The sequence below is a fragment of the Sus scrofa genome, chromosome 6, assembly GCF_000003025.6.
Source record: "Sus scrofa isolate TJ Tabasco breed Duroc chromosome 6, Sscrofa11.1, whole genome shotgun sequence".
Taxonomy (NCBI): Eukaryota; Metazoa; Chordata; class Mammalia; order Artiodactyla; family Suidae; genus Sus; species Sus scrofa.
Genome location: NC_010448.4, coordinates 165,208,640 through 165,670,176, shown reverse-complemented (window position 1 = coordinate 165,670,176; position 461,537 = coordinate 165,208,640). Strand labels below are relative to the sequence as shown.

General features: G+C 45.4%; 4 protein-coding genes across 15 annotated transcripts; 2 read left to right on the top strand and 2 right to left on the bottom strand.

Annotated features, from left to right (window-relative positions):
• Window positions 50,148-263,301, top strand: MAST2 (microtubule associated serine/threonine kinase 2). Its single transcript, XM_021096724.1, is given in 34 exon segments — window positions 50,148-50,628; window positions 76,240-76,387; window positions 81,132-81,274; window positions 156,012-156,043; window positions 182,531-182,725; window positions 213,279-213,370; window positions 233,720-233,795; window positions 237,298-237,318; window positions 239,074-239,152; window positions 239,394-239,548; window positions 241,397-241,472; window positions 243,618-243,827; window positions 248,370-248,471; window positions 250,847-250,979; window positions 251,792-251,853; window positions 252,112-252,197; window positions 252,607-252,815; window positions 253,781-253,919; window positions 256,035-256,167; window positions 256,907-257,072; window positions 257,586-257,624; window positions 257,627-257,686; window positions 257,914-258,036; window positions 258,213-258,322; window positions 258,679-258,833; window positions 258,939-259,222; window positions 259,328-259,525; window positions 260,127-260,353; window positions 260,533-260,655; window positions 261,009-261,145; window positions 261,250-261,443; window positions 261,741-262,520; window positions 262,523-263,169; window positions 263,171-263,301. Coding segments are annotated over 34 exon segments (5,595 nt in total). The 5' UTR covers window positions 50,148-50,442; the 3' UTR covers window positions 263,246-263,301.
• Window positions 267,509-401,917, bottom strand: LOC100511937 (phosphatidylinositol 3-kinase regulatory subunit gamma). Of its 6 annotated transcripts, XM_021096722.1 has the most exons (11): window positions 400,795-401,605; window positions 315,015-315,123; window positions 312,226-312,324; window positions 303,010-303,190; window positions 301,561-301,686; window positions 292,622-292,764; window positions 289,758-289,934; window positions 278,457-278,531; window positions 277,868-278,038; window positions 271,405-271,484; window positions 271,081-271,211 (listed from the first exon to the last, which is right to left on the bottom strand). In XM_021096722.1, exons 1-10 carry the CDS (start codon window positions 400,898-400,900, stop codon window positions 271,445-271,447), a joined length of 1,227 nt encoding a protein of 408 aa, XP_020952381.1. In that variant the 5' UTR covers window positions 400,901-401,605; the 3' UTR covers window positions 271,081-271,211; window positions 271,405-271,444. The 6 variants fall into 6 exon arrangements, with proteins under 6 accessions (XP_013854896.1, XP_020952378.1, XP_013854898.2 ...); XM_013999442.2 differs by lacking the exon at window positions 271,405-271,484 and having other exon boundaries at window positions 267,509-271,211; window positions 400,795-401,917; XM_021096719.1 differs by lacking the exons at window positions 271,405-271,484; window positions 400,795-401,605 and adding an exon at window positions 400,706-400,728 and having other exon boundaries at window positions 267,509-271,211.
• TSPAN1 (tetraspanin 1) lies at window positions 440,661-445,558 on the top strand. Of its 4 annotated transcripts, none has more exons than XM_005665450.3 (8): window positions 440,661-440,922; window positions 441,216-441,280; window positions 443,816-444,022; window positions 444,228-444,302; window positions 444,388-444,486; window positions 444,568-444,723; window positions 444,826-444,909; window positions 445,070-445,558. In XM_005665450.3, the coding sequence occupies exons 2-8, from the start codon at window positions 441,224-441,226 to the stop codon at window positions 445,115-445,117; spliced, it is 726 nt and encodes a 241-aa protein (XP_005665507.1). In that variant the 5' UTR covers window positions 440,661-440,922; window positions 441,216-441,223; the 3' UTR covers window positions 445,118-445,558.
• On the bottom strand, window positions 447,765-457,349 carry POMGNT1 (protein O-linked mannose N-acetylglucosaminyltransferase 1 (beta 1,2-)). 4 transcript variants are annotated; one of them, XM_005665452.3, is made up of 22 exons: window positions 457,237-457,349; window positions 456,584-456,753; window positions 455,870-455,984; window positions 455,623-455,741; window positions 454,665-454,730; window positions 454,461-454,574; window positions 453,284-453,401; window positions 452,990-453,088; window positions 452,713-452,840; window positions 452,297-452,367; window positions 451,987-452,062; window positions 451,721-451,804; window positions 451,590-451,631; window positions 451,322-451,380; window positions 450,925-450,997; window positions 450,715-450,843; window positions 450,506-450,631; window positions 449,478-449,542; window positions 449,263-449,307; window positions 448,896-449,031; window positions 448,540-448,649; window positions 447,765-448,441 (listed from the first exon to the last, which is right to left on the bottom strand). In XM_005665452.3, the coding sequence occupies exons 2-22, from the start codon at window positions 456,701-456,703 to the stop codon at window positions 448,354-448,356; spliced, it is 1,983 nt and encodes a 660-aa protein (XP_005665509.1). In that variant the 5' UTR covers window positions 456,704-456,753; window positions 457,237-457,349; the 3' UTR covers window positions 447,765-448,353.

The following is a 461,537-nucleotide window of genomic DNA, read 5'->3' as shown; positions in this document are numbered from 1 at the left end:
GGGCAAAGCAGGCAGCTTTTATACTTTTTAGACGGAGAAACAATACATTTATGAGGAATTCACAGGACAAAGAAGTCAATCAGTGAAGCATCTGAACAGAGTTTGGGCTTGTCCTTGGGGTGCCCATTTCGCATGAGAGATTTAGTTCCTGCTTTCAGGAAGATAGAAAGGACAGTCGGAGTGTCCCTCTTGCCATCTCTTAAGTAACTTTCTTTTGGTCTTTTTTTTTTTAAGGGCTGCACCCACAGCATGTGAAGGTTCCCAGGCTAGGGGTCAAATCAGAGCTGTACTGCCGGCCTACACCACAGCCACAGCAATGCCAGATCTGAGGCGCCCCTTTGACCTACACCACGGCTCACGGCAACGCCCGATCCTTAACCCCCTGAGTGAGGGCGGGGATGGAACCTGCGTCTTCATGGATACTAGTCAGATTCGTTTCTGCTGAGCCACAACGCCTTAAGTAACTTTAATTCAAAATAATCAGTACACCACTGAGGCACATTTTGGGGCAGCCTACCCTGGGCCCCAAAACTATTTATACTCTCAGCACTGTTTCTATTCCTTCTTTTTTATTTCATTACCCCCCAATTCTAAAAGGGAACCATTGTCAAGAAAAGTTGTCAAAGACTTAGAAATGAGCAAAAGAGATTGCTTTTCAATGTAAGCCTGGGCATTGCCTAGGTGACACTGGAAGGATTTGAATCCATAGGGACCTCGGTTGCCGGAGGCCAGCTCTGGCGGCCAGGGTGTACACATCCCGATCGGAGATGGACGACGTCGGCAAAAGAACGGAGACAGCCTCTTTGTCCCTTCTTCCAGGGCGCTGGACTGCTCAGATTTTATTGGCGTAAGTGGTTGATTATATAGACAGCTTTTTCACTACAGATTACATCATAGTGTTAAAAGTACATTGGTTAACGATCAGGCTTTGTTTTTTGATCACATGGTACAGTAGCAATACATCAGGTTTTAAAATTTTCAGTTTAACTAAATCTAATGAGTACAATTCAAGGACAAACAGGTGCAGCATGTCATGTGGGAAAAAGGAGACTCAGCACAAACCGTCTCTTGGCCAGCCACTTTTCACAAGCTGAAGAGGTTACAGACACAAAAATCTGGCATTTGCAAATCTTGTTTTTAGACTAATGTATATCTTCAAGCATTATGGCAAGAAGACAGTATGAGAAAATAGAAATCAACTTAATTAGCTACCGCTTAGAAGCTTCTAAAATCAAGGACAAAACTCATAGCCGGGTTTCTGTTGATCCAGAATAATATATAACTTCTATGAACCTCATTAAAATCCTAACTCTAAAGTTTACTATAACTTGTTAGTACATAAACACTATGTTTTAATTAAGTTGGATATGAATAGGGAAAAGTCCTTCAGGATGAAATTCTTATTATTTTATTATTGTAATTTTGTTAAATCGCAAGTCCCCACAGGCAAATAAGAATGGAAAATAAGAAGAATAAGTAAATAATCAGGAAACTGAGGAAAACTGAATAACAAGTGAATAACAGCAAAGACTAAGTCATCCATGGAACAATCCCCACTCAGCAACACAAAATGGAAATTATTTCGTGGGAAATTTAGTTTTCCACCTATGTCAGTGGGCGAGCCTTATTGTCTTCTGGGGCCTGTCCTCGGAATTGTCGTGCAGGCAGGCATCCCCTTGTTTAGGAACCTGCCCTCAGAATTGTACCGTTCAGACAAGCTCCCTTCCTCGGCTTCTTGTATCTTCTCAGCTCCCTGCACTCGGTCTTTCTACTGACTAAGATATTTTACATGAAAATTGATAATATTTAATGTAATTCTTGGAGTTCCTGTCATGGTGCAGTAGAAATGAATCCGACTAGGAACCATGAGGTTGTGGGTTCGATCCCTGGCCTTGCTCAGTGGGTTGGGGATCCAGCATTGCGGTGAGCTCTGGTATAGGTTGGAGACACGGTATGGATCTGGTGGTGCCGTGGCTGTGGTGTGGGCCAGTGGCTGCAGCTCCAATTAGACCCCTATCCTGGGAACCTCCATATGCTGCGGGATATATATATAAAATTCTTGTCCATCTTAAAAGATATCCTCAAAGGTTATATTTTATTAACCTATAGTATATTAAACCACTTTTGCCTCTTAATAAATTTATTTTAATATTCTTGTCTCAGCAGACTCATACAACTCTCCTGTAACATTTTATTGCCTCCCTCATTAATTAATGCGTAAATAACATTTTGACATGTGTTTATTTTATATTTCTGTGAAACTCATGATTTTACCCTTCAGAAAATTATACCCCAGCACCACTAAAATTAATTTCACTATTTACTCTTATATTGCACCCAGCAATTTGAAAAATGCTTCAGAGTATATATTGCAGACAAAAAAAAAAAAATGCATAGCCTGGAAGTTGAGGGCTTTGTTTTATTCAGTGGACACTCTTAGGACTTGAAGCCTGGAAAACTGCTCTGAGGAGGCGGGGAGGGAGGTCAGATGTGTGGGAGTTGTGCAGCAAAGGTTAGGTAGTAAGAACAAAAGATTACTGGGTTTTTTTGTTTGTTTGTTTTGTCTTTTTGCCTTTTCTAGGGCTGCTCCCGAGGCATATGGAGGTTCCCAGGCTAGGGGTCGAATCAGAGCTATAGCTGCCGACCTACACCAGAGCCACAGCAACACAGGATCCGAGCCTTGTCTGTGACCTACACCACCGCTCACGGCAACGCCGGATCCTTAACCCACTGAGCGAGGCCAAGGATCGAACCCGCAACCTTATGGTTCCTCGTTGGATTCTTTAATCTCTGAGCCACGACGGGAACTCCAAGATTACTGTTAATAAAAGAAAAGTCAGAATTCCTGTCATGGCGAAGCAGAAAAGAATCCGACAAGGAACCATGAGGTTGCAGGTTGGATCTCTGTCCTTGCTCAGTGGGTTAAGCATCCGGCGTTGCTGTGGCTGTGGTGTAGGCCAGCAGCTGTAGCTCTGATTAGACCCCTAGCCTGGGAATCTCCATATGCCTCGGGTGCGGCCCTAGAAAAAGACAAAAAAGACAAAAGAAAAAAGAAAACTAGAGGGAGTGCCTGTTGTGGTGAAGCGGAAACAAATCCGACTAGTATCCGTGAGGATGCAGGTTCGATCCCTGGCCTCAATCAGTGGGTTGGGGATCCAGCATTGCCATGAGCTGTGTGTAGGTCGAAGACACGGCTGGGACCCCGAGGTGCTGTGGCTGTGGCGTAGGCCAGCACCTGTACCTCTGATTTGACCCGTAGCCTGGGAACTTCCATATGCCGCAAATGTGGCCCTAAAAAGCAATAATAATAATACTAATAATTTAAAAAAAAAAAGAAAATTAGATATCTGAAGGAATTTAGCACTTTTCTATGTAGGGACGATGCAAGAATCTCGGCTCACTGAAGTCACTCCGTTGATACACACTTCAAGTGTCTGGGACCAGCATCCTGTGTTTTCACATCCTGAGTTTCCTCGAGCTGCCCCATGGGGGTGGCTGCAGTCTGATGACTGCTAGACGGCAGGTATTGTTTGTTTCCTTCCTGAGTTCCCTCGGGGCTCACCGTCAGGGGTAGCTACAATCACTGATGACTCTGACATCCTTTTCTAGCGGCTTGGCAGGCAGCACTCTTGGTCCAAAATACCTAGGAGCAGAATTGCTGGAACATAGGATATATGCATCTTCAATTTCACTAGAAAAGACTTATTTTCCAAACTCTTTTCTAATTTACATTACCACCAGCAGCAAATGAGAGTTCCTTGGCTCCATATTCTTGCCAACACTCAATGTCATCAGATGTCTCAATGTTGTATAATCTGATGAGTATAAAATGGTATTTTGTTTTTGTTATCATTTACATTCCCAGATTATGAATGAGATCAGGCAGTAAAAAGATGTTTATAGGCTGCTACGGACTGAATTTTATCCTCCCAAATTTGTATGGTGAGGCCCCAACGCCCAACGTGATGATATTTGGAAATGGTGGCCCTGGAGATAGATGGGTCCTAGGCAGAGCAACTGGAATCCATCTCCTGTGGACAGGTATTCCCAGACAAAGATTAAGGCAGGAGCATGGAGGAGCTGTGTGCTGCTTGGATAAAAGACAGAGACCACACATTTCTCATTCCTGAGGTCAAAGACACCTCCCGAACTGGGCATGGGCAGAGAGAAAGAGTCCTCAGGTGTCAGAGAAGGGCGTTAACCAGTTACCTTGTTAACTTCCCAGAAACCCTTGTGCTAGAATCCATCTTGACTAAAAGATGCACAGGCACACAAGGGAGGGCCCTGAGTCAGGCCAAATAAGGACTCAAGCCAAGACGGAGCAAAATGATTGGCCAGAGGAAACACAGAACCAGCCTCATATAAGTGATTTAAACCACCCCCAAAGTGCGGGGCTCACTCTCTGTCTTTCTGTCTCTCTTTCTTTCTCTGAGCCCCTTCATGCTCTCTCTGCGTGTATCTTTTCTCTTAATAAACACTTTACTTGGGGGAGTTACCCTTGTGGCAAATCGGAAATGAATTTGACTAGTATCCATGAGGATGCGGGTTCAATCCCTGGCCTTGCTCAGTGGGTTAGGGATCCTGCATTGCTGAGGCTGTGGTATAGTCCTGCAGCTGCAGCTCCAATTTGACCCCTAGCCTGGGACCTTCCATATTGCCCTGTGTGGCCCTAAAAAAAAAAGCAAAAAACCCCAAACAAGACAAATTGAAAAAAACCCTTTACTTGGCAGTTCCCCCTGTGGCTCAGCAGGTTATGAACCCACCTAGTATCCATGAGGATGCAGGTTTGATCCCTGGCCTTGCTCACTGGGTTAAGGGTCTGGTGTTGCCATGAGCTGTGGTGTAGGCCGCAGACACAGCTTGGATCTGGCATTGCTGTGGCTGTGGTGCAGGCTGGCAGCTGCAGCTCTGATTCCACTCCTAGCCTGGGAACCTCCATATGCCACAGGTGCATCCCTGAAAGTAAGTAAATAAATAAATAAGTAAATAAACACTTCACTCGCCCCACTACTCTGTCTCTGCTGAATTTTTTCTCCATAAAAACTTAAGACTGGGGACCCACATCAAGCCTCCTGGCCTTTGTGTCTAGTGGTTAGGATTCAGTGCTTTTGCCCCACAGCCACCTGAGAACAGTGGGGCCTGGGACAGTTAATTAGGATTCCATGAGATCAGGATGGGTTCTCATGATGGGATTATTGCCCTTTTAAGAAGAGACACCATGCATTATTATTCGGTGCAGCAGGTTAAGGATCCAGTGACTCAACGCAGTGGCTCAGGTTGCTGCTGTGATTCGGGTTTGATCCCTGGCCCAAGAATTTCCACATCCACGGGTGCAGAAAGACGAAGGAAGAGACAGCAGAGCGTGCAGACTCGCCCTCACCCCACATGTGCATACGTGGTAGGAGGCCATGGGACTCTCTAGAAGGAAGCTGGCCGTCGTCTATACTCCATTTGTATAAAGAAGAGGTCATGTACGCATCCAGGGAGCTGAGAGCTCCTACAAGCCAAGACAGAAACCTCAGAATGGAACCTACCTTGCTGGCACCTTGATCTGGGATTTCCCAACTTTCAGAACTGTGAGAAATAAATTTTTGCTGTTTAAGTCACCCAACCTATACTCAGCTATGGCAGTCAAAGCAAACTAATCCATAGGCCAATCAAATTTCTTTTTGTGGAGTTCCCCGCATGGCGCAGCGGAAATGAACCTGACTAGGAACCATGAGGTCGAGGGTTCGATCCCTGGTCTTGCTCAGTGGGTTGAGGATCCAGCAATGCCGTGAGCTGTGGTGTAGGTCACAGATGCGGCTTGGATCTTGCATTGCTGTGGCTGTGGTGTAGACCGGCAGCTGTAGCTCTGATTAGACCCCTCGCCTGGGAACCTCCATATGCCGCAGGAGTGGCCCTAAAAAGCAAAAAAAAAAAAAATTTCTTTTTGTGTAAAATGGCTATCCTCAGCAGAAACGAATCTGACTAGTATCCATGAGGACGCAGGTTCTATCCATACTGATATTATATGTCAGAAGATAATTATTTTTTTTTATTTTATTTTCCCACTGTACAGCAAGGGGGTCAGGTTATCCTTAGATGTATACATTGCAATTACAGTTTTTCCCCCAAGAAGATAATTATTAATTATTATGAAGAATAAAAAAGAATAGGGGAATAGAAAGTGACCTATGAGGAAAGGACTACTGTTCCCGACAACGTGATGAGGGTGCGGGGAGCCTTTTTTTTAAATGGCAGAACTTGCAGCACATGGAAGATGGAGAGCTAGGGACTGAATCCGAGCCACAGCTGTGGCCTGTGCTGCAGCTGCAGCAACACTGGATCCTTTAACCCACCGGCCCAGGATGGGACCTGTGCCTCCCCAGCCAGCAGAGCCACTGTAGTGGGATCCTTAACCTAAGGCACCATAGCGGGAACTCCAGGAAACCTTTTTTTCTTTTTTTTTGTCTTTTTGCCATTTCTTGGGCCACTCCCGCACGAAGCACATGGAGGTTCCCAGGCTGGAGTCAAATCAGAGCTATAGCCGCCGGCCTACACCAGAGCCACAGCAACGTGGGATCTGAGCCGCATCTTCGACCTACACCACAGCTCACGGCAACGCTGGATCCTTAACCCACTGAGCAAAGCCAAGGATCGAACCTGCAACCTCATGGTCCCTCATCGGATTCACCAACCACTGAGCCACGACAGACACTCCAGGAAAGCTTTTTAAGATAACATTTGACCTGAATGGAGAGAGAGTGCTACGTAAAGGCGAATTCTAAACCGATAGAAGAGTAAACACAGAGGTCCTAGGGAGAGGATACCCTTAGGACGTTTAAGAGCCACAAGGCATACTTTGTTACTGGAGAGACATGAGCGGGAAGAAGCTTGCAGGATATGAAGCAGACCTACCAATTTCACTCCCAGATGTATACCCGGAGATCATATGTCTATTAAAGGATGGTCATAGCAGCATTATTCAATTAGCCACCAAATGAAAGCAACCCAAATGACCACCAATGGATGAATGGATGAACAAAAGTGGTACATCTATTAAATGGAATATGGTTTGGCAATAAAGAAAGAAGTACTCATATATGCTCTAACATGAATGAAACTTGAAAACATGCTAAGTGAAAGAAGCCAGTCCCGAAAGACCACATATCACATGGCTCCATTTGTTTGAAATGTCCAGAACAGGCAAAACTGAAGAGGCTTTTTTCTTTTTTGGCCACATCCACAGCATGCGGAAGTTCCTAGGCCAGGGGTGGAACCCAAGTCACGGCTGTAACCAGAGCCACAGCAGTGATAGTGCCAGAAGCTTAACCGGCTGAGCCACGAGGGAACTCCTCTAGATCCTTTTTTAACGAGAAATGGTATTTAGAGACCACAATCTGGGCATCAGAGGGAGGTAATTGCTACTGTTAGAACATACATCATTTTTAAAACGATTCTGAGTTGTTCGTATGCGGTTTAATATCATAGTTTATCTTAGATGGTTATGTTGAAGACTAGAGAAGGGAGACTTCCCAAGTAAGCAGTCTATTTCACACAGACCAAATTAATCAGAAGCTGACTATTGTCTGAGTTTTTCTTTTTCTTCTTTTTTGTCTTTTTGTCATTTCTTGGGCCACTCCCCCGGCATATAGAGGGTCCCAGGCTAGGGGTCTAATCGGAGCTGTAGCTGCCGGCCTACACCAGAGCCACAGCAATGCAGGATCTGAGCCTCGTCTGCAACCTACACCACAGCTCACGGCAATGCCGAATCCTTAACCCACTGAGCAAGGCCAGGGATCGAACTGCAACTTCATGGTTCCTAGTCAGATTCATTAACCACTGAGCCACGACGGGAGCTCCAGGTTTTTCTTTTTTTTTTCATTTCTCCTGAAAAATAAAAGTTTGAGCTGGAGATGAGGATTAGGGAAGAAAGATGTGATGTGATTTTTTTTTTTTTAAAGCTTGCTTTTAGATTTGAACAGAAAATTTGATGTAGAATTACTAGAGACAGAGGCAAAATAGAATTTCTCATATTATCCAAAGCATGTATAAGCTTGAAATGCAAAGGAGAGAGAAAACACCTCAGTAGTTCCTTCAAGAAGAGGGTTAAAGAAGAAAAGGCAGGTCCGCAAGTTACAGGAAGTACCTACTGCTCCTTTTTGGTGCCCAGCGCAGAGCTCAATTGTTCTGCAAAGATATTATGCAAACTAATTTGGCAACAACTCGATAGAGAATCAGAATATAGAGAAACCGCCTACATACACACGAGAGGAGAACTGAGCTCAAAGCTCACAGTCCACCAGGTCCTGACTTCCCTCAAAACTTAAAACTTCTTGAACCTTGGTTGAAAACCACTCTCTAAAACATGCATTCGTTGTTTGTTTGTCTTTTGTGCTTTAGGGCCGCTCCTGCGGCACATGGAGGTTCCCAGGCTAGGGGTCCAATCAGAGCTGGAGCTGCCAGCCTACGCCAGAGCCACGAGGGATCCGAGGGATCCGAGCTGCGCCTTCGACCTACACCACAGCTCATGCAGCACCAGATCCTTAACCCACTGAGCGAGGCCAGGGATCGAATCTGCAACCTCATGGCTCCTAGTTGGATTCGTTTCCCCTGCGTCACGACAGGAACTCCTAAAACATGCATTAATTTGACTGTTATCAATTACTTATTTTGGTTAAGAGAAGAGAGATGAATGCTGGCTGAACATCTTGTGATCTGGATGACATTTCCTGAAGGGGTCAGTTTCAGGGCTTCCAGTAATTGGGTTGAGCCAGAGAATCACACCTTAAACAGGATGTTTTTTCAACTGGGTCTTTTTTTCACAAAGTACTTTTCAAAGACAATTGCCTATTTCAAAGGACGCAGTTCTCAACCCTGGCTGCTCATTAGAATCACCTGAGGAGCTTTTATGGCAATGCTGTGTCTAAGCCCCAGAGATGCTGATTAAATTGGTTTGGGGTCCAGCACAGGCTTCTTCTGTTCGAAAAAGTCCCAGGTGATTCCAGTGTGCAGCTAGGGCAAAGAACTCCTGTAGTAAATAGAGTAAAACAGCTGGAGGCTGCAGTTCCCATCATAGCTCAGTGGTTAACCAACCTGACGAACATCCATGAGGACACAGGTTCGGTCCCTGGCCCTGCTCAGTGGGTTAAGGATCCAGCATTGCGGTGAGCTGTGGTATATGTTGCAGACGTGGCTCAGATCCTGTGTGGCTGTGATGCAGGCTGGCAGCTATAGCTCTGATTTGACCCCTAGCCTGAGAATCTCCATAGGCTGTGGGTGCAGCCCTAAAAAGCAAAAAACACACACCTGAAGGCTTTGGGTTTAAAACATGTAGCTTTGATAATAGTGCAGAAAAGTTATAGAGAACAGTATATTCCAAACCCCATCATCAGATTTTAAGTGCCTTACACATATATTTATTTTTGTGTATGTTTATATAATACAAACTATAAAATTGAAAGATGATATAGGAGTTCCCGTCGTGGCGCAGTGGTTAATGAATCCGACTAGGAACCATGAGGTTGCGGGTTCGATCCCTGGCCTCACTCAGTGGGTTAACGATCCGGCGTTGCCGTGAGCTGTGGTGTAGGTTGCAGACGCGGCTCGGATCCTGCGTTGCTGTGGCTCTGGCGTAGGCTGGCGGCTACAGCTCTGATTAGATCCCTAGCCTGGGAACCTCCATATGCCGCGGGAGGCAGCCCAAAGAAATAGCAAAAAGCCAAAAAAAAAATAAAAAACAGATGATATAAATATGACAAAGGATTTTCTAAAATAGTTTTCATTCCATTTCAAATGGCATTAAAAACTTTTTCTTTCCATGGAGAGCAATGAGAGACGGTAGGCTTCATTTTTCTTAAAAACCTTGATTAATTATCTTGTGAAATAGTAATTTGCAGATTTAGTTCTAAGTGGAATTTAGTCATATACTTGACTTTAATGAATATTATAGTTTATAAAGATAATTAGGAAAAGGCTCCTGTGAGCCCTTTCAGTCCCGACACTGAAGGATGTAAATCACTAAGTGACCGTATTAGTTATCTATCGCTATGTAACAATAACATCACAAATTTAGGGGCTTAAAACAACATGACACAGGAGTTCCTGTCATGGCGCAGTGATTAACGAATCCGACTAGGAACCCTGAGGCTGTGGGTTCGATCCCTGGCCTCGCTCAGTGGGTTAAGGATCCGGTGTTGCCGTGAGCTGTGGTGCAGGTCGAAGACATGGCTCTGATCCCGCCTTGCTGTGGCTCTGGCGTAGGCCGGTGGCCACAGCTTCAATTGGACCCCTAGCCTGGGAACCTCCATATGCCATGGGTACAGCTCAAGAAAAGGCAAAAAGACAAAAAACAAAAACAAAAACAAAAAACCAACAACATGACACACATTTATGATCTTAGGCTCTCAGAGAATCAGGAACGGAGACGTGGTTTAATTGGATCTTCTGGTTTAGGGTCTCACCAAATTTTTATCGTTTACCAGGGCTCCCCTTGTCTGAGGCTTGACTGGTTGGGGATTCACATCCAAGCTCACGTGGTTGTTGGCGTTCACTTCCTTGGAGGCTGCTAGATGGAGGGCCTCTCCTTCCGGCCGGCGGCCCACAGGAGGCCCCCTCAGCCCCTGCCGGGCCTTCCTCCTCTCCATGTGGCGGCTCACAGCTTGGCCCTTTGTTCTTCCAAGTCAGCCAAGGAAAGGGCGTCTCCCAAGCAAGACTGTTACCGTCTGACGTGACGTAATCGCATACACTCACCACAGTCATCTTTGCCATATTCTCCTGGTTAGACGCCAGTTACAGGCCCCATGCACCTTCAGGTAAAGATCGTATAAGGCAGTGAACACCAGGAGGCAAGGAGCCCACCGCAGAGTCTGTCCACCACAGTGACTAAATACCTCAACACGCACGTGAAGGAGGGAAAAGGGAAAGCTATTTTCTGTAGTAACAGGAGTTGACTGGGAAAAAAAAGCGCCATCTAAAAGTTGAGGTTGCTTTATTTGGTGGACTTTCTGAGGATGTCAAGCCTGAGCGTCAACCTCTCAGATGTTTCTGAGGGCCTGTTCCTAAGAGGTAACAGAAGAGCCGGGATATATAGGTGTTTTTGCAACAAAGACAAGGTAGTCATAACATCAAAAGATTACTGTTGGTAGTTGCTGTTGTGGCTCATTGGTATTGAGTCTGACTAGTATCCATGAGGATTTGGGTTCCATCCGTGGCCTCGCTCATTGGGTGGCTTTGCCGTGAACAGTGGTGTAGGTTGAAGACGCAGCTTGGATTTAGCATTGCTGTGGCTGTAGTGTAGGCCAGAAGCTGCAGCTCCAATCCAACCCCTAGCCTGGGAACTTCCATATGCTGTGGGTTCCGCTCTAAAAAAAGCAAAAAGAAAAAAAAAAAGATTACTGTTAATTGAACAAAATCGGATATCTCAAGCTAAGGAATTTGGGGCTTTTCTATGGAAGAGGCAAAAGCCTGGGCTCATTGAAATCATTCCTTTGATATGCACCTTAGGGTCAGTTTCTTGTTCTTTCCCATCCTGAGCCCTCTCAGGATGCGCCCCTGGGGGTGGCTGCAGTGGCCGAGGGGTTGACAGCAGGCAGCCCATTCTCCTCCACCTTTTTTTTTGTCTTTGTCTTTTCTTGGGCCGCACCCGCAGCATATGGAGGTTCCCAGGCTAGGAGTCTAATTGGAGCTGTAGCCACAGCCAGAGCCACAGCAACGGGGGATCCGAGCCTCGTCTGCAACCTACCCCACAGCTCACGGCAACCGCCAGATCCTTAACCCACTGAGCAAGGGCAGGGACCGGACCCACAGCCTCAGGGTTCCTAGTCGGATTCGTTAACCACTGCGCCCTGACAGGAACTCCATTCTCCTCCATCTTGAGTTCCCTCAGGGCTGTTGTGGTGGCTTGATGGCTGTAATATCTTTAGTCTCTTGATACGTCAGGCAGCATTTTTCATTCACAGAGGCCAACTAACCAATGCAGAAAGAATAATAGATAGAAAATGGGAGTTCCCATCATGGCTCAGTGGTTAACGAATCCGACTAGGAACCCTGAGGCTGTGGGTCCGGTCCCTGCCCTTGCTCAGTGGGTTAAGGATCTGGCGGTTGCCGTGAGCTGTGGGGTAGGTTGCAGACGAGGCTCGGATCCCCCGTTGCTGTGGCTCTGGCGTAGGCCGGCGGCTACAGCTCCAATTGGACCCCTAGCCTGGGAACCTCCATATGCCACAGGTACAGCCCTAGAAAAGACAAAAAGACAAAAAAAAAAAAAAAAATCATTAATTTTCAACTGTAATTGCAATAAATTATGTAAATAAGAATAATCAACGGATGCTAAAACATTGAATAAAAATGTTGGAAAATGGGATGTTTACCATCTCCAAATTTTCTCTGCATAGACTTTTGCCTCATCATAATTTACCCTCTGGCATAAAAAAAAATCTAAAAATCTGAACCAAATATTTGAAACACTTTCCAGACGTTGGAAAACAGGTAGAACGAGATTAGCCTTGAGAGGAAGGCATCAAAGGAGGTGAGCTCTATACCTGCCTCGCTTCCTGCATGGAGAGCATTCCCTGCTACCGTTCAAGGAGGGAGAGCCTGGGGTTCAGAACTCTCCCTGAGGGGAAGAGACAACGGTGAGAATTTGAGGAGGCCAAGGAGGCTAGAATTCTCAAAGTACCAGAGAGGAGAGAGCAGCACAGGGAAGAGAGAGCTGAGGGCGTGAGCACTGGGATTTGCAGAAGGTTCTCCTCTGTCTGCGTCTGGGTGCTGCTCAGCACATGTGCATAAGAAAACTATCCAAGTCTTGGGAAAGGAGATGGAAAAATCCTGGCCTTACACAGGCCAGAAACACTTCTTAGCCCCAAGAGTCAGAACAGGTCATCAGGTAGCATACTCAGAGGAGTCCTGCTTCAGTTGCGGGGGAAATTAGCCCTAGACGAAAAGCGGCTCTGATTTCACTTAACAAAGCTTAAAAGCTAGCCTTGAGATGTCAAACTATTTGTTGGAACAAAACTCGAGAATATTTATAGGAATACAAAAAATATCCAGCACCCAATAATTGACAAAGGCAGGCATCCAACCAGAAATTACTAGTCATGCAAAGAAGCAAAGAATATAACATATGATGAGGAGAAAAATCAATGAGGAGACAACAGATCCAGAAATGACACAAATGATAGAATAGACAAAGACATTATTATAACTACATTTTGTTACGTCCAAAGAGTAGAAAGATGCACGAGCATGTTAAGCAGAAATGTGGAAGATATTTTTAAAAAGTCCAATAAACCTCTAAGGGCAAAAAAAAAGAATGAAATGAAAGATACATTAGATGAGATTTACAGCTGATTAGATATTGAAGATCGGTTAACCTGAGGCCATAGCAATAGAAACTAGTTGAAATGAAATATACAGAAAAAAAGGCTGGAAAAGTCATGGCCACAAGCAGGAGTCGTAGCTCACAAGAATACTACGAGGAAGTTCCCTCATGGCTCAATGTGTTAAGGATCTGGTGTTGCCCCAGCTGTGGCACATGTTGCAGCTGTGGCATGGGTTCAATCCCTGGTCTGGGAATTTCCATATACCCCAGGTGCAGCCAAAATAAAAACAAACAAAAAGCAAATGAAACCCAAAGTAAGCAGAAGGAAGGAAATAATTAAAATTAGAATATAGGAGTTCCCTTGTGGCTCTTCAGGTTAAAGATCCAGTGTTGTCACGGCTGTGGCTCTGGTTAGAACGGTGGCTCGAGTTTGATCACTGGCCTGAGAACTTCTGCATGCCATGGGTGCAGCAAAAAAAAAAAAAAAAAAAAAAAAAAAAAAGCCTAGACAAATGAAATAAAAAACAGAAAAACTGTGTAGAAAATTGATGAGGCTAGAACTGATAATTTAAGATCAATAAAATTGATATTACTTTAGGTAAAGAGATGAGGGAAAAATGAGTAGACATAAATTACCTATATCAGGAATGTGAGAAAAGGCATCAAAACAGACCCTATAGACATTATCACAATAATAAGGAGATAGTATGAAGAATTTCATGAAAAAATTTTGACAACTTCATGAAAAAATTTTGACAACTTAGAGAAAAGGCATCAATATGGGTCCTAGAGACATTATCACAATAATAAGGAGATGGTATGAAAAACTTCATGAAAAAATTTTGACAATTTATTTAGGTGAATAAATTCTTCGAAATACGTGAACTCCCAAAGCTCATTCAAAAAGAAACATAACCTGGGTAGTTACATATCAATTAAAGAAACTCAGCCTTTGTTTAAAAGCCTTTCCCGTGGAGGAAACTCTAGTTGCACATGGCTTAACTTATAAATCCTACCAAATATTTAAAGAAGACTTAATACTTATTCACAAACAGTGCACAAAGTCTTCCAAAAAATTCTTACCAACCCCATCTGTAAGACCAGGATTACACCGATGCCCAGACTAGATAGTCATTACAATGTCTCCTGGCTTTGTTTGTTTGTTTGTTTGTTTGGGACATGGAGAAGTTCCCTGGCCAAGGATCAAACCTGAGCCACAGAAGCAACCTCAGCCGCTGCAGTGACAGCTCGGGATCGTTAGCCTGCTGCACCAGCAGAAAATTCCCTAGCTCTTTTTTTTTAATCAAACCAATATCTATCGAATTCATGTACTGGATTTGGTTATGCTTCTTTAGTGTATTCTTACATAGAACAATTCTTGTACTTTTTTTTCTCTCATGGCATCCAATTCTTTAAAGACACACTTTAGTTATCCTGTGAATGTTCCATGTTCTGGATTTGTCTATTGTGTCTTGGTGCAAATTGTCTTGTTCTTATACTCCTTACATTTCCTGTAACTGAAAGGGCGGAAAGTTTGCTTAAATTCAATTAAACATTTAGGTAAGAATATTACTAGGTTTTGTGGTTCACTTTATATTGTATCACATCATGAGACTCATAATGTTAGGTTGCTCCATTAAGAGTTTTTGGTTAAGTTAGTGACCCCGAGATCACTAAATTGTAAACACAGGTTTTTCTTTTTGCAATTAGCAACAAGACAACCCGTGGGTGATGCTTTGGGACAGGGCAAATATCTTGTTCCGTAAAATCCTTTCCCTCAATGATTTTAGCATCCATTGGTTTTTTTTTTTTCTTTTTTTAAAATTTGTTTTTGTTGTTGTTGTTTGTCTTTTTAGGGCCACACCCTCGGCATAGGGATGTTTCCAGGCTGGGGATCTGATCGGAGCTGTAGCCGCCTGCCACGCAAGACCACAGCAAGGCCAGATCCCAGCCGAGTCTGTGACCTACACCACAGCTCATTGCAACGCAGGATCCTTAACCTACTGAGCAAGGCCAGGGATCAAACCCGCAACCTCATGGTTCCTAGTCAGATTCATTTCCACTGCACCACGACGGGAACTCCGTTTTTTTTTTTCTTTTCTTTTTTTTTTTTTTTTTGTCTTTTGTCTTTTGTTGTCTTTTTAGGGCCGCGCCCGAGACATATGGAGGTTCCCAGGCTAAGTGTCTAATCAGAGCTGCAGCTGCCTGCCTACACCACGGCTTACAACAATGCTGGATCCTTAACCCACTGAGCAAGGCCAGGGTTTGTACCCAAAACCTCATGGTTCCTAGTCGGATTCATTTCCCATGTGCCATGACAGGAACTCCCACTGGATTTTTTTTTTTTCTTGTCTTAACCGACTATTTTACAAGGAGTATAAATCTAGCAATTTCTTAATTCTATTATCTTTTTACATTTATTACTGACATATCCTGTAAAGAAAAGCTTTCCCTTATCCATGAGGATTAATTATAAGTCCTCCTAAAAAGGCAGAGGAAGTGCTTAATTTCTTTCCATTGCCAGTTTTCAGAAGAGTACGTATAAAAGCTTATTTTCAATTAGCTCTCTTCTTCTGTCTCTCCGAGAATCACTATGGACATCATAATTTTACTTATTCAGTATTTTATGTCTTTTTTTTTTTTTTTTGTCTTTTGTCTTTTGTCGTTGTTGTTGTTGCTATTTCTTGGGCCGCTCCCGCGGCATATGGAGGTTCCCAGGCTAGGGGTTGAATCGGAGCTGTAGCCACCGGCCTACGCCAGAGCCACAGCAATGCGGGATCCGAGCCGCGTCTGCAACCTACACCACAGCTCACGGCAACGCCGGATCGTTAACCCGCTGAGCAAGGGCAGGGACCGAACCCGCAACCTCATGGTTCCTAGTCGGATTCGTTAACCACTGCGCCACGACGGGAACTCCTTATTCAGTATTTTAAAATCACAGTCATTATTCTTTTTGATTCTCAAATTATCCCAAATTTGGTCAATGACAATTGCGTCCAACTGGCTCCTAGCGTTTGTGAAATGTCTCCCTTGGTCTTTGAGCGCTTCCTTGCTTTCTGGCATGAGAAGATATCCTTGACTCACCTTATAGCTCCCTGCCTCCTATCTTTCATAAACTATTTCTTTAAGGAAATGTGGCTCATTTTAGTTAAAAATCATGATGAGAAATCACAATATGGATTATTCTGATAGCGACTGGTGTTTGTCTTCATTTGGTTCCCATGAGAGCAGACCCTGAGACAAGGATTTGAGGGCAGGGAGTTTCTATGGAAGACGATTCCGCCGAGATACAAATCAAGACATGGGGGAATGAATCGGGGCAGGAAGAGAAGCCAATAAAGGGTGTATTAATAAACAGATTACCATGGTGCACAAATGGGCTCAATCCTTCCTCTGAGGAACTGCTTAGAATGTGCCCCCAGAACTGTGCCATCTACTAGGGATAGAAAGGCTGGGGTATTTACCCACTAACTCCCATGCCTCACTGTTCTGGAACTATCCCTAGATTTTTAAATCCCAGCACGTCCCTTGGGCACTTGAGTTGGTAAACATTCTTTGGAACTGCTGACTTTAGGTGAACTCAGAGCAGGCCTAAGAGGCCACGGGTCGGGACCTCATAGTCTACTGCGTGTTATTGCTTATAGGCGCTTTCCAAAGAGAGAGCTGGGAGTTCCCATCGTGGCACAGCAGAAACAAATCTGACTAGGGACTATGAAGTTGTGGGTTCAATCCCTGGCCTCGTTCAGTGGGTTAAGGATCTGGCATTGCCATGAGCTGTGGAGTAGGTCGAAGATGAGGCTTGGATCCCTTGTGGCTGTGGCTGTGGTGTAGGTGGTGTAGGTTACAGCTGCAATTCAACCCATAGCCTGGGAACCTCTGTATGCCGCTGGTACGGTCCTAAAAAAGCAAAAAACTGTATAAATAAAAAACAAAAGACAGAGCTGATAAATATATTTCTTAAAAACTGAATTAATATTAATATTTCCAATTCAAAATGAATATTGCAGGATTTTTTCTTTTTTCTTTTTCCTTTTCTATGGCCGCTCCCGCGGCACATGGAGATTCCCAGGCTAGGGTTTGAATCGGAACTGTAGCCGCCGGCCTGCACCACAGCCTCAGCAACCCCAGAACAGAACCACGTCTTCGACCTACACCACAGCTCATGGTAACGCCAGATCCTTAACCCACTGAGCAAGGCCAGGGATCGAACCCTCGACCTCATGTTTCCTAGTCAGATTTGTTAACCACTGGGCCACGATGGGAACTCCCACAGGATTTTTCCCTTTTTTTTCTTTTCTTTCTTTCTTTCTTTCTTTTCTTTTTCTTTCTTTTTTTTTTTTTTTGTCATTTTGCCATTTCTAGGGCCACTCCTGCGGCATATAGAGGTTCCCAGGCTAGGGGTCTAATCGGAGCTGTGGCCACCGGCCTATACCAGAGCCACAACAACACGGGTCTGAGCCGTGTCTGTGACCTACACCACAGCTCATGGCAACGCCGGATCCTTAACCCACTGAGTAAGGCCAGGGATCAAACCCGCAACCTCATGGTTCCTAGTTGGATTCGTTAACCACTGAGCCACGACGGGAACTCCAGGATTTTTTCTTTACTTTAAAATTTTATGTTGTATCTCCTTTCTCTTATACTGAAAATCTTTTTTTTTTTTTTTTGTCTTTTTAGGGCCGCACCCATGGCATATGGAGGTTCCCAGGCTAGGGGTCAAATCAGAGCCCATGCCACAGCCACAACAACACCAGATCTGAGCCACATCTACGACCTACACCACAGCTCACGGCAACGCCAGATCCTTAACCCACTGAGTGGGATCGAAACTGCGTCCTCATGGATACTAGTCAGATTCGTTTCCACTGAGCCACGAGGGGAACTCCAAAATCTTCTTCTTTTTTTTTTTGTCTTTTTTATTGGAGATTCCCAGGCTAGGGGTCTAATGGGAGCTGTAGCCGAGGGCCTATACCACAGCCACTGCCACTCCAGATCTGAGCTGTGTCTGTGACTTACACCACAGCTCACGGCAACGTGGGGTCCTTAACCCACTGAGCAAGGCCAGGGATCGAACCCAAAACCTCATGGTTCCTAGTCGGATCCGTTTCCGCTAGGAACTCCCAACATCTTCATTCTTAGTAATGTTAACATTTGCTTGTTTTGTTCCATAATATACACTGTTAGATTCAAATTGCATTAACCATGCTATTATCAACTATAAAAAATTATTAACTTTTAAGATTTCTTTGCAATTATTTTTCATCCTTAGGACATACCTCCTTTCTAACCAAAAAATAGCATGCTTTGTGCTTATTCTGCACCTTGCTTTTTGCACTTAATATGTCATGGAGATCACACCCTAAAGTAAGTTCCTTTTTTTTATGGTGGTAAAATACACATAAAACGTACCATTTAAACCATATTAAAGTGCACAATTCGCTGGCATTAAGTGCATTCCCATTGCTGTGCAGCTCCCTCTAGAACGTTTTAACACTTTTCCAACTGAAACTCTACACCCACTAAACAACAGCGCCCCATTCTCCTCTCCCCCCCAGTTCCTGAAACCACCATTCTATTTTTTTTTTTTTTTGGTCATGCCCGTGGCATGCAGAAGTTCGAAACTGTGCCACAGCAGTGACCCGAGCCTCAGCTGTGACAACTCCAGATTCTTAACCCACGGAGTCACCAGGGAACGCCACCATTCTACTTTCTGTCTCTGAATTTGACTACTCTCGGCACCTTATTCAATGGAATCATACAATGTTTGTCCCTTTATGATGGGTGTATTTCACTTGGCATAATGCCATCACTGCACATTCATGTTTTAGGGTGTATCAGAATTCCCCTCCTAAGGCTGGATCTGATTCCACTGTCTGCATACACCACACCTGGTTTGTCCCTTCAGCTGTCAATGACACTTGGGTTTCTTCCACGTTTGTTTACTGTGATTAACGCTGCTATGTGAACAAAATAAAGTGGCCTGGGTCAAGGGCAAAAAAAAAAAGAAATGCTGCTGTGTGTTTGGATTGACATATATCCATTCAAGTCCTTGCTTTCCATGCCTTTTTTTTTTTTTTTTTTTTTTTTGGTCTTTATAGGGCCACACCCGAGGCATATGGAGATTCCCAGGCTCGCAGTCAAATCAGAGCTGTAGCCGCCAGCCTACACCAGAGCCACAGCAAAGCCAGATCCTAGCCACATCTGCGACCTACACCACAGCTCATGGCAATGCTGGATCCTTAACCCACTGAGCGAGGCCAGGGAGTAAACCCGCAACCTCAAGGTTCCTAGTCAGATTCGTTTCCACTGCGCCACGACGGGAACTCCTTGCTTTCCCTTCTTTTGGCCACATGACCAGAAGTGGAATTGGCAGATCCTCCTCCTCCTTTTTTTCTACAGCTGCAGAGTAATTGGGGGGATAGAATCTATGCAAGCAGTTTCCCATCAGCAGCATTTCCCTCCTAATTTCTGTTGTTAGAAATGGTATCACAATAAAAATAAACTTGTGCACAGGCATGTGGATCACTGTTGAGTCATTCACCATTCCAATCACCCTGGCTCCGTTATTTTATTTTTTTCCCCGCTTTTTTTTTTTTCTTTTCTTTTTAGGGCTGCACCTGCGGCATATGGAAATTCCTGGGCTAGGGGTCGAACTGGAACTGCAGCCACCAGCCTACACAACGGCCACAGCAACGCGGGATTCTTAACCCACTGAGTGAGGCCAGGGATCAAACCCACATCTTTATGGATACTAGATGGATTTTTAATATGCTGAGCCGCAATGGGAACTCCAAAAATGGTTATTCTGACAGCCAGGAATTAAGGGCCTCCTGGTCTCTGAGGCTGAGGGGCTCGTATCCTGATTCTGATGGAAGAGTCCTGGCAGCATTTCTGTCTTCCTTCTCTGTGTCTGAGCTGAACCAGGCCCAGATGCTCACTGGGCAAGGTTTCTATCACATCTGGACACCTTCTGAGTCATTCTGCTCCCAGGTCTTCTCTCTCGCAGCTCATCCGAGGTTCACTGGGTGGGTGGGAGGAAGAGCGTTATGTGGCTGAGCTGAAGACCTCATCTGCTTGAGAACAACGCAGTTCTTGGGCTTTATAAGCCCAATAAAATGGACCCTCATTTTTCCAGGGGCCCCTATATGTCTCCAGGAAGGGAACTCTGAGAGACCAGTTTAGGAAACGAAACAGAAGAGACAATTTTCTGGCTTTGGAGACAGACAAACCTGAATTCCAGTCCTGGCTGTGTCACTAACCAGTCCTGTGACCACAGGAACATCACTTAACCTCTGAGCATATATCGCTTCTTCTATAAAACGGATATGATACTGTATCCAAAAGGCCCAAATGAGATAATACAGTTAAAGCGTTTTATAAACTGTTTGTCCCCGTGCAAACACACAGCATTGTTACAGTAAGGACAATTGCTTCCTGTATGACTAAAGTGGCTAATGGATTTCCTGCACATGAAACACACATTGGCTCAGACCCTGGCTACTGTGCTGGGTCCCAGGGAAGCCAAACTGAGTTTCCAGCTTCATCTAAACAATTTTTTTTTGTAACGTGGCCCCGCTTCACCTTGCACTGGCATTGAACACAGACCGTCCAGGAAGTCTGCCTGGCCAATCTGGGCCTCCCGAAATAAAGGGTTAGAAAATCATTGTCTGGATCCTGTACATCATAGAAAAGAGCTTTTCAGTTCTTGGCTCTTGACTCCTGTTTTGTTTTTTTGGTTTTTTTTTTGGTTTTCTTGGCCATGCCCGCGGCATGTATAAGTTCCCGGGGCAGGATCAAACCTCAAACCATAACAGCAACCCAAGCTGCTGCAGTGACAACACCGAATCCTTAGCCCACTGCATCACAAGGGAAATCCTTGGTTCCAGTTTTTGAGCCGGCCCATCCCACTCCTGTCCTCACCTCGCTCTGCTTTCTCTGTTTCCTGTCTCTGCTCTCCCTGCTCCTGCTCACGAAAGTGCTCTTTAGGCGCTGCCCTGGGCCGTGCCTGGCTGGACCATCCACAATCTATTTAGCCAACCACTGGTCTCTATAAGGCTGGCCTCAAGAGTAAGCACTGCCTGAATAATTTCCTCTTCTAATTTATCCTACATCCGGGATCATAGGGAAGCTTTGAAGGAGAGACCACTAGGCTTGGTACAAATTGCAGAGGAGAACAGGGCAATACTCGTGCCACCCTCCAAACCCCACAGACGGGCACACATGCCCACAGACATATGCACATGTACCGTGAACACATATCATTACGGCTGAGCCACAACGGGAACCCCTAAACTACTTGCTCTTGACCCCTGTCTCAGGGTCCATCTCTAGGGGAACTCAAATCAAGGCACCCCTTCCAAGGGGATGCGTACCTCTAGCATGTCTAGGGACTGAGTCCCCGCCAGTGCCTCCATTCATCTTCTCTTTCTCCCCAGGAACCTCCTCATGTATGTTAACTCATGCACAAAGAGCACGCACTAGCCCACTAACTCTACCTCAATCCAGACTCTGAATTTAGCTTGAGTTTAGCTGGGACATCCTGCTACCCCTGCAGGAGGAGGAAACTGAGGGCCGGCCGAGAAGGAACGTGACATGCTTCCTACTGGCTGTATCTGTGCTGATGTTTGGCACATATGGCTTAATATAGACCTCATGTAGCTGCTCTTGGATGGGAGCTTTGAATGCAGAAATACAGATGTGTTGCTGTATCACAACGCTGCCCTTAATCCCGGCAGCATGGTGTCTTGAGGCAGGGGCTTTCGAAAAGGCTTTACGAGCTGCGAGTGCGGCCCTGAAAAAGAAAAAGAAAAAGAAAAAAAAGGCTTTACTAAAGGCTTGATGGTGACATAGGAAATAAAGTGTAACATGGTGTTAGACCGTCTATCTCACAAATGAGTGTTCTCTTCACCCAAAGATAGCCATTCCCATTCCAACCTGGATCTACCTCCACGGGTGTGCAGGGCATAATCTATGCCCTCCGGACCTGCCTGCGGCTGGTCTGCGGAGTTCCCAGCTCCTGGGCACGAAAGATTATGACTTCCCAGCTGCTCACAGATTTGCAGTCTCTAACAAAATATATATTGAACCTAATACAGCCCGCAATCCCAATTCTTCTAGAGACTTCCCTATATGAGAACTCAATTCAATGTCTGCTTTTCCTTTTTTTGGGCCACACCCACACGTGCAGAAGTTCCTGAGTCAGGGATTGAACCCGCACACAGCTGTAATCAGAGTCATAGCAGTGACAACCCTGGGATACTGAACCTGCTGTGCCACAAGGGAACATCCGGAAAAGTCCTTTCTTCACCCAGCCGCTTTGCCAGCTCTGCACACAATGGCCACTGTATCTAAGAGGCTACTCTGGCTATTTGTTTGGCCTGCAGTTTTGGCTCAATTTCCGCTCTCCATCATTGACAAAATGCCTGGATTTTCTAAGCAAGGCTGTAATTGGCTCAGCATTGCTGCCTAGTCTACCTCTCATTCACCCTGAGACTTTGAGGAGGAGTTTATCTTGCAGCACTGAAAGATTATAAAGTAATCTTTTCTACTTTTATAAGGTTTTGATTGGTGGACGCTTTCACACTAGAAGACACAGCTGTGTGGCTGAGCAACCAGTGCCGTTTGTACTCCTGTCACCTTCAGAGCAAGGGCAGGCTTGAGAGTTCACGCTGAGTTCGGCCGAGATACCAGAGAGCCGTATGCCCTTAAAAGGCACCTGAGACCTCTAAACGCTTATCAGCTGTTATTGCTCAGAAAGCATTGTGGCCGAGGAGTGGCTTGCTCTAGTCTGGGAAAACTGAGTTTCTAACTTTCCCCGACAACAGAACAGAGCAGAGACAAGGAAGCCGAGGGACACTTTCTTCAGCTTTGCTAAGTAAGAAGTCATAGTTCGTGGAGTTCCCTTGTGGCACAGTGAGTTAAGAATCTAGTGTTATCACTGCAGTGGCTCGAGTAGCTGCTGTGGCGGGGGTTCAGTCTCTGGCCTGGGAAGTTCCACATACTGCAATTGAGGCCAAAAGAAAAGAAAAGAAAAGAATGGAAGTCATAGTTCTCAGAGATCTCCTTGAGCAACTGACCTTGCTATTGGGCCTAACTTGCTATTGCTAAGTTATAGGGAAAGAAAATTGGCAGAAAGAAAATGGAAAGCTGCTGAGATCAGAACCATCCATCCTTGGGCCAAGGTGTAATTTGAGCACATAGGTGTATATGTGTGAAGTCAGTTATACTCCACCTCCAGAAAAAAACCCAGCCAGACCTTTTCCAAGTCCCTAATTGTTTATATACGTTTATTAATTGATTTGTTTGATTGCGAGAAGTGTCATGTATTTTTCTAACGGCTGAATCAGAAAAGGGGTGGGTCAGGACACCTGAAAACCACTCCTGGTAAGTCGCACCTGGCTTGTTCAATGTTCCGAAGACGTAGGAGTCAGGAATGATTTGAAAGGACTCAAGAGAAGGCTTCGTGGCGTTCCCGTCATGGCGCAGCAGAAACGAATCCCACTAGGAACCACGAGGTTGCGGGTTCAATCCCTGGCCTCACTCAGTGGGTTAAAGATCTGGCGTTGCTGTGACCTGTGGTGTAGGTCGCAGATGCGGCTTGGATCCCACGCTGTTATGGCTCTGGCGTAGGCCAGCAGCTACAGTTCTGATTGGACCCCTAGCCTGGGAACCTCCATACGCCTTGGGTGCAGCCCTAAAAAAAAAAAAGGTGAAAAAGAGAAGGCTTCATTTGGTCACACTAACGTTTGCAGATTCAATCTTCTCTGCAGGCCTTCCTTTTGTTGTTGTTGTTGTTGTTGTTGTTGTTGTTGCCATACCCTCGATATGTGGAAGTTCCTGGGCCAGGGATTGAACCTCTGCCAAAGCAGTGACAATGCCAAATCCTTAACCACTAGGCCACCAGGGAACTCGATTCTTTTTTTTTTCTTTTTATGGCTTCATCTGCAGTATATGGAAGTCCCCCAGGCTAGGGGTCGAAGCTGAGCTGCATCTGAGGCCTACGCCACAGCCACAGCAACACCAGATCTGAGCTGTATCTGTGATCTAGGCCACATCTTGCAGCACCTCTGGATCTGTAACACACTGAGCAAGGCCAGGGATCAAACCCACATCCTCACAAAGACAACGTTGGGATGAATGAATGCATCTCTCTTAAAAAGCAAGAAGAGGGAGTTCCCTCGTAGCCTCGCAGTTAAAGACCTGGCATTGGTACTGCCATTGTACGGGTTCGATCCTTAGTCCCAAAATTTTCATATGCTGTGGGAGCAGCTAAAAAACAAATGTAAAAACATTAAAATAAATAAAAAATAAAAAGCAAGTGGAGCAAGTGGCTGGAGGAGAAATGGGTTTGAAGGACTAAGCTGTCATCAAGGAGGACTGGGAATGAGGGAGGCCAAAAAAAATGGGGTGTGACAATGTTTTGGTCTCAAAACAACTCCAGCTGCTTGGAGACCTAAGAATTCTGCCTGGACCCAAAATTCCCTGTCTGTCCCAACATCCACCCTGAAGACCTAGTGGTGGGAGCAGGTCTACCCAGATGCGCTGACTCTGCATTATTTTAAACCAGGCCCATGTCTTGGCTAAAAGTGCATCATCTCTCAACCAGAAAGCGGAGAAGGCCCCTTAAGATCTTTGACGTCATCTCCTCGGGGCGCAAGAAGGCTCTCCTTACAGTGTAATGGTTACGGGGTTAGAGGACAGGTTCCCAAGGCAGGCAATTGGCCACCATGTGGTTTGGCCCTGGGAACACATGCTCGTGGCTGTCCAGCAAGCGCCTCCATTCCCCTTGCTCCTCTTGCCATGCGACACATAGCTAAGCCACCCTCTGTCACCATAGTCCATCTCTCTGGGTCTGTGATTGGTCCACAGGGGACAGGTGACCAATGTAGTCAGAGTCCTTTCTTGGTTTAATCTACACATAGGGAGAGACGTCCTCTCCTTTTTCATGGGAGGTTCTTATCTGAGACACCGCACGCCCGGGGCTGCTGGCGTATCAGCTCTCCTCGAGCGCAGGGGGCCGGGCAGGTGTAGGGGGGAAAATGAGTGAAAGAGTACAGGGCAATACAGACACCTCACACGTAGTGGGGACGTTAAGCGTGGCAGTTTCCCCTCACCCTAAGCCTTGTCAATTCAGTCCTCAGTCAAAAATCTTTTAGGTGTTCACCTTTTTATTTTGGCCTTGCCAGCGGCATGTGGAAGTTCCTGGGCCAGGGATGGAACCCGTGCCACAGCAGCCACCTGAGCCACAGCAGTGCCAACACGTCCTCAACCCACTGAGCCACCAGGGGTGTCCTAGGCCTTTAACTTTTTGAATAACAAATGGTCCTCCTTGGGCCTCTGCTCTACCCATGGTCTGAATTTTTTATTCTCCCCAGCTAGAGAGCTCTGAGGAAAGGTTGGCAGAGCAAGCCGAGCAGAGGAGTTCCACAGAACTGAAGACACAGAGATAGCAAAGAAGACATAGATTCTGTCCTCAAGGAGCTGATACTTCAGGGTGGAAAAAGTCACTAGCAAAGATGATGAAAACACACTACGCCGAATGCAATGCGGAATTGTACACTGGAGGCTCTGGGCAAGAGGGGTGAAAACTCAGGGAGAGAGGCAGGGCAGCAGGAGGAAAGCTCAGTCTTCAAGAGCCACATGCACAATTTACAGGGTCAGCACAGCTGAGTTCCATAGGCTGGTTGCACATGTCTGTGTCCAGCTTCTGTGCTGCAGGACAGATTGCTGAAGTGTTGCCTCCTGCTAATGGGGACTTCTGAGCTTTCTCTGCAAATACTGACTTGCTGGAAGACAGATCTAGGAGACCTGGATAGCCCAGGACTTCTATCCATCACAGAGCTAAGGCTCCTAGGGAGGAGGGGAGGCCTGGGAGAGTAGGTGGCAGGGAGAAAGTGGAACCAGGCAGGAGACAACAGTGGCTTCAGAGCAGGTGTGGGCAGACCTTTGCACTGCAGCTGCAGAGGCCCCATCCATTCATCAGCCCCGAAGGGGAGAATCTTCACTGTCTTCACCAAAGAGAATGGGAGACCCCACGTGCAGTGCTGCCCTGTCCAGAGAACCACTATTCTATAAACATCTAAGAAAATGCTCAGTCTCACTAGTGATTCAAAAGACACACAAACCGAAGTTCTCGCTGTGGCTCAACGTTAACAAAACCGACGAGGAACCATGAGGATGTGGGTTCGATCTCTGGCCTCGCTCAGTGGGTTAAGGATCCGGAGTTGCTGTGAGCTGTGGTGTAGGTCGCAGACGCGGCTCGGGTCCCACGTGGCTGTGACTGTGGCCGTGGCCTAGGTCAGCAGCTGCAGCTCCAATTCGACCCCTAGCCTGGGAACTTCCATGTGCCTTGGGTGTGGCCCTAAAAAGCAAGCAAGTGAGTAAATAAATAAATAAATAAGCATGGATCTGAAAAGTAAAAAAAAAAAAAAAAAAAAAAAAAAAAAAACCCTTGCACAATAAAACAACGATGAGATACCATGCTTTCTTTTTCAAATTAGCCTCCATTTTCTTAGACAGATGTGGGCATGCAGGAACTCCCAGTCACGGCAAGCAAAAGTAGGTTGAGGCTCTTTCTGGAAAGCAATAGGCTTCAAAATGTTCATATCTTTTATTTTTTGGCTGCACACGTGGCATGTGGAAATTCCCAGGCCAGTGACTGGATCACTGCCGCAGCAGTGACCACAGGTGCTGCAGTGACAACCTTAGATCCTTAACCTGCTGCACGGCCTGGGAACTCCCAAAATGTGCATATCCCTTGACCTGATGATTTCACTTATCTGTCCATTCCAAGAAGATGGATTGACACATGGAAGCCACAGTAGACATCTTTTGGGGTACGTTCTCAGCTCATAGGGATTCACCCTTCTCTGAGAACAGAGGGACTTATTCATGTCATCAGTGTCACAAGTGAGACCTTGATCCATTGTTCATTGGACCAGGGGAGACACCCGACCAAACTAGGTCAATTCTATTGCCTTTCCGGTTTAGGCTGATCGCTCAGATAGAAGGCGTGTAAAAATTCAGAATTGTGTCAAGACTATTATCCTCCGGAGGAACGGAAGAGCAGAGAAGGCAGGTCTGCAGAGAGAGGAGAATGGGCAGAGTTGTGACAAGAAGTAGAGATAAGAGACAGAGAAAAAACATTCCTGGACCTTTACATTGAAAGACCAAAAAAAAAAAAAAGCATATTGCAGCTTTACAGTTAAGAGGATGGTTGAGTAAGTGTAATTTTTTGTATAGTAGATTATAAAACTGCCATTAAATTTTTTTTTTTGTCTTTTTTTTGCCTTTTCTAGGGCTGCTCTTGCGGCATATGGAGGTTCCCAGGCTAGGGGTCTAATCAGAGCTGTAGCCCGTCCTACTCCAGAGCCACAGCAATGCGGGATCCCAGCCACGTCTGCGACCTACACCACAGCTCACAGCAACGCCGGATCCTTAATCCACTGAACAAGGCCAGGGATCAAACCTGCAACCTCATAGTTCCTAGTCGGATTCATTAACCACTGCGCCACGACGGGAACTCCAAAAATATTTTAGAGGACTACTTAATGACATGTAAAAAGCTCAATGGATAATAATAACTAAAAGTATCAGGGTATACAATTTTCTGTGCATAGATAAATGTTTACAACCACAAAAAATTTTAGCCGTGGTTTCCCTGGAGTAAACTTCGGTGTTTCACTTCATGCACTTTGGTTTCATTTGAATTTATACCTGGAGCATTGCTTATATAATGAAGGTTACATTAGATGCCTTTTCCATGCTGCTATATACATGCTTTGCAATTGCTATCATTTCCCCCCCAAAGTTTTACGTTTGCTTTTTATTTGATGCCCATTCTCTTTCCTTTTTCTGTTTGTCTTTTCTAGGCCCGCACCCGCAGCATAGGGAGGTTCCCAGGCTAGGGGCTGAATCAGAGCTGTGGCTGCCGGCTTGTGCCAGAGCCACAGCAACGTGGGATCCGAGCTGCGTCTGTGACCTACATCACAGCTCATGGCAACGCTGGATCCTTAACCCATTGAGGGAGGACAGGGATAGAACCCGCAACCTCATGGTTCCTAATTGGATTCTTTTCTGCTGTGCCAGGATGGGAGCTCCTCTCATATTATCTTCTATCATGTTTGCTCACAAGTGATTGGATATAGTTCCCTGTGCTGTACAGCAGGATCTCATTGACTATCCATTCCAAATATAATAGTTTGCATCTACTAACCCCAAACTCCCAGTCCATCTTACTCCCTCCCCCTCCCCTTGGCAACCACAAGTCTTTTTTCTATGTCTGTGAATCTATTTCTGTTCTATAGACAGGCTCGTCTCTGCCATATTTTAGACTCCAACCTATAAATGATATCATATGGTGTCTGTCTTTCTCTATCTGACTTACTTCCCTTCTTTGAGAATCTCTACTTCCAACCATGTTGCTGCAAATGGCTGAGTGGTATTCCATTGTGTGTATATACCACATCTTAATCCATTCATCTGTCGCTGGACATTTAGGTTGTTTGCATGTCTTGGCTATTGTGAATAGTGCTGCAGTGACCATAGATGTGCGTGTATCACTCAGTGAAAATTTTGTCCGGATACCTGCCTAGAAGTGGCATTGCTGGGTCATATGGTGGTTCTATATGTAGTTTTCCCCATACTGTTTTCCAGAGTGGTTGTACCAATTTACATTCCCACCAACAGTGTAGTAGGGTTCCCTTTTCTCAACACCCTCTCCAGCATTTGTTCTTTGTGAACCTACTAATGCTGGCCATTCTGACCGGTGTGAAGTGGTACCTCACTGTAGTTTTGATTCAAATTTCTCTAATAATTAGTGATGTTGAATATTTTGGCATATGCCTTGTGGTCATCCATATGTCTTCTTTGGAGAAATGTCTATTCAGGTCTTCTGCCCATTTTTCCATTGGGTTGTTTGTTTTTTTGCTGTTGAGTTGTATGTGTTATTTGTATATTTTGGAGATTAAGCCCCTGTCGGCTGTGAAAAACATATTTAATGGGTAATATTTTTCTCTATAGTTTGTATTATCTGCCAAGATCTTTTTTCAGAAGGGAAATTATTAGCACGGAACATTTCTGGAGTTGCCATTGTGTTGCAGCAGAAACAAATCTGACTAGTATCTATAAGGATGTGGGTTCTATCCCTGGTCTCCCTCAGTGGGTTAAAGGATCCTGAGTTGCTGTGGCTGTGGTATAGGCCAGGGGCTATAGCTCCGATTTGACCCCTAGCCTGGGAACTTCCATATGCTGTGGGTGTGGCCCAAAAACCAAAAACCAAAAACCAAAAAAAAAAAAAAAAGGAATGGACCATTTCTATGGTTCATGAATAATTGGCCACCGTGCTTACCTGAAGGCTGTGCCTTACTTCCTGGCCCTCTGGAACATGGGCCAGTGCCCAGGTCTAATTAACACATGGCCTCCCTGAGCAGCCAGCCTTCTGGTTACCTGTTCCCTGTCTTCTGTTCCTTCATTCACTGGAAACTTTGAATTGAGATTCTCCTATAGACTTGTATGGAATCTTCATGAAACTAAGATCAGATCCTGGTCTTTAAAACCATATGAGGGAGGGAGTTCCCGTCGTGGCACAGTGGAAACGAATCCGACTCGGAACTATGAGGTTGCGGGTTTGATCCCTGGCCTCGCTCAGTGGGTTAAGGATCCAGTGTTGCTGTGAGCTATGGTGTAGGTCGCAGACTCGGCTTGGATCTGGCGTTGCTATGGCTCTGGTGTAGGCCGGCGGCTACAGCTCCGATTAGACTCCTAGCCTGGGAACCTCCATATGCCACAGGTGTGGCCCTAAAAGGACAAAAAACAAACAACAACAACAACAAAAACATATGAGGAGTTCCTGTCATGGCGCAGTGGTTAATGAATCCGACCAGGAACAATGAGGTTGCAGGTTCAATCCCTGGCCTCGCTCAGTGGGTTAAGGATCCAGTGTTGCTGTGAGCTATGGTGTAGGTCGCAGACTCGGCTTGGATCTGGCATTGCTATGGCTCTGGTGTAGGCCGGCGGCTGCAGCTCCGATTAGACCCCTAGCCTGGGACCCTCCATAAGCCATGAGTGTGGCCCTAGAAAAGGCAAAAAGACAAAAAAACCCAAAAAACCAAAAACCAAAACCAAAACCACATGAGGAGTTGCCATTGTGCTTCAGTGGATTAAGAGCTAAAAGTAACCAGGCTAGGGAATTTTAGAAATATAATTTGCATGAACCAATCATCTGCAAAATGGAACAAAGTAGAGGAAAGATAGGAAATGGATTCGGTTTTTTTTTTTCTTTTGCTTTGTAGAGCCGCACTTGTGGCACATGGAGGTTCCCAGGCTAGGGGTTCAATCGGAGCTGCAGCTGTCAGCCTACACCACAGCTCATGGCGATGCTGGATCCCTGACTCACTGAGTGAGACCAGGGATTGAACCAGAATCCTCATGGACGCTAGTCGGATTCGTTTCCAATGAGCCACAAAGAGAACTCCCAAGAAATTTGAGACTAACATAATTAATAATGGCTGAAGTTTACAAAGATGTTCCAAAGGCTTTTAGAATTTAAAAAAAAAATCTAACCTCAAAATTATAAAACTTTAAGTAGCAATAAAAATAGAAGTGACAAGGAGTTCCAGTTGTGGCTCAGTGGCAATGAACCTGACTGGTGTGCGAGAGGACATGGGTTTGATCCCCGACCTTGCTCTGTGCGTTAAAGATCTGGCATTTCTGTGACTGCGGTGTAGGCTGGCAGTTGCAGCTCCAACTCAGCCCCTAGCTTGGGAACTTCCATATGCCATGGGTATGGCCCTAAAAAGACAAAAAAAAAAAAAAAAAGAAGAAAGGAGTTCCCATCGTGGCTCAGCGTTTAATGAACCGACTAGCATGACGACGCGGGTTTGATCCTTGGCCTTGCTCAGTGGGTTAAGGATCTGGTGTTTGCTGTGAGCTCTGGCAGCGGTGGCAAAGCGTGGCTCAGATCCCACTTTGCTGCGGCTGTGGCATAGGCTGGGGTCTGCAGCTCCGATTTGACTTCTTGCCTGGGAACCTCTGTATGCTGTGGCTGCGGCCCTAAAATGACAAAAAAGAAAAAAAGAAAAAAAAAAAAGAAAAAGAAAAAAGAATACACAGCACCACCTATGCAGTATTCTTCCCAAGAAAAATGAACCTGAAGGAGTTTCCTGGTGACTTAGTGGTTAAGGATCTGGCATTTCCCTGCTGTGGCTTGATCCCTGGCCCAGGAACTTCCTCATGACGTGGGTGCAGCCACAAAAGAAATGAACCTGAATCTCATTAAGCCTCCAGATATAACTCCCAATTTCTAGGGAAACACTAGGGATAGGGGAATATAAGAATGATACCACAGGATCCAATCAGCTAAATGCAGCATGTGGGGAATTTCTATAAGAAATTCTATTCTATTTTTCCTTCAGCAACTACATGGCATAAAACGGAGGAGAGGGTAACTGTTTTGAATTAAAGGAGACTTAGAGGAGTTCCTGTCGTGGCGCAGTGGTTAACGAATCCGACTAGGAACCATGAGGTGGCGGGTTCGGTCCCTGCCCTTGCTCAGTGGGTTCAGGATCTGGCGTTGGCATGAGCTGTGGTGTAGGTTGCAGACGCGGCTCGGATCCAGCGTTGCTGTGGCTCTGGCGTAGGCCGGTGGCTACGGCTCCGATTAGACCCCTAGCCTGGGAATCTCCATATGCCACGGAAGCGGCTTAAGAAATAGCAAAAAGACAAAAAAAAAAAAAAAAAAAAAAGGAGACTTAGAGATAAAGCGTCCAAATCAATGAATGGATGTTGCTTGGAAAGAATTTTCCAAACAACTGCAAAAGGATATTTTCGTAATAAAAGAGGGAAATTGAACACAGACTGGATATTAGATGATATTAAGAAATTATTATTAATTTTTTAGGTGTGATAATGCAATTATGGTTATGCTTTTAAAGTCCCCACCCGTAGAAACATGTATGGAAATTATATGCTGTTCAGGATTTGCTTTAAATTCTCCAGGACAGAGAAAAAAGTGTGGCTCATAAACAAAGCAAAAATGGCAAAATGTTGATAATTATACAAGTTGGGTGGTAGTGGTGCATGCGTGTTTATGTATGATTTTCTCTGAAAATAGAAGAAGCAGGGAGTTCTTGCTCTGGCGCCACGGGATCAACCATGTCTTGGGAGGGCTGGGATGCAGGTTTGATCCCCAGCCAGGCACAGCGGGTTAAGGATCTGGTGTTGCCACAGCTATGGCATAGGTCCTGACTGCGGCTTGAATCTGATCCCCGGACCAAGAACTCCATATGCTGCAGGGTGGCCAAAACATTGGGAAAAAAAAGTAGGAAGTGGGCAAATATATAAAATGCAACTGAGATATCAAATAAGATGAGAATTGATCAGTGGATTAAACAACATGGTAAACATTGATATTGATCAGTTGGCGTGGTGGAAAGGGAGTATATTTAAGAGAGAGTGGATAATCCAACTATATGAAGACATTTTGGAGACAATCTGAATGTGACCAAGTATCAGATAATTTTAAGGAATACTGTTAATTTTATGAGAGGTGATAATTATATGTTAAAGGAAATTTCATGTTTTTTAAAAGAGCATATGAGTATTTAGAGTTGAAGTGACACTATCGGGGATTTGTTCTTAAAACACTATAGCAACAAAAAATATAAAAGAGATAAGATGAAGCAAATACAGCAAATATTCACAACTGCAGAATCTTTTAAATGGATACATGGAGATTCCTTATATTATTCTCTCAATTTTTGTGTATGTTTGTAAATTTTATAATGAAAAGAGTTAAAAATAGGATGGAGGGGATCCTTAATCCACTGAGCAAGGCCAGGGATCGAACCTGAAACCTCATGGCTCCTAGTTGGATTCGTTAACCACTGCGCCACGACGGGAACTCCTAGACGCTTTCTAAAAAAATTTGGCTGAAATACAGTTGATTTACAATGTTTTATTAATTTCTGCTGTACAGCAAAGTGATCCAGCCATATATATATATATATATATATATATATATACACACATACATATATATACATACATACACACAAACGTCTCTTCCCATTTAAATTATCACAGAACATTGAATATGGGGTGATTTTTTTTTTTTATTTACTTTATGGCCCCACCTGTGACATGTGGAAATTCCTGGGCCACAGATTGAATCCAAGGCACAGCTGTGACCTACACCACAGCTATGGCAATGCTAGATCCTTTAACCCACTGTGCTGGGCCAGGGATCAAATCTGCCACCAAAGCCAGCAAAGCCACTGCAATTGGATTCTTAATCCATTGTGCCATGTTGGGAACTCCAGGAGCAAATGGCAAAAAAATGGAATTATTGTATAAGTGGAGGAATTGGCTTTATATGGAAACGTGGATAATTCATCTATGATAACGGAGAGAAAAACAAAATGTGTGAGTGCAGAATGCTGGCAGGTAAGAAGATATGATGGTGGGATTCTTCGGAAATTATCTTCTGAAACAGCAAGGCTGTTATCTGAGCTTGAGGATGGGAGAGAATGCTTGGCGGATCGGTGGGAAATGATGTAACGGTCATCTACGAGAAGCGAGAGTGAATGAACTGGGAACAAACAGTGTGATTGTTGGGCAACAATAAGGCCCACTTGAAATTTACAGTTAGGGGAGTTCCCGTCATGGCTCAACGGAAATGAATCTGACTAGGATCCACCAGGACACAAGTTCGATCCCTGGCCTCGCTCAGTGGGTAAGGATCCAGCATTGCTGTGAGCCGTGGTGTAGGCCACAGATGTGGCTTGGAACCCGCATTGCTGTGGCTGTGGTGTAGGCCAGGGGCTACAGCTCCGATTCGAACCCCAGTCTGGGAATCTCCACGTGCTGCGGGTGCGGCCCTAAAAAAGACAAAAATAAATAAATAAATAAATAAAATAGAAAAAAGAAATTATGCGTATGACTTTACTGCATTGCCCCCAATTTTTTCCAGCTCTGTTCAGCTGCTACAATACATACAATGCAGAGGCACATAGAGGTTTAATCAGGGTTTCGATTTTGCAAACAAGTATGCTCAAATGAGACAGGGACAGAAGAGTGAATGGTATATGGGAGTGAGTGACTGTGAATGACCATGAAATTCAAGCTGAGTAAGAAAGGGGAAAAGCGGAGTCCCCGTCGTGGCGCAGCGGAAACTAATCCGACTAGTAACCGTGAGGTTGCAGGTTCCATCCCTGGCCTTGCCCAGTGGGTTAAAGATCTGGCGTTGCCGAGAGCTGAGGTGTAGGTCGTAGACTCGGCTCGGATCTTGAGTTGCTGTGGCTGTGGTGTAGGCCGCTTCGACCCCTAGCCTGGGAACCTCCACATGCCGCTGGTTGCGGCCTCCCCAAAAAAGGGGGAGATCATTAGGGACGCATTTGTTAAATATTTCTGACATATCAAAGTGAATATGACAAGTAGTGAAGACTCAGAAAAATCAATCCGAGCAAGTTATAAGTTTGAAAGTCAACAGCATTATAGATGCTTATTTTGCCATAGGAATTTATACAATTACCCAAGGAAAGTGCTTTGAGTAACAAGAGTAGAAGATCCAAGGCAGAGCTCTGAAGAGTGCCGACAGCTCAAAATTGGGTAGAGGAGGATTTCCCACTGTAGTGCGACGGGACCCCAGTCTCTGCGGGGCTGGGATGCAGGTTCAGTCCCCAGTCCTGTAGAGTGGGTTAAGGATCCGGCATTGCCGCAGCTGTGGCACAGGTCACAACTTTGTCTGGCATCTGATTCCTGGCCTGGGAACTCCAGGGAACAACATATGCCATGAGGTGGCTAAAAAAGAGGGGAAAAAATTAGATGGAGGAGGAGACATCATACAGAGACTGAGAAGCAACGATCAGAGAGAGAGGAGGTAAACCCGGAATTTATTTATTTATTTATTTTTTTCAGAAGCAAGAGTTTGGAAGGGATTTTCTTTTATTTTTTTAAATTTTCCCACTGTACAGCAAGGGGATCAAGTTATCCTTACATGCATACATTACAATTACATTTTTTTCCCCACCCTTTGTTCTGTTGCAACATGAGTATCTAGACAAAGTTCTCAATGCTATTCAGCAGGATCTCCTTATAAATCTATTCTAAGTTGTGTCTGATAAGCCCAAACTTCCGATCCCTCCCACTCCCTCCCCCTCCCATCAGGCAACCACAAGTCTCTTCTCCAAGTCCATGATTTTCTTTTCTGAGGAGATGTTCATTTGTGCTGGATATTAGATTCCAGTTATAAGTGATATCGTATGGTATTTGTCTTTGTCTCTCTGGCTCATTTCACTCAGTATGAGATTCTTTAGTTCCATCCATGTTGCTGCAAATGGCATTATGTCATTCTTTTTTATGGCTGAGTAGTATTCCATTGTGTATATATACCACATCTTCCGAATCCAACCATCTGTCGATGGACATTTGGGTTGTTTCCATGTCCTGGCTATTGTGAATAGTGCTGCAATGAACATGTGGGTGCATGTGTCTCTCTCTCTCTCTTTTTTTTTTTTAATTATTATTTATTTATTTATTTTTATTTATTTATTTTTTGTCTTTTTGCCATTTCTTGGGCCACTCCCGCGGCATATGGAGGTTCCCAGGCTAGGGATCTAATTGGAGCTGTAGCCGCCAGCCTACGCCAGAGCCACAGCAACACGGGATCCAAGCTGCGTCTGCAACCTACACCACAGCTCACGGCAACGCCGGATCATTAACCCACTGAGCAAGGGCAGGGATCGAACCCGCAACCTCATGGTTCCCAGTCGGATTCGTTAACCACTGCGCCACGACGGGAACTCCCATGTGTCTCTTTTAAGTAGAGTTTTGTCCGGATATATGCCTAAGAGTGGGATTGCGGGGTGATATGGAAGTTCTATGTGTAGGTTTCTAAGGTATCTCCAAACTGTTCTCCATAGTGACTGTACCAGTTCACATTCCCACCAACAGTGCAGGAGGGTTCCCTTTTCTCCACAGCCCCTCCAGCACATGTTATTTGTGGATTTATTAATGAGGGCCATTCTGACTGTAAACCCGGAATTTAAAGCCAAGAGAAGAAAGTAACTTCTCATGAAAGAGAAAATCGACCATGTCAAGAATTGTTGACTGCTCTAGGAAAATGTTTAGAAAAATATATATAGAGAGAGGGAGAGACTACTGTTAGCTAGAGAGCTCTACCTATTGCAGCAGTTGTTGAAACTGTCTGGTACTGGGTTACGGATTAAAGAACAGAAAGTAGAACTTAACAGGAGTTCAAGAGGTGGATTTAAATCCCTGTGAAAGGTGAAATCCCCCCTTGGACTATAAATTCACTACGGCCAAGCACCATGTTCACCTCGGTTCGCTCCACAGAAATAAATCTTGACATGCAGCAGGTGCTCTTTGAATGTCTGCTGGATGAATGAATTCAGAAATAAATGAAGGCAACCTGGTAAAATAGAAAGAGTGTGGACTCTGGATATATTCACCTGGTTCATGTCTACTCATCCATCAGATTAGCTTCAGTGTGATTTCTTCAGAGAGTCCTACCCAGCACAACGCCCACTGGAAAACTCAATATTTTGCATGTTTCTAGCAAGTGCCCAGGTGCTGCTGCTGTTGCTGCTACTCTAGAGTGTTTCTCAACTATCTGAGATTTAAAAAAAAATTTATCGCATAGACCGATAGTTTTGTAAACCAGTAAAAATGACTAGAAAAAGGAAATAACAGATATTTTGTTACTAGATTTACATACATAAATTTATGCTGCCAAACTGCTAAAAATGTTTTCAAGAGCTTGCTCTCAGTTTCTGACTTATTGCTTTTTGGATCAATAAGAGTTTGCCAACTGGCCCAGGTCTAAGGAACACACGTGAAGGAACAATACCCCTCTTTTTTTTTTTTTTGTCTTTTTCAGGGCTGAACCCTCGGCATATGGAAGTTCCCAGGCTAGGGGTTGAATCAGAGCTACAGCTGCTGGTCTACACCACAGCCGCAGCAAAGGGGGATCTGAGCCACGTCTGTGACCTACACCACAGCTTACGGCAACACCAGATCCTTAACCCACTGAGCGAGGCCAGGGATCGAACACTCATCCTCATCGATACTAGTCGGGTTCATTGCCGCTAAGCCACAACAGGAACTCTCGGGAACTCTCCTCTTAATGATCTCTACATTTATTTCTGCTCTGAAGAGCCAAGAATGTTTTCTGTTTTGCTTTTTTAAGATGATGACCTTTTTTTGAAAGCTTTATTATATGATTTACATTTGCTTTGTTTTATTTTGTGCAAGTACCTTCGGCTAACTTAAATGTTTCGCACTTAGTTTTTAGTTCTTCCAGTGGTTATGTAACTGTAACAGTTTCTTGTATTTCTTGAGACTTTTATCTATGAACTCTGCCCTCTGCAATTACTGTTCTTCTCACTTCCTCACCTTCCCCTTTCACATGTAATTGGAGTTAATGACAAACGTAATCTTAAAAATTCTTCTAAAGATTACCTACATACCTTTAAAGGATCTTCAAATAAGCTTATATCTCTATATTTATTGGCTTTAAACACTATCTTTTGCTCTCCCAGTAGTAAAAGAGGAGGAAATCCAATGTCTTTATCTCTTTCCCAACATCCATTTATTTTATATATGTATATATAATTATAATTTATTACATTATATATTAAAACATAATACATAATTATATTGGGTTAATATATCTTATAATATTTATAACTATTATGTTATTTTTTATAATATATTAATCTAGTATAATTATATTTGTATAATTTCATGTTGTCACAGATTATAACTTTTATATTGTACTTTGAAATTTTTTTTTTTGGCTGCACCTATGGCATGCAGAAGTTCCCAGGCTAGGGATTAAACCCACACCACTGCAGTGACCCAAGTCACAGCAGTGACAATGCCAGGTCCTTAACCTGCTATGCCACAAGGGAACTCATGCTTTTAATTTTTTTTTTTTTTTGTCTTTTTGTCTTTTGTCTTTTGTTGTTGTTGTTGTTGTTGTTGCTATTTCTTGGGCCGCTCCCGCGGCATATGGAGGTTCCCAGGCTAGGAGTTGAATCGGAGCTGTAGCCACCGGCCTACGCCAGAGCCATAGCAACTCGGGATCCGAGCCGCATCTGCAACCTACACCACAGCTCATGGCAACACCGGATCGTTAACCCACTGAGCAAGGGCAGGGACCGAACCCGCAACCTCATGGTTCCTAGTCGGATTCGTTAACCACTGCGCCACGACGGGAACTCCTATGCTTTTAATTTTTGATGCTCATAGTTATTTTATTCTGAAGCTGTCCTATGTTTGCAATGATAGAGTCTAAGATGCTTTTAAAAGCTGTAGGCTTTCTCACTTTTCTTTAATCAACTTTTCATCTGCTCTTTATACATTAAATATTGGGCTCTATCCTAGACTCTTTTAATCTTTTAACTCCAGTAGCATACCCTGAGTGTTCCTATATATATAAATACGTATCTGTAACTTTTAATTGCCATCTATATGCTCCTAAATGTTTCAGTACCCCTTGATGAATGAAGGAGATCGACATGGCTCTATCTTTGCATGGAATCATATTTAGAGAAGTTCACAGTTCAGCAACCAAAAAGTAACTCCAAAATGATGCAAGGACTTTACAGGCCTTGTTTGGGAACTGAGAAGAGGATTTCATTAGTCTTCTTCCTCCCCCACCTGCTTTCCTTACACACCACAAAACAACTACTCCCACATACTCACGCGGCTTGCTTTTCTTCTCTCTGCTTCCCCATCTGTCTTCTCCTTTTCTTCCTCTCTTACAGCTCCTTCCCGAGTAGGTCAACTGAGCTTCTTGAACTAAGTTCTAGTTCTTTTATCTCATCCATTGTTCTTCCTGTTTATTATTCGCCTTATCCTGCATGTCCAAAGCCCAAAGAAGCGGTCTGGTATCCGTAGAACTCCCTTGGCCAGGGGAAGACTCAGGAATGAGAGAGAAGGTTGTAAGCATTTTCTTGTTAATAATTTTCATTCTGTCGTGGAAATGCATGAATGCTGACAGCATTCCCAAACTTTATTTTTTTAACTTATTTTTTCCTTTTAGAACCATACCCACGGACATGGAAGTTACCAGGCTAGGGGGCAGTTTGGAGCTGTAGCTGCCGGCCTATGCCACAGCCACAGCCACGCCAGATCTGAGCTGCATCTGCGACCTACACCACAGCTTGAGGCCTTAACCCACAGATTGAGGTCAGGGATCGAACCCGGCATCCTCATGGATACTAGCCAAGTTCTTTCTTTTCTTCTTTCTTTCTTTCCTGCCCCACAAGGCATATAGAATTCCCGGGCCGTTGATCAGATCTGAGCCTCAGCAGCCACCTATGCCACAGGCATGGCAATGCTGGATTGAACCTGTGTCTCAGCACTCCCAAGTCACCGTGGATCCCATTGCACCATAGCAGGAATTCCCTAGTCGGGTTTTGTTGTTGTTGTTGTTTGTTTGTTTTGTTTTCTTGCCACCCCATGGCATATTGAGCTCCCTGGCCAGGGATCCGATCTGAGCTGCAGCCTTGAAACAAGCGGTAGCAGCACAGGATCCACTGCGCCGGGCTAGGGATGGAACCTGCATCCTGGAGCTCCCAAGCTGCAGCCCAACCCATTGTGCCACAGCAGGAGCTCCCTTGGTAGGATTCGCAACCCCCTGGGCCCTAAGTCCACGTTCCCTGGACTTTAGACCCAGACATCCAGCTTGTTTATCTCATAAGCACCACAGAATCATCCTGTCTCCAGATTGTCTTTCTTTGTAACGTCTACGACTACATTTGTTCAATTATTTCTTCCACGCAAGATCAAACAAATCTTACTGAGTGTGTGACCACATGAGTAAATGAAATGATGAAACTCGTTCTTCCTTCAGCTGTCTTGCTAGGACAGGGAAGGACACCGCCATCCACCTGGTTATTTAAACCATAATCCTGAAGGCGTTCCTGCGATGGCACAGCAGGCTAAGGGTTTGGTGTTGCCTCTGTGGTGGCGTGGGTTTGAGCCCCGGCCTGGGAACGTCCATGTGCCGCAGGCGTGGCCAAAACCAAAAATGAACCATAATCCTGAAGCTCATCCTTGATGCATCACATTCAATCATTTCCTCCATCTGGCTAGTCATCCAGTCTTGTACATTTCTTTTATTATTATTTTAGGGCCACACCGGTGGCATTGGGAGGTTCCCAGGCTAGGGGTCCAATCAGAGCTGTAGCTGCCAGCCTACACCACAGCCACAGCAAGGCCAGATCCAAGCCGTGTCTGCGACCTACACCACAGCTCACGGCAACGCCAGATCCTTAACCCACTGAGCGAGGCTGGGGATCAAAACTGTGTCCTCATGGATGCTGGTCAGATTTGTTTCAGCTGACCCGTGATGGGAACTCCAAGTCCTGTAATTGTATAACTTTAATATTTCATCAAGGTGTCCTTTTCTCTCTAGGCCTACGGCTACTATAAAACTCCGACAAGTATCTGATTGCTTTTACCTATTTCTTTGTAATAGGCTCCTATGGGGTTTCTGGCTTCCACTTTTATTCTTCTCCAATATATCTGTCCAGGACATGTTACTAATAGTTCCAGACAAGCCTACCATTCTTTTTCTTTCTTTCTTTTTTTGTCTTTTTAGGGCCACACCTGTGGCATATGGAGGTTTACAGACTAGGGGTCTAATTGGAGCTGTCGCTGCTGCTGGCCTAGACCAGAGCCATAGCAACACCAGATCCGAGCCGTGTCTGCCACTTACACCACAGCTCACGGCAACGCCAGATCCTCAACCCACTGAGCAAGGCCAGGGATCGAACCCGCAACCTCATGGTTCCTAGTCGGATTTGTTTCTTTTTTTTTTTTTGGTCTTTTATCTTTTTGTCTTTTGTTGTTGCTATTTCTTGGGCCACTCCCGCGGCATATGGAGGTTCCCAGGCTAGGGGTTGAATCGGAGCTGTAGCCACCGGCCTACGCCAGAGCCACAGCAACACAGGATCCGAGCCGCGTCTGCAACCTACACCACAGCTCACGGCAATGCCGGATCGTTAACCCACTGAGCAAGGCCAGGGACCGAACCCACAACCTCATGGTTCCTAGTCGGATTCGTTAACCACTGCGCCACGACGGGAACTCCCGGATTTGTTTCTGCTGCGCCACGACGGGCACTCTACCATTCTTCTTTACGGAAAATTATCCCTCCCGTACATCTGTCAGAGGGTCATTTAGGCAAATCAAATTCTGTACCACATGATACCCTCGTCCCAATTTCTAGACATAGTTTATTAGACCAGGAAGGTACCCCTAACTAATGTGTAGGTTATCTAGCAACTATTAAAGTAACTTTGATAAATAACTTTATTAAATTTAATAAATTAAATTAATTTAATAAATACATTTAATAAATATTTAATAAATAACTTTAATAAAGCAACCATGAAAGCAACTATTAAAGTAACTTCCAGGAGAGTTGCCGAGATTTCCTGCTTCAACAGGGCTTGGATGGAACCCAGCCCTTGCCCTCTCTTCAAGAGCTCTCAAACCTCTGCACCAAAACTCCTGCCTCCACTCTAGCATGGCACAGCTGCCCCTGCCCGTCCTCAGGTGCCTGCCATGACCGCCGAGTCCCCCCTACAGGTGTGCCAGAATTCACCCTAACCCGTGCTGCTACCACGTCTCAGATGATGCCATCAACCACCAGGTCAACCTGGAGCTCTAGGCCTCCTACGTCCACCTGTCCATGTCATGCTCTTTTGACTGCGATGATGTTGCTTTGAAGAACTTTGTCAAATACTTTTGTTGCCAGTCTCCTGAGAGAGGGAACATGTTGAGAAACTGCTGAAGCTGGAGAAACAGTGAGGTGGCTGAATCTTCCTTCAGGATATCAAGAAACCAGACCGTGATGACTGGGACAATGGGCTGAATGCAGTGCAATGGGTGCTATACTGTGCATCCGTCACTGCTGGAATGACGGATCCTTTAACCCACTGGCACTGGGCAGGGGATTGCCCCTGCATCTCCACAGTGACCCAAGCTGCTGCAGTTGGAGTCTTAATCCTGTGTGACTTATTACCTGAATGAGCAGGTGAAATCTATCAGAGAATTGGGTGACCAGGTTACCCACTTGCACAAGATGGGGGCCCCTGAATCTGGCATGGCAGCGTGGCTCTCCGACAAGGATGCCCTGGGAAAGGGTGATAATGAGAGCTACGTTTTGGGCTGGCTTCCCTGGTCATTAAGGCAGCATGTGCATGTTGGGATTACCCTTACTTTTTCTATAAGCTGTACTAAAACATCTGCTTAAGTTCTTTCCTTAGTACCATTCCTTCAAAGAAAGAAATTTGGTACCACCCCCCACCCCCACCCCCGCCAATGAAGTAACTTGACCGGTAAAGCTTGGCTACGTAGCGTCTCACCCTTAGGCAAGGGAATTAGAAAGTAGGGAATGAATCAGACCTCGGAAGCAAGAAATGAAGATTTACAAATTGCCTAAAGAGGCCCATTGGTACAGAAGAGACGATGATCAAGACAAAATTTTAGGTACGTAGGAAACATTGGTAGATCAAAGTGATGCTATAAAGCAATAGTACAGAACAGAGGGTAAATCAACTGGTCGATTCCGGGAGGAAAAGCGAAAAGACGCACGAATTAAGGCAGAAATCAAGAGAGACACTTAGTCACGGTAATGACAGCATAGAGTAAGACGTCTGACACGCCTGCTGCCGAGGGTCCTAGAGAGGCCTCCAGTTCCAAAGTTTCTGAGGCCAGCTGTACATGTAGTCTTGGGTTTCCCCCAGATTCCTGTTTCCTTTATTGCCAATTATATCCTAATGTATTTAATATGTCTTCAATTTCCCTCGGTAGCTGGTGTCCTGCCCAAGATTGCGTTTGGGTCCACCAGCTCTAGCAAAAAAAAGTTCAATAGAAGTCCTCATATTAAGTGATAATGACGAAGGTTTGGTTACAGGCAACAGACACCCCAGCTTACAGTGCCTTAATGTAGAGGAATACTTCTCTGTCTCACAGTATCCTCAGAGAGCAAGGATGGCAGCTCTGGTCCATGAGTTTATCTTGAAACTTTCTACTTTACTGCATTGCCGTCCCTTAGATGTTTTCTCATCCCTGTGGTCCAGGATGGATTATTACCGTGACCACTTTCCAAGCAGCAGGCTGGTCAAAAGGAGAAAAGGAGAAAGACACGGCCTTCCCCTTTTTGAACACAACTCAAAGGTGCCCTCATTGTGCGTACTGCCAGCTCACTGGTCAGAGCTTAGTCACATGGTTCGTCACTTAGCCACAATTTTGTCTTTATTCTGGGTGGCGTGTGTCCAATGCTATGAAAAGAGAAGAGTGAGTATAGGGGGACACAGATCTGTTTTTGCCATAACTGCAATAAGGAATCCTTGAAGCTAACTCTTAGAAGAGTAACTGTGGGCCCCTCTGAATCACCTAGAGAGTCTCTCATTGAAGAGGCAAGCCTGGAGTGCCTGTCGTGGCTCAGCAGTAAGGAACCCAACTAGTATCCATGAGGACTTGGATTCGATCCCTGGTCTCGCTCGGTGGGTTAAGGACCCGGCGTTGCCATGAGCTATGGTGTAGGCCGCAGACGTGGCTCGAATCCCAAGTTGCTCTGGCTGTGGTGTAGGCTGGCTGCTACATACAGCTCCAATTTGACCTCAGCCTGGGAACCTGCATATGCCGTGGGTGCGGCCCTGAAAAGACAAAAGACCAAAAAAAAAAAAAAAAAAAAAAAAAAAAAGAAGAGTAGAGACTGTTAGTGTCACTGAAAGCATCCTTCTGCAAGAGGGTATATACCGATTCCTCGCCCCCCTAGAAACGCTAAGAGTAACTTCTTTTAGGAGAATTAACAAGCGATCATTGCCTAGGGAAAGGGGCCATAATTAGACACTATTCTGAGTGTTTAAGAGGAAGAACTGCAGGCTCCTTGGGAAACTCGTCCTAGGACTGCTTGTTTCCCTGGCCATTGACTTGATGGGTATGAAAACTGAAAATGTATAGGACTAAATGCTCCAATTGTGGGAACATTAGCCTGGGCAACTTTGGCTGAGCTTGGCACAAAGGGAATGGGATTGGCCTCTCTCAAAAAACTTTAGCTGGGAGTTCTCGCTGTGGCATAGCGGGTTAAGAATCCTACTGCAGTGGCTCAGTTCACTTCAGAGGTGCGAGTTCAATTCCCCTACTCAGCACAGGGGGTTCAAGGATATGGTGTTGCCACCGCTCTGGCTCGGATTCAACCCCTAGCCTGGGAGCTTCCATATGCCGCAGGTGTGGCCATTAAAAAAAAAAAAGAAGTAAAAAAGAAAAACTCACACACAAAAAATGAAACCAAAAAACCTTTGTTGGATTGGGAGGATCTTGTTATAGGGTCTGTATTAGTCTTCTTGCGCTGCCATAACAAAATACCATAGACTGGGTGGCATAAGCAACAGAAAATTATTTTCTCACAGTTCTGGAGGCTAAAAGTCCAAGATTAAGGTTCCAGCTGATTTGGTCTCTGGTGGGAGCTCTCTTCCTGGCTTGTAGATGGCCACCTCCTACCTAGATAGTCACATGTTCTCTCATGCATGTGTCCATGGGGTAGGGGCCAGCAAGCCTTCTCTGGTGTCTCTTCTTATAAGGATAACAATCCTATTGGATCAAGGCCCCATCCTATGACTTCATTTAACCTTAATTTCTTCCTTAGAAGCCCCAGCTCCAAATATAGCTACACAGGAGTTAGGGCTTCAACATATGAGTGTGGGGAGGACACAGTCATTCAGTCCATAACATAGTCCCAGGAGGCAGTGACGCTGATGGACTAATCTAATTCTGGCTGGACTTGACTGTGGAAACGGTACTGATTTTTCTGGAGTAGATTTCAAAGATAACTACAGATTCTTCCCCTCTTTTAGTCTATTACCCCTTGCATGTGACTTTAGTCCCTTCCCACACTGACTTGCTTTGGCCATGACTTACATTGTGATTTTTGACTTGCTTTGGCAGTGGCACAATTGCCAATGTGGCACCAAGAAAGACTTGAAAAGTGCTTTCATATTGAGACTTGCTATTTTTTTTTTTTTTTCTGTTCTTGGGACCCCTATCCCTCCAGCCCTGTGAAGAAATTCAAGCTGGCCTGCTGGATGATGAGTGATATGTGACTTAGTTGCCCCCCTTGCCATGACCAAAAGCCTGAAAACTGCCAGAAGACTGAGAAAAGTCATTCTAGATTGTTTAGTCATAGTCAATGCTCAGCTAACTGCAGATGCATTTGCAAACCAAGTGTGATCAGCTAAACTGACCTAGGCCATAAGAACTACTCGGTTGACCCAAAGAATTATTAACAAAATAAATGGTGGATTTTTTTTGGGGGGGTGCCTACCCTCCCACTCCCTGCCTGCAGAAGTTCCTGGTCCAGGGATCAAACCCATGCCACGGCAGTGACCAGAGTCACAGCCGTGGCAGCAATGGATCCTTAACCTGCTGAGCCAGGGCAATCCCTTAACGGTTGGTGTTTCAAGCTACAAATTTTGGGATGGTTTCTTATATTACCATAGGTAAGTACCATACTTACCTTTAAAAATACATAGGAACCTTGGATTTCTTAGATAATTAGGAAGATACTAGATTTCCTAATAACGTGACATGAGGGGCCTAAGTGACTAACTAGAAAAAGAAAGGGGATGTCATCACGTGTATATCCCAAGATTACTGAACAGTTTATGTCTGTTACACGTCTCAATACTGGTAGCCCTCAGCTCTGAGCTCTAAGCCAATTTGACTCTTTTTTTTTTTTTTTTTTTTTTTGTCTTTTTGCTATTTCTTGGGCTGCTCCCGCGGCATATGGAGGTTCCCAGGCTAGGGGTCGAATCGGAGCTGTAGCCGCCGGCCTACGCCAGACCCACAGCAACGAGGGATCCAAGCCGCGTCTGAGACCTACACCACAGCTCACAGCAACGCCGGACCTTAACCCACTGAGCAAGGGCAGGGATCGAACCCGCAACCTCATGGTTCCTAGTCGGATTCGTTAACCTCTGCGCCACGACGGGAACTCCCAATTTGACTCTTGGTTGGATGCTCACTGTACGTCTTCACTGGCTACCTCGCTGGCACTTAGGAGCACACACCTTTAAACAATCAATCATAATCTCCTTCAAACTTCTTTTTCACTGTTTCCGATATCAGTTTTCCAAGCCAGAAACTAGGAAATCATTTTCAAATCTTCTCTTTCTCTCTACCCAGATGTAGTCAACAGTTCCTAATGTTTCAACTTTCTGAGTCTCTCTAAAATTCACTCACTTTCTTCCAACACCACTATTACTTTTTATTTTTTATATGTAATATTTTATTTATTTTTTCATTCTAGCTGACTTACAGTGTTCTGTCAATTTTCTACTGCACAGCTTAGGGACCCAGTCACACATACACGTATACGTTCTTTTTTCTCACATGCTCATGCTCCACCATAAGTGACTAGATACAGTTCCCAGTGCTACACAGTAGGATCTCATTGCTTACTATTACTTTCTTAGTACTTAGCATCACCTCTTTCCCAGATAATTGTAATATTCTCTTGATTTGCCTAGGATTTGCTAGCGGAATGAATGTGAAATATAGGAGAAAGAAAAGACTCAAGGATCATTCTGAGGTTTTGGCCTGCGCAACTGAAAGAATTGACTTGTCATTCCTTAAGCCGGGGAAGACAGGGATAAAAGTGGATTCAAGCCACATTGTGTCACATGGCCATCTCCAGCCAAGAGACTGAGGAAGTGAGTATCTGGCTGTATTAGGTTTCTATCACTGGGTAATAAATCACCACACACTTATCAGGTTAAAATAATACACATTTATCTCACAATCTCTGTGGATCAGGAGTCCAGATATGACTGGGTTATGTTCTCATCTGAAGATTCAACTGAAGAAGGTTCTGTTTCCGAGCTCACCCAGGTTGTCAGTAGAATTAATTTCTTTGTGGTCGTAGGACTGAGAATTTTGGTTTTGTCTTCTTCTTCTTTTTTTTTTTTTTTTTTGCTGGCTCTTGGGCCAGAGGCTGCCCATAGCTTTCAGAGATTGCCTGCAATTTTCTGCCGCATGACTCTCTCTACAGGCAGTTCAGAGGCCATGCTTTTTCAAGGCCATTGGGGGAGTGATAATGAGAGTGAGTCTGAAAGCAAGATAGCGTCTTATGTAATGTAATAATCATGGGATAGCACATCACGTTTGCTATATTGTATTGATAAGAAGTAAGTCAAAAGTCCCACCTGCCTCGGATCACGCAAAGGCATAAACCCTGGGAAGGAGGTGGAACATGAGCACCACCTTAGTGTCTGTGTGTCACACTGACTTTCCCAGTCCCCTATAGTGGAAGGTAAGAGGTTGGGATGGAGTGCTGGTTCCTAAGTTGCCAAGGCCCAATCAGTGGATTCTCTTGCCAGAAACTGAATCTGGAATGATGATGCAGTTATGAAGGGAAGGTTGGAATCCCCTTTGCAGAGGTATGTGGCTCCAGACAGCACACTGTCTGCTGGTGGTGTGGAAGTAGTGGTGACAGCACTGTCCTGAAATTGTCCCTAATGTGTACTCTGGAGAGCTTCCTTGTTTCCTGCCAGTTTCAGAAGCCTGATTCTCCAGTCTCTGTTCTGCTCCGTGAGCCTCTCTAACAGCCTTCTAATCAATTCCCTTTCGGTCTTAGGCTAATCAGAGTTTGTCTCTTTTCTCTGTAACCAAGACTGCGGCAGACTCTGTACATGCAGGGACCTATAAATAGCTGGCATAACTATAAATAATAGGTACAGCAGAAATTAATAAGGGAAGGTGAGGCAGACAGAGACCAGATTTCAGATGGCCTTGCCAACCACGTAAGTTTAATTCGTTTCACCTTGAGGATCATGGAAATCCATTTAACTTTCAAATAAGAGAGTAACATGTTATATGGAGATTCTTGTAAAGGCTTTTTGGAGGATGGGTTTGAAGAGAAAGGGACTGGATGTAGGTGACTGAGTTAGAAACCTTTCCTAGTTAAGTTGGTGAGAGAAGATAAGACCTGAGCTGAGGTGGTACCAGTGGGACAGAAAGAGACGAACGGGAGAGACAGTAAGGTTATAGAAGCAACAGGACTTGTTCATTTAAAAATTTTTAGTTGAGGAATTCCTGTTTTGGCTCAGTGGGTTGAGAACCTGACAGAGTGTCTGTGAGGATGTGATCCCTGGATTAAGTATCTGGCATCGCCACAAGCTGCAGGGAGGTCGCAGATGCAGCTCAGAAATGGTGTGGCTGTGGCATAGGCTCACAGCTGTGGCTCTGATTCAACCCCATATATTGCAGGTGCAGCCCTAAGAAGAAAAAAGAAATGTAGTTGATTGACAGTGTCGTGTTAGTTTCAGGTGTACAGCAAAGTGATTCCGCCAAGCATAAAGACTTGTTCATTAATTGGATGTGGACGTGGGAGGGGAAGGAGGAATCTAGGGCTACTTCCAGGTTTCTGGTTGAGGCAGCTGGATGGATGATGGTGAGGGACGGGAACAGGGAATACAGGAGCAGACTGACGCTAGGCTGTAGGGTACATTGGTTGTTTTTGTAGGCTCTGGTATCTGATATACCTTGGTTTGAACACCGCCTCTGCACTTATTAGCTGTGTCATATTCAGCATGTTATGTAACTTGAACCTCAATAAATTGGAAATAACACAACTTACTTCTTGTGTGCGTATGTGTGAATTGAATGCACAGTGTCTGGTCTTTAGTAGGCACATTATAATGTTAGCTATTATTACCTCTCAGAAAGGGTTCAGGGAGGAGGCCTAGGAAAAAATAGAGAAAGCCTTTAGGAAACGCTACTGTGAAAAGAACTTGGTCAAGTCAAAAGAGGAAAAGTATAGTGCTGTGGCCAGAAAGAGGAGGTCAGACAGGGCTGAGCTACAGCCACGTTGCTGAGCAGATGAGTCACTGAAAGTGATGGGCTGAGCTGCCCAGGCCACAGCTGAACTCTGTGGCCAGGCTGGTCTGTGCTGTAATATGACTTCATTGTCAGTGAGGAGTCGTGGGGGTGTTCCGGAAGCCCTTAGGTCTTCCCCTTGCCCCTGGAGGAATGCATCACTTCTTCCTCTTTTATAGCCCCCCCCACCCCCGCTTACTTTCTGGAAGCATAAGGAAACAGTGGGAAGGGACGGGAAAACCAGAGTCCGAGTCCTGTCTAGTTTGCTCAGGGGCCTGGTGCCTGTTCCTTCGCCTTGGTCTTCTCTTTTTTTTTGGCCGCTGGCGGGACGTGAGGAAGCTTCTGGGCAAGGGATCCAAGCCCCGCCGGAGCAGGGACCCCAGGCGCAGCAGTGACCCGCTGTGCCACAACGGAACGCCCACCGTGGTCTTGTTATCCGTAACAGCACAATGGGCAGACCTGCCTTCTGTGCGATGTGAAGATTTGACGGCGGTGGGCAGGTGCTCCGTAAAAAGGCACGCTTTGGTGTTGTGTTCCCTGGTTCCATATTTTGTCTCCTTAGGGCTCCTGGTTCTTCCTGCTCCCCGCCTAGTTCCTCGAGCACGCTTATCAGTGCTAATTCATTTTTGGATCCCCAGCCCTTCGCGTGGCCGGGCATTCAATTTCATGAATGGATGAACGAACGAATCAATGAGCGCTCGCCGCGGCCGCCGGCGCGTCGGGCCCCGCCCCCTTCCGCTCTGCCTCCTCTCCCCGCGGCGGCCGCGCGGTGGGGCCACGGGCGGGTCTCTCGCGACCGTTCGCTGGCGCGTGCGCGGGAGGCCGCGCGCGGCCGGAGGTGGCGGGCGGGCTCCCGGTGCGCGCGCGCGCGGGGAAGGGAGGGGCGGGGCCCGGCCCGAGGCAGGCAGGCGGGCCGGCGGGCTGGCGGCCGGCGGCTGGCGCTGGAGCGGGCGGCGGCGGCGCCGGCGGCGGGGGGCCGGCCGAGCGTGTGCCGGGTGGGGGGAGCCGAGGCCGCGGCGATGCTGCCGCCTCCGTAGGGAGCGCCGGGGAGGCTGCGGCGCTTGAGGCTCCAGGGAGCGCGGAGGAGCTGCGGGCTGGGGTCGGTGGCTTTGGGCGCCTGCCCCGCCATGGTGGCCGCGGGCGGTGGTTGGCGCGGCAGCGCTGCGGCCCGGGGCCGTGCGGGGCCGGGACGGTCGCGGCGCTGACGCCCGCGGTGCCCAGCTGCAGATATGAAGCGGAGCCGCGGCCGCGACCGACCGCAGCCGCCGCCGCCGCCGCCGGTCGCGCGTCGGGAGGATGGGGCTCAGCGGGCGGCGGAGCTGCCCCAGCCCTTAGCCCCGCGCCGGCGAGCGCCGCCCGGGAGGCAGCGCCTGGAGGAGCGGACCGGGCCCCCGGGGCCAGAAGTCCCGGAGCAGGTAGGGCGGGCCGTGATCTGGAAAGGAAAGCCTGGGGAAGGGGAGCCTGAATGGGAGCGAGGAGGGGGAGGGCTCGCTCCGGCGGGAAGACTTGAGCTTGGGCGTTGAAGGGGTGGGGACTGAATAGTTCGGCAGGAGGAATGGGAGGTCTGGAGAGGCGGAAAAATGGGGAGTGGAGACTTGGAAGTGATGGTCTGGGGTTGATGGGAGATGAGGGAGCAGGGGGATGAAAACCGGTCCTCTGAGCGTCTGAGGTCAGGATGGGAAGAAGGGGCGATGGAATGTGGGCTGGGAGTAAATGAAGTGCAAAGAATAGGCTCACTAAAGCGGTGTGGAGGAGTTATCCCGAGGGGTAAATAGTGGCGTAAGGTAGGGACCGTCAGTATGATCATGTGCGTTATCCTTCTCTTGGAGATGATCTTGGCAGTTGTGAAAACGGATGTCATTCTTAAGAATTCTCTGATTTTTCATCATTATAGTCTTGTAGGCGTATGATCACAATCATTCTTAAGTTTTGCTTCTGTAACTATCCCTTTCCTGAGAAAGCACTTTTTAAAACATAGGCTGTTAACATCTGTGCTTTGGGGATGGATGAGTGCAATCTCAAGCCCAGTACAGTGAGCAGAGAATTCCTGGGTACAGTTTTCCGCGTTGTAGGAGTTTACCACGGCAGACACCGTAGTGGGAAAACATATATGGAAAGAAGTGCCAGAAGTTCATGGGGTTTCCGAATGGACAGGATGTGTTCATATAACTTATCAAGTGTAGGCGTATTTAAAAGGAGGGATAAAGGTCAGTTTTATTTGTCGGGAGGAGTCGTCACTAATAACTGTAGGACGTTCAGTGTAACAGTATGTGGCCCTTGATCTTGTGGGATTGACAGAACAAAAGTTCTGTAGTAATGAACTCTAGGGACACCTTTCCTTTCGCACGCTCCACTTACGACCCTAGTGACCTTATCTTTGGGTCTTTCAAGAGTTCTTTTAGGTCGCCTGCCTCTTTCCTATATGTTAAATAAGCATTTTTCTTAGACATCGTTCTTTATGATGTCGTTTCAGTGGTGCACCTGTTAGCACATGGATTTTTTCCCTCTTTTGTTCCTTTATATTCTCCACCGAGTCCTGAGTAGACTGTGCTGTTGGCTGTCTCTGGCCTTGCTCTCAGGCCTTAGATCATTGTCCTCCCGTATAATTTACCCCCTCATCCACACCTTTTATATTCTCTGCAGTTCCTGTTCGAAACATGGTAAAATGTACTGAAAGCCTAGATCCTTTCCTGACTCAGTTTACCTGGTCCATCGGACCTTATTTCATGCTTCACTAGAGTTCAAGGTTGCCTGATTTCCCCCTCTTCTCTATCTCAGGATTTCTGTGTTCACTTATCTTTTGCTTCAGCCTCGAGAGAAGGCAAGCCCTTCTATTTGTGTCCTTGATTTCATCCCCTTTCATCTGCTGTAGGCCCTTGTTATGTATGTTATTTTCTCTTTGTCTTATATCTCAGGTAAAAACAAAACAGCATAATTTCCCCGAATTGTGTAACTACCTAAACTACTTTGTAATCTCATTTTTGCTTTACCAGCAACCTTCTTGAAAAATGCATTTGTACTCACTGGCTCAGCGTCTTCCCCTTGTATGCATTCCTCATATTATGGTTTGGCTTCTACACATAAGCTCTCCCCGAACTGATGATTTTAATAGTATATTAATTTTTTTTTTTTTCCTTTGTAGGGCTGCACCTGAGGCATACAGAAGTTCCCAGGCTAGGGGTCACATCGGAGCTGCAGCTGCCAACCTTCGCCACAGCTACACCAGGTCCGAGCTGCATCTGTGACCTACACCCACAGCTCATGGCAATGCCAGATCCTTAACCCATGGATGGAGGCCAGGGATCGAACCTGCATTCTCTTGGATACCATTGGATTCTTAACCTGCTGAACCACAGTGGGAACTCCTGTTTACTTTTTGATTGAGATGCGACTTACAGTGTGCGAGTCAAACAATTCAAAGGTTCCTTCAGCCCATGGAACGAAGACACTCATGTGGCCACTCATGATGATGTTCATAATTTGATAGGGTCCTTAAAAGTCCATCGCTTGAAATTATTTGATGTTGAAAAGGTAAAAATTTCTGTTGAGTGTGTTGTGAGGCTGGATGGATTCCTTTCATTCAGAGAGTAAGCACCCTACCTGATCACCAAGCCTCTGCCTCTTACAAATGCCTTTGTTCCCCGTTTCTCATGGCACGGGGTGGGCCTCCTTTTGCATTTGCTATGCTGGTGTTTAGGACTAACTACTGAGCAGGATGCAGGACTTGGATCTCTAGGCCAGTGGCTTACTGTACCATCAAGATAGAATTCCTTTTGTCTCCTGTGAAATGTGCTTCTCTCTGTGCCTTTCCTTTTCCTTGTCATCAAACTTGAAATTATATCCATGGTCTTTGACTTTCCCCACTCCCTTGACCCCCTCATCTGAATTCTGCTGATTCTGTCTTCGTGACATCTCTCAAATCATGGGAATACCCACTGTCATCACCTAACTCAGCATTTATAAACTTTTGTCTTGGTTGTTGTAATACCTTAACTGCATTTACTACACTTTTAGTCTTTTAGCCTCCGATTTATTCTGCATTCTAACTACCTGAGTTCCAGTGATAGAGAATATTAAGTGATCATTTTCATTTCTTTATCTTCAAAACTTTCATTAGCTTCTTTATATCCATAGAATAAAGTTTGAAGACCTTGGCATTCAAGGTCCACTTGATACTTACTACCTTTTTTTTTGGGGGGGGGGAGTCTTTTTAGGGCCACACTCTTGGCATACAGAAGTTTTCCAGGCTGGGGTCAAATCAGAGCTGTAGCTGCCAGCCTACATCACAGCCACAGCAACGCGGGTTCCAAACCATATCTGTGACCTACACCACAGCTCAAGACAACGCCAGATCTTTAAGCCACTCAGCAAGGCATGGGATAGAACCTGAGTCCTCATGGAAACTAGTTGGGTTCGTGAGCACTGAGCCCTGATGGGAACTCCTGATACTTATCACTTTTTATTAGAATTGGAGTTAGCTGCCTCTTCTTTGGTTCCCAAGACTTTGCTTTGTCTGCTTTGCAAAATACATAATTGAAATTGCTCCTCTCTCTCATTAGTAAGTTCTTTGATGCCCAGACTGTTTCATTTACTGTTGTATACCTAGGGCTAGTATGGTTTTGAAACATAGTTACTAATCTGAATGTTTATTGGAAACATAGATGTGGCTGGTGCCTAGAAGAGATATTTCCTCAGCAATATCCTACCTAATGGTTGTCAATCTCATCAGAGAAAAAACTCCATAGAGGCTGCCTTATTCATCATTGTACTGGCCTTTATCGTTTTAACTGGTATGTATGGGCATTCGTTAAATATTTGTTTACTGCTTAGGCACTTTCATATATTTATTTTAATTAATCATCCGTCTGAAAAAGCTCTTTATTCTCTGTTTTGGCCCATTAAAATTCTACTCAAGCTTCCAGGCCTAGCTTATGCCACAGAAACTGTTCTGTGAAGTTGCTTTTTCACGATTGGGCTGTAGCAGCTCGCACTTCTATCATTCTGTATTCATTTTTGTATTATTTCATTTCTTCTTTTAAGTTGTAAATTATCGAAGGTAGGGACTGTGTCATCATTTTATCTACCATCATGCATTGTCAAGAGCTTTGTTATAGTAGATCTAAGTAATGATGGAATGAATGGATGAATTAACAGAAAATGATGCCAGTATTTTGAATTTGGGTAACTTGAGTAATTGTGGTCGTCAGATAGAAAGAAATAGATCAGCGAAGGAAATGAGACGTTTTTGAGGACGGAGGAAGATGGTGTTCATGTTTAGTCTCTCGAATTCCCTCAGCACCGTTATGGAGTTTTCCAAATTATTTTCACAGAAATAGTATCTTCTCTTTCTTCTGCACTACAATGCTAGTACAGTGGCAAAAGCACAGGGCAGAAAACACACAGAGGGGAGGCTGCATATGTTGTGTAGGAACTGTAATCAATTTGGTATTGTTGGAACTTGAACTTGAAGGTGTGGATGATGAGTTAAGAGACTAAAGAGTCTAGATTGTAGAAAGTCTTTAGTCCTATGTGAAAGAATCATAAATAGGGGAGTAGGATAGCCTGACTTGATTTTTAGCTGAATTACTCTGGAAACTGTGTGGAGGATAGAATGTAGGACATGGTGTTTAAAATGTGGGCTTTTGAGAATTTTTCTTAGTTTTTTCAATCCAGAATGTTCATTAGCCCTCCTCCCCTCTTATCCAGAAGCAGTATGAGTAAGGGCTAGCTCCTGCAAGACTGTTACCTTTGGAAGATTCATTTTCATCAAAGGTGCTGGCAGCAGGTGTTCCCATCATGGCTTAGCGGTAACCAACCTGATTAGTATCCATGAGGACTTGGGTTCGATCCCTGGCCTAACTCAGTGGGTTAAGGATCTGGCATTGCTGTGGTGTAGGTCGCAGATGAAGCTCGGATCTGGCATTGCTGTGGCTATGGTGTTGTCTGGTGGCTACAGCTCTGGTTCAACCCCTAACCTGGGAAGATCCATATGCTGTGGGTGTGGCTCTAAAAAGGCAAAAAAAAAAAAAAAACCAAAAACAACCCAAAAAGGTGCTGGGAGCAGAGCCTGGGATGATGGAAGCAAGTTGGACAGTGTTCCTTGATGAGGGTGGGAGCATCTGCTTACAGATTTTCCCATCGTTGTTTTACTGGCTGTCCTTTAGCCAAAGATCACCCTAAAAGCTTTTTCCACCGCGGTTACTCATGGCCACCTATGATCAGGACTAGTCAGAGGAAGCTTAATATTGCAACCCTTATGCCTCCTTCATTGCTGATCTAAACTTCTCTGTGGTTCTCTGCTGAATTTGCCGTCTAGCTTTGTACCTTCTTGGGAAAATCCTTAAGGTACCTTGGTAATTACTACTTTTTATCAGCAGATGTTGGTTGTTTTTCATCAGTGATATACATACTGGGGGCCCTAAGGGGTTTGAAAACCAAGTTATTGGGTCACGGCCAGCCACTGGGGAGTTTGGAGCAGAGGAATTACATGACACACATTCATTTCAATCCCATCTTTATGGCTACTCTGTTGAGCATGACCGAATGGGTATGTGGAAGCAGAGACCAGTTAAGAGGCTCTTGCAGTTATTCAGGCAAGAGAGCAAGTGATATGAAACAATTGTCTATGAGTAGGAGAGTGCTCCTCTTTATAACAGAACTACTTGAGGAGTTCCCGTCGTGGCTCAGTGGTTAACGAATCCGACTAGGAACCACGAGGTTGCGGGTTCGATCCCTGGCCTCGTTCAGTGGGTTGAGGATCCGGTGTTGCCGTGAGCTGTGGTGTAGGTCACAGACGTGGCTTGGATCCTGCGTTGCTGTGGCTGTGGTGTAGGCTGGTGGCTACAGCTCCGATTAGACCCCTAGCCTGGGAACCTCCACATGCCGTGGATGTGGCCCTAGAAAAGGCAAAAACCAAAACAAAAAACTGCTTGAAAGAGCTGTCTATATCTTCTTTCACTTCCTTTCCTTTCATTCCTTTTGAACCCATTCCAATCGACTGATTCTCTATAGTTCCTCTGAAACACTTAGGTTAAGGTCATCATTGGCCAAAGCCCAGTGGCCAAACCCAGTCTTCATGTCACTCAACCAGTTGCTTTTATTTATTATTATTATATTTATCATTAGTAGTAGTGTTAGTCTCAGTAGTAGTCTCAGCAGTAGTAGTAGTGTTGAGGCCATGCCTGTTCCCCCGCAGGAATTGAACCCACACCATGGCGGTGACCCAGGCTGCTGCAGTGATAATGCCATATCCTTAACCCAACCTGCTCTGCCACCAGAGAACGCCTTGATTCTTTTCTTTTTCTTTTTTTCTTTTTTGTCTTTTGTCTTTTGAGGGCCACACCCGCGGCATGTGGAGGTTCCCAGGCTAGGGGTTGAATCAGAGCTACAGCTCCCGGCCTACACCACAGCTCACAGCAACAGCAGATCCCTAACCCACTGATCAAGGCCAGGGATTGAACCCACAACCTCGTGGTTCCTGGTCGGATTCGTTTCTGCTGTGCCGTGATGGGAACTCCTGATTGGTTTCTTAACTTCATTTTCCACATTCAGCCCATCGGATGTGATTGGTGATACATTTCGCCTTTCATGAAACCTTGCCGTTAGCTCTGTCACTGCCCTAATGTTAGCCTGTCATCTTTCATTCTTTTTCCCACCACACCTGTGGTATATGGAAGTTCCCAGGCTAGGGGTTAATTCGAGCTGCAGCTGAGGCCTCTGCCATAGCCGAAGCAACACTGGATCCGACCCACATCTTCAACCTCTGCCTGGGCTTGCAGCAACTCTGGATCCTTAACCCACTGAGTGAGGCCAGGGATTGAACCGCATCCTCATGGAGACCATTTGGGTTCTTAACCTGCTGAGACACAGTGGGAACTCTTAGCTTGTCATCTTTCATGGCTTTCTATAACTGTCTCCTGTCTTCCTGCTTCTGCTCTTCTCCTCCTCTCCGCACCCATGATAATTTGCATACAGCAAGATCGAAATCGTCCTTTAAGCTAAAATCAAAGTTTGTCACCCCCTGCTCAAAACCCTGCAGTGGCTTTCCATCACAATCCGTCAAAATCCAAAGTGCTAGTTTTGTCCTGTAAGATTCCGCACGGTCCACCTCTTCGCCTTTGCCAACCTCGTTCTCTTCTATTCCTCTTGGCACCGAGCTCTGGTTACACTGGCTGCCTTCCTGGTCTCCACGTATGTTAAGCACGCTCCTGCGTGAGGACGTTTTAAAAATGATCCTTTGAGGACTTCTCTACTGAGGTGTTCTTTTTCCAGATGCATCCATAGGCTGGCCTCCTGTCCCATTCAGGTCTCTGTTCGGATATCACCTCTTCAGAGAGGCTTCTTTATTTTTGGCTGCGCCTATGGCACACAGAAGTTCCCAGGCCAGGGATGGAACCTGAGCCAGGGCAGTGACAACACTGAGTCAACCACTAGGTCACCAGGGAACTCCTTGTTCAGTGTCTTTAAACTAATACTGGTCATTCCCTTTCCCGCTTTTCAGTCATGTCCTTTATTCACCTGTTACTATCACATATTTGTTGTTTATTGTCATTTCCCACATTAGAATATATGGTTCATGAGGGTAGGAAATTGGGTCGTTTTTTTCCTCACTGCTATATTCCAGCTTCTAGAATTGTGTATAGGAGGTACTAAATAAATACTTCTTGAGTGAATGAGAAGGGTTGGTGTAGTGAATAAGTCATTCTGACCTCAGATTCCAACTCTGTGACCTGTTGCATGTTACTTGAGTTCTCTGAGCTTTAATTATCCCACATGTGTGTGATGGAGATGCTGTCATGCCCAATTTTATAGGGTTGTTGTTAGAATTAATAAATTAATCCATGTAAAGTACTTTTTACAAAGCCTGATAACAATCAGTGCTCAATAATGGTTAATTATCATATTTTATGGTGCATACATAAATGTGTGAGCTTAGAGTTCGTATTTTTCTGTGTTTTCATCTGGTTTTAGAAATAAATGTAATCGAGAAAGATAGGGCTTGATCTTTGATGTGTTGGTGTTATTGAGCTGTTCTTTTACTTTGTTCAGCTTGGAAAGATGGCTTTAATTGGTGCTTTTCCCTTTAGGGAAACTTATGGTTTTCTTTATTAAGTAACTGGCTTAGACGATATTATAGTCTCCCTAGGTTTTAGAATGTAATTAAGAGCAAAATCAGGCCAAGGAAACCACATTTTAAAATTCTGTGATATCATTTTAGTTGTACCAACTTTAATGTAATAAAATACTTCCTGGGGTGAACCTGAGTAGCAGATGCACAAATTCTTTAACCTTTAATTTGTTGGGAGATTAACAAGCCACATAGTTTCTCTGCCTGTATTTCATCAAAGCAGAGGTAATACCGTAATGTCAGACCTTCTAATTTTCATGACTATTACAGGCCTGCAGGAATGCTTTAATGACAACAGAGCTTTCAAATTGTTGGTATTAATTTTTAAAAAGTCTTTAAGTTATTTCAAAGAGGTGATATCAAGATGATTTTTTTCTAGATGACCCCAGGGAATCTGAGTCCTGCCTTTGACCAGTAAGAGAAAGGGACATTTTATTACTAGCTCTCATGTTGGTAGCCTTTTTTATCTGAGAACACTAGTTGCTATAACAAATACATTTGAAAGGACCCAGACTAATGGAAGCGCTACCATTTTCTACACACGGCTTCCAAGGTCCCCTGAGGCGGCAAGTGGGGGATCTTGTGGGAGTGGCTGATGGGCCAGACTTGGAAATGGCTTAATCACTTAGCCCTATTCCGTTGTCAGAATTGAGTCACAAGGCCTAGCGTAGCTGCTGGAGGGCAGGTCTTTTCGATTGTGCCCAGGGGGGAGGTTTGGTCGCTATCCAGCTAGTCCACAGCCCTCCAACCCTGACACAGTCCACACTAGGACTGTGTTGGAAATCCTCTTATTTTGGGTGTAGATCACCTAGAACCTTCATTCTTTAGAGGCCCACAGGGTTTGGGGTAGTTAGTCACTGTTTTGAATGCATGTAAAGGCCTTTTCCCAGGAAGACCTAGGAGATCTGGAAAAGCTTGTTTTCCTCTGTCCATGGCAGACCCCGCTCTCGCAGGTCCTGGTGGCCGGTGAGAGCTGTCTGTAGGAGTTTCTCGCTTTGTCAGTCCAGCCTGTGGAAGAGGAAAAAAGCCACAAGGAAGCCCAGAGAAGCCAGAGAGGAAGGTGACTGGGTTTTAGCTCTTCTTACCTTATTTTATTTTTGACTGCACCTGCAGCATGTGGACGTTTCTGGGCCAAGGACTGAACCCTTGCCACAGCAGTAATGACTCCCAATCCTTTATTGGCTGTGCCACAAGAGAACTCCTTGTTCTCACTTTAGTAGGCTTCTGGAAGGAAGTATGGCCCTTTAGAAAGCCTACCTCTATATATGCTTCGACTTCTTAAATTATGGTAAAATACATTTAACATAAAATTTACGGTTAGTGACATTCAGTGCATTCGGATGTACAACCTTCCCCACCACCTAATTCCAGAACATTTTCATCACTCCAGAAGTCACTCCCCATTTCCTCCTTCCCCTGGTCCCTGGCAACCGCTAACCTGTTTTCTGTCTCTATGGACTGTGGACATTTCATATAAATGAAATCGTATGATATGCGGCCTTTTATGTCTGGCTTTTTTCGTACATGTTTTTGAGATCTGTTCACAGTGTAGCGTGTATCATCATATATCATTCCTTTTTATGGTTGAGTAGTATTCCATTATATGGATATACAGCATTTTGTTTATTCAACTGATGGACATTTGGGTTCTTTATACCTTTTGGAGATTGCGATAGTGCTGCTATGAGCATGTGTGTATAAGTTTTGTTTGTACACCTGTTTTTCAGTTTTTTGTTTCTGTATACAGGAGTGGAATTGCTGGGTCATATGATAATACTCTGTTGAACTTACTGAGGAACTGACAAACTGTTTTCCACAATGAGTGTACCATTCTGACAGTCCCACCGGCAATTTACAGGCTTCCAGCTGTCCCTTACCTGGCTAACACTTGTTATTTGCCAATTTAAAAAAATGTGGTCATTCTACTGGATGTAAATGACATCTCTTTGTGTTTTTTATTTGCATTTCCCTGTAGGTTAATGATGTTGAGCATCTTTTTATTGGTTGTTGACCATTTGCATATCTTCTTCCTAGAAATGTCTATTCCAACCCTTTGCCTTTTTTTTCCTTTCAATTGCAAATAAGATTCTACAGGTTCTGATTTTCCCATCAAGGGGCAGGGCTCAAGTCATCCCTAGGAGAGACTCCTCTGCCAATTTTTAAATTGGGTTGCTTATTGTTGAATTGTAACAGTTCTGTATTTATTCTGAATGCTGGATTCTTATCAGAATGATTTGCATATATTTTCTCCCATTCAGTGGATTGTCTTTCACTTTCTTTGATACACACATTTTAAAATTTTTGATGAAATACAATTTACCTATATTTTTGGTTTGTTGCTTGTGATTTCTCTTACCTAAGAAACCGTTGCTAAATCCATGAACATTTACTCATTTTTTTTTTTTACCCGTTTAATGGTTTTAGCCTTTATATTTAGGTGTTTTATCCTTTTTGAGCTAATTTTAGTATTAATGTGACTAAAAGAGAGAGTAATTTCATGCTTTTGCATGTAAGCATCCTGTTGTCCTTTTTCAAGGTCCTCCAGGTGGTAAGTGATAGAGCCCAAAAGAGCCTTGGCTCTAGAGCCTGTGCTCTTAAAACATTGAAGATGCTTTGGAGTTCCCTGCTGGCTCAGCAGGTAAGGATCTGGCATTGTCACTGCTGCAGCTTGGGTCTCTGCAGCTTGTGGCATGGTTCAGAGTTGGCCTTGGAATTTTTGTATGCTGCCAGCACAGCCAAAAAAAAAAAAAAAAGTTGAAGATGCTTTCATTTTAACTATCAAATTATTTTAGAGAGATAAACTGGGGTTTATAGGTTGGGAATTAAGATTAGTTTCATATTTCTGTGCTTTCATTGGCTTTATGATTTTGTGCAAAACTTCTCTCTTCCCCAGGAGGAAATCACTGTTCTGAAGATGGTGTATATTAAACTATTGCGTTAGTGGAAAAAAAATTCATTACTAAAGATATTTATCCATAAGCAAGATGTGGGAATATTTGCGTTTTTTTTGTTTTTTGTCTTTTTAGGGCCACACCCAAGGCGTATGGAGGTTCCCAAGCTAGGGGTCCAATCACAGCTGTAATCGCTGACCTACACCAGAGCCACGGCAACTCAGGGTCCGAGCCGCCGTGTCTGCGACCTACACCACAGCTCACAGCAACGCCAGATCCTTAACCCACTGAGCGATGCTAGGGATCAAACCCGAGGCCTCATGGATGCTTAGCTGGGTTTGCTAACCTCTGAGCCATGATGGGAACTCCGGAATATTTGCTTTTAAATTTTATATAAATTGTGTGTTATTATGTATATCCTTTTGCTCTCTTACCTTATTTTACTCAACATTGTTTTTGAGAATTATGAGAATTATGTCATGAGTCAGCAAACCTTTTTTTTTTTCTCGTCTTTTTGCCTTTTCCAGGGCTGCTCCTGTGACATATGGAGATTCCCAGGCTAGGGGTCTAATCAGAGCCGTAGCCACTGGCCTATGCTAGAGCCGCAGCAATGAGGGATTCGAGTCGTGTCTGCGACCTACACCACAGCTCATGGCAACGCCGGATCCTTGACCCACTGAGTGGCCAGGGATCAAACCCGCATCCTCATGGATCCTAGTTAGGCTCGTTGCCGCTGAACTACCACAGAAACTCCTGTAGCGTTCCTTTGAATAAATAATTTGTATAATATATAAACAGTTGGGTTATTTCCATTTTCCATATTAGAGGTAAATATCCTTGTGTACATATGCAAGAGTTTCTCTTGCTGGATATTATTACCAGATTACTTTCTACAGTGATTGTATCAATATGTACTTTGACCTGGGATGTTTCCCTCTGTCCTTGCCAACCCTTGGTGTTATCAGGTTATTACTTTTTGTTAATTTGCTGTGTTTAGATGGCATCTCAATGCTTTAAATACATTTCCTTGATTATTAGTGAAGTTAATCTTTGTAGATTTATTGGGGTTTTTTGAAAATTTTTTCTGTGATTTCCTTACTTATGTGCTTTCATGTTTTTATTATAGACTATTTTTACTTTTCTTACTGATGTGAGTTCTTTATCAATGTCATTTAAGTAGACTACAGAGGAGAAGCATACTTTGGTCTAGGTTTGAATTCTCTTAGTAGTTTAGTAGGTTTGAATTTGAAGGAAGATAAGAATGTCTATTTTACAGTGTTGTTTTTGTAGTTAAATCAAGGTTTTATTTATTTATTTATTTATTTATTTATTTATTTATTTTGTCATTTTGCTATTTCTTGGGCCGCTCCCGCTGCATATGGAGGTTCCCAGGCTAGGGGTGCAGTCGGAGCTGTAGCTGCCAGCCTACGCCAGAGCCACAGCAACGCGGGATCCGAGCCGCGTCTGCAACCTACACCACAGCTCACGGCAACGTCGGCTCGTTAACCCACTGAGCAAGGGCAGGGACCGAACCTGCAACTTCATGGTTCCTAGTCGGATTTGTTAACCACTGCGCCACGACGGGAACTCCTAAATCAAGATTTTAAATGACTACTTTCAGTTGGACCTCCCTAAATGTTTGTTCTATGTTTTTATTTTTTGTCACTGTGGTATTTTTATGTGTAGCAAGATATTCCCTTACTTTTGTAGCAGACCCCTAGTTTTGCAGTTTTTCTTTCTTTACTCCTTTTTTCCTATTTAACTTGTTTATTGTAAAATATGATAAGTAGAAAAGCAGTAAAAACAAACGTGTAGTTCAACGAATTATTATAAGATGAAACACCCTCATAACTGTTACCCAGGTGAAGAAAAAGAATTTTGCCAGCCGTTCTCAAAACTCCTCTCCCTGGGCCCCGTTCCAGTTCCAGTCCCCTCCCTCCCTCCAGAGGTAATCGCTCTCCTTACTTAAGTAATCATTTCCTTATATTTCTCTATAAATTTGTATCTAAGACATTTTTAAAAATTTAATTTCATTGGAATATAGTTGGCGGATAATGTATTAGTTTCAGATGTACAGCAAAGTGAATTAATCATACATGTAAATATATCCATTCTTTTTTCCCATATGGGTTATTACAAACTATTGAGTAGGTTTTCCCATGCTCTGCAGTAGGGTCTCATTAAAAATCTTGCCCGTTTTTAATGTCCTTTGTAAGTAATTTATTGATTTATTTAACGGTTAACACATCTACAGTCTTTATTAAGAGTTTGTTGCTTGGTATCTTGCCCATTTTTAAAAACTAGATATGTGGAGTTCCCATTGCAGGTCAGTGGGTTAAGAACCCGGCATAAGATTTGGGTAAGGATGCAGGTTCCATCTCCGGCTTCGCTCAGTGGGTTAAGAATCTGGTGCTGCCGCAAGCTGTGGCTCAGATGCTGCATTGCTGTGGTGTGGCGTAGGCCAGCAGCTGCAGCTCTGATTCGATCCCTAGCCTGAGAAAGGCCCCTAGCAGGTGCGGCCAAAAAAAGGAAAAAGAAAAACCTAGATTTGTTTGTCTCTTTTAATATGTAGGCTTTCCTCCCATCTCTTGCTTTTCTTTAACATTTATGAGTTGAGGATAAACAGCGGGGTCCTTCTGTGTAGCATAGGAACTGTGTCCAGTCTCCTGGGATAGACCGTGATGGAAAGGATTATAAAAAGGAATAGAGGCGTTCCCATCGTGGCTCAGCGGAAACGAATCTGACTGGCATCCATGAGGACGCGGGTTTGATCCCTGGCCTTGCTCAGTGAGTTAAGGATCTGGCGTTGCCGGGAGCTGTGGTGTAGGTCGCAGATGTGGCTTGGATCCCACGTTGCTGTAGCTGCGGTGTAGGCCAGAGGCTACAGTTCTGATTGGACCCCTAGCCTGGGAACCTCTATATGCCACGGGTGTGGCCCTAAAAAGCCAAAAAAAAAAAAAAACCCCAAATTTTATATATATATGTATGTATAACTGAGTCACTTTGCTGTATAGCAGAAATTGGCACAGCATTGTAAATCAACTATACTTTAATTAAAGAACATTAAAAAAAATAAAATTTACATGTTGAAAAACCTTGGGGCATTTGACGTATAGTTTCCCACAGTCTGGATTGCATAGTCATGGTGCATTTCAAAGTGTTTTATGTCCTTTGTATTTCTTGCAAATTATAGCTGGATACAGAGGCTTAATCAGCTTCAGGTTCAGTTCCTTTGGCAAGATTAATGGTGGTAATGCATTCTTTCAACAGGAGGCACATGTCTGCTTTTGCTCTTTGATAGTAGCTGTCGTGGATGCTCCGTGCTGAGACTCACTGATTGGGATTGTGAAGCAGTGATGTAATTCTTTCATTTGTTTTCATTTATTAGGTGGCATAACATTTTAAGGCGATGCTTCTCCTTATCAACAATTTGGTTTCCAGTGGTATAGTTTAGTGTAAGAAAGCCCTTTTATTTACCTAGTTTTTAAGGTAATAAATTGATTCCCTGTCATCGTCAGATGGTGATCAGTTATTTTATTTATTTATTATTTGCTTTTTTTTAGGACTGCACCTGTGGCACATGGAAGTTCCCGGTCTAGGGGTTGAATTGCAGCTACAACCACCAGCCTACACCACAGCCACAGCAATCGGGGATCCAAGCTGATTCTACAACCCATACCACAGCCCACTGCAATGCTGGATCCCCAACCCACCGAACAAGGCCAGGGATTGAACTTACATCCTCATGGATACTAGTCAGATTCATTTGACTGTCCACAAGGGGAACTCAGAGTTTTTTAGTTTTTTTTTTTTCCTGTCTCTTTTTTAGGGCCGCACCTGTGGCATATAGAAGTTCCTAGACTAGGGGTTGAATTGTAGTTGTAGCTGTCAGCCTACACCACAGCCACAGCAACTCGGGATCTGAGCCGTGTCTTTGACCTACATTATAGCTCATGGCAACCCTGGATCCTTAACCCACTGAACGAGGCGAGGGATTGAACCCGTGTCTTCCTGAATATTAGGTTCATTACCACTGAACCATGACGGGAGCTCTGAGTTATCAGTGTGAAGTCATGCATTTAATAAAGGTGTTTGATGGCTCTCAACCCATTTTGGTGTTTGGTGCTTTTTTTTTTAAGTGCTTATTGAAGCTCAAATTGTCCTCTTGTTTTCTGGGAAAAGCTTCTTTAAATTGGTTCCTTAGTTTTTTAAAAAATTTTTAATTTTGCTTTTTTTTAAGGGCCACACCAATGACTTATAGAATTTCCCAGGCTAGGGGTTGAATCTGAGCTGCAGCTGCCAGCCTACACCACAGCCACAACAACATGGGATCCAAGCCTCTTCTACGACCTACACCACAGCTCATGGCAATGCTGCATCCTTTACCCACTGAGTGAGGACAGGGATTGAACCAGCATCCTCATGGATACTAGTTGCATTTGTTTCTGCTGAGCCACAATGGGAATTCCCAGTTCCTTAGTCTTTTTGATCTGATCCTAATAGTTCTGACAGTTTTCTTGCTATCTCTCTTGTCACCCTATTCCAGGCTCATTTTCCACCTTAGACCTGGAATTGCCTGTTTCTTTGAGAATTCCTGGTTTTGGAGTTGCCGTTGTGGCTCAGTGGTTAATGAATCCGACTAGGAACCATGAGGTCGTGGTTCGATCCCTGGCCTTGCTTAGGGGGTTAAGGACCCGGCGTTGCGGTGAGCTGTGGTGTAGGTTGCAGACGTGGCTCGGATCTCGATTTACTGTGGCTGTGATGTAGGCCGGTAGCTACAGCTCCAATTAGACCCCTAGCCTGGGAACTTCCATGTGCCTCGGGTGCGGCCCTAAAAACACAAAACAAACAAACAAACAAATACAACTACCTTGGCAGTTGACAGTGATATTTACTGTACTACAGAATTTTAAAAAACTTAATCTCCCATATGTTACGTTAGTGTCTCCTCTCTTTCATAGCAGGAGTCATGTTCCTAAAGACTCAGGGGATGATAAAATGAGAATATCCAAGAATTACTAGTTTGCTTCATCGTATGTTAACTGTATTACCACCAGTGATGAACGAAAACTGTTAAAGAATGTTTTTGTATATGCCATTTTCACCTTCCTCCTCATTTTGTGGTTGACCTGTATCTACACTGTCAGATTATATGGCTTTGTATGCTATATTCTTTCTCTTTTAATTTACATGTATTTATAATTCTTTAAATGACTACATATTTACTGCTAATCACCATGTTGATATTTACTTATTTATTTATTTATTTTAAATTGGCATATGGAGGTTCCCAGGCTAGGGGTCAGTTGGAGCTGCAGATGCTGGCCTACACTCATAGGCACAGCATCGTAAGATCCGAGCCTTGTCTGTGACCTACACCACTGAGTGAGGCCAGGGATCAAACCCAGGGATCGAAACTGTATCCTCGTGTTACTAGTCAGATTTGTTTCTGCTGTGCCATAATGGGAACTCTCTCTAGTTTTTTAAAAAATTGATGTATAGTTGGTTTACAGTGTTGTGTTAGTTTCTGGTACATAGCAAAGTGATTCAAGGTCATATTGTCTAGCTTAGGAAACTGTATTCAATATCTTGTAATACCCTATAATGGAAAAGAATTGGAAAAAGAATGAATATATATTTATGTGTGAATCTATTTGTGTCTATATATTCTGGACTCCATATTGCTAATGCAAATTTGGTGTTCGTCTGATTCGGGATCCCTGTATATGATGGTCTAATCAGAGCTGTAGGCACCAGCCTACGCCAGAGCCACAGCAACACGGGATCCGAGCCGTGTCTGCAAACTACACCACAGCTCACCGCAACGCCGGATCCTTAACCCACTGAGCAAGGCCAGGGACCCAACCCGCAACCTCATGGGTCCTAGTCGGATTCATTAACCACTGCGCCACGACAGGAACTCCTGTATAGTTTTTTTTAAAATGGTTGCACCTGTAGCAGTTGGGCCAGGGATTAAATATGAGCTTCAGCTGTGACCTACACCACAGCAATGCTGGGCCCTTTAACCCACTGTACTGGGCCAGGGATTGAACCCAGGCCTCTGTGGAGACCCGAACCACTGCAGTTGGATTCTTAACACACTGCACCACAGTGGGAACTCCTAGACTGTATGGTTTTAATTGTCTTGTCTTCAAGATTGCTGATTCTGTCTTTGCCTGCTCAAATCTGCTATTGAACCCCCTACTGAGTTTTTAAATTTACGTGTTGGTCTTTTTATCTCCAGAATTTCTGTTTGGTTCCTCCTTATAATTTCTGTCCTTTTGTTGATAGTCTTATTTTGTTCATGCGTTTCTTGATTTTCTTTAATTCTTGGTCCATGTTTTCCTTTACTGATATGAGCATATTTAAGACAATGGATTTAAGTTTACTGCTAAGTCCAGTGTTGGCCTTCCTCTATTAACATGTTTGGATTCTTTGAGTGGGCTGTACTTTCTTATTTCTGTGTCTTGTGATTTTTTGAATTTTATTTGTTTGTGAAAAGTAGATGTTTGAATATTGGTAATTCTAGAATATAGCTTTTCCTTTTTCCCCAGGGTTTGCTGTTTTTTGATTATTGAAGGCTGTAGTTGTCCATTTACCTAGTGAGTTTTCCCAGCCTTTTAGGGGAAACTACTTCTTACTGTGTGTGGTACTGAAGCCTCTGTTCCTTAGCTTGGGTTTTGATGAAGATTTCCTAGATTACCAGGAGCTAAACAGACAAACAGACACATCTCCCAGTCTTTGCAGGTAGACTTTGTGCCCTCCTTCCACCCTTAACGAGACTTGTACTGAGTCTAGGGATCAGTGGCTGAAAGTTTAAAGCTTAAAATCCTTTCAGGTCTTCCCCAGCATACATTTTTGTTGTAGCCTTTCTCAATTACCATCTATACACAGGTGTTTTGACTGCCCTAATCTTCCAAGAAACCTCTCCCTTGCCTCCCAGACCTCAGGCAGTCTGTTGAGTGTCTCACTGGTAATCTTTTGCCTCAGTGGCTGTGGGTGTTTGGATCGCCTTACAGCATGTTTACGCAGTGCTTACTGCTTTTCCATCTTGAATCGCTCCTGAGTTAGGTGAGATAGAAAGGAGTGCCTTACGGCAGTCCTTTAGTAGCCCCTAGACAAGTTAGAACAGACATAGACAGTAATTTGCAAATAAGGTTTATTCTACTGCTTCTGGAACAGGGACCAGGGTCCCACACTGGACACCAGCTGGTGTCTTCAAGACTGCCTCCACATCAAGGAGTGAGTAGGGCAAGGGCAAGTAAAATGCCGCAAAGCTTTCTTTCCTGTTGACTTATTTTTTTTGGCCATGCCCGTAGCATGCAAGAGTTCCTGGGCTAGGGATTGAACCCGTACCACAGTAGTGACCCAAACCAAAACAGTGACAATGCTGGATCATTAACCTGCTGTGCCACCAGGGAACTCCCTTAAGCTCTCAGTCTTTCTCTCTTTTTTTAATGCTGCACCTGTGGCACGTGGAAGTTCCCAGGCCAGGAATTGAATCCCAGCTGTGGATCCTTTAACCCACTGCGCTGGGCTGGGCTGGGACTCAAACCTACACCTCCTCAGTGACCTGAGCTACTCCAGTCTGATTCTTAATTCATTGTGCCACGGCAAGAACTCCAAGATTCAGCATGCTCTTTGTTGCTGTAAACCTTTGACTGTTTTCCAGAGTCTGACAAAGGTGATTCAGTTTCTGCTTGTTTTTCAGTGTTTCTGAGGTGGAATGTTAGCTTGAGGTGTGTACCTCACCATTCTGCTGGTGTTGCCTTGCACTTGATTGTAGTGTTTGTTGCCCTGACGGTAAGTGAGGTCGAGGATGGTCATGCTCATTTGCGCTGTTTGCCGCCTCTTTGCTGAAATGTGTGTTCAGGGGTTTTTTGGTTCATGTGTTTTCATTGGCTTCTGTGTTTTCTTACTGAATTGGGAAAGATCTTTATGTATATTGAATGCCAGTCCTTTCACAGATGTGATGTGCAAGTATTTTTCCTCTTGTGTGATTTGTTTTCTTTTTTTTTTTTTTTTTTTTTTTTTTTTTTTTTTCTTTATTTGTTTTCATTTTTAACAGTTTTTTTTTTTTATTTTTTTTTATTTTTTTTTTTTTTTTTTTAAGGCCACTCTCATGGAGGTTCCCAGGCTAGGAGTTGAATCAGAGCTGTGACTGCCAGCGTACACCACAGCTCGGCAACTTGGGATCCAAGCTATGTCTATGACCTACACCGCAGTTCACAGATCCTTAACCCACTGAGCAAGGCGAGGGATTGAACCCTCATCCTCATGGATACTAGTTGGGTTTGTTAACCCCTGAGCCACGACGGGAACTCCAATAGTATCTTTTATAGAGTAGTTGTTTTTAAGTTTGATGAAGTCTAATTTAGAAATTTGCTTTTTTAAAACTTGTGCTTTGTCTCTTATCTAACTAAAATTATAAAAATTTACTCTTGTATTTTCATCTGAAGTTTTATACTTTTTTTTTTTGTCTTTTGTCTTTTTAGGGCCACACCCGTGGCATATGGAGGTTCCCAGGCTAGGGGTCTAATCGGTGCTGAGGTTGCCAGCCTGTGCCACAGCCACAGCAACACCAGATCCGAGCCAAGTCTGTGACATACACCACAGCTCACGGCAATGCCGGATCCTTAATCCATTGAGCGAGACCAGGGATTGAACCCTCAACCTCATGGTTCCTAGTTGGATTCGTTTCTGCTGTGCCGTGACGGGAACTCCTGAAGTTTTATACTTTTTTTGGCCGTGCCCATGGCATGCAGAAGGGCTCAGACCTGTGCCACAGCAGTGACCTGAGCCATAGCAGTGACAGTCCTGGATCCTTAACTGCTAGGCCACCAGGGAACTCCATGAAACTTTATACTTTTAGGTTTTGTAGTTAGACTTATGATCTATTTGGAGTTAATTTTTGTATATGTTGTCTCTAATGTATTTAAGGCATGGTCAAGGTTCAATTTTTTTTTTTTTTTTTTTTAGTTTTCTTGCTGCCCCTGTGGCATGTGGAAGTTCCCTGGCTAGGGATCGAACCTGTACCACAGCAGCTACCCGAGCTGTGCCGCAGGGGAACTCCAAGCAAAAGCTTTTAGATAGGGCTTAAGAGAATGCGCTTTGATTAGTGTGGCACCCGAGTCTGACTCTTGGCAGGGTGGGTCAGGAAAAGCCTTCCATAGGTTATGGAATTTGTTTCATCTATTGGATTACCAGTCATATAGGATAAGACAGCTTTTCTTGAGAGGCCTGGTTTTTAGCGTGATGGACAGGTTTTTAGAGTGTAGACTTCTGTTTTCAGCCGCGAGTCCTTTACTTCTAATCCTGTCCTTAACAGCATGATAAGTATAAGCACAGCACTAACCTTGGGGCTGGAGTGAGCCCGCGATTTGCTTGGGCCTTGTGGAGGCGGGAGATGAATGGTTCTGACCAAGAGAGGGAAAAGCCACAGCGCTGAATTAGAAGAGAGCTATAAGTTCTTAGAATTGGAAGGCGTATGTAGAGATTTTGTAGTCAATTTTCAACTTTTTTTTAATAGTTGAAATTTACATGTCATATGTTAGATATTATTACAGTGTTGCTGCAATAGATAAATACAGGTTATGTGTAATTCCTGTCATGTAAGCTGTAATTCTGCTTTTAAAAAAAAAAATCTCACTTAGGAAAGAATGTTGTGGAGTTCCCACTGTGGCTCAACGGTAACGAACCCAACTAGTATCCAGGAGGATGCAGGTTCGATCCCTGGCTTCACTTAGTGGGTTAAGGATCGGGCATTGTGGTGAGTCGTGGTGTAGGTCACAGACTCAATTCGGATCCCATGTTGCTGGGGCTGTGGCATAGGCTGGCCACAGCTCCGATTGGACCCCCAGCCTGAGAACTTCCATATGTTGCACATGCGGCCCTTAAAAAGCAAAAAGCAAGAGTGTTGTACGTGAACTGACTTTATTGTAGTTTTTACCGGGAACCTACTTTCATTAATTAAGAAAGTAAACCAATTGCAAACTTGAGTACTTTAAATCAATTTCAATAATTTGTGACACAGTCCTCACGATTGATCCACTCACCTCTGTGTCAGGGCATTATATTAAAGGTATTTTATTTAGTCTGGTGGTTCTCAAACTTTAGTGTGCTTCACAGTCACTTAGAGGGCTTGTTAAAACAGATATTGCTGGCCCCCCGCCCAGAATTTCTGATTTAGGAGATCTAGGGTGAGGCCTGAGAATGTGCGTTTCTAACAAGTTCGCAGGTGGTTCTGCTGCTTCTGGTCTGGGGACCACATTTTGAGGCCGATTTTTACCTTATTTCTATGGGCACAGTCCATTCCTTTTAAGATGGCCCATTTAGTGTTAGGTCTTCCTATAATCAAACCTACTTCTCCTTCTGTTTGTTTTTCTTTCATCTTTTTTTTTTTTTTCCCCCTGTCTTTTGAGGGCTGCCCCCATGGCATATGGAGGTTCCCAGTCTAGGGGTCTAATCGAAGCCACAGCTGCTGGCCTATACCACAGCAATGCCAGATCCGAGCCACGTCTGCAACCTACACCACAGCTCATGGTAACGCCAGATCCTTAACCCTCGGAGTGAGGCCCGGGATCGAACCCGGAACCTCATGGTTCCTGGTTGGATTCGTTTCCGCTGCGCCATGACGGGAACTCCTCCTTCTGTTTGTTTTATCCAGTTGTTCCTGTTCTGGCTTTTGAAGTAAGACGTTTACTCTCCTGTAGCAGGGGGGATAAAACCTCATGGAGTTGAAGAGAGTTATTCATGTCTCCTTTGTTTTTCTTTCTTTCATATTAAACGTTTATAGTTCCCCTAATAGTTATTGGAAAAGTACTGTAATTTTTAGTTATGCTCCTATTGCCATAATAGTGTGTTATTTGTAAGCTTGTTTCTGCTACATTCTCTGGCTTAACGAGCACAGCACCCAAGCTGGAAATCTGGAAGTCAGCCTGGTCTCCCTCTCCTCCTTGACTCCCTATTTCACCGAAGAATCATTTGGTTGTAGAAATGATAGAAACCAGACAGAAATTTGATCCAGTTTAAGCAGAAGGGAAGAAGAGCTTATTCTCAGGGTACAGTGGTATCCCACTGAACCTGAGAACATGCAGTTTGGCTGGACCTTGTAAGTGACTAGAAGTGGTAGCTAGAGAACTGTAAGAAGTGAGGTTAGTTTTGGAGTTCCTGTCGTGGCTAAGCGGGAACGAACCCGACTAGTGTCCCTGAAGATGCGAGTTCAATCCCTGGCCTCGCTCAGTGGGTTAAGGATCTGGCGTTGTTATGAGCTGTGGTGTAGGTCACAGATGTGGCTTGGATCCCTGTTGCTGTGGCTGTGGTGTAGGCTGCAGCTCTGATGCACCCCCTGGCCTGGGAACTTCCATGTACTGCGAGGGCAGCCCTAAAAAGGCAAAAAAAAAAAAAAAAAAAAAAAAGTTGGAAAGTTGGAAAGGAAGTCCCTCTTCCCATGCCCTTTTTCTTTCTCGCTTGGATTCTATGTGATTTTGTCTTATTTACTTCATTCTTTTGTCTTTCAGTGAATTCTTTGGTCAATTCAATTGTGTTCTGTTGTTTTAAAAAGTCCAGTCTAGGAGTTCCCTGGTGGCCGAGTGGTTAAGGATTCAGCATTGTCACTGCTGGCTCGGGTTTGATCCCTTGCCTAGGAACTTCCACATGCCATGGGTGCAGCCAAAATAAATAACTAAATAAAATTAAAAGCGGCTCAGTGGGTTAAGAACCTGGCTAGTATCCATGAGGATGCAGGCTTGATCCCTGGCCTCGCTCAGTGGGTTAAAGAATCCTTGTTGCTGCAAGCTGAGGCATAGGTCTCAGATGTGGCTTGCATCTGGCATTGCTGTGGCTGTGGTGTAGGCTGGCAGTTGCAGCTCCAGTCTGATCCCTAGCCTGGGAACCTCCATATGCCCCAGGTGTGGCCCTAAAAAAAGTCCAGTCTAGCTGAGCAAAAGAAGCAAGACGCACAGCAGTTCATACAGAGTGATTCCACATGTAATCGATTCCTTTGGAATCCCAGACAGTAGTTACCCTGGAGGAGAAAGGAGTGACTAGGGGAGCACAGGGGCTTTCTGGAGTTGTGTCACGGTTACGTCTTTTTTTTTTTTTTTTAATTTTGATGCTGGTTACATACATGGATGTGTTTAACTCAGGAAAACTCATTGAATTATATGCTTAGCTGTATGTACTTTTCTGAAATGAAGAATATACCTCAGTAAAAGTAAAAAAGTCGTCCTTGCTTAAAAGCTAAATTTCATTTCCAATTTAATTTGTGTTTCCTTCCCTTTGCAAAGTTTTGACAGGAGAGACATGGAATAAGAAGGGGCATGATCTGGGGTTCTTATGTGGCTCAATGGGTTAAGGATCTGGTGTTGTCACTGCAGGGGCTCAGGCTGCTGCTGTGGTGCTGGTTTGATCCCTGGCCCAGGAACTTCCGCATGCCGTGGTTGGGGCCAAAAAACCCAACAACAAAACCCCAACAAAGCAGAGAGAAGGGGGCATGATCTGCTTCCATTTCCCTTTCCTCCTTTTCCGACTTCTTTTCTTTGGTATTTGTGATAGGGAATAGGGAGATTGATAAGGATTTGGCTCTGTTTTAATTGGTGCTGATCTAGCCGTCTGTTGGCTGTTGCTCCTTTTATGGCTATGGTTAATTGTTCGTCCGTATAGGGTGGCAGGCATCCAGATGCTGGCTCTGTCGTGTAGCTCATTTGTAAGCTGTTTTGGGATGTTTCCCTCCAGATTGCCCTCCTATAGAGTATTCCTGATACCCTACAAGACCTCCTCACCCCCCTTCACCCACAGCTTCTTGCTGGGGTGTCGCTTCTCTGAATGGCCACCCGTATTTGGTGGGTTACCAGCATTAGCGCCTGGTTTTGACATTATTTCTCCTTGATGCGCAGGTACGATTTCATTCTTGAATATGAGCTGTTCCCTGGCTGCCTCCTCTTTTTGCATTAACTGTGGCTTCCAGTTCCCTTTCTCCCCGTGCTCCCTTAACAACTGCCTGGACGTGTCGGTTGCTTTCATGGCACAGTGCCCCTTTATCCTTTTATTCGTTTACTACCTTTGCAGTTGTTTATTTTTTTAATCAAATTTACTCTCCTTATCCTTGGGCATTTGTAAATTACATTCTGGATAAGCCACCACCCATCAGTATTGTACTCTGCTATGTGTGAACCAGTCATAGTATATGAACCTAGAGGCTGTCGTAAAAAATAATTTCTCAAGGAGGTAGGCATTTTTCTTTCTTTCTGTTTTTTTTTTTTTTTTTTAGGGGGGGCTGTCTTTTTAGGGCCACACCCACTGCATACAGAGGGTCCCAGGCTAGGGGTCAAATCAGAGCCATAGCTACCGGCCTACACCATAGCCACAGCAATACAGGATCTGAGCCACGTCTGTGACCTACACCACACCTCATGGCAATGCTGGATCCTTAAGCCACTGAGAGAGGCCAGGGATCAAACCCATGTCCTCATGGATACTAGCTGGGTTCATTACTGCTGAGCCATGGTGGGAACTCCGGCATTTTTCCATTTATTCTCCCCTCTATGGCTTTTCGTGTTCCTGTGATACCAGTTGCTTGGGTCTCTTTTTTTCAAATGGCAGATAGCAGGTTTCACTTTAGTTATTTCTCCTTATGCTTCTCATTTTTTCTTTGTACTGTCCAGGTCTCTTTGATGTGCTGCTCATCTTTGTTGTAGCTCCCTTCATTGAAATACACAAAATAGACCTCATTTACCTTATTTTTCTTCAGCATATTTTCTCATTTAATGCTTCTGATTAGCTGGGTGTTTGCATCAGAGTGTTTGCATCTTGGGAGTTCCTGTTGTGGCTCACCTGTAACAAGCCGAACTAGTGTCTGTGATGACATGGGTTTGATCCCTGGCTTCACTCAGCGGGTTAAGTATCCAGCTTTGCGGGGAGCAGTGATGTAGACTGTAGTTGTGGCTTGGATCTGGCGTTGCTGGGGCTGTGGCGTGGCCGGCAGCTGCAGCTCAGAATTGACCCCCAGCTTGGGAACTTCCGTATGCCTGGGGTTCAGCCCTCAAAACAAACAAACAAACAAGCAATAGACAAGTTTGCATCTTGATGATGTTTACCGAGGAGGAAATGACTTTGGGATGAGTCGGGATGGGCTAGACTAAAGTAAAGACAAAGGGGAGACACTGTCAGTGCTTCCTATTGTCTGTATTTTCTCCATTGTGCTATTATACTTTTTCATTGGAAAACGTGTATTTAGCTCCTATTATAGACATATAAAGAAAGCTGTTAGTTTTATTTTAGCCTTAATTGAATGTCAGAAGTATTTCTAACTTTGTATAATAGGGAAAGGTATGTCTATTATTTGTGATTTTTAAGGAGTTAAAATATGCTTTTCTTTACTGAATGTAGGAAGAATGTGAATAAAAGGAGAAAATCAAATAAATGAACATCAGTTGGGAGTTCCCACTGTGGTGGCTTGGAAACAGTCTGACTAGTATCCATGAGGACATGGGTTTGATCCCTGGCCTTGCTCAGTGGGTTAAGGATCCAGCATTGCCATGAGCTGTGGTGTAGGTGACAGACGCAGCTCAGATCCCGTGGTGCTGTGGCTGTGGTGTAGGCCGGCAGCTGTAGCTCTGATTTGACCCCTAGCCTGGGAATTTCCACAGGCCACAAGTGAGGCCCTAAAAAGCAAAAAATAAATAAATAAATAAAAAATTAAAAAAAAATCTGTAGATACGTACTTAGCATGAATAACACATCCTGTCAGAATACCCTCTTGTGTCACCTTGTACATCTCACCACCTGTTTTTGCTGTGGCATTTTACGGTGAGTGTCCCACAGCACTCCCTGCCTACCCGCAGGGCTCTTCCTAAGAAGTAGGTTTCTAGCTTTAGCTGTTAAACAGGAAATACCTCCAATGCGGGCACGTTTCAGCTGTAATGAGTGTTACAGAGATGTTTAATTAAAGTCCTTGCACTTTCAGAAGAGACATGGAAGACGTAGCTTTTGCTTTTTTCTCTTTGCAGGACGTGGTAGCCGGACTCAGCCCCCTGCTCTTCAGGAAGCTCAGTAATCCCGACATAGTTTCATCCACTGGCAAAGCGAAACTTCAGCGACAGCTCAGTCAGGATGACTGCAAGTTACGGAGAGGAAGCCTGGCCAGTTCTTTGTCAGGTAGCTACCTAATTGTGCTTTTGAAGAGCTGTGGGACTGTGCTGTCCATACTGAAGGGAGTGTCAGCTGCCTTGGCGCTTTGACAGCTTCTGGGGGGTGGTCTTGTGAGGAACACCCTTGGAGAAGGCTCTCCTCCTTGACTGCTTCCTCGGCCTCTCGGGGAGCTCACCTCTGAGCTGCTCGATGGTTCCCGGTTGACTGTTACCACTGGTTATTCCCTTTTAATACATTTTTTTTGTCCTCTGCTCACTTCTGTAGACTTTACAAACTTGGCTTCGTTTGAGTTCCTTTTTTCTCCTATTTCCAAAACCCGTTCGAGTCCATAGGGCCTCCCCACCTCCTCCACAGAAAAGTCTTAAAAAATTCAAGGGGGAAAAGTTAACACAAGGAAGCCACGTCTAAATAGGAAGCGATGAGGGGAGTTCCCGATGTGGCTCAGTGGAATTGAGGCTGACTGGTGTTCATGAGGATGCAGGTTTGATCGCTGGCCTCGCTCAGCGGGTTAAGGATCTCGAATTGCCATGAGCTGCGGTGTAGGTGCAGACACGGCTCGGATCCCGTGTTGCTGTGGCTGTGGTGTAGGCCGGCGGCTACTGTTCTGACTGGACCCCTAGCCTGGGAACCTCCATATGTCGTGGGTGTGGCCCTAAAAAAAAAAAAGAGCAAAAAAAAAAAAAAAAGGGAAGCAATTAAAATGTGGTATAGTTTTTTTATTTTTATTTTTATTTTTTTGTCTTTTGTTTTTTCTTTGTACTGCAATGTCGTGACTTACACTACTGCTCACGGCAACACTGGATGAGGCCAGGAATTGAACCCATGCATCCTAGTCGGATTCGTTACTGCTGAGCTACAATGGGAACTCCAGAGCTGTTATTTGTTTAATTGTTTTTTTCCATAGAATTCTGCTCTTTTTCTTTCTTTTTTTTTTTTTGGTCTTTTTGTCTTTTCTTGGGCTGCCCCCCAAGGCATATGGAGGTTCCCAGGCTAGGGGTCAATTTAGGGCTGTGGCCGCCAGCCTTCGCCAGAGCCACAGCAACATGGGATCCAAGCTGAGCCTACAACCTACACCACAGCTCACGGCAACGCTGGATTCTCAACCCACTGAGCGAGGCCAGGGATCGAACCCGCAACCTCGTGGTTCCTAGTCGGATTCGTCAACCACTGAGCCACGACGGGAGCGCCGAGAATCCATTGCTTTTCTCTGAGATGCTAAATCTCTCCTGTCCTGTGAGATAATGTCTGGCTACTTGGGTGACACTAGGTGGAAGTGGGCTTGTGTTTGACCTTCGGTCTGTAGATTTTTAGTGACTCTGATTTCAGCCTTCTGTCTTAACTTTATGTCCTCATGGGTATCTAAATATGGGTACAGAGTTTATCTGAGATTTTGCAGGGCAGCCTGATACTCCATTTAACTGTATCTTTCTCTACGCTTATTATACCCTGGGCCTTTCTTTCCTTTCATTGGTTATGATTCATCTGTCAGCTTTAGATTTTCCCCAGATTTTGTGCATTCTCTCTTGGTGTACCCGTATGTCTGTCTCTGTCTCTCTCTCTCTTTCTGGATGTAGCCCTTGTTTGTTTACTTTGCTTCTCTAGTCTCATTTAGTGGCGTTTCCTGGGAGATGTAAGCTACAAGGATGTGCTTGGTCAGCCATCTTTAACTGGGCCTATTTCTTAAAAGTGGCCTCTTGAATCATTGTGAGAATAATTAGAATTATTTATTTATTTAGTCTTGTTGTTGTTGTTGTCGTTGTTGTTGCGATTTCTTGGGCCGCTCCCGCGGCATATGGAGGTTCCCAGGCTAGGGGTTGAATCGGAGCTGTAGCCACCAGCCTACGCCAGAGCCACAGCAACATGGGATCCGAGCCGCGTCTGCAACCTACACCACAGCTCACGGCAACGCCGGACCGTTAACCCACTGAGCAAGGGCAGGGACCGAACCTGCAACCTCATGGTTCCTAGTCGGATTCGTTAACCACTGCGCCACGACGGGAACTCCAATAATTAGAATTTTTAAGAAGTTCCCTTTTTTTTCTGAGTTATTGGTTTACTAAAGGGCTAGTTGCCCCATTTGTTCCTATTATTCCTTCTGTTTTATGTTGTTGGTTTTTCCTCAAATTCTTGGCAGTTCTTAATGTGTTTCAGGTCCTGACTAATGTGTGTGCAAATGGTCCTGCGCTTGTGGAAGCCTCTTTCCTCAGCAGGCCCTTATTTTTACAGAGATAGAGACGTGATACTAGCCTTTGTCTAGGTGCATAGGTGAACTTAACAAGCTAGCTTTCCTTTAGGTTGTCGTCATCTGCAGGCAGATTGTCTAGGGAGCTTGGCAGCATTTGCAGAAGGAAGGAGGGAAGCTGGGCAGGCTCTGGGCTTATGGAAGTTTTAGGTAGAGAACCATTATTAGTTTTTTGGAGGGTTTTACAGAAAGACTTTTATTAAAGCATGCGTTTGAAAGAAGACTTGAAAGATAACTAGATTTTTTTTTTTCCAAGTTGCATGTTCCTAGGAGTGCCGTAGTTGCTTAGTGATTAAGGACCTGGAGTTGTCACTGCTGTGGCTGGGGTTGCTGCTCTGTCGTGGCTTTGATTCCTGGCCCAGGAACTTCTGTATGCTGTGAATGTGGTCAAAAAACAAAACAAAACAAAACATGTTTCTTATTAAAGATGTAAAATATGCCACTTATAAAAAATTTGAGGGGTTCTCGTTGTGGCACAGCGGAAATGACTAGGAACCATGAGGTTGCGGGTTCGATCCCTGGCCTTGCTCAGTGGGTTAAGGATCCAGCATTGCCGTGAGCTGTAGACACAGCTCGGATCTGATGTTGCTGTGGCTGTGACTTAGGCTAGCAGCTATAGCTCTGATTGGACCCCTAGCGTGGGAACCTCCATATGCTACAAGTACCACCCTAAAAAGCAAGAAAAAAAAAAATTGAGAGCAGAGACATGTATATGTCCAAGTGAAAATTCCTTCCTAATCTTTACTTTCTTTTGTCTCTGTCCAACCATGTATATATACATTTAAAGTATTATATGAATATATCTAAACTTTATTTTAAAAATCAGAATTGGGATCATATGCTGTATGCTTCCTTTCTGCTATTTTTACTCAACAGGAAATGTTGAACATTTTTCTCTTGACTACATGTTGAGCTGTCCCATTATTTTTAATAGGTTCAGTGTGTAATATGTGGAAATATAATTTCTTTAACTTGTGATGATCATTTACCTTATTTCCAGGTTTGTTTGGCGAGCATTGCTAGGTCGAACATTCTGCGCTGCTTTTTTCCCCTTTACAGTGCATTCCTACAAGAGGAATGCTGAGCATACTCAAGCTAAAATTGCAATAGGTTTTGCTAAATTGCCCCCCAAATAAATTGCATTACATTCTGTTTTCAGTAAAAGGATGTGTTGTAGCAGATACAAAACCCAAACCTTCTTTTGCTCAGGCCTCTTTGTAAAAATGGGTATTTCCGTGACAAATAGGATTTTCCAGTAAGAAGAAGGGTTTTCAAGTGAATTGGTGATCCAGGTAAAGCCAGAAGAAGGTGCAGGGCAGAAGACTGAAGGTGAATGAATGAATCAGTTTCGAAAGAGTGGAAAGAGCTGAGGCCAGGAAGGATTTATGGAGGATCTTTTTAGTGTTTTAAAAGTGTGGCTTAATTCTGTAAACAGTGGGGAGTTGTCAAGTTTCTCAGGAAGGGAAGCCATGACTACAGTGGTTTGGATTGGATCACTAGCAACAGTGTGGAGAATGGTGTGAAGGAAGGGGTTGAAATGGGACTCAGCTAGAAAGGCTTTGCAGTTCTAGATGCTCAGTCTTTCTAAGTGTCTTTCTTGTGGTCTTTCAATGGGATTAAGGCAGTCAGTCAACCTGAATGGAATACGTGGAGTCTGGCGAGAGAGTGTAGATTCAGTGTTTATCTTCCGGAAGGCGAAGGGCCAGCCCTGTCGAGGAGAAACTGTGAGCTCTACACTCACGGCATGCAGAAGTTCCAGGTCAGGGCCTGAACTAGCGCTACAGCAAACACCCTAAGCTGTTGCAGTGACAGCACCGATTCCCTAACCTGCTGAGCCACACAGGAACTCTTTTCGTTGAGTTGGTGAGGCACTAAGTAGGATGGAGGGGACTGGAAAACTCTTAGCCTGCTAGGTTGGGTGCCTAGCATGGTGGTGGGTGTTACAGAGAATTTAAAACAGTTCTGGGAGTTCCCGTTGTGGCGCAGCAGAAATGCATCCGACTAGGAACCATGAGGTTGTGGGTTCCATCCCTGGCCTTGCTCAGTGGGTTAAGGATCCGGTGTTGCCATGAGCTGTGGTGTAGGCTGGTGGCTACAGCTCTGATTAGACCCCTAGTCTGGGAATCTCCATATGCCTCAGGTACGGCCCTAAAAAGACAAAAGACAAAAAAAAAAAAAACCCAAAAAACAGTTCTGGAGTTTCCTTGTGGCAACTCTGGCATCGTAACTGCAGTAGGTTGGGTTGCTGCTGTGGCATGGGTTCGATCCCTGGCCAGGGATCTTCACATGCCATGGACGTGTCCAAAAAAAATAGTTCAGTTCAGTATTCCACTTGCTGTTCTCACATCATCAACACAGTTGGACATTTTAGAGGCTACAGATTCTAAAATGGGTGTGGAGGACTTCACTTTGTTTTTCGATCAGTGTGATTTTAATCCACTTGATGTTATTGTATTTTTTTATTCACTAATTAATGATTTGTTAATTTTCCAAACCTTGTGTTTGAAGGCAAGCAGCTGCTCCCCTTGTCCAGCAGTATCCATAGCAGTGTGGGACAGGTGGCTTGGCAGCCTTCTGGAGAAGCATCAAACCTGGTTCGGATGAGGAATCAGTCCCTTGGACAGTCTGCGCCTTCTCTTACTGCGGGCTTGGTAAGTGCGCCTTCTCTTCCTGCCGGCTTGGTAGGTGTTAGTTGAGATGGTCCCTTGCTCTATGAACAAATCCTTGCTTGTCATTTGTCATTGCCGAATCTATTGTTTTTCTTTTTAGGGTTTGGATAGTTGGAGTTCTCAAAGCGAAGTATAGCAAAGAATGAAATTTAACAGACTGTCTTCTCTTGCTCTCTCACGCTGTCGCTGGAACTGATTACATAATGCGAGTCAAGGAAAAGATTCAATATGATTGTAACTTTAATAAATAACTTTCCCGAGAAAGAGCTTTCTTATAGAAGTGATTCTTAATCTTGTGACGTTGTATTGTTTCTGTGTATAGCTCTGTGTATAAATATTTGATACATGAGGCTAGGGAACACGTTTTGCACAAAGTAGGCACTTCAGTATATATTGGATAAAGACGGAGCCTTCTCGATGTCTCGGCTTTGTATGGTAGACGGGACCTAACAAAGGTTAAGCTGTGCAGTCAGGAAAGGTTATTTCCTGCCTGTTATTGCATCCTGTACCCTTTTACTCTCAGTGGCCCTGCCGCTTTACTTAGGGTACCTGTTGACTGCTGGTCTCACACTTGTCCTTTTATCTGTAGGGTAAGGCACACCAGTAATTTGCAGGGTACAGTAACAGAAGCTTGGTTGGATTAATACTTGTTTGATGTGCAGTGTCCACAAAAGGTTTGATGTGTCAATACTAGTCTGAAATGATGTCACCTCTATCCTTGTCCTTGTCTTAATTGTCATTTTTATGAATTTTTTGGATAAAGGCACTGAAGAAATGCTTATCACACATGCTGGTGGCATTTTTCCCATGTCGAATGTTAAGTTGATTCAGAGCCTCTTGAACAGAAATAATGGTTCAAGAAGAACCAGCAAAATAATGTTTAACAGAGAGAAAAGTAACCTTTGAAAAGCCAAAGCTCAAAACTGGATTGAAGGAGTTCCCTGGTGGCCCAGCAGATTAAGGATCTGGTGTTGTCACTGATGTGGCTCACATCACCCTTGTGGCTCAGGTTTGATCCCTGGCCTGGGAACTGTTTGCATGATGCAGCCGTGGCCAAACAAACAAACAAAAAAACCAAACTGGATTGAAGTTTGAATTAAAGTCATGTTCCAAGATATTGCATCACCTTTATCCATTAAGCAGTCACTTTCCATTGTGCCTTTATCCCAGCCCTGGTACCTCACAATCTGTATTTTGTCTCTGAAACGGATTACCTATTTTGGATATTTCTTATGATGGAATCGTACAATTATGTGATCTTTTGTGTCTGGCTGCTTTCATTTAGCATGATATTTTTGAGGTTTATCCGTATTGTAGTGTGTGTCAGTACTTTATTCCCTTTCATGGCTGAGTAAGATCCCATCAGTTGGATACACCATAATCGTTTATCCATTCTTGAGTTGAAGGACCTTTGGGTTGTTTCCACCTTTTGGCTGTTGGGAGAAATACTGCTCTGCGATTCATATGCAAATGCTTGAGTTCCTGGTTTCAGTTCTTTGGGGTATGTACCTACCTAGGAGTAGAACTGCTGAGTCATATGGTAATTCTCTCTCTCTCTTTTTTTCTTTTTTCTTTTTTCCTTTTAGGGCCACACCTGAGGTTTATGGAAGTTCCCAGGCTAGGGGTTGAATCTGAGCTGCAGCTGCCAGCCTTCACCACAGCCACACCAGATCTGAGCCATGGCTGCGACCTCCGCCACCCCTCACAGCAACGCTGGATCACTGAGTGAGTGGCCTCACTGAGTGAGGCCAGAGATCAGACCTGCGTCCTCATGGATACTAGTTGGATTTTTCACCCACTGAGCCACAATGGGAACGCCGTCTTTAATTTTTTAAGGAACCATTAAGCTATTTTCCACATTGGATGCATCGTTTGGCATCCTTACCGGCAATGTATGAGGGTTCCATTTTTTTTCTATATATTTGCCAGTACTTGTTATTTTCTGGGGTTTTTGGTTTTGTTTTTGTCTTCTTAAAAATTATAGCTATCCTGGAGTTCCTGTTGTGGTACAGCAGAAACAAATCCATTTAGTATCCATGAGGATGCAGGTTTGATCCCTGGCCTTGCTCAGTGGGTTGGGGAGCCAGTGTTGCCATGAGCTGTGGTGTAGGTCGCAGACATGGCTTGGATCCTGTGTGGCTGTGGCTATGGCTGTGGTGTAGGTTACAGCTCTGATTTGACCCTTAGCCTGGGAACCTCCATATGCTGCAGGTGTGGCCCTTAAAAAAAAAAAAAAAAAAAATGGAGCTATCCTAATCGGTGTTAAGTGGTGTTTCATTGTGGATTTGATTATTATTATTTTTTTATTTTTTTAGCTGTACCTTTGGCATGCAGAAATTCCTGGGCCAGGGATCAGCCCTAGCTGCTGCAGTGACAATGCTGAATCTTTAAGTGGCTGTACCTCAAGGGAACTCCTGATTATCATTTTCTTAACTTAATATTTCAAAAATTCTGAGGTCATATACTGGGTATACTTTTGAAGGAATTAAAAATTCAAAGAGTTCCTCCTGGGTGGGAAGCCCCACAGACTGGAAACTAACTGGTTCACAGAGACGCACCTACAGGAATGAGAGTTCTGAGCCCCACATCAAACTCTCACGTGTGGGGATCTGGCATGGGGAGAAAGAGCCCCTGGAGCATCTGGCATTGAAGGCCAGTGGGGCTTGTGTGCAGGAGCTCCATAGGACTGGGGGAAATGAAGACCCCATTCTTGAAAGGCGCACACAGACTTTCACGTGCACTGGGTCCCAGGGCAAAGCAAAGTCTCCTTTGGAATCTGGGTCAAACCTGACTGCAGTTCTTGGAGGACATCCTGGGAAAACAGGGGTGAATGTGACTTGTTGTGAGGGAAGGTCATTGAAAGCAAAGCTCTCGGGAATATTCAGCAGCTGCCTTTCTCTGGAGGTGGCCATTTGGGAAAAATCTGGCCCCACCCATCAGCCAGCTGCTGAGAAGCCCCAGGCCAAACAACAATCCAGGTGGGATCACAGCCCCGCCCCTCAGTAAACAGGCTGCCTAAAGACCCCTCAGGCACACAGCTGCCTCTAATCCCATCCAGAGACTAAGCCCCACCCACCAGAGGGATTAGAATTGGCTCCACCTACCAGGGGGCAGGCAAGAGGAAGCCTACAGTAAGCCCCCCCATACTGACTTCAGCCACAGGGGGGCAGACATCAGAAGTAAGGGAGGCTACAATTCTACTCTGTAAAAAGGTCACCACACCAAAAACCTATCAAAATGAAAAGACGGAGAACTATACATACCTCAGATGAGGGAGAAAGGAAAAACCCCCGAAAATCAGCTAAGTGATCAGGAGATTCTCAGCCTCCAGGAAAAAGACTTTAGACTGTTGATGCTGAAGATGATTGATGCAAGACATTGGAAATAAACTGGAGGCAAAGATGGATAACTTACAGGAAACCCTGACCAAAGAGATACAAGATAGAAAACTTAAACAAGAAGAGATGCAAAGTACAGTAACTGAAATAAAAAAGTCACCAGAAGCAGCTAACAGCAGAATACAGGAGGCAGAAGAACAAATAAGCAAGTGGAGGACAGATTCGTGGAAATTACGGATGCAGAACAGAAAAGAGAAAAAAAGACTGAAAACAAACAAAGAGAGTCTCAGAGAACTCTGGGACAACATGAAACGCTCCAACATCCATATTATAGGGGTGCCAGAAGGAGAAGAGAGAGAAGGGGACAGAAAACATATTCCAAGAGATAACAGCCGAAAACTTGCCTAATATGGGAGAGGAACCACTCACTCAAATCCAGGAAGCACAATGAGAACCATATAAAATAAACCCAAGGAGGAACACCCCGAGACACATATTAATCAAACTGACCAAAATGAAAGACAAAGAGAAAATCTTGAAAGCAGCTAGGGAAAAGAAACAAGTAACATACAAGGGAACCCTAATATAAGGTTAGTCAGCAGACTTTTCAGCAGAAACTCTGCAGGCCAGAAGGAAGTGGCATGATATACTTAGTGTGATGAAAGGAAAAAACCTCCAACCAAGATTACTCTACCCAGCAAGGCTCTCATTCAGATTTGAAGGAGAAATCAAAACCTTCACAGGTAAGCAAAAGCTGAGAGAATTCAGCAACACTAAACCAGCTTTATGACAAGTACTAAAGGAACTTCTCTAGGCAGAAAAGAACAAGAGAAGAAGGAAAAAAAGAGCAACAAAAACAAATCCAAAGCAATTAATAAAATGGCAATAAGAACATACATATCAATAATTACCTTAAGTGTTAATGGACTGAACGACCCAACCAAAAGACATAGACTTGCTGAATGGATACAAGAACAAGATCCATATATATGCTGTCTTCAAGAGACCCACTTCACTTCTAGGGGCACATACCAATTGAAAGTGAGAGGATGGAAGAAAATATTTCACGTAAACAGGGATCAAAAGAAAGCTGGAGTAGCAATACTCATATCAGACAAAATAGACTTTAAAATGAATATTTTAAGGGACAAAGAAGGACGTTACATAATGATCAAAGATAAATCCAAGAAGAAGATATAACAATTTTAAATATCTACACACTCAACATAGGTTCACCACAATATATAAGGTAACTGCTAACAACCTCAAAAGGACAACTTGGCAATAACACAATAATAATGCAGGACTTTAACACCCCACTTACAGCAATGGACAGATCAACCAACAGAAAATCAATAAGCAAACACAGGCCCTGAATGATGCATTAAACCAGATGGACTTAATAGATATTTATAGGACATTCCATCCAAAAGCAACAGAATACACATTTTTCTCAAGTGCACATGGAATATTCTCTAAGATTGATCACATCCTGGGCTACAAATCCAACCTCGGTAACTTAAAGAAAATTGAAATCATATCAAGCATCTTTTCCGACCACAAAGCTATATGACTGGAAATCAACAACAAGAAAAAACTGCAAAAAACACAAACACGTGGAGACTAAACAACATGCTGCTAAACAACCAATGGATCACTGAAGAAATCAAAGAGGAAATGAAATAATACCTGGCAGCAAATGATAATGAAGATACGACACTCCAAAACCTATGGGATGCGGCAAAAGCCGTTCTAAGAGGAAAGTTTATAGCAATACAAGCCCACCTCAGGAAACAAGAAAAAGCTCAAATAAACAAGCTGACTTTACATCTAAAGCAGCTCGAGAGAGAAGAACAGACAAGACCTAAAGGTAGTAGAAGGAAAGAAATCATAAAAATCAGGGCAGAAATCAGTGAAATAGAAACAAAACCATAGAAAAGATCAATGAAACAAAAAGCTGGTTCTTTGAAAAGATCAACAAAATTTATAATCCCCTAGCCAGACTTATCAAGCAAAAAAGAGAGAGGACTCAAATCAATAAAATTAGAAATGAAAAAGGAGAAGTAACAACGGACGTCACAGAACTACAAAGGATCATAAGAGACTACTATATGCAACTATATGCCAGTAAAATGGAAAACCTAGAAGAAATGGACAAATTCTTAGGAAAGTACAATCTTCCAAGACTAAACCAAGATTAAATAGAAAAGATGAATGGACCAATCACAAGAACTGAAATTGAAACTGTGATTAAAAAATTGACAACAAACAAAAGTCCAGGACCAGATGGCTTCACAGGCGAATTCTATCAAACATTTAAAGAAGAACTAACACCTCTCCTTCTGAAACTATTTCAAAAAATTGCAGAGGAAGGGATACTCCCAAACTCATTCTATGAGGCCACCATCACCCTGGAACCAAAACCAGACACAAAAAAAGAAAACTACAGGCCAATTTCACTGATGAACATCGATGCAAAAGTCCTCAACAAAATACTAGCGAACCGCATCCAATAATACATCAAAAGGATTGTACATCATGATCAAGTGGGATTTATCCCAGGGATGCAAGGGCTCTTCAATATCCGCACATCCATCAGTGTGATACACCACATTAACAAACTGAAGAATAAAAACCATAGGATCCTCTCAATAGACACGGAAAAATCCTTTGACAAATCGTCCTTTGACCGATTTCTGATAAAAACCCTTCAGAAAGTGGGCATAGCGGAAACCTACCTCAGCATGATAAAGGCCATATATGACAAACCCACAGCGAACATCATTCTCTCTCTTTTTTTTTTTTTTGTCTTTTGTCTTTTTTTTTGTTGTTGTTGTTGTTGTTGTTATTGTTGCTATTTCTTGGGCCGCTTCCGCGGCATATGGAGATTCCCAGGCTAGGGGTTGAATCGGAGCTGTAGCCACCGGCCTACGCCAGAGCCACAGCAACGCAGGATCCGAGCCGCGTCTGCAACCTACACCACAGCTCATGGCAACGCCGGATCGTTAACCCACTGAGCAAGGGCAGGGACCGAACCCGCAACCTCATGGTTCCTAGTCGGATTCATTAACCACTGTGCCACGACGGGAACTCCCGCGAACACCATTCTCAATGGAGAAAAGCTGAAAGAATTCCCGCTGAGATCAGGAACAAGACAAGGATATCCGCTCTCACCACTACTCTTCAACATAGTTTTGGAAGTCCTAGCCACAGCAATCAGAGACGTAAAAGAAATAAAAGGAATCCAAATTGGAAAGGAAGAAGTAAAACTATCACTATTTGCAGATGACATGATACTATACCTAGAGAACCCTAAAGACCCTACCAGAAAACTGTTAGAGCTCATCCAGGAATTTGGCAAAGTCAAATGATACAAAATGAATACACAGAAACCGACAGCATTTCTATACACTAACAATGAAAGAGCAGAAAGAGAAATTAGGGAAGCAATCCTGTTTACCATCACATCCGAAAGAATAAAATACTGAGGAGTAAACCTTCACAAATAGATGGAAAGATATACCATGCTCATGGATTGGAAGAGTTAATATTATCTAAATGACTATACTACCTAAGGCAATCTACAGATTCAGTGCAATCCCTATCAAAGTACCAAGGACATTTTTCACAGAACTAGAACAAAATATTTTAAAGTTTGGAAGCACAAAAGACGCAGAATAGCCAAAGACATCCTGAAAAAGAAAAATGGAGCTGGAGGAATCAGGCTCCTGGACTTCAGACTACACTACAAATCAACAATCATCACAACCGTATGGTACTGGCACAAAGACAGAAATATAGATCAGTGGAACAGGATACAAAGCCCAGAATTAAACCCATGCACCTACAGCCAACTAATCTATGACAAAGGAGGCAAGGATATACAATGGAGAAAGGACAGCTTGTTCAATAAGTGGTTCTAGGAAAACTGGATAGCCACATGGAAAAGAATGAAATTAGAACACTCCCTAACACCATACACAAAAATAAACTCCAAATGGATTAAAGACATAGATATAAGACCAGACACTATAAAACTCTTAGAGAAAAACATAGGCCAAACACTCTCTGACATAAATGACAGCAACATCTTCTCAGATCCACCTCTTAGAGTATTGACAATAAAAACAAAAATAAACAAATGGGACCTAATCAAATTTAAAAGTGTTTGCACAGCAAAGGAAACCCTAAACAAAATGAAAAGACAACCCACAGAATGGGAGAAAATCTTTGCAAGTGAATTGACCGACAAGGGATTAATCTCCAAAATTTATAAACACCCTCTGCAGCTCCATACCAAAAAAAACAAACAACCCCATCAAAAAATGGGCAGAAGATCTAAACAGACAGTTCTCCAAAGAAGACATACAGATGGCCCCAAAAAACACATGAAAAGATGTTCAACATCACTCACGATTAGAGAAATGAGGTACCACCTTACACCAGCCAGAATGGCCATCATCAAAAAGTCTACAAACACAAAAAGACAATAAAAAAAAAAAAAAAAAGAAAAGAAAAAGAGTTCCCATCGTGGCGCAGTGGTTAACGAATCCGACTAGGAACCATGAGGTTGAGGGTTCGGTCCCTGCCCTTGCTCAGTGGGTTAATGATCCGGCGTTGCCGTGAGCTGTGGTGTAGGTTGCAGACGCGGCTCGGATCCCACGTTGCTGCGGCTCTGGTGTAGGCCGGCAGCTACAGCTGCGATTCGACCCCTAGCCTGGGAACCTCCATATGCCGCAGGAGAGGCCAAAGAAATAGCAAAAAGACCAAAAAAAAAAAAAAAAAAAAAAAAAAAAAGTCTACAAACAATAAGTGCTGGAGAGGGTGTGGAGAAAAAGGAACACTAGTACACTGTTGGTGGGATTGTAAATTGGGGCAACCACTGTGGAAAACAGTACGGAGATTCCTCAGAAAACTAAAAATAGAACTACCATTTGATCCAGCAATCCCACTCTTGGGCATCTATCCAGAGAAAACCACTACTCGCAAAGACGCATGTACTCCAATGTTCATTGCAGCACTATGCACAATAGCCAAGACATGGAAACAATCAAAATGTCCATTGACAGAGGAGTGGATCCAGAAGATGTGGTACATATACATAATGGAATATTACTCAGCCGTCAAAAGGAATGAAATACCAGCATTTTTAGCAACATGGATGGACCTAGAAACTATAATGCTAAGTGAAGTCAGCCATACAATGAGATGCCAACATCCAATGCTTTCACTGACATGTGGAATCTGAAAAAAGGACAGACGGAACTTCTTCGCAGAACAGATGCTGACTCACAGACATTGAAAAACTTATGGTCTCCGGAGGAGACAGTTTGGGGTGTGGGGGGATCTGCTTGGGCTGTGGGATGGAAATCCTGTGAAATCAGATTGTTATGATCATTATACAACTACAGAAAAAAAATAATAAAGAATAGGGAAAAAAAATAAAAAGATGAAATTAAAAAAAAGAAAAATATCTTCCCTAAAAGGAAAAAAAAAAAAAAAAATTCAAGGAGTTCCTGTTGTGGCCCAGCTGAAACGAATCTGACTAGCATCCATGAGGACGCAGGTTCGAACCCTGGCTTTGTTCAGTGGATTAAGGATCTGGTGTTGCCATGAGCTGTGGTGTAGGTTGAAGACACGGCTTGGATTTGGGGTTGCTGTGGCTGTGGTGTAGGCCAACAGCTATAGCTCTGATTCAACCCCTAGCCTGGGAACCTCCCTATGCCACGGGTGCGACCCTAAAAGGACCAAAAAAAAAAAAAATTCAAGATACAACTTAGAACCTTTTCCTATCATTGTTAACTATCATGATTATTCTTTAAATTTCACATATGACTACAGAGAAACACCTATAGATGTTTGTTTTGCCTACTTGTGTTAAAGTTTTCAGACTCAGCAACTTCCCCTTTCACTCTTACCTGTCTGCAGCTGTAGCTTTGCATTTTCTACTGTGAAAGTTGGGTATATTTGTATCTATCTCTTAATTAGTTTTATTGAGGTTTAACTTTCATAGAATAAAGCTCACCCATTTTAAGTGTGCAGTTTGATGACTTTTCACAGATGTGTACAGTTGTATCACCACCACCACAATCATGTAGATGTAGGAAATCATGGTATGGAAATTTCTGTCACCCTAATTTAGTTCCCTTGTGCCCCTTTGCAGTCTGTCCCCGCCATCCCCCGCCCCCTTGGCAACCACAGACCAGCTTTCTGTCCCTGTGATTTTTGTCTTTTCCAGAGTTTCACTTAAATGGAATCACACAGAATGTAATCTTTTGTGTTTGACTTATTTCACTTGGCGTAAAGGTTTTGACATTCATCCACATTGTTTTGAGTATGGGTAGTTCTTTTTTATTGCCAGAAGTGTTCTATGGCCTGTGTCTATTGGACTATCTGCTCAGCAGTTAATGGCCATGGGGATTGTTCTAGTTTTTGCCTGTTACGGAGAAAGTTGCTGTGAAAGTTCATGTACGAGTATTTGTGTGGGACAGTGCTTTCCTTTCTGCCGGATAAATACCTAGGAATGAGACTGCTGGGATGTATGGTAAATGGATGTTTATCTAAATGAGAAACTGGCGTTTTTGCATTTCTACCAGCAGTTGTGCCACATCCTTGTTAGTATTAGATATTATGGTTTTAATTTTCTCCATTCTGTTGGGTGTATAGGGATATCTTATTGTGGTTTTAATTTGCATGCTCCTGATGATGAATGAGGTCGAATTGCGTTTTTTATGTGCTTTTTTGCAGTGTGTGTGTGTGTATTCTATGATGAATTACCTGTTCAAATCTTCTGTTCTTAAGAAATTTTTTGGTCTGTCTTATTTTTTATTTCTTTTTTGGTCTTTTTTCTTTTTTTTTTTTTTTTTTGAGGGCCGCACCCATGGCATATGGAGGTTCCCAGGCCAGGGGTCCAATCGGAGCTGTTGCTGTGGGCCTACGACATAGCCACAGCAAAGCCAGATCCGAGCTGTGTCTGCGTCCTACACCACAGCTCATGGCAACTCCAGATCCTTAACCCACTGAGCGAGGCCAGGGATCAAACCTGCAACCTGATGGTTCCTAGTTGGATTAGTTTCTGCTGCGCCATGATGGGAACTCTGATCTGTCTTATTTTTGAGTCTTAAAGAGTTCTTTGTATATGCAATACATTTTTTTTTTTTTGGCCTTTTTTTTTTAGGGCTGCATTTGCATATTACCAGGCTAGGGGTTGAATTGGAGATGCAACTGCTACACCACAGCTCACAGCAAGGCCAGGGATCGAACTTGCATCTTCATAGATACTAGTCAAGTTTGTTTCCACTGAGCCATAATGGGAACTCCCTGGATACATGCTTTCTAAATATTTCTCCCTATCTGTGTGTGGCTCATGTTTTTGTTTTCTTAGCAGTTTTTTATATAAAAACCTAAATACAAAAATATGCAGAAATCAACGTATTTCTCTATACTAACAATTAAATTGAAATTGAAAAGTTGTTATTATTTATAATTGTTCTCAAACTTGAAATAATTGAAGATAAAATTTAAAAATTATTTGCAAGACCAATACATTTTAAACTACAAAATATTACTGAGAGAAATTAAAGAAGACCTGGAGTTCCCGTCGTAGCTCAGTGGTTAACGAATCCGACTAGGAACCATGAGGTTGCGGGTTCGGTCCCTGACCTTGCTCAGTGGGTTAAGGATCCGGCGTTGCCGTGAGCTGTGGTGTAGGTTGCAGATGCGGCTCAGATCCCGAGTTGCTGTGGCTCTGGCATAGGCTGGCAGCTACAGCTCCGATTAGACCCCTAGCCTGGGAAACTCCATATGCCGCGGGAGCGGCCCAAGAAATAGCAAAAAAGACAAACAAACAAAAAAAAAACGAATCCAACTAGGAACCATGAGGTTGCGGGTTCGATCCCTAGCCTTGCTCAGTGAGTTAAGGATCTGGTGTTGCCGTGAGCTGTGGTGCGGGTCGCAGATGCGGCTCAGATCCGGCGTTGCTGTGGCTGTGGTGTAGGCTGGTGGCTACGCCTCCAATTCGACCCTTAGCCTGGGAACTTCCATGTGCTGTGGGAGCGGCCCAAGAAATGTCAAAAAAGACCAAAAAAAAAAAAAAAAAATAAATAAAAAAATAAATAAAGAAAGAAATTAAAAGAGACCTGAATGAATGGAATGATGTAAGATGTTCATGAATTGGACCACTCAGTATCATTAAGATGTAAATTCTCCCGTTGATCTATTGATTCGGTTTAATCCCAGTCAAAACCCAAGCAGTCTTTTTCAGAAAGTGACAAGATGATTTCAAATTTATATTGAAATGTAAAAAGGGCCTAGAATGACCAAAGCAATTAAAAAAAAATTTATTTATGTATTTGTTTTAGGGCCGCACCTGTGGCATATGGAGGTTCCCAGGCTAGGGGTCCAGTTGGAGCTGTGGCCACTGGCCTATGCCACAGCCCCACAGTAAAGCCAGATCTGAGTCTGGGTCTGCAACCTTCACCACAGCTCACAGCCACGCTGGATCCTTAACTCACTGAGTGAGGCTAGGGATCAAACCTGTGTCCTCCTGCATGTGGCTCAGATTCGTTTCTGCTGAGCCATGACAGGAGCTCCATAACCAAAGCAGTATTGAAAGCGAAGATCAGAGTTGGAGGAAACCCCCCACCTGATTTTGTGAGTTTCTCTAAAGGTATAGTAATCAAGACATTGTAATATTGGTGTAAAGATGAACAAAAGAGCACTGGAACAGGACAGAAAGTTCAGGCGTAGATAAACATATCAAGATAATTTAATGGGAAAAAGCGTTATTTCAGCAAATGGTGCAAGAACAGTTTACATGGGAAAAAAAAAAAGAAATTTGATCCTTACCCCTTGCTTTATGCAAAAATTAACTTGAAATGAGTATGGCAACTGAAAAAAGAGCACAACCTAAAAATGAGAATATGTTTTATTTGGGAGCAAAACTGGGGACTTAAGCCCAGGGTGCAGCCCCTCACATGTGTCTGAGACATTGCTAAGAGGTAGGAGGAGCCAGGATGTATAGGAGTTTTTACTCCAAAGACCGGGTAGTAGTGGGAACTCCAAAAGGTTGCTGTTAATGAAAGAAAACTAGATACTCAAAGAATTTAGTGCTTTTCTGTGTATGGAAAGATGCAAAAGTCTTGCTCATGGAATCGTTTCTTTGATATGCACTCAGCTGTCTGGGGCCAGTATCCTCTGCTTTCTCATCCTGAGTCTCCTTAGGGTGCATGGCATGACTGGGAGTGGCTGAGGCCGATTGCTGGCTGGTGGGCATCCTGTTTCCATCCTGAGTTCCTTCAGGACTCACTGTTGTAGACAGCTTTAGTGTAATGCATGCAGCTTGATGGCTGCAACATACTCTGTTTAACTGATATGGCAGGAAATGTATTTTTACTCACAGATAATTGATAAAAGCTAAGGTCATAAAACATGTGAAGGAAAACAGGAGAAAATCTTTGTGATTTTTGAGTGAGGCAAACATTTCTTAGAACACAAAAAGCATAGGCCATAAGAGGAATATATTTGACTTTATCAAAAAGAAAAATCTTTTCTCGAATAACTTATTTATTTATTTATTTATTTTTTGAGGCCAAACCTGCAGCATATGGAAGTTCCTGGCCTAGTGGTTGAATCAGAGCTGTAGCTACAGCAATGCAGGATCCAAGCTACAGCCTCAGCCATGCAGGATCCAAGCTGCATCTGTGACCTGTGCTATAGCATGCAGCAAAGCCGGATCCTTAACCCACTGAGCGAGGCCAGGGATTGAACCCGCATCCTCAAGGAGTCTGTGTTGTATTCTTAACCCCCAAGCCACAATGGGAACTCCCTGAGTACTTACTTTTAATGGGATAGGGACAAATTGGAGTGTGTTTACAAGGGAGTGGAATGATGAGTGCCATGCAACATTGTTGAACTGTTAAGAGATATAAATAGGTTTTGTTGTTTCCTTGGAGTTAAAAAAATATCACTGCCTTCTTTGGAGATGGAAATACAGAAATCATGATAACTGGTATTTGCAAACTACTATGGGCCTATGTATTAATTTCTATTTTTTTCATTCCTACTCAAGAAAATATATTTGAATGAAATGATTATGGATGCCTTTTACTTTATAAAAGAAGTAAATCCCAGCTCAGGCTATAGACCTGTGTGCCATGTTCTCGTCCTTCTGCTTAGTAAACATATAAGCCTAGGGAAGTCACTGAACCTCTTTAACTCTCATCTTTATAATCAAGATAATTATAGGGGCTTCCTCAGAGAGTTACTAGGATAAAATGGGGCAATCCATGTAAAATAACATAGTGACAGATTTGTTTTTGGTTTTTTGGTCTTTTTAAGGCTGCACCCGCAGCATGTGGAGGTTCCCAGGCTAGGGGTTGAATCGGAGCTGTAGCTGCTGGCCTACAGCACAGCTCACGGCAACACTGGATCCTTAACCCACTGAGCAAGGACAGGGATCGAACCCGCGTCCTCATGGATGCTAGTCAGATTCATTTCTGCTGAGCCATGACAGGAACTGCCCACTTTGTATTTGTCTTTTCACTTGCTTAATAATGTCTTTGATGCATAAAATTTAAAAAATTTGATGAAGTCTAATTTTTTTTCCTTTTGATCCTTGAGCTTTTGGTTTTATATCTAAGAGTACATTGCCATACCCTGGGTCATGATTTACCCCTATGCTTTCTCCTGTGAGTTTTATGGTTTTAGCTCTTATATTTACTTAACTGATTCATTTTGAGTTAGGTTTTGTAAGTGGTATGAAATAGGGGGGCCCAATTTCCTTCTTTTATGTGTGGATATCTACTTGTTAGATATCCTTTTAAGAGCTAGGTAGATATCTGGGGTAAAGGAGCTCAGCTTTTGGAAGCTGTGGATGAAGTCACCATGCAAGAAAGTACAGAAAAGGAAAAGGAATGTAGGGACATGTGACCAACTTAAATGTGAAAAAGGGCAAATAGTATAAAATAGTGAAGTGTTCAATGTGGTAAGAATTACAGGATTAAAAAGTGCATTCACTACCTATTAACTTGAGACTGCTGTCCTTTCCACTCTTGGTTTCTTCTTTTTGACAAGAGTAACATGTTTCTGATGGCACCTAGTGTCTTTCAAAGGTCTGAAAACAGTGTTTCATAAGAGACTTTAAAATGAAACTTGGGAGATTTTCATGAGATTGAACAGTGTATTGCAGCCTAGTTGCTTGTTCTCAAGAGCATCCTTAAGAGAGAAGCAAAAGAATGGGCTACTTATTTTGCTTGAGCAAATTTGGAGCTGAATTTTGTCTGGAGTTCTTAAACATTTTAATCATATCTTCTATGACAATTTGTAAAGAGTTTAAGGATTGCAGAGCATAGCACAATGCTTAGCATGTCGTGGATTCTCTGTAAACATTTGCACAGTGACTGGGTTTTGAGTATTCTCATATTCTTGTCCTTTTAACACTTAGTCTCTAAAATCCTGAAGAACTTCTACTGTAAGGGTTATGAATAGTGCTTTCAAAGCCCTTCTCTCCACGAACATGTCTTTTTTCTCATAGAGGTGACTTTTATAAGTATTTACTGGGAATCTTGGTAGAGGATCCCACCCATTGCTAGATTATATGCTTCTTGATAGCAAAGCTTGTTTCTTACAGAAATTTCCCCAATTCTCTGCCTCCTATAACAGCCATCTAACATAATATTTGCTGTTTGTATGGAGTAGTTGAGTTAATGAATGTTAGGTGAATGTGAGGTGTTTTTCTAAGAATTATCCAAATAATTATCTGCTTATGGTGTGTGACTTAGCTCTTTTTTTCCCTTTTAAGCGTCCAAGTGAGTTGTTATTCTGCATTTTTTGCAATGTCTTTTCTAATCTATAGAATATCTAGAATAAAGGACTGGTTCCAGCAGGTGCAGACCAGTAGCCTTGGAAGAGAGGAATGCTAAGAGAGTAGTGTGCATAAAAGAGTTAGCAGAGCCCGAGACGGCTGTCCATAAAAAGGCCTGCGTGTAAGATTGGCCCTTGGTTAGCATCTAGAAACTTGAATGATAACTGTTTCCTATACCGATAAAATTTTCCTTAAATGATAAGAGCAAATGACTGTGTCTGGACTGTGCAATGTGAATACCTGCTTTCCTGGAAGCCCGGAGTTTTGGTATGTGGTAGCCAGACTGTGCCTGTGTAACCAGCTCCAGTAAAAAGTTTCAGCACTGAATCCGACGGGCTTCACTGGTAGACAGAATTTCATGCGTGTCGAAATTTCTTGTTGGAGTAATTGAATGTGTACTTTGTGACCAACCATTGAGAGTGAACTCTTGAAAACTTGCCTGTGGTTTCTCCTGGACTTTGCTATAAACCTTTTCCCTTTGCTCTTTTTGTTTTGTTTCCTTTTGCTGTAATAAATTTCGGTCACGAGTACAAGTACATGCAGAGTCTTGTGAGTCATCCTGGAGAATTGCTGAACCTGAAGATGACCTTGGGGGTCCCTGACAAAGGTAGCCTTTGAAGGCTTGCGGAATTGGCCACATGTAGCTCCCCAGATTTACATTAATGGGCAGGGTTGAAAGTTGTTTTATGTGTAATTAACTTTAGGTCATTTTATAACACCTGAGACTGAGTTATTCTTTCCTCTGCCATTGTTTGCCCCAGAGCTGGCATTATTTGCCTTTTACCCTGAGGATGACATTGCTTCTGCCATGTCCTTCTGTTTCTTATGGCACATAGAACAGATTGAAAGGGCTGGGCCCTATTTTTTGATCTGTTACTTCCTTGTAGCATATCTCGCTTTCATTATTTTTATTCAATTAAGGTTATATATGTGGCCGTTGTGTTAAAGTGCTAGGAGCTGTGGGTGATCAAAAAGAAGAACAAGACTCACAGTTCTTAAGCTGCCTCTGTTTCTTTTTTTCCTGTACTTCTCCCAAGCTTCATATAACCTTCTTCTGTTGTTTCTTTGTTTGCCTAGTGTTTCCTGATTGATATTTTCTACTTTTAAATACATTTAACAGTTTACTTAGGTAGTTTAAAGAAAAGGAACTGTCCTGGAATGCCTGTCTTATATCCCCATACTTGTAAAATTGTTTTGTACCACATGAAATGACACCTTTTGGAGCCCATGCGTGTGTGTGTGTGTGTGTGTGTGTGTGTGTGTGCATGCATGCAGTGTCATGATTTATCACTGTGTTATATGAGGGAGAACTGTAGGAAGAATTATGACTTAAAATATTCCATGAGTATTTAACGTATGAAATGCTTATGTGATAGGCATCTTAATAATAATGCAAGCACTGATAGGTTAAACTGAACGTGTGGTGGTCCAGTTGGTTTTGTGATCTATATGAAACTAATTTGCCCGGAGTTAGGCAAATTATCCATGAGGATGCGGGTTCAATCCCTGGCCTCGCTCAATGGGTTAAGGATCTGGAGTTGCTGTGAGCTGTGGTGTAGGTCTCAGATGCAGCTTGGATCCCATGTTGCTGTGGTGTGGTGTAGGCCAGCAGCTGCAGCTCTGGTTTGACCTCTAGCCTAGGAACTTCCTTATGCTGTGGGTGTGGCCCCAAGATCACAGAAAAAAAAGAAAGAAAGAAAGAAAGAAACTAATTTATCAGTTTCAGCCTACGCTGCTTATTACATAGAGGCATGTATTTATCTGTTGCAGAACCTGGGAGATAATCTTGCTCTGTAGAATGTTGTAAAGTTAGAGGCAAGGTGACCAACGTTAGTTCCCAGTCTCTAGGCAGAGAGCTATGAAAGAAGGTAACGTGTGTATGAGTATAATTTTGAGGGTCATTTTCGATTTGCTTTTAAACTAGAGTCATGGTACCTGTGGGCTTTTAGGGTTCCTTCCTAAATCTCATCAGTTTAGGTCAGTATTGAGAAATACTGTATGTACATATAGTCTGGATTTTTATTCATCCAGCAAACGTGTTTCTAGTGCCCATGTGGTATCAGGATTTGGGGTGACTGCTGAAGAAAATAAGACATTGTTCTTGCTCTCAGGAATTATTCCTTGTTGTCAGGCATTATTGCTATATAATTGTTATTATTGAAAACTGTGAGGCATAGTTTGGACACAAGAAGTAGTGATCAGTTTTGGATGTGGATGGGAATTAAAAGCTTAATAATGATAATGCTTGAGCTGGACTTTAAAGGATGATTAGGAATGATCAAAAGATGTTATGAGTTGTCTATGACGCAGTATATAACTTTGCTAGGGAATGAACGAACACATCTTGGAAGAGGTAAGGTTTAAGCTAGACCTAGAAGGATAAGTAAGATTTCGACATAGAAAGCTTTGGGCACCAAATAATCCTAAAATTACTGTGAACTGTCACTTGTACACACTCAGGATTGCCAAAGCAACCAACCCTGGAAAAAGAGTAAAGCAGGAGGCAGAACTCTCCCAGACTTGAGACAGTAGTACTACAAAGCTGCAGTAATCAAAATAGTGTGGTATCAGCACAAAAACAGACATATGGATTAATGGAACAGAATAGAACCCAGATACCTATGGTCAATTAATCTTTGACAAAGGAGACAAGAATATACAGTAGAGAAAAGACAGTCCCTTTAGCAAATGGTGTTTGGAAAGTTGGACCATCACATGTAAATCAATGAAGTTAGAACATACCCTCTCACCATGCACAAAAATAAACTAAAATGGCTTAAAGACTTAAACATAAGACACCATAGAACTCCTAGAAGAGATTATATAATCTCTGATTATATGGCAGAGATTATTTCTCTGACATAAATTGTACCAATGTTTTCTTAGGTCAGTCTTCCAGGGCAATGGAAATAAAAACAAAAATAAGCAAATGATACCTAATCAAACTTACAGGCTTTTGTACAGCAAAAGAAACCATCAACAAAACAACAAGACAACCTACAGAATGGGAGGAAATATCTGCAAGTGATGCAGCTGACGAGGGTTTAACCTCCAAAATATATGTAGAGTTCATACAACTTGACAATAAAAAACCCAAACAATCCAATTAAAAAATGGTCAGAAGACATAATTAGGCATTTTTCCAAGGAAGAAATACAAATGGGAATATGAAAAAATGCTCAACATCACTAATTATAATAGAAATGCAAATCAAAACTACAGTGAGGTACTGCCTCACACTGGTCAGAATAGCCGTCATTAAAAAGTCTACAGTAACAAATGCTAGAACTGATGTGGTGAAAAGGGAACCCTCCTGCACTGTTGGTGGAATGTCACAGCCACTGTGGAGAACAGTATGGAGGTTCCTCAGAAAACTAAGACTGCAGTTATCATAAGATCCAGCAGTCCCACTCTTGGGCATGCATATGTCTGGACAAAACTGTAATTCAAAAAGATGCATGCATATATGCACACTTATATTCATAGCCCTATTCACAATAGCCAAGACAGGGAAACAGCCTAAATTCATCCATAGATGAATGACAAAGAAGATGTGGTTACATATATAGAATGGAATAATACTCAGCCATAAAAAAGAACAAAAGCATGCCATTCTCAGCAACATGAATGCAGCTAGAGATTATCGTACAAAGTCAAGTAAATCAGAGAAAGGCAGATATCATGATACACGTATATGTGGAATCTAAAATGTGACGCAGATGAACCTGTCTATAGAACAGCAACAAACTCACATAGAGAACGAACTTGTGGTTGTCAAGGGGGAGGGATTTGGGGAGAGATGGAGCGGGAGGTTGGGGTTTGCAGATCTAAGCTGGGGTACATGGAGGGATAATCAGCAAGATCCTACTGTGTAGCACAGAGAACTCTGTTCAGCGCCCTGTGATAAACAATAACCGAGAAGAACAGTAAAAAAGAGCGAATAGGAGATTCCGCTGTGGCCCAGCAGAAACGAACCCGACTAGTATCCATGAGGATGCGGGTTCGATCCCTGGCTTTGCTCAGTGGGTTAAAGATCTGGCGTTGCTGTGAGCTGTGGCCTAGGTCGCAGATGTGGCTCCCGGATCTGGTGTTGCTGTGGCTGTGGTGTAGGCCCATAGCTGTAGCTCTGATTCAACCCCCAGCCTGGGAACTTCCATATTCTGTGGGTGTGGCCCTAAAAAACAAAACAAACAAACAAAAAAAACCCCAAAAAAACAAGGAGTGAATATAACTGAATTACTTTGCTGTAAAGCAGAAATTAATACAAAATTGTAAGTCAGCAATACTTCAATTAAAAAAAAAAGCTTTGGGCAGGGAGAAGAGCTTTCTGGAGTAGCGACCATAAAGTAAAGGTATGGTTGTCCAAAATTCCAGAAAGAGCAAGTGGTTCATTTTGGCTGGAGCAGGGATTGTGGAACTTAAGGGAAGGCGTGCCATGCTAGGTAAGGCTGCGAACAGTAGGTCGGGTCGATTGGATTAAAGAGCAAAGGAGTTCAGGTGTTAAGGGAGGCATCAGGACCTCATTTTTAGGTAGCGGGGGCCACTGAGGATGAATAAAATGGTTGAGAATTTTTCTGAGGGCACTGAAGAGAAATGGGGTAGAGGGAGTCTTGTGTAGAGGTGACTGCCAGAGTCAAAAGATTATCTGCAGATAACAAGGTGGGAGAGTAGTTGATGGCTTAGGGGTAGTAGGGAGAGGGAGGGAGGTAAGTCAGGTGCTTAGAGAGTGTGTTTTGACTGAATGAGGGTCTTTGCATCTGCTAATATTCTTTGCTCTCCGTGTACTTGTCTTGCTTTCCTTATCAGCCGTTCCTTTCATCTTTTTCCCACTTTATTTACCCTTATTCTGACTCCTTTTCTGAATTGGCTTATTTAAATGTTTCAAGTTTTTTTCTGGAACTAGAAATCTAATAGTTATTCTATGCTTAGAAGCCTCTGATGATAATGATTCTTTTTTTTTCCTTGTCTTTTTGCCTTTTCTAGGGCCGCTTCCCGTGGCATTTGGAGGTTCCCAGGCTAGGGGTCGGATCAGAGATGTAGCTGTTGGCCTACACCACAGCCACAGCAAGGCAGGATCCGAGCCGCATCTGTGACCTACACCTCAGCTCACGGCAACGCCAGGTCCTTAACCCATTGAGCAAGGCCAGGGATTGAACCCGCAACCTCATGGTTCCTAGTTGGATTCGTTAACCACTGGGCCACGACAGGAACTCCTGATGATTATCCTTAAAAAAATTACAGAGATAGCGCTCACAGAGTGAGTTCATTAATCAGAAAACAAGATTATGGGAGCCAGGGCAGGTCTAGGGAGGGGCACATCTAATAGAGGGGATCTATGTGCTGTACATATGGTTGGCCAGAAGCGATTATTTTTAGAGCTCAGGAAGTTTGTGCTAGAGTCAGAGAATTATCGGTATGAAAATGGTATTTGAAGCTAAGAATGTGGATGAGTCCCCTTGAGAAGAGCATCCAAGGATTAAAAAACAGACGCACCTTTGGGAGAATCACTCTTCTGTTAGATGAGATTGCCTTTAGGATAGAGAACCTGTCTTTCCGAATTTGGTAAACCTTTTTGATTCCTCTGTGCCAGTTACTGTGCCAGGTGCTGCGTGCACAGAGAAGACTGAGAGAGAGTGTTCTTAGCCCGATCCCAGGCTTTCAAGACAAAGAGAGATGTGTGGTGAACAGTGTGGAGCAAAAGATGCTGCAGGGGAGGGAGAGGAACTGCCATTGAGCCTTTGCACTGTCAGTAACTTTCCATTATGTGTCACTCACTGTGATTAGGAGGTTAAGCTTTTTGCTTTTTTTTAAAGCAGTGTGATTGACTGATGGATATTTTATATTGCTATTTTTTTGGCTGCTTTTTTTATTGCTATTTTTAAAGAAGAAAACGACCAGTCTTTTCAACAAATTAGTTGCTTTATATGTATGTTGTCTGTGAATATGATTTTTCGGTAGACTAGTAGCAGTAAATTTGATAAAAAGGTGTGTGCCACTGTGGTTTCAAAGAAAATGCCTGGAGAATTAATTGTGAGTAGGAAGGTTTGTACTGAAACAAATCATATAATTTCTCTTAGTGATAAGAATTGACTCCCCTTTCTCCTATGCATTTGGTACGCTTTACAAAATATTTATTTAGTACTTCTTTCTAGCTTATATGGAAGGTGTGGAACGTACAGGGGTGAAAAAAATAGACGTGGTTCTTATCCTTGTGGCCTCTAGACCAGCTTGGGGGTGACAGATATTAGCAGATTTTTTAAAAGGGATGTGTATATAATTATACATCAGCATTGATGCAGTTGTGCAGCTGTAAACCACAATGAAAGATTCAAGTTCTTTTTTTTTCGGTCTTTTTTGTCTTTTTAGGGCTGCACCCATGGCATATGGAGGTTCCAGGCTAGGGGTCAAATTGGAGCTGTAGCTGCTGGCCTACACCACAGCCATAGCAATGCAGGATCCAAGCCACATCTGTGACTTACACTACAGCTGCTGGATCCTTAACCCACTGAGGGATCGAACCTACATCCTCATGGATACTAGTCGGGTTCCTTAACCACAGAGCTGTCACAGGAACTCCAAAATTATTTTCAATACTATAAAGAACCACAGTGTTTACAATGTATTTTGCTGCAAATGAATGAATCAGGGTGTTTTGTTCACCTGGTATGATATGTAGGGTGTGTCCTCTGAACAGTGTCTTTTTTTTTTTTTTTTTTTTTCGGCTGCACCTATGGCACATGGAAGTTCCCAGGCCAGGGATCAAACCTGCCATAGCAGTGATAACTCCGGTTCCATATCCCACTGAGCCACCAGGAAGCTCCCTGATCAATGACTTTTGATCTGAATTTTATTTTATTTTATTTATTTTTATTTATTTTTTTATTTTTTGTCTTTTTGCTCTTTCTTGGGCCGCTCCTGTGGCATATGGAGGTTCCCAGGCTAGGGGTCTAATCGGAGCTGTGGCTGCCAGCCTACACCAGAGCCACAGCAACGCAGGATCCGAGCCGCGTCTGCAACCTACACCACAGCTCACGGCAACGCCGGATCGTTAACCCACTGAGCAAGAGCAGGGACGGAACCCGCAACCTCATGGTTCCTAGTCGGATTCATTAACCACTGCGCCACGACGGGAACTCCTGATCTGCATTTTAGAATGCCAGGATTGGAGCATCTCTAACAGTCAAACTTTTTATGCTACATTTTATTGTGTCTTTTATAGTTGTTTATGTTTCTGAATGCAAGTTGGTGTGCCTGATGCAGTTTGGCTAAACAAAATAAAACATGAGAGTTTTGAGCGGAGAAAGGTTTATTGCAGGGCCATGCAAGAAAATGGGTGGCTTCTGCCCGGAAAACCCCAAATTCCTCAAAGGGTTTCAGCAAAGCACTTTTAAAGGCAAGGTGAAGTCAGGGATAGAGGCATGGTTAGTTGTTGCAAACTTCTTGGTGCTGGAATACTTTGTTCTTTTTTTTTTTTTTTTTTTTGATTTCATTGGACTGTAGTTGACTTACAAAGTTGTGTTAATTTCAGGCATACAGCAAAGTAAATTAGTTTTAATATACATCTCTCCATTCCTTTGTTCCTATAGCTGCCCACATATCAGGTCATATTTCTGTAATCCTCCAGTAAAACAGATGTTATTCTTTGTACTGCAGTTTTTTTTAATCTCTATATGAGTGGATTCTTAAAGGTTAGAGCCCTGAAAATAGGCTATCCTGTATATTTCAGGCTATAGACAACAATCTTTCACAAAAGGTGCAAAACCAGCATGGCTTAAGCACAGGCAGCACAACAGATCTAATATGGAGTCACATTTGTTCTTCCCTGTAACACTTGCTTTAGGTTCTTGATCATGAGTGCAAATGTAAGTTGCTATATTATGCCTTTTAAAGGAATTGACGGGCATCTGATTTAGCCTTATCCCTTGAAGGATGCTAGTTCTCATTATAAGCTTGTGATGGCAGTCTGTTAGCTGTATTGTATTAAAAGGCCTCAGCTGTTTTTCTTTAGCAGCACGATTATTAATGCCAGTGAGAAGCATGGCCCATTGGCATTTTAGAATATTAGTTTCTTGGGAAAAGAATAAACATACTTAGTGCTTAAAATATATTAAAAAATTCTTTTAGATTCACACGTAATGCTATCCTACTTGGTTACTTGCCCGCTTACATATAAATGGTCAGGAGTTCCCGTCATGGCTCAGTGGTGAACGAATCCGACTAGGAACCATGAGGTTGCAGGTTCGATCCCTGGCCTTGCTCAGTGGGTTAAGGATCCGGCGTTGCCGTGGGCTGTGGTGTAGGTTGCAGATGCTGCTTGGAGTCCGTGTTGCTGTGCCTCTGGTGTAGGCCGGCGGCTACAGCTCCGATTAGACCCCTAGCCTGGGAACCTCCAAATGCCGCAGGAAGCGGCCCTAGAAAAGGCAAAAAGACAAAAAAAAAAAAAAAAAAAAAAAGACCAAAAAAAAACCCCCACAAACGATCAGAGATTAGCTAAAGAATGATCATACTGTTCTCTTAAAAGTAATTTATTGGAGACATTAACTGGTTTTTCCATGTCAACTAGCATTTCTCAGGGCAGTGCCAGTTTTGAAAGGCTTATTTACTGCATGACTAAGAACAGTAACATTTGTACATCCTGTGTGCTAGACTATGCTGAGTATTTGAAATGCGTTAGCTTTAATCCCTATATCAACTCTATGAAATAGGTATTGAGACAAGCTGGGACGTGGGACCCATTGCTACAGTGTTTGCACCTGTACAAAAGTCTCCTCAAGCAACAAAACAAAACACTGTATGGCACTGAAAATAACTGCACGGGCAGTTGGGGCAGGTTATGGGCAACAAGGTACAAAAAGACCACACATCCCAACTGCCACTTCTGAGGAGCAGGGAACAAAAACAGGGTCATGGGAGTAAAGGCAGGCTACTGCACAGGCCCCTGCACACACCATCACCAAACGGATGGGCAGAACCCCCAGGCAACCACTCCGGCCTGAACCCTGAACCCACCCCTACTCTCACCTCATAGAAAGAACCAGTCTGGAATTCCTCTTGTGGCTCAGTGGGTTAAGAACCCGACAGAGTGTTCTGAGAAGGTGGGTTCTATTCCTGGCCTCGCTCAGTGGGTTAAGGATCTGGCGTGGCCAGGAGCTGTGGTGTAGGTCTCAGATGTGGCTGTGGCATAGGCTCCAGCTGCGGCTCAGATTCGACCCCTACCCTGGGAACTTCCATTATGCCACAGGTGTGGCCCTAAAAAGAAGAAAAAAAAAAAAGAAAGGAAAAAAGAACTTGTTTCTCCCTCCTTGGGGAGTGAACAGGGGAACCTGTTACTTGTTTTCCCTCCTTCCAGCTGCAGCAGGAGCCCAGACTAAAGCCTTGCTTGAATTTCTTATCTGGCTTCTTATCAGTTTCTGGAGATTAATTAAGGGAGGCCTTTATGTAAGATGAATATTTTAATATGTAATTTAACTAATTCATCTAATAAATAAGATTTTAACTTATGCTATTGGAACTGTTTGATTGTTCACATAACACTTATTAGATGAAATATTGTTTGAATGTATGCTCCTTCTATAAAATAACTCATACAGTGAGGTGTGTTGAAATGCGGACTGTAGGGAGGGGACTCAGAATGCCCGGGTACAGGTGTGAACAGAGAGCTTCTAGCAATGTGGTAGACCACCTCATGCTGAAGAGCCGTCCTCCTGGTCCAGATGCAGAGAAATGCTGCGTGAGATACACTTGAAAATGAAATACTGCAAAGAACCACAGCTGAGCACAGTAGAAGAAAAGGAACCCCACCCCCCTGCCAAAATCAGAAGGAAAATCAAAAGGCAGAGTAATTCTTCAGGAGTTCATGGTGTGTTTGGACTTGGATGTGAGCCTTAGAGTTTGGGGTTGTTTAAAAAATTGTTTCGCTTTCGTCATTTTTACGCAACGTACATGTTTTAAGGATAATGCTTTATTGTGTAATTGACATACAACAGATTGTACATGTTTAAAGTGTGCAGTTTGTTTAATGTGTGTTTGCGTCTGTGAAACCATGATCACAGCCAAGGTGAGGAGTGCATCCATCACATTCGAGAGTTTCGTTCCTGGGAGCCTTCCCTCCTGTGCTTCTGTCCTCCCATCTCACCCGCGCAACCACCCCTTAGCTTTCTGTCACTGAAAGATTAATTGGCATTTTCTAGGTTTTCGTACAAGTGGACTCATATAGTGGGTACTGTTTTTGTCTGGTTTCTTTCATCCAAGATCATTCTTTTTTTTTTTTCTTTTTGCTTTTTAGGGCTGTACCTGCGACACGTGGACGTTCCCAGCCCAGGGGTCGAATCAGAGCTATAGCTGCGGGTCTTCACCACAGCCACAGCAACGCAGGATCCCAGCTGTGTCTTTGACCTACACCATAGTTCACGGCAATGCTGGATCCACTGAATAAGGCCAGGGATTGAACCCGAATCCCCATGGATACTAGTGGGATTCGTTTCCACTGCGCCACAACGGGAACTCCCAGGATAGTTATTTTGAGATTGATTCATGTTGTTGCCTGTATCGATAGTTCATTCCTTTTTATTGCTGAATAGCACTCCATTGCATAGCTATATTAACTTTTTTTTAATCCTTTGACCGGATGATGAGCATTTGGGCTTTGTTTCTATTCCTTGGCTGTTCAAAATAAAGATAACTGTGAGCATCTATGTAGTACTCTTTGTGTGGACATACGACTTGCTTTCTCTTGAATAAACATCCAGAGGTGCCATGGGCAGACCACGCGGTAGTTGTGCCTTTGCATAACCGAAACTCTTCCAGAGGAGTGTGCCATCTCACCCTTCCACCAGCAGTGTGTGAGGGTCACAGTTGTTCCCCATCCTTGCCCGGGCTGGCGAGGGTCAGTCTTCTTAATTTTAGCCATTCTAACAGGTGTGCACTGGGATATGATTGTGGCTTTAATTTTCATTTTTCCAATGACTCACAATGTTGAGCATCCTTCCATGTATGCAGTTTGCTATCCAAATAATTTGTTTGGTGAAGTGCTTGTTGAGGTCTTTTTGACCATGTTTTTAATTGGATTTTTTGAGAGTTTGAGATTGTTGGAGAGTTTAAGAGTTCTTTATATATTTTGGATACAAGTTCTTTGTTAGGTATGTGATTCGCAAGAATTTTCTCCTAGTCTGTCTTTTCTTTCATTTTCTTAGCATTGTATTTGAAGTAGAAGTTCCTAATTTTGAAATCCAGTTTCTCACTTTTTCTGTTATGTATTGCACTCTTGATGTTAAATTAAAAAAATATTTGGAGTTCCTGTCGTGGCTCAGCAGTATTTTGAGTTAATTTTTTATATGTGATGTGAGATATGGATTTATGTTCATACTTTGTTGCTTGTCCATATCTAGTTGACCTGACACTGTTGAAAGGAATGTCCTTTTTTGCTAAATTCCTTTGTACCTTTGTCAGAAATCAATGGACTTTATATATGTGGGCTTTTTCCTAGATGTTTGTTCTGTTCCTGATCTATTTGTCTGTCTTGATTCCAGTATTATGCTGTTTAATTACTGTAGCTTTATACTAAGCCTGCAAGCCAGGTGGTATTAAGACCTGCAGCTTTGTTCTTCTTTTGTATAGTTGATTTGGCAATGCTAGGTCCTGTGCATTTCCATTTGAATTTTAGTATCAACTTGTCAATTTCTTAAAAAAATAAAACCAAAGCAAAAACTTGCTGGGATTTTGATTTAGGATTGCCCTGACCTGAATCTCCCGATTAATTAGAAGAGAATTCACATCGTAACATTATTGGGTCTTGTGATCCATGAACAGGATCTCTCTCTAGTTAAATAAATCTCTAATGTTTCTTGGCAATATTTTGTAATTTTTGGTATACAGGCCTATGCATCTTTTGTCAGATTTAGCCCTAAATTTTTTATATTTTTTGATGCTATTGTAAAAGTATTTTGCTTTATAATTTTCAATTTCTTTTTTTTTTTTTTTTTTTTGTCTTTTTGCCTTTTCTTGAGCCGCTCCAGCCGCATATGGAGGTTCCCAGGCTAGGGGTCTAATAGGAGAATCGAAGCTGTAGCCGCCAGTCTACGCCACAGCCACAGCAACGCAGGATCCAAGCCGAGTCTGCAACCTACACCACAGCTCACGGCAACGCCGGATCCTTAACCCACTGAGCAAGGCCAGGGACCGAACCCAAAACCTCATGGTTCCTAGTCAGATTCGTTACCCACTGGACCACGGGAACTCCTATAATTTTCACTTTCTGATGGCTTGTTGCCAGTGCATTAAAATACAACTGACTTCTCAATATTGATCATTTATCCTAAAAACCTTGTTCAACTCAGTAATTCTAGTAGCTTTTTTGTTGATTATATTAGATTCTTTTGTATGGATGATCACATATCTGTGAATAAAAATAGTTTGATTTTTGGCTTTCTAAAAGTTAAATGCAAATTCCATTTGTTTTTTGTTTTCTTTGTTTTATTGCAGGGCTGGGCATGCCAGTGCAGTGTTATATAGAGATGTTGAGAGTGGGCATTATTGCCTTGTTCCTCATCTTAAAGGAAAGCATTCAGACTTTTGCTGTTAAATGCGATGCTAACTCTGGGTTCGGTATAGGTGCTCTTTATCAAGTTGAGGAAATTCCCTTCTTTTCCTAGTTTGCTGAGAGTTTGACAGGAATGGATGCTGTATTTTGTCAAATGCTTTTTATTCATGTATTGAGATGATAAAGGATGTTTGTTTTGTTTTTGTCTTTTTAGGGCCAAACCTACGGCATATGGAAGTTCCCAGGCTAGGGGTCAAATTGGAGCTCTGGCTGCCTGCCTACGCCTCAGGCATAGCAACTTGGGGACAGAGCAGGGTCTGCGACCTACACCGCAGCTCGTGGCAATGGGCTGTGGATCCTTAACCCACTGAGTGGGACCAGGAATCAAACTTGCATTCTCATGGGTACTAGTCGGGTTCATTACCACTGCGCCACAGTGGAAACTTCATTGGTGGATTTTTAAATGTTAAGCCAGCCTTGCATTCCTGACATAAACCCCATTAGGTCACAGTATATTGTCTTTTAATATAGTATTGGGTTTGATTTACTGAAATTATTACATTTGTTTACATAAGAGATATATATAGCCTGTAATTTTCTTTTAAGTCTGCTGGCCTGGTTAGGAAGGATAATGCTGACATTATAGAATGTGTTAGGAAATATTTCCTCCCTTTCAATATTTGGAGTTTTTGTAGAATTTTTTTGTTTGTTTTCATTTTTTGTTTTAAAATTATTTTTATTTAAAAAACTTTTTTTTCTTTTTTTTTGTGGTCACACTGTGGCACGGAGAAATTCACGGGCCAGGGATCACAGACCCACACCACAGCAGTGACGACACCAGATCCTTAACCCACTAGGCCATCAGGGAACACCTGTTTTTTCTTTTGCTTTGTTTGTTTTTTTAATGCTTAGAAGACTTTAATAGTGTAGCTATTTGGACCTATAGTTTTATTTGTAGGAGTAGTTTCGTTTTTTGAGGGCTGCCCTTGCGGCATATGGAGTTTCCCAGGCTAGGGGTCGAATCGGAGCTGTAGCTGCTGGCCTATGCCACAGCCACAGCAACGCCAGATCTGAGCCACGTCTGTGACCTATACCACAGCTCATGGCAATGTCAGATCCTTAACCCTCTGAGTGAGGCCAGGGATTGAACCCACATCCTCATGGATGCCAGTTGGGTTCGTTAACCACTGAGCCATGACGGGAATGCCAGGGGTATTTTTAAACTACAAATTCAGTTGCTTTACTAGGTATGGATATTATTCTGTATTTCTTGAAGGGGACTTGATAGTTTATACCTTTTAGGGAATTTATATACTGCGTCTAAGCTATGGAATTTGGAGCTCCTGCTGTGGCACAGTGCGATTGACGGCATCTTGGGAGTGCTGGGATGCAAGTTTGGTCCCTGGCCCAGCACTGTGGGTTAAGGATCCAGAATTGCCACAGCTGCAGCTTAGGTCACAGCTACAGCTTGGATCTGATCCCTGGCCTGGGAACTCCAAACGCCATGGGGCGGCCAAAAAAGAAAAAAAAAATTATGGAATTTATTAGTATCAAATTATAAATCTTTCATCCTGATCTTGGTAAATTTTCCCTTCTTTTTCCCCTCATCAATCTGAATAGTAGTTTATCCATTTCCTCAAGGTCTTGCTTTTGGGAGTTCCTGCTGTGGTCCAAGGGAATGCGTGATGTCCCCGGAGCACTGGGATGGAGGTTCGATCACCAGCCCAGCACCACAGGTTAAGGATCCTGAGTAGGGTCACAGCTGTGGCTCAGACTGGGACTTCCATGTGCCTCTGGGAGGCCGGAAAAAACAGATCTAGATTTGGTTTAATTGATTTCTCTTACTATTGCATTTATTTAGTTAAGTGTATGTGTGTGTCTACATATATGTTTTCTGCTTCACTGATTTCTGCTCTCCTTTATTAATTTTTTTCTCTGCTTACACTCGGTTTCATTTACTCTGATTCCTTGAGATGGAAGCTGAGGTCATTTCTTTCTGATATATAGGTCATTAGCGGTAAACATTTTTCTCTGTACTAATACTTTAGCTACGTCCTCCACATTTTTGACGTGTGTCCTTTTTCCTTTTAATTTCTTCGAATGATAATCTAGTCATGTGTTTTTTAGTTTTCAAATATTAGAGGTGTTTTTTCCACCTCTCTTTTGTTATTATTTTCTAGTTTATTTCCATTGTGGCCAGTCACGTGGACCTATTGAGTTTAGGTTTTGAAGGTTCTTGCTTTTTGGTGTTGAACATGGTCTTCTTGGTGAATGTTTGATGTGCACTTGAAAAGAATGTACATTCTGCCATCGCGTGAGTGCGCTACAGTGTCATTTAGGTCATGTTGGTTGATAGTGTTCATTGTTAAGGAGTCTTTTGGTGTTTACTGATTTTTCTGTCTCCTTGCTCTTTCTCTTGTTAAAGAGGGTTTTGGAATCTTAGGAGGGGCTGGAGGTAAATGCATGTGCTGTCTGTTTTGTTTTTATTTTTTAAATCATTGATTTTCTAGCTTTGATTTTGCACAAACTTAATTGGGCAGCTTTCACAGGGAAAATCATTTTACTTTTAAGTCATCTAGGCCTTTAGGGGGAGGGAGTTATATACTAGGAGTTAGAATTTACTGATAGGGGAGTTCCCGTCATGGCGCAGGGGTTAATGAATCCGACAAGGAACCATGAGGTTGCGGGTTCGGTCCCTGCCCTTGCTCAGTGGGTTAACGATCCGGCGTTGCCGTGAGCTGTGGTGTAGGTCACAGATGCAGCTTGGATCCCGCGTTGCTGTGGCTGTGGCATAGGCCGGCGGCTACAGCTCCAATTCAACCCCTAGCCTGGGAACCTCCATATGCTGCTGGAGCAGCCCAAGAAATAGCAAAAAGACAAAATAAATAAAAAAACAAACAAACAAAAAAACCAAGACTATAAAACTAAATGAATAATAATTAAAAAAAAAGAATTTGCTGATAGGATTTCCAATTCCTATGAAAGTTTTGAGTTATTTATGTCAGTGTTCAGATCAGAAAGATTCCTTTGTCTTCTGTGGCACATCTGTTGGAATCTGAGTATGTATAGATTTTTAGTTTTATCCTTTGAAAAACAGTAGGGAAGGGAGTTACCTTGTGGCACAGTGGGTTAAGGATCCAGCGTTGACACTGCAGTGGCTTGGATCCCTGCTGTGGTGTGAGTTCCATCCCTGGCCCAGGAACTTCACATGCTGTAGGCGTGGCCAAAAAAAAAAAAAAAAGGGGGAATAAAACTTCTAAAAACAGAATGCAAAGTAATACAGAAGTGATTGTTTGCTTTTGGAAGTTGCTGGGAAATTTTTTTTTTTTTTTTGGTCTTTTTTTTTTAAGGCTGCATCTGTGGCCTCTGGAAGTTCCCAGGCTAGGGTTCGAACTGGAGCCATAGCTGCTGGCCAACACCCAGCCGTAGCAACGTGGGATCCAAGCTGTGTCTGTGACCCAAACCGCAGCTCATGGCAATGCTGGGTCCTCAACCCACTGAGCAAGGCCAGGGATTGAACCCAAGCCTCATGGATACTAGTCGTGTTCGTTACCACTAAGTCATGACAGGAACTCCAAATTTTTCTGTTTTGATGGTGTAAAATTTACATTGTAATAAGAAAAAGACATAAAAGTGATATTGATTTTTTCATTTAGTGATTGCATATAACTTTTGCCTAGCTTTTTTTTTTTTTTTTTTTTTTTTTTTTTTGTCTTTTTGCCATTTCTTGGGCTGTTCCCACGGCACATGGAAGTTCCCAGGCTAGGGGTCTAATCGGAGTTGCAGCACTGGCCTACGCCAGACCCACAGCAATGCAGGATCTGAGCTGCGTCTGCAATCTACACCACAGCTCACGGCAATGCCGGATCCTTAACCCACTGAGCAAGGCCAGGGATCGAACCCGCAACTTCATGGTTCCTAGTCGGATTTGTTAACCTCTGAGCCACGATGGGAACTCCTGCCTAGCTTTTTTAAATAATACTAATTTTTGTCGTTTCAGTCCGTTTTTCCCCCCCACTTGACTTCTCTTAATTTTCAGCCCTATGTGAAATAAATTACCCGAGCTGACAGAATGAGGTTGCTCTGGCAAACACAATTAATGGACTGGTTTTCGGAAGGGGCACACAACTCCAAACAGAAAGTCCCTGAGATATGTGGATATATTGGCAACAAAGTAAAGTGCACTTATAGGGTACAATAAAATGAAAATACAGAAATAAAGCAAGTTTCAGCTTGTTTAACTTTTTACTTTGAAATAATGACCGATTTCCTCTGAGGTTTAGTGAAGAATTTTACCTTCAGGCGCATATTTTTCCTTTATAAAAAGGCCTGTTTTGGAGTACCCTGGTGGCGCAGCATGTTAAGGAGCCCACATTTTGTCACTACTCTGGTGCCAGTTCAATCCCTGGCCCCGGAACTTCTGCGTACAATGGGTGGATCAAAAAAAAAAAAAAAAAAAAAAGCCTAATTTGAAGGAATTTTACTTGATTTGAGTTTCTGTTTAAGCAACAAATTAAAAGAATCCTTTGTTGAGGTTCCAGGTTCTGTGCTTTGAGCTGTGTGCAGCGCTGCGTGCATGGTGAAAAGGGAAACTGCCTTTGGAACTTGGGTTTTGCAACAAGAGTTAATTTTCTCGTGGGGCTTACCTTGGTTTGTTTACCGTATAAGGCGTCTTAGAGCTTTCCACATCGGGTTAGTCATAGACATTTTCTCCACATTCAGATAAATGAAAGAGTGGTATCTGTTGAGAACATGCATAGATGCAACCGATTCAGAGAATTTGTGTATTTTATTGTATCAGTTTCTGCAGATGTTCTGATTTTCCCTAGTCATTGCCAACTAGTTTCTTTTTTTTTTTTTAACACCAAATTAATATATGGTAGAGAAGTTGATGAAAATGTTCTATTTAGTTAAAGCTGCATGTTCTAGCAGAAATGTGGGTTCAAGTTCCTGTTACACAGTTTTGAGCAGGTTCCACCTCCTTCTTGGTGTCCTAATTTATCCAGGAGTAAAATAACGGGTTTTAGTTCAATTATTCCAACTGTTTATAAATCAGCGTTATTTGAAGCAGGATTCAGTATGAACCATTAGGGCAGTTTTTCTTAGCTGACCCTATGTCTGAGCCCTTCCCTTCCTGGCTGCTGTATTCTTGTTCACGCTATTATCAGACCTATGTCTTCCCGATACTCCCAGCCTCTACCGTTAGCTTTGTTACCTTTATATTCAGCAGCCCTGTGGATCTTCTCAGTATCCTGGCATCATAGTTATTGACTTTATCATCATCCTAATTTCTAGTTCACCTATGCACCCGCTCTAGGACCATACTCTGTGCCTGGGAATGAACGCCTGTGAAATACTCCACCTCTGATGTCACGATGCTGGGCAGCCTCCCCACCGCGACTGACAGATGCTCGGCTCCTCATTGAGTTATTCTTAGAGCACAACAGTTCTTAGGCCTATCAGCACCTCTAATTAGAGCCTTCTAACTTCTTCCTGGCTTTTAATCTTTGCTTTCCTCCCTTTAAAACTTAGATTCCGTGCTCCATTAACTACTTAGTTCTTTAATCATTGTCGTAAGTCTTTTTGCTCCACTTTTTGTCAATTCATCTGATAAAACTTTCGCCTTTGTGTTACTGTAATTTACTGAAGAAAGCCATACCTGAGCATTTTGGTGGCCCTATAAAATTATGATGAGTGATGACTCGCAGTCAGTCTTAAACATTGCTCACCAGTCCTTTTTCATCTCTTTCAAATTCTCTTTGCTCTTCTCAAATCTCCAGTCTCTGCTGATTTCCTTCTCTTTTTTTTTTTTTTTTAGGGCTGTACCTGCAACATATGGAGGTTCCCAGGCTAGGGGTCCAATCAGAGCTGTAGCTGCTGGCCTACACCACAACCTTAGCCACGCCAGATCCGAGCTGCATCTACGACCTACACCACAGCTCACGGCAACCCTGGATCCCTAACCCACTGAGCCAGGCCAGGGATTGAACCCACAACCTCATGGATGCTAGTTGGATTCGTTTCTGCTGTGCCACAATGGGAACTCCTTCTTATTTCACAGAGAAAATAGCTGTAATTTGGAAACTTCTTTATCACTGTGCAGATATGTTGTTACCTGTACCTCCTTTTTCTTCTGTTACCCTGGGAGAAATAGTTCTCCTCCTATCTCAGTAATTCTCTGAATCCTGTCCATTCCTTTTCAGGAGTAACTTTTCTTTAAAGATAAATTTGGCTGCGACAGATAGAACAGTTAAGTGGAAGGTGGAAGAGTTGTCAAGACCTGCCGTCTTTATTTCCTCATTTCCTGCTCACTCCGTAGCCCACTGCCGGTGGGCTTCTGCTCCTCCCACCCATCTGTGCCTGGAGCTCTCCTAACAGAGGGCATCAGGGACTTCCAAGGCAGTGAGCTCAGGGATGGCCGCAGAGGCGGGTCTTCTGGCAGCACTGGTTACTGTTCGGCATTCCGTGAATTCTCTTCTTGGCTTAGTAGCATTAGCAGTCTTGATTTTTCTTCCTGCCTCTCTGGTTATGCTTCTTCAGTCTCCTACAGTTTAATCGGTATTTGTAAATATTGTTTTAATATTAAAAATATGGAGTTCCTGTCGTGGCACAGAGGAAACGAATCTGACTAGGAACATCTGGTTGCGGGTTTGATCCCTGACCTCGCTCAGTGGGTTAGGGATCTGGCCTCGCTGTGGCTGTGGTGTAGGCTGGCAGCTGTAGACCCCTAGCCTGGGAATGCCCATATGCTGTGGATGCAGCCCTGGAAAAGACAAAAAGACAGTAAATAAATAAAATAAAAGTAGATGTTTATTCGATTAGAGAGAAGAATGGAAAATTTGTATGCATTTTAAGAGCAAAACATGAGCTTTTAAGGAACGAGGTTGTGGCAGGAAATTTTGGTCAAGATTCATTATACTCTGTCATTGGAAATACTGGAAAAGACTAAGAGGCATTGGTATGTGTTGCTTAAATTATTCCTTTCGACAGTCCTGTAAGGTAGATAATTGTATCCTGTCTAACCACACAGAATATAAGACAGAGAAGAAGGATGGGATGTGTTCAGGAAGCAATGCATTGTTCTTTCTTATTGGAAGGCTAAGGTTACAGAAAGGTAGTAGTGGAGATGAAATCCACTGTTCCCATATCGGGGAGTGCTTTGAATGCCAAGGGGAGAGGAGTTTGTTACTTATATTTTTGGTCAGTGAGGACTGGTCGAAGATTTTTAAGCCATGTGCACTTTAGGTCATGAAGACTGTCTTGGCCAAGGGTGGTAATCTTATAACGTTGGTTTCAGTGACCTGATGGCACTTGCCAGGACGTATATTTTTTTGTAGATTTCCCGCTGTGATGACTTGAGCCGTCTCTGACACTCCTGTAGTGCTCTGTCATAACTCTCACGTGGTATCATGAAGACTTGTTGGTATTTGGCGTTCCCATTGGAATTGAGCTCTTCCAGGATGGACTTACTCGTTTATGGGTACTGTTAATCTTGGTTATCTTTCCCCGTTGCCCATCTCCTGCTTGGCATAATAAATGATTCCTGAATCTGCAAATGAATGAAGACCTTGAATTTTGAATCTCGGACCTGAACAGTTCATCAGAATGTTCCATTTGTTTCTGTAGGGATAGATGGATTGCTTCCTCTCTGTGTGTTTTAGTTAGTTGCACAATAAAATCTATCTTGATAGAGAGGTTCTGTAGCTTTAAAAGCCTGTAACTTTGCAGACACTCATGCAGTGGCTAGCACACCCCATGCAAATCAGCTGTCTGTTCAGGTCTTGTGTTTGTTTCCCCCATAGACATAATCCAGCCATTGGTTGGTTAAAGCAGCAGATGGAAGGAGTCCATGGGTATGTGGATTTATTAGCTCTCACAATGAAACACCACACTGGTTGTGCTAAGGATTGGAAATTTTCTGCTGAATGAAAGCGAGACGGATCCTGCTTTCTGTGCTGTTTGCAGCAGTGTGGCTGGTTCTCGTGACCAGAGTTAGTCGTGAGAAGACCAAGAAAAGATTTTGTAAATAGGCTTTCCTTCAAGCCCCAGACCGTTTGGTGCAGCTGCTGTAATTATTGGAGGGGCAGCTTTTCCTCCTTGTTGGGTGCAGACTAAATCTGTCCTGTAGTTATTGCTATGTTTACTTCTTAGAGCTTATAACAGCCTGATTCAGGGTGCTTTGTACATACCTTTATTTGTCAAATTAAGAAGTTTAGATTAATATCTCTTGAAATCCTTCGAAGAGTGAATAATTTGTGCATGTCCTATAGTTTGAAAAACAGTGGTTGTGAATTGGTAGGTAATGTGTTTAACCCTCCTCCTTAGAATATAGTGTTATCTTTGCTAACAGTTTTTTTTTGTGTGACTTGTTAGAAAAATCACTAACTTGCCTTGCGTTTCTCCTGTGTAACTAGGATTCTGGCAATTACGGTAAAATGGGAACATTTAAACATTTGCTTATAGAGTTTTGAAGTGACAGAATCACATCATTAGCACTAACCTTTCACTCCTAAAAATTATATCACAAGTTAAGAGGCGAGAAGCCTCTTTAAACTTGGCTGAAGTCTTGCTTTGAAAATGGCAGCCAGGGACCAAAGAAATGATTCTGAGATGATGAAAGCCTGGGTCAAGCTAGGCTTTTTCACGCTGAGCCCTTTTAGAAGTCTCATGGAATGGGGAGCTTTTCCCGTGACCGTGCTACCAGCCATGAATAGACGAATGAATTCGTCCGTGCTCAGGACTCACACACGTGGACAAGCCCCTCCAGGACATAAAAGAGCAGGGAAACTGACCTCAGCCATGATCTAAGCTCCTGAAGAGAGAGGCTTTCCAAGGAGGGAGGACCAGCGTATCTAGAGATAAAGAAATACAAGCGCCTGTGACAGTATCGAAAGAATCTGACATTTGCTTTGTCTGTACAGAGGATGAAAGGAATTTTGCCGACTTAGTCAAAACAATAACTGGTTTTATATCAGCTTAAGCCTAAAATGTAGCCTTAGAATAATACGTTTTTCTTTGTATTTCTGAAGAATTACTGTTTTTTAAAAAGTATGTGGAGTGATTTTGTTTTTGGGAAGGAGAACGTGACATGGATTTTATAAGCTCGGTAGCTGTAGGTGGAGACGCTCTTGTTTTGTTTGCCAAACCTTTTTAATAAGCAGTGAAGTCAGGATATTAAAGCTCGGAATTTTTTTCCGGGACCTTTGTCCTTTTCTTGGCACTTCAGACATTTTCAATCAAAGAGGTGTGTATGGAAGAGAAGAACAAACCTGAAAGATTTCCCCCCTTTTCGGGGGGGATTCAGATGCGATCTGTCTGGACTGCTGTGAAGAAAGACGTGGCCGTGATGGGGGGAAGTGATTGTCTGCTCACGCTGGACTGAGAGGGAACTGGTTTCGTGGAGCGGTGGTTAGTGGGCACCGCACGGAGAGCCGCGCTGATGGTTTGCCTCTCTACCCGGCAGTAAGCGAGTAGGCTCTAGCAGTTGACTGTCTGGAGAGTGGCGTGTTTTTTTTTTTTTTTTGTCTGCTGTCTATTATGGATGATTCCAGTATTCTCCACAGGAGAGGGTTACAGGTGAGTAACAGAAAGGCTTTTTACTGATCTCCTTCCTCTACTGGCTATTGAAAATGGACTGAACAGATGACTTCAATTTTCCTTAATTTATTTGAGGCAGGGTAGAATGCTACCAAGTTCCTCTTTATTCCATTTTGTATAGTTGTAATTAGAGAAATCCTTCAAGATCTTTCTACGTGGATAGCAAAAAGACTGCTGCTTGCATTTACTTACATTATATTGAGTGAAGCAATGAAATCAGACCTATGCAGGATGCATACCTAATTTCGGACACCAGACGTTGTTGCTGACAGTTTGTTTACAGTAAACAGAGTCTGGTTCTGACCACCATGCCTGCCTCCCACCCAGCCCTCCCTTAAATAAGTCACATGTATGTGTAGTACATGCTTGACCCTACACATGGTGTCACGAACTTATCTGAATGATCACTTTGCTTGCGTATGTGCCATATAGGGATAGGTCATAGCCATGTATCTGACACCTGTTTTGGAAGCCTTCTCCTCCTTAAGTCTTGGATAATTTGGTACACGAAGAGTAAATAAAATATAACAATGGGGGAAGCAGGCTGGTAGGCAGCCTTCAACAGAGTTTTGAGTACTTTTAGCCCTAAAAGAGTACATAAATTTGCTAATTAATTTTTAATGCCTTGTAAAGATCACCCTGCCTTAGTCTTGTTAATAAAGAACAAGCCAGCTTCATTTAGTTTATTGAATGTTTTTAAGGATTGGAGTAGTGGAGTTCCCGTTGTGGCATAGTGGTTAACGAATCTGACTAGGAACCACAAGGTTGTGGGTTCGATTCCTGGCCTTGCTCCGTGGGTTAAGGATCCCAAGGATCCGGCGTTGCCGTGAGCTGTGGTGTAGGTCGCAGACATGGCTCGGATCCTGCGTTGCTGTGGCTCTGGTGTAGGCCGGCGGCTACAGCTCCGATGCGACCCCTAGCCTGGGAACCTCCATATGCCGCGGGAGCGGCCCTAGAAAAGGCAAAAAGACAAAAAAAAAAAAAAAAAAGGGTTGGCATAGTAAAGAGTTCAGTATAAAACACGAGCCAATCAGTTACCTGTGAAGTTCTTGTCGTGAAATGTAGCTATTTCTTTTCTTTTTATTTTGTTTGACATTCGTGAAACACTTTTCTTGACAAAGCACCTAGGATCGTTTAAATCTGAATGAACATTATCTTGGTTTCTTTAAAGTACTCAGATAGGAAGTGCATAGGGTTGATGAAATTTAAGCAAATGATGGTATTTGTGGCTTTTCTTATAATTGTGCTTCTTGTTAATGTCATTGCAAACATTCAGAGCCTACTGGGAACGCCCACTGCGTCCTCAGCAGTTGTCCAGTATGACTGGGCTTTCAGAGTCAAAGCCTTATTTTAATTTTCCCATTAGTACACTTGGCTCTATGAGATTTGTCATTTGATTTCGTGGGATTATTTGAGAAATAGTTATAAAGTAATCAGAAGACTTCTCATAAATAGTGATGCGTATTCAAGCAGCTGTTAATTAAGAATGGCCGGCTCTATAAGCACATTTAATTGCATTGCCTACTTATAGCTTTATTTCTCTTTAGTTGCCAGGATTCAGAAAGGGAATTCTCTGCGATAAGTAGAATATTTTTAATTCTCGTGACTCTTTTGTGTTAAATTATTTTCTCTCCAGTAACGGAGGTGGTCTCTAATGTCTGTTACCTTGTTTGCCGATGCCCTTCCTCTCGTCTTTGTTTCTGTCTAGCAGGAGTTCCAAATTGCCCGACTAGGTAGCCCTGGAAAGTGTCTTCTCACAGCCTTCTTTTCCATCCCCCACAACCTCCCAGGTTTCTTTCTTTCTTTTATTTTTTAATTACTTTCCAGCTTATTCTCCAGAAGACCGTGTTGGAGCATTCTGAAAAAGAAGCGATGCTTGAAAAGTAGTTTAGATTATTTATTTTAAATGAGTTATGTAATGTAACTCATTTGTTGTATAAAACTTTAAAAGTTTGTTTTAGATTTATCTGCATAGACACACAAAAGCTGAAGTTTTCCCAGTGATACAGGCAACCTCAGACTAGAATGTGAAAATCTGGGCCTTACTAATAGCTCTTTAGTGCGTAAGTTAGACTTCCTAAAACTTTTCCAGAAACTTAGCCAAGATGCAACCTATTTTGATCCTCCCGCTTTCTTTGCCAGGTTTCCTGGGAGGTGTCACCACGGTAAGAAGTATATTCAGTGTGTGCCTGTTTTGTCTTTTTTTGTTGTTGTTGTTCGTCTTTTTAAGGCCGTACCCGCGGCATATGGAGGTTCCTAGGCCAGGGGTCAAATCGGAGTTACAGCTGCCAGCCCGTGCCACAGCCACAGCAACGCCAGATCTGAGCCACATCTGCGACCTACACCACAGCTCACAGCAATGCCAGTCCTTAACCCACTGAGCAAGGCCAGGGATTGCACCTCTGTCCTCATAGATGCTAGTCAGATTCGTTTTCGCTGAGCCATGACGGGAACTCCCTGTTTTAAGACTGTTGTCTTAGATTATATGTTATCTCAGTCATAAGGACATTGATGACAAATAGGTATTATCTGCATTTTCAATTGATTCAAATTATAGTTCTGCCACATTTTAGTCATATAATCATCTTCAAATTTTGAAAAACTCTCAAAATGCTTCCTTTTAAAAATGGAAATATAGTTAATTTACAGTATTATATTAGTTTCAGGTATACAGCATAATGATTCAGTATTTATAGGTTATACCCCGTTAAAATTTATTACAGAACAGGAGTTCCCATCGTGGCTCAGTGGTTAACGAATCCGACTAGGAACCATGAGGTTGCAGGTTCGATTCCTGGCCTTACTCAGTGGGATAAGGATCCAGCGTTGTCGTGAGCTCTGGTGTAGGTTGCCACGTTGTTGTGGCTGTGGTGTAGGCCGGCGGCTACAGCTCCTATTGGACCCCTAGCCTGGGAACCTCCATATGCTGCAGGTGCAGCCCTAGAAAAGACAAAAAATAAAAAAAGTTATTGCAGAACAATGGCTATAATTCCTTGTGATATACAATACATCCTTGTTGCATATCTATTTTATACATATTTGTGTCTCTTAATCCCAAACTGCTGACTTGTCCCTCCCTCACTTCCCTCTTCCTGTTGGTAACCACAGGTTTGTTTTCTATATCTGTGAGTCTGTGTTTGTTTTTTTTTTGGCTTTTTAGGGCTGGACTTGCGGCATACCAAATTTCCCAGGCTAGGGGTTGAATCGGAGCTGCAGCTGCTGGCCTATACTACAGCTCATGGCAACACCAGATACCCAACTCACTGTGCAAGGCCAGGGATTGAACCTGCATCCTCATGGATACTAGTCGGATTCATTTCCGATGAGCCATAATGGGAACTCCAGGTTGTTTGTGTTTTTGATACTGAGCTGTATGAACTGTTTATATATTTTGAATATTAACCCCATCTGGTCATATCATTCACAAATATTTTCTCCCATTCTGTAGGTTGTCTTTTTAGTTTTTCATCAGTTTCTTTCAATAGCAAAAGCTTTCAAGTTTAATTAGGTTCCCATTTGTTTATTTATGCTTTTATTTCTTTTGCCTTAAGAGACAGATCCAAAAAAAATATTGCTATAATTTATGTCAGAGAGTGTTTTGCCTATGTTCTCCTCTAGGAGTTTTATGTTTTCAGGTCTTACATGTAGATTTTTAATCAATTTTGAGTTTATTTTTGTGTATGGTGTGTTCAATCTCATTGTTTTAGATGTAACTGTCCAGTTTTCCCAACACCATTTATTGAAGAAACTGTCCTTTTTTCATTGTATATTCTTGCCTCCTTTCTTGTAGATTTTTTGACCATGGGTGTGTACCTTTATTTCTGGGCTCTCTATTCTGTTCCCTTGATCTATGTGTCTGTTTTTGTGCTGGTATCATGCTGCTTTGATTACTGTAGCTTTGTAGTATAGTCTGAAGTCTGGGAGGGTTATAGTGGCAGCTTTGTTCCTTTTTCTCAAGCTTACTTTGGGTCTTTTGTAGTTCTGTGTCAATTTTAGGATTATTTGTTCTAGTTCTATGAAAAAATGTCATGGGTCTTTTGATGAGGATTGCATTAAATCTGTAGATTGCCTTGGGTAGTATGGCCATCCCCCTTTTATAATTTTTTATTTTTATCGATGTGTGGTAGATTTACGATGTTATGTTTCAGGTGTATAGCAAAGTGACTCAGTCATATATATATATTTATATTTATGTATATCCATTCTTTTTCAAATTCCTTTCCCATGTAGGTTATTACTAATTGAGCTGCATTCCCTGTACTATATATATATATATATCAAATTGGAGCTGTAGCCATTGGCCTATGCCACAGCCACAGCAGTGCCAGATCTGAGCCATGTCTGTGACCTACACCATAGCTCATGGCAATGCTGGATCCTTAACCCACTGAGTGAGGCCAGGGATTGAACCTGCAACCTCATGGTTACTAGTCAGATTCGTCTCCACTGAGCCACTATAGGAACTCCTGATTATTTTTATATGTAGTAGTGTGTATGTGTTAATCCCAAACTCCTAATTTATTTCTCCCCTTACCTTCCTGCTTTGGTAACCATAAATTTGCTTTCAAAGTCTGCGTGTCTGTTTCTATTTTGTAAATAAGTTCACTTGTATCATTTTTTAAGATTCCACATATAAGTGATATCATATTTTTCTTTCTCTGCGTGACATACTTACTTCAGTTAGTATGTGAATTTCTAGGTCTATCTATGTTGCTGCAAATGACATTATTTTGTTATTTTTTACAGCAGTGTAATATTCCATTTATGTATGTACCACATGTTTATCTCTTCTTCTGACAATGGACATTAAGGTTGCTTCCATGTTTTGGCTGTTGTGAATAATATGGGAGTGAATATTGAGGTGCATCTATCTTTTCAAATTATACTCTTCTCCAGATATATGCCCAGGATTGGGATTTCTGGATCATGTAGTAATTCTATTTTTAGTCTTTTTTTTTTTTTTTTTTTTTAATTTCCACCTAGAGGCATTATGGAGTTCCCAGGCCTGGAGTCAGATCCAAGCTGCAATTGCAATCTAAGCCGTAGCAGTGGCAGTGCTGAATCCTTAATCCACTAAGCCAGTCCAGGGATCAAACCTATGTCCCAGTGCTCCCAAGATGCTGTGCCACAGCAGGAACTCCTATTTTTAGTTTTTTAAGGAACCTCCATACTGTTCTTCATAGTGGTTGTTGTACCAATTTACATTCCCACCAACAGTGTATGAGTGTTCCCTTTTTTTCCACACCCTCTCCAGCATTTATGTGTTTATTTTTTACAGCCACACCTATGGCATATGGAAGTTCCTGGGCCAGGGATTGAAACTGCAGCATTGCTGATCCTTTAACCCACTGCTTTGGGTCGGTGATTGAACCTATATCTCCACAGCAGCTCGAGACACTATAGTGTGATTCTTAATCCACTGAGCCACAGTGGGAACTCCTTCAGCATTTGTTGTTTGAAGACTTTTTATTGATAGCTATTCTGATTGGTGTATGGTAATGCCTCATTGTAATTTTTTGGCCATACCCATGGCATATGGAAGTTCTCCAGGCCAGGGATTGAACTTGCGCCAAGCTACTGCAGTGACAATGCCAGATCCCCAACCTGCTGTGCCACAAGAGAACTCCTGCGTCATTTTAGTTTTGATTTGCATTTCTCTAATAATTATCGATGTTGAACATCTTTTCACGTGCTTTTGAGGCCATCTGTAAGTCTTTGGAGAAATGTCTAGTTAGATCTTCTGCCCATTAGTATGGCCATTTTAGCAATATTAATTCTTCCAATCCAAGAGCATCAGATAGCTTTCTGTTTCTTTGTATTATCTTCAGTTTCCATATTAATATATTACAGTTTTTAGAGAATAGATTTTTCACTTCTTTGGCTAGATAAATATCTATTCCTAGATATTTTATTCTTTTTGATGTGATTTTACTTATTTTTTTGTGTGTCTTTTGTCCTTTTAGGGCCACACCCACGGCATATGGAGGTTCCCAGCCTGGGGGTCTAATCAGAGCTGCAGCTGCCAGCCTACACCACAGCTCACGGCAATGCCAGATCTTTAATCCACTGAGCAAGGCCAGGAATTGAACCTGCAACCTCATGGTTCCTAGTCGAATTCATTTCCGCTGTGCCATAGCGGGAACTCCTGGTGTGATTTTAAATGGAATTTCTTTTTTCTTACTTTCTCTTTCTGAGGTTTCATTATTGATGTATAGAAAAGCAACAGGTTACTTTTTTTTTTTTTTTTTTTTTTTTGCTGCACTGTGGCATATGGAAGTTCCTGGGCCAGGGATTGGCCTACCCCACAGCTGCAGCAACTAATGTGCCAGGCCAGGGATTGACCCGGAGAATGGAACCACTGCAGTCAGGTTCTTAACCCATTGTATAATAGTGGGAACTCTGGTAGCATGTTTCTGTATATTAACCTGGTATCCTGCAACTTTGCTGAATTCTTTTATTCTAATGGTTTCTTTTGGTGGAGACTTTATGATTTTCTGTATAAAGTAACCAGTCGTCTGCAAATAGTGATGCTTTTATATTTTTTCTTTCAATTTGGATGCCTTTTCTTTTTCTTGTCTGATAACTGTGGCTAGGACTTCCGTAAGTATGTTTAACAGAAGTAGCAAGAATGGGCATCCTTGTCTTTTTCATGAATTTAGAGAAAAGGCTTTCAAGCTTTTTACTACTGAGTACGATGTTTGTGGGCTTGTTATAATGGCCTCTATTATGTTGAGATATGTTCCCTCTATACCCACTTTGAGGAGAGTTTTTATCATGAATGGATGTTGAATGTTGTCAAAGCTATTACTGCATCTATTGAGATGATTATGTGATTTTTATCCTTCCTTTTATTATTTAGTATTTAAAAAAATTTTTTTGGTTGCACCTGAGGCATGTGTAAGTTCCCAGGCCAGGGATCAAACCCATGCTATAGCTGTGAACAGAGCCACAAGCAATGACAATGCCAGATCCTTAACCCATTGAGCCACGAGAGGGAACTCCTATCCTTCCTTTTCTTAATGTGGTATTGCACATTGATTTGCATATATTGAACCATCCTTGTGTCCCTGGAATGAATCCAACCTGATTATTGTATATGATCCTTTTTATATATTGTTACATATAGTTCCTAATAGTTTGTTGAGGATTTCTGTATCCATATTCATCAAAGATATTACCTGTAATTTTCTCTTTTTTTTGTAGTGTCTTTGACTGGCTTTGGTATCAGGGTAATGGTGGCCTTGTAGAATGAATTTGCAAGTGTTCTGCCCTCTTCAACTTTTTGGAATAGTTTGAGGATAGGTATTAATTATTCTTTAGATGTTTTGGTAGAATTCCCCTGTGAGGCCATCTGGTCCAGGACTTTTGTTTGCCTAGAGTTTTTTACATTACAGATTCAATTTCACTGCTAATGATTGTTCTGTTCACATTGTCTCTTTCTTCTTGGCTCAGTTGACAGGTTTCATATTTCTGGAAATTTGTTTCTTATGCATTGTCCAATTTGTTGGCATATAGCTGTTAGTAGTATTGTGATTTGTGTGTGTGTGTCTGTGGTATCAGTTATTTCTCTTCTTTCATTTATTTTGTTTTGAGTCCTCTCTCCTTTCTTCTTAATGAGCCTGTTTAAGTTTTATCAATTTTGTTTATCTTAAAAAAAAAAAGTTCTTGGTTTCATTGATCTGTCCTATTGGATTTCTGATCTATATTTACTTCCTCTATGATCTTTCTTATCTCCTTCCTTCCGTTGACTTTGGGATTTGTTATTTCTTTTTTTTTCTTGTTCTTTTAGGTGGTTTATTTCAGAGTTTTCTTATTTCTTGAGGAAGGCCTGTACTGCTGTAAATTTCTCTCTTAAAACTGCTTTTGCTATATCACATAGGTTTTGGAGTGTTGTGTTTCCATTTTCTTTAGTCTTGAGGTATTTTCTGATTTCCCTTTGATTTTTTTTTCATTGAAATACTGTTTTTTTAATAGCATGTTGTTTAATCTCCATGTGTTCTTTTCTCATTTTTCGTTCTGTAATTTATTTCTAGTTTCATACTTTTGTGGTTGGAAAAACTGCTTGATGTAATTTCTATACTCTTAAATTTTTTGAGACTTGTTATCTGGCCTAGCATGTGATCTATATTGAAGAACCTTCCATGAGTACTTGAAAAGAATGTTTGATGTAAAGTCCTGTATGTATCAATTTAGTCCAACAGGTCCATTATGTTATTTAAGATCACTGTAGCCTTACTGATTTTCTGACTGGATGATTTGTCCATTGATGTAAATGGAGTGCTGAGGACCGCTACTATTATTACATTGTTGTCTGTTTCTCTTCTTATGCCTGTTAGTATTTGCTTTATATATTTAGGTGTTTCCATATTGGTGCATATATGTTAATGAATATATCAATGCTTCCCTTTCTGTATTCCACTGTCATATTGAGAGCAGACTAGAGACAAGGGCTGCAGAAGGAGAATCAGTTATGAGACTTTCTGACTGGCCATTCTTTTCAGATATGTGAAGTTCAGTAATTTCCTCAAGGGCAGAAAACTTGTAAAGGTGGCTGGGATATATGTATTATAGGTCAGGATTCTCTGAACTGAAAGCAACAGAAAACTTGACTCTGGGTGGTTTAAATATTAAAGAAGTGGAGTTCCTGTCATGGCTCACTGGTTAATGAACCCAACTAGTATCCATGAGGATGAGGGTTTGATCCCTGGCCTCACTCAGTGGATTAAAGATCTGGCATTGCTGTGAGCTGTGGTGTAGGTTGCAGACATGGCTCAGATCCTTCATTGCTGTGGCTGTGGCATAGACCGGCAGCTATAGCTCTGATTTGACCCCTAGCCTGGGAACCTCCATGTGCTTCGGGTGCAGCCCTAAAAAGACAAAATAAATAAATAAATAAATAAATAAATAATGACATAAATTTATTGACTCACAAATAAGGAAATTCAGAGTTGGGTACTCTAGAGTGTTTTGCTCTACTTCTCTGTTGTATATTTGCCTCTTTATCAAGCTGGCTCCCTACTTATTAGAAAAATATTTGCAGTGGTTTCAGCCTGCACACTCACACACTACAGCACCCCTAAATCTTTTTAGACATCGGGGAGATTATATGTGAACATTTTTCCTTTCAGTTGGAGGAGTCTTCAACCTGTCTAGAAATTGACATCATTTTACTTGAAGAGCACTTGAAGTTTGGGTCTTCCATATGGTAAAAATTGGCTCTCATGCTACTGCTATTTTTGGAGCATCTGCAGTGAAAGATATTTGAGATTGCAGTTCCTTGTGAATGAAAGAAAGTGCCTTTATATTTGCCCTATTTCCCAGTCTGCTTTATGGAAGACTATTTTATTTTGACTTCGAAAGGTCAACTGACTAGCCACTATAAACAGACCTTTATTATCAACTCTATTAGTGCCATATTTCCACACATCAAGTAAATATTTGCCTATAAGGCAGACAGAGTAATTGGTCTTCATTGTGTAGGGAGCCCAGATTCTGAGCTGAGAATATGCCGTGCTGATGAAATTATTGCCTTCAGGCGAAAACCACCTAATGTTTCTAACCCACTTTTCTGCCTTTGATGTTCAAAAATAAAAGTGCTTAAAAGTACCATCACTCAGGGGTACTTAATTATTTTGGAGAACACACTCCAGCATAGTGCATATTGGGAAGTAGTACTGTTGACAAAGCTTTCTTGGAATTTTTTTTTAATTTTGAATTTTTGGCTATCCTAATTATGGTTATTGTATAAGATGCAATTCAGTTTAGATTTTAGTTCTTAAAAACAAAATCCTGGAGTTCCTGTTTTGGTGCATTGGATTAATAATCTGGCTTGTCTCTGTGGAGGCACTGGCCCAGTGCAGTGGGTTAAGGATCCAGTGTTGCCAAAGCTGTGGCATAGGTTGCAGCTCCAGCTTGGATTCGATCCCTGGCCTGGTAAATCCCATATGTTGCTGGTGTGGCTGAAAAAAAAAAAAAGAAAAAAAAAAAAACTCCGAAGAACCAGCTGGATTTCATCACTAATTATTAGAGAAATGCAAATCAAAACCACTATGAGATACCACCTTATACCACCCAGAATGGCCATAATCAAAAAGTCTATAGGCAATAAGTGCTGGAGAGAGTGTGGAGAAAAAGGAACCCAGTACACTGTTGGTGGGAATGTAAATTGGTGCAACCACTGTGGCAAACAGTATGGAGATTCCTTAGAAAACTAAAAATAGAATTACCATTTGATCCAGCAATCCCACTCCTGGGCATCTATCCAGAGAAAAACCATGACTCGCAAAGACGCATGTACTCCAATGTTCATTGCAGCACTATGCACAATAGCCAAGACATGGAAACCACCTAAATGTCCATCGACAGAGGAGTGGATGAAGATGTGGTACCTATACACAATGGAGTATTACTCAGCCATTAAAAGGAAAGAAATAATTTGCAGCAACACGGATAGACCTAGAAATTATGCTAAGTGAAGTCAGTCAGACAATGAGACACCAACAGCAAATGCTATCACTGACATGTGGAATCTAAAAAAGGACACAGTGAACTTCTTTGCAGAGCAGATACTGACTCATAGACCTTGAAAAACTTACGGTTTCCAAATGAGACAGTTGGAGGGGGGGGACTGAGCATTTGGGATGGAAATGCTATAAAATTTGTTTATGATGATTGTTGTACACCTATAAATGTAATAAAATTTATTAAGTAATTTAAAAAAAAGAGCCAGCTAGGAGTTCCCGTCGTAGCTCAGTGGTTAACAAATCCGACTAGGAACCATGAGGTTGTGGGTTCGATTCCTGGCCTCGCTCAGTGGGTTAAGGATCCTAAGGATCCGGCATTGCCGTGAGCTGTGGTGTAGGTCTCAGACTCGGCTTGGATCCCACCTTGCTGTGGCTCTGGCGTAGGCCGGTGGCTACAGCTGTGATTAGACCCCTAGCCTGGGAACCTCCATATGCCGTGGGAGCGGCCCTAGAAAAGGCAAAAGGACAAAAAAACAAAAAACAAAAAAACCAGATAGATTTCAAACATTCTTATTAAATTTATTATATTTTAAAAATACAATCACAGGGAGTTCCTGTTGTGGCTCAGTGGTAACAAACCTGACTAATATTCATGAGGACACGGGTTCGATCCTTGGCTTGCTCAGTGGGTCAAGGATCCAGCGTTGCCGTGAACTCTGGTATAGGTTGCAGATGCAGCTTGGATCTGGCATTGATGTGGCTGCAGCATTGGCCAGCAGCTACAGCTCCAATTTGACCCCTATCCTGGGAATTTCTATATGCTGTGGGTGCAGCCCTAAAAAGACAGGGAAAAAAAAGAAAAAAAGAAAAAATGACGTGTGAGTAAACATGTAACCTAATGATTTCCTCCTGATGTTCTAAATTTCATCATTCTTTTTGTGAGAAGTTTGATAAAATAAGAAAAATTGCAGTTTGTACTCATCAATCCTTGGTATCGCTGAATATTTTTCATCGTGTCAGTAAGGTAGATGGCTTTAAAAATGGAGTGTTTTATCTGTCGAGCTTCTTTTTTTCCTCTTTGCTCATTAATCTGCTCTTACAGTCCAATCAGAGCTTTTTTTTGTTTTATTTTTTCCAGATTCATGCAACATTTCCAGCAGTTTCCTATTCTTATTTAAACATTTTTTTTCACTATAGTTTATTTACAATGTTCTGTCCATTTCTGCTGTACGGCAATGTGACCCAGTTATATGTATACATACATTCTTTTTCTCATATTCTGTCATGTTCTGTCACAAGCGATTGGATATAGTTCCCTGTGACCTCATTGCATATCCATTCTGAAAGTGATAGTTTGCATCTACTAACCCCAAACTCCCTCCACCCCACTCCCTTCCCCTCCCCCTTGGCAGCTACAGGGCTGTCCTCTGTGTCTGTGCGTCCGTTTCTGGTCATCGGTGCCACACTTTAGATTCCACACATGAGTGATACATGGTATTTGTCTTTCTCGTTTTGACTTAACTTCACTTACTAAGTATGAGAATCCCTGGTTCCATCCATGTTGCTGCAGATGGCACTATTTTGTTCTTTTTTAATGTCTGGGTAGCGTTCCATTGGGTACATATACCACATCTTCTTAATCCAATCGTCTGTCATGGATGTTTAGGTTGTTTCCACCAACTTAAATGGAAACAACCATTTGGCTCTTGTGAATACTGCTGCAGTGAACATAGGGGTGCATGTATCTTTTTCAGTGAAAGTTTTGTCCAGATATATGCCCAGGAGTGGGATTGCTGGATCATACGGTAGCTCTATATTTACTTTTCTGAGAAACCTCCATACTGTTTTTCATAGTGGTTGTATCAAGTTATATTTCCACTGACAGTATAGGAGGGTACTTTTTTCTCCATGCTCTCTCCAGCATTTGTTCTTTGTAGACTTTTTGCTTTTTAGGGCTGTACCTGTGGGATATGGAGGGTCCCATGCTAGGGGTTAAGTCGGAGCTGTAGCCACCAGGCTACACCACAGCCAGAGCAACACCAGGTCCGAGCCCTGTCTGTGACCTACACCACAGCTCACAGCAATGCCAACCTTAACCCACTGAACAAGGCCAGAGATGGAACCTCGTGGGTCCTCATGGACACTCGTCAGATTTGTTTCTGCTGAGCCACGACAGGACCTCCTGCAGGCTTATTAATGATGGCCATTCTGACTGGCGTGAGGGGGTACCTCGTGGTAGTTTTGATTTGCATTTCTCGAATAACTAGTGATGTTGAGCATTTTTTCATGTGCCTGCTGGCCATCCATATGTCTCCTTTGGAGAAATGGCTATTTAGGTCTTCTGCTCATTTTTCACTTGGGTTGTTTGTTTTTCTACTGTTGAGTGGTATCGGTTGTTTGTATATTTTGTAGATTAAGCCTTGTTGGTTGCATTGTTTGCAACTCTTTTCTCCCATTCATAGTTTGTCCTTTTTTTTTTTTTTAATGGTTTCCTTTGCTGTGTAAAAGCTTGTACGTTTCCCATTCTTGAGTGTTCTCCTCTTTCTCTCCCTATCAACCTCCTGGTTATCACCCGCATGTAGCAACCAATGGCCTCATGGATAATTTCAGCATCTTTGCCGAAATGAATAAGTGAGCCAACTTCAGATCTTTAAAATTCTCTTCTACTTCCTAGGTGTTCTCTATTTTAACAGCATATTTTCTCCAAGCAGCATATATTTTTGTACCTGGAGTTGTTTCACTTTCTGAGGCCAGGGGTCCGAAGCCTGCGCTTGGATATTTCAAGAAAAATTGACCAGTATAGTCATGCTCCCTACATTCCCCAGGAAAATCATCATTGTGATTTCTAAACTTTATAGGTCAGTTTTGCTCTCTTGGCATTTTCTTGACAACTTTCCTGGGGAACGTAGGGAGCAGCAGGATGCTTCTAGTGTGTTCAGCTTGTGAACCCGCAAGCTTATCAAGCTTATGGTTCCTGGTCAGATTCGTTTCGGCTGCGCCACAATGGGGACTCCGGGTTATATTTGTTGAAACCAGTACATTTCCTTTTTTGGGAACAGTGCTGCTGCTCCGTGGAAGACGAATGAACGAACAAATGAATGGATGAATAAAAATGATAAACCAAGTAGAAAACGTGAGGAGACTCCGGACGGGAGCTGCCTCGAGCCGCGGCAGCTTTAACCTGCCGTCGTCTGCGTGCTGGGGGCTATTGATGTAAAGGACAGACACCAGCCTGTGACTCGGCTTTTGCATGTTTACTGTGGGGTAGTGGTTATTGCCTTTGAACACTTGGCCTTTGTCTTTTCTGGGAAATATTTTATGGGTTTAGTCATTATGAATAACGAGTAATGTGTATGGACAGTGATTCTTTGTGTGAAAGGCACTATATTATTTCGCATGTACTTACTGCCTTTACAAGTTTGTTTTGTGGACAAGTGAAAAGGAGTGAGCCGTTATTTCTCTAGAATTTCGTATATACAGCTTTCTTTGCAACCTCAGAACATAGTTCAAGAAAAGAGGGATATATTGGAGTTCCCATCGTTGTGCAGTGGTTAACGAATCCGACTAGGAACCATGAGGTTGCGGGTTCGATCCCTGGCCTCGCTCCGTGGGTTAAGGATCCAGCGTTGCCGGGATCTGTGGTGTAGGTTGCAGATGTGGCTCGGATCTGGTGTTGCTGTGGCTGTGGTGTAGGCCAGCAGCTGTAGCTCCAATTAGACCCCTAGCCTGGGAACCTCCATATGGCACAGGTGCCGCCCTAAAAAGCAAAAAAAAAAAAAAAAAAAAAAAAAAAAAAAAAGCAAAAAAAAAAAAGAGAGAGGGAAATATCATTTTCAGCAGTCAGTGCCAAAGGATGTCAATTTGAGGGATCTACAATGGTGATAAAAATTTTAGAGACTCTAAACAATATATCCTTGAGTCTTGGGAACAGAGTTAATATTTGGAGAATAGCAATTCATCAATGAGTTGTAGGTCAGATTAGAAAAATATAACTCATTATTAGTGACCCCAAATGTCAAATACTAAGCTTTTTGTCTGTGGCTGGAGGGAGTTTAAGACTTTTTTTGTTTAAGAGCAGTTTTAGGTTTACAATAAAATTCAGAGGAAGTTTCAGATATTTGCCACGTACCGCCTTTCTCCTACACGTGTGTAGACTCCCCATTATCAATATCATTCACCGGAATGGTGTGTGTATGTGTATATACATAGGTGTGTGTTTGTATGTATGTATACACACACATATATAATTTTTTATTTTGATGATTTTTATTTTTTGCATTATAGTTGATTAGCAGTATTCTGACAGTTTCTACTGTATAGTAAAGTGACCTAGTCGTACGTGTATACATATTCTTTTTCTTACATTATCCTGCATCATGTTCCATCATAAGTGACTAGATATAGTTCCCTGTGCTACACAGCAGGATCTCATTTGCTCATTCCAAAGGCAATACTTTGCATCTATTAACCCCCAAATCCCAGTCCATCCCACTCCCTCCCCTTCTCCCTTGGCAACCACAGGTCTGTTCTCCCAAGTCCATGAGTTTCTTTTCTGTGGAAAGGTTCATTTATGCTGTATATTAGATTCCAGATATAAGTGATATCATATGGTATCTGTCTTTCTCTTTCTGACTGACTTCCCTCAGGATGAGAGCCTCTATTCTAGTTCCATCGATGTTGCTGCAAATGGCATTATTTTGTTCTTTTTTATGACTGAGCTGAGTAGTGGTCCATTGTGTATATATACCACATCTTCTTAGTCCCTTCATCTGTTGATGGACATTTAGGTTGTTTCCATGTCTTGACTGTTGTGAATAGTGCAAACTTTCTCATGAAAATTTGGTCCAGATACATGCCCAGGAGTGGCATTGCTGGATCCTATGGCAGTTCTATATTTCGTTTTCTGAGGTACCTCCGTACTGTTCTCCATAGTGGTCATACCAGTTTACATTCCCACCAACAGTGTAGGAGGCTTCCTTTTTCTCCACACCCTCTCCAGCATTTGTTCTTTGTAGACTTACTAATGATGGCCAATCTAAATGAATGTATAATGTGTAATATATAATGAATGAAGTGGCACTTCATTGTAGTTTTGATTCGCATTTCTATAATAATTAGTGATGTTGAGGATTTTATCATATGCCTTTTGCCCACCTGTATGTCTTCTTTGGAGAAATGTCTATTCAGGTCTTCTGCCCATTTTTCAATTGGGTTGTTTGTTTTTATACTGTTGAGTTGTATGAGTTGTTTTATATATATATATATATATTTTTTTTTTTTTTTTTTTTTTTTTGGTCTTTTTGCCTTTTCTAGGGGCGCTTCCACAGCATATGGAGATTCCCAGGCTAGGGGTCTAATCGGAGCTGTAGTCACTGGCCTACGCCACAGCCACAGCAAGGCAGGATCCGAGCTGCATCTACAGCCTACACCACAGCTCACAGCAACACCAGATCCTTAACCCACTGAGCAAGGCCAGGGATCGAACGGCAACCTCATGCTTCCTAGTCGGATTCGTTAACCACTGTGCCACAACGTGAACTCTGAGTAGTTTATAGTTTGGATATTAAGCCCTTGTCAGTTGTGTCATTTGAAACTATTTTCTCTCATTTCCTAGGTTGTCTTTTTGTTTCTTTTTATGGTTTCCTTTGCTGTGCAAAACCTTGTCAGTTTGATTAGGTCCCATTCGTTTATTTTTGTTTTTATTTCTATCGCTTTGGGAGACTGACCTAAGAAAACATTTGTATGGTTGATGTCAGAGAATGTTTGGACTATGTTCTCTTTGAGAAGTTTGATGATGTTTTGTCTTATGTTTAAGTCTTTAAGCCATTTTGAGTTTATTTTTTGCATGGTGTGAGGGTGTATTCTAGTTTCACTGACTTACTGGCTCTTGGTTTTACTGTTTTTTTTCTATTATTTTTTTGAATCTCTATTTTATTTATTTTTATTTTTGTCTTCCGTCTTTTTAGGGCTGCACCCACGGCATATGGAGGTTCCCAGGCTAGGGGTCTAATCGGAGCTGTAGCCGCCAGCCTACACCAGAGCCACAGCAACGCGGGATCCGAGCCACAGCAACGCGGGATCCGAGCCGCATCTGCGACCTACACCACAGCTCACGGCAACGCCAGATCCTTAACCCACTGAGCAAGGGCAGGGACCGAACCCGCAACCTCATGGTTCCTAGTCGGATTCGTTTTGGCTGCGCCATCACAGGAACTTCTTCTTGAATGTCTATTTTATTGATTTCCTTTCTTCTGCTGATTTTGTATTTTATTTGTTCTTCTTTTCCTAATTCTTTTAGGTGGTAGGTTAAGTTGTTGATTTGAGATTTTTCTTCTTTTCTGAGGAAGGCCTGTATCACTATGAACTTCCCTCTAAGCACTGCTTTTGCGGAATCCCACAGATTTTGAGTGGTTGTGTTTTCATTATCATTTGTCTCGAGGTATTTTTTAATTTCTCTTTTGATTTCCTCATTGACTCATTGGTTTTTTAGTAGCATGTTTTTTAGTTTCCAGGTAGTTTTCTCATTTCTTTTCCTATGGTTGATTTCTAGTTTCATGCCCTTGTGGTTAGAGAAGATACTTGAAATAATTTCTATACTCTTAAATTTGTTGAGGTTAGTTTTGTGCCTCATTTGTGGTCAGTCCTTGAGACTGTTCCATGTACACTTGAAAAAAATAATGTATATTCCGATTTATTTTGACTGTAATGTCCTGAGAATGTCAGTTAAGTCCAGCCTTTCTGTTTGCCATTTAGGATCTCTGTTGCTTTATTGACCTTCTGTCTAGAGGATCCGTCCATTGATGCGAGTGGGGTGTAAAGTCTCCTGCCATGATTGTATTCCCAGCAGTTTCTCTTAGCATTTGTTTAATGTATCTCGGTGCTCCTCTCTTAGGAGCACATGTATTGATAATTGTAACAGCCTCTTCTGGAATGGATCCTTTTATCATTAAATTGTGTCCTTCTTTGTCTTTCTTTATGGCCTTTGTTTTAAAGTCTGTTTTGTCCCATATGAGCTTTGAAACTCCTGCTTTCCTGTCTTGTCCATTCCCCTCACTTTGAATTGATGTGTCCTTTGCTCTAAGCGAGTCTCTTGGAGACAGCATATTGTAGGCTCTTGCTTTGTTATCCAGTCTGCCACTCTATGTCTTTTGATTGGAGCATTCAGTCCATTGACATTTAAGGTAATTATTGGTAAATTATGTATTGATTGCCATTTTAAACCTTGTTTTCCAGTTGATTCTATGTTTCTCCTTTGTTCCTTCCTTTTTTTGGTTGAATGATTTCCTTTTATTTTATGGTTTTGTCCTTTTCTTTTTAGTTTTTGTGAATGGGATGTTTGGTTTTGATTTGTGGTTGCCCTGTCTTTCAAGTATGTTAACCCCCTCTTCCATCTGCTTGTTTTAGCCTAATAATCTGGATTTTCTTACTTTCCTTCCCCACATTTTTATGGTTTTGAAGTTTTTAACATCTTCATGTTTGTCCTTTTGCCATTCCCTGTGTTTATCATCACTTTTACAATAGGGTTTTTTTTTCCTTTTAGATCTGTATACTGGTCTATTTAAGTGATTGCTTTCCAGTTGTGATTTCTTCCATCCTATTTCTCTTAATTCTTTTTTATTTAGAGAAGCCCTTTCAGTATTTCTTTTAGAATGGGTTTAGTATTGCTGTATTCTTTTAGTTTTTGTTTGTTGGAGAAATTCTTTATTTCTCCTTCTATTTTATTTTTTTTAATTTAATTTAATTTTTTTGGTCCTTTTGCCATTTCTTTCACTGCTCCCCCGGCATATGGAGGGTCCCAGGCTAGGGGTCTAGTTGGAGCTGTAGCCGCCGGCTTACTCCAGAGCCACAGCAACGCTGGATCTTAGCTGCCTCTGCGACCTATACCACAGCTCATGGCAACGCCGGATCTTTAACCCACTGAGCAAGGCCAGGGATCAAACCCGCAACCTCATGGTTCCTAGTCAGATTTGTTAACCACTGCGCCACAACAGGAATGCCTCTCCTTCTATTTTAAATGATATTCTTGGAGTTCCCGTTGCGGCACAGTGGTTAACGAATCCGACTAGGAACCATGAGGTTGTGGGTTCGATCCCTGGCCTTGCTCAGTGGGTTAAGGATCCCGTGTTGCTGTGGCTCTGGCGTAGGCTGGTGACTACAGCTCTGATTAGACCATTAGCCTGGGAACCTCCATATGCTGCTGCGGGACTGGCCCTAGAAAAGGCAAAAAGAGTTTAAAAAAAAAAAAAAAAAAAAAAAAAAGGTATTCTTGCTGGGTAGAATAGTCCAGGCTGCAAATTTTTCCCTTTTAGAACTTTGAAGATGTCTTGCCATTCTCTTGTGGTCTGTAATGTTCTGTAGAGGAATCAGCTGATAGCCTTATGGGGGTTCCCTTATAATTAATGCTTTGTTTTTCTCTGGCTGCATTTAGAATCCTCTCTTTAACTTTTGCGTTTTTATTATAGCGTGTCTTGGTGTGAGCCTTTTTGGGTTCAATTTGGGGCCCTCTGTGCTTCCTGTATTTTGATAGTTGTTTCCTTTAGATTTGGAAAGTTTTCAGATATAATTTCGTCAAATATATTTTCAGTCCCCTTTTCTTTTTCTTCTCCTTCTGGAATCCCTGTTATGCAAAGATTGGCCTGCTTTATGTTATCGCATAGATCTCTAATATTGCTTTCATGTTTTTTCATTTAGTTTTCCGTCTGTTCTCCTGATTGAGTGATTTCCATTATTCTGTCTTTCAGGTCACTGAGTTGCTCCTCTGCATTATTCATTCTGCTCTTTAGTGCTTTTAACTCAGTTTGCATCTCTGCAAATGAAGTTTCTAATTTTTTTGGATCCTTCTTATATTTTCTAGTTCCTTTCTAAAGTAATTTGCATTACTGTTTATATCCACTCTTAATTCCTTCACATTCACCTTTAATTCCTTCAGGATTTTCACTATCTCCCTTTTGAACTGCAGAGGTCTGTTTCCTTGTTTGTTGCTTCAGGTGAAGTCTCCTGTTCTTTTAATTGGGAGGGGTTCCTGAGCTTCTTCATTTCACTTATATTTTTCTTTTTCTGTGAGTTTAGGGACACCCACTACTGTAGTCTTGGAGGGCTATTTCTATGCAAGAGTGCCCCTTTGTATTTTGTCGGGGGTTACTATTTATTTTTGGCATGGGAGTTTGTGTATTTGCTGTCTCTTCTCTCCAGTGTGAGCAGGCTGTTATCCCCTTGATAGGGTGCTGAGTGTGTTTCCAGGGAGAGGGAGGCACTGGGTAGGGCCAGCAGTCAGTGCCTGGTTGCTGTGCTCTTGACCATGGCAAGGACCTGCAGGAAGGTGGTGCAGGTGACTCCTAGTTGCAGGTCTCCGGGAAGTGGTAATGAGCCTCAAACAGATTTAGGCAGTGCCCGGAGCATTTGGCAGTGGCAGCAGTAGGCTGAATGTGTTCCCAGGGGAGTGAGAGCAACAATGGGTGGTGCTTGGCTGGAGTGCCCTCTTTTTTGCCGACCTCTGAAGTGACTGGGTCCATAGGTGGAGCCTGTTCACAGACCCCTAGTGGTGGCGGGGCATGCCCGTCTCTGGTTTCTAAGATGACTGCTGTGGTTTGTCCCAGCCACCTGTAGATCACGCAAGAGGTGCTGTTTCGTGCTTAGGCACCTCCCACTGCCCTTAGCCCAAGAGGTGTCCGGCCACCCTGTAGACCACACAAGAGGCACCTGGTCTCCTGGAGCCCGAGCAAGTGGTGCCTGGCCACCGTAGCCTGTGCCAGAGGCGCCCCACCCTCTGAGAGTCCATGTGTGAGCAGGGAGAGAGATTCCTATGGTCCCTCTCCTCTCGCCCTCCCCAGCAATGGCACCTTGCTTCTCCTGTGGGCCCAGACCTCCTCCCAGGTCCCCTTGGCTGTGGTGTCCCACTCCCTCACCCATGGCACACTGCTCCCTAGCCCCGCAGGCTGTCTCCGCACAGCCAACCCTAGGCCCCTCCTCGGAACTGATTGCCAGAGCCTGAGTCTCAGTGCCCGGCCCCGCCCAAGGGTCTCAGGCTCTGGTGTCTGGGGCAGTGGTGCAGATGGTCTGTGTGGCTCTCACTCTGCTCTGCCCTCCTCCGTCCAGCTGCTGTGCTTTTCTCCACGACTTTGTGGTCCCTCCGTCTCAGCTGATCTCCCCGTCGGTTAGGTGGCTTCCCGGGGTGTGGGTTCCTTTCCTCTTTAACAGCTCCCTCTCGGGAGTGCTGGTCCCATCGTGGTTCCTGTCTTTCCTTTTGTTTGACCCAGTTGTGTGGAGGTTTTCTTGCTCCTTTTGGAGGTTTCAGTTCTTCCGCCAGCGTTGAGTAGATGTTCTGTATGAATCGTTCCACACGTAGATGTGATTTTTGTTGTGTTTGTGGAGAAGGTGAGCACAACGTCTTACTCCTCGGCCGTCTTGATCCTTCTCTGATAATTTTTTTTAACCAAAGATGAACCTACATTGACATCATAATCACTCAAAGGCTTCAGTTTACTTCAGGATTCACTCTTGGTGTTATTATTCTGTGGATGGGACAAATGTATGGTAACAGGTATCCATCATTATAATAACATACAGAGTATTTTCCGTGCCCTAAAAATTATTTGTGTTCTGTCCATCTCCCCCTGTGCCCACCCCTGGCAGCCACTGATCTTTCTACTGTGTCTGTAGTTTTGCTTTTTCTAGAATGTCATGTAGTTGGAATCATGCAGTATGTAGCCTTTTCAGACTGGTTTCTTTCACTTAATCACATGCACTTAGCTTTCCTTCATGCTGTTTCATGGCTCGATAGCTCATTTCTTTTCAGGACTGAATACTATTCCATTGTCTGGATGTTCCACAGTTTATTTACCTACTGAAGGACATTTTGATTATTTCCGGGTTTTGGCAATTGTGGATAAAGTTGCTCTAAACATCTATGTGCAGGTTTTTGTGTGGACATAAGTTTTCAGCTCCTTTAGGTAAATACCAAGGAGCACGTGGCTGGGTCATAGAATAAGAATATGTGTAGTTTTTGTAAGAAGCTGCCAAACTGTCTTCTAAAGTAGCTATGCCATTTTGCATTCTCACCAACAATGAATGAGAGTTCCTGTTGCAGCATTTCCTCACCAGCATTTGGCATTGCCAGTGTCAGATTTTGGCCGTTCTTATTGGTGTGTAGTGCTATCTCATTGTTATTTTGAGGAGTTCCCATCGTGGCTCAGCGTAAGTGAATCTGACTAGCATCCGTGAGGACACAGGTTCAGTCTCTGGCCTCGCTCAGTGGGTTAAGGATCCAGTGTTGCTATGAGCTGCGGTGTAGGTTACAGACGCAGCTTGGTTCTGGCATTGCCGTAGCTGTGGTGTAGGCCAGCGGCTCCAGCTCTGATTGGCCCCTAGCCTGGGAATCTCCATATGCCGAGGGTGTGGCCCTAAAAAGACAAAAAAATAAAAAACATTAAAAAATTATTGTGATTTGCATTTGCCTGATGGTGTATGATATAGATCATCCTTTTCTTTGCAAGCCTTAAGCTTTTAAGTATTTTTTTTATTCCAGCCTTGGAATGACTTTTATGAGATAAGCAAAGTAGGTACTTTTATCTCAGATGTGCAGATAAGAAAATTGAGATTTAGGGAGTTCCTGTCTTGGTACAGTGGAAATGAATCCTACTAGTATCCATGAGGATGAGGGTTTGATCCCTGGCTTCGCTTAGTGGTTTGGGGATCCAGTGTTGCTGTGAACTGTGGTGTAACTTGCAAACATGGCTTGGATCCTGCATTGCTGTGGCTGTGGTGTAGCCAGCAGCTGTAGCTCTAGCTCTAGCTCTAGCCTGGGAACTTCCGTATGCCACAGGTGCAGCCCTAAAAAGGCAAAAAAAAAAAAAAAAAAAAAAAAAAAAAAAAAAAAGACAGAAAGAAAAAGAAAATTGAGATTTAGAAAGGTTTTAATGACTGACCAGGATTTTTGAGCAGAGTAAATAGTAGAGTTGTATTTAAATAGTTTTGTTTTTGATTGTGAGCCCTGAGTTCTTTATGCTGTGTAGAAATAGCCTGTTAGGGTCAGCGAGCTGTTTTTACTGTTCTTCAAACTCAAATGATAACAATACATATCATCTGTATCCCAATTTATAGAATAAAATACTCACATACATTATTTTACTTGACCTTTATAAGCACTGTGTCTAAGCCTTAGAGATAGATGAAATCCCAGGTCACACAAGTTGTGTTATTGAGCCAATATATGAACTTAGTTTTCTTAACTTCAAGTTTTGTGCTCTTCCCCATGTTTCTTAATATTATTGTTTAAACATTCTGTCATCGGAGAATTGTCTGTGAATTTATCAGAACAAAAGGAGTGAAATACGTTAGAGTTTCATAGGCGCGTCCTGGCTGCACATGCCTGATTGTCCCCTTAGCTCCTGACCCCAAGGTAGCCTCACACTCATGTGTGAATAAGTGGAGCTAAAACACCATAATGCCCAGAGCAGTAGTAATGGTACATTTGCTGCAGAAGAAAGGGAGTTTTTGTGTGCATCCCGGCAGAATGCTTGCTGCCGAAGCTTAAGGGAAGCTTGTCTTTGGGGATAATGGTACAAAAGTGGATATCCTCTTCTCCTGAAAGCCTTTTTTTTTTTGGACCGTCTATGGGATAGCTACCAGCCTGAAGACTGTTCTGTAAATAATATAAATGATAGCAGAGTATATCCTTTCTCCAGTAAAGCCTCTTTTGCTGACCTCATTGCAGTTTTCGTCAGTCTAACTCCAAGTGTGGAAGCCCCTGTGTGAGCCTTGTGCTGAGGGTAGTGGTGATAGTAGGTGCCGTGTATTTACTGTACTGGTGCGTTGGTTTATTCATCCAGTGTTCATTTGGTACCTACTGGGCCAGGTGTTGAGCTGCGTGCTGGAAATGCAATTGTAAGCAGAACTGATCTCTGCTCCTCCAGCTAAGAGTCAGTCCCAGAGAACAATGAAGCAACTGATGACGGTAAAGAGTTAGAATTATATAAAGGTAGGCTGGGGACGCTGTGTGGGGATATCTTCTCTGAGGAAGTGAAGTAGAAGCTAAGGTCCAAGGATGTACTCAAAGAGTGAAATAAAAGCATTCCAGGCAGAGAGAGCAATAGCTGTGAAACCCTGAAGGTGAGAGAGAGTATGACATGTCTAAAAGTTCAAAACTTCAACAGGAATGGAGAATTGTGCAAATGGTACTAGAGCAGTAGGCAGTAGCAGCTGGGTGGTGCCCTGTAGGTTACAGAAAGGACTTTAGACTTTATTCATTGAGGATTTTTTTTTTTTTTTTTGGTCTTTTTGCCTTTTCTTGGGCTGCTCCCACGGCATATGGAGGTTCCCAGGCTAGGGGTCCAATTGGAGCTGTGGCCACCGGCCTACGCCAGAGCCACAGCAACTCGGGATCCCAGCCACGTCTGCAACCTACATCACAGCTCACGGCAATACCGGATCCTTAACCCACCGAGCAAGGCCAGGGATAAAACTGGAATCCTCATGGGTCCTAGTCAGGTTTGTCACCACTGAGCCACGACGGGAACTCCCATTGAGGATTTTTAGGAAGAGAAATCACCCAGTCAATTCTGCATTTTAAAAAGATCTTTTTGATTGAAGTATTTGTTTTGTTAATCTCATGTTATGACTTAGAACATAGATACTTATTACATGGTATTTACATCGATGTAACATTAGGAGTCAAGGGGAACAAGACTAAATTAGCATGAGGTCGGCTAGGATGAACTTATGAGGTGATGCTGGCTTGGATTAGGGGACATATCAGTGGAGGTAAGGTGAAATCGACAGGCAAAAGATAGCTGTTTTGGGACAGAATCACAAGACTTGATGATAATTGAATGTGTAGGGTGAGAGAAAGTGAAGAATCAGGAATGACTCTGGGTTTGATGGTACCATTGCTGAAGTGGAAAACAGAGAAGGAGCAAGACTGAATAGAAAGATAAGTTGAGTTTTCAGACATATTACCGACAAGGTAGTTGTGTATATATTTTTGTGAAGTTGAAGAGAGATCTAAGATGAAGATGCAGATGTGGCATTGCCTATAAAATGTGTGTAGAGAGGAGAGTTTCCAGGCAGAGCACTAAGGAAAATCTACATTTAAACATCTAAGTTGACGAAGGAAGAAGCTGCAAAGATGTTTAAGTAGTAATAAGAGGTAAAACAGGAAGATGTGATTTCATGGATAGCAGAGACTTTTTAAAGAAATTTTTAAATGATTTTTTCCCCATTATAGCTGCTTTACAGTGTCAATTTTCTACTGTACAGCAAGGTGACCCAGTCACACATACATATATACATTCTTTTTTCTCACATTATCATGCTCCATCATAAGTGACTGGATCTGGTTCCCTGTGCTATACAGAGGGATCGCATTGCTTATCCGCTCCAAAGGCAATGGTTCACATCTACTAACCCCAAGCTCCCAGTCCCTCCCACTCCCTCCCCTTCCCCCGTGGCAACCACAAGTCTGTTCTCCGTGCCCATGATTTTCTTTTCTGTGGAAAGGTTCATTTGTGCCCTATATTAGATTCCAGATGTGTGATATCATATGGTATTTGTCTTTCTCTTTCTGACTGACTTCTCTTAGTACGAGAGTCTCTAGTTGCATCCATGTTGCTGCAGATGGCATTATTTTGTTCTTTTTTATGGCTGAGTAGTAGTCCATTGTGTATATATAATCCCTTCATCTGTTGATGGACATTTAGGTTGTTTCCACATCTTGGCTATTGTGAATAGGGGATAGCAGAGATTTTCAAGACAGAAGAATGAGTGATACTCTTTAGATGCTGCTGAGCAGTCAAGCTCAGAAAAGAACAGAGCCTAAAAATGCAGTGGAAGTTTTACATGGAAACCATTGGTAGTCTGGCAAGAAAGACTTATATGGGATGGTGAGTTCTGGTGATGTCTGCGGGGTGTTGAAGAAGATAGGAGGTGAGACATTGGACACAGTGAGTGTAGGTAACTCATTCAAGGAGTGTGACTGTGAAGGGAAAAAAGGAATTGATAACGGCAGTGGTTGAAGAGGGGTTGTAGTAATTAAGGGAAATTTTTTCTTATCTTGAAGTGTGATAGACTTGAATATGTTCAGAATGTTCATCAGAAGATGGTGAAGGGTGTGGAGAGCCCATCAGGGAAGGCTGAGTGGGGCAGGCTTCCCCTGAGGTCGAACTGCGTTGTCGGATGTTACCCTCCTAATTTCTAAGACAAAGTGACGAGTCAGAATTTATAGTCACTTGCCTAAGTGAGTGCTCTTCTTAGCTCAGCCAAATTTCCTGATGATGCAGCTTTCCTCCTCAGCCTGCTATGAGTAGTCCCGGGACAGTGAGGATTGGACATCACTGACCTTTAGACCGCCCTTATCTGATTGGAAACCACTTCTTGTTTCACTTTGCCTCTGGCTTTACGGTACCAGAGATCTTGGCACAGAATGTACTGATCTGGAGCCCTGGGCAACCATCTAGCAAATGAAGGCATTTGTGTAGGTGCAAGGAGTGGGTGAGGAGCACAGAAGGGGTGGGTTTCCATGGGTGCATTCTCTGGCCTAAAAGGGAGTTTGGAAAAAGGGATCTTCTTCTGTTTTCTGAAACAATCTATTAAAGCAGGTCTAAGTTCATGGAGAAACAATATGGTCATGAGTATGAAAACTCAATATTAGATTATCGCTGCTTTCCAAATTGGTCTATAATCCTAGCAGGCTTTTTTTTTTTTTTTTTTTTGGTAGATGTTTAATAATCTGGTTCTAAAATTTATATGGAAATGCAAAGAATCTAGACTATCCAAAGCAATCTCGAAAAAGAACCAAGTTAAAGAACCACATAGTCTAACTTCAATACTTGCTGTAAAGCTTATGATCAAGAAAGTGTGGTGCTGGCATAGGGTAGGAAAATAGACAGTAGAGTGTAGTAGAGAACCAGAAATAGTCTTTTCTATTACTGATTTTCAACAAAGGTTGTCAGAGCAATTCATTGGGAAAAAGATAATGTTTTCAATACTTGGTGCTAGAATAAGTGGATATCCATATGGGGAAAAAATGAGTCTAATACCATTTCACATATTACCTCAAAATTAATTCAAAATGGATATAGACCTAAACATAAAAGGTAAAACCATTAAAAAAATCTGGAAATAAAATGCAGGAAAATATTTTTGTGTCCTTGGCATGGACAGAGTTTTCTTAGACAAGATACTGAAAGCATTAACCATAAAAAAATTGGTGGAGTTCCCGCTGTGACACAAAGGGATTGGAAGCATCTCTGTAGTGCTGGGAAACAGGTTTGATCCTCAGTCCAACATAGTGGGTTAAGGATCTGATGTTGCCACACCTTTGGCATAAGTTAAAACTGCGGCTCAGGAGTTTCTGTCGTGGCTCAGTGGTTAACGAATCCGACTAGGAACCATGAGGTTGGGGGTTCCATCCCTGGCCTTGCTCAGTGGGTTAAGGATCCAGCATTGCTGTGACCTGTGGTGTAGGTCGCAGACATGGCTCAGATCTGGCATTGCTGTGGCTGTGGTGTAGGCTGGTGGCTACACCTCCGATTAGACCCCAAACCTGGGAAACTCCATATGCCTCAGGTATGGCCCTAGAAAAGACAAAATGGCAAAAAATAAATAAATAAAACTGCGGCTCAGATCTGATCCCTGACCTGGGAACTCCACATGCCTCAGGGTGGTCAAAAAAGAAAAAAGAAAAATAAATAAAAGCCTACTTCTCAGGTAAATAGCAGATGAAAAGCAAACACTGCCACTTAAAACAATATGTGACCCAGTAAAAGAGCACACAAAACAGTTTTTGTTTTTTTCAAAATTGGCAAATTGGCCATCATCAAAATTAAGAACTTTTTAAAAAATTTTTTAAATTTTTAAATTTTTGGTTTTTTTTTATAAAATACATCTATTTAAACACAGTTACATTCACACAGATTATTATATCATGGATCTTAAGAAAGAGATTAAGTGACTCACTCTAGAGAAGTGGAATGGAAAATATGCTGAGACAAATAGGAAATTTATTCTATACTTTGTCCCATTTTGTATGGCTTTCATCTTTACTATTTAGTATTATCTATTACGTTTCAGTTTTTCTTTAAAAATTAGCATTATATTAAAATTGTGTATATTATGCAATTAAAATTTATAGAAGAAAGCCTTATATACCATTAACTATTTAATATAGCATAATAAAAAGAATAACTGGTAAGAATAACAAAAATAATACACCCTCTGAAAATAAGTAAAATATAAAATGCATAAATTGGTTAAAAACAGTGTAACTATATAAATATGTCCCCACAATTTGTTACATCTTATTGATTCTTCAATATAGGCGTTACACCAGTCTAGGTGATGTGATAAACAAGACATTATAGACCTTACATTGTACCATGGAGAGAAATGGTTATTAATAATACAATTGTAGAACTGCATTATTTAATCATACAGTTGCATCATTTAATTACAATTATCATAGATTCTTTGATGGAGAGGAAATCAGAATCAGATTTAAGAAGACTTCAGCAGTCCAAGAATGATGTCCAATGACCCCCTTCATGGTGGATTACGCACTTATTTACTATGAGATATATTTCTTCTCCAGAGATTCCTTGTTTGTGTATCAATTGTAGATTTTTGGTTTGCAGTTATTCTGAAGTTTTGATATGAGTCTATATGTTTATGAGATTGTTTTAAGTTGTTATCTTAATTGCAAGTTCATCTCCAGTGTCTTGCATTTGTACCCACCTCTTCTCATGATTTCTGATTTTGGTGGTATAATTGTGCATGGATGATTTCGTATCTTTACTGTATATATACCTTTACTGGTGAGCCTTGTCATTTGTGGTATTTTTGTTCTGATTGCGGCCTTTTCTTTTCTGCCTAGAGAAGTTCCTTTAGTACTTGTCATAAGGCTGGTTTAGTGTTGCTGAATTCTCTTAGCTTTTGCTTACCTGTGAAGGTTTTGATTTCTCCTTCAAATCTGAATGAGAGCCTTGCTGGGTAGAGTAATCTTGGTTGGAGGTTTTTTCCTTTCATCACATTAAGTATATCATGCCACTCCCTTCTGGCCTGCAGAGTTTCTGCTGAAAAGTCTGCTGATTAACCTTATATTAGGGTTCCCTTGTATGTTACTTGTTTCTTTTCCCTAGCTGCTTTCAAGATTTTCTCTTTGTCTTTCATTTTGGTCAGTTTGATTAATATGTGTCTCAGGGTGTTCCTCCTTGGGTTTATTTTATATGGTTCTCGTTGTGCTTCCTGGATTTGAGTGAGTGGTTCCTCTCCCATGTTAGGCAAGTTTTCGGCTGTTATCTCTTGGAATATGTTTTCTGTCCCCTTCTCTCTCTTGTCCTTCTGGCACCCCTATAATACGGATGTTGGAGTGTTTCATGTTGTCCCAGAGTTCTCTGAGACTCTCTTTGTTTGTTTTCAGTCTTTTTTTCTCTTTTCTGTTCTGCATCCGTAATTTCCACGAATCTGTCCTCCACCTCGCTTATTGGTTCTTCTGCCTCCTGTATTCTGCTGTTAGCTGCTTCTGGTGACTTTTTTTATTTCAGTTACTGTATTTTGCATCTCTTCTTGTTTAAGTTTTCTATCTTGTATCTCTTTGGTCAGGGTTTCCTGTAAGTTATCCGTCTTTGCCTCCAGTTTATTTCCAGTGTCTTGCATCATCTTCAGCATCAACAGTCTAAAGTCTTTTTCCTGGAGGCTGAGAATCTCCTGATCACTTAGCTGATTTTCGGGGGTTTTTCCTTTCTCCCTCATCTGAGGTATGTATAGTTCTCTGTCTTTTCATTTTGATAGGTTTTCGGTGTGGTGACCTTTTTACAGAGTAGAATTGTAGCCTCCCTTACTTCTGATGTCTGCCCCCCTGTGGCTGAAGTCAGTATGGGGGGGCTTGCTGTAGGCTTCCTGATGCCTGCCCCCTGGTAGGTGGAGCCAATTCTAATCCCTCTGGTGGGTGGGGCTTAGTCTCTGGATGGGATTAGAGGCAGCTGTGTGCCTGAGGGGTCTTTAGGTAGCCTGTTTACTGAGGGGCGGGGCTATGATCCCACCTGGATTGTTGTTTGGCCTGGGGCTTCTCAGCAGCTGGCTGATGGGTGGGGCCAGATTTTCCCCAAATGGCCACCTCCAGAGAAAGGCAGCTGCCGAATATTCCCCAGAGCTTTGCTTTCAATGACCTTCCCTCACAAGAAGTCACATTCACCCCTGTTTTCCCAGGATGTCCTCCAAGAACTGCAGTCAGGTTTGACCCAGATTCCAAAGGAGACTTTGCTTTGACCTGGGACCCAGTGCACGTGAAAGTCTGTGTGGGCCTCTTAAGAATGGGGTCTCTATCGTCCCCCCCCCCCGCCCCCATCCTATGGAGCTCTTGCGTACAAGGCCCACTGGCCTTCAATGCCAGATGCTCCAAGGGCTCTTTCTCCCAGTGCCAGATCCCCACAGGTGAGAGTTTGATGTGGGGCTCAGAACTCTCACTCCTGTAGGTGAGTCTCTCTCTGTGAACCAGTTAGTTTTCAGTCTCTGGAGCTTCCCACCCAGGAGGTATGGGTTGTTTATATCGTGAAATTGCCCCTTGTACGTCTTGATGTGGCCTCCTCTTTTTCTTCTTGAGTAGGGTATCCTTTTTAAGGTTTCCAGTCCATTTGAGTGGAGATTGCTCAGCCTTTAGTTGTGAATTTTGTTGTTTTTAGGCGAGAAGTTGAGCTCCAGTCCTTCTATTCCGCCATCTTAATCTTTTCCTCAAAATTAAGAACTTTCGGAGTTCCTGCTGTGGCACTTTTTTTTTTTTTTGTCTTTTCCAGGGCCACTCCCTTGGCATATGGAGGTTCCCAGGCTCGGGGTCTAATCGGAGCTGTAGCCGCTGGCCTACACCAGAGCCACAGCAACCTGGGATCTGAGGTGCATCTGCTACCTATATCACAGCTCATGGCAACACCAGATCCTTAACCCACTGAGCGAGGCCGGGGATGGAACCCGCAACCTCATGATTTCTAGTCGGGTTCGTTAACCACTTGAGCCACTATGGGAACTCCTTCTGTGGCACTGGGTTAAAAATCCCAACTGCAGCAGCTCAGGTTGCTGTGGAGGTGCAGGTTCAGTCTCTGGCTGGGCTCAGTGGGTTAAAGGATCTGGTGTTGCCACAGCTGCAGTCACTGGCCCCAGAACCTCCATATGCCACAGATGTGGTCATTAAAAAAACAAATTTAATTTAATTTAATTTTAAAAATTAAAAACTTTTTGCTCATCAAAAGACACCACTTAATGGAGTTACCTCATGGCTCAGCAGGTTAATGATCCAGTGTTGTCACTGCCATGGCTCTGATTATGGCTGTGGTGCAGGTTTGATACGTGGTCCAAGAACTTCTATGTGCTGCCTGTATGGGCCAAAAAAAAAGGGCACCACTTATAACTTCAGTAGGCAAGCCACGGACTGGGAGAAAATATTCATCAAAATATCTAACAAAGCACTTGTACCTAGAATATATGAAGAACTCTTACACCTTGATAATAAAAAGATTAATAGCCCAGTTTCTTTCCTTTTTTTTTTCTTTTTCTTTTTAGGGCTGTACCTGTGGCAAATGGAAGTTCCCAGGCTAGGGGTCAAATTGGTGCTGCAGCTGCCAGCCTCACCACAGCCACACCAACTTGGGATCTGAGTAGCATCTGTGACCTACACCACAGCTCAAGGCAATAACAGACCGTTAAGCCACTGAGCAAGGCCAGGGATCGCACCTGTATCCTCATAGATGGTAGTCGGGTTCTAACCCACTGAGCCATAACCAGAACTAGCTCAGTTTTAAAAATGGCAAAATATTTAAAGATGATTCATAAAGAATATGTACTGATGGCTAATAAGCACATGACAAGATGCTCAACATTATTAGTCATCAGGAAAATCCAAATTAAACCCACGGTGAGACCACTACACACTCACTAGAACAACTAAAATAAAAAATACTGATGTCATATATTGGCCTGAATGTAGAGCAATTTTTATGTTATTAGTAAGTGTAACATATTAGCTAGAATGTGGAGCAATTGAAATTCACATATTCTGGATGGAAGTGTAACATGATATATTCACTTTAGGAAAAAATCTGGTAGTTTCTTATAAAACTAAATATACACATGTCCTGTAACCCAGCAATTACATTCTTAGGTATTTACCCAAGACAAACGAGGCACAAGCCTGTTAAAAGACTTGCACAGGAGTATTCATAGCTCAAAACTGGCTGTAATCCAAATGTCCATTAGTAGGAGAAAGGCTAAATAAACTGTGGCGTAATTTGATGTTACTGCTGTTGTATGCAGCATCATGGATGAATTTCTAAAGCGCTATGCCGAGTGAAAGAAACCTTATATAAAAGGATTCATATTGGTATAATTCCATTCATATGAAGCTGGTGAAAAAAATCTATGGTGAAAATATGGGAATAGTATATGTTTGGGGTGAGGGAATAGTGGTTTGTTAGGGATTTACCAAGAAAGGACACAATGAAACTTTCTGGATCGATGGAAATGTTCCATATTCTTATAGGGATTTGGGTTACCTGAGTGGATGCATTTATCATACTCATTGATTGGTACACCTAAGATTTGTGCAATTCAGTGTAAGTTTACCTTTTTCAAAAAAGCAACGTGAAAAAGTTGTCAAAAAATACTGAATTCTGGTTAACATACATGCTGAAGTGTGTACTGATGTCCAGTCTACTTCGATTATTTTTTTCTCTTTTTTCTTTTTAGGGCTGCACCTGTGGCATACAGAAGTTCCCAGGCTAGGGATCGAATCGGAGCTTCAGCGGCCAGCCTACACTACAGCCACAGCAATGCCAGATCTAAGCCGCATCTGCGACCTACACCTCAGCTCACAGCAATGCCGGGTCAAGGCCAGAGACTGAACTCGCATCCTCATGGTACTAGTCGGATTTCTAAGCCACTGAGCCACAACGGGAACTCACACAGTCTACTCTGAGTTGCACTAACAACAACAACAAAAGAGTGGATAGATGCTAAATATGTAATAAAGAAAATATCAGAAAATATTAACAGCTGTAAAGTCTGGGTTATAGGTGTTAATACGGATGTTCACTGTTAAATCTTTAAACTGTTCTGTTTCCTGTGTTTGAAATTTTTCATCGTGTATTGGGAAGAAGACGAGGTTCCTGGGGGATCAAATACAAGGCCTGATAAGTGGCATTTTCCAGATACATCGTAATGGCAACAAGAAAATATAAGCTGTCTAGAAATAAATATGACAACGGATTTGTATAATCTTTATGTGAAAAAGTATCAAACTTTATTAAAACATGGTAAAGAAGACCCAAGTAAGGGGAGAGACACACCGTGTTCTCGTACAGCAGCTGTCTGTGTTATAAATGGGCCACTGATCCTCTAGACCGACTGCAGTGCCACGGTTTTAATCTACAAGTTGATCCTAAAATTTATATGGAAGAGCAGAGTCCCAAGAATAACTCCCCTAATTTGAGGACTAATAACAATTTGCATGGACTCGCCTTACAAATGTCCAGATTTATGATCAAGCTGTACTGGTTGAACAGTGTGGTGCCGGCACAGGGGACAGAGCGGGAAAAACACAGTCAGGAGCAGCGCCCTGTGCACATGGAGACTTAGTATATGACTGAACTGACCCCGGGATAATGGATCACTCCTACAGAAAAAAAAAATACAGCGAGATTCCCATCTCCGCTCATATGCAAAAATAAGTTTGGGTATATTCACAAATTTAGTGTGAAAAATAAACCTGTAAGTCTTTTAGATGAAAATAAGTGACAGCATTAATGTTTCTATGTGTTAGAGATATTTTTCTTTTCTTTCCTTTTTTTGTTTTTCTTTTCTTTTGGTTTATTTTTGGCTGTGCCTATGGCCTGTAGAAATTCCCAGGCCAGGGATCCAACCTGTGCCACCACAGCAGCCTGAGCCACTGCAGTGACGACGTGGGATCCTTAACCCACTACACTACAAGGGAACTCCAGAGATGTATTTCTTTTATGTAAAAACAGATACTATAAAGGAGAATGATAAATTTGATTATATTAAAATTAAATTCTTTGTTGACTCCATTCAAAAAAGTAAAAAGACTGAGAGAACATTTTCAGTGAATATAATCTACAAATAATTAGTATCTAGGATATATCAGGTAACTGCCTTTAATTCAATAAGAAAAAAGTTGGGAAACCTAATAGAATAGGCCGGGGATCTACCCTGAGCCCTCTGCACCAGTGGGTTCCCCAGCCATGGCTGTGGAGGGCTGCTACGCTGGAGCACACCATTTCACCGAAGGGACTTGAACACCTGCAGATTTCGGTATCTGCTGGGGGTACTGGAGCCAGTTCCCCACGGATACTGCGGGAGTACTGTGAACAGGCGGTTCACGGTGGAGGAAACGCTATTGGCCAATAAATACATGAAACATTTTTAACCTCACTAGTAATTATGGGAAGTACCAATTGAAACCATACTGTGATACGATCACAGTCATTGGGTCGGCAAAAATTAAACAGTCTTAACAAATACCAGGTATTGGAGAGTGTGTGAAATTGTTGAACAAATATTTTGGAGCGTCTACTACCTGCCAGTCACTGTTCTAAGTCATTGAGATGCATTAGCAAAACAGACTAAGATCCCTGTACGCATGGAGCTTAGATTCTAGTGGAGGAAGACAAAAAAATAAGCGATAACCATAATAAACGAGTAAATTACGTAGTACGTTGGAAGCGGTAAGTGTATTGAAAGTGTATTGGTTATAAATAAGAGTAAAGCGGAGGAAGGGGGATGGGGTGGAAGATAAGTTGTAATATTATCTAGAGCCGTCAGGGTAGTGGGCTTCATCAAGAACTCAGGTGAAAATTGAGCCAAGCGATGTCATGGCTGTAGGGAGTTAGCCAAGGAGCTGTGTCTGGGAGAGGGCGTCATAGGCAGAGGGCACAGATTAGCACAAGGATTTAAGGCTGAGTAAGTTTAAGGCTGACTGAAGTGTTTGGCGAGCAAGAGTCCTGTGTGGCTGGATTGGAGTTCCTGTCGTGGCTCAGTGGTTAACGAACCCGACTCGCATCCATGAGGATTCGGGGTTGATCCCTGGCCTCGCTCAGTGGGTTAAGGATCTGGTGTTGCCCTGACTGTGGTGTAGGTCGCAGACACAGCTTGGATCTGGCCTTGCTGTGACTGTGGCGTAGGCTGACAGCTGCAGCACTGATTTGACCCCTAGCCTGGGAACCTCATATGCCATGGGTACGGCCCTTTAAAAAAAAAAAAAAAAGAGCGCTGTGTGGCTGGATTAGAGTCTGCAAGGGGCAGAGAGGAGGTCAGAGAGATACTGGGAGGGGGAATGGGTCACCCATCTAGGTATTTATGTTGACTTTGACATTTATTCTTTTTTTTTTTTTTTTCCGCCCTGCTTTTTAGGGCTACGAATGAAAGTTCCTGGGCTAGAGATTGAATCAGAGCTTCGGGCGCTGGCAGGGATCCGAGCTGCATCTGTGACCTACACCGTAGCTGACAGCAGTGCCACTCAGTGGGAGCCTTAACTCACTGAGTGAGGCCAGGGATTGAACGGCATCTTCATGGGTACTAGTTAGGTTTGTGACCCACTGAGCCACAGCTGAAACTCCTGAATTTTATTCTTGAATGAAAGGGGGATTCAGTCCAGGATTTTGAGCCAGGAGTGTTGTGATCTAACTGATGTTTGAAAGGATCACTCTGGGAGTTCCTGTTGTGGCTCAGCAGTACCAAATCCCACTGGTGTCCGTGCAGACGCAGGTTCGGTCCCTGGCCCTGCTCAGTGGCTTAAGGATCTGGCGTAGCATTGGGCAGTGATGTAGGTTGCAGATGAGGCTCGGATCTGGTGTTGCTGTGGCTGTGGTGTAGACTGGCACCTGCCTGCAGCTTGGATTTGACCCCTCACCTGGGAGCCTCCATATGCTTGGGTTTGGCCCTAAAAAAATGGATCACTGTAAGGAGTTCTCATTGTAGCTCAGTGGGAACAACCAGACTAGGAACCATGAGGATGCAGGTTTGATCCCTGGCCCTGCTCAGTGGGTTGAGGATCCTGAATTGCCGTGAGCCTCATTGCTTTAGGTCACAGACGCAGCTCAGATCCCGAGTGGTTATGGTTGTGGTGTAGGCTGGCAGCTGTAGCTCCAATTTGACCCATAGCCTGGGAGCTTCAATATGCTGCAAGTGCAGCCCTAATTAAAAGGAGCTGTTTTGTTGAGAATAGACCACAGAGGGATAAGGATAGAGGAGGAGGGGGTTGGCAGAGCCTCCTTGCCTGCCCGCTTGCATCCCTCACAATTGTCCTCTCCTAATAAATCTATTTCATGCCTAAAAAAAAAAAAAAAAAAAAAAAAAAAGAGGAGGGGTTCACCAGTTGTGAGACCTTTGGGAGGCTGACATCAGGGTGGCTTAGATTGCAGTAGCAAAACCCAAGAAGTTTTTCTGTTACTCATTTAGCACTAAAACGTGATCTAATTCGAACTCTTCTGTTGACAAAACTGAACTGAGACTCTTCACAGTTTTTATAACATTTATTGTGCCTGTCATACATTTTACTGGAGAAATTTTAATGTGTTTGATGTATTTTGTTGGTGAACCAGTATTTGCTGAGGGTGTTATATAAAATATATATATATATATATATACACACACACATATACTGTTTCTTTAATTACCCCCCCATTCTAATTTCTAAAACATACCTAAATCCAGGGTTTTTGTTTAAGAAATTGTAAGCATTTTTGTCTTTGGAGATATTGAAAAATGATTGTATTCTGGCTGTATTTTCTTTCTTTTCTTTTCTTTTTCTTTTTGTCTTTTTGTCTTTTTAGGGCTGCACTCACGACATATGGAGGTTCCCAGACTAGGGGTCGAATCGGAGTTGTGGCCGCCAGCCTACACTACAATCACAGCAACACAGGATCCGGGCTGTGTCTGTGACCTACACCACAGCTCATGGCAATGCCGGATCCTTAACCCACTGAGTGAGGCCGGGGATTGAACCAGCAACCTCATGGTTCCTGGTCGGATTTGCTTCTGCTGTGCCACAACAGGAACTCCTCCTTTTTTTTTTTTTTTTTTTTTCCTTTTTTTTTTTTTTAAATAATGGCTGCACCCTCAGCATAGGAAAGTTCGCAGGCCAGGGATTGAATCTGAGCTGTGGCTGCGACCTACACCATAGCTGCAGCAATGGTGGATCCTTTAACCCACTGTGCCAATCCAGGGATTGAACCTCTGCCTCCATAGTGACCCAAGCTGCTACAGTTGAATTCTTAACACTGTGGCACAGTGGAAACTGCCTACAATATTTTCTTTTTTTTGTCTTTTTAGGGCAGTATCCGACCTACACCACAGCTCACAACAATGCTGGGTTCATTAACCACTGAGCCACGAAGGGAACTCCCAATATTTTCTAATTAAAGAAAATATTCTACAAGTTCCGTTGTGGCTTAGCAGGTTAAGGATCAGGCTTGATCACTGCTGTGGCTCAGGTTAACAGCTATGGCACAGATTCAGTCCCTAGCCTGAGAACTTCTGCATGCCACAGGCGTGGCCAGAAAAACCAGAAGTAAAAACATTCGCTTTCATTCCTTTCACATCCCTCACTCTGATGATATAAATCCTTTACAGCCGATGGCTGGTCCAGTGAGTGCCTGGCACCCACACTGGCGAGCTGCTTCCATCTAGTGGGTAAAATGCTGCAAGTCTCCTGGGAGACGTTGCTTTCTGGGAAGGAAGAATGAGATGACGGCTGACCAGACTGTTTATTTCCCTAAAATTTAAAAGACAGGGAGACATTATTTAGAAATATTTGACCTTTGCCATTTTTAAGACATTGCTGTAAATCTCCTCGGACGTGTAGGGCGGACCCGTAGACTCAGATGTAACCTTCTTTCTCCCTAACTTGCGTTTGTGTTTTGTTTTGCAGAAGGAGCTGAGCCTTCCGAGAAGAGGCAGCTTGTAAGTAGCCGGCGATCGCGATCTCCTGCTGAGGAGTCCCTCCTGGGCTGGGCTCGGAGGGAGGAATTCCGCTCGGGCGGGTTTCTTCCCCAAGGCGTCTCGTCTGCGCCCGTGGCCGGCGCTCTCACCGGGCCATCTCCTCCCCTCGCCTTCCTCACTCTCCACCCCCGTCCTCTTTTCTGTGTCACTTTTTGCATTTGGGGGATAGCGGACATTTAAGTACCCGTCACAGTCTTATGTGTATGTTTTTTGGAGTTTACTGAGTTTTCTGAGAAAGCTGAAATTAAAACTCAGCGACTTCATCTGTCTTATGGGAGAAGTGAGAGGCCACCTTTTCTGACACCTGGGGGCAAGGGCAGAAACTAAATTGGGGTTCATGGTTAGAACAGTGCTGTCTTTCACTTGTTCTTTTCTGGCTTCAGGGCTAGGGAGATTCGTGAATAATCATTGTCCCTGGATTTTGATTTCTTAAATTTTCTTAGCCTGCTTTTTCTCTAAGAATTCCTAATGGGGCAGTAATTTGGATCATTAGAATCATCTGGAATACTTATTATGCAGATTAATATACACATTTAAATAGTAATAAACAGTTCACGTGCAGATTCCAAACTTATTTAAATTAGAATCACCATGTTGGGGCCCCAAAACCTTTATTTTTTTACATTTGCACCCACACTTACCATGATTTGCTAAGAAGCCAAATTTGGGGTAACACTAAGGAAATAGGGCTATGATAAAACAGTGGCTTTGAAAAATTTCTTTGCAGAAAGGCATGATACATAATTACGGAGGAGGACACAACAGTATTCATATTTGTTGATTAGGTGTACTTTATACACACATTATATATGTTTAAAAATGTGTGGAACACGTAATTCTTTCTGTTCCTGTCATTATGGGATTTTGTTCTGTAAAAATGCTCTAGTGATTAAGTAGGACTGTCCTCTAAAGAGTCTCGTCAGGTCATTTTGGCTGTTTTATGAAAGCTCACTGTGATTTGATATTAAACTAGAGTTACCAGTCAGAAACATCTTAGGGTTCAGTCTTGGCAGTGTCACTTAAATAGCTTGCAACATAGATGAATCACTTCATTTCGTCAGTTGCCTCATCTATAAAATGAGTATCGGAGTTCCTGTCATGGCTCAGTGGTTAACTAATCCAACTGGGAACCATGAGGTTGCATGTTCGATCCCTGGCCTTGCTCAGTGGGTTAAGGATCCGGCGCTGCCGTGAGCTGTGGTGTAGGCTGAAGACGCGGCTCGGATCCCGGATCCCGAGTTGCTGTGGTGTAGGCCAGCAGCTCCAGTTCTGATTAGACCCCTAGCTTGGAAACCTCCATATGCCGAGGGAGCGGCCCCAGAAAAGCCAAAAGGCTGGGGAAAAAAAAAAAAAAGATCATGGTACCACCTGATTTTTTTTTTCTTAGAGCTATTAGAAGAATCACTTAGCATATGCAATAGTGCTTCAGTTTTTAGTTTTATTCTAAGGTGTATTAGTTTCAGAATTCTTGTAAATACATGAGTTTAAGAGTGGATGTATTGTCTTAGTTGAGAGCCGCAGTTCTGTCTTCAAGTTCATTTCTAGCAGAGGATCTCAGTGGCCTTGTACACACTGGGCAGGGGCACCTCGGGGACTCTTAGTGGAGGGAGGCACTGAGTAGGTGTAACGAGTCAAAAGGGAGCGGCTTTTCAGCACAGTGTTCAGCAAACACTTGTATACGGTCACTCTCATGTTATTTCTGGCATTTTCTCCTTTGGTTCCCTGTATTTGGAAGTTGTCTGAGATTTGCCTTTGCAAAAGACTAGGTGACATGAATTAAGGCACAAGGAAGGCGGCTTCTTCCAGGAAGGTGTGTGTCTCTAAATGAACAGAGTTTGCTGAGAAGGAAGGATATCCTGTGAACATGATTTTTATTTGAAACCAGAGGAACTGGGGGATCAATTTAGTTTTAAACTAGAGGAATTTCTTGATTCTTTTAGTGGTATCTAAAGTTAGGGCTGGGGAGTTCCCATAGTGGCTCAGTGGTAATAAACCTGACTAGTATCCATGAGGATGCAGGTTTGATCCCTGGCCTCATTCAGTGGGTTAAGGATCCGGTGCTGCCATGAGCTGTGGTGTAGATTGCAGATGTGGCTCGGATCCCACGTTGCTGTGACTGTGGCATAGGCCAACAGCTACAGCTCTTTTTCGATCCCTAACCTGGGAACTTTGATATGCTGCTGGTGAGACCCTAAAAAATAGCAAAAAAAATAAAATAAAATAAAAAAATAGGAGTTCCCATTGTGGCGCAGTGGTTAACAAATCCAAGTGGGAACCATGATGTTTCGGGTTCCATCCCTGGCCTCGCTCAGTGGGTTAAGGATCCAGCGTTGCCATGAGCTGTGGTGTAGGTTGCAGACGTGGCTTGGATCCCGAGTTGCTGTGGCTGTGGTGTCGGCCGGTGGCTACAGCTCCGATTAGACCCCTAGCCTGGGAACCTCCATATGCTGCAGGGAGCGGCCCTAGAAAAGGCGAAAAGGCAAAAAGACAAAAAAAATAAAAAGTTAGGTCTGTTCTAATTGCCTTTAAATATTTAATTAATAAAGATCAGAAAGAAATACTTTTTAATAAAAGAACTCACAGAGTTCCCTAGGGTCCAGCGATTGAGGGTCCAGCATAATCTCTAATGTTAGAGAGTAGAAAACGTTTCACTCCGGATGGAGCTGGGAAATATGGACGCTTGTCACGGCTTTGCCACCGCCAAGTTGTGTGTGGTTTCAACAGGAATTTCTGGGCTGGAATTGTCTCACTTGTAAAATGAAGGGACTGGCTTACGTGGTCTCTACGCTTAGTCGTCTCCCCAAATAATTGAAGCTCCATGGTACCTCTTCTGCAGACAGCTGGCCAGGTTTTTGTAGGGAGTGTGCAGTAGGAGGCAAAGCATAGCTTAGCATCTGCAGTAGAGAAGCCAGGAAGGTAAGAACCACAAAACACAAGGTGTTTGAGGGAGTTCCCGTTGTGCCTCAGCGGTAAGAACGAACCTGACTAGTATCTATGAGGATGTGGATTTGATCCCTGGCTCAACTCAGTGGGTTAAGGATCCACTGTTGCCATGAGATGTGGTGCAGGTCGCAGATGTGGCTCGATCTGGCGTGGCTGTGGCTGTGGCTGTGGCTGTGGCCAGCAGCTGTAGCTCTGGTTTGACCCCTAGCCTGGGAACCCCCATATGCTACAGGTATGACCCTAGAAAAAACAAAAAAAGACAAAAAAGAGATAATAAGGTGTTTAAATAGGTTTAATTAATACTTATATTTTTGTAGTAAATGTGGAGAAACTGATATTAATAATGCAAGTGACCTTCCATTTGTCCCATTGTTTCTTATCCTTGTAGCCCAGTCTGGGAAGCTTTAACAGTTGTTGTAATTATCCTCGGAGTCTTGGTCAGAAGTAGAGGAGTAGTGTACTTATATCTCTGTTTGCTTCGGCCCCAGAATGGCTCTTGCGAGAACAGATCCTACTGTATGCCCACCAGTTATAAAGCCATTTCCTTTGGCTTATTCTCTCTAGTATACTTGATGGGTGCAGAGAGATTTGGGGTTTGCACCTAGTTTGGTATTATTTTTTGAGAAGGAGTCATTCGTTTAATCAGTATAGTATAATTTTAAAAATAGCTGATCACTGTAAAATGAAGTTCAGTGATTTTAGAGGCTCTCAATTGTTATGCTTTCTCCATGTAATATGATAGTTACAAGTAAAATGGACAGGAAACAAAAAATGGATTTCTAGATGTTTGTGATATCTTTCTGTTACACAAAATACACTTCCACCTAACCAGTAATTCCTCCAGTGTCTCCACGTTGGTAAGTGGAATGACAGCAGGGAAGTAAAGAGCCTGGGCTTGAGATCAGGCCTACTTGGTTGAATCTTTGTACTACCATTTACAAGTTACGTTTCTGTTTGTTTTTTTGCCTCCATTCATTTATTCATTTGTTGAAATTAATTCATCTATCCGCCCATCTATTATACTGTAATTAAGTTTTTATGATGTGCAGGCCCTGTTGTAGATACGGGAGATAAAGTGTTTTAGCAGACAAAGTTTTTGTCCTTGAAGTTCCCTGGTGGCTCAGTGGGTTGAGAGTCCAGCTTTGTCACTGCTGTGGCATGCCTGGGAACTTCCACATGCCCTGGTTGTGGCCAAAAAGAAAAAAAAAAGTTCTTGGTCTCATGGAATTTCCTTTCTATGCAAGAGTGACAGACAGACAGACAAAAGCATGTATGGTATGTCATAGTATTGTGTGCTATAAAGAAAAATAAAACCGGATAATGAGATATGAGAATACATGTTTTTGTGAGGCAGGGGTTGAAATTGTAAGTCGTATTTTTTAGGGATTTTCTCATTAAGGTGATGTTTGAATTGAGTACGGGAGTCTGGAGTGAGTGATGTTGACGTAATATATTGGTCATGAACATTCCAGGTAAGGTGACAGCATATGCCAAGGTCCTGAGGTGGGAACCTGCTTGGCTTCTATGTTGAAGCATAGAAAGGAGGCTAGAGTTGCTGTTGATGAGTTTTTTAGTTTCAACTACTATACTTAGGTCTTTGATTAATTTCGAGTTGATTTTTCTATGTGAGGTAAGGTAAGTATCTTCATTCTTTTGTATATGAATATCTAATATTCTCAGGACTATTTTTTTCTTCCTTTGGCCATACCCACAGCACATGGAGGTTCCTGACCCATGACCACAGCGGCAGCAATGCTGGATCTTTAACCCACTACTCCACAATGGGAACTCCTATCGGGACTATTTGTTGAAGAGACTGTCCCAGAGTTCCCATTGTGGCGAAGTGGAAATGAATCTGACTAGGAACCATGAGGTTGTGGGTTCGATCCTTGGCCTTGCTCAGTCGATTAAGGATCTGGCGTTGCTGTGAGCTGTGGTGTAGGACGCGACACGGCTCGGACCTGGTGTTGCTGTGACTGTGGTGTAGGCCAGCCGCTACAGCTCCGATTAGACCCCTAGCCTGGGAACCTCCATATGCTGCAGGTATGGCCCTAAAAGGACAGAAAAGACCAAAAAAAAAAAAAAAAAAGTCCCTAATCCATTGAATGGTCTTGACATCCTTGTCAGAAGTTTTTGACCATATATGTGGAGAATAATTTATTTTGGGGCTCTATTCTATTTTGTTGGCCTATATGTCTGTCCTTTTCTCTATTTTTGCAAAAAAAAAAATTACTGAGATTTTGATAGGGAATTTATTGAATTTGTATGTCAGTTTGGGTGATAGTTTCAGACAATATGAAGTCTTTGATTCCACGAACATGGGATGTTTTTCCACTTAAATATTTAATTTCTTTGAGAAATATTTTGTAGTTTTCAGTGTATAGGTCTTCACTTCCCTAGTTGAATTTATTCCTAAATATCTTATTCTTTGTGATGTTATTATGAATGGAATTGTTTTTTAAATTCTTTTTTGGATTGTTCATTGTTAGTGTTTATATGCAGTTGCTTTTTGTATATCGGATTTGTTTTCTGCAGCTTTGCTGAATTTCTTTCTCATTGCGCTTTTAATTCGTGTTTTCCAGATGACCAGTGATGTTCAGCATCTTTTTTGTGCACCTGTTGGCTATTTGCCTTTCTTCTCTGGAGAAATGTTTATTCAAAGCCTTTACCCATTTAAAAATTTGAGTTGTCTTTTGATTGTTGAATTGTTAGAGGACTTTATATATTCTCTATACTAGACCCTTATCAGATACTTGATACACAAATATTTTCTCCCATTCAGTGGGTTGTTTTAATTTCTTGATAGTGACCATTGATGCACAAAAGTTTATAATTTTGATGAAGTCCAGGTTATTTGCTTTTGCGGCAGGGGGGGTGTGCTTTTGATACTTTATCTAAGAAAAACCATTGCCTAATTTAAGATTTCATTTGTTCCTGGGCCTTAATTTATAAAGGTAGCTGATGAATGACACAAAGAGTCTAATGCTATCAAAAGAAGAATTTATTACTCACCCTTTCCTCAAGAGTTTGAGCAAGCGTGTCATGCAGGGCCACGTGAGAAAGCACCAGTTTTGGTCAGGAGGCAGAAAGTTGCCAGGGGCAGTCAGAGAGCCTTTCCTGGGAGTTCCCTAAAAGAGGCAAAGCAGAGCAGGGAAGACAGGTTAGGACTGACTGCTTTGAATAATGTCGGTGGGTTCTGGGCTGTAGAAATGGACCAGTTGTCTGGTCCTTGGCCCGGCTTGGTAGAGGGCAGGGGAGGTAATTGGCTTGTTGTGTGAGAATTTGATTGAAGGAGGTGATTGGGAGTCTGCACTCGGGATTGACTGCAGGGTTTGCAGTAGGATTCTTGCATACCGACAGAAGCCGGGTTGCGGGGGAGATCTGCACAAGTTTGGCTGTTAGTTTGACTGGCAATTAATGGATGCCAATAGGCAAATACAGAATGTAAGCAAACAGAATGAGGTTGCTATAATTCACCTGTTTCCTTTTAAGGGTTTTATGGTTTTAGCTCTTACTCTAGGGCTTTGATTCATTTATCAGTTAATTCTTACATGTGGTGTAAGGTAGTGGACAGCTCTTATTCAGCACCATCTGTTGAAAGAACTTTTCTTTCCCTATTGAATGGTTGTTTTATGTTTGAACAAGGTCGCTAGTTGCTCAGACTGTTAGGGAGAGCAGGAGTGAAAGCAGGAAAATAAGTGAGGAAACCATTACATAATTCAGTCAAGGTGATGATTGCTTGGAGAGGGTGGTAGCAGTTTTAGGTGGTAAAAAGTGGTTAGATTCTGGATGTATTTTGAAAGGAGAGCCGATGATGTTTTTGCTAGTTAATTTTGGTATATGAGAAAAAGAGAGGAATTGAGTGCGACGGTAAGGTTTTGAGGCTGAGTTGGTAGAAGATATGGTTGCCATTTATTGAGCAAGATAGGAAATGTGAGTGGAGCAGGGGTTTTTTGTTGTGGTTTTGCTCTTGGGAGGGCAGGACGGGGATTGTTAGAGGAATTAGGTCTTTGGGGCTTGCTTGGCGTCCAAGAAGGAGTGTTGACAAGGCAATTGCATATATGAGTCTGGGGATCAAGGATGAGATATACATTTAGGGATTGACAGCATATAGATTTATTTGTTTGTTTGTTTGTTTATTGTCTTTTTACCTTTTCTAGCGCCACACCTGAGGCATATGGAGGCTCCCAGGCTAGGGGTCCAATCGGAGCTGTAGCCGCCGGCCTACACCAGAGCCACAGCAACGCGGGATCTGAGCCTCGTCTGCGACCTGCACCACAGCTCATGGCAGCGCCAGATCCTTAACCCACTGAGCCAGGCCACGGATCGAACCCGCACCCTCATGGTTCCCAGTCAGATTCGCTAACCACGGAGCCACGACGGCAACTCCATAGATGATATTTAAAGCTATGAGATTGGATGAAATAAACTACTGAAATGCTGCTTCAGTGGCCAGCTGGCTGGTGAAGGTCCGTGAACTCTGTTACCAGTTTGCCATGCGTGTTCAGTGAGAAACTCAGGGTGGGCAGTCTGGCATCGCTGTGACCTTCAAGCATTTGATCATTTCCGCTCATTCATTTTTATTTTGTTTCGTGATGTTTGTGATGGACTGAACATGTCGCTTGGTCTTTCCCCACAGCTAGTTTGAGAAGCACTGACCTGGTGAGGGAGTGAATCTAGACAGAAATGAGATCTAAGGGCTGAGCCCCCGGGAACGTCCGGGTTTACTGGTCAGGGGAGGAGGGAGTCTGTCAGCAAAGAAGCTGACGGCGAACAGCCAGTCGAGCTGGTAAGAAAAAATGTTGGCAGTTGTTAAGTCTAAGTGGAGGGTATATAGATTCATTTAGCTATCCTTGTTCCTTCTCTGATGTTTTGGGGAGGAATTAGTGAGTATATACTGTTATTTCAAAGTGATTTGCTGCAAAGAGGATCGTAGAATAGAAATCAGGTGATAGTTAGAAAAGCTTATGGAGTATTTTTTCCCTCTCTTTTAAAACATGAAAAGGAGATATATCATGTTTGTAGGTCAATGAAATTATCCAGTAGTGAAGGAAAAGTTGATGCAGGAGAGGAGAGAATCGTTGCTGGAATATTCTTGAGTAAGCAGAGTGGAGGCCATTTAGGTCCATGTGGAGGTATTGGCCTTAGGCAGGAGTGGTAGCATTGTGTCCACAGTGGTCTCAGGGACCTCATCTTACTTGTAAAAGATTATGCGTGTAAAATATATGGCATAGTGCCTTCAATTAAGCCCTCAACTCTCTGTTATTCTGGTAGAGTTTCGTGTAGTGCCTATTACTAGTAGACTTTGAAAAAAACGATAGTTGTTTATTATTGTTTTATTATTAGCAGGCCATAATTACCTGTTAGAAGCTATAAATTCTTCATAACAATGAGTTAGTAAAATCCTCACCCGTTAAATGAACAATAGTGTGCTTTAGAAAAGCCACAGGACATTGGTCTCAGTCACTTTGGTTGCATTAGGGAAGAGAGCAGCTGAATTCCAATATGGGGAGTGAGAATGCCCAGGCCTGCAATGGTAAGTGCTTTGCTGGGGCAAGTTGGTTATGAAGTTCTTTTGGCCTGGCTCATACCGTTTATTTTAGATGTAGCTTCCTGAAATTGAATCATTTTCATTTTTAGAAGGCTATTTCATTTTTAAACCCATCTGGATTTTTTTTTTTAATGTCTTAGAAAATCCAGTCTAGAATATCTGATCTAAAAGAGTTAATAGCTTTGTTGAAAGTATACCTATCTGTGGAAAAAGAATCGAAAGAAAATGAAATTCTAAAGCTCTTTGTTTACCCAAGCCATGAGAGTATTGTATTTTGCTTTTCTCAGTCGAAACAGCTCTGAATGGCTTCTGCTCAGCTCTGTGGAGAGTTCCTCTTGGCAATTCCTTTCAAATAAGGTTTTAAAATTTATTTATATGTGAATTTCAGCACGGACACCTAGGCCCTACACTTAGAAGCTCAATGTAAATAGTGTTTGTCTCTAGTTAACAAGAAAGTAAAGCTTTTCTAATACCCATTAATTACAGCTTAAGGTAATTATCCTCATATTTGTTGAAGTGTCTTTGCTTTATTTCCTTGAGGTTGTGAGCAGTCAGTGGAGGTAAAGAACGGATCGTAGGGGAGTTCCGTCGTGGCTCAGTGGTTATCGAACCTGACTAGTATCCATGAGGACGCGGGTTCAATCCCTGGCCTGGATGCAGCATTGCCACGAGCTGTGGTGTAGGTCACAGACACGGCTCGGATCTTGAGTTGCTGTGGCTGTGGTGTAGGCCGGTGACTACAGCTCCAACTTGACCCCTAACCTGGGAACCTCCCTATGCCACCAGTGCAGCCCTAAAAGACACACACACACACACAGACACACACACACACACAAAAGAAGAAGAATAGCCTGTAGGAGTGAAGAGGTTTCTAGAGTACCTGTTGTGCTGTATGTGTGTGTTGCTGTTGGCGGCTTTTATCAGACCCGAGGATGGGTTATCCTTGGTGGCTTTATTAATCCTTGAGGATGGGTATCTTTTTGCAGTGTTGACTTTCTCATTTGGGGAGTGGACTTGGATGGTAGATATTAGATGAAAGTAAATGCCAGGTGTCTGCAGGGATAGGCGTTGGGCAGGGAGGGGTTCCTGGAGCTCAAGGATATGATGTGTCAAACCTTGTCCCTGTGGGAGTTCCCATCATGGCGCAGCGGAAACGAATCCGACTAGGAACCATGAGGTTGCGGGTTCAATCCCTGGCCTCGCTCAGTGGGTTAAGAATCCAGTGTTGCCGTGAGCTGTGCTGTAGGTCACAGATGCCGCTTGGATCCTGCGTTGCTGTGGCTGTGGCGTAGGCCAGCAGCAGTAGCTCCAGTTAGACCCCTAGCCTGGGAACCTCCACCCATATGCCGTGGACGTGGCCCTAGAAAGAAAAAAAGACAGACAAACTCTGTCCCTGTGAAACTGACATGTGAAACAGCGTATGTACTTTCCTGCTCTGATGCCACCTGGTGGTATCTGCCTGGATGGATGCTTCTGGAGAGTGTGCTAAAAAGAGATAGCACCTGCTACACCTGTAAACCCTCTGTGTGGTGTCAGTGGTGCCTGATATAAGGCTTTAGTTTCTCTGTGGACTTTGAAAATCTGGAAATTTGGGTACCTGCAAAGACTGTGAAGCCCAGAGCGATAGCCACGTGTTACATTTAATGGTCTTTTTAAACAGTTGGGCTTATCTGGGAAATGATCTCACATAGGTTCTTCGCCTCTCTAGTGGGAAGGCAGAGCTTGGCAGGGGTTGGCATGGACGGAGCAAGAGTTACTCCGAGTTCCCCAGCAGAAACTTTTTGTTTGTTTGTTTGTTTGTTTAAAAATGGACATGGGAGTTCCCCCTGTGGCTCAGTGAACCTGACTAGCATCCATGAGGACGAGGGTTCAATCCCTGCCCTTGCTCAGTGGGTAAGGATCTGGCATTACTGTGGTATAAGTCGCAGACAAGGCTCAGATCCCGTGTTGCTGTGGCTGTGGAGTAGGCCGGCAACTGTAGCTCTGATTTGACCCCTAGCCTGGGAACCTCCGTGTGCCAAGAGTGTGGCCCTAGAAAGACAAAAAGACCAAAGGGCCAAAAAAAAAAAAAAAAAAAAAAGGAAGTGATTTCTCGATGAACAATAAGTATGTGGACACAGGTCCTGAAAATGAGAACTTGCTTTGTTACTGTCATCTTAAAACAGCTATTGTTATACTAATGGTCTTCGCAGTTGTATCTCTCGACCTTGCAACTACCAATTCACCATAATGTGCTTGGATATTTCATAGACAGCTCAACTTCAGCATTTATGAAACTGAGGTCATCGTCTTTCTCAAAAACCTACTCTTCTCTTATTCTTTAGCTTATTACTAAGTGGTACCCCTTCCTCAAGATAGAAAACTTATTTTATTCTTGTTACCTTCCCCTTCCTCACACCAACTCCTTTCTATTAAACCTCTCAAATATCTTTTAATTTCCTCTGTTTCTTTTTACTGCCACTGGTCTGTCCATGTAGTGCAAGGCCGTTATAATCTCTTGGCTCTGCTACTGGTATGACTACCTATCCAGTCTTTCTTTGTCTAGTATTGCCTACCCCTAAGTCCACTTATCCATCATATAGTAGCCAGAAAAATCTTTTTAAAGTGCACATTGATTATTAGATGTTTATCTTAAACTCTTTTTTTTTTTTTTTTGGCCGCATGTGTGACATGCAGAAATTCTCAGGCCAGCGATCAAACCTGTGCCACAGCTGTAACCAGAGCCGTAGCAGTGACAGTGACGGATTCTTACCCCGCTGAGCCACTGGAGAACTCCCTATTTAAACTCATTTAGTGCATTTTTATTTTTTAATCTTTTTTTTAGGACCACAGGTGAGCATAGGGAGGTTCCCAGGCTAGGGGTTGAATTGGAGCTGCAGCTGCTGGCCATAGCCATAGCCACAGCCACAGCCACAGCCATGCCAGAGCTCAGCCACATTTTTGACCTATACCACAGCTCATGGCAATGCCAGATCCTTAACCCACTGAGCAAGGCCACGGGTTGAACCCAAAGCCTCATGGATACTAGTCGGGTTTGTTACCACTGGGCCACAATGGGAACGCCTAGTGCGTTTGTTATTACTCTCAGGATCACACCTGAAAGTTTTGCCGTGGCCGTAAAACTGTCTGTACGGTCTGGTTCCTGTCTTTGTGTCTGTATTTGTGCACAGGGTGTTCTCTGTACCTGGAATGTCCTTTTCTTCATTTATACCTGGTTACAGCGCCTACTTACCTTTCACGTCTTAGCGTACATCTCATTTCCTTAGGAAGGGCATTTCCTATACCTTGCTGCCGTAGGCCAAGTTGGGATTCTCAGAATATACTTTCATTAAATCCTGTACTTTTCCTTCATAGTTCCTATAGCAATTGTAGAGAAAGAATGATTTATCTCTAACCTCTTCCTCTGGATTTTCTGTTAATCTACTTGGGCTGCCATAACAAAATGCCGTAGGCTCAGAACCTGAAACAGGAGGAATGTATTTCCTCCTGGTTCTGGAGGCTAGCTGTTTACGGTCAGGATGCTCCCCTGCTGGTTTCTGGAGAGGCCTCTCTCTCTGGCGTGCAAGTACCCACCTTCTCACTGTGTGCTTACGTGGCCTTTCTCGGTGCTGGGCGGAGTGCGGAGATCAAGATCTTCCTCTTAGAAGGTCGCCAGTCCTGTGGGATTAATTTAAGCGTAATTATCTCCTGAAGATCCTATCTCATTGGAATTTAGAGCTTCAACATAGGAATTTTGAGTGGGGAACATAATTCAATCCATAGCAAATGGTAAGCTCCATGAGGTCAAGACCATCTGGTATGGACATGGCCAGAGGGCCTAGGATGCAGTTGAACACCCAGGAGGCAGCCACTTAGGCCCATTCCTAACCTTTGTGTGTCCTGAGATAAGAAGACTAATGGAGATACAAACGTTTAAGAGCTTTAAGCTGACAAACTGTAAAATAAAGTATGTTTTACCCTCCTATCTTGAGACATATAGTTTCGTAATAACAAATATGTGTGGAAACTATTGATTTTAAAAAGTGTTGAGGAGTTCCCGTCGTGGCGCAGTGGTTAACGAATCCGACTAGGAACCATGAGGTTGCGGGTTCGGTCCCTGCCCTTGCTCAGTGGGTTAACGATCCGGCGTTGCCGTGAGCTGTGGTGTAGGTCGCAGACGCGGCTCGGATCCCGCGTTGCTGTGGCTCTGGCGTAGGCCAGTGGCTACAGCTCCATTTCAACCCCTAGCCTGGGAACCTCCATATGCCGCGAGAGCAGCCCAGAAAATGGCAAAAAGACCAAAAAAAAAAAAAAAGTGCCTTATTAAGTCAGTGTTATTCTCAATTATGACATTTCAGGCAAACTCTTGGTTGCATAGCCACTTTTTACAATTATAAGTTAAGGGGATTCAGTAAGGAAATTTAGTAAGACTTTCTCAAATCTCACTGGGGAGAGAGTCAGTGGGAATCAGCTATGTTTCAGGAATGCTTCCTTTTACAGAATTAAATTTTTACGGGTTTAGATAGCTTAAGAAGAAAGAGTAGGCCTCCTTATATCCAGAAAATAGACATTAAGACAATATTCCAAACAGATAACTATGGTGATCCCTCATTAGTTCATTTAGTCTTGTGTGATTCATTCTGATTTCACTGAATCTTTGGTTAGTAGTCTGCTTTTTTACTAAAAGGAGTTCTCGGAGTTTCCGTCGTGGCACAGTGGAAATGAATCCAGCTAGGAACCATGAGGTGGTGGGTTGCATCCCTGGCCTCGCTCAGTGGGTTAAGGGTCCAGCATTGCCGTGAGCTGTGGTGTAGGTCATAGACGCAGCTCAGATCCCATGTTGCTGTGGCTGTGGTGTAGGCCAGGGGCTACAGCTCCAGTTCGACCCTAGCCTGGGAACCTCCATAGCCCTGAGTGTGGCCCTAAAAAGCAAAATAATAATAATAATAATAATAAAAGGAGTTCTGGAAATTCTGACTCAATCCGCTGGAATGGTTTGAAAGTTTTCCCTTTCTCCAAGTGATGGCACCGGAAGCCTGTATCTGAGAGGCTATTCTTTGAAGTGTCAGTAGTTTGAAATACCTGCTACAGTCCTTTTCAACGGGACTCTGGGACAATCCTTTGTTGAAAACACAGACTTTGGGAGTTCCCAGCATAGCTCAGAGGAAGTGAATCTGACTAGTAACCATGAGGACACAGGTTCGATCCCTGGCCTCGCTCACTGGGTTAAGGATCCAGCGTTGTGTTGCCATGAGCTGTGCTATAGGTCGCAGACATGGCTCGGATCTGGTGTTGCTGTGGCTGTGGTGTAGGCCAGCAGCTGTACTCCGATTAGACCCTTAACCTGGGAATTTCTATTTGCTACAGGTATGGCCCTAAAAAGACCCCCCCCCCAAAGTAGTTGTGGTCAGTTTATTACTGATAATTTTTAAGTGTGAAAAGTCTGATAAGAGTTCATATCAAGAATAATGCAATTAACAGAAGTTCCTGTCGTGGTGCAGCAGAAATGAATCCGACTAGGAACCATGAGGTTGTGGGTTCGATCCCTGGCCTCACTCAGTGGGTTAAGGATCTGGCATTGCCATGAGCTATGGTGTAGGTAGCAGATGCAGCTCCGATCTGGTGTTGGTGTGGCTGTGGTGTAGGCTGGCGGCTACAGCTCCAATTAGACCCCTAGCCTGGGAACCTCCATTTGCCGCGGGCGGGGGCCTAAAAAGACAAAAGGAAAAAAAAAAAAAAGAACAAAGAATAATGCAGTTAAGAAGGGAATTAATTAATTGTTTCTGTAGCGTGCAAAACAGTAAAGCCAATTCAAAAACATTTTAGCAAAATGTCTCTTAAGAGTAGTTTTTCTCAAAGACAGTGATTATTACATCTGATTTATAAAACACGAACACAGTGTTTACAGAGGAAAAATTCTTGGTCTACAGCATGTAATAACCTTATGGCAAAATTCACACCAAGACTAAACTAAGGATATCAAGTGAAAGGATTTAATATGTCTGACCTAAGTGCTTTATATATATATATAAAGTCATTATTATCATTATTATTATTTTGCTTTTTAGGGCCTATGGAGGTTCTCAGGCTAAGGGTCGAATTGGAGCTATGGCCCCTGACCTACGCCACAGCCACAGCAGCATCAGATCGGAGATGTGTCTGCAGCCTACGCCACAGCTCACCACGGCTCACTCACAGCAGCGCCAGGTCGTTAACCCACTGAGGGAGGCCAGGGATGCAACCTGCAACCTCATGGTTTCTGGTTGGATTTGATTGCACTGTGCCACAACGGGAACTCCCAGACATTTATATTTTTATAAAATTCCATTGATCTAAAAGATGCTAGATTCAAATTTTAAAAGTAAGTCTTTTAGCAGATAAGCATTTTGAAGGGTAATTGAAATTAAGGTTGAAAACATTAAACTATTATTTCCTAAAATCCATCAAAGGAGCATCAAGACTCAAAAAGAAACACAAGCTGGGCTGGGGGATTCAATCTGCGTCCTGGTACTGCAGAGACGCCACCAATCCTGTTGCCACATCAGGAACTCTGATCAGAGTTAGTTTCATAGTGATGCTGAAACAACACAACTTGTCTCAGGACTTAATGAAGATCAGGTGCATTGTCTCAGCGTAGAAGGAACTCAGCAGCGTGATAGGTAAGAAGTAGATAGATACAGATACAGATACAGATCTATAGGTTGCTTGTGAAGGATACAAGCAGGCAGGCAAGAGGACGCTGCCTCAAGAACTAAGTGGGTTAGGTTTTTAAAATCAAAGTGGAAGTGAGGAGGAGAGGAGATCCCCTCTTCCTCTTCCGTTGTGAAGTTGTTGCAGGAAAGTGGGGCAGGGGAGGATGGTCAAGTCCTGGGTCTCGAGTGGGTTTTGGGGGTGGGCTGCCAAGTGAGGGTCCCTGGCTTCACTCAAGAAAGAATTCAAGGCGTTCCCGTTGTGGCTCAGCGGTTAATGAACCTGACTAGTGTCCATGACATTGTGGGTTCGATCCCTGTCCTTGTTTAGTGGGTTAAGGACCTGGCGTTGCTATGAGCTGTGTGTGGTGTGGGTCACAGATGTGGCTCAGATCTCACGTTGCTGTGGCTGTAGTGTAGGCCTGCAGCTGCAGCTCCGATTCAACACCTAGCATGGGAACTTCCATATGCCGAGGGTGTGGCCTTAAAAAGCAAAAAAAAAAAAAAGAAAGAAAGAAAGAAAGAATTCAAGAGCAAGCCGTAGTAAAGTGAAAGCAGATTTATTTAGAAAGATAAACATTGCAGAGTTCCCATTGTGGTGCAATGGAAACGAATCTGACTAGTATCCATGAGGCTGTGGGTTCGATCCCTGGCCTCCCTCAGTGGGTTAAGGATCTGGCATTGCTGTGAGCTGTGGAGTCGGTCGCAGATGTGGCTCGGATCTGATGTTGCTGTGGCTGTGGCATAGGCCAACAGCTGCAGCTCCAGTTGGACCCCTAGCCTGGGAACCTCCATGTGCCGCAAGTGTGGCCCTAAAAGGCAGAAGAAAAAGAAGGAAAGAAAGGAAAGAAAGAAAGAAAGACAGACAGACAGACAGACACATTCCACAGGCAGAGTGCAGCTCTCTCAGAAGGTGAGAGTGGCTCAGAAATAGTGGGTGGTTAGAGTGGTTTTTATGGGCTGGGTGATTCTGTAGGCTAAGTCGGAGGCTTATTCCGACTATTTGGGGGAAGGGAGAGGATCTGCGGGAATTGGGCCACCTCCCACTTTTTGGCCCTTTATGGTCAGCCTCTGAACTGTCCTAGGGCCTGTGGGTTTGTCTTCAGCATATGCTAGTGTATTACAATGAGGCATAACAAGACTCTAGATCTACTCAAGGTCTTGGGCCTTGTAGGTTCTAACCAGCTTTTGTCCTGTTGTCAACAGCTATGTCCCTTCCCTCTCAATACTAAGATGATGTTAGCGTGTACTGGGCTTATCATTCCTCTCTCTTCAAATGAAGCAATAAATAAGCTTTGAGGGGGGGCTTTATTTTAAGGCTGCACCCTCGGCATATGGAGGTTCCCAGGCTTGGGGTCACATTGGAGCTGTAGCTGCTGGCCTGCGCCACAGCCACAGCAACGCCAGATCAAGCTGCGTCTGTGACCTACATACACCACAGCTCATGGCAGCACCAAATCCTTAATCCACTGAGTGAGGCCAGGAATCGATCCTGTGCCCTCATGGATGCTAGTCAAATTCCTTTCCCTGAGCCATGACAAGAACTCCAATAAATAAGCATTTTTAAATGTCTGAGAAAGAAGCACTGAGAACTATGTCTAGTCACTTATGATAGAGCTTGATAATGTGAGAAAAAAGAATGTATACATGTATGTGTAACTGGGTCACCATGCTGTACTGTAGAAAAAAAACTAGTGTATTGGGGAAATTAAAAAAAAAAAATGTCTGAGATCAATAGATTTAGATGAAGTCCCTGCGGTACGGCACCCACAACGGGATTAGTGTCCTCATTAGAAGAGATAGGCAGACCAGGGAGTACTTGTGGGCTCCCTCCCTCCTCCTCCCCCTCGCCCTCTCCCTGTCTGCCAGGAGGGCACAGTGAGAAGGTAGCTGCTAGCTGCAATCCAGGAAGAGAGCTTTCACAAGGAACCACGTCTGCCAGCACCTTGATCTTAGACTTCCCAGCCTCCAGATTGTAAGAAATCAATGCTTGTTATTTAAGCCTAAAAACCTTTGTTTTCCATCTGTAGTACAGTTTTTATTGATAGTTATAACCCCGAAGAAATAAGCTCTTTGGGGGTCCTCGAAAAATTTTGCTTGATGAATTTTGAAAAGTAGATAATACCCTGTAACTACAACTGCAATTAATAAGTAGAATCCTTGTATTACCCCCACATATTTCTGGTGTCGTTTTGCAGTCAGTTCTTTCCTCTCCTCTTGGTGTCAGGCAACCCCTGATCTGCTTTCGGCACTCGAGATCAGGGGGTTTTTTTGGCTGCCCCACGCATATGGAGTTCCTGGCACAGGGATCAGATCCAAGCCACAGCTGCGACCTAAGTCGTAGCTGCAGCAGCACCAGGTCCTTAACCCACTGTACGTGGGAAGGGGTTTGAATCTGCACCCCAGCATTCCCAAGCCCATGCTGATCCTGTTGCACCACAGAGGGAACGCCTAGATCAGTTTTGCTTGTGGCAGAATTTCTTCTAAGTGAAAAGTATGTAGTATGCATTGTTTTATTTTGTGTGTTTGTACCTATTATTTTTTTTGACCTATTCTGTTCCTGAACTGAACTTGGGTGTGCTTGTGCATTGCACGGCAGACCTACGACAGCAGGTTGTGGTGAAGGATAGTACAGCCTTTATTACAAGGCACAAAACAAGGAGAATAAATAGCTCATGTTCAAAAGACCCGAACTCTGTGATGGCTTTCAGGGAAGAGTTTGTTTGTTTGTTTGTTTCCTTTTTACTGTTTTGTGTTATCTAGTTTTTATGTCAGGGAAGGGTTTTGAAGGCAGCAGTAGGTGTGGGGTTTCAGAGTGTGTGATCAGCTCATGAACTTTCTTCCCATTGGCCGTTGGTGGTGAGGTAACTGGGTGATGTTTTGGATGCGTCAACCCTCCTGTTCCAACCAGTCTGAGGTCCACCTGCTTGTGCTTAGCAGAGAGTCGCCTTCCTCTACCCGACGGGGTCTTAGCTCCGCTGAACAACTCACAGGCGTGGGTTGGATTGTTATGTAGATCCCTTGAGGAGAAACCAGCACTTTTGAAAATAAATCACTATGCTATTGTTTAAGTTATCGTTCCGTTTCTTGCCTGACTGCTTATCCTTTGTTTCTGTCTTCCCCGTCTTCCCTCTTTAGTAACTGCTTGAGTCTGCTCTTTGGAACTAAGGGAAGGCTTGGGAGACTTTTTCTACCAACAAAAAACAGGAAACAAGGAGGGGTCTGTCACTGGCAGGGATGCACAGGGAAGTTCCAGGCTAGGGATCGAATCAGAGCTGCAGCTGCCGGCCTATACCACAGCCACAGCCACAGCAATGTGGGATCAGATCGGCATCTGCGACCTACACCGAAGCTCTTGGCAACGCCAGGTCCTTAACCCACTGAGGCAAGGCCAGGGATTGAACCTGCATCCTCATGGATACTAGTCAGATTCGTTTCTGCTGCTCCGCAATGGGAACTCCTGCACAGGTCTATTTATAGACAAATGGTTTCATTTTTCTTGGGAATATACCTCAGAGTAGTAAGACCATAAAAACGATATCCCAGTCATTGCTACCACCAGTGGGAGTAACTTATCAGCCATAAACAAACCTAAAACAAAACTAAATTTATAGTGGAAAATTAAAATTAGAAAAGTAGAGAACAGGAGTTCCCGTCGTGGCGCAGTGGTTAACGAATCCGACTAGGAACCATGAGGTTGCGGGTTCGATCCCTGGCCTTGCTCAGTGGGTTAAGGATCTGGTGTTGTCATGAGCTGTGGTGTAGGTCGCAGGCTTTTGCCTCGGTTCTTGCGTTGCTGTGGCTCTAGTGCGGGCCGGTGGCTATAGGTCCAATTCGAGCCCTAGCCTGGGAACCTCCATGTGCTGTAGGTGTGGCCCTAGAAAAAGACAAAAAAAAAAAAAAAAGAAAAGTAGAGGACAGCCAACTTCAGGCCGCTACTTCACATTTACTTCTGGAGTCAAGAAAAGACACCCGCGGGCAGCCTACTTAAGATGCACTTCTCTCACGTGGCTCTGTGAAGGGAACTGGTCGGGCGTTTGGGTAGAGGACTTCCAACACTGCTTAGCAGGTAGTTTTCCAAAAAAAAAAAAGGTAAAATCCTGGCTCTCATCCAAATATAAAATGAAAATATGTAGAGATTAAAGAAAAGCAGTTCGTCGTTAATGAGGGAACCAGACAATTGAATTATTACCACATCCATGTAGATGTTTATCTGTTGGCGCAGTAAACTAAAGGCAAACAATCCATAAGTTATAAAAATACACATTCTTTTCCTTGGCCTTATTGACAAAATCACTATATTATAATCAACATTTTTTATAATTATTATTTTTATGTCAATTATATCTCAGTAAGACTGGGAAAGAATGTAAAGTGTCATTCATAATTATTTTATAAAATATATATATTGAAATGATATTTTGAATATACTGGGCTAAACATATTAGACTTTAAAAATTATGTTATTATGACAATAATGCCAGCTTAATAAACTTCCTTGAGAGTCATTTCGTTTTTTTTAGACTTTTTAAAAAATTAAGTTTTTTTTTTTGCTTTTTAGGGCCTCACCCATGGCAAATGGAGGTTCCCAGGCTAGGGGTCTAATCAGAGCTGTTGCCGCCAGCCTACACCACAGCCACAGCAACGCCAGATCTGAGCCGTGTCTGCGACCTACACCACAGCTCACCACAACGCCGGATCCTTAACCCGCTGAGCGAGGCCAGGGACCGAACCCGCAACCTCATGGTTCCTAGTCGGATTTGTTAACCACTGAGCCACGACGGAAACTCCAAAAAGTTAAGTTCTGTTTGTTGCTGGAGCTGTTCAGACTAAACCTTGACGTATGCTGGTCTTAATAAAGAAACCTACAGAGGTCAGTTCGGGGTTGCTTGTTGGTGGATCTTCTTCATGTCATGCATTGTGAACCCACTCCTGGGCCCCTCGTCCTCTCCGACTGGTGTGGATACCTTTGCGAAGTCCTCTTCCCCTGCGGGTGACGCACCTGTGACTTGCTTTTACCCAATGAAACATGGTAAAAGGGGTAAGATGCCCTCTGCGGACTGTCTCAGGGTTTAGAAGACTGTCTAGTTAGTCGATCACATAGAGGCCGTCCTGGCCTGACGGAGTGGCAGCCATGCTGGGGAGACCCTTGCGGCCGGGACCCTGGTAGCTTCTAGAAGCTGAGGGGATCCAGCAAGCTGCTCCAGGCCTCAGCCCCACACCCATAAGGAAAGGAGTTTGGCCAAACGACCTGCTTGAGTTTAGAAACAGCTTCTTCCCCGGCCACGCCTTCACACGAGAACCAGCCTGGGTGGCCCAGGATGACAGCCTGGTGAGGCCTCAGCAGGGGGCCTAGATGAGCCGGGTTGGAATTCTCGACTCACCGAAACTGTTAAACAGTGGACTGTTCTAAAGGGCTGTGTTCGCGGTCATCTGTTAGGCAGTAGAAAAGGAACACGTCACGTCAACTTACTTCTTCCGTATTCTGCTTTAATCTCCTCACATTTCACTGCGTCGTCACTTCCATTGTTTCTGCTATGTGGAAATTATTTTGGCTAAAATAGTTTCTGTTAAAAAGTGAAAGAGCCAAGCAGCCAAGCTTAGATGTCTTTGCTTTTTTTTTTTTTCTTTTTTGCCTTTCCCCCAACCTTGTCAAGTGACAAATAACATGTTTGTTTGCGACAACCACCGTATGATTCTCAGCAGCGATGGTACCATTTTATGCTCCTACCGGTGATAATGAAAGCTCTAGCTGGCCCACATCCACACTGACACTGTTTATAGTGAGACTTTAAATTTGAGTTGGGCTGAGTGGGTGGGTAGGGATATCTCATTGTGGTTTTACCTTGCATTTCTTGGGTGAAAAATGATGTTATTAGTAATAATGAGGACAAAACAGCAACCAGCACTTGTCAGTAATTACCGTGTGCTAGATTCTTTTCTGAGCACCCCACACGTAATAACCCCATAGTCGTCATGACAGCCGTATGACGTATGTGCTATTTTTATTCCCATTATGATTGTGATTATTCAGTAGCCTAGGCTTGGGTTTTAGAGACTAGACAGTCGAGTTGAAGTTTAGGACCTGGCCGTAACTGTATGACTTTGGCTTGGAATGGGGGGGTACACTGTGGCTAGTCTGTTCGATTGTGGGAGTTTTGTGACTGGCCTTGGTATCATCCCAAGACCTTCCCAACGTGTGACTCAGTACTTGTTGGGAGGTGCTCAGTTTCTGAGAGTGTTTCCATTTTTGTTGTAGAGAACAGGGATTCTGAAAAGGAGCTGTGAGAGCCAAGTGGTTGGGCTGGCACATGGAGAGGGAATGTGAGTGTCTGTAGCTCCCACAGGATGAGGTTGCTTGTGTAATTAGAGCAGTGGCTTTCATATTTTTTAGGCTATGTAGATTTTACATAGTAACCCATCACTAGTGTTTGCACTTGTGTATTTATACATATTTCAGTGATAGATATCAGAAACACAAATTTCATAAAATCTTAGCCTTCCTCTGTTTGAAGCACTCTGATATTTTATTTTCTATTCTATTTCCGTCTGTTTCCCTTTTAAGAAAATACTGGTCCCAACTTCCTGAATTGGTCTCATGACCCGCTAAGAATTGTGATCTACAGTTGAAAAAGCCCTAGATGGAGTATAAATTAATCCTTTGACTCTTACCGTAGAAAAATAGTTTGACATACTTTGTCCTCTGGACGAGTGAGAGGAGCCCGTCAAGAGTTGACAGGTGCTCTGAAGCAGGGGACCAAGACTTTTGCTCACTCAGCTCCCTTGGCTGTCAGTGTTCAGCTTAAGAATTCACTCGATCAATTGGCTTTCTTCAGGCCAGGCTGCTTTTGTTACGGTTTCTTAGGTGTTTGTACTTGTCTCCTCTAGATGGGGAGCTTGCCCTCCTGAAGGGTAAGACCTGCAGTAGTAGCTAACAATTCTATAGCACTTCCTCTGTGTTAGGAACTTTTTTGTTTGTTTTACTTGTATTAATCTTTGCCACAACCTGCTTGTTAGGTCCCTTATTTATCTTCATTCCTCAGGTGGGAAAACTGAAGCGTACAAATGTTCAGTGGTTTACCTTCTTCAGAATTCTCGGGCAGCTTACCTCACCTTACCTCTATAACTTCTGTCGTCTGAATGATTTCATTAATTGTTGCTGGATGAAATTAAACTAAATAGTTTCTGGGCTTATTTTCTTAACTCTCTGCATGGCTTCTACCACAGAGTTATTTAAGGGATTATAGAGTGATAGCAATGAATTTTAAATGATGCTGGACTTTGTCTGAGGAATACAGACTTGACCTAAATGGGTCAGGTGCAGAATTGGAGCAGTGCCTGGGTTTTGAGCCCTAACATTACAAGCCTGTTATCCTCCACCAGGCCTGAGTTTGAGGACGAATCGTGTTGCAGAAATGCCCACACATTCTTAGCTCATTATTTACGGATTTGGGATCCTTAATAAGCCTTCCTTCAGTCCCTGCCCACTGCGACAGCTGTTCTAGCCTGGCCCCCACCTCCCGAGTTAATAGTGTGTCTGTCACACTGTGAGTTTTCAAGTTGGTATGTGTGGTTTCTGCCAGAGTCTTCGCTCTTGCCAGGCCTCAGGGTTGGAGGCTGCCGCCGATTTGTGGGGGAGGGAGTTTGGTGCTTGTCGCAGAGCAGGGACAGGGTGCTCTCTGGGGCTCTGATTTGTTCCAGGCCGAGTGTGAATGAGGTCAGGCAGATCGGAGGACAGCTGATTCATTCCGGATCGGGGACTCCTCACTCTGCCTCACTGCCGTCTCTTGGGCTCTTAGGTCTTTTTTGGTGGTGGTGGTGGCAGGGGGCGGGGGGGGGGCCTCGAAATTGTTTTGAAGAAAAGTGCTTTAATGCTTGTCTTCAATTTGGGATGCCTTTGTAAATTTCCTTTGCGTGTGACCGCCTTCCCCTTGAGGGAGAGAACTTCCTGCCGAGACTGCAAGTGTGAGAGGGCAAAAGCTTGAGTAGCCAGGAAAATGATGAAGCGGAGGAGAGAGAGACTGGGAGCACCATGCCTGCGGATTCAGTAAGGAGGCTGGGGTCTCTGAGTGGAAGCTGGCAGGTGTCAGGAGAAGAACTAATGCCAACTAACACCCCCTCATTTGCCCGACTAAAGACTGCGGTTTGGATACCTGTCAGGAAGAAGACGGAGCTAGCTTCGTAGCTTCAAGGTCAAAACAGCGGTCCCTAGCGAAGGCATATAGGTGTCCAATTGTGCAGACTGAGTGAGGTGGCTTTTAGGGGTTCTTAGGTACTTGGCAAGCTGGGCTAACAATGAAGATATTTTTTCCTGCCTTGCAAGCAAATATGTATTTGAATTTAGTGTCAAAGCCCATGAATGTGAGAAACAAATGGAAATGAAAGCCTCTCCTTCTTGGACTGGAGAAGGTGTTGTATTTCTGCCCCTGGCCTGTCAGCTCGGGACCTCAGATCTGCCCTTGCAGATCCAAGCCTGAGTCCTTTAGGGTGTGATCGGAATTTTATTTCTGTGTCGATCTGAATTTTATTTCTAAGTATGGACGTAATGGCTTCGGGAAGGATTTTGAGGCTGGAGAGGGAGGAAGACCTGCACTCTAGGGTAGCTTTCCCAAGAGCTGGGCGGGCTTGTTTCGCGAACAAGTGCTGGCTGAACTGATCAGCAGATTGGGAAACCAGCGGAAGAAGGGCCCTAGAGTCCATCGCACCTCAGCGTCTGTCTTGAACTGCCTTCGCCACAGCTCGCGAGGGCAGGGGGGTGCCCTTCTCGTGTCCGTCCCCTGACCGTTGGCGCTGTCTCGGAGACAGCCTGCTACCCCCGTAGGCAGAGCTCGCCAGCGGGCTTCCGTGGGGCTGTGGCCCTGCGGTGCGAGAGGAGGCTCACGGGTGGAACTGATGATTCTCCCCGACCTGGGAAATCAGACTTGTCGGAAGTGTAAAATCGGAAGGATTGGCATACTTAAAAAAAATTAGGTTTATTCCCATATTAAAACTAAAAAGTAAATTACCACAAAAGAAGCTTTGTCGACTAAAGTGCCATTTAAACTGAGCCAAATTGGGAAAATTTCAATTAAGTGTGTAGTTTAAGAAAACGTAAGGGGCTAAAAATCCTGCTCTCTGAATACTGGTGCCCTGGCGATTGCTGTCATTGTATCTGTTTTCGCGACTTGGCGTTTGCATTAGGAGAACATACTCCTTGAGGATCCAGGAAGCAGTTTATCAGTCACCTCTCTTTTCTCAAACAATCCTTTTTAAACTCTAACCCAGTTTGCAGAGTGATAATTAGGAACAAAAAGAATGAGATTGAGTTTTCATAGATTTTTAAGAAATAATCCTAATTATATATTTATCAAGTGGCTAATCCTCATTTTATGTGGTAAGATTTAAGACGCCACAATTTTGTATAAGCAACATGATTCAGCTTAGCAAGACTAAGTGTCTTATGTGTATTCTCGTAAGCTTAGTTTATATACCACTGACCCTTAAACAGCACAGACTTTTTTCAATAAACACCTGCTGTGGTTCTGCAGGATCCTCTATTAGTTGAATCCACGCGTGCAGAACCGCAGCTATGGAGTGCTGACTGTCAAGTTCTAGGTGGGTTTTTAGTTGCCAGGGGATTTGGCACCCCGAACCCCACATTGTTCAAGGGTCACCTGGACTAGGAAGCTGATTTTTAAATTCTTTAGAATTCTTTAGAATTTAGAGTTCTTTGGAAAAGTGAAAATTCTTTTTGTGAAAAATTAATTCAAAATTGACATTTTGTAATTTTTTGAATACATTGAATTTGTGGAAATTTGGGTATGCCTGTAATTTTAAGTAGTTGTCTGCCCTCCACTTTCCTATCCGATTATATCCTTGTATTGTGTACTCATCTGAGAAGTATGCTGAAGCAGCTAGTGGGATAATAAGTAGAAAGCTGACGATTTCCTTTGAATATATGGACTTAAAAACAAGCGGCATGCCTGTCGCCATGTCCAAACAGGCAGCAATACAATGCAGGGAACTAACATCATTTTTAAACAGGTAATACTTAAGTCTTTTTCTAACTTGGAAATAAAATATTATAGTTTTTATTTGGTATTTGCCATTACTATGGCAAATTAAATGATGTGCATCTATTTTTCTTTTCTTTTTGTGTTTTTAGGGCCACACGTGCAGCATATGGAGTTTCCTGGGCTGGGGGTTGAATGGGATCTGCCACTGCCCGCCTACGCCACAGCCACGCAGGATCTGAGCCATAGCTGCGACCTACGCCACGGCTCACAGCAGCGCCGGATCCTGAGCCCACTGAGAGAGGCCAGGGATTGAACCTGTGTCCTCATGGATACTAGTCGGGTTCGTTTCCACTGAGCCACAATGGGAATTCCTACATCCGTCTATTTTTTGTCTGTGACATGTCTATAAATGATCAACAAAATAGAAACTCATATTTGCCATCTGTTTTCAATCTAATATTAATCTCACTTACTTAATTGCCTTATTTAGAACTTAACACATCAAGATGATTAGGTTGTTTTTAGGGTAGAAAAGTAACCTGGTAAATGAAAATTTAAACAGAAGCAATTTTTTTTTTTTTTTTTTTTTAGGGCCGCACTTGCGGCATATGGAAGTTCCTGGGCTAGGGGTTGAATCGAAGTTGTAGCTGCCGGCCTACACCACAGCCACAGTAATGTGGGATCCCAGCAGTGCCTGGGACCTACACCACAGCTCACGGCAACGCCAGATCCTTAACCCACTGATCGAGGCGAGGGATTGAACCCTCATTCTCATGGATACTAGTCAGGTTTGTAAACTGCTGAGCCATGACGGGAACTCCCAAAATTAATTATACAGAGTAAAGTGACATTATTTGGCTTACTCATTATGTCGCAGTTAGCTGAATTACTTGGTATTCTTCTAGAAGTAACCTAACAATTTATAAACTATTAAAGTTTTACTTTTATTGACGTATACATTTCTCTAGGAAATTTTAGTCATTAAACACAAAATGTTACCTATTGCTTGCTCCCTGAGGAGGTATCATAAATTTACAGTATTTCCTCAGAAGCCGGTCTAAATACTTTGACTGTCCAGAGCTTCAATTCTTAGTTTTAATTCTGTGGATTAAGTTTCAGTCCCAGTGGTCATTCTGTGCCAACACTGGTACTAAGTGGGATATCGGGAAATGGTTTTTGACCACTTAACTTTTCTTGAGCCTCTTGCCTAAACTAACCCTCTTTGAATATGTGTCTTTCTGGCTGAGAAATTATCACTGACTCTGTTTTCTCTGCTGTGATACCTTGTCAGAATCTCTGCCCTTTGCCGAGGACCTGAAGCAAACCGGCACCTGCTCTCACCCACGTCGGCCCCCGCCCTGCCCCTCACTCAGGTCCCGTTTAGTGCTGATTGTGCTCTGGCTACTTCTCCTCTTGCCTTTTTCCTGAACACCCACGCCCGCAGCAGCCCTGGCACTCCTTGTCCCAGCCGCTCGCTGCAGTGGAGGTAAGGAGACCTGCGGTGCTGGACGTGGGCCGGGCAGTTGCTTCCCGCCTGGTAGGTAGGAGTAAGCCCGTCACCTTCCCGATGGGGAGAAGCTGAATGAAGGTCACGGCCACGTGTGGACGGAATCTCACAGACCCCTGCCGCCTTCAGGGTGAGGGAGGAAGTAGTGTAGCGTCTCCGAAGTTAGGGAACTGTGTGTTCATCTTAACCGAAGGACAGCCCTGTGACCGCCCGGACGAGAGCAGCGTGACCGAGTGCCGGGACGCTCTGAAGGCTGCATAGTCCCAACCCACATCTTACACAAAAGGAAAATTTGATTCCAAAACAGGGCAGGTGGTTTGTTTCCATTGCTGGAAATGTTTCCCCATTTCTTTCTGTCTTTCTTTCTTCCTTTTCTTTTTCTTTCTTTCTTTCTTTTTTTTCTTTTTAGGGCCCCACTCACGGCATATGGAGGCTTCCAGACTAGGAGTCCAATCAGAGCTGTAGTTGCTGGCCTACACCAGAGCCACAGCAATGCGGGATCTGAGCCACATCTGCAACCTACACCACAGTTCATGGCAATGTCGGATCCCTAACCCACTGAGCAAGGCCAGGGATGGAACCCGCGTCCTCATGGATATTAGTCAGGTTTGTTAGCTACTGAGCCACGGCGGGAACTCCTGTCTTCCTTGTCTCACGTCCAGCTTTATTTGAGGATATTCTGTGTTCTGGGCACTGTTTTAGGCGTGAAGGCCAAACAGTGGTCACAGAGGTGCAGTCCCTGCCCTCTTGGAGCTTAGATTCTAGTGGGGGGAGGCGAACAAATTCATGGGAAGTGTGTAAGAGTTGGACATAAGCGATAGTGAGAAAATATAGCAGGAGAAGGAGGGTGGGGAATGTGGGACCTGGGGGCTGACATTTCGGCTAGGAAAGTCCTCAGTGCTGAGCTCTCTCCGAGTAGACCCAAAGGCAGTCACGGAGCCAGAGAGGGACACCTGAAGGGAGGGGCAAGAGTGCCTAAGACCTGAGCTAAGACCTAAGACCTAAGTTAAGACCTAAGACCTAAGACCTGAGCTAAGACCTAAGACCTAAGTTAAGACCTAAGACCTGAGCTAAGACCTAAGACCTGAGCTAAGACCTAAGACCTGAGCTAAGACCTAAGACCTGAGTTAAGACCTAAGACCTGAGCTAAGACCTAAGACCTGAGCTAAGACCTAAGACCTAAGTTAAGACCTAAGACCTGAGCTAAGACCTAAGACCTGAGCTAAGACCTAAGACCTAAGTTAAGACCTAAGACCTGAGCTAAGACCTAAGACCTGAGGTAAGACCTAGGACCTAAGTTAAGACCTAAGACCTGAGGTAAGAGCTTGCTTGGTGTGTTCTTTGTGCATCAGAGTTCAGTGAAGCGCGTGTGGAATGAGTTAGGTGGTGAGAGGTGGAAAGTGAGGTCTGAGATGTCGTGGGGGCCAGGGGAGGGAGAGCTTTAAAGCTGTTACAAGGAGTCTAATTTTTATGCTGATGAGATGAGAAGCTATCTGTTGAAGGGTTTAAAGCAAAAGAATGTCATGATCTGACTTAGATGAAAAGGATCCTTCTGGTTATAGTTAGAAGGCTACTGGTGTAATCTAGGTGATAAAAGACAGTGGTTGTTTGAACCCACAGTTGTCCAAGTGGCAAGAGGCGGTCAGATTTGAGGATGTAATTTGGAGGTAGAATTGATAGGATTTATTGATGAATTAGATGCAGAATTTGAGAAAAAGATGAGTTAAGATTTGGCGTGGGAGTTCCCATTGTCCAGTGTCAGCCTAACGCGGCCCTGAACTGTCTCTGGAATTTGAGTTCATGTAGCAAATAATGTCGCTTAAATCTGCATCATAAGTTTTGCCTCTATTTAAATTTGCCATTTTCCAGGTTACTCCCCCCACCCCCCAACAAAAAGCTTACCAAATACCTATTAATCAATTTTATTTCCCTTCTTGAAAAAAAGTTTTCAATTGGTTTCCAGGATAACCTCTAACTGGTTAATGAATCTGACTAGGAACCATGAGGTTGCAGGCCTCATGGCCTCAATCCCTGGCCTTGCTCAGTGGTTAAGGATCTGGTGTTGCCGTGAGCTGTGGTGTAGGTTGCAGATGCGGCTTGGATCCCGTGTTGCTGCAGCTCTGGCATAGGCCAGCGGCTAGAGCTCCGATTAGGCCCCTAGCCTGGGAACCACCATAGGAAGCGGCCCTAGAGAAGGCAAAAAAAAAAAAAAAAAAAGATTTGGGGCTAAACAGAAAATTGGAGTTACCGTGAACTGGTGGTAAACTGGTGGTAAACTGGAGACAGCTAATTAGATCCTCAGAGATAAGTGAGGTCTGGGCTAAAGAGGTGTAGTTAGGAACTGTCCTGCCTGAGTGAGCTGAATCATTCGGTTTACGAGGTCACCCAGTGAGTAGGAAGGAAGAGACATCAGAGGACTGAGCCCTGGAGCCATCTGACTGAGAGGCTGGGGAGGCAAGGAACCCAGCGGGACAGACCGAAAGCTCTCCTGAGAGGTAAGAATCCAGTTAGAGGTTATCTGGGAAACCAATTGGAAACTTTTTTTCAAGAAGGGAAATAAAATTGATTAATAGGTATTTGGTGAGCTTTTTGTTGGGGGGTGGGGGGAGTAACCTGGAAAATGGCAAATTTAAATAGAGGCAAAACTTATGATGCAGATTTAAGCGACATTATTTGCTACATGAACTCAAATTCCAGAGACAGTTCAGGGCCGCGTTAGGCTGACACTGGACAATGTTAGAGGCTGACTCTGTTGCCAAAACTCGGCCTCTCCCTGCTGGTGCCAAATCGAAACCCAGAGACAGAGGTTTTGCGTAAAGGAGAAAAAAATAGCTTTATTGCTTTGCCAGGCAAAGGGGGCCACAGCAGGCTAATGCCTTAAAGACTGTGCCCCCTTCCCCACCCCACCCCTAAAGGGTTAGGAGGTGGTTTTATAGTTTGGGGAGTGGAATAAGGATCAGGACTGTAGATAAGGATCAGGGTAGAGGCAAGCTTGTCTTTTCCGAGCTGGTGATTAGTGGCCCCGGGACTGGTTCTGGTGGTCCTCCTTCTTCCCAGAATGAAGAAGGCTTCATAAGTCATAAGTCGTTCTTCCCTTTGTTGGGGGTTTTAGTTCTGCAGAAAGGCTCAAAGATATTGTTATACATATTCCCTGAGGAGGAACCAGGACCTACCCTAAGGCTGTAAGACTTCTCCCTGGTCTCCGCATCCCCTCCTTTCCCTGATGAGCAGCTGCCCTTTGAAACTCAAGGAAGGTCAGGGAGGCTGACGTCTATTCCCTAAAAATGAGAAATGGAGGACACAGAAGGCTTGTGTGCCCCTTGTGTGTAACCAGCTCGGTGACAGATCCTCCCTGAAGGCACCCCTTCCGGAGGTACTAGACCTTGGTGGGGGAAGCTGAGGAAAAAACTAAGTTGGGCAACACCCACAGGCTAAAGTGTGTCCCATCTCCGCACGGGGCTGGAAGTACTGTCCCTTGACAGCCATGGTCTTAAGACGCACAGTCGAAGCAAGTCTTGCAGCTTAGGCTTGGCGACTGTTAAGCCGCCCCCCCCCCCCCCCCCCCCGTGCACAGGTCTGGTCGCTGTATTTATTAGGTTTTCATTCCATTCTTCCGTATTTCGCGTGTGCAGAAGACCCATTCAGTGACAGAGCAAGATGATTTCATCTGGTTGTTTGCTGGCCATGTTTGTATTTTTTTAAATGGTCTTGAATTTCGTTCTGGGATGCAGTGAAGTTTTCCGGGAATAGTTTGATCCTTTTGAGGATGACTCTTAGGCTTTGTTAGGTGCGCCCACGCTGCATTCACCGCTAGTTTTTCCTTCCTGCGGGGGGAGTGCTTTGTGAGCACCCTACTCAGTGCTGATGCATTACGAGTTTTTTCCACTCAGGCTGGTGGGAACATTATCTGTTCCTGGCCCCATGGGAGCTCTGGGGAATATACTGCCTATACACCTGGCAGTACTGCCAAGCACACTGCTCGCATAGTTTCCTTACCCGCATCACGGACCAGGCGAAAACCCCAGAGAACCCCCTTCCAAGATCTCTCTGTGGAGCTCTCTCCCTCCTGGTACTCTGCCTTCCACATTCTACCCACCTTAGCCTCCCCAGATCCTGATTCTGCCTCCTCAGCTCAGGGAGGTGTTGGGCTCTTTTGAGTACCCCTTCCTGGGTTGCTCCCTGGGAATGCTCTTAGGGGGTGGGTAAGTTGGGGCAGTCCTAGGACTGACTTTGGGGCAATTTTCGGGCTTACTTTGTATGTTTCCCTTCTGTGTAATGTCTATAAACTGTTATTTTACGTATTTCATCATTTTAAAAAAGTTTTTAAGGCATAAGGGTAAATCTGTCTCTATTTCTCCATCATGGTAGGAAGGAAAAATCCCATCTTCTAATATTTTGAACTCGTACTTCTTTCATCACAAGTGAAGGCTGCCTCCTGAGATATTAGTTGCCTGATTCAAATGTCACATAAATGTAGTAGAAGCAGGACAGACAGACTCTTTATTTTAGTTGCTTTATCTTGCTTAGTCAAGAAGAGTTGAGAAGTGAACAGAGGAATAAGAATAGGTGCAGTGGGATTGGCAGTGTCTCTGAAGCGCAGGTTTGATTCGCAGCCCAGCACAGTAGGTTAAGGATCCTGCATTGCTGCAGCTGTGGCAAAGCTCACGACTGCAGTTCAGATTTGATCTGAGGCCCAGGAACTCCATCTGCTGGGGCAGTCAAAAGAGAAGAAAGGAAAAAAAAAAAAAAAAAAAAAAAAGATGGCATTTACTGATACTAAGCATTTTTCTAATCCTCAAAATACTTTGATTAATCGTAATGCAAGTCCATTTTATTGATGAAATGGGGACTCCGACTAAATCAATTTCTCAGCGAAGGCGCTGGGGTACAGAGAGGGTAAGGAAGTTCCTAGTGAGCCACAGCAGCTGGGACTCAGCGCCCAGGTCTTGCTCTAACATCTGTGATGGCAACCCTTACTCTGCTGTCATGTTTTTGATGAAACATGCTATTGTGTATTTAGTTAGTAAGTAAACAAATTCTGAGGACTTATAGCTGCTGAGTGCCATTCCAGTCGTTTGAAATCTGTGGGTCATTTCAGTCCTCACACCAACGATGAAGGAGGGATTATTGTTATGTTCCTTTTTGCAGATAAGGAAAGGGAAGCTCAGAGAGATTAAATAAATTACTCAAGATGAAACAGCTGGTAAGTGGGAAAATGGGCACGCAAACCCAGGCAGTCTGGCTCCAGAGATGACTGCATTCTTAACAACTACGCTGTCCTGCTTCTCCCTCTAAGACACTTCTTCTCTTTCCTTTTTCCCTCTCTTTTTAGAGCCACACGTGTGGCATATGGACGTCCCGGGGCTGGGGTCGGATTCGAGCTGCAGCTTTGCAGGCCTGTACTATGGCCTCAGAAACCCCAGATCTGAGCTGCATTTATAGCCTGCAGCCTATGTAGTTTGAGGTATCGCCAGATCCTTAACCCACTGAGTGCAGCCAAGGATCCAACCTGCATCCTCAGGGATGCTCTGTCGGGTTCTGCACCCACTGAGCTTCAGTGGGAACTCTAAAGATACTTGCTTTATGTAGTGTGTTCTGAACCTAAATAATTTTGCAGCCTCAGGTCTCTCTTTCCAAGGTGACGTCGTCACAGCATTCCTTGACAAATCCTCCCACACTCAGGGTGGGAATTGGTATGCCATGGTCCATGGTCACTTCCAGCCTTTGCCTTCATTACCTTCTTCTTCAACCATCTGTTCTTCTTTTAGGCTCACGTCGTTCCTTTTTAGCTTTTCCCCTGCTCATTGCTGTCCTCCTCTAATTTAGTTTTGTCCTCTGAATTCGCATCAAGAGTCTGGGATAGAAGCCATTTTTGGTTTGTTTGTTTTGTCTTTTTTGCCATTTCTTGGGCCGCTCCTGCGGCATATGGAGGTTCCCAGGCTAGGGGTCCAATCGGAGCTGTAGCCGCCGGCCTACACCACAGCCACAGCCATGCCGGATCCAAGTCGTGTCTGCGGCCTACACCACAGCTCACGGCAACGCCGGATCCTTGACCCACTGAGCAAGGCCAGTGGTCGAACCCGCAACCTCATGGTTCCTAGTCGGACTTGTTAACCACTGTGCCACGACAGGAACTCCAGAAGCCGTTTTTATTGAACGCAGTGATGAACCTAAATTCCACAGAATCTTTACCATGTCCATGCGCCCATTGGATGTTATTATGATTAAGCAGTTGAGCACATACAAGTTGAATAAATGAAGAAAATTCTCGAGCTACTGGTAGTGAATTGGACCTCTGCTTTAAAATAGATGACCCAGGAGAGAGGGAACGAGGATGCACATACTGCTACCATGCAGTGGCCTTTTCGGGGTGTCTTTTATTCCCAGGGAGGGTACCTGTGGTTATGGGCTGAATTGTGTCCCCTAAAGTTCACATGTTGTTGACGTTTTAGCCCCCAGTATCTAGAACATGGCTGTATTTGGAGACAGGGTCTTTGCAGAAGTAAGAAGGCTGAACAAGGCCGTGGGATGGGCCCTACTATGAGTGGTATACTTATTTGAAGAGGGGATTGGGATACAGACACAGAGGGAGAAAGCCAAGGAGTGAGGTCTCAGAAGAAACCGACCCTGCTGACACCTTCTAGCTTCTGGAACTGGGAGGAAAGAAATATCTCTTGCTTAAGCCACCCAGCCTGTGGTACTTTGGTATGGCAGCCCTGGCAAGCTAACACAACTATGGGGGCTTTTGGTTGCATGGCTCTGAAGAGCTAGAAATTGTAGTTACAACTGGCCCTGCTCAGGATCTTAATCCTCTGTATTGATTGCATCTTGATAATGTGCTTAGGACCTTCCAAATCGTTGTCCATAGTAATTTTTTTAACTCAGTGAATTATATTTATAGTTGTACAAGCATCATCACAACGCAGTTTTTCCACATTTCCATCCCAAACCCCTAGCCCATCCCTGCCCCCACAACCTGTCTTCTTTGGTAACCATAAATTTTTCAAAATCTGTCAGCCTCTGTTCTGCAAAGTTCATTGTATCCTTTTTTTAGATTCCACATATAAGTGATAGCATACGGCATTTGCGTCTCACTGTCTGACTAACTTCACCTTAGTGTGGTAATTTCTCGGTCCATCCAAGTTGCTGCGAATGCCATTATTTCATTCCTCTTTATGGCTGAGTAATATTCCTCCGTGTACATGTACATCTTCTTTAGCTACTCCTCTGTCAGTGTGTCCATAGTAATTTGAAGGACAGTCAAGACACAGCTTTAAAATGACGCCCACTCTGTTAACACTACATTTCTGTCTGTCCCTTCATGAGAAAGATGTGTCTTTTATACATAAGCCTTAATGCTAGCTCTTAATGGATATGATCAACCTTAAGAGGCATAATAAATATGATTGTGATTTGGGTTGAAATAATTAACTTCACACTTTCAGTCAACTTGTACAGCTAAGAAATATGATGCCAGCCAGCTGATTGACACTCAGACATGGGTGCTGCATTGTCAGCATAACGCTATTTGAAGGAGTGCTAGATACGGTCTGTGGTGTGATTGGTGTCCCTCGAGAGAGGAGGCCTTGGCGTCTTTAGCGTGATCTGTGTATTGGGACGGTTCTACCTCTGGCCTCTTCCCTCCTGCGTAGGAATTCATTTTCATACAGTCTGTGGTAAAAAGGCTGTTCAGCCTTTGGTTTCACATCTTTAGTAACGAAGTTTGGAGTTTCTGCTGTGGCAGGGTGGGCTAGTGATTCAGCTTGTCTCTGTGACATTGCTGGTTTGATCGCCAGCCTGGAGCAGTGGGTTAAGGATTCGGCATTGCTGCAGCTATGGCGTAGGTTGTAGCTGTGGCTCAGAGTCGATCCCTGACCCAAGAACTAACATATGCCTCATGTGTAGCTGAAAAAGAAAACAACAAAAAATAAGTTCACTGTTGGAGTTCTTGTTGTGGCTTAGTGGATTACAAACCTATCTAGTATCCATGAGGATGTGGATTCGATCGCTGGCCTCGCTCAGTGGGTTAAGGATCCAGTGTTGTGAGCTGTGGTGTAGGTCACAGACGCAGCTTGGATCTGGCATAGCTGTGGCTGCAATCTAGGCTGGCAGCTGCAGCCCTGATAGACCCTTAGCCTGGGAACTTTCATGTGCTGCAGGTGTGGCCCTAAAAAAAATTTTTTTAATTACAAAAAAAAAAAAAAAGGGTTCATAATTGAAGTTTGTGGCTAGTACTGATTGGGCCCTCTGACCCCTCCCGTGTCACATGTGTGAGAGGCTTTCTGTAGACTTTTATGGCAAAGGACAGGTGTTCCTTTGGGCTTTCTCCAAAATTAGGCGGCCTTTGAAATCCCTTTTTGGTAGTGTCAAGATTGCTTCCTGCCAAAGAGTAAGCACTATTTTCATTTTACCAACACCTGCTTTTCTTATCTGTCTTTTTTTAAACAACTGCTTTCCAAAGTAATTCTAAAAGAGGGACATCTCCCGAACTTGTTCTTATCCTGACCCTGTTGTAGGCAAATCACTTCACTTCTTTCTGTCTGTTAAACTGGGGATGATGATGGCACTTGGTGCCCTGGAAGGATTAGATGAGCCAATACGTGCAGAATTGTGCAGAGTGCTCCCCAGTTGTAATAGTGATTTCGCTGCTATCTTTGTTTTAAAATTCACATGCTGCTGATCCTCAAACTTCATTTTGCGTCCGTTAATTTTCCTTCGGCTTCCATTAGTTTTCTCATACTCTTTTTTTCCCATGGGTAACTCTAAGTATCACTTATCATTGTGTCCTGCCCGTGGACGCTGTGTTGGCTAAGATGAGGCAGTGGCGGCGGGGTGCTCTCCTGCTGTCTCCCACAGGCTCACTGCTTATGACAGCTAAAAACTGGCCAGTTGGGGCACCTCAGGACGTGGACTGAAGCAAGAAACACTGAATTATCTGCTTTGGGGGGGCATTGTTTTGGTGGCAGGAAAAAAAATCCATTAAAAGTGGTTTAAGGTGTTTGATATTTTCCTTCCCTCCTGGGTAAGGGCGAGAACAGCTCGAGCTGTGTTCAGATGTGAGTCTCCTGGTAGGAAAGGAAAAGTCCTTTTTTTTTTAATGGAAAGATAAAGTAATAAAGAATCCTGGCTGTGATTTAGCCTCAGGGAACTTTGTATGGCAGAGAATGATTCACAGATCCTGGCTTCAGTGGCTCTGAATAAACATATAGTTCTAATTGGCAAGATATCAAAGGCTTGCTCTTGGATTACAAGCAGGAAGCTGAAGGTTTCTAGGATATTTCTGTTTCTGAAAGTAGGAAAATTTGGTTTCCTGGAAAACTTACTTTCTTTTTAAACTTGTATTACAGAAAATCTCAAAAATATTCCAAATTGGAGAGCGTAGTCTTCCATCCCCAGTGTCTATGTTATCAACTCATGGTCAATATTATCTCATCTCCGTTCCACCTAACCCCCCCCAGCCAATTATTTTAAAGCAAATCTAAGACCATGCAATTTCATCTGTAAATATTTCAGTTTGTATCTATAAAGGTAAGAACTCTAAAAACAAAAGCATATTTGGAGTTCCCGTCATGGCGCAGTGGTTAACAATCCAACTAGGAACCATGAGGTTGCGGGTTCGATCCCTGGCCTTGCTCAGTGGGTTAAGGATCCAGCGTTGCTATGAGCTGTGGTGTAGGTCGCAGATGCAGCTCGGATCTCGCATTGTTGTGGCTGTGATGTAGGCTGGTGGCTACAGCTCTGATTGGACCCCTAGCCTGGGAACCTCCATATGCCTCGGGAGCGGCCCAAGAAATGGCAAAAAAATGACCAAAAAAAAATTAAATAAAAAATAAAAACAAAAGCATATTACCATTATCATAGCTTAAAAATAATAATTTATTGATATCATCAGATATCCAGTATTCAGGTGCTTTAGGACAGTTGGTTTTTTTGTTTGTTTGTTTTTGTTTTTGGCTGTGCTCATGGCATGCAGAAGTTTCCAGGCCAAGGATTGAACCCAAGTCACAGCAGTGACAATGCCAAGTCCTTAAGGTGCTGAGGCACAAGGGAATTCTTTTGCCTTTTTTTTTTTTTTTTTTTTTTTGGTCTTTTCAGGGCTGCACCCTGCAGCATATGGAGGTTCTCAGGCTAGGGGTCAAATCGGAGCTGCAGCTTCCGGCCTACACCACAGCCAAAGCAATGTAGGATCAGTGCCAGGCGTGCAACCTACATCACAGCTCATGGTAACGCCAGATCCTTAACCCAGTGAGCAAGGCCAGGGATCGAACCCTCATCCTCATGGATCCTAGTCGGGTTCATTAGCCATCGAGCCATGACGGGGCTCCCTATATTTGATTAATATATCTCTTAGGTAGGGTGACCGTGTAGTGTATTATCTAATCAACCTGGAAACCTAATAATGAAAGAGAATTCTGTTAACAGTTATACTGGGACAGTAGGCATACACCTGGGTTGTCAGGGATACATGAGGAGGTCTGCTCACTCTACTTTTAAGTTTCTTTTAATCTAGATTTTCCCACTCTCTTTTTTTTTTTTAATTTCCATCTGGCATTTCCTTTGTTGAAGAAACTGGGTTATTTGTCCTTGTCGGCTTTCCCACATTCTGGATTCTGCTGATTACCGAGAGGTTGTCTCACATGTTCTTAGGATCTCTGTTTCCTGTAAACCGGGGGCCTGAGCTCACTCTGGTTTAATTTGAGGGCACGGAGACGAGTATTAATAGTTGGTGCAGTGCACAGCGATTAGGAGAGAAGTAATGGCAAGTCTCTCCCTTGTTTTGATGGTGGTGGCCCTTGATAATTCTCATTTAGATCCGTTATTTTGTTAAGAGTTTGCAAAAAAGGTGATATTCCCATTTCTTTTTCATTTATTAGCTGCAAAATTTACTTGAAAGGAATTTCCCTCTTGTTGTCTATTTGTCACCCTGAGGTACAGTTAGACACTCTTAACTTTTCTTTTCTCATTTTTTTAAAGTTTTATTGAAGTATAATTGATTTACAGTGTTGTGAGAATTTCTTTTTCTTTTTTTTTTTTTTTCCTTTTTTTAGGGCTGCACCTGCAGCATATGAAGGTTCCCAGGCTAGGGGTCAAATTGGAGCTACAGCTGCCAGCTGATGCCACAGCCACAGCAACACAGGATCCGAGCCGGGCCTACGACCTACACCACAGCTCACGGCAACGTCAGATCAAACCTGAGCGAGGCCAGGGATCAAACCTGCAACCTCATGGTTGCTATTCAGATTTGTTTCTGCTGCGCCACAGTGAGAACTCCGAGTGTTTCTGTTATACAACAAAGTGATTCAGTTGTACGTATACACATCCATTTTTTTCCAGATTCTTTTCCCGTATAGATTATCACACACAGACAGAAATCTGTGTGATAAAACTGATGAAAAAATTATCATAATTTTGGGTAGAGATTCCTATGCTGTACAGTAGGTCCCCATTGACCAGTCATCCCATGTAGCGCTGTGTGCACATGCCAATCCTAAACCCCCAGTGCATCCCCCCCCATCCTGTCCCTTTTGGTAACAGGAAGTTCATTTTTAAAGTCTGTGAGTCTCTTTCTGTTCTGCAAATAAGTTCATTTGTATCCTTTTCTAAGATTCCACATATAAATGATATCATATGATGTAGGTACCCTCGCTCCTGAGTCAACTTATTTATAGACTCTTTCCTGGACCTGTATTTTAACCTGAGGCCTGAGTGTTCCAGTGACCAGTTCTTGCTCAGTGTTTCATAACTTCTGCTTTGTAGTGAAGAGTGTTTGGGCAACAGGAGATTTCTGTCTGTGGGAAGGCCCTTGAGGCTTGCCATTTTAGTAGCTGCTGACTGAAGGCTAAGCTAAGAAAAACCTTGACTTCTTCTTCTGGCTCCTAGTAGGCCGGTGACTACAGCTCTGATTGGACCCCTAGCCTGGGAACCTCCATATGCCATGGGTGGGGCCCTAAAAAGACCAAAAAAAGAGAATACTTTAATATGACTTTTTTAAGTTAGCTACTCTGCAAAACCACTGGCAGAAATTCAAAAGCTTGATAATACATTCTGTTGACAAGTCAGTGAGCAAACAGATAATCTCTTACAGTATGGGCGGAAATACAGAATAAGGTAACTACTATGAAGGGAGATCTGATAAAACGACATGTGCATTTATTCTCTGACTCAGCATCCTCAAATCTAGGAATTTATCCTGGAGATTCACCATGAAAATTAAGGGTCTATGCCAAGGATCACTGAAAATTATTTGTGTCTCTGACTCTTCTGTTAAGCATGCAAGTTCCTCAACAGAAGGACTCTCTAAGCCCCAACGTATTTTATTTATTTTTGGGGGGCTGCACCCACGGCACATGGAAATTCCCAGGTTAGGGGTCGAATCAGGGCTGCAGCCTACACCACAGCCACAGTAACATGGGATCTGAGCCGCATCTGCGACCTACACCACAGCTCACTGCAACACCAGATCCTTAACCCACTGAGCAAGGCCAGGGATCAATCCTGAATCCTGACGGGTACTAGTTGGTTTTTTTTTTTTTTTCTTTTAGGGCAGCACCTGCGGCATATGGAAGTTATAATACATATTTAAAACAGGGAAGTTAGTGTTGAAAAATACCGTCATCTAATTCACAAACTTACGTTTTCGCCAAATGTCCCAGTGATGTCTTTTATATTCAATCCAGGATCACGTTATATTTTTACTATTTCTTTTGGTTCTTCAATTTGAAACAATTCCATAGTTTTTTTTGTTTGTTGGTTTTTTTGGTTTTTTTTTGCCACAGCCATGACATGCGGAAGTTCCCGGGTCAGGGATCAAACCTGTGCCACAGCAATAACCCAAGCCACTGCATATGGAAGTTCCCAGGCTAGGGGTCGAATCGGAGCTGTAGCCACCGGCCACAGCCACAGCCACAGCAAAGCAGAATCTGAGCTGTGTCTGCAGCCACAGCCACAGCAAAGCAGAATCTGAGCTGTGTCTGCGACCTACACCACAGCTCTCGGCAATGTTGGATCACTGAACGATGCGAGGAATTGAACCGGCGTCCTCTTGGGTAATAGATTCGTTTCTGCTGAGCCACAGTGGAAACTCCTAACCTGTTTTCAAATTCATTCCTGACATGATAGCCCACCCCCTGGGATACTTGAGTGTGTGCTTACCGCAGAGACTTTTGCATGGTTAACCTGGTGCAGCACGAGAGAACTCCAGCTCTGCATTGTCTCAGGTTTTATGACCATGACCCTTTTGAAAATTAGAGGCCAGCGTTCACTGGTGACCTAGTGGGTTAAGGATCTGGTGTTGTCACTGTTGTGGTTTGGGTCACTGCTGTGGCGAAAGTTCAGTTTCTGGCCTGGGAACTTGTGCACGCCATGGGCATGGCCAAAAAAAATCTTTATAAAAAGGAAAATTACAGGCCAATTATTTGAGAGAATGTCCCTTAATTTTGTCAGGTATTTCCTCAGGATTAGATTTGGGTTTTGCATTGCTCGAGAGGAAAAACTTCCTTTCCTCTCTTAATTCAGTGCCTGGGGTGTGCGACAAAAGACACATCAACAAGAGAAAAGGCATACAGTTTTTATTAATATTTACATATGTGGGAGTTCCCAGAAAAGAAGTGAAACTCAAAGAAGTGGCTAGACTTGGAAGCTTACGTATATATAAGCTTTCCCTTTGCAAAAGAAAGAAGGTTTGAGCTTCAAGGGATGGTAAATCGTGGGTAAGTAACTGGGAAATAGTGGGGGAACTCGTGGAAGATACGGGCTTATGCACATGCTTGGTCGCTCCTCCCTGCCTGGTAGAGAAGGATACCTTCCTCCAAGGGAAGTCTGCCACGTTTTCGGCAGGTGGAGGAGGGCGGAGAACTCTTCCGTTACCTTCAGCTTAAAGTAATTCCTTGCCACAGTAGCACTTGGGGAGGCGTCTTCTGACCCTCTTCAGCATCTTTGGTAGGAATATTACTATTCCTGAGAAAGGATGGTGGTTTTTCTCCCATGCGTCCTATCAGGTGATACAGGCTTTCGTTTTGTCTCGTTGTTGTAAAGTTCACTTTGATCACTTGAGTAAGGTGTGTCTGCTAGGTTTCTCTGTTTTAAAGTTACTCTTTCTGCCTTTGTAATTAACGAGTATTTTGTAGGAAGGGTCTTGAAATTACTAACTACCCCATTCCTCATCAGATTTTAACCCGCTGTTTTTAGCATCCGTTTATGTTTCTTGTCTGAATTATTATACTGTTCTGGTTGCCAAATAATATTTCTCTAATTCCATTATTCCACATTCATCCGTTGAAATTGCACTGTAAGGAAAAGCTTTCTCCTCTCCCTGTTATTTTTTCACTTATTTTGTCATATCTGCATGAATTCAGTGGGCTCTTATTTTATTTAATGGGTGATAATCTATTCATATCACGCATGTTTTGGTGCTTGCACTGGACCATATTTATTTAGTCAAGGGGAGTTTCTTCAGGCTGACTTATTTGTCTTTTTGTCATACCGCCGTCATTCGTCGGGAATTTCCTCTTGCCAGTCGAGGTGATCCTGGGTGGCTTACTTCGTGCTCTCCCCGCCCGAGCCCTTGGATTAGTTATGGTGTTTAAAAGCCAGGATAAGGATGATGGGCGCGGTTGCTGATAGTTGGGTTCTCTGTTCCCAGAGAATGTGTGCGTATAACTTGCACATAGCTTTTTAAATTTCTCAACCTCTGTATATTGAAAACTGTAAGTTGACCTTGACATCTCTGCTTCCCCTTCCTTTTTTCCACCTCCACATTTGCAATTCTTCTCTTTGATAATGAGAATCCTGACTCCGGTTACTCTCTATATACTTATTTGATAAAGTCTTCATCTGTAGCCAGTCTCATTTTGCAAGCACTGTATATATGCGCTCCTCATTTTGCTGGGTCTCTGACATCCTATGCCAAACGGATACCACTGTTCTCTGCAAGCAACCTTCTTACCTTCATCAGTCTGTGACATCCATGCCAGGCACCATCCCCACAACCCACAACCACTTGGCCATCATCATAATCTGATGGGTTTGAGACTGAATTATTCAGGAAGGAAGGCGAGAAGGGAGGATTCTTGGGTCCACTGAGTACATCAGATGGGTTTTCTGCATCTGTGGAGTTGATTATATAGTTTCTGTCCTTGATTCTGTTAAAACAATATAACATACTGCTTTTTAAACTAACTTTGCATTGGCTATATCATACATATATTTTTTTTTCTTTCCCTTTCCTTCTGTTTTTCTTGTCTCTTTTTAAATGGCTTTTAAACTTTTTAATTTTAATTTTTAACCATGGCTAAATATACTTTAGTTGCTTTTAAGTGTACAGTTCTGTGGCATTAAGCTCCTCCACATTGTCATGCACCGTCCCTCCCATCCACTTCCAGAATGGTTTCATCTTCCCAGACTGAAACTCTGTGCCCATCAAACACTTTAACTCTCCATTTCTTCCTCTCACAAGCCCTGGCAGCCACCACTCTACTTTCCTTCTCTGTGAATGTGAGTACGGCAGGCACCTCGTTTAGGCGGAATTGTAAAACACTTGTCCTTTTGTGACTCGCTTACTTCACTCGGCATACTGTCTTGAAGGTTCAAATTTCCTCCCTCTTTTGGAGTTCCTGTCATGCAGCAGAAAAGAATCCGACTAGGAACCACGAGGTTGTGGGTTTGATCCCTGGCCTCGCTCAGTGGGTTAACCTTGCCGTGAGCTGTGATGTAGGTCGCAGAGGCGGCATGGATCCCGCATTGCTGTGGCTGTGGTGTAGGCCAGCAGATGGTGGCTGTAGCTCTGATTAGACCCCTAGCCTGGGAACTTCTGTATGCCGCAGGTGCAGCCCTAAAAAGCAAAAAAATAAATTCCTTCCTTTTTAGAGCTGAATAGTATTCCATTGTGTGTATCAACCACGTCTTGTTTTTCCAGTTATTGGCAGACACTTGGGTAACTTCCGCCTTTGGACCATTATGAATGGCGTTGCTGTGACCATGGTGTGCGCGTGTCTAGTCGAGTCCCTGCGTTCAGTTCTTTGGGGCCTGTGCCCAGGTGTGGAGTTGCTGGATCACTAGGTCATTTTTTGAGGAAGCACCGTACTACTTTCCACTGCGACTGCGCCGTGGTATGATTCCCATCAGCAATGCTCATGTCCCAATTTCTCCACATCCTAGCCAGCACTCGTCGTTTTCTGTTTTCGTAGTTGTTGTTGGTAAAACTATCCCAGTGAGTATGAAGCAGTGTCTCATTGTAGTTTTGATTTGCTTTTCCCTCATGATTGGTGACACGGAGCAGATTTTCACGTGCTTGTTGGCCATTCGCGTTATCTTCTTTTGAGAAGTGTCTGTTTGAGTCTTACACTCATTTTAAAATGTGGTGTTTCTTGTTTTGTTCTTGAGTTGTAAAACTTCTAAGTATCTTTGTATATAGCTTTTGTTCTGGTTCCCTTTGAATGAGTAAATATTTTTGAAAGAGGTATGTTCTTTCCAGTCTAAATGTTTATAAGAAGTTTGTGTAGAAGAAAGACTAGGACCGTGGACTAGACCGTGAAGTAGTGTCTGTGGTTCATAGTGAAGCTCATTATTTTGCAGTTTTTTCTAACGTATCTCTGTCATTATGCTCTATGCTGTGGTCCTGAATAGGGTCAGGGCAATAAATAAGCTCCCAGAGCCATCCATTCACTGTGTCTTTGTGTGGGTTCCTTAGTATGGTCTTTCACTATTTCTCTTTTTGATTATGTTAAAGCTAGAGTTTACCTCGTCTAATTGAAGTGTAATTGATATAATATTGGTTTCAGGTGTACAGTGTAATGGTTTAATATTTGCATATATTGTAAAATGATCACCCCAATAAGTCCAGTTAACACCCATCACCACACATAGTTTTTTTCTGTGATGAGAACTTTTGAGATCCACTCCCTCTCTTAGTTACTTTCTTTTTCCTTTTTTGGCTGCTTCACGGCATATGGAGTTCCTGGGCCAGGGATCAGATCCAAGCCACAGTTGTGACCTGTGCACCAGCTGTGGCAATGCTGGATCCTTTAACCTACCATACCAGGCCAGGGACCGAACCTGCGTCCTGGTGCTGCAGAGACACCACCGACCCCGCTGTGCCACAGCAGTGGAGCGCCTCTCCTAGCAACGTGTAAACACACAATACCGTGTTATTGGCTGTAGTCACCATGCTGCATATTATATCCCCGTGACTTACTCATTTTGCAGCTGGAAATTTTGTACCTTTCAACCCCCTTAACCCATTTTGCCCACTCTGCCCGCTCCCACCTCAGGCACCCACTGATCTTAATCTCTGTAATCGTGGAAGTATTTGTTTTTGTTTTAGATCTCATGTACAAGTGAAATTATATGTTCCTTATCTTTTTCTGTCTGATCTGACCTGTTTCACTTAGCATAATGCCCTTGATCCATCCATGTTTTCGCAAATGGCAAGATATCATTCTTTTTAATGGCTGAATGATATTCCTCTGTGTGTGTGTGTGTGTGTGTGTGTATTTTCTCTTTATCCATTCATCCATTCACTGTCTTGTAATTCAGTATCTTATAATTTTAACTTATAGAACATCCAGTTAAGTTTTTCTTTATCCAACTATTCTTGTTTCATTAATGCCAGTTTTCGTTCATTAACTTTTTTAATGCAGTTCTTTTTTTTTTTTTTTTTTTGGTCTTTTTGTCTTTTTGCCATTTCTTGGGCTGCTCCTGTGGCATGTGGAGGTTTCCAGGCTAGGGGTCTAATCGGAGCTATAGCCGCCGGCCTACACCACAGCCACAGCAACGCGGGATCCGAGCCGCATCTGCGACCTACATCACAGCTCACGGCAGTGCCGGATCCTTAACCCACTGAGCAAGGCCAGGGATCGAACCCGAAACCTCATGGTTCCTAGTCGGATTTGTAGCTATAGTCACCATGAGCCACAATGGGAACTCCTAATGTAGTTCATTTTTATTTCTTTTTTTTTGTGGCCATGTCCATGGCATGCAGAGGTTCCCAAACCAGGGATCGAACCCATGCCACAGCTGTGACCAGAACCACAGCAGTGACAACACTGGATCCTTAGCCCACTGAGCCACAAGGAAACTCTATCATTTATATTTCTCTATTTCTTTCTCTCTCTCTTTATTTATTTTTTGGCTGCACCTGCAGCATGTGGAACTTCCTGGGCCAGTGTTCAAACCCATGCCATAGTAGTGACCCAAGTGGAGCTGCATAATAAATTCTATAATGGAAGGTTATGCAAAATTCAGTGCTAGTATATGGAGAACAATCTTTAATGCTGCCCTGGAGAACACAAGAAAGGCTTCAGAGAGAATTCAGAAGCTCTTGAGTTAAGAAGAGAATAACTAACATATTTTCTAGGTAGGCATTTGAGACAAGGGTATTGAAGCAGAGGCAGTAGCATGTGCGAGGGAGCAGAGACATACTGGCCGGGGCTTGTTTCCTGTTGGGGTGAAGAGTGTATGGAGGGTGGGTTTGTGGGGAGGAGGTGATGGGTAGGACAGATCTGCAGGGGACTGGCCGTATCATGCAGGATCTTGAATGACACGCTAGTAACTAGTTTAGGTGTTTGTTTGTTTGGCTGCGGCGGTTGTCGGAGGATTTTGAGCAGAGGTGTGGCGATCACTTGCTCGTTTCCTTTAAACACACGACTGTAGCTTAGGATTGAACCAGGGTTGTACCAGTTGAAATGTAGTAATTACTGCTTGCCACAGGTTTCTTCTCCCACCCCAGCCAGCCCCCTCCTGTTCACTTTACATATGACTTTACACACTGTATTTAAAGCTACCCACATTTCATGTGTAATTTTTATTTTGTCAAAGTAGTATATGGACATGATTTCGGAATGACTTCTTTAGTGCTGATAAAAGAAAACATACTCTCTCTTGCCCCACTCTTGCCATCCTTGATTGTTGCGGCTCGCAAGGAAGTACTTTGAATTATTTCATTTATTTCAATGTTGATTGACTTTATAACTGTTACTCCTAATTGAATCCTTGTGTGCTGTGGTTGTGTTTGTTTCTTTTAAAACTTTTTGTTTTCTCGAGGGTGTTAGTTACTTCCCCTTTGCGTTGTCTTTTGTTCTATCTACAGTTCATTCATTCACCCCCAAATTTTCCATCGGAGCTGCAGTCTGCAGTCTGTCTCATTGGATGATTTCATCATCCTCCCTCTGCTTCCGTCTAGACTGATTATTCTCTAGTCTTCTTGCATATATTATGGTATTACCTGTACCTCTTTCCACTGTGGATCTAATAAGCTCCCGCAAAGAGTTCCCGCTGTAGGTAGCGGGTCCCATGAACCTGGCTAATATGGCTAGTATCCATGAGGACGTGGGTTTGATCCCTGGCCTTGCTCAGTGGGTTAACAATCCAGTGCTGCCGTGAGTTGTTGTGTAGGTTCGCAGATGTGACTCGGACCTGGCATTGCTGTGCCTGTGGTCTAGGCCTGCAGCTGTAGCTCCAATTCAAACCCTAGCCTGGGACTTTCCATATGCTGCAGGTAGAGCCCTAAAAAGACAAAATGATGATGCTGATAATAATAATAATAAGTTCCCCAGGTCTTCTACCTTCATCTTCATCAAAACCTTCATTTTGCTGGAGCATAGACACCCCAGATTCTTTTTTTTCTTTTCTTTTCTTTTTTTTTTTTTTTGCTTTTTAGGGCCGCCCCTGCAGCATATGGAAGGTCTCAGGCTAGGGGTTAAATCATAGCTGTAGCCGCCGGCCTACACCACAGCCACAGCAATGTGGGATCCAAGCCACGTCAGCGACCTACACCACAGCTCACGGCAACGCCAGATCCTTAGCCCACTGAGCGAGGCCAGGGATCAAACCCACATCCTCATGGATCCTAGTCAGGTTCGTTAACCACTGTGCCGCAAAGGGAATCCCGACACCCAGATTCTTCAAAGGCAGCTGTGTCAGCTTGTATTGCCTGTGTTGTCTTCCCCTACGTGTCTGAGTTTCTTCAGCTGTGGGTCCTGAAGGCAAAGGATTGATTATATTCCTATATTTTTTAGTCCTTCTAGTGGCTGACTTAGAACCTTGCTATTCACTGTCACTGAAAGTGAGTGGCATATAGCAGTTTGACTACCGAAAGTGCAGGCTTGGTCCTAAAAGTAGCCTTTGTATCCATGGCCACCTCCTAGAAACAGAGCTGTGTCCTAATCTTCTCTATTGTGGAAACTTGGGCACAGGCCAGACAGCTGCCCTCGTTACTGGGGGAGGAGGCAGAAAGGAAGGGTTGTTACTAATTCAGGGTTTAACCTGGATGTGAGACACACAGACAAAGCAATTGTGAGGTATCGTGTGTTTCCCTTTATCCACTAGCTCTCAAAGAAGCTGGTCTGGAAATTTAACCTGGGAGTGTGCTTTTAATTTGGAACTTCCAGAGAAATCCGGAAGTCATGGGAACTAGTAAAGACAAACCAAATATACCACAACTTCCTAGGTACTGTGTAATCAGGCATAGCCTTAGACTGCTTCGTTTTTACCAGGGGCCGTATTTGTGGAGGCCTCTGTACAACACTCAAAGACAAAATCTCTAGTCTCATTGAATCCTTTGCTGTGATCACCAAGAAATGCACTCCTTTGACATACTACATGGAGTTCCTGTTGTCACTCAGTGGAAACGCAAACCCGACTAGGATCCATGAGGATGTGGGTTTAATCCCTGGCCCTGCTCCGTGGGTTAAGGATCCAGCATTGCTGTTACCTGTGGTGTAGGTCGCAGACGTGGCTCAGGTCTGGTGCTGCTGTGGCTCTGGCACAGGCCAGAAGCTGCAGCTCCAATTCAGCCCCTAGCCTGGGAACTAACATATGCCCCAGATGTGGCCCTAAAGAGACCAAAAAAAAAAAAAAAAAAAAAAAAAAGCATTATTAATTCATGGAGAGCTGCCATCCCAAAAAAGGTAGAAGGGGAATTAAAGGGGACGTCACAGTGTTAGGTAGGGAAATTTGAAAGGTTGGAGGAGATAAGCCCTTGTATAGTCTGGGGAAGGGCATTCCAAGCAGAGGGAATAATTAGTGCAATGGTCCAGGTAGCTTGTTGTCTCCATGGGAAATTAGCAGCCTTTGGGCAGACGAGTAAAATCATCTGATTTATGCTTTGAAAGGATCATTGTGGCTCCTTGTGTCGAGAACAGACTGGAAATAGGAGACAAACTAGTTAGGAGGCTGTTGAAATAACCTCCTCTGGGATGGAGAGACTGGAGATTGGAAACCCTACGGGGTGTGCAACCACGCGTCCTACCCTGTGCTCTGTATTCCTTCAGACTGGGAAACAGATTTGAGTACCTGCGAGTAACTGGGGGAGTGATTATTGAAGGTTGGGAACTCTTCACATATGCCACAGTTCAGCAGTTTCACAGAGACTGCACAGGTGCCTTCGTCCCTGCTCCCACTGTCCTTTCCGCTGAGATGGCCATGGTGAAGCACGTAGGAAGGTGAAATGCCAGCCTTGCTCTGAGAAACCTAGTGCCTGGCATGGTAGGAGGACAGCAGTCTGGTTTAACCCAGTCCTTGCAGTAGGGAGCAGAGAGCATCAGCCCAGAGGGCTCCCAGGTCTCCTTCCATCAGCTGAGGATGGTGTGGCTGACCCTGTGTACATGCATCTTCTGGAATGAAAGAACGAAGACCTGGGGAAATGGCCAGTGCTTGTTGAAGTGGAAAAATTCGGCAGTTCTTTGTTTTGGATCTCAGCTGAGTCATAGCATCAGTACCAGGGTGTCTGACCTTTTTTTCCCCTGGCAGCTGTTGCAGATTTGCCAAGTGAGATTATATGTACCTTCATAAAAAGGCATGTGGCCTGGAAATATGATCTTCAGTGTTTCAGATTTAATTTAAATTTTAATAAGATCATGACAAATGAAATTAGAATCAATTATCTGTCACTGCAGTTTCAAGAGATCTTCATTTTCTTACACAAAGAGTTTAGACATAGCGGTTTGCTATACCTTATACGTGCCAGGGTGCCAGGTGTACAGGTACCCTCTTTTACTATAGTCTTTGTAAGAAATTATACCCATCCGTTCATTCATTTAACAAATCCTCCTGAGAGGCTGCCATGCGCCAGGCAGAGTTCTAGGCACTGAGGAGTAGAGCAGTAAACAGAGTGCATGCAAGCCCTTCGTCTCACTGAGGCTAGGATTCTAATGGGAGGGAGACACAGAATGAGAGCCAGAGTGTGTTAGATCATGGTAAGCGCTGTTGAGGAAGATGTATCAGGAAAGGAGGGAGTTCCTGCCACGACGCAGTGGTTAACGAATCCAACTAGGAACCATGAGGCTGCAGGTTCGATCCCTGGCCCTGCTCAGTGGGTTAACGATCCGGCGTTGCTGTGGTGTAGGTTGCAGACGCAGCTTGGATTGGATCCCTCGTTGCTGTGGCTCTGGCGTAGGCTGGCAGCTACAGCTCTGATTAGACCCCTAGCCTCCATATGCCGCAGGTGGGGCCCTAGAAAAAGTTAAAAAAAAAAAAAAAAAAAAAAGGAAAGGAAAGGAGGACAGGGGGCTTTGAGAGGGTGAGAGTTAGCATTTGAAATAGAATGATCTGGAAAAATCCTTTCAGAAACTTGTCTTTGAGCAAAGACCTGAAAGAGAAGAGGAAGTGAGCTGTGAGGGCAGCGGTCCGCCTGGCATGTTCTAAGAAGGACGAGGCGGCCCGTGTGGCTGGAGTAGAGTGAATTAGAGGGAAGAGCTTATGGAGACCCTGCAGAGCTTACAGGCCATTGTAAGGACTCTGACATTTATTCTCAAGGAAACAGGAGAATTTGAAGCATAAGAGTGACTTGGATTTTTTTTTTTTTTTTTGTCTTTTTGTCTTTTTGCCATTTCTTGGGCTGCTCCCACGGCATACGAACGTTCCCAGGCTAGGGGTCGAATCGGAGCTGTAGCCGCTGGCCTGCACCAGAGCCACAGCAATGCGGGATCCAAGCTGCGTCTGTGACGTACACCACAGCTCACGGCAACACCGGATCCATAACCCACTGAGCAACGCCAGGGATCGAACCTGCAACCTCATGGTTCCTAGTCGGATTCGTTAACCACTGAGCCACGACGGGAACTCTGGATTTTCTTTTTTTTTTTTTTTTTTTTTGAGGCAAAATAATTTATTCAAGATTACATAGCTAGGAGTTCCCTTGTGGCCTAGTGGATTAAGGATTTGCTGTTGTCACTGCTGTGGCTGGATATTATTTTACATTAAAAAACTTGTATAGCTTTCCTGAAGTATGATTAAAATATAATAGACCATACACATTTTAAAACACACAGTTTGATGGGGCTTGATATACTATGCATCACTGAAACCATAAACACATCTCTACCACTCCCAAATTTCCTTATGCCTCATTATAATACCTCCCCTGCCTCTGGTTGGGCTACCACTAACCTGTTGTCTGTCACTATGGATTAGTTAGCGTTTTCTTGAATTTTATTTGAATGGAATTGTTCAGTATGTACAGTTTCATGTCTGGCTTCTTGGTTTCAGCATAATTATTGTGAGATTCATTTACCGTATGAGTCAGTAGTTGTTTCCTTTTTATTGCTGAATAGTAGTCCTTCGTATGGGTCCACGGTGGTGTGTTTATCCTCCATCTGTTCGAGGACATCTGAGGTGGTTTCCAGGCTTTTGCTGTCGCATGATAAACAGCATATAGTTGGGTCTTGCTTTTGTATCCGATCTGACAGCCTTTGTCGTAACTGCATATGTTTTATTGGCCCACTTTTTCTTTGTCGTACATTAATTATGCTCTTCATTTTTCCTTTGTAGTGGCTGTGTTAGTGTTTGTAATAGAATGTTTAGCTTTCGCGTGGTAGTACACCACTGCCTGCTGACGTAAGCGCCTCCCAACAGCGTATTTCCGTTCTTCCCTCCCAGCCTTGTTGCCGTAGCTGTCCTATGTTTTATATCTACATACGTTATAAACCCCACAGAAAATTGTTATATTTCCTTTAAAATTAAAAAAAATTTTAAAGGAAAACAAGTGATTTACATTTACCCACGTAGTTACCATTTTTGGTGCTTTTCTCTGTACGGACCCAGATTTCCGGGTGATGTCGTGTTCTTTCTGCCGCAGGGCGTCCTTCGGCATTTATGATAGTGCAGGTCTGTTGGTGATGGGTTAGTGCAGCTCTTGTGCCTCTGCAAGAGTCTTTATTTGGATTATCTTTGTGAAAAGTATTTCCACTTGGCTCCAGTTTCTAGGTTCGGTACTTTAAGGCATTTCTCCACTGGCTTCTGGTTGTATCTACTGTTTACCAAATAGTAGTCTGTTATCATTGTTGTTTTGTTCTTTTAAGTGTTACAGAATTTTTATGCCTGACTGCTCTGAAGATTTTATCATCTTAGACTGGCAACAGTATATGCCCTGAGGTACTTCATGTTTCTTGTGCTTTGGGTGCATTGAGCCTCTTGGATCTGGACGTTTATAACTATCATCACATTTGGAAATTTTTCAGCAATCCTTTCTTCAAATGTTTTTCTGTCTGTCCTCTCCCTTCTAAGACCTCTGGTCACATGTGTAGTCCGCTTCAAGGTGTCCCACAGCTCCCCGTTCCTCTTTCCTTTCAAAATACCCTTTTCTGGAGTTCCTGTCTCAGCTCAGGGATTAGCAAACCCAACTAGCATCCATGAGGATGCGGGTTCGATCGCTTGCCGTGCTCAGTGGGTTAAGGATCCGGCATTGCTATGAACTGTGGTATAGGTCACAGAAACGGCTTGGATCTGGCATTGCTGTGGCTGTGGTGTAAGCTGGTAGCTGCAGCTCTGATTTGACCCCTAGCCTGGGAACCCCTATATGCTGTGGGTGTGGCCCTAAAAAGACAAGACAAAGATAAATAAATAAACTAAATTAAATTAAATACCCTTTTCTCAGAGTTCCTGTTGTGGTTCAGTGGATTAAAAACCTAACATGTCTGTGATGATGTGGGTTTGATCCCTGGCTTTGCTCAGTGGGTTAAGGATCCGTTGCTGTAAGCTGTGGTGTAGGTCACATATGTGGCTCCGCTCTGGCCTTGCTCATCTGAGACTCCTAATCTCTGGAAGTTCTGTTGGCATTTTTAAAAAGATCTAATCTGTACTCTCTCCTTAACATGCTCATACTTTCCCATGCCTTATGGAAAACATAGAATTTGGGAGTTCCCTTTGTAGCTCAGCGGTTAACGAACCCAACTAGTATCCTTGAGGATGCAGGTTCAATCCCTGGTCTCGCTCAGTGGGTTAAGGATCCAGTGTTGCCGTGAGCTGTGATGTAGGTTGAAGACACAGCTTGGATCCCACATTGCTGTGGTTGTGGTGGAGGCCAGCAGCTGTAGCTCCGATTCAACCGCTAGCCTGGGAACCTCCATATGCCGCAGGTGTGGCCATAAAAAGCAAAAAAAAAAGAAAAGAAAAAAGAAAAACAAAAACAGAAGAGAATATGGAATACAGTTATAATGGTTTTAATGTTTCTTCTCTACCAGTTCTACTATGTTTGTCATCTCTGGGTCTACTGATTTCACCCCTCATTATGGGTCATATTTCCTACCTTTGCCCATGCCTAGTAATTTTATTACATGCAAATCACTGTGAATTTGACCTTGATGTGTATTTCACATTTTTATTTCTCTCACTCTTTTTGAGCCTTGTTTTGGGAAGCAGTTACGTTACTTAGAAACAATGTGACCCTTTTGAGGACTGTATTTTTTTTAATCTATTTTAATTTCTTTATTTTTTTGGCCACATCTGTGACATATGGAAGTTCCTGGGCCAGGGATCAGACCTGCGCCACGGCAGTGACCTGAGGCACTGCACTGGCAACGCCAGATCCTTAACCCGCTGAGCTGCAAGAGAACTTCGCTGATTGCTTTTCAACTTTGTTAGGTGGGACTAGATTAGCCTTTGGGGCTGGTTTTTCCTTGCTGATGTCCCATGAATTGCCAGGGTTTTGCCCTCTGCCTGGTGGGAACATCAACTGTTCCCAACCCCGAGTACCAAGGAGAAGCACACCTGCTCTTTTTCCTGGGTGGTGTCCTCAGCCTCCAGGTTCCGTGCAGGTCACGTCCTCTCTGTGCCACGGCTGGGGTGTCTTCCAGATGGTGAGCTCAGGCAGTGAGAGTCCTCACCTTGGCTGCTTGGCTGTTTCCCTCCTCTCAACCATCACCGTCCCATTTATTGTCCTGCTTGTTGCCCAGCGCCTGAAAAGGGTTTCCTTTCTCGGTCCAGTTTATTGGTTGTACAAGGTGAGAGCGTAAATCTTTTCTTTGTTAATCTGTCCTGGGTGGAAGTGGATGTTTTTTCTGATTTATATTGTAAAGGTTGTTTTGTTGAGAATAGATTAGGGAGGAGGAGTGGAAGCAGGAATACGAATGAGAAAGCTGTTTCAGGTAATTCGGGTAAGAGGTGACCGTGGCCTGGTCCAAGGTGGCCGTGGCGAAAGAAGTGAGAAATGATCAGATTTTGTATATGTTTTGATGTTAAAGCCAACAAGATTTATAGCAGATTGACATATAAAAGGGAGGAGTCCAGAATGACACATAAGGTTTCTATTATCTTAATTTTATGTTTGAGAGCAACAGGGCATGAGGCTTTCTGAGACTTGCTCGAGGGTCACCCGCAATCGCAAACTCCGGTCTTCTCATTGCAAAGCTCTGTCCGTTCCTCCTGCACAGCTTTGACACTGAGACCCTGAGTCTTAGGGACGACAAGTGCCAAAGGCCTTCAAGGAGAGTAGAGACGTCCTCCTGCCTGGTCAGAAGGATAACAAAGAGATCATACAAAACTTCACTTGCGCTCACGATTCTTAAAGAATGCGTGGAATTGGGTCAAGGAGGAAGGGCGTACGTACCTGGTGAGGAAAGTAGCCGAAGCCCAGGTAGAGAAGTCCTTGAGGCGAGTCTCTGCTCAGGACTTGCTTGGTCTGGATGAGCGTTCTGTGGTTTAATGTGGTTTCATATGTACGTTCTGTAAAATTGTTCATGTTGAAAACTGAAGGGCCCGGAGTTTATATTCTTGAGAGTATGTTTTATTTCCCCTTAGAACATCTGGGGGCAGTGTCCTGAGCTTTCTCACCCTGAGTCTCCTGAAGGGGGGTGACCACAGCTGCTCACTCCTAGATGGCGGGTGTCCTGTTTCCGTCCTGAGTTCCTTCAGGAGCTATGATGTGATGGCTTGATGGCTGCACCATTCTTTGTTTACTGATGTGGCAGGCAGTAGTTTTCATTCACAAAGTTGACCGAGGTCTATGGAAGGTTTTATTTCTAGTTTTTTAGGATGGAAGGAATGGGGAATTCCCGTCACGGCTCAGCGGTTAACGAACCCGACTGGCATCCATGAGGACGCAGCTTTGATCCCCGGCCTTGCTCAGTGGGTTAAGGATCCGGTGTTGCCGTGAGCTGTGGTGTAGGTCACAGACGTGGCTCAGATCCCGCGTTGCTGTGGCTGTGGTGTAGGCCGGGAGCTACAGCTCCCAATTCAACCCCTAGCCTGGGAACCTCCATATGCTGTGGGTGTGACCCTAAAGAGGGGGGGAAAAAAGAAAAAGGCTAGAGGACTGACAGCATCTTTTTATGATGATGAGAATGATCCAGTAAGAAGTAGAAATTCATGACATAGGAGAAGGAGGACAGTGCAAGTACTGGTGAGTAGAGGGATTGATAGGAACGTGGTCCCTCCTGCTGGTGCGGATGGGAAAGTCGATTTTATGGATCTAGATTTGGGCTAATAGGTTTTTGTAGCAGGAATGTGTCGTACTTCTTTTTGCATTATTTCTTTTCGCCCCTAATTGAATAAAAAGCAGTCAGCAGATATAAGGGTAGGATTTGGGGAAGGAGTGCTGGAAGTTTGGGGAGAAATTGCCTTGGAGGGAGCGTATTTCCTAGATGGCTGTAGTATGGACTCACTTGAAATTTATCATCGTAAACACACACACCAGCCTATATGATTTTGGATTTTTTTGGTCACCTCCAGCTGCCCGTGTGTAGTTGCACAATAGATGGAAAGTTGGATTTAAAAGGGTTGGGCTTTCACCAGGACTCTGGTGTCCGGGAGGAATAGCAAGGTTCCAGCTGTAACTAGAATTTAAATTGAATATTGAGAAGAAGGTAAGGATATGGTTTGTTGATAACAGAGTTCATGGAGGCCCAGCGTGTGTGAGCTTTTTTTAAAAGATCAGGGAGGAGCTCTCGTCGTGGCGCAGTGGTTAACGAATCCGACCAGGAACCCTGAGGTTGCGGGTTTGATCCCTGGCCTCGCTCCGTGGGTTAAGCATCCGGCGTTGCCGTGAGCTGTGGTGCAGGTCGCAGATGTGGCTCAGATCCTGCGGTGCTGTGGCTGTGGTGTAGGCCGGTAGCTACAGCTCCGATTGGACCCCTAGCCTGGGAACCTCCATGTGCCGCAGGAGTGGCCCAAGAAAAGGCAAAAAGACAAAATAAATAAATAAATAAAAATAAAAGATCAAGGAGTGAAGGGACTCTGTGTCAAATCAGAAGGGACGGCTTGGGCATTTGACGGTAACGGGGGTCATAAGAGGCGCGAGACAGGATTAGATTAGTCCTGAGAGTTTCTCAGGGAAAAGTGCTTGTCATTTTCTAATTGCAGCCTTTTAAGGTTGGTCACAGTTCTCCCTGCAGTTTCTTGTCGCATCCCAGTAGTCCTTCATCACAGTCTACCATCTACCAGCCTACGGAGTCCGGCTGTGTGTGGTCTCACGCCCAGAGCTTCCACAGCCCACTTCTTTTCCTGTCCTTTTTCCTTCCTGCCACCTACTCGACTTCTCTTCTGCTTCCTGAACCCTCTCTCCCGCTTTCTTCATGGCACTGTTCACTCTCTTGTTCGCTGCTGCTTCCCTAAGCATCTAGAGCGGTGCCTGGGGCACAGCTGATGTTGAGTAAATATTTACTTGGATGAGTATAGAGGACGGGCCTCCTGAAGGCCTTCAAAAGAGGGTCTGGGAAGTGCTGGTGTTTGTAGCGGGTGTGACGGCGTCAAGGTTACTCCTCGGAACTGGAGCGCTGGCTGCACAGGCCCTGAGGGCCCGAGGTCCAGATGGAGTCCCTGCGGTACACTCTGGCCTCTGGAGGTGCTGCCGCTGATGAAGAAGAGGCGACTGGGCTGGGGAAGGCGGTCATGATGGCTGGTGCCAGGGGCTGGGCCCTTACAGAATGGCCGCCCCGAAGGGGCCTCAGGTACCAAGGAGGACCCTATTTTTTATTTTATTTTATTTTTTAAGGCCACACCTGGTGTGGCATATGGAAGTTCCCATGCTAGGGGTCAAATTGGAGCTGTGTCTGCCACCTGCACCACAGCTCACGGCAACGCCAGATCCTTAACCCACTGAGCAGGGCTAGGGATCAAACCTGTGTCCTCGCGGTAACTAGTTGGGTTCCTTTGCGCTGAGCCACAACGGAAACTCCAAAAGAAGACCCTAACGAAGTCCTCTCCAGCACCAACAAGTGGATAGTGGCTGCATCTGCCAAGAGACCAACAGTGCCACCATCTGGTTCTGGGTACACAGAGGCGAGACTCAGCAATGCCCTAGCTGTGGAACCTCTTGCAAGCTGGTGCCCTACCAGCTGGCCCACCGAGCCCCTGCAGTAACTCACTCAAGATGTATTGTAAAGACTAGTCATTACAGCGGCTCCTCCTCCCATAAAAATAAATAAATAATGAATGAATGAATAAAAGATGGGCTAACTTTCAGAAAATTTATACACACTTTTCAGTAGTAGATATAGCATGAAATGGCTTTTCATCATGATTTGGCTTTCTACAAACAGCCACAAGAAAAAGCTCAGGTGTTAAAATGTGAAGAAAAGCCAACTTTACAGAAGGAACCTAGGCCTATGCTGAAGTTTATGGTGAAATAAGAATATTTTTCCTTGTCTTTTTAGGACGGCATCTGTGGCATATGGAGATTCCCAGGCTACGGGTGATATTGGAGCTGTAGCCGCTGGCCTTCACCACAGCCACAGCAATGCCATATTCTTAACCCACTGAGCGAGGCCAGGGATTGAGTTTGCATCCTCATGGATGCTAGTCAGATTCATTTCCTCTGACCCACAGCAGGAACTCCTTGTTGTTGTTTTTGAAGAATATTGCTTAATTCACTGATTAAGCGGTTTTTAAAAATAGATTTTAAGTTAATAGTTTCATTTTTTGGGCAAGATTAATTTTTATGAGATATGAGAGTATTTCTGACTTTGGTGTTTTGTTTTCTGAATCCAGTTCTCAGTGGTCATTCTTCATTACACACCATTTAAGACATGGTTGTTTCCTTTAGGGAACTCTGTGTATTTGCTCAGGGGAGCAAAACCTACACATTAAAAAAGTGCCGTGGCAACACAAGATAAAAATCAAGACAGACGAAAGCGATTCCAAGACGGAACACGGTGATTTGTGAAATCTCACTGTACAAACAGTAATTGCTGAGCCAGTTCAGTTTAAAGTGGTGTACTGCCCAGCTCGTGGACTGCTGTCACTCTCGGGCTCCTTACTAGCCGTTTGGGTTCTCTGGGCCCATGACGCAGCCCTGTTGTAACTGACATTTGTGTTTTCCTTGCAGCTGTCGGACAAGTAACCGCAAGAGTCTGATTGTGACCTCTAGCACGTCCCCTACACTCCCGCGACCCCACTCACCACTCCATGGCCACACAGGTGAGTGCTTGGAGGTGAAGGAAGGTGGAATGAAAGAGTGGTCACAGATGCCCCGTTTCTTTCCTTACTTCTCAGCTTGTGTGATTCAGCATATCTCATTGTCCCTTCACTTGGCAGAGCCCGTGGGCATGCTTTCTGTGGGAGACTGTGTTCTGTCTATTTTTGACTCTTAGTCATTTCTTGCCTCGACCTGTCAACATCGCCTTTGGTCTTGTGTGTATCCTGGGTCCACCACCTCTGCTCTAGTGCGTGGAGAATGTGTGGTGACTCCAGGCATCTGGGGCCATGTGATGAGGGCTCCAGCAGCATTTTGTCCTACCACGCCCAGGAGTCAGGGCCCACGGAGATGGTATTCTGCCTCGTGCGACTCTTAATAACTCCCTCTGTTAGAAGAGGAGGCAGCAAAGTGAGAGGCGTGTTCGTTTCACAGTGACGTTGATTTCACGTATTGGAATTGAAGCGAATGATCTCATGTCTTCAGGCTCTGCTTCATCTGGAATGTGGGCTCTTCAGGGTAGCGTAAGGCTGGAATTACTTGCCTCTGACTAAGGAATGTATAAGAATTATGAGGTAGGAGTTCCTGTTGTGGCTCAGAGGTGAACGAATCCGACGAGGAACCATGAGGTTGTGGGTTCGATTCCTGGCCTTGCTCAGTGGGTTAAGGATCTGGTGTTGCCATGAGCTGTGGTGTAGGTTGCCGACGTGGCTCATATCCCATGTTGCTGTGGCTGTGGTGTAGGCCAGTGGCTACAGCTCTGATTCGACCCCTAGCCTGGGAACCTCTATATGCCACAGGTGTGGCCCTAGAAAAGGCAAAAAAAAAAAAAAAAGGAATTATGAGGTAGAAGACCTAATTTGAGTTAGGCATGTCTTTTGGTCTGGGCATGTATTCTTACATCCCAGGGGAGCCAGACCAGGAGCCTCAGCTTTGCTGAAGGGGTTGTTGCTTGGCTACACTGTTCACTGCTCTACTTTTTACAGTGGAAGTTCCAGACCTGGAGATAATGGAAACAGAGCAGACTTGGAACCATAGAAAGTCATTGCTCCCTGTGTTTGGTAATCTGCAGGCCTTATCTATCTGTGGGCAATAAAAAGATACCCAAGTAGTGAAACGGTATAGCATTAAACCAAATAAGACAGGCCTGTTCCACTTCAGTTTGTCTCCTTGCTCACAGTTGACTGTCTTTGGAGGGAGAAAGTGAGAATGCATGTGGAATAGTTGTTTAAGCACCCTGAGGGAGTTCCCGTCGTGGCCCAGTGGAGACGAATCCGACTAGGAACCACGAGGTTGCGGGTTCGATCCCTGGCCTCGCTCAGTGGGTTAAGGATCCGGCATTGCCGTGAGCTGTGGTGAGGTTGCAGATGCGGCTCGGATCTGGTGTTGCTGTGGCTGTGGTGTAGGCCAGCGGCTATAGCTGTGATTCAACCTGGGAACCTCCATGTGCTGCAGGCGTGGCCCTAAAAAGCCAAAAAAAAGGGGGGGGGGGCGATACCCTGGGAGTCGGGTGATTATGAAACTTATCTTTGTCCTTGGGAGAAGGGTCTCACTTTACTCAGATCCAGCACGGCCCTTCTCCAAGAATCACATCAAACCAAACTGCCTCACGTCACCAAGAGCCCAGGGAGACCCAGGGGACTTGAGACCTACTTGGCTTTTAAAGCAAAGCTCTCGTCATGCGTAGATACTTCCCCCCACGCCCGGACTGGCTGGGTTATGTGTTAGCTCACATGGTGCCTCTAGCCATGAACTTTCTAAAGGCTCCGCCTGTATCTGACCTGGCCTTTCCATGTATCAGAGTGGATTTAGCACGTCTAGACCGTGAACATAGTTTCACAACTGTAATGTGAGCACCTGGCAGTGATTGCTACTGGCCACCTCGCTCCGACGTGATTATCTGTCTGTTTGGATTCCTGACGGAGTTTGGGACTAAATCTTTTCTGCTCAAGGAGCTTTGATTGAGCGCATCATCTGGCCTTTTTGGCCTGCCCAGGTCTGTGACTCTGCTTTGTAATAGGTATAACACGCTTGGTACTACACACATGTCAGCTATATCATCATTGTCATCTCTCCTTAAATCACTGCAGAAATTCTAGGCAGGCCTCAGACCCAGGGAGGAAGAATTGGTTTAAAAGCCCTTTTTGTGGCCATAGCCTCTATGCTTAACCAGATGCTGCGAAAGGCAGCACTAATTGTTCCGTACTGAGCAAACTTCATTATCAGATTCTCGAATCTTACACCTTTTGATATGTGGGTCCACAGGATATTCTAAGACTTGTTATTTTCACTTTGAAGTTTGGAATTTGTTAGAAAGTATGGGGCCTGTTGAATTGAAAGTAGGTTCGTTTATTCTGTACAGTTCAGTTCAATATTAAATATTATAGATTATAACTACAGTAAGGTCAGTTCAGGAGGCACTTACTAAGCCATTCTGGGAATGGAACCTTCCTAGTTCATTGTTTTGCTTTTTTTTAATTTAATAAACTTTTTTAAAGTAGTTTTGTTTTTGTTTTTGACTGTACTCATGGCATATGGAAGTTCCCAGGCCAGGAATAGAATCCAAGCCACAGCTGCAGCAACACCAGATCCTTAACTCACTGAACCGGGCCAGGGATCAAACCTGTGCTTCAGCAGCAACCCCAAGCCACTGCAGAGACAATGCCAGGTCATTAACCTGCTGTGCCACAGTGGGAACTCCTAGAGCAGTTTTATTTTTATTTATTTATTTATCTAAAACGCTGGATCCTTAACCCACTGAGCAAGGCCAGGGATGGAACCCGCAACCCCATGGTTCCTAGTTGGATTCGTTAACCACTGAGCCACGACGGGAACTCCCTTTTTTTTTTGAGCAGAAGTTTTTAGATCCATCTGGTATTGCATCTCAAATGTCATTGTCCTGCCCCAGGTCATCAAGGTTTTTCCCTGTGTTATCATCTAGGAGAGTTTTTGTTTGTTTGTTTGTTTTTTGTTCTGTTTTTGCTTTTTAGGGCCGTGCCTGCAGCATGTGGGGGTTCCCAGGCTAGGGGTCCCATCGGAGCTACAGCTGCCGGCCTACACCACAGCCACAGCAATGCAGGATCTGAGCCACATCTGCTCACAGCAGCTCAGAGCAACACCAAATCCCCAACCCACTGAGTGAGGCCAGGGATAGAACCCGCGTCCTCATGGATACTAGTCCTATTTGTTTCTGCTGCACCACAACGGGAACTGCCTTTTCTAGGAGTTTTATAGTTTTGTGTCTTATGTTTAGGTCTCTAATCCTGTTTTTTTGTCTTTTGTTTTTTGTTTTTCTTTTTAGGTCCACATCAATGGCATATGGAAGTCCCAGGCTAGTGATCAAACCAGAGCTGCAGCTGCTGGCATATGCCAGATCTGAGCTGTGTCTACAACCTACGCCACAGCTTATGGCAACACCAGATCCATTGAGTGAGGCCAGGGATTGAACCTGTATCCTCATGGATACTGGTCGGGTTTTTAACCCACTAAGCTACAATGCGAACTCAGTCTGTGCTCCATTTTGAGTTAATTTTTATGAAAATCTTATGTCTTTTTTTTTTTTTTTTTTTTTTTTTTGCATATGGCTGTCCAGTTGTTCTTGCAGTATTTGTTGGAAAAGACTCTTTTTTTCCTTTTTTGGCCACCCCATAGCAGCATATGGAGTTCCTGGGCCAGGGACCAGATTGCATTTGTGACCCATGTCATGTCACAGACACTGCAACACTGAATCCCCAACCCACTGTGCCGGGAAGGAGTCGAAGCTACATCCTAGCACTCCAGAGACACAGCCAACCCCGTTGTGCCACAGTAGGAACTCCTATCTTTTTTCTATTGTAATTTGCTTCTTTGTCAAACATCAGTTAATTATATTTATATGGGTCTGTTTCTGGCTCTCTCTTCTGTTAATTTACAAAGTTGTGATAATTTCTGCTGTACAACAAAGTGATTCAGTTATATGTATGCACATACTCATTCTCTTTCAGCTTTCTATTCCTAATTTGCTCAAAGGTTTTTTTGTTTTTATGTCTTTTGCCTTTTTAGGGCCCACCTGTGGCATGTGGAAGTTCCCAGTTCTCTCTGCCTCTGTCTTCTAGAAGAGATTGTGGAGAGTTGGTATAATTTCTTGAATGTTTTGGTGGAATTCGCAAGTGAACCTATCTGGGCCTGGTGCTTTCTGCTGTGGAAAGGCATTAAATAGTGATTAAATTTCCTTAATAAATATAAGCCTATTCAGATTGTCTGTTTCTTCTTGTGTAAGATTTAGCAGGTTTATCTTTTAAGTATTTAATCAAATTCGTGGGCATATAGTTGTTCATATTTCTTTATTATCCTTTTAGTACCATGGAGTCTGTAATGCTGCCCCTCTTTCATTTCTGCTGTTAGTGACTTATGTCTTCGCCTTTTTCCCCTTAGTTAGCCTCACTAGGGGCATGTCCATTTTGTTGATCTTTTCAAAGAACCAGGTTTTTGTTGTTTGTTTGTTTGTTTTTACTTTTTAGGGCCAAACCTGTGGCATGTAGAAATTCCCAGGCTAAGGGTTGAATCAGAGCCTACGCCACAGCCACAGCAACGCGGGATCTGAGCTGTGTCTGTGACCTACACCATGGCTGACAGCAATGCCAGATCCTTTAATTTACTGAGCAGGGCCAGGGATTGAACCCGCATCCTCATGGATCCTAGTCGGGCTCACTACCACTGAGCCACAACAGGAACTCCTAAGGTGATTCTTGATATAGTTGGATTAGTATCTACCATATTTGCTACTGTTTTCCTTTTTTTGCCTTGGTCTTTTTTCCTATTTTTCTCTTCTACCCTTTTTCTCTCTTTCATGGTTTTTAGTAGGGCATTTTATATGATTCCATATTCTCTCCTTTGTTAGCATATCAGTTGTATTTTCCTTTTTTTTTTTTTTTTTGTTGTTGTTGTTGTTGTTGTTGCTATCTCTTGGGCCGCTTCCGCGGCATATGGAGGTTCCCAGGCTAGGGGTTGAATCGGAGCTGTAGCCACCGGCCTACGCCAGAGCCACAGCAACGCGGGATCCGAGCCACGTCTGCAACCTACACCACAGCTCACGGCAACGCCGGATCCTTAACCCACTGAGCAAGGGCAGGGACCGAACCCGCGACCTCATGGTTCCTAGTCGGATTCGTTAACCACTGCGCCACGACGGGAACCCCCGTATTTTCCTTTTTGTATGTGTTTTTTAAATTAGTTAATTTTTGTCTTTTTAGGACCACACCAGCAGCATGTGGAAGTTGCCAGGCTAGGGGTCAAATTGGAGCTACAGCTGCCAGCCTATACCACAGCCACAGCAACGCGGGATCCAAGCCGAGTCTGAGACCTACACCATGGCTAATAGCAATGCTGGATACTTAACCCTCTGAGCGGGGCCGGGAATCAAACCCGCATCCTCATGGATACTAGTCAGGTTTGTTACCACTGAGCCACAATGGGAACTCCTTGTGTATGTTTTAGGGTTTGCAGTGTACATTTACAGATAATCCAAGCCCGTTTTCAGATAACATTCTATTGCTTCACAGGTCTTGTAAATACCTTATAATAGCCAACAATCCTAATTCTTCCCTGCTCTCCTTTGTATGATTGCAGGCTTTCATTTTACTTACCCCTAAGCATATGAAATAGACACATAAAAATACCTACTTGAATATATTTTTGCTGTTCTTATTTTGAATAATCTGTTATCTGTTAAATCAGTTAGGAATATAAAACATCAAAGTTTTCGTTTTGCCTTCACTTATTCCATCTCTAATGCTTTTCCTTTATGTAGATCCAAGTTCCTGATCTGTATCATTTGCCTTCTCTCAGAACTTTTAACAGTCTTTATCAGGCAGGTCTGCTGGCAACAGATTCCCTCAATTTTTGTTTGTCTGAGAAAGTCTTGATTTCCCCTTCACTTTTGAAGGGTAGTATCGCAGGGCACAGAATTTTAGGTTAGTTGGTTTTTTGTTTTTTTGTTTTTTCTCTCAACTCCCTTGTTTGCAGAGTGTCTGAGAAACAGAATATAATTTTTATCTTTTCCTTCTCTATACGTAAGATGTTTTTTCCCTCTGGTTTCTTTCAGGATTTTTTCATTGTCTTTGGTTTTTTCAAAGTTGGAATGTGATATGCCTACATGTACTTTTTTTCACATTGAATCCTTCTTGGTGTTCTCTGAGTTTCCTGAATCTGTGGTTTGGTGTCTGACATTAATGTGGGGAAATTATTGATCATTATTGTTTCAAATATTTCTTCTGGGGAGTTCCCCGTTGTGGTTCAGCAGGTTAAGAACCTGACTAGTATCCAAGAGGATGTGGGTTCAATCCTTGGCCTCGTTTGGTGGGTTAAGGATCCAGCATTGCCTCAAGCTGCAGTGTAGGTTGCAGATGTGGCTCAGATCCCCTGTTGCTGTGGCTGTGGTGTAGGCCAGCAGCTGCAGCTCTGATTCAACCACTAGTCCTGGAACTTCCATATGCTGCAGGTGTGGCCCTAAAAAGAAAAAAAAAAAAATTTCTATTTCTCCTGCTATTTCCATTACATGTGTCTTTCCTAGTTGTTCTCGTAGTTCTTGGATATTCTCTTCTATTAATTTCAGTCCTTTTTTTTTTTTTTCCCCCCTTTCCTTTTTAGTTTTTAGAGTTCTGATATCATATCCTTAAGGTCAGAGATTCTTTTCCCAACTGGGTCAGTTCCATTAATGAGCTTTTCAAAGACACTTTAAATTCTATTACAGTGCTTTTGACCTCTAGCGTTTCTGCTGCTTTCTTCGCATTTCTCTCTCTCTGCTTATATTATCCATCTGTTCTCACTGTTGTCTACTTTTTCCGTCAAAGCCCTTAGCATATTAATCATAGGTTCCTTTTTTTTAAAAAAAAATTTGCTCTGTTAATTCCCACATTCCTATCATATCTGACTGGTTCTGCTGCTTGTTCAGTCTCTTTGGACTGTGTTTTTTGCCTTTCAGGATGCCTCGTAGTTTGGGTTGAAAGGCAGCCGTGGGGTACTGGGTGAAAGAAATGCTATAACTAGGCCTCGAGCAACGCAGCGGTGAGGCGTCGGCGGGCTGAGTGCTCTGTCGTCCTCAGTCTCTCGGGGAGCCTGTGCCTTGGACTGCGAACACACCACTGCTCTGCGTTCTCCTCCAGCCCTGGGTGCGATGTGGCTGGAAGCGGCTGGAGTTCGCCGTCTCCCTCTCCCAGGTCGGGTGGGCTCTGGTCAAACCCCAGAAGGCGACGCTCTGGTAGAATAGTTTCTCCGGAGGGCAGGCCTTGTTAAGAAGCGAGGAATGCCCACGTATTCCAGAATGGTCCCTTTACCCCTCTCCGTGCTAGAAACGTGAGGGGAGTTTTCTCAGACCTTCCCTCGGAGGCTCCGGCAGGAGTCCTGTAGGTGCAACTCCAGGTGGTGGGGGGCCCCTCCGTGACTGCGCCCCTGGGGGTTTTTAACGCTCAAAGCTGTGTACGCCGAGCCTCTGGCAGTTCATGGATCACAGTTCAGGTTTCCCTGCCTTGGTGCTGCTGCCCGGGTAGTCTGCTCCTGGGTTCTGCTGGGTTGCGTTGTGATTCTCTGCATCTCTCTCTCTCTCTCTCTCTCTCTCTCTCTCTCTCTCTCATTTTGGAGCAGTGGTTTGCCCTGGGACTTCCCTTCTCTGACAGTTCTGAGTTTGCTTTTTGGTTTGTTCAGCTTTTTACTTGTTGATAGGATGCAGCAGCACTTCTAAACTCCTGATGTGCCAGACCGTAAATGGGAAGTTAGTTCATTTATTTTTATTACCTGTAGCGTATTATGTTGTGTAACAATTTACACGTTAATTTTCTTATTGATGGATAGTATCTCAGTCTGGGCCTAATCAGGTGACCACGCAGTGATTTAAACAACTGAAGTTTAATAGAATTATTAACTCTGACAATAAAAGAGTAACTTCAAGATGGAAAGGAACCCGATAAGGGTGCCCTAGAGTTGAGGAAAAGATACTCAGGAGAGAACAAACCTGGTGAGAAGGCTCTCTACACCGAATTCAGACTTCCTCTGAACTAGATTCAGACCCTTTTGGAGAAGACATGGTTGTAGCCCCCTGGAGGCTGTCAACGTGTGCTGGCTGGCCCAGGCCAAGGCTCGTCCAGTCACTGGGCAATCAGGAAGCAGCCCTCTGGAGCACCGGCACGTCAGCTAGCACCCGAGCCTGCACAGAGTAGGAGACGTGGAGTGTGTTATATCCCTTGGGAACGAGGTGGAAGACGAAGCTAGGGGGCAGGGGTTGAGTGCACCAGACAAGCAGAGGGAGCCGGGACTGGTGTGGGCATGCCTGGGGCATTCAGCAGCCTTGCAGGGAGGGCTGCGGAAAGGTGATCGCAGGTCAGGTCAGGGATGCAAGATTGCCAGGATGCGACTAGGTCAGAGCACCCCTGCCTGTCCTCACTGCCTCACTCCCGACTGCAAGGAAGGGAGACTCTTCCTTCTACATCGTCCCTCCAGCGCCCTCTACCGAGAAAGTTTAACATTGTGTTCACTATAAGGGAAATGCCTAAAGGAATTCCCTCTACGGCAGAGCGGTATTAATGGCTGAATTTGGAGTTGAGAGATATTAAATTGGTAACTAGCACAGACATTTAGATTGTTTTAAATTTTTCCCTATTAGGGTCAATGTTGCCCAAAATATCCTTTCTCGTGTTCTTTTCGTATATATGCATAAAGATTCTCTGAAAATCATATGTAGGCATGAACTTGCCGGTTCACGTTTGCAGGATAAGATTAACAGATCAGTGAGAATGCATATTTATATGAAACTTGTTAGGTATCATCTGATTTTAAACTAGTATATTGGGACCAGAAGTACTGTCTTCCTTAAGCCCTGAGCCCTGTCTTCCAGGGTCAGGAGCAAAATCCCCGGTAAGCCTCCTCTCTTTACTCCCTAACCCTTGCAGCCCCTAACCTCTATCTGCCTTGACTCCTCTGAAGCTAATTTCGTTATCCCGTATCCCCGTTTATGTCAGCCACCGTAGGAAGCCCCAGGTAGTCACCCCTTCTGTCTCCTACATTCTTTTTCTTTTTCTTTTCTTTATTCTTTTTCCTTTTTCAGCTGATTATGGAAGTGCCTAAGCCAGGAATCGAATCTGAGCTGGAGCTGCCAACTAGGCCACCGCTACAGCAATGCAAAGTTTAACAGATTCTTAACCCAATGAGCTGGGCTGGGAATCGAACCAGTGCCTCCACAGAGATAAGGAGGATCATTAACCCACTGCACCACAGTGGGAACTCCCCATCTCCTACATTCTTAGTTCCTGTAAATCTCCAAATATTCCCTGTTTGACTCTTTCTCATCCTCACTGACTCTTGAAACTCTTCCAGTGTACCTTCTGGAATTCATAGTCTATCATCAGCAAAATCTCCTATATGCTCAGTCCTTTTCCTTTTTCTTTTTATGGCTGAACCTGCAGCATATGGAAGTTCCCGGGCAAGGTGTCAAACCGGAGCTGCAGCTGAGGCCCACTCCACAGCCATGGCAACACCAGATCCCAGCCTGCACTGTGCACTGCAGTTTATGGCAACATCAGATCCTTAACCCACTGAACAAGGCCAAGGATCCAACGTGCATCCTTACAGAGAAAATGTCAAGTCCTTAACCCAGTGAGCCGCAACAGGATCTCCTATGCTCAGTCTTCTGATGAAATCCTAGGGGAGAGCGAAGGGTTAGAACAGTGTCTGCAGCCCTCTTAAATGTTAACTCTTACCTCTGACCTCTCTCATGACCTCCTACCATTGAGCTTGGAAGAAGAGTTGATGTCTCGCTTGTCTTTTCATGATTCTCCCTCTCTTCTTCCTAATTTCCTAAAGCTTTGAATATTATACTATTAAATTGTATCTCTTACTCCCCATCATTGCAGCTATAAATACCTTAATTCTTGACTCACTTTTACTCTTCGGTTCTAACTCCTCTGTTATTTATTTATTTTTGGTCTTTTTAGGGCCACTTCCACGGCATATGGAGACTCCCAGGCCTACGCCAGAGCCACAGCAACGCAGGATCCAAGCCATGTCTGAGACCTGCACCATAGCTCACGGCAACACTGGATCCTTAACCCACTGAGCAAGGCCAAGGATCGAACCGCACCCTCACGGTTCCTAGTCGGATTCGTTTCTGCTGCGCCACAGCGGGAGCGCCTCCTCTGTTAGTCTTAGTGGTTTCAGTACATTGATGCTGAAGATCTTTTTGGTGCTTAGGACTTGGAGTTCACTGAACGCCCACCGTCCAGTGAGCGTCTCCTCCACGCCACTTCAGTCTCATACTCCCTGGACCGATCCAGACTCTAGACCTTGTCTCCATAATTTTAGTTTCATTCTTTCTGCTCTCCAAGCACTATCCCAATCTTTCTCCCTTGTGCCATCTAGAAACTTCATCCCCCCGAAAGCAGTCATTTGGTTCCAGGAACCCTTACGTCTATTGTTTGAAATGCCTTTTAGACCCCGGTGTGGACAAGTCACTGATCAGTCTTGATTTTAAGAGGGAAGTAGAGCTGGAAGGTGCCTGGAAGAGAAAGTGAAGAACCAGCAGGATCCCCACTCCGCCTTCAGGCCCAGGGGGACGGAGGGTGTGTGAAAGCAAGCTGTCCTTACTCGGTCATGTCCCCCGGTCGTTAAGGGCTCTCCTACCTTGATGTCCAGGGTGCTTGGGAATTCGAGAGGAAAGATACGCTGGCATTTGCGAGGCCAGTCAGAAGCCCTGGCCAATGTCAAGATGTAAGGGGTGTTAGAAATGGAGAAAAGATAGGAATATGGAAACATTTATGAGATCAAATCGGCAGGGTTGGTACTGATTGTCTCCAGATTTCCTGGCTGGGTGACTAATGAGCAGTGATATCCTTAACTTAAATAAGGAATATCAAAGAGAAGACTTAAGGGAAGGAGAAGGAAGACCCCAGAAGCACATCCATACACGTAGGGACACTTGGTTTATGACAGAGATGACACTGGGACAGCTGGATCTCCACATGGAGAAATCGAAAGGCTTACCTTCCTTCACAAAAAACAATTCTAGGTGAATTGTAGACTTTTTTATCAGCTTCAGTAGGTATAATGGACAAATAAAAGTGTAAGATATTTAGGAGTTCCTGACGTGGTGCTGTGGGTTAATGACCCAGCTTGTCTCCTTGGTGGCACCGGTTGGATCACAGGCCTGGTGCAGTGGGTAAAGGAGCTGGCATTGCTGTAGCTGCAACCTAGGTCACACCTGCAGCTTAAGTTCCTCCCCCCTGGAACTTCCATGTGCCATGGATGTGGCCAAAAAAATCGTAAAATATTTGAAGTTTACACATGACAATTTGGTATACATGGATTATAGATTTAAATCTAAAAGCCAAAACGCTAAACTTTTGGAAGGTATATGGTAGAACATCTTCATTTTTTTAAACAAAGAACATGAAGGTGTCGCAACAGAACAAAGGTGGGAAAAAAATGTAATTGTAATGTGTGCATGTAAGGATAACTTGATCCCCTTGCTGTACAGTGGGGAAAAAAAAAAGTAAAAAAAAAAAAAAGAACATGAAGGGAAAGGGTGAGACATTTGACCACATTGAAATTAAGAATTTCTAGTCACCAAAAGATACTGTGAAAAGTCAAGCCATACAATGGAGAAGATAATTATGACACTTAAAACTGACAAAGGGCTTGGATTCAGAACTTTTGAAGAACTCCAGGAGTTCCCTGGTGGTGCCTGGGTCGGTGGAGGAGGGGGAAACACCTCCAGTAAGTCAATAAAAAGATAGTACAATTGAAAAAAGGGCCAAGAAGTTCCTGTCATGGCTCTGCAGAAATGAATCCAACTAGGAACCATGAGGTTTCAGGTTCGATCCCTGGCCTCACTCGGTGGGTTAAGGATCAGCGTTGCCGTGAGCTGTGGTGTAGGTTGTAGACGCGGCTCGGATCCAGCATGGCTGTGGCTGTGGCATAGGCTGGCAGCCTCAGCTCCGATTAGACCCCTAGCCTGGAAACCTCCATGTGCCTCAGGTGCAGCCCTAAAAAAAAAAAAAAAAAAAAAAAAAAGAAAGAAAGAAAAAAATGGCCAAGAGATTTGAACAGGCAATTCACAAAAGCAACCTAAATGGCCAATGAATATACAAGATACTTTTTTTTTTTTTTTCTTTTTGCTATTTCTTGGGCCGCTCCAGCGGCATATGGAGGTTCCCAAGCTAGGGGTCTAATCGGAGCTGTAGCTACCGGCCTACGCCAGAGCCACAGCAACGCAGGATCCGAGCCGCGTCTGCAACCTACACCACAGCTCACGGCAACGCCGGATCATTAACCCACTGAGCAAGGCAGGGACCGAACCCGCAACCTCATGGTTCCTAGTCGGATTTGTTAACCACTGCGCCACGACGGGAACTCCATACAAGATACTTTAATCTCATTGGTATCTCTGGAAATGCAAAATAAAATCACAGCGAAATACCATTATATGACCATCAAACATGGCTTAAATTAAAATAAAACCAAGTATAGATAGGTATGCGAAACACTACGAATACTTAAGTACCACTGGTGGAACTATAAATTGTTTGAAAAAAACGGTCTGGCGCTTTCTCAGGTAAAGTTTGAAAATAGATAAACTGGAGCACAAAAGGTCACATATTTTGTGATTCCATTTCTAGAAAATGTCCCGGATAGGCAATTCCACAGGAACAGAAGGGTCAGTGGTCGCCAGGGCCTTCGGGAGGGAGTGTGAGGAGTGACTGCTAACAGGTCGTTTCTTTTTTGAGTGATAAAGAAATGCTCTGGAAATAGGTAGTGGTGCTGGTTGCAAAACTGCGCCAATACGCTAAAACGGCCACACTGTGCACGTTACAGTGGCGAATTTTATGGTGTGTGGATTATATCTCAACTTTTTATTTTTTTAGAGCAGCACCCATGGCATATAGAGATTCCAAGGTTAGGGGTCCAAACGGAACTACAGCTGCTGGCCTACGCCACAGCCACAGCAATGCGGGATCCGAGCCATGTCTGCGACCTACACCACTGCTCATGGCAACACCACATCCTTAACCCACTGAGCAAGGCCAGGGATCGAACCGGTAACCTCACGGTTACTAATTGGATTACTTTCCGGTGTGCCACCATGGGAACTCCTGTATCTCAGTTTTTTAAATTGAAAAACTAAAGTATCTAGAGATACATACTTAGTTGGTAAAGCTATAAGGAAGTGATTGCTGTAAAAGTCAGGGCAGTGATTACGTTTGCTGGGGTGGGGAGGAGTTTGGATGGGAAGATGACCTGTTGTTAACCTGGATGGTATTTATGCAAGCGCTTGCTATATAATCGTGTTTCTTTATAGCCAGTTAAACCTGGAAATGAAGCAGCTGGTTAAAGGTCAACTGACTGCTCCCTGTTCTGTTTGTTTATATGTGTTGTTATAATTTGTGTCTCTGGGATGGATGATTATTTGTCTTTGAACTGTTTCTTTTCAACCGTTAAACTGCTTGGTAGAGTTGAGAAGGTCTGCTTTTTCCGGGTTGCTAGGTTTTCTACTAGATTTTTTGTCCTGTTGAGCTATTGCTAGCTGTTTTTTTTTTGTTTTTTTTTTTTTTTTTGTCTTTTGTTGTTGTTGTTGTTGTTGTTGCTATTTCTTGGGCCGCTCCTGCGGCATATGGAGGTTCCCTGGCTAGGGGTTGAATCGGAGCTGTAGCCACCAGCCTACGCCAGAGCCACAGCAACGCGGGATCCGAGCCTCGTCTGCAACCTACACCACAGCTCACGGCAACGCTGGATCGTTAACCCACTGAGCAAGGGCAGGGACCAAACCCGCAACCTCATGGTTCCTAGTCGGATTCGTTAACCACTGCGCCACGACGGGAACTCCTATTTCTAGCTGTTTTTAAGGAAAAGTTCTTTTCAATGATAGGATTTTTCTGGGGTCAGAACTTGTGACTATTAAGTCAGTAAGAAGGGTCAACTTAGATATTTTCTTCAAAATGTTACTATTCTACCATCCTGATCTTCCTTCAAAAGACGACCAATTCCAATTATTGATTTTATTGTCACGGTCTTCACAGTAGTAGTGTTTGGCCTCTTGGTAAAAGGACTGTTGGAAAAATAGAGAAAAGACAATAAAGGCAGCATAGACTTCTTCAGCCACAGTTTCTGTATGATGAACAGTTTCCCTGGTCTTAATCCCAGGTTCCTGTCGCAGAGCTTCTAGAAACCTTGGAACTTCCTGAGTGATCGCGTCTTTGTGACTGCTGCTGAGGCAACGCATGGTGGCCCCCTGTAGCGTCAGAATGGTGGCTGGTCACCAGGAAAACCAACCACATGATTAGAAAATTGGGGCTTTTGTCCAGCCCAACCTCCTGGGGAGGAGACAGGAGCTGGAGATTGAGTTCACTTGTGTTGCCGGTGATTTAATGAGTTATGCGGTAGGGGGAACTCCCATGAAAACTGTAGACACTGAAGCTCAGAGCAGAGTTTCCTGGTTGGTGAACACATTTATGTACTGGGAGGCCAGGGGTCTAGATTCTACAAGGAGGGGGCACAGCAGCTCTGCATTCATTCCCAACTTCACCCCTGTACACACTTTCTAGTAAAACTGTAATGATACATAGAACACTTTCTGCGTTCTGTGAGTCATTCTAGTGAATTATTGCAGCTGGAAACCTCTGAATTTATAATCACTGTAGGTCAGAAGTACAAGCACCTCCCTCCTCCCACGTTTTATGGCTGAAGCAGGAAGTGAGGCAGACTCGTTAAGGACTTTGCCCTTAACCTGTTGGTTCTGTGCTAACTCCGTGTGGTTGGTGTCGGAACTGAATTGCAGTACACCTAGTTAGTGTCAGAAGAGTACCTTTGGAAAACTGTTTTGGAGCCTGACCTGTTGGGAGGAATGCTTTTATAATCTGTTATGTCATCAGCTTCCAGGTAGTAGGAATGCATCATTATTTACTCCTGAATCACAGACGCTTTTTGCCAAAGATTATAATCACACACATACAGATCTGTTTTTGGCTCTGTTCTGGCAACTGCCCCATAACTTGGAAGCCAGATTCCTCTCTCTGATGTTGGCCATATTTGGTATATTAGACGTGGAATTGTGAACCAGCTCTAGAACATTCTAGTGAGCAAATGTATAAATCTCAATAACCGACGAAGTAGCAAGTACTTACCTCCCTGACACTGGAATAAAGATGTACCATGTGTTGCCCTTAATTCTGGTAGATGCCATCAAGGGTTTGAAAACAGGCAGAGGGGAAAGAGGACATACTCAGTTATTAAGACTCAGAAGACGCCTTTTATGCAGAAGCTGTTATAAACTAATTCTGGGCGAATGCGGTCTGACTTTACTATGGCTTTCTGAAGTCCTTAATCACCTTGCCTTTGACTGACTTAATGAAGAAACCCCCTAATTCCTTTCCTCTTTCTACTCAGTCTATGAAATTTTGAAGCTGGACTTTTTTTTTTTTTGCCTTTTAGGGCCGCACCTGCGGCATATGGAGGTTCCCAGGCTAGGGGTCGAATCGAAGCTGTAGCTGCCGGCCTACGCCACAGCCATAGCAACACGGCATCTGAGCTGCGACTGCAACCTATACCACAGCTCACAGCAACGCCAGATCCTTAACCCACTGAGCAGGGCCAGGGATTGAACCCACAACCTCATGGTTCCTAGTCAGGTTCGTTTCTGCTGTGCCACAGTGGGAACTCCAAAGCTGGGCATTTTTTCTGATTGCTTTGTACCTTTCTACTACTTAGAATTTTCAAATAGCAGCATTCACCACAGTGGTTCTCTAAAAGCTGATGTACTTGGGTGTGAGGGGAAAATATAAAAACTGCTTACTTTTTATCATGAAAAATGATGATTAAATTAAGCTTTACTAGGGAGTTCCCATTGTGGCTCAGTAGTAACAAACCCAACTAGCATTCATGGAGATGCAGGCTTATGGATTAAGCAGGATCTGCCGTTGCTGTGTCTGTGGGGTAGGCCGGCCACTTCAGCTTTGATTTGACTCCTAGCCTGGGAACTTTTTTTTTTTTTTTTTTTAAGGGCTGTACCCTCGGGATATGGAGGTTCCCAGGCTAAGGGTCGAATTGGAGCTACAGCTGCTGGCCTACACCACAGCCACAGCAACCCCAGATCTGAGCCACATCTGCGACCTACACCACAGCTCACGGCAATGCTGAATCCTTAACCCACGGAGCGAGGCCAGGGATCAAACCTGCAACCTCATGGCTCCTAGTCGGGTTCATTTCCGCTGCACCACGACAGGAACTCCCTGGGAACTTTCACATGCCACGGGTACAGCCCTAAAAAGACCCCAGAAAACCCCCACAAGCTTTGCTGTACTCATTAGATCCATTTGTCAGACTGTGTCTGAATTTGTACCTAACATCACGGACACCGTGTGGTGTTCCACTGTACACCCGCAGTCCGTCGTTCCCTCGGCGCGCTGCCGCATGCCACAGCTCACAGGCGAATTGCTACAATTCCTTCTGAAATGGTGTTGAGGGACTTTTGGAAAATTGGGTATAAGAGGGAAATTTACTGGTTGTCTCGTGGCAAGTTACTTAAAAGGTTAGACTAAGTGATGTAATGCAGTTTCCTTTTAAAAATGTCGAAGTGTTCCAAATTTGCTGACCTTTTTTGTGCTAACAAATGATTTTTAGTAGGATACTGCCTAGGAGATATTTGAGAGGGTCGGGGAAGGCAAATACCCTTGGTCTCTTCCTTCAGGGTGAAAGTGACATTTTAACAATGAATGAAAAAGTGGCTGCATTTTGAAAGACGTTTGTGCCAGAGAGAGAGCATTTTGAAAATGGATATTTTGAAAGGTTCCCATCTGTATGTGTTTTTATTGACCAAAATGATGCCACCTATTGAAACAGGTAAATTACCATTTTTTAAAAACATTGGAAATAGAATATCCTTACCTTCCAAGTTCAATAGATTTTGAACCACTTGTTTAAAAAAAAAGATGCGTCTTTCCATTAGTTTCCAAGAAAAACTGCTGAATGTCACAGAAGGTAGAAATTTTTTATCGCCCTCTGGGTGGAACTGAAAGACGAGTAGCATGATGGGGTTTCTGCTCCGAGGCAAGGGCTAATCATGCAGCTTGTCTCTGTGGAGGATGCTGGCTTGATCCCGGACCGGCTCTGTGGGTTGAGGATCTGGCATTACGGCGGCAGTGGGTCGCAGCTCCAGCTCAGATTGGATCCCTGGCCCGGGAACTTCTGTATGCTGCACTGCGGTGCGGCTGTAAACGAAAAAAAACACCAAGTATCATGATCTAAAAAACAGAGCCATTAATACACTTCTTTGATTGGAAGCTATGCGTCTTGGTGAGGTTTATTTTCCATCTATAGTAAAACCAATCACAAAATCTAAATTTAAAAACCCAACTGTGGAAGACCTAAGATTTCTAAAAACGTGAACCATCTTCACTCAAAAAGAGTGAAAAATGGTATAACATGAATGAACTAAACACATTTTCATTTTTAAATATTTGTTTTAAAGCATACATTTTGATAATTTTGTGGAATGAGTACCACTACTGAAACGGTACCTATATCCATCGTGGCCCACAGTCCCCACGTGTCCATTTACAGCTCCTTCCGCCTCCAGGCAACCATTGATCTGCGTTCTGTCCCTTACAGATTAGTCTGAATTTTATAGAATTTTAGTCTAATTGGATTCGCATGGTATGGACTCTTTTTCTGGTCTGGCTTCTTGTCCTTTGCTTTTCCGAGTGAATTTTAAAAGCAGCTTGTCCCAAAGGCAGCCGGCGGGAAGGGTGTGCGTGCGTGAGGCAGGCCATACAGAGAACATCTCTGTACCTTCTGCTCATTTTTGCTATACACCTAAAACTGCTCCAGAAAGAGTCTTAACTTTTTTCAAGGCAGCTGGGATTTTGATTTGGATTATTCTGAACCCGTCCATCAGTTAAGGGAAAACTGGCGTCTTGGCAGTCCTGAATCTTCTTACACATGGGATATTTCCCTATTTATTCAGACCGTCTTTAATTTCTCTTGACCCTGATTTGTATAGCTCTGATGCATCTTTTTCAGGTTTACCTCTTAAGCATTCCGTATTTTTAATGCAGTAAATGGTATCATTTTTATTTGCAATTTCTGGTTATTGCTAACATGTGGAAATACAATAGATTTTTGTATGTTGACCTTATATCCTGCAGCCTTGCTAAAATTGCCTGTTTTGAGGAACATTATTATAGATTCTGTCACATAAACAATCTATGAATAAATACAGTTTTATTTCTTCCTTTCCAATCGAGGTGATTTTTATTCTCTTTATTGCCTTATTTCATTCACTAGGGCCTCCAGTATAGCTCTGAATGGGAACAGCTATAGCATTAGCATCCTTGCCTCATTTCTGATCGTAGAGCATTCTGTCTTCACCATTAAGGAAATGTTAACTATAGCTTTGTCGTAGATGCCGCTTAACAATTTAAGAATGTTTTCTTCTGTTCCTAGTTTGGAGAAAATTAGGTTGTTGGTTAACTGAATTTGTAATATTTGAAACTAGGTTACTGGTTACTGAATTTTTGTCAAATGCTTTTTTGTGTCCAATGTGATGATATAATGGTTTTTCTTTGTTGGCCTGTTAATATAGTGGGGTTTACTGATTGATTTTTGCAGATTTTATTTTTTATTTTTTTTTATCTAGACTCCATGGAGAGCAGGCACTGAAAGTTTTACATGTGGGACCCTCCCAGACCTCACAAGTCTCTTTTTTTGGCTGGTTCTTTTCTTTTTTTTTAGGGCTGCACCTTCGGCATATGTAAGTTCCCAGCCTGGGGGTCAAATCAGCTGCAGCTGCCGGCATAGCCACAGCCCCAGCAACGGAGGAATGAGGCCACATTCGTCATCTATGCCACAGCTTGTGGCAACGCTGGATCCTTAACCCATTGATCGAGGCCAGGGATCAAACCCAAATCCTCATGGACACTAGTCAGGTTCTTAGCCCACTGGGCCATATAAGGAACTCTTTGGTTCTTTCAAGTCCTGCCCAAGGAGACAGCTCCTCCTCATCACTTTTCCCACACCCTGCTGGCATGTGCTAGCCAGGAGGTGGAAGCAGCTTGTAGGCAGTAGCCTGGACCCCAAGTACGAGAAACCCAGAGTGGGTACTAGGTTGAGAGCAGATCTACCGCGTAGGGTTGTGCACCTCACCAGGGCTCCCAGTCAAGGAAGGGGACGAGCAGAAGCTGAAAAGGCCCGTTTTTCAGTAGTTCTGCCAAAGAGAGTGTTTTTGTATAATTGATATGGAGGTGCTGCGTCGGTGGGGGTGGGAGTGGGGCATTGTTTGAGAGGCTGGTTTTTCCAAGATCCGTACAGAAAGACAGTATGTGCTATCCACACCCGTTAAATGGAGATAACGAGAAACAATTGGCAGCTTTATGGCACTTGGAACATTCATAGCCTGTATAGAAAATAAACCATCCAAGGAGTAGCCAGGGCAGAATGCTGAACTGCCAGGTCCCTGGGGAGCTACAGCTCCACACAGCCAGTGTTGGTTCATAGAGGTGAGCACGGAGGTGGGGAGGTGGCCAGGGACCGGCAGACTGGTCAGCACGTCACGGAGTAAGGTGCTTGCTTCACCACGGCCTTCTGGGTAGAAACGTTGACAGCTTCTGCCAGCTCAGGGCTCCTACATGCCAGCCTTCAGCTGGAAGGTAGCCCAGAGAAGTATGGCAGGCTTAGGTTTGAGAGTCGTTGTCCCTAGCTCAAAGGTAAGTCCAGTTTGGTTCAAAGTGTCTGAGCTATAAATTTGCACGTTTTAGGGGACATGTGAAAAGTAAAACAGAGATGGAGATAATTACTGCACTGAAGAGGGTGGGCCTGCCCTGCGGCGTGGGGGCCTTGTGTGTGACCTGTTGAAGGAGCACTGCTTCCCCACTTCCCCTTCAGCACACGTATTTCTGGGTGAGCCCCTTGTTAGCAGTGTGCAGAGATGTGTGTGCAAGAGACCTTCAGACCACGAGTCCCATTGCGCTTTGAAAAATGGTTGAGCATTTGGCCGTGCCAGCTGTGCTGGAAGAGTTCAAGCCTTTGGGAAGCTGGGTTAACTTGAGGAGGCAGATTGAAACCTGAGGTGTTCCTAGGAGGGCAGGAAATTATCAAGGTGCTGCTAAATCTGGAACAGATGCCTGAGAAACATAGATGGTTCCAGATAACTTGGGAACAAGGGAGACGCCTCTGAGCTGCCAGACTCTCTCTGCAGAGACTCATTAAACTGACGACGGGCCTGGAAACACAACCTCATGTGCTGATTGCCCGTCTCGGGCCTGATTTCTTCCCCAGGTTGTCACCTCAGCCCTCCTCAGAAGCAGACCTCACAGAGGCTTCTTTTCCTTCCCTCCCCACAGGTAGCAGTCCTTTGGATAGCCCCCGGAATTTCTCTCCAAGCGCACCTGCTCACTTTTCCTTCGTTCCTGCCCGTAGGTAAGTTAAGAGAACAGTTCCTTTCTGGTGAACACGTGTGACCCTCGCGTGAGGTCAGTCAAACGGCACCTTCGGCCTTTGAGGCGCCGCCCTTCCGAGAGTGACTTGGTCCACAACCATCGAAGTCCCGCCCTGCTCTCCTCACCCGGGTCGCAGTCGCTTCATCTCAAGTTTGCTTGCCAGACACCCTAGGTGTTTGCCTGTGAATGTCCAAATGGGCAAGAAGATAGTGGAAGTGGATGTATTTTATTTTATTTATTTTACGATCCTGAGCGCAAGCCCCTGGTCTGCAGGGGATGCTCCCAACATCACACGCTCAGCGAGGGCCAGCCTAGAGCGAGGGATGAGAAAATGGGCTCTCCTGCCAGGAGGACCCAAGGTATACTCTTTAAGTCGGCTAGTTCCAGGGAGCTGGAAGGGGCCATTTGTGCCTTCCAGGAGGCATACCCGGTCTCCACTTCGCCTCCCATGAATTTCAAAAGATGTGGTGTGTCGCAGAGCCATGCTTGCATTCCTCAGCTCTCACTCCTTTCTGGAAGTGATCTAAACTGATCTCCGGCACGTGGTAGCAAACCTGGCGGCTCAGCCCATTGCCAAGCTCTGACTGGGCCTCTGGAGGAGTACTGAGCTGATGGACCGGAGTCCAACCAAACCACACACCAAGGCTTCATATATAAATGATTTACTTTTCAGGATAGCTCTAAAATTCTTTCGTGGCTGAGTTCTTGTTCTTTCATTTTATTTTTTATTTTTATTTTAAAAAATACTCTTGGGTAGAGTCAGCCTTTGGCATGCAGACCTCCAGAAAAATCATGGCTCCAGATTTAGAGCCTCTAGTGGATAGAGTGCCGTTTGAGACTGCATATTATGGATATATGCAGTTTGAGACCTGAGCAGTTTCTGTACTCAAGGCTACCTTTAAAACAGAGATAACAGGAGTTCCCGTCGTGGCGCAGTGGTTAACGAATCCGACTAGGAACCATGAGGTTGCGGGTTCGGTCCCTGCCCTTGCTCAGTGGGTTAACGATCTGGCGTTGCCGTGAGCTGTGGTGTAGGTCGCAGACGCGGCTCGGATCCCGAGTTGCTGTGGCTCTGGCGTAGGCCGGTGGCTACAGCTCCGATTCAACCCCTAGCCTGGGAACCTCCATATGCCGCGGGAGCGGCCCAAGAAATAGCAACAACAACAACAACAACAAAAGACAAAAAAAAAAAAAAAAAACAGAGATAACAGAAAAAGAACAAAATTCCTGAAATAGCATTAACTCAGTTATTCAAATGACGATAGAGAAGAAATCCACCCCCTTCGTCTCCAGGAGTCTGTGTAGCTGAAAAGGATGTGGACAGATTGGGAGAAGTTTGATGGCTGACTTGGGTGCCCCCCCCACCGCCCGACCCAAATGCCTTGTTCAAAACATATATTACCAAGAGTTCCCACTGTGGTGCAGTGGGTTAAAGATGCAGCGTTGCCGAAGCTGTGGCTCAGATTCAATTTAAAAAAAAAAAAAAAAGCATACATGTACCATCAGAGTGTGTCCCGTGGACTCACCTCTCCTACCCTGTGTAACTTCCGGTTAGCTAACAAGAATCCAGGTTGGAATTCTTATACTATGTGAATATGCTGGGTGTGTGTATTTGTTTTTCCAGCCCAGCTGGAACGTCTGATTTAGCCCAGACTTCCTGCCTTGATTGTGTGTAAACTGCAGCCTCAGATGTGGTCTGAGCTGGGACAGCAAGACTTGGGACCAGTCTCTCTAAGTGGCATTGAGTCATCTCCCTTTGTTCTGTAAACATTAACTGAGCACCCACTGAGCCCGGGCACTCTCCTAGGTGCTTAGTTACATAGAGTGGTAACACAATAGAGAGAAACTTGGTAGAGTCCTTGTTCTCTTTGAAGGAATACTGTTCCCTCAGGTCTTTGCTTAGTTAAGCCGTTCTTGTCTTTATTTCTCATCTTGAATGTCAGCTCCCCGAGGCCTTCCCTCACACGGCAGTGTAGAGGAACCCCATCGTCATTCTCTAGCAAGTCATCCAGTTCTAGTTTGAAACGCGTACTCTTCCCTCCCTGACGCATTCGTCCATCGTATCGAGAGCGGATTGGCTCCGGGACCCTCGCAGATGTGAAAATCCCCGGATGCTCAAGTCCCTTGTATAAAATGGCATAACGTTGGAGTATAATGTACGCACATCCTCTCCTTCGCGTTAAATCATCTCTGGATTACTTTTAATACCCAATACAATGTAAATGCTATGTAAATAGTTGGCTGACAAATTCAAATTTGGCTTTTTGGAATATTCTGGGGGGTTGTTTTCCCTGAATTTTTCTTTTTTTTTTTTTTGGCTGCACCTGTAGCCTGTGGAAGTTCCTGGGCCAGAGATCAAAGCTGAGCCACAGCAGTGACCACACTGAATCCTTAGCTCCTAGGCTGCCCGGAAACTCCTTTGCCTCAGTAGTTTTGACTCAGGGTTGGTTGACTCTGCAGATTCGACACCCCAGGGCTGTCGAGGGCTGACTGTATTTTCTTATTTGTTTGTTTTCTACCTGCCCTCAGCCAGGATCAAAGCACCTTTAATAGAGATGCTTTAATCTGTTAAAGACTGTGTGTGCTGGTATGAAGCGTGCACTCCCTCTGTGCGTGCTGACTGAATGGGCAGTGGGGAGGAATAATGGACGAGAAAACAAACAGATAGGTACAACCTGTGACAAGCACGTGACCTGCCTGAATGCACAGGAGGGCACTCAGGCTGGAAAGTCTATGCCGGCTGGTCACGTAAGGCCTCAGAAGGACTGGCTTTTAAGCTGACCTGAAGAATAAGGAATCTGGCACCATGGGGATGAGGGCACAGGTGTGTAGACCAATCCAGGCAGAGGGACTAGCACGTCTTTTGCTACCCTTGTGTCTGCTTCATTCTCTGTACCTTAGGAGTGGGATCAGCTGGGGTTTGGGGGCCTGTCGTTACCATTGAGAGCCACACAGGTCTGTGCCAGGCGGCATGAAGTCTGAGTTACATGAGTGGAGCACAGCACCCTGGGCTGTCGCCTTACCAGCATCGTAGGAGAAGCAGCTCGCTCCTGCTGGGGGTGGGTGGGGGCAGAGAGGACGACGTCAACGCTGCCAAACAGGGTGCTCAGGAAGGGCGTTTCTCAGCACTGAGGTCAGGCTTGGGCTTTATAGCATCACATTAGTTTGGAATATCACACAAAAGGCAGATTTAATGAAACGCTCAAGATAGACTCCCCCCCCCCTCCCGGCACTGGTGGCATATGGAAGTTCCTGGGCCAGGGATTGAATCCGAGCCACAGCTGTGCCAACGCCGGATCCTTAGCCTGCTACACCCCAGCAGGAACTCCAGGATAGCCCCATAGTGTGCAGTTTCACGTCTGACTTCCACATATTCCTAAACAAGTTTGCCTCTGCCAAGCTAGAGCAAATGCCAGGCTCAAGCAGATCAGCCTCTGTGGTTCCCTTCGGTTCTCACTTTCATGTGTGTCTTTTCACTACAGCCATGGCCACAGAGCAGACAGGTAATAGCCGACGCGACGGGGAGAGGGGCTGGGAGACCGCTATGCATGGCCAGACAGTATGGTTTGAGGGCTGTGCTTGGTGAGAACTGGCTGTGATGAGTCTTCTCCGACTGCGGGTGTGAATGTTCGGCCTTTCATGTCTAGCAAAGAGACCCTGAGGGAGCCCCTCCACCTGCTGGAACCAAGGCTCTGTGCTCATATGCTTGGAGGCAGGACCGCTGGACAGTTCTAGGCCTCTGAGCGTGGGGACAGATCACTCTCGTTGCCGCAGCGCCACGCAGCCCCCAGTGGAATGACCAGGCGGAGGAGATGCAGGTGTCCTGTAGCAGTGCTTCTGGTGGTCCCTGCTCTCGGTTTACAGAAGAGTGGCTGTCATGCATTTGGTTTCCGTGTCTGTATGGAGGCGGGAAATCCACTATGGAGAAGTGTATTTGACAGGGTTTGGGAAATGCCTCCCTGAGTGAGACTAGTCCCATCTTGGCGGAGCTCCTTTTCCTGGGATTGGCTTGCTTCCTTGCGTAGAGCTCTCAGAGCCAACAGGGCGATCAGACAGAATACCGTGTTTGAGCAGCCTCCTGGCCATTCCTCTGCCTCAGAGACTGGGTTCCAGCAGAACGGGCGGCCGGGGCGCATGAAGTTGAGTCTTGTGCATGCGGCATGCATCCCGGCTCTCCCTCCCAGAAACCACAGGGAGAGCTGCTCCGTGCTGGCGGGGGTGGGACGAGTGCTTCCGACCGGAAGAGGAGCCCTGGCAAGACTGAGTCCTCGTTCTCCTTCTTCCTCTCTGCGCCCACACCCCCTCCTTAACTGTGAAGCCTGGGACAGTTTACCCGGGTCTCCAGGCCTTAATGTTGTCCCTGAAGATTGAGCGACTCGAACTTAACTTCTAAAGGGCCTCCACTGCCAGCGTTCCAAGGTTCTGCAGTTTTTCTCTACTTAGTGCAGGCGAAGTAGCCCCACGCAGCTCAGGAAAGCACACTCGTGTGACAACAGACCCCGCAGTGCAGGATAGGATCACTTGTCCCTGTTATCAAAGCTGCAGACCAGACACCTGCTTGATCTTCCTTCTCCACAGCAAAGCAAATCACTGTGCTCTCTGTGGACAGAGCTGTAGGGGGCATCCTCTCAAGAGCAGCAGGAAGCCTGCCGCAAAGTCTCAGGCACAGCCAAGGCTCTGCCACCTCACCCCTCTTGGATAAGGTTGCTGTCGCTCTTTGGCAAGCCTTCTCAAAGACTGGATTTATGAGTCCTGGTGGGTCCTGGGTAGCCTTTGGCTGTTTGCCATTTCTTGATTTCATCCTTGGACTCAGATGGTTGTTCCACTTCTTCCTGGTTGTCAACCCTGTGGCCTGGTTGTCAACGCCAAAGGCCCTTCAAATGAAGCCTTCAAAAAGCAAAAGAGGATTTTAGTGGCAGTTCTCTCCTTGTGCTGATGCCTTTACCTGGAGTCCTTTGTCCTTGCTGAAAGTGGATAAATTGAGAGTATAAAGATTTTTTTCCAAAACCATAGCATCGTATAACAGATAGACTTATTTCAAGTCACGGACTCTTTCTAGTCAGAGACGTCTGTCTTTGCAGTGGTAAACACACAGCAGTAGGCCCCATGTAGGAGAGAGATACGAAAGCACCAGCTGTCTCGAGACAAGGAAGAGCCTTTGTGAACCAACGGCCCAACAAAAGCTGATGCAAAAACAGGCAGGTCCTGGGCTCGGGCAGGGTCAGGTGGGAACAGCCTAACACGCTTTTCGTTCGTAGGACGGATGGACGGCGCTGGTCTTTGGCCTCTTTGCCTTCTTCGGGCTACGGAACCAACACTCCCAGCTCCACTGTCTCAGTAAGCAGCCAGATCTGTGGCCGTACCTCCTCCTTCCCTGCAGGTTATTGCTCCATGTCCCTGCGGTGTGCCCAAGTCATTCTCAGCTTTTCCTCCAAAGCCAGAGGTTGCTGGGGGACAAGGCCCCGTGGGGAGACTTCGGGCTTACGCTGACTGGGGAGCCCCTGGCCGCTTTCAGTCCCTGCTCCTGGACTGCCTCCGACAGGTCTGTAATGCCTTCTTTCAACACTGTCCCCTCCAGTCATCATGCTCCTCGCAGGAAAAGCTGCACCAGTTGCCCTTCCAGCCCACAGCCGACGAGCTGCACTTTCTGACGAAGCATTTCAGCACAGAGAGCGTCCCGGATGAGGAGGGCCGGCAGTCCCCGGCCCTGCGGCCCCGCTCCCGCAGCCTCAGGTGAGGGCGCCTTGACCTGCCGCCCAGGTGCCGTGGAGCTTCTCTGCACAGCGCAGGAGTCAGCAAACGCATCCCTTAAAGGGCAGCACACGTAGAAAAGAACATACGCTTTCTTAGACGGTCTCAGGCAGCCGCTGTTGTACAAAATCACCCGCAGACATTACGTAAACTTTCTAAAAGCAGGCAGCGGGCCAGACTTGGTCTGCGAGCCATAGTCTGCCCACCCGGGCATAGCACATGGGCACAGCGCGAACGAGTCAAGTCCAGAGATGCTCAGACACTTTGGCTTTGGGTACAGCTCAGCTCACCACCCTGAGGTACCTGAGGACGCTGTCAGGTGGGTCCCCTTTTTCCCTTGGAAGTAGTTGGCAGGAGACGTGTGCTGTAGACGCCAGCCAGTGGAAAAGAGGTGTCACCCGCTCTGATGGTTACCTCTCTGCAGAACCCGGAGGCCCAGGAGAGATGAGCCAGGCCAGCCAAAAAGTTGCTGCTACAGCCACTGGTTGACTCGGGGCAGAAGCCCATTGCAGAAGCAGAACTAAATGTCCATCTGAATCTGCCTCATTTCGCGGAATCACCTGGACTCAGCAGACCAAACAAGCCTGACCAGTTGATTTAATCTATGAATCCCTTAGATTAAATCAGCTCTTCTCTTTGGCGTTGGGTGGGAAATCTGTGCCAAGATCCCCGGTGAAAGAAGAGGCTAGAGGTTAAAACAAGCGTGCCTCTAAAGCCGAGTTCAGCTCCTCAGGGTCGCTGGGAAATAAAAAGTCGGTAGCGCGTTCAGGGAGGGGGCCCGGGGGGCAGTGCCTCCCGGAAGAATCCCCTCAGGTAACCCTAACCCTACCTTAACCCTACCCTGTGAGTGTCCGGCAGTGCGCTGAGCCAGACCCCAAGCCTGGTTCAAGCTCCGATTGACGGGGTTGACGACCGGAACTGCAGGGCAAGGGTCCGACATACAAGGGCGTGAGCAGGGAGCCACGTGTCTGTCTGTCTCACACGGAGGAAGGGCTGAATCATGGTGCTCTCCACAGTCCGCACAGAAACTGGGGCACCTCTTAGGCTGTTTGAGATTCAGAGGACTACAAATCCCAGGGAAGTCCGGGGGTTACTCCTCTAAGACGCCTGGGAATGTGCAGCAACGTGCCAGGCTGACCCCGGCCCGCTGCAGGGACAAGAGGCAGAGAGGAACTGCTCTGAAGCTCGCTCAGCGGGCATCACATGGCAGGGGCACCAAACTGGCTAGGACTCAACCACCCATTCGGTTGTATGACTCAAACTTTGAGATCCTTTAAGAGGATGTAAGCACACATGGGCCAAAGGGTAACAGTCAGATGATCCAGGTTTACGGCACATGACAGGCTGGGTTGACCTCGTTCATTGCCCAGGACAGAGGCCACGTTAGGCCTGTTGACCACAGCTCGCCTGGGAAAGATGCAGGAATACACTGTCTTCCTTTGGTTATTTTGGCGGTTGTTTGATTTCGCCTGGTTCCTCGAACATACTGGTGTGCCCAGCCCCACTGGCCAAAGCGAAGAAGCGCCAGAGCGTCTTGCGCTGGGGGAGGAGATCCTCGAAGGGCCGCCAGAGGCCTCAGGTGGCCTCTCCTGTCCAGGCCTTTTCCGGCCCTGACAGGTCTTTGTGAAGGCCAGGCCTCTTACAGGCAGGCGGTCTAACTGTAGGTGGCACATTCTGAGCTGAACGTGGTGTGCTGGCAACTCTGGAACTCGCGCTCCTTAAGGTGGGGGCGCATGGGTGCAGCGGGCAAGCAGGGGCCCCGGGGATGGGCATCTTTCTCCTGGATGGTTCCATGGCGCTGAAGTAACACAGTGTCTCTTTCTTACGTAGCCCTGGACGGTCACCAGTTTCCTATGACAGCGAGATAATAATGATGAATCATGTATACAAAGAAAGATTCCCCAAGGTAAGGCTCCACTTTAAACGAGGCTAATGCCTTTAAACGCAGCGGGGAGGGCGGTGGGAGGACGCGTGCCGGCTGCAGGGGCAGCCCAGGGGGAGAGCTGGAGGCACCAGCCCAGGGGCTCCACCTGCTGGGCAAGAGGAGGGCAGCGGGGCTTTGTACCCGCACAGCCTTCGCTTCTCCGCCCCCCAGAGAAGGGGTGTCTGGAGGAAGTGGCGGAAGGCACCTGCCGTACTCTAACCGTGCACAGCGGGATCCATGAGGCAGCACCCCCCGAAGGAGATTTGCCCTCCGAGACCCCCTTCGTTGAAAGCAGGTTTCTTAAGCCGCACCCCATGACCCAGCGCAGACAGAGCTGTGCGGGGCGGGCAGGCGCTGGCCAGAGGGAGCAGTGAGGCGGAGGCGGGGGGCTCAGGGTTGCTCCCACGTTTGGGCCTGTGTTCGCAAGCAGGAACATGCTGAGGGAGGAAGGCCGGCAGCTGTCCTGAGACAGCTGAGAAACGGTCTTCACGGCCCCGCAGCTTGGCTGTGAACCTCCTCGTCTACCAGCCAGGGCCCTCGTTTCCCACTCTGCGTCCTTCTGAACAACACCATGCCTTGACCCTCTGACCCGGCTTTCCAATGCCCGGCCCTGCTCCTGCAGACACAGCCCGCCCTGTCCGTGAGAACCAGGGGACGAGCGGGGCTCCCTGTCCGTGACAGCAGGGAGCATGGAGGAGGCTTCGAGCTCCCTTCCCGCCCTCCATCCAGACCCCCAGGTCGACCCGTTGGTCAGTATTTCGGGTCCACGATGTGTGGTTCCTTGCTCCTCCTCCCAGTGTCCTTTTGCTAGACTCAGGTGGTCTCCTGGCGCACACGTGTGGCCCAGGGGAAAGGGGCCTCGTTCTTTCCTTCCTGACACCCGGTGAAGCAGAGCAGCGAGGAAGAGCACCGATTCTGGAACCAGGCCACCTGGGTTCAAGAGTCCGCTTCTCCCCCTTAGCAGCTGCACGGACCTGGGCAGGTCATTTAACTTCTCTGAGCTCCATGAGCCTCGTCTGTAGTTTAGGATAAAATCCGTCGCATGGAGCTTGTGAAGAAGAGTGAACATAAGCTTTTCTAGCCATGCCCGGGACGTCGCCAGTGCTCAGCAAATATCAGCTCTTCCTTCTTCGCTGCCCTGGGTTTCCAGCCTTGGGTGCGCCTGGAGAAGAGTAAGAAGAGGGGCAGCAGGAACCGCTAGGAAATCCTTCTCTGGGCTCAGTCCTTTTAAAAGAAGTTTGTGTGTCTAGTGTTCAGAGGTGCAGCTCAGGCTTCCTCCTCCTCCTTGGGCATTAGGTGTGGTTATTGCAGCACTGCGTGTTTGTGCTTCATATGCGTGTCTCTGCGTCACGCACATAAGATGAACTGATGTTGGAGAAAATGTACTGAGGTTCCTTCCATCTCCTCTTCCTCCTCCTGAAAAGGAGAAATCTCCACCTGCTGACAAAGCAAAGAAGGAAAGCCCTAGAGAGGCAGCTGGGACGTGTTCACTGCAGCCCATCTGTCATTTTGACAGATGGTTAGGTCCCCACGAGGCTGCTCTTCCAGGGATCCGGGTCCCTAAGCAGGCAGGTTCACACCTTCTGGAAACACTCTGCGAACATCTGCTTAGCTCCGTTGGGTCCTGAGGTCAAGTAAGAGGATCCTGAGATAAACCAGACTCCCTCAGACTTGATGGAGTTCCCAGCCCAGAGGAAAGTTTAGAAAACCAGCAGTGTCCACCCACCACGTGTATGTGTAGGGAGGGCCAGCGGAAGCACAGAGGAAAGATGATGCTCAAACTGAGATTAGAAGGAGTAGTCGGAGTTTGCCAGGCAGGCTTGGCAGGGTGCGAAAGCGCCACACACACAGGGAATGGCATAAACAGACAGACACATGAAGTGAACTACTAGAGGATGGGGACAGCGAAACCTGAGTGTCCTGAGAGCAAGAGGGCTCGCCCTTCGAGGAGTGGGAGGTGGACGAGGCCAGGCGGGAGGGGCCTCGATGGTAATGTTTTGGCTTGACTTGGTGCCCTTTTCCCCAAACCAGCATGAGAAAACCCGGGTCCCAGAGCCCATCCTTAGGCTTAGCTCCGGCAGAGCTGGATGGGAAGGGAAGAGTCACTTGTCCCGCTTCGATTCGCAGGCCACCGCGCAAATGGAAGAGCGTCTGGCGGAGTTCATCTCCTCCAACGCGCCAGACAGCGTGTTGCCCTTGGCGGACGGAACCTTGAGCTTTATCCATCATCAGGTGATTGAGATGGCCCGAGACTGCCTGGATAAGTCCCAGAGTGGCCTCATCACCTCACACTACTTCTACGAACTTCAAGAGAATTTAGAAAAGCTCCTGCAAGACGTGAGTGTCCCTGCGCTGAAACTCTGGTGACTCCCGCCTGCGGTGGCGGGTTACTAACCCAGGCTGGGAGCCAGGCGGGCGTGGTGTTCCCGGCCTCGTCAGCCTGCTCGCCACCTCCTGGCTGGTGTGCAGGGACCAGCCCCCATGCTGCTGCCGGACTTGAGTCCCTCCTCAGCCCCCTGCATTTCTGAGAGAAGCCTCTTCAGTATCAGAACCCGGTGCTCTGGTTCCTTTCTCTTTTGGGGGGTGGGGTGGGGTGCTGCACCCGTGGCATAAGGAAGTTCTTGGGCCAGGAGTCCAATCAGAGCTACAGCTGCCAGCCTACACCACAGCCACAGCAACGCCAGATCCAAGCTATGTCTGCGACCTACACCACAGCTCACCGGCAACGCCAGATCCTCAACCCATGAGCAAGGCCAGGGATTGAACCCGCATCCTCATGGTTCCTAGTTGGGTTCGTTGCCGCTGAGCCGCAACAGGAACTCCTGAGCCCTTTCTTTTTCTAATTCCAGTAACTGTGCTCAAGACTTCAGCATTGGTAGTATTCATAAATCTTTGACTGGGAAATCTGTGACCAAAGCCAAGAAGAGGCCGCAGTGGCTCTCTTTTGGTAGAAATAATTGGTGTAAGCAGAACCTTGAGATGGCTGCTTCTCAGCCGCAGGCCCGAGGACTGCACCTCGGGTTTACCTGTTTGCCCATGTTGGTTGCATGGCAGGAGGTGCTGGGGAGGGCGGGTGGGGGCACTGATGTGTTCAGAGACTTGATCCTCCCCAGTGTGAAAAGTCTCGGGGTCCGCAAGCCCGGAGACCAGCGAGTTCTCCCACCACCTGGTGCCCCGCTGTTTGCTTTCCTCTCTGCTCTCCAGCAAGGTGCTCAGGCCACAGCTGCTCGTATTACCTGTCAGTACAGTTTAGGGAGAGGAGATGCGCTGGCTCCCCAGGGCTCTTCATGTCACCGGAGTATTTCCCGGGCACCTCCACACCCACGTCTTCACGCTGGTGTAGGACCCGCTGAGCTGAGAGCCCAGGCTAATGATCAGGCAGGACTTCAGGGTGTTAGTCTTGAAGTTAGGAGCAGGAATGTGTGTGTTTGCTTATTCGTTTAGGAAATAATGGAATCTAGAGAAAGGATGACTAAAGATTGTCGTGATTATTACTGTGAGAAATCGGAAGATTTCTCATGTAACAGGGAGCAGCTTCTTCTCTGACCCCGAAAAGGCACACTAGGAAGTTCCCATTGGGGCTCAGTGGTAGTGAGCCCAACTAGGAACCGTGAGGTTGCAGGTTCAATCCCTGGCCTCACTCAGTGGGTGAAGGATCCGGCGTTGCCGTGCGCTGTGGTGTAGGTTGCAGATGCGGCTCAGAACCCACATTGCTGTGGCCCTGGTATAGGCCGGCAGCTGTAGCTCCAGTTTGACCCCTAGCCTGGGAACTTCCATATGCCACAGGTGCAGCCCTAAAAAGCAAAAACTAAAATAAAATAAAATATAAAAGGCATACTAGCCCAGTGGACAAAAGCTATAATGATAAAGGTTTTGATTTAATAGGTGAGAAAGTTTTTCCTTCTACAAAAAATCTTTTTCTGATTTCAAAAGTAATTCTTAAATTCAAACATTGAAGAAATGTGAGTTGAAAAAGCTGAAGTCCCATGAAAAACCACTGGCAGCTGTTTGTTTCTGTTCAGGAGTAACTTTCTAATAGTTCTCCAACAATATATAGGAGTCAGGGGTTGAGGCATCAGATACAGGATCAGCTAGTGACTTTTAGGATTGCTAGTGTACCTAAGATTGCTCTTCTGAAATGCTAACGCCAGAGCCCTGCCCAAAGCCCTCAGGCGTTTCCCAGTTGCATTGCCCGGGAGGAGGTGGCTTGGTGCAATAGAAAGGGCACTGAGTGTGGAGCCAGTGCATTCGTGTGTTCCCGCGTTTGCTAGGCCCCGTACAGGAAGGTCAGTGCACGTTCTGGCTCAAGGGATTTGCAATTGACTGGAGTTACAAACCCATCAGCAGGTATTACAGCAAAAATAGCAGCGGTTACTTATCAAAGTACACTGTGTGCCAGACACCACACCGAGTGCTCCGTATGAATGATCTCACTTCTGTTTCTCTTAGTAAGTGTGATTGATGAGCACTGAATAGAGGTCATTTCTGAGCACAGAGGAAGGTAGGCTGACTCTGCATGGACAGTTCAGGAAAAGGTGAGTCTCGACCAGGAGGAAGCAGGGTAGACCACCTCTCAGAGATGCGGGGGAAGTTGGTAGCGTCCAGGAATTGCCGGTAGAGTAGTGGGCATGTCTAGAGTGAAGGACGCCCACAGGGAAGCGTGGGCGGATGAATTTGCCCGACGCCACCTTATCTCATCCTCGGATTGGGTCTTCACACCACGCTCTAAGGAAGATACTGTTACTGTTCTCTAAATATACAGGTGAGGAAATCAAACCTCGTTTCTTGACTAGCAGAGCTGGAACCTAAACCCAGATTACTCATCCCAGAGCCTAAAGTTGCACACTTTCAAACTCTCAGCAGGCATTGACAGCAGCTGTGTGAGAGGCACCTATGCCAGGCTTAGTATGTGAGAGAAGAAGAAAGGAAAGCCCCTCCGTGTAGCAATAGAGACACACAGTGAATTATCAGACCACACGCTAGTACCGTGCAGTACGAGCAACCAGCTAGGCTAACACAGAAGAGGGAGCCATTACTTGTTTTTTGCACATGCACGTGCATGTGTGTGTGTGCATGTGGGGGCAGGGGGCTTAGATGAGGCTTTGCAGAGTTGGTGTTTGGGCTGTATCTTAAAATAATAAACAGTATTTCACCAAGTACTCAGCCTTTCTTCATTTTATGGCCGTTTTTTTAAAATGGTCTTCACTTGCTATTTTTCTTTCCTGACAACCTGTTCACGCTCAGTCTTCTGCCTCCTGCTTTCCCTTCCCGTTATTCCCCTAAGGCCGTTTCAAGCAAAAGTCGCCAGAGAACGAATGACCAGGGGCCAAATCCTGCGGCCGCTCACGTTCCTCGTCTTGCCCGCCTTCCTGTGGGGGTGTCCGCGGCCAGAGCCTCCCCTCGGCCTCAAGAAGGGACCAGAGCTGGAAACGAGAGCCCGTGGCAGCCCGGGAAACATTTGTCTTCCTTCTCCCATCTCGTTGCTCTCTCTGGAGTAGACAGGGCCCTCCTTTTCCCCCGAGAGCCGGTCGTAGGGTTCCGTCCCACTGACACGAGCCGCGGTCTTTCCGCCCGCGGTATAGACCCGCCGTCTGCTCGGGGCGGCAGGTGGAGGGGCGGGGAAGGGCAGCGGCACAGAACCAGCGTGGCTGCAGCCGTCAGAGCAGTTTCCATACAAGAGAAGGAAGCTCTTCTGGGCTGAGCAAATACCCAAGGAAGTATCTCGCACAGGTACCTCAGACGCTGCAGGCCCAGAAGGGAACTTACCTTTTCCATTCTTTTTGGGCTACACCTGCACACGTAGCTGTTCCTGGGCCAGGAAGCGAACTCATGCCACAGCAGCAACTGAGTCACTGCAGTGACAATGCCGAATCCTTAACCCACTGCGCCACAAGGGAACTCCCCCTACCTGCTTTTTCTTTAAAACCAAAGGGAATGTGTTCTCTGCCTATCCTCACCTAAACTGCTTGTCTTCCTATGTCATCTGTTTCAACTGTGGCTTCAGTGAAATTTCCCTAAAATTGTAGTCAGTTACCTCCTATCCCTGCCTCCAGCACCTCTCCGGACCGCTCTGGAATGGCCCTGTCTGTTGTTTCGCTCCATTCTCACTGCCTTGGTCTATGCCTTTTTCATCTGTGCTGTTGCAGTAGCCTGTGCTGGGGTTTTCCTGCTTCGAGGCTCGCCCTCTGTGTGTTCCCGCCACAGCACGGGCAGGGCAGTCTTTCCAGACTCCCTTCCGGGCACTCCGCTCTCCTGCTTTGAGGCCGTCTCTGCCTTACCGTCTGTCTGTGGTGGACAGTGAGCATCAGCAAAGGCTCCATTGAGAGCTGCCCTTTGGGAGTTCCCGTCGTGGCTCAGCAGAAGCGAATCTGATGAGCATCCATGAGGCCACAGGTTCAATCCCTGACCTTGCTCAGTGGGTTAAGGATCCAGCGTTGCTGTGAGCTGTGGTGTGGATCGCAGATGAGGCTTGGATCTGGCGTTGCTGTGGCTGTGGTGTAGGCTGGTGGCTACAGCTGTGATTTGACCCCTGGCCTGGAAACTTCCATATGCCCTGCCATGGGTGTGGTCCTCAACAGACCAAAAAAAAAAAAAAAGAGAGAGAGAGAGTTGCCCTTTGAGGTGGGATCTGCAGGGTAAGTGAGACCTGGAGGACGGAGGAGCAGGCAAACCTGTGTCTGAGTGACATTCATTGGTGTCACGAATTCATTGGTGTCACGTAGGTTCCTCTCTCAGCCCACCGGCCTCTCTGTGTTCTCGGCTTCGCGGAGCTCCTATGCCACAGCGTTTCTTCCCAGAGGTGGCTCTGCCCATCCCCAGCCTGCCTTGCTCAGCCATCCCGGGCCTCTGAGTTGCTTAAGCATCCTGTCCTCTCTACAGGCTCACGAACGCTCCGAGAGCTCAGAAGTGGCTTTTGTGATACAGCTGGTGAAAAAGCTGATGATTGTCATTGCCCGCCCAGCTCGACTTCTGGAATGCCTGGTGAGTGGGCGCTGGGAAGGTTAGTGGGGGGTGGGGGGGCTGGAGGAGAGGGATGGGGGCTACAGAGGAAGTAGTCTGCCAACAGGACAACTGGGGGGGGGGCACCCATGCCGTTTCTGACACTGAAGCCTTTGATGAAACATGACATGTAAGCGCTGGGGGACCAAATGGGTCCCCTTCGAGCAAAAGCGGATGCTCCTGAGCGTGGCAGGGAGAGGTCTTCCCTCCCCACGCTGAGCAGGCCCTGGGGCACAGAGGGCCCGGGGGGAGCATGTGCGCGGGCCAGTTTTGTTTGCACACGCTGAGTCCACCCTTCACTCGATCACTTGGTGACATCTTACTGAGGACCCGCTTCATGCTGGATGCTGGAGCTGCAGGCGCGAATGAAGCAGAAACCCGATCCTGTGACACCGCCTCTGTAGCGGAGTTAGGTCTTGTCTTTTCATGTCTCCCATTGAAGGGAGTTCCCGTCGTGGCGCAGTGGAACCATGGGGTTGCGGGTTCGATCCCTGGCCTTGCTCAGTGGGTTAAGGATCCGGCGTTGCCGTAAACTGTGGTGTAGGTTGCAGACGCAGCTTGGATCCAGCGTTGCCATGAGCTGTGGTGTAGGCCGGCAGCTACAGCTCTGACTCCTAGCCTGGGAACCTCCATATGCCGCGGGAACAGCCCTAAAAAGACAAACATAAAAATTAAAAAAAGAAAGTCTCCCGTATGAGGTATGGAGACGCGTGATAATGAGTCTGCCACTGCAAGAGGTGCTGCAGCTGAGGGGCGTCCCGGGTGCAACGGGACATGGTGGGGAAAGGAAGGGCTTCGTCTTCCTCGGGATGTGGGCAGTCGCGGAAGCTCAGGCGGCGACTCAAGGGATAATCGTGAGTTTGCCAGGAAAGGGCCGTGAGAAGGGGCCCTGGATGGAGCACAGGGTGTGTTTGGAGAGTTGGTGAGAGAGAACCCCGAGACTAGGCCATGGCAAGACCAGAGAGAGTGCTGGCTTCTTGGCCGAGGAACTGGCTTTTGTCCTTCAGGCCACTAGGAACCCTCAGAAAGTTTAGGTAAGAATGCAACACGGTCAGATTTACTTTTTAAAACTAACTTTATTAAGGTATCGTTTATATAGCATTGAATACGTTTTAATAAATACATACACCTGTTGATTTGAGATAGAAAACACTTTTCTCACCTCCAGCCGTCCCCCTTGCGCCCTCCGCAGGCAGTCCCAACCCTCCCGCCTCGCCTCCCACCCAGGCAGCCACTCGCCGGCTCTTTCACGTGGACGAGTCTGCCTTTTGCACAGGTTCTTGGCAATTAAATCATACCTATGTTCGGACTTAGCGTAATTATTTTGAGAGCCATACATGTCATCGCATGCCGTCCGTACTTGGTTCCTATTTATTTCTGAGCAGTCGTCCCTCTGATTTACTTGAGAAAGGCGACTCTGGCTTCGGCTCGGAGCGTGAATTGGAGGAGGCAGGACGTCGGTGCGCAGGCCCCAGAGCTCTTACTGTGGGAGAGGCGCTCCCTGAGCTGGGCCCGTGGCGGGAGGGCGCAGAGGAGGTGGGAAGGCGGTTGCGCGGTAGGCCCTCGGACCTGACGACGGCCGAAGGAGGAGGAGGGAGAGGACTTCCAGCCCGGCCTAGACTTTATCCAGACAGATGTGGAGAGGTCTCCGAACCAGCAAGACTGGAGGGAAGAGAGCAGTGGGGTCGGGTGAGGGAACAGAGGTGAGCTCCCTCTGCTCCTGATGTCCAGCATTGAACCGGGCCTGGAGTTGGGTCTGGGTCTGCCTGCCTGTTGTCTCTTCCCACCTCTGTGGCCGTGGACAAGTCCATGCATCTCCGTGAGCCTTGACTTCCTCACACCAGATGTGGCACGTAGTAGGCCCTCAGTAAACGGGGCCTCAGTAGCATGTGCTCCGGGTGGACAAGGAGGCTGCCTGTGCTGTGCTCACGCGGCCCCCGCCCCCCGGAGCTGCTCAGCGGACGCCCGCAGGCCTGCGCTGCCAGGGCTGCGCAGTGTGATGGAGGGCGTGCCAGGGCCGCCCCCTGCGCCGGAGAGGGAGCACCCCCGACAGTGCCGAGTCGGGCCGGCTGGAGGCTTGGGAGCCGGTAAATTTTTAGGCTGAGATCGCTTGAAACCAAAGGCTCTGGTTCTTACTGCTGTGAAGACCGCAGACAGACACTTAGGATGCCCAGTCTGGGTAACCTGTCAGGCAGCTTCGTCCCCGTTCGCCTGACCCCCGAATCCTGGTGGTGCGGGGGATTCAGGGGCAGGGGCGTCCATCGCAAGGAGGAGGTCTGGGTCCAGGCTGTAAAGCAGAGAGGCCCGCGGCTTCTGCGTGTAGCTCTCACCACTGACTGCCTCTCTCCCCGGTACAGGAGTTCGACCCCGAAGAGTTCTACCACCTGTTAGAAGCAGCTGAGGGCCACGCCAAAGAGGGACAAGGGATTAAATGTGACATTCCCCGCTACATCGTTAGCCAGCTGGGCCTCACGCGGGATCCCCTAGAGGGTGAGCAGGCAGCCCGGTGGCTGCAGAGGCCCCACCGCCTGCGAGCTCTCACTCGCAGAAGAGGCTTAGCTGGGCCAGGACACGGCGCGGCCCTGAGGCCAGAGGGCCGCAGGAAGACGCGGTGTCCTCTTTGTCCTCACCCCCTCCCTCGGGCTTGTCACCTCTGCCTCCTGTGACCCAGCTGGGTTGCCTTGGGCCCGTCGGGGTTGGCTGTGGAGCCTAAGGTCGAGAGAGGTCAACACAAAGGGCCACAGTCTCATCTCCAAGAAAACTCCTCCGCATACGCTTGCTGCTCCTGCTGCCGCCCTGCAGGTGCTCCTGTGTCTTCGGGATGCGGTCCCGACGCAGGCTTCCCAGGAGATAGTGCCAGTCTTTGGGGCTTCCCACTGAGTCTCTGATGAACCATGGCTTCCCAGGGCCCTTGGCTCTAGCTGTCCCGCTCTGCCTCTCCTGCTTCCCAGTCTCATCTGGCAAAGCAGAGGCTCGGCCAGCAGGATGCGGGCCAGCTCTCGGAGAGCCCAGCTTTGGGCCCTGTTGGCCAGGCATTGTCCCAAGTTTGAGGGAAGCCTTATAGAAATTGCCAGGCCTTGCGAATGGCCCCGGACTTCTAGAAATAAGAGTGGCGATATCATGTGGCAAGTAAGTCCCAAAACTGGGACTATCCTCAGGCTAGAGCCACAGGACCGCCTCCCGACTGGTGCAGGAAGCGTTAACATGCCGACCCTGCGTGATCTGTTGGGACGTGAGCGGGCTGCTGCGATGCCTGACGCTGCCGAGCACACTTCTCCCGTGTATCCCTGCTTTGTTTCTAGAAATGGCCCAGCTGAGCAGTTACGACAGTCCTGACACTCCAGAGACAGATGATTCGGTCGAGGTAAGACCTGCGCTACTGCCCCAGGCCTGGAGCCTGGGCCTGGCCAGTAAAGGGCTGGGGGGTCTCCCTAAGAGACTGTCTGAGGCGGGATGGGCCGCGGCTGGCCGCTTCGCCGTCTCCGGTCATTCCGATCCTGAGGAAGGGCAGGCAGGAGGCTGTGGCAGGACGGAGAGCTGAGCGTATGCTGGGGCTACAACTTCCCAAGCGGGTGGCCTCTGAGAAGCACGCCTGCCTCCCGCCTTTTCCCGCGTCTTCCAGGGCCGTGGGGCATCTCTGACACCTCAGAAGACACCCTCTGAAGAGGACTTTGAAACCATCAAGCTCATCAGCAACGGCGCCTACGGGTAAAGGCAGGGGTCAGGGTGCGGCTGCCTCTGGAGCCGAGTCAGCGCTCGGGTTCCTCCCTCTAGGCGGGTGATGCCTGGTCCTCCGGGCAGCAGGTGCCTCAGGATGGACCCGCTCCTCCACCCCGGGGCCTTCTGCAGAGGCAAGGGTCAGTTTCCGGCGGCATCTGAGCGGGCTGCCTTTCCCTGGCAAGATCCCCTCTGCTTGGGGGCGCCCTCCCCTCGCTGCGCTCTGAGTGGGGCTCAGTGTCCTTGGGCCTCGGTCCATCGGGAGATCGAAGTGCTCTCTGGGCTGCGGGCTCAGCTCCCCCTCCGATGAGCACCCCCTCTGCCTTTGCTCTCTGCGTTCTTAAGCTGTGAGAGGGGGCGTTGGACCCCTGAGCTCGGGGACGCGGGCTGTGTTTCCCAGGGCCGTTTTCCTGGTGCGGCACAAGTCCACCCGGCAGCGCTTTGCCATGAAGAAGATCAACAAGCAGAACCTGATCCTGCGGAACCAGATCCAGCAGGCCTTCGTGGAGCGCGACATCCTGACGTTCGCCGAGAACCCCTTCGTGGTCAGCATGTTCTGCTCCTTCGAGACCCGGCGCCACCTGTGCATGGTGATGGAGTATGTGGAAGGTACGGGGCAGGGGGGGCGCCCTCGGCACAGCCTGGGGGCAGGGGCCGATCGCTTTGTGGAGACGTCAGGTGTCAGGGCCCAGCTTCCCAGCCTCTCTGGCGTTGGTTCTGCCTTCAGGTCCCAGAGGCCCTTTGGCCGGGGCGGGCACAGGGCGCCCTGCCTCTCTGGGGAGAGGCTTCCGGGGCAGTAGCGGCCCCAAGGCTGCCTGTGCAGGCGCAGGGAGAAGCATCCTGGGACGGGCGGTCGCAGCCCCGCAGGTATAGATCCTGTCCCCCAGCGCCTGCACAGCCTCCACCGCTGGTGCCAGGCAGGAGCAGAGCCCAGGAATGGATGCTGGGAGGATGGAATCAGAAGAAAGAAAAGTCACTGCCTTGGCAGATGGCTTGTGAAAGGGACCCCCCCTAAGATCGCACAGGCAAGCGTCCCAGGGCACAGCCCTGGATGGGCAGCAGCTTTGCCAGTGGCCTTCCCCCCACCCCTGGCAGTGCAGTGTGCAGCTGCCTCAGATATTTTGCCTGAGTCCTGAAGTTGACGTTGAATAGAACGTCCCCTTTAACTCTCTGGGTACCTGCCCGGAGTTCCATGTTACTTGACTCCACAGCTAAAGGGCGGCCGACAGGGAGGAAGTGATGAACAAATGGTGAAGTTGCAGCCAGAGGTGTTTATAATAAACAGGATTTCCATCCTAAAAGAACTTTGCTCTGGACCTGCAAGTCAACTCACAGGCCTAGAGGCCTGGGCTCCTTCCTTCTCTGGTCTGAACACAGGCCTCAACAGCCCCTGGCAGCCTCCTCTTCCTCCTGCTCCCCTCCGCGCCCCGTCTCACCCGGGCCAGCGGCAGAAGGGCTGGAATCACCGTCTCTGGGACCTGGGTCTTCCAGGAAGTTATCTCCCCAGGGGCCCAGGAGGCCATCCCAGGCGGGGCTCCGGATGCTTCCCTCATGGGGACCTGGGCTTGTTGCAGGAGGGGACTGCGCCACTCTGCTGAAGCACATCGGGGCCCTGCCCGTGGACATGGTGCGCCTGTACTTCGCGGAAACCGTGCTCGCCCTGGAGTATCTGCACAACTACGGCATCGTGCACCGTGACCTCAAGCCTGACAAGTACGCCCACCGTCTGGGTCCCTTGTCCCTGGTCCCCCTCTTGGGTCTCTGGAGTAATGGAGGCCGACCCAGCATGTTTGAACCTCTCCCGGAACGGCTGCCAGGAAACCCTGCTGTAGGCTTGGTGCTCTTACCCTCAGCCACCCCAAACACGGGGAACAGCGCCAGCAGAGTCTGGCGGGGGCATCCCGGGCTTTGGTGACATGCAGGGATCGTGTCATTCATGAAACCGAGCAGGCACAAAATCCACACAGCCAGTAGACAGCTGAGCAGGTGTCCTGACGCTGCTGATGTCATTGCTGTGCTGAGCACCGTATTCTGGTCCTGGACCTGTAGGGCTTCAGCCTGGTGTGGGTGACAGAAGTACCTGTGCATAGGCTGTTTCTTAAAAGGTACCAAGCAGGTGGGCCGAGGTGGGAGGAGCTTTCTCAAGCTGGGGAGCCAGATTGCAAAGGCACACGCAGGTGCGAGGGCAGGGACCATTCAGGGGCTGCAGGTAGTGCCGTGTGCCTGGAGCTGAGCCTGTCTGTGGGTCGGGAGAGGAAGAGAGAGGTGGGCAGGGGTGGATCATCATGGGGCCTTTTGTTAGGTTTGAGTTTTACCTTAAAGGGTCCTAGAGGGGCTCTGAAGGGCCTCTTAATCGCAGGTGCGACAGAGTGGCACGCTCAGACTCTGATTTAAGTTTAAGGTGGTCACTGCCCATGGAAGGAGGTGGCGAGACCTTGGCAGGAGGCCAAGCCCCACTGTTGTACCTGCTCCTGCAGGGGAGCAGTCAGGGTGGAGAAGAGAGGGACGGCTTGAGGAAGGGGAGAGGAGGCCCCAGGCTGGGGCCGGGGCGGGAGTCTGGGATGGCTCCGCAGCTTGGGGCTGGTGCGGTGGGGGGCGGCTTTGACATCAGGCCTGAGTGCGTAGAGCGCGTTGGCTCTGTGGGCTCGGGTCTGTTCATTAACCCTCTCCGAGCCTCCTGCTCCTCCCCTCGGGATTCTAACACCCACCTCTGTGGTGGCAGTTGCGCTGTAAGACCTTCCCCAAGCCAGGATACGTTTATGAATAATCAGTAAAGCCCTCATCACGGAGCTCGGAAGCTGGCAGAAATGACCGCTTCTCGCTGAGAAGAGCACCAGCGGGGAAGCATGGCCTTGTTCTGGACGGGCTGTGTTTGCGGTGCCCAGAGGGCACCTGGGCAGCGAGGCGGCATGGAGCTCAGAAAAGATCTCGGGGCCAGAGATGCTGATTTGGGGATCACAGAGGGGCGGCCAGGGTGAGACCTTAGCACAAAATGAAGTGGCCCAGGCGGCGAGTGTGACGGTGAGGCGACAGGTCTCCTATTCGCAGTTGGTAGAGATCTCACTGTAGTTTCTTCCAACCCGCGCTCCCAAGACCCGCCGTGGCTGCGGGCTGAGGGCATTGTGCCCCTTGCCCCTGTCCCTGACTTGGGGTGTTGTGAGCCCCCCAGTGAGGGAAGGCACTGGGAATGGCCAGAGCGTTAGGATGAGGCTGAGGGCCCCGTGGAAGGAAGGCTCTTCCTCCTCCGCCCCCAGCACAGGAGGCAGTTGAGGTCAGTGAACAAAAATGAGTTGGGATGACGGGCAGAAGGCAGGTCAGTTGCCTGTTCCGAGTGCGGTACTCTGTGGCCATAGCTGTTTGGGTTTGGTTTTGGTTTTTTTTTGTTTTGTTTTTTTGTTTGTTTTTTTTTTTTTCCGTCTTTTTGCCTTTTCTAGGGCCGCTCCTGCGGCATATGGAGGTTCCCAGGCTAGGGGTCGAATAGGAGCTGTAGCCGCCGGTCTACACCACTACCACAGCAATGCGGGATCCGAGCCGCGTCTGCGACCTACACCACAGCTCACGGCAATGCCGGATTGTTAACCCACTGAGCAAGGGCAGGGACCGAACCCACAACCTCATGGTTCCTAGTCGGATTTGTTAACCACTGCGCCACGACAGGAACTCCAAGAGCTGTCTATTCTTTGACCACTGCCTGTCTCTCTGGTGAAGCCACCTTGCCCCTGTCCCCCAGCAGACCCTGAGCGGAAATACTAAATGGGCTTATGCTACAACTAGCGCTCTTGGAAAACCGGGAAATAAGTCCAGCCTTTTGTTTCTCTGGGTTCCCAGCCTGCTGATTACATCCATGGGGCACATCAAACTCACCGACTTCGGCCTTTCGAAAATTGGCCTCATGAGTCTGACCACAAACTTGTACGAGGGCCACATTGAAAAGGATGCTCGGGAGTTCCTGGACAAGCAGGTAAGAAGGACGGTCGGGACGCGGGGGGTGCATTCTGGGCCTCAGAATAAAGACCAGGGGGCACGTGCTTACCTTGCAGCTGGTGTTAAAACCGGGAGCTCCTTCTTCCCTACCTTTTGGTTCCAGGGAGGCATTGAGACGGGAGGCACCTTTGGAAATAGATAGACCGTGAGAATCACATGGATGTAAAATCCAAAATCATCTCCCTCCTCAGGGTTTGGAGACGAGAGGTCACGTGAGTGCCGACACTCGCGGAGACTGGTGTGAGGTCAGTCCTGGGCCTCCTGGCCTCGGTCAAGAGCAGAATTCCTGGCGCCTCTCGTCCTGGGAGCACAGCCTCCTGAGAGTAGCCCCGGACGTTTCCCGACTTGGCGCTCCAGGTGGTGACCTTTCACAGGTCCCTGCGGTAGTCCCTGACTGTAGGCTCTGTTCTTCGGGAGGCTGGGGGGCAGAGGCCAGTTGCGGGCGCCACGTGCCCGAAGGAGGAGTTGAAGCTTCGGGGCGTCATGGTTGCAGGCTAGAGTGAGCTGCCTCGGTTAATCACGAAGTAGACAAACCCCACCAGCAGCTCCAGCTCGGGGACCCTGGGGCGCCTCTTGCTCCCACTTATTAACCAGAGTGAGCTGAGTCTTCCTTCAGCGACTTTCTGCTCCAGCAGTGGGAACACCCCCACCCCTCCAGCTGCTGTGCCAATTCGCTGCCCAGGGATGCTGAGCCAGCCTGGCTTCTCCGTGCGCAGGTGTGCGGGACCCCGGAGTACATCGCGCCCGAGGTGATCCTGCGTCAGGGCTACGGGAAGCCGGTGGACTGGTGGGCCATGGGCGTGATCCTGTATGAGTTCCTGGTGGGTTGCGTCCCTTTCTTCGGCGACACTCCGGAGGAGCTCTTCGGGCAAGTGATCAGTGGTAGGTACCGTCGCCCTGGCCCACGGGGACAGAAGCTGCCTCCACACGCGGGATTTACGCACGCGTCTGCGAGGCTTGGGTCTGCTGGCCTCTTAGATGTGTGCGCGTGAGCTCTCTGTCACTAGCTCTTGTTCTGATTGTGTTCGTGGTCCCGTGTGTGTGCTTGGGTGTGCCTGTGCATACACCGAGTGTGAGCTGAGTGGCACTGTACTTGCGTCTGGGCTGTAGAGACAGGGTGGGCTCGCAATGAGACCAAGGGAGGCCTTTGCAGGGCAAACTCTGGACCTAAGAGCCAGCCGTGCTCCAGGGGGTGGGCGACTCCTAGAAGGACAGGAACCCGCACAACTCAAAGCAGGCGGGCCCCAGGCCAGGCGTTCGGAGCTCTGGGCGGCGCCCTTGTGCCTCTGCCCCCTCATCCTGTCCGAGGACTCTCCTCGTCTCCCCACTCTGCCCACGGTTTCTGAGACCCTTCTCTAACCACTCCTCCCCTTGTCACCCGCAATGACTCTCCAGATGAGATCGTGTGGCCCGAGGGGGATGACGCGCTGCCGCCGATGCCCAGGATCTCACCTCTAAACTGCTCCGCCAGAATCCTCTGGAGAGGCTGGGTACAGGTGGGACAGGCCCCACTAACCTTTCTTGCCCTTTGCAATGGGGTGGGCAGGGGCTGCATCCATATAACTGGGAGGTTCGGGCTTCAGGTGTGGGCAGTGCCTGTGGAAGATGCTAGAGCTGAGGCTCCCAGGTCCCAGCCTCTCGAGGCCTAGGTTCTTAATGGACACACTGACCTGGACTCCACACAGCTCAGCCTACCCCTTTGCCATGCCACCCCTGTCCACAGGCAGTGCCCACGAGGTGAAGCAGCACCCCTTCTTCACTGGTCTGGACTGGACGGGACTTCTTCGCCAGAAGGCTGAGTTTATTCCTCAGCTGGAGTCGGAGGATGACACCAGCTACTTTGACAGTAAGGCCATGGGTGGGGTGGGGAGGAGTGGGGATCCCACCTCTGTGCCCAGAGCCACCCGTGCACCTTGAACTTGGTCTTGGGAGCAGCTTTTCCAGGCCCTCCTGAGGTCTGATCTGGTCAAAGGGGCCACCGCCAGGGCTTCTGAAAGGGCCTGTCCTGTGTGTCTGACCCAGCCCGCTCTGAGCGGTACCACCACATGGACTCGGAAGACGAGGGGGAAGCGAGTGAGGACGGCTGCCTGGAGATCCGCCAGTTCTCCTCCTGCTCTCCACGGTTCAGCAAGGTGCTGCTGCCAGGGACCCGGCTGAGAACCAGGAGAAGGGGACCCATCGGGCCGTGCCCGGGGCCAACCTGGGGAGGCGGTGCTGGGGCCGCTTGCTTCTAGGGAAAGAGAAGGCCCACTTGCATCTGGGCCTGCATATGCCAGATGCTTCTAGAACTATTCAGGGCCTTCATGTGTGAGGAGGCGCCAGGGCTGAGGCTGGGTCAGACCAGTAGAATATTCCTCCGAGAGGCAGCTGGTGTGGAGGCGGGGGAAGGGGGCCTGGCGCGGCCTCCCGGGTTCAGGTGCCGAGGGTGCTCTTCGCTGCCGGGGAGGCGAGGTCGTTGGGCGGCCCCAGCAGCGTCCCCTGCCGGCAGGTGCACAGCAGCATGGAGCGGCTCTCGCTGCTGGAGGAGCGGCGGCCGCCCCCGCCGCCGAAGCGCAGCCTGAGCGAGGAGAAGGAGGACCGCTCCGACGGCCTGGCAGGGCCCAGGGGCCGCGACCCCGGCTGGGTGATTGGCTCCCCTGAGATGTGAGCGCCGGGGCGCCCAGGGCTCGGGCTGCAGGGGGCGGGGGGGGGGCGGAAGCCTGGGCTGGAGGGGGGCGCCGGCCTGCTCACCCCCGGCCCGTGTCCCAGGTTGCGGAAGCGGCTGTCGGTGTCGGAGTCGTCGCACACGGAGAGCGACTCAAGCCCCCCGCTGACCGTGCGCCGCCACTGCTCGGGCCTCCTGGATGCGCCTCGCTTCCCTGAGGCCACCGAGGAGGCTCGTGGCGCCCCCAGGAGGCAGCAGCCGGAGGGCGCGTGGCCTCCGACGCCCCCGTCTGGAGAGGGGGGATCCGGGCTGGCCCCCGATCGGCCCGCGGAGCGGCGGCTGACGCTGGACGAGGAGCCCTGCGGCCCGAGCAGCGCCTCCGGCCCAGGTGTGGCCCGGCAGGCGGCCGGTGGGCCTGGCGGCGGGTCCCGCAGGGGGGCCGGGAGGGGCGGCTCCGCTGCCCTGTAGGCCTCACTGCTTGTTTGACCCACAGCCCTGGAGGCTCGAGGAGGCCGTGGGACCCTGCCGCCAGCTGAGGGAGCCACCGCCAAGGCCATCAGTGACCTGGCAGTGCGCAGGGCCCGCCACCGGCTGCTCTCTGGAGACTCCATAGACAAGCGCACTGCTCGGCCCATCAACAAAGTGATCAAGTCCGCCTCTGCCACCGCCCTGTCCCTCCTCATTCCTGCCGGTGAGGCCCCGGGGAACGAAGATGAAACGGGCAGGAAGGGCCCGGAATCTCTGTGGGCCTGTGGCAGGGCTCCGTGTGAGGCAGGTGTGTCTGGGGGAGTATGTTGAGGAGCCGTGCGTCACTCCTGCCCCTCTCTTAAGAGACTAGAGGGCTCTCGGGGGTGCGTTGGGGACTGGGGTTGTGTGTGCGACCGCCAGGAGGCAGGGAGCGCTGTGTAGCAGGTGCAGGCTCGGAGGCAGAGAGATTGTATTCAGGTCCTGGCTCCATCACCCAAGGGCTCTTGGCCTCGAGGAAGGTGCTTCGACTTCCTCATCAGGATGTGTGGATATCAATAGTGGCAGCTCATAGGCTACGGTGACACTTCAGCACGTGTGAAGGGCTTGTGAGGCCCTAAACACACATAAGGAAGCGCCGAGTGAGTGCTAGCTGCCATCCCCGTCGCCTCCTGGGGTCTGCGAAGATTTGGACTGAGGGGCCTTGGCTGCTCACTGGCCGCGGGAGGTCACGCCCGGGCGCGGGCTCTGCGACGAGAGCCGCGTGGGCTCGACAGCCCAGGCAGGGGCCGGGCTGGAAGCCCTAAGTCCTGGCCTCTCTCCTCCAGAACAGCACACCTGCTCGCCGCTGGCCAGCCCCATGTCCCCACACTCCCAGTCCTCCAACCCATCATCCAGGGACTCTTCTCCAAGCAGGGACTTCCTGCCGGCCCTCAGCAGCCCACGGCCCCCGCTCGTCATCCACCGAGCTGGCAAGAAGTACGGCTTCACCCTGCGGGCCATCCGTGTCTACATGGGGGACTCGGACGTCTACACTGTGCAGCACATGGTTTGGGTAGGTCCGGCCGCCCGGGCCTGGGGTCTCCCAGCATCGTCGAGCCTCTGTCTGGTCGGGCCCTGCCCACACGGCGGCCCTCAGGGGTCGGGGGTGGGGGGCGTCCCAGCGCCCTGGGCAGCCCCGGGCCCCCGCTTCACGCTCGGGCTGCAGACCTGGACTCTCCTCTCCCGGGACAGCACGTGGAGGACGGAGGTCCGGCCAGCGAGGCGGGCCTTCGTCAGGGGGACCTCATCACCCACGTCAACGGGGAGCCTGTGCACGGGCTGGTGCACACGGAGGTGGTGGAGCTGATCCTCAAGGTGAGTCGGGGCCGGGGGGGCGGGTCGGGGGGCGCGGCCACGCTGGGGACAGACGGACCTACGCCCGGCACGCGGGCGTCCCCGTGGCAGAGCGTGTTCACCGGGAGGCAGCGCTCTCGTCGACTAGGGGCCCGGAGCGCAGGAGCGCGGGAGCCGCTCCTCCACCTGCCCGACCTCAACCCGCTCAGCCTCCCGCCGGGGCCCCTCGCTCATCTGCGAGGGGGGAGGGCGGTCTGTGGTTCGGCCGCGGTGATGCCGAGGCGGGAGCCGGAGCCGCGGGGTGGCGGGGCTGGAGGGAGGGCCGGGGACCGCCTGGCCACCGCCTCCGCCCAGGCTCCGGCTCCCTTCCCCAGAGCGGAAGCAAGGTGTCCATTTCAGCAACTGCCCTGGAGAACACGTCTATTAAAGTGGGGCCAGCGCGGAAGGGCAGCTACAAGGCCAGGATGGCCCGAAGGAGCAAGCGGAACCGGGGCAAGGATGGGCAGGAGAGGTGAGCCAGGCCCCGTCCAGGGGGTCTGCTCCGGGCCGCCTAGGTGCTCGTGGGGGCTGTGCCCTGGGCACCAACTCTGACGGCCTCCGGCCCTGTCTCTGCAGCAGAAAAAGGAGCTCTCTGTTCCGGAAGATCACCAAGCAGGCGTCTCTGCTCCACACCAGCCGCAGCCTTTCTTCCCTCAACCGCTCGTTGTCATCAGGCGAGAGCGGGCCAGGCTCTCCCACACACGGCCACAGTCTGTCCCCCCGGTCTCCCACGCAGGGGTACCGGGTGACCCCGGACGCTGTGCACTCAGGTATGAGGGGCTCCCTGCGGGCCGTAGAGCCGACCCCTGGGGGTGGGAGTCCTGGGCTCCGTGTGCTTCTCACGGGTCCGCTCTGAAGTTCTCGTTCAGCCCACCCCCGAAATACCCAGTGGCCTGGGGGAGGAGGTGACGGGGTGGAGGGTGACCTCATTTCTGCAGCCTGGGCTCTGCTTCACTGGTGGAGTAGCCCTGATGAACCTGGGACATTGCAGGGCTGAGCCCTGTCTTGCCCCTAAGGCACTTCTAACTGCTGTGCCTTTGTCTGTGTGTCTGTGTGTCTGTGCACAGTGGGGGGGAACTCATCACAGAGCAGCTCCCCCAGCTCCAGCGTGCCCAGCTCTCCAGCCGGCTCTGGGCACACACGGCCCAGCTCTCTGCACGGTCTGGCACCCAAGCTCCAGCGCCAGTACCGCTCCCCTCGACGCAAGTCAGCAGGCAGCATCCCGCTGTCACCGCTGGCCCACACCCCTTCTCCACCAGCAGCCGCTTCACCCCAGCGTTCCCCATCGCCCCTGTCTGGCCACGGAGCCCAGGCCTTCCCCACCAAGCTTCACCTGTCACCTCCCCTAGGCCGGCAGCTCTCACGGCCCAAGAGTGCAGAGCCACCCCGCTCACCGCTCCTTAAGAGGGTCCAGTCGGCTGAGAAACTGGCAGCCGCACTAGCTGCTTCCGAGAAGAAGCTGGCCGCTTCTCGAAAACACAGCCTTGACCTGCCCCACCCTGAGCTAAAAAAGGAACTGCCACCCAGGGAAGTCAGCCCTCTGGAGGTGGTTGGCACCAGGAGTGTGCTGCCAGGGAAGGGGGTGCTGCAGCCTGCCCCCTCACGGGCCCTGGGCACCCTCCGCCAGGACCGGGCTGAACGGCGAGAGTCCCTGCAGAAGCAGGAAGCCATCCGGGAGGTGGACTCTTCGGAAGATGACACGGATGAGGGGCCTGAGAACCGCCAGAGCGGACGGGAGCCAGGCTTGGTACCTGACCCAGAAGTGGGCCAGGATCCCCCTCTCAGGGGAGCAGGAGAGGGTGAGGAAGAGGATGCCTTCTTGCCCAGGGACCCCAGGGGCCAGGGCCCGGGATCCCAGGCCTCATGACAGGGGTCATGCTGGCACCTCCCAGAACGGAAGGCCCGAGTGTCCCCCAGAAGAGGCTTGGGGCCCCAGCAGCCTTTGAAGAGGCTGCCAGCTCTTCGGCATCAGCCCCCAGCGTGGGTAGGGCTGGCCCCGCAGGCCCCGTCCCCCCCGAAAGCTGCTGGAAGGCCCGGCACGTCCACACCCAGCCCCTAGCAGCACTTCATCTGAGCTCTTCCGGACTCGGCCCCAACGGCGGCTCCACCGGCCCTGCCTCCGAGGAGCGGGGCCCATGGTCCTGGAGATTCCTTGTGGAGGGTCCTGGCGCGGCCTCCCCAGGCGGAAAGGCAACAGCGGAAGGCGGGCCGGCCAGCACCCGAGGTTCGGAAACTGCCGCTCCCGTCCACCCGACAAACCCGTCTCCCAGACAGGAGGAGAAGGCAGGGCCGCCCAGTGCCCCCGGGCTGGCCTGCCTGCCTCGCCAGCTTCCCGGCCGGAGCTGGCTGTGGGTGTCTGAGGGCACACGCAGCGAGGAGGAGGAGGAGGAGCCAGCCCCGGGCGTCACCAAAGTGCCTGATGCCTCTGGCGACAGGGGGCAGGACGTTCCATGCAAAAGCTGCCCCCTCGCCCAGGAGCCTGGGCCCAGCCTGCTCCAGAAAGGGCCGAGACCCGGGGGGCCCTCAGAAGCATCAGGCCTTGGCGTCCGATGAGCTTTTAAAGCAGACGTAGCAGTTGTTTGCCGTTTCCTCCGCTCAGACCTGTGTAATACATGCTCTTGAAAACCATCTTTCCGTCTCGTGCTTGCTTCTTTCCTTCGGTCAATACAGATGCAGCTCCAGGGTCCTCTGCTGCTGCCGCCGAGCATGCAGTGGTGAACGAGACAGTTCCACTGTCACAGGACGGGTGCCTGACCCCGCCAGGCTCCCCAAAACTCTGACAGCTGAGCTCAAGCCTGAAGGACAGGTGTTAGCTGGTAGTTCGCTAGGTTAGAAGAGGGGATTCGTCTGAGAACGTCTGTCCGGGCAAAGCACTTACCATGCACCTGGTCTATTCGAAGAACTGAAAATAATTCCAAGTGGAAATGGGTCTGGTGAGTCAGGCAAGGGCCCTATATGAAGAGTCCTCCAGGGGACGAGACTTTCTGCAGGTGACGGGGAACCTCAGGAGGCCATGTAGCTCCCGACATTCCTGCTTCCTAGACGGCGTCACTCGGGTTTTCAGACATTAACTTGAACGGGATCATCCAGCTTGGCCGGAGCTGGGATGAGCGCCTATCTGTTCTCTCTTAACTCTAGAACCCGTATTTATCTCCTAATCTGGAGTGTCTTAGCCACAAGAGGAGGAGAGAGGTAGAGGGAGGCGAAGAGTTGGACTTGGGAATATTCCACTTGACGCACCTGTGGGGCATCCAGAAGGTGACCAGGGGCGTGGGTGTGGAGCTCAGAGAAATCTAGGCTGAAGACAGAAACCTGAGAGCCATCCAGGTATCGATTGTAACGCACTGGCATTTAACGCAAAGAAGGGAGACTTAGAAGATGCAGCCAGAAAAGTCAAAAAACCCAGGCGTAATCACGAGTTTTTAAATGGAGGGAGAAGTCACTTGGTCAAGTGCTGAAAGGCCAGGTGAAGTAGAGACCTGCCTTCTGTATTCGGTCATAACCCCGTCATGTTTTGTAGCCTTTGAGCCCTCCTTGAGCTGTCGTCAGCAAGGCCTTAGCGCCGGAGAGGGCCGTGGCGGACGTGGGCAGCCCCCAGCGAGTAGAACAGCACTTGGTGGGTGGGTGGGTGGTGTGGAGGGATGGGGGCATCTGCGGGATGTCGTTGAGTCAGGAGATGGCATCACAGGACCAGGAAATAGGGCTGTGGTGGCGTGCATCCACGGTGATGGAGGGCTTGCTTACACTAACGATTCCATAATCTAATGCCTAGGTCGGAAGGAGAGGCGGCACGAGGCTCAGAGACAAGAAAATACCTCTGGGCCGCTGGCTGGCCAGGCAGCTCTTCAACCCCCTGCAAGGGTAAGACTGTGGCCACCAGAGGGCAGCAGCGGGAAGCCTGCCCCTCAGCCTTCCATTCCATCTTGAACCTTCCTTCAGTCATTGCTGGTAGACCCCTGGCCAGCCTGTCCCAGGCGCTGGGAACACAGGTAACTAGTTGCCCGCACGCCTCATGTATGACAGGTACTGGTTGGAAGCACCAGGCCACAGGTTTAGGGGGAGGGCCGGGCACATCTTGCGGCAGTTCCTGGGAGGGAGCACTTCCCTGGTGCGGGTTGGTAATGGGGGGTGGTGGGGGGAGGAGTTTGGGACGGCTGAGCACAGAGACGCTCCGCATCCTGTGATGCTTAGGACACCTGCCCCGAGTGCCAGTGGAGCGAGCTCCCCTGAGAAGCGCTGTCCACTTCGCCTGACAGGAGTGAAAGGGACTTTGGAAAGGGAATTGCAGGGTATCGTCAGATTTACGTTTTAGGAAGGCCACTGACTACGGTGTAACAGGGTTCGAGTGGATCAAGCCAACCAGAGAGAAAATGATGCGGTACCCCTTGTCGTCTAGAGCAGGATGCCAGCAGTGAGGAGGTTCCCCCAGAAGGAGGGCGCGTAGAGAGCTGGACGCACAGATCCAGTGGCTGTCAGCAAACAGCTGGTAACTAAAGCCGCAGGAGTAGGTGGGGATTGTACAGAGGACACGTGCAGAAGTTAAAAGGGAAAGTCTAAGACTTAGGATGAGCCGAGAGGAAGCCAGGTGACAAGTAAGTGAAGCAGGGATGAGAGCCGAACTCGGGAGACACCGGACCATTTTGAGAATTTTGCGATATCCCATAAGAGCCGTGGAAAGTTCCTGGTTTTACATCAAGGTCAGGTTTGTATTTTGAAAAGATGACGCCAGTTGCTATAATGGGAATGGATTTGAGGGGGCGAGAATGAAAGAAGAGGCCTTTCAGTATTAAAGTTAGATACAGTGCAGCTGCAGTTGGAGAGAAGTGATGTCTTTGATATTTCGAAAGTAAAATTGCTATGTGGTGGTGGTGGGTTTTATGCAGACACAAAGCAAAGACATCAAAGATGATGACTGTTTCTGACTTCACATAACCAGATGAATGATGTACTTTCATTCTCTGAGCTATGAAAGAAGGGCTAAGAACCAGGGTTAGGTGGTGACCCTGCCTTCGATATGCTGAACGCGAGCCTTGGCATGGGGCCATGACACGTGCAGCTGCAACTGCCAGAGAAAGAGGCATGTGCAAAGGGAGCCAGAGCAGTCCAGGAGAATCAAAAGGACCCGTCACAGGGATGGGAGAGGAACTCAGTGAATGGATCATGAGGTCAATGGCAGAGTGTTTCATGGACAAGGGTCACAGTGCTGGTTACCGAAGGCACAGAGGAGAGCAGTTCCAGGTAGTGGTGGAACCCGTGCTGAAATGCCTGAGGCGATGAGGAAATACAGACAAATTTAGGGAGTTCCCATCATGGCGCAGTGGTTAAGGAAGCCGACTGGGAACCATGAAGTTGAGGGTTCGATCCCTGGCCTTGCTCAGTGGGTTAAGGATCTGGTGTTGCTGTGAGCTGTGGTGTAGGCTGCGGACGCGGCTCGGATCCCGCGTTGCCGTGGCTCTGGCGTAGGCTGGTGGCTACAGCTCCGATTCGACCCCATCCCGGGAGCCTCCATATGCCGCGGGAACGGCCCAAGAGAGGACATAAAAAAAGGATGAATTTAGATTTTTTTTTTCCAAAAGGTGTGAGTAGAGAGTAAGTGGAGTGAGACCCAACCATGTTTGGATGTCAGTGGATCATCCAGGGGAGAGGAAACTAGTAGAGAATTCACAGGAGTCCTGAGAAGGTGGGAGAGATGGGCTTTTAGAGGAGGGCCGCCTTTTGAAATTGAACAGATGAGAGGAGGAGACCAGTTATGTGGATACAGACCCAGTTATAGATCCGGGGCAGGAAGGTAGGGAGTTCATAACCCACCATGTGTTTCCTCTGTAAACAAAGGCGGCAGTGCCTGTGGGACCCCCAGAGCCCCAGAGGAGATGTCCAGGCAGCAGGCGGAGTGCAGAAGAGCGGACTGGGCTACAGAGAGGAATTTGAGTGTCCCGTGCTGAGTGGGAAAAAGCTCCTGGGTTGGGGGAAATCATTCCTGGTTCCCAGCAGTGGCCCTGGGGACGCCATGGAGCTAAGAGTGGTGGGGAGGAGGATGGAGGCGAGGCCATCTAAACTACAGATTATTGGCGTTCCGATGTGGCTCAGTGGTTAACGAACCCAACGAGCATCCATGAGGACGAGGGTTTGATCCCTGGCCTCGCTCAGTGGGTTAAAGGATCTGGGGTTGCCCTGAGCTGTGGTGTAGGTCGCAGACACGGCTTGGATCTGATGTGGCTGTGGCTGTGGCGTTGGCCGACAGCTGTAGCTCTGATTTGACCCCTGGCCTGAGAACCTCCATATGCCGCAGGTGCCACCCTAAAAAGACAAAATACATTATGTATTACTGCCCTACGGTCTGATTTGTAATTCATCACACATGGGTGGGGCCTGAGTGACAAGGATGAGAACTGCAGGGCCCTGTGTCCACAGAGGTGGTCCCATTTTTGCTATGTTCTCAACGGTTTTGTGGCAGGACGAGAGGGCCTGGGGCCACAGGAGGATGGACTCAGAGCGAGCCCGCGTCCCCTACGCCCTCGCTAGAACGTGCAAACATTTCTGGGCAGAAAGGTGTGACGAGAGGCAAGTGACTGGCTGTCTGGTGGGAACAGGGTGAGGAGGAAAGGGAGGGCTCTCAGAGTTAGTTCTGTGCGTCTCCCCGCGTCCCGTGTTGGTCGACAAGATTCTGGCATCACGGCTGATGGAGCGGACGTCCTCTCCAGAGAAGAAGCGTGCCTCGGGTGGCCTCGCTGCAGCTCGTCAAGGAGAAGGTCTGCAAGTTTCAGGGCTGGAAAAACACCCCGGGCCTCTTCCTTGCCCCCCCCCCCACCCGCCCCAGCATGAGGACAAAGAGGCGCTTTATTGCAATGTCTTTATTGCGCTATTGGAGCAAGTTGACCAGACTGTCCCCTCCTGGGGAAGGTAAAAACAAAAAGACCGAAACGTTTATCTCCCTCACCTTCCCCCTCCCTTCCCCACAACTGCACAGCAATGTCTGAACACATCTGGTGACAAGAACAATTCGCAAAAGTGGTCTAGGAACTACATTATGAACTGTCCCAACACAAGACATAGAGTTGGCTTCCTTGTGAATCAGATATTGTTACGTAACTACATGAATTTTTTTGACTACATCAAAGACAACAGAAGAAGAGGTTTTTCACGAGTAACAACAGGGCACCAAAGTCACATGCTGGAATTGGTAAGGGAACAAGGTTGGTTGTCACAAGTGGCTGGAGCTCGAGCAAGGCTGAGCAGTTGACAGCAGAGACCCTCTGGACCCTCTGCTTTGAGGCCACTGAGGCACAGAGACCTACTAAGGAGTCTTAACTGGCAACAGAGACCACCTCGAGGAACCAGGACTTGCCCAGATGATATTTGGCTCAAGGGGACCCATGAGGCTAGTTTCTTGCTGCAGGGAGAGGAGACCCATGGAAGACACCACACTGGCTCTCAAAGCTTCTTCAAAGCACATGAGGTCCCATCCAGGCGTGGAGACAGGGTAGGGCAAGATACTAGGAAGTGCACAACCTTGGCCAAATCAGTGGTGAGGATAAAGCTAGCCTGTACAGGCCTGAGCCATGGCCAAGGTTCAGTTAGCATCCGTGGCCAGATGGAGACAGCACTGTTCTGTGATGAAAGCTCCACCTAGGAAAGATGGGTGGAGGACCAGGGTCCAGCCAGCCCCACGCTGCTGCCCCACTGGTGGCCAGCTTTTCTAGCCAGGAAAACAATAAGCCCCTCTGGTTGTGGTCTGTCGCTACTCTGCCTCAGGGAGGCTACAGTTCAGATGCCAAGAGAGAAGCCCAGGGCCCAGAGGGTGGGACAGGACAGAGGGGATCCCGAGGAAGGAGGCCAGGGTCTGTGCCAAGACCATGGAGCAAAGGGGATGCACAGGACCCTCCACGTAGTTACCAGACTGGTCCCGATACCATCTCCACAGGCTCGAGATCAAGCAAATACTTGCCAAATTCTCCAAATGTCTCTAGGTCTTAGTTCCCACAAAGCAACGAACTCCAGAACGAACAAGGAGAGAAGAGCATGAAGGAACGTGGGGCTTGGGAAGAGCAGCCCTGCCCCATGAGCCCGCCAAGTGCAGACAGTGGATGGTGCTCGCCCGCTCTCTGCACACCCTAACGCCCGCCAGACAAGGAGCAGAACACAGTCTGATGTCAGAGGCATGTATCCTCAGCCTTGTTTCCATTTCTTGTAAGAGACATTTGGAACACCGAGTTTTAGAACCAGACGAAGGGATTCCCTGCGCCCAATCCCGAGCAGCTTGCTGCTCAAGTGGGTTCGACCCCAGGCGCAAAGCCATCCAGGCACGCCTGGTAGCAGTCAGTCTGGCATTACTCAGTAAAACCAGCAAGATTTCAATCCGGCAATTTGGGGAAGAATGTCCAGCTGGCTCTCGGTTAAGAGCTTAGGTCAGAACAGTGACCCTGGAGCGGGTTTCATTTATCTGCCTCACCCAATCCTGAAGTTGCGACATAACCAAGGAGAAGCCAAAGATATGCCCCCTTCTTATCCTGTTAGTAACTCGGGAGGTTTTTCCTCAGATTTTTCATCTATGTCTATTTCTATGTCACGGTCCATTCTAGACCCCCTCACCAAGATAAGTGCTCGGGGAAAGCAAAATACTGTCTTTCATCCCCCGAACTAGAGCTTTCCTAGCTGTAACTCTTACGCTCCAAGACTCAAGACGGTGGCTTCTCTAGCAGCCGGGATACCTGACTGCACAGCTTTGGGCTCGCACCACTCACTCACCTGGGGCCTGTTACGGCTCTAGGATTGGCTCGGAGGCAACTGGATTGTATCTGTCAAGTGAGTGTGGACAGACGGCGGTGGGCGCAGTGGAGGCAGGCGTGACTGATGCCCAGCTTTGCTCCGCCGGAAGATCTCACCCACACGGAGTGGAAGATTCCTGGCCTATAATCGGGGCCACTGACGCCTAAGGACGGCCTGCACATTGTCTTAATGGCAAGATGACACCAAAAAAAAAAAAAAAGACAGAGAAAAGCGTCCAGACGGCTTTGACTAAGAGCCTAATTTCCAATCCATCCTTTCCTTTCCTTGCGGAAGCCTCAGAAGCCAGTGTATGGAAGCACAGGGGTGATGTGGTACAACCCTCACCCTTGACACTAGAGCCTCTGGGTCTGCGATTTACTGAAGTCCCTGAACCCACTTTACTGGCTCCCTTTCAGCTACAGCCCTGGCCACCTGTGGCTCCCCAGGGCCCCACCCAGCAGAGGACAGGAGATGAAGGGACAGCAAACCATGGTGACTATTCTGCAGGGCCTTTAACCTCGGGGAAGCACACGGAAGCGTGCTGTCCAGCGTCACTGTTTGGTATCTCGAGCATCTAAAACACCGGATCACACCTTTTCTTTACTCATACAAACAAGGAACAAGGGTTTCGAAGGACAGATTATTCTTTAGGCTAAGGAAACACCACACAAGCACCAACTTCATTTTATGATTCAAAGCTCACCAGCCCACACAAAGAACACCATTCCTCATCTCTGAGAAACAAGGGCAAGGCAAGAGGAGGTACACTGACCAATGTCCGAGTTTGCTGAAACGAACAAGTTCGAGGCTTCCTCTGATTTTCAGGTTTGGGACAGACATGTGCATTCAGATACGAGGGCCGCTTTTTTCCATCAGAACTTCGTCTGGCAACAATCACTGTTCTGCTGAAATCAATTTGGTTTCTAAACAGAATGCTTCTTTAGAAGGAGGAGCGATGAGATGCTGATGCCTAAACTATGTTGGTTAAGAAATAAAGTACCTTCGGGTGAGAGCTTTTTACCCCTTGACTACGAGTCTTTAAATGAAATCCCAAGCCTCCCCATTTTCCTTTGGTTGTGTTTTTCACCAAGTGCCATTCCACTACAGAACCAAAACCGCCCTCTTTTGTGGAGGAAGTTAGGAAAGACTGCCAGGTCAGAAGAGACCCCCAACAGAGCCCTGCCCCGCCACACCCTCCCAGGGACATGGCCTCTCACAAGAGGACAGCGACGTGCCAGAGGCTTCCAGATACAACCCCCCACGCTCACCAGGCCTAACGTGTCCTGTTGAGAGAAGCTGGCTAAACAAAACAAAAACCCCAAAGAAATATTCTTTCCAAAAATCAACATCTGCTTCCAGCTTCCTATGTCAGTGCAGCGGCACGGCTGAGTCCCAGAGAACCTCAGGCCCCTCATGCCCCATCCCGGCCAGCTGCTGCTCGGCCTCTCTCTCCACTTCACATTCACAGATTCACTTCTTGTGCAAAACAAGCAGTCTACGTAGAAAGAATGCCCTCATCGTCTAACAAGCTGCAGAAACGATGCCAGAGAGCCGCCTCTCTTCCCACTCCTCTCTACCTGCAGAGCGAGGGCATCTGTGCGTGGACAGGGTAGGCGAGCCTGACGTTGAGGGAGTCGTTGTGCTGGACCAGGGACGTCTGCTGGTAATGGAGCACCAGCTCCTTCAGCGAGCTGTACAGATTGTAGGGCTCTGCAAAGCCGTAGCCGCGAGCCGTGCTGTAGATCACGCAGTGCTTCACCTCCCCGTCGGCGCTGCAACGATACAACACACAGACACCACGGGGAATTAGGGTAGAGAGCCACAGATGCAGGGACCCTAAGGGAGCTGAGGTCTGAGAATCGCTCTGCAAAGGAGAGGCAGGAGACCTCTGTCAATCAAAGCTTGTACGACGTCACGCGCGTCTGTCCCCCCACCCCTACGGACTCGTCACGGAGACACCCTCACCTCCCACCAGACCTGGTGGAGCTAAAATGGATGGCTGCATTTAGTCACTCAGCTCTGGACCTTCAGGCGTCAAGGAAGCACTAGAGAGGGGCAGAACAAACCCCCCAAGATTGTTCAGTGCACGCATCCGATGTTTTGAGAAAGCTCACAAGGTGTTCTACAGTCACCACTATCTAACTCCAGAGTGTTTTCACCGCCCTGAAAAGAAAGCAGGTATCCATTAGCAGTCGGGGTTCCTCCCTCCCCCAGACCCTGGCAACCATTCATCTACGTTCTGTCGCTATGGATTTGCCTCTTCCGGACATTCCAGTGTCCCTCAATCTTTTGCGTCTGGCTTCTTTCACTCAGCACACCGCTTTCAACGTTCTTCTACCTGGCGGCATGTGTGTGGATACTTCATCCTTCTCATGGCTGAGGCATATTTCATTGCCTGGATATACCACGATTGGGTTACCCATTCGTCAAGTACTGGACAGGGGATCAAACCTGCGTAGTGGTGCTACAGAGATGCCCAAATTCCACTGGGCTACAAGCAGGAACTCGAGCTGCACCATTTTAAATTCCCGCCAGGAGTTCCCGTCGTGGCGCAGTGGTTAACGAATCCGACTAGGAACCATGAGGTTGCGGGTTCGGTCCCTGCCCTTGCTCAGTGGGTTAACGATCCGGCGTTGCTGTGAGCTGTGGTGTAGGTTGCAGACGCGCTCGGATCCAGCATTGCTGTGGCTCTGGTGTAGGCCAGTGGCTACAGCTCTGATTCGACCCCTAGCCAGGGAACCTCCATATGCCGCGGGAGCGGCCCAAAGAAATAGCAAAAAGACAAAATAAATAAATTCCCGCCAGCGATGCAGAAGGGCTCCGATTTCTCCACATCCTTGTCAACATTTACTGCTGCCCATCTTTCTGATTAGAGTCATCCTTGCAGTATCTCACTGTGGTTCTGATTTATACTTCCCTTAATGACAAATGATATCAAGCATCTTTTCAAATGCTTATTGGCCATTTATGTATCTTCTTTAAAGAAATGTCTATTTGAGGAGTTCCCATCATGGCGCAGTGGTTAACGAATCTGACTAAGAACCATGAGGTTGCGGCTTCAATCCCTGGCCTTGCTCAGTGGGTGAAGGATCTGGTGTTGCCGTGAGCTGTGGTGTAGGTCGCAGACACGGCTCAGATCTGGCATTGCTGTGGCTCTGGCGTAGGCCACTGGCTACAGCTCCGACTGGACCCCTAGTCTGGAAACCTCCATATGCCTCGGGAGTGGCCCTAGAAAAGGCAAAAAAAAAAAAAAAAAAAAAAAAAGACAAGAAATGTCTATTTGAGGAGTTCCTGTCATGGCTCAGTGGTTAACGAACCCAACTAGCATCCATGAAGATGTAGGTTTGATCCCTGGCTTTGCTCAGTGGGTTAAGGATCTGGCGTTGCCGTGAGCTGTCATGTAAGGTTGCAGATGCGGCTCAAATCCCACATTGCTATGGCTGTGTGGTGTAGGCCAGTGGCCACAGCTCCAACTCAACCCCTAGCCTGAAACCTCCATATGCTGCGGGTGTGGCCCTAAACGACAAAAAAAAAAAAAAAAAAAAACAGAAATGTCTATTTGAATCTTTTGCCCATTTTTATTTTACATTATTTTACTTTTTAGGGATACACCTGCAGCATGTGGAAGTTACCAGGCTAGGGGTAAAATTGGAGCTACAGCTGCCGGCCTATGGCACAGTCAGGTTCATTACCGCTAAGCCATGACAGGAACTCCCCTGCCTATTTTTAAATTGGGGCATTTGTGGAGTTCCCCTTGTGGTTCAGTGGGTTAATGGCCTGAAGCTGTCTCCCTGAGGGTGCAGGTTCGAGCCCTGGCCTGGCTCAGTGCGTTAAGGATCCAGCATTGCTTCAAGCTGGAGCACGGTCACGGATGAAGCTCAGATCCAGTGTTGCTATGGCTGTGGCGTAGGCCTGCAGCTGCAGCTCCAGTTTGACCCCAGGAACTTTCATATGCTGCAACTAAGGCCATTAAAAGAACATAAATTGGGGCATTTTTATATTTATTGTTAATAAAGAGTTCTTTCTATATTAGACACTAACTAGTTGCTTAGAAATATGATTTGCAAACAGCTTCTCCCATTCTGTGAGTGGTCTTTTCACTTTGACAGTGTCTTTAGTTATGGTGAAGTCCAATTTACCTGTTTTTTCTTTTGATGTTTACGCTTTTGATGTATGAGACAACTGCCTGACCCACAAGCATAAAAGATTTATGTTTATGTTTTCTCCTAAACGTTCCATCTTTTAGCTCTTACATTTGTGTTCTATGATACATTTTTTTTTGGTCTTTGGTCTTTTTTAGGGCTGCACCTGCAGCATGTGGAGGTTCCCAGGCTAGGGGTTGAATCGGAGCTTGCCGGACTACCACACAAGATCCGAGCCGCGTCTGCAACCCACACCACAGCTCACGGCAACGCCGGGTCTTTAACCCGCTGAGCAAGGCCAGGGATCAGACCCACATCCTCACAGACACTAGTCAGGTTCATTAACCACCGGGCCATGATGGGAACTCCTGATACATCTTGAATTAATTTTTGCATGTGGCGTGAGGTAGGTCCACCCTCATTCTTTCACAAGTTGTGCGCCAGCTGTCAGCACTGTATGTTGAAATGACTATTTTCGCCCCTGAATGGTCTTGAGACCCTTGCTGAAAACCCACTGACCATAAATGTAAGACTTTATTTCTTGGCTCTCAATTCTATTCATGGCTCTACATGTTATGCCAGCATCTCACAATTGTTATTACTGGAGCTTTGTTGTAAGTTTTGAAATTGGGAGGTGTACCTCAACTCTTTTCTTTCAAAATTATTTTAGCTATTCTGGGTCCCTTACATTCTCACACGGATTTGAGGCCCGTCTTGCCAATTCGGTAAAAAGCCAGCTGAGATTTTTTTTATGTGGATTACACTGAGCATGTAGATCGATTAGTGGGAGGTACTGTCACATCAACAACACTGTGTCATCCGAGCCATGAGCACAGGATGTGTTTTCACTTATCTAGTTCTTTCAGTGATGTTTCAGTTTTCACTGTACAGCTCTTGCCTTTTTTTTTTTTTTTTTTAATGTCTTTTTGCCTTTTTTAGGGCCACTTCCCGCGGCATATGAAGGATCCCGGGCTACGGGTCTAACTGGAGCTGTAGCCACCAGCCTACACCAAAGCCACAGCAACACAGGATCCGAGCCACATCTGCGACCTACACCATAGCTCACAGCAACGCCGGATCCTTAACCCACTAAGCAAGGCCAGGGATAGAACCCGCAACCTCACGGTTCCTAGTTGGATTTGTTAACCACTGAGCCACGACGGGAACTCTTGCATTTCTTTTTTTTAAAACCTAGACATTTTATCATTTTTGTGTTATTGTAAATAGCATGTCATTTCACTTTCAGATTGTTCACTACTAGCATATAAAAATGCAAATAATTTTTGTATCCTCATCTTTTAACCTCCAAGCTTGCCGAACTCATGTATTAGCAATAATGGTTTACTTCTTCCTTTTCAATCTGGATACATTTTACTTCTTTTTCTTGCCTAAATGCCCCAGCATTCTTCCGTACAGTGATTAAAAGTGGAGAAAGCACACATACTGACCTTCCTCCTGATCTTAAAGGAAAGCATTCAGCCTTCATTTCTGTTCTAATATTTATTATTCCCTTCCTCATGCTTGCTTGGGTTGTTACTGATGTAAGATCTTTTTTAAATGCAAATGTTTACAGTTATAAATTTCCCTTTTGACAATGACTTAGCTGCATTTTGTAAGTTAGTACTTGGTGTTTCTCTTTTTAACCCATCTCAAAGTATCTTCTCATTTCCCCCGTTTCCTTTTTTTGACTATCAGTTCTTTAGGGGCGTGTTGTTTACTGACTGGATTTGTGAAGTTCCAAAATTTCCTTCTGTTTTTAATTTCTAATTTATTTCCATTGTAGTTATGGAGAGTATATTTTGTATGACTTCAAACCTTTTAAATTTATTAAGACTTGTGGCCTAAACTGTGGTCTAGCCTGGATAATGTTTCATGTGCATGTGAAAGAATGCATACTCTGCTGCAGGTAGAGGGAATGTTCTGGAGATGTCTGTTAGATGCAGTTTTGTAGTTTTTTTCACACCTTCTGCTTCCCCATTGATCTGTCTCACTGTTCTATCCCTCATCAAATTTCTTTCCCCAAACGGTCACAAGTGCTCACTACCAGCCTCCCTCACCTAGTGGAATGCATGTTTTGCTGGCTGCAGGTCTTCAGGTGAGACTACTAACTACAGAGTTAGGAAATTTCTTCTGAGGCTTCTTAGTGATGTCATCAACAGAAATTAAAATGGAAAATTAAGTGTCATGCCTTGACATCCTACTGCGTGATCATTTTAATTCTGCTATGAAAATCTCCTTTTAAAAAACTAAATTATTTAGATCCCTAGCTTCGGCAAATGTCCTAAGTAAACTGGGAAATCACTGTCAGCGGGTTTTCTATCGCTGGAGTGGTTGGCAAACAAATGGAAGCTTTGTGATGACAGACATTTTTGCTTCCAATTATCCCCAAAGTGAATCCCAGTATGATATATGACTGCAGCTGGGTTTCATAAGGGAAATCCACATGCTACAGACTTGAGTCTTGTCGGGTCTGTGACTAAAAGGAGACAAAGAACACAGCTCTCCCAATATGGTCCAGCTGCTCTTCAGTCTTCCAGGAATTGGCTGAACTTTCTCCGCCAGAATTAGTTTCTCATGCACACACCTATTAGTGATACCTATGTCACCGTGATTCTATTCACCTTGGATACTTAATGGTCAAATGAAGAAACATGGTACAAAAGAAAAATGTGGGCTCTGAAACCACGTAAAGTTGAAATCAAACTCTGACTGCATGACACAAATAGACCACTGAGGACCAGATGAATCTAAGGCACCTGAGCACTCTGTTGATATGTATGTCATTTTTTTTTTTTTTTTTTTGGTCTTTTTGCCATTTCTTGGGCCGCTCCCATGGCATATGGAGGTTCCCAGGTTAGGGGTCAAATCAGAGCTGTAGCCACCAGCCACGGCCACAGCCACAGCCACAGCAACGCAGGGATCCAAGCTGAGTCTGCAACCCACACCACAGCTCTCGGCAACGCAGGATCCCTAACCCACTGAGAGCAAGGCCAGGGATCGAACCTGCAACCTCATGGTTCCTAGTCGGATTCGTTAACCACTGAGCCACGACAGAAATTCCAATATGAATGTCTTTTTGTCTGTCCTCACCACCTTATCCTCTTGGAAGGCAAAATCCTTTTGTCATCTTTGCCTTCTGCCATGTCCACTGGTAACATCATTACCATGATAATACTAATAGATAACATTTACTTATTATGTTCCGATCAAAGCATATTACATTACAGGTATTTACTCATGTAATCCTCACAAAAATCCTTCAGTAAACAGATATTATTATTATCCCTATTTTACAGATAAGGAAACTAGGCAAAGAAAGGTTAAATAACTTACTTGAGGTCACACATCTGCTAAGGAGGAGTCAGGATTTGAATCCAGTATATCTGGCCCCAGACTTCTTTCATGACCACTCTAAGTATGGTCTTTGTCAATGAAAACATTTGCCTTTTTAAGGAATAAATAGAACACCAAGGCAAAATCTGTCTGAGGCATGATTAGTTGTCCCCAGAATTTCACTTTTCATCAAAAGGAAAATAGGCTTTTCCAGAGTCATGAGATCATCTTACAGAAAATGCTCAAGATTTTGTATCTCTACCCCAATAGAATACTATTTAAGTACAAATTTTAGATCATTTTTTTACTTTTAGTAAGAACAGTCATATTTAGTCAAGCCCTTCTTAATCTGACAACGAAGGCCAAGTTAGACATGCAGGAGAAGGAATTAAATGACTCAAAAGAATTACATGATCTTTTCAATTGATTATCTCAAATTACTTTTTTTTTTCCCCCCGCTTTTTAGGGCTGTACTTGTGGCATATGGAATTTCCCAGACTAGGGGTCAGTCAGAGCTGCAGCTTCCAGCCTAAGTCACATCCACAGCAACACCAGATTGGAGCCGTGTCTACGACCTACACCACAACTCATGGTGATGCCAAGATTCTTAATCCACAGAGTGAGGCCAAAGATCGAACCTGCATCCTCATGGATACTAGTCGGGTTTGTAACCCAGGGCACCACAACAGGAACTCCTCAAATTACTTTTCACAGGTACCTGAAATCCAAGGGCAACAGTGATGTACCTGGCCTGCTTACTGTTTTAATTACAATCCCTGCAAATAATCCAGATGGTATTTCTCCTGAAGCCACTGTTTTCTTGGTAGACATATTAATGGTCTAAGCCATGGTTCCTTACTTACTTCAACTGGTCTGATCTGAACTTTTGAGGGCTGATTTTCTATTAATCAATGCAGAAGTTTTCAAAATGCCATCCCCCAGAGAAGACTTACACCACAGAGCAAGCGTAGCATCCTTTCTTGCTACTCTCCCGAATTAAGAAGGCGCCATCGGGCTTCCCATAAAGCAGATCCTCTGCTTGTACTCGATTGACATCCTCAACGAACCAGGTTTTCTCATCATAATGGGGCAGATTTTCATCTTCCTCATTGACAAAATAGGTCCTAAAAATTAAACGTTAGAATATTACTCTAACAATCAGGTTACTTATATCTAAAAGCAAATTCATCAACAAAACTTTCTTCCAAATCTTTAACCACAAATGACAGAGTGAAATTGAGTCAGTTGGGTGTTTTTTAACAACTTTGCTTTTATGCAGTAAGCACAGAACTCACATATTTCATCCAATAACCTGACACATGAATGTCTGAATGAGTAATGCTTATGTATCCAGGTTTCACACAGCTTAGCAGGTCTCTGAACCTACAGGGTACTCTTGAGGCCAATTCAACCTAAAGAGGTGCAAAGTTCTTGATTCAGTGTCCCCAACTAACAAAGAGAATCAACACTTAGTATGTATTAGAAGTCTCATGTCATACTGGGAACAAAGTCCTCTGACAAAAAGGTACAAAGAGAACTTACTCATCAGCATCCTCATTCTTGATTCCCAGCCAGGCATTCAGGCGTTTCTGTCTCACTCCTTTGTGATTGAGCCACCTGCCAGACGGAAGACAGCAGAGTCAGTATCTAGGCAAACTCTGCCTGGACAAAGCAGACATATCCAAGACAACCAAACTTTCAGAGCCCAGGAACTTCTTATTTTTCCCAGTCCCACTAAGAATGGCCAGAGATTTCCCTAAACTAGCTTCTCCATTACTTTTCCTTCACCTTTCTGCAAAAAGGCAGAAACACAGCTTGCGACTTGAAACAGGCACTTCTTCCACTTCTCATTTTCCTCTTCTTTCTTTTGCCCATGGCATACGCAAGTTCCTGGGCCAAGGACTGAATCTGAGCCTCACCTGTCACAGCTGTGGTGAGGCCAGGTCCTTAACCCACTGCGCTGGGCCAGGGACTGATCCCTCACCTCCGCAGCAACCCAAACAGAGGTGCAGTCAGATTCCTAACCTACTGCACCGCAATGGCAACACCTCACTTTACTTTCTAGAAAGTTACGGCATCACAATCATTGTACAACTATAAATGTAATAAATTCATTGAGTGATAAGATAAAAATAAAATAAATTTTTAAAAATTTTTTAAAAAAGGAAAGTTGTAGCATCACAAACACACACATACTTTCACTTAAACACAATGGGACACTCCTTGCTGAAATCATTAGTTAGGTGCGCACAGCGTCACATCTGCAATCTCCACCAAGCCAGAGGACACGACTCCTCTGTGGCCTACTGTATTGCGTTTAATAGTCTAAAACAGCATCTCAAGGTCTATTTTTACACCTAAGAAAGCACAAGACATTCAGGGTGGCAATCTGAGTAATTCACCCAAATTTACTTCATCACTAGGCAAATCATTGTATTTTAAAATAGAGCAACGATTTTGGAGTTCCCGTCGTGGCGCAGTGGTTAACGAATCCGACTAGGAACCATGAGGTTGCGGGTTCGGTCCCTGCCCTTGCTCAGTGGGTTAACGATCCGGCGTTGCCGTGAGCTGTGGTGTAGGTTGCAGACGCGGCTCAGATCCTGCGTTGCTGTGCCTCTGGCGTAGGCCGGTGGCTACAGCTCCGATTCAACCCGTAGCCTGGGAACCTCCATATGCCGCGGGAGCGGCCCAAGAAATAGCAACAACAACAAAAGACAAAAAGACAAAAAAAATTAAAAAAAAATAAAATAAAATAGAGCAACGATTTCGATGTAAAATGACATAAAGCGTTACATTTAGTTCCACGGACTCGGACGACGGTCTAAAACTTGAGTGTAGGAAACTCTTTCATCCCACCGCCCCCAACCAGGCTCCTGATCGTTCAGGCCTCATCATACACATCAACTCAGGGAGGATCTCCCTAATTGTGCCAACGGTCACGTCACGCTCCATATTTTCCCTTATTTCACCATCTTCATGGCACTTGCCTGAAATTCATTATTTAATATTTTTACTTTCTGGCTCTGCTCACGGCATGGGAAGTTCCTGAGCCTGATGAAACCTGAGCCGCAGTGGGGACAACGCCATGTCTTTAACCTGCTGAGCCACCAAGGAACCCCCTTGGTATTTATGTCTGTCTCGCTCACTAAAATGTAAGCTGCTGTAAAGGAAAGGATCTGTCCTGGTCACAGCCACTCCAAATGCTGACACCAGTGCCAGCACAGAGTAGGCAGTCAACAGGCAGGAAGTACTGGTAGGGAGGCTGCTTTTAACAGAATCTGCAGAAAGGTCGTCTTATGTGTCTTTCTGACCCAAGTACACTAGATAACTTGGCATCACACCTAATTTTAAAGTTCTTTTAGACAGACTCCTCATGGTTCCTAGTCGGATTCGTTAACCACTGCGCCACGACGGGAACTCCTATATAAGCCTTTCTCAGTAAGACCTGTTCTTCAGTTAACCTGGATTTCATTTTTTTATGCTCAGTGAAACTGAAAACAATCAGCATATATATGATCTTGATAGAATTTATTTAATAACAAACTCCTTCCTACACCATCATTTCTCTTAGCAAAATATCCAGATACCTTCCTCTGAACATTCCTATCATCCGAAGTTTTCTAGCCTGGAAGGGCTGCTCCTTCCGTTGTGAAAGAGACAAGCCCACTGGATAACAGGTGTGAAATAAACAAAAGGCACCGCCTTTTCTCGGGTCCCCATTTTCTCTCAGCCACCAGCCTCTTTACACTGAACCTCCCTTCCTGCCACAGGAATGTTAGGGCTCCAGGAAAATCCAGGAGAAAGAGAAAAATATTTTGGTTCATCCTCACGTGACACAGGCAACTTTTCTAATCTCCCAAACATCCACCTCAAATTCTTCTATATAGTTCTGAGTCCTTAAACATCCAATAACAATGCCGGGTACTAACTAGCTTTTATTTTTATTTTTATTTTTCTGTCTTTTCAGGGCCGCACCCGCAGCATATGGAAGTTCCCAGGTTAGGGGTCTAATCAGCTACAGCTGCCAGCCTACTCCACAGCCACAGCATCTGAGCCGCGTCTGCAACCTACACCACAGCTCACAGCAACGCCGGATCCTTAACCCACAGAGCAAGGCCAGGGATCGAACCCGCAACCTCAGGGATCCTCGTCAGGGCTCGTTGACCACTGAGCCATGACGAGAACTCCAAGTAAATGTGTTAATTCATGTTTAACTCACCATTACTGAGTAATGTCTAGATCACATGTAAAGCAGTACATTCTAGAGGAAAAACCTGAACAGAGTATCAGACTAACACCCAGTTCTCATTCTGCAGCTAATTGTGTGGTCTTTTTCTTTGTTTATTCTAATAAAGGTATAAAGTTGAAGTTACAACATAAATTCAGTACACATAGATTAACTTATTTTCCTTATATTCAGTTTCATTTCTCAATATTCTCTTCTAAAAAAACAGGGAAAATACTCCTCCCATAGCGTAAAGTGAAGTTATCTTAAGAAAAACTAAGAAAAAAATAGCTGTTGTTAGCATATCCTTACCTAGACTCCACTCCAACTCCAATCAAACTATCATTTTGTTTACTGCATACTATGACATTTTGCTTAATTTATATCAGTTAGGGTCTTGGCTAAGAGCAGAAGATACAAACTGATATTTGAGCAGAGTTTATAATTTACAAAGGTCTGGAGAAGTTTCAGAAGAGCTCCCAAGGGATAATGCAGTACCCGGGGCTAGCCATAGTGGGAAGCCTTGACCTGCTGGCATGGCAGAGTCACAGGAGAGCGCAGTTACTGGAGCTCGGAGAGGACTGTATGCAGGGTGCCACCTTTGGTAGAGAGTGGGGGACACAGCCAACTCGCAGGGATCACACAGGGAGGAGCCAGAAAATAAATGCTCTGACTTCACTCTCTCTCTCTGCCCTTTCATCTCTGGCCAGTGCCTCCAAATGGCCCAAACTAATTAGAGGCCAGAGTGCAAACAGATTCATTTTCTTGGGCACAGAGCAGGATGGAGAAAGATGGAAAGTAGAAACAATTGAAAATCCCATCACACCCTTTGAAATGTATTAACTTTAGGTGGACTTTTTTCTAGGGCTTCTTTTCCTCGGATAAAGAAGGTAGGTGGCTTCCTGTGCTCAAAGAGTGTTTGGCCAGCATAAGAGAATGGGACTTTTCAATGGCTTGCCTTTTACATTTTAACGTAAGACATAACTAACTTTTGCAGTCACAATTCCTTCAGAATTCCTCATACACACTGCCGCCCCATCCTGCTTCTCCAATTTTGTATTTGGGAAGGTCACCTCTTGGAGCTATGTGTAAGATGACATTTATTCAAATTTAATCTTATGATATTCAATTTGGATCACAGTTTCAGCATCCTGGGATATTTCTGGAGTCTGATATTTTATCATCTATCTTATCAGCTGCTTTCCCCAGCTTTCTGTCACACTTAAATGTGATCCGCTGCTAATGACCATCTGGTCGTTGATAATACTGCTTTTTTGTTTGTCTTTTTTTTTAGGGCTGCAGCAACAGCATATGGAAGTTTCCGGGCCAGGGGTCAAATTGGAGCTGTAGCTGCTGGCCTACACCACAGCTCATGGCAAGGCCAGATCCTTCACCCATGGAGCGAGGCCAGGGAGTGAACCCGCTTCCTCATGGATACTAGTCAGATTTGCTTCCGCTGAGCCACGATGGGAACTCCCAATAATGTTCCTTTAGATGTGGCTGTGCATAGACTCCTGCCGCTGATGGCAATCATTCACGGTTTATTAGGTGAGACCAAGTTGTGCTGCAGGACCAAACTAACCGTGTGCTCCCACCAGCCCTTCTTTATGATTCAATATTCTCTTTTAAAAAAACAGGAAAAATACTACTCCCATGGCATAAAGTGAAGTTATCTTAAGAAAAACTAAAGAGAAAAAAATAGCTGTTGTTAGCATATCCTTACCTAGACTCCACCCCATTAAGTACGAGAAAAAAATAGGTATATATGGCAGCCATCAACCCAGCTACTACTCTCCAAGAAGAAAGGAGCTTGTGTTTTATTATACCAAGAAAGAAGATTAAATTGAGCAATCCCTGAGGGAGCAGTGTGTATGGGCGGGGGGGGAGAAATAGTAAAAAAAAAAAAAAAAACCACTCTGAGGTGGAAGCAGTAGTCTTAGAAGAGAACTTATGCTTCCCTAGAGTCTGGCTAAAGTTATTAGAGGGGGTGGCAGAAGCCCAAGCCCAAGGCACCCTGGATGGAAGACAAGAAGATTTCAAGATGCAGAATCTCCTGGTGGCCAAGGAGAGAACTGTAAAAAGTACCTCTGAATCTTCTGGAATTCCCTATTAACCAAAGGCAGGACCCAGGGCTGAGGCACAAGGGAAGCACCCAGTGATGGCAGTGCTGAGAGACAAAAAAACTTGCACTCCCCTAGTTTCCTGGCATTACTTCAGGATGACATTCTCACATGATCTGTGTGTGTGTACACACGTGAATGCATGCACACTCACGCAGAGGAGGCAGGAAAATCCTAATCCTAACTGAGATCAAATACTTCTCATATAACCAGGCACGTAAGAGCTTAGAATAAATTACTTCTAACTTAAAGAGGAATACAACTTGTCTTGCACCCAGTTTACAGAACTTTGCACTCCCTATATATATAGTGGGATAACTAAGACATCCTGAAAAGAAAACTTACTTTTTATTTTTGTCTTTTTGCCATTTCTTGGGCCACTCCCGCGGCATATGGAGGTTCCCAGGCTAGGAGTGGAATCGGAGCCATAGCCATCGGCCTACACCAGAACCACAGCAACTCAGGGTCCCAGCCACATCTGTGACCTACACCATAGCTCATGGCAACGCCAGATCCTTAACCCACTGAGCAAGGCCAGGGATCGAACCCACAACTTCATGGTTCCTAGTTGAATTCGTTAACCACTACGCCACGACGGGAACTCCTGAAAACTTACTTCTTATAATGTATAGTTGTAAGAGATAAATTAAGAATAAAAAGAAAAATAAACAAATGGGACCTACTCAAACTTCAAAGTTTCTGCACAGCAAAGGAAACCCTAAACAACACAAAAAGACAACCCACAGAATGGGAGAAAATCTTTGCAAGTGAAACGACTGACAAGGGATTCATCTCCAAAATTTATAAACAACTTCTGAAGCACCATACCAAAAAAACAAACAACCCATCCAAAAATGGGCAGAAGGTCTAAACAGACAAAGAAGAGATACAGATGGCCGAGAAACACATGAAAAGATGTTTAGCGTCACTCATTATTAGAGAGATGCACATCAAAACCACGATGAGGTACCACCTTACACCAGCCAGAATGGCCATCATCCAAAAGTCTACAGACAATAAGTGCTGCAGAGGGTGTGGAGAAAAAGGAACACTAGTACACTGTTGGTGGGATTGTAAATTGGTGCAACCACTGTGGAAAGCAGTATGGAGATTCCTCAGAAAACTAAAAATAGAACTACCATTTGATCCAGCAATCCCACTCCTGGGCATCTATCCAGAGAAAGCCACGACTCGCAAAGACACATGTACTTCAATGTTCATTGCAGCACTGTTTACAATAGCCAAGACACGGAAACAACCTAAATGTCCATCAAGAGAGGAGTGGATCCAGAAGATGTGGTACATATACACAATGGAATATTACTCAGCCATCAAAAGGAACGAAATCCCAGCATTTTTAGCAACATGGATGGACCTAGAAACTATCATGCTAAGTGAAGTCAGCCATACAATGAGATTCCAACATCAAATGCTTTCACTGACATGTGGAATCTGAAAAAAGGACAGACGAAACTTCTTTGCAGAACAGATGCTGACTCACAGACATAGAAAAACTTATGGTCTCCGGAGGAGACAGTTTGGGGTGTGGGGGGATCTGCTTGGGCTGTGGGATGGAAATCCTGTGAAATCAGATTGTTATGATCATTATACAACTACAGATGTGATAAATTCATTTGAGTAACAAAAAAATGAAAAATAAAAAGAGAGAGATAAATTAAGGAATGATCACTATTTTAAAAGCCTCAGCAGAAGATGATGGGAGATGACGGAAGATGAGAAAAAGAATGTAACATACGTATGACTGGGTCCCTTTGCCGAATAGCAGAAATTTGCACAATACAGTAAATCAACTATACTCTATAAAATTTTCTTAGGAGTTCCCGTCGTGGCGCAATGGTTAACGAATCCAACTAGGAACCATGAGGTTGCGGGTTCAATCCCTGCCCTTGCTCAGTGGGTTAACGATCCAGCATTGCCGTGAGCTGTGGTGTAGGTCGCAGACGCGGCTCGGATCTCGAGTTGCTGTGGCTCTGGCGTAGGCTGGCAGCTATAGCTCCGATTAGACCCCTAGCCTGGGAACCTCCATATGCCGCGGGAGCGGCCCAAGAAATGGCAAAAAGACACATACACACAAAAAAATTTTCTTAAAAGCCCAGACCAGGAGTTCCCACTGTGGCACAACAGGATCAGTGACATCTTGGGAGCGCTGGGACACAGGTTCGATCCCCGGCCTGGCACAGTTGGTTAAGGATCCAGTGTTGCTGCAGCTGCAGCTTAGGCTGCAACTGAACCTCAGATTTGATCCCTAGCCTGGGAACTTCATATGCGCCAGGGTGAACCAAAAAGAAAAAAAAAAAACAACCAACCCAGAGAGTTACTGTGCGGTTCACAGGGTTAAGAACCCAACTAGTATCCGCTAGTATGCAGGTTTGATCCCTGGCCTCAATCAGTGGATTAAGGATCCAGTGTTGTCATGAGCTGTGGTGTAGGTCACAGATGTGGCTCGGATCCTGTGTTGCTATGCCTGTGGCAGTGGCATAGGCCAGCAGCTACAGTTCTAATTCAACCTCTAGCCTGGGAACTTCCACATGCCACAAGTGCCGCCCTAAAAAGCAAAAAATACCCAAAAACAAAAAACCCCAGACCATCACTGATGAAAATGTAAAACCGTGCAGCCACTCTGGAAAAGTCTGGCAGTTCCCCAGTTAAGCAGAGTTACACTATTGACCCAGAAGTACCACTCACTGACCTATACTCAGGAGAACTGAACACATGTCCACATAAAAACTTGTACACAAATGTTAAAGCAGCATCATTCACTACATCCAAAAGGTGGAAACAACCCAAATGCCCAGCAACTGATGAACAGTTAAACGGAAATGCTTAACATCCATGCAATGGAACATTACTCAGCCATTAACAAGGAATGAAGTACTGATAACGTGCTATACATAGATGACCCTTGAAAACATTATGCTGACTGAAAAAAGCCTCTCCTGAAACACTACATATCATATGATTCCATGTATGTGAAATGTTCAAAACTCACAGAGACAGAAGATAGATTAATGGTTGCTCAGGGCCGAAGGGAACAGAGTTACAGGGGCATGACAGGTAAAGGGCACACGGTTTCTTTCTGTGGTAATGGAAGTGTTCCAAAATGTGATGCTTGTACATATCTGTGAAGGTACTGAAGATATTTAATTCAACTTTAAATGGGTGAAATGTATGGGATGCAAACCATATCTCAATGAAGTTGTTTCAAAAAACAGAACACGGGGAGTTCCCATCGTGGTGCAGGGGAAACGAATCCGACTAGGAACCATGAAGTTGAGGTTGCAGGTTCGATCCCTGGCCTTAGTGCGTTAAGGATCCGGCATTGCCATGAGCTGTGGTATAGGTCGCAGATGCGGTTCAGATCTGGTGGTGCTGTGGCTGTGGTGTAGGCCAACGGCTACAGCTCCAATTAGACCCCTAGCCTGGGAACCTCCATATGCCATGCGTGCGGCCCTAAAAAGACACACACAAAAAATAGAACACACCACTCTCTAAACAACTCCCTTACAGCTACAAATTCCCCTAGATCATATTCCTCAAAACTTATCATTAATGCATCTATATTGTTACGGCAAGTTATTCTTTATTCTGAACTTAAGAATTTAGGTTTATGAATATCAAGAAAAGTAAATGGTAATTATGGAAACCTCCATATGCCGTGGGTGCAGCCCTAAATAAAAAAAAGAAAGAAATCTATATTTAAGAAATGAAATTTTGGGAGTTCCCACCATGGTGCAGTGGAAACGAATCTGACTAGGAACCATGAGGTTGCAGGTTTGATCCCTGACCTCACTCAGTGGGTTAAGGATCTGTGTTGCCCTGAACCGTGGTGTAGGTCGCAGACACAGCTTGAATCCCGAGTTGCTATGGCTGTGGCATAGGCCGGCAGCTACAGCTCCAATTTGACCCCTAGCCTGGGACCTCCGTATGCCAAGGGTGTGGCCCTAAAAAGAGACCAAAAAAAAACAAACAAAAAGAATATTCTAGAAATAGTACATTGGGATCTTAGCAGGAAATCTCAAAAAATCTTTGAGAGCTATACAGCAGGAAGTCAGGGGAGCGTCACATGCAAAGGGGACTTAAAGAACTAATGACAATCTCTGGGTGCTGCAGAATTCCAACACATTCCAACTTCAAAACAGGACCAAAGAGACGACCTACTCAGAATCACGCAGCAACAAAACAAGTAGTATAACCGGTCCCCTTCAAGACTGACTATACATTTCAGCACCAGAGCAGATCGAAAGCATCAATGCTAGTGCTGTCTTTGTTAGAGACATCAAGGCACAGACTATGGGACACTGGACTATCTTCCCTGAAGCAACCCTTCCGGAAAAGGTAGTGGTTTTCTGTGTCTCCCTAAGCATCCCAGCAGGAAACTTAGCCATGGCTGGCCACACATGCCACCTAAACTATCTTTTATATACAGCTTACATAACTTGTTAAAGGAACTTGCAAGGTATAGTTTGCCATACTTAGTGATGCTTCTTGGAACAGTATGCTCTTTAATATCTCATCACTTTTTGGTGCTTCCACTCGTTCCTGTGGGTCCGCGGCATAGCCTTTTGGGCCTTTCTTCAGCTTCATTATCGACCAGAACCATGGGAGCATTCAGGGCAGACATATCGTGCTTTTACACAGGGGCACCTCCTTGCCTTTCATCCAAATCTCTTTTTGTACAGTATACGTATCTTGCTTGACTTTTTTTTTTTTTTTTTTTTTTTGGCCACGAGAGCAAACTGAAAGATCCCTACAGGGGACCATTACTAAAACTACTCAGCACAGCGTGGTTAAAACTGTTTGCTCCCAAAACAATCCCCTTAAATTTTCCGCTACTGAAACTCAAGAGCCACTGTCCCAACCTCTAAGTTTGTATTTTATCCCGTCCTCCTTTCTCACACAAAGAAACCCTGAAGTCCATGGAAAACCCAGTCAGAGGCCTTTACTCTCCATCTCCTCCTGCCAAGAGTCTGAACTGAGTGGATTACGTGCATCAAAGTCACCCATAAACATATTTCGTAATAGTCTATACTTTTACCCAGAATTAAACATAATACACTGTCCTTTCTTATGGATTTTCTCCTTCTATGAAGCAGCCATCTGGCCTTCTAAAAATCTAATCCACACATCTTGTTCTGACAATACATCTTTCAACATTTATTTATTTATTTATTTATTTATTTATTTATGTCTTTTTGCCATTTCTTGGGCCGCTCTTGCGGCACATGGAGGTTCCCAGGCTAGGGGTCCAATCGGTGCCGTAGCCACCAGCCTACGCCAGAGCCACAGCAACGCGGGATCCGAGCCGTGTCTGCGACCTACACCACAGCTCACGGCAATGCCGGATCTTCAACCCACTGAGCAAGGGCAGGGATCGAACCCGCAACCTCATGGTTCCTAGTCGGATTCGTTAACCACTGCGCCACCACGGGAACTCCTCAACCTTTATTTAGATAGTATCTGTATATACAGCTAAAAATCACCTTTCCATCACTCCTCAAGTGTGCCATCTTTCATCCCTGCTATCAACACACCTCTATTACTTAAATATAGAATTTAATACTTTTTTTTTTGGCCTTTTTAGGGCTGCACCCGCGCCATATGGAGGTTCCCAGGCTAGGGGTTGAACTGGAACTGTAGCCACTAGCCTACACCACAGCCACAGCGATGCCAGATCAGAGCTGAGTCTGCAACCTACACCATAGCTCACAGCAATGCCAGATCCTCAACCCACTGAGCAAGGCCAGGGATTGAACCTGTGTCCTCACGGACACTAGTCAGATCCATTTCTGCTGAGCCACAATGAGAACTCCTAGAATATTAAAACATAAAAGTATAAATACCCTTTATTTTATTTGTCTTTTTAGGGCTGCACCTGCAGCATATGGAGGTTCCCAGGCTAGGGATCCAACTGGGAGTTGTAGACGCCAGCCTACGCCACAGCCACAGAAATCCGGGATCCGAGCCGCATCTGCAACCTACACCACAGCTCACGGCAACACCGGATCCTTAACCTACTGAGCAAGGCCAGGGACCGAACCTGCATCTTTATGGATGCCAGTCAGTTTCATTAACCACTGAGCCACAACGAGAACTCCCTAAAAACCCTTTAAATGGACTGTTTTGTATACTTATTTGTATATTATTATTATACAAATAATTACGTGACCATGAGGGGTAACTTGTGTCTCTGTGGTTTTTCTCTGTGGTTTTTGTATTTTAGGCAGACATTAATTGATCTGTACTTTCTAAGCTCTATCACTCTGCCCATCTGTATGGATTCAGTCTTACCGTCTCAGTGGCCCCACACCCTGCTTGAGGCAGACGCCGGTACCCACTACTAACGGGACTGCTTCTCTGAATCTTACAATCTCACTGGCCGGCTTTCAGTTACAAATCTCTTCCTCTACCTCTAGCGTCTCCAGTGTCAGCCGTAACCGGGTGGCGGTGGCTCCTGCCACCCGGGCCCACAATACTCACACAAGGTGCTGATCTCGGATCTTGCGCAGCTGGATCAGGTCAGGTTTGATACTATTCATTTTTTTATCTATTTCCCGGTTGTCCAAAGCTTGTTTCTTCAAATCTTGCTCTAGACGCATTTTGCTATCATGAATCTCACCCAGACGTGATTTCAATTTGTCATAATTCATCATAATTCTGTGAAAATATTTGACATGTTAAGGCTAAAATAGGAACCAAGCTTCAGAAGTATGCGATAGTGTGAGCTCAGCCCCAGTACCCCATGTGTGAAGGACATCCGTTGTCTCTGCCTGGCACAGATCCATCCCTCCTCCGGGAGCAGCAGCCTGATGTTCCCCTCGGGGAAGGGTTCCCGCCCCCACCTCAGATTCACCGGGGAATGTCCACACAACCCAGCCTGGCCAATAAGAGTATTCCGTTCCATCCCATCCCTACTTCAAGCCACAGTGACTTGTTCAGGAATGGGAATAATCCCCAAACTGACTCAATGAGAGTCAAATTCAGGGTTCTTGCTAAAATAATTTAAGTAGAGATTCTCTCTTTCCACTGGGATTGTTAAATTATGAACATGTGATTCTAAGGCTCCCCCAGCAGTTAACGCTGCTACCTCATGGGGAAAGCCTGCCTAAGGATGAAGCCGACACAGGACAACTGAGCCAAAAGACAGAGGGGGAGGAGAATCCTGACGATCGTGTTGGGCCCTTGGTTACTGCGAGGATTAAATGTGGTAATATATGTAAAAAGGACTCAACAGAGCCTGGGACACCCCAGTAAGCACTTACTCAGTAGAGGACGGCCTAAGCTGCTTCAGCACACAAAGGTTTGCTGTACTCTGAACCCTGAGGCAACAACTGTCTGTATTACTCATCTGTCCCTCAATCATGCGTAGCTTTATATTACTTATTAAAACTTCATCAGGCTTTTCTTTTTTTAATGGGCACATCTGCAGCCATTATGGACAGGGACTAAATCTGAGCCACAGCTTCGACCTATGCCACAGCTGTGGCAACACCAGATCCTTGAACCCACTGTGCCAGGCTGGAGATCAAACCCGTGCCTCCACAATGACCCCAGCTGCTGCAGTCAGATTCGTAGCCCCCTGTGCCACAGAAGGAACTCCTCATCATGCTACTTCAATTCCCGCCGCAACGAAACGACAAGTTCTTTCCTATTTTATATTAATAATAATTGTCATTTATTGATACCATGTCAAGATACACACATACACGGTACACACACACACACACACACACCTTTCTGTACCAAGAGTCTGTGTGTGTATCACTTAGTTCTCACAGAATTTCAACAAGGCATTATCCACAGCTTTATGGAGGAAGAAACAAGCCCCGAGAGTTAAGTCGGTCCCTCAGGGTCACACAGCTAGTAATGCTAAGTATGGAGTCCAAGTCCACGTTGTAACCATTAGGTTACAGTGCCTCACAACACTTGATTCTGTTCTTATATACACAGGAGTTCAGTTACACTTTGGTGCTAATATAAGAAATAATTTTGCTTTTCTCTTGCATATGATTCATTTTATTTATTTATTTATTTATGGTCTTTTTGTCTTTTTAGGGCCTCACCGGCAACATATGGAGGTTCCCAGGCTAGGGGTTGAACTGAAGCTGTAGCCGCCGGCCTACACCAGAGCCACTGCAGTGCGGGATTGAGCCACATCTGCGACCTACACCACAGCTCACGCAACGCCAGATCCTTAACCCACTGAGCGAGGCCAGGGATCGAACCCGAGTCCTCAGGGTGCTAGGCAGGTTCGTTAACCTCTGAGCCATGACAGGAACTCCCATGTTTAGTTGTTACCCACTTTTCATTCCTCTACCCACTACTATTTGCCTTAGTCTTCTGATACTCCACGAAATTTGCTTTGATAAAAGTTCCCAATACCCTTTTAGGTGCCAGACCCAGTACGTCCCATGCTTCTCACTCTGTGTAACCTCATCCTTAGTCTCTGCCATGACCTACACACTTCTGCCTCCCAAATCCTTTCTGTACCCTGAGCTCCAATTCCAAATAACCAGCTATCTGCCTCTGAGATAACTCCACCTGAGTTCTCACAGGGCCTCAAAACCCATTGGTTTCAAACCTGAACTCCCCTCAGGTATCCCATTTGGAATAACATCATCCCTCAGTCGCTCATATTAGAAACCTAGGAGTGATCTCGGTTTTCTCCCACACCTGCCGTATCTGGGTGGGCATCAAGTCCTCAGCATTTCCATCAACTCCCCCTCCTTTCCTGCCATTACTCTGGTTCAGGGCTGCATTATCTTTTAACCTGATGACCACAAAGATGCAGCGATGCACTGAATCACCTGCAACATGCAGGCTGGTCTCCCTGCCCATTGGTCTTGATCTGCCTTCACTTTATTCTCAGACTGCGGCTACTTGTTTTCAGTTCCACGAATATTCCATGAGCACCACTATATACTCAGGCACCACAATACATGTGCTGGAGCTCTCAGGGAAAATAAGCCACCATCCTTACTGTCCACGAGCTCCCAGTTCGGTGAGTGTGACCTTCGGCAAATGTTACGGTAAGGATCAGGATCAGACACTACTGGGGTGGGGACAAAAATCTCCTAAACCAGTCTAGGGAATCAGGGAAGATTTTCCAGGAAGCCATATCTAAGCGGAGTCCTAAAGGATGAGCAGGGGTCAACAATTTAGGACGATGGAAAAAGAATGAAAAAGAGAGAAGGTTCGGCTTGTTGCCATGAGTGTAACAGCAAGCAATTCCATGTGGCCCAACTGTCAAGCTCGAGGGGGTGAAATCAGACGTGGCAGAGGTTACTAGAGAAAAAAAGAAGTCTTGGCTCACTGATGCACTTGGAGGTACTGGGCAGACTTACCGTTCAATTTCCTTTTCATTCCCCTCTCTCCGAAATCGCTCAATATATTCTTTGCTATGTTGTTCTTGTGTGTGACACTGTTCTTCGAATATCTTAATTGTCTCATTAAAAGCTTCAATTGCAGTCCTCTTCATCTGTATTTCCTATAGGAGAAAAAAACACACACTTCATTACCTATATTTTTTGTAAACTTAAGTATTAAATCTTATAATTCAAGTGATGATTCCATGTAAAATCAAATTAAGAGGCCCAAACAAGACCCCATACTAAACCCTTCCCCTTATTACCTATATGCAAAATACATCACTCAAGAATAGCTATTATCTGAAATGTAGCTGAGAACCACAGAAAGGCCTCTGAGTTGCTAGAGAGATTTAAGACAAGAATAAAGTTCTGCCTTTGTAACTACTGCAGTGCTGACCTCTAAAAGGTGCTGAAGGAGTGAAGAGACAGAGGGGAGGAGTCTATGCACCAAACATGCCAAGCCTTGTTCCCAAAAGAACTCTATGGAGTCTCTTTATTCTTACCGTCATTTCTAAAGCACGTTGTTTTCCAAACAGGTTTGTTAGTAGATTAACACAATTAGAAGCAGAAAATTAAAAGGAAAAGAATAGCTGCTTTCAAATAAGATGAAAAACTAAGAACTCAACAAAACAGAAGCCCAGGAGGCTAAGCCTTTCACACTAGGCTAACTGGTCCTCCAGTAGTTCCAACAAGCTCTGAGGGTACCGGCAGACTTTAGCATCTGAAACATGATCTTCCTAAAATCTTCAAAGAGTGTTAAATTTTTTTTCAATTTACTTTAGAAAGTCAAGAGAGGCATAGATCTAGAAAGATTGCTATACTGAATGTTCAAAATTTTCAAAGTTTTGATGCTTATGGGATAATTCCTCAACTATTCAGCACTGATTAATTTCAAATAATTATTAAGAATCCACTATATAGAAAGTACCATCTGGTGTTAAGGAGATTAATAAAACACGGGGCCTGCCCTCCAGGATTCAGAATATACAGCTGAAATAGATTTCTGAATTTGAATAAGGTTTTGTTTCATGTCATGATAGAGGCAATTAAGTGGGGGGAACAGTTACTTACTGCTTATAAAGATTTCACAGAGGAGGCAACATTTGAGCTAAGCCTTAAAGCACTGGGGAAGGAGAAGAAAATTTAGCATGGCACATAGATGGCATAGCATGGTATCTACATGAAATAATAGTGGATGTTCAGTAATCATCAATAGCTCTGTAGAGCTGGAACATAAGGGGATAGCAGATGAGGGACACTAGAGTCTTATGATGCCCCATAAGGCTGAGGTCATATCACACATATTTCAAATAGAAATGTCAACTTTACCGGGATGCCCATATCTAAATATCTAGCTATAAACTGCACAACTCTCAAATCATGGTGGAGGGTCTTAGCTCCCTTCTAAGGTTACAAATTACTTATTAAGGTTTTGGCTCTGCACTTGTAAAGAAAATACCGATCATTTGACGTAACTAACACCGGCATATGTACTGGTGGGTAGGGCAGGAAAAGGAAAAGTGTCTGGTGTCATTGCCAAAGCAGCAACTTGCCCATTAAACAAGGTCACTAAACCTACCACTGAAACCATAAACCGACCTGTACTTGTGATCTTTCTCTCCTTTCTCTTCCTCTTATCTACATGTGCTCGGGGTCTCGCCTCGCTTTCCTTTCTCAGGTACTTCGTTCCATCACATCGGCTAGCCTCGCGTGCATCGTTCACCCGTCCAGTCTCATGGCTCCTTCTCATCAGTAACAAACAAGTTCTAGTAACACTACTTTGGAAAAAAAAATCCTTAACCCTAAATTCTTTTCCAGTCACAGTTAAGCGTCTGCCTTTTCCCTCTTCATCACTCATTCCTACTTCACCTCACTCTATTCTGCTCTGTATCGCCACTCCACAGAGACGCTCTTTCCAAAGTCAAGTCATCTCACTGCCGAATTCCCATCTCTCATCCCAAACCATCACTTAGTCCCATCACTTTCCTCCTAATTATATCTAAGTAATTCAGATACCAAATATCCCCACATGCAGGCTATTCTCACACTGTGCCAACACTGACTTGGGATATACCATCTCTTCCCATTCTCTGGGAAGAATTCAATTGCATCAGAGCAATCTACATTTTATCTAAGATTTCGCAGGGAAAGAAAAAAAAAAGAGGAGGTCTGAACCACTGAGAAACACTGTAACACTTACAGACAGAGGAGATACATTCTTCCATCTCCCTGAGGGTTAGTCCTCTCTGAGGCTCAGTTTGTACCATGAGTCTGACTTCAGGCTCTTGACAAGGAGGGAGTGCTTTCATTCATTGTCTTGCGGAAGTTCATTCAACAAACAACTGAACGCTAACTACACGCCAGGCATTATTTTAAGCACTTGAGATAAATAAGTGAACAAGCTTAAATAAAGATTGCTGCCTTTCTGGAACTTATAGTTAGGGCATTATACAGACAACAAATAATAGACATAAGTAAATAAATTACATACTTTGTTAGAATGTGGATAAACCTTTACATACCTTCTTCTGGTGAAGAGAAAAGCAGGATGGGAAAGGAGAGGTGGAATACAAGTTGGAATTTTAAATAAAGTTGTCAAGTGGGCCTTGCTGAGATGACATTTGAGCAAAGCCTTGAAGGAGGTGAGGGGGTTAACCAGGTAGCTATCTGAGGGAAAAGTGTTTCAGGCAAGGAAAGGGCCAGTGTAAATACTTGAAGGCAGGAAGCATGTCTAAGACATTTAAGGAACAGCAAGAAAAAAAGGGAGAGGGCTCAAACCAATAAAATTACTTATGAAAAAGAGGTTACAACTGACACCACAGAAATACAAAGGACCATAAAAGACTATAAGTAACTATATGCTAATAAAATGAACAACCTAGAAGACGTGGATAAATTTTAGAAAGGTACAATCTTCCAAGACTGAACCAGGAATAGAAAATATGAACAGACCACTCACAAATACTAAAATTGAATCTGTGATTTAAAAACTTCCAACTAACAAAAGTCCAAGACCAGGTGGCTTTACAGGCAAATTCTACTGAACACTTAAGAGAGGAGTTAACACCAATCCTTCTGAAACTATTCCTAACTCATTCCGTGTGGCCATCCTAACCCTGATGCCAAAACCAGACAAAGACACCAGACACCACAAAAAAAAAAAAAAAAAGATTACAGCCAATATCAGTGATGAACATAGACATAAAAATCCTCGACAAAATACTAGAAAACCAAATCCAACAAGGATTAAAAGGTTCATAAACCATGATCAAGTGGGAATTATTCCAGGGATGCAAAGATTCTTCAATATCCCTAAGTCAATCAGTGTGATACACCACATTAACAAATTGAAGGAGTTCCCGTCGTGGCTCAGTGGTTAACGAATCCGACTAGGAACCATGAGGTTTCGGGTTTGATCCCTGGCCTTGCTTAGTGGGTTAAGGATCTGGCACTGCCATGAGCTGTGGTGTAGGTTGCAGACGCAGCTTGGATCCCACGTTGCTGTGGCTCTGGCATAGGCCAGCGGCTACAGCTCCGATCGGACCCCTAGCCTGGGAACCTCCACGTGTGGGAGTGGCCCAAGAAATCACACACACAAAAAGAAGACAAAAAAAAATTGAAAAATAAAAACCAAAGGATCATCTCACTTGAGGCAGAAAAAGCTTATGACAAAATTCAACATCCATTTATGATTTAAAAAAAAAAAAAAAAACCTCTCTAGAAAGGGGATATAGCAGAAGCTACCTCAACATAATAAAGGCCATATAGGGAGTTCCCATCGTGGCTCAGTGGTTAACAAACCCAACTAGTATCCATGAGGACATAGGTTCGATCCCTGGCCTCGCTCAGTGGGTTAAGGATTCAGCGTTGCTGTCAGCAGTGGTGTAGGTAGCAGACTCGGCTTGGATCCTGTGTTGCTGTGGCTGTGGTGTAAGCCAGCAGCTTCAGCTCCAATTTGACCCCTAGCCTGGGAACCTCCATATGCCACAGGTGCAGCCCTAAAAAGACTAAAATAATATAAAAAAAAAAGCCATATAGGACAACTGACAGTTAACATCACACTCAACAGTGAAAGCTGAAAGCACGTCCTCTAAGATCAGGAGCAAGGCAAGGATGTCCGCTCTCACTACTTTTTGTCAACACCGTTTTGCAAGTCCTAGCCACAGTAATCTGAGAAGAAATAAAAAGGATCCAAGCTGTAAAAGAAGTAAAACTGTCACTATTTGCAGATGGCATGATACTATACAGAGAAGATCCTAAAAATGCTACCAGAAAACTACTAGAGCTCAACAATGAATTTGGTGAAGTTACAGGATACAAAACACACAGGAATCTGTTGCATTTCTATGCACTAACAACAAAAGATCAGAAAGAGAAATTAAGGAAACACTCCTATTTACCTTCACATCAAAAAGAATAAAACACCTAGGAATAAACCTACCTGAGGAGGCAAAAAACCTGTACTCCAAAAACTGTAATATGCTGATGAAAGATATCAAAGATGGGAGTTCCCACTGTGGCATAGCAAGTTAGGGATCCAGCATTGCCCCAGCTACCTCAGTGGTGGCACAGGTTTGATCCTCAGCGTGGCACAGTGGGTGAAGGATCCAGCATTGCCGCAGCTGTGGTGCAGATCACAGCTGTGGCTCGGATTCAATCCCTGGCCTGAAAACTTCCATATGCCAAAAAAAAAAAAGAAAAAAACAAAGAAACAAAGAAATCAAAGATGATACAAACAGACAGAAGACCTATCATGTTCTTGGATTGAAAGAATCAATATTGTCAAAATGACTATACTACCCATGGTAATCTATAGAATCAGTGCAATCCCTATCAAGTTACCAATGGCATTTTTCACAGAACTAGAATAATTTCTTTTCTTTGCTTTTTAGGGCCACACCTGTGGCATATAGATGGAAGTTTCCTGGCAAGGGGTCAAAAGAGCTGCAGCTGCTGGCCTAAGCCACAGCCACAGCAACACAGGATCCGAGCCACATCTTCTACCTACACCACAGCTCACAGCAATGCCAGATCCTTAACCAACTGAGCGAGGTCAGGGATTGAACCCACATCCTCATGGATGCTAGTTGGGTTTATATCTGCTGAGCCACAATGGGAACTCCCTAGAACAAATAATTTAATGGAGAAAAGAGAGTTTCTTCAATAAATGGTGCTGGAAAAACTAGATAGCTACATGTAAAAGAATGAAATTGGAATATTCTTGGAGTTCCCGCCATGGCTCAGAGTAACGTGAGGACACAGGTTTGATCCCTGGCCGCCCTCAGTGGGTTAAGGATCTGGCATTGCTGTGAGCTGTGGTGTATGTAGGTCACAGGTGCAGCTCGGATCTGGCAGTGCTGTGGCTGTGGCATAGACCAGCAGCTATAGTTCCTAGTCTGGGAACCTTCACATGCCACAGTGCAGCCCTAAAAAAAAGACCAAAAAAATAGAATATTCTCTAACAACATACACAAAAATAAACTCAAAATGGATGAAAGACCTAAATATAAGACCAGATACTAAAAAACTCTTAGAGGAAAACACAGCAGAACATTCTTTGACATAAATTACAGTATTATTGTTTTGGATCTGTCTCCTAAAGTAAAGGAAACAAGAACAAAAATTAAAAGATGGGACCTAAACTTAGAAGCTTTTGAACAGCAAAGAAAACCATAAAGAAAACAAGAAGACAACCCACAGAATGGGAGACAACATTTGCAAACGATGCAACTGACAAGGGATTAATCTCCAAAATATACAAACAGCTCATGCTGCTCAATATCAAATAAACAAACTATCTAATCAAAAAACTGGCAGATCTAAACAGACATTGCTTCAAATAAGACATGCAGATGACCAAAAGGCACATGAAAAGATGTTCTATATCACTAATTACTAGAGAAATGCAAATCAAAATTACAATGAGGCATCATCTCACACCAGTCATAACGTCTATCACCAAAAAGTCCACAAACAAGAAGTTCCCTTGTGGCCCAGTGGAATAAGGATCCAGGTTGTTGCAGCTGTGGCATAACAAATGTGGCACAGGGAGTTTCCGTCGTGGCTCAGAGGAAATGAATCTGACTACTATCCATGAGGACGCAGGTTTGATCCCCAGCCTCGCTCAGTGGGTTAAGGATCCAGCATTGCCGTGGGCTGTGGTGTAGTTCACAGACTCGGCTCGGATCCTGCGTTGCTGTGGCTGTGGTGTAGGCTGGCAGCTATAGCTCCCATTCTACCCCTAACCTGGGAACTTCCATATGCTGCAAGTGGGGCCGTAAAGACAAAAAAAAAAAAAAAAATTGTGGTGCAGGTTTGATCCCTAGGCTGGGAACTTCCATATGCCCCAGGTACAAAAAAAAGTCTACAATAAATGCTAGAGAGGGTGTGGAGAAAAGAGAACTATCCTACACTGCTGGTGGGAATGTCGACTGGTACAATCACTGTGGAGAACAGTATGGAGGTTCCTTTAAAAACTAAAAACAGAACTACCATAGGACCCAGCAATCCCACTTCTGAGCATATATACAGAAAACCATAATTTGAAAAGCTACATGCACCCCAGTGTTCACTGCAGCACTATTTACAATAGCCAAGACATAGAAGCAACCTAAACGTCCAGTGACAGATGAATGGATAAAGAAGATACCATACAGGAGTTCCCCTTGCGGCTCAGCGGTAACAAATCTGACTAGTATCTCTGAGGATGCGGATTTAATCCCTGGCCTCGCTCAGTGGGTTAAGGACCTGGTGTCACTGTGACTGTGGCGTAGGCCAGAAGCTGTAGCTCTGATTGAACCCTAGCCTGGGAACTTCTAGACACTGCAGGTGCAGCCCTAAAAAGAAAAAAAAAGAAAACTGCGTAAGTAAATATAAAAGCCAGTATTACTGTACTTTGGTTTGTTAACACTCCTTTTTTTCTATATGATTCAAAAGACAAATGCACAAAACAACAAATCTATGTTGATGGGCATACAATGTAACAAAATGTAGTAAGTGGCAATAACAATATAAAGGGAAAAATAAAAATGTACAGGAGTAGAGTAATTTTTTTTGGTCACGCCCACAACATGCAAAAGTTCCGAGGCCAGGGCTTAAATCCACACCACAGAAGTGGCCCGGGCCTGTACAGTGTCAATACCAGATCCTTAACCTGCTGGGCCACGAGAGAACTCCAGAAGCAGAGTATTTATAACCTACTGAAAATTTATTCAATAATTTGGTATTATTCAAACTAGGTTATTTGATATTAATTGATATTAAAATATATTAATGATAATCTCCAAGGTATTCACTAAGAAAAATTTTTAAACATACAGAAAAGGAAAGAAGTGAGGAATCAAAAGGTGTACTACAGGAGTTCCTGTCGTGGCACAGTGGTTAAGGAACCCAACTAGGAACCATGAGGATGCGGGTATCCCTGGCTTCACTCAGTGGGTTAAGGATATGGCATTGCCATGAGCTGTGGTGTAGGTCGCAGACATGGCTCAGATCCCGAGTTGCTATGGCCGTAGCATAGGCTGGCGGCTATAGCTCCCATTAGACCCCTAGCCTGGGAACCTCCATATGCCACAGGTGAGGCCCTAGAAAAGACCAAAAAAAAAAAAAACAGGTACACTACAGGAGCTCCTTCATGGCTCAGCAAGTTAAAAATCCGCATGGTCGCTGCTGTGGCTTGGGTCGCTGCTGTAGCGCGAGTTTGATCCCTGTTTAGGAACTTCTGCATGCCTCCAGTGCAGCCAAAATAAAATTTTAAAAAGAAGTCAGGGAGTTCCTGTCGTGGAAGAGCAGAAACCAGGAATCATGAGGTTGCGGTTTCAATCCCTGGCCTCGCTCAGAGCGTTAAGGATCTGGCATTGCCCTGAGCTGTGGTGTAAGTCACAGACGCGGCTTAGATCTGATGTTGCTGTGGCTGTGGTGTAGGCTGGCAGCTGTAGCTCCAACTGGAGCCCTAGCCTGGGAACCTCCATATGCTGCAAGTGCAGCCCTAAAAAGCAAAAAAAAAAAAAAAAAAAGCTAGAAAAAGAGGAGCAAATAAAATTGAAAGAAAGCAAAAGAAAAGAAATATTAAAGAGCAATCTGTGCAACAACACAAACACTAGGAAAAAAACCGATTAATATTACAAACTAGAAATGACTCAGGCAAGCTATTGTTGCCCTGAAGATTCACTTTGAATTTGGTAAAATGGATTAATGCTACTATAATTTATTAATCAACACAGACTAACATATCTATGTACATGAGAAACCTTGTTTAATATATTTTTTAGGCCACTATTGACCCGAATATTGCAACAAACTCTATTTCCTAAAGATGCAAAACTTAGTTAAAAGTTTCCAGCACTTTTTATATATTATGTAACAATTCAGGGCAAATTAAACCAATTCAAGTGTAACTTAAAAAAAAAAAAACACCATATGATATCACTTGCATGTGGAATCTAAAAAAACATGACACAAATCTATTTATAAAAGAGAAACAGACTCAGAGACAGAATTTGTGGATACTAAAGGGAAGGGGGCAGGGAGGGATAAATTAGGAGTTTGGGATTAGCAGATACACACTACTACACATACAACAGATGAACAACAAGGCCTACTGTATAATGAAGGGAATCAATTACATTCGATATCCTGCAACAAACCATAATAGAAAAGAATATGAAAAAAGAATATGTATGTATATATGTATATATATAACTGAAATCACTTTGCCGTACACCAGAAACTAACACAACACTGTAAATCAACTATACTGCAATAAAAACAAAATTCTGAATCAAAAACATTTAAAGATATTAAGATAGCTGAAGATTGTCAGGTGAATTATAGACAATTTTAAAATTACAGAATATCTGATATAACTATAATACTTACTGCATACTTAACGACCTAAACAATAAAAATATACTAACCTGGGATGTTCTGGTATATTCTTCATATAGCCTGTCATACTCTTTACTCTTTTCCTGATACTGAGAGTGGTACTCTTGCAGTTTTTTACCTACTGCATCAATGTTATCTTCTTTTACCAACTGATCCTATATAAGTAAACAAAAGAAATAAAGAACGTTAACAATGGCACAGAGGCTTAAAGAATCTGGCAGTGGCTGCAGCTGCAGCATAGGTCATAACTGTAGCTCAGGTCTGATCCCTGCCCCAGTAACTCCACATGGGACAGGGTGGCCAAAACAGACAAAAAATTTTGAAACATGGATTTTTCCACTTTTTTTTTTTTGTCTTTTTGCTATTTCTTGAGCCGCTCCTGCGGCATATGGAGGTTCCCAGGCCAGGGGTCCCCTCGGAGCTGCAGCCACTGACCTACGCCAGAGCCACAGCAACTCGGGATCTGAGCCGCATCTGCAATCTACACCACAGCTCACGGCAACGCCGGATCCCTAACTCACTGAGCAAGGGCAGGGACCGAACCTGCAACCTCATGGTTCCTAGTCAGATTCGTTAAGCACTGCGCCACGACGGGAACTCCTTTTTTTTTTTTTTTTTTTTTAATAGCCACACCTGTAGCACATGGGGTCAGATTGGAGCTGCAGCTGCCGGCCTATGCCACAACCATAGCAACCCAGGATCCGAGCCACATCTGCAACCTACACTGTATCTCACAGCTCACCGTAACGCCAGAGCCTTTAACCCACTGAGCAAGGCCAGGGATCAAACCCTCATCCTCATGGATACTAGGCAGGCTCATTACTGCTAAGCCACAATGAGAACTTCCCCTATTTATTTTTAAATTGTATTTCTGCTTTAAGTTTAAGCCACTGTCTTAATATCAAGCATCCAAAAGCGTTAATCCTTTCATTAACCTTTAAATTACATCAAAATTGTTAATACTTTAAAAATTTTTAGTATAAATAGGAAATATAAACAGAATTATTTTTATATAAATAAACACATGCAACAAGCTATTAATGGATAGGAGCCACAAAATAAGTTCCAAAAATATGTTAAATCTTTTTTTTTTTTTTTTTGCTTTTTAGGGCCATACCCTCAGCATAAGAAAGTTCCCAGGCTAGGGGTAAAATCGGAGCTACAGCTACCAGCCTGTACCACAGCCACAGCAATGCAGAATCTGAGCCATGTCTGTGACCTACACCACAGCTCACAGCAACACCCAGATTCTTAACCCATTGAGCGAGTCCAGCGATCCAACCCACACCGTCGTGGTTCCTAGTTGGATTTGTTTCCACTGCGCCACAACAGGAACTCCAAAAAACACCTTAAATCTTAAGGAGGAAATTTAAAACACCTGGATTTCTCTTTTTTAACTGATAAGATTGATGAAGCAGAATCCAGTGACGTTAAACAACGACTTGCCCGTTAGTTGTCAAGAACTTGTGTCATCCTACCTGTTGGTATCTGGACACTGGGTACATCAGCTTCACATCAAGTTTGGGGTTGTACTGAGCGAGAGATTCGTGATGATAGTGGTTAATGAGTTCCACCACAGAATTAAACGTCAGAGGATCAGAAAAGCCGTATTTACCATCTCGATGATAGATCTTTATTAGCTTATTATTGCCTCCCTTCCTGTGAACAACAAAACAACAGCTGTAGATTCTTCTCCCAAAAAATTCTATTAAAGCATTACTTTTACATGGAGATATGAAAGCGCGGTGTCACATTATAAACAAATATCAGTATTTAATGAGACGGAATGGGTAAACAGGCATATATTATGGGTATAAAAGTATACATAATATATTATTTTTACAACTACTTCTTTTGTCTATAAAACATTTTGATTACTAAATCAAAGGTAATATACTTGAGTTCCCGTCGTGGCTCAGTGGTGACGAACCTGACTAGGATCCATGTGGATACCGGTTTTATCCCTGGCCCTGCTCAGTGGGTTAAGGATCTGGCATTGCTGTGAGCTGTGGTGTAGGTTGCAGACGCAGCTCGGACCTGGCGTTGCTGTGGCTGTGGTGTAGGCCAGCTGCTGCAGCTCTGATTAGACCCCTAGCCTGGAAACTTCCACATGCTGCAAGTTCGGTCCTAAAAAATAATAAAAGTTTATAAAGATCAACATACTTATACAGCTTTCATGATCAAGAAATTTAGCAAAAATAATAAAAAAAGACAACTAAAACAAATTGTATCTTTTGTTTATTTTCTGAATGAATTAAGTTTAAATTCTGTATCTACTTTTTCAGGAAGAACAAAGAAAACTCTTTAGGATCTAAAGCTATGTGTTATATATCTGTGGAGGGAAGCAGAAGCAATCTCTATGTGAAAAGGGGGTGATAACCATTTGTCACACACACACCAACACAACACTCAGAGCTTTACTGTTAGTGTATAAACATAATTAAGCTTCCTGAATGATTTATAACTGAGTAACTAATCTTGCATCTTCCACTATTTTGTCTTTTATATTTGCTTATAATTCTTGGAAATGGCTTTTTAAGCTATCATAATATGTAAATGATTCAACTGTCATTCAACTGTTTTACAAAGTACTGCTTTTGAAGAGCCATTTATATTATCTGGATGTAATTTGATGCTTGAATAGTTTAGACCACTTTTGTTCACTGAGTAATGTCCAATGGTCTCTTAAAAGATAATTTATAACCAAAGCTTAAAACGGCAATGTTTTTTAAGTCCCATAAGGTATAATCTAAGACCACAGCAAGTTGATTCATTATATCATAGCAAAATATAGTAGCACTCATTCCCACTCAACTGTTCTCATAGCAGCATGCAGACTGAATGGGGAAAAAAATATGCTTCTGTATCTCTTTACCCCATGTCACTACACATGATAAATGAAGCACTGAGATTTGTGAAAAGACAAACACAATAGGTTTGAATCTATGGATTGGTTTAAATTTAATGCTTAGAAGGTATTTAAATGGATAAAGGACTATTCCTATAAAATGTACATTAGAAGGACCGCCTGATCAAATCCAGTTTCTATAGGTATATATGCCCACAATAAATGTTATAAGCTGGTCTCTCTGCTAGAGAAAACTAAAAGGCACTCATTCATTCAAAAAGAACTTACAGAGGGAGTTCCTTTGGCTCAGTGGGTTAAGAATCTGATGTTGTCACTGCTGTAGCTCTGGTTATTGCTGTGGCGAGAGTCCGATCCCTGGCCCAGGAACTTCCACACGCCAAGGGTGTGGCCAAAAAAAACTACTGAGTATCTACCATGTGCCAGGAATTGTATGAGGCACAGTGCACATAATAATAAACAAGTCAGAGAGACTCCATGCTCTCACGGAACTTACAATTTAGGAGCATGAGAAACCTATCTCCAGCTTTTTTTCTTTTTTCTTTTATTTTGGTTTTTTGTCTTTTTTGCTTTTCTAGGGCCTCTCCCACAGCATATAGAGATTCCCAGGCTAGGGGTCTAATCAGAGCTATAGCCCCAGCCTACTGCCACAACCATAGCAAAGCGGGATTTGAGCCACATCTGCGACCTATACCACAGCTCATGGCAACACTGGATCCTTAACCCACTGAGCAAGGCCAGGGATCAAACCCACAACCTCATGGTTCCTAGTCAGATTCATTAACCACTGAGCCACGACGGGAACTCCATATCTCCATCTTTAAGTTTATAAAGAGGATAATTTTTCATTAAGATATAATATAAAAACAAATACCTATATACCAAATGATAATAAATCCTATGGGAAAAAATTAAGCAGAGTAAAGGGAAGAGATAGTTGAGGGGTGGAGAGATTGTTATTTGATGTATTTTACACCAGAAAAGCCACTCTGTTCAGATAACATTTAGCAGAGTCCTAAATGAAGCATAGGAGCTAGCACAGCAAGTATCTGGGGGAGAAGTTTTCCAGACAGAGGGAAGAGCAAGTGCAAGCTCCTGAGGCAGAAGCACGTCTGGTATATCCCAGGAATAGTGACAAGGCCAGGGATGCTGAAGTTGAATGAGCAAAAAGGAGAGGAGCAGGAGACAAAGTAAAAAGATATCAAAGATTTTGAAAGTCACTGTAAGGGCCTTTGGCTCTTACCGAGTAAGATGAGGCAACACAAGAGGGTCTGAGCAGAATAACATTATCTTGCGTTTTAAAAGGCTTACTCTAGCTGCTAGGTTGAGATGAAACTATTCAAGGTCGTCAGGGGTAGAAGCAGAAAGATCAGTTGGGAGACTTTTAAAATAATCTAGGCAAGACATGATGGTGTCTTGGCCAAGGGTAGTAGCAGTGGAAATACAAGAAATGGTGGGATTCTGAACATATGTGGAAGAGAAAGCTGACATATGCTGATGGCCTGGATATGGGTATTAGAGAAAGAGACAAGGTAAAGGTGACTTCAAGGTTATTATCTGAAGCAATGAGAAGAATAGAATTGTCATTTATTGGAATAAAGAAAGATATGTAAAAGGAACATGCTTAAAGAGGAAAAAAAACATTTTGGTTTTAGACATGCTAAGTTTGAGACGCCTTAGGGAACATCAAGAGCAGAAGATCCTCCCGCCTACCTGAAGAATCGAAAGTCCAGGTGAGAGTTCTGGGCTAGGTGGAGAAAGTCAGGAGTTGTCCGCCTACAGATGTTATTTGAAGATGAACACAGTTGCATAAGACAAGAGGTCCAAGATCTAAGCTCTGGGGTACACCAATGTTTAGTGGTCAGGGAAACGAGGCAGAACCAGCAAAGGAAACCGAGAGAGAGCAATTAAAGAAGGAGAGGGAGAACTAAAGAGCATGGTATCCTAAAAACCAATTTTTTTCAAAAAGCACTTCCACAAAGAGGAAATGATCAACCGGAGGTAAATGACCTTGGGGCTTGGCAAAGCGGAGGTCACCAAGTGATCCTGACAAAGTGTTTTCAGCCGAATGGTAAGGATGGAAGCCTGACGAGAATGGACTCAAGAGAGTCGAAGAAGAGGAAGAAGAAATGCCTGTGGACTCGCTTGAGGAATACTGCTGTAGATGGGAGCAGGGATATAATGGAGAGAGACAGAGAGTCAGGAGAATTTTCTTGATTATTCTTAAATGAGACAATACAACGTATTTATATGCCGACTGGAATGTCTCAGTAGAGAGACAAAAACTGTTGATCCAAAAGAAAAGACAAGACAGCTCCCAGGGTGATGTCCTTGAGTAGGTGAGAAGAATGGGATGGGATCCAGCCCACAAGAGAATCCTTGAAAAGGACACGAAGAGTCATGCACTGGACCAGGAGAAAGGCAGACTATTCACATTCGCATTAATAGCTGTGGCAACAGAAGTATGATGGAATTAGATCTCTGCTAATTGCTCCCATGTCCTCAGAGAAACAGGCAGCAACTTCCTTATTTAAAAGTGGGGAGATGGGTTACTGATTTGAAGAGAAAATAAGAATACGTGAAATTGTCATCTAGAAAAGTGAGAGAGCAAATGGCCTGCAGAAATGCAAATTCAGCCACGAGTACTAAAGACCCACTTAAGGTTAGGAGTCGCGGATTTAATGTAAAACCAGTCAGCATGGTGTATTTTGCTCCACATTTAGCTACCCAGCTATAGGCAAAAAAAAAAAAAAAGACGGCAAGTGGAATTTAACAAATGTTGGAGTATAGTTAGGCGACTATAACGAAGGGAGAGAGGAGCGAGTTTGGAGAGAGAACATAATCACAGGGTAATATGAATAGTGGACCATGGATTCTAAGCAGAGGAGGAGAGGAGCAAAGACAGGAGTAAAGAGAGGACAGTGAATTTTTAATTACATCTCTCCTCACTATAATCTTCTTGAACAGAAGAATCATGTTACTCCTTGTTATAGCTCAGCACCTGGCCCAATTCTTGGCATATATCAGATTTCTAGATATTGCTAACCATCTAGATCTTCTATAATAAACACTATTCACTGATTCTAAAAATGGTTATTTCCTTGCGTGAGGCCCTAGAAAAGACAATAAATAAATAAATAAATAAATACATAAATAAATACATAAATAAGGTTATTGAACTGAAAAACCTCTACTTCCTCATCACCTACTCTGCAGTCGGATTTCACGCTCTTTCTACTCATTTGAGGGTGACCAATGACTTTTACCAAATTCAGACTCTGCTCCCTCCAAGGCAGGCTCAGATTCTTTGCTGTGACTGAAACTGCCACACTCTCTTCCTTCCTCCCGCCCCTGCTTCCTTTTTAGTATTTCATCCTCCCATGATTTCTATGACATGACTCTCTTCTCAACCTCAGACTGCTCCTCCTCTGCCTCCACCCTGCTGTTGAACACATTTATTCCCTCAACAAACTTTGCCTTCAGCCTCTATCCTTTTCCCCCTCTACATACTCTTTCCTTAGAACTCCAATTATTCTATGTAGATGGTTCCTGAATCTTTTTCTGGCCCTATACTCTCTTCTAAGCATTAAACCTACATTTCTAGCCACATTCTAGATATATTTTTACATGGAAGTTTTGGAACAGCTAAAAATCAACTGCTCCTGGACTTCCTGTCGTGACTCAGCAATTAATGAATCCGACTAGCATCCATAAGGACATGGGTTTGACCCCTGGCCTCGGTCAGTGGGTTAAGGATCTGGCACTGTCATGAGCTGTGGTGTAGGTTGCAGGCACAGCTCAGATCTGGCATTGCTGTGGCTGTGGTGTAGGCTGGCAGCTGCAGCTCTGATTCGACCTCTAGCCTGGGAACCTCCATATGCTGAGGGTGCAGCCCTAAAACAACAACAACAACAACAAAACTGCTCCTGACTCTTTTTTTTCTTTTTTTTTTTCTTTTTTCTGCTCTTAGGGCCACACCCGAGGCATATAGCAGTTCCCAGACTAGGGGTCGAATAGGAGCTGCAGCTGCCAACCTAGAGCACAGCCACAGCCCCGTCTGCAAACTATACTACGGCTCACGGCAACGCCCAGATCCTCAACCCACTGAGCAAGGGATCAAACGCACATCCTCACGGATCCTAGTCAGCTTTGTTTCTGCTGAGCCACAACAGGAACTCCCGACTCTACTATTTCTATTAATGGCACATTCATTCTAAGCCCAGCAGGTTCAAACCACAGTCACTTAACTCCCCTGTATCCTCATACCTATTCTATTTCGAAATCCTTTCAGCCCTCAGCTCCACATTGCCCCTTCCTTTGATTTCTCAACCCCTTTCCTAGAGTCACCATCCTAGGTAATAGTGTATTCAATCTTTTGATCACGTTGCTCGCCTGCTTAAAACTTTTTATTAATTTTTTCTACACTTAAAAATAAAGTTCAAATTCCTTGCCATGGTTCATTAGGCGCCTGCATCTGGCTCCTTCTCACTCTCACCTTCATCTCCTACTTCTCTGGAGTTCACACTGTAAGCCGGGCACAGCAGTTTCTGCATTCCCTGGATCTACCAAATCTTTCCAGGATCGTTGTCTTTGCATGTTATGTTCCCTCTCCTGAAACACTTTTCTGGCTGGCTCTTTTTTTTTTTTTTTTTTTTGGTCTTTTTGAGGTCCCCACTCATGGCACATGGAAGTTCCCAGGCTAGGGGTTGAATCGGAGCTACAGCTGCCAGCCTACACCACAGAATAGCAACATCAGATCCAAGCTGTGTCTGCGACCTACACCACAGCTCACGGCAATGCCAGATCCTTAACCCACTGAGTGAGGCAAGAGATTGAACCCGCAATCTCATGGTTACTAGTCAGATTCGTTTCTGCTGCGCCACAACGGGAACTCCCTGGCTGGCTGTTTGTAATCCTTCAACTTTTGGAGATCGTATCTTCAGAGAGGTCCTCCTTCTCAAAACTATCTGAAATCCCCTTTCCTCGTATTCTGTTATATAACCGTATCTCTTCCCTATGTAAGCACTTCACACACTGTGAGATTATCTCCTTGCTTTTTTTCTAATTTGACTGTAGCTGATTTACAATATTGTGTTAGTTTCGGGGCCACAGCAAAGTAACTGCCGCATTTATTTTCTGTGTTTATTTTGCCTCCCTCTCCTCGTTTACAGACCCCACCCCAACACATGAACACCATGGACAAGAGACCAAGTCTGGCCTGTTCATCATTTCCTTCTCCTAGACCGTTGTGGGCACCCAATAAATATTATTAAATGATTAAAGAATAAATCTAATTCTGGGCCATCATTACCTCTCAATTCATAACAGCCTTCTCTTTATGAGAATCTATCCTCTCATTCTTTCCCTTCAAAGACAGTCCGATCATGTATTTCAGACCACATATATTTTCCCTGCTGAAAAAATGAAACGGTTCCTCCTGCCTGCCTATGACATAAATGCAAACCCCGCATTTTAGAACACGAGGTCCTCTTCAACACGACCTTCCCAACCTTCTATCCTGCCACTGTTTCCTCCTTAAAAAGATTACGCGCCAGCCAAATGGGACTGCATCTCACAGAACAGGGCTCTGAAATTCCTCACCTCGCTATCATGATTACCTCATCCTGCAGCCTCCTCTCCCACTTTCTACATATCCAAAATATCAAGCAAGAAGAGAGTGGCTTAGGAGTTCCCATTGTGCCCAGTGGAAACAAATCTGACTGGTAACCATGAAGTTGCAGGTTTGATCCCTGGCCTCGCTCAGTGAGTTAAGGATCTGGCATTGCTGTGAGCTGTGGTGTAGGTCACAGACATGGCTCAGATCCTGCATGGCTGTGGCTGGGCTGGTGGCTGGAGGTCCAATATAACCCCTAGCCTGGGAACCTCCATATACGCCACAGGTGTGGCCCTAAAAAGACCCCCCCCCCCGCCCCGCCAAAAAAAAGAAGATAGTGGCTTAGATTTGGATGGTAGAAAAGTGTGAAAAGAGTATGAACGTAGGAATTCTCGTCATGGCTCAGTGGTTAACGAATCCGACTAGGAACCATGAGGTTGCAGATTCCATCCCTGGCCTCACTCAGTGGGTTAAGGATCTGGCGTTGATGTGGACAGTGGTGTAGGTTGCAGATGCGGCTCGGATCCCATGTTGCTGTGGCTGTGGTGTAGGCTGGCGGCCACAGCTCCGATTAGACCCCTAGCCTGGGAACCTCCATATGCCGTGGAAGCAGGCCAAGAAATGGCAAAAAGACAAAAAAAAAAAAAATTATCAATGTAGATTTGGAGGCAGAGTAGGCAGGACTTGTTTAATGATGGATTGAAGGGCCGGATGCGACACTGAGGGAAAGAGAGGGAAAAAAGATTCGTGGCTGTAATAACTGCAGAGATGGTGGTTCTATTTCTTAAAATGAAAGACTGGAAGAGAAGCAGTTGGGGTAGGGGGAGTTGGGTTAGAAATCAAGAATTCTGATTTGATTACATTAAAATTAGTTATGTTCCCTAGTTACCTAAGAGGCAACCAGATATATGCATCTGGGGTTCAGAAAGTTGATGAATCATCACCATGTAGCTGCATGTTATAGCCAGGGGACAGGACAGCTTCACCTTGAGAGAATGAATACAGAAAAGAGAAGGAGGCTCAAAAGTCTGAACCCTGGAATACTGAGCGATGGAGTGGCCTAAAATCAGGAGTGTGATGTCCCAACAGCCAAGACAGTAAGTTGTTTCTAAGGAGTGTCTGTGACTAATGCTGCGAAGAATCAGGTAAGGTAAGAAGAGAAAAGCAGCCACTGGTGCAGCAGTCCACGAAGAGTGGTAGAGACAGAAGCCCGACTAGAACGGGCAGAAACTACACTGAACGAATCACTGTAGAACACTGTTCCTCACACAACCCAAGTCCTAAAGTATTAACTTCTCAATGTCTTTACCAGAAACTAACATGGTAACCCCAAATTTCTAACATAAAATATGGGATTATGTTTCCTAGAGCTACTAGGCTGGAAAGACGGTGAAGAGACAGATACATCTGATGTGAACCTGTCCTTTGCAACTTTACTAGCTATGTTTTTAGGACAAGTTTCTTAACCATGTAAAGTTCAGTTGCCTCATTCTATAAAACGGAACTATTAATAATACCTACCTCATCAGGTTGTTCTAAGAATAAATAGATACTGCATGTAAAATGCGTAGTATAAGGAATTTGTTACTGTTGCTACTGTTCTTTTCTTCTTTAGATAGTCTCTTTAAAAAAAAATCACGTTAAGACCTTATCGTCCTTAGGCTATGTTAATTGTTAAATTTGCAAAGATCTAAGGCAGTTTTCCTAACCTATTTAGATACACATCCCATCTTTGTGAGCATAAAGGGTTATCCATTCACCTATGAGATTCTACTACGCCGACATGGACAGCAGGACACCGGCTGAGAACTGCTTTACTTCTACGTACCCTCATCAGCCTAAAGCATGTTGAGTTTCACACGCTGAAGTCTGCACTGAGGCAAGTAACAGAGTTACCAGTCGGGTGGATTCCCAACATATCATTAATAAACTTAGGCTGTGCCCGTGATGTCCATTTCTTCTCATTTCCTTACCTTTAGGAATTCTAAGCTTTTTTGTTTTACTGGCTACATAAAAATAAAAAATTTTGCCTTTTTTATGACATTTAAATATTTAATATATAGAAAAAGGTCAAACAACTAAAAATTATGTATCTAAATTAAGCAAAAACACGAAAAATGTGTATATAAAGACAAATAAAATACAGGAATCTCTGTATACCCCAAAATAAACAATGCCAGTAGAACACTAGCCAAAACGCTGAAAAACACTCACCTCAAAGTCAAAGTGTAATCTCCCTGCATTTTTGTTGAGGCATCTCTGACCAAGAAGGTACCATCTGGCATGTCCCGTAATTTGTCATTTACCTCCTCCCTAAAGAACAGAATTACAGTGAAAGTGAAAAAACCTACGTATTGGTGGTTCACTTCACAAGTTATTACAAAGACTCGCTGGGAGGTGGGTACGTCCCAGGTTATAGACTCATGGGGTCTGTCAGAGGTCATTTAGCTCCTCCCCAGACATGTTCTTTCTATTCTGATTTTCAGTGTTATGCAATCAAAGAAGGGTATTCGATGCTTAAACTGCACCGGATTTCAACTGTCAGTAGTGAACAGCGTTTCCATTAAGCCTTTAGGGCTTCCTTAGGCAGGTATGAACTTACAGAGTTTCAAGGAAAATACAGCAGCTGTTTAGGAAGATTAGGCAACAGTGGCAGCTCTGTCAGATCAGAGGTGGGATAATTCACTCAGTTCACAACCTTTCAATACAATATTCTCCAATTTGAATTTTTATTGATAATAAATTCCTTCTGCAGAGTTGGCTTAGGACATTAAGGAATAACACTAGAAAACTCAAAGAAAACAGCAAGGTATAAAAGAATTTTGAATTACAGAATCACATGGTCTTACACATGAATATAAATTAAGCTGGAGTTCCTGCTGTGGTGCAATGGGATGGGTGGATCTCTGCAGCACCAGGACACAGGTTTGATCCCCAGCCCAGGACAGTGAGTTAAAGGATCCAACACTGCCACAGCTGTGCAGAGGGCACACTTGTGACTTGGATCTGATCCCTGGCCCAGGAACTCCATATAACACAGGGTGGCCAAAGAAGATTTAAAAAATTATATATATATATGTTAATTAAGTAGTATTTAAATGTATTAGTGTACAATGCTAAAATAAAAACTTTCTGGTCAATTTTAATATAAAGTATATTAAATCTTTTTCAAAAAATTAAGCATACAATTACCATATGACCCAGAAATTCCACTTTTGGGTACATACTCAAAGAACTGAAAGTAGAAACTTGAACAAATATTTCTACAGCAATGCTCATAGCAACAGTATTAACAACAGCCAAAAGCTGATGAACAATCCAAATGTTCATCAAAACCAAATGTCCAGGAGTTCCCATTGTGGCTCAGTGGTTAACGAATCCGACTAGAAACCATGAGGTTGCGGTTCAATCCCTGGCCTCGCTCAGTGGGTGAAGGATCCGGCATTGCCGTGAGCTGTGGTGTAGGTTACAGATGTGGCTCGCATCCCCAGCTGCTTTGGCTCTGGCGCAGGCCGGCGGCTGCAGCTCCAATTGAACCCCTAGCCTGGGAACCTCCATATGCCGAGGGAGCGGCCGAAGAAACAGAAAAAAAATAATAATAATAAAATAAAATCTCCTACTATTAAAAAAAAGTCCAGATAAATGAATAAATTAAAATGTGGCATGTACATATAACAGAGTATTATTCAGCCTTAAAAAGGAAGGAAATTCTGACACATGCTACAACACGGATGAATCCTGAAGACATGCTAAGTGAAATTAGCCAAACACAAAAGGACAAATATTACATGATTCCACTTATATGAGGTATCTAGAAGAGTCAAATGGTGGATGCCAGGGGTTAAGGAGAACAGGGGAAAAGGGGGGTTAATGTTTAAAGGGTGTAGGCTTCACTTTGGGAAGATGAGTTCCAGATACGGATAATGGTGATGGTCAAACAACTGTGTGACTGTGCTCCACGCCACCGAACTGGACAGATGGCTAAAGATGGCTACAATGATAAGGGGGGAAAAATGAGTGCTACTTTGACACCGGGAGAAAACAGGTAAGAGAAAAAAAAGACAAGCACGTTGAGGAATACAGCATCAACCTGGAATCTCATTTGGCAGAAATGGATAGACTCTTAAAAACAAGAAAATACAATGTTCAAATTTAAAAATATATATATATTTTTTTTTCCCTCTCTAGGTTTGAAATTTTTCAAAACCACATTTTACCCAAAAAGCAAATCTGTCCTAGAATGCTGTTTTTCAAAATAAGATATTTATCATAACTCCACCAATAAATATCTTTAATCCTAAATGTATAAGCTTCATTTATTCAAAAATCTTCCCTTGGGAGTTCCCATTGTGGCGCAGTGGAAACAAATTAGACTGGCAGCCATGAAGATGCGGGTTCAATCCCCAGCCTCACTCAGTGGGTCAGGGATCTGGCGTTGCCGTGAGCTTATGGTGTAGGTCACAGACATGGCTCGGATCTGGCATTGCTGTGGCTGTGATGTAGGCCAGCAGTTGTAGCTCCAATTCAACCCCCAGGCTGGGAACTTCCACATGCCATGGGTGCGGCCCTAAAAAAAAGCAAACAAATAAATAAATAAATAAATCTACCCTCAATACAGTATTAATTTAAAGATTTCTACACCCATAATTTAAAGATTTTCTCATCACTTTTTTTGGATGAAAGAAAAAAAAAGCATTTAGAAACTTTTGAAATGTTTTCTCACACAATTTTTAAAATGATAATTTTTAAATAACAACTAGTAGGGCAATTAAAAAGTTTTATTTTTGGAGTTCCCTTGAGGTACATCGGATTAAGGATCTGGCACTATCACTACAGCGGCTCGGGTAGCTGCTGTGGCACAGTTTGATCCCTGGCCTGGGAACTCTCTCTCATGCTGCAGGCATAGCCAAAAGAAAAAAAAAAAAAAAAAAAAGTCTTATTTTAACTACTAATCTCAAAGGTTCTTTTCTAAAACGTCGCTCAATTATTAGCATTCCAGTTACCTTGAAATATCCCCCCAGTACCATTCTGCATCCTGAAGAGAACTAGAACCATCCTTCATTCCATTTGTCACGGCTGAAGTCACTGGCTTAGGTGGCTTTGGTGGAAGAGCTAGAAAAAATGAATATTATTAATTTGTAGATGTAGATTATTATTTGTTTTCTAATTTCCTCAAACACAGCTCATTAACCAATGTACATTAAGGTTCAAATAATTATAAATCAAACTGACTGTTACTTTATGGTTAATCTTAGACATTAGCCAAGGAAAGAATCCTTTTAGCACACTACCAATAACTGCCTGAGAAAATGAAATAGTCAAGCTATTTGAGTTTTTTGCCTTTCAATAAAATACTTTTAAATCTGAACAGATGTCCAAAAAATTTCTCTCTCACAAGACAACATGAAGCCCCTTCACAAACAATTCAGTCCCAAAGTCATTAAGTGGGGGCTGGTCATGATGACCAAGAGGCGAGGTCAGAGCCCCAAGCAGGTGAGGGAGAACTATGGCTGTCTACAGGGGCAAGGAAGAGGCCCTCACCAGGGTAGCTTGGCATGGGTGTTGAAGCTGAGTGAGGAAGAAGGGCAGTGGCATGGGGCCCAGGTGGCACAGAGTGCCGGAGACCAAGCCAACAAGGACACAGTCCTAGGAAGTGGGCATCCCAACAAAGTGGGGCACAGCCAGATAAGGATGAAAAGAGCTTCTAACTGGGCAGAGGATGGGAGGTGGTGGCATGCAGCAACAGCTGTAAAAGATTAGGTAAATAGAGAGGGTGGATCCAATAAAACTACTAAAAATAACAGGGTCTGGGTTTCTCATAGTCTTTGTAAAGGGAGTTACAGCTATGAAAAGGTAAAACAACAACAACAACAACAAAACAGACTGAATCCTCTGGTTTGGGCTGTAATTGTGACTACTGATATGAACTCATGGAATTTGACAGACAGACAGACAGACAGAATGGATATAAATGTCTGTACTTACAGAGAATACACCTATTTCCTAGCTCTGTCCCCTGAGAGTTCCTGGGATCAGCACAATCCTAATATGCACACCTAGCATCCACGTCTTGGTTTCTAAAGCCATTCTCTACTAAAAGGAACCAGGGCTCTTTGGAGAAATGGCTGGGGTGGGGCAGAGCAAGTACCAAATGAACCTGGAACATCATATTATGCCAAAAATTAACCAAATAGCAAAGAATAAGGGGCCATGATTAAAAAAAAACAAACAAACAACAACAACAAAAAAAATAAGAAGGCAACTTGAGGAGGCTCCTGACACCAAATCTGGAACAACTGGAGAAGTAATACAAATAACAACAGCAAGGGGATGTAAGCCATTAAACAAAACAGGAATCTATGTTTCTATGCAGATAAATAAATGAAGAAACTGAAAGATTAATGAGAAGGAACGTTTATATAATCTCAAATAAAAATGAGTGAAATACTGGCCTATTTCTACTTTCTTATCTTTCATCATTCCATACATACATTAAACAACTATTTTCTGAATATCTCCTATGTTCTTAAAGCTGAGAATACAGCAATGAACTAGATAGAACCATTATAATTATGGAGTTTATATTCCAAAAGAATACATTTCAAGATAACTCATTATTCCAAAAACCCGAAGAATGTTCAAATTTAGTTCTACTAAATTAACCTGTCTTCAAACTAAACATTTTGCATTCTCTGGTAGCTAATGCCCCTCCCCATGTAAATTATGGAAAACATTACCTATATTTTGCTTCCAGACTATGATATTAAAAATAAAGGGGGGGGAGTTCCCGTCGTGGTGCAGTGGTTAACGAATCCAACTAGGAACCATGAGGTTGCGGGTTCGGTCCCTGGCCTTGCTCAGTGGGTTAAGGATCTGGCGTTGCCGTGAGCTGTGGTGTAGGTTGAAGATGCAGCTCGGATCCTGCGTTGCTGTGGCTCTGGCGCAGGCTAATGGCTACAGTTCCGATTAGACCCCTAGCCTGTGAGATGTGGAATATGTCTTGCGGGATGTAGACATGCTGGAATCTACATTTCTAACAAGCTCCCAGGTAATGCCAATGCTGCTGGTTCAAGCTTTGAGTAGTAAGGAGCTTACAAGATTCTTTCTGGAAAGCTTCTAGGGGTTTTTTTGTTGTTGTTGTTTAAAGCAGGCAGTAGCTAAAATAGTTAGATTAACTACATATGATTCTTCATGCCCTCTATAAATCACTCCCAACTGGCATTAAAACATATTTTTTAAAGGTATAGGAATTCCCATTGTTGCTCAGAGGTAATGAACCTGACTAGTATCCATGAGGACGTGGGTTCAATCCTTGGCTTCGCTCAGTGGGTTAAGGAACCCAGCATTGCAGATGCAGCTCAGAACCCGAGTTGCTGTGGCTGTGGCATAAGCTGGCAGCTGCAGCTCCGATTCAACCCCTAGCCTGGGAACTTCCATAGCCAAGGGTTCAGTCCTAAAAAAACAAACAAACAAACAAAAAAATATAAATACACAATAGCAAGAGATCAGAGGAAACAATAGCAAATAATAAAAACAAAACTTTAATACAGAAAAGGCAACCAAATGAATTCGACTTGGTAGACTGCAAAATGAAACCTAAGCCTGAAGAGAGAAAGTCCAAAAAAAAGCAATCTGATTCACACCAGGACCTGGAGGCACGATGCAGCATCTCTGAAGACAGGACTGAGGGATGGAGTCAAAACAAGATAAACGGCTGTAAGTCTGTAAAAGAGCAGCTAGCTCCCTAGTTCTCCTCCCCAACATCCAAGCAGCAAGACAACTACTCCTTCCCGACCCCAGACAAAGGCTGCCTGCCAACTCATCTGTCCATAGAAACAGTCACAGAGGCTCTGGACTCAGGGAAACCCAAGCACAGCTGGGACTAGGGCTAAGTCCCTTACTGAAAACAGCGGAATTAAAGAAAAGTCTACTAAAATGTAGATTTCCCAACTCCCTTTCCCACCTCAGTTCTCTGAACAATAAACTTATACCCCTAGGCACAAGTTAGGAAGATTTTTCTCTGGAGAAACTGATGAGACCCCCAAAAAGAACAAAAACAAGGATATTTTCGGATTACCAATGAAAAGGATATTCATTATCTTATCACTTTTCCATGAAGGCCTCTAGTTAACATGTTCTGCATACTTACATGGGGCTTCAAATCAGCGTTTCATTTTATCTCATTCTTTAATAAGAACAAACCCTTTAGGAGTTCCCGTCGTGGTGCAGTGGTTAACGAATCCGACTAGGAACCATGAGGCTGCGGGTTCGGTCCCTGCCCTTGCTCAGTGGGTTAACGATCCGGCGTTGCCGTGAGCTGTGGTGTGGGTTGCAGACACGGCTCGGACCCTGCGTTGCTGTGGCTCTGGCGTAGGCCGGTGGCTGCAGCTCCAATGGACCCCTAGCCTGGGAACCTCCATATGCCGCGGGAGCAGCCCAAAGAAATAGCAAAAAGACAAAAAAAAAAAAAAAAAACCTTTAAAAAGGAAGAAAATTGTGACATGCTCAGAATGGACAAACCTCTTGAAGACATATCTTCAAGAAGAAGAACCTCAAAAAAAATAAGGCAGTCACAAAAGGACAAATACTGTAGAGCTCTTCTTACATGAGGTAACGAGTAGTCATGTTCATAGCGACGAAAAGCAGGATGGCGGTTGCCAGGGGCTGGTGGGGGAGGGTAGGGAGTTAGTGTTTACTGGGTACATTTCCGCAGGTGAGATAAAGGAGTTCTGGAGGTGATGGCTGTCACACAGCAATGTGAATATACTTAATACCACATAACCACACACTTAAAATTGTTAAAATGAGAAATTTTGTTATGTGTTTTTAGGATTTTTTTAAAAAAGAAGAAAAATGATAATATATGAGGAACACTACAATAAATAAATAAAAGAACTTAGGAGAAAACAAAGAATTTAAGAAGAAAACTTCACAGATACACCAAAAAAACTCTATCAGAAATAGAAAATGAAATATTACATCTATGAAACATAAACAAGATCTATACTAATGTAACATTAAAGAACAAAAGCCCCACATATTAAAATAATGATTGAGGTTTTTTAAAAAACCTCAAATTGACAGGCTGGCAGATAAAGTTGAGAAAATCTCCCAAGAAGTAGAATAAAAAGAAAAAGTTAAGGAAAAATAGGAGAAAAAACAACAGAATTAGAGGATAAACCCAGAAGAGCCAACACTGAACTAACAGAAGTTCCAGAAAACAGAAATATTTAAAATAAATAAGAAAAACTTTCAGGAGTTCCCAGTGGGGTACAGTGGGTTAAAAATTCGACTACGGCAACTCAGGTGGCTGCTGAGTTGTGGGTTTAATTTCTGGCCCAGTGCAGTGGTTAAGGATCTGGCATTGCTGCAGCTGTGGTATAGGTCACAACTGTGGCTCAGATTAGATCCGTAGCCTGGGAACTTTGATATGCAGCGAGTTTGGCAAAAAAAGAAATGAAAAAGAAAAGAAAAAAGAAAAAAATTCAAAAATGAAGGACATACATTTCCAGAATGAAAGTGCCCACAGAGTACCCCCAACAAGGAATGAAAACGCCCCACACCAAGGTACATCTCTGGAACTTCACATTAGGAATAAAGAGACGGTCTTAAAATCTGCCGTGGGGAAGGGGGGGGAAGACATCACAAAGGACGAAGGCCTGGTCTGTCTCTGGATTCCTCAAAAGCAGTACTGAAGGAAGAACCTCATGTTCAGAGGGAAAATGGTTTTTCAACCTAGAATTATTTACCCTGCCACGTTATCAATTACACATGAGCGAGAACTGACATTTTCAGATCCATAAGGTCTCAAACAACTTAGCTCTTAGCACCCTTTCTCAGGAAGCTCCTGAACAGTGTTCTCTACCAAAATGAAGACATAAACCCAGGAAGGAGGATGGTGTAGGACCAAGGAAAATGGATGCTAACACAGCGGAGCAGCAAGAGTACTCTCTAGGGGGAGTCCCCCTTGTGGCTCAGCAGTGATGAACCGGACTAGTATCCATGAGGACACAGGTTCATCCCTGGCTTCGCTCAGTGAGCTAAGGACCCAGAGTTGCAGACGCAGCTCAGATCCAGCGTTGCAGTGGCTGTAGTGTATGCCAGCAGCTACAGCTCCGATTTGACCCCTAGCTATATGCAGCAGGTGCAGCCAAGGGGTGGGGGGAAGAGTACTGTCTAGAAGAGCTGAGAGTACCAGGATGACAGCTCCAATTGGACCCCTAGCCTGGGAACCTCCATATGTCGTGGGAATGGCCCGAGAAAAGGAAAAAAGACAAAAAAAATAAAAAAATAAAAATAAAAAATAAACTATGAACTTGAATTCCTTCAATAAAAATAAAAGTTAAATAAAAGATACCTTGTTCTGCTACTTAAACTATATTTGGTAAATTATCTTACCTCTCTAAGCCTTAGATTTAATGATATGTTGGTTTGTTATTTAATTAAAGTACTGTGGATTTACAATATTATGTCAATGACATGTTGAAGGCAACTTGTACAGACAGACTAGCAAAAGCTGACTGTTAAATTTTCATGAACTTGCAAACCACGGTTATACATGGTCATTACTAAAAATTACGGAGTTCCCTTGTAGCCCAGTGGGTTAAGGTTCTGGTGCTGTCACTGCAGTGGCTAGAGTTGCTGCTCTGGTGCAGGTTTGATCCCTGGCCTGAGAACTTCCCCATGCTGTGGGTGTTACCAAAAAATTAAATGATAAAAATGCACAATTAAATAAATTATATTAAAATGGTTCAACTCAAAATATCACTTCATTAATATTTTACTATATTTTAACTATGCATTTAAAGTTATGTATATCTATTATATTTATACAGTGGAAATACTTTTTGCTGCGGTACATCTCTTTCAAACTCTGCATTCAGTATATGACATTGGTAGTTTGAAACAGGCTCCAGGAGTATTTCACCTCCAGAATCAGCAAACCCTACAAATCAGAGCCTGATTTAGTGTGGTGCTGATTATCTACCAAGGGTCAACAAACTATAGCCTTTGCCTATTTTTGTACAGCACAAAGAATGGTTTTTTTGTTTTTAATAGTTGGGAACTCAAATACACACAAAGAAAACACAACAGATATCATATGCGGTCTACAAAGCTTAATGTATTTACTACCTGGCTCTTTACTAAAAAGTAGGCCCATTGTTGATCCAGACTTCAAGAAAGGGATGGGAAGGGAGTTCCCACTGTGACTCAGCAGTAATGAACCTGACTGGCATCCATGAGGACGTGGATTTGATCCCTGGCCTCACTCAGTGGGTTACGGCAACCTGGTGTTGCCTCGAGCTGCGGTGTAGTTCACAGATGCAGCCTGGATGCCACGCTGCTGAGGCTGTTGCATAGGCCAGCAGCTACAGTCCCAATATGACCTCTAGCCTGGGAACTTTCATATGCCATGGGTGCAGCCATAATAAGACAAAAAGGGGGGGGGATGGGAAAAATATTGATTCAATGTAATAATCTTAACTCCATAGCTGTATCTTTAATGTAACAAGAAATCAGATGTTGTTCAAAAACAAATGTACCTTAGCAGAAATTATCACAGCCTTGTAAATTAACTATACTTCAATAAAACTTTTTCTAAAAATGTACCATTCTCATCAAACCTGCTCCTCATTTTTTTTTTTTTTTTTTTTTTTTTGCTTTTTAGGGCTGTACCTGTAGCACATGGAAGTTCCCAGGATAGGGGTCGAATCAGAGCTACAGCTGGCCTATGCCACAGCCACAGCAACTTAGAATCCAAGCCACATCTGTGACCTACACCACAGCTCACAGCAACGCCAGATCCTTAACCCACTGAGAGAGGCCAGGGATCAAACCTGCATCCCCATGGATCCTAGTCGGGTTCATCAGCTGCTAAGACACAACGAAGGGAACTCCCTCTATTCTAATAAAGGATACCACTAGGTATTTGTCAAAACACAGAACTATACACCAGAAGGAGCAAATTTTTACTATAATTTTAAAATTTTCTTTAAACCATATGTAGAATTTTTTAAATGAAGATGCCTTGGTCCAAATTCCTAGAGATTCTGATTCAGTTGATCCAGAATGAGACCTGGGCATCTGCAGATTTTTTGTTTTTGTTTTGGGCTATGTGAAAATCCCCCAGGCCAGGGATCCAACCTGGGCCACAGCAGTAACCCAAACCACAGGAGTGACAACAACAGGTTCTCAACCTCAAGGCCACCAGGTAACTTCGGCATCTTTTTTTTAAAAAAACATAACCAGTGATTCTGATTTTTAAAATTTAAAAAAATTAAAAAAACAACTTGGGCGAGAACCCTGGTCCTAATCCCACACTCTCTCAGCTTCCTCATTTCGTCCAGTCCTCCGCGTTCTGTCACCTCTGTGACACAATTCCATGAACTCATTGCTTCCCTCCCTATCTGACCAATACCCTCCCCTGATCTCTCTCTGTCTCCTCAACTGCACCTGCCTGGCAAGACCTCACCACAGCTCAGTCTCTTTTATGCTCTCCCCATAGGCTGCAGGAGGGGAAAAAGCAGCAATATCTTCTCTTTCCCACTCTTCACTATGGCTATTTCAAACCTTTGCCTTCCTCAAACATCACATTCCATCTCTCTTATTTCTTGGGATACCCCACTTCACCTACTGCATAATGGAGAAAATAAACATTACGAAGAGAGGTACTTCAGTTTCCTGCCATTTACCTATAAATATACATGCATCTATACCCATTTTTTCTTATCTAAATTAGTCCCTCTACCAAATGCTCTAGATCTCATCTCCTTTTATGCCAGAGGGATTGCAGTTCTTCAAGACACAACTCCTAGTTTCTAGTCTCTCCTGCTTTGCTGGTTCCTTTCCTACGTGCTCATAAACATGTCCAAATCATTCAACTACAGGCCCCTTGCAAGACATGGTTCTTTGGGGGTTATATACTCTTTTGAAGAACTGATGAAAGCTTTAAGGCTTTTTCTCCAGAAAAAAAAATGTACACAAACACAGTCTGCGTGTAATATTGATGGAGGGGCTTCGTAAATCCCAGATGAACTCATACCCTGTAACTTTTCTTCCTACCTTAGTTCTCTCAAAGAATTGTACACACGGCCTGTCTCTACTTAAATTTCCTCCTGAAACCATTGCACTTCTGCCTCCCAACCTCATCACTCCACTGAAATACTTCTGCCGAAGGTAGTGACCCCATTGCTAAATTTGGTAGACACTTATCAGTCCTTATCCACAGCATTTGGTACTGCTAATAACTCCCTCCTCTTTGAAATACCCTCTTTACTCAGCCTCTGAGAGTCTACACTTTTCTTTTTTTTTTTTTTTCTTTTTTTGGTCTTTTTGCTATTTCTTGGTCTTGGGCCGCTCCCGCATATGGAGATTCCCAGGCTAGGGGTCCAATCGGAGCTGTAGCCACCGGCCTACGCCAGAGCCACAGCAACGCGGGATCCGAGCCGCGTCTGCAACCTACACCACAGCTCACGGCAACGCCGGATCGTCAACCCACTGAGCAAGGGCAGGGACCGAACCCGCAACCTCATGGTTCCTAGTCAGATTCGTTAACCACTGCGCCACGACAGGAACTCCTGAGAGTCTACACTTTTCTATGCTGTTTCCACCTCTCTGGCTACTCCTTCTAAACCGGTTATAGGTTTCTTTTTTCCAAGCCAGCTGCCTCCTTATCTCACCACTCTAGATCAAAGACATCACAAGCTGGCAGTCCACAGTGCTGATTTTAGTGGTCAGAACTGTTCTGAGGGGAAAAAAAGTGAGGCACAAATAGGTTTAAGCAGCCCTTGGCCAGCTACCAAGAGCTGGAGATAGGAAATGAACCCAAGCACTGCCTGTACAGATTCTGCCATTCTAACCACTTCAAAGACAACCTCTTACTCATTCAGGAATGAATGATTCTTTCTTAAGAAAATAATTTACAACATACTTTGGGAGATACTTTGGGAATGAAAGAGGTCATCCCTTCATAAGTCAATATCATGAATAAATAAAATAATTAGGGAAACATTTAAATATGAGTGCCAAAATGAAGTTTTTGATAATGCAAGTATGCCATGCAGTTCATACCGGATGGAGAGTAAAAACCTCACATGAAATGCTTTATACACATATTGAACATAAATTCTTGGATTAATTTAAGGACCTTTAAAAGAATCTGACATTCTCTAATACATTTTTTTCTGTAAAATAGAAAATGCTACTTGAAAACAGCCTTATTAAAGTGTGGCAAGTGGTAACACAGAAAATTCAAACCTAGTGAACTGAACATTCTAAGAAAATTAATTTGTGGTTAACGGATAACAAAGAACTGCTAGAACACTAAACAAAAATACTGCCTATAAAATCAAGGGGCCTGGTTCTAGTCCTGGATTTGCCAAAACCAATACGGACCAAATATGGGCCTTGGAGTCAATGGTTGGTTGGTTTGTTGGTTGGTTTTTTAACTACTGGGCACCATCTCCCCTTCTTTGGTAATAGTACTGCAATTTCATCTGGTAGAATGGTTCCTTCCCTGTATACATCTTGGTAAATCAAGGTCTCCTCCTGTCCCCTAGCCTAAGGGGCGCAGCGATGAGCACATAAGGGGAATAAAGAAAGTGAATCTTTCTTTTTTTTTTTTTTTTTTGTCTTTTGTCTTTTGTTGTTGTTGTTGTTGTTGCTATTTCTTGGGCCGCTCCCGCGGCATATGGAGGTTCCCAGGCTAGGGGTTGAATCGGAGCTGTAGCCACCGGCCTACGCCAGAGCCACAGCAACGCGGGATCCGAGCCGCGTCTGCAACCTACACCACAGCTCACGGCAACGCCGGATCGTCAACCCACTGAGCAAGGGCAGGGACCGAACCCGCAACCTCATGGTTCCTAGTCGGATTCATTAACCACTGCGCCACGACGGGAACTCCCGGAAAGTGAATCTTTACTCACAGGACTCTGAAATCTGAACAACACAATTCAAAAATGCCATAGGACTAGATATTCTAGCCAGAGAAATTAGTCAAGAAAAAAAAAATGAAAGGCATCCAAACTGGAAAGAAAAAAGAAAAACTATCTGTATTTGTAGGTGACATATCCTAAATACAGAAAATCCCAAAGAACCGAAAAACAAAACAAAACAAAAAAGACACTACAGCTAATGAACAAGTCTGTCAAAGTTATAGGGGTCTATGATCAACACAAAAAACTCTGTTACATTTCCAGAAACCAACAGTGAACAACCTAAAAGAAAATAAAGAAAATAGTTTCCAAAAGAATAAAATATCTGGAAACAAATTTAACCTAGGAAATGAATGACTTACACAATGGAAACATTAAGACATTGCTGAAAGAAATTAAAGAAGACATAAATCAATAGGAACACACCCCAAGTTCACAGATGCACGGAAGTGATCTACAGCTCAATGCAATCTCCACCAAAACTGCAATGGGTGGAGTTCCCGTTGTGGCTCAGCAGGTTAAGAACCAGACACGGTCTCCATGAAGATGCAGATTTGATCTCTGGCCTCACTCAGTGAGTTAAGGATCTAGCAATGCCACAAGTTGTGGCACAGGCTGCAGATGCGGCGTGCATCAGCCATTGCTGTGGCTGTGGCTGTGGCACAGGCTGGCAGCTGCAGCTCCAATTCAACCCCTAGGCCAGGAACTTCCATATGCTGCAGGTGCAGCCTTAAAAAAATTAAAAATAAAAAACTGCAACAGGCTTTTCTCAGGAATGGAAAAATCAATTAAATTCATATGGAATTGAAAGAGCCCTTGAATACCTCTTGAAATAATAATCTTGAAAATAATATTGAAAAAGATGAACAAAGTTGAAGGATACACACTTCCCTATTTCAAAACTCACTATAGGGAATTCTCTTGTGGTGCAGCAGGTTAAGGATCCAGCACTGTCACTGCAGCAACCTGGGCTGCTGCTATGGCATGAGTTGAATTCTTGGCCTCAAAGTTTCCACATACTGAGGGCGTGGCAAAAAACAAAAAACCTTAACTGTATAGCTATAGTAATCAAAACAGAATGATACTAGCATAACGACAAACACAGATTCATGGAAAAGACCTGACAAAACAGTAAACCTTCAGACTTGCCTGTCCTCAGCCCATCTTTTCAGATATTCTTGAGTTTTGTTTTCACATGCAATCATTTGGAAACCATTTGGCCTTTCAAGAATTTTTAGACACAGCCCACATCACCTTGATTCACTGTGTTATATACAGTGCTTCTGAACATGGCATCCAACAGAAAGTGAGCTCCATGAAATCAGGGATTCATCTGCCTGGTTCTACACTGAATCTCAAGCTCTCAGCTCATAATGAAAAGCAAGAGGAGGGTTGGACACAAGATAGTGGAGTAGGAGGACCTTGAACTCACCTCCTTTGAAAAACACACCAAAAACACAACTAACTGCTGAACAACTATCAATAAAAGAGTCTGGAAGGGAGTTCCCATTGCAGCTCATTGGTAAGGAACCCTACTAGTATCCTTGGGGACATGGGTTCAACCCCTGGCCTCTTGCAGTAGGCTAAAGGATCCAGCGTTGCCATGAGCTGTGGTGTAGGTCACAGACTCAGCTCAGATCCCATGTTGCTGTGGCTGTGGTGTAGACCAGAGGCTATAGCTCCCATTCAACCCCTAGCCTGGGAGTTTCCATATGCCACGGGTGTGGCCCTAAAGACAAAAATAAAGAAAAAGAATACAAAAATCCTAGCAGGAGTTCCCTGATGGCCTAGTGGGGTTAAGAGATCCAGTACTGTCATTGCTGTGGCTCAGGTTGCCGCTATGGCGCAGGTTTGATCCCTAGCCTGGGTTTCTCCATGCCATAGGCATGGCCAAAAAAAATCAAAAAACACAAAACCAGAATCTGCCCAAAAAAAAAAAAAAAAAAAAAAAAAAAAAAGATCCCCCCCCCCCCAGAGATAACGAGGAAGAAACAGTGAAATGTCAGGAGGTGCACTCGTGACACAGTCAAATCCCATACCCCTGATGGGCGACCCACAAGCAAGAGAATAATTATACCACGGAAGTTCTCCAACAGGAGTGAGAACTCTGAGCCCCACACTCGGCTCCCCCGCCTAGGGATCTGGCATGAGGAGGAGCCCCGAGAGCATGTGGCTTTGAAGGCCAGCAGTCTCGACTGCAGGAGCACCACAAGACTGAGGGGGAGAGACTCTCCACTCTTCGAGGTCACACACAAGGGCCTGCACACACTGGGTCCCAGCACAAAAGCAGTGAATATACACAGGGGCCTGGGCCATACCTACCTGCTGGTCTTGGAGTCTCCTGGGGAGGTGAGGGAAGCTGTGGCTCTTTCTTGCATCATAAAAGCTGGTGGCAGACCTAACAGGGACCTACGGGAACTCTGGCTAGAGGCAGCCATGTCAGGAGATCTACCACCACCAAACAGCCCGTAAGGTCCAATGCTGGGGTGTCTCAGGCCAAAACACCAACAGGGTGGGAATACAGCCCCACCCATCAGCAGAAGGTAACCTAAAGGCTTCGTGAGCCCACAGCCACCTCCATTCAGGCCCCTTTACATGGCCCTAGCTCCAGCTACCAGTGGGCAGACATCCCACAGGAAGCCTGGACAAACTTCAAAACTAGCCTCACCCATCAGGGGACAGACACCAGAAGCAAGTAAAAATGATCCTGCAGCCTGCAAGACTGAGTTCACAGGTCAGAAGCTATCCTGGGACCACCTGGGGCCTGGCTCTTGGGTGACAAGAGGGGAGTGTACTGCTGGGACACAAAGGACATCTCCTACAGAGGGTCACTTCTTCAAGGTCAAGAATCATAACTAAGATACTATGTACATAACAACACAAATAGAAATTTAAACAAAATGAGACGGCAAAGGAATATGTTCCAGATGAAGGAACAAGGTTAAAACTTCGGAAGGACAACTGAGTGAAGTGGAGTCGATCTACTGGAAAAAGAGTAATGATCATAAAAATGACCCAAGAAGTCAGGAGAAGAATGGATACACAGCATGAGAAGTTTCAAAAAGGTTTTTCTTGTCTTTTGCCTTTTTTTTTTTTTTTTTTTTTTTTTTTTTTTTTTTAGGGCCACACTCACAGCATATGGAAGTTCCCAGGCTAGGGGTCAAATCTGAGCTGTAGCTGCCAACCTACACCACAGCCACAGCCACACCAGATCCAAGCCACGTCTGCGACCTACACCACAGCTCATGGGAACACCAGATCCGTAACCTACTGAGCGAGGCTAGGGATCAAACCTGCAACCTCATGGTAGTTGGATTTGTTTCCACTGCACTACGATGGGAACTCCACAAAAAGTTTTTAGTAAAGATTTATAAAATATAAAAACACTGAAAGAGTTGAAGTATACAATAACTAAAATGAAAACTATACCAGAAGAAATCAAAGCAGAATAAATGAGGGAAAACGTATAAGTGAGCTAGAAGAAAAGGTGGTGGAAAACACTCCCACAGAACAGAATCAAGAAAAGAATGAAAAGAAATGAGGACAGTTAAGAGACCTCTGGGACAACAACATACAAGTGAACATTCACTGTATAGGGATCTCAGAAGGAGGAGAGGGAGAGAAAGGGTCTGAAAATATCTGAAGAGATAAGAACGAAAACTTCCCTAACATGGGAAAGTAAACAGTCACCCACGTCCAAGAAGCAGAGTCCCATACAGGTTAAAACTCAAGGAGGAACATGCCAAGACACACAATAATCAAACCAAAAGAAACAAAAGACAGAGGGAGAATATTAAAAGCAGCAAATAACATACAAGGGAATCCCCATAAGACAATCAGCTGATTTTTCAGCAGAAACCCTGCAGACCAGAAGGGAGTAGCACAATGTATTTAAAGTGAAGAAAGGGAAAAAAAATTTGCAACCAAGAATACTCTACCCAGCAAGCTGCTCCTTCAGATCTGATAAAGAAATCAAAAGCTTTACAAATAAGTAAAAGCTGAAAGAATTCAGCACCTATAAAGCAACTTTACAGCAAATGCAAAAAGAACTTCTATAAGTAGAAAAGGCCACAACTAAAATAAGAAAATTACAAAACAGGGAGTTCCTGTCATGACTCAACAGGAACGAACCTAACTAGTATCCAGGAGGATGAAAGATCGATCCCTGGCCCTGCTCAGTGGATTATGGATCTAGTGTTGCCGTGAGCTATGGTATAGGTCACAGATGTGGCTCGGATCTGGAGTTGCTGTGGCTGTGGTATAAGTAGGCAGCTGCAGTCCCCATTTGACCCCTAACCTGGGAACTTCCACATGCTACAGCAAAAACAGAAAATTACAAAATTGGAAAGCAAACATAAAATAAAGGTAGGAAATCATCCACATAAAAATGTCGTATCAAAATCAATAATCATGAGAAGAGAGTACAAATGTCGGCTACTTGAAATGTATGTAAAATTAAGACATCAGAATCTTTTTTTTTCTTTTTACAGCCATAACTGCAGCATATGGAAGTTCCCAGGCTAGGGGTTGAATAGGAGCTGCAGCTTCTGGCCTCTATCACAGCCACAGCAACAGCGGATCCAAGCTGCATGTGTGAACCATACTGCAGCTTGCAGCAATGATGGAACCTTAACCCACAAAGCAATGCAAGGGATTGAATCCACATTCTCATGCAGACTATGTTGGGTTCTTAAGCCACTGAGCCACAACAGGAACTCCAAGACATAAGCGTCTTAAAACAACCATGAATATATGGACTGCTATATCAAAACCTCATGGTAACCACAAATAAAAAATATATACTAGATATACACATAAAAAAAAAAGGATCCAAACACAACACTAAAGATAGTCATCAACTAAAGATAGTCATCAATTCACAAGAGAACAAAAGAGGAAAGGAAGAAAAAATGACCTACAAATACAAATCCCCCAAAATTAACAGAAGAGCAATAAGAACATACATATTGGCAATGACCTTACATGTAAATAGATTAAATGCTCAAATCAAAAGACAAAGATTGGCTGAATGGACACAAAAACAAGGCCCATATCGGTTGTCTAAAAGAGACCCATTTCAGATTTAGGGTGACACACAGAGACTAAAAGTGAATGGAAAAAGGCATTCCATGCAAGTGGAAATCAAAAGAAAGCTGGAATAGCAATACTCATATCAGACAAAATATACTTTAAAATAAAGACTATTGGGGAGTACCCATTGTGGCTCAGCGGTAATTAACCTAACTAGTAACCATGATGATGAGGGTTTGATCCTTGGCCTAGCTCAGTGGTTTAAAGATTCTGCATTGCCGTGATGTGTGGTCACAGTTGCAGCTTGGATGCTGTGTTGCTGTGGCTGTAGTGTAGGCCAGTAACAGCAGCTCGGATTTGACCCCTAGCCTGGGAACTTCCATATGCCATAGGTGTGGCCCTAAAAAGGAAAAAAAAAAAAATTTTTAATTTTTTTTTTTAATTTGAAAAATAAGAGGAGACGGGACTAAGATGGCAGAATAGAAGGACTGGCACTCACCTTCTCTCACAAAAATAACAAAATTGCAACCAAATGCTGAACAACCTTCAACCAAATGGATTGGAAACTTTCAAAAAAGATATCCTATTCCAGAAGACAAAGAGGAGGGGTGATTAACATGATACAAGTAACCCCATACCCACCAGGTAGGCAGCCCACAGACTGGAAAGAAACTATATAATAGAGACTCACCTACAGGAGTGAGAGTTCTGAGCCCCACATCAGGTCCTCACGCCTAGGAATCTGGCATTGGGACAAAGAGCCCCCAGAGCATCTGGCATTAGGGGCCAGTGGGGCTTGTGCGCAGAGCTCCATGGGACTGGGGGTGATGGAAACCCCATTCTTAAAAGGCGCACAGAGGCTTTAATGTGCACTGAGTCTCAGAGAAACGCAGAGAGTTCATAGGAATCTAGGTCAGACCTGACTGCAGTTCTTGGAGGCTCTCCTGGGAAAGCGGTGTGACTGTGGCTTGTTGTTGGGGAAGGACATTGGAGGCAAAGGTCTCTTGGGAGTGTTCATGGGCCGTGTGTTCCTCTAGAGGTGGCTATTTTGGGAAAATCTGGCCCTACCCATCAGTGCTGAGAGGCCCCAGGCCAAACAATAATCCATGTGGGAACACAGCCCCACCCATCAGTAAACAAGCTGCCTAAAGACCCTGGGGCACACAACAGCCTCTAATTGCACCCAGAGACAAAGCCCCACCCACCAGAGGGATAAGAATCAGCTCTACCTACCAGTGGGAAGGCACCAGTCCCTACCAATTTCAGCCAAGTGGGTGGGGGGGGAGACATTACATCAGAAGTAAGAGAGGCGAGAGGCTACAATTCTATTGTCTGCAAAAAGAAGGCCACACCAAAATCCTATAAAAATGAAAAGGCAGAGACCAATAACTCAGATAAGGGAGAAAGGCAAAAACCCAGAAAAACAGCTAAGTGATCTGGAAATTATCAGCCTCCAGGAAAGACTTTAGACCGATGATAGTGAAGATGATGCAGGACACTGGAAATAGACTGGAGGCAAAGACTGATAATCTACAGCAAACACTGAGCAAAGAAATACAAGATTTAAAACTTAAGCAAGCAGACATGCAAAATACAACAACTAAAATTAAAAATTCATTAGAAGCAACAAACAGCGGACTATAGGAGGCAGAAGAACAAATAAGTGAGGTGGATGGATAAGAGACTAGTGGAAATCACTGATGTGTAACAGAAAAGAGAAAAAAGGAGTTCCCGTCATGGCACAGTGGTTAACGAACCCGACTAGGAACCATGAGGTTGCGGGTTCGATCCCTGCCCTTGCTCAGTGGGTTAACGATCCGGCGCTGCCGTGAGCTGTGGTGTAGGTTGCAGACGCAGCTCGGATCCAGCGTTGCTGTGGCTCTGGCGTAGGCTAGTGGCTATAGCTCCGATTCGACCCCTAGCCTGGGAACCTCCATATGCCTCGGGAGCGGCCCAAGAAATAGCAAAAAGACAAAAAAAGAAAAAAAAAAAGAAAAGAGGAAAAAGATTGAAAAGAAATGAAGACAGTCTCAGAGAACTTTGGGATAACGTTAAACACACCAATATCCATATTATAGGGGTGCCACAAGGAGAAGAGAGAGAGAGAAGGGGACAGAAAAAATATGCAAAGAGATAATAACCGAAAACTTCCCTAACATGGGAAGGAACCACTCACTCAAATCCAGGAAGCACAATGAATACCATATAAAATAAACCCAAGGAGGAACAACTCGAGACACACATTAATCAAACTGTCAAAATTAAAGACAGAGAAAATCTTGAAAGCAGCTGCAGAAAAGAAACAAATAACCACAAGAGAACCCCAATAAGGTTATCGGCAGATTGTTCAGCAGAAACTCTGCAGGCCAGAAGGGAGTGGCATGATATACTTAACATGTTGAAAGGAAAAAACCTCCACCCAAGATTACTTTACCCAGCAAGGCTCTCATTCAGATTTGAAGGAGAAATCAAAAGCTTTACAGAAAAGCAAAAGCTAAGAGAATTCAGCAACACTAAACCAGCTTTACAACAAAAGACTAAAGGAGCTTCTCTAGGCATAAAAGAAAAGGTCACAGAAACAAAAATACCACAAATGACAAGGCTCACCAGTAAAGACAAATATACAGTAAAGATAGGAAATTATCCACGTGCAATTATGCTAACAAAATCAGAAACCGTGAGAAGAGAATGGTACAAATGAAGGTCACTGGTGATGCAATTGCAATTAAGAAACCAACAACTTAAAACAATCTCGCATACACACACACACACACACACACACATATACTCATATCAAAATTTAAGGGAAACTGCAAACCAAAAATTGACAATTGATACACAAACAAATAAGAAACATCAACTCAAATACAACACTAAAGAGAGTCATCAAACCACAAGAGGAGAAAACAAGAGAAGAAGGGAAGAAAAAAGAGCAACAAGGAGATCCCATAGTGGCTCAATGGTTAACAGATCACACCATGAGGTTTGGGTTTGAGCCCTGGCTTTGCTGAGTGTGTTAAGGATCTGGCATTGCCACAACCTGTGGTGTAGGTAGCAGATGCAGCTCAGATCCTGCGTTGCTGTGGCTCTGGCGTAGGCTGGCAGCTATAGCTCCGATTAGACCCCTAGCCTGGGAACCTCCATATGCTGCAGGTGTGGCCCTAGAAAAGACAAAAAAAAAAAAAAAAAAAAAAAAAAAGAGCAATGAAAGCAAATTCAAAACAGTTAATGGCAATAAAAACATACATATCAATAATTACCTTAAATGTTAATGGATTAAATGCCCCAACCAAAAAACAGAGACTGGCTGAATAGATGCAAAAACAAGACCTATATATGCTGTCTTCAAGAGACCCACTTCACTTCTACGGACACACACAAATTGAAGTGAGGATGGATGAAAATATTCATGCAAACAGGAATCAAAAGAAAGCTGGAGTAGCAATACTCATATCAGACAAAACAGAACTTAAAGAATATTATAAGAGACAAAGAAGGACATTACATAATGATCAAAGGATCAATCCAAGAAGAAGATGTAACAATTGTAAATATATATGCCCTCAGCACAGGATCACCTCAATATATAAGACGACTGCTTAAAACCTTAAAAGGAGAAATTGACAACAACACAATAATAGCAGGGGACTTGTTAAAGCAATGGACAGATCATCCAGACAGAAAATCAACAAGGAAACACAGGCCCTAAATGAAGCATCAGACCAGATGGACTCAATAGATATTTATAAGATATTCCATCCAAAAGCAACAGAATACACATTCTTCTCAAGTGCACATGGAACATTCTCTAAGATTGATCACATCCTGGGCTGCAAATTAAGTCTCAGTAACTTTAAAAAATTGAAATCATATCAAAGCATTTTTTCCAACCACAATGCTATATGACTGGAAATCAACGACAAGGAAAAAACTGCAAAAAAACACAAACACGTGGAGACTAAACAACATGTTACTAAACAACCAATGGATCACTGAAGAAATCAAAGAGGAAGTTTAAAAATACCTAGAAGCAAATGACAACACAGTTAAAACACTCCAAAACCTATGGGGTGCAGCGAAAGCAGTTCTAAGAGGGAAGTTTATAGCAATACAAGCCCACCTCAGGAAACAAGATAAAGCTCAAATAAACAAGCTAACTCTACATCTAAAGCAGCTAAAGAGAGAAGAACAGACAAGACCTAAAGTTAGTAGAAGGAAAGAAATCATAAAGATCAGGGCAGAAATCAATGAAATAGAAACAAAACCATAGAAAAGATCAATGAAACAAAAAGCTGTTTTTTTGAAAACATTAACAAAATTGATAAACCCTTAGCCAGACTTATCAAGGAAAAGAGAGAGAGGACTCAAATCAATAAAATTAGAAATGAAAAAGAAGAGTAACAACGGACATCACAGAACTACAAAGGATCATAAGAGACTACTATATGCAACTATATGCCAATAAAACGCAAAACCTAGAAGAAATGGACAAATTCTTAGAAAAGTACAATTCTTCCAAGACTAAACCAAGATGAAATAGAAAAGATGAATGGACCAATCACAAGTACTGAAACTGAAACTGTGATTTAAAAACTTCCAACAGGAGCTCCTGTCGTGGCACAGTGGAAACAAGTCCAACTAGGAACCATGGGGATGCAGGTTCGATCCCTGGCCTCGCTCAGTGTGTTAAGGATCTGGTGTTGCTGTGAAATGTGGTGTAGGTTGCAGATGTGGCTCAGGTCCTGTGTTGCTGTGGCTGTGGCATGGGCCAGCAGCTGTAGCTCCAATTCAACCCCTAGCCCAGGAACCTCCGTATGTCGCGGGTGTGGCCCTAAAAAAAAAAAAAAACAACCTTCCAACAAACAAAAGTCCAGGACCAGACAGCTTCATAGGCAAACACCATCAAACATTCAGAGAAGAGCTAACACCTCTGCTTCTGAAACTATTCCAAAAAACTGCAGAAGGGACACTCCCAAACTCATTCTATGAGGCCACCATCACCCTGATATCAAAACTAGACAGACACCACAAAAAAAAAAAAATTTCACTGATGAACATAGATGCAAAAATCCTCAACAAAATACTAGCAAACCAAATCCAATACATTAAAAGGATTATACATCATGGTCAAGTGGGACTTATCCCAGGAATGCAAGGATCCTTCAATATACGAAAATCCATCAGTGTGCTACACCACATGAACAAACTGAAGAATAAAAACCATATGATCCCCTCAATAGATGCAGAAAAAGCATCTGACAAAATCAACATCCACTTCTGATAAAAACCCTTCAGAAAGTGGGCATAGAGGGAACCTACCTCAACATAATAAAGGCCATATATGACAAACCCACAGCCAGTATCATCTCAATGGTGAGAAGCTGAAAGAATTCTTGCTGAGATCAGGAACAAGACAAGGATGTCTGCTCTCGCCACTACTATTCAACATAGTTTTGGAAGTCCTAGCCACAGCAATCAGAGAAGTAAAAGAGATAAGAGGAATCTAAATTGGAAAGGAAGAAGTAAAACTATCACTATTTGCAGATGACATGATACTATACCTAGAAAATCCTAAAGACTCTACCAGAAAACTGTTAGAGCTCATCCATGAATTTGGCAAAGTCACAGGATACAAATTAATACACAGAAATCACTGCATTCCTATATACTAACAACAAAAGATCAGAAAGAGAAATTAGGGAAGCAATCCCATTTATCGTTGCATCCAAAAGAATAAAATACTTAGGAATAAACCTACCTAAAGAGACAAAAAACTTGTACTCTGAAAACTATAAGACACTGATGAAAGAAATCAAAGATGACACAAACAGATGGAAAGACATACCACGCTGTTGGATTGGAAGAGTCAATATTATCAAAACGACTATACTACCCAAGGCAATCTACAGATTCAATGCAATCCCTATCAAATTACCAAGGACATTTTTCACAGAACTCGAACAAAATATTTTAAAGTTTGTCTGGAAGCACAAAAGATCCAGAATACCCAAAGACATCCTGAAAGAGAAAAATGGGGCTGGAGGAATCAGGTTCCCTGACTTCAGACCATACTACAAAGCAACAGTCATCAAAACCATATTGTACTGGTACAAAGAAATATAGATCAGTGGAACAGGATAGAAAGCCCAGAATTAAACTCATGCACCTACAATCAACTAATCTATAACAAAGGAGGCAAGAATATACAATGGAGAAAAGACAGCCCCTTCAATAAGTGGTGCTGGGAAAAGTGGACAGCCACATGTAAAAGAACGAAATTAGAACAGTTCCTGGAGTTCCTGTCATGGGGCAGTGGAAATGAATCTGACTAGGAGCCATGAGGTTGCGAGTTCAATCCCTGGCCTCACTCAGTGGGTTAAGGATCCAGCGTTGCTGTGAGCTGTGGTGAAGGTCGCAGACACAGTTCGGATCTGGCGTTGATGTGGCTCTGGCATAGGCTGGCAGCTACAGCTCCAATTAGACCCCTAGCCTGGGAACCTCCATAGGCTATAGGTGTGGCCGTAAAAGGACAAAAGACAAAAAAAAAAGAAGAAGAAGAAGAAGAAGAAGAACACTTCTTAGCACCATATACAAAAATAAACTCAAAATGGATTAAAGACCTAGACATGAGACCAAATACTATAAAACTCTTAGAGGAAAACATAGGCCAAACACTCTCCAGCAAAACCACAGCAATTCTTCTCAGATCCACCTCCTAGACTAATGACAGTAAAAACAAAAATAAACAAATGGGACTTAATTAAACTTAAAAGTTTCTGCACAGCAAAGGAAACCCTAAACAAAACAAAAAGGCAACCCACAGAATGGGAGAAAATATTTGCAAATGATGTGACTGACAAGGGACTAATCTCCAAAATTTATAAACACCTTCTGATCTAAACAGACAATTCTCCAAAGAAGACATACACATGGCCAAAAAACACATGAAAAGATTTCAATTTCACTAATTATTAGAGAAATGCAAATCAAAACCACTATAAGGTACCAACTTACACCAGCCAGAATGGCCATCATCAAAAAGTCTACAAGCAATAAATGCTGGAGAGGGTGTGGAGAAAAGGGAACCCTCTTACACCTTTGGTAGGAATGTAAATTGAGGCAACCACTGTGTAAAACAGTATGGAGATTCCTCAAAAATCTAAAAATAGAATTACCATTTAATCCAGCAATCCCACTCCTGGGCATCTATCCAGAGAAAACCATGACTTGAAAGATACATGTACTCCAATGTTCACTGCAGCACTACATACAATAGCCAAGACATGGAAACAACCAAAATGTCCATCGACAGAGGAGTGGATCAAGAAGATGTGGTACATATATATACACAATGGAATATTACTCAGCCATTAAAAGGAAAGAAATAACAGCATTTGCAGCAACATGGATGGCCCTAGAAATTACCATGCTAAATGAAGTCAGTCAGACAGTGAGACACCAACATCAAATGCTTTCACTGACATGTGGAATGTGAAAAAAGGACACAATGAACTTCTTTGCAGAACAGATACTGACTCACAGACTTTGAAAACCTTATGGTTTCCAAATGAGACAGGTTGGGGGGTCGGAGGGATGCACTGAGGGCTTGGGATGGAAATGCTATAAAACTGGGTTGTGATGATTGTTGTACAACTATAAACGTAATAAAATTCATTGAGTAATTTTTAAAAAAAGAAAGAAATATGGCTGGACCTAGAAATTATCATTTTAAGTGAAGTTAGACAATGAGACACTAACATCACATGCTATCACTTACATGTGGAATCTAAAGAAAGGACACAATGAACTTTGCATAATGGATACTGACTCACAGACTGAAAAACTTACGGTTTCCAAAGGAGACAGTTTGAGGGGTGGGAGGATGCACTGGGGGTTTGGGATGGAAATGCTATAAAATTGGGTCATGATGATCACTGTAAAACTCTAAACGTAATTAATTTCACTGAGTAGTTTTTAAAAATAAAAAGAAATAAATGAAATAAAAATTAAAAATAAGAGTTACTATTGTCTCTCAGTAGTGATAAATCTAACTAGTATCCATGAGGATGCAGGTTTGATCTCTAGCTTCACTCATTGGATTAAGTATCCAGCATTGCCATGAGCTGTAGTGTAAACTGCAGGTGGGGCTCAGATCCTGCATTGCTGTGGCTGTGGTGTACGCCGGCAGCTGCAGCTCCGATTCAACCACTAGCCTGGGAACCCCCATGTGTGGCAAATGCAGCCCTAAAATAAACAGATAAATAAATAAGTAAAATAAGGACTATTACAAGAGACAAAGAAAAACACTACATAATGATCAAAGGATCAATCAAAGAAGAAGATACAACAATTGTAAACATATATGCACCCAACACGGAAGCACCTCACTATATGAGGCAAATGCTAATTGAAAGCCATAAAAGGAGAAATTGAGAGTAACACAATAATAGTGGTGGACTTTAAAAGACCATTTACATCCATGGGCAGATCATCCAGGCAGAAAATCCATAGGGAAACACAGGCCTTAAATGACACATCAGACCAGATGGACTTAATTGACATTTACAGAGCACTACACCAGAAAACAGCAGAATATAAATTCTTTTCAATTGCATATGGAACATTCTCCAAGACAGACCATATGCTGGGCCAAAAAGCAAGCTTCAGTAAATGTAAGAAAACTGAAATGATACCAAGTATCTTTTGTGACCACAAAACTATGAGATTAGAAACCGATTACAAGGGAAAAAAACTGTAAAAAACACAAACACGTGGAGGCTGAACAATATGTTACTAAACAATTAGTGGATCACTGAAGAATCAAAGAGGAAATCAAAAAATACCTAGAGAAAATGAAAACGAAAACACAATAATCAAAAACCTATGGAATGCAGAAAAAGCAGTTCTAAGAGGGAAGCTGAGGAGTTCCTGTTGAGGCTCAGTGTAATGAACCCGACTAGTATCCATGAGGATGTGGGTTCAATCCTTGGGACTGCTCAGTGGCTTAAGGATCAGCACTGCCAGGAGCTGAGGTATAGGTCGCAGATGTGGCTTGGATCCTGCTTTGCTGTGGCGTAGGCCAGCTGCTGAAGCTCCAATTCAACCCTTATCCTGGGAACCTCCATATGCTGCAGATGTGGGCCTAAAAGCAAAAAAAAAAAAAAAAAAAGAAAGAAAGAAAGAAAATAAGAGGAAAGTTTATAACAATACAATCTTACCTCAGGAAACAAGAAAGAAAAAAAAAAAGACCTCAAATAAACCTAACCTTACACCTAAAATAACTAGAGAAAGAACAAACAAAACTCAGTATTAATAGAAGAAAAAAATTATAAATATCAAAGCAGAAATAAATGAAGAAAACAATGGAAAAGATCAATGAAACTAAAAGCTAATTCTTTTATTTATTTATTTTTGTCTTTTTAAGCCACGCACCTGTGGTATATGGAGGTTCCCAGGCTAGGGGTCGAATCAGCCTATGCCACAGCAATGCAGGATCTGAGTCACATCCATGACCTAAACCACAGCTTGCAGCAATCCTGGATCCTTAACCCACTGAGGGAGGCAAGGGATCAAACCCATATCCTCATGGATAAAAACTGATAAACCATTTGCCAGACTCATCAGGGGAAAATGGGAGAGCACCAAAATCAACAAATTTATAAATGAAAAAGAAGTTAAGCAGTTCCCATTGTGGCACACCAGAAACAAATCCGACTAGTAACCATGAGGTTGTGGGTTTGATCCTTGCTCTTGCTCAGTGGGTTAAGGATCTGGCATTGCTGTGAGCTGTGTTATACGTCACAGATGCAGCTCAGATCCTGTGTTTCTGTGGCTGTGGCATAGGCCAGCAGCTGTAGCCAGCATCTGTAGCTCTGATTTGACCCCTAGCCTGGGAATCTCCACATGCTGCAGGTGTGGCCCTAAAAGCAAAAAAAAAGAAAAGAAAAGAAAAGAAAAGAAAAGAAGAGGGAAATCTACAGCACAATCTTACCTCTTTTTGCCCTAAAAAGCAAAAAATAAAATAAAGAAGTTTAAACAGACACCACAGAAATACAAAGGACTATAAAAGACCATTATAAGCAACTATAATGCCAATAAAATGGACAACTAAAAAAAAAAGGACAAATTCTTAGAAAGGTACAATCTCCCAAGACTGAACAAGGAAGAAATACAGACCAATTAAAAGTAATGAAACTGAATCTGTGATTTTAAAACTTCCAACAAACAAGAGTTCCCTAGTGGCTCAGTTAAGGATCTGGTGTTGTCACTGCTGTGGCTAGGGTCTCTACTGTGGCACAAAAAACGTCCAACAAACAAAAGTCCAGGACCAGCTTTAAAGGCAAATTGTATCAAACATTTAGAGAAGAGTTCACACCTATCCTTCTGAAACTATTCCAAAAAAACTGCAGAGAAAAACTCATTCTGTGAGGCCACCATCACTCTGATACCAAAAATCAAAGATACAACAAAAATAGAAAATTACAGGCCAATATCACTGATGACCACAGACACCAAAATTCTCAGCAAAATACCAGCAATCCAAATCCAACGAAACATTAAAAGGATCATACACAATGATCAAGTGGGATTTATCCCAGGAATGCAAGTCCAATATATGCAAATCAATCGACAAATTGAAGAATAAAAACCACAGGATCATCTCAATAGATGCAGAAAAAGCTTTCGACAAAATTCAACACCCATTCATAATTTAAAAAATTCTCCAGAGGAGTTCCCATAGTGGCTTAATGGGCTAAGAACTCAATGTTGTCTCTGTGAGGATGCAGGTTCAATCCTCAGCCTTGTCAGTGGGTTAAAGATCTGGCACTGCGGAAAACTGCAGCATAGGTTGCAGATGTGGGTCAGATCTAGTGTTGCCATCACGGTGGTGTAGGCCAGAGATGAAACACCAATTTGATCCCCTGGCCTGGGAACTTCCATATGCTGCAGGTGCAACCCTAAAAAGTAAAAAAAAAAAAAAAAAAGAAAATAAGAAAAAAAGAAAGAAATAGTACCATTTGCAGCAATGTGAATGGACCTAGAGACTATCATACTATGTGAAGCTAGACAAATACAAATATCGTATGATATTGCTTATATGTGGAATCTAAAATAATAATACAAATGGCCTTATTTACAAAACAGAAAGAGACTCGCAGACATAGAAAACGAACTTATGGTTACTAAAGGGGAAAGGGGACAGGGAGGAATAAATTACAAAGTTGAGATTAACATATACACACTACTATATATAAAATAGATAACCAACAAGGACCTACTGTATAGCACAGGGAACTATCAGTATTTTATAATAACCTATACATGAAAAGAATCTGAAAAGGACTATGCCACCATAGTAACAACGCCAGCCCAATTCTCAACCCCCTGCACCACAAGAGAACTCCTAAAATTTTTTTAATAAAAAAATGAAATATGAGTTCCCACTGTGCCAGTAGGTTAGGTATCTGGCATTGTCTCTGTAGTGGCACAGGTTTGACCCCCAGCCCAGGACAGTGGGTCAAAGATCCAGCATTGCTGCAGCTGTGGCACAGGTCACAGCTGCAGCTCAGATTTGATCCCTGGCCCAGCAACTTCCACATAGCACTACTGCAGCCAAAAAAAAAAAAAAATTAATAAAAGATAAAGTAAATCTTCGTATGTATATGGTAAAGTGACCTAGGACAAGAGTCCAAAGACCATCCTTTGAAGAAAGAATATGAGGCTGGGAAAACTGTATATTCATATGCACAACAATGAAGTTAAACTCTACCTCACACTACATTAAAAAAAATGAATACAAAAGGCAGATCAGGATGGCAGAGTAAGACATCTCGCTCACCTTCTCCCACGAACACATCAAAAAAACACATCTACATGTAAAACAACTCACACAGAACATCTATTGAATGCTGGAAGAATTTAAACCTCCGAAAAGGGCAAGCAACTCTTGACATCACTGGGTAGAACAAAGAAAAAAAAAAGGAGACAGAGAAAAGGAATCAGGGCAGGAGTAGCATTCCTGAGAGGGAGCTGTGAAGGAGAAAGGCAACCCATATCCTGGGAAGCCACCTAACCGATGGGGAGATCGGCCGAGTCGGAGGGACCTCCAAGCCACTGAGAAAGGGCAGCAGCTGGACTGAGGACGGCAGAGCAGAGCGAGAGCCGCACAGATCACCTGAACCACCACCTGGACACCACAGCCTGAGATGCTCGGGCAAGAGCTGGGCGCTGAGACTCAGGCTCCAGAGGTCAGCCCCGGGGAGGGGACTGGGGTTGGCTGCGTGGGACAGCCTGAGAAGCTAAGGAGCGGTGTGCCATGGGTGGGGAAGTGGAACGCCACAGCAGAGGGAACCCAGGAGAAGGTCTGGGCCCGCAGGAGAAGCAAGGCGCCACTGTTGGGAGGGGTGAGAGGAGGAGAGGCAGACCGCCTGGGAATCTCCCCGCGCACGCGCGCTGCGGCTCTCGGAGGGCGGGGCGGCTCCCGCGCAGGCTTCCAGGGGTGAGAAGCCACTTGCTGCGGCCACGGGAGACTGGGCGCTTCTTGTGCAGGCTGCGGGTGGCCAGGCACCTCTTGTGTGGGCTGGGGGCGGCAGGGGGTTAAGTGCGATGTGGTGCCTCTTGCGTGATCTACAGGTGGCAGGGACAGACTGAGGCAGTCTTCTCAGAGGCCAGAGGGAGGCATGGCCTGTGAGTGGGCTCTGCCTGCAGCCTCGGTCACCTCAGGGGTTGGCCAAAACATAAAAATAAAAAGAGGGCACTGCAACCAAGCACCATACACTGCTGCTCTCTCTCCCCTGGGAACACACCCGCCCTGCAGCTGCCCCTGCCAAATGCTCTGGGTGGCGCCCAGACGCTTGATCACTGTCCCCTCCCAAGACCCTACACCTAAGAGCAGCTGGTACAGCACCTCCTGCATGGTTTAAGTGGGACGGGGTACTTCCTTCCTAGTCTGCAGGTGGCGGGCACACACCACTGCAATTATCCCTGACTCCAGAGGTGGGCATGGCCCACCACCACAGGGATCCCTGAACAAGAACCACTCGCAGCGCCTACCTCCTCCAGGGGCACCACAGAGAAGGACACTGTGAGAGAACACCACCTGTTGTTGCTCTCGCTCCCCGGGGAGCACACCCGCTCAGCTGCTGCCACTACTAAATGCTCTGGGCCGTGCCCAGACGCTTGATCACTCTCCCTTCCCAGGAACCTACAACTAGGAGCAGCTGGTGCAGCACTTCCTGCAGGGGCTAAGCGGACAAGGTGCTTCTGGCATGGTCTACAGTTGGTGGGGGCAACTCACAGCAGTTATCACCAACTCCAGAGGTGGGCGGGGCCTGCTACCACTAAGAGCCGAGAACAGGCACCACCTGCGGCCCCCATTACCTCAAGGGCAGCACATGGAAGGGCACTGTGACCGAACACCACCTGTTGTTGCTCTCAAACCCCTGGAAGCACACTGGCCCAGTTGCTGCCACTGCCGAATGCTCTAAGTAGTCCCCACATGCTTGATCTGTCACTTCCCAGGATCCTGCAACTAGGAGCAGCCCATGTAGCACCTCCTGTGTGGGCCAAGTGAGACAGGGTGCTTCTTGCATGGTCTGCAGGTGGCAGGGGCAAACCACTGCAGTTCTCACTGACTCCAGAGGTGGGCAGGGCCCACCACCACTAGGGGTCCCTGAACAGGCACCATCTCCAGCTCCAATCACCTCAAAGGAGGGCATTAAAATCAAACACTACCTGCTGTTGCTCTCACTCACCTAGGAACTCACACACCCTGCTGCTGCCACTGACAAATGCTCTGGGCACCGTGTCAATCTGCATAAGGCTCATTCCCACTTCCCAGGGCCCTGCAACTAGGAGCAGCCTGTGCCACCTTCCTGCAGGTCCTTGCTGCTGTTAAGAGCCCAGCAACCAAGCACTGATTGTTGGCCCTACCCATTGCCTCCTTCTCCCTGGAAACACACTCGGCACCCTGGGGACAAGAGCCTGCTCACACCAAAGAAAGAGACAGCAAACATTCAAACTCCCACACCAAAAATAAACAGTAACCCCCCACAAAAATACAAAGGGGTGCTCTTGCATAGAAGCAGCCCCCAAGACAACAGTTTGGCTTCCCTAAACCCACAGAAAAAAAAAAAAAAAAAAAAACTTAAGCAAGATGAAGCAGCTCAGGAATCATTCCCAGTTAAAGGAACAAGAGAATTCACCTGAAGTAGCAAATAATGAAACAGACCTCTGCAGTCTGACGGACGTTGAGTTCAAAAGGGAGATGGTGAAAACACTGAAGGAATTAAGGCTGAATGTCAATGGATTAAGAGCGAAGACAAAAAGTAATACAGATTTCTTTAGAAAGGAACTAGAAAATACAAGGAGGAACATAGAAAAATTATAAAATTCATTTGCAGAGATGCAAACTGAGCTAAAGGCACTAAAGAGCAGAATGAATAATGCAAAGGAACGAATTAGTGACGTGGAAGACAGAATAATGGAAATCACCCAATCAGGACAGCAGACAGAAAACCAAATGAAAAACCATGAAAGCAATGTAAGAGATTCATGGGATAATACGAAGCAGGCCAATCTACACATAGTAGGAATTCCAAACGGAGAAGGAAAAGAAAGGGGGACTGAAAATACATTTGAAGAAATTATGGCTGAAAAGTTTCCAAATCTAAAGGAAACTGACATCAAGACACAGGAAGCCCAGAGGGCCCCACACACGTTGAACCCAAATACGCCCACATCAAGACATATTATAACTAAAATGGCAAAAGTTACAAAGAGAGGATTCTACAGGCAGCAAGAGAAAAACTAAGTGTTAATTATAAGGGAACCCACATAAGGCCATCAGCTGATTTCTCTACAGAAACACGACAGGCCAGAAGGGTGTGGCAAGATATATTTAGTGTTGAAAGGAAAAAATCTGCAGCCTAGAATACTCTACTCAGCAAAAATATCATTTAAAATAGTAGGGGAAATAAAAAATTTCTCCAGCAAACAAAAGCTAAAAGAGTACAGCAATACTAAACCCATTCTAAAAGAAATACTGAAAGGGCTTCTCTAAAGAAAAAAGAAGTAAAAAATAGAATGGAGGAAACCACGAGTGGAAACCAATGACTTAAATGAGCCAGGATATAGATCTAAAAGAGGAAAAAGCAAGCAGATACATTAAGGGGTTAACACACTTAAAAAAACAGGGCAACCACAAATTAAAACCAAACATTATATTCACAAAAACTGAAATGTACTCAAGCATAAAATAAATGGAAATCATCCGACTGAAAAAAGGAAGAAAGGAGAAACATAGAATCAACTGGAAAAGAAGGTTTAAAATGGCAATAAATACATATCTATCAATCATTACCTTAAATGTCAATGGACTGAATGCTCCAATCAAAAGACACAGAGTGGCAGAGTGGATAACAAAGCAAAAACCTACAATCTGCTGTCTACAAGAGACTCACCTTAGCACAAAGGACACATATAGACTGAAAGTGAGAGGATGGAAAAAGATATTTCATGCCAATGGACAAGACAGGAAAGCAAGAGTTGCAATACTCATATCAGATAAAATAGACTTAAAACGAAGGCCATAAAGAAAGACAAAGAAGGACACTATTTAATGGTTACAGGATCCATTCAAGAAGAAACTATTACAATCGTCAATATATATGCCCCAAATATAGGAGCACCCAGTTACCTACAAAAAATACTAACAGACATAAAAGGAGAAATTGATGGGAATACAATCATAGTAAGAGACTTTAACACCCCACTCAAATCAATGGACAGATCCTCTACACAGAAAATCAATAAGGCAACAGAGATCCTAAAGGAAACAATAGAAAAGTTAGACTTAATTGACATTTTCAGGACACTACATCCAAAAAAAATCAGAATACACATTCTTCTCAAGTGTGCATGGAACATTCTCAAGGATCGATCACATCCTAGGGCACAAAGCTAACCTTAACAAATTTAGGAGCACAGAAATTATTTCAAGTATCTTCTCTGACCACAATGGCATGAAATTAGAAATCAACCACAGGAAAAGAAACGAGAAAAAACTAACTATATGGAGATTAAACATGCTACTAAAAAAAACCAATGGGTCGATGAGGAAATCAAGAAGGAAATTTAAAAATACATCGAGACAAATGATAATGAAGACACAACCACTCAAAATCTATGGGATGCCACAACAGCAGTGCTCAGAGGGAAATTCATAGCAATACAGGCCTTCCTCAAAAATGAAGAAAGATCTCAAATCGGCAACTTAACCCACCACCTAAATGAATTAGAAAAAGAAGAACAAACAAGACCTAAAGTCAGCAGCAGGAAGGAAATCATAAAGATCAGAGAGAAAAATCAATAAAATAGATAGAGAGTCAAAAAACAATAGAGAAAATTAATAAAACCAAGAGCTGGTTCGTTGAAAAGGTAAACAAAATTGACAACCCCCTGGCTAGGCTCACTAAGAAGAGGCGACAAAGAACCCAAATAAACAAAATTAGAAATGAAAAAGGAGAAATCACAAGGGATACTGCAGAAATACAAAAAACCGTAAGAGAATACTATGAACAACTATATTCCAACAAATTTGACAATATGGAAGAAATGGACAACTTTCTAGAAACTCACAGCCTGCCAAAACTGAATCAAGAAGAAACAGACCAAATGAACAGACCCGATCACTAGAAATGAAATTGAATACATCATAAAAACACTCCTTACAAATAAAAGCCCAGGACCAGATGGCTTCACAGGCAAATTCTACCAAACATACAAAGACGATCTGGTGCCCAGCCCCTTAAACTTTTTCAAAAGTTTGAGGAAGAAGGAACACTCCCAAAGACATTCTATGATGCCACCATCACCCCAATACCAAAACCAGACAAAGAACGAAAAAAGAAAACTATTGGCCAATATCTCTGATGAATACAGACACAAAAACTCGCAACAAAATTTTAGCCAACCGAATCCAACAACATATCAAAAAGATCATACACCACGACCAAGTGGAATTTATCCCCGGGTCACAAGGATGGTTCAGTGTATGCAAATCAATCGTCATACACCACATTAACACATGATCATCTCAATAGATGCAGAAAAAGCACTTGACAAAGTCCAACATCCATTTGTGATAAAAACTCTCACCAAAGTGGGTATAGAGGGAACATTCCTGAACATAATTAAAGCCATTTATGACAAACCCACAGCAAATATAACTCTCAATGGAGAAAAACTGAAAGCCTTCCCACTAAAATCTGGAACAAGACAAGGATGCCCATTCTCACCACTGCTATTCAACATAGTTTTGGAAGTCCCAGCCACGGCAATCAGACAAACAAAAGAAAGAAAAGGTATCCAAATTGGAAGAGAAGAGGTAAAACTGCCACTGTATGCAGATGACATGATACTATATATAAAAAACCCTAAGACTCAACCCCAAAACTACTTAAACTGAATAGCAAATTCAGCAAAGTAGCAGGATATAAGATTAACATTCAGAAATCAGCCACGTTTCTGTATACTGACAATGAAATAGTAGACAAGGATACAAAAATACAATTTCATTTAAAATTACACCCAAAAAATCAAATACCTGGGAATAAACCTGACCAAGGAGGTGAAAGACTTATATGCTGAAAACTATAAAACATTTATCAAGGAAATTAAAGAGGATGCAAAGAAATAGAAAGATATTCCATGCTCCTGGGTTGGAAAAATTAACATTGGAAAAATAGCCATACTACCCAAAGCAATCTACAGATTCAATGCAATCCCTATCAAATTACCCATGACATTTTTCACAGAACTAGAGCAAACAATCCAAACATTTATATGGAACCACAAAACACCCAGAATTGCCAAAGCAATCCTGAGGAACAAAAACCAAGCTGGAGGCATAACTCTCCCAGACTTCAAGCAATATTACAAAGCCACAGTCATCAAAACAGTGTGGTACTGGTATCAAAACAGACAGACAGACCAATGGAACAGAATAGAGAACCCAGAAATAAACCCTGACATCTATGGTCAATTAATCTTTGACAAAGGAGGCAAGAGCATAAAATGGGAAAAAGAAAGTCTATTCAGAAACAACTGCTGGGAAACCTGGACAGCTGCATGCAAAGCAATGAAACTAGAACACATCCTCACACCATGCACAAAAATAAACTCAAAATGGCTTAAAGACTTAAATACAAGACAAGACACCATCAAACTCCTGGAAGAGAACACAGGCAAAACACTCTCTGACATAAGCCTTACCAATGTTTTCTTTCTCAGGTCAGTCTCTCAAAGCAACAGAAATAAAAGCAAAAATAAACCAATGGGAGCTAATCAAACTGACAACCTTTGGCACAGCAAAGAAAACCATAAAAAAAAAAAACCAAAAAGACAACTTACAGAATGGGAGAAAATAGTTTCAAATGATGCAACTGACAAGGGCTTAATCGCTAGGATATACAAGCAACTCATACAACTCAACAGCAAAAAAGCCAACAATGCAATGGAAAAATGGGCAAAAGACCTGAACAGACATTTCTCCAAGGAAGAGATACAGATGGCCAACAAGCACATGAAAAAATGCTCAACATCACTGATTATTAGAGAAATACAAATCAAAACTACCATAAGATACCACCTCACACCAGTCAGAATGGCCATCATTAATAAGTCCACAAATAATAAATGCTAGAGAGGGCGTGGAGAAAAGGGAACCCTCCTGCACTGTTAGTGGGAATGTAAACTGATACAATCACTATGGAAAACAGTATGGAGGTACCTTAGAAAACTATACATAGAACTACTATACAAGCCAGCAATCCTACTTGGGCATATATCTGGGCAAAACTTTCCTTGAAAAAGACACACATACCTCTATGTTCATTGCAGCACTATTTACAATAGCCAAGACATGGAAACAACCTAAATGTCCATCAGCAGGTGACTGGGTTAAGAAGATGTGGTATATGCACACAATGGAATACTACTCAGCCATAAAAAAGAACAAAATAATGCCATTTGCAGCAACATGGATGGAACTAGAGACTCTCATACTAAGTGAAATAAGTCAGAAAGAGAAAAACAAATACCATACGATTTCACTTATATCTGGAATCTAATACACAGCACAAGTGAACCTTTCCACAGAAAAGAAAATCACGGACATGGAGAACAGAGTTGTGGTTGCCAAGGGGGAAGGGGAGGGAGTGGGAAGGACGGGAAATTTGGAGTTAATAGATGCATATTATTGCCTTTGGAATGGATAAGCAATGCGATCCTGCTGTATAGCACTGGGAACTACGTCTAGTCACTTATGATGGAGCATGGTAATGTGAGAAAAAAGAATGTATACATGTATGTGTGACTGGGTCACCTTGGTGTGCAGTAGAAAATTGACAGAACACTGTAAATCAGCTATAATGGAAGAAATAAAAATCATCATAAAAAAATTAATACTTGTAAAGTGCCTGGCACAAGCAGGTGCTCAATAAAAATTAGCTATTGCAACGGTAAAAAAAAATTAATACAAACTGGATCAAAGATCTAAATGCAAGAACTAATACTATAAGTCTCTTAGAAGAAAATATATGGAGCGATCTCTATACCATTAAATTTATAAATTTCTTGGATTTGACACCAAAAACACAGGCCAAAAAAAAGGCAAAAAATAAACTGGAATTCATCGAAATATAAAACTATCAAAAAAAGTAAAAAAGACAACTCACAGAATGGGAGAAAATATCTGTAAATCATATACCTTAGAAGGGTTTAATATCCAGAACATATAAAGAACAAATTAACCAAAACCAAACAACTCAACTAAAAAATGGGAAAGGACTTGAACAGATATTTCTCCAAAGAAGATATATAAAAGGCCAATAAGCACATGAAAAGATTATTATTCGTTATTAGAGAACTACAAATCAAAACCACAATAAGTGGCCACTTCATACCCTTTAGAACGGCTATTATCCAGGTAACAGGAAAACAGGGGGTTCCCTAAGGGCCTAGTGATTTAAAGACCCAGCATTATCCAAGTAGTGGCTTGGGTCGCTGCTGTGGTGGAGGTCCAATCCCCGGCCCAGGTACATCCACACGCCACAGGTGCAGCCAAAAACAAATAAATAACAGAAAATAACAAGTGATGGTGAGAATCTGGAGCAATCAGGACTCTGGTGAGAATGTAAAAATAGTGCAGATGCTGTGAAAACATCGGTAGTTCCTTTAAAAAGTTAAAATTACCAAATTATCCAGCAATTCCTCTCTAGGTATATACTCAAAAGAACTAAAAGCAAGGAGTCAAACAGCTACTTGTATGGTATTATTCACAAGAGCTAAAGGTGGAAAAACTCAATGTCCGTCAACAGAAAAACAGATAAACAAAATGTGGTATACACATATAAGGGAATATTATTCAGCCTTTAAAAAGAATGAAATTCTGATACAAGCTACAACATGAATGAATCCTGAACCCATAATGCTAAGTGAAATAAGCCAGACAAAACAGGGTAAATACTGTATATTTATCTTAACTTAGATGAAGTACCTAGAAGAGAGAAATTAATAAAGAAAGCAGAATAGCGGTTACCAGGACCAGTAAGTTGGAGAGAACAGAGGAATTATTGTTTAATAAAACACTGAAATTCTGTTAGGGATGATGTTTAAGTTCTGAAAATGAACAGTGGTCTTAGTTGCACAAAATTACAAATGTACTTAATGCCAATGAATTTCACACTTAAAAATGCTACAAAATGCATAGCTAAATGCTATAAAATACAATTTTATATACTGTATATATTACAACAATTTTTTATATAATGATTTTTATTTCTTCCATTATAGCTGATTTACAGTGTTCTGTCAATTTTCTACTGCACACCAAGGTGACCCAGTCACACATACATGTATACATTCTTTTTTCTCACATTACCATGCTCCATCATAAGTGACTAGACGTAGTTCCCAGTGCTATACAGCAGGATCGCATTGCTTATCCATTCCAAAGGCAATAATATGCATCTATTAACTCCAAATTTCCCGTCCTTCCCACTCCCTCCCCTTCCCCCTTGGCAACCACAACTCTGTTCTCCATGTCCATGATTTTCTTTTCTGTGGAAAGGTTCACTTGTGCTGTGTATTAGATTCCAGATATAAGTGAAATCGTATGGTATTTGTTTTTCTCTTTCTGACTTATTTCACTTAGTATGAGAGTCTCTAGTTCCATCCATGTTGCTGCAAATGGCATTATTTTGTTCTTTTTTATGGCTGAGTAGTATTCCATTGTGTGCATATACCACATCTTCTTAACCCAGTCACCTGCTGATGGACATTTAGGTTGTTTCCATGTCTTGGCTATTGTAAATAGTGCTGCAATGAATGTGTGGGTGCATGTGTCTTGATTTTTTCAAATTCCACAACCAGAATCTTTTGTGTTCCTACACTGTACCAAATAAATGGCTACAGTGATTTCTACTAAAACGGTCAGGGGATAGACAAAGCACTCTTCTCTTGTCATATGACAGCAGTTTTCAAAGTGTGGGCAACAAACCCTCAAGAGCCCCTGAGACTTTTTCAGGGAATATACAAAGTCAAAACTATTTTCATATTAATATTTCCTTTTTCAGACTTCCCATCATGGCTCAGTGGTTAACGAACCCGACCAGTATTCATGAGGACATGGGTTCGATCCCTGGCCCTGATCAGTGGGTTAAGGATCTGGCATTGCCATAAGCTGTGATGTAGGTAGCAGACTTGGCTCAGATCCCGTGTTGTTGTGGCTGTGGTGTTGGCCAGCAGCTCCAGCTCCAATTCAACCCCTAGCCTAGAAATATCCATATGCCACAAGTGCAGCCCTAAAAAGACAAAAGACAAAAATAATAACAATAATTTCCTTTTCCACTTAGTTATGGTTCACTGCTAGAGTATAAGCATCTTGAAAAACAGATAAAGCAGTGGAATCAAACTATACTATTTCATCAGACTAGTCACAGTATTCTTCACTATCACATACCTGGAATTTTAAAAAATAATCCAGTTGGACTTAAAATGTCCAAATAAAGCAGTAAAAAAATAATTTCATTACATCTCTAGCTTTATTTTACTAAAATAAAGAAGTACTTAAAATTTTATAAACCCTGACTCTTGAGTACACATCTTCTTAATATTCTGTGTGACAAAATAAAGCATACATATAAAGCAGTTCTGCACAATGCAATATTATAGTTATCGTGAAGAAAACACTTAAGTGATTAACTTAAAGCTCCTTTCTCCACAGAACTCTATGTTTAAAAATGGCTAAAAATTATAATTATTTAGACTTGGGTAGTTGACAGACATCTTTCTTAAAATAAACAAGCCACTTTTACAGAAAACTACAGACAGGGAGTTCCTGCTGTGGCGCAGCAGAAACTAATCTGACTAGCATCCATGAGGACAGAGGTTCTATCCCTGGCCTCGCTCAGTGGGTTAAGGATGCAGCATTGCCACAAGCTGTGGCTGTGGCAAAGGCCAGCAGCTACAGCTCTGATTCAACCCCTAGCCTGGGACCCTCCATATGCCTTGGGTGCAGCCCTAAAAAGATACAGACAGACAGATAGAAAACTACAGTCTTTTTCTTTTCTTTTCTTTTTTTTTTTTTTTTTTTTTTTTTTTTTTGTCTTTTTGCCATTTCTTGGGCCGCTCCTGCGGCATATGGAGGTTCCCAGGCTAGGGGTCGAAACGGAGCTGTAGCCACTGGCCTACGCAAAAGCCACAGCAACTCGGGATCCGAGCCACATCTGCAACCTACACCACAGCTCACAGCAACGCCGGATCCTTAACCCACTGAGCAAGGCCAGGGATCGAACCTGCAACCTCATGGTTCCTAGTTGGATTCGTTAACCACTGAGCCACAATGGGAACTCCAAGAAAACTAGTCTTTGTTGCCACTGACAAAACTGAGGTTTCCAAAGAATATTACAATTCTACAAAACTTGACAGCTTCCCAATAACTTAAAAACTTTTCTGCTGAGGTCAACAGTGACATTAGTATGACTGTGTAACTTTGCAGAATGAAACATGAAAACATTTGGAAGACCTACATAATTCAGTCAAGCAGTATTTTCAAAGAGACTGCTGTAGACTGAATGTATCCTGTGTGATCAGACCATCCAATATGGTCGTTCTCTTGTTCTCTGTACCTCCCCTGCTCCACCAGTCCATGCTTCACCTACACACTACGTACACGACTGACCTTCCTTCTTAACCACAGAGCCTAATCAGTAAATGCCTAGTACCTGCCCCAGCCCCAGCTAATGATGACTCTAATCATTAGATCAGAACTATATCCACTACGATAGTTTATGAAAGGGGAGTGCCCCTCTGCTGATTTCCCTGGCAGCCAAGGAGTCAACTTGATGTGAATCCCACCACCACCACCTGGTAGCAAAGGCCTACCTACCATCTGCCATCCACATAAGATTCATCCATCTATGAAACCACTGGATCCTTGTTGCTGACCCTGGGCTCCTTCCTTGGTCATGAGGCTGGGCAAGTATGGGGCTTACAGGCCTGCAGGGTGTAGCCCAGTATAGCCCCACAAAATTCATGTTAAACCCTAACTCCCAATGTGATGGCATTTGGAGATGGGGCTCTCTGGGAGGTGATTAGGTCATAAGTGTGCAGCCTTCATGAATGCGATCAGTGTCCTTATAAAAGAGACCCAAGAGGGAGTTCCTGTCATGGCTCAGTGGTTAACGAATCCGACTAGGAACCATGAGGTTGCAGGTTCGATCCCTGGTCTTGCTCAGAGGGTTAAGAATCCGGCGTTGCCCTTAGCTATGGTGTATGTAGGTCGCACATGCGGCTCAGATCTCGAGTTGCTGTGGCTCTGGAGTAGGCTGGCAGCTGTAGCTCCGATTAGACCCCTAGCCTGGGAATCTCCATATGCCATGGGTGTGGCCCTAGTAAAGACAAAAAAAAAAACAGAAAAAAAAAGGAGACCCGAGACACCTCCTTTGCCCCTTCTCCACGTGAGAACACAGGGAGAATATGGCCATCGATGAACATGGATGTGGGTCCTCACCAGACACTGAATCTGATGGTCCTCTGACGGGAGGCTTCTCAGCCTCCAGAACTGCGAACAATAAATTTCTGCTGTTAAAAAACCACTCAGTCCAAATAAATTATTTTCATTCTAGCACCCCAAATGGACTACAACAATTCATGATGTTATAAAATTATGCATGAATAGGAAACCCATTAAAAGATAAGATAGCCCCTACAGCTCTGATTCAACCCCTAGCCTAGGGCACGGCCCTAAAAAGCAAACAAACAAAAAAAAAGACCAATGGACTGTAATAAACAGAGTTTGAAAAGTTCTTTGATACAGTTGTTTTTTTGTTGTTGTTGTTCTTGGTTTTTGTTTGTTTGTTTTTGTTTTTTAGGGCCAAACCCAAGGCCTATGGAAATTCCCAGACTAAGTAAGGGTTGAATCAAAGCTACAGCTGCAAGACCTATGCCACAGCCAGAGCAACTCGGGATCCAAGCCACATCTGCAACCTACACCACAGCTCATGGCAATGCCGGATCCTTAACCCAGTGAGCGAGGCCAGGGATCAAACCTGCATCTTCATGAATACTAGTCAGATTCTTTTCCATTGCACCGCAACTGGAACTCCTGATACAGTTTTTGATTTCACATTTCAACTGATCCTTAAGAAACTAAGTTTTGGTGAAGGGTCACAGAAGAACTTAAACACTAGTATTAATTATATTAAGATACTCCTCCCTTTTCCAACTACTTATCTGTGTAAGACTAGATTTTGCTTCATAGACTTCAACAAAAATGATGTACCACAACATACTGAAAGTAGATATGAGAATCCATCTGCCTTTTATTAACCAGAGATTTAAAAGTTTTGAAAAAAATGTAAACAAATGCCATTCTTCTAATTAAATTTTTCTGGAAATGAAATTATTTTTCATAAAAAATGTCATTTATGGAGTTCCCACTGTGGTTAAAGTAGGTTAAGGATCTGGCATTGTCTCCGAAGTGGCAAGGGTTTGATCCCCACCCCAGCACAGTGGGCTAGGATCTGGCATTGCCATAGCTGTGGCCCTGATCACAGCTGCAGCTCAGATTCACTCCCTGGCCCAGAATTTCCATATGCCGCAGGTGCAGCCGATAAAGAAAAAAATGCCACATATGTTACATGTAATGGTTTTGTTACTGTTATTTTAATTTTCTGGCTGCACCTGAAGCATGCAGGGGTTCCTGGACCAGGGATCAAACATGCACCACAGCAGTGACCCAAGCCATAGCAGTGACAATGCCAGACCTTAACCTACTGAGCCACCAGAGAATTCTGACTTATTATTTTTAAATGAATAAGATAAACATTTTCAATAAGATAAACATTTTCAAATTTTCTTAGTTTTAACTTATAATAACAACAGATAAAACTCTCATGAACAAAAATTCTTCAATAATCTTTAAGGATGTAAAGGGTCCCAAACCAAAAAATTTAATAACTCTTATCTCATTAGACCTGTTTCAAAAACAAATTTTTTTTTCATTACCACTTTTTATTCCTGTAGGGAAAAAAAAGGTTATGTATAACTAAATTGTACCTGGAAACCAAAAAAAGAACTCAGATAAAGAAGAGGCCCAGGGGAGTTCCCTTCATGGCTCAGCTCAACCCCTTTGTGGTTCCCTTCAGGTTAATGAACCCAATGAGCATCCATGAGGATGCAGGTTCAATCCCTGGCTTCCATCAGTGGGTTAGGGATTTGGCGTTGCCATGAGCTGTGGTGCAGGTTGCAGACGTGCATCGGATCCTGCATGGCTGTGGCTGTGGCATAGGCTGGCAGCTGTAGCTCCGATACAACCCCTAGCCTGGGAAATTCCATGTGCCGCAGGTGCAGCCCTAAAAAGCAAAATAAATAAATAAGTAAGTAATAAATAAATAAGTCAATCAGAGGCTCAGGTTCTGAACCTACAACCTATTCAGACAGCCATATTTGTTAAAAGACAAAACATGCTTTTTTTGTGAAGGGGATCAGAACATGCCACACCAAAACATGCAACTTGAGCATGAGGACTACTTTGAACTGAAAGCGATTAAAAAACAGCATACACAGGAGGAACTGCTCGGCCTCCCCTTTTTTGCCTAAGGCAGGCAGGGGATGTAGTTCCATCTGTATAGATATCTCCCTGTCCCAAACCAGGAAGAAGAGAATGACTCTTAACTGTCAGAGATTTTTTTTTTTTTTTGGTCTTTTTGTCATTTCTAGGGCCACTGACATGGCATATGGAGGTTCCCAGGCTAGGGGTCCAACCAGAGCTGTAGCCGCCGGCCTGCGCAAGAGCCACAGCAACGAAGGATCTAAGCCGAGTCTGCAACCTTCACCACAGCTCACGGCAACGCCGGATCCTTGACCCACTGAGCAAGGCCAGGGATCAAACCCACAACCTCATGGATCTTAGTCGGATTCGTTAACCACTGAGCCACGACAGGAACTCCTTAACTGCCAGAGATTTTTTTATCACAGGAAAGAGCATCAACTAGAATCTCCATAAAGAAATATTACTAAAATGACCCTTATCTTCCATTTATTTCCCTATATATTCACCTCTCCACAATTTATTGCCCCTAGAAGCCCAAATCCTTTTCACTTTGTCTAGACACTTCTCCTTAATGTGTTGCCTTTTCTTAAAATGATAAATAAGCTCTCACTAGTTTTTTGAAAAAAATTTAAAATAGACAAACATTTGGCTAGACTTACCAAGAGAAAAAGAGGAATCAAAATCATAAATGAAAGAGGCGACATTACCACTGGTATCACAGAAATACGAAGGATCATAGAAGACTACTATGAACAATTATGTGCCAAAAAACTGGACACCCAAAAGATATGGATATATTCCTAGAAACATACAGCCTACCAAGACTAGAATTGTGAAGAAATAGAAAATATGAACAGACCAATTACTAGTAAGGCGACTGAATCAGTATTGAAACACCCCCCCCCCAAAAAAAGGCCAAGACCAGATGGTTCCACTAGTGAATTCTAAACATTTAGAAAAGAATTAATACCAGAGGTTCCCATCGTGGCTCAGTGGTTAACAAATCTGACTAGCATCCATGAGGATGTAGGTTTGATCCCTGGCCTCACTCAGTGGGTTAAGGATCCAGTACTGCTGTGAGCTGTGGCGTAGGCTGCAGACACAGTTCGGATCCTGCATGGCTGTGGCATAGGCCAGTGGCTACAGTTCCAATTTGACCCCTAGCCTGGGAACCTCCATATGCTGTAGTCGAGGCGCTAAAAATCACAAAAGAAAAGAAAAGGCCATATGTGATAAGCCCAAAGCTAACATCATATGCAACAATGAAAACCTGAAAGCTTTTTCAGAAACAAGACAACTTTTATTCACCATTTGTATTCAACAGTTTTGAAAGCCCTAACCTGAGAAATTAGCCAAAAAAAAAAAAGAAATAAAAGGCACCCAAATTCAACAGAAGTAATACTGTCTCTATCTGCAAATCACAATATATTATATACAGATAACCCTAAAGATTCCACCAAAAAAAACTGTTAGAATAAACCAATTCAGTCAAATTACAAGATACAAAATCTATATAAACAAATCAGTAACATTTCAATACTAATAATGAACCGTCAGAAAGAGAAATTAATAAATAATCCCATTTACAACTGGATACAAAAGAATATAGGGAGTTCCCGTCATGGCACAGTAGAAATGAATCCTACTAGAAGCCACGAGGTTGTGGGTTCAATCCCTGGTCTTACTCAGTGGGTTAAGGATCCAGTGTTGCCGTGAGCTGTGGTGTAAGTAGCAGATACGACTTGGATCTGGTGTTGCTGCGGCTGTGGTGTAGGCTGTAGCTCCAATTCGAGCCCTAGCCTGGGAACTCATCGCTGGAGTGAGGCCCTAAAGAAAAAAAAAAAAAAAAAAGCAAAAAAGAATACTGTACCTAAGAATAAATTTAACCAAAGAGGTGAAAGATCTCTACACTGAAAACTAGCAGTATGAAGTTTCCTCAAAAAATTAAAATTAGAATTACTGTATAAATCAGCAACTCCACTTCTGGATATTTATCCAAAAAAAAATCCTACTAACTCAAAAAGATGTATGCACCCCCATGTTCACTGCATTATTATTTACAATTGCCAAGACATGGAAACAATCTAAGTGTCTATTAATGGATGAATGGACAAAGAAAATATATACAATGGAATATTATTCAGTCATTAAAAAGAAGATAATCCTGGGAATTCCCCGGTGGCCTAAAAGGTTAAGGATACAGCCTTGTCATTGCTCTGGCTCAAGTCACTGCTGTGGCACAGGTTCAAGCTCTGGCCCAGGAACTTCTGTATGCTGCAGGCATGGCCAAAAATAAATAAATAAATAAAAATAACATGGCTGGACTTTGAGAGAATTATGCTAAATGAAATTAGGCAGAGAATGACAAATACTATATGATCTCACATATTTATAATCTGAAACCAATAAACAAAAAAGAAGAACTCAGAATTGATTAGTGGTTGCCAGAGGCAAGGAACGGGAGAAGAGGGAAAGGTGGTAAAGAGATACGAACAGCCAGGTACAAAATAGATAAGTCCTACGGATGTAAAGCACAGCATGGTGAATACAGTTAATAATACTATATTGCATATTTGAAAGTTGCTAAGAGAATAAATCTTAAAAGCTCTTATCACAAGAAAAAAATGTGTAACTATATGTGGTGGTACAGAGTTTCCTGGTGGCCTAGCAGTTAACTGACGTGGCATTGTCAATGCTGTGTCTCAGGTTCTATCCCTGGCCCAGGAACTTCTACATGCCACCGGTGCAGCCAAAAAAACCAAAAACAAAACAAATAAAAAACCCAAAAAGTCTACAAAGAGTAAATGCTAGAGGGAGTGTGGAGAAAAGGGAACTCTCCTACAATATTGGTAGGAATGTAAATTGGAACAACCACTATGAAGAACAGTACAGAGGTTCCTTAAAATAGTAAAAATAGAACTACCATAGGATCCAGCAATCTCATTCCTAGGCATATATCCAGAAAACCATAATTTGAAAAGATACATGCACCCCAATGTTCACTGCAGCATTATTTACACTGCAGCCAAGACATGGAAGCAACCTAAACGACTGTCGACAAAGGAATGAATAAAGATTTGGTAATATATACAATGGAATATCACTCAGCCATAAAAAAGAATGAAGTAATGTCATCTGTAGCAACATGGAAAGACACAGAGATTACCATACTAAGTGAAGTAAGTCAGACAGAGATAAGTATCATATATTATTTATATGTGTAGTCTTTAAAAATAATACAGGAGTTCCCATCGTGGCTCAGTGGTTAACGAATCTGACTAGGAGCCATGAGGTTGTGGGTTCGATCCCTGGCCTTGCTCAGTGGGTTAAGGATCCGGCATTGCCAAGAGCTGTGGTGTAGGTCGCAGACGCGGCTCGGATCCCATGTTGCTGTGGCTCTGGCGTAGGCCGGTGGCTACAGCTGATTCAACCCCTAGCCTGGGAACCTCTATACGCCATGGGAGCAGCCCAAGAAATGGCAAAAAGACCAAAAAAAATTAAAATTTAAAATAAATAAATAAATAAAAATAATACAAATGCACTTATTTGCAGAACAGAAACAGACTTTGAAAACAAACTTATGGTTATCAAAGGGGATAGCTGCTGGGGGGGATAGACTGGGGGTTTGGGATTGGCATATGCACACTATTTTACATTGAATGGATGGTCAACAGGGACCTGCTACATAACACAGGGAACTCTATCCAATATTACCATAACCTACATGGGAAAAGAACCTGTAAAAGAATGGATGTGTGTATCAGACAAAATAGACCTTAAAACGGAAGCCATAAAGAAAGACAAAGAAGGACACTATTTAATGGTTAAAGGATCCACCCAAGAAGAGGATATTACTATCATCAACATATATGCCCCAAATATAGGAGCACCCACATACATACAACAAATACTAACAGACATAAAAGGAGAAACTGATGGGAATACAATCATAGTAGGAGACTTTAACACCCCACTCACATCAATGGACAGATCCTCTACACAGAAAACCAATAAAGCAACAGAGATCCTAAAGGAAACAATAGAAAAATTAGTCTTAATTGACATCTTCAGGACACTACATCCAAAAAAATCAGAATACACATTCTTCTCAAGTGTGCATGGAACATTCTCAAGAACTGATCACATATTGGGGCACAAAGCTAACCTTAACAAATTTAGGAGCACAGAAATTATTTCAAGTATCTTCTCTGACCACAATGGCATGAAATTAGAAATCAACCACAGGAAAAGAAATGAGAAAAAACCGACTACATGGAGACTAAACAACATGCTACCAAAAAACCAATGGGTCAGTGAGGAAATCAAGAAAGAATTAAACAATACCTAGAGACAAACAATAATGAAGGCACAACCACTCAAAATCTATGGGATGCCACAACAGCAGTGCTCAGAGGGAAATTCATAGCAATACAGGCCTTCCTCAAAAATGAAGAAAGATCTCAAATCGGCAACTTAACCCACCACCTAAATGAATTAGAAAAAGAAGAACAAACAAGACCTAAAGTCAGCAGCAGGAAGGAAATCATAAAGATCAGAGAGAAAAATCAATAAAATAGATAGAGAGTCAAAAAACAATAGAGAAAATTAATAAAACCAAGAGCTGGTTCGTTGAAAAGGTAAACAAAATTGACAACCCCCTGGCTAGGCTCACTAAGAAGAGGCGACAAAGAACCCAAATAAACAAAATTAGAAATGAAAAAGGAGAAATCACAAGGGATACTGCAGAAATACAAAAAACCGTAAGAGAATACTATGAACAACTATATTCCAACAAATTTGACAATATGGAAGAAATGGACAACTTTCTAGAAACTCACAGCCTGCCAAAACTGAATCAAGAAGAAACAGACCAAATGAACAGACCCGATCACTAGAAATGAAATTGAATACATCATAAAAACACTCCTTACAAATAAAAGCCCAGGACCAGATGGCTTCACAGGCAAATTCTACCAAACATACAAAGACGATCTGGTGCCCAGCCCCTTAAACTTTTTCAAAAGGTTGAAGAGGAAGGAACACTCCCAAAGACATTCTATGATGCCACCATCACCCCAATACCAAAACCAGAAAAAGATACCACCAAAGAAGAAAACTATCGGCCAATATCTTTGATGAATATAGACGCAAAAATTCTCAGCAAAATTTTAGCCAACTGAATCCAACAACATATCAGAAAGCCCATACACCATGCCCAGGTGGGATTCATCCCGGGTTCACAAGGATGGTTCAACATACACAAATCAATCAACGTCATACCCCACATTAACAAAAAAAAAAGTCAAAAACCATATGATCATCTCAATAGATGCAGAAAAAGCACTTGACAAAGTCCAACATCCATTTGTGATAAAAACTCTCACCAAAGTGGGTATAGAGGGAACATTCCTGAACATAATCAAAGCAATTCATGACAAACCCACAGCAAATATAACTCTCAATGGAGAAAAACTGAAAGCCTTCCCACTAAAATCTGGAACAAGACAAGGATGCCCATTCTCACCACTGCTATTCAACATAGTTTTGGAAGTCCCAGCCACGGCAATCAGACAAACAAAAGAAAGAAAAGGTATCCAAATTGGAAGAGAAGAGGTAAAACTGCCACTGTATGCAGATGACATGATACTATATATAAAAAACCCTAAGACTCAACCCCAAAACTACTTAAACTGAATAGCAAATTCAGCAAAGTAGCAGGATATAAGATTAACATTCAGAAATCAGCCACGTTTCTGTATACTGACAATGAAATAGTAGACAAGGATACAAAAATACAATTTCATTTAAAATTACACCCAAAAAAATCAAATACCTGGGAATAAACCTGACCAAGGAGGTGAAAGACTTATATGCTGAAAACTATAAAACATTTATCAAGGAAATTAAAGAGGATGCAAAGAAATAGAAAGATATTCCATGCTCCTGGGTTGGAAAAATTAACATTGGAAAAATAGCCATACTACCCAAAGCAATCTACAGATTCAATGCAATCCCTATCAAATTACCCATGACATTTTTCACAGAACTAGAGCAAACAATCCAAACATTTAAATGGAACCACAAAACACCCAGAATTGCCAAAGCAATCCTGAGGAACAAAAACCAAGCTGGAGGCATAACTCTCCCAGACTTCAAGCAATATTACAAAGCCACAGTCATCAAAACAGTGTGGTACTGGTATCAAAACAGACAGACAGACCAATGGAACAGAATAGAGAACCCAGAAATAAACCCTGACATCTATGGTCAATTAATCTTTGACAAAGGAGGCAAGAGCATAAAATGGGAAAAAGAAAGTCTATTCAGAAACAATTGCTGGGAAACCTGGACAGCTGCATGCAAAGCAATGAAACTAGAACACATCCTCACACCATGCACAAAAATAAACTCAAAATGGCTTAAAGACTTAAATACAAGACAAGACACCATCAAACTCCTGGAAGAGAACACAGGCAAAACACTCTCTGACATAAGCCTTACCAATGTTTTCTTTCTCAGGTCAGTCTCTCAAAGCAACAGAAATAAAAGCAAAAATAAACCAATGGGAGCTAATCAAACTGACAACCTTTGGCACAGCAAAGAAAACCATTAAAAAAAAACCAAAAAGACAACTTACAGAATGGGAGAAAATAGTTTCAAATGATGCAACTGACAAGGGCTTAATCGCTAGGATATACAAGCAACTCATACAACTCAACAGCAAAAAAGCCAACAATGCAATGGAAAAATGGGCAAAAGACCTGAACAGACATTTCTCCAAGGAAGAGATACAGATGGCCAACAAGCACATGAAAAAATGCTCAACATCACTGATTATTAGAGAAATACAAATCAAAACTACCATAAGATACCACCTCACACCAGTCAGAATGGCCATCATTAATAAGTTCACAAATAACAAGAGCAGGAGGGGTTGTGAAGCACAGAGAACCCTCCTGCACTGTTGGTGGGACTGTAAACTGGTACAGCCACAATGGAGAACAGTATGGAGATACCTTAGAAATCTATACATAGAACTACCATATGATCCAGCAATCCCACTCTTGGGCATTTATCCAGACAAAACTTTCCTTAAAAAAGACACATATACCTCTATGTTCATTGCAGCACTATTCACAATAGCCAAGATTGGAAACAACCCAAATGTCCACTGACAGAAGATTGGATTAGGAAGATGTGGTAGGAGTTCCCATCATGGCACAGTGGTTAACGAATCCGACTAGAAACCATGAGGTTGCGGGTTCAATCCCTGTCCTTGCTCAGTGGGTTAAGGATCCAATGTTGCCGTGAGCTGTGGTGCAGGCCGCAGACGCAGTCAGATCCCGCGTTGCTGGGGCTCTAGTGTAGACCAGTGGCTACAGCTCCGATTAGACCCCTAGCCTGGGAACTCCATATGCCACGGGAGCAGCCCTAGAAAAGGTAAAAAAGACGGGGGAAAAAAAAAAAAAAAAAAAAAGGAAGATGTGGTATATATACACAATGGAATACTACTCAGCCATAAAAAAGAACAAAATAATGCCATTTGCAGCAACATGGATGGAACTAGAGACTCAGAATGAGTGAAATAAGTCAGAAAGAAAAAGACAAATACTATATGATATCACTTATATCTGGAATCCAATATACAGCACAAATGAACATTTCCACAGAAAAGAAAATCACGGACTTGGAGAACAGACTTGTGGCTGCCTGGGGGGAGAGGGAGGGAGTGGGAGGGATCGGGAGCCTGGGTTAACGGATGCAAACTATTTCTCTTGGAATGGATTTACAATGAGATCCTGCTGTGTAGTATTGAGAATTATGTCTTGATACTCACATTGCAACACAACAATGGGAGGAAAAAGTATGTATACATGTATGTGTAACTTGGTCCCCATGCTGTACAGCAGGGGGGAAAAAAAAGAATGGATGTGTGTACAAGCATAATTGAATCACTTTGTTGTACAGTAGAAATTATAACATTGTAAATCAACTATACTTCAATAAAACTTTTTAAAAATGGGGGGAAAAAAAAGAGAAAAAATAACCCAAAATGAAATAAGAAATCTGCAAATAAATAAAGTTCCTCCTATCGTCATATTTGCCTAAATCAGACAGTATCCTAAGCAGAATTCTTTTTTTTTTTTTTGTCTTTTGTCTTTTTGGGGCCACACCCACAGCATGTGGAGGTTCCCAGGCTAGGGGTCTAATTGGAGCTGTAACCTCTGGCCTACACCAAAGCCATAGCAATGCAGGATCCTAGCTGCTGCATCTGTGACCTACACCACAGCAATGCCGGATCCTTAACCCACTGAGCAAGGCCAGGGATTGAACCTGTGTCCTCATGGATACTAGTCAGATTCACTTCGGCTAAGCCACAATGGGAACTCCATAAGCAGAATTCTTTAAGTTTGCTATGTACCATGGGTAATATTCCCAACTGCGAAGTTAAAGGCAATTATGAACACCATAAAGTATACCTAGGTGTTCATAAAAAGAAAAACCAGAACCAAAGATAGCATTAATATTTTTTAATGAACAACAAAATTGAAGAAAACTAGGATTAGACATTAGGGGTACGGGAAGATTAGCAAAATAAGGAGGGAACTCTTTTCAACTCATTGTATGAGGCCAGTATAACCCTGATACCCAAAAAAAGACAACACAAGAGAAGAAAACTAGGAGTTCCTATCACGGCTCAGTGGTTAGCAAATCTAACCAGGAACCATGAGGCTGTGGGTTCGATCCCTGCCCTTGCTCAGTGGGTTAAGGATCCGGCGTTGCCGAGAGCTGTGGTGTAGGCTGCAGATGCAGCTCGGATCCTGCGCTGCTGTGGCTCTGGTGTAGGTCAGCAGCTACAGCTCCGATTAAACCCCTAGCCTGGGAACCTCCATATGCTGTGGGAGCGGCCCAAGAAATGGCAAAAAGACGAAAAAAAAAGACAAAAAAAGAAGAGGAAGAAGAAAACTACAGACAAATAAATATCCTTTAGGAACACAGAAGCAAAAAAAAAAAAAAAAACCCTCGACAAAACACTAGCAAACCAACCAGCAATACACAAAAACGCCATATACACCATGAGCAAGTAAGATTACTTCCAGGAATGCAAGGTTAGTTCAGCGAACAAAAATCAATCAATGTAACACACCATAATAACAAAAGAATAAAAGAAGAAAGATTTAGTCATCACAATATATGCAGAAAAAGCATTTGACAAAATCGAACACCTTTTCAAGGTAAAACCACTCAGCAAACTAGGAATACAAGGGACTTTCCTCAACCTGATAAAGGGCACCTACAAAAAACTCATAGTTAACATGATACTTAATGGTGAAAGACTAAACTCCTTCCCCTAAGATCAAGAACAATACAAGGATGTTTTCTCTTGCCACTTCTACTTAACACTACTGGGGGTTCTGGCCAGAGCAATTAGGGAAATCAAATAAATAAAAGGCATCAAGACTGGAAAAGAAGAAGTAAAACAACTCTATCTGCATGTAGAAATTATACGGAATACATATACACCAAACAAAAAAACCAAAAACCCTACTAGCTGCTAAACAAACTAGCCCAATAAGATTGCAGGATACAAGATCAATATACAAAAGTCAATTGAATTCCTATATGTTAGCAATTAACAATCAAAAACAAAATTAAGAAAGTTCTAGGAGATCCCTGATAGCCTTATGGTTAAAGATCCAGCATCCTCACTGCAGTAGCTCGGGTTGCGGCAGAGGCACGGGTTTGAGCCCTGCCCCAGGAACTTCCACATGCTACATGCACAGCAAAAAAAAGACAAAAACAATTCTACTTACAACAGCCCCCATAATAAAAATACTACATGGACTTTTCAGCAAACAAGATACACAAATATGCAATAAGCACATGAAAAATGTTCCACGTTATTAGTCATTTAAGGAAATGCAAGTCAAAACCACGATGAGATATTACTTCACATCTACTCGGACGGCTCCGAGTAGACAGATAACAAGCGTTCATGAGGATGAAGAAAAAGCGGATGTGAAATCATGCAGCAGCCACTGCGGAAATCTGTTTGGCAGTCCCCCAACAAGTTACCATATGACCCAGCAATTCCACTCCTAGGTATATACTCAAGAGACCTGAAAATTGAAAACTGTGCATGTGAATGTTCACAGCACCATTCTTTTTTGGGGTGGGGACGGTTCCACCTGTGGCACATGGAGGTTCCCAGGCTAGGGGTCCAATTGGGGCCATAGCTGCTGGCCTATGCCACAGCCAACGCCAGAGCTGAGCCTCGTCTGCGACCTACACCACAGCTCACTACACCACTGGATTCCTGACCCACTAAGCGAGTCCAGGGATCGAACCCGCATCCTCATGGATCCTAGTAGGGTTTGTTTCTGCTGCACCACAACAGGAACTCCAAGTAGCACTCCTCATAATAGCTGGAAAGTAGAAACAACCCAAGTATCTTTTTTTTTTTTGGCCAAGCTCAGCACATGTAGACGTTTCCAGGACAGGGATCATACCTGCACCACAGCTGAGACCTGAGCTGCTACGGTGACCACACTGGATGCTTAACCTGCTGCACCACAAGAGAAATCCAAAACAACCCAAATATCTATCAAGTGATGAATGGATAAACAAATGTGGTGTATATATACATACATATGAAGTGGAATATCACTCAGCCATAGAAAGAAGTACTGATATATGCTACGAATGGATGAACCTTAAAAACATTTTACCATGTGAAATAAGCCAACACAAAGACCATATACTATATGAATTCATTTATATGAAATGTCCAGAACAGGCAAATCCACAGAGGAAGTAGATTGGTGGGTGCCATGAGCCGCAGTAAGGGAAAGGGGGAGTGACTGCTAACAGCTACAAGGTTTACGTTTTTAAATGTTCTGGAATTAGACGGCTGTACAATTTTGTGAATATACTACTAAAAACCACTGACTTTTTCGTTGCTGTTGTTTAGTTTTGTTTTTGCTTTTTTAGGGTGGCACCTGAGGCATACGTAAGTTCCCAGGTCGAATCAGAGCTACAGCTGCCAGCCTATGCCACAGCCACAGCAACACAGGATCTGAGCCGCATCTGCGACCTACACCACAGCTCACAGCAAGGCCAGATCCTTAACCCGCTGAGCGAGGCCAGGGATCAAACCCAATCTTCGTGGATACTAGTTGAGCTCATAACCCACTGAGCCACGACAGGAACTCCTGAATTATGTATTTTAAAAGGATGACTATAATAGCATGTGAATTATACCTCAATGATAGAAAGAGAAAGCAAACAAGGTACTTTTGAAATTCCACCCGATTTAAAACAGACTTTTATCAGACCCTTCATTCTTTTTTTTTTTTTTTTTTCATCTTTTGTCTTTATAGGGCCACACCTGCAGCATATCGAGGTTCCCAGGCTAGGGGTTTAATCAGAGCTGCAGCCGCTGCCTATGCCAGAGCCACAGCAAAGCCAGATCCAAGTAGGGACCTACACCACAGCTCACGGCAACACCGGATCCTTAACCCACTGCACGAGGCCAGAGATCAAACCCGCAACCTCACAGTTCCTAGTCGGATTCGTTAACCACTGAGCCACGACGGGAACTCCCTATCAGACCTTTTTAATAGATCTTTTATAACCTCATAACAAAGAAAATACACACACAGAAACCAATCACAGAAAGAATAATATGTTTCAATTCAAGCCTTACCTTCAACCCAGTACCATAATTTCACATATGACAGAAAAACTATCTGGTTCTGATCATGTTTAATTATGTTTAGTTTTATATCTGACTGCTCCTTTCAGGCTCCTTGCCAAATCTTTCTTCCTCTGCCACTGCTTTTTATCTCCCCCAAATTCCCTTATTGTTCTTCCCCAGGGTCTCCATATTCTAAAATATTTTATCTCTGTGACGCGCACATGGAGAATCATTCCATAGCATTTCACTCGGCATTGTGTCTTTAAGATTCATTTACAGTGTGGCTGTGGTTATTTTCACTGTTCTCTACCATTACATAAATATTTCACAATTTCTTCAGCCTACACTGATGGGCTTTTGAGTAGTTTGCAGCTTTCTTGCTTTAACAAATAATGTTGATATGAACTTTCTGGTACTGTCATAGGTACAAACTTTTGCCCACCTTCTCAAGTTTCTCTAGGGTATATATTATACCAGATACTGCTAAATTATCTATATTTTTTTAAGAGCCACAGGTGAGGCATATGGAGGTTCCCAGGCTATGACACAGCCACAGCAATGCCAGACCCAACCCTCATCTTCGACCAACACCACAGCTCACAGAAACGCCAAATGCTTAACCCACTGAGCAGGACCAGGGATTAACCTGCATCCTTATGGATACTCTTCAGGTTCGTTTCCACTGAGCCATGACAGGAACTCCCTAAATTATCTTCTGAAGTGAAGTTCCAGGAGCTCCCTGGTGGCACAGCACGTTAAGGATACAGCATTGTCAATGTTGTGGTGCAGGTTCAAGCTCTGGCCCAGGAATTTCCACCTGCAGTGGGGCAGCCAAAATTTTCTTTTTAATTTTAAAAAATAAAGTGGGGCTCCAAGTGAAACTCCACTCCCCAGAGAAGTACACGAGAACTCTCATTATTCCACATACTCATCAAAATAGTAGGCATAAAGTATCATTATGAGGTGGATTGAGGTGGATTTATTTTTGGCTGCACCCACAGCATGCAAAACCTTGAGGGCCAGGGATCAAACCTGCACCACAGCAATGACTGGAAGCACAGCAGTGACAATGCTGGATCTTAACCACCAGGCCACCAGGGAACTCCAACTGAGGATTCAATCTGCATCCCATGATGACTAGGAAAACTGAAGACTTTCTCATGTCTACAATTCAACTAATTTCCTATTCTATGAATTTCCAGACCACTGTCTTTTTATTATTATTATTATTATTATTGGTTTGTAAAATATTCCTTACCTATATATCTGGATGTTAATTATTTTTATTTATAGGTTTTACAAATATTTTCTCCCAAATGGTAGGGTATTTTTCATTTCATGATTTAATAACTGTACTTTTTTTTTTTTTTTTTACTTTTTAGGGCCGCACCTGAGGCATATGGAGTTTCCCAGCTACAGGTCTAATCAGAGTTACAACTGCCAGCATACCCCACAGCCACAGCAATGTCAGATCCAAACCGCATCTGCGACCTACACCACAGCTCACGGCAACGCCGGATCCTTAACCCACTGAGCAAGGTCAGTGGTCGAACCTACAACCTCATGGTTCCTAGTCGGATTTGTTTCTGCTGTGCCACAACTGGAACTCCTGTACATTTTTTATTTTGATCTAGACATATTTAACAGTATTTTCTTATACAATTCAAACTTCAAATTTTTTCTAAGAGTTTTGATATTTAATAGCTAGGAATTCACTTGTATATAGAATGTGAAAATTCCTCTATTATTTTCCATGTATATCCAACTGTGCCATTATCATTTATTGTTCAGTCAATCCATCATTTCCTTAATCACCCGTAAAGCTCTCACTGTCTCATACTAAGTGTCCTTATGTGAAGGGGTTTAGATTCTGGTCTCTATTCTACTCCACTGTGGTCTCTCCTGTGCCAATATCACACTATTAATTAAAAAGGCTTTTCAAGTCATGTTATCTGAAAGAGTAAATTCTAATTTACTTTTTCTTTTTTTTTTTTTTTTTTTTTTTTTGTCTTTTTAGGGCAGCCCCATGGCATACAGAGGTTCCCAGGCTAGGGGTCGAATCAGGACTGTAGCCTCTGGCCTACACCACAGCCACAGCAATGCCAGATCCGAGCCATGTCTGCGACCTACACCACTGCTCATGGCAACACCACATCCTTAACCCACTGAGCAAGGCCAGGGATCGAACCTGCATTCTCATGGATGTTAGTCAGATTTGCTTCTGCTGAGCTGTGACAGGAACTCCTAAATTCTCCTAATTTTCATTGGCAGTTTGCTCTCCTATATAAATTTTGGACAAAGCTTGTCAAGTTACATGAAATATTCTATCATATTAAATAAAGCTGTATTGAACTTATAATGTGGAAAGAACTAATGTGTTTAAGACATCAAGTCTTCCTACCTATTAACATGGTATCCCAATTTATCAAGATCTTCTCTAGTGTCTTTTAATAAAATCGTATAATCTTCTCCATAGGTCATGTGCGTCTTGTGTTATTTTGTTCCAAGGTACTTGTTAAAATATCGTTGTTGCTGCTGCTGTAATAAATTATATCTTTTTAAAATTATATTGTTGTGAAAATAATCCAAGAGTCCATCAACAGACTGATGGATATACAAAATGTAATATACACATAAATAGATTATTCGTTCATAAAAAGGAATGAAGTTCTGATACATGCTATAAAACGGATAAACCTTGGAAACATTACGCTAAGTAAAATAAGCCAAACACAAAAGGATAAAAATTTATTGGAGTTCCCATCAGCGCACAGCAGAAACAAATCTGACTAGTATCCATGAGGATGTGGGTTCAATCCCTGGCCTTGTTCAGTGGGTTTAGGATCTGGCGTTGCCATGAGCTGTGGTATAGGTCACAGACATAGCTCGGATCTGGCAGTGCTGTGGCTGTGGCACACACTGGCTGCTGTAGCTCTGATTTAACCCCTAGCCTGGGAACCTCCATATGCCACAGGTGCAGCCCTAAAAAAGCAAAAAAAAAAAAAAAAAAAAAAAGCATAAAAATTTATGATTCCACTTACATGAAGTACCCAGAACAGTCGAATTCACAGTTATTTTTCTAGATTCAGGAAGAGTTTATCTAAAGTTATGATATCCGTGAATGTTTGATAGAACTCCCCTGTAAAACTGTGTAAGCCTGACAAGGGTGGCTACTATAAATATAAAAAAACAGAAAACAACAAGTGTTGGTGAGGATCTAGAGAAGCTGGAACCTCAGTGGACTGGTGGTGGGATTTTAAAGTAAAATGGTCCAACTGAGGCTGGGACCTGGGCAGGGGACCTTTTGATGCACTGCTTGTACCAGACAAATGTCTCCTGGAGCAACAAAATACAAAGAAATTATATGGGACTAAAAATAATAACTGTGTGCATGTGCAGCGGGGTAAGTTATGGACACGAGATACAAAAGACCAAAAAACCCCATTGCCACTTCTGAAGAAGCCAGGAGTAAAAACAGTGTGTACTGCCCGTGCCCCCTGAATGCAACACCACCAAAGGGGGTGGGCAAACCACCTAAGCACCCCTCTGGCCCACACCCTTGACCCACCCCTACCTTCACACCACATATAGAAGCAGCTTGGAGCTCCCCAAGTGGCACAGTGAGCTAAGTACTTGCTGTTGTATCCTTGAGGATGCAGGTTCAATCCCTGGCCTCACTTGGTGGGTTAAGGATCCAGCATTGCTGCAAGGTGCAGCATAGGTCACAGATGCGGCTCAGAGCCCTTGTTGCCACAGCTATGGCATAGGCCTCAGATGCAGCTCTGATTGAATTCCTAGCCTGGGAACTTCCATATGCCTTGGTGCAGCCATTTAAAAAAAAAGAACGAGCTTGCCCCACCTTGGGGAGTGAGCAAAGGAACCTTTATTTGTTTTCACTCTCCTCTTTTGCAGCAGGAGCCCAAACAAAGCCTGGCCTGAATTTCTTATCTGAACTCTTATTAATTTCTATCTATTAAGGAAGGCCAAGAATCCTAGTCAGTAACACAACCACCACAGAAAACAGTATGGACGTGCCTCAATAAATTAAAAATAGAAATACCACTCCATAAAGAAGATAGAGTGTATCTGTATATGTATACACACACACACACACACACACACACACACACGGAATACCACACAGTCATAAAAAAGAATGAAATAATGCCATTTGCAGCAACATGGAAGGACCTAGAGATTATCATACTAAGCAAAGTAAATCAGAAAGCAAAAGACAAATACCATATAATATCACTTTTATGTGAAATCTAAAATATAACACAAATGAACATATCTACAAAAAGGAACAGACTTACAGACATAAAGAACAGACTTGTGGTTGCCAAGGGGAGGGTTGGGGGGAGAGAAGGATTGGGAGTTTGGGATTAGCAGAAGCAAACTATTATATACAGGATGGGTAAACAACAAGGTCCTACTGTATAAACCAGAGAGCTATATTCGATATCCTGCGATAAACCATAATGGAAAAGAACATGAAAGTGTCTGTGTACACGCACACACACACACACACACACACACACACCTGAATCACTTTGCTATACAGCAGAAATTAACACAACATTGTAAATCAACTATACTTCAGTAAACCTTTTTAAAAAAAGAAATACCATTTGCTCCAACAATTCCAATTTGAGTATAGAGCCAAAAGAACTAAAAGCAGAGCCTCAAAGAGACACTGCATACCTATGTTCACAGCAGCGCTATTTACAATAGCTACCAGTGCAAACAACCCAAATGTCCACTGACAGATAAACGGATAAGCCAATCCATCCATAAATGAATGGATCAAATGTGGCACACACATACAATGGAGTATCACTCAGCCTGAAAAACAAAGGAAACCCTGTCTACAACACAGACGAACCTTAAGGATATTACATGACATGACATAAAGTCACACAAAGACAACTACTGTACGATTCTGCTTATATGAGGTACCCAAACCAGCCAAGGAGAACAGAAAGGAGGATGGTAGGCATCAGGGGCTACGAGAGGAGGAAAAGAGAGTTACTGTTTAATGGGTATAGCGTTTCGGATACGCACGATGAGAAAGTTCTAAGGTATGTTCCATAATAACGTGAATATGCTTAACTCTACTGACTTAAACACTTAAAAATGGTTAAGCTGGGGAGTTCCTGTCTGGTTCAGTGGGCCGGGGATTTGGCATTGTCACTGCCACAGTGGCTCAGGTTGCTGCCGTGGCACAGGTTTGATCCCTTGGCCCAGGAACTTCCACATGCCACAGGAATGGCCAAAAATTTTGAAAAGTAAGTCATTTTTAAAAATGGGTTAAGCTGATAAATATTATACTTTTTCCTTTTTTTTAGGGCCGCACCTACAGCATACGGAGGTTCTCAGGCTAGGGGCTGAATCTGAGCTACAGCTGCTGGCCTACACCACAGCCATAGGAACTTGAGATCCAGGCCACATCGGCAACCTACACCACAGCTCACAACAATGCAGGATCCTTAACCTACAGAGCGTGGCCAGGGATCGAACCTGCATCCTCATGGATACTAGTCAGGTTCATTTCCGCTGAGCCATGATGGGAACGCCTACTTTTTCTTTTTTTGTCTTTTTAGGGCTGTACATAAGGCATATGGACGTTCCCGAGCTAGGGGTCCAATCAGGGCTGTAGCACCCGCCTACACCACAGCCACAGCAACGCCAAACCTTTAACCCACTGAGCAAGACAGGGATGGAAACCATGTCCTCGTGGATGCCCATCGGGTTTGTTAAATGCTGAGCCGTGACAGGAACTGTGGTTCCAACTTTTTTCAAATCATGGTTTTATTTTATTTTTTTTTCCTTTTTTTTTGCTATTTCTTGGGCCGCTCCCGCGACATATGGAGGTTCCCAGGCTAGGGGTCGAATCAGAGCTGTAGCCACCGGCCTACGCCAGAGCCACAGCAACGCAGGATCCGAGCCGAGTCTGCAACCTACACCACAGCTCACGGCAACGCCGGATCCTTAACCCACTGAGCAAGGGCAGGGACCGAACCCGCAACCTCATGGTTCCTAGTCGGGTTTGTTAACCACCGCACCGCGACGGAACTCCTCAAATCATGGTTTTAAAAAAAAATGTATGGACCTGGAATTGTTTTGGTAGATATTTTTTAGGGCCGCACATGAGGCAGATGGAAGTTCCCAGGCTAGGGGTAGAATCAGAGCTGCAGCTACCAGTCTACACCACAGCCACAACAACACCAGATCTGAGCTGTGTCTGTGACCTATACCACAGCTCACGGCAACACTAGATCCTTAACCCACTGATTGAGGTCAGGGATCAAACCCACAACTTCACAGACACTAGTCAGATTCCTTTCCATTGCCCACATCTCCGGTAGGTAGATTTTTTAATCACTAATTCAAATTTATTTTATCATTAAAAGACTGTAAAGATTTTTAATTTCTTCCAAAGTCAGTATTGGTAAGTTACTAGTTATTTTTAAAATGTGCTTTCCCTACTGATGCTCCCTTTTCACAGCTCATTAAATTACCTGTTTTATCTTTATTTTTTTGCAGTTACTCGATGAGCCCTATTAAAAGGTACTAAGTACACATTTGAAGTCACAATCCATTATATATAAAACTTGACCTACAAATGAGACAGCTGATATCATGACTACTTCTTGTAGAAATTTACAGACGGCGGAGTTCCCACTGTGGCACAGTGGAAACAAATCCAACTAGTATCCATGAGGATGTGGGTTCAATCTCTGGCCCCTCTCAGTGGGTTAAGGATCTGGTGTTGCTGTGAGCCGTGGTGTAGGTCACAGATGTGGCTCGGATCTGGAGTTGCTGTGGCTGTGGTGTAGGCCAACAGCTACAGCTCCGATTCGACCCCTAGCCTGGGAACTTCCATATGCCGCAGGTACGGTGCGGCCCTAAAAAGCAAAAAAAGAAAAAAGAAAAAAAAAGAAATTTACAGATGGCAATTACAGGCATCTCTAAATATAAAAACCGGTAACAAATCCACACAGAGCAACCCCTACTTTACCTATGAGTAATATGAGATTATTCCAACTAAATACTTTCTGGTATGCTCTTAAAGATTCCTTAATGTAAAATATTCTATATTCAAATCTTTCTTCCACTAAAAGCATAGAAAGAAAGTGTCAAGACTGAATAAAAAGGTAAATGGATGAAGTTCCCATTGTGGCTCAGCGGTAATAAACCCGACTGGTATCCACGAGGATATGGGTTCGATCCCTGGCCCTGCTTAATGGGTTAAAGTGAGCTGCTGTGTAGGTCATAGACACAGCTTAGATCTGGCATTGCTGTGGCTGTGGCACATGCTGGCAACTGCAGCAATGATTCAACCCCTAGCGTGGGAACTTCCATACACTAAAGGTGTGGCCCTAGAAAGAAAAAAAGAAAAAAAAATGGAAATTTAAACTGCTGTCCTTAAAGAGTACTTATTTTTACCCATATAAACTCAGCATAAAAGAACTAATTTTCAGTGGCCTTTCACTGTTGTTTCAAATGAAGTATTTTCTTCCATTAACTATAATAAAAATAATACCCAATATAAATGACCGTTAAAATAATTTTAGATATACAGATAAACAGACTGATTTATATTTGTATCTGAAACCTATTCTAGAAAGCCTACCAAGGAGTTCATGAATCAACCAGCAAAGCTGGTTGGAAGCCATTATTTCTTCCATTCCTTCCACAGCAGTCTCAAATGTGCTGTATGCAAGACCTGGAAACTATATTGGGTCCCTTTATGACATCTACGGATAGCCTTGGTCTTTTCATTAAAAATAAGCAGAACTATTTTTTTTCCTTATCTGAGCAAAGGGCTCCAGAAATACGATATATTAAACTATTATTGACAGCCTTTTTATTTTTCAAAGTGGAGACCTACCCAAGAGTTCCCCTGTGGCACAGCAGGTTAAGGATCTCGCATTGTCGCTGCAGTGGATCAGGTCGCTGCTATGGCTCGGGTCACTGTTGTGGCTCAGGTTCTATCCCTGGCCCAGGAACTTCCACTTGCTGTGGATGCAGCCAAAAAGAGAGAGAGAGAGAGAAATCTCTCTGGAAAAGACTATCCTATACTTCATAGTCCAAGTTCAAATATCAGTATCTCCAAAGTCCTTCTTCCACCCTAGCCTACAACACCCTACCTTCTCTTGAACTTCCAAAGCACTCTCTGGTTTCACTTTTTCTTTTGTTTTTAGGGGCCAGGGGTTGAATCAGAGCTGCAGCTACCAGCCTACACCACAGCCAGGCCAGATTCGAGCTGTATCTGCAACCTACACCTCAGCTTGTGGCAACGCCTGATACTTATAACCCACTGAGGTAGACCAGGGATCGAATCGGCATCCTCGTGAATACTAGTTGGGTTCCTCACCCACCAAGCCACAATGTGAACTACTGTTGGTATTGCATTTTGATACTTAACTATTGCTCATATTATTATTCTCCTCTGAGTCTATTTTCTTAACTGAGAAATGAAATATTAGAGCAATATGTGAAGATAAAATAAAACTGTTTAAATAAAACAATGCCTGACATAATAACTATTCAAGAAGTACTATAATAGTTATCACTCTGCCACTTACCAAACTTATGACTCGAAACAGTCACCTTTCCTTTACCTGTGCAGATAATAATTCCTGCTGAATGACTGTCCACGTGTGAAGGGGGGCAACCAACACTCTGTTTTAAGAGTGGTTTTTCATCATTATGCCTAAGATAACCTCTAAATTATCACATACAGCACTTTGGAGTTCCCGTCGTGGCTCAGTGGTTAACGAATCCGACTAGGAACCATGAGGTTGCGGGTTCCATCCCTGGCCTTGGTCAGTGGGTTAAGGATCCGGCGTTGCCGAGAGCTGTGGAGCAGGTCGCAGACGCGGCTCAGATCTGATGTTGCTGGGGCTCTGGTGTAGGCTGGTGGCTACAGCTCCAATTAGACACCTGCCCTGGGAACCTCCATGTGCCATGGGAGCAGCCCTAGAAAAGGCAAAAAGACAAAAAAAAAAAAAAAAAAAAAAAAAAAAAAAAAAGGACTTTTATTACCTTAACACTATAAAATATTTAAGTACGTAAATGATACTTTACAAATACAAATTTTAATAGCTACAAAAAGTTTTTTTAGGAATGTGTCATAATTCAATTACTATTCCCTCAATACTGAGCATCAACCACATTCCCATCAATCTCTACCCAGCTCCTTGTTCTCTGGCCACACCAGCCCAATAAACCTCTCAACCATAGGGAATCAATCCAACCACCTACTTCCTCTGTTTCCATACCACAACTGCTGAAAACCACGACTTGGGAATTCGTGCCACCGTAAATTTATGTCCCCAATCTTCACTGACATTAACTGCCATATTAGTAATTCATTTACACGCCTCTGATCAGTGACCTTTTCCATCCAGAGCAATCGCTCTATCCACCTCTTCTTTCACAATGGCCCTCTACCACAAAAAAGAAATCAGAGCTCACCCGATTTTCCAACCAACATTCCTTTTTTTTTTTTTTTGTCTTTTTGCCTTTTCTAGGGCGGCTCCTACGGCATACAGAGGTTCCCAGGCTAGGGGTCCAACTGGAGCTGTAGCTGCCAGCCTACACCATAGCCACAGCAATGCAGGATCTGAGCCACGTCTGTGACCTACACCACAGCTCTCGGCAACGCCAGATCCTTAACCCACTGAGCAAGGCCAGGGAATAAACCCGCCATATCATGGTTCCTAGTTGGATTCGTTTCCACTATGCCACCATGGGAACGTCCCAGCTGACATTCTTCTTCAGTGTTTGTCTTGCTAAGGTCTTTCCAATATCAAGGTCTCGCAGAAACTTTTCCATTTTATTTCATGTAATCACTTTAGGTTTTACACTGTTAGCCACTTTTTCCTTCTTGAAAATATCACCCGGGCTTCCCAGAGACCAATCTTCTTTTCCTACCTTCCCTGCTGCTTGTGGGTCTTGAATCTAATCACATTGCTCTAGCATATTATGTTTCAAGAGTTTCTCGGAGTTCCCGTCGTGGCGCAGTGGTTAACGAATCCGACTAGGAACCATGAGGTTGCGGGTTCGATCCCTGCCCTTGCTCAGTGGGTTAATGATCCGGTGTTGCCGTGAGCTGTGGTGTAGGTCGCAGACGCGGCTCGGATTCCGCGTTGCTGTGGCTCTGGTGTAGGCCAGCGGCTACAGCTCAGCGATTCAACCCCTAGCCTGGGAACCTCCACATGCCACGGGAGCGGCCCTGAAAAAGACAAAAAAAAAAAAAAGTTTCCCACTGCCTATAGGATAAAGTCGAAATTCTTCAGTATGCCAATATAAGGCCCTTCAGGATCTGGCCCTGCTTTCTGGTTTTTTGTTTTTTTTTTTTTTGGTCTTTTTGCTATTTCTTGGGCCGCTCCCGCGGCATATGGAGGTTCCCAGGCTAGGGGTCGAATCGGAGCTGTAGCCACTGGCCTACGCCAGAGCCACAGCAATGCGGGATCCGAGCCGCGTCTGCAACCTACACCACAGCTCACGGCAACGCCGGATCGTTAACCCACTGAGCAAGGGCAGGGACCGAACCCGCAACCTCATGGTTCCTAGTCGGATTCGTTAACCACTGCGCCACAACGGGAACTCCGCTGCTTTCTGTTCTAAGCTCATTTTCCTGTTACTCTCCCACAGGTACCTCTCACCTTAGCCGCACGAAAACACCCACAGCTCACCCAGACGCGCAATGCCCTCTCACGCCTTCGTACACGTGGTTCCCTCTTCCACACACAATGCCCACTCCTCTCTCTCCCTCCCTCTCGCCCCCGGCTCTTCCTCCTTGCCCTTCCCTCCCTCCTCCACCCTCCCCTCTTTTTCCCTCCCTCCTCCTCTCTCTCACCACTCTCTCGTACCCAGCTACTTTTCTTGTAAGACCCAGGTCATGCATAGTTTTCCGCGAAACCTTCCCTCACATTTTTAGGCCTAAGCAAGCACTACTTCCTCTTTGACGCCTCAGACCTTTGCTCAACCTTCTAATATAAAGATGACTTCTACACAAAGACAGTGTAGCTATTGACCTGTCTTTGTACTGAAACTGGATCTCCTTGAGGACACACATTTTCTTATTATTGTGTCTCCAGTGCTGAGTGTCTCACTAACAGAAGGCATTTAATAAATACTTGTTGAATTAGTGCATGAGATGATCAGCATTTAGGCTTACCATAGAGAAGTGAAGATTCAAGAATAATTATGCTGAAAGAACAACAGTAGACCTTTATTGAAAACAGAAAAAGAGAAAGGTCAGTTTGGAGACAGAAAAACATTTTTGAAATTTCCCATAGAAATAGATAAAAGTAGCCATAAAAAAAGAGTGCTAATCACCCACACGTGCTACAAATATCAACCCACTGTTTCTTTTGTCCTCAAAGTTTACCCATCTTGACCTCAGAACCAAGCACACACCAATGTCAGGTAGCTTTAGCAAGTGAGATGTGCAGCTGTGTCTAGCAAAATCTCTAGCACAAGCCCTTCACCTTAACCTAACATTTCCCTATCACTATATCACAAAAGCACTGACCTTCAAGAAGAGTGAGTACCTGCTACATGCCAGACACTAAGCTAGGTATGATTTCATTATACACATATGTATATTTGTGTACATGTATTTGCTAATTTTTTTAAAATTATTTGAGGCATTCAGCCTTTTCTTTTTTCTTTTTTTAGGGCTGCACCCACAGCATATGGAGGTTCCCAGGCTAGGGGTTGAATTGGAGCTGTAGCCACTGACCTACACCACAGCCACAGGAACTCGGGATCCACGCCATGTCTGTAACTTACTCCACAGCTTACGGCAACGTCAGATCCTTAACCCACTGAGCAAGGTCAGGAGTCAAACCTACATCTTCATGGATGCTAGTCAGATTCATTTGCGCTGAGCCACAGAAGGAATTCCCTCATAACTCTTTTTTTTCTGTCTTTTTTTTTTTTTTTTTGCCATTTCTTGGGCCGCTCCCACAGCATATGGAGGTTCCCGGGCTAGGGGTCAAACCGGAGCTGTAGCCACCAGCCTACGCCAGAGCCACAGCAATGCGGGATCCAAGCCATGCCTGCAACCTACATCACAGCTCACGGCAACGCTGGGTCGTTAACCCACTGAGCGAGGCCAGGGATCAAACCCACAACCTCATGGTTCCTAGTCGGATTCGTTAACCACTGAGCCATACGGGAACTCCTCCCTCATAATCCTTATAAAAATCTTTGTAAATTAAGCATTACTACTCCCCTTTTATAGATGAAGACTGTTCAATGTCACAGAGTCATTAAGCAGACCAAATTCAAACCAGTCTTCTGACAAAGCACAATCCTCTTTTGTCTCAAGGTATAGACTACATAAAGATACGACTGAGGTTTCCAGGAGTTCCCTTCGTGGCTCAGCAGTAACGAACCCAGCTAGTATCCATGAGGATGCAGGTTCAATCCCTGGCCTCACTCAGTGGGTTAAGGATCTGGCATTGCCACCAGCTGTGGTATAGGTCACAGACGCGGCTCAGATCCCGTGCTGCTGAGGCTGTGGCAAAGGCCAGCAGCTGCAGCTCCAATTTGACCCCTAGCCTGGGAACCTCCATATGCCATGGGTATGGCCCTAAAAAAAAAGGTTTCTTTCGGGAACCCTTCACATCATGCATAAGGCTAACTCAAAGCTATCTTTCTATGGCAGAGGTTGTAGAACAGTCAAAATTAAGATAAAATATTCACCAAGCTGCTTCTCTGCTAGTAAGGGCCCTTTTTTTTTTTTTTTTTTTTTTGGCTTTTGGCTTTTGGCTTTTGTCTGTTTAGGGCCACATCCACAGCATATTGAGGTTCCCAGGCTAGGAGTTGCATCGGAGCGGTAGCTGCTGGCCTACACCACAGCCACAGCAACTTGGGATCCAAGCCACGTTTGTGACCTATACCATAGCTCATGGCAATGGCGGATCCTTAACCCACTGAGCAAGGCCAGGGATCGAACCCGCATCCTCATGGACACCAGTCAGGTTTGTTAACCACTGAGCCACGACGGGAACTCAGGTAAGGGCCCTCTTTTATCTGTACTTGTAAATCTTCATTCATCAGACCCTAAGAAACAGGGTTAGTGAAATTCTTATTCTCGAATTTAGAGTCTACAGTACATAGGACAATGGCCCCCCCCAAGAATGCTGACATTCCAGTCCCTGGAACCCAGGAGTGTGTCATGTTACATAGTAAAAGGGACGGTGTAGATGGGAGTACATGAAGAATACTGAAATGGGAAGATTATCCTGGATTATCCAAGTGAGCTAGAGAAACCACCAAGGTCCTCATAAGGGGAGGCAGAATATCAGGAGAGGCCAGAGAGGGAGAGCGTTTTGAAGACGCGATGCCACTGGCTCTGAAATGGAGGAGGGGGCCAGGAGCCAAGGAATGCAGGCAGCTCACAGAAGGGGGAAAACAACCTGCCAACACCTTGCTATTACAACTTCTGACTTCCAAAACTGCGAGAAAATAATGTTTTAAACCACTAAGTTTACGGTAACTGGTTATGGTACCAATAGGAAACTTTTATGTAGAGTTTCTACTTATCAATATCTGAGAGTAAAAGGCAACTCCAAAATTATATTTTTGAAGATTAAACGTTTTCAGCCACGCCTGTGGCCTATGGGAAAGTTCTGGGGCCAGGGAGCAAACCTTCACCATAGCAGTAACTCGAGCCACTGCAGTAACGTCAGATCCTTAACCCCCTGCACCACAAGGGAACTCCAAAAGATTAAGTTTTTTAACTGTAGTATCTACTTGAAATCTTTTTTCCCCCAAATCTTTTCTCATTTTAAATGTACTTTTATTAAAGTATAGTTGATTCACAATGTTGTGCTAATTTTGCTATGCAGCATAAATGTCTTCTTTTTTTTGTCTTTTCTAGGGCTGTACCCGAGGAATTTGGAGGTTCCCAGGCTAGGGGCCTAACTGGAGCTGTAGTCACCGGCCTACACCAGAGCCACAGCAACACCAGATCAGAGCCGCATCTGAGACCTACATCACAGCTCACGGCAACGCCAGATCCTTAACCCACTAAGCGAGGCCAGGGATCGAACCCAAAACCTCATGGTTCCTAGTCGGATTCGTTAACTACTGAGCCACGACAAGAAGTCGGCATAAATGTCCTTTTAACATTGTTTTTGATATATAATAACAAATATAGGACAAAAATTATCCACCATCCCATCATCAAATCATTCTTTTCACTGGATCACATTCTAGCTCTTTGCCACACTTGTAATAATAACAAGGAACAGACTTTACAGTCTACATTTTGAAGAGTAACACCTGCTCCATAATTTTTTTTTCTGAGAGCCTCTTACCTCTCTCTTGTCCAACCTCAGGTAAACATCCTTTGCTGCTCCTGCAACATTTGAAAAATACTCCAGTCTCAAGGTCTTTCTTTGTATGTCACTGCTGTTTATTCTACCTGTACTACCTACCCTTCATTCAGCTATCCCCATGGCTAACTCCTTCACTTCCATTAGGCCTCTGCTCAAAGTTTCATCTTAAGAGAAAATCTCTGCAACACATGTAACAGACAAGGACTGATACCCATATCTATAATTCCTACAAATCAATAAGAAAAAGGAAAAACAGACAATCCAACAGAAAAATGGGCAAAAAACCTGCACAAGCATGTTATAAGAGGATAACCAAAGATAAGGATATGAAAGATTATAAACCTCCTCAGGAATAAAGAAAATGCAAATGAATTTAAACCACAATAAGATACTGCTACATATGCGGTTTGCAAAATTGCGTCTGACAACACTAAGGATGACTGTAGATGGAGGGTAACACGTGCTCCTACAGAAGGAAACAGCTTGCTATCCTCTAGAAAAGCTAAGACACACATTCTACAAACTGCAAGTCTTTTTTTTATTTATACTTTATTTATTTATTTTGCTTTTTAGGGCCACACCTGCGGCATGTGGAGGTTCCCAGGCTAAGGGTCTAATGGGAGCTACAGCTTCCTGCCTACAACACAGCCACAGCAATGCCAGATCCGAGACGAGTCTGCCACCTACACCACAGCTCAGAGCATCGCAGGATCCTTATCCCACTGAGTGAGGCCAGGGATTGAACCTGTGTCCTCAAGGTTCTTTGTTGGGAACTCCTCCAACATCTTTATTAAAGAGATGGTTACAAAGCTGTTCACTTTATATGAAGTCAGTACAAGGGATGTTTATATTTTATATACTTATTAGTATACATTTTATTTCACGATAAGAAAGTTAAATCACCGTTATCAGTGAGGCCTCTTTGACTATCCAAAATAAGACAGTAATTTCTTGTCTAACTTATATCTCCCTGAGCCAGTATTTTTTTTCCTCTATAGCCTTTGTCTTCACCTAATATAACCATATAGTTACTTCTCAATTCATTTTACTGTCGTATTTCCTCCTCCATAAAGGAAGGACTTCGTTTTTTGTTTTTGATTTGTTTTTGTTTTTTGGTCTTCCGTCTGTTTAGGGCCACACCCACAGCATATGAAGGTTCCCAGGCTAGGGGTCTAATTGGAGCTGTAGCCTCTGGCCTACACCACAGCCACAGCAACACCAGATCCGAGCTGCATGTGCGACCTACACCACAGCTCACGGCAAGACGGGATCCTTGACCCACTGAGCAAGGCCAGGGATCGAACCTGCAACCTCATGGTTCCTAGTCAGATTCATTTCCACTATGCCATGATGGGAACTCCAGGAAGGACTTTGTCTTGTTCACTGCTATATTCCCGGGATTATTAAGAATCCCTAAATAAAGCATATTTTATATTTTTCTCCATATGATCCAAACCTGTCCTTCCTCTTTATTTATTTATTTATTTTTGCGTTTTAAGGTCACACTCGCAGCATATGGATGTTCCCAGGCTAGGAGGCATAATCGGAGCTACAGCTGCCAGCCTACACCAGAGCCATAGCAACTCCAGATCCAAGCTGCATCTGCGACCTACATCACAGCTCGAGACAACACCAGATCCTTAACCCACTGAGCAAGGCCAAGGATCGAACCCGAAACCTCATGGTTCCTAGTCAGATTCCTTTCTGGTGCGCCACAAGGGGAACTCCCTGTCCTCCCTCTTTAAGTTGCCTCTCATAGTGTACAGTAAGCCAGAAAAACTGAAAGTCATTCCAGGGGCTTTGACTTTTCTCAAGATAGTCTCTAAGTCCCATCAATTCTACTTTTTTTTAAACTGGCTGCACCCACAGCACATAGACGTTCCCAGGCCAGGGATCGAACCCATACCTCAGCAGCAACCCAGACCACTGTAGTGACAATGCTGAATCCTTAACCTGCCATATCACAGGAGAAACTTGGATCTACTTTTTAAACCACCTCCTACTCATTCTCACTGCTACCTTACCTTAAGCTTTTTGTGGGTGGCGGGTGGGGGGACAGGCAGTTAATTTCCACTTTTTTAAAAAAAACAAAAGAGAAAACAAAAACACAATCCCTGGTTACAAATATAAAGTCAGTACGTGGGAGTTTCCATTGTGGCTCAGCAGCAACAAACCTGACTAGCAAGCGGAGTTCCCATCCTGGTGCAGTGGTTAACGAATCCGACTAGGAACCAAGAGGTTGCGGGTTCAATCCCTGGCCTTGGTCAGTGGGTTAAGGATCCGGCGTTGCCGAGAGCTGTGGTGTAGGTCACAGACGCGGCTTGAATCTGGCGTTGCCTGTGGCTGTGGCGTAGGCCAGCGGCTAGCTCCAATCGGACCCCTAGCCTGGGAACCTCCATATGCTGCAGGTGCAGCCATAGAAAAGACAAAAACAAAAAAACCTGACTAGCATCCATGAGATTTTGGGTTTTATTCCTGGCCCCGTTCAATGGGTTAAGGATCTGGCCTTGCCACGAGCTATGCAGGTCACAGCAGATCCCATGTTGCTACTGCTGTGGCACAGGCCGGCAGCTACAGCTCCAATGCAGTAGTTAAGATTGGCTAATGCAATGTCTCTGTTGCTAAAACAAAGTGAAATTACAGTAAAAATCTCCATGATTCCACATGAATTCCGTGCACAGGGTTGCCCCCTCGCCCTATTTTTGGGTTTTTTCTTTACCTCAGGCTTTCATAAACATCTTTCATCTCTACTGAAGTAGCCTCCCAGAAAGTTTACCTTCTTCCATCTGGCTTTCTGCCAATCTATTTTTCACTTCGTGGCCAACACATTCTTTTCTCTACTTGAAACCAATCAGCCAGTGATTCCCAACTGCCCACAGAGTAAAACCCAACCTCTAAGTGCGACATTCAGGCCTTACATGAATTGGCCCTTATCTATCTCTCCAGCCTCATTTACCACCACTCGCGTCTTACATGTTTCAACGAAGCTCAATTACTTACAGTTGCCAAAACAGACCAAGGTGCTTTAACAACTCCGTGTGTGCATTTACCCAGGCTGTTACCTCTCCACTATGCCACCAATAAACCAATCATTACCTCTTCTGTTTATACATTTTTCCTTACTTTTTCTTTCTTTTTTTTTTTTTTTTTTTTTTTTTTTCCTTAGGGCCTCACTTGAGGCATATGGAATTTCCCGGGCTAGGAGTCTAATCAGAGCTAAAGCCACCAGCCTACACCACAGCCACAGCAATGCCAGATCTGACCAATCCTTGACCTACACCACAGCTTGCGGCAATTCAGGATCCTTAACCCATTGAGCAAGGCCAGGGACTGAACCCACAACAGGAACGCCTATACACTTTTCTAATACTATACTTAAAACATTCATTCAACCAATATTTTCCGAGTACCTCTATATGCCAGAGACAGTGTTAGGAACTAGAGACCCAGCAGTTAATTATGGATTCAGCTCTTATCCTGATGGAATTTATAATCTAAAGATGCTGAACAACTAATAAGTGTGGTTAAGGATTATAAAGCAGGCGATACAGTATATAATGGAAATGTATATGAGACGATAGAGCCAAGAGAAAGGAAGGGAGTTATAAAAAGAAGTACTGCATGTGTTCATGTACATTTGGGTATTCCTTAGTTACAGTCTGAGCTCCATGACCATAATGATGGTTGTGCCATCATTACATCACTTGCCAGGACGGTAAGCAGTAATGTATAGGAATGTGCTACATCACTACAAAGATCACTGCCCTATTACCTCCTAGCCTAATCACTGTGGCCAGGCAAACACAGCCATCCTATTGGCTAGGCCTGGGTCACATGTCCACCTTCAGAGCCAATGGGTTAGAGGGAGGAGAGGAGTGGTTCCAAGACAAAAATCAGAAAACTGTTACCTAAAATAAGAGGGAAGGGAAGCTGGAAAGGCAAAAAACAGCAAACAATCGTCTTCAGTGGACACTGTAATTATCTCCTCAAAAACATTCAGTGTGTTCCTTCCCCACACGGGTCAGGAGTTTATGCAGGACTGACTCCCTCCTCAGTTCCAAGATTAAGGTCCTGACCCCACACAGCAGCAGTTCTCTAAGTGTCATCTGCAGACCAGTCCGATCAGTGACATCTGAAAACTTGCTACGAATACGCGTTTTTAGAACCCAAGCCCAAACCCACTGAATCAGAAACTCTGAGGGTAAGGCCTAGCAATCTGTGTTTTCACAAGTCCTCCAGGTAGTTCTGAAGCACTCTCAAGTTTACAAGCCACTGGTCTAGACAGAGAAAGCTAAAATTAACAGTTGAAGGAATCCAGATTTTTAAGACAATGATCCCTTGAAACACAGGAATAGTCTAATTAGTGCCAAACGCAGGATTCTTGTGTTTTATTTGTGGGAAGTGTCCTTTCCCCCCAGAGCTGAGGAAACGTGTTGTTTTAGGAGGCTACGGCAGTCATCCTGTACTAGCAGGAAAGCCAGCCGGAGAGAAAAGCTGACATATGGTAGAACCATGAGAAATGCAGAAAAGCAGGGCCGAAGCTTGATAGTTTTGATCAAACCATGCTGCGACTCTCGTTTCCTTTGAATTTTTCAATTACGTGAACCCATAAATTCTCTTAGTTTAAACCAATTTAAGGTAGACTTTTTGTTACTAAAACGCAAAGTATCCTGATATCCACTACATCAAATTACACATCCATCCCTACACATCTCTCTCCATGGGAAGAATGTTCTAGGAAACACTGTCTAGTCAACTGCCTATCCTCCCTCTAAATTAGGGTTCCCAAACCGAGCAAATAAAAGACACCCAATTAAATTTGAATTTCACATAAATAGTGAATAACTTTTTAGTATAAAGATGTCCTAAGTATTGCATGGGACATACTGCCTGTATTTAATCTGGCAACTCTACTCTAAATGTCCATGGTTGATTCCTAAGAATAAAGAGAGGCCTAGGTCAATCTCAGTCAGACACATGTTATAGCTGTCTCAGAGCTCACGACTACTAGGAGAAAGACTAAACCCCAAGTCCTGAACTAACGTCTTACAACAGGTCTGAACTACCTGACTGTCCTAAGCAAATTCTAAAAGCCAAACATGTTATACCCTCTATGGCAGATAACTGTGACAAAATCAAATGCTGCTGTGTGAGTATTCACAGCTTCTTTTCTTTACTCCCTTGGTTCTTGGCCCTTATTATACAAATCAAAGTAGTGAAATAGGCAGAGAGTTTTAAAGGGAAACAGATACTCCTGGAAGAGAATTTAGTAAGTCTGAGAAAGAGAAGAAAGAAACAAAAGCAATGAGACTATTCAAGTTGCTATGAGAAAGTCTGGCAAGTTTTAAAAGAGAGAAGGAAGGGAGTTCCCTTGTGGCACAGCAGATTAAGGATCCAGAGTTGCCACTGCAGTGGTTCTGGTTGCAGCTATGGTGTAGGTTCAAACCCCGGCCCAGGAACTTTCACATGCTGTGGGCAAGGCCAAAAAATTAAGTTAAATTAATAAAATATAGAAGAAAGTTTGGGATCAACCATGCAAAGATACTGATCAAAAATGGAGAAATAAGATTTTAAGTCGTAATACAATATGGCACAAATGTAATCTGCTTTGACATTTTTCAGATGCTGAAATAAAGATTTAAATTACTTTTCAATTTCACTGAACTGTTAGGTTGGTGCAGCCTCTGAATGGAAGAGACGATATCTCACAAAGCAACCCAGCTTAATAATAATAAAAATAACAACAACAGATTCCAGCTCTGTCTTGCATGTATTAATTCATGTAATTCTCAATATGCCCTACAGTGGGGTTAGTACTCTTCTCCCTGCTACACAGATTGGAAAACTGTCCAGGGTCACAAGCTAGAAGTGGAGTGGGCTAGAACCGGAAATCCAAGAAGCCCGAGTCCAGTGCTAAACAGTAACCAGCACTTCCCTATTTCAAAGCAACATCTACATTCAAGCACATAAGCATTCCACTAATAAGCGAAAACACATAAATATATTTTAATTATTCTAAAATACCAACAGAAGAGTTCCCGAGGTGGCACAGCAAGTTAAGGATCTGGTGTTGTGTCTGCAGCAGCGAGGGCTGTATCCCCAGCCCATCACAGTGGGTTTAAGGACCCATCACTGCCACGGCTGTGGCACAGGTCACAGCTGTGGCTCGGATTCAATCCCTGGCTCAGGAACTTCCACATGCCACTGGTGTGGCCAAAAAAATAAAATAATAAAAATTTTAAAAATAAGTAAAATGCCAACAACTTTAGCACATAAAGTAAAATGTAATACATATGCCAAGTCTTCTTTCTCTTTAATTTCTTCTCTCTTTCATAGCCCACTATAGAAACTGAGAACTATTAAGATAATTTTCTTTTCAAAATTACCTTATTGTTTGTATGTTTTATGGTTTTTTTTGGGGGGGGGGCTGGGGGCTGGCTGCACCATGACATGTGAAAGTCCCTGGGCCAGGGATCAAACCCGTGGTACAGCAGCAACCCAAGCTGCTGCAATGACATCAGATCCTCAACTCAGTGAGCCACACAAGAACTCCTCAAAATTACTTTCAAATTTTAGTACAGTCTAGATTTATATGGTAATGTTTATCAAAGCAACTCACAAGAACACCTTCACCAAATAACTAAGGACACATATTATGCTGGTTTGCACTCAGATGTCAGAGATTAGAAATCAAACACTTCAAAAAAGAAAAATCCATCAAAAATATATAGTTTTGAATCATTTTAAAAGTTATTTTAATTACTACAGTATGTTTAAAGAAATCATAAAATAAAGCAACGCAGTCAGCTTGGACATGACATGCTATATGACCGGTCACAGTACCCAGCATCCAACCATTTACCGCCACGTCAGCACTTCCACCCCCAGCTTGCTTACTGCAGTAGTCTCCTAACCTGTTTCTCCACTTCCACCAGCAGCCACAATGACCCTTTCAAGCTAGGAACCATACTGTATCATTAGGCAATACATCTGGATGGTTTCTCATCTCCACCAAGTTTTTTACTGAAGCATAGGTGATGTATAATATTATGTAAGTTACAGGTGTATAGTATAGGACTCACAATTTTTAAAGGTTATACTTCATTTACAGTTAGCATAAAATATTGGCTATATTGCTCAGTCAAGGCTCTTTTTTTTTTTTTTGGCTGTGCCCACAGCATGTGGACGTTCTCTGTGGAGCAAACCTGCACCACAGCAGAGCCCAAGTCACTGCAGTCTCCTGGACCCTCTGCGCCCCAAGAGACTCCAAGTGTTCAAAGCCAGAGTTCTCACAATGTCCTCCACGGTCTTCCCCACCATCCACACCGCTACTTGTCTTCGCTTCTTCCTACTTTCCCCTCATCCCCTCCAGCCACACCGGCCGCCTAGATGATCCCTGAATGCACGACACAGGCCGTTCCTGCCTCAGAGTAAGTCTCTGAGCACCCTCTCCGCCCCCACACCCTCCAAATAGCTACATGGCTATAGTTCCCTCACTTCCTTTAGGTCAGGCCCTCCCCATGCTACCATTTAAAACAGCAGTTCCCAGAGTTCCCCTCGTGGCGCAGCAGAAACGAATCCAACGAGGAACCATGAGGTTGCGGGTTTGATCCCTGGCCTCGCCCAGTGGGTTAAGGATCCATTGTTGCCATGAGCTGTGGTGTAGCTCACAGACCTGGCTCAGATCGGGCACTGTTCTAGCTGTGGCCCGCAGCTATAGCTCCGATTAGACCCCAAGCTTGGGAACCTCCATATGCCATGGGTGCCTCTCTAGAAAGCAAAAAAATAATAATAATAAACAAAAAAATAACATAGCAGTTCCCTGGAATTTCCTAGTGGCCTGGCAGTTTAGGATCCAGCATTGTCACTGCTCGCCCAGGGACTTCTGCATGCTGCCGGCATGGCCTGAAACAAAATAAAATAGCAGTTTTCCCATCCAGCACTCTATTCTTGTTCTCTGCTTTTTCTCTGTATCGTTTATCACCATCACTATGTATTTCACTATGAATCTGTTTATTCCTTGCTCTCTCACCTTCCTTGAAAACGTATACTCCATGAATGCTGGGAATTTTGCTGTTCTATTCACTACTATACCTAAAACAGTACCTGGCAATAAAACATCTTGTTGAAAAACAGGAGTTAATACATATGAACAAAAGCGTTTATGGCGCTTAATATGGTCGGGACCCCACGTCAGCCGCTTTACAGTTGTTACTGTACTAAATTCTCACAACGATCCTGCTGAGCGAGGGCCATCATCATCCCCACGTTTCAGGTGAGGAAAACATGAAAACCTAAGTAAACTGCCCAATGACACAGGCTGGGAAGCGGGTCCAGACCCCTCTCTCTGAACAACCCTACCTAAATTGCCTCTAAATTTCCCACCGGTTACATTTTAATTGAAAGACATGATCTATGGGTTACTTCAAGTGTCCTAATTTTGAAGGCTAGTCATTCAAACCATGAATCATTCTACATTTCATAATACGTCAATTGGGCTAACTAGATTTTAGTTTTGGAAAAGAAAAAAAATTTACTCACTGACGCTTTTTATTTCCAAGCACAAAGATGAGAACTCTGAAAAGAACTACCATTCTCCAAATTACTTCCCAGAGTGGCCGCTGTGGTTCGCCTACCCAGAATTCATCCCCTCCTTCCTTCCCCAATATAATGGTCAACACCACTCCAGATTTAGGCATGAACATGCTTAGGTCAATAAGTAGTCACTAGCGACCAGGTCAGGAATGGACACATGACCCAATTCTGGCCAAAGAGGTGTGAAAGAAGTCTGCTAGAGGCTTTTGGAGAGTTTCCTCTCTCTGCAAAGAGAGGCACAGGAAGGAACATCTTCCTTCTTTTAGAAGTTGTGTGTATAGATGTGATACCCAGAAGCCAAACCCAAAGAGAGCAGCAGAATCGAGCGATGGAATGAATATGGGTTTTTACTGACACTGCTGAACTGCTATAATCAACCAACCCTGAAGCCTATTTTATGAGAAGATAAAATTTCTTATTTCTTAAGCCATGTTGAATTAGGTTCTGCAGCTTGCAGCTGAATACATCTAACTATATACTTTTAAATAAAACATAGCCCAGAACTAATCTCAGAAAAAAAGTTTGTAGTTAATTCTACAAATACATATTAGAAGTTTAACATGAATTATACCATGCTGAGTGACTCTGCTGTAGGGTTAGAAAATTAAAAAGGAGTCCTATGAAAGAACAAATTCTAATGCAATATTTTCCTGGCACAATCATTTCAATAAGGTCTTCTCCAAAACAATTTATACACAAATTTTAAATTTTGACACAGCGTTTGAATTTTTGCCTTTATTTTAGTGCCACACCCAAGGAATATCCCAAGGATCCGGGGAGCTAGTTTTTAATCAGCCCAGGGGAGTTGGGGTTGGAAGGAAACTCATTTTATAAGGCTCTATGGTTGACCTTACCTTGCTATCTCTACATAAGCTAAATTTAATTGGCATAGTAACATATTAGGTAAATCTACATCTACGTTTATACATCCAATGCTGTGTAAAGCTAGCCTAACAAACTTCCAAAAACTTACTACTTACTTCTTTTTTTTCTTTTTAGGACTGCACCTATGGCACATGGAAGTTTCCAGGCCAGGGGGCAAATCGGAGCTACAGCTGCTGGCCTATACCACAGCCACAGCAATGTGGGATCCAAGCCACATCTGCAACCTACACTGCAACAGCCGAATCCTCAACCCACAAAGCGAGGCCAGGGACCAAACCACATCCTCATGGATATTAGTCAGGTTCTTAACCCACTGAGCCACAACAGGAACTCCCAAATACTTACTTTTAATTCTTTAAAATTTCAAAAATGATTTTACACAAAACCATAAAACCTTGCTGATAATATTAAGTATCACATTTTTCCATTTTTTGTTAGAAGAAATAATCTATATATAAATTTCATATATTGATAATAAATAATATCAACATTTTTAAACAAGTCACAAAATGAAGCTGGTTGAGTCCACAGGCCTAACAAAATATTTGGACACTGGGAGTTTTGGGGAAAAAAATATACAAAAGAAATACAATGGTTTGACCACAAGAAGCTTATCTTGGGGAGATAACTGTATTCATGAAATAATTAATACCATATTATAACATGATTTTGTGTCAAAATAACAGAACATAGCCCTAAATGATTAAGTGGTTCAGTGCTAGAACTTTTTTTTTTTTTTTGGCTTTGCCCATGGCACACAGAAGCTCCTAGGCTAGGGGTGGAACCCACATCACAGTGGTGTCCCAAGCCACAGCAGTGAAAACACCAGATCCTTAACCACTAGGTTATCAGGGAACTCCTAGAATTTTTGGAGGAAGAAAAGAAGAATGACTTGTAAAGGATCCTGATTTGAAGACAGGGGTAGGAGAGGAATAATCTAACATAAGAAGCAGCATGAGCAGGAGTTACCATCATGGCGCAGCAGAAACAAATCCGACTAGGAACCACAAGGTTTCAGGTTCAATCCCTGGCCTTGTTCAGTGGGCTAAGGATCCGGCGTTGCCGTAAGCTGTGGTGTAGGTCACCAACTTGGCTCGGATCTGGCGTTGCTTCGGCTGTGACATAGGCCGGCAGCTATAGCTCCGATTAGACCCCTAGCCTGGGACCCTCCATGTGCCACATGTGCAGCCTTAAAAAGCAAAAAAAAAAGAAAAAAAGAAAAAAAAGAAGCAGCACAAGTCAAAGGTTGGAGATAGAAATAAGCAAGGTATATTGAGGGGATGAGCAAGGACTTGGGCAAGAAGAGAAATGAGACTAGAGGATTAGTCATTAAGCCGGAAATGTAAATTGGTACCATATCACTAAAAGGTATGTATGCCAAGGGGAAGAATATGGCCTCTGCTTAAAAGAAACGGAGAGCTGCTAATTATTTCTAAACAGCGTGGCAAGACAATGAAAATACCATTTCAATAGAATTAACCTGGCTGAAGAATTCAGAATACACTTACAGTGGAGGGGAAGAAGAAATTACAAACAAAGCAACCAGTGTGGAGGTACTGGTTCAGAACCTGGGCGTTAGAGTCAGGCAGACAGACCTGCTCTGCTGCTTGCTAGCTGTGAGGCACTGAATAAGTCCGTTAATACAGTTAAGTCTCTGTTTCCTAGTTGTAAGGTGGGATAATAATAGTTCCTATTTTATAAGGTTGTTGTGTGGCTAAAAGAAATAGTACACGTGAAAGCATTTAACAGAGTGCTTGGTCGGGGGTTCCCATCGTCGCTCAGTGGTAACAAACCCAACTAGTATCCATGAGGCCCCAGATTCAATCCCTGGACCGCTCAGTGCGTTAAAGTATCCAGCATTGCCATGAGCTGTGGTGTAAGTCACAGACACGGCTCAGATTCTGTGTTGCTGTGGCTGTGGTGTAGGCCAGCAGCTAGCCTGGGAACTTCCATGTGCTGTGGGTGTAGCCTTAAAAAAAAAAAAAAAAAACCAAAAATAGTGCTTGGTCTGTAACAACTACTCAACAAATGTTGGCAACTATTACCTTCATTACAAATCATTTCAAATGCAAGGCAATGAGGAACAAGGGCAACAGAAACTAAAAGGAAAGAATGACTTAGCATGCTATTTCCATAGATTTATGAGATGCCGGAACTAGAAAAGACCCTAGAGAATCTTCCAAAAACAAAACAGCCCCAGTTCAATGTTGAGGATGAGGAGAAGAATGGGGTAAGACAGCTCAAAAGATTTTGACTGCAAGAATATCCGAAGAGGTAAAGTTGAGGTAATTGTTTATCAATATGTTTTCAGATATAAACTAAAATGAATTGAGTACATACCATGTGCCACAAACACTATGCTAGATATAGCTAGAATACTTCTGATTCCCAGAACAACTGTGAAAGGTATGTATTAGCTCAATTTTACAAAAGAGAACGTGAAGAAAGAGGTTAAGCAGTAGCCACAAAAGTTTGGGCAGGGTAAGAAGCAAAGCTAGATTTGGAAAGCTACCATCTATTTCTAAAGCCTATGTTCTTCCTACTAGATTCAGGCTACACTCCCCTTTAATAGCAATAAACAATATATTCTATCACATAGACATATTTGTAATTATTTTTCTATCAACCTTGTTAAATAGTGACCATACACATGTCCAATCTTTTCTACATTCTAAGAAAAATACAAAGGTATTCACCATGAAGATAAAAAGAATAAATTTTAAAAGTATTATACAATGAAGACTCACTATACTTCTAATGAAATAGTTGGATATACTATAAACTATAATACATTAAATGAAAGCAATGACTAATCTTTTTTAATAAGAATATGCAGAAAAAGTTGGCATAGCTTTTACATCATTTGATTATATTAACATTCGTCCTATGCTACAATATCATTAAAAAGTGATACCTAGATCATAAAAGAAATATCTTACTGCACACAGGAGAAGCATTTATATAAGATGAACCCATCAAATGTTCAGTTATAAAGAAAAATTCAACCACAGAAGCAGAATACCCAATCTGCTAACAGTAAGGACCACATGGTGGCAGGTGACCTATTTCTTCAGTGTGTCATGTCTCTCATTAGACACGCTCTCCAGTTTCAGTGAGAGTATGCTACTTCTCTACCAAAATGTTACTTTATCTAAATTTTACCAGAATGGGAGTTCCCGTCGTGGCTCAGTGGTTAACAAATCCAACTAGGAACCATGAGGTTTCGGGTTCAATCCCTGGCCTTGCTCAGTGGGTTAACGATCCGGTGTTGCCGTGAGCTGTGGTGTAGGTCACAGACGCGGCTCGGATCCCGCATTGCTGTGGCTGTGGTGTAGGCCAGCAGCTACAGCGCCGATTAGACCCCTAGCCTGGGAACCTCCACATGCCACAAGTGCAGCCCTAAAAAGACAAAAAAGACAAAAAAAAAAAAAAAAAAAAAAAAAGTCAGAAGATACTTTACCAGGTTGACCAAAAAACTGTATCAGGTAACTACCAAATCAATAGTTCTCAAAGTGTAGTCCAGAGACCCCTGAGGGACCCCAAAACCTTTTCAGAGGTTCCAAAAGTCAAAAGTATTTTCAGAGTGTTACTAGATATTACTTGCCTTCTGTACTCTCGTTCTCTCACAACTGTGCAGTAGCGTTTTCTTTTCTTTTCCTTTTTTTTTTTTTTTTTTTGGTCTTTTTAGGGCTGCATTCATGGCATATGGAGGTTCCCAGGCTAGGGGCTGAATCAGCGCTGTAGCTGCCAGCCTACACCACAGCCACAGCAACGCCAGCTCTGAGCCTTGTCTGTGACCTACACCACCACTCATGGCAACACCGGATCTTTAACCCACTGAGCAATGCCAGGGATCGATCGAACTTACATCCTCATGGATGCTAGTCAGATTCGTTTCCATTGAGCCACAAGAACTCCTGCAGTGGAGTTTTCCAGAGGCTATGACCTGTGATATCTCAATAGACTGAATATAGGAGCAGACTTGGGAATTTATATGTCTTCTATTAAGCCTGACATTACAGACTAAAAAGCCAAACATCATTAAAGTTATTTGCAAAAACATAAAATGATGCCACTCTCTTCGCTATGTTTTTTGAAAAATATAACTATCTTCTCATTTTAAAGTTATACTAACATGTAATACTTTATTATTTCTAAATTTTAACTTCTCAGTTTTATTCTAATACATTAAATTTCAACAGACATAACCTACTTAAAGAAAAACTCTTTGAGATCCTTAATAACTTTTAAGAGTATAAAAGGGGTGGAGTTCCCGTCGTGGCTCAGTGATTAATGAATCCAACTAGGAACCATGAGGTTGCAGGTTCAATCCCTGGCCTCGCTCAGTGGGTTAAGGATCTGGTGTTGCCATGAGTTGTGGTGTAAGTCGCAGACACGGCTCGGATGCCACGTTGCTGTGGCTATGGCGTAGGCTGGGAACTACAGCTCTGATTAGACCCCTAGCCTGGGAACTTCCATATGCCGTGGGTGCAGCCCTAGAAAAGACAGAAAGACAAAAAAAAAAAAAAAAAAAAAAAAAACTGAGTATAAAAGGGGTGTTGAGGGAGTTCCCTGATGATGTAGCAGGTTCTGGCATCGTCAATGCTGTGGCACAGACTCAATCCCTGACCCAGGAACTTCCACATGCCATGGGCACAGCCAAAAAAAAAAAAAAGAATATAAAAAGGGTATTGAGACACCCCCAAAAATGAGAACCACTTTTCTAGACCTTCCTATATTTGTGTTTTGCCAAACAATTAAATTGTTCTTCTGGCTTTTTTACTTGCACACGCGGCACACAGAGGTTCCCAGGTCCAATCGGAGCTACAGCTGCCAGCCTACACCACAGCCACAGCAATGCTGGATCCAAGCTGAATCTGCAACCTACACCACAGCTCACAGCAATGCTGGATCCTTAACCCACTGAGAAAGGCCAGGGATCGAACCCGCAATCTCATGGTTCCTAGTCGGATTCATTTCACGAAAGGAACTCCCCAATTGAATTTTTAATTTTCTAATTATCACTGAAGAAATGTTGCCCTACAGATAATTTCATGAATTCGTCTTGATAAGAACAACAAAAAAAAGAGTCTACAGACAACCTTTACAGGATTTGTATCCATTAGTTTATGATCACTCATATGTCGGTAATCCTCTAATAGCTCCTATAGCAAAGGCAGGGCTCTCCGAGAGGCCTATCCAGCAACTGTCCTGTTATGGAATAATCCTTCTTCCCAAATCACAGCAGGACTAACCAAGACGCCTATAAGCAATTCTCTGTACCATAATCGACATTTCCAAAATAAAAAGTTTTATGTTTCATATAAACACTTCAGTATTTCTGAGAAATACATAAAAATTAAGACATCAAAGTCTCATTTGGATCCCATCCTTACATTCTCAGTTAGTTGTAAGAGATTTAGCAATCTGTGCAGTTATTAGAAAACTTCAGGAGCTCCCACTGTGGGTTAAGGATATGGCATTGCTGCGTAGGTTGCGGCTGCAATTCGGATTCGATCCCTGGCCCAGGAACTTCCGTATGCTGTGGGTGCAGCCAAAAAAGAAAAAAAAAAAAACAAAAGAAACCTTCAGAATGCATGGAAATGGTAGTTTCTGAAAATACAGGCTGGAGAGAAACACCTTGGAAGGAGAGTTTCTGAGGTCCCTAGAAGCAATAACAGCTTAAAAACCTTGCATTTATGGTTCAGCCTAAAATTAAGTTGAGGAGTTCCCGTCGTGGCTCAGCAGAAATGAATCTGACTAGTATCCATGAAGACACAGATTCAATCCCTGGCCTTGCTCAGGGGGTTAAGGATCCAGCATTACCGTGAGCTGTGGTGCAGGTCACAGACTTGGCCCGAATATGGCGTTGCTATGGCTGTGGTGTAGGCCAGAGGCTACAGCTCCAATTCGATCCCTAGCCTAGGAACCTCCATATGCCACGAGTACGTCCCTAAAAAGACAAAATAAAAACAATAAATGAAATTAAGATGAAAGTCATATTTTATAAACTGTAATATTAACACTACAGTTAAGGAAACTAAGTCAACAACTAGTTTGACTAATATGAAAGTTATTTAACCATGTCCTACTGCAAGAGCCGAGGAAAGAGTGACCAAGGACTTCAAGCAGAAAAGCACTTTAAGGCTGGAAAGAAGCAAAGCTCCTTCGGTATTTATTAATTCAACACATATGTGTTAACTTGTCTACCTCAAGCGAAAAAACTCATCATCTGGTGAGAGAAGAGTCCAAAAGAGGACATACACATGAATAAATGCAGAAGCTACTCTTGACAGGATGGAGGTTCTATCCGAGAAATACTAGAAGAGGGAGGAAAAGGGGAGGAAGGATGCCTTCCAGAAGAAGGGATCAGAGGACATCATGCTGGCAAAGAAGGCATCTAACCAGGGGCTTTAACGTATGTAAGATTTGAACCCAAAGTTAAAGGCCATCCCAGGAATAGGAAAAGGCACACGGTCAAGGAACGGCAAGTACAAAATAGCTTCCACAGAACTCGTGATGAAATCCAGGAGTCGAAGAGACTGGAAAATTAGGTTGGAAGCAAAAATAGAGGGACTTACATGACAGGCTAAGCAATCTGGGGCTTTTTCCAGCAGGCAAAAAGAAGTCATTGGGAGGTTTTCAAAGTCACTGGAAGGAGTTCCCTGATGGCTTGGCAAATTAAGCACCCAGCATTGTCACTGCTGTGGCTCTGATTACTGCTGCGGTGAGGGTTCGACCCCTGGCCTGGGAACTGTGATGTGCCGAGGATGTGGCCAAAAAAAATTAATACTAAAAAAATAAGTCATTGGAAGATCTACCATTGGAAGGCAAATCATTCAATGATGCTTTAATAATACCGTGGATTAGAGAAAGTAGAAGCAAGGGGAGAGCACTGAGGGCACCAGCACACCAGTCCAGGCCGGAAATCATCCGAGCTTGACCTGGGATAGGAACTAGGAAAAAGACAGATCCAAGCCACGCTGCAGCCTCTTCCCTAAGAATTTACTTAGCTTTGAACGTTTCAAACTTAATTTATCACACAAAACAAGGCTGGAATTCACATTATTTACATTAAAAAACATTCACTTTATAGGCAATATTTCAGCATACTCGAGTGTGCTTTTTTAAAAAGCTGTTAGGAATAACTGTACTCTACATTAAGTCTACCAAATGGGTAATAAAGAACAGCATATGCATACTTTCAATATCCTGACTAGAAACTCAGTATGCAAATTTTCATTTAAAGATGAACATTTTAAACTCAAAAGTTTATTTCCATGGGATACACAAAGTTCAGATCGGAATTTTCAATACAATCTTGTAAGACCTACATCCCTACACAAATTACAATAACCAACTTTTCGTAAAATCGTTTTTGAACAACTCAACTCAGTCAATATTTCTACCAGGCCCATATTTTTCAAATATCAGTGCCTTCTTCATTTTCTCCCCTCCTCCTCACTCACCTCTCCGCCCAACAAATTCCCTTTGTATGTCTGCAAGGCAAGATACTATATGATACAGTATGATTCTAAAGTAGTTTGAATACATAATTCTTATAATAACATAAATCCTGAATTATTGACCTTACTTTTTACAGGAGAAGAACCAGTGAAGTGCTGAATTTCCATTTACATGAATGACACTTGCATCTAATAGAAATGAAGCTTTACCATTAGAGGGAAACAAAGGGGAAAATACACACAATAGATGGGTGGCAAATCTTATAAACTTTGCAAAATACAGAAAAGCTGCATCTGGGTTGCAGTCACAACTGTAAAAGCAAATAAAGGGAAAAGAAAAAATCCTAAGTGATCATTAAAAGTGAAAAAAGTCGATTCAATATTAGTATTAGTTTTTAATATAAAATCATTTAACATTCTAGGACTAATTGAAAAAAAAAAGGATAATTCACTGTTCACAAGGACACAGGAAATAATTTCTACACACATTCTGTAAGACAATTCCACTTCATTACACTTTCATGGGCTCAAATCCTTTTAAAGGTTTCCAAAAATACATAGTCTTATGATAATTGCAATTCCCCAATGACACACAATTTATTCTATAGGTTAGCTGTAACACGTTTTTAAAGACAAATTCATCCTCAACAAACATAAGGAGTCACAAAGGCCCTCTACTTGTATTCAAAATCATTACATAAAGCACTGTCTATAACTGCAAACAGAATTTGAAAATCTGACAGCTAATAACCATAAAATGGGGTAGACTTTAAACAAAAAAAAATTACCCAACTTTTCCATTTTCCTTTCCAGACAGACACACAAAATGTCTGTAAGGGTCTCAGACAAAGCTCTCAAGTAAAAATACATGCTATGTATTCTTTACATTATGTGTACTCAAACCTAACACATATATGTACACGTCACATATATTCACACAAAACAAGGAAGGGTCTTCCTTTTTAACTCCAAGAATTGAAGTTACATTAAACCCTATCCCATAAATTAAGTTAAATCACCATAAATTAAAGAGTAATAAAACAGAGCACGTAGATCTCTCTGAGCTACTATATTCTGAAACGAAAAACCTCAGAGTAAGGCCGTGACTGAATAAAAACGCCCAATCCCTGAAAATCACTAACCGGCATTTGGTTTCCGTGAGAGAAAAAGGGGGGGGGGTCCCTCAAAACGAATAATCACATAGGCAACCCTGTTTCAGAAGTTAACGAAGGTAAAACATAGCGAACCAAACAGACAAACGAATGAAATGACAAGCCTTAAAGGATTTCCTCAAAGGGAAAGACCGACTTCAAGACTGGGATACAAAGCATCCTTTGCAGGTAGAAGAATCTTTAATTGAAAAAAAAAAAAAAAAGAAAAAGAAAAAGACGGGGGGGGGGGCAAGACAAAAACCCGAACGACCAGCAAAGGCGAAGAAGTAAAAGAAACGGATCTCTCCTCCCACCCCCACCCCAGGCCCCCACCCCCACCCTCTCAGGACAATAGGATCGGGGTCCTAACTGCAAACTTTAAGCGTGTAAACCAGAAGCAGCTTTACTGCAGCTCCAACTGCAAATCTGCCCCTCATCCCGCACCCAGCGCACCCAAGAATACTTCTGCCCTGAAAACATCACCAAGGTCTTGTTAAACACAAATCAGACCCATCGCAAGATTCTCTCTTTCTCCCAAGTACCTGGAGGATCCATTTCAATATAAAATATCAGTTCTGTCGAATAGGGCATCATCACCTCCCTCCAGTCTGCGTCATCGCGGTCCATACTCCACACGGTATTGTACATCGCGCTGTCACGGGCAGGTCGTCAGGAAATATATAGAAAGCATAGATACTTTTATCTGCTATTTAAAAATCTAACATCTCTCTCTCTCTGTCAAAGTCCCACTCGGAAATATACTTCGGCGTTTCCAACGGCCGGTACAAGTCCAGCCAACTGCCAGGACGAGGACGGGGGTCCTGTCCTCTCCCCCGCTCCTCCTCCGGCAACGAGCAAAATGCCCCCCGCCCCCAACGTTCAGTCTGTGGGCTCTTCTCCTCCGAGAGGTACAGAGAGGTTTGGGGGGGGAGGGCAGAGGTGCTAAAAAGCGGCTTCCCAAAAATCTCTTCTACACACTTGCTCTCCAAAGAGAAAAGCTCTCATTGCCTCCAAATTCTTCCGAGGAAACCACTTTTGTGTCCTTCGAAGGAGGGGGAATGGAGAGGGGGGAAAAAAAAAAAGAACGCTTGGGAGAGAGGTGGGGAAGTGACGGGCGGGGGGGGGGCATAAAAAGGGGGTTGGGTATTGCGTTCAAGTTTCGGGGTCCCACTGGTCTGCAGGGAGAGATCCCCTCAGGGGCCGGGACTCGGGCTCGGTTGCGGTCGGGCTTGGAACCGAAGCTGCTGCAGCCTCGGGATGGGGGCCGTCCGAGAGTCCAGTTAGCTCTGCTCTGTCGAGCGCTCCCGCCGGGTTAAAAGCAAACCAGCCAGCGCTGGCTCCCCTCACGCTCTGCCCTGACTCCAGCCACTAGAGTTTCATTTTAACGGCGCGGAGGGGGACACCCTCCCCCGCCCCCACGCTCCCCCGCTGAGGCGCCACCCAATCGCGCTGAGCAGGGGGAACGGGCCACATCACCCCTGCTCCTTCCACGCTGCCCGGCCTCGAATTGTTGGGGCTTCTGTCAGGTGCCTGAGAGAATGTACAGAAAGCTGTCCTCCTCCTCGGCTGTCAACTCTCCTCACCGTTCCCTAGTCCTCAGCTCCTGAAGCCTCCATCCTCCCACCCCCTAGCCTCAATCAGAATGGTAGGGCCCGGGCGCTGGCCGCACGCCCGGAGTCAGTGCCGGGAGCACGCGAGGCGGGCGGGGCGCGGAGGAGAGGGGAGAGGAGGGGGGAAGAGAGGTTGAGGTGGCTGGTGATTGGCTGAGCCTGGTTGCCGGAGCCTGGAGCCTGCGTCTTTTGTCTGCCTTGCTCCAGCGGAGGAGCGGGAGACGGCTGCGCGCCCAAGCGGGCCAATCAGAAGCTAGCCGGCGCCGGCCGGTGAGACGGCGATTGGTTGGAGCCCAGTTACTAAGCGGGACAAAGGCAGAAGGGGGAAAGAAAAGAGGAGGAGAAAAAAAAGAAGAAAGCGCAAACGGCGGTTACTGACAGGCTGGGCGAGCGCTCGGGGCCTCGAGCTGCCCGGAGACAGGCGGGGCTCCCGCTGAGGCTCGGTCCGCTGGGACGAGTAGTCGAGGCGGGGAGGACTGGCTGGCGCGGGACAGCTCTGCCCGGAGACTGGCCGCGGGGGAGGGGAGCGGACGGAGACGGGCTCGTGCTGTCACTTGGCAGGACGCGCGTTCTTCTGGTCCTTATAGGAGGTCCCTGGATAGAGTTCCTCCCTACGGACCTCTTCCCGGTGCAAGGACAGCCCTCCTCATCCCCCCGCGATAAGTTGTCACATAAAACAAAGGTCCCCAAGCCCACTTGCAGGATTGTTATCGCTCAGAGGATGGGCCCAGTGCAACTGTCCCCGGCCGCTCACTGAGCCCAGTCGCGGCTTCTCTTCTTCAGGAGGTATTTCGCAGTTCTGCGCTTTCCACCCCAGGACTTTTGAACCCAGAGGGAACTCCCGACAGCTGAAATGAATCGTGGAGTGTTAAAGAAAGAAAAAATGCCTTGCATTTACAGCATGTGTGTGATTTCTGAGATCACCTGTTTTGGGATCCCTCGCTGAAAGGGCTCTATTCTGTTTCCCGACAGATCCCCTTCCACGTACACCCAGTCCCTCCCCGCATTCTTAAAACTGATAGACTTCGGTATGAAAATGCTGAATATTTACGCGCACTTCAGAGACAGCTAATTAACTTGCTAGGGGACACTGAATAGCCAAAAAGCACATCTGTGTCTCCTGAAGGTTGTGCCTGTCATTGCCATTCTGCATACCCTGCAATACAGTCTCAGGAGGCCAAAAACTATTCCACTTCCTCTTTACACAGGAATGACAAAGCCCATTGTGTTCGAGTTGACAACCTGATTTAAGCCCTAGCAAAACCTTCTACCCTGAGTGGCTCTGCTATATTGACTTTCCTGTGGAAGAGTTGCCACGTTTCACCCTCTCCCTCCTAAAGTGGTTCTGCCTTCCTTAAAGCTGCTCTGAGTTCAGACAGTTCCTGGGAGCAGACAGTCAAAATGTGTATGGACTGGATATAAAGTCATGCATTAAATAGAGCCAGGAAGAATGAATGGACAAGGTTGAGCTGAGAAAACACAGCAGAATTCTTATATGTTTGCTTTCTTACATTTCTGAAATCCAAATATGATTCAGAAGCCAAATCAACTTGGGGCAGGGCACATTAATTTGAATGTCCTGAACCATTTCTCTAGGTAGAGGATGCTGGAAGATCACCTCTGATTTGTGGCTGGCTTCCCAGCAGACTCTTTACTTCATCATATCTGGGAGCCAGAAGTACTCACATTTGATAACTCAAAAAAACAGCACAATCAGGCAAGGGCAAGTTGGTTTATTTTGCTTCACGGGTGTCCCTGTGCATTCCCAAACAAAATGAAGGTGAAGCGTGGAAGTGTGGAAAAGATAATGGCTTTCAGATTTCCCTAGCAGCTTTTGCCTGGACCATTTTTCAAGAGTTCATGGTGGGGGTTCAATTTCCAATACACAGAGTGATCACCCAGGCCTTTTCCACAGCTAAGGCTTTGGGAAGTGTAGTCAAGAAACAGCCCAGTATATAATGAGTGCCCAAGACTGTAACCCATGGAGAAAAGCTGTGTGATTCAATCTTGGCCTCTAAAACCATATGACCCAACTGTCCAACAAATAAACCTCTGGATAGGAGGCCCCCAAAGAATCACAGTGATGAAAGATACCATGATGAATCAAGGGGGAGCATACTTCCTTTGGATGGGCTTGAACAGTGCCCTGCCATGGTGGGAAGGGCCTGTCAAATGATGCTGGCCTTACTTTCTTTCGGTTGAGAAGCAGAAATGAGATTCCAACTGCTTGTCACCAAAGTGCCTCAGGCTCTTTGGCGAAGGTAGAGAATGTTAGCTCTGGTGCCCTGGACCAGTTCCATCCTGGAGAATTATATTTGGCCTGGGTGTGGATTAAATTCAGCTCTGAGAGCTCAAACTCCTAGGTCATAACCTGCTACTTTGGGAGTTGTTGTTTTGGGGGGTTTTTTGGGAGGCTTTTCCCCCATTTTCCTCCCTTCTTTTTTTAATTTCGTCTTAGGTAAATCAGCAAATCTGCCTTCATTTATATATCTATGAAATTGGAGATTGCCTTCAGATTTAGGCAAGCTTCTTAGTTCATTGTGAAACACTCTGAGAATGAAAAACAAAAAACAAAAACAAAAACAAAAAAAGCCGCATAGGTACTTTGAATTGATAGTACCTTTCTGTAACTCCAAATGGACAGTGTCCTTCGCTTTTCACCCCAGTCTGGTCTTGCTATGAAACAGTTCAAATATGCTTATTTCCCCTCTTTATTTCAGAGATGGATGAAATATTTCTTCTGTGCACTGAATATAGGGTATGATCTCAGAGCTCTCTGTGCCAGCAGAATCAGCCTGGAACTCAGCCAAAAGTTCTTCGTGATTAAAGGTGCCATCTGAGCACACAGTATTTTTTAAAAGCCTTGAAAAATGGAAACATACTTTTATTACTTTTTTAAGGTCACTAGCTTTAACACCAGGACTGGCTTTAGCCTTTGGAGGAGGACTCAATCCCCTCTTTTTTTTCCCTTTCTCATTATCTTCCCTTGACCACTTGTCTCGTGATAAGGCCAAGTCCGCACAGCTAAATAAACTCACTTAATAAATAGGAGTCCAAGAAAACGCTACAAATTATCAGTTGCAGATTTCAGGACCTCACCAGCCACATGCCTTACAAGATGGGCATGTATTGCATTTTGATGTTTTGATGTAAAGTTTGCCTTCACAATGTAAAGACAGCAGTGCAGGGGGTCCTCTAGAAAGACAGCTCTCCTGGGAATTGATAGTCATCTCTTGAGAAAGCACTATCTAATATCTTCATTTTTTATATTTTCAGAATGATATTCCTTTTACGTGGCACTTGCAATATTTTCTCTCTCCTCTACATCTTTCCTAAATCTTGGAAAACCATGGTAGGGTCAATCATCTCAGCCCAAGGCATTGAGAAATTATGACATTAGATGAATGTGTAGTTTTCACAGAAGTGGCATTTCTCCCAATGCCGCTAAATTTCTGGACTTAGAGGCCACTGCTTGAGGGCTTCCTCAGACCCATCAGCACATGAGGTAGATCTTCCCACTTTGGGTCCTCCTTCAGCTTTTGGGATCACCCAAAAAAGCAGGTCTCTCTCTGTAGCCTAACATGCTCCCCTCTTTTTGGTACCTGCCCTTCTAGCAAAACAGGGGCCACCTGGATGGTATGTTTTGCCACTGCTGCAAACTTCCCCTCCATCAAGGCAATAGCTTTCAGCTCAGCTCTCACCAGTAGAGAGAGAGCAAATGAGATCCAAATGACAGGAACAATAGCCCAGGCTGTTTCACCAGGGCAGGGCTTAAACAGGGCAGGCAGCTGGTGAGCTGTTACCTCGTTTAATCTCTCTAACCCTGAGGAGGGTTGTATTTTTATTCTCATTTTACAGATGAGGAAATTGAGACCCAGACCAGTGAGGAGACTTGTTCAAAGCCACGCAGCCACTGAGTAGCAGAGAAAGGCTTAGAGCCCCAGGTCCCACCAGCCAGTTCAATGCCTTTCCCCCCTACATCGCACAGCTTCTCCCCTTCATTCACTTAGTGAATGTTTATTGATGCTTCCAAACACTGGAGGATACAAAAACGAATAAGACTCAGTGCGTACCATTGAGTCCGGAGTCCATAGAGGAAGGGCCAACAGAAGAGTAAATAATTACAGGCACACATAATACGCCTATGATTATAGAATTAGGCCGTAATAGCCAAGTGCTGTATGAGCCCCCCAAGCAGTGATGATCTCCGCCCACACGCAGCTGAGTAAAGGCTTCCTAGACGAGGTGATATATGGGCTGCCCAAAATCTGATCTCCTTACTTCTCGGGTTGTCCAAACCACAGGATTAGTTCCAAGCCTGAAAAAGTTTAATTGGAAGCCGATCCAAAAATCAAATCACCCAAGTCCTTTGTTACCTTTAATTGGACGGCAACAGCCTCCTTATAATGTCCCTGCCTTGCCTCTTCCAATTCACAGTCTACGAAGTTAGAGCAATGGTTCACAAGAAAAAAATCTGAACACCTCACTCCCTTGCATAAACTGCCCCGGTAATTCCATTGCCCTTAGGAAAAAGTTTCAGCAACTTCGCCTACCGTTCAAAGCTTTGATGGTCTAACCCCTGCCTTCTTCTCCAGTCTTTTCTCATACCTTACTTCCTGTCCCTCCTGAGAAGTAGCTATTCTGAAGTACTGCAGTTCCCAAAACAGCAGAAACTTTCTCCTCCACACAACTCCCCGTCCCCTGTAAAGTGGCAAACTCCCTCTGATGTGTATCAGATCCCAAAGCTTGATCACTCAGGTCTCCTGTACTGGTTTCCGTACAGCCCTTCCCACACCATGTTCAGAGTGTCTGTTTCCAGGTCTAACTCGCCCCTCCTGCCCTTGGAGGTCCTCGTAGGTGGAGAGGAGATCCTCAAGTCATCAGGGCCCAGCGCCAGGCCTAGTGCCCGGTGGGGAGCCAGGGAAGGGTCTTTGACTGAATAAACAAGCCACAAAAAAAGCTCAACTCTCCAAGAAGTTTCAGAGGCGGTCTAAATTGAGGTTACCCTGATTGCCCCTTTTGTAGTTCTTCCGTTGATTCCCATTTATTTAAAAGAACAAAAAGAAGAGACATTTTTCTGCTTTTTAGGGCTGCACCCTCAGCACATGGAAGCTCCCAGTTTGAATCAGAGCTGCAGCTGCCGGCCTACACCACAGCTCACAGCAATGTTGGATCCCTAACCCACTGGGTGGGGCCAGAGGTTGAACCTGTGTCCTTATGGATACTAGTCAGGTTTGTTACCCCTGAGCCATAACGGGACCTCCAAAAAAATGTTTTTAATTGTACAGTTTTTGGTTACAGAGCTTCAAGGGGCACAATGTGACCCTTCGCTCCTGCTGGATGCCTCTAGGGTCTTCACCAGACACGCAGTTCCCCTGCCCTTTTATTTTATCAGCTGTGAATTGTTTGCAAAATTCCAAGCAGCTTGTAGGAAATTCAGAAAAACTCAGCAGCAAGAGAAGCTGGTTTCATTTTCCAGCCCAGCTCATTTCTGAAATGTAACACCATATAGGGTTTTAAAGTATGCTCACTTCCTGTGGTCATTATTTCAATAGTTTGGAACAATTTGTAGTTCATGCTTCCTTTCTGGAATGTACAATAATCTCCCTGTAATTCCACTGGTCTCACATCTAGAAACAGTCTTATGTGTTTCCCCATATTGGATAATTTTGATTTAAAAAAAAAAGAAAAACCACACATTCATAGCATTTCCCACTGCTTCTATGAGCAATAAAATCACAATCATCCTTTAGAAATATTTTGTAAAATCTATTTTTAAAGGAAAAAGCCTCTTGAGGCCTCCCCAGACACTTCTGCATGGCCATCATCCTTGAAATCTGGAGAAATGATTTCAACTGCTAGGCCTTAAAGATCATCCTTGGAATAAGAAAAGGGTAAGCATGGAATGTCAAAGGCCTGGTCATTTAGGTCTTCAGATCTGAGCACTTGATTGAAAAATGACACCGCAGTGACTTTCTTGTAATTCATAGAGACTGCCTTGTCATCGGCTCATCCTGCGCTTCTCGCGAAGGAAGCACTGGCTGAAGAGCACTCTTACTCCCCAGACCTCACTCAGGATCCTGTTTCTCCCCTCTCAGTACCAGCGTGTGAAATTCTACATTATGCAATGTTAGGGCTAAGTGAAGGCACCTAAGCTGGTGGATGTATAAGCAGAGGCACCTACCTGAGGGACCCCCAGTATAAGGAATTAGGCATTCAAAGCAAAATAACGTCATATTGCAGACAAAAGACGAGTAATTGATCATCACACGTATCACATATGCAATATGATAATTGCACCTCACGTGGATGGACTAAGTGTTGAAGGGATGGAAAAAACAATCCAAAATGAAAAGCTCTTTCAGGTCATCTAAACCATTTTCACCGTCTAGAGCTTATGCGACGTACTCGGAAAGCCACTCCTTCTGTCCTTGGTGAGCCTACCACCTAGTCAGGGAGACGCTTGTGAAAAGCAATAACCTTCACTGACCTTTGCAGGGTTTTGGTTTTGGTTTTTTTTTTTTTTCTTTAGGGTCGCAGGTGCAGCATATAGAAGTTCCCAGGCTAGGGGTCGAATCCGAGCTACACCTGCCGGCCTATGCCACCACCACAGCAACGCCAGATCCAAGCCTTATCTGCAACCTACGCCTGATCCTTAAGCCACTGAGCAGGGCCAGAGATCAAACCTACATCCCAGAGTTCCCATCATGGCACAGCAGAAACGAATACAACTAAGAACCATGAGGTTGTGGGTTTGATCCTGTTGGGTTAAGGATCCAGCATTGCTGTGAGCTGTGGTATAGGTTGCAGATGCGGATCGGATCTGGCGTTGCTGTGGCTGTAGTGTAGGCTGGCAGCTGTAGCTCAGATTCAACCCCTAGCCTGGGAATCTCCATATGCCGCAGGTGCGGCCCTAAAAAGCAAAAAACAAACACACACAAAAAACCTGCATCCCTATGGATACCAGTCAGGTTCATTTCCACTGAGCCACAACAGGAACTCCTGCTTTTTCTTTATTGACCTATAATTGATTTATGGTGCTTCAGATATACAGAAAAGTGATTCAGTTATAGGTTCTTTTTCAGATGCTTTTCCATTATAGGTTATTACAAGATATTGAATATAGTTCCCTGTTCTATGCAGTAGGTCCTTGTTGTTTATTTTATATAGAGTAGTGTGCATCTGCTAATCCCAAATTCCTAATTTATCCCTCCCAATTTATCCTTCCTTTTAAACTGGCTAATTCTCCTAAAGTCAAAGGATCAGGCAAGACAGCACCTCTGTTTACCCTCTCCATCTTCTTCTCCAATAGCGTCACTGTTTCTTAGCCTCTGCCTGACCTCCGTGGCTGATGTCTTAACCTCACACTCCCCATTGATTCTCTCCTTACAGCGCTGACTTCTGGCCGTGCTCCCTCACCACCCCTCAAAAGTGGCCCTTGTCTTCTTTTTCAGGCCAATGGAGGAATCCAGCTCAGTATCCTACCCTGATAGCTCTCGTGGTTGGTGTATCTTCTGCGTTCTCCCAAGACCTGCAAACAAGAAGCAGACGATACGATACTCATAAACTCTTCCCTCTCTGAAATCTCAACTCAAATAGACAACTCTCTCCAGCCCGCGCCAACCTTTCTTTTTCTTTTTTTCTTGCCAAACACAGGCATTGGGAGGTATCCTTATGGAAAAGGCAAATCTCCCTTTGAGACACAGACACAGAGGAGAAGGCAATGTGAAGACAGAGGCAGAAACTGAAGTGAGACACGTACACGGCAAAGAGCAAGAATTGCCTAAAACCACCAAAAGCTGGGAGAGAGGCACCAGATTCTCCTTCAGAGTCTTTAGAAAGTACCAGTCCTCCAACAACTTGATTTCGGACTTCTCCACAATTGTGAGAGAATATAATTCAATTGTTTTAATTCACTCCATCTATGGTAATTCATTATGCCAGCCCTAGGAAACAAACACATTACCTATAATTTTTTTTTTTTTTTTTTGGCTTCAGTCACAGCATGTGGAAGTTCCCAGGCCAAGGATCAAACACACACCACAGCAGTAACCCAAGCTGCTGCAGTAACAACACCAGTTCCTTAACTCTCTGTGCCACAAAAGAATTCCCTTTAGCTTTTTTTTTGGCTGCACCATGGCATAAAAAAGTTCCCAGGCCTGGGATCAAACCCAAGCCGTAGTAGTGACAACTCTTGAGTCCTTAACTGCTAGGCCACCAAAGAACTCCATAATTTAAAGGGGTTTTTTTGTTTGTTTTTTGGTTTTTTCGTCTTTTGTCTTTTTATGGCTGCACCCATGGCATATGGAGGTTCCCAGGCTAGGGGTCTAATCGGAGCCGGAGCCAGCGGCCAACACCACAGCCATAGCAACGCAGGATCTGAGCCATGTCTGCGACCTACACCACAGCTCATGGCAATGCCAGATCCTTAACCCACCGAGCCAATGAGCAAGGCCAGGGATTGAACCTACAACCTCATGGTTCCTAGTCGGATTTGTTTCCTCTGTGCCACAACGGGAACTCCTAAAGGCATTTTAATATCAAAATATAGAAGGAATATAACTTCAATCTAAAGAAACATCCTTCCCAAGAATTGACTGTAAGACCCTTCAAATGTGGTGTTCAAAGCTGATGAACTTTGTCATCGACTAGTGCAAGTACTAGGAACCATAGGCTTAACCCAAGGTGTTTTTGTTTTGTTTTGTCTTGTTTGTCTTTTTGCCATTTCTTGGGCCGCTCCCGTGGCATATGGAGGTTCCCAGGCTAGGGGTCTAACCGGAGAATCAGAGCTGTAGCCACCAGCCTACACCAGAGCCACAGCAACGCGGGATCCGAGCCACGTCTGCAACCTACACCACAGCTCACGGCAACGCCGGATCCTTAACCCACTGAGCAAGGCCAGGGATCGAACCCGCAACCTCATGGTTCCTAGTCGGATTCGTTAACCACTGCACCACGACGGGAACTCCTATTTCTTATTTTTTATTTTTTGTCTTTTCAGGGCCACACCCATGGCTCATGGAGATTCCCAGGCTAGGGGTCTAACCGGAGTCACAGCTGCAGGCCTACACCACAGCAACACAGGATCCAAGCCATGTCTGAGACCTACACCAAAGCTCATGGCAGTGCGGGATCCTTAACCCACTGAGCAAGGCCAGGCATCAAACCCCCAACCTCATGGTTACGGATTCATTTCCTCTGAGCCACAGTGGGAACTCCCCAAGGTGTTTCTTTTTAACAATTTTCTCCTAATAGCTTCAACTGTGTCTCCCTTCTGTCCTTCCAAAATTTCCCTGCCAAAGCTAAATCCCAGACCAAAATAAGAGTCCTCCTTCTGCTCTTGTGCTCAGGTGGCTAGGCGTAGGTAAAGCAAACCCAAGTTCACCAGTTTCTCTCTGGGTTGGTCTCTGGTCACAATCGACATTCGTTTTACTCAGCCTCAGTGCGCTTTCTCTGACATTCCAAATCTTCACCACTTATCTCAAACGACTGTCCTCCACCCTGAGATCAGTAAAAGCAACCTGCCTTTCACTTCACAGAGACCACCAGGCGTCTCGCCCCCTCCTCACTTCCCCAGCCAGCGCCTATGAACTTGCACCATCCTTGCTTCCTTGCCTTCCTCTCTGCAGAAGCAAGTCTTTCCTCCAGGTGAAAGCCGATCACCCATTCTGACCTCTCCCTCCTCGGCCTCCTAAAGCACCCCTTCTCCTATCCAAGTGCCTACTAGAAAGCCCCAAACACCTGAAAATCATATCAAAGCTGGTGTTGCTGAAACTCCGCCTCTGTCCACCTGTCCTGAACAGAAACGCAGACAGAGTTTGGGGTGAAGGAGAAAAAAAATAGCTTTATTGCTTTGCCAGGCAAAGGAAGCCACAGCAGGCTAATACCCTAAAGACTGTGGAAAGAATAGGAAGCGGTTTCATAGTTTGGGAGGGGCAAACAGGGCCACAGAAAAGTATGCGGTAAGTGATGGTGTTTAGTGGCCCCGGGTCTGGTTCTGGTTGTCCTCCTTCTTTCTGGAATGAAGAATGCTTCGTAACAGCTTTTATTTGTTGGGGGTTTTAGTCCTACAGAAGAACTCAAAGATATTAAGTATATTTCTGGAGGAGGAACCAGGCCCCTGCCCCTAGGCTGCACCATTGTTTCTTGGCTGCTCCTCCCTGGTCTCTGCATCCCCTCCCCTTCCCAATTAGCAACTGTTTGAACCTGTCCTTTGGAACTCCAGGAAGGTCATAGAAGCTGAATGATGCCTAGTTCAGAAAAATAAGAAATGGGGGCGTTTCCATGGTGGCTCAGTGGTACTGAACCCGATGAGTAACCATGAAGACTCCGGTTTGATCCCTGGCCTTGTTCAGTGGGTTAAGGATCTGTGAACTGTGGTATAGGTTGCTCGGATCCCGTGTTGCTGTGTCTGTGGTGTAGGCCCGCAGCAATAGCTCTGATTCGACCCTTAGCCTGGGAACGTCCATATGCCACAGGGGCGGCCCTAAAAAGACCCCCAAAAAAGAAAAAAATTCAGAAGAAGAAAGGCTTTTGTCCCCAGGAGCCCCAGAGGGTCCTACTCAGTTTCACTGGTTCCTTTTCTGGTTGGGTGACAAGGCCAGAGAGGAATATAGGCACACAGGGAGAAGAGGGTGTTTAAAGCCCCAAGGGGAGCATGTGTTTCTCAGGGGCACTGGAGGTACTGCCAGCTGGCCTGAGAATGAAGGGAGCAGATGACAGAGAAGGATGAAGCTGCAGGGTAAGCGCAGAGAACCTTTCAAGCCAAGATAAGGAAAGCTACTTTATGCTCAGAGCACTGGGGGCAGATTTGTATTTGAGAATCATTACAGATTGCAGAGTGAATTAAAGGGACAAACTCAGAAGATATTTGAAGAGAAAACATGGCTGAAGCAGCATAGGGAATTCCGTCATGGCGCATTGGAAACGAATCTAACTAGGAAACATGAGGTTGAGGGGTTGATCCCTGGCCTCAATCAGTGGCTTAAGGATCTGGCATTGCCATGAGCTGTGGTGTAGATCACAGACAAGGCTTGGATCTGGCGTGGCTGTGGCTGTGGCTGTGGCATAGGCCGGCAGCTGTAGCTCCGATTAGACCCCTAGCCTGGGAACCTCCATATGCAACAGGTGTGGCCCCTAAAAAGCAAGAAAGAAACAATATAGGCAAAAGATGGAGAGCCCTGTGTAGATTTGAGAGACGTTGAGGAGGTAGAAAAGTCCACATTGGTGAGTGATTAGGTAACTAGCACACCCCCACCCTAAAAAGACTCACTGCAAAATGAGATTACAGTCTCTCTGGTTGAGAATCTCTTTATTGGTAATTGGCAGTATTTTTCTCCCTTGCTCTTCCAGGTGATTCACTAATAGGACCTCATTGGATAGATTAACCAGCCCCCAAAATACTGTTCATGGGTTAAGACTTGAGAGCATGAGTAGATTGATGACCCAGGCTGGTTGATCAGTTACTCCATTATAGTGGACATTTTTTAATAACTCTATCCAGTTCACCAAGATATTCCTCTTCTCACCCTGTCTATGACCTTGCCCCTGGCCATAGGTGATGGGACACAGGCTGAGTTAAAGTCTCTTTTACAAATACTTGCAAATAGTGCCCCAAGTAAGAACGGATCTCTTCAAGGGGTTGAGCCTCTAGCATGGGCACTGGAGCTGGCTGTAGCCATGGTCCACCATGAGAGCTGAGTTGCAGAGGAAGCCAATGTTCAGAAAGACAAAGAAGGATGAAGAAATGCCCTGGAGGGAGCAGGGAGGAAGAATGGAGAGGACACAAGCCGGAGTCGATTTCTTGAGTCTACAGCCTCCTAACGCCCAGCTTTGTCTCTGTTCTAAGGTCAGACCCAGCTCTAACATTTGCAGGGCCCAGGACAGTAATATAGACAGAAACACACATTGTAGTTCCTGCTGCGGTGTAAGGAAATCAATAGCGTCTCGGGAGCCCTAGGTCTCATGCTAGGTCCCCTGGCCCAGCACAATGGGTGGAGGATCCAGCATTGCCGCAGCTGCAGTTGAGGTTGCAACGGCGGCTTGGATCTGATCCCTGACCCAGGAACTCCTTAGGCAGTGGAGTGGCGAAAACAAAAATAAAAGAACCACTGTCCAGTTTTCTCATTCTGTTCCCCACACGGGGCCTCTAGTAGTGCCTGGAAGAGGGCTTCCTCATGAACCCTAATGCCTCCCAAGTGGGTCAGAAGAAAGGAGGCAGATTTTTTCATGGGTTTCCCCCCCCTCCCCCATCACTGGTAAATTATTTTGCTCAATCACTGTGACTTTCCTCTCCCACTCTCAGGCTATATGTTAGGCCATCAATTAGCTCTTTTGAGCTTAATGGGCAGCCCCAAATCCTAAAGTAGCATTTTCTTTCATTCTTGCATCTTCTGGCACCACATTTAACATCATATCAGAGTTTATGGGCCCTGCCTCCCATCTGATTTGGAAGTCCTCCAAAACGGAAGGGTGTGCAGATGCCAGGCAGCCAAAAATGTCAAATGTTCTATACTACCCAATTAATCAGACCTTAAAGCCATTTCTTTTGGAGGATGCTCTGGTCCTCTCCTTTGGGAAGCTTTGTGTATTTTCTTTGGAGAGGATCCCCAAACACATACACTTGGCTTTGGGCCTACCCATCACTCCTCTCTCCAAATCTGTACTCATATTTAGCATAGTTATGAACTGCCCTGAACCACGCAGTCAAATGCCACCATGAGCATGGTGTCCAAGGCTTCCTGCTCGACCTAAGTCAGAGCCTGATGCTCAGTGGCCTGTGAGTAGAGCTGGTGAAGAGAAAACATCAGTATATTCAGAGGTCAATAATAGCCAGTTACCAGAAGCAACCAGCCTAGCCCTGGGGAACCTACAGGCAAGTGAGATATCATCTAGCATCTGACACACCTGCTTTCTCTTTCAGAATTTACCTATGATTTTCCACTTTTGATCCAGGAACACTGCTTTTTAAATAGTGTTACATCTCACTACCAGACAGCTTGATAAATAAGACCTTCTCGCTTCTTCATTTTTCTAACATAGTACCTACTGGGATGTCCTTGAAACTGACATTGGTGTGTCATTAATTGCTAGGACAGTCCTGAGCTCAGGAGTTCAGCAAAGTTACCAAAGCCCTGAACTCCTAAAAGGGGTCAAAGGGGTGCGTGATTTGCTCCCTTCGGGCTTGTAAGCTGACTCATGAATGGGCGCCCTAGGTCTGTCCTGATAACGCTAATTTAGAACCCAAGTGACTGCTGCAATCTTGCAAGAGTTTTTCATAAATATTATGGATGTTTCTAGTTTTTCATAGTTGATGGGGGTGGGACTAGTGAATAGTCGAGATCGTCCCGTGGCCTGTTCTTACCCGTTTGTGTGGCGTTGCCTGTCATCTTCTTTTACTGACATCAAGCAAAACGACTCAAGTTGTAACGTCTCCCACGGGATCCAGGATCACTATATACTAGCCTGACTTTTTTAGATGTAAGTGACAGAAAACTAGCTTAAGCCAAATAAACCTACTGAAGTAGAGGGGCTCAAATAATGCCAGCAAGAGCCAGATTCAGTCTCGGCTCTTCCCTCTGACGTTTCCCCAGGTGGTGACAAGGAGCGCCTCCGGCGGCCCCAGGCCCACATTCCACACACGTGGCAACTCCATCTAGCAAAGCGAAAGTTTCTCCATATAGTTACAGAAACGTTCCGAGGGTTGAGACATCGGCCTAGCTTAGATCACATGCTCATCTCTGAACCAAGAGCTGCATCCAGTTAGATGGAAATGGAATGTTCTAACTGGACAGGATTAGGTCATGTGACACCCCTGGAGGCTGAGTCTGGGATCAGGTGCATCCAAGTTACATAGATTGAGAATTGAGCAGGGCAGCTCCTCAAAGAAAATCTGGCCAGACCAAAAAAAAAAAAAAAAAAAAAAAAAGCTTCTTTACTCTTGAAGAGCTATTGCTCACGCTTTTCCAAGGTTTTGGAGAATATGAGTGTGTGTGGGTGTGGGTGTGTGTATGTGAATAAATAAATACTTCCGGGTAAGTTCAAATGACCAATCGCTTTCTCCAGTAACCTCTGAACAGTAACAGAGGCTTCAAAACCAAACACCATCCCTTCAGACTGGTAGACTTACACAAGACATAAAATCTGCCGTTTATGTCCTCTGTAGTCATAGAGATTTTATGATACCTGCTCTGACATTCAATTCTGGAAACAACGGACTCCATAGGAAGTGGCTAAGCCATCTTGTATAGGGAGCGCAGCGTGCTAGACTATTTTAGACTGTCTCTTCAGAGCCAGGAAACCCACATGAACCCAGACTTCACCTGGTTTTTTTATTTCACTGTCATAAAAGGGAATCTATAGGCTATGGAACCCAGAGATGATAAAGTTTTTTGGGGTTTTTCTGTCTTTTTGCCTTGTCTAGGGCCGCTCCCACAGCATATGGAGTTTCCCAGGCTAGGGGTCTAATCAGAGCTATAGCCGCCCGTCTATGCCAGAACCACAGCAACTCAGGATCCAAGCCATGTCTGCAACCTACACCACAGCTCATGGCAACGCCAGATCCTTAACCCACTGAGCAAGACCAGGGATCGAACCTGCAACCTCATGGTTCCTAGTTGGATTCTTTAACCACTGCGCCACGACGGGAGCTCCGGAGATGATAAAGTTAATGAGTAGGTCTTCAAAGTGATTTTTAAAATCATCGCTCTCAGACAATGTAGACTTGCTACACTATGTTCTAAAGGATCTGGATTTCCAGCTGCAACCTGAGGCTCCTTGCCCTAAGCCCCGTCACAGCCAATTCTTAGAGAAATTTGTTCCTGGTTTGCTGCTTCCATGCCACCCTCTACTTGCACCTTTTGAATTTTGGGAATCCCCCAAATTAAAGCTGTAACGTGGAGGACTCAGAATGGAAACGGGGAGGACGGGAACTTTGGGCTCTTCCTCGCCTTGATTTTCCCGCAGCTTCCATGCCTGGATGGGCATAGGACACCCCTACACACTTCCCACAAACGTTTTCTTTTTGGCCACCGGCAGTATCTGGAAATTCCTGGGCCAGGGATCAAAACCATGCCACAGCAGGGACCCAAGCCGCTGCAGTGACAATGCCAGATCCTTAACCCGTTGTGCCACAAGAGAACTCCAGTAAACACTTGAAAGAGTCTGAACTTGATCCCTATAATGTACCTACCTTTCCTGAGCACTGCCGGGGTCCAACATATAACCACAGTTTTAAGAGCGTTTTTTGGTTTGTTGGTTTTGCCTTTTCTAGGGCCGCTCCCATGGTATATGGAGGTTCCCAGGCTAGGGGTATAATCAGAGTGGAGCTGTAGCCACCAGCCTACACCACAGCCACAGCAACTCCAGGTCTAAGCGGTGTCTGCGACCTACACCACAGCTCACGGCAACGCCGGATCCTTAACCCACTGAGCAAGGCCAGGGATCGAACCCACAACCTCATGGTTCCTAGTCGGATTCGTTAACTACTGCACCACGACGGGAACTCCTTAATTGGTTTTTTAGCTCGCTGCTTCTACCGTCTCCGTGAGACCTGTAGGAAACTCAGGTCTCACTTGTGAATTCACTATCAAGCTGTGCTTAGTGCTTGGTGTTCGCTTGGCTGCTTCTCTCCCTAGGATTCTCCCTCCACAAGACAAAGATGGGCTCTTTGCCTGGCTGGCTCCTCCTGGGGGGTCAAAGACTGTTCAAACTCCAGGTCCACCTCCACTCCCTTGTTCTCTGGTGGGCTTCAACCTTAGGAATGCTGTAGCTGGGATTTCTTCTTGGCCGGGAGCCGTCTCACTTCCCACTTCCTCCAGTGCTCTGCCTTTTAGGGGCTCAGAAGTCCTCACCCTCATAGCTCTTTCCCCAAAACCCTACGTGATCATTATTAGGGCTTTCACCTGTACCATAAAGTCCTCAGGTATAGTAGTCACTGGAGTCCTTGCTGTGTATCTGCTGTCATCTCAGTTGATGGAGTTTCCTTCACTTGAGGACTTGAGTTGCCTCCCTTCCTCCTTTTCCTGTGCTTATTTCAATAAGTGGAAGAACCTAAAAGACTGCTCTGGGTCTGGCAGCTGAAATTTTCCCCAAAGCCCTACCTCAGGATAGCCCTAGTCCTGGCCTGTTATATGGCAGATCTGATTCATGCTGTTTAGAGCTTTGGCTCCTGTTTCTTCTGCCTCCCATAAGTGTGTCTCCAGCATCAGTTCAAAAGTAGCCATCTTTTCTCACACCCACTGATACAGCAGAGAAAAAAATCTGAATAACCCTATAGTTATAAACCCTCCCAGTTGCTAAAGTGGTCATAGCATCTGGCACTTAGCCACCTGACACTGAGGCCTTGGTAGCCTTGGAGACTCCCTTTGTCAGATTCAGAGGTTCTGCTATCATTGCTCCTCTGCTGGTATCCTCCACTCATAGTATCGCATTAGAGGACCCAACCAAGAGCCCACTTTCCTCATGCCAGGGGTGGCCTTCCTCTAAAATACTCTCAACTTTTGGAGCCTCATACATCTCTAACTGAATGGCCTTTCCTTCCATCTGTCCCCAGTAGCTGGGCCAATGATTCTGGTGGCAGCTGGAGCTATCTGTTTTCACGTAGGAGAATTTCTAACCATTTCTAATGCCAAAACTCTGTTTCCTGGTGTCTCCCTGGGACTGCAGATGAGTCAACGTCTTTAGAAACGTGAATAAGACTGGATTCTTTTCCCTCCTCAAGATCTTGATGGGCCCTCTTTCTCTCTCCAGGAACCTAACAGAAGTTTCCACAGCCTCTTCAATTTTCAGGCTTTTCACAGTTCTTTTGAATCCCACAATTCATAGAGATTTCTAGAAGGCTACATCACACATACATTTTTCAACATTATCTTGGTCGTTACTCTAAACATTGATTAGCTTTATTTCTAGAATTAGTGATGAGTTTATGGTACAGTTAAAAACTTCAACAAAATTTATAAAAATTCCAAGTGGAACCCCCCAAAATATAACCCACATATCCCTAGCCTCATTTGCCTCCAACTACCAAATGATATTATATTATTTAATAATCTTTTATACCTAAGTTATTCTAGCATGAATATCCACTTCCCTACCTGAAGAAATTAACTGCACCTTAGCTCTTTGGGAGACTTTCTCTGGGGCCTCTCAAGTCCTCAAGAATAAGTTCTTCAAAGGCTGGTCATCTTGTCATTATATGACCCTTTTAGTTTGTGTCAGGTGACTCCCAGGAGTTTTAATTGGGCCATGGGATTTGCCCAAAGCCACAGATGTTTCAGCATCCTTTCAGCACCTTCGTACGGAGTTGTCAACTCTGCTACCATCCAACTTTGATCCAAGATTTTCACCAAAACATTAGTTTGGGCTTTTAAATATCTCATAACCCAGAAGGTGTTCAACACAACAGAACATTTATTAGATACAGAATTGTTCTAAGAGAATTCACCTTTAGGAATTTTATTTACAATGTGAGATTGCATAGTGTGATATTACCAAAAGGGGAGACAAATAGGTCAGTGGAACAGAATAGAGAGCCTGGAAAGAGTCCCATATATAATATCCTTCATTGATTTTTTTTTGTGGGGGTCATGCCCACACATGCAGAAGTTCTCAGGCCAGGAATCAAACCTGTGCACCGCAGCTATCCAAGCCACAGCAGTGACAATGCCAAGTCCTTAACCTTCTCAGCCACCAGGGCCATTGATTGATTTTTGACAGAAGTGCAAAGGCCGTTCAATGGGGAAAGGATAGTCTTTTCCACAGATGGTGTTGAAGCAATTAAAGGCCTACATGTGAAAAAAGGAAAAAAAGCCAACACAATATACCTCACATACAAAAATTAATTCAAAATGGATCATAGGCCTCAATGTAAAACCTATAAAACTTCCAGAAGAAAACCCAAGAGAAAAATGTTGTGACTTTTGGTTAAGCTAACTTAGGTTAAAAGAAAAAAGGAGGAGTTCCCGTCGTGGCTCAGTGGTTAACGAATCCGACTAGGAACCATGAGGTTGCAGGTTCGATCCTTGGCCTTGCTCAGTGGGTTAAGGATCCGGCATTGCTGTGAGCTGTGGTGTAGGTTGCAGACACAGCTTGGATCCCATGTCGCTGTGGCTCTGGCGTAGGCCGGCAGCTACAGCTCTGATTAGACCCCTAGCCTGGGAACCTCCATATGCTGTGGGTATGGCCCTGGAAAAGGCAAAAAGACAAAAAAAAAAAAAAAAAAAAAAAAAAGAAAAAAGGAGCAATCCATAGGGTTCCTGTGTGGCTCAGAGGGTTAGGGATCCAGCACTGTCACTGCAGTGGCTCAGGTCACTGCTGTGGTGCAGGTTCAGTCCCTAGCCAGGGAACTTTTGTGTGCTACAGGGGTGGCCAAAAGCAATCCATAAAACAAAACAAAGATAAACTGGACTTCCTCAAAATTAAAAACATCTGCTTGTGAAAGATCCTGTTAAGAGAGTTTAAAAAAAAGGGTATAGACTAAGAGCAAGTATTTACAAATCACATAGCCCACAAAGGACCTGCATCCAGTATACATAAAGAACTCAGTAATAAGAAAACAAATCACTTCATCAAAAGACAGGAACACTTCACCAAAGAAAACTTACAGATAGCACTTTCAAAGATGCTTAGGCATTCCCACTGAGGCATAGCAGATTAAAGATCCAGCATCGCCACAGCTGTGGCATAGGTTGCAGCTGCGGCTCAAATTCAATCCGCGGCCCTGGATCTTCCATATGCTTTGGGTGCAGCCAAAAAGAAAAAAAAAAGAAAAAAAGAAAAGATGCTTAGCACCATTAATCATTAATGAAATGCAAATTAAAACCACAATGAGGTTTTACACCTGAGCAATACCTGCAATTGAGGTTTCCTCTGGGAGGCAGCCACCCGTCAGCCTGGCTCAAGCGTTTGTGAGCAGCAAAATGCAGCCTGGGAAGGCGGTGGTGTTCACCGAGCCCACCTGCCCTACTGCAGAGCGACCCAGGAGCTCCCCAGCCAACTGCCCTTCAAAGAAGGGCTTTTGGAATGTGTCAATATCACAGCCACCAGTGATCAACGAGATTCAAGATTATCTGCAACAGCTCATGGGAGCCAGAACGATACCTGGGGTCTTTATTGGTAAAGAGTGCATAGGTGGCTGCACCAATCTAGTAAGCATGCTCAAGAGAGAGGGGACCTGTTGACTCCGCTAAAGCAAATTGGAGCTCTGAAATAATTACAGAGTAGACCCCAAGCTGATAGCCTCCTCGAGAGCTGGATGGCACTGCAGATAATGACAGCACTTCCTGGTGGATGGACCCAGGGCTACCTTCACCCAGCTGCAGCAACTGAAACATATTAACCCAAATAATTGAGGTGGGTGGATTTGGGGGAACAAAACCAGATTTTTCTTCTGACTCCATATTAAAAGTGGATCAACTTGCTCCCCGCCTCCAAAAAAAAACCCCGCAATGAAACACCTATTAGTATGGCTAAAAAAACAAGTCCTGACAATATTCTCACCAGTCCTGGTGAGAATGTGAAGCAAATGGAACTTTCATATATGGCTGGTGCAAATTTAAAATGGTACAGCTACTTACTTAATAAACTTACTTTATTATTATTATTTGTCTTTTTGTCTTTCCTAGGACCACACCCGCAGCATATGGAAGTTCCCAGTCTAGGGGTCTAATCAGAGCTACAGCTGCCAGCCTACACCGCAGCCACAGCAACACGGGATCTGAGCTGAGTCTGTGACCTACACCACAGCGTACCGCACGCCGGCTCCTTAACCCACTGAGCAAGGCCAGGGATCGAACCCGCAACCTCATGGTTCCTAGTGGGATTTGTTAACCGCTGAGCCACAATGGGAACTCCCTTCTTCTTTTTTTTTTTTTAATTTTGCTTTTTAGGACCACACCCAAGGTTCATGGAAGTTCCCAGGCTAGAGATGGAATCCGAGCTGCAGCTGCCTGCCTGCACCATAGCCACAGCAATGCCAGATCCAAGTCGAGTCTGCAACCTATACCACAGCTCACAGCAATGCCGGATCCTTAACCCACTCAGCAAGGCCCGGGATCAAACCCACATCCTCATGGACACTAGTTGGATTCCTTTCCGCTGTACCACAATAGAAACTCCAAGATTTATATTCAGACAAAAACTTACACATAAGGGAGTTCCCTTTTGGCGCAGCTGGTTAAGGATCCAGCATTGTCACTGCAGCAGCTCAGATTGCTGCTGTGACTTGAGTCCAATCCCTGACCTGGGAACTTTCACGTGCCACAGGTGCAGTCAAACAAACAAACAAAAACAGCACACAAATATTGAAAGCAATTTCATCCATAATCACAGAAAAACCTGGAAACAACACAAATATATTTTAACTGGTAAATGGATAAACTATACTATATCCATATAATTGAATCCTACTCAGCAATAAAAAGAAATGAATTAGGAATTCCCGTCATGGCTCAGTGGTTAATGAATCTGACTAGGAACCATGAGGTTGCAGGTTCGATCCCTGGCCTTGCTCAGTGGGTTAAGGATCCGGCGTTGCCGTGAGCTGTGGTGTAGGTTGCAGACACAGCTCGGATCCCACATCGCTGTGGCTCTGGCGTAGGCCACAGCTCCGATTCGACCCCTAGCCTGGGAACCTCCATATGCCGAGGGAGTGGCCCAAAGAAATAGCAAAAAGACCAATAAATAAATAAATAAAATAAAATAAAATAAAATAAAATAAAATGTGAAATTACAGATGCCTACACTGAATGACTATGAACTGTGCTAAAACACACTCATTTCTGTAACTGTGCTTGTCTTTTCTGGTTTTCTTTCTAGAAGGTAAATGGTAAATAGTAGGAATTCATCACTGGATGGGTTCTGATGTGAGAATTTCCTGTTTAAAAAAAAAAAAAATCATATGCAACATCTCTGACCGTGAAGAATCGCATTCAATCTCCTGGACACAGAAACAGTTCTCCAGAGAAGACATCTGTGGTGAAGCAGCTAATACCCCGTGCACTTGTCATCAGATCAGTAACGGGGTCTGACTGGGTGTCTCTGGCCGTGACTGCCCCTGGACTGAATGGGGCATTTATCACACTGTCTTGGGCAAACCAGCTGACCATCAAGCACACGGGCCCAAGAGCCTGTCAATTAGCTCCTGTCCATTAGCCCCTGTCCAAACACCCTGGCCCTAGTCCTGCAGTCATGTTATCAGTCCCTGCCAGACCCCGCGAGCGTGATCAGGCATGAGCTCCCTGTCTCCTGCTATCCCTCAGCTCCACTCGGACAAACTGTCAGTTAATTAGCTAATGTGGGTAAAAATGCTCGAAGCGAGAAATGCTCAGCTGGGCATGATTCTGACAATCACTTGCTGGGCCCCCTCCCTCCAGCTCCCTCCACCCCAAAGTCAGCCTGGGAACCTCCCTGAATGTCCACAGGAGGTGGCTGAGCAGGCATTCATGTTCAAGGCCAGAGGCCCCGCACCCCACACCCCCCAGCCTCCTAAATCTTTTTTTTTTTTTTTTTTTTTTTGTCTTTTTTCCTTTTCTAGGGCCGCTCCTGTGGCATATGGAGGTTCCCAGGCTAGGAGTCTAATCAGAGCTGTTGCCCGGCCTATGCCAGAGCCAGAACAACACGGGATCTGAGCCGCATCTGCGACTTACACCACAGCTCACAGCAATGCCAAATCCTTAACCCACTGAGCAAGGCCAGGGATCGAACCCGCAACCTCATGGTTCTTTGTCAGATTCGTTAACCACTGCGTCACAACGGGAACTCCTAAATTTGAAGCTATGGATTTAGCCAACTAGTATCATAAATCCTGAAGCCCAGGGTCCTGATTGGCTTTCTTCTTTTTAAATTTTATTTTTATTTATTTATTTTGTCTTTTTAGGGCCGAACCTGTGGCATGTGGAAGTTCCCAGGCCAGGGGTTGAATCGGAGCTGTAGCTGCCAGCCTACGCCACAGTCACGGCAATCCTGGATCCTTAACCCACTGAGCGAGGCCAGGGATCAGACCTACGACCTCATGAATGCTAGTCAGATTCGTTAACCACTGCGCCACAACAGGAACTCCTCCAGCTTTCTTCTTTTAAAGGACTTGGTAGCATGGCAAATCTGGGTTCCCTCACATTATCAAATTTTGGATCATCTTTGACTTCTTTCTTCAGCTAGACAGGCCAGTTAGAAAGTCAAAACAGCCTTTTGAAAAGATTACATGAGACTCAGAGCATTATTCGCTCCAAGTTTACACAGCTTTAAACCTGACATCCCCAGGGCCAAAATTCAGTTCTCCATCTCTCAGTTCAAGCCACTCTGGGAGCCAGGAGAAATCCCTGTTCAGAAAGTTGATCCCTGCGGGACAGAGTGATGGCTAGAGAAGCCAAAGCCGCTGAAGTTTCGTGCAGTTATCAAACGCCAAAGTAGGAAGGTGCCCAAGGCAGACACATGCTACTCCTGTCCATCTCTCCTCTCCGAAAGGTATTTCCGTAGAGGGAGACTGAAAATAGCTGACCTCGATCTCCCAAAGCCTCATTTTAGAAGAGTTGAGAGCCGTTTCATTGTAGCCGTATTTGGGAAATTCCTTTATGTTCCCTGATGATCCTTAGAAAGCAGTGAGAGGAGTTCCCACTGTGGTGCTGTGGGTTAAGAATCCAAATGCATGGCGCGGTGGTTAACGAATCCGACTAGGAACCATGAGGTTGCGGGTTCGATCCCAGCCCTTGCTCAGTGGGTTAAGGATCCGGCATTGCCGTGAGCTGTGGTGTAGGTTGCAGACGCGGCTCGGATCCCGCGTTGCTGTGGCTCTGGTGTAGGCTGGTGGCTACAGCTCCGACTGGACCCCTAGCCTGGGAACCTCCATATGCCGCGGGTACGGCCCTAAAAAAAAGCAAAAAAAAAAAAAAAGAATCCAAATTCAGGAGTTCCCATCAGGGCTCAGTGGTTAACGAATATGACTAGGATTGAACAAGGCAGGTTCCATCCCTGGCCTAGTTCAGTGGGTTAAGGATCTGGCATTGCTGTGAGCTGTGGTGTAGGTCACAGATGCAGCTCAGATCCTGCACTGCTGTGGCGTAGGCTGGCAGCTACAGCTCCGATTGGACCCCTAGCCTGGGAAGCTCCATATGCCATGGGTGAGGCCAAAAAAAAAAAAAGAAAAGAAAAGAAAAGAATCCCACTGCAGTGGCTCCGGTCACTGCAGAGGTGCAGGTCTGATCCTTGGCCTGGCACAGTGGGTTAAAGGATCCAGCGTTGGCCCTAGGTGTGCCATAGGTCACGACTGCAGCTCAGATCTGATCCCTGGCCCAGGAACTGCCACATGCCAAGGGCACAGCCAATTAAAAAAATAATAATAATAAATAAAAACACTTGATGAATGACGGATGAATGTTAGCAACTTTTTTGTATATCTTAAAACTTTTCCCCAATTACCACAGAAAGATCAGCTTTTCTTATAATGGTTAGTCCTCCCTTAGAAAGAATCCACTTCACCTCAGGATTTTTTTAAGTAAAACAAAACCTGGGAACAGGACATAAACTTGTGCTGAACCCTGATACGAAGATGAATAGGCAGTGGGATTCCACCTGCCAGTGAAGCGCCAGCACAGAAGGGATGCTCAGGCTGGCAGATGCCAGAGACTAAGGCAGAAGTTCCTCTGTTTCAGGCCTGAAATGCCTGCAGGAATTCCAACCCACCTCTTTTTGGGCTCTGTGGACACATTCTGCCTAGAGGCCCCCTCAGACGACAAGGGCTCCCTCAAGGCAGGCAATGCTGATTGCCAATGATCGCTGGCTGGCTTCGAAGGCAGAGAACAAGAATCTGCTTCTATGACAACATGAATGGCACCACCTCCAGGAAGCTTTCCCTGCTTCCTTTCCCAATCCCCATTACCCCCTCTCCCCACAGAGCCATTGCTCTGATGCTTCCCCTGGCCCCCTTAGAGCAAATGTCACCATTGATGCTGTGGCACCTGGCACTGGGAGAAGACATCACCCAGCCTTTTGTTTACTTCGAGACTCTGCCACTCGATTCCTGAGCCTCGGGTTCCTGAGCTGTCAAATGGACACAGTAATCACAGCACAGAGCACCGGCCGCCTCCAGGGATTCTCTTTGCGAACAATCCGACAACTCAGCCCTCCTATGAGATGAATGTGCCCAAAGAAACCACCTATGGGCCCAGAACCAGACAGGAACACCCACCAGGCCGGGCCCAGAGAAGGCAGCCCTCTGCCCCACCCCAGCCTCCCCACCCAGACCTCCAGCCAGCTGCATCCAGAAAACAGTCAACAGTGCTATTAATACCCCTCCCATGTTACAGACACACCACCTGCAGGTGGGATGACAAGACCTCAGGTACGGAGGGTCTGTCCGGGGGTGGTCACAGGCATGTCCACAGTGGAACTCAGCTTTCCCTCAAATGAGTTACTCTTCTTTTTTTTTTCTTTTTGTCTTTTGTTAGGGCTGCACCCGCAGCATATGGAGGTTCCCAGGCTAGGGGTCCAATTGGAGCTGCCGGCCTACACCACAGCTCTCAGCAACTCTGGATCCTTAACCCACTGAGCGAGGCCAGGGATCGAACCCGCAACCTCATGGTTCCTAGTCGGATTTGTTTCCGCTGCGCCACGATGGGAACTCCAAGTTGCTCTTCTTGATCCCAGTGTCAGAGACTAGCAGCACCCCAGGGACCCAAGTTGGAAATCAAGATGTGCCTCCCCTTCAGTCTATCACTGGGTCCTGCCCCTCCTCCCTCTCCCAAATCCATCCATTGGGTGGCTGCCGCATTGTTTGTGCCGTTGTCCTCCTCCTCACAGGTCTCCCTGCCCCTACACTGCCCCACAGGGAGCCTGTCTCCTCCTGCCTCTGCTGAAAACCCCCTCAACAGCTCTCAGGAAGAAAATCAGCTGCAGTAACTTTGAGCCCCCATCTTATCCCAGTCTGCTCCCAGCTTGCCTTTTTTTTTTTTTTTTTTTTTTTTGCTTATGCTTTTTAGGGCCACATCTGTGGCCTGTGGAAGTACCCCGGCTAGGGGTCAAATCGCAGCTGGAGCCACCAGCCTATACCACAGCCACAGCAACGCAGGATCCAAGCCGCATTTGTAATATACACCACAGCTCACGGCAACACTGGGTCCTTAACCCACTGAGCGAAGCCAGGGATGGAAGCCACATCCTCATGAACACTAGTCGGATTTGTTTCTTCTGTGCCACAAGGGGAACTCCCAACTTTCCTTTCTAATGTCATCTCTCTCTACTCCCTGCCTCATGCCTTCTTTCCCTCAAATTCACTGTCCTGTTTCTCACCTGCCTGTTTTCACTCATGCCATCCCCTCTGTCATTAAAGTCCTTCTCAGAGTTCAAGTTGTGGCTCAGTGGAAACGAATCTGACTAATATCCAGGAGGACACAGGTTCAATCCTTAGTCTTGCTCAGTGGGTTAAGGATCTAGCTTTGTTGTCAGCTGTGGTGTAGGTCCAGCTCGGATCCCTGGTTGCTGTGGCTCTGGCATAGGCTGGTAGCTACAGCTCTGATTTGACCTTTTTTTTTTTTTGTCTTTTTGCCATTTCTTGGGCTGCTCTCGTGGCATATGGAGGTTCCCAGGCTAGGGGTCTAATCGGATCTGTAGCCGCCAGCCCACACCAGAGCCACAGCAACACGGGATCTGATGGGCATCTGCGACCCACACCACAGCTCACGGCAACGCCAGATGCTTAACCCACTGAGCAAGGCCAGGGATCAAACCAACAACCTCATGGTTCCTAGTCGGATTCGTTAACCACTGCGCCACGATGGGAACCCCCAGCCTGGGGGCTTCTATATGCCGTGGTTGCAGCCCTAAAAAGACACAAAAATAATAAAATCAAATCAAATCCTTCTCTTCTTCCTCTTCCATTGACTAGCTGCTACTCGTATGCTAAGATTCAACACAGATTTCCACCCTCCCAGCAGACTTTTGCTCCCCATCCCCCGCCTCCATGCCCAAACTAGGCTAAGCATTCTCAGTGCTACCACTTGCTGAACGCATTCCAAGCACTTTTGCTGTCTTAACTCATTTAATCCTCACCACAAACCCTGGGCCTAGATTCTCCTATTATTCTTGTCTTACAGATAAAAACAATGAGGCTTGTAGAATGTAAAGCAAATTTTCCAAGACCAAACAGTAAGTGGCTTAGCAGTGCTGAACACCAGCTTTATTCACCCTTTTTTTTTTTTTTTTTTTTTTTTTTTTTTTTTTTTTAAATAGCAAGAGCTAAGGAGGTCCCTGGTGGCCTAGCAGTGAAGAATCTGGTGTTGTCACTGCTATGGCTTGGGTCATTGCTGTGGCATGGATTTGACCCCTGGCCCGGGAACTTCAGTGTGCCACTAGGAGAGGCAAAAAAGTCAATCAATTAATGAGTTATTTAATTTAAAAATAGATGTATTGTCTTTTTCTGATTATAAAAGTAACAAGAAAAAAGCAAAAACGCACTTTTTGGCAACCTGTTGAATACCCTTCATCTGGCAGGTACTCAATAAATGTCACCTCCCTATGCCTACACATACCTGCCGATTTGGAGAGCATTTTACATAAAGTGCTCACCCCATTCCTGCAGTCCTGTGCCTGAAGCTGGCCCGCTCAGGACTGCACCGAGCACCCCCCCCCACCCCGCTTCTCCTCTTCTGTTCCGCAACTGTCCCCCCACCTCCAGGAGTGTCAGGCTGTTAGGAGGTGTAACTCCAGCTTGGTTTTCCAGCCAGACTGAGACCATCAAAAACCATGTCAGCGCAGAGACCAAACAGCGCTCAGGCTTGGGCTGCCGCTTATAAGCCGGGTGTCCCTGTTCGTCCTGCACCCCAGATCTCCAGCGCCGAACGAACACGCTCTCAGCTCTAAAGCTTCAAATTTCTCCACCAAACTTCAGGCCAGGGTCTGGGAAACCGAGTTCCACCTGCACACGGCGCTCTGCACCGCCCACCCTCAACCTAGTTGGGTCCTCGGGGGCTTCCACCCTCCGCAAAGCCACCGCTGGCGGCGCCACGCCGGGCGCCACCGTGTCCCCGGGTTAGCGGGGGACAGCACCCTCCCCCCCCACCCCCATCCCTGTTCTAGGCCCTGGCGCCCTTGGGTCAGGGCCGGAGGAGGCTTGTCCGGCCAAGCGCTGGCGCCGGGTGCGTCCCGCTTTACGGAAAGAACGTCCGGGAATAAATCCGGAGCGGATCTGCATCACAGCAGCACCGGGAGGGCTCAGTCACCGAAACCCCAAAGCCAAGGACGTCTCTCTCCCGCCCCTGCCCGGGCGCCGGGTTGGGGGCTGCGGGGCGTGGGGAGGGAGCTGCCGAAGGGAGGAGGTGTGCGCCCCGGCCGGGAAACCTGGGCGGGGGAGGCGGCGCGCAGAGCTGAATCTCCTTCCCTTAGCTGCGCCCCACCTTGGGCTGGGCCACTGTCCCGTCGAAGGAGGCGGGGACAGAGGCTAGGGTTAAAGGAAGGAGCCCGGAGCCTGGGGTGGTGAGAGTCCAGCGACCCCTACCCCTACTGCTAAGAATCTTCCAGCCCGGGTCTCTTCAGATTGCTCTACCAGCTGCCTCTGGGCCCTGTATCCGGGCAGCCCGCGCCTCTGCGACCCGCCCAGAGCACAGACAGCGGCGACCTCAAGTCCTAACCCTGCCTTATCCTACTGCCCATCTGACGTCTACTCCAGCCACATGGGCCAGCCTTGCAGGGCAGTTCATTCACCCACACAGCCAATCGGCGCTCCCTCTGGGCTTCAGCACATGCTGTTTCTTGGCCAGGAAAGTCTCTTAGCCCCTTGGATCAGCTAAAATGTTGTCCTCTCTTTACCAGCTTTGGAACCACTTATACCTTTTCCGTGAAGCTTGTAGGGGTCTGTGCCCCTGCCTCTCTAAGCTCTCAAAGCCTGAACCTCTCTCTTAGCCCTGACACCTCTCTTAACGTATCTGCCAAGGAAGTCCCTTAGTGGCTCAGCGGTTAAGGAACCCAGTTAGTATCCATGAGGATGTGGGTTTGATCCCTGGCCTTGTTCAGTGGGTTAAGGATCCAGTGCTGCCATGAGCTGTGGTGTAGGTCGCAGACGAGGCTCCAATCCCACGTTGCTGAGGCTGTGGTGTAGGCCGGCAGCTCTAGCTCTGATTCACGCCCTAGCCTGGGAACCTCGATATGCTGAGGGTGCGGCCCTAAATAGACAAAAGACCAAAAAAAGAAAATATCTGCCAAGCCTGTTTTCTACATTGGGTGGCAAAGCTCTTAAGAATAAGGACCAGGATTAGTTTGACTCTGTGACCCTCGTGTCAAAGGGAGTGCCTAGCACTTGGTGGTCACAGCAGGGGCGGCTGTGAGATCTGGCAAGTCCTGTTCCCTCTCTGGACCTCAAACCCTTTCCTCACCCTTACAGGGAAGGATCTGGATGACCACCCACCCCCAGGGTGCCTCCAGCCCTGACCCTGTGAGTCAGTGATTTCCTGATTTCCCAGCCCCCTCTGATAACCTAACCTTGGACAGGTAAGGGGTCACGTGTCCATCTGAAATCCTTCCACCTTCTCTGAGTCAGTTAACGGAGGCAGTTGCCGAGTCTCAGGGACCCAAAAGGTGCTGGGAACCTCAACGCAGTGAGACTCATGCCCACACACTCTGATGCTATCTCAGCTGGAAAGTCCCCTGCCCCCGGCCACAGAGGCCAGTCAGGCAGCTCCAGCTTCAGGGGTAGAAGCTAGCCCATCCCAGAAAGCGAAGAGGCCCCATTCATAACCCCTCCCCAACACATACACAACCATCTGCAGGATCAGGGGCAGCAACCTCTTAACACCACCCTAACGACCAGACCAGAAGCACCCCACTCTCCGCTGCAGCCTCCTTGCACCCAACCCACCCCGCTCTCTACAGTCTGAGCTGAGACCACTCAGGGCTCCCAAGAAAGAAGCCCCAGTTCAGCTGTTTTCACAGCAGGAGCCTTTAGTCCTGACCAGAAGGAGCAGCTGGTCAGAGGGACCACTTCTCCCCGAAACTCCCACTGAAGGGGCTTTCATTTCACCCATTGAAGCCACGGAGAATACTGGTCCTCTGAAAGCACAGCCCTTGGAATTAGGCAGACTTGGTTGAGATGCCAGTTCTATAATCCCATGGCTAAACGATTTGAAACACATTATTCACCCTCCCTGAGCCTCAGTTGCTTCATCTATACAATGGGAGCAGTGGTTTATATACACAGTGTGGTTGTGGGCATTGTATAAGATTTATAAGAACACCTGTCATGGACAGTGACACACACAGCATGTCAAGTGTGAGCATAATTTCTCTTCCCTACTCCCTGCATTCTCCCCTGAAGCTGCCAGACCCGTGCTCTGGGAACCGAGAATGGAAATACCTGAAGTTGGAACTGATCTGGACAAAATGAGGACTATAGGACTAGTTTCAAGAAAAATTGAACTTGGGACCCAATTACAGACTTCAAAAAAGAGCAAAGGAAGTTGGTGGCCTAGAGAGGGGACATCATTTGCGAAAGGTCATAGGGCAGATACAGGGATGCGGAACAGCAGAGAAGCAGAGAGAGGGAGGCAAACAGGGTTGCAGGAAGAGGTCAGGCCTGAGGTTTTGAGCTGAATCCAAGGACAGGCAGCTGAGCAAGAGGCTAGCCAGCTGACATTGCCCCATTTCCCATGCCCAGCAGGGCCTGGCATTTGCCTTTCTCTGGAGCTGCTCCTTCTGGGTTCCTGAGTTTGCAGTCGTTTCCCAGAAATGCTAGGTAAATATCCCTGTTGTTTACTGAGTAACCAACCCATAGTCAGACAAGGGTCCCCATACAAAGTGCTGCCTCAAACTTGGCTCCTCCTGTAGAGATGCCCTGCTCGTCTCCAACAGGCACCACCCTAGACAGATGCCCTCTACAAGGTCCCCTAGGGCCTTCCTGGGGACTTTGAACCCCAGCCCCAGGGGTTCTTCTTCTTCCAGCAGCCCTAAGAAAAGTGTGGAATATGGACTGTTTTCTGTTTGATACTTTTTTTTTTTTTCATTTTAGGGCCACACCCACGGAATATGGAAATTCCCAGGCTGGGGGTCAAATTGGAGCTGCAGCTGTCAGCCTCCGCCACAGCCACAGCAACACGGGACGGCAATGCCTAAACTGTTTATCCACTGAGCAAGGCCAGGGATTGAACCTGCATCCTCATGGATGGCAAAAGTCAGGTTCCTAACCCACTGAGCCACAACGGGAATTCTGTGTTTGGTACCTCTCTGACCAAAAAGAAAGCCAGCCATGGGTTGCTATTCCAATGTGATAAGAGTCTTACTACCCTTTTTTTTTTTTTAGGGCTGCACCTGAGGCATATGGAGGTTCCCAGGTTGGGGGTCGAATCAAAGCTACAGCTGCCGGCCTACACGTCAGCCACAGCAACTCAGGACCTGAGCCGCGTCTGGGAGCTATGCCATAGCTCACGGCAACACCAGATCCCCGGCCCACTGAGTGGGGCCAGGGATGGAACTTGCATCCTCATGCATACTAGTCAGATTCCGACTCATTTCCACTGCACCACAACGGGAACTCCCAAGTCTTACTAACCTTTGAAAATGTACTGGGCTATTGTTAAGCCCAATCCAGGGAAGTTGAAGCCATTGAGACCAGTGTGTTATGCTTCTTGATTTTTTTTCTTTAGGTTATATTTTGTTTATATATTTCCCTTCTCTCTCCCCACTGCCACGCCACTCCCCTCATCCTCAGGAATCAGGAATGTGCCCCTTGAAAAGAGGTCTGTCTTTTGTCTGGTTTATTGCAGGTGGGTTAACTCACCCTAACTAAGGTCACGTGTCCTGCGCTCTGCTTCCTCTTTCGTGTTCTTGTGAGAAGGCCCGTGCCCATCCCCAGTGGGAAATCCCAAGCTTTAGACCCTTTAGATCCACCCTTCACCAGCTGGCTTCTCAAGACTTCCAACTCGAGGATTCTCTAACCTTGCGATCTGGAACTCTCTGGATGCCAGAATTCCGTCATTCCCAGGCTTCTGTAACTCCGATTGCACCATGCTAGAATTCTCTGATGCTCATTCTGTGACTACGCACTCTATGCATCTAGAATTTTATGATTTTTGTGTTTCAAGAATTTGTCATTGACCTGGTGACAACAGCCAGGATTCACTTGGCCTGGGTTTCCGTGTTTGTTTTCCAGAGAATGCAGGTCTGGGCTCCAGGCTCTCTTCTCTGAATTCGCTGAAGGCAGAGGAAGAAGATGGCTGAATAAGTGAAGGGCAAGATTCCCACCTCCCCTGAGGCTGCCAGGGGTGGGGGTGGGGGATATGCCCAGGACAGCCCAGGCCTGGGCCCCTGCACTCAGCCTGCCTGCCTCCCCCAAGCCCCTCATTCCGGTGCCCGTATGTGAAGGTAGCAGGAAAACCAGGCTTCTGCACAGCCTTCCTACCAGCTTCCTTTCCTCCATGGCCAGCCTGAAGGTCCAGGAAAAGAAAGTTTACTGGGAGCCGGGCCTGGCCAAAGGGACAGAGGGGGAGGGTTAGGCGCTGGGCAGGGAGCCAGTGGAGGAGATAGAGGAAATTCCCTAGGGAGCCCTACCGCTTTCCCTGAAGGTGAGCAAGGAACAGAGGCCGGAAGTGGGGGTGTGGGGGAGGGCACTGGGAAGGGTGGGGTGACTGGTAGTGCATTGTGGGTCTGGAGCAGGGGCTTCCGGCCATTGATCCATTGGTGACAAGGGACCTCCAGCCTGGCGCCCTAGGGCCGTGTGGTCCGCTCCTACCCATTGGCTGTATGTTCCTGTGCCTGAATCAGGCTCCCAAGAAAACAGGAGAGCAGGCTTGGGGGTGGGGAACCTGATCCTCCAGAGCCCCATCTCCAGAGGGCCCACGGAGGCCGGGAAAGGGGCAGGACTTTCTAAGGCTCACACAGGGGTTCGGAGCAGAACAAGGACTGAAATTCTGGGCTCCTTCGGCCCAGAGCTATTCGGCCCCACACTGTCCAAAGGACCCCAGTCTTATAAAAGGCTCCCTCTATGAGACCATTTAGCCAGATTCTCTGCTAGAGGATGGGCCCGCCCCTAGGCTGCCTCCCAGGCGCAGTCTGGACCACTCCTCCAGCCCTGCGGCTTGGCTGAAGCTGCCAGACCCGATTTTCCAGTGGTTGCCCAGGCTGGGTAGAGCGGGAAGGCCTCCTCCAGGCAGGAAGCCCTCAGTCCCTGTCCCCCTCCCCCTCCTCCACCTGCTGACCTCACCCTCTGCTCCTTTACCCCGGCGCCAGCACCATTTCCTCATTCCATCTTCCTGCCATCTCCCTGGGCTGCTCCCTGGGCTGCATTGGGAGGTGTGGCCCAGCACCGCCCCTCTCTGGTCCTCAGGTTTCTCATCCATAGATGAGAAACACCTGCCCGCCTCCTAGGGCTCAACTGTGGGCAAGCTCCAGAGAAAAGGGAGAGGCAAATGGCAATGGACCACCCCTTGGAGGGTGGGTCGGTGCGGTGCCGGGAGCACGGCTGTGGGTGTGAGAAGGACACACACCTCTGTGGAGTTCTGGGGGTGTGGTTGTTGGGGTGAGAGGTGCAGAGGTAAAGGGACCATGTCCCTTTGGTTTCCTCAGGTCACCTCGATGGGAGACGGACAGAGACCCACATTCCAGATTAAGACCCCTCGTCACCAACGTGCAGAGCCCTCGCCGCCATCCCGGGCCCTGCCGGCGTGTTCTGTTGAAGCTCTGTCTCCCACTGAGCTGCAGCTCCCACCAGGAAGAACTCCCACTGCCTTGCTCACAGCTCTATCTCCAGAACTTGGCATCCTCCCTGGCACATAGCAGGCACCACTGACAGACACACAGTTACAGATTGCAAAGCAGAAGGAGGCGCCCCCGAGGGCCTGGAGACCAGCCAGGTCAGCTCACCTAACACAGGCCCCTTCTCTGGGCTGCCATTCGGCCCAAGCCGCCTCCTCTGGCCGGGGTGCCCAGGGTTCCCAGCCTCCAGGGAGCTCTGGCTGGGGGTGGGAGAGAGTGAACTGTATTCTCGGTCATCCAGGGGGACACCTAGACTGGGGTGGTGGGTGCCCACTGGCTGTACCAGCCTCTGAGAGCCCGAAGGGGGAGGAGAGCTGGGAACCTGGAAGGGGAGGGGCAGTGAAGGGCCCTCATTGCAGAGGGAGCTAAAAATAGCCAGAAGCGGTGATGTCATTGAGTTCCCACAGCTCAGCAACCCCTCAGTCACACAGACACACACGCACAGACCCAGATACACAGAGACACAAGTGTGGGCATGCATACACACACAACACACACACACACACACTCACACACAGGGGAGGGAGGCTTCTGGGTCCCAGGGCCGCAGGGGCTGGGAAGGCTGGTGAGTGTGTTTGCATGTGTGTGTGTCTGTGTGTGCCTGGGTTTGCATGAGTATGATTGCATGTGTCTGTCTATATGCCTGTGTGCTGTATCTAGGTGCATGTATGTTTGTGTCTGTGTGTGTTCATTGGTAGGCATGTGTGTATGTTGTTACATGTGTCGTGTGGGGAGGTTTGGGTGCTTTTGTGTAGGTGTGTGAATCTGTTTATAGGCAGGTACTTATAGGCAGGTATGTATTGTTTTACTATGTATCTGTGAGTCCTGTTACACTTTCATGTCTGCAAGTGCTCCTGAACTGTGTCATGTGTCTTTGTATGTGTGGGCCCCCGTGTGGGCCTGGGGGACTAGCCTAGCCAGCTTCCAGGTCTGATGGAGGTTCAGCGCCCCCCCCTAAACCTCATCCTCCACCCAGGCTGTCTGCTCCCCTCCTGCCCTCAGGGTCCCAGGCTCCGGCAGGCCTTGGAGTGAATGAGCAGACAGAATGCATTTGTTCCTCACCGTCTTCTGGGACCCCAGGAGGCCAGGCCGAACGTCTCAGGAGTCCCTCCCACACTCAGCCCTCAAGGAAGGGAGCCCTAGAGCTGGAGCCACATGGTGGACCCTCGGGACACACACCACATCAGGCATCAAGTGACACATTAGAGACAGAGCCTCTCCCGAGGTTTCCTGCCCCGAGACACAACTCCATGGAGACACACCCCACAGAAACCCAGTGACACCCATGACACGTGGGCGCACACGCCGAAATCCAAACGGAAAATCCCCAGGCTGCGGGCTTCACACCCGCCCCCTTTCTGGGCTCCAGCTCGGCCGTCCCCGCCCCCAAATGCCCGGCTCAGCTCTTAGTCCTGGAAAATACCAGCCTCCCAGAAGGGCTGGGGGGCTGAAGGGAACCCTCTCGGAAGCGAGCCCTGTCCTCCTCCAGGCGCCCCCCCTCATCCCTCCCTTGACCTTCATTCTTCCTGGAGGAGCCGATGCCTGCCTCTGTCTGGCCCACTCGCCCCCTCCCAAACACACCTTGACACACTCAGTGGGCCACAGAGGCACCTTTGTTGCGAAAGCACACTCAGCCTTGTGTCTGCTTAGACCCCCCACTCTCCTGGTCTCCCACACACTGACCACGCCAGGCACACGAAGCCACATAGACCTCACGCGCCGGCACTCGTGGGTTACACCGGAGCCCTGAGATCTGGTTGGATCAGATCTCTACCTCCCTCCCCAGGGACCTGGCTCCCTACACCTTCTGAGGTGTCTCGGGAGGAGCCCCTTTTCCCTGTGCGGATGCGAGTGAAGGCAGGAAGGTCCCCACCTCATAGGGCAGATCAAAAGCTGAGACCCAGGACGGAGAGGGGGTGTGCACTGCCGACCTTGTTCTGTCCTTGCACTGTCTTCCCGTCATGCGTCATGCCTGCTGCTGTCGCGAAAGCCTGACCCGGGAGCATTCGGCCCCAGCCCTGCCCTCACGACCCGCGTAGTCAGCTGGGACACCCCGGAGCAGAGTAAGGCGACTGAAGCAGAAATGACTGTATTTGCCTGCTGTTCACCACCCACGGCCCAGCGGAGGTGCAGGTCCGGAGCCGGCCAAGCTTCTGGACTTGTTTCTGGGCATTTCTAGATGATCAGAAAGCTGCCAGGCGGACAAAGGTGTCGGAGAACTGAGGAGAGGAAGGAGAGGGAAGAGGGTGAGAAAGGCAGCAGTTCTGGAAGTTCCACTGCTCTTAAATGCACCCGTTTCCCCAAACCCTCCACTTCCAGCCGATACATCCTGTATTAAGGCTCTCAGACCTCAGATGTCGGGATGCCTGCCACCAGGATGCCACCATGCCTTTGGGGTATGTCCCCTGGAGGGCCTGTGCAGGGCCAAGGTGGGGGAAGGTTCAGCGGCCCTGTTCCCCACCCCGGCCCTCCCCCACCCCGTCTCAGGGCCCTCGGCTAACCTTGCGGTGGAAGGATCCACACCCTGGTGGTGGCAGTGTGGCCGGTGTTGATGTCCGTGGCCACGGGAGCAAGATGGGGGGCTGCCGTGGTGGCATCTGGGCCTTGGGGTTCTGCCGGTACCGTCTGCGGCTGCACTTGAACATCCTGGGAAACCGGGGCCGAGGCCAGCCGATACCTGGCCTGCGGTAGGGGGAAGGTAAGCCCCGGGGCCGCGGGGCCCGGACAAGCTGAGCAGGCCCCATGGGCACAGGAAGCTTTTGTCATGTGCCTGAGGATGCTACTGGCCAGGGCAGCTAAGGCCTCTGTGACATAGGCCGTCTGCCTGGGGTGCTGCTCTTTATTGCAGGCCCTGGTGCCCAGCACCCCCCTCCCACCCTAGAGGTCAGGGTCCAGCCCAAGAGCCAGAGAACCCCAGCTTAGCCCCTCGGGAAGAGGAATTCTGAGGAGGGAAAAGTCACTCCCTTACTTTCTCACTCATCCACCTTAGCAATGTAAACTCTGTTGCTCGAGTCCTTACCATGAGCCAAGCGTGGTGCCAAGTTCTTCACAAACATTCACGCATTGAATCCCACACCAACCCTACACGGATATCCCATCATTATTCTTATTTCATATACTGTCCATTCTCGTTATTCATGGTTGTCATGTTCTAATAAAGTCACCACAAGCACTGAAACGGCAAATATTGAGCCACTGCTCTGAGGAGAACTACCGGAGTTGATTCATAGCAGCCTTTGGCCGCAGCATTTTGTCGACGGAACAATGGCCGAGTCTGTGTGTGTGTCTGTTAAAGGCACTTCGTTCAAAATGCATCGATGTCGTCAACATTGAACTCAGGCCCAACAGCACCATCACATGTGCCTGAGTGGAGCTGATCGAACCCAACGCATGGATTTTCTTGAAAAGGCGCAGCGCTCTGCCGCTCTGAGGAACACCAGAGGCCCCTTCAGCCTGACCCACGAGGGTCTTTAACAGGAAAATCGCCAACGAAGGCATAAAAATGCATAAAATGTGACAGACACTAAACAGAGCCCAAAAAGAACACTTGTTCACATTACGAGAGCTGAAACAAGACGGCAGCTTGGCCCCTTGCTCACCCTGGGCTGGGAATGAGCCTGCTGGACAACTTGAATCTTTCGCAGCTCTATGCGTGTCCAAGAAAGACCACGAAAGCGCCGGGAGAAGCAGTTTGGGTTACGAATCACCTTTAGGGAGTAGGTGAGTTCAGATAGGGAATCCTTGAAGATGGGATCCACGGCATAAGAAAGGCGAGGCTCCGCTTGGCAAAGCCACACAATCAGAGGCAGGCAGGGACTCGGTTCCGGGACGGCCAAGGTCCAAAGCCCAGACACTTAACCACGGCTGTTCTGTACACATTCATGCATCCCGTCATTCAGAAACGTGCCCTTAACCTCTGTACTTCTCTTTCCCCGTGTTTTAAAAGCAGATCAGCTGTTCCCGTTGTGGCTCAGGGGTTACGAACCTGACTCGTACCCATGAGGATGAGAGTTCAATCCCTGGCCTCGCTCAGTGGGTTAAGGATCCAGTGTTGCTGTGAGCTGTGGTGTAGGTCATAAACACAGCTTGGCTCTGGCGTTGCTGTGGCTGTGGCGAAGGCGGGCAGCTGTAGCTCGCCTGGGAATTTCCATATGCCACACCTGCGGCCCTAAAAAGCAAAAAAAAAAAAGCAGCTCAAAAGAGAATCTTGCCTCATAGGATCATAGGATTGTTGTGAAGGGAGAGAAAAGATTTACTATATCTTATACATTTAAAAGATGATCTGCACAGATATTAATATTAATAGCCTTCTCCTATCTCCTCAGCTGCCTTCTCTCATTATTAAAAACAAAACAAATTGAAAAATTCAGGAGTTCCCTGGTGGCCTAGCAGGTTAAGGCTTCCGTGTTGTTACTATTGTGGCTCGGGCCACTGCTGTGGTGTGGGTTCGATCCCTGGTCTGGGAATTTCTACATGTTGCAGGCACAGCGGAAAAAAAAAAAAAAATCCCACTTCTTCCATTCCACAGCCCCTCTGGCTATGGCTTTCCCTATGACTCATTCTGTGGTCATTCCCTTATGCTCCAGAATGGGGAGAAAAATCTCATTTTAAAACCCTATAGCTGAAGGCTGAGAGGGAGCGATAAATTAGGAGTCTGCAGTTAACATATACACACTACTAGAAATAAAATAGATAAAAAAAGAGCTACTGTATAGCACAGGGAACTCTACTCAACACTCGTTTGTTTTTTGTTTTGTTTTGTTTTTCTTTTTTCTTTTTAGGGCCACAGGTGTGGCATATGGAAGTGCCCAGGCTAGGGATGGAATAGAGCTACAGCTGCTGGCCTCCACCACAGCCACAGCAATACCAGATCTGAGTCATATCTGCGACCTACACCACAGCTCATAGCAACACCAGATCCTTACCCACTGAGTGAGGCCAGGGATCAAACCCTCATCCTCATGGATCCTAAATATATAACTGAATCCCTTTACTGTACATTTGAAACTAAGCACAACATTGTCAATCAAGTATACTTCAATTAAAGATTAAAATAATTAAAATAATAAACATAAAACCCCATAACACTACAGACCAGGAAACAGACCAGTTGTACAGACCAGGAAACAGAAGCTTAAAACTAAGTCCAGGAAATGCTCCCGGGGTCACGCAGCTCATAAGCAACAGAACCAGGATTGGAGCACTTGGCCTGAGTGACCTAAAAGCCAGAACTTTCCCAGCACCTGGACCTCAAGATTGGCAGCCCAGGAAGTATTTATGATGAGGGGACTTAGGGCTATAACCCTTTGAGGTGGGGGCGGCGCTTTAGTGGGACCATGCTGCCCCCTGCTGGCGGGAAGGACCGGGGCGTCTGCGGAGCGCGGAGAGAAGAGCGGAGAGGAGACGGGTGGGGCGGGACAAGAGTGAGGAGGGAAGACGCGGGGGGAAGATGCGAGAGGAAGATGGGGAACGGGAAGTTTTGTGCAAGGAAAAAAACCACTCAAAGGAGGGAGCAGAAAATGCCAAGTTTTGATTACTTCCTTGAAAGCATTTTGGGCACGCCTGCAAGAGTGCGCGTGGCGGGGCCGGGGGTAGTTGATGCACTTCAGATGTTGCTGGGAGTCAGTCCCCGGAGTTCAGAGTGGGGGTGTGTGTGTGTGTGTGTGTGTGTGTGTGTGTGTGTGTGTGGCGCGCGCGTGTGCGTTCGTGGGCACTAGAAGGTGTTTATGTGTATCTGTGTGTGGATGTGTCGTGTGGGCAGATGTGTGTGCTGCGAGCACGTAGGGTGTGTGCGACTCTCAGCTGCTGCAGGGCGGGAAGCATCTGTGCGGGAAGGAAGCGGGTCCGGGCCGCCCCCTGCCCCACCCGCAGACCTCTCCCTCCCGCAGGTGGGGAGGGCGGTGCCTGCCTGCGGTTGGCGTTGCCAGGCGAGGCCCGCCGCTCTGGGGCTGCGGGGCCGGGGCGCGAGGCAGCAGGGGGCAGCAGGGGCAGGCGGAGGCCGACGGGCTGCGGGTGGGGCAGGGCGGAGGGCGGGCAGAAGGAGGCCTTTAAGGCGCCTGCCCCGCCCACAGGTGAGCAGTACCTGGTGAGCCAGCTCGTCTCCCTGCCTGCCCACTCAGTGGCAGTGCCCCGAGGCAGCTGTCCCCTCTGGAGCGCAGCAGATCCCTCTTTCAGAACTCACTACCGAGAGCCCCAGCAGGTGATGGCATAGGGTCAAGAGCGTCCTGTGAAGTGACATCCATCTGCGAACAGGACTGGTGGCGGTGACTGGCGGCGGGGAGGGTGCTGGAAGAATCCCGGCTTGGTCTGGTTTGGAAAGTCCAGGATAGGCAGGTGCCAGGGAAGGGCGCCGAGTGACCCTGTGGTGTGGGAGTCTGGCTTGGGGGTCAGGGGAGGGACCTGGGGTGTTCCTTCAGTTGTCCGAGGGTCAGGAGTTGGTAGAGGGCCTGGGCAGTACAGAGGCATAGGGTGTCGGGATGGGATCTGGGAGAAATCCTGAGGTGTCGGGGTCAGACGCTGGAGAAGCTTGGTGACAGGCTTGTCCGGGAGGCTGGGGTCGGGTGGGTCGGCCCAGGCTGGGGAGGGGGCGAGGGCGGGGTCCCAACTCACGCATGTCTGCCTCCCAGGAGCCGCCATGCGCTGCTTCAGCTTCATTAAGACCGTGATGATCCTCTTCAATCTGCTCATCTTTGTAAGTGCGGGGTTACGGGCTCTTTGGGGTTCCCTGCAGGAGCGCGCCTCGACCTGAGCACAGCCCGAGCTGGGAAAGAGGAGCTGGCCCTGCGGGGACTCGGTCCTTCAAGTTGCCCCCTGTGATGCGGTGCAGAAGTCTGCCCAGATGATGCTGAGTCCCGCTCCCGGTGGCAGCCTGGCCACAGGTCGAGTGGGGAATCTTAGGGGCACCCCTCCCCTCCGGGAAGCTTCAGTTCAGGCTTAGAGCAGGGCACAGTAGGCGAACAGGCTAGGGCCCAAGTGAGAGGAGGGGGGGTGCCCAGGGCCACTAGTGTGGAAGGAAACGCAGTGGCCTCTGGATGGTGGGGAGCCGAAAGCAGAGACAGCCCGGAGATGTTAGAGCAGAGGGTTGGCTGCAGGCAGCCCTTTTTTTATTCAACAAACATGTTGCCTCAGGCTCTGCTGAGGGCCGGGGGTAACAGGTGAGCGAGCTTCTCTGCCCTTGGAGATCGCAGATCCAGCAGGCCAGATAGGCAGGCGGTTGTGACAAAGCATATGTGGCCTTCCGCACAGGGACTGCGGAGCCTATAGGAGGGGCTTGAAACCTGCCTGGTCAGAGAAGACTTCTAGGAGGAAATAGCTGAGGCTGGAAATTTGCACGGGGTGGGGTGGGGGTGTTGGCGAAGCATATGCAGAAAGGCCCGGTGGTGGTGAAATTAGATATTGTTCAGAAAACCAGGAACAGATTGTATAAGGTGTGTTTGAGGGAGCTGAGCAATGAGGCTTGAACGCTAGAGATGGTGGCAGAGATGGGGAGACACGGGCAGAGCGGACAAGGCACAGAGCCCTTGGGGGCACTGAGGGGTGGGAGAAGGGGCAAGAAAGAGAGAGGTCCTGGGATGATGACCATGTCTCTGGCAAGAGCAACCTGGGGCATAGCCCACAGACGGCCGTGTGCCCAGTGGGGTTGCATCTCAGGTCAGAGCTGGACACGGACATTTGAAAGTCGTGTGCCCAGGAGTTCCCTGGTGGCTCAGCGGGTTAAGGATCCAGCATTGTTATTGCTGTGGCTCTCGTTACTTCTGTGGGCAGGGTTCATCTCTGGCCCAGGAACTTCTGCATGCCATAGGCGCAGCCAAAAAATAAATAAAGTCAGGTGCCCTTGGGTGGTCACTGAAGCCGTGGGAGGGGTGAGAGCAATCAGCAGGAAGAGGGAACTCTGGGAGACCCACCTTATAAAGGATAAATGGAGAAAAGGCCACCGGGAAGCAAACAAAGGAGCGGCAGGAGGCAAACCGGGAGAGGGAGGTATCAGGTCAAGGAGAATGCTGTGCCCATGGATGTCCCAGGATGTCATCAGAGACCTTGGGGCCACCTGAGAGCTGGTTAAAGTGAGTAGAAGGTGAAGAGGTGGACACGTGAAGTTTAGATGAGTTTGGAGGAATTTGGGCTGGGGGTGAAGGAACTCTCTGACTTTGATGTGGTTTGTTCCTCGGGCTGCTTCTGCCTTCAGGGAACTCGCCTTTGTCCGAGTTATCCGAAGAAGGCATCGGGACTTCGGGGAAGGGGAGAGCAGAGGCTCTGGCCTGAGGGGTTAAAGGCAAATCCGGTTTGCTTTCTGGCCTCTGTTGCCCAGGCCTCGGCTGACTGGGCAGGGCAGGCCTGCGACTCCTTGAAATTTGACCCTGTAGGCTAGACGCCCAGCTTTCTGCCCTTGGGCAAACACTGGGATCCAGCCCCTGTCTGCCACCTCCCTCCTGGTTCCAGCCTCAGTTGCCTTAGCCTGCCGGTGGGAACTGTGCTCCTAGGCGGTGTCTGATTCATCCACTGAAGCTCTGGATCCGGAAAGCTTTGCTCTTGGAGTTCTGGGGACTGGGCAGTGTGTCCTCTTCCCCCGTGCGGACCCTGGGATTCCCTCTCAGAGATGGGGTTGAGCCAGAGAGCCTCTAAGAGCTCTGCCTGTCTCTTTCTGGTGCCTCAGTTTCCGCTTGTGTGACAAGGAGAGGCCCAGGCTTGTCCTTGGAGGGGAGCCAAATGGGGCCTTGGGGTGGGTATCCCTTCTCACCACCGCCCTCTCCAAGGTTGGGAGCAGGTGTAAACCTCAGCCACGCCTCTGTTGCTATGGTGACCGTTGAGCCAGCTCGATGCTGCCACCCCTCTGTTTCCACCTATCTGAGGACAGAGGTGTTCCAGACACCTAAAGCCTGGAAAGGAAATGGGGGGTGGGGGGGCTGGGGTATTCGCCCGCTTTTTTGCGTTCTTAGCTCTGTGGTAGGACCCTGGCAGCTGGGAGGGGAAGCCTTGCCCCACCCCCTCCCCGTGGATATTTCTGGAATCCCTGAACCCATTTATATCTGCTTAGGTGTGCCGTCTACTGCTGGCTATGGATGTCTCAGCTTCCATCTTTCTGGCTCTAATGGATGTTCTTCCTCCCTCCGCAATGAGATTTTAGCCAATAAAGGAGAAACCTTCTCGTCTCTCATCTTGCTGACTCAACGGCGTGGTAGGGAGCTTCTTGGCAACACCATTTCAAGGTCTGCTTCTCTGTTGCCAGCTGTGTGGTGCGGCCCTGTTGGCAGTGGGCATCTGGGTCTCCGTCGACGGACCGTCCTTCATGAAGGTCTTCGGGCCGCTGTCGTCCAGTGCCATGCAGTTTGTCAACGTGGGCTACTTCCTCATCGCAGCTGGCGCTGTCCTCTTCGCTCTCGGCTTCCTGGGCTGCTACGGGGCCCAGACGGAGAACAAGTGTGCCCTCATGATGGTGTGTCAAACCCAGCTCCACAGGCCCAGAACCAAGGCCCAGGGTCGTCCCCTCATCCTTGACACCAGGCCCTGGGGATCCCCAAGCGCTGCTCCGGACTCCGGGGGCTCTGGCAAGGGGGGCCCCTACCCTGTTTGCGTGGGGGGCTGGGTTCGGGCAAGGAAAGCCTGCCTCCCTAAAACTCAGATCCCTGTGCCCCCCTCAGTTCTTCTTCATCCTCCTCCTCATCTTCATTGCGGAGATCGCAGCTGCTGTGGTCGCCCTGGTCTACACCTCCATGGTGAGGCGCGGGGTGGGGCCGGGAGGGCCGGGAGGGCCACGGCCACGTCCCCTACTGGCCTCACACGCCGGCCTTCCCCACGCAGGCTGAGCACTTCCTGACCTTGCTGGTCGTGCCCGCCATCAAGAAAGACTACGGTTCCCAGAAGGACTTCACCCAAGTGTGGAACTCCACCATGGAAGGGGTAAGGGAGGTGGCGGGGAGGCTCCAGGGTGGGGAGAAACACCCAAGGCCCCGCTGACCACCCTCTCGGCCTCGTCTCCAGCTCAAGTGCTGTGGCTTCAACAACTACACGGATTTTGAGGGCTCTCCCTACTACACTGAGAACAAGGTCTTCCCGCCATACTGTTGCTTTGACCCTGGCAATGGCACCGCTGTGGAACCCTGCACTAGAGATGAGGCCCAGAACAAGACGGTGCAGGTATGGGTTGGCCTGGGAGGTTGGGGGCGGCTTTGATGTCCTGAGTGCTGAGCAGGAGTAGGGGCAGCTGCTGACGAGGGATGCTCTCTCTCCTCCCCCAAGGGTTGCTTCAATCAGCTTCTGTACGACATCCGAACCAATGCAGTCACTGTGGGTGGTGTGGCAGCTGGAATTGGGGGCTTGGAGGTAAGGGGGTGAGGAGGTGGGGGCCGCCTGACCCATCTGTGAGGCCTCTTGAAGAGACAGACTTCCACCGAGGTTTCCTGGCGGGTGTCCGAGGGGCAGAGCATTGAAGCTAAGGGGCCTCCTCACGTCTCTTCGTCTCTCCCTGCTCCTTCCTCACTAGCTGGCTGCCATGATCGTGTCCATGTATCTATACTGCAACCTGAAATAAGTCTGCCTCCGCCTCCGCCCCTGCTGCTGCTACCTACGACCAGGAAGGAGGTACCCTGGCACTGCCAAGAGGCTGTGATCAGGGTGGGGAGGGATCTAATGGTGCCACTTGGATCAGAGGCCCATTTGGCTGCTCTGGACTCGAGGCCAAACAGGCAGCACCCCCTTCAGCCTGTGCCTGACTTTTCCTTCCATTATGGGGTTGGGGTACGCCTGTTCCAGTGCCTCTAAGAGAAGTCCTCTTGCTTATTCCTCCAGTCTGTCCCTTAAACCCTGGAGACCCCCTCGGGCCAAGGGCGGGGAGCTCTTGGTGACCCCAGTACTCCACAGAGGGGATGAGAGAAAGGCATCCTAGAGCCTGAGCATGTGCAAATCAGCAGTCACTGGGCGGATGTGTAGACACGTCAGAATTCACAAACCCATTAAAATGTTTATATTTGGACTCTTTGTATGTCCTTGGGGAGAGGGACCCATCCTGCCTAAGCTGGCCTGGGATTCCTGTGGGGCTGTTGACTCGGGGAGGCAGCAGAGGCAAGTCTTGCGGAAGTGGGTGGCTATTTCTCGCCTTCATTTGAATTCCAGGCCTGGGAGGGAGCCTGGGAGGCGGGCCGAGAGGACAATGAGGGAGGAGGTGGGGGCTGGGCCAGTCCGCCATATCCTCTAAGGTGGGAGGACTCTGGCCTGAAACTACTGCCTCCTGGGTAGGGGCACTGGACTGGAAAGCTATGAAAATAACAAGCTTGCGCCCAAGTGGGGGCAGGGAAACCAGAAATAGGGCCAGAGCAATGGAAGCGGGTCATTCCTTACCCTGCGGGAAGCCCTTCAGACGCCCCCATCAGGGTCCCAAGCGGCTTACCCTTCCCCCATAGGCACAGCCCCGCACCTGTCCCTGCTTTGGGGATTTCAGAAAGAATTCCATGTCCTCTTGGTCTTCTACACTCTGGTGCGGTTATACATCTGTCTTTTATGTATATATGTCTTTTTTTTTTTTTTTTTTGCCACATGCACGGGATTCCAGGTCAGGGATCAAACCCACACCACAGCAGCTACCCAAGCCGCTGCAGTGACAATGCCGGATCCTTAACCCACTGCGTCCAAGAGATCTCCCAGATCTTATCTCTTAATCTTAACCATCCCCATGCTCCAGAAATGGCCTAGAAAGGCCAAGTGACTTGTTCTGGGCCCACAACCTTCCCTGAATTGTTGAGACTGGATTTGATTCCCAAGCCAGGTGGGGTCCTGCTGATACGGTGACAGATTTACTTTTAGGTCAGAACGTCCCGGACATAGATCGACTGCTGCTGAAGTGGCAACATTAAGGAGGGGGACTGTGGCCTCAGGATGTGGTGTCTGCAACCAGGCAAAGCCCAGTCTGGAGAAACCAGTGCTTCTTGCTTCCCTCTGGCCCCTGGGACCCTCTTCCTAGATTTTACCAGGGCAGCCCAGAACTATCACACCAAAAAGGGACTGTGACCCCGCCAGGGCCACACAGCACCTGAAAGCTTGTCTCTGAGGACCAGGTTAGGTGCCTTCTGGGGGGAGGGCCAGGTAGAGGAATCTCCCCTTCACCACCTTTCTGGGCCTCACACCACCCCACCCCCAGGTGCTTGTATGAGGCTACCAGGAGTCTGTTTGCCCAGGGCGCGCCTCCGCCACCTCATTATAGACTAACTGCTCTTCAATCTGGCTGCCATGGCACCTCAAGCACTATCTCTAGCTCCAGCAAACAGTGAAGGCGTCAGGGTGGCGAGGACACCTAAGCCACACACCAGCCACGCCATCGCCAAGCAGGGCTCCAGGCACCGGCTGGGGAGGCAGGGGCAGAGGGCTGGTGAAGGGCGGAGTTGTAGCCAGCTCCCGCCTCCCTGGCCAAGGCCAGGAGCTCGTCAGGCTCACTGTGCTCCGCAGGCAGACCCCTTCTCAGAGGGTCCTACACTCAGCCTCTCGGTCCCAAGCCCCTCACGAATGCCTTCAGTGTCATGCCCCCTGCCTTGGGCTATCCCAACCATTTTGGGACAACCTTGTCCGTTTTCTGCTGTTTGCACGACTATCTTGGATCTTCCTAACATCTTGGGGTCACTGGTTGGGTAAGAATCTGAAAGTGATGGCATTTCTCCAGAAAAATGCGCAGAAATGGCATCTGCACCCAAAGTACGCGAAGGGCCAGGGACGGCCTCGTCCCTGCGTCTCCATCTCAGCCCAGTCCTCACGTCCTGAATGAGGCCCCCGGCTCTGCCTCACGCACTTGCTCCCACCCCCACTCCACCCACCTGCTCTCCATCCCCCCCCCACCCCAAGTATCCCTTTCTGCTTTCTTGCTCTTTTTGGGGGACAGGTGCCCTCGTCCAGACAAGCTGGGCAGGGAACAGCCTGAGAGTTAAACAGTGGGAAGGGGGTGTGGGGGGTGGCTGCTCTTGAGCTCAGCCCCGGGCAGGGTGGGGCAAAGGTCAGGCTCAGTAGTCCTGGGCAAAAATCTTGGCGTTTGAGACTTGGGCATCCTCTGGTGGCCAAATGGCCCCAAATGAAAGATAAACCTATACAAGATGGTATAGAAACTCATCACCCACCATGACCACTGTCTCTCCCCTCATCTCCCTCTCCCTCTCTCACACACACACACACACACACACACACACATACACGACACATTCCCAGAGCTTTTCTCCTTTTTTAATCAAGGACCCCCTTATCCAGCTTTGGAAATCTGGACAAAGAGGAGGCTGAGAAGAGGCCTGGTTCAGTGTCTGAGGGTCTCTGAGTGAGTCTGCCCCAGCAGGTGGGCCCCAGCAGCCTGCCCATGGGTTGGGCACAGCAGTTTCCTGAGTAAGAGCCAGCCCCACCCTCAGGGCAGCACCCCGGTCCAGAAAGGAATCGAGGCCCTCCAGGCTTCAGCCTGTGTCCGAGGCCCTCAGGACAGTCAATAAATAGGTTAGATTCTGAGCCAGGCCTGGGAGCGGGGAGTATACAAAGGGCAGGATCAGCTGCCCAGGGACCCCAGGGATGCCCAGGTACTATCCTGCCCCGTCCCAGCAAGGAAGGAAATAAATAGACCTCCAACTCAGGAACAGGGGCGTTGGAGCAGGGAACCCTCCCCTGGGAGTTAGTAATTAAGTCTCATGTTAAAAACAAACCAGCCCCAACCCCTGCCAGTGTCTACAAAATCCTACAGGATGGGGTGAAGGGCTAGCCTGCCTGGGGGTACACGGTACCCAGCCCTGCAGGGTCCTGGAGGAGGTCTCATGTCTGTTCTGCAGCTCCTGGGGCTCCCTCCTCCTTTGGGGGTGGCTCCAAGAAAATGGGGATGACAGACGGTGGCTTCTTCATCCTGAGAAGATAATACGCAAATGTATAGGGACGAGGTCATCAGCAAGCCCCCTAACCCCACCAGTCTTCCATTTCCAAGGACAGAGAAGAGTCACTCACGAGTAAGGGGAGGCTGGGACCCCCACCACCAGGAAGTGGTTCTTCTTCCGAAACAACCTCCACAGGCCCCGGTGGTTGCCGCGCACATCCAGGTCCCAGATATGGAGGCACTGGTGGGGGTGGGGCGGGACAGGGGCGCGGGTCAGAGAGCGGTGGAGGGCGCCCTCAGCCGCCACCCCTCCTTAGCAGCCTCCTCAATTTGCAAGAGGGAGCATCTTTGAGAAGATGGATTTGTGAAGGGGGTTGGAAGAGAGGCTCTGAGAATAGGAAGAGAAGGTTCTGAGGGAGAAGATTCCAGAAAGTCTTCTTGTGGGTTAGGGGCGAGGTACTCCTGAGGTAGGTGTCATGTAGGGCACCTTGGCAAGCTGGGTCCAGGTGGTGAAGTCGTCATCCTTCTCCATTCGGATAAAGGCCACGTAGGTGTGGCCTTCTGTGTCTGGCAGGAAAGCGTCTTCACACGGGTTCTTGCTGTGGTCCAGAACCTCAGCTTCACTGCAGCAGGGGGTGGGGGAGAAAGGCCAAGACAGGGTCCACCGCCTGGGCGAGCCACACAAAGCCCTGTGCTTTGAATGCCCTCCTGCGGCCATCTTGAACGTCTTAATAATTTCTGCACAAGGGAGCCCGGTTTTCATTTTGTAGTGGGTCCCACAAATTAGGGGACCAAAGCACCCAGTATTTGCTCCTCCTTACTCCCAGCCACACCCCCACTGCCCTAGGCCATACCTGAGCAGTCTGTGAACCTCCACTTCGTAAGCTTCCTTCTTTAGACTGAAGCAGAGGGAGAAACGGGTCAGCGGAGGGGGTAGCCCCTCAGGTGCCAGGGCCAGGCAAGGGATCGCATGGGAACTGGGGGGCAGCAGGACTGGAAGGGCCCGCCAGGGGCTGGTCACCAAGGCTCCTAGATAGACATCCCCCTCTTTGCCATCCCCAGCCCCCACCTGTCCACGTTCCTGAGCTGGACACCTGGAACGGTGTTGAACTTGTGCTTCTTGAAGTAGGCTTCCTGGAATGGATGGGAGAGTGAAAATCAAGGCCTTACATTGGCCCGCACCTGCCTGCTGACCCGCCAATATCCACAAGGCCCACAAATGAAGTCCTGGACCAAAAGGTCCCTCTAATTTCCTCCTGTCCTTCCCATTCCCTTTGCAGCGTCCTAGGCAGGCTCTTACGAGTAGCTTTGATTTGGCGCCACCACTGCCAGAGAGCTCAGGACCATGCTGGCATCTCATGCTACCGACACCTGAGCTGGTCCCCGTCCCAAGTGGTTCTCCTTGGGCCTGCTGTTCCCGGTCCACAGAAGGTGGGAACAGGCCCAGCAGGGGGCAGCGGGAAAAGGGACAGGTTGGACTGCGAGGAGGTTGGTTGGCTGGGACTGTGGTGCTGCAGGTGGAGGACGTGAAATCAATCCTTGTCCCTCTTGGAGCTGAGTGGGGATCTTGTACTAACCAAGCTCCGAAGGCCCTTCTGGCTTCTGGGAGGTTCCAAGCTGGAAGCCGTCCATTCCTTCACCCTGGGTTGTCTCAAGGCCTTACCTGGGGAGTGGCCCTTTGGACACAGCCCTGAAGGGGTGGGGACCTGGGACCCTCCCTATTCCCTTCAGGCCGAGGCTTAGGCCTCAGCACTTGCAAGGACAGGAGAGGGCAGAGGTCGCTGGGTGTGCCCTCCCACACCCACGGTCTGGTGCTAAATAGAGTAATAATACAAATACTACCAGCTGACCCTCATACACCGCTTACAGTCCAGAGCGCATTCCATGCAGTAATTCATTTAAATTTCACGACCTCACAATCCCGTGAGGGAGGGAGGGTTTTAATCCTCATTTCACAAATGAAGAAATGGAGGTAAAAGAAAGCAGGTAATTTCCCCAAGACGACCCGGTTAGTAAGTCGCGGAGCTGGGGCTGCTCCAGAGTCCACGTCTTTGCTCCACCCGCGCCCCGCGCCCAATACCCCTGCCTGCCACTCACGTGGAAGTAGCCATTCATGTTGAGGCCGACGATGCCGAAGTGGTAGGAGCGGGACACGTCGGGGATGATGCACTCCCGGCCTCGGCGCTGCTCCGGCATCCGCATCCACATATCCCAGTCCCAGAGCTGCGGGCGTGGAGGACCACGCGGGTTAAGGGGTCCCGGGGTGGCAGGCGGCTCCCGCCCACGCGCCCAGCCGGCCAGGGCACCTTTTCCGGTGTGGGCCACTTGGGCTCAAGCTCCTCCTTGTACAAGGACTTCCTGAGCACCCAGCCCAGCCCAGGCATGGTCTCCACGCGGTACAGCAGCGCTGGGTCCTCCGCGGTGTGTTCATACCCCTTGGGGACAGGGGGCCACGGGGGGACGTATTAGTTCCGGCCTCTGCAAATGCCCCAGCTGACCCCTGGCCACTCACCCACCTGGTCATTCCAGGCAGAGATACAGTACAGGCTGTCGTCCTCCTCCAGCAGGTGGATGGATTGGCTCAGGAAACTGAGAGGCAGGGCCCAGGGGTTCAGGGAGGGGCAAGGACAAACCCAGGCACCCAGTGGTGCTGGAAGATCTGGAGATGGGACTCAGGAATCGTGCCCCCTTCCGCGCCCCCCCCAAGCCCCACTGTCTCCACTCCTCCTTCTACTCTCTGCTCCAGCCCCGGCACCTGCCATCCCTCCTTCGCTCAGGCTTCTCCCCCACTTTGGACCTTGCTTCCTCCAGAAAGCTCCCCGAGACCCCTCACTGCCCTCCTCACCGGAGAGCCAGTCAAGCCAAGAGGCCCCAGGCTGCTTACAGGAGCTGTACAGACAGCACTCTTCTCACCTGAAAAAATCTACAGCAATGTCCAGATCCTCTTCCAGAACCACAGCAAATTTGGCTTCCTGGGCGGGGGGTGGGGACCACATGACCCCAAGGATCGTCTCCCCCACCACGTCTCCCCCACCTCCTTCCCGCGGCTCGGGCAGCACGACCCACATCTTCCACAGCAGGACGACGAGGCCCAGAGGCGAAGAGCTTGCTATACGCTAAGACCAGGCTTATGCCCCGCTCTCTCCTGCCCAGGCCCACGAGCGCTGCCCGTGCCACTCACCGGAAACAGGTTGAAAGTGGCAGTGAGGCTGGCCTTGTAGTGCTGGGTGAGGAGCAGGAATAGGGCACATGAGCTTTGGGGTGGACAGCAGGGCCCAGGGTCTGCCCCCTCCGTCCTTGCCCAGGCCGTACCTGGGACACACGGGCGTTCTTGATGCTGATGGGAGTGTGCTGGATGCCCCGCAGACCAAAGAGCGCCACCACGTCCATCGGCTCCTGAGGAGCAAGGCCACCGGTCAGCACGCGAGCCGCCCGCCCGGCCCACCTCTGCAGGCGCGGACACCCCACCCTGCCCGTTTCACAGCCTTTGCCCGGGCTGTCTCCTCGGCCAGGCCCCGGGGATTCAGCACCCGCAACCCTGCGCTCTGCTCGGCCCCAAGTCCCCGAGCCCCACTCACCTCGTAGTAGCCGTCGATGAAAACTGTTATCATCTGGGGCGACACCCCCTGGGCTGAGAGCAGAGAGCGCAGCATCCTGGAGAGCCCAGGGATGGATCAGGCCTCTTCATCCCCCCACATAAGGGCTCCCCTGTGCTCACAGACGGGCCCCGATTTCCCACGTTCACCCACACGGGTACGTGGACCTATAGCATCGAGGGGTGCACGTCCGCCCACCTCAAGTGCTCCTCATGCAGGGCGATGAGCCCGGGGTTCCCCCCACCGAGCACCCTCCCGTGCAGCGCTGGGAACAGCCCGCTCCCAGGCTCACCTGTACAGGTAATTGGGCCGGTTTCCGGCGATGACGGCCACGGGCACGTGGAGAACCTTGTTGTCTGGAAGCTGAAGGAGAAACAGTGTCCAGCGTTTGCCTCCCGCTCTCTTCAAACCGGGACCCCCATCTGAGAAGAGTCTCCAAGGAGAGCGGGGCTCCAGGAAAAAAGACAGGGGGTCTTCAGCATCCTGGCCCCTCCGCACACTCAGTCCAACTCCAGCCCCAGGCCTCTGCTCGCAGGGCCTGCTCCTGCCCCACAACCAGGACGCCCCGTCCCTGGCTCCTGGCGCCATAGTCAGCCTCAGCTCCTGGTTCCCTCCCAGGCTGCGGTAAGCAAAACTCAGCCTGCTTTCCTGGGGTGCCCTGCCAAGCTGGAAAGGGGTCTCGGCCTCACTGCCCAAGGCCCCACTCACTGGGTCAGGGCTGAACTCGATGGGTGTGGGGTCCTTGCAGCTGCACACACTCCCATAGCCCTCGACTTTGCTGCAGAAGCGGCGGCGGCGACGGTTCAGCTCTGTGTCTGCCCAGTGGCACTCTGCCTCTGAGGGAGGGACGAGGTCAACAGGAGGGGGCGTGAGGCCAGTGTGGTTTGGAAAAGAGAATAGAGAATAGAATAGAGCCCCATAAAGAGAACCCAAATGCCCACCCCAGCCCGGGCGCTGCCCTGGAGCCCAGCCCCCACTAACGCACCTTCGGCGGAGCTCAGGGGCACATCTGTCTTCAGCAGGACTGGATCCCCCCAGGAGGAGAGGGCGGGTGACTTCGAATGTTTCTCCCCGAGGACAGGACCTGGCAGGGGGCAGGAATGAGGCGCAATGCGAGCCCAGGCTCCAGGTCTGGAGCTTCTTCCCAGCGCCCTGCCCACTTTCATCCCGCCCACCGCCACTGGCTCCGATTTGCCCCTCGCCCCCCGCCCCCAAGTCCTGGGGCTCTGCTCCTCCCAGGCCCTTAATTCTACAGGGTGGATGGCTGTGGTGCCGGCACCTCCTTTGCGTCCCACGAAGGCCCAGGTGTCCCTCCAGCCCAGGGCAGGGCCGGCCTGGCTGCCTAGGCTCCTCAGCAGAGCCTTGGCTGTGTCCTTGAGGTGGAAGGAGCCCTCGTCCTGGGGGACCAGAGAAGGTGGTCAGCCTGACTGGCACAGCTCCAGGAGGCCAGGTCTCAGGGAACACCAACTACAGCGTCTCAGGCACGATGCAAAACCTCTTACTTAAATCAGCTCTTTTTTGTTGCTGTTGTTGTTGTCGTCTTTTTGCTATTTCTTTGGGCCGCTCCCGCGGCATATGGAGGTTCCCAGGCTAGGGGTCAAATCAGAGCTGTAGCCACTGGCCTACGCCAGAGCCACAGCAACGCAGGATCCGAGCCGCGTCTGTGACCTACACCACAGCTCACGGCAACGCCGGATCGTTAACCCACTGAGCAAGGGCAGGGATCGAACCCGCAACCTCATGGTTCCTAGTCGGATTCGTTAACCACTGCGCCACGACGGGAACTCCAAATCAGCTTTTAATTGTCACAGCCCTCTGTGGTTACCATCGCTTCACAGGTAAGAAAAGGGAAAAATCGCAGAGATTCTGAGAATCACCCCGTGGTCACCAGGCTAATGGGTCCTTACCGGATCCCACAGAGTCTGCATTGCTGTCCCCTGCCACCTCCTGCCCGCTTCCCACCCCCCTGCTCCTCCCCTCCCTTATTCTGTTCCAGCTCCACTGGCAGCCCTGGTGTGTCTCAAACATGCCGAGCACCTCCCCAGATGGGGGGCTTTGCACTTGCCATTCTTTCTAGGATGCTCTGCCTCCATCTTCACAAGGCTCACCCCTCACTTCCAGCTTTCTGCTTAAAGGGCATTTCCTGACTGAGCTTTCCCTTTGGGAAATGCATCCCCCATCACCTCGGCTCCCGTGCTTAAGTTTCTTCTTCATACAAGTTATCACTTCCTGACACTCTACGTCTGTCTGGTTGCTTTTTTGATCTTGGCCTCCTGCAACAGAGTCCATAATGGTAGGGACTCTGTCTTGCTCTCCACTGACCAGGCTGGGATGGGAACCTGGTCCCCCTCGCCCAGAGGCTCTTGCCACTGTGCCGTGCTAGGGGAACAGAACCCAGGGCCACGCGTAGGGCTTGAGCTAGGAGCTTTGGGAATGGCGCCAGCGCAGTCACTGACCTTGACAGTGCAGATGAGCACGCGGCCAGGCGCCACCATGTTGAGGAAGAGAACCATGGCTTCATCCTCATGAGGCGAGTATGTGTCAAACACACGCTTTGCCATCACATGGCCCTGGCAGGGGATGCAGCTCTCGTGAGTCAATGTCACCAGCAGGGAGGGTTCAGCTTTGGCCCCCTATGTCCTTTTCCCCCAGAATCTCACCGTGGCCTGGTTGAGGACGATGACATGGATGCCCCGGCCCTGCTCCCGGGCCTCATCCTCCAGCACCTACAGAGCAGCAAAGACAAGATCCAACTCTTCTAGATGTTGCATTCAAGGTCTGTCTGTCTCACGGGCACTTAAAAATCAGTTGCATGAAACGAAACCTCCCCTCCTGCCAAAGCCCTGTCACACAGTTCTCTCTCAACCCAGCTTGAAGGCCACGTCTTCCGGGAAGCTCCTCGGCATCCCCTCAAAAGAGATCACGCGTCTTCCTGCAGCCCTCCCCTCCACAGCCTCCGGGGCTCTTAGAGCCCTATCCCCCGCCTCCTGCTGGAGCCATCACAGTCCAGCAGATCGAGCCCCTCAAAGCAGGGCCAGGTCTGACTACCTCCCAGGTCCCAGGGCTCAGGACAAAGCTGAGGCCGGAGAAGGGACCAGGCAGTAGTTATGAAGTAAATACGTCAATGACTTAACGGCCTACTAATCCTAACGATCGATCGCATCACTTTCTGCTTTTTTAGGGTCGCACCTGAAGCCTAGGGAAGTTCCCAGACGAGGGGTAGAACTGGAGCCACAGCTGCCAGCCTACGCCACAGCCACAGCCAACTCGGGATCCAAGCCACATCTGCGACTTACACCTCAGCTCACGGCAACCCCGGATCCTTAATCCACCGAGTGAGGCCAGGGATGGAACCCACGTCCTCATGGACACTAGTCGGATTCATTTCCGATGCGCCACAACGGGAACTCCCTAATGACCACGTCTGATAATATCTCACCATACATGACACACTTCACATCCTGCCAAGGAGAAACCTACAGAAGAGGACCTGGGACTTCCAAAGGCACCGCTGGAGACTGGAAGCGGCTCAGTTCCCACGCGGGCAGGGGACCCAGAGCCAGCGGACCACAGCCTGAGCAGGATGGAGTGACTGGACACCAGACCCCGGCCACTCACCGTCGTGCCGTCCACTGCCACATACACTTTGCTGCGGCTTGAGTATACCTCCACATCCAGGACCCGTCGGGGGCCACTGCCTCTGCGCCGTGGGGGCTCCAATCGGCCCAGCGCCTCATCTGGGGGTGCAAGAGGTCATGGAGATCGCCCCTCCCGCAGAGTTTCGTCCCTTGGGATCTGCCCGCCAGTTCAGCCGTAGGGCCCTGGGGGGACACCCCCCCCCATCCAATCCGTCCTCTGGCCTGACCATAGTCTTGTTCCGGCTCTGGGTCTTCACTGGCCTCGCTGATTGCTCGCCGCGTGTCCAGGATCAACTTGATGTTGACAATGACGGTCACCAGTAGGAAAAGCACAGCGCCTGTCTGAGGGGCGGGGTGGGGATGACTAAAGAGGGGCACCCCCTCCAGATCGCTGCAGGCCTTCCTGAAAGGAGGGCTCTGGCTGAATCGATGATACGGGGAAAACCTGGGGTCTGCGCCTCCTCCGTCTGCCTGGCCGGCTGTTCCCCAGACCACAGTCCTGTGTCATAACCGCCCTCTGCAGGGACCCTCCCCTGGCCCTTCCCCCTGTGCCAGGGGCTCCCTACCCAGGGGTCCTGTGTTCTTCCACTGGAGGCCTTGCTCTCCTTGCTCCCCTCCACCATCAGCTCCTAGAGGTGGGCCACGCTGGGGATCTGAAACCCTGGGTCCTATAGCCCTGCTGCCTGAGAGGTGTGTGCCCCGATCCTCCCCCATCCGGCTTCAGGTTTGTCAGAAGCCTAGGCGGTTGTCCTTGGGTTCTGATTCCAGAACGCTGGGCCTGACCCACTACCTGGAAGGGACATGACACCAAGAGGTCTCCCTTCCAGGAAGCTGCCGCCTCTCTCCAGAGTGGGGGCAGCCCAGGGAGGTCCCAGTGCCCATAGTCTAGGCTGGGGGAAAGCTGGCAGGGAGCCCCTGGAAGGTCTGGGACCCCTCTGTACCTGACAGCATCTCCGCAGGGCCCGCTGGTTGGTCAGTTTATACTTCCAAGTAAGATACCAGCTCCGCTTCTTCCGAGCCCCAAAGGGCTTGATGAGGGGGCTGGGCTTCCAGTCGTCCATGCCTGATTGGAGGGTCACCACCGTCCCGGCCAACCCATTCCTTCAGGAATCTGAGGAGACCAGAGGGTCGCGTGGGGTGAGGTGTGCCGCCCAAAGTCGGGTGCTTCCTGGAGAGACGAGGGAGGACCTCCCAGTAACTCCTCCCTGTAGGCGTCCATGCTGGGTGACCTGGGGGAAGTGGCTTAACTTCTCTGCGGAGAAGAAACCTTCAGAGGAGTCCGAGCACCTGGAAACTCCCCCGGGGCAGGGGGAACTGGGGGGTGGGGGGAGGCCCTGGCCCCGGCGGTGGAAGCCGAAGAATCGATTCTCCAGGCCCATCGCCGCCTAAAGCGATCAGAGCCCTGGCCTTCGCAGGCCTGGGGTGAGCGAGGGGCAGCGAATCCCCGCGCCCCCGCACCTCTCTCCACCCCCTGACGCCCTCGGCCCCTGCGTTCCGGCTCGCTTTCCCCTCCCAGGGCTCGGGCCGCCCCAGCATCGGGGGACCCGCCGGGGCCCCCGCCACCGCTCCCGGACTCCGACCCGGAGACACTCACGGCTCAGGAGGCCCGGCCCCCGCTGGGGCCCCCGCTGGGCCCGCACGGCTCGGCCCGGCGCGGCGCGGCCTCCGCCTCCTCCATGCCGCTCGCGGCCCCGCCCCGCCCGGCCGGCCCGCCCCCCCGCTTCCGCCGCCGCCGCCGCCGCCGCGCGCGCCGCGGGGTGAGAGGGCGGCGCTTAGGGCGGCCGCGGGCGTCTGCGGCCCGGCGGTGCCGCCTGTCCGCGCCCTTACGCGGCCGGCGGGCCGGGCGGGCCGCTGGAGGAGGGCAGCGCTCTCCCCCCACCCGGCAAACCTGGGCGAGAGCGCCGGGCGCGGCAGGGTCGGAGGGGCTGCAGGCCCCGGCCCCGGCCGCCCCTTCCCCTGGCCCAGGCGAGGCTGGAGCGGGCGCGGCCTTTGGAGACCAGGGGCGATTGAAAACCTCCTTCTACCACCCGCTTAGCCCTTGGGCCAGTCGGTGCACGTCTCAGCCTGGGTCCCCTTCTCTGGGGAAGGAGGAGCGCTCCTTATACGGCGCTCCCTCTATGCAGCCCCTGTTCTAAGGAAGCACCTTATTAACTCGCTGGATTCCAGAGCAGCTCCATCCTGTCCTGCAGCGAGGTGCTCCCCCATCCCACCCTGACAGACAAGGAAAAGGAGGCCCAGGATCATCACAAAGGTGGGAGCGCTGGAATTCCCACCCAGGCAGACTGGCCCCAGATTCCACTCTGAAGCCCTCGCTGGACTGACAAGAATAACACAGAGTTTAACTCCTGCAAAGCACTGAGCTTAACACACAGGTTCTCGCACGTTAGCTTGCCTCACAATCACTTGGAGGGCTTGTTAAAACACTGCCGGTTCGGGAGTTCCCGTCGTGGCGCAGTGGTTAACGAATCCGACTAGGAACCATGAGGTTGCGGGTTCGGTCCCTGCCCTTGCTCAGTGGGTTAACGATCCGGCGTTGCGTTGCCGTGAGCTGTGGTGTAGGTTGCAGACGCGGCTCGGATCCTGCGTTGCTGTGGCTCTGGTGTAGGCCGGGGACTACAGCTCCGATTAGACCCCTAGCCTGGGAACCTCCATATGCCGCGGGAGCGGCCCAAAGAAATAGAAAAAAAAGACAAAAAAAAAACAAAAAAAAAATTGCCGGTCCCGTTCTTAAGAGCTTTTGATTCAGAAGTCTGGGGCAGAGCAGAATTCTACATTTCTAAAAAGTTTCCAGGTGATGGTGATATTTATTTGAAGTGCGTGGGTAGCCATGGCACGGTTTTAGGCAGGGAAGCAATGTAATCCAATTTAAGAGAACCTTTACTGTTTTGTGGATAACGGATTGAAAGGAGGCAGAGGAAGCCAGAAGACCCGTTAGTTTTTTTTTTTTTTTTTTTTTTTTAGCTCTCCATATTCCGTCTTCTTCCTAAAAGGGTGGGGCTGTATCCCCCAAATGTTAACAGTTGAAGCAATCGGTGATTTCTCTTAATATGTACTTATTAGAACAGAAGAAAACCCAATGTATTTTACTAGGATTTTAAAAAGGTGTCCCTCGGGGTTCCCCCCTGGCCCTCTTCTCTCCTCAAACTCACTCTCCAAAGAAAATTGCACCCACTCTCATGACCTCTCTGACCATCTAGATTCCTGAACTAACATCTGCACCCTTAGCCTTTCTCCTGAGCGCCAGGCTGACCTGTGTGTCTAACTGCCAGACGGACGTTTTCACAAACCCTCCAACTCAACACAACTCCTGCTGGAATCATCCCTTCCCACTCTCAGTCCTCTCCTTGGGTTCCCGTCCTCCGTGAATGTCATCAGGTCACATAACTGGGAGTCACCCTCGACTCCGCATCTCTCTCCAGCAACCAGTCCAGGTCTCTCCGTGAACCACTATATTCTTTGTACCACATACAGTGAGTAACTCATAGGAAACTCTCCATAATGTTTTTGGAAATCATTTGTTTTCTGAACAAATATTTATTGAAGGCCACTATAAGTAAACGAATGTTACTAGTTACCAAATCTTATCAATCTTATCCCCTAAAGAGTCCTCCATTCTGGTCTAATTATTCTCCATCCTCACAACCAGCCCCTGTCCAGGCTAAAATTTTAGTGTCTCGCCTTCTAGCCAGTTTCCTTGACTCCAGGTTTTTATCCCTTTAATCATTTCTCCTTGCAAAACCCAGAGTAGTTTCTCAAAAAAGCAAATCTATTTTGTCAACCTCTGATTTAAAACCCTTTCATGGGAAAAGGGAACTACACTGTCGGTGGGAATGTAAGCTGCTGCAACCACTATGGAGGACAGTGTGGAGGTTCCTTTAAAAAGTAAATGTAGAGGAATTCCCATGGTGGCGCAGAGGAAACCAGTCTGACTAGTATCCATGAGGATTCGGGTTGGATCCCTGGCCTTGCTCAGTGGGTCAGGGATCCAGCGTTGCTGTGAACTGTAGCAAAGGTCACAGACACGGCTTGGATCCCACATTGCTGTGGCTCTGGTATAGGCCAGCAGCTATAGTTCTGATTTGACTCCTAGCCCGGGAACCTCCATATGCTGCAGGTGCAGCCCTAAAAAGCAAAGAAAAGAAAGAAAAGTTAAAGAACTACCATGTGATTCAGCAATTCCACTCCTGGGCATATACCCAGAGTAAACCATAATCTGAAAAGATACATGCACCCCAATGTTCATTACAGCACTATTTATAATAGCCAAGACGTAGAAGCAACCTAAATGTCCATTAACAGAGAATGGGATAAAGAAGATGTGGGACATATACACAATAGAAGCATATCATGGACTATTACTCAACCATGAAAACGAAGGAAATAATGCCATTTGCAGCAACATGATGGATCTAGAAATTATCATACCACGCGAAGTAAGTCAGACAGAGACAAATATCATATGTGATCACTAATGTGTGAAATCTAATAAAAATGATACAGAACAACTTACACAACAGAACCAGACCGAAAGATTTTGAAACCAAATTTATGGTTACCAAAGGGAAAATGTTGGGGCGGGGGTACATTAGGGAGTGGGGATTGACATATACACGCTACTGTATATAAAACAGGTAACAAGAACCTACTGTGTGGTACAGGGAGATGTACTCAAGTACTGCGTTATAACCTATATGGGAAAAGACCCTGAAAAGAGGTGGATATGTGTACATGTATAACTGATTCACTTCGCTGTACTCCTGACTTACAACTTTGTAAGTCAACTCTGCTCCAATTCAAAAATTCTTAAAATGTTTATGATGAAAACGAACCCTTCCATGGGATTTCTCCTGTGGTGCAAGGGTTAAGGATCCCATGTTGTCACTGCAAAGGCTTGGGTCACTGTTGTGGCTCAAGTACACTCCCTGGCCTGGGAATTTCCACCTGCATTGAGTGTGGCCAAGGAAAACAAAATTTTTTTTTCTAGGGCCACGCCCACGGCATGTGGAGGTTGCCAGGCTAGGGGTCTAATCAGAGCTACAGCTGCCAGCCTATGCCAGAGCCACAGCAACTCAGGATCCAAACCACGTCTTCAACTTACACCACTGCTCATGGCAACGTCAGATCCTTAACCCACTGAGCAAGGCCAGGGATCGAACCCGCAACCTCATGGTTCCTAGTTGGATTCATTAACCACTGAGCCATAACAGGAACGCCCAAAGAAAATTTTTTTAATTAAAAGATAAAAAATAGGAGAGTTCCCATGATGGCTCATCAGGTTACCAACCCGATTAATATCCATGAGAATGTGGGTTCAATCCCTGGCCTTGCTCAGTGGGTTAAGGATCCAGCATTGCCATGAACTGTGGTGTAGTTCTCACATGTGGCTGGGCTTCGGTGTTGCTATGGCTGTGGCATAGGCCTGCATGTGCAGGTCCAATTTGACCACTAGCCCAGGAACTTCCATATGCCTCAGGTGTGGCTGTAAGAGAAAATAAATAAATAAATATGTAGGAGTTCCCACTGTGGTGCAGTAGGTTAAGAATCTGACTGCAGTGGCTGTGGTCACTGCAGAGGCATGGGTTTCGATCCCTTGCCTGGCACAGTGGGTTAAAAGATCTAGCATTGAGGCAGCTGCGGCATAGGTCACGGCTGTGTCTCGGATTCAGTCCCTAGCCTGGGAACTTCCATATGCTGCTGATGCAGCCATAATAAATAAATAAGTAAATAACGATAGAAATGTGTGGGACCAATGGAAGAAGGGAAATACAGATTGTGAGGTAAACCCATATTTTTCATAATAGGTAGCAGATCATGTGAAAGTTAAGACATAGTGCTACAAACCTATTTTGGAGTTATGAGTATAAGCACCAGGAAAACATAGCTAAAAGTAATTGC

Excerpts from the sequence above, each read along its gene's own strand:
- LOC100511937 (XM_013999442.2), bottom strand. The coding sequence starts at position 400,900 with ATGTACAATACCGTGTGGAGTATGGACCGCGATGACGCAGACTGGAGG. Across the intron at positions 278,532-289,757 it reads ATCCGAGATCAGCACCTTGT|GTGGCTCAATCACAAAGGAG; the intron begins GTGAGTATTGTG and ends TCCGTCTGGCAG. Across the intron at positions 278,039-278,456 it reads AAGAATGAGGATGCTGATGA|GACCTATTTTGTCAATGAGG; the intron begins GTAAGTTCTCTT and ends TTTAATTTTTAG.
- TSPAN1 (XM_005665450.3), top strand. The coding sequence starts at position 441,224 with ATGCGCTGCTTCAGCTTCATTAAGACCGTGATGATCCTCTTCAATCTG. Across the intron at positions 444,023-444,227 it reads ACAAGTGTGCCCTCATGATG|TTCTTCTTCATCCTCCTCCT; the intron begins GTGTGTCAAACC and ends TGCCCCCCTCAG. Across the intron at positions 444,724-444,825 it reads CCCAGAACAAGACGGTGCAG|GGTTGCTTCAATCAGCTTCT; the intron begins GTATGGGTTGGC and ends TCCTCCCCCAAG.
- POMGNT1 (XM_021093615.1), bottom strand. The coding sequence starts at position 456,703 with ATGGACGACTGGAAGCCCAGCCCCCTCATCAAGCCCTTTGGGGCTCGG. Across the intron at positions 452,368-452,712 it reads TCGAGTTCAGCCCTGACCCA|CTTCCAGACAACAAGGTTCT; the intron begins GTGAGTGGGGCC and ends TTTCTCCTTCAG. Across the intron at positions 450,998-451,321 it reads ATTGCTGTAGATTTTTTCAG|TTTCCTGAGCCAATCCATCC; the intron begins GTGAGAAGAGTG and ends CCTGCCTCTCAG.